Here is a 576,716-nt window from a genome sequence, read left to right as displayed (position 1 = left end):
AGCGACAAAGAAAAGGAATAATTAAAGTGAACTTTGAACCTCTTGAACCACTTGAAATTTGGTTCAAGGTTCAAGACCGCATATCAACTTAACATAAAAAGAAAGAATCGCGCTCGTCATATAATAATGCATTGTTGTGACTCACTAAAAAGGCAGTTTTGAACCTTGAACCCTTGAACCACTTGAACACGAGGTTCAATGGGTTCAAAACTTCAATGACCAAAAACCAAGTGAATGCATTTGAAATTTTGGTGACAAAGACCGGAACAACTAACTTTTCCTTTTTTTTTAAATGTGCTTTGAACCTTGAACCCTTTGAACCTTTTGAAAAAAAAAAGAGTTCAACGGTTCAAGTACAAAGAGAACAAATGACTCGATGGGAACAAAAGGCACCAAAAGATAACCCGCAAATTGGAATATATTTTTTAAAAAGGAAAACTTACGAGTGGACTAACACATCAAAATGTGTAATAAAACATGTCTTGTCACTATTATTCAAATGAAAAATATTACCTTTAGTCTGATTATCGATTGCAATCTCCAATCCAGTTTTGTTTCTGATTTTGCATTTTCCATTCTTGAATTGAAACTGAAATCCCTTTTCAACTAATTGACCAAGAGTCAAAAGATTATGCTTCAAACCTTCAACATAATAAACATTGTTAGTATTGTGCTTACCATCCAAAGATATAGTGCCTTTTCCTTTGATTAAACAAGCTTTATCATCGTGAAATCTTACTAGACCTCTATTATATTCCTAAAAAGATAATAATTTACTTTTATCACCAGTCATATGATGTGAACATCCACTATCAATGATCCATTCATCTTTTTCTTCAATTTTAGCTGCCAGGGTTTGCTCTACCGGTGGGACAGTAGGTGTCAGTTGATCTTCTTAATTGCAAAAAATACCCATCCATTGTCTATCGGTTCTTCATCAGAATCATCTATAACTCCTTCATCGGCACAGTAACATGATTTATCTTTATTCTTCTTAAATATGTATCTCTGATATTCTAGGTTAGGTTTATATGTTCTTTTAGCTTCCTCTCTCAATCTTGCATGTCTATCAGTACATCTAGATGCTATGTGACCAACTTTATTGCAATTAAAATATTTAAACGATGCTTTACCTTCATACTTACTTCCAACTGGACCTTTAGGAATCTTTTTTGTAAATAGTGCTTCAAGTTCTTCCAGTTCTTCGTTTTCCCTTCTGATATCTTCAAGTTCTTTTGCATAAAGTGCTTTCCAATCAGATTTGTCAGATAATGATGCTTTGAAAGCTAAATCTGTCTTAATTGTAGCAGCAGGACCAAATTCTTCAAGCTCAAATGCTGAAAGTTTTCCAACCAAGTTACCTCTGGATACTGATGTATTAGGCATTGTTCTCAACTCATTAATAGCAGTTACTTTCATTTTGTAAGCCAGTCAAAAATCTCTTAAAACTTTAGAAATAAGTTCATCTTCACGTAAGGATCCTCCACAACATTGTATTCCTAAAACAATTTCATTCTTTCCATAAAAGAAAAAATTATTTCATCTTCTTCCATTTTTAAATTTTCATACCTGGCTCGTTAACATTCCAGTTTTGCAATTTTGATAGTGGTATCTCCTTCATTCAATGTTTCCAAATTATCTCAAATAGCTTTAGCAGTAGATCGGACTGATAATCCCATGATTTGTTGATCTGATAATGCGCTCAGAAGTGCTTCTCTTGCTTTGCAATCATTCTCTTGATCCTTACCCAATGTTGGTGGATTAGGTTGATTCGTAGTAGGACCAACATAGCCATTCTTTGCAACATCCCATATGTCTCTTCCAATGCAATTCAGATGTGTCTCCATTCTGATCTTCCATATACCATAGTTAGTTCCATCAAGTTTCGGATTGTCCTTCTTGAAAATGCTCGTTGCCATAGGATCTCCTCAAGTTGTTAGGCTTCTACAAAAAGAGGACTTGCTCTTATAACAATTGTTAGGAACCAGAAAGACAACTGAGAGGGGGGGTGAATCAGTTGTCAATGAATTTCAACCCAATTAAAACTTAATCCAACTTAATACTTAATACCAGTAAACCAAAATTAATGTCGGTTAACAGATTAACAATTAATATCAATACTGGTGAAACTTAATGCATGAAACAGAAAGAGAAAAAACATCCACAACACATAACATAGATATTTTTGATGTGGAAACCCTTTAAGGGGAAAAACCACTATAGGAAACCTTACCCACAATCAGATGATACTATTGTAGATAGTAAGTGTATACAAATGGGGTCCACACATACAGAAAGGCCAACTGCCTAGAGCACACTGCTCAAATGGGAGTCGCAATGACTACAGTAGGATGGTTAAATCCTAGAATAATGTACTGCTTCAAAGTGCATCTGTAATGTTGGATTCTGTGTTGATTTAAGCTCTAATAAACACCTTTAAACCTTCCTTTAACCTTCAAATGATTTTTGCTTGATTCTCTCTATGATTTGCTCATATGATCTTCAATACTAATACATACCAAGTTACAATACCTTACCATGAGCATCTTCATCTCACAAATGAGATCTTATATTTATACAAAACCTAAAACCAAATGTGTAGGTCGGCTCACTAATTATATTACAATTAAATCAACTATAAATAAGCCTTGATGTGATACAAGATGTCGGCTCAATACATTTACAACAATATCCAATCATTAAATCATCTCCATAACGTGTCATGCTGATTTGGAATAGATAATGTATATCGGTTCATAACCTAGACCAATCTTCTAGTAACAAAAAATATGTCAACCCAATTAGATCAATAACCAAAATACCAAAACCATGTATCCAAACCATATCTTCGACATAATCAAGTGATCTCCAGATGATAAAAAGTCATCATCAGTGTCGGTGAATCATATACCGGTGACTGTGCATAAGTCACTGACCTTGCCAGTGAGCACAATATGTCGGTTCAACAGTAAACCAATATAACCATAGTGCCAAATCAACAATGTAGATCTCTAGAAGGATAAGTGTTGACATCAATGATAAAATCAATGCAACACATCCATAATAGCAACATGTTAGACACTCATAAAACAAGAGGTGGTCACCTTAGTCTAAGGACCTTGGGAAGGCCAGTAATAATGGGCCCTACAACCCTTGGAGGGTTTGAAAGTGTGGAACAATTGGATGGTTTAAGAGACAACTTGAAGAGACATCAAGAGTAAGAAAACCTATTAGGAGAGTCTATCCTCTCTACATCACAAACTAATGATGACAAGTTACTCCCTTATCATAGTATGGTCAAAGATTTCAAATAGCATTTCACTCTCATTCAATTTGATCAGATTCCTAGGTTAAACAACAGAGTTGTCAACGCCATGGATACAATTGGTTCTCTCCTACAAATACCGACAAATAGTCAAAAATGTGAGTTATTGGTCAAGCAACTCCTAGTATCAACATATGATGTTCTTGAATCAAAAATGGTTTTCGTCCTTGTTGCTCCTAACTCCCCTTGGTACCAAGAAACATTTGCCTACCTACGAGATAACATTATCCCCCCATATCTCACCAAAACCTAGCAAAAAACCTTTATCTGTCAATCCGCCTGATACACTATCCTTGGTGATACCCTCTTTCAATGGTATTTTGACAAATCCCTCCTAAGGTCTTTAGACAAAGAGGAGGCTGAATGGGCACTACATGAAGTGCACGAGGGTATTTGTGGAACACACTCAAGCTGCCTCACTTTGGCTAATAATATCTTGTGCATGGGGTACTACTAGCCTACAATGGAAGAAGATGCATACCACTATGTGAAGAAATGTGTCCCCTATTAGAAGCATGGTGACAAGATTCGTGCACTTTCTCAGGATTTGCAGCCATTTATCACACCTTGGCCCTTCTCCTAGTGGGGGCTCAATCTCATAGGAAAAATCCACCCCACCTCATCTAATGAACATAAATTCATAATAACTACCACAGAATACTTCCCCAAGTGAGTAGAAGACATACCACTCACTTTTACAACAGGCAAACAAATCTTCAAGTTCATCATGAATTGTCTTATATGTCATTATGGCATCCCTAAGATAATCATTATAGACAATGATAGACCTTTCAAAAACTAGGATGTTAAAGAATTATGCCAGAAGTTCTCCATCCAACATCGCTTTTCCACCCCATACTACCCGCAAGGTAATAGTCAAGATGAGACTTCGAATAAAACCCTTATCAAAATCCTTAAGAAAATAATCAATGAAATTGGTTGTGATTGGCACTTGTGACTCCATCCTTCCCTTTGGTCCTATCATACAAGCATCCACAACCCCACAAGTTCCACCCCATATTCCCTAGTCTTCAGTTCTGAATTCATCCTCCCCCTAGAGTTCGAGATCCCTTCACTTTAGATATCGCTCCAAAACATCCTTCTTGATGAAGAATATAGAGTGGTCATATTGCAAAATCTTGAACTGTTGGATGAAAGGTGTCTCAAGGCCTTAAATCACCTCTGGGTATATCAGAACCATCTACAACTAAGCTACAACAAGAAATTCAAAACCCAAGAATTCGACATTGGTGACCTAGTGCTTATGGAATATCAAATGAATCTTTTGGATCGTGAAAAGAAAGGTAAATTTGATCCTAATTGGCTTGGCCCCTATGTGATCACTACAAAATATGGATCAGAAGCACATCAGTTGGCTACTCTCGAAGGAGATCCCTTGAATGAGCCCATGAACATCATACACCTGGAGAGATTCTATGCCTAGTCTTCAGAGGTTACTAGAATTCAAAAATAAATTAAAAAAGAACAAAAACAAAAAAATAGAAAAAAGAACAAAAGTAAAGAAAAATCAATTCGTCCATCAATGAAAACCACCTTGTGGCTCTATGGGAAAGTACCTTGGTGAAAACCTGGTTTCACGTATCAAGGTAAATAAGCTAGATCTACCATCTTGCAGGACAAACTTTCTTTTTAGCCCCCCTCATTGCCATCCCACCTGGCCTTTGTATTTCATTAGCGATGTCAGGAATGAATTCACCTCCAATCCATCATCTACCTTCCCACTTTCGCATCCATAATCATTTTAAGTCATACAATAGGTTTTCTCCTTCTATGGGCATCTGTGTAGGATGTTCCTCGTTTGGATCACTTATCCCATCCCCTCATTGTCATCCTGACTAGCCTCTATATTTCATTAGTGATGTAGGAATTAGTTCACCACTTAGTCATGATATTCTCCTTCCTCCCTTTATGAGATGATGATTTTTTGTCCAAACCATAAAAAAGGATCGTCCCATCACACTAAGCTTTTGTCCCATCAAACTGAGCTTTCCCCCGCTTCTAAGATTATCCCATCAAACTGAGCTTCTTCTTGGCTTGCGAGTCATCCAAACATCCATGCACATGGTCCCAATCAAGTCTTTGTAGTCAGTATCACAATTGCATTCACATGTGCACAAACCATATGCTCTATTGCCTAATCAGTCCTACCAGTTACCATTTGCCCATTGGGATGTACCCTTCCCACATCTGGCACTATCATCCTAGTCCTAGTCATACTCTTGGCAAGAGATGTCATTTGGCCATGTGCATATCATTTGTGTGTGGTTTGATCTTTTTGCGTTGATTTGCATCTTTGTTCCCTGTGACTACCCCTATCTAAAGGCTACCTTTATCATTCTATATCTAGGTATGTCTTGGGTTGGTGTATATTGGGGCATACTTTGTGGTATGGCATGTTTGAGGGTCTATCTCTTGTATAATCTGGCAGTCCTATATTTACATCATTATGATATTTGTAAGGTTGTGTGCAGGAGATACCTATTGTCTAAGAGTCTAGTCCACGCCTTGGATCTTCACAACATCCTGATTCCTATAATCAAGGATGTTGATCATCCTTGGAAATATTAAACTAGGTTTTCTCTCCACATATACACAACAACAACTCATCCCCTATTTTACTCACTCCATATTGCATTTCATCCCAACCCCTTCTATTATTTTACTTTTTCCCCTTCTTCTATCTAGTCCTGTATCATTGTATTATGGTGGCACATTACAAAAAGTGTTTCATTGTCATCAATAAGTTGCATTATCATTTAATTTCACAATTCACTTACTTGCACATAGTTAGGTTTATAATCATTTTAGATCCATTCTCGTTGCATTAAACTTTAGGAACATTTTCACTACACTATCACCTTAGGTTCTATCATTAATTGCCTTCATCATTGTATTTTCATATAATTATACTCATTTAGTTAAAAAGATAAGCCATATTTTATTAATATTTGCATTCATTACAATTCATTTCATTTAGGTGCATCCATTATATGCATTCATTCCATTTAGCTACATTTTCACATTTAGGATCATTTATATTGCATTTATCACATTACATTATATCATAGTGCATCCATAAAATCATATGTACATCAAGTCAAATCATGAATATATTACTAGGCTATATTTCCACTCGAATGTAAAAGATATGATACACAATATATGAGTTAAAATAAAGGAAACTACATTGATTCAAAATGCACCAAAAACATGTAGAACATCCATTTGCATTACATCACAAATGAGCACCCATATTGCATAATCACCACATCATAAGTATAAATTATAGGATAAGCACAATCACAAACATGATAGATGAACATAGCATATCATATAGGTACACATCACATAAATCACATACATACATCCTACATCCACAACATATTAGGAAAACCATATAGAAATATATGCATACATATCATATCCATCCATCTTGCATCACAAACATGTCAGATGACATGCATCATCATAATAATAGTCATAATCATCATCCACTAAATGTCTATAATAAAAGTCCATAAAGAGTCCATAATAAAGTACACATGCATATTGTTTTAAAAAAATCATCTCATTTCATATATACATCAAAAATAATAATGTGTCTAACTATAGTACAATGATATCCCCCGAAGGGTCAAAATATGTCACACATATACATCTATGAGTGCTAGCCTGCACTCTTTTTGTCTCCCATGCCTCCTGATGGTTCTGCTGGAAGTGATCATGGTTCCCTCATCCCTACAGAGGCACCCAACTATTAACTTTAGGTCCTATGGGATCTAGTACTCTCTGCATAGGAGGGATCTCTCTGACCCCCTAACACATCCTGATGATAGAGATCCCTGTAATACTAGATCTCTCAGCCCATCCTCTCTGCCTAATGTCTGGCACCTGTAATCTCCACATAAAAAGGTCGCAACCCTCTAGGAATCAACAATTGTTGAGCCACATCTCTCTCTCCCCTCAATTTCAACTGCATCTGCCTCACCCCAGCTCATCTAGTGTGAAGGGTCTCTAGATCATCATCCATCCTCTGCCTCTCCTCTCATAACTACCTTATAACCCCATCGCTCTACACCTCCTCCAGCATCTCTCATTCATTGTACCTCCCCCTATAGCTTTTCCACTCAGGTCCTCTCATGATCTACCCACTATCACTTGATGGCCAATTGATCCTCCTGTAAAGCGGAAAATCGCGGTCGAACCCTAGTTGGTCTCCCCTCTTCTAACTCCGAGGAGAGAGAAGGGAGGTTCGCTAGGATTCGATGGGTTTTCACTTAGGGGGAAGACTTTACATTCAAAAGAGGGGTTGAAACTCATAAGATTCAATCCCACACAATGTAAGATTGGATGCTAAATGAATTTCAAGGGTTTGGAAAGCAAAGCTACCCTCTTTTGTAAAGAATGTTGATTAAGGAAATTAAGCTAAGGATGCATAGAAAGTCATAAAGATTCGCTTATAAACTGAGTTTAGGTTATAGGATGAAGCTGCAGACCTGGAATTAGCAGTAGAATGTCAATACGGTGCTGTCTTGCAAATTTGAGAAAAAGTTGTCGGGACGATGGCGCCCGGCGCCACGGTCCTCCGAAAAATCTGCGAAACGAAGTGGGATCGGTTCGTCTCTGCACAAGGATTCCAAATCTTCAATCTCAGCCGCGTACCTGCAACCTACACACAGAAAAGCGAAGACGATTGGGGGGTTAGGGATTAGGGGTTTGCCTTTAGGTCAAACCCCGGTTTTGGAATTAACCAAGAAATGAGCAAGAGCTGTAAATGTAAATGACTGTAATGTAAAACAAGTACTAATACCTTGTTCTAAGGATGTTTGTATCCTTATGTGCAAAGGTTTAGATGTTGTATGTTGTAGTATGTAGCATGTAATAAGTGATCTCCTCTTCAATGGTTGAATCCTTGACTTGAATGCAACACTTAGCCTTGAATGGAGACTTGGAATGATCAATTGCTTGAATGCTTGAATACTTGAATGCTTGAGTATAGTTTCCACGCCTTGTACACATATCCTCTTCATGCCCAATGAGAGAGAAAAAATGTAGTTTATATACTTGTCAATTAGGGCTGATAGACTGATTTTCCCAACCTTAGGCCGACCAGGGAAGTATATTTCCAAATTGCAATCAAAAAGACCCGATATCACTCTGGAAACCGGGCCCAAAATAGGACCCAGGGACCAGGGCGCTGGGCGCCATGGTCCTGGAGGACCAGGGCGCTGGGCGCTCTGGTCCCACCTCCAGGACAGCGGGGTGCAAGGAGGTTCAGGCCAATGGTGCTTGAAAAATGCAGTTTTCAGTGTCGTGAGCAAGTTTTGGGGTCTCCATTCAAGTTGCGTGTTGCGTTGCCATCGTGAAGACCGAAATGCAGTCGAAATTGCAAGTGTCGCAATTTTAGGACGCTACATTTAGCCCCCACTTTAGCGGGAGTATGTATGCTCATACTTCCAGTAAAGTACAAGGAAACAACATTGAAAGACTTTCACCACGTCAAGGAGGCAAGACACACCGAGCCCCCAGTGGACTAAGGATCTTACGACTTCGATTGACAAAGTAAAAGGGAAGATCACGAGGGAGAACCATGACTGTCAGTAGTAAGGTTCCCTCACTATGAGTCATGCAAAAGAAATACCAAAAATTTTCAAGACAAAGCTAAGTTTGCCAAGAAATTTTCAAGTATCTTTGAAAGGATAGACAGGGTGTATGCCCCCCTACGTTAAAGCGATCGCACACGCCTCAACGGGGGTGATTGTTTTAACGTAGTGATACACATAAGAAATGAGAAAGGAGCACGTTATCACAAGGATTTAGCCCCCAAGTATGAGATAAACCTAAGGATAAGAAACACAAACACAAAGCACGAGGTGACTTCGCTTTCCTCGGGGTCAGTATGTTGTATGATAAGTCATGTATATATCATATGTATGTATGCATAATTATTCTTCATTCCCTAATCAAGGAAGGTCACCTAGAAGAAGGGAACACATGTGTCTTTTGAGTAAACATGAGAGAGACCAAAAGAGATCTCAATGCTTTGCATCGTCCTCAAGTAGACAACACTAAGGACGACAAATAGAAGAATGAGAATAACATATAGAAGAAGTAACAAAAGAGAGGGGGAGAGAATCTGCCATGCTAATGTAACTAGTCTAGCATGTCATCTACCCCCCGATCTTGCTGATCAATGTTTCGGGAAGGCAGGGAACACGCTAGAGGAGGAACATCCAACACAGCAGATGGAGCTATCACCAGATCCAAACAAGGGCTATGTTCATGTTCCAAGCCACGTTGTTCTTGTCTAGGAGCGAGGATGAGTGCTTTTGAAAATTCATTAGATAAATGGTTATCAACATCAACAAGTTCATATTCGCTATCAGAAGCAAGAGGAGTAACATTTTCATCTATATCATCATCAAGATTTATAAAAATAGGATCTTTAACTCGCACAGGATCAAGACCATCATGCATCTTATGTTTAGGAGATTTAGGCTCAATATCCGGCTGAGGAGAAAATGGAATAATGCTTGTTGAAGGTGTTTTTGGAGATTGTAAAGTTTGAGAAGCAGCTGCTTGAGCCCTAAGACGACGCTTTCGTCAACGTTCGCGTGCAGAACGATTACATCTAGTCTTAGTAGGAAGTGGAGAAGATAGAGGAGGAAGAATGTTCTCATCCTTATCACTTGGGTGTTTAGGTTGTGGTCTCTTAGGCTGGATAATAGGAGAAGAAGAAGGTCTCTTCTCTCTATAAAAGGAAGGAGGAGGAACTGCTCCATATAAAGGAGGAATTTTTGGTTTAGGGAGAAGACCAAGTCCATCATGATGAGGAGGTATAGATCTACTCTTAGAAGATTTATTAGGCATAGACATAGTCACATCCATGGGGACGGGTTGGGAATCTTCTTGGGGAAAGACATTAGTTTTGTCTTTCAAAGGAAGAATTTCCTTCTCAAGAATGATAGGAATGTCAAGTTTAGGTGTTCTAGGTTCACTTAAAGACAGGATCATATCTGTTTTCCACTTTTGATAAGATTTGAAAAGATGATCACTTCGCGGAGGAAGAGACTGGAATTGTTTAGGTCAAAAGTAATCAATAGGAACACTAGAGGTTCGTTCGGCTGGTTTAAAGAGACTATGATTGACAGTAACAACTTCACCATTATGGGGAAATTTTAAACACTTATGAATAGGAGAAGCAATAGCTTTCATGGAAGATAGCCAAGGATAGCCAAGCTTCACACGAAATTGTTCGGAAGAAGGAATAATAGCAAAGTTTACATCAAGGGATTTGTTATGGACTTCAATAGGCAATGTAATAGAACCAATTGCAGGAGAAGAAAATGCATCAAATAGTTTCACAATCACATCTGTTTTGTCATAGATTACTTGATTCAATTGCAAAGTAAAAAGAAATTATTTAGTAATAACATTAACCATGCACGAAGGATCAATAAGCACTCCACGGCAAGGTGTATTTTTGACTTTTGCAACTATGTATAAAGGACCATCAGGTGCTCTAATGGTTTCACTAGAATCAAATGTGATGGAAGGTTCTTTAGGGATTTCTTGCTGCTCTACAAAGTTAATCACATTCAGAGTCATAGACACAAGACCATCAGATGAGAAAGAGGAATCATTAGCCTCAATCGCATTAGAGGTATGAGAGGTATGAGAAGGTAATGGATCAGTAAAAATCTGAAGATTTTGGTTAGGAGGAGCTACAGATGTGTTGCCTTTATCATTCACTCCAGAAACAGAAATAGTATTATTATCAATCAAATCTTGAATTTTACCCTTTAAAGAAATACATTTTTCAGTATCATGCCCAGGCTGACGATGAAAATGACAAAAGGCTTTGTGATCAAAATAAGGTGAAGTAATCTTTGCAGGATCAATTTGTCATACAGGAGGAAGAGTAAGCACATTTTGTCCCAATAACTTATTCATAATATCATGCAATGATTCATTCAAAGGAGTATACTTTCTTTCTTTCCTGAAAAATTTAGAAATAGGAGGCACACCTGATGCTGCATTCACATTGTTGTTGATGATGTTTTCATTGAATTTGATGGAATCTCTGTTCGGTTTAAACTTCCCAGATGGTTGTTGATTGCTATCACCCTTATCACTCGGAGTCATAGGATGCGATTGTTCCATTTGACTCACAGTCAGTTGATAATTGTGAAGAGTGGCACACAACTGGTGGAAAGAAGTAAACTCAGAAAACAGAAGTTTGTCTCGAATATCTTTTCGCAAATTAGAAATAAAGATTCTTTGAATATCATTATCAGGCACTGGAAAAGAAATTTGAGCATACAAATGCTTATATCTACCAATGAAATCAGTCACTTTTTCTTTAACACCTTGTTTACAATGCATTAAATCAATCAAAGTAACTTTAGGACTTATATTGTTTTGAAATTGTTGAATGAAAGCATTTGCAAGTTGTTCGAAAGAAGTAATAGAATAAGAAGGCAACGAGCAATACCATTGTAGGGCTTTGTCTCTTAATGTTCTGGTAAATAGTTTTGCAAGCAACCTTTGGTCATAAGCAAAATCAGTACATATTGTTTGAAAAGTCTTAACATGTGTTAGAGGATCTCCTTTACCATTATAAAGCTCCAAATGCGGGATTTCAACATGTTTAGGAGGAATAGCTCGAACAATATCAAGAGAAAGTGGGCTCGCAACATCAAATGTGGGCACACTAAACTTAGATTGATTCATAGAGGCAATTTGTTGTTGTAAAGAAGAGACAGTTTGTGCAAGATTGTTAATGGTAGCTTCAGTCGAAGAATTCATATTAGGTGTGTTAGATTGAGATGGAGGTGTTATGTTATTGAAAGAGGGCAAAGAGTAAGGTGGTGGGACCCTATGATAGTCAACCATAGGGGATGATTGGATAGGAGGAACACTACAAGGAGGAATGGAATGGTTAAATGAATTGCCCCCTTGCATCATGTTCATTTGTGAAGATGTAATAGGAACACTCATTGAAGGAATGTACGAAGAAGTTGGATTGAATGAAGGAAGAGGATTAATTGAAGAAGGAGGATTGCCCCCATGACTAGTGATCACAGGAGGAATGTCTTGTATAGAGGTAGTCATTATGTTTGATGTAAAGGTAGGTATACTAGCAATAGAAGTGGTCAAAGGAATAGAATGATTGACTTGTGTAGGCGGCTGTGTATAACCTAAAGATTCAGCATAACTCTTCATAGGCATCACATTCGAATTCACAATGTGTGAAATACCACGCAAAATATCAATTCCATTCTTATCACTTTGAAGCATGCGTTTTAGACCCTCAATTAAAGGAAGAGCTTGACTATCGGGATACTCATGAGACATCCATTGGTGAAAATCGTCAAATTGGTTATCCAACTTGGAAAGTTGTTCAACGGAAATTTCATGGGGAGCTTCTTCATCATTAGGAGGATTAGAGGAATTGCCCATGTCCTCGTTAAAAAGGTTACTCAAATTAGGTTCCATCTCCTCGATAGTTAAACCTCGGACAGACTTAATTCTACGGCTTCGTCTAACGGGAATAGTGTAAGTAGGGCTTATTGTTGTAAAACTCATGCACTAGAGAGAGAGAAAAGATTTTGATCTTAGAGGTAGCAATTTTCAGTAAAAACAGCCAATCTTCGAGATTTAAGCTGTTAAATGCAATCACAACAGTCTCCTGAAATTTTGAAAAAAATGTTCGGGACCGTGGCGCTCGGAGTGCAACATGGTCCTTGCAACTTTTTTCGAAATTTGCAGGGATGAAAGGTATGATGATTTTAGAGCTAATCTGAAAAAATTGAGTGATTTTACGATCTGTAGATAGGCCAAATTAAAGTTGCAATCTCAAAATTGAACCCTATCAAGATTGTCGAAAAATGCAAAATTTTGAATTTTGAAAAAGAGAGGAAAACTAAAATTTTGAATTTTATGATTTTAGAGAGAATGTCAAAAGCAGTGCAAGTTTTGAAATTTAAAAATTGATTCAATTTCATGCAAAATTCAATTTTGAAAGCGGAAATCAAGGTTGTTGTAATTAAGCACTTAATTTCAAAAGTCACAAATTGCAAGGATTTGAATAAAGCACTGAAATTTTGAATGAATGCAAACACAATTTTCAGATTTAGGACAGTAAGAACACAATTTTGACACAAAATTTCAATTTCCACAATTTTTGAATGATTAGGAGCCCTAGACCAAGCAATCACAAGACCAACTTTGACTGTAATTTTGAAAGTGTTATAATTGACAAAATCAGCCAAAATTCTGGATTTTAGCAGGAAAATACAGCAAGATCTCGCTCCCGAAATTTTGGAAAAAATGTCGGGGACGATGGCGCTCGGAGTGCAACACGGTCCTCGCAACTTTTTTCCAAATTTTCAGGGATAAAAGATATTGTGATTTTATTACAAAATCCAAAGTTACAACTGATTTGGAGATGTTTTGATCGGTCAAATTGTCGGACAAAGGTTGAATTAAGAGGGTTTCAAAAATTAGGGTTTTAACGTTTAACCACTTAATTTTCAAAATTAAAGTACAGATATGAATTGATAATTTATAATAGAAAAGAAGATCTGAAGCAAACATTAATAATTAAGCATTTCGCAAGTTCAATGTTCAAAAAGAAAATTTAGGGTTTTTATGCAATCACCTCTAAAATTTTGCAAAAGATCAAACATGGAAATGTAATCAAGGAATCAATTTTCAGATCTAATCATGAATAATCAAAAAGGATGTTCACGTCGGGTTCACCAAAATGTAAAGCAGAAAATCGCGGTCGAACCCTAGTTGGTCTCCCCTCTTCTAACTCCGAGAAGAGAGAAGGGAGGTTCGCTAGGATTCAATGGGTTTTCACTTAGGGGGAAGACTTTACATTCAAAAGAGGGGTTGAAACTCATAAGATTCAATCCCACACAATGTAAGATTGGATGCTAAATGAATTTCAAGGGTTTGGAAAGCAAAGCTACCCTCTTTTGTAAAGAATGTTGATTAAGGAAATTAAGCTAAGGATGCATAGAAAGTCATAAAGATTCGCTTATAAACTGAGTTTAGGTTATAGGATGAAGCTGCGGACCTGGAATTAGCAGTAGAATGTCGATACGGTGCTGTCCTGCAAATTTGAGAAAAAGTTGTCAGGACGATGGCGCTCGGCGCCGCGGTCCTCCAAAAAATCCGCGAAACGAAGTGGGATCGGTTCGTCTCTGCACAAGGATTCCAAATCTTCAATCTCAGCCGCGTACCTGCAACCTACACATAGAAAAGCGAAGACGATTGGGGGGTTAGGGATTAGGGGTTTGCCTTTAGGTCAAACCCCGGTTTTGGAATTAACCAAGAAATGAGCAAGAGCTATAAATGTAAATGACTGTAATGTAAAACAAGTACTAATACCTTGTTCTAAGGATGTTTGTATCCTTATGTGCAAAGGTTTAGATGTTGTATGTTGTAGTATGTAGCATGTAATAAGTGATCTCCTCTTCAATGGTTGAATCCTTGACTTGAATGCAACACTTAGCCTTGAATGGAGACTTGGAATGATCAATTGCTTGAATGCTTGAATACTTGAATGCTTGAGTATAGTTTCCACGCCTTGTACACATATCCTCTTCATGCCCAATGAGAGAGAAAAAATGTAGTTTATATACTTGTCAATTAGGGCTGATAGACTGATTTTCCCAACCTTAGGCCGACCAGGGAAGTATATTTCCAAATTGCAATCAAAAAGACCCGATATCACTTAGGAAACTGGGCCCAAAATAGGACCCAGGGACCAGGGCGCTGGGCGCCATGGTCCTGGAGGACCAGGGCGCTGGGCGCTCTGGTCCCACCTCCAGGACAGCGGGGTGCAAGGAGGTTCAGGCCAATGGTGCTTGAAAAATGCAGTTTTCAGTGTCGTGAGCAAGTTTTGGGGTCTCCATTCAGGTTGTGTTTTGCGTCGCCATCGTGAAGACCGAAATGCAGTCGAAATTGCAAGTGTCGCAATTTTAGGATGCTACACCTCTAGGCTATGTGCCCTATCTCTCTCCATGTCTCACTCCAAAAGAGCCAGATCCAAAATAGGTTGTGATACCTACCCTGAGGGTTCTCCCTACTCTCCTTCTTGTCCCTCTTTTCCAGTTAGTATATCCATCATCTTGGCTCCCTCTCCTACTCTCTGATCCTATGGAGGTCTCACAAACTATGCTTCGAGTGCCTGACCTTGTAAATTCACCTATGCCTATGGTACCTGGTGTGCTCTCCCTGATGTAGAGGCCTACCCAAACTCCTAAAAACAAGCCCAAATAAGGTTAGGCTAGTGACCCTTCAACTACACACAAGGGTCCTATAAGGAAGGACTCTAAACCTTTGATGAAACTAGACACACATTCCCTAGTCTTAGGCCTACTCAAGATGAAGAATAGGCTTGAACTATTAAAACAGGCTTTATCGGTTAGGCTTTACCAGTAAGATGGGGAAAAGGCTTCAACTCTTCAAATAGGTTTTACCGATGATCCCTACTCCTTGGGATTTGGAATTTTGTCAACACACAACATCTAAAACCTCTTTCAAGTACTGGTTTTGATCTTGGATATCAAGTCCTTATATTTCCTTTGTAATCCTACCCTTCTGGTTAGTAGCCCTTCAGACTGATGTTTTGGCCTTAACTCAAAAATATTCCACACCCATACAAAAAATTTAGCATTTCGGACACCCTTTTGGAAGATATATTGATCCCCAAAATATTTTAGTCAGATCTGTAGATATAAGATTTGCTCCTTCAGAGGCTAAGAGACCTAATAGGGGCAATGAGCCCTATTTTCCAAAGCAACTATCCTTACCGGTAGACCAAATGAAAGATCAACTTAATATGCATGTGGGGGGTAGTGATAAATTGATGGATTTCAGGGTTGCACACCTGGAATCCATCACTAAGACAAATTATGATGACTATCTTAAAACTTGCACTAGGTAGTCACATAGAGATGCCTACCTAAATCTATTCATTTCCCCACACAAAAAAGTCTCCCCTACAAAAAAACATAAAAAATACTAAAATAAATAGGCTTATCCTACATCCCCCCAAAGGAAGAGTCTTCTAATGGACCGGAGTGTAAGATAAAGCCATTTTGGTTCAAAACCCTCTCCAAACCCTAACTTTCTGGGTTACAATTAGTAGAATTAAGATTTCTCTCTACTCCCAAACAATTAAGAACTTAGAATACCACTAAAGAGATATAACTCATCTCCCTATCTACTCCATGTATGGCAGGGTTCCAACCAATCTGTATGGTCATGTGCAACACCTGCAAACTCAGAATTTCTAGGAAAGTTGAATTGTTTCGAGTATTATTGCTTCACAAACTCCAACAACAGCAACAGCAATAGCCACCTTGGGAATTTATCCCACAAGGATTATACAACACTCCAATGGTTTCCCACTGAATTTTGAGTAGGTTGGAGCCATTGAAAGGCTTCCCCAATCGAATTACAAAAAGTTGCACTTTTGTACTCAAAAGTTGCATTTTTGCAAGTTTGTTCACAAAGTTGTCATACTTCCTAAGGTTTGGATCCATGCACATGGACAAACCAAACATACACAAAACATGTCTGAAACCTATTAAACATAAATCTAAACCATCTACTACCCCTTTTAACCACATTTCCCCAATTGGCTTCTCAAATTGCCTAATTGGTTACATGGGCTTACAAGATGGGGTTTATTTGCATACATGAAACATAAGACACTCTAACACATCCTAATGGTCCTAGTCTTTATCCTCATGGTCATGAATAGCTTGTTAATGAGGTGATCCTACACCATACTCCCCGGGAGAAGAGATCTCAAGTCCACTTGAGATCATAGTTTGTAAATCTGCACCATGATTGGATATTTGCTTACTTGTCATCCAAACCGCTTCAGAATCTGGTTTGTCCTGCCAAGCCACCAAGTACTCAATGTACTCCTTGTTTCTTATCTTCTTTGTGACTCTAGTGTCGATCACTTTGCTCAATTGAGGTGATTCCTACCATGGAATATCATTGTCTGCTGCAACCTGCATTGGTTCCTCTTCTTCATTGTCAGTACCTTTGAAAAGTGTAAGATTGCATACATTAAAAATGGGTGATAATCCAAGATCAGAAGGAAGTTTGATCTCATAGGCATTTTGTCCACACTTCTTCACTATTTGACATGTTACAATCTTCCTTTGCATGAGTTTGGTGTATTTGCCTTTCGGTAGTCTCTCCTTTTTCAAATGTACCCATACCAAATCCCCAATAGTAAACTGTACATCTCTCTTCTTCTTATCAGCATGAGCTTTATACTTCGTTGTAGATTGTTGGAGATGAGACTTGACTTGGTCATGCACCTCTTTAATGGCTGAATAAAAGGATTCACCATCTACACTAATGGCTTCTTCTTTGGGTAAATCTCTTAACTCCAACACTCCCCTTGGGTTTATGCCATAAACAATCTAAAAAGGAGATTTACCGATACTCATAGTTATGGTGTCATTGTATGAGAATTTTGCCTGTGACAAAATGTTATCCCACTTCTCTCCATGTTGCCTTATTAAACACCTTAATAGGTTTCCAGTGACCTATTAACAACCTCAGTTTTCCCCTTTGTTTGAGGATGGTAAGTTAATGAGAAAGCTAGGTTAGTCCCCAACTTCTTCCAAAGAGTCCTCCAAAAGTGACCTATGAACTTCACATCTCTTTCTGAAATAATGTTTACGGGAAATCCATGTATATGGACTATCTCTTTGAAGAATAGGTTTGCAACATATGATGCATCACAAGAAGTCTTACATGGCAAGAAATGAGCCATTTTACTAAACCTGTCCACTACTACAAAGACACTGTCAAATCATATCCTTGTTCTAGGCAAACCCAACACAAAGTCCATACTTATGCTCTCCCATGGCCTAGAAGGAATGGGTAAAGGCTGATACAAACCTACATTTTTAGACTTCCCCTTGGCTTTCTGACATATAACACATGTTTCTATAAACTTTCTCACATCTGTATATAATTTAGGCCATAAATAATGTCTCTTCACAAGATCTAGGGTCTTGTCAAGACCAAAATAACCTGCCATAGCTCCATAATGCTTCTCCCTAATAATATTTAACCTCATGGAACATTTAGGAATACACAATTGCACTCACTCGAACAACAATCCATCTTGTATCAAAAACTCAAAAAACTCAATATGATACCAGTCACTCAAAGTTTCACATACCTTGTATATTTCTCCAAAATCTTCATCAGCAACATACATACTCTTCAAGGAATCAATACCAATACTTTCCATCTTGATTTGGTTACAGTCCAAATCCTTTTGCTCAAAGCATCAGCAACTTTGTTTTTGAATCCCTTCTTGTGTTTGAGGGTAAATGTGAAGGCTTGCAGGGTCTCTACCCACTACATATGCTGGTGGTTAAGCTTCTCTTGGCTATTTATGAAAATGAGTGCCTGATTATCAGTAAAAACTATTAACTCCTTAGGTAATAAATAATGCCTCCACTTCTTCAAGGACTGTACTAGAGCATACATCTCCAAGTCATAAGATGAGTATCTTTTCTTAGCATCATTTAGCATTTCACTGAAAAAAGCAATAGGCCTTCCTTCCTAACTGAGTATTTCTCCAATAGCCATGTGGCTTGCATCACATTCCACCTGAAATATCTTGTTGAAGTCTGGTAAGGCAAGGACTGGTTGTTATGCAACCTTCTTCCTTAATGTCTCAAATGAATCATCTGCCTCTTTGGTCCAACTAAACCTGCACTTTTGTCCTCCCTTTATGGTATCAAGCATGGGTACACAAATATGACTAAATCCTCTTATGAAATTCCTATAGAAAGTTGATAAACCATGGAAACTTTGGACATCATTCATAGTTCTAGGTGTAGGCCAAGACAATATAGCAGTCACCTTCTCTTGATCCACTTTCAATTGAACTTGTGAGATTACAAAACCCAGGTAGATGATTTATTCCTGCATGAACAAACACTTCTCCAAATTGATCATTAGTTGCTCTTCATGTAACCTCTTGAGATCCATATCTATGTGTTTGAGGTGTTCTTCCCTTGTGTGACTGAAGATAGGGATATCATCTAGGTATACTATGACAAATTTTCCTATGAATTCCACCAAGAATTCATTCATTAACCTCATAAAGGTACTAGGTGCATTGGACAACCCAAATGGCATGACTTTCCATTCATATAACCCCTCATTAGTTTTAAAGGTTGTTTTCCATTCATCCCCTGGCCTTTTTCTAATTTGATGGTATCCACTTTTTAGATCCATTTTTGTAAATATTTAGCACTCCCTAAGAAATCAAGCAAATCCTCTATTCTAGGGATTGGGGACCTATACCTTATGGTTATCTTGTTGATGGCTCTTGAGTCTATACAAAGCCTCCAAGTGCCTTCTTTCTTGGGTGCAAGGACTATCGATACTACACATCGGCTTAGGCTTTTACCGATCAGTCCTAATTCAAGCAATTCTTCAATCTGTCTTGTCATTTCTACATTCTAGTATGGGGTGAGCTTGTAGGCTGCTTTGTTTGGCAATGTAGATCTAGGGATCAGATCTATGCAATGACTAGAGTCCCTCACCGGTGGTAGGGACCTTGGCATTCCATCTAAGATGATGCCTTGATACTTATTAAGCAACTATCTGTAATGCCCCTACCCTAGTTGGACTTGTAAAACCCGTTTGACCTTGGTTAACTTCTTATGTGGCATTCTTGAATGGTAGGTTAACCGTGGTGCAATGTGTAGTTTAGATAATATAAATAATCATGCATACCTATTATTGTGCTTTTGCATCGATTCTTGTGTAAATGTAATTGTTTCCTAACTCTTGTGATAAATCTTGAGCTAACGCCTTCATTGAATATGTATATATATATGTATGCTTGCGTGATTCATGGGTGTAGGAGATTGCAGGTACAACACCGCTTAGGGCGAGGTTCATCTCCTACGGAATTCGCAGGTTTGAGTAAACCTCCTCCATCCTCAGAATTCGGATTTGGGGGTCATAAAACTCTCATCTTGCCTTAGCCATGGTCGGGTGAGCGTCGTGTGTGGTTCGTGGGGCTTTCTTTTCGTTGGGTCGCGTGTCGTGTGATTTGGTGGACTTCCTCGGTTTGTGGGCCTTGCGCGGGGTAAGTGGAGTTTGTTATCCTAAGTATTTAATTCAAGTTAATGAGTAGATGTACGCATTAGTAATTTAGAAATTTAAAATAGGTAGTTTCTTTTATATGAATAATTGTTAATTTAAAGAGATCGCTTTAATTATAATTGTAGCAAGCTTAAAGTATTTAACTTGAATTAATGTGTTCATTTACGCATTAGTAGTTGAGAAAATTAGAATAAATAGATTTATTTCATGAGATTAGTCATTTATTAAAAAGGTCACTTTATTATGTTATAGCGAGTTAATTTTAATAATAACGAAATTCAATGAGTTATGCGTTTTAGAAAGGAAAGATTTAAAGTCATTGGGAAATAGAAATAAATTAATCATTTTCGCATTTTGGAAGAGAAAGGATAAATTTTATTATTTAAAAGAAATTATTATTCTTTTTACTTGTAAAGTTGATATGGTATAAAGGATTGATTTTTGGAAATTTAAATTAATTTAAATACCTTACCCTTGTTAATAGTTCAAAATATAAATGTTGGCTAAAGTAATATGGAGAAATTAAAATTAGAATTAAATAAGAAATAGAAGCATTTTAATTTTAATAAGAAAAGCAAATAAGATGTATTGAATAATGGAAAGGAATGATTTCCATTTTCATTTTCTTTTATTTTAAAAATAAATGCTTAAATTCGAAATTGAAAATTAGGTCAAAAAGAGGGGTTTCTCATTTAACCTAGTTTTTGAAATATTTTGGGGGGTTCTTTCTTTTGGTCATCTTTTTGGAAAAAAAAATGGTTTTTGGAAGGGAGATTGGGGATTTTGGGAAAAAGATGGAGTTTTACGGCAGCAGATTTGGGGGCTCATCATCAAAATCCTTCCAGGAAAGCTTATTGAGGTAGGAATCTCTTTTATCGATTTGTTTAAGATGTTTTTAACAAAAAAAAAAAAAAAACAGAGAAAAGGGGCTTGTATGTTGTTCTCGCAATTTTGGTTTTTAGATTTTCCATTGTTTGCCCATGAGTAAGTTTCATTGTAGAAAATTGTTAAAGATTAGCTTTTGTTGGATCTTTGTGTGAGAAGAGAGCTTCCTTGTGCCAAAGATTTGCTTAATGGGAGGGTTATTCAACAATTTCCTCTATTATTTTGAAACCCTTGACATTCTGAAAAAAAAAGAGAAAGAGAAATGTCTGTGACTGTGATTGTTTTCAAAAATGGGGTTTGCTGGGAAATGTTTTAAGTCTGTGTTTTCAGACTGTGTGTTTTGGTGAGTTATTCATTTTTTTTGTTATACTTACATATACTATTTTTTTAAAAAAAATATATATTCAATAAGTAAAATTTTGACTGCACATTCTGGCAGATTGTTTTTGGTCTGTTATTGTAATTTTTTTTTTTTTAAAAAAGGGGAAAATAGATTTTATTATAACCCCCCATACGGCTGGGAGGAAATGGGCTACCACGAGTAGCACTGCTACCAGTTGGTAGCAGCACTACCATTGGTAGTGAACTGCTACCAAATGGTAGCAGCGCTACCAGAGGTAGCGGCCTGCTACCATTTGGTAGCAGCGCTACCAATGGTAGCGTGGGCTACCAAGGGGGCCCACGTGGGGGTCCACGTGGGTAACCCCAATTTAATATTGGTAGTGAACTGCTACCAAATGGTAGCAGCGCTACCAGAGGTAGCGGCGTGCTACCATTTGGTAGCAGCGCTACCAATGGTAGCGTGGGCTACCAAGGGGGCCCACGTGGGGGTCCACGTGGGTAACCCCAATTTAATATGTTTTTTTTAATTATTATTAGTTTTTATTTATTGTTTTAAAAGAAAAAAAAAACAAAAGAAAAAAACAATAAATTAATGATATGTTAGTAAATAAATAATAATAATAATAATTTTAAATGGAGTTTTTAATTATTTAAATTTAGTCTTTTTCTTCTTTATTTATTTAATATTATTTAAGTTGAGTATTAAATAATATTTGGAATTTAGAATATTGATATTTAGATAACCCATATAGTAATATATGTTTTTGCTACACTCTGATTTATATAAATGGCATTAATAATTATTAATTATAAACTATGGTTAAATGTGGGTGTTTAATAAATGTTATTTTAGGTAATCCTTATATCAATATATAATATTAATTATATGTGGCTTCTTGGTCCCTTTGTAATGAATACTATCAGTGAATCGACCCTTAGTGCTTAGACGTTAATTTTAATCGGTTAGATATAAATTGAGATTCACGTATACTTGCTTCATATATATATGCAAGAGATTTATAAATCATTGGGGAGCATTTTCTTTCATTTCAAAGTCTCCTTTCAAAGTATATTCTCTTTTGAATAGGGTATAGTTGTGTTGCTAGAGAGGGGTACTAGTGTATAGTTCTAGACCAATATGTTAATGATGTTTATCTAAGGATTAAGTAACATATCTGGACGAGAGATGCTTACATTTATGTGAAGTTGGTTGGAAAACTTGTAGAGATGTATTTACTAACCGAAGTGGTCATTTGTATTATGGTTGTGATCGCCTAAAAGGCAGGAATGTATACGACATGTAACTTATGTAACCCTAAACAAATTTTATTGCCAGAAGGGTCTTGCAGTTGAGTAGACCCAGAGATGTAGCCCTTTAGGGGTGAGCTCCAAGATCATACCCGTGTTATGCGATGCCTTGTCTCTTTTACTTCATACTTTGAGTTATCATGTATGGTTGTTATCTTGTATAAGTGACTGATGGAAATTAAATGAAACTAGATCAAAGCGCACAAAAGTAGACATCTTGATAAATGTAGTAATCAAGTTCATAAAACATTGTAATTATGATTATGGAAAAATATTTTGTTTATATTAATTAGAAGTAGCAATAGTGGAAGGAATCTTGCTAGGTTACCATTATTGGATTAACTTGTTATTAAGCATGTAAAATGAACGAATGTGATTGGGAAACCAAGTTAGAATTAGTGTTATAATTTCTAAGTTGAAATCTAAAGGATGAACCTCATATAGGTATTTACCTTCTTATCTTAGTAAATGAGTATCACCATGTTAATTATGTTTCACTATATTGGATGAATTTGTTTAGTTATTTCACATTTTAATCTTAACAGATAATCCTTACCAAATTAACTTGATAATTGGGTGAACTCGACTATTTATCCATAATTATAATCCTAATAAATGAATTTCTTTATGTTTGCTAAAATTGAACTTAAGAGGGAAGTATTTGTATAGTTGTTTATATCTTAATCTTAGTAAATGTATCTTTTCATATTAACTTCATTTAACTAAAGAGAGTGACATGCAATAAGATAGTTATATTCTAATCCTAATGGGAGAACGCACTATGAACTTATATTTTAATCCTGTAATGATGAATATCATCTTGCTAACTATATTTTAATTTAAAGGATGAACTCATGTGTTCCTAATACATTTTCACCTTAATGAATTTAGTCCATCTAATAGCATTATTAAAACTTCAATGAATGAACCCTATGGCTACTTACATTTTATCCTCCATAAAAGAACTATGACTCATTAGTTGGTTATGATTGAATTCAAATGAAGGGACCTCACTCTATTAATGGAAGTTTAATCCTTAATGAACGAATCTCACCTTATTAACCATATTTTTAATACTTAAGAAAGATATCAATTGTGGGTGGTTATCTTAAAACCAATGAATGAACTTCGATATATTAATAGCATTGAACCTTAAGGGAGGCCTCTCAAATTAATTAGGTGTTAATGTGCATTGAGTAAATAACCTCACGATGGCCTCCTATCCACCCAAAATAAATGAACACTTCCTAAAATTCTAAGACGTCAATTCATTGAACATACATATGAGCATGTCTCATGCATTATCCCATAATTAAGTTATCCATCTTATTGGATCATTTGACACAAGTTGAGTTAGGTGTAAGGTACGTAATCGAATTGGGAAACTCCTTAGGTTCGTTTAGCCTTTCGTTGTGTTATCTAAGTTTCAGATAACTCCAAATTATCTTAATGTTGTAACTTATCATTAACGCTCTTAAATATTATTTAAAAATATATATATTTACACTCTATTTGAGTGTTTTTTACTTAAACCCTTTTGGGGTTTCCTGGCGGGGCATTACACTTGGTATCAGAGCCCATGTTGCAACACTGGGATCTCTGGTTTCGCTTGTGCCTTTAGTTGGTGTGTGTGTGTCTACCTTATGTTGTGTGCTTGTCCTCCTCGATGTGAGGGTGTGATTGAACAAACCCTACTTGTGTGTAACGCGTGTGTTCACACCTTGTTTTCACCTTCTTGATGTGGGTGTTTTGGAAATAATTATAGGTGTTTTGTCTGCTTATTGAGGTCTTGGTCTATGATTTCTCTTACTTTGAAAGGGAGTCGTATGTACCTTTGATCTTGACTTGTTTTATTCTTTTGACTAATCCATCTGGGTTGGTTGGTAATATCTTGAATCTAAAAGTACGAAATGTGCTTGTTTATGGTATTGATCGATTTTAATGATTCTCCACTTGAAAGACTAGTAAGGCAAATGTTAATGCTTATTATGTAGTACATTGAGTGATTATGACTCTTCTTCTTCTCTCTCTCTAGTAAATTAAAAGGATTTGATATGGGTAATTATCTCTTATTTAATTTTTCTTATTGCAAGAGAAAGGATGATATTTCTTGAGCCCTTGTGTGAGCCTCATAACGTTTTTGTGTTTTAGATTGTGAAAGGGATTGGTTTGGGAGTTAATTTTTGTTTAATGATAGAAAATGGTATGTTTGCATTAAAGGGTTCTCCATGTGCTTCGTAGGAGTAATATAATTAAATTCCATCTTAAGTAAGGTGCATTAAAATGCGCATAGTGATTTTGTGAAAATTGCTTGATGTGAAAGGAATACCAAAAGAGGACATGTTGTAGTAGCTTCAGGAGTGTATTAATGTGCTCCTCGAAAGATTGTTTATGTGCTTATTCAACTAGTGTGATTTAGGACCTATTAAGTGACGCACCATTTAACTTGCTTTGGATATGGGTAATTGTCTTATTATGTTTCAAAAAGAGTAAATGAAAGACTTGCTAATTTGTATGCATCAAATGTGTAATATCTAGTAGATAGCTCTTCATTTACCTTCTTGTCATATTATGAATTTTCAATGTTAGATTTGATGTGTTATTGTATTGTATTGTATTATGAATAGTGATTGTTCTCAAGAAGACTTGTATTACAAAAGAAAATTTGATTGTCTTGAATTCTTGATCGGAAAACTAGAACATTATAGTGCAGCAATAATGAGTAGAAATGTCATGTTAGGTTGCTTTGGCACCTTCCTAAAAGATAGCGAAATGAAAACCATGCAACTAAAATGATAGACTTATATCCGAGCATATGGTGTGATCTTGTAGTTCTTGTGTATTTGTAGGAAATAGATGATTTTCCAACTCTTTTCCTCCTCTTGCCTAAAATATAGGAATTGTTGTTTTTGAAATACTATTTAGAATGCAGTGATTTAAAGGAATTCTTAAAACGCATATGAAATTGTATGTTGCTTTGGGCTTCTAATGGAAAGGGGAAATTTTTTCGTCTTGGAAATGGAAATTGCATAGTTAGTAATGTGAATGAAAATGCTTAGGGGAAATTGAGAAAGATATCAGGATGATGTTATTTCTTTGTGTAAATTTGAATCGTTGATAATTTCAGTACGTGTATCTAGAGTAAACCTTATTTAGTGATTCATGTGTAAAGCATAATTAAAACTTCCCTTAAGTATATGTTAGCATAATGTAAAGTACTCCCCGTAAAGGTGACTAACCAGTAATGGTGCTATTCTGTGTGTGTTGTAAGAAACCCGTACTTGCTATGTGTGCCCATGGGATGGTGAAGTAATCAACCATGGGGAATATGTTTGCTTATGAGTATGGGAAACCATACCTATCTATGTGATGTTTCTTATTTGTTTCCTTACTAAGTGCCAACCCATGGGTTGTTGATAAGTCAGTATGTGAAGGGGTAGTAGTAGAAGTCACCATTCCTTGAATAGAATGAACAGCGTACGAGCAATGTCAACGCGAAGCGACTTTAGCTTCCCTATTTTGAGGAAAAATATAGTTTTGTAATGAAACTGTAACATAGGTGTACTCAATACTTCCCCTTGTGATGAACCGATTTATGAGGTTCATGTGTGTCAGCCTAATTCCTACCCTTTACTTTGAGCATATAGATGACAGTTCTTGAGCATATTGATGGATTTTATTGGAGCATCTGTTGCCTTGTCTTCATGAGAGGCGTGTTATTTTTCTCACATAAGTGGCCAACTGACTAGTGTTGGTAGACTTGTGGGTAGACCTTAGCCATGTATACCTCTAGCTTACGGCGAGTATCCTGAGAGGAACATCGCTATGCGGAGTGTGACCGGCGCATGCCTTATCCGTGGGGTACACTGCCATGCGGGATACGTCCACTGTGTGCCCTGTCCGCTTGGAGTATTGCCATGCCGTGCTGAGACACGATGCGGGATGTAGTAGACATTTCCATGCGGCCTACCGATAGGTACAGGGTAGAGCCATGCCGCGTGACGACGTGATGCGGGGTGATGTCGAGGTGCACACTGCCATGCCATGCGGATGTGTGACTTGGCCACACCGCATGATGAGATGCTATGATAGCTAGACGATTGTCCGTTCCTTCCTCGTTGGTGGCTAGCTACTAGTCACGTAGTGATGTAATGTGCACTTATGATTTTCTTTTATTTATTTATTTATTTCCTTGTGGGCCAGCAATTTATTTTAATTTGACCTTGACAGTTTAGCCACGATCTTGCAATCTTGATCTTACTTGATTTGATGTTGCAATCCAAAAATTATTTTCTTGTCTTACTGTTGGAATTGACAATTATTATCTTTATTCTTTTGTACTTTGGTGGCTAAACCGGTTTATCCTTATTGTTTTCATATGCTGGTCTTGTGTTGCAATGTGAAATTCCTCTCCAAGAACGTAGGAGACGGCTTGGATGAGTGTATACGAGGAAGTAGACGTAGGGAACCATGAGGATGGAGGTATGTGAGACTGTGAGATAGCTAGGATCCACTATCTACCTATGAGTGGTGACTATCTCTTGGAGGCTAAACATCTTACGCAACAAGGGATATTCACGAGGGATTTGTATGGAAGGTAGCACCGCTATGGTGTACCATAGCACCATCAAGCCCTTGAGTGAGATGTTGGATATTTGTTGATCATGTATATGTTCTAAGAGTAGGCATAGAGATGTGGATCGTATATGTTACCTTTGACCGAGCATTAGACATGCTCACATGTGGCCTTTTGTGTTGTGTAAACCAGTCTTGTGGATGGATATTATGTGTAATCATGGATTAAATTGTATTAACTTGTCACTATGTTATGGGGCATAGTCATTGAAAAGGTTCTTGTATGTCTGAAAAGTGTAAACAATTGAGTTCTTACGTTGCTCTTATTTGTCAAAAGTTAACTTGGTTGTAGAAATTGATATTTGAAGCTAGTTCTATGCGATAAAGTTCTGTGAAAAGAGATGAATTGGTGGAAGAAATTGACCTTGAGGGCATATTTTCTTGTCATGTTTGATAAATGGGTATGATAATTGTGTCTATATATTTTAATTGCTTTAATTTGGTGTAATAAAAAAAAGAAGGGAAAATTCTCGTTTCTCTACTATGATTGTGTGTAAATTCTAGAAAATTTTAAGATGTGAATGATGTTAGATGCATTCTATTAATGGATAATGACATTCGTAGAGGATTATTAATAATGTTCTAAAATGTTGACAAAATAGTTGTTTGTGCAAATTGATAACTGTTAATTGAGTTTAAGGGCTAATACGTGTTGCATGACTTCCGTTTAGCCTTGCGACTTCCAGGAGTAAGTCGGAGCCTAGGGGGAGAATGTAATGCCCCTACCCTAGTCAGACTTGTAAAACCCATTTGACCTTGGTTGACTTCCTATGTGGCATTCTTGAATGGTAGGTTAACCATGGTGCAATGTGTAGTTTACATAATATAAATAATCGTGCATACCTATTATTGTGCTTTTGCATCGATTCTTGTGTAAATGTAATTGTTTCCTAACTCTTGTGATAAATCTCGAGCTAATGCCTTCATTGAATATGTATATGTATATGTATGCTTACGTGATTCATGGGTGCAGGAGATTGCAGGTACAACACCGCATAGGGCGAGGTTCATCTCCTACGAAATTCACAGGTTTGAGTAAACCTCCTCCATCCTCAGAATTCGGATTTGGGGGTCATAAAACTCTCGTCTTGCCTTAGCCATGGTCAGGTGAGCGTCGTGTGTGGTTCATGGGGCTTTCTTTTCGTTGGGTCACGTGTCGTGTGATTTGGTGGACTTCCTCGGTTTGCATGCCTTGCGCGGGGTAAGTGGAGTTTGTTATCCTAAGTATTTAATTCAAGTTAATGAGTAGATGTACGCATTAGTAATTTAGAAATTTAAAATAGGTAGTTTCTTTTATATGAATAATCGTTAATTTAAAGAGATCGCTTTAATTATAAGTGTAGCAAGCTTAAAGTATTTAACTTGAATTAATGTGTTCATTTACGCATAAGTAGTTGAGAAAATTACAATAAATAGATTTCTTTCATGAGATTAGTCATTTATTAAAAAGGTCACTTTATTATGTTATAGCGAGTTAATTTTAATAATAACAAAATTCAATGAGTTATGCGTTTTAGAAAGGAAAGATTTAAAGTCATTGGGAAATAGAAATAAATTAATCATTTTCGCATTTTGGAAGAGAAAGGGTAAATTTTATTATTTAAAAGAAATTATTATTCTTTTTACTTGTAAAGTTGATATGGTATAAAGGATTGATTTTTGGAAATTTAAATTAATTTAAATACCTTACCCTTGTTAATAGTTCAAAATATAAATGTTGGCTAAAGTAATATGGAGAAATTAAAATTAGAATTAAATAAGAAATAGAAGCATTTTAATTTTAATAAGAAAAGCGAATAAGATGTATTGAATAATGGAAAGGAATGATTTCCATTTTCATTTTCTTTTATTTTAAAAATAAATGCTTAAATTCGAAATTGAAAATTAGGTCAAAAAGAGGGGTTTCTCATTTAACCTAGTTTTTGAAATATTTTGGGGGGTTCTTTCTTTTGGTCATCTTTTTGGAAAAAAAAATGGTTTTGGAAGGGAGATTGGGGATTTTGGGAAAAAGATGGAGTTTTATGGCAGCAGATTTGGGGGCTCATCATCAAAATCCTTCCAGGAAAGCTTATTGAGGTAGGAATCTCTTTTATCGATTTGTTTAAGATGTTTTTAACAAAAAAAAAAAACAGAGAAAAGGGGCTTGTATGTTGTTCTTGCAATTTTGGTTTTCAGATTTTCCATTGTTTGCCCATGAGTAAGTTTCATTGTAGAAAATTGTTAAAGATTAGCTTTTGTTGGATCTTTGTGTGAGAAGAGAGCTTCCTTGTGCCAAAGATTTGCTTAATGGGAGGGTTATTCAACAATTTCCTCTATTATTTTGAAACCCTTGACATTCTGAAAAAAAAAGAGAAAGAGAAATGTCTATGATTGTGATTGTTTTCAAAAATGGGGTTTGCTGGGAAATGTTTTAAGTCTGTGTTTTCAGACTGTGTGTTTTGGTGAGTTATTCATTTTTTTTTGTTATACTTACATATACAATTTTTTTTTTTTAAATATATATTCAATAAGTAAAATTTTGACTGCACATTCTGGCAAATTGTTTTTGGTCTGTTATTGTTTTTTTTGTTTTTAAAAAAAAGGGGAAAATAGATTTTATTATAACCCCCCATACGGCTGGGAGGAAATGGGCTACCAGTTGGTAGTAACACTACCATTGGTAGTGAACTGCTACCAAATGGTAGCAGCGCTACCAGAGGTAGCGGCCTGCTACCATTTGGTAGCAGCGCTACCAATGGTAGTGTGGCCTACCAAGGGGCCCACGTGGGGGTCCACGTGGGTAACCCCAATTTAATATGTTTATTTTTTTTTATTTATTAGTTTTTATTTATTGTTTTAAAAGAAAAGAAAAAAACAATAATTTAATGATATGTTAGTAAATAAAAAATAATAATAATAATTTTAAATGGAGTTTTTAATTATTTAAATTTAGTCTTTTTCTTCTTTATTCATTTAATATTATTTAAGTTGAGTATTAAATAATATTTGGAATTTAGAATATTGATATTTAGATAACCCATATAGTAATATATGTTTTTTCTACACTCTGATTTATATAAATGGCATTAATAATTATTAATTATAAACTATGGTTAAATGTGGGTGTTTAATAAATGTTATTTTACATAATCCTTATATCAATATATAATATTAATTATATGTGGCTTCTTGGTCCCTTTGTAACGAATATTGTTAGTGAATCAACCCTTAGTGCTCAGACGTTAATTTTAATCGGTTAGATATAAATTGAGATTCACGTATACTTGCTTCATATATATACGCAAGAGATTTATAAATCATTGGGGAGCGTTTTCTTTCATTTCAAAGTCTCCTTTCAAAGTATATTCTCTTTCTGAATAGGGTATAGTTGTGTTGCTAGAGAGGGGTACTAGTGTATAGTTCTAGACCAATATGTCAATGATGTTTATCTAAGGATTAAGTAACATATCTAGATGAGAGATGCTTACATTTATGTGAACTTGGTTGGAAAACTTGTAGAGATGTAATTACTGACCGAAGTGGTCATTTGTATTATGGTTGTGATCGCCTAAAAGGCAGGAATGTATACGACATGTAACTTATGTATCCCTAAACAAATTTTATTACCAGAAGGGTCTTGCAGTTGAGCAGACCCAGAGATGTAGCCCTTTAGGGGTGAACTCTGAGATCATACCCATGTTATGCGATGCCTTGTCTCTTTTACTTCATACTTTGAGTTATCATGTATGGTTGTTATCTTGTATAAGTGGCTGATGGGAATTAAATGAAACTAGATCAAAGTGAACAAAAGTAGACATCTTGATAAATGTAGTAATCAGGTTTATAAAACATTGTAATTATGATTATGGAAAAATATTTTGTTTATATTAATTAGAAGTAGCAATAGTGGAAGGAATCTTGCTAGGTTACCATTATTGGATTAACTTGTTATTAAGCATGTAAAATGAACGAATGTGATTGGGAAACCAAGTTAGAATTAGTGTTATAATTTCTAAGTTGAAATCTAAAGGATGAACCTCATATAGGTATTTACCTTCTTATCTTAGTAAATGAGTATCACCATGTTAATTATGTTTCACTATATTGGATGAATTTGTTTAGTTATTTCACATTTTAATCTTAACAGATAATCCTTACCAAATTAACTTGATAATTGGGTGAACTCAACTATTTATCCATAATTATAATCCTAATAAATGAATTTCTTTATGTTTGCTAAAATTGAACTTAAGAGGGAAGTATTCGTATAGTTGTTTATATCTTAATCTTAGTAAATGTATCTTTTCATATTAACTTCATTTAACTAAAAAGAGTGACATGCAATAAGATAGTTATATTCTAATCCTAATGGGAGAATGTCACTATGAACTTATATTTTAATCCTGTAATGATGAATATCATCTTGCTAGCTATATTTTAATTTAAAGGATGAACTCATGTGTTCCTAATACATTTTCACCTTAATTAATTTAGTCCATCTAATAGCATTATTAAAACTTCAATGAATGAACCCTATGGCTACTTACATTTTATCCTCCATAAAAGAACTACGACTCATTAGTTGGTTATGATTGAATTCAAATGAAGGGACCTCACTCTATTAATGGAAGTTTAATCCTTAATGAACGAATCTCACCTTATTAACCATACTTTTAATACTTAAGAAAGATATCAGTTGTGGGTGGTTATCTTAAAACCAATGAATGAACTTCGATATATTAATCGCATTGAACCTTAAGGGTGTCCTCTCAAATTAATTAGGTGTTAATGTGCATTGAGTAAATAACCTCACAATGGCCTCCTATCCACCCAAAATAAATGAACGGTTCCTAAAATTCTAAGATGTCAATTCATTGAACATACATATGAGCATGTCTCATGCATTATCCCGTAATTAAGTTATCCATCTTATTGGATCATTTGACGCAAGTTGAGTTAGGTGTAAGGTACGTAATCATGTTGGGAAACTCCTTAGGTTCATTTAGCCTTCCACTGTGTTATCTAAGTTTCAGATAACTCCAAATTATCTTAATGTTGTAACTTATCATTAACGCTCTTAAATATTATTTTAAAAAATATATATATTTACACTCTATTTGAGTGTTTTTAACTTAAACCCTTTTGGGGTTTCCTAGCGGGGCATTACACTATATGACAATCGAGTCTATGTGTTTTGGTCCTCCTTCTTTCTCTTTTGCATACTGTTCTTTCCTTGTCACCTTAGGGCTAGACATGAGGGCATAGAAAACTACACCTTTCTCTGCAATCTCCTTCATGAACTGTTTACCTTCCACTATCAACGCTCTTGTATTCTTCCCTTTTGACTCCATCTCTTCCTCTATCAGAGGTAAGAGTTCTATCACCTTCCCATCTTGGGTGATTGAGTAGGTGTTTCAAAACCCATCATGATGAGCTTCCAAGTCATACTTCCATGGTCTCCCAAATAAGAGATGGCGTGCATCCATTTTGGCTATGTCAAATAGCAACCTATCCTTGTAAGATCCAATCTGAAACTCCACCCAAGCCTTCTCTTCCACCACTTCTTACTGACCTTGGGTGAGCCATGAAACCTTATAAGGATAAGGATGAGGCTGCTTCCTAAGTTTAAGTTTCTCTACCATTTTAAATGATACAAAATTTTCAGTGGAATCGGAATCTATCATAACCTTGCATACCTTTCCTCTTGCCTTGAAAGTGGTTTTGAAAAGATATTTCCTTTGTGTAGGCTCCTTGTTAGGTACCTTCATGGTGGTTACTACTCTCCTCATCATCAGAGCCTCTCCTCTTTTAGGATATCCATAACTGTCAGGAGAATTTACACTTTGGTAAGTTCTTGCACTTTCCACACTTTGACAATCAGATTCCTACACCAAATTGCTTCTCTTTTCTCCCATAGAGCTAGAAGCCTTCTTCAAACACCTATTGGCCATATACCCTTCTTGATTTTATTTGTATCACCTAGGAGGTCCTATGCCTTTGGATCTCCCTCTAGAGGGTGGTCTTCTCCCCCTAAAGCTTCCTCTTGGATTGTAGCCTCCTCCTTGATTGTAATTGTCCTCTCCTCTATTGCCTTCTTGATTAGAATCTCCCTGATAGCCAAAACTATTTTCTCTACCTCTTAAAGGGCCTCTTCCTCCTCTCTGATCTCTCCCTTTACCTCTACCATTCTGATCCTTCCTTCTCTTCAACTTCTCCTCCACCTTGAGTGCCAATTGAAAGCACTTTTGGACTGTCTCTGGGGTGTAGAGATTCAAGTCTTCTTGGATTATAAATCTCAACACATTGAGATACCTTGCCACCTTCTCATCTTCACTCTCTTTCACCTTAGTCCTCACACACAACTTCATGGACTCCTAGGTATAGTAACTCACGTCCATCTCCTTTTGTTTCAAATTTTGTCTCCTCCTATGTAATTGGATATTGTAATCCATTGGAACATAGGCTTCTTTCACCAAAGTAAACATCTTCTTCCATGTAGCTACTATTTTCTTTTCCTCTTTCACCCTCTCATCTTGGATGAAAGTCCACCAAGTTAGTGCAGCCCCTTTCATTTTGGATTGGTCCATCTTCACCCTCTGGTGGTTCGGTATGTCTTCACTCTCAAAAACATTGTCCAAGGAGTCTATCCACTCCATCATGATGTCAGGATCCATCTTGCCTACAAATACTGGTAGATCCATCTTCACATCCATTGTTCTCCTCTCCATGGACTTGAGGACACTCATCAGGGGTCTTTGGTCTGCAGGTACCTCTATTTCTTCCTACATAGGGATCTCCTCTTCATCCCCTTCTTCTCCAGAGTCTTTCTCTCCCCTCTCCACTCTGTCCTTCAACCAATCCATCTCCTTTATCAAGGCCTAATTCTCAGCCCTGACTGCTCTTCTCTTTGTCATCTGCTTCTTCACCAGGACATTCAACTCTGCATTGGTCATTCTTGAAGGTTCCTCATGGGATCCTTCTTCTTCCAACATCTTGTATTTTCCTTCTCTTCCAAAGGACACTCCTTTGCTCTCATACCACTTGATGCAGAGGCCTACCCAAACTCCTAATAACAAGCCCAAATAAGGTTAGGCAAATGACCCTTAAACTACACACAAGGTTCCTGCAAGGAAGGACTCTACACCTTTGATGAAACTACACACACATTCCCTAGTCTTAGGCCTACTCAAGATGATGAACAGGCTTTACCGCTAAGATGGGGAAAAAGCTTCAACTCTTCAAACAGGTTTTACCGACGCTCCCTACTACTTGGGATTTGGGATTTTATCAACACACAACATCTAAAACCTCTTTCAAGTACTAGTTTTGATCTTGGACATCAAGTCCTTATATTTCCTTTGTAATCCTACCCTTCTGGTTAGTAGCCCTTCTAGACCGGTGTTTTGGCCTTAACTCAAAAATATTCCACACACCCATACAAAAAATTTAGCATTTCGGACACACTTTTTTAATATATACTAATCCCCAAAATGGTTTAGTCAAATCTATAGATATAAGGTTTGCTCCTTCAGAGGCTGAGACCTAATACGGGCAATTAGCCCTATTTTCCAAAGAAACTATCCTTACCAGTAGACCAAATAAAAGATCAACTTAATAGGAATGTGGGGGGTAGTGAGAAACTTCTAATTCTAAGGTTGCATGCCTGGAATCCATCACTAAGACAAATTATGATGATTGTCCTAAAAATTGCCCTAGGTAGTCACATAGAGATGCCTACCTAAATCTAGTCGTTTCCCCACACAAAAAAGTCTCCCCTACAACAAAACATAAAAAAACTAAAATAAAAATTCTTATCTTGCATCCCCCCAAAGGAAGAGTCTTCTAATGGACCAGAGTGCAAGATAAAGCCATTTTGGTTCAAAAACCTCTCCAAACCCTAACTTTCTGAGTTACAGTCAGTAGAATGAAGATTTCTCTCTACTCCCAAACAATTAAGAACTTAGACTGCCACCAAAAGAGAGCTAACTCATCTCCCTATCTACTCCATGTATGGTGGGGTTCCAACCAATCTGTATGGTCATGTGTAACACCTATAAACTCAAAATTTCTGGGAAAGTTGAATTATTTTGAGTATTATTGCTTAACAAACTCCAACTCCAACAATAGAAATAGCAACAACCACCTTGAGAATTGAGCCCACAAGGCTTATACAACTCTCTAACTCACCTCCCATAGCCTCATCTTGTTCTGATCCATGGGTAGATCATCATACTCGCATATCTGCCTCAAGTAGTGATCCCCTGATCCAACTAAAACTCAGGTATCAGGCCTTTGATAGGAACCTTTAGGATCTGCCAAACATCTAGAAGCCTGATGTTGGCCTCACCTGTAGGTAGGTGGAAGGAACAAGTCTCATTTTTCCACCTCTTGACAAATGTTGTCATCATCGTTGTATACACCTCAATCCTAGGTCATCGTCCGACAAATCCAAGACCTAGCGAGTTCAATACAACTCTCTCATCTCCTCTCAACTACCTATACAGTTCCATGGTCAACGGTCAATGCTCCCAAGAAGATAAAATATCCAGATTCTTCTGCATTCAAGAGAATCACTTCATTAGCCCTCTTTTCTACCCTATCCTACCCTATCCTAGTTTATTCTAATCCCTTTCCATACTCGAGGCATCTCATTTCTCCCCTATTTTTTGTCCCATCCATCCCCTTCTTTACCCTTTATCCTATTTTTCTTCTAGGTGGAGACAACATTCTGCCTTAGGCGTAGATGCTAAAACCGTGCCTTATGCGTCAAACTATAAAACAGATACGTCGTTCTACAATTTTCCCATCTTTTCCCCTACAAGTTGTTCAATGTTTGCGCAGACAATGTTTAGTGTGTAGAGAATGCCTGCATAGGCAGGGAATGCCTGTGCAGGCATTGATCCTCTGCACAGACGTTGAAACGATGATTGACTTATGCACCCCGATGGGTTTACCCCCCCTAATAAATGATAAAATTCATGCTAAACCTACTAAATGGAAAAGTTAGGTTGGTGTACATATCGGTGGGTCATACTCGGTCGATCCCTGGTACCATTGGACTCTCTCAGTGTTGTGCTTGTGGTGTAGAATGTGGGCCATCTCTCTTGAGTGCTCTGAACTCTCTCAATCTTCAAGGTGTATGTATGACAATGACCCCTCCTAGGGCCCCGTGTGGCTTATATAGGGCCCCTTTGCCACTTTTTCTTCCACCTTTCTCCATTTTTCCTCCTGTCTCTTCTAAAATTTATTTTTCTCCCTCTTATTTCCTCTTCTTTCTTTCTTTTCTCTCTCTTGTTATTTTCTTCTTTTCAAGAATTTTCCTGAAAATTTTTAAAAATTTCTCGGTTAAATTCTCGAGGGGGCATATACCACCTGCGTCTTCATGTTTGGGCATCCTCTTCTGTCTTTTGCCCACCACCAATTTTTTCATTGCATAAAAGAGGGGCAAACTGTAGACGTCTAAAATTAATTAAATTAAATATTTAATTAATTTATCCTTTCTGCATGATTAATTTATTTGATTATGTTGTCCTTATTCTTCTCAAAATTAATTAAATTTATTTGAATTAATCTTGTCACTATAATCCAATAATTGATCTATCAAATAAATTAATTATTCCCCTATTTCTTCTAAAGTCACCCAAATCATTAATTCTTCTAAGTCCCACTTGGTTAATTAATTCTAATTGATTAGCTTGACCAAAGTGATTCCTACAAATCACTTTCTGTTATTCACACTTAACCTAATTAATTCTTCTAGAAGCTTGATTATAAATTTTCCTCAACTCATTCTCTCTCCTCATGTCACATCCTCCTAACTTATCCACTTACTATCTAATCTCTCATTAATCCACCTAATCTCCCTCTTAATCATTTGCATAATCCTAATCCTCAAGAATAAGAATAAGTCAAATATTTTCCATAAATGGTTTGTCCCCTCTCACCTTCCAAAACCTTAAATGTACCAACTTTGGTCATATCAAGGATTTCAAATTCTTCCATTTCCCCAATGCTCCCTCACTTCCCAAGGAATTTTTAATTCATTTTGTCTCCTCTTTCTCCCATGCAATCCATTATTTTCTAATTCTCTTGTCCTCCCCCAAGGAATTTTAAATTCCTTTTTATTCTCCCAATGTACTTAAGGATCTCTTCCCCATGTACCTCAAGGTGTGTGGAGACAAGATATGCCTTCATGGAAAATCTCTTGAATCCCACACCTTGTCCTCTTAATCCTTCTCATCGATTTCTCTCAAGCTCCACCCTCCATTACAAATCAATCTTGGCCCTATATTTTCCTCCTCTCAAAACTATAAATTAGGGTCTCCTCCCCTCATTTCATATCCATTTTTTGTGCAATCTCATGCTGCTAGTATAAGCTTAGAATCACCCCCATAGAATCATTACTATAGTCAAACTAGTTTCCCATACTTATCCATTTCAATAATCCATTCACTCATCCAAGCAAGAATCATTATTGTTGTGTAGTGGAGAGAAATCCACATCCAACCTTGGAGCCAATCCAATCAAGTTGAGATAGGACGCTTCTCTCTTCATCAAAAGACTCAATCAAAAGACAAGAGATCATCTTCAGGAAGGTATAATGGTTCTTGATATATTTTATTATGTGTTTATGCTTATTTTGATTAAATCTAATCATTAACCCTCTTGTATATTTTCCCTTGGTTCAATTAGACCAATATTAAATCTCTAGTGGAAATAGAAAGCTCAACATTTTCAACGTTGTGGTCAAGGATGGTGTCAAATTATGAAGTTATCTGGGTTGTTTCGTAGATTTTCATGCTTTCTTAAGAATAGAATTAATTTATTTTAGTATTTAGGACCTATAAATTTTAAATAAACATCCAAAATTCTTACTAACTACACGTAAATATGTTGGAACAAGAGTCACATTTCTTGTATATAGTGAAGGAGGGATCCTTTTGGAAGGCTCCTTCAAAATATTAATAATTTGTCCATTCAAGTAGCCATGGCAAAAATAAACCTAGTATACCATTCTCCTCCATCATCGCCCACTTCTTAAGATGGTTCCAAGTCATCTCATTATTCTACACCACATATCTCTCCACAAAACGACAACTTGAGCGATGCAAATCATTAGAATGACCAAGATAATGAAATACCAACTTTCCATTTTCCCATTGTATGGCAATAGAGTAATGTTTCTCTTAAAAATATACCACCTTTAGATCTCCCAAATTTTCATGGTTTTATCAATGAATACATGGACACTTTTCTTTTTGTATTTAATGTCTTATAATCTAGTTAGGACTACACTATAGATGCCCATAGGCTGAAGTTGTTTCCTACCAATCTCAAGGATTCTGCCTTGAGATGGTTCTTGAGTTTAGGAAGAGATCTAGTGGCTAATTGGGACTCAATGAATAATAAATTATTGAATAAATACAAGTAATATTATAAATGAGGAGATATGAGAGGAGATGAAATCTTTATAATGAGTCACAATAAAGACCCATTGGAAGACTATGTAGAATGCTTTATGTTTTTATGTGTAGAGATCTAAACATACTCACTTAGGAGAAGATTTTTTCAATTTCATATTTCTCAAATTATTTAATGAAGACTACATGGATGCATTGTTCCTAATAGGAGGATGAGATATCTCCCAATCCTATTGGGAGGGCATCTATCAAATTTTTAGAAATGACTCAAATCAACAATGAAGAAGACCCATAGTATAAGAGCATCTACATCAAAAGAAATCATAGGAGTTTCTTGGATAGAGATTAGCAACCTTCTCACAAACATGAACTGGGACATCATTAGCCACATGGCTACTCAATTGGACACACTAAGAAAAATAGAAGCAAGAAGAACTAGAGGCTATCTTGACTCAATATTGCCCTCATTGTCACTTTAGGAGGAAAGGCTACAAATGTAAGAGGATTGTAGTATATAAGACTAACCTAATTTCACTATCCTATAATAACTCTTATGGAAATTTTAATATAGAAAAATCAACCTCCTCCTAGTTGGATGAACTGTGGTTCCTCATCATGGACTAGTCCTCTTGGTGGATGACCATCTTTTCAATCCTAAAACTAATATCCTAATTGGAAAATATGTCAGTCAAACTAGTAGAAACAACAACATTGGAGGGGTAACCATCCAAGGGGAAATCCCAATGTAGGGTACCCACAACAGCTTCATACCCACTTTAACAACTTTCCATAATGCCTAACATTACAGATCCTACTCTACCACCTAAAGAATCCATACAAATACCAACACAACCTATATCAAAACCCAATAATTTTCCTATGTAATAGTCCTATGCTAGTGATATGAAGCAATTTCCTACCCAAGTTTCAAACATTAATAATGTGCATCTTCGCTATGGTAAAACTTTAGTTGCTCCAACACAACCAATTATTACTAAGATTCCTTCAAATGAATCCTCAACTAATGTTAATCCTTAATTGAGCAGTAGAATTTCTTCACCAGAATAAGAGCTCAATAAGATTCCTACACCACCATTTCCAAAGAGGCTTCATATGCAAAAAACAAAATTTGAACCAACCTTTGATTTCCTAGACTAGCTCGAGAATATTTGTGTGAAAATCTCATTAATCCAAGAAATCAAATATGTGTCTATCTACAATTAGACCATTAAAAATTATGCCTTACGAAACTAAGTAGGAAGAAAAAATATCTAGCAATTATTCATGTGGTGGGACAACTAAAAAATATTATGTTAAGTAGGATCATTGCTCCTAAGTATACTAATCATGGTAGCCTTGTGGTTAACATCACAATCAATGGAATGTTGATACCAAATACACTTATTAACTTAGGGGCAACCATTAATGTAATGACTAGATAAACAATACAAAATTTATAATTGTCAAACTTAAGGCTTACATGCACAATCCTATAGCTAGTTGATAGTTCAACAGTAAAACCAGAAAGCATTGTGGAAGATCTAGTCATAACACTAGATTCCTGGGATTATCCTATGGATTTCATAATCCTATAGCTAGAGGCTAATTTGGGAGAATATCCACTCATCTTAAGAAGACCTTGGCTTGCAACAAAAAATGCCTTCACAGGATGTAGATCAGGTAAAATGATAATTTAAAATGTCAATGTTACCAACAAACTTGTTTTATACCCACCATCCTAACCTCACCAAAAGACTAGCCAGACAATATGACCCAACCTTGGCGATAATGAGGAAAATACCATACAAACACTAATGGTAATAGAAATAAGCTCAATGCTACAACTACAAGATGAATATGCAATCCTAAGACATATAATTCAAAATGACTATCGTAGAGATCAAGAAAATTCATCATTCTTAGAATTCTCTTCTTATTGGTTGTATTCCTTATTTCCTACAAAATCATCTTAGAACTACATGTCTACTACATAATTGCTTTATTAGTTGCTTCCTCATACTGGTAATCTAGGCATCACAAGCATGAGTGTTGCATCAATGACTCTTCTCACCACTCAAGTGGAGATCACTCTTGGTAAACATCTCAACATTAACAACAAGCTTGATTAATAGTAGCAAACATTGTTAATTTATCTACTATAGGAACATAAAGGAGCGTTTGGCTAGGATTATAGTGACATGAAGGGGCTTGATCCATTCCTTTTTACTCACAAAATATATATCAAGGATGCTTGTATTCCAATCAAATATCCTCAAAGAAAGATTAATCCGGTTGTTAAGGAGATAGTCAAAACAGAGTTGTATATATCCTTGTTCCCAAGATAGGTAGAAAATGGAGAGTCTATCTGGACTAGAGGGACCTTAATTTAGCAACAAGGAAGGATCATTTCTCTCTTCCTTTTATTGATCAAGTCTTGGACTCTCTAGTAGGAAAGAAGTATTTTTTATTTCTTGATAGTTTCAGTGGCTATAACTAGATAAGGATTGCACTAGAGTACTAGGACAAAACAACATTCACTTGTCCTTCATAAACTTATGCCTTTGTTGTTCTACCCTTTGGCCTTTTCAATGTCCTTGCTATCTTCTAGGAGGTATTATCCTCGATTTTAACACTGGGTAAAATTGAGGTAACCCCACAAATTTTTGGCCTATTTGTGGATGTTTTGGCTATGCACGTTTTACAAGACATCTTCATCATCACAAGCGTGATTGTCACTTGTTTTTCCCTTTTTATTTCACTGAGTGTGAATTCTAGGTGGGTTCATAAAGCTAAATTAAACCATGTGTGAATTATAGGTGCAAATCGAGTTTATAAACCCAATTTACACCTTTTTGCCCCAAGGTGTAAATCAGGTTTGTAAACCCAAAATGCACCTTAGCAAGTGCAAATTGGGTTTACAAACCTAATTTGCATGTATCTATGACACTTTGAGTTATTAATTATGCCCTTTTGTAATTTGATTTGGAGTCTTTCACCTAGTTTTAAATTCATTTTTATTGCATTTTCACTTCGTTTTTTCCATTTCAAGCCAAGTTGAGATCATGGAGGAGAGAATTCATTTGGAATTTCACAAGAGTTTTCCCCAATATTTTTAGGTAAGTTTCTTACCGTTTGTTCTTTCTTTTGATGCATTGTATCATGTTTTTAAGCCCTTGATTCTTGATCATTTTTATTTCCAATAGTATGTGTAGACACCTAAAAATGTCTCACTAATCATATACTAATTATTCATCTAATTAATTAAGTAATTATTTAATTATTTAGTTAATTTAATCTGATTTCTTCTAAATTAATTTAATCACCACCTTTCTCATTACTAATCATTCAATTTCTATCCTTTAATCAATTTATCATTTACCCCTTTCTTAAATATTAATTATTTAATTAACTGTGATTTATTCAATAATTAAATAATCTTTATTATTTAATTAATTTCATTTCTAATGTTTAAATAATTTCATTTAAATTATTTAAATTAATTAACTTATTTTTCCAATTCCCCAAATTTTAATTTCAAATAATTCCATATAATTTCATTTCTCTCAAATTCACAATTCCCCAAATGTGGATTTCAATTAATTTCATTTTCCCAAATTAACATTTCACCAAATCTGAATTTCAATAAATTTCAATTAATCTCATGTGCATTTCAACATTCAAAAATTGAAATTCAAATGAAAATTGAAAATCAAAATTAAATTAAATTTCAAAATCCTACAACACATGTTGAAATCTTAACGAATTGATCAAATCAGTTAACTAATCGGTTAACTCTTCAATCACCCCTTTTCACTCTCAATCACCTTTTCTGACTGATCAATCAATCCACTTATCTCTCTAATCCATTCAGTCATCTCTTCAATCAACTCAGCCAATTGGCTAATCTATTCAGTCCACTATCCAAACTATCTAGTTGACTACTCAACCAATCTATTGAGTTAACAAATCAATCAAGATGAGTTCACTGATCAATCAATTTCAGTTGACTATCAATCAACACTTGAGTTCATTTTATCACCCCATCTGTATTGAAAATCTATAAATACAAGACCATTTTCTCAATTCAAGCTAGAATCTAGAATCAAGATCACACTCTTCAAAACAATTACCATCTTATGCAGGAATTTGAATACAATACCTGAGAGCCACCTACACTAGCAATTTGGAGAAGAACAATGGAAGCTACAATGCGATTGAGGGGGTTTTTCAATTATTTAATTATTTAATTCTTTCATATTTACATTTATTCTATTGGTTTATGTTTGAGTTTGTTTAATTAGTTAAGGATCTGTGATCGTCCTTATTTCCTAATTAGCTCATATGACTTTTAAGCATGAAAATAATTGGTGAATCCGACGTGAACTAACTTTTTGAATTTTTTTTTCTCATGATTTGTAGGTCCTGTACGAAACAGGAAAATATGATGCCCAATTTTGTTGACAGAAATTCGCAATTGTTCATTTTGATACGCAATTGTTATTACATTAGTTCGCAATTGTAGTTATATTAATTCACAATTGTTATTTCTGATTTGTAATTGTAGGGATAGGTCAAAATTTTATTTTTGTTTGTCGTTTTTGTGTTTCTGAGATTTGTGTTGCTAACCTAGAAAAATATTTCAATTCTAGAAAATTTGATTTTTATGCATGAAATGTTTCTAACCTCGTGGCAAGAAAGGTGATTTTCAAAATTTCACAGAGAACTTATCAATGCCTCTTGAAAGCAGAATGAAGACTTTGAGACTTCTATCTTTTGTCTTTTTATTCTCTGTTAAGTAATTCACATTTACAAATAACAGTTCACATTTTCTCACACGTTAGTTCGCATTTGTATATGCAGAAATTTGCATTTGCATTAACAGTAATTTGCATTTGATTAGATGTCAGTTCGCATTTGCTAAGAGGTGATTCGCATTTGCCAGAAGCCTGCAGAGCATTTTGGTAATGTCTTTTCTTAATCTTTTGTCATCAAAATGTTCTATTCCCGTAGACTATGAGATCAAATTTCTAACCAACTTAATCCAACTTTGAAAAGTCATAACTTTTCACTCCTAGCTCAAAATTGCAAACCGCTTACATCGTTGGAAAGATCTCCAAGAGATCTAGTTCTAGTCCTTTTTGGACTTGCCTATGGAAATGTCCACAAAGGACTATTCAAAGTTTCAAGCGATAAAAATGCTCCAAAGACCTCCAAAAATGTTGTATACTAACAACTAGAAAATACCAAAAATTATATTTTTGATATTTTTGAAATTTCTTTATGATCAATTAATGTTCTAGTTTTTCTTCATTCTCTACCATTAAAGAGTTTTGTATCCATAGATAGAGAATCCAAATCTGTAACTAAAGCAAAGGATTAGGCTGGAAATCCCACCATGTGCTAACAATACTCATGTTTTCTTGCAAGATGGCTAGACTTAGATTAGCTAAAAATTTCTTTTGGTGCTCATAAAAAGAACAACACAAATTCCATCATTGCTATATTAATTAAATGAACACAATGTCTTTGGAAGAAACCTCTCCAATAGTTTAGAAAATATTGCAATGAAGGTTTAAAAATAACCCTTGTTCTTGGTGTCTTTAAGGTGATAGGTATATGCTCTCCCCTTCAACAGGTGATCAAAAAGATAGAGCCACCTTTTTCATGCTTTCTGTCAATTCAGCAATAGGATAAAACCTTTAGCAGGTCTGCCCTCCCGAGAATTCCATAAGGCCGATGAGAGGGGAACGACCTAAGTGGCAACAATTAACGCCAAGTAATCCAATCCACTCTAAATAAATGTGTATGTGATTAAAATCATATGTGACGAGTGTTACATGTTGTCACAATGACACTATGCCTCCCTCAGTGCTTATATGGTACATTAAAATCTATATAGTGTAACCTCTATAGACTAGGAGACCTCCCTTAACGGAGTGTAAAACATTGTTGATTGTGACCACTCGAACGAAACCCTTTCTAAATACCTTATAAATTAGAAGCCCAACTGCGTCAGTAGAAAAACACTTTTTTATCATAGTCCAAGGGTGGGGAAGAATCTGCCTCCAAGACACTCACCACATATCTCCCAGGATAACAAGTCAATTGAGGAGTGATCTTCTTTGGTTTAATTTCTGAACAAAGGCAAAAAACTGAGCACACCCTAGGGTGTGACAGGGTTGTTTGAGCTGACAAAGTATCAAGATGTGGGTTGTAGTAATATTGGTGACGTTTTGACCTTATAAGAGTTTTCTTGATGTGTTATCGAATGGCCAAAATTCTATCAAAAATAAAATCAAGTTTTGAAAAATATCTCAACATCCACAAGGGATTAAAAGATTTATTTAAATAGTGCTCTCTTTTTTTAGTTTAGATTATTTTCATTTCTTTGCTAGTGTGTATTTGCAACATCAACATCAAGATCAAACACCTACAACAAGATCAAATATCAATATCAACATCAAAACCAAAAAATCAAACAAAATTATCACTTTCATAGAAATGGAGAAAACATATTACATGTTGTGATCTTAGGTCCAAACCAATCAACTGAACATCATAGATTGGTGTTATGCCTTTCATAGGGAAGTTGAAGAATTCATCCCTTCTATTCCTATTCCATTGCCTTCCATATAAATATTAGCTCAACAAACTAAGACTTTGCAACAACAAATGATAGACATGACTACTCCTAACAACCATAGGGATTGGTTAGAAAAAATGATGAGGGACGTGATAACCACGAGGAAATCATTATCATGCAATCATTTTTTCTCTTGTGAGACCATTAAAATATGCTCACCTTCATTCTCCAACAAAATCATTCCTACTTTAGTTCAACCAACATTAGAGTCGAGTCAACCTTCTTTCAACCCAACATATCAATCATACCAATAACATCAACCCAACATTCAAACTCCTTTAAACCAAAATCAAATCCCATTCAACCAAAGTCCAAATCAATCATATCTATCCACCATTTCATCATCCCCTGAATTCACACAAGAGCAGTCCACACCATCTCTATCCAATAACACAATCTCCCAAGGGCTATCCATAATACAAATCCAATCTAATCCAAGTCATGATTCTAGTCCTTTCCATACTTTAGAAATTCAAGATCCAATGCTATCATATATTTCATTTCCAAGAAAACCCACTTCAAAGAGTCTCATTCAAAATCCTTTCTCGTCAAGCCAAAGTGTTGAAACCTTCCAAAAATCTCCCATGCATATCCAAACTCTTTCCCTGTGTCAAGAGGATAATCCAAAATCAAAAGAAATCAATCATGAAACAAATCAAGATCAAGAATAAACCCTTCCATCCTACCCAATTTTTTATCAAGATCCCACTTATCAAGAATCCTATGGTGATCCCCTCATTCTTTTCTATTCCACTCATAATGATACCCTTTCATCTCAAGAAAAAAGTATCCTTCCAAGTCCCATCCAACATCCTCCTCCTAATCAAGATCAGGACATCTCCTCCTTCCTTCGTAATAATCCCTTTCCAAGTCAAGATCAAAGTATCCCTTCACCTTCATGTCCTAAATAATATCCCATTATTTCTCCAGATCCTAATCAAGATCCCTCCATCCCCTCATCTCCATGTCATAATCCTCCATGTTCCTCACAAGATTCCCTCTCAAATGAACTTTCCATTTCTCCTAGTGATCCCAATCCCTCTACACAAGTTGTTCATGAACCCCTTATCAATGAAATCACCAATTCAGGCCATACTACAAAGAACAATTTATCAATAATTATATGTGTGTCATTTTTACATGCCAATATAGTGACACAAACAAGCATGGCACTAGTTAATGAAATCAACAACCAAATTTTTCCATCTTCTACAAGCACAAGCATAACACTAGCTAATGAGATCAACACCTGGTTGGTTTCATCATCCTCTTCAAGTGTATCAATAAAAACAAACATAACACCTGCTCATGTCATAACTTCGGAACTAGAATCTATTTTCCTCATACACCCACACTTGAAAGATTGGGGGCAAGAAGGTCTATCACAGCTGGATTGGTTTGAAAATAATGAGGCTATAATAGAAATTGTACATGAAATACACCCAGTTGAATATCCTATTGAAAAAGATAGGTTTATCTGATTCTTCAAACAAAGACTAATGAACTTCTACATAAAATTCATATCGACCCCATAACAACATCCACCTAAAAGATATTACATATAAGGGATGGGTTCATTTACATTTTTAGTACTACATTTTCATACTTCTTTGTTGCATTACATTGCATATATCTATTTTAGAGTGCATCAGATTTGCTTGCATATCACCATTGCACAATATATAGCTCCATATAATTATTATTTTCTCATGTAGTTGCATCAATAAAGCAAGGAGATTGTCTGAGTCATTTACCTGGCTGCACAAATAGGAGTGAAGGTTGTCTCTTTTCCTAGATACTAGTTCATGAAGTTTTTAGGAGGTCTTCGATCATCCATCTTCAATGTCACCTTGTGATTAAGCTTTATCCATGGTTGAGTAGAGGTATCACTATTGAACATTGTTACCCAAAATCTATTGATTGTTATATCTCACACATTAATAAATAGCTCTAAGTCATCATAGATACCTAGTTGGTCATGTGGCTAATGAAAAATCCAAAGTTCTACTTCGGCGTTGTTGTAGTCATCATGCCCAAGTAGGTTTCATTACTTACAATTCAAGGTAATAAAATAAAAGAAAAGATGTTATGCCAAAAAATCCATATCAAAATATCAAGGCAAAAGAGAAAAGATATATAACCGAAATATCATGCATACAAGTGCAATAAGAGCTTTACTAAGGGAACATGCAAGTAACTCCATCAGGGGTATGGACGCATGCTAGAAATGGAGCAATATTCGAGAGATTATAGTGTATAACCTCGCCGGTGATATAGACGTCTGACTAGCAGCGAGGCTCTATCCAAGATTCTTTTGAAGTCAAAATAACTCGCGTAGCTAGTCACATAGGATTCTAAGGGTATGTAATGGTTATAAGGGTAGGAATAAACTCAATTGTACACACATGGGAAAAATAAGATCAAAGTTTCAAGAATTGATGAAGAATTTTTTCGCGCCTCCATTCATAAATCTTGGTTACATAGTGTGTTAGGTTGGATGGTCTAAGGTCTTCTGAGAACGAATTAAACTCCTATCTCTAAAATGTTTCACACCTTTAATCCAATTAGCATATTTCAGAATGAAAGACACACACAATCAACCTTGTTCGAACAAGAGCTACATCTCCATCATGCAACTTGCATTAACATAACTCATGTCAAAAATTCATCGTCTCCATATGCATCACCTAGATCATCATGTCATATAGGTTTGCATATTGAGGGAATAACTGAAAAAATCCTAAAAATCAGATAAAGTCCTGAAAAAATCTTTAAAAATTAGATAATATCATGAAAAATCCTAAAAAATTGGATAAAGTCCTGAAAATATCCTAAAAAACAAAAAAGTCTTGAAAAAATCCTAAAAATCAGAAAAAGTCATTAAAAAATCATAAAAATCATAAAGATCCTGAAAAAATTACCAATAACATTCAAATACAATCCTGAACAAAAAAACAAAAACATCGAAAAACATCAAAATCAAACAAAAAATCAAAAAATTCAAAAAATCAACCAAAAACATAAAAAAATCCAACAAAATCAACCAAAAACATTGAAAAAACTCGAATACAAACTAAAAATAAAAAACAATCAAAAACTTGCAATAAAATGTCTTGTGAGAAACAAATACCCTCGTAGATATCCAGCAAACACTTCGCACGAAGTTAAACAAAGGATATAACTATCTTATCAAAAATCTGCAACCAAACTGATGAAATCTTATCAATCATCAATATCCAAATCAAACATGATCATTATCATCTCTTAGATAGAATCAGATAGACTCGAAACCAGACAGATCAGTCTTAAATAGGGTCCAAAACTTCCAAAACTAGACATTATCAACCATCACATCAAACAAATCAAAGCAAAGGCACAGTTAGTAAAGTTGTTGAGTTTTGTCTAATTTAGTTTTTATCTTTTATCAATTGGTGAAGATCATGTTTCTATGCTACTCAAGGATGTCCAAACGTCACTAGAGGAGCTATGATGAGCATGATCCTTTTCTTTGTTTGTTATTTGTGGCATTAACCAATGAAGTTATGGGATAATGGCTCTAGTGGGTTTCTATGATAGGAGTATTCAGCTTGTGAATGCCACACATACCTCGACCCCTAGCGTAATTCCCATAATGGAGGGTTCATTCCTTGTCTGCTACGTGTTTGTTTCTACAATGAGATATCTTTATATCTTGGTTCCTCATACCTTGGTGTACAATACTTCATTGTTACATAATAAGGCTCAATGATGAATATGTGTTTCACTATGAGAAAAGGCACAAAATTTTGTGATTCCATCATCAATCTCATCATATTGATTGTCTCTTCAAATCATTCTCTCATAAAGTATCTTTTTTTGGATCAACCTTTTCAATTCTTTTCAATCATTCTTTCATCTAACATGATCTCTCTCATCAATTAATTTCAAATTTTTCATCTATAATTCTATCATTTTCTCATATCAACTATTATATCTATCAATCAATTATTCCTCACCTTCACCATATTTCATTATTCATCCAATTTTGATATATCATTTGTCTTATACAGGATATGTCCTTCCCAAAACCAGACACGATCATCTACCATTTGTCTTATATAGGATGTATCCTTCCTGAAACCAGACATTTTGATCATCTTTGTCTTATACAAGATGTGTCCTTCCTCAAACTAGACTATATCTTTATCAGATCAATCCTATCAATCAAATCAATCTGATCAATCTTATCATTCAGTCAATCTACAAATAATTCTAACCATTTCTTCTATCTAATCAAACTCATTCATGTCATCAACTAACCATTCTTCCATCTCTCCTATAACATTATTCTTCTTCTTGTTAATCCTTCTCTTACTCATTTGTAGCTTTCCCTAAAATCTTTTGGTCTGGAGGATGGTGTGGAAGATGAGCTTATTTGTAAATTCACTCCTAATGAGGAGTTTTTTGTTTCTTCTGTGGATTGTTGTGAGAAACCCCATGTCTCTTGGTGTTCTAAGGTGTGGATCAAGGACCTCTCCCCTAAGGTCAATATGTTTTTTTGGTCAATCTTGTTAAGAGAGGATTTTCTATCCCAAATAGATGCTACTTGTGCATGAGGGATGTTGAATCTATTGATCATCTATTTTTACACTTCTCTTACACTTCTAAGATTTGGGAACTAATGCTTCAAAATTGGGGTCTTTGTTGGACTATCTTGAGGGCCATAAACGAGTTCGTTCACCAATGGAACCCGCCCTCAATAAATCTTCTATTGAAGAAGATATGGTCCTTTGTGTTTCCTCACATGGTGTGGGGTTTATGAAAAGAACGTAATAATCGTATCTTTAGGAATATCCATCTCCCTCCTGATATTGTTTTCAAGAAAAAATTTAGTCATCTCTAATAATCTCTCAACTGTTACCTCCAATGTTATTTTTCAAAGTAGAATCCTTAAGTAGTATGAAGCCAATGTAGTCAAGGATTGGGATTTTGGTCATCTTCTTCAAATGTTCAAACCTAAGGTCGATCCTAGGGACAAAATTAGTTGAAATTTTCCACCCCAAGGATGGGTGAAAATCAATTTTGATGGTGCGGCTAGAGGGAACCTTGGTCAAGCTGGCTGTGGGGGAGTGCTAAGGGATCACTATGGGAACTTCATTTCTGCTATTGCTCTCCCTCTTGGAAAATAGACTAATAATGTCATTGAAGCTATACAAGCCTATCACAACTTAAAACTTGCTAAATAGTACAACTTTAAGCTTCTTTGGGTCGAGGGGGACTCAAAGAATATTATCAAATACCTAAAGGGAAAATATTTTCCGGTTTGGAATGTTAATATATGGATGAAGAAGGAAAAAGATATTATCAAAACCTTTGATAGATGCATTATTGTTTATGTATATAGACAAGCCAATGTGGTGGCCGACTTCCTAGCCAACAAAGGAGTGATGTGTAAGGAACAACTTAGTTAGACCCAAGGTGATAGGCTGGACTCAGAATTTGCTATGCATTTATTCCACGAGCGAAGTCAGGGAAGTAAATTTAATGATAACTCATCCCATAATGACTATGTGTTTCTAGAGTTAATGATAGTTTCCTTATTAAGACGGGTGGCCAGAGAGGACAAAAGAATCGATGTGAACTTATTTCGCATGCTTTGTGGGTGATTTTAAATATTTTCTAGAGTCTAACTTTCACTCTGAAAATTCTTTGCAGTGAGTTTTATAGAGAGCGAGCTAGAATGGGTGGTGCGAGAAAAAAAATTGAGCCACCTAGTTGTGTGCAGTTGAAGAATGAAAAGAAGCTATGGCAGATTTTGGAGAAAGGGAGGGTTTACTACCTACATTGAGAAGCTGCAAGGGTGTAATCAGGATGTCACAAACTATTTTGCTTAGAATTGGAAGGATGGAACGATTTTTCTTCATGGTCGGAAGGTCCTGGTTGATGAAGCCCTCATTCCATAGTTCACTGGGTTATCTATGGAGGGTATGAAGTATTACAGAGACAGAATGTATACTGAGCAAGTTGTGCAGAATTTCCCCAAGAAGGAGGCAGAGCGGGCCAATATTGTTAAAAAGACAGCTAGTTACTATGACATTGCGGCCATTAAGTCTTTCTGGAAGAAGCTCCTTAAGTTAATCATGAATACCTTACTTTGGATGGTCATTATACTAGGGTGTATGGTTATCACTTTGTTATATTGAATCATTTCCATCATGGTGTGAAGATGTCTTTCCCTTTCTATCTAATGTCTTCTCTTAGGGTTGATTTTAGTGACCACTGTAAGAACCCTTCCAAGTTTCCTATCTTGCACGAAGGCCTGCTAGTCCTTATTGATGCCCATTTTTGTGCTCTTCCTCCCCTTGATGTTTATATCCACATTTCTTTTGAGAATGAAGATACTAGTGCGGGTGAGTCTGACAATGAAACTTTTGGGTCTGGGTCTAAAAGGAATCCCCCCTAAAAAAAGCTAAAATAGAAAAACCCTCGAGTTCAAAACCTAAGGTGAGGAATTGTATAAAAGGGAAAAAGAACATTGTTATGTCCTCCTCCTCTACTTCTGCTGAGAATGGCTCCCCCTCTTCTAGCGAGAAGGTGGAAAATGGTAAGGACCTTGATTGCCCTAATGTCACAACCTCTCCTTCATCCAATAAGGAGACTGGTAATGTGGGTATGGTTGGAATTGAAGACCTTCATCTCAAGAGTGTCAAGATTAATGATAAGAGGGAGGATTTTGATAATGTGTTGGGCATGGCTTGTGAACATGCTATTGATACTTTCAGCATGTTCAAATGGTTGTTCCATGAACTAAAGGAGATAAGGATTAGCCAAAAATCCCTAGTAAGAAAAATGAAAGCGATCCATGTTGGTTCTACTCAAGGTAATCAGAACAATGTGGGGAATTGTACAGAGGATGAGAAGAAGTCAGTTATGGACTGCATCAAGAAGATGAGTGAAGGGGTTGATCAGCTAAAGAAAAGGTTGGAGGATCGCATTACCCATGTTTATGAAGGCTATAACAAGATCCAGGACACCCTCAAAACTATAATGGCAAGCAGTCACAAAATTGTCAAACAGTTTGCGGTTGTTATAAACACTATGGTGAATAGTGTGGAGCAGTAGGATAGGGTTGTTATCATTATTGGGGATGATGGTGAGGTAGATCAGAGAGGAGAAGGACCCTACAAAAGGACCTATGGGAATATGAATAAAAAGGCGGCTATTCAAAATGTGGATTACAAAGCTATGAAGACTGATGTTGATACAATGAATGTCCTTGAGGCTGAGGTTGCTGAGACCCTCAAAAGCCTTATGTAACTAGGTCTGTGTTGTTTTTTGGTTGTTGGTTTTGTCTATGTCTGGGTTAGGTATCATTGTTGTCTTTTTGTGCTCAGCTAGGCTTTTGCTATCTCTTTAGTTGTTGTTTCTAATGCTTATCCATGCAACCCGTTTTATTTTGGATGTTAATCTATGATTCTATTCCTCTTAGAATAATTTTGTAAAGGGTTTCAGGGTCCCTTCAAAACCTATTTTTGCCTTAATCCAAAACATGCTTATTCTTTCAAGAGATCATCCATGCCTTTAATACACAAACAATCTCTCGAGGGGGCATCCTACCTCCATTACCGGGCATACTGGGGTAGAAATATTTTATTTTCTTTGAAACAACATTATCTCGACATTGTGTCAAAGAGGGGCAAATGTAGACACCTAAAAATGTCTCACTAACCATATACTAATTATTCATCTAATTAATTAAGTAATTATTTAATTATTTAGTTGATTTAATCTTATTTCTTCTAAATTAATTTAATCATCACCTTTCTCATTACTAATCATTTAATTTCTATCATTTAGTCAATTTATCATTTACCCCTTTCTTAAATATTAATTAAATATTAATTATTTAATTAATAGCAATTTATTGATTAATTAAATAATCTTTATTATTTAATTAATTCCATTTCCAATGTTTAAATAATTTCATTTAAATTATTTAAATTAATCAACTTATTCCTCCAATTCCCCAAATTTAAATTTCAAATAATTCCATCTAATTTCATTTCTCTCAAATCCATAATTCCCCAAATGTGGATTTCAATTAATTTCATTTTCCCAAATTAACATTTCGCGAAATCTGAATTTCAATAAATTTCAGTTAATCTCATGTGTATTTCAACATTCGAAAATCCAATTTCAAATACAAATTGAAAATGAAAATCAAATTCAATTTTAAAATCATACAGCACATGTTGAAATCTTAACTAATTGATCAAATCAGTTAACTCAGTTAACTCTTCAATCATTGCTTTTCACTCTCAATCACCTTTTCTAACTGATCAATCAATTTACTTATCTCTGTAATCCATTCAATCATCTCTTCAATCAAGTCAAGAAACTGGCTAATCTATTCAGTCCACTATCCAATCTATCTAGTTGACTACTCAACCAATCTATTGAGTTAATAAATCAATCAAGATGATTTCACTGATCAATCAATTTATGTTGACTATCAATCAAAACTTGAGTTTATTTTCTCACCCCATCTATGTTGAAAATCTATAAATACAAGACCATTTTCTCAACTCAAGCTAGAATCTAGAATCAAGAATCAAGATCACACTTTTCAAAACAATTGCCATCTTATGCAGAAATTTCAGTGCAATACTTGAGAGCCACCTACACCAATGATTTGGAGAAGAACAATGGAAGATACAATGCGATTGAGGGGGTTTTTCAATTATTTAATTGTTTAATTCTTTCATATTTTATTCTATTGGTTTATGTTTGAGTTTGTTTAATTAGTTAAGGATTTGTAATCATCCTTATTTCCTAATTAGCTCATATGACTTTTAAGCATGAAAATACTATGATCTGAATTATTTTCTTTTCATTCGATATAAACCATATCATGATGCCATTTGGGTTTATCAGTCTGAACATCACGTTTGTGGTGTTGCTCAAGTTGATACACCCAAGTGACACCCTTCATTGCCTATTGTTTGTTTTTGTAGTTTTTTGAACACCCTATTTCGATGGAGTCTAGGTTCATGAGCTCGAACTACACCAGATTTTGGTGAAGTTTGGGTTCATTAACCCATGCTCCACCTTTCCTATTTAGCATTGTTGTCTCTATAGTGTATGGTAGGGTCGTAGACCCATCATGCACCCTAGGTGACTCTGGTGCATGGCAGGTCTACGAGCCCGCCTTGCACTTCACCTTGTTGTGTTTTTTTTATTATCTTTGCATTTCCCTAGTGTAGGTGGAGTTCGGTTTCATGAACCCAAACTACACCAAACTTTAGTGGAATTTAGGTTCACCAACCCGCACTCCACTTCTCTTGCCATTCTTTGTGAGGGCGGTGCAAGGTGGGCCCGTAGGCCCGTCATGCACCAAAAACCTTACTTGGTGCATGGTGGGTCTACAACCCTATCTGGCACCTTGCAATCCTTTGCCATAACTTTAGTGTATAGCAGGTTCATGAACCCACCTTACACTATATTTTGTAGCCATTATGTACGGGGGTTTATGAACCTGCCTTACACCTTGTTTTGAGTTTTTCCCTTCTCAAGTGTATGGCAGGTGTATAAACTCGCCTTATACTTTGATTCGCTCATCTAGGTTTATGTCGAACCTATAGGTCTGACCTACACCTATCTTTGTTTTTCCTAAGGTGCAATTTAGGGTTATGAACCTGAATTACACTTGTGAACCACATATTTCCCAAAAAATATAATTCGAGCCTATGGAATTGAATTATGTCAAATAAATAGACGTAAATAGGGTTCATAGGACTGATTTATTTTAAAATTATCATGATACAAGAGGGTTTCTGAAACCCTAGTAACATCAAATGGATCTCATTCATGAGCTTGTTCAATTCAAATGAACAAAATAGTTGATTGATTGCAGTTCTCCAATACCGAAAGTTTTCCCCATGTTACAATGTTGTTCTTTTACAAATGATAGAGGCATCTCCAAGCAAGAAGGAGATGAAGTTCAAGAAGAAAGACCCACATCCAATCTTCCTGCCTTCATTGATTTCATCAAATATAGAGCAATTAGGGACACTGAGATAGGTCATGTTGACTTAACAGAGTTTCTCTAGAGAATTGAGCAGCCTCCTTCATACTACAAAATAAAGTCCATTATCAATAGTGGTATCCATTCAGTTGGAACTTTTCCCATGTCTTTTCAAGACCCTGAATTTGTCATGGTAGTTTCAAGTCACTTTGATCCTACTAGCAAGATTGTAAAAGACACCACTAGTAAGAAGTTGATCAGACTAGATGAATATTTCTTCAACACTATCTTTAAGTGTCCTAATATTGAAAAGTACTTAGACATCACCATACAATCAGCTCTATCCTACTATGACAGTAATTTTGACAGATGTAGGAGGAACATGAATGGCAACCAGTTGAATACCTTGAGGCCAACAATTTCCAGATGTTGGGAGAGTTTTCCTAGAAGTGATCTCATTGAAGAAGTAAATTATTTAGTAACTCCCTAATTAGGGTGAAAAGGCTTCCCACTTCTAACATCTATTATAAATGGATATATCAATATATCCATGTTATCAGACAAAATAAGGAGGGGATATTTTGGGGTAAGCAATCAGTGATTCAATATGTGAGCTACTTACCAAAGTACCAACTACTCTCAAGTTCTACATGACCTCATATTTGGTGTACGCTGCAACTTCAATGAGACATTTTTCAAGACTGTCTACAACAGGGGATAGAAGTTAGGTTGGTGTACACAAATACTACTCCTATTTGATGTTAAAGAATAGTTTTGGTTATTTTCAAAGAGTAAATGATGTTTTCTTTGGATATCACATGTGTGTGATGAAAAAATATTTATGCAATAAAAGGGTATCAGATCATGCCTGGGAGGTTGTAAATCAATACGAATGCATGTTTTTGCAGTTCCCCACCTTCACATATCTCAAAGTAGAGTGTTTCAATAGTAAACCCTTCATGCTCCTGAGATACCCATTAGATAAAATTGTTTTGATTGATTTTGGCTCGTCAAATGGTGGGGGTCCATGAGGCTGAATCAGGTTCTCACAAAATAGGTCTAAAATTCTCTCTAATTATTGGTAGGTATTCTATCACTTATATCTTCAAATCTAGGGCAATGGAGGAGGAGATGAGAAGAGTAAATATGAGGTTCTTCATGGCCATGAGAGATTTTGACTATAGAGGAATGAGAAACAAATTGAAAAAGGCATTTGTTCACATCCATCATATTGAAGGTGTTTCGGTTGATTGTTGAACTAAACATGATGTCAAGAAAATTGCTTATTATTATCTCACAATTGATCAAATTAGGGAGTTCTATCTTGTTGATATTCTAGATGACTTGAAAGAAGATGGTAATATTATTGATCTTACCTATATTGATAAGAAAGTTGCATCAACTCCCTTTCCTTTTATTCAATGGTCTCAGAAGGAATCAACCTCCATCAAAGATAGATTTCAAATTATTCTTATGAATACTAATGTATTGCTCTCAAGTAAGGGAATCCAATTGAAATCCTTGTCCCCTGGCTCTAATGATGATACAACTGAACCTATTGGTAAGACATCATATATTAGAATGAAGAACAAATAGAATCTTGCAATGCCTTCAAATGCTCCCAAGTTGAAGTTCATTGTTGGAACTAATAAATGAAAAGACCAAGGATAGCCATTGGCTTCTAATTTTCATGAGACATGGGAATATCAAGTGCAAGAAGAATAATTGAAAGATGGACATCCTAATTCAAAGCATATTGATATTGATCAACTTGAAGATGATCAAGAGGGAAATGAAGAACATGATGAATATGACGAAGAAGGATTACCACAAGCAGATAAGTCCCAAGAAAATTTACCCCAGGTACCTACTTCTTCTTCTATGGTACATGCACTGGTTCCTACTTTTGAGTTAGAGCCTTCTATTGTCCCATGTGTTTCTCCTAGAACAGTTGTTCACATTTCTTCCACTAGTGTAATGCTCGCCAAAATGCCCTACAGAAATAAACATATCTAACATAAAAAATAGAGAATTTTTTTTTTAAAACGTCAACTAATACATCTTATATGACTACAAGATACATATGCACCTAACTAACCATCCATAAGTACGCACATGAGCTACTAAGTATAAACATTTAAGATCACATGACGCAAGCAGAAATAACATCATATCTTCTTATCACTAACATTTCAATACACACATCCAATCCCTAGGGTATCTCAATGTTATTATTAAATAACAACATCTAAATACATTCACATATCCCAATTAACCTTAGTCTATTTCAAAAAACCAAATCCAAGTGTTCCTAACTCCCATTTCTTCATTAACCATCTAACACAATATGAATCCAAATAGCACTATCTAGCATGTAAACAAATCTAATTCATTTGCTTCCTTTGAAATCATCATACATTCCATCAAGGTAAACATATACAAAACCGTATGCAAAGTCTATACAACAAGTACTAGTTTACTTTCCAAATAAGATTACTTGGAACAAGATTATCTCATAAAACCATTTTCTACAACAAGGATACACATAGCTAACCATTTCAAATCTTATTCCAATATAGATCTCAATCTCTTTTATACATAATGAACATTCTTACAACATGGACCGTACAATGAATACATCATCTTATTCCATTACAATATCATAGTCTCTACATCATCATGTCCTATTACATAAGAATACATGGCACAAGTACATAATCTCATTTCATTTATATTTTCCTCATGATGCAATGATACAACAATTCTATCTCAAATACATAGAAATAAGCTCCATAAATCCCATTGCATAATGAAGAGACATAGAATCCATATCCATGCACACTAGCATCCAAGAACAAAATCCCAATGGAAGAAGGCATCAAACCACCCAACCATGTGGAACCAATAAGGAACCACCCCTCATGATAGGAGATGATAAGAGGTTCCAACTCACACTCTAGACCTAGGTTGACACCTAACAACCAAAGGACACAACCCAAAACACATAGCAATACTACAATCTCAACACAAGGCTACCTCAAGGCACAAAACACCAATATGAGAACTCTAGAGGTGACACATCAAATCAAGGCTCAAGGTGCTAGGACCTACATGTAGGGAAAGAGTGTAATCGCATGTAATCATAATGGGAACCTGGGAGCCTATCTTGACATCCAATATGCTCATGTGGAGGCATCTCAACCTTAAAGGAGTAAGGGAGATTAGCTTAGCTGGGTCACCAAGGCCTTCCCAATCCTATCGTGTATCCATAATACCATCCCTAGGAAAGGAATTGGGGCCATCATATCCATTTCTTGTCTTATTAAGATGAAATCCTACTACCCATACCAACTAGATTAATTTATTATATTATCACTTGTTTACATAACAAAACTCCCAATGAGATATTTTGTGATCTAGACCCCGGGTAACCTGGTTGTCTACTCCTTGCAACCCCAGTCACTCACTTGGAAGCCCACTCCCCCTAACATGCACCTAGACCTTAGGTTGAGAATAAATCACAATAACATCACAAAGACGCTCATATAAGGAATCCATCAATGACAACATCATACTGATACAAAGTTGAAGCATAACAAAAGCCATAATGACAACAAGTAAATCAAATGCCTCAACCCAAGCAATGCAACAATGAACCAGGATAAAACATGAATCCAAGCACTCAACCATAATAAAATTCAATCCTCAATAGTGGGGCATGGGCATCTCACTGTAGATCACATAAATCATTCATCAACAGTAAGACATTCTTCCTCTTGTTGGAGCTATACAACATAGTTGTACATTCCTTAATGTCAAGGCATTAACCTTCTTATCAGATATCAAAAGATCAATAAAATTATCATAATAGAATAAAAATACCTCTCTGAGAATTCAAAACAATCACATAAATCCTCTAGCAAAAGAACAAAATCCAAAAAAGAGACAAAGACTGGTGAAAACTAACCAACTAGCAAAACAGGGTAGTCTGGGGCATCCAAAGATCAATTTAGCACATCCAAGGACTACTTTAGCGCATCCAAGGACAAAATTAGCACATATATATGGTATAGAATGGTGCATCCAAGCCACTCTATGGTGCATCTATCCCATTCTATGGAGCATCCATGATAGAGAGCAAAACTGCAGAAAATGGAAAAACCCAAGTGACAATCTTGCATAAACCTGAACATAAGCTCACAAAATGAACACAAGACACTTACAGAAGGTGCGAGAGGCAAAAATAAAGCCAAATAAATACATAATTAATATAACAAGACCATACAAGAGTAATTTGACATCATTTCCCAACACAATTTTTACAAAGAAATACACAGACATGCTTAGACCTCAAATGGCAACACCAAGAGACAAAATAAGGCTGAGAGAGGACTCATACATCAAATAGAAAGGAAAATAAGAGCTCAAAAAGTCCAGAATGAAAGAAAATAACCAGACATCAATCACAATGAAGACATCCACTTGCTATCCTAGTAATACATAGCGACATTCATTCCTTCAATAAGTATATATGTATAAATTAAACCATGAATCTCTTTCCCCAACCTATATAAAATATCATATAATCAAATAGAAATTCCAATAAACCCAAACACAATATTTTCATAAGACATAGAGAAAACAAATCCTTCTAAATCAAAATTCAAGAATGAACAGAAAGCTCCAACTTGGAGAAATTGAAGTGATGGCCAAGACAATCGATGGAGCGCAACAAACCAATCCAAAACTCTAACAAATCTGAATCCAAGCTTGATCAACCAAAACTAAATATCTTCAAACCAAAATTCTCAAAGATGCCAACCCTGACAACTCACAACGAAATCCAATAAATAGAAAATCAAATCAAAACTATATAAATATATCGACCAATCAAAGAAAAAAAATGGAGAGAGGAATGAAGGGCGAAAATTCATAGACTATAAATTCACAGAGTGGAGTTAGGGGTTTTGGAGACAACACAACATCTAATACAAACAATTCCAAGATTTTGAATGGTGAGGATGGAGATTTATTATAAAAATATCGATGTTACTATGGAGGTCAGAGTAGATATTGAGTTCCTTAAAGATTTGGCAATCATCTGTAGATTCATCGAGCCAAGATCTGATCGGAAAAAAATTATCAAATGGATTGAGGATTCATGGCGAACCCCTCAGATCACAATTTTTTTACCAAAAGGATATTTTGTTGTGATATTTGCATTGGAGAAATAACACCAAAAAATATTGGAGGGTGGTCTCTAGACAATGGACTCCAAGCCCTTATACATTCAAAAATGGCATAGGAATTTCAATCCCCTCAAAATAGATCCTTATGACAAGACAATTTGGATTCGTCATACCAATCTCCCAATGGAATACTGGACAGAGGAGGCCCTAGAGAAAATCAATAGATCACTTGGTACCCTAATCAAAATTGATGCAGATATTGCTCAGGGGGATTCATATATTTATGCAAGGTTACAACTTTCCGCAGTCTGAAGGATTCTGCCAAAAATAAGACTTAGAGTTTGAGGGGTGGACTGGTATCAATCAATTGAAATTGAGGAGGATAAGTTTGACTTCTTAAATTGTGGAAGGACAAACCATTCCATGGATACTTGCAAGATTCCTTAGAAAAACAAGAAGGTATGGATTCCCAAACAAAAATATATATCCGAAACCATAGAGAAAACTCATAATCTAGGGCACACATAAATACAGGATGAAAAATAAAACACGCCCCATAATAAGAATGAACAAACAAAGAAAGGGGCATTAGAATTCCAAATGAACAAAGATGAGGGATCTCACTCAGACAATGAAATTGAGGCCAACCATGAATTGAACCCAGAAGATGTTTGGGAATCAAAAGAGGAGTTGGATAATGATGAGCTTGGAATCACAGACACTAGATGCATCAACCAATTTGTGGTCGCTCTCTTGGGAAGGGGTAAAGGTTGCAAGCATAGGAAATTGAACAAACTGAAAAGAGAAGAGGAGGTAGTTGAGAAAGGCCTTCTTAGCATTATTGAATTCTTGAAATGGAAAAGTTCCAAGGGAGTTAATGGCTCCCTTGGGAAGAAATAAATATCACCGTATAGAATGTTAGGGGCCTAGTGGCCCTTGACAAATGCCAAATGTTAAAATGACATTTGGACAAAATTACTAGTAATGTAGTTATGTTTCAAGAGACTACATGCAACATAGAAGAAGGAGAAAATCTTGTTAGTTACTGTAGAGATTGCTCAGGATTCTTCCAAGCGGTAGATGGCCAAGAAGGAGGATTGGGCATTCTATGAAAGTCGATCACAATTGATGTAGGATAGTTTAGATGTGGAAAGAACTGGATCTCATGTCATGTCCATAGCATAATACAATTGTTGGAATTCAAGTTATGGAACATCTACGGTCCCACACAATCTCTGAGGAAATCCATATTATGGGAGGAGATATTCCAAATGATGCCTGCAGACAGCAACAAGAACCTCATAATCAGAGGTGACCTTAATTCAATATTAGATCTCACAAAAAAAAATGGAGGAACAAACAAAATCACTAAACATATGTTGGATTTTAGAGATTTTATACAAAAGATAGATGTAATAGATTGCAAGTCATCAGATGGATGGTTCACTTGGACAAATAGATGGATGGGTTTCACCAAGATAATAGAAAATTTTGATATATTTATGATTGGATCATATTGGATGAAGGAAGGCTTTCCAACTTTGGTGACTATACTCCTATATAGTGTCTCAGATCATTTCCCAGTGCAATTGAAAATTGGCTTGGATATCCATTGGGGGGCAGATACTTTAAATTCAAGAAAATGTGATGGAGAGATGCAACACTAAGAGAGACTTTGGAAAAATGGTGGAATCAATGCAAACATACTAAAGGTACGCCCAACTTTTGTTTTTCTAAAAAGATTGCTTATATTAAAAACCAGCTTAGAATTTGGAATAAGGAGGTTTTTTAAAATCATTTTCATTGAGAAAGAAAGAATAGAAGCCGATCTTGAGGCTTTAAATAAGAAAATTTTATTTGAGGGAATGGATAGGGATGATTACATTAGAGAAAATGAGTTGAAGTCCATTCTATCTGAGACACTAATGAGAGAAGAAATCTATTGGAAAGACAAAGGTAGGGAGATTTGGATCAAAAGAGGTGATAAAAACATGAAGTTCTTCCATGCCTCGGTCAAGGCTAGGAGGGCACATAATCAGATTAAAGTGATCATCTCTAATGATGGACTTGGTCACAAAGATAGAGGAAGCATTGGTCAGGTGGCAGTAATCTATTTCAAGAAAAATTTGAACTCTGTAGGTACGAAGGAAACACGGTGTAGAGATATGATTCTTGAGGCCACCCCAAAATTAGTTACTGATGAGGACAATCAAATGCTAATGGATCCATTTAAGGAAGAAGGAATTTGAGTTGTTGTTTTCAGTCTACACCCTGACAAAGCCCAAGGACCTCACAACCTACTGATAAACACCATGAATAATAGAGGAACAGATTGACACAACACAAGATATACCGGTGAAAATAGAAAAAGAGAAATATTTAAAATAATTTAATGAATTACATATGCCCTCGGGATTTATAGATGCTAGGTCGTAGCCCAGGATAAAAAAATGATACAAACAACTTAATTTCCTGATTTGGTAGATCATCTGCTCTCAAGTCTATCTTTTGCTCTGTCTACTGATCCAGACCACAGTCCCTCCGGACTTTAGTCCCCCCAGACTTTAGTCCCCCCGAACCATAATTTCTCTGGAAACTACATTGTCTCGGAATATTTTCTTCTTCGAACCTCTATCCTCTCAACTCAATCTCCTATCTTCCTCTTTATACCATCCACAAGCAACAACAACTCTATCAAGTCAACCAAAGATTCATTGGTTCAAAATGAAACGTGAGAACACTAACATGTCGGCCAAATCACCAAGAATGCCTCCAATAATGCTTAGAACTTTGTGCAAACCTCTAAGAACATCGGTGAGGTCCAAAACAACATCTCCCAAAGATCTGCAAGTTATGGAAACCATTTGCAACCTAATTCTTCTTCACCCCACACACTGCAAGACCAACCAATAAGAACACACCAACACCAGACCAATACCAGATTCGATATCTCATGGAAATCAACTCCAAATGCCATGAATCTTGAATGTGTTTAAGATGGCTATCTCCAAATGCTAAATATAAATCCACAACTCCAAATTCTCAAACATGAAGAAACACAACAATCTCCAAGCAACTCCACTACTAACTGCTCCAACCGGATGAAATACTCAGATGCTTCTGCATCACCTACCCACTAGGTTCTACCAAACTTGTTGGGAATTTCCAAAAATTGGTATATGGGAGGTGGTCGAGTAAGTAAGAGTCAAAGGGAAATTTGTTAAAGAAATAAACAACATTGTATTAGTCATCATTCCAAAGAAGGCTAACCCCAATTCTCTAGATGATTTTCAAACAATTGCATTATGTAATACCCTTTACAAGATAATAACCAAGACCATTGTAGACAAACTGAAAAAAGTACTATTGAGACTCATATCTATTGAACAGAATGGCTTCACTCCAGGATAAGAGATAAAAGCCAACATCATTCTCACTACAAAGTCAATCCATTCCATAGTTATAGAGAGAGAGAAACCAATGATAATCAAGTTGGATATTTCTAAAGTATATGATAATGTACGTTGGGATTTTCTAATTGGTGTGCTGGAAGAAATGAGTTTTGACCAAAAATGGATCTGAATTATCAAACTTTGTATCAGCTCTACCCATTTTTTGTGGTTGTGAACGGAGCATTCTGTGGTTTTTTTGGAAGTAAAAATGGATTAAGGTAAGGAAACCCATATCACCATTCTTGCTTGTCATTATGGCTAGGTCACTAAGTCGCCACATTTGTAAACTCGGGGAATCAAAGGTATGGAAGAGTGTTGTAATACATAATGAATTAAGATCACTAACACATTCGTAGTTCACATATTGCATGACCCTATTTGGTGAAGCAACCTTAAGGGAGGCAAAGACAATTAAGGATGCACTAGAGCTATATGCCATTACAACTAGCCAACAAATAAATGAAAAGAAGACTGAAATATTTTTCATTAATACAAAGATGACCATTCAAATTAAGATTTCCAAGCTGCTGGGCTAGTCGATCGGATCACTGTCGGCCAAATATTTGGGGGTGCCAATATTCTCTGGTCCTTCAAGGACAAAACTATGGGAAGAGTTAATTTCAAAATGTACACAAAAAATTGAAGCATGGAAGCATAAATGGTTGGTACTCACGAGAAAAATTTAATTAATTAAATTTGTTCTAGTTGACATGCCCATCTATGTTGTGTCTTTTTTAAATTGTCATCCAAAGCATTCTAGGTGTTGGAAAGCTTCTTCAAAAAAAAATTGTGGGAAGGTGCCAAATAGCTTAAGAAGATTCCACTTCTTAATTGGGACATTGTGCACAAATCAAAAGAGAATGGTGGGGTTGGGCTAAGGAAGATGGAAATGAAAAATTTAACCCTAGGAGCAAAATTAATTTGGAAGATGTATAGATCCCCCGAGAAATTGTGGTGTAGTATTATGTAGAAGAAATACTTTGATGATAATGATCCTGGAAGGATTCTCACTATTAGTGGATCCAGTAATGGATCTATGATATGGAAGTTCATGAACGAGAGTAGGCATATAATCACAGATCACCTTACCTAAAAATTTGGGGATGGGAAAAAAGCCAGATTTTGGTATGACTCATGGGATGGCCACGAAAACATTTTCAAGTTGTTTAATCAGCAGGAATGGATGAAGAAGGCAGAACTGGTGTATGGCTATTTTTTTGTAGATTATGTTGATGAATACTAAGAGGGGGGGGTGAATTAGTATACCAAGAAACATTAAACTCAAACTCTTAAATAGTTTAGCAAATAACCAGTATAACAGATTCACTAATAAACCGGTTAAGATAAATGCAAACCAAATAGTAAATAAAGCATTCACCCACAAAACCACAATCACCATAACACAAGATATTCGACATGGAAACCCAAATGGGAAAAACCACGGTGAGCACAAACTCACAAGTAACTATCTGTAGAATAGAAACCAGACCGGTTAAGGTCAGGCCGGTTAAGGTCAAACTGGTTAAGGTCATACAATGTTCTTCACTAGAACAGATCCTGTTAGGAATCTAGATCTATGTTAGGAGATAAGTCTTGTTAAAGACTACCTTGTGAGAGGATTTCAGATCCATAGTTGTGAACCACCTTGTTAGAGGATTTACAAAGGCTTTGCTAGGCCTACCCGATTAGGGGTTTCAGACTTGTCGAGAATGTGAGTAATCAACCAGTGAGTGATCTACATAATAGCACAGTTTGCTTGGTTAGATCCATGATAGCTCACTGTTAATGCATTTCAGCATTACTTCAGTCTTCAATATCTCCACACTCTTACTCTTCACATAGACCTAATCATCTCTTCTATGATCGCACATACAAAACCCTCATCATCATCTAAAACCCTAGACATGTTGTCCTTATAAAGGAGTCTGATTTCATGTCGGTCCAATAGGATTAAATTAAAAGTTCCTAGGTTCAGTGCATCTAGACACATTTGGTAACATGGCACACAATCACCGCCAAAGTGTCAGTGGATGATAACTCATCACAGAAATACCGGTTGGTAACTCATCACAGAGTAATATACCGGTTCATAAATTTACCGATTACCGATTGTCAAAAATGAAGATTGGAAAAATGTCAACTACCACTTTGTTCCTTCATACCGCTTGAGATCCTCGAACCACTTGAGGTCTTCATACCACTTGAGGTCTTCAGTCAATTTGTGAGCGGTAAACATCTTCTGCAAAATACCGATAGTTTAAAGACTATAATACATAATACCAGTTGGAACAATTACCAGTTGAGCATAACTCATACATCAAGAAAGTGTTCACAAAGAAAGTGTGTGTCCATCAATGACAGTCACAACAACATCAAAATGCCAACAATCTCCCCCTTTGGCATTGATGGCAACACTTAGGAAAATTTTGACATCTAAGTGTTTTTACAAAAAAAAATATGCCATAATCAAAATTACTCCTCCTAAGCATATACACTATCCCTTTTTGCATAAATTATAATGTATACTACTCCCTTAAAGTGGTAACATGAAAGTATATATAACATTCATTAAAATTTTAAATACTACTCCCCCTTTGCCAACAATGACAAAATACTGCAGAATAACCCATGTTTCTCATTATCATTAAAATTGAGTAAATATTTATAACAATAAGGAGTGAAACTTGTCAAAAACATATTTAAAATCCTGCATAAAAGTTTTCATGGCCAATGCCCATGTCTCAAGTAATGAGGTAGAAACCTCACTTTCAGTCTACATCTGAGATACCTATTCTTCCATGGCATCAATGGTACTCATCTCTTGAGTTACCATTAAGGCTTCCAGATTGAGAAAGCACTTCTGAAGAATTTGCAGTCTGGGTAATAAGACCAGTTGAAGCTCCTGCAAATCTCTTGACCAGTTGTTGATCTCCAATTCTATCCTGGAAGTCTAAAGCTGATAACGATGAAACTTTTGCTGAAGTTTCTTATGTATGCCTACAAATCTGATTGGAGTTCATCTTTTTGTGTGAGCACATCATCGCAAAATAGATGGGGTTGGCTGATTTTTCTCAACAATAGTTTACCTTCATCCATAGCAACCCTTATATCCTTCTATTGTTTCAAAAGTTGAGACCGAAGCTCATTTAACTTCTTAACTAAGGCAATGTTGAGTGCCCTTAAATGTTTCTTCTTTGCATTTGCTTCAGCAACTTCTTCCAGGCATTATACTTGGTCCTCTACAATGGTACACAGAAGTTTAAGTTTAGATAGAGAGGAATCAATACTGGGGAAGTTAGTACCGGGAATCAAACTGGTAAGGGTGTCAACCATAGTTTGAATGACATCATGTTCCTTCTTCCTCCTTAATGCTTCCAATCTTTCCTGTGCAAGCTTTATGCTTTGAAGCAGCTTTGATTCATCTGTAGATTGGAGATCAATAGGACTGGCGATGTCAACCGGTATGGCTTGACCACCGGTTGCCTTGGGAGTCTCTTCTTGTTTGGCTTTCTTTGTTTCCTTCTCCTCTGTTTCTCTTTTCTTTTCTTCTTCCTTCTTAATTTGTTCCTCTTCTTGTTTCTTCTTCAGTTCTTCCTTCTTCTTATCTTCTTCCTTCTTTTTATTTTCTTCCTCATTTTTCTCCTCTTCTTTCTTTTTCTCCTCTTCTTTCTTTTTCTCCTCTTCTTTTCTCTTCTCTTCTTCTTGTTTCCTCTTGTCTTCTTCTTTCTTGTTCTCTTTCTCTTTGTTTTTCTCTTCCTCTTTCTCTACTTTCTCTTTATCAGCCTTTTCCTTGTCCTATTTCTCCTTCTCTGCTTTTTCTTTATCCTATTTCTCCTTTCCTGTGTCCAGAGTGACATCTTCAACATCCAATGCATCCACATCAATAGTGTCAACCTGTTCTATAACTCTTTCTCCTTCACTGTTAAATACCTCATCTAGTTTGGTTGAGGATAGTTCAGGTTCTTTTTTGGCCTTCTTGTTAGCCTCAGACACTTGATGTAAATGGATAGCAGCTTTGGCATGTAAATGTGTGTCCTCTACTTTAGAAGTTCTGCCTTCTAGCAGCCTGAGTCTTCTTCTTCTCATGAAGAAGAGAACTTTATTCTTGTCCATTATCTGAAATAATTCAGAATTAGAGGCATCGGGAAAGTATTGAGCAAAGAATTTTTCCCTTATTTCTTGTTCTTTCTCAATGGCAATGTGCCATTTATTATCCAAAGAATTATATAAAGAATCAGGTGTGACCGATCTGATTTCAGATGGCGACCGGTCATTGACACACAAATATCTAATAAACTCTTGTTCAACTTCTTCTTTCTCATTATCAGAAAAATCATCAAAATGTTCTTTTAAGTCATCAAGCACCTTTCTCTTAATATTCTTTAAAGTCCTTTGACAATGTGTCATAGGCTTATAAGAAGAGATGTCTATATTTATCGGTACTGACGATGCAGGTGCATTACTGGTAGATTTTGCCTTCTTGCTTGATTGCCTGGTTTTCTTAGGTTGTACTTTTGGTTCAGTATCCTCTGACTCTGGTGAGTTAATTTTGGTCTTCTGCTTCCTCTCAAATACTTTAGCGGGAGCAACTTTTGGTTTCTTCTTGGCAGGTGACTGCTTGGTCACTTCAAGACTTGCTGAGGTAATCGGTGTCGATACCAATGGTACTACCTTACTCTTTTTCAGTGTAGAAACTTCAACCGATGTTACCCTCTCCAAGTAGGTTTTGGTTCTCTTTTTCTTAGTATCTAGAGGTGAGGCAAGTAGGGTAGAGGAATACCCATCCAACATGTCATACATCACTTCATACCCCATAGGTTCTACTGCTTCCTTTCTTGGCTCTACTGCTTCCATTATGCATTTATCTACCTTTATGATAAAGTAGATGTCATCTTCATATTTCTTTACAATATCTCGAGAAATCCTCATCCTCTGGCTCATTTTCCACTTGAATTCATAAAAATATTTATTCAGAACCTTAGGATATCCGGTTCCCACCACTTGGAGACTTTCCCTGATTTCCTTAGTGACCGGTTGGTTAGCAGACCATTGAATATCACCTACTCTTGGGAAATAGCCTTGAAAGTAGAAGAATAGGCCGACTAAAATTTGTCCAAACCTAAACCTTAGAGCACTGTCATGTTTGATGGACTTCAAATTCAATAGCAATTGTTTCTGTAAACAGGTACATAAATCAAAAGAGGCGTCTTCCTTAATCATTATGTAGGCAGCATTCACCACAGTAGCAGGGATAGAGTTTATTCTGCTGGCATAAAACACTCGGTATCCAATCACCATGCAAGCATACTTAACCAAATCATCTTTCATGGAGTTGACAGTCATTCCCGATTGGTCGCTCAGAGAACCGGTGAGATTTGTCATTATAATTTTAATGACCTTCCTTAGAGCTGGCACCTCTCCACTATTACAGAAACTGGTGATGGCATGAATTGCTTCCGGTATAATATCATGCGACCTCTCAAGATACATTTTGTCACCATGTACTCTGCTCAGGATGATGCAGATGTGATCTTCAGTGAACTCTTCAAGAAAATAAACAGCATTGTGCAGTTTCTTCCTCTCTATGATGTTATATTCTGGTTTGACTTTCTTGTCATCCCCACAGAATAGACCTAGCTGAGAATGGATCACTAGGGATCCTAGGTCTTCCAATTTACAATCAATATAACCTGAAATATCTTCCTTGACTATGACTCCAGCAGGTATCTGGGATAGGGCATTGTATTTCATCTTCTTTTGAATAAAATCCGCTGAGTCTACAGGTGCGCTAGAACTAGAGTGCGATGCAAAAGCCATGATTAAATGATAGACAAAAATTTTGAGAAAATACCTTCACACTTCAAAATTTAGGGTTTTGCAATGTCGCTCACAACACACCACTTCGGTTGTTGGATTACCGCTTGGTGTTCTTCACTTGATTGATTGAAAACTATCTCTGGATTCTTCTGCAAGATTTTGAATCGCTCTTGTTGCTCTGCACTTGAAAATTCTTCGCTTGAAAATAGATAAGTGAAAATGGTGCCAAAAATCCCTTTTAAACAATCTTTCACCTACCATAATAAATGCTCCACTGCTAGGGTACAAACCCTAATTTTGCCTTTTACCACTTCAAAATCTTCTACCGATTGATAGGTAATGTATACCGGTTAAGGTCTTTACCAATATAAACTGAGGGTTCAAATATTTCACTGATATGCTCCCCTTTTGCTTTTCTGAGGCTCAGTTTGTCAGTTCAGAGACTTCCACACTAGGTATAGAAACCGGTTCATCCTGAGACACTTCTTCAAATTTCTTTTCCCAAGTTTTATTCATTCTCGCTTGAACAGTTTCAACATCAATCTTCCCTTTTGGAGTGATCGGTATATCATCCGATAGGTTCTTTCTCATTCTGTAGGTTCTGGCAGTGTGTCCTAGTTTGTTGCAATGATAGCATACCATTCCAGGTGTTCTCCATGGTCTATTATTCATACTACCATTCTTCCTTCTGCATGTTGCAGCAGTGTGACCTCTATCATGGCAAATTAAACAATTTGCTCTCCAACCTTTTGCCGCTTGATACCCACCTGACCGATGGTCATAGGTATTATACCGGTTGGGATTCTAGTTCACAAAGGGTTCCAGAACAACTCCTTGAGTCCTTGGAGGGTATCTCCTAGTTTTGTGCAAAACAAACCTGCATTCAAATGCTTTATGCCCAAACTTGTTGCATGCATAGCAGTTTCCATTGAATCTATTGGATCTAGGCTTATTATTTAGAAAATAAGGAAAATTATTGTAGGCCTTGCTTCTACACACATTAGCAGTATGTCCTTCTTCAAGACAATTAAAGCAAACAGGTTTAAACTTTTGCTTACCTTTATCCTTTGATGTTGGTTGCTTCTTTTATGCTACATATTTTGTTCCAGAGGTCTCACCTTCCTCATACCCAAAGAAACCAAGTCCAGTGGTATTCTTTACTGATTTTGTTGATTCAAGCTTTTGCTCTAGCTTAGCAGTACTCTGATTGAATTTGTCAAGTATCTCCTTTGTCTCAGTAAGTTCTTTGGAAATAGAAGCATTGGATTCCTTCAAGGTTGCATTCTTAGAAATAGCCATGTTTAGTTCACCTTGCATTTCTTCTTTTTCCACTTTCCTCTCTTGGAGATGGGCGGTAAGGGCATTGATTTCTTGCTTCAGCTTGAAGATCTCATGATCTTTGTCTTTTACCAGATCTTCAACTTTCCTTCGATTCTCAAGCTCTTGATACATTCTAATAGTCAGTCCTTCCAGTTCCCTTCTTAGGTTGGCATTAGATTCATTCAGTTTTTCAACTTCTTCAACTAGGGCATCCATGTCTGCTTCATCAGAAGAACTATTTTCAATAAGCTCCATTAGTTTCTTAGCATGCTCTCTTCTTTTGGCCAAAGAGGCTTTATACTTGACTTTGAGTTCATCATAGGCTCTCTCAATCTGAGTGAGATGATGAGTAAGCTCCCTCACAGTGTATTCCCCCATATCTCCTTCCAAGTGGTTAGACTTATAGAAAGTTTGGCTCTGATACCAATTGATGAATACTAAGAGGGGGGTGAATTAGTATACCAAGAAACACTAAACTCAAACTCTTAAACAGTTTAGCAGATATCCAGTATAACAGATTCAATAATAAACTGGTTAACATAAATGCAAACCAAATAGAAAATAAAGCATTCACCCACAAAACCACAATACCATAACACAAGATATTTGACGTGGAAACCCAAATGGGAAAAACCATGGTGAGCAGAAACTCACAAGTAACTATCCGCAGAATAGAAACTAGACTGGTTAAGGTCATACAATGTTCTTCACCAGAATAGATCCTGTTAAGAATCTAGATCTCTACTAGAAGATAAGTCATGTTAAAGACTACCTTGTGAGAGGATGTCAGATGCACAGTTGTGAACCACCTTGTTAGAGGATTTACAAAGGCTTTGCTAGGCCTACTTGATTAGGGGTTTCAGACTTGTCGAGAATGTGATTAATCAACAAGTGAGTGATCTAGATACTAGCATAGTATGCTTGGTTAAATCCTTGATAGCTCACTGTTAATGCATTTCAGCATTACTTCAGTCTTCAATATCTCCACACTCTTACTCTTCACACAGACTTAATCTTCTCTTCTATGATTGCACATACAAAACCCTCATCATCATCTAAAACCCTAGACATGTTGTCCTTATAAAGGAGTCTAATTTCGTGTCAGTCCAATAGGATTAAATTACAAGTTCCTAGGTTCGGTGCATCTAGACACATTTGGTAACATGGCACACAATCACCGCCAAAGTGTCAGTGGATGATAACTCATCATAGAAATACTGGTTGGTAACTCATCACAGAGTAATACCAGTTCATACAATTTACCAATTACTGGTTGTCAAAACTGAAGACTGGAAAAATGTTAACTACCACTTTGTTCCTTTGTACCGCTTGATATCCTCAAACCGCTTGAGGTCTTTAGTCAATTTGTGACCCGTAAACATCTTCTACAAAATATCGATATTCTAAAGACTATAATACATAATACCGGTTGGAACAATTACTGGTTGAGCATAAATCATACATTAAGAAAGTGTTCACAAAGCAAGTGTGTGTCCATCAATGACAATCACAACAACATCAAAATGCCAACATATGTGTGCGAACCAAATCCTAGGAGTGGCATATTTGAATGGATTCTGATATAGGTTGATAACATGGCGATTGAGGATCAAAGAAATTAATAGAAATATAACAAAATAGAAGAGTTACACACAGGAATGGGGAGGATGAATTCATTTGGTGTGCAGCACAATCAAGTGAATATAATGCTAGATTGGGGTATCAGATCCAGTGTATTGAGCAAGATAAATGTGAGTGGCCTACAATTCTCTGTTGGGATAAAATGGTGGCTCCCAAGGCTAGATATTCTTGTGGACTATTCTTCATGAAATAATTCTAATTGTAGAGCGGCTAAAGCTCTATGGGATTATCAACCCAAGCTATTATATTTTATGTAAACAAAGTGAGGAGACTATAAACCACCTTCTCTATGAATGCCCCTTTCCAAGAAGATGTTGTAATTGGTTATGTCAAAGTTTGGAATGGGTTTTTGCCTCAGATGAAAACCTAATCAATTGCATCAAGAGATGGTTGATATTAAATCAAAAGTCATTATGGGAGGCATTGTAGATAATCTCATCATCTATGTTGATATGGAAAATCTGGAAAGAATGTAATTGAAGATTTTTGAAGAAAAAGAACTTATTATAGATAAAGTCACTGAAAAAATCAAGATGGGGATTAGTGAAATTGCTAACACAAAGGTCTACTACAGAAAGATTGAGTATATGAGTGATTAGGAAAATAAAATTCTGAAAGAATGTGGGACTCTAATTCCACCCAATGTGAGCATTGTACCTAGGAAGGTTAAAAGATTACAAGCTAGTTGGACTGCCCCTAAGGATGGTTGGATTAAACTTAACTTCAACAGGGTTGTTAAGGGAAACCCTAGAGAAGCCAGATATGGATGCATTGCAAGGGATGGTAGTCGTGAGGTAATTTTTAGCATTTATGGCTACTTAGGTATAATTACCAATAACAAAGTTGAGGCTACGGCTCTTGAGAGAGGATTGAAGTGCAAAATAGGGTTTTGAATCACTGGTTATAGAGGGTGATTCACAAATAATAATCAACATCATCAAAAATGAATTGACACCAAATTGGAAACTAAGAAGGATATTGGGCAAGATCTTGATGCACCTAAAACGGATCCTGAACTTTATAATATAGCATGTCTATCGGGAAGAAAATAAAGCTTATAATCACATGGCCAATTTGGGGGTATCTTCAAAAAATGGGGAGGAACAAATTACTAATGGAAATTTTTTAGGAGATCTTGTTCATATTTTGAAGGACGGCCTCCCATGCTCTAGGCGAAAGAACAAAATTGGCATCAGATAAACTGATCCCGGATATGAATCTTAATGGAGTCCTGGACTTCACATGGGGGATTTAGGTAGGTTTGACTGATTATTCTTGACTCTTTAGAACCGGAGATAAATCAATATAATGAATGGTATAACCCCCAGGTTGCGTACATCAAATCCCACTACCATGTCACATCATATGAGGAAGAAGATATCTAACTTTTGCAGTGGACAAATCTTATGATTGCCCTCTAAGTATAGAATAATTTGACCCATGCATAGTACTAGATACACATCAAGGAGTGAGGAAGAGAGAAAAATAAGACATAATGGCAAACTAGTCCATCACATGAGATATGGGAAATAAGTAGTATCCCACGACATTTCAAGGAATCCAATTATAGCAAGGTCATAAATACATAAGACAAAACAGTGTGAATTTGGACCATTGGATTAAACCTTTAGATCTAAAGGGGGTTTGAATATAATAGATAATTCTCACTCGATGACATAAAATAAAAATCAAAAGATTGAATGCAGAGCTCTGGGACGGATGAGGATATTGGAAATTCAAAAAAATAATGAAAGATGGGGTATGGGATGGTCGTAGGTAACACAATCAGGTAACTAGTCATCCTCAAGATAGATTGGTCTACTCTTAGTAGCTATAAAACAATGACATGTAAAGAAGGGGACCCAAATTTAGAATTGAGAACTACCTTCAAAGATGGTGCATCATTTCAGTTTAAGCTGCATGTGTAGAGAAGAAACTATCCAAGAGCAATGTTGTTGTCTATTCCATGCAAACGAAAAGGTAAGGGAAGTTGTGTGGATATTGGCCAACACCATCTTGGGTGGAGGTCACCACTGGTACAATGACTTGTTTACGAAGCAGTGATCTGCCCAATGGTTGATATCTTGGACTCTAAAGAAACCTACATATAGAGGATTGAAGGTTTTTTTTGTTCGGTGGATGGACAAGCTATAGCCAATGCTATTTTGGAGCTGGAGTTGGATAAATGGATAAACATTCTTGACATTTACTTCAACTATGTACCCACCACATCTCTGTGGACTTGGAAGAAGATTCTGACTCTAATGGTGAGGAGATCCAGCTGGCAAAGGCAGAGAATGAAAGGAAGAAGAACTTTATTATTGATGTCTGGGAGGTGTACAGAATTGGGATCATTAACAAGAATTTGGACCCCTTCCACAAATTGCTAACTTCAACAAACAACTCGCTTTCGGTGGCAGCTGCATGGTCCAAGTGAATGAGGTCAGGGAGAATCTAGCAATCATTCTCCATGGTCTACGGAATTAGTTGGTCTCTATGGTCTTGTATTTGGCATGTTACTAGTACTCAGTATGTTATTGTAGGTTACAAGGTGGATGAAACTTAATGTAAGGGAGCTATCCCCATTTTGATAACACTTATCTATTAAAAAAATATAAACCAATCAGAAATTTTCAATAAACCATATATTATACCTACCATGCATAAAATCGAGATAAGTAATATTTAATAATATTATTTACTTACCCCCACAAAATCAACCAATAGGGTAAAAGGGTAAGTACACTATATAATATAATTATATTTAATATTTAATCTCTCAAACTAATAAAAGGAGATTAATAAATCAAAATCATAAAATAAGCTTTCTGGACAAATAAAATATAAAGGCCCAATAATTAAGTTAAATCCAAGATAAATAAATAACTGCCACAAATAAATATCAAAGCCTCAACTATATAAAATAATCAAAATAATCCAAAAGGCCTAAATAAATAAAAAATAAACCAATAAATATCAAAGCATCAATAAATCCAAACTATATAATAAATTAACTTTAACATTAATATCTATATTAAACGAATATTAATCAAATAAACGATCACATACTCACAACTCCTCAAGGCAACCAAACATAGGATCAAACAATCCAACACGAGACACCATGGCAACAACTCAACTGAACACTTACTGACAAGGTAACCAACTTAGACCTAGAGTGTTAGGAAGAAACTCATGCCATTGGGATAAGACACGCTTAGACCTATGACACCAGGTGGATGCGATGTCTGGTACCTGCAAATCCTAGAACCATCGATAACACAAAACATATACAACAATGTGTGTGTGTGTGTGTGTGTGTGTGTGTGTGTGTGTGTGTGTGTGTGTGCGTGTGTGTGTGTGTAAGTAGAAAGATAACAACAACGTCATATTGTACTCGTGATGAGTGATATAACATCATCCCTTTCACAAAGATAGTCACACAACAATAGCATCAACTCATCTCATATAATCATAATCATGAAATGTCAGAGAGAATATCATTATAAAGAATGAAATAAGGAGCATCAAGAGCATGATTAAATATAAAAGTATTTCTCACATCTTCCCATAAAAGATGAATCCAGGAGGGGCACTACAACTAGTGTTAGTGACTCTACCCTAGATACTCCCCATGATAATATTGAGAATATTTTCTCTACTTTCCGAATTTGTCTGAATTTTCTACCTCCATATTAGATGATTTTGACAAATTTATGACAGAGTCGAGTCCTAGACCCAATGAGTCATCCTTTTAGAATCTTCCCCTAGTTATCACCACAATGTCACCTATTGATCTATAATTAAGACTTACAAAATTAAATCTACACTTAACTCAAATTACAGATTTTCTTGATCGTAAACAGAATTATGTGGTTATGTTCTTTAACTATTGAAATTATAAAATTGGGTTCATCTAATCAATTATCAACTTAATGACATACTAATTAACAACTCATGAAGCGAAATCAATATACTGAAACCAACAAAATAAGCAGAAAGAGATAGAAACCGGTTTGATGATGGAGTTCACCCAATGTTCGAGGCTAAACTGCGATATCGCTCCATTATCTAATGCCAAGCTCAAAAGGCTTTGTTACATCACAATCTAGTCTTCAGATTGAAAATTAATTCTTGGTCACCTTATGAAATGTTTGTAGCATAACCGATGCACTTTCTAATCCAGGTTTTTGCAAAGAATATCTAATTTGCATGTACATAAACCAACATAATAATAAATGGAGAATAAAAATAATCCATTCGCAAACCTTTAATCTACACACATGTAACTTGCCTCTCTATTTCTCTTCAATCTCGAAGAATGGAAAAAATGACCTTTATGAGCAATACTTAATCTATTGGATTACAACACTCAACACATTGAAAAATGACTTGTTGAGTTTAGAGCTCAATGCTCAAGAATTTTACTTAATTCTCTTTCTTTGTGAATCCCTTTAGCTTGTTTTTAACAAATCAATAAGACTCCCTTATATACATTTTAATATGCTAATACGAGGTCTCAACAATAATATTTCCAAAATCCCCTACATCACCTATTTTAAGCCTCTTTAGATTTTAAATCAAATAAAAATCTTCTGAAAATTGGGCTTATAGGTTTGTCATTATCGGATTTATCTATAATAGTTTGCATTGTTTTAATTTTATTCAAATGGGAGGGTTGTATGAGATCCTATCACCATGGATTGCCTCAGTTTTCAAACAAAAATGATTTTCTTCCAACCATATACTAAACTAAGCATGTGGCTTCGTGGTTGCGCATAGTTCTCAAAATTGGGAGGTTTGGGGTTTAAACCACCCGACCACCTTTTAATGGATTTTCCATTGATTGTAGTCCTTAAAAGATAAGCACCTCACATATGTTACTAATAAAAGCGCTTAATATAGTGGCAACGCATGAGAATAGGAAGAGGTTGGTTGGGGGTTCGAACACCTCAACCAATTTTTGAATGATCATCTTTTTTGTGTGTGTTTTGAAGACCCACCTAGATCAATCATCCCTACTAAGAGGCTTTTGGACCTCCAAAAGGTTCTTAATCAAACACCAAGTGATGGAAACACCTCCCCACTTGTCTAGTATCTGACCACCCTATTTTGTGCACCTGCTTCATCTCAAAAAGTTGTATAACACTAATTATGACAACTAAAATCATATTTCCACCCATTTGCATTTTCCCACATCCTTTTGCATTTATTTCTTTAGCTATTGCCCATGTACAACACATTAGCAGCATTAACAAATACAAGGTTATTAATGAATATGAGTTGTCAAGTTTTTTAATCCTCTTAACAGGATCCCATGACAAATTCTCAAGTTGTGGTGTCAATGCTTTCTAAAACACATGATAGTTAGGCTTACATACAACTACTTCATTTCCATGCTTTAGATCACCTACTTTTTTTTACCTTTGCAGACATGAGTGAAGAGGTTTTGCTCACATACATGAGCCTCTTCAATTTCCCTATATTTACCAGTGAAGAATCATCTCCAATCTTCTTGTCCTTCTTCACATGAAGCTTCAGATGGATTTTCCAACACTTAGCTTCCTGATGTCCACCTTTGTTGCAATAAGTGCAAAGGTTCTTTGTCTTTGAATCTTTCTTTCCATTCTCCTTTTTTCAATGGGAATATGGGTCTTCTTGTCTTGTTTCTCTTCTGATAGACAAGACCTTCTTGTATAGTTCCTTCTATTTTCAACACTTGGCAACACAATGCTTATCCATGCCACAAAAATAATAAGGAAAAGCATTCCATATGCTACTTATTGCATTACCAATAGTAGCATAGTTGAGAAAAACTTTTGAGAAATTAGGTTTATGCAATTGTGGACTTTTGCTAACACCATATTTCTAAGGAGATTTAGATCTTCTCAGGGATCTCTTGACAAATCTATCATTCTTGATAGGTGACTTACCCTTCTCTTGTTGAAGAGACCTTTGTTTCAAGTCAGATTCAGAAAAGCTTCCTTCTATAGCCTTTTCTAGGCTCTCTCTGTCGGTATACCCCAGACCTGCAAATCGAGGTCTTACTGTAACCTCCAGTGGTTGAACTATACCTTGTCCATTATTGCCAAGACCACCTCCTTGATAACCCATCTTAGTTAGGATATTTTTGCCAATCCCTAATGTATGTTTTTTGAAAACACCAAAAGAAGCATCATTATTATCAAAGGAAGGAATTAAACATGGAGTATCTTTTATCTCCTTTCCTGTTGGGGACCCTTGGTCCACCTTCTAGGGTTTTTCCAACTACTTTTCTTATCCTACTTTGATTGACACCATAGATGAAGCTTTTAGGAATCCACCTTGGTCACCTGGCACAAAGGAATAATCCTCCAACTATTGACAAAAGGCACATACATTAGTATCCTCATGACATGAACCATAATTGGTCCATTTTTCATGGCCACAAGCACATCTAGTCTTAAGAATTCTTGCTTCTCCTATAGCAGAGCATTCTCCAGTTTTCTCTACTAAAGCATTTCCCAATAAGAGACGTAACTTTTGCATCTCATTTTCTACAATTTCAAGCACTCTTCGAAGTTCGGCATTCTCTACTTGGATTCTCTAGTTGATCTCCTCCAATTCCTGGATCCTTTCATGCTTCAACCTTTTACCCATCTTAAAAAGCCAACCCATTAGACATCTACCACTTTCAATTTTTCCTATTAAACTACTCTAATACCACTTGATTTGTAATTAAGACTTACAAAATTAAATTTGTACTTAAACTATAGATTTTCACGATCATAAAAAAATTTGTGGCTATGTTCTTTAACCATTGAAATTACAAAATTGGGTTCATTTAATCAATTATCAACTTAATGACATAATAATTAACAACTCATGAATCAAAATCAAAATAATGAAACCAACAGGATAAGTAGAAAGAGACAAAAAATGATTTGATAACAAAGTTCACCCAATGTTCGGGCTACGTCTTTGGGCTCGCTCAACTGCAATGTTGCTCCATTATCTGATGTAAAGCTCAAAAGGCCTTGTTACATCACAATTTGGTATTAAAATTGAAAATTAATTTTTGGTCACCTTATGAAAATATCATAGCATAACCAATGCACTTTCCAATCAAGGTTTTTACAAAGAATCTCTAATTTGCATGTACATAAACCAACATAATAATAAATGAAGAATAAACATAATTCATTCGCAAACCTTCAATCTACACATAGGTCTAAGACGTCTTTAGCTTGCCTCTTTTTTTCTCTTAAATCTCAAAGAATGGACAAAACAACCTCTATGAGAAATACTTCATCTGGTGGATTACAACGCTCAACTCATTGAAAAATGACTTGTTGAGTTTAGAGCTCAACGCTCAAGAATTTTACTAAATTCTCTTTCTTTGAGAATCCCTTTAGCTTATTTTTTACAATGAAATAAGACCCCCTTATATACATTTTAATATGCTAATAAGGGGTCTCAACAATAATATTTCCAAAATCCCCTACATCACCTATTTTAAGCCCCTTTAGATTTGAAATCAAATAAAAATGTTTTGAAAATCAGGCTTATAGGTTTGTCATTATCAGATTTATCTATAATAATTTGCATTGTTTTAATTTTATGCAAATGGTAGGGGTGTATGAGCTCCTATTGCCACAGATCGCCTCAATTTTCAAACAAAAAAGAGTTTGTTCCAACCATATACTAAACTAAGCATGTGGCTTAGTGGTTGCGCATAGTTCTCGGAATTGGGAGGTTGGGGGTTTAAACTACCTAACCACCTTCTGATGGATTTGCCACCAATTGCATTCCTCAAAACATGGGTGCCTCACATATGTTACCAAGAAAATCTCTTAGCATAGTGGTAGCACATGAGAATAAGAAGAGGTTGGTTGGGGGTTCGAATCCCTCAACCATTTTTTGAATGATCATCTTCTTATTTTTTTGTGTTTTGAAGATCCACCTGGATCACCTATTGTGACTACTACCCCTCAAGAGAAATTAAATCCTTCTCAATCTTTAGTTACAGGTGATGGTAATGATGCATCTTTGCCACCATGGTTATTATCTAATTCTCCAAAGAGGAAAAAACAAGTTGTTTCACCTAATGATTTTGATTTTAGTCAGCGTGTCCCCACTAAACCAAAACTCATCAAGAAAGCCAAAACCTTGTCAAGGGTAAAGGTGGACAACTAAAGAAACAAGTAGGCAGAAATTATTATTCCTCCTCCTAATAAAGATATTGATCAAATTCAAGAATTAGATTTTGTAATCAAGAGGATCAAGTTAGATAAATAAACCCATGATTCTGCTTTAGGTGAAGTTCAATCAACTTTAGATGCTCTTGTTGCTCTATATGATGAAGACAAGTTCAAAAAGGATCAACTCAAGGCACAAGTTGAAAAAATCACTAAAATACTCATAAAAGTAACCAAGTCTTTGGAAGCCATTGAGCCAGTGACTTCATCACTGGATGAATAGGTTATTAAAAGGGTTGAGCAAGCACCATCACGAAGTAGGGCAGTGGGAGAATAGATGGACTGTTAGACTTGTGTGAATATTGTCATTGTTGTCATTGTTGGAAATTTGGAGGAATTCATTATGTATTGCATTGATGTTTGTCATTGATGTCAACACTAGCTTGTTTGGTTGTCTACCGGGTTCCAGTAGAGTGGTTGGATTGTGATGTTGATCTGAAGATCATCTCCGGTATTCTCTGGTATGTTCAGTTTGGTGGAATTGGTTTGGTTCGATCATTTATGTATGTGTCACATTCAGTTGGTTCAAGTTTTGGTGATCCAGAAGCTATCATATGTTCTAGTAAGCCTTTTGGTTACCGATAAGGGTTTTATCGATAGAGCTTTGTTGAAGATCTTTTGATGGATTCAACAAGTGGTATTGGTGAAGCTTCTAGAAGGTTCTCAGGATGTTGATGGTTATCATGTTTGTGTTCTAGTTGATTGGTGGTGGTGTATTTGTCTTATGGTGACCTATTTTAGGTCTAGTTCTATTATGTGTTATTCTCCTAGGTTATGGACCGGTTTATGTAACGTGTTTATGGATGCTCCCGATGTGTTACCAGTTGGATTCATTATTTGGTTATTGTTGTTTTGGTCTTAGGCCAACTTGGGTTATCATTGGTTTGTGGATTTATTTAATGGATTTATTGTATTATCGTTTAGGTGGCCGACCTAATTGTTTAGGTCTCGGGTTTGTATAAATATGATGTAAGATCTCTTTGTAGATCATCGATCGTGGGTTATGGTTATGGGATTATCTGTGTGCAAATAAAGTTGTAATCATGTGTAGAGGTTTTGGTCGATCATAGGTGATCGAATTGGGTTTGTGTAAGAGGTTTAAGACCTTCGGTATTGAACTTAACTGGAACTGTACTCAAGCATAGGAGATGTTATTCTTGCAGTTCATTCTTATTTTCAAATTGTAGTCCGAAGATCTTTTGTAGTAAGTGAGGCTCCTTTGTGATTAACAGTGCGCTCTAGGCTGTTGGCCTTCCTACATGTGCAGGCCCCTTATTGTGATCACATACTTACTATAGAAGTATCATTTGACTATGGGTAGGCTTCCCACCATGGTTTTTCCCTTTACTGGGTTTTCCACATACAAATCTTAGTGTTATGTATTGTGGATGTATGGTATTTGGTTTATGATTTATGTTTGTGCTTAATTGATTTATCTGCTAATCCGCTAAAAGGTTTTGTGTGCTTAAAGTTTCATACTCTTTTGACAACTGATTCACCCCCCCCCCTCTTAGTTGTCCACCGGTTATCCTAAAAGTCATTGATGTCAAACTTGGTTATCCGATTAAGACCAAATGTGGTATGATGTTGGAAGTAATTTTTGTATTGTTGGTTGAATGGAAGAAAAGTATGTGATATGAAGAATTAAGGCATAGATGATAAACTAGAGTTATTTTTGGAAGATCCTCTTCTCTAGAATCTTGTGTTGTGCTCATTTTGGTTAATATCCCATTCTGGTATCAGTTGTGTGAGGTTCGTTATCAATGGTAGTAATCATATTAATGTGTATCTATTCTGATTTATATTTTGGTATTTGTGGTATTTGTGGTATCTATATCTTGGAGTTAGGAGTTATTGTGCTTGGATTTTTGTGCTTATGGGTCTGTATCTATGGATCTAGTAGACCCCTATTTTTTTCTAGTAATTAAGGTGTATGCATCAGTAAATGAAATGTCTGAAGGAAGCATATAGGAGATCAAGTGAAGGTCGACTTTATTATCATGTTTTTGGTCAAGCCTTTATCGGATAACGTGTTGATCCCAATACCATATTATTGTGTAAATCATTTGTGTTTGGTCGCCATATTATCTCGGTATATGAGCCTTTTGATATATATATATATATATATATATATATATATATATATATATATATATATATATATATATATATATATATATATATATATATATATATATATATATATATATATATCTGTCTATGTGTGTGTGTGTACATTTAGTAGATGTAGTGTGTGATGGATGTGAGTGCAACATGTGTATGATTTATCAAAGTCAAAGGAGTGTGAGTTGTGGATAGTGAAGAAGTTTTATGAGTGAAGGAATACGTAGAAGAGTCACAGTGCAGACAATGTTGCAATAATCCTTTATCAGATCTACTGCAATTGATTGGTTTAATAGAGTAGTGCAATAATCTCTTACTAGACTTGTTGCAGGTGATTGTGGATAGTGGTACAGTCATCCTTTACTGAATCTACTGTGAGTTTTGTGAGTAGTTATATGAGCTTAATCTGGAACTGACCCCATGTATTAGGAGATGCAATTTTTCCTCAGTTTAATATCTTTCTATTGCAATGAGCATTTCAGCAGTGAGCCGCTTTTGTAATTTGGCAATGAGCCATCTGACAATGAGCCACCCTTTTGTAAACACCATATAACTAATTATATTATCTTGAGAGATAACACTCTCAGTGGTTTTTTCCATTTGTGTTTTCCACATATAAAATTTGGTGTTCAATTTGTGGTTGTGTTATTTTCTTATATGCATTTGCTTTATGGAGATGAGCTTAATTGGTGAAATCAATATATCAATAAAAAATTTAGACATTGTGGGAATACTAATTCACCCCCCCTCGTAGTATTTTGGTCTACTCAACCAATTCAACAATTGGTATCAGAGCTTTGGTCCCTTGCTTGAAAGATTAATCACTTGAGGGAGATCCTTGTTGGTTGAATCATGGCACCAATGATTATGACCGAAGAATATTAGTTGGATGAGTAATTACAAACAGCTCTTGAAGATTAGGAAACTATTGAATTTGAGAATGAGTAATTGAAAGAGAATTGAAGGTAGTGAATGAATGTGCGTTGAAGTTGAGAGAAGAAATATGGAAGTTCCATTTGAGACACAAGGAAGATAACAATCAGTTGAAGCGGGTGAATGAAATCATTAAAGAATTGATGTAGTTAATTAAGGAGAAGAACAAGATGGAGGAAACCCTAAATTAATCAATCAACCCGAAGAAAGAAGAATGTGAGAAGCAAGAACAAGAAGTGAAGAAGTTGAAGGCAGAAAGTAAGGTTATTGATAGCAATAAACTCTTGGAAGATTTGATTAACATGCAGAAAGCTCACATGACAAGACTGGACTTGGATTTCAAACCAGTGAATGTTCAAATCAGAATGAGAAAGATAAAGGCAAAGAGCTTAAGGAAGAAGCAGAAAAGAAATCAGAAGATGCAGGCAAAACCCAGAATTAGAAAACTAATGCAAGGAAACTACCAGTTCATCAACTGAATGCACAAAGGTACCCATCATTTAATGGTTATTGTTTTTAATGCAATAAATTTGGTCATAAGACTGCAAACTGTAGAAGCATTTAGTGTTACAATTGCAAGAGATTTGGTCATAAATCAAATTACTGTAAAAATCATGCTATGAGTCATAATCATAATTTGGTTGGAGCAAATAAGGTGAATAATAACTTTCATGTATATTGTCATACATGCAATGGTATGTTCACAAAAATAATTAGTGCAAATCTAGAACACATTCAGTAAATTCAGTGTAGAAGAACATCAGTCTTTACAAGTGCAAGCAATCTGGACATAACAGAGCATATTGTCAATAATGACTCAAAGAAAAAGGAAGTTTTGGTTTGGAGAAAAAAGGAGGTGAATAGTGGAAGCAAGCCTGGTGTACCAGAATTCAGTGCAAACACCTCTTCCTACAGTAACTGAGCGTATTGCTTTGGCTCAAGGGGAGTCTTCAAAGATAATCTTTTTGTCCCCCCTTTTGAGTTGGTTCATGTTGTCAATCTTGCATGACTATGTTGGAGATTCTATCTGGTAGTTTAATATATTTGCTGACATCATCGACAAGACACTTTTTGGCAGGAAAACCCTAAAAGAGATTTTTGGCAAGATAAGTATTGATGTTTGAGACTACTTTTCATTATCATGATTTCATAACAACTTGAAGAGGTTGTGTCCAGTCGAATAGAAAAGAGTAGAAAAGTAGAGCTAATAGGCATGGAAGCCAAGATAATCATCAGAGAATCGAGCAATGAATATTTTCAGATTTTAGAGAAGCTATGCCTAGATGAATTTAACCCTGAGAAGATCAGAAAGGTGGAAAAGAGATTGAGTGACGCAAATTTGCAGAAGATTGAGGAATTTGAGAATAAAGGATTGGATCTATGGACTGAGTTTCCCTACTTTGACAATGAGGAGGTGATTAGAGTAATTCTAAGCCATGTGTAAAATTATTGCATCGTGTTGGATAAACCCTATCCAATCACGAAGGAGATTATTTCAATCGTTACTAGTTTATGCGATAGTGGATCTATACCAATTAAGAAATCTATAAAGAATAAGGAAGTTGAAACCCTAACCAGTGAGAAGGGTGATCAGAGAGCATTGTTGATCGACAAAATTATTAGTCCCATTTTAAGGTATGTTGTGTATGGTATTTCTTACAAGATTTATTTTAGAAATAGGGAAGGTTCTACTTTGTCTATTGTTGTATACATGACACATATGCTTATTATGGAAGACCAAGTATTCGACTTGTGTGAATTATTAAAGAATCTATTGCTAGAGAACATCAAGATGACAAAAGAGAAAGGTAACCCCTTCTAGTTTAGATCATTTCTTGTGTCTTTGACTATGTATTGTCTGGGATCCCTTTCAGCTAAGGAGAATGTGATATGGGAATCTAGAGTCCCAGTTGCTAGGCAAATATTTTGATATTTGAATGGATTGAATAATAGAGAATATGTATGCAATTATTATTTCAAATAATGTATGAATATGTGGAGTATCGGTCTAGTATCCCCTGCTATTGGTTCAGCTAGAGAGGGCTCTTCCTCTAGAAATAGAAAAAGGAAAGAAATTGTGTCTACCACTGTCATGGAATCTAATAAACAAAACAAGGATCGAAAGGAGAAAGATATTTTTGTGATTAAATATTTGAAATCTCCTCTGGCTAAGGGAGAAGTGATTGTTGTGGAGTAGAAAGAAAAAGTATATAAATCTGATGATGAGTCTAATTTGCTAGAAATCATTAGCAGTGTAGATGGAATAAATAAGATTGGAGAGATGTGGCTTACTTCTATTGAGGTGGATAGAATTGAGAACATCCCGATAGATCATTTGCTCCAAAACAATATTAAGATTGAAGGTGTTAGTGATGTGCTTCCAGAAGCCTTGTCTGAGATAGTTAAAGAGAAATTAATTGAGCAACTTTTTAGTATAGAATATTCAGAGGAAGATATTGATGATATGCAAAGTATGTTGGAGAAATTCAATGATGCACAAAGGACTCTATCTGAATGCATAAATGAAATGAGAGTCTATATCAACAATGCTAGCAAATTTTATAGGTATTGTCTTTCATGGTCGGTTGTTGCAGTGAAGCATAAAGCAATTGAATTTGTTGAAGAAGAACTGTGTTACTTGGGTAAGTCATTTGACTTCCTAAGTGACAAGGATGAGAGAAAAGGAAAAAGGTAAATTCTCTTTAGGATGAATTTTTATTGTTGCAAAGGCAAAGGGAATATTATGTAAGTATTTTTTGGTGAAGGAGATTGTTGAAGCAAAATTGAAACATTTCTTAGCATTTCTTAATAGTACGATTGAGTATGAGCAGAATATGTCTACTCCAGACAGTTTCTCTCATGTTGTTGACATGTTGGTGGAATGCAGAAGTTTATCTGATAGTATTTATGAACTCCTAGGAGGTTCTCCTTCCATAACTAAAGGAGAAGTACAAGTAGATATTTCAGAAGAAGAGCAATTAAGGAAATTTTCTTGCTTACATTTTTTTTTCTTTTTTCTTTTGTTTGTCATGGATTGAAGGCACCCTTTGTCATTGTTGTCAAACGGGGAGAGAAAGATAAATGGAGAGAAATTGAGAGAAAAATAGAATATGGGAAAATATAGAGATAGGTTGAGTAACAAAGATATCATTCATATGAGTAAGGGGGAGTTTCATGCATTATTCTTTTTGAGATTTTTTGTCATCAATGACAAAGGGGGAGATTGTTAGACTTGTCTAAAAATTGTCATTGTTGTCATTGATGTCAAACTTGGTTATCCGGTTAAGACCGGATGTGGTATACTATTGGAAGTAGTTTTGGTATTATTGGTCAAATAGAAGAAAGGTATGTGATATGATGCATTAAGGCATAGATGATCTACTAGAGTTATTTCTGAAAGATCCTCTTCTCTAAAATACTGTGTGATGCTCATTTTGGTTAATATCCTATTCTGGTATCAGCTGTGTGAGATTCATTATCAGTGGTAGCAATCATATTTGGTGTGATTTATATTCTAGTATTTGTGGTATTTGTATCTTGGAGTTAGGAGTTATTGTGCTTGGAGTTTTGTGTTTATGGGTATGTATCTATGGGTCTAGTAGACCCTTATTTTATTTTGGTAATTAAGGTGTATGCATTAGTATATGAAATTTGTGAAGGAAGCGTGTAGGAGTTCAAGTGAAGGCCAACTTTGTTATCATGTTTTTGGTCAAGGCTTTATTGGGCAACATGTTGATTCGAGCAACATATTATTGTGTAAATCATTTGTGTTTGGATGACATATTATCTCGGTGTATGAGCTTTCTGGTATATTTGTATTTATGCATTTATTAGATGTAAGGTGTGAGGGATGTGAGCGTAGTATGTGTATGATTTAGCAGAGTCGGAGGAGTGCGAGTTGTGGACAGCAAAATAGTTATAGTAAGAAAAATAGTTTTATGACTAGAGGGACATATAGAAGAGTTAGAGTGCAGACGGTGTTGGAGTAATCCTTTATCGTATCTACTACAAGTGATCAGTTTGGTAGAGTACTGCAATAATCCCTTACTGGACTTGCTGCAAGTGATTGTGGGCAGTGGTATAATGATCCTTTACCAGATCTGATGTATGTTTTATGAGTTGTTATCTTAGCTTAATATGGAATTGACCCCATGCATTAGGAGATTCAATTTTTTCTTAGTTCAATATCCTTCTATTGCAATGAGCATTTCGCTAGTGAGCCGCTTTTGTAATCTGGCAATGAGCCATCCAACAGTGAGCCATCCTTTTGTAAACACCATATAACTAGTTATATTATCTTGAGAGCTAACACTCTCCATTATTTTTCCCATTTGGGTTTTCCACATATAAATCTAGTGTTCAATTTGTGGTTGTGTTATTTCCTTATTATGCATTTGTTTTTCATGTAGATGAGCTTAATTGATGAAATTGATATATCAGTAAAAGTTTTAGATATTGTGGGAATAATGATTTTGAGGCATGGTTGAAGCTTGAAGACTTTGATTCAAATGATCTTGTACAGAATGATGCCATTTCTTCTTGTCAAATGTATGTTGAGCAACGAGAGGAACTAGAGAATCAAATGAATATTCAAGAGTGCCTTATTAAGGACATGCAGAAAGCTCAAAAATAATGTGAAGACAAGAAGGAGATTGTTGATAAAATCTTTGAGATCCCATGTGCTTTCCTTGATAAAAATCAAAAGGTTCTTGATGTGGATGTGGTCAATAAGGAATTCACCTTGTTGGTGATTGTTGAAATTTATAGATGGGGCTTCTCTTTGTCCTCTATTGATAAATTAGTTGATCTGCAATTCATCTTGGGCTTTCTAGATTCTCTTTTGAAGAAACACAAGAAGTGTTGCACTAACTTAGAAGACTATATCACATAGGTTAAGATCATCACCAGCCATACCCAGGGACCCGATGGAGCTCAGATGAAAGATGTCTTGCAAAAGTTTGAAGAATTCCAAAAACATGAGTCAACATGAGAAAATGGCACTTAGTCTTTTTTGTTATTTTCCAATGGCATTTTGTAAATGTCAATTGACACCTTAAGTGTCTTTTTGTATATACTCTAGTGCACATATAGGACTACATGTGTTCTAAGTAAAATAAGTCTCTACTTTTGACTTAGTCATGAATTAGTTGCATCTTTGCTAGTTTCATGTTGCACCTCTCCTCTATATATATGAGGATTTTTATTTTAATAAGGATCTTTTTCCATCTTTATTTTATCCAACAAAACTCTACCAAAGTGAAGAGCAAAGTGAGACTTAGTGTTCATATTGTGAATTTCCAAACTTAATCAAACAAAAGACAAGTTTGACTTTCAAACTTTGTGTTGGAATTGAACTTGAGTATGATATAAATGTTGTTATGTCATTTATGTTACATGTTATTGGAAGATCTATGTTGTGTATCGTTATCGTTGCAAAATATTGAAAAGTAACTTGAGTTTATAAAGGTAGACTTTGTGTTACTTTGAGAATTCAAGAATAGGAAATTGGTGTGGATAATATTAGAAAGTCTTTGAGCTTTTGTTTATTGTCTTTGAAGTTTGTATTAAGTGGATAAGAAGGTAAAGTCTTTTTGTTTTACTAAGTTATCTTGTTAGAGTAGAAAGTATTACAATATATTTGAAAGTATTTGAGCTATTAATATATTGACATTTGGGCTACAGTGGTTGATAGGACTTAGGTATCTGAAAGAAAAATTGAATTCTTTGTATACACAAGGCCTGTCCCTAAGTCATTTTTTGAAAAGGGGAAGTAACGAAAGACTTTGTTCTTTCACAGACACTTTACTTCCTTGTTAGCATAGTTTTAATATTACTGCAAGTTTGAATCATTTTGATTGAAAGAAGGAATTTGTTCTAAATAGAGAATTAGATATAACTTGTTCTGAAAAAAAAGAGAGAACAAAGTTGTTGCGACATCCTAGATTAGTGTAAAGTTAGTAGGTAGAATAGGGAAAATAGAAATTATAGTAGAAAGGGGGAGTCTTCCCTTATAATTAGGAGAGATTCGACTTTGCCTTTTGAGAAGTATTATCTCATGTATTGTTGTGAAACTCAAATTTTGTAATCCTTCACCATTTTACAAAATTTTCACCCAACAAGACGCAACCCTCAGTATCTTCTTAGACCTAACCCATGACTGTATGGAGGTATACATAGATGATGTCACCACATATGGTGATACTTATGATGAGGCATTGAAAAATTTGACAAAGGTAGTTCAAAGGTGTGAAGATCACAATCTATCATCAAGTAATGAGAAGTGTTATATGATGATGCAAGAAGGTGTGGTGCTTGGCAATCATGCTTCTCAACAAGGTACATAAGTTGATCCTATGCAGATTGAGGTAATAATAAAATTTCTTGTTCCTTCTAAACAGAATGATGTTAGAAGTTTTGTAGGACATGTTGGTTACTATAGAAGATTTATCAAATATTTCAACAAAATTGCATCACCATTATTTGTTTTGCTCACAAAAGAAGCAAAATTTGAATCAATGGATGCTTGTCAAAAAGCTTCCCTAGCATTGAACGATGTATTAACTGAAGCACCTTTTCTTAGAGGTCCAATTGGAATCTTTCATTCCATTTACATACAAATGCTTCAAACCATGTTGTCAAAGCACTTCTTGGATAGAAAGAAGGAATAATTAAGTATGCCATATATAATGTCAATAAAAATTTGCAATTTGCAAAGCTTATCTATATAGTGACTGTCACAATCCTATTTCATAAATTTCAAAATAATTTATGATTAATTCATTTATTTATTTTTCTTTGAATTCTAAAATTTAAAAAAAAAAAAAAAAAAATTAATTTAAATTATATGTATTATTATTATAAGACCTTTATTAATTATATTAATAGAAGCTTTTAGTTATATATTAAAAACTATATTTTCAAAACTAAAAGAAAAGTAATTCATATGTTATATATATTAAAAATAGTAATTATGAATTTAAGTTCATTTATTTTATTAAAAAGAATATTTTGTTTTCTTTTAAATAAAGAATATTTACTATTTTAAAATATTTATTAATGAGATATATTTAATTAAATAAATCATTCATTTAATCATGTATGGTTTTTTCGATAAACAAATTAACAAAAAAAAAAAACATGTTATAATACATGTTGGAGTAATTAGGACAATTACCTAGTTATTTAATTAATTAAGCCTTTTAATTACTTTTTCACTTAAACTAAACTTAGGTGTTTTTTTTCTTTAATTTTAATTAGGCTAACAATAGCTTAATTTTTTTCATTCATAATGATTGTGACACTTGGTGTGTGCTAATTTAATTTAGCCTTCAGGGTTTTGCATCTAGAGTTTGTTTTTTTAGCTTTAGTTCAAGTTGTAGTTGAGCTTAATTTAGCTCCTCATGCTTTTTCTTTAGTTCTCCTAAGTTTAGGATTAGGGTATCCCATGCTTTCTATAAAAATAAGTCATGCGTTCATTTGTAATCATCCAATTTTATTACAAGTTAATCTAATTATCAAATTCCTCCTTGAATCAATATTCTTGTGTGAATCAATCCAGAATTCTCAATTTGTTATAGACCATATTATCTTTGCCTAATCTCTCTTGTATAATGGGTGTTTTGCTTATAGATGATTTTTGGCTCTTGTGGTTGTATCATCAACTCCTTCATGGTATCATAGTAGATTTATCAAATTCCTCTCCACATGCTTGAGGGATCCAACCCTGGGTGATTTTTCTATGCACATTGGGCTCAAATGGAGGTTTCCATCACATTCACAACATCCCAAAATCTTAAGATGGGTTGTTGTTTCCTCAAAATCTGAGTAGCTGAAGTTTTGGGTCAATTTGACTGATGGCATGAAAATCGAGGCAAGATCCATGGGTAACTAAAAAATCTAGGCACTTTGGAGCAAAAAAATTTTTGAAAAATTTCCATCTTCGCAAATGTTTTATTTTTTGAAACTGTTTGTTTTTGGAAACTTTCTATTTTCAAAAAATTTCTATTTTTGAAAAGTTTTTACTTTTAGAAACTTGCTATTTTCAAAAAGTTTTTATTATTGGAAAGTTTTTATTTTTGGAAACCCTTCTAGCCTTCCAAGCCCTAATTGACATGCAATTGGTTTTTTGGCCATAACTTGGTCATACATAGTTGAAGTCGTACAAACAAGATATCATCAAAAATGTTGGTTCTAGCACCAATCCAAATCTACAAGTAGTTTTCCTAGATTCTATACAATTTTTTGTACCAAACCTCCAAATCTAGTCTTCAATTTTGTGCTTCCAGGGCCCTATCGTGCATATCTGGACTCTATTTTTTGAAAACAAGACATTGTAAAAAATCTCTTAGAGTCCTTTATCTAGATATTAAGTCTATTTTTCTAGATTTTGCCCATGTACATTTTATTTAGATTTTTGTGTTTTCACTATCTTCTCTATTACTTGGATTATTTGGAACTTGGGATGGATATGTTTGTTGGAGAGGGTTGTATTTAATGTTCTTTATATGTGCTAAGATTTTGGGATCCACTTATTTCATTATTATAGGTATCATGTGTTTTTTTGTTCATCCTTCTATTATTAACCTAGCAAAGGGTAATTATGAGTCTTAGTAGCACGACATCTTGATACATCTCAAGTGGCTAGGTATTTTCTCTTATTTATATGGATCATACCTAAACCAATCACTTTAGGAGGTAAATAATCTTGGAGTAATATCATAGACCATGTTGTAGGTGTGATTTGTTCTAGTGTTGATCATGACACTATGTGTTCTATATCGGACCTTGATTGTCCTTGTGCACTTTTGACTATGTTGGCATATGCACACTCCAATGAGACATTGTAGGTGATTGAAGGTTATGTCATTGATGGAAACCTTACAATCCTATGACACCGGCAAGGCATTTCACCGGCACCAGCAAGATCAGACTCTACACTGGCACTCAGACCACCGGCACCGGCAGTGAAAGGAAGCATACTGGCACAGGAAGCCAACAGGATTTTTGTTGTAATATATTTTATTTATTATTGTAAAATCATTGTAAGCTGACTTGGCATGATGTAAAATGACTCCAATATAAAGAGAGATCATTATAGAACATTAGAAGGAGATATAAGCAAAAATATGGAATGTAATTAGGCAAACCTATTATGCGAATTATAGGTTAAGGGTTTATGTAAGAAGCAGAGAAGAAACCGATATTGGATCTAGCATTATAGATGCTATTTTGAAGCAGTACAAGACACTGGATTTATACAATCCATTTTGTAAGTTAGTGAGACTTCTATTTTGAGCAATGTGCTCTAGGCACTTGGCCTTCTTGCATGTGCAGGCCCCTCTTGTAGCAGTAATATTCTCTTATTGGCTAGTAAGTGAATATTGTGGGTCACAAATCCCACTGAGGTTTTTCCCACACTGGGTTTCCTCATTAAATTATTGTGTTATGGTGTGTCTTTCATGTGGTTGCTTTTATCTCTGTTTATTGCATTACTTTTTGCTTACCGGTACACAGTTTTAATATGCTCTACATGTTTTAAGTTAAGAAAATCTAAATACCGGTTAGATACTGATTCACCCCCCCCCCCTCTCAATATTTGTGGGAATCCTAAAAATTGGTATCAGAGCTTGGTCCTCTATTTTCAGAAGCCTAACAGCTTGAGGAAGATCTTGACACCGGTAGACATGGAAAATTTGATGGAGCAATTGGAAGCAACACTCTCAGATTTTGATACAGAAAAGTTGAAAAACATAAAACTTGAAGATGATCTAAAAGCAGCTCAAGAATTTATTCAAGCACTTCAAGAAAACCTTACCATTGCAAGAAACAAGAGAAGAGAACTCTGTGAAAAGATGCAAATTAAGGATGATGAAAAAGAAACTCTTAATGAGCAGATATGCAAGCTAAAACAAGAGAACATGACAACAAAGAATGAGATGCAGGATATGACTATGAGATTTTGTAAAGAAATTGAAGATAGAAAGAAGAATGAAGAAGATTTGACCAGAAGACTAAGTGATGCAGCAAATGAGAACACCAGACTTAGCTATGAAAATGATTTGTTGAAGACAGGTCTGATGCATACACAAAATGACTCCAATGAACAGATGAGGCAGAAAGAGATCTTAGAAAGAGAAATGGATATTGCAAACCAGCATAAAGAAAAATTCAAGAAAAGCTCAGAAGAACTTGGTAACTTGGTAAAGAATCAGAAACCCAAAGGTGACACTTGTGGAATTGGCTTTGAAGTTGGAGAAAGCTCTGGTACTGCAAACACACAGGATCACAGTAAACCGATAAGACAACCTACTACTTACAAGCTTAATGGAAAATGCTTTAACTGTAATAAGTATGGTCATAGAGCAAATCAATGTAGATCTAGAAGTTATCAGAACACCAATGCACCCACTGGTCAATGTTCAAAATGCAACAAAATTGGTCATAACTCTAAAAATTGCAGAATGAATGTTACATGTTATGTTTGTGGAAGATTTGGACACCTATCTAATCAACGTAAAACATAAACCAGCATAGGTTATGGCAAAGCTATTCAGAAGAATAATGTGACTTGTTATGCATGTAACAAAATTGGGCATATTGCTAAATTTTGTAGAAGCAAGTCCTCACCGGAAAATAACAATGGTCCTAGCTTGAAAGGAAAAGAAAAGGTTGAAGAGGTTAAGCATGAATTTTCAAAACAATGGATTAGAAAGTCAAACTTAAATAATGTTGGAAATACTCCTCCACTGGTAGAACCAATCAACACTCCACCAGCAGAACAGAGTAGTACTCCACTGGTAGGAAGCTCTTCATCAAATTGAAGAAAGTTTCCTTGAGGGTTTGGCAATTAAATGAGACATATGTTATTATTCCCTCGGTTGATGGTAAAGAGTAGAAATTACTTCTATACCGGCAAATGAAGTTAAGTGATTACTTAACTGGCATGCATTAATTGTGGTAGTTGGCAAAATTGACATTATAAATCAGTGGTTTTGGCTCCATTTCACTTCACTGTGAATTCAAACACTCGAAGAGCGTGAAATCTCTAGAGCTAAGGCATTTCAAGCAAAGAAGAAAAGGATTTCAGCATTCATCTTTCCAAAGGCAAATAAAGGTATTTATCATGGCATCCTCCTCTGCACCTAAATTTATAGCTAACCCTACTATAGTCGAGGTTATCAAATGCCCTAGGCCCGTGTTTCAACTAGTTCCTGAGATATCTAAAAAGGATGATAATATAGGTGCATTCTCCCAAATTCCCAAAGGAGTTTATGCAGAAGACCCGAGAATTTATATCCACTGTCACATAGAAGAACTAGGAGATGAAGAAATCAAGGACATGTACAAAACAATTATCTGTGATGATTCCGGAAACATAAAACCTGAACATAAAATTGTTGAAACCCTAGGATTCATTGAGATCCTTAGCATTTCAGACTTTCCTAAGGATGTTATTAGGATAGTATTGAGTAGGGTACATGGTGCCTTCTTTTGGCTAGATTCGGTCCACAAAATCACAAAGGAAGTTGTGAAAGCTATAATAGGGTTGCCTTCCACCGGTAACAGGCTAGAAAAAACAAAGAAGGTCTCAAATGACCTAGTAATAAAACTAATTGGTGCAACATCCGACAAGAGATCATTGAGGGTTAATGATGTAACTTATATAAATGTGAGATTCATTAGCATGATTCTTGGCTACAAAGCAACCCATGCAAATAGAATTAACTTAGTTTCCAGTTTATGCATTAAGAGTGCTTATGACATGGTTAAGGACAATGTAAAAATTGATGTATGTGAATGGCTAAAGGATGAGTTAATTGATAATTTAGGAAAAATCAAGAAGGATAAGAAAGGAACTTTTAGATTTGGTAATCTACTTGTATGCTTGATGCTACACATAACCAAACAGGTTCCCGGTATAGGCAACAAAAGCCTTGGATTTGATATACCGTTAGGGAAACAGTTATCAAACCTATTCAACAACATGGGTGAAAGAAAGGAAAAGAACATCAATGAGTATTTTCAAGCACTTAAGGCCAGAATGAACAAAAGAATTAGACTGTTACAAAAAATTGTTGACAAATATAAGGATGATATATGCTTTGTGATCAAAAAGGATGAGATCTGGATGGAAGCAGTGACCCCAAGAACAATTTGGGTTACTAAGATGGGCTATGAGACTGATGATCATATCATTGAGACTTATGCAAAAGCCCTTCTGGAAGCACCTAAGGGACCCAAGGAAGAAGTATTCAGTAGTGCTAAAATGATTGAAAGCCAAATTCAATCTAAGAAGAGAGTAAAGAAAGTTGAAGTAGTTGTGAGAAGAGGCTCAAGATAGGCAAAGGCCATCAAAGAAGATGTACTGAAACAAACCGGTATCACTGAAGATGAGTTGGAGGCATTACAACCTGAAAATCACCTATCACCGGTAGCCACTTCTTCTGAAAGTGATATGCCTACAACATTCAAAAGAGTTGTAAGGAAAAGGGATCCTTCACCGGCATCCACACCTTCGCCTAGAAGAACTAGACAAAAACAACAAGTAGTGAGGTCACCAATAAAGAAGACAACCCCAAAGAAAAAGTTAACACCTAAGAAGAAAAGGACTCAACAAAATATTGCTCTGATTGACAGATTGCTAGATGAGATCACTGAAGAGGGAAATCTCAAAAACATCAACAGACTATATGACTCACTATCGGTTGATGAGAAAGAGCAAGTTGAAAATAGTGTTATTTTACACTTGGATATGTATAAGAAGTTCTTAATGGAAGTTTTAGATGAAATACTAGGTGAACTTTATAAGAGATTGGAAGCAAGGAAACAAGCTGTTGTAGAGCTTGATAAAAAGATAAAAATTGAAAAATTACTTGTTGTTTACCCAGTAAACTCACCAAAGGAGATAGATGACTTAATTGCAGAAGCCAACCGGTCAGTATTCTCTACTACACACCAGCATATTGCCCTGGTAGGAAGAATAAATGAGGTAATAGAAGAAACAGAAAATGCATGGGATATATTCCTTGTGGAGAAGGAAAAGCAGGAAGAGTACAGGAACCCCAAGCTTATCAAAGTCTATCAAAAGGACAAAGATAAAGGTAAAGGCAAGGTTGGTGGTCCTCCAAGTATAAAAATAAAAGATAACCTATCCCCACCACCTTTGATCACTCCACTGGTAACAACAACTGAAGATAAACTGGCAGATGAAAGTATGGGTATAAAGGATACAAATCCTAATCCTGAGGTACTATACACAGTTAATGTTGATACTCAAACAATCAACATTGTAGTAGACAAGGACTCAACCGGTAAGACTGACATGGCTAGTGAGCCACCGGAAACTGACAAAGCTGATAACACAGAGAAACTGGCAGATGACAACATAGGTCAACATGCAGAGACTCAAACAAAGATTGAGACAGGTCAACAAACAAAGAGTCAAGCAGAGCAATAGGCTCCAGAACAGGAATAGGTTCATATGGAAACAGAGCCACCGGTAATAGGAGAGAAACAAAAACCCTTGCTTAAGGAAATGGAAACACAGACTGACCTACCAGAGGTCACTACAAGCATGGTTACTTCCTCCACCAGCAGAATTCAGAATGTTGGTTCCTCCTTAGCAGGTTACAAATCAACCAATGTAACTGAAGTTCTTTTGGATTCTTTAAAGAAAATAACTGATTGTAGTTCACAAGCTTATAAAGCTATAGATGACACAATCCCAGTTTTGAAGATGATAGCTCCTAAATGCAATATAGATAACAAGGATTCTTTGAGCCAACTCAACACTTTGTCTAAGTACATTACTAACAACACAATGATGGTTGACCAAATAAAGGAAGATGCATTCAAAGAGAAATTAGAAAATGAAAAATAGAAATTCTTTGAAAATCAAATAAAGAAGTGTACTAGAGAATTTGACACACTTCTACCAGAACTATGCAGCTCATTGAAGGAATTTAAAACTCTATACAGAGACATGTGCAAGACAAACTTTTTGACAGTTGACATTGATAAGAAAATGAGCAAGGTACATGATGAAATCAATAAACTTGCTGACAATTTTGTTAACTCACCTGATACATTATCAGTTTTTGAGCAAAAAGGTAACAGGTTTAGAAGAAGAATTACTTAAGTTAGAAAGAGAAAAGGAGACAATAATAAACAAGGCTAAGAATCTGAGACTAAAACTGAGTCCAAGACTGGACTATCTAGCATCCTTGAGGAAAGAAATATCTGAGGCATTAATACAAGGATAGAAAACACCAGTAGAACATATGCAGCAACTCACTGGTACAGTTCAAAGAATAGAGGTAGCATTGAAAGACAGTAAGAAGTTCATGGAAAGCATAAATTTGGTTTTGGTGAATATTTTTCAAATTGTAACCACACAGCTACAAGGTTGAGACATGAAACCATACTCTATTGACACCTTGACAACCTTTGTCATTGATGCCAAAGGGGGAGTAGTGGTATGAGAAAATAATCAGGTAAAGACTCATCTGCTTAGGGGGAGTTCACACATTTTTGGTTCACATATTTTTGGATGACACATTTTTGGATTTTCTCATGAGTGTTGCCATCAATGCCAAAGGGGGAGATTGTTGGCATATGCACACTCCAATGAGACATTGTAGGTGATTGAAGGTTTTGTCATTGATGGCAACCTTACAATCCTATGACACCGGCAAGGCATTTCACCAGCACAGCAAGATCAGACTCTACATCGGCACTCAGACCACCGGCACCGGCAGTGAAAGGAAGCATACTGGCACAGGAAGCCGATAGGATTTTTGTTGTAATATATTTTATTTATTATTGTAAAATCATTGTAAGCCGACTTGGCATGATGTAAAATGACTCCTATATAAAGAGAGATCATTATAGAACATTAGAATGAGATATAAGCAAAAATATGGAATGTAATTAGGTAGACCTATTATGTGAATTATAGGTTAAGGGTTTATGTAAGAAGCAGAGCAGAAACCAGTACTGGATCTGGCATTATAGATGCTATTTTGAAGCAATACAAGACACTGGATTTATACAATCCATTTTGTAAGTCAGTGAGACTTCTATTTTGAGCAGTGTGCTCTAGGCACTTGGCCTTCCTGCATGTGCAGGCCCCTCTTGTAGCAGTAATATTCTCTTATTGGCCAATAAGTGAATATTGTGGGTCACAAATCCCACCGAGGTTTTTCCCACACCGGGTTTCCTCGTTAAATTATTGTGTTATGGTGTGTCTTTCATGTGGTTACTTTTATCTCTATTTATTGCATTACTTTTTGCTTACCGGTACACAGTTTTAATATGCTCTACATGTTTTAAGTTAAGAAAATCTAAATACCAGTTAGATACTAATTCACCCCCCCCCCTCTCAGTATCTGTGGGAATCCTAACAAACTCAAATTTGGGAGATGTGTGGAGACCCTCATATCTCTCCATTCCTAGAGTGTCTTGTAGCAAATTATCTTTTTTCCCTTACACATACAAATTTCATACCCTTTCATAATGGTACTTTAAAGGAGCTTGATTATATCATAGGTCTTGCATGTTTCAATGGATTAGAGGCCCATTTATGTTCCTACTCCTCACATATGAGATCCTATCTCAATCATCTTCATCTTTTGTTGTTATTGATCAGATTGGCATTGGCTCATGCATAGCCCCCATTCATTTAGTTTAGTGGGACATTGTTCTTCCAGATACAACTACTTAGAATTTGTATCTTATAGAAATATCATCCTTGTTTGTGGAGTCTCATATTGCAAATTTGGAGGATTATTTTCAAAAAATTCATCTCCTCTTTTCAAATAGCCATATTAGTATTGTCAGATCATCTTCATTTCCCATGAAGCTTGTTCTTTATTAGTTTGTGCAAAGTCCTACTTTGTCACCTCCTACATTTATTGGGCATGTATCTAACTGGTTTGTGGCATCATCATCTTTCATGGACATAGTAGCATTTGAGTAGTTTCTAGTGACATAGTATTTGGATTTGGATTCCTACATCTTCCAAATTATGTGTCCTTTGTTTATGGCCATAGACTCAACAATCTTTGTAGAAGTCATGCAATAAGTAGGAGATATAATGATGTAGAACCTTACCCAAACTAATAAGGATAATCCCAAACAAGGTTAGGCTAATGACCCCTCAAATTATCACAAGGATCCTGCAAGGAAGGACTCCACACCTTGGATGAAACTACACACACATTCACTAGGCTTGGGCCTACTCAAGATGAGTAAAAGGCTTAAACACCTCAAACATGCCTTACCGGTAACTCCTACTCTTAGGTATTTTTGAATTGGTCCATTCATGATGTCTAAGAACTATTCCAAACACTGGTTTTTGGTTTGGGCACCAATTCCTTATACCTTCTTTGTAAACCTACCCCCTAGGCTTGTAGCCCTATTTGGCGATAGAATGGACCTTGACTCAAAAAAATTCCACACACCCATACAGAAAAATTAGTATTTTAGACACCCTTTTGGAATTTATATTGATCCCAAAATGGTTTGGCCAGATCTGCAATTACAAGGTTTGTTCCCGTTAGAGGCTACGAGACCTAATAGGGGAAATTAGCCCAATTTTCCAAAGCAACTACCTTTACAGGTACACCAAATGAAAAATAAACTTTATGGGCATGTGGGGGATAGTGATAAACCTCTAATTATAGGGTTGCATGCCTGTAATCCACCACTATGACAACTTATGATGACTGTCCTAAATCTTGTCCTAGGTAGTCACATAGAGATGCCTACCTAATCTTGCTTCTTTCTCCACACAACAAAGTTTCCTCTGCAAAAAACCATGAAAACACTAAATTAAAAAGTCTTATCCTGCATCCTTCCAAAGGAAGAGTCTTCCAATGGACTGGAGTGCAAGATAAGGCCATTTTTGTTCAAAACCCTCTCCAAACCCTCAATTTCTGAGTTACAGTCAGAAGAATGGAGGGTTCTCTCTACTCCATAATAGTTAAGACCTTAGACCACTACCAAAAGAAATATATTTCATCTCCCTACCTACTCCATGTATTGTGGGATTTAAATCAATCCGTGCAGGCAAGTGCAACTCCTGCAAACTCAAGGTTTTTTGGGAAAACTAAAGTATTATGTGTATTATTACTTCACAAACTCCAATTATAATAGCAGCCACCTTGGGAATCATGCCCACAATGGTTATACAACTCTCAAATGTTTTCCCACCTAATTTGGAGTAGGTTGGAGCCATTGAAAGGCTTCATCCAACCGATTTACAAAAATTTGCACTTTTGCACTCAAAAGTTGCATTTTTGCAATTTTGCGCAAAAAGTTGTCATATTGGCTAAGGTTGGAATCCACATACATGGATCAACCAAAAACTCATGAAACATGTCTAAAACCTATCAAACACAAATCTAGACCATTTATTACCCCTTTTGACCACATTGTCCCAATTGGCTTCTCAAATTGCCTAATTGGTGACATGGGCTTACATGGTGGGGTTTATTTGCACACATGAAACACAAGACACACTAAGACACCCTAATGATACTATTCCTCATCCTTAGGGTCAGAAATAGCTTGTTTATGAGGTTCTCCTACACCATATAATTATGGAGTTTTATAAATTGAAAAATGATTTTTTATACTTTGAATGATAGGGAAAGGAAAATATCCTTAGTAAAAAAAATGCAACAAGCATTAGATATTTCTATAAATGAAAAGCATAGGGATCTTTGCATAGTTGAATAGATATTTGAAATAATGCAAAGTATAAATCCATTTAGATATATTGTGTAGGAGTTATTTATCTTGATTTATTGATGTAGGAGTTAAATTTAGCACAAGATAAATATATAAATTAACATAATAAGAAGAGGAATGGCTTCTAAGGTCAAAGTTAAGACATTGTCCTAAATCTCTTTTATTTAGAAATATAAAATATTTAGCTTTATTTTGATTTGAGAAAGAATAGAGATTACTTAATCTTATATCCTTGACATATTATGATATCTAGGTTGATTATTAAGGAAATGCTCTTTAGACAAACATATTAGATTTAAGTAAGATTGAGACATTAGTCTATGGTTTATTGGTGTTTGATTGAGTCGTTGTAGATAAATAACTTCAAGTTCCTTTAATGATTAAGTAGACTATTAGCAAAGTTGAGGAAGTTGCCAACAATTTGGTAATTATTATTTTGTATGCACTCTCCTCGCTTGATCTAACTATTTCCAATTTCACGCATTACATAATAAGAAATACATTTATTATAGCTTATTTGATTTAATTATGCATCTTTTTGTGTTCATTTTTAACTCGTCCCCTCTACCCTATCCTCTCACACGTGAGGAGACTTTGCTTATTTTAAGTTGGGGGGACAATTATTATTTTGCATTTTTAGAAAAGATGGTTTTTATTGTTACAAATTGGTTAAATGGATCATTCATACTTTTTAAAATCATCATCAACCCTAATTAATGTGGTGAATTGCTTCTTTCCAAATTTGATAGACTGTTGTCATATCTAGTCATTCCTCTTTGTTACTATAGACACCTAAAATTGTCTTGTCTAATTAAATAAATATTTTTATTTATTTAATTATTTAAGCCTAATTCTTCTATTAATTAAATAAATCTTTATTTATTTAATTAATTCATTTATCCTTTTCTAGCCTCTTTCCTATTTTAAATAAATACTTTTATTTATTTAAATTATCCTTTTTCCTAAATTAAATAAATATCTTATTTATTTAATTGATCCCACTTCTTCTATTAATTAATTAAATCTTTATTTATTAAATTAATTCATTAGCCTTTTCTACTCATGACACATGTCATTCATCTCTCAATTCCTACACTACCTACCCTCTCATTATTTTCTTATTTCCTCTACCTACCCTCTAATCCTAGTCGACCATTTATCTTTTACACCTCTTAATCTTATCCCTCCATTTCCTAAAGTGTCTTCTATATAAGGAGATGTTTCCTTCATTATCAATCCTCCTATGCATTCTAAGCACTCCCAAGAATTCTAGCATTTGAACTTTCATATGCAATAAAGCCTACTTGCAACCACATTTTCCGTTCTTTGTTCAGCTCTTGTGCACACATAAAAACTGAGAGCAAATATGTCAAGCAAGATCAATGGAGATAGGAAGAATGGAGCTTCAAACCATATTGGACATGTAATGGTATAATCTTTGTGATTTTGTTGATTTGCATTGTCTTAGGTAATCTTCATATGTTATGGTGGATCTTTGTTGTTGTTAGGCTAGGGTTTTATGGTTGAATCTATTCAGTCTTTCAATATTGTTGTTTTTATTTTTACCATAAAAATTTTGGCACACCCGGCGGGACTCTTGTCCCTTTTTCATTTAACATCTTGGTTGCAGATTTTTTGCTTTTGAAGTTGCACATCTAACATTTCTGACAGCATTTTGATATTTTCACATCTACATCTTCTGGAACCGCATTTTTGTTTTTCTGCCACATTTGTGACCTCTAAAATCGCGTCTATGTTGCCGACAGTATTTTACATTTTTCAGATTACAAAGCCACGCCTATGTTCCTGAATCGCGTTTATGAACCTTTTCACCATGTCTGTGTTGCAGAATTGCATCTATGTTTTGGAACCACGTCTATGGGGTTTAAAGTCATGTCTAGGTCTCAGAACCACGTCTATGTGGGATCCAATCATGTTTGTGTTCGGTTCTTGTAGTTTTGGTTTTTGTTTCAGTTTTTAGGGCTTCATTTCATCATTTTGATTTCAAATATAGTTTATTTGAGCTAATATATTTCGAAGGACATACATCTAATCAAGAACATGAGATGTTTAAGGAACCATTCCCTAAACATGACAAGGGAAAAGCCAAAGCCACATATGAGCAAGCCAACTATACCAGAGCATCCTATAATTATGATTCAACTATTAATCACATTCTGATGGAAAACTATGTTTCTACTATTATCATAAAGGACAAAACACCTGAAAGTTCTACCCAAAGACCCAAAGTTATCTTGAAAGGCATTGGACCTTCTTCTGAATCCACCTCCAAATGTAATTTCATGACTCGTCAAGGTAAGGTCACCCTGCAAGTCTCTCCAACTAAAACCACCGCTTCCTCATCAGCCAAACCTGAGTACGACCTAGTAGAACAGTTAGGGAAGACACCCGCGCTTATCTCAATCCTAGAACTATTGTGTATCTCTTCTTCACATAAAGCCATACTCGACAAAGTCCTAAGAGAAACCTTTGTCCCCATTGATCTGAACATGGACCAGTTTCAAGTCATGGTGGGATACCTTTCCGTTCCACATTCCCTTACATTCACCAAAGCTGACAATGCCTCTGTAAGCCAAATGCATAATGCACCTTTACACATTGAAGCCTTCCTCCACAAACATCAAATAAAGTGAGTCCTGATAGATGGAGGAGTTGGTCTCAATATATGTACTCTAAACACAATAATACAATTGGGATATTCTGATAAAGTTGTGAATGCTACAAACAAAATTACCATCAAGGCATATGATGATGAAGATCGTTCATCCAAGGGCACAGTCACCTTACCTCTCAGAGTATGGATGGTTACAAAGGATATGGTTTGTCAATTCCTAGACCTCAATCTCACATACAACATATTGCTAGGATGTCCATGGATTCATGAGATGAGAGCAGCCCCATCTACATACCATCAATGCATTAAGTTTCCTCATAATGGAGTTGAAGTAACAGTTAAATCTTATCCAAACCCATTCATATATTGCAACAATTTGTGAGCTAGATCAGAAATAACAATCTCAATCAATCAAGAAGTCGTTCCTTCTTCAACATATGTGGATCCAGAATCCTTGAAAGCTTCTACATCAAAGCAAACAGAGATCAAATAAAATTTCAAGGTTAAAGACATAGGATGTGGCGAGTATATATTTCATGTTGATCAACTCCCACTATCTCCTAACACATTTAGTTGACAAGAACAACCCATAAACAATTTGCAATGCCAAGGAATTGGGTACAAAGCACCTAGTGTTGTGGCTACTAAGTTTGAATGCAAATCTCCTCTAGTGGTGCAAGAAGCTCTTGATATCAATAGTCCTAAGAGTGGTTCTAGTGAAGAATCTATTGAGTGTATCGCCAGCCCTCTTGAGAACTCACATAGCCTTACCATTTCATCTGTTCATTCCATTTCCACTCCACTCCTAGACTTGGATCAACAAGAATTACAAAAGCCCTTACTCATTGGGGATCAAAAATCAAGCTTTGAAAAGAAAAATCTAAAAGTAAAAAATAAAGAAAATTCCTTTAGTACAAATCAAAATCAAAGGCTACCGGACTCTACAAAAATCAAAGTCAAGGATAAAAATCATATGAAGAAAAAAGAACAAGAGTTGATCTCCCCTAATATCAAAATAACTCGAGGAAAAAGTTCTAAAATTTCAAGTCAAAAAGAACACTTGTTGATCCTAAGTCTTCATCGTGCTATCCTACTTTCACTTCTTTTCGCAATCATAAGCTTTCATTCATCATCCACTTATTCCACACATCCATTCCCTTCTGGCAATACATCATGGACCTTTAATGGAGCTTCCTTGAGGGACTTTGTTATCAGGGATGCCCAAACTTCTCTAGATGACACACATACAGGCTTGTGTAGTCCACACTAGTAATTCTATCTTAGTTCCTTCATCAAGGAAGACAGTCACCCGAGATACACATCATTCAGTCAAGGAACAATGTAGTTACAATCATAAGGTTAAGCCTCATACATTTGAGGTAGTTGACTTAGCTCTCAGAGAGGATCCTAGAAATCAGAAAGACAGGCAGATGAAGGGAAAGTTCGAACCAAATTGGCTTGGTCCCTATGTCATCATAGCAATCTATGGATCAGGTGCATATCAGCTTTCAACACCAGAAGGAGAAATTTTAGAAGATCCTATCAACAACATGCACCTTCGCAGGTTTTACACATAGCTCTTAAGAATATCCTAACTCAAAAATACAAAAAATATCAAAAAAATATCAAAAACACAAAAAATAAATAAATAAAATTAAAAAATCAAAAAATGTAAAGAGAAAGAAATTCGTCCAACGGTGAAAACCACTTCGGTGGCACCTTGGGCAAGTACCATGGTGAAAACCAAGTTACTGGCACCATGTGTAGAGACATTTCTCCTCCCTCCTTCAGGATTCAATCTCATCCTTTCACTTTGCACACACTCACAGCCTATCCATCCATAATAAACTTACCCATTCCCATCATGGCTTATTATTGATCTACCCAAGATTGGTTAGCCATTCATAATAATCCCTCCTTTCCCCCCTTTTGATCCATAATAAATCAACTCATATATGTGGCTAAAGAAAATCCTATGTCTAGTGATGGGGTGGAACTGAGAGCATCACACGTTCCGAGGAGTATGGTTTCTTCTAGTTTTCGTCGGTCTATTCGTGCACAATCCACAATAAAGCAACACTTGCACCACAGATCCATAATAAAGTTTTGCCTTCTCCACAATAAAGTATCAGTTTCATGGATTTGATCAATTTAGATGAGACACGAGCAATAATGGGCTTCAACAAATCAAATATTTCAAGAGACTCAAACAACATTATGGTTCAGTGCTATCTATCCTTTTGTGAAAGTGATTATTGTGACCACAATCAAATAGACTTATGCAAGTGACAAGAGACACTAAACTTGAGGACTACAATGGATGTCAGTGTCAAGTCTTTATTATATTTTGATTTTATGTTTATCTTTTGGTGACATATCTTTTAGCTTTTTCGGGATTTCTCTAACTAGAGATTTTATCTCCAAGATGTCTTTGACTAGAAAGGCAAGGATGGGGTATTGTCGCCTATTTTTTCTTTGTTGTCTGTGGATTGTCTCTTAGTAATGCTATGACTTGTCCAAGGATATGAGGACACTATGAGCCTAGTGTGAATTGGGGCATTCCTTGTTTGCGACTCTCTGATCTACATGCAAACAGGTACAATGACTTTCTGGGTTGAACATATACCTCGATTGTCATAACCTATTTGCCATAATAAAGCTCAATGATGATAATAGCACAAGAAGCTCTTTCACTTCCATATCTTCTATCTTTCATCCCCCTTTCTTGATTGACCTCCATAGTCCTTCTTGAGTCCACGTAGCCCGCTATCGCATGACTGAGTATAATGACACGCCAAAAATATTTGCATTTCATGTAGTTTGCACCTGCATTACCACATATTAGCATTTCATACATACATATATATATCGCAATTGCATCATATCCTACACACAACACATGTTAGTACATTTTACATTCTCATCATGTAAATACTTATTTGCATTATCATATTCATCTACATTTCATACATTCCCATTTGCATTTGCATTTTCATAACATATAAAACATAAAAACAAAAATATTGCATTCCATCATATATACATATTTGCATCCATATCATAAACATCATATAGAAACATGCATCACATAGAAGCAACATCACATAGGTACACATGCATATCACTTCTACAAGGATGAATCGTCTCATATATATATATATGAGATGATATATATATATATATATGAGATGATTTTGATATTTTGATATATATATATATATATATATATAAATATCAAAATCATAAGTGTCATGATACAATAATGTCAAAATAAATATGGCTACAAAATCACCCGAAGGTGTCTACATCATCATACAAAAATGGTACAAAACTGATACATAGGGAGCCCTCTAAAGATATGATGAACTCCCTCCGTCATAGCCAGCTGGCCTAGATGGAATCTGAGCCCTGGAAGTCCCTGCCCCATGATCATCTATCCTACCCCCTCTATCTGGTTGTGGTGGAGGACCCATGACCCCACCACTAGACGCATGTCTCTTGTCTCTCCCTCCAGTGGTCGTTGTAGTCCATGATGGTCTCTGAAAGCTCCTAGCTCGCTGATCTAGTAGCACCACTCCATAGTACAGGTCTCTCCAGTAGGCTATCTCCTGCCCTTCCCACAGAACATAGGCATATCCGGCTCCTGTGTCCTCTGTTGCCTACCTCTCTGCCCTCAGTGTTGTCTCAGCCTCCGTATAGTGTTGAATAGCTCGATCCCTCTCCCGCTCAATGTCCCTCAGCTGTCTCCTGAGGCTAGCCCCATCCCTCTCTAGATTATTAATCTCATCTGTTTATCCCTGGCAGATCTCCCTCAAGGATAGTAGCTCATCTTCCTCATCCCCTCTCCCCTCACCCTATCCCTGTAGTTGCTCTTGCTCCTGTCCCTATCTGGGAACCTGTGTTGCTGGCACCTATAATGGAAATCCACCTCTACCCCTCACTATATGCACCTATTTGTCCACTCCTCCATCTCTCCTCCAAGCCACTCTCCTCTCTTCCACTACCCCCCTCCTCCATCGTCGCCCTCTGCCTCCACCATATCTATTATTATCTCTACCATCACCCTCTATCAGCTCCCCTAGATCCGTTAGTTGTGGAAATGGATGCTCTGCCCAATATGCATTGTACTCTGCATCCATCCCTACATCCTCCACATCTTCCCAAATATCCCAAGGCATTAGAACCATCTCCTACATATGTGTCACTACCTAATCATAAGACAGTAATGGACCCAAATGAACCTGATCCCTCACTGTCCATGCATACATCCCTGACCCACGTGGCATCTGATGTATCCTGTCAAACTACCTGCATACCCTGTCAATCAACCGTCACTCAATGACATATGGTGTCCAACCAATCAGATACCTACTCTGGAATACATACGATAGCTCCACTGCATCATCCTCCCACTCTTCACAATCCCGGTAAGGCCTCCATACCACATTGTCTACCTCATTGATAACCCGATGCCAATACTCTAGCCTCCCAATCCATGGTTGAGAAGTAATCATATCATACAGATGTACATAGCTACGCCCATGTCTCTTGCCTCTAAAGTGTATCGGTCATGTCACTGGAAGATGCTCATACGCCCATACCTGAAACAATGTCACTCCACATCCTAATCTTGTTGATCTGTGATACACAAACTGATGCAGCTCATAATACAAGTGTGCCAGCAGACATGATCCCCATACAAACCTATCTCCAAAGTCCTCCCCCATCCCACAACCAACCCTCGTGTCGTCCTATCCGGATAGAAGAACCCACTGATAACTCTTGCCAGCACCATTGGTAGAGCCAATCCTGTAGCTGTCATAGTATCCCAGGCCACATGTCCTTCCCTCATCTCTAATCTTGGATCCTAGAACACTCATCTCAGTGCATCCCGATCTCCCTCTCGATCATAAGGAACTAACTCCCCAACGATTGGTATCCTCAATATCATGTACACATCCTCTAAGGTGACTGTCATCTCACCCATTGGCAAATGAAAAGTGCATGTCTTTGAGTGCCATATCTTAGCTAATGCAATCAGCAATCCCATATTCACCTGAAACTCGAGCATATACATAATGTATCATAATCCCATGGCCTCCATTGCTACTCTATCCTCAAATGTCAACTCTACTCGTAACCCCTGAGTCAAAGGGTATCTCTCTCATGACTCCAGCATAGGTAGGTCCTCCTGCAGTCAAGAAAATCAACTGTGTCAATCCTAGTAGTACTCCCTATTCATCACAAAGTGATGCTCTTTTATCCTAGTGCTTATATCTATCATATGGCACTCTATCCTAGTGGTACTCCCTGTTCATCACAAAGTGCTGCTTTTTTTTATCCTAGTGCTTATATTTATCAGATGGCACTCTATCCTAGTAGCATTCCTTATTCATCACAAAGTGTTGCTTTTATCTTTTAGGGCACCTTCTTGAGTGTATCCTCTTAAGTAGCTTATCCAATTGATAATGTATGTTCTATCACAGAATTGTCAATTTCAGCCTAATCCAATTGACAACGTATGTTCTATCACAGAATTGTCAATTTCATTGGTACTCCCTGTTCATCATAAAGTGCCTTGCTCTATCCTATCCTAGGGCCTCTTCTTGAGTGTATCCTCTTGAGTAGTTTCCTGATTGGCAATGTATACTCTATCACAGAATTGTCAATCCTAGCCCTATCTGTTATCCTAGTCTTCTCTAGAGGACCTGCTTGAGTGTATCCTCTCAGCAGCTTATCCAATCAACAACGTATGTTGATCACAGAACTGTTGATTTGACCTTGAAGACATAAATGTGCATTCATGACACAAATGCACTTACATACTTCACAGACGTTTCTACATTTCACAGACGCACCTGAAACACATAGACGTGCCTCTGGTCTGCACAGACGTTCCTGCCCTGCATAGACGTGCCTCCATTTTGCAAACGCGCTCGCATTTGACATAGACACTTTTCTAATCACAGACGTGTTTCCACTCGATGCAGACTCACCTAACCTACCCAGACGCACCTTCCCATCTTTTGACCCGCTTGACATTTTTTGCAACATGCCTAATGCGCATTTATTGACCTACCTAACATTCATTTATGATAACAATTAATGCACCAAGGTACAAGGAGGTTTTGTGGTACTCATTGGCTCTCATGCACCTGCTGGCCTCTGATATCGGTGAACGCGATCGAATCTATGCACCAATGCCATCGTTGTTGACTGTTGACTGCTCTCTACTCTCTCTGCACTATGATCTCTTAGGTGTGTGGATGACAATGAGGATGTTTTCCCTCATGATCTATCTTATAGACTACCCTAGCCCTTGTCTCCCACGTTAGTCTTCTTTATCCCATGACTCTGTCACTCTATCCTATCTTGCCAGTCCTTTCTAGCCTTTCTTTCTTATCAAGAGATTGTCTGCAATCTTTTCAGACAAATTCATCCAATCTCTCGTTGGGGCATACCATTCCCATCTTGGGGCAACTTTGTATCAATTTATCTTATCTTCTTTGAAACAACGCAACAAGCTGCATTGTCTCAAAGAGGAGAAAAATGTAGACACCTAAAATTATCTTGTCTAATTAAATAAATATTCTTATTTATTTAATTATTTAAGCCTAATTCTTTTATTAATTAAATAAATCTTTATTTATTTAATTAATTCATTTATCCTTTTCTAGCCTCTTTCCTCATTTAAATAAATATTTTTATTTATTTAAATTATCCTTTCCTAAATTAAATAAATATCTTATTTATTTAATTGATCCCACTTCTTCTATTAATTAATTAAATCTTTATTTATTTAATTAATTCATTAGCCTTTTCTACCCATGACACATGTCATTCATCTCTTAATTCCTACACTACCTACCCTCTCATTATTTTCTTATTTCCTCTACCTAACCTCTAATCCTAGCCGACCATTTATCTTTTACACCTCTTAATCTTATCCCTCCATTTCCTAAAGTGTCTTCTATATAAGGAGATGCTTCCTTCATTATCAATCCTCCTACACATTCTAAGCACTCCCAAACATTCTAGCATTCAAACTTTCATATGTGATCAAGCCTACTTGCAACCACATTTTCCATTATTTGTTGAGCTCTTGTGCACACATAAAATCTGAGAGAAAATATATCAAGAAAGATCAATGGAGATAGGAAGAATGGATATTCAAACCCTATTGGACATGTAATGGTACAATCTTTGTGATTTTGTTGATTTGCATTGTCTTAGGTAATCTTCATATGTTATGGTGGATCTTTGTTGTTGTTAGGCTAGGGTTTTGTGGTTGAATCTATTCAGTCTTTCAATATTGTTGTTTCCATTTTTACCATAAACAGTTACCATCTACATTTTGTCATAACCTTAGCTTGTCTTAGCAATTTTCAAACCAATTTAGAATAGTGTGGCGTATTGTAGTATAGTCAAATTTATTTTTTTTTAAATCTAAACCTCTCCTTTTTTAAAAACTAAACCAATTTAGAATAGTGTAGGGTATCGATTGTGTAGTCAAGTCTCTTATTTAATTAATAAAAAATTATCAGTTGAATAGGGTATTTTTTTGGTGTTGATTTTGCTAATCTATGTGGGATAATGGTTGTGGGGTATTGGTTGTGTAGTCAAGTCTCTTTTAAAAAACAAAAACAAACCTACCTCTCTTTTTGGAAAAATTAAACCAATTTAGAATAGTGTGGGGTACTGGTTGTGTAATCTAGTCTCTTTTTAAATTGATAAAAAAATATCAATTGAATAAGGTGTAGTTTTTGGTGTTGATTTTGCTAATCTAAGGTGTATTCTTTAACCTCTCTTTTGTGTAGTCAAGTCTCTTTAAAAAGAAAACTAAACCAATTTAGAATAGTGTGGAGTACTGGTAGTGTAGCCAAGTCTCTTATTCAATTGATAAAAAATTACCAACTATTACAATAATGGGGTATTCTTTTTTTTAATAGTTTGATAAAAATTTATTGTATTAGTTGATAAAAATTTATCAACTATTACAATAATGGGGCACTCGTTTTTTTTGGTGTTGATTTTGCTAATATAAGGTGTATTTTTTAACCTCTCTTTTGTGTAGTCTAAGTCTCTTTTAAAAAAAAAAAAGTAAACCAATTTAGAATGGTGTGGGGTGCTAGTTGTGAAGTCAGGGCTTTCATTCAGTTGATAAAAAATTATCAACTTTTACAATAATGGACTACACTTTTTTTTAATAGTTGATAAAAATTATTATAATAGTTGATAAAAAAAATTATCAACCATAACAATAATGGGGTACTCTATTTAAACCAAAAAAATATAGAAGTTTGAGTCGACAAAAGTGTTGAATTTGAGGGTTTGAAAAGAAAACTATAGGCGAGTCTCTAGAAAGGTAGAGTGGAATTTCAAGTGATATATAACAATAAGAAGGGACCCTATTAAAAATTAACTCTCAAATCATACTTTTGTAGACAACAATCAATAATTTAGAGAGGCCTTGGAAAATCCAAGACTGTAGGCATATTTCATTAGCTGACAGAACATAACAATGAAGTGGTGTTATAGTTTGTCTGGACTCTGCAGGACAACATAGCAATAGTAAATGGACTAAGAGTGGAGGCCATAATGATGGTAATTGAAAAATTTACTAGTATGTCAATGGAAGGAGAGGATTACCTCAAACACCATGATGATGTGACTACAAGAGATGAACTTACAAGGCATGAGGATGGCCCACTAGATGTTTCTACCAAGGAACTAAAAGGGTATCTCTCCCACCTAAATGGGTTGTTGTAGCTACCCATATTATCATATTTTTTATATGTGAGGGGAGAATTTCATTATTGTATTTTCATCAATTCAAAATTTTAAGCCACCTACGCCATGGGAGGCTGGTTAATCTTCTACACTATGTTGCACTTTTGCTCACCCAAATGGTGCCAAAGATTCAAAAAGGTGACGGCACATCACTGTCTCGCCATTTTATGATTACCATAATTGAAAAATGACTTTTAGAATATATTTTCTAGACATGAGTTGGGTAGAATTGGTAAACGAGTTAATCATTTAAACCTAGGTCCTGGGGGTCAAAAATTTAAGGTTAGAGGGAAAACTATGGAAAAAGGGGAAAGTAGAAAGCCAGGTCCATACTAAAAACAAAGGAGACTGAAAAAATTCAAATGAAAAATAGATTAAGGGTAAGGGAAAGACATCGGTGCATGAAAAGACATAAAAATATAAAGAGAAAATGCTTGCTACTACACTTGGCAAAGGTAAAGAAATATTTTCCTCAGGGAAGAGGAAGGAACAAGAAGAAAAAATTGTTCCTCCTCTTGTAGAAAAGAAATCAAAACCATTAGCAAGTAAAAAGAGTAAAACATATGAAGTTCTTAAATAAAGAAAAAAGTACTAGAAGAACAATTCATTGTTGCTAAGGAAAAGAGGAAATTGGAGTCTCCATCTACATATGATGTATTGAAGAAGAAACATCATTTCTCTAGTGAAAAGCAACAACTAGTAATGTAAAATGAAAAGGCCACATCAACCACTATTGTTCTAGATAAACCACCATACATTCCCTCTAAATTTATTGAGAAATAACTATCTGCTTCCATGGAGGCAAATGAAAAAATAGAAAAAGTAGAAATACAAAGATGAAGCACCAAGAAAGTCTCATACATTGAAAAAAAGGGGTGTTAACAAGGGAAAAGCAAAAATTGGAACAATTCTGGAAATTGATTCTGAAACCAGTAGTGAACAAGAGTATTTATTCCAAATACCACTCATTATAGGAGGGGAAGAATCCTCTTCTGATACCAATAGTGAATCATCTGAGAAACCTATAATAAATTGGCCAAAAGAAGATGATAAGGCTTCAGTAGAAATTATACAACCCCAAGGTGAAGAACAAGAAGTGGGAATCGAAGAAATTGAAGTGCAAGATGTTGCATAGTAGGAGGAAGAAATAAAATAATCTGAGGTGCACTATGTAGGTGAACAGGAAGAGGACATGAAGGTAGACGAGGAATAAAAAAGTGATTGTACAAGAGGACAACAATTTGAATTTTTACACTACTCTTTCACCTCCCAATGTTGGTCCTTCATCATGAATAAACTCCAACTCATGTTTCCCTTTCTGAAATCACTGTGGGATATGTTTAACTCCTGGCCTCTTTTATTCTCTACATCAACCTTCTCAAGTATTTGGAAATGTGCTCCTGCTCACATTATTTGGGCAATCTGGTGGGAGAGGAACAAAAGAATCTTTAAAAAGACATCCTCTTCTATGGATCAAGCTTTGATCAAATTGGAAAATTTGATTGCGGAAATCATTAACTCTTCTCTCACAAATTCCAAGGACATCCAGTCATTTACCTGGTGGGACAAGGAAATTGCAAAATCTTGGCACAATATTATTTTGCCAATAAGGATTCCCCCAAACTGGTCTTCAATCCATGTAAAAGACAGGTCGTCCATAAAATGGACACCCCCAGCTCCAAATTTTTTTAAGATCAACTTTGATGGCTCTTCTCATGGAAATCCAGGGAAATCAGGAATTGGAGTTCGCATATGAGATCATTTTGGCAAAATGCATGCTTTCCAAGCTTCACCCATCCCTCCGGGTATGAATAACTTGGCGGAAGTAAATGCTTTACTAACTGGTTTGGTACTAGCAAGGAAGTGTGGCCTCTCCAACATACACATAGAAGGGGATTCTTTAGTCATTATCAACTCAATTACCTCAAAAAGATCTAAGACTTGGCAGCTATCTTATGTCTTGAAGCATACCTTGGATCTTCTCGACACTTTTTCGGACTACTCCGTCAGTCACACACTAAGAGAGGCCAACTTTGTTGCTGACTTGTTAGCAAACATGGGTTGCGATGGCATTTCTGTGGAGTCAATTGCAATTCCTTCTAAAATGCCTTCTTTTCCCAAATTGCTCGAATTAGTACAAAAGGAAAGTACAAAACTCTTACCACAAGCTACTTCCTATTAAATACTCGCATGCAAGCACAATTGGTGCCGGTGAACAAGAAGGCTGACACTTGCATTTATGCTTTTAATTCATTTTGTAGATGGCATGTATGGAACTTTAGTGCGAAGTACCCAGGGATTCTCAATACATCACTTCACACAGGGTAAAACAGACTTAGGCCTCTCACACATCCCCTCAACTATATTACGGTCACAAAATTAATGTAAGGATCGTAAACATGATCCTAAAATCTGATCATTTATTGCACTTTAAGATGGTATTTTTGTTTATAAATGGAACCATCCTGCTCACACACACACAGTTCTTAGTCAAAATTTTTGAAAATTACACACACAGTTCTCAATTGAAATTTTCAAAAATTTAAATTTTTGAAGTATCACAGTGCTCTACAATATGGAAAACGGTTCTTGTGGAGGATGCAGGCAAATTCACTAGGAGTATATGCCATGGAACGACTAGATTTTAGTGCAAATTCTAGAACCTTTGGTAGCTTTTCATGGACACATCAATGACAGGGACCTCAACCAAATTTTTCTGTTACACAACCCACAATTGAGAAGAGTTGTCAAAGACTTCATCGGTGAGGAGATGTTATCCCCACAAGCCAAAAGGATTCTGTATCCTCATCAACTTTTTAGTTCCTTTTTGTCAAATACTCTGGATCTCTTGCAATCTATTCCTCTGTTGGATTTAGTATTCTTCAAGTTGGTAAGACAAGATGTGCTTCCCCCAGCCCTATTCCATGAAGCCCCGGCAAAATATAATCTATGGCATGGGTTGGCTCTCCTTGGGGGCCTCTTTCCACATCATTTTATTCAATCTAGCCATTCTTACATGGTACTCTATGAGCGAATAAAGCATGCCTTGGAAGGGAAAAAATTTCGCCATGTGAAGAACGGCTTGCATCAATTCGGCAGACAATTGGATGACCACATTATACACAGAGTCAAAATTAAAGTTGGGGCTCTAATGGAAATCCTGGAAATAGAAAATGTTGACACCTGTTTGCAAACATCGCAACCAATGGAAAGGGGTCAGACTACAGATAGGGTTCTAGACCTCAACATACCAGTGCAAGATGAAGTCGCGGGGTGGACTACTTCCTTTCTGCCCATTTTCAATGCCCTTGCAATTCAGCCCCAGGAAGACATCGCCATGAATGAGTAAAGTTATTCCATTTTTGTTTTTTGCTACCCAGAATATGCTCTTTTTTGTCAGATGGAAAATCTAAGGGCAATCGAACCGGTAGAGGAGTCATCTTCTTTGCTTGTCGACTAGTACCAGTATTGGAGGCTTCTCTTTTTATGAACCGGTCATAAGATCATCATACCGGTATCAAAACACTAGTACAACATAATGGGAAACTGGTTGGCGTAGCTCATCAGTGCTCAGACAATCAAAATCATGCTCCTTAGTCACCATGGTAACCGGTTAAGGGGTTTGGTTATTTTTGGTTTCCTTCAGTCTCGTCCCAATCAGTTACCCTCTTTTTGGCCGCTAAGAGACTCATTCTATGGGTAGTCCCTATTTATCTCTCTAGATCGAGTGGCTTCTTCTCATAGCCTCCTTCCTTATTCATCACTGTATCTAAGCAAGGATATAGGGTTTTCTTCCTGGTTCTTTCCCTATTGAGCTCTTGAATAAGTTTTCTTTTATATATATATATATATATATATATATATATATATATATATATATATATATATATATATATATATATATATATATATATATATATATATATATATATCAGTGGCTTCCCACTTTTGTTTTAAAAAAAAAAAATTGGATTGACTAACAGAAATGGCTACTAAAGAGTCAAAAACAATGATTGGAATAAATGTGAATGAAGAATTTGAGAGAGTCACTAAACAAGTTATAGAAACTACCTATGGTATTCAAGTTCCTCATGTTTCCCCAACAATAACCTGGCCTACCATTGCATTGAAATAATGAAAGTAAGTTAGGAAATTATAGCTATACGAAAAGAAGATGATGGATGAGAAAGTATGGTAACAAGAAAAATTCAAGCAAGAGATAAAGGAGAAAGAGATTGAAATTATAAAATTAAGAGGTAGGGTAGACACTATGGCTAGCGTGGACCTACAAATAATCAACTATAGATCTCCAATACAACTCTATACATTGTTTCTTAGCAATTAATTATTAAGTCTACAATTTAAGTAAATGTATTTGGACCTTCCTTTTTCTCTTGTTGCCCCTAGAGAGTTTTTCAATGTTTTTCAAACATCCACCCCAGATTTGCAAAACTCAATATGTTAAATTTTATAAAAAAATGTAACATAAACACCCAAACGCACTTCACGGGTTGATCGCATAAGGGAATAAGGTTTTTGGAATGTTACCAAACATGGTATTTGGGGTATAACATTAGTATTAACATAGGAAATCATTCTCTAACTAAGTACGATGGGTTAGAGTTAAACATATTAGGCCAATGTAACATATCCTCATAATCACCGTTGGGGTACACTCAGACCTATGTAGCTAGGTAAGGTTAATACCCTATACCTACAACCACTCAACATACATCAGGGTATATATATATATATATATATATATATTCTATTTCCTATAAATGATTTAAACATATTGTCATTTAAATTCAATATCTAAATTAATATCTCAAGCATCGTAAATCAAAATAACATTATCATATCATCTCAATATGTATTTTAATGTTAATGTCACATTTAATTTGCATTCAACAAATATTCTAAAAATCGTTAAATTTTAAGCATACAAAATCATATATAATTTAATTTCTTGCACAACACATGAAATTGTTGGAATTAAGGAACAATGAGAGAGGGGGTGAATCAATGTTCTGCAAACTTTATTTTTAACTGAAATTTATAACTTTAATCAAGAGAAGGATGCAAAAACAAAAGAACAACAACCAAAAAATCATATAACAACACTATTTTGTACGTGGAAACCTTGTTAGGGGAAAAACCACGGTGGGGATGAACCCAAAAAATGATTATACTATGTTAAAAGTATTACAATAGAGAATGCACTTGCATTCGGGCACACTGCCCAAAGCTCACTGCCTACAGAATCATTAACAAAAAATTACAGAAAATGTTTGAACTGAAGAACAACATCTATAAATGCCAAAATATAATTATGATTAAGCATAATATACGGATTCCATAGACTTCATCTCTCACTGCTCTATCAAAAATCCAGAGCATAAATCTCTTAATTGCACACATGAAATTGCGCATACTCGATCACATACTGCATACTATATTTTAAAATGATTAAATACATCAATCATTTATATCTACAACAAGAAATTAGATTCATCGCTAGTTAGCTCATGAAGACTTAGAATATTATTCAAGCATGTATGAACAATCAGCAAAATTCAAGATCCAATGCTTATGTGGACCAAAAAAAATTGTTTACACGTTGCCACAAATATCGGCCAAACCTTCTGGATCACAAAATCAATCACCAAAAAAACTCCATCAAATCCACACAAAGATTAACTACACAAGTCGGCTTGATCTTTAATGGCAGACCGAAACCTGGTACTCAAAAGCTTGTACCTTGCAAACCAATCACCACCGGAGGCCAAAATTTGGAATAAGGTGTTTCAGAAATCCATCTACCTTCCCTTAGAACTGCAACACAAGATGTATAACAGAAAAGAAATACCGACCAAAATACTGAACACTACCAGATGTTATGTTCTTAACTTTCCAAACTTGAAAAAATGTCCAATCTGACTTTTGGTATGATCAAATAATGTAATGCACATGGGTACACTGACTTGGGTTGAAATAAATGACAACAGCTAACTAGTTGTGCAGTGTCTCTTGCCAATAATCTCCCCCTTTGGTATTGATGGCAACACTTAGTGAAAAATGACTAAGTATCGGAATCAGTACCACATGTACACACACTTCAAAACTCCTCCTGAGATGAATATTTCATTTTTCACTACCCTACACTCCCCCTTTGACATCAATGGAAAAGGCAGGGATCTGCATACCAAAATTCATACAAAAATCTTATAAATAGGCCACATATGTACAAATAGACTTTTCTAACTTACATAAACTTAAATACATCTGCAAAAATGTTCTTCAATAAATTAAAATTATTATCTCAACCTTTCTTGAGACACTCCAAAACTGAGATGAGACCACTGAAGATAAATGCTTGCATCTCTGTCGTCTGGAGATCTGTGGGATCATTGGTGGCCATGGCATCCTGGGCTTCATTTAAAGCACTAAACATTATTTCCAACTTAGGAGCAATTAGACTCTGAAGCTCACCAACTCTACCAACAATCTTATCCTTATCATGCATCAGGCTCTTAATCTTGTCAAGCAAAGATATAACTTGACCTTCTTGACTAGCCACAAAAATAGTCAAGGGATCAAAGATCTGAGAAATACCTTCCAACTATTCTGATTCTCCTTTGTCTGCTTCTCAATATCTTAAACAAATTTAAAAAATGTTAAACAAGATTTGTAGACACTTCCTCCTTCAAATAAAGCATTTTGAATACTCTTTACACAAGTGTCTAGAAAAATCCTATCATTAGCAATCATCTCCTTCAACTTACTAAATCTATTAACCTCAAACTCATTTCGGACCCTAACTTATATTGATTTATCTAAAGACTAAAAGTGAGTACTTACAGTATTAATTAAGCTCTTCAGCTGACCAGAGGGAGAACAAGATGTGTCTTTGACAAATGTGGGTATTATCTTCTCCAAGACACCGGATGCAAGACCAAGCAACTCATTGTCTTCTATATGAGATTTTAGAATCTCTTCTCTTGCCTTGGCCTAAGAAAATGATGCTAACTTCAAATTCTAAATTGAAGAAAGAGTGGCCATATTGATAGGCCCTTGAGTCAATTCATGATCATCCAATTCACATTTGTCCTTCTCCAAAAACTCCTTCACTACCCCTCTAGTGTCTTTTTCTTCAATGACAATTTCTTTGGTCTCACCTTCTTCTCTTTTGTCACCTTCTCTTCTTCTTCTTTTGTTGGAGCCTCAGTCTTCAAAGATGTCTTTGTTGACTCTACATTTGATTGATCCTAAGGATTCTAAGTATCCTCAACTTTATCTGCTCTCACTGACTCTTCACCACCTTTATTCAACTAATCTTCAACTCTTCCTTCTGGAACAGAAGAAACATTCACTTCAACTTGTTCAACTTTTGAGTGCAATTCTTATACATCCGAAATAGATGAATCATCACAAGCATGGACTTCTTCTATGACAACATAAATTTATTCTTATCCATAATTGACTTTAAAATCTTCTTTGTTTCTTCAATAACTTTCTCAGTTTACCCAATCATTAGCTTATTTATTTTGGTTTTTATCCTAAACTCCTTTTTATCTTCTTTGACTATTTTATTCATTTCCTCTACACATATCATAGGGCATAGACCGATCAACACATCCTCTCTTAGTATTTCATCCTAAGACTTAGCATTAACTCTTCTCATTTCTAAAAGGTTATATAGACTTTTAGGTATCTACGACATTATCTCAACAAGAGCCCTATTGAATATATTCAAATACTTAATAGTGGCTTCTTCAAGTATCATCTTACCATTATCATCAAACTTTTCATAAAATTCAGAAAGTGGCTTCAAATTACCTTATACAATTATAGCTTTTTCAACATTATTGACTGACATACCAAGTTTGTCTGAATCTAACTTCATTTTCTTACTTACTTTTTCTTCTCCAGAGGGCTTGTCCTTAGGGACTCTTGATGCTTTTGTGCCCTTGGTCTTGATCTTCTTCACATCCTCATCCGACTTTGTCTCTTCATCATCTTCAACAGTGACATACACCCTTGTGCTCTTAGCTTTCTTTCTCTTTCCTTTTGTGCCAGATGATTTAGCCTATGATTCCCTGGTGTTGGTTGGCTTAGGATAATTAGAGGAGGGTGCAGAGCTTCTAGTTTGTCTTGATTTTGTGGAGAAGACTTCCAGACTAGCTATTTCAACTTTGACTAGTTTCTCCTCTGCAACTTGCTTTGCTTTCTTCCTAGCTTCCCTGAAAACTTTTGTCAGAATGTCAATGCTCTCTACATATTCCTCTGCATGTTTTCTTACCTTCCTTACTATTTTTGGTCTCTTTAATTGAGAATGCAATTGCAATTCTTTCTATGCAAAGGTACCAAACTCTCCTCTGAAGTATCAATTGGATTACTCAATAGATGTTGAGCATACAACTCTAGATCTCTACATAAACTTCATACCCCATAGGCATGATCCAAATTGTTCTTAGTTCCACTGCTTCTATCAAGAATTGATCAATCTCAACCCTAAAAAATATTGTGTCTTTTTACTTCTCAACAACTAATTTAGGAATCCTTTCCCTATCTTGCATCAAATTTTGAAAATTCTTGAAGTAACCCCAAAGAGTAGTTCTTCGAGCCTTACTATCACCAATGCTATATAAATGTTCCCTGATCTGAACAACCATTGGCTTGTCAGTTTCCCATTGAATATTTTTAATTCCCGGAACCTCATTCATGAAGTAAAATAACAAGCACAAGACCAGAGTGCCATACTTGAATGCATTCTTCTTGTCCTTCTTTATCTTATCCAGATTCTCCATTAGATGGCTCTGCAGAAATTCACACAGATCATACTCTTTATTCTCCTTGATCATCTAATAAGATGCATATATTACAATATCAGATACAAAATTATCCCAACTGGAGTAATAGATCTTGTAACCAATAACCATTGAAGCAAACTTTACATCAAGTTCAATTATGCAATTAATTGTCATAGCCCTCTTAGAAAACTTTGATATGGTTACATCAGTAACAAGTTGATTCTTCACAGACTTCAGCATAGGCAAACCACTGGATGAGCTCAAACTAGTTACAAACCTTATTGCATCCTTGGTGATCATGAACGACTTGCTCAACCACATGAATTCAGTATGATTTTTTCTCAACACATACCAAACCCATTCATTTTCCTCAAACAACGAGAACTTGACAACCTCGATGAAGTTCTTCTCCTCCAACACCTTAAATTCTAGCTTAATCTTGTAATCTTCTCCTAATAGTTGATTGGAGTATAGATTCAATAGTTGTGAGCTCCCTGGCTCCTCAAGGTTTTTGTAAAAATAAGCCCTAACAACTTTGATATGAAGAACTCCATACGAAACAAATGAAAAAGTACCCAAGGTATCTGCCTCAACAGATTTGAAAGGATGTTTCTTAAACCTAGGGCGAGGCCTTTCAATGATATCCTCAATCATTGGAGTAGCCATTTTCATAAATTTTAGTTTGAAAAACTTCGCAGATAAATACTTATTTTCGTTGGATTAGGGTTTACTACGAAAATATTCTTGCAGCGTTAATCTTTGGGAAATATTCTTGTAGAGCACTCTTAACTTCTTTCTCTTTGAATGCAAAGTGACAAATGAGAAGGCAAAGTCACCTTTTATCATCCACACACCTAACTTTTTAGTGTAATAAATGCTCTTGCCTTAAACCTTCCAAATACTCTTATTTTGCCCATAGTTTCTCAAAGATTTCTTCGCGAATCTATGGCATCAACATAAATTCTTCCGAGCATAATTCCAAATCGTCTATAATGGACCTCACCATGTTTTGACAATTATTCCAAATTCATGCACCAATTTGTCGATAGGTGGAATAGGATTTTCTTGGCATCTCCCCCTGGGCCAGAGGCCTTAAATTAATTCTTTGAGAAATTTCCAACACCAAATTCAGGTGTGGATCCATTCCCTACATTAGTTTCACTTTTATTTACCCATGTCTTATTCATTTTCTTCTTGATCTCATCCATATCTACTTTCCCTTTTCCTTTATCATCTTTCTGCACACTTTTGTTCTTCTCTATCAGACCCTTCCTATTCACATTCTTGCTTCTACAAAATTTTGCAATGTGACTGAATTTGTTGCAATTGTAGCACACAACATTTCCTTGTCCAAACTTGTAATTCACGTAATTTCCTCTTGATCAGCATTGATTAGTAATGTGACCAAACCTATCACATACAAAGCACCTAACATTCCCTCTATTGAAAGAGTTATTTATCATACTTCTGCATTCACTTGATTTATATCCATACTTATTACAACTGAAACACTGAATGGAGAAATATGGACCATTTAGATTCATTCTACTTCTACATTGAATAGCTTTATGACCAAATTTATTGCAATCAAAGCAATTACCATTGAAAGATGGATACCTTTGAGAATTAGGTTATCTTATTGAAGAACTTTTAGGTTTGTTCTTCTGACTTTCTGACTTAGGATTGCTTAGACCATATCCAGAGATTTCACCTTTCTCAAATTCAAGACCTTGATTATTATCTACCCTCTTCTAGCTTTCAAGCAGCACATCAAGTTTAGCTAATTTGATTTTGAACTTCTCCTTATAGTCATTTGTAGTCACAAGCTCATTCCTAAGAATGACAATCTGCTTTTAAAGTTCTTCCTCGTTATGTTTGGATTCTTGTAGTTTAAGCTTCAGTTGGCCAATCTCACAATCAAGTCTGTGGCATTCATCAGATCTTTCTTTCAAGGACTGATTAAGATTCTATTCATTCTTCTTTCTTCCCTCACTTTCTTGGTCAACCCCATCACTATAGATTCCATATCATGTTTCGGGACTGCATTTCTTTTGCAAGCTTCTCACATTTTTTTGTCTTCTCCTTCAAGGCTTGACTTAGGTGACCATCATCCATGCTTTTTCTTTCTTTCTGCTTTATCTTTTCACAAAGTTCCTTTCTCTTTTCCATGGACTTGTTTAATTGCCCTTTCAATGACTAAATGAAATTCTCAGCATCCTTAAGAATCTCTTGTAATTCTTGGACTTGAGATTTGGACTGATCGAGATCATCTAGTGCAACTAGGAGTTGTTGTTGAAGACCACCGAAATCCATTGAATCACCTTCCCAGATCTTTCTCAAGTTGTTAAACTTCCTTTGAGGAACCAAGCTCTGATACCAATTGTTGGAATTAAGGAACACTGAGAGGGGGGCTGAATCAATGTTCTGCAAACTTTATTTTTAGCTTGTTCTTTTAAGCACTTAACAACTTTAATCAAGAGAAGGATGCAAGAACAAAAGAACAACAACCACAAAATTTTAGGGGAAAAACCATGGTGGGGATGAACCCATAAAATGATTATACTTTGTTAAAAGTATTATAATAGAGAATGCACTTGCATTCAGGCACACTGCCCAGAGCTCACTGCTCAAGAGGAGGTTCATTGCCTACAAAATCATTAACAAAAGATTACAAAAATGTTTGAACTAAAGAAAAACATCTATAAACGTTGAAATATAGTTCTAGTTAAGCACAATATATGGGTTTCATACACTTCATCTCTCATTGCTCTGTTACACTGCTTTGTCAAAGATCCAAAGTATAGATCTCTTAATTGTGCATACTCAATCACATACTGCATACAATATCTTAAAATGATAAAATACATCGATCATTTATATTTGCAACAAGAAATTAGATCCATCAGTAGTCGACTCATGAACACTTAGAACATTATTCAAACGTGTATGAACAATCAATAGAATTTGAGCTCCAATTCTTATGCGGACCAAAAATAATTATTCACGCATTGCCACAAATGTCAACCAAACCTCCTGGATCACAAAACCAATCACCAAAACTGCTCCATTAAATCTACACAAAGATCAACTACACAAGTGGAATTGATCTTTAATGGCAGACTGGAACCCAATACTCAGAAGCTTGTACATTGCAAACGAATCACCACCGAAGGCTAAAATTATGGAATAAGGTGTTCTAGACATCCATCTACCTTCCCTTAGATCCACAACACAAGATATATAACATAAAATAAATACCGACCAAAATACTGAACACTATCAGATGCTATGTTCTTAACTTGTCAGACTTGAACAAATCTCCAATCTGACTTTCAAGATGATCAAATAATGCAATGCACATGGGTACACTGAATTGGGTTGCCATCAATGACAACACCTAACCAGTTGTGCAGTGTCTCTTGCCAATAGAAATATCATTATAAAAGAACATATAAGGTCCACATAACGAACCAGGCACAATAATGCATATGTATGCATCTCGATGCAATAACATCAATGATTGACATGTCGAGAGATCCTCATCTTGAACATGTGGGTGGTCCATATACATCATAATACATAAAGTCGCCCAACACACTAAATTTAATGACCACACCAAGGCAAAATACAATCACAACCTGATAACCCTATTTTTATTTATTTTTCATCAGCTTTCCATCAAACTATAGTTAATTTCTTATGTCTTATATGTTGTAGACTTTAGCCATACTTGACTCTTTACATTTCCAAGACTTTATATGAAGCACATTAATATGCCTTTTTAAATGAATATGAATATTGTGTGTGTGTGTGTATACATACATACATACACATAACCACTATATATATTTACATATATATACATATATATACATGTATGCATATATGTATATATGTATATATATACATATATGCATACATGTATATATATATATATGTATATATGTATACACATATATATACATCTATATATATATGTATATATATATACATACATATATATACATATGTATATATATATACATATATATATACATATATATATATATATATGTATATGTATGTATATGTATGTATGTATATATATATATATATATATGTATATATATGTATCTATATGTATATACATATAGATATACATATATGTATATGTATATATATATATATATTATATATCTATACATACATACATACATATATATGTATCTATATGTATATACATATAGATATACATATATGTATATACATAGACATAGACATATACATATACATGCACACGCGCGCATACATATTTACACACACACACACACATATACATACATATACATAAAATATATATATATATAGACACACACACACACATATATGCATATATATAATACACACACACACACATATATATGTATGTATGTATATTTATGTATGTATGTATGTATGTATGTACATATATGCATGTATGTATGTATGTATACTAGTATGCATACATACATACATATATGTACATACATATAGGTGAATTCATAATGCACATACAATGTGATCTCATTGAAATTTTTACCACCCCTAGGTTTGACAAGTTGAATGTAGCTTCTAGACCATGAAGGATTACTCAAATTGGATATTTATCCCTAAGTTATGAAAGCTATTTGTCCAACACTCAATCTCAAGTGAAGATCGAAAGTTCAATATAACCCATGCATCCCTATATACATGCTCAGAATATGTTGAGATCTACACATCTCAAAGTTGCAAATAGGAGGGGTTGTACATGAACTATTTGATTATTTAAAGAAAAAGGAGCCACATTTCCTATAAAACTACCATGCAACAACAAGGAGAGCCAATACGAATATGATACTTTCCAAGGACTATAAATTACAATGGATGCCATTGATTCTTCAGCAACCATTATTGTGATGGAATATGCCACACTGGCAAGGAGGTGAACCATACAATAGAGAATCAGAGGATCCTATGTGGAAAAAATGCAGAAGGAAAGGGGGTTCTACTAGAATCCATTAACTCGGCATTTAGGAGTCACTACACAATGGGACTTCAAGGAACTAACTTTAATGTAAAAACAAATACCTTTTTTTTCTTGTCGACAACCAAAACCTTAAGATGGTGGCGATGATGAGATCATTTTAATGACTTTTTCATTTGTCTTGATAGACTTTTATTCTCTAGTTACTATATAATTTTACTCTAAAAACCATGATACTTTCCAAGTGATAAGAAAATTTTATAAGTGCTGAAGTATGTTTACTTTTGAATAGATACAATATACATATGCATAATTATGTGTGCAAAAGTGTTGGAATTGTGTTTTTTATCATTATGAAGAGTGTTTTTCTGGACTAGTATGTTATTGCAACAAAAATGGTCAAAACTCCATGTGGATTTCCTATATTTAAGTGAGTACAAAAAAAATAAAAAAATAAAAAAAAGATCCTACAACCAAAGGAGATAGAGTGTGTGGCAAAAATTCAAGTTATGAGGTGTCTATCTAATTTCATGTAAACTCGCATCTATATTTGACTTATTTAACACATTTAATACCTTCACCATAACTATCATCATTAGTTTGTGTTGCATGTTTGTTATGGATATTTAAGTCCCTATTTATGACTAGTTAGATTTTTTAACTAGGACTTTGTATTTTTTTATGTTTTCCAAGATTTAATAATTCTCTTCCTATAGAGGTTAAAGGAGTGAAATGGCAGCACTGGATGGCAGCAGGAGCAGCATTGGTGAGAAGAGCAGGGTTACCGATGTGTGGTATTCTGGTGCCCAGTCTACGAAGGTTGGATCTTGGAGCGATGAACCGGACATTGCCTTCTCCATTGAGATAGGTATATTGCATGTTGTCCAGAAACTAGTTAATGTTGGGAAAGCAAATAGGTTTCAGGGCATCAAATACTCCAGTCTGTTGTTAAACTATGGAAATCCTTATTCAAGTGGTAACCAGTGCCCTATTGACCCGCATAAGTGGAAGGTGAATGGTTTCATTTGGAATAACCAAGGCTGGTTTCGCAAGGCTAAGCATCCCGCATTTGAGGGCCCCCAAAACTGGTATCCGCCGCCTAAACCTAACACTTTCGATGCACCACTCGAAAGAGGCAATCCTCAAAACTGACTCTTTTTTGGTTCCCCCGACTGATCATGGTAATTTCTAAAAGCGGAATGGGCGCTTCAGGCAAGATAACTCAAGGGCGGACCAAGCCAGGTTTTGGAGATCCAACTTTCATCCTAAAAATCGGAACCCTTGATCGAATCATGAAAGATGCCCTGAATTTCAAAGAGCAGGCTCTCTCCCTCAGCGACCCCGTTTCCATAAATCGATAAGAAAAACCTCAAGACCCACTAACTTTTTGGATGAGAATAAAATTAATTCTGCTAGGTCAAATTTGCTTGAGTCTTGCCTTTTCATCAAGTGGGGTGGTGGAAAGCGGGTTAAGGACAGCTTTGAATCCTGGTGTAGAGTGTAGTGGGGAAAGGATATTAATATTAATATTCTCCCAAATGATTTCTATATGATTGAATTTATGAGCAATGAGGAGAAATGGCAAGCTAAAAATAAAGGTCCATACATTTAGATGGCATTGAAGTTCACATCATTGATTGGCAGCCCAATTTCAATCCCCGAACATATGTATTGTCGGATAGCAAGGTATGGATAAGACTGTATAATTGTCCCTCGTATTATTGGCACATTGATGTCATTAAGGATATATGCAAAAACCTTGGTACCTTTGTATCGGTAGATGACATCTTGGAGGATAAATTATGGGGAAGCTTTCTCAGAATTTATATTAGCACAGATCAAATCAACAAGATCCCTGACGAATTCAGAATTATTGGGGCAGGGAAAATCTAGATCCAAAAGATTGATAGGGAAGATCAACTGCATATTTATCCTAAATGCTTCTCCTTGGATCATACCGGTATTAGTTGTGATGTTTTGGCTATGATACAATGAAATTATTCTTGTATGCAATCTCCTATTGAGGTAAAACTGCAACCGGAACCTCCCATTGCCGTTGACACCGGGGAAGCCTTTTGCAATGATACTCTTGATAAGGAGAATGTTACACTAGCGGAGGCAACCCCTTTGATCATAGTTACCCCCTCTTCTGATCAAAGTGAGAGCCAACAAGATCTTCTCACACTTTTGAAGAAGACCAAATCCCTACAGGCAGACATTGAATCCAAGTTAGCGGACTCACTTCTACCCTCCCCTTTTGTGCCTAGGAATCAACTAGCAATTGAAGATGGCAATCTACACTCTCAGGGTATGGAGACTGGCACTATAGGGGAGATGGGAGGGCAGATCTGCTCCTCGATAGGCATTGAACTAGAAGATGGTGAAATTGAAACCTCCTCCTTGGAGGGGGAGGCAGACTTTGTACCTGACTCAGAGTTTATATTAGAGGGTACTTCAAAAGGTTTTGGAAAGTCAGATTCGACTATTGACAAACCAAATTTTAAGCCAAAAGGTGTGTGGGAGCGCAAGTCCAAAAAAGTTATGCTAACAGTAGCTGGTGCTGCCAGTGGTCAAACCAAACTTAATTTAGGGAAGGGAAATGCCCTTCCCCAGGAGCTATGAGACTGCTATCTTGGAATGTCAGGGGAATCGATGCCCTTGACAAATGGTGCTTGATTAAGCGCCAGATTGATGACACCAAAGGAGATATTTGGATACTACAGGAAACTAAATGGAGCAAGGCTGAGATTGATGCTAAAATGAGAGTTTGGAAATAGTGGAATGGGCCTTTTAGGCAATCGGATGGAGCCTCCGATGGCTTGGGAATCATTTGGAACCCCGTGAATGTTAATATCTCACTTGGGGAAAATAAGTATTGGAAACATTGCTCGGTCACTATTCTTAGATGGAATGAGAACTTCAATCTCTTCAATGTGTACAGACCATCTTCTGCTGGTGATGAATAGACTCTTTAAGATCTCCTATCCATCAAGCTAAACAGTATTACCGATGGTAGTTGTGTGGTAGCCGAGGATTTCAATGCCATCCTTTCTGGCACTAAGAAAAGTGGGGGTATTCAGAGGACTAGTAAGTCTCAAAAGGAATTCTTGGATTTTGTTGAGAAGAATCACCTTTTAGACATTGTTCCAAAAAATGGAATCTTCACATGGACGAACTGGAGAGTGGTTTTTACTAATATTGTTGAACGGCTTGACCGGTTCCTTGTTTCTGGTGAGTGGTTAGGACAAATCTAGCCTTAGAATCATCGATTCTCTCGCTCACCAGATCAGATCACTACCCAATCTATCTAGAGGTCATCTTGGCTCAAGCAAAGGGAGGCACCCCGTTCCGATTTGAGAAAATGTGGCTCAGAGTGTCTGAACTATATGATCTTATAGCGATTTGGTGGAATGAACTAGTTTTTGGGAATCATTCAAGACTTCTCATTCTTAATAAAAAGCTCAAGTATATTAAGGTCAAGATCAAATAATGGAATAAGAGCCATTTCAAGAATATTCATATGGAGAAATTAAGAATTTAGGCTGAACTGGCAGACTTAACTAACTCTATTACATCTTCAGAAATGACTGGGAATCTATTTATCAAAGAAAATTCTCTCAAATCTGATCTAAATGAAATCCTTCGATGTGAGGAAATCCACTGGCGTCAAAAATCAAGGGAGTTATGGTTAAAGGAAGGTGATAAAAACACCAATTTCTTCCACCGGTTGACCATTGCCAATCGAAATAGAAACAGAATATCGGAGATTATGAGACCAGATGGAGTACTGTCAGGAATTACGAGGACATTGCGTAGGAAGTTGTAAGATTCTTTGACTCTTTGTTGAATGGTCACCATCAGCTCGGCCATGAAGCAAGAGCCAGAATTCTGAACTCAATCCCATTCGTTATTTCTATTAATCAAAACACAGCTCTCTGTACTCCTATTTCAATTGATGAAGTAAGGAATACCACCCTCCAGTTGAAACCGGATAAGACTCCCAGCCCGGATGGCTTCCCTGCCGCTTTCTTCCATCATTTATGGGATATCATTTCTCAAGATTTACATCTTGCAGTAGAAGAATCAAGAAAGAAGATGACTATGTTAGGGGCCATCAATCACACCTTTTTGACTCTAATCTCGAAGAAGCAAATTCCACAACAGATGAGTGACTTTAGGCCTATCACTCTATGCAACACTGTATATAAGATTGTTACAAAGATCATAGATAACAGATTGAAGCCCCTCCTTAAACACATCATATCAGATGAAAAAAGCGGGTTTGCCCCTAGAAGATTCATTGTGGAAGGTATCATCATTTCTCATGAAACACTTCACACAGCTAGGAAGACCAAGGGCTCCTGTATGATTTTAAAACTGGACATCCCGAAAGCTTATGACATGGTGGATAGAGATTTCTTATTTGATGTTCTTAATAAATTTGGCTTCTTCAAGGAATGGCTCACTTGGGTCATGAGTTGTCTCTCTTCCCCCAAATTTTTTGTTCTGGTTAATGGTTCATCCCACGGTTTCTTCTCTTCGACAAGAGGAATCAAACAAGGTGATCCATTATCACCTTTTATGTTTATCATAATGGCTGAAGCTTTAGGTCGATACATAAGAGCTCTCCAGCAAGATGGTCATTGGGTTGGAGTTAATGTGGCAACAGGGGTTGAAAAAATGACACATCTTCAGTTTGCTGATGACACCATTTTGTTTGGTTCGACCTGTAGGAGGGATGATAGAATAATCAAAACTTGCCTTGATGATTACTATATGGCTTCCGCTCAGAAAATCAACTAGCACAAATCTGAAGTATTTTTTGTCAATACTCCACTCAACTTGCAAGTTGTATTATCAAGGATTCTTAATCTCAGAGTCGCTAATTTCCCAAGGAAGTTTCTTGGAACCCCCCTCTTCATTGGTAGTAATAGAAATCACTATTGGAAGCATCTCATTGATAAGTGCAAATCCAAGCTTGCAAATTGGAAAGGCAAGTGGTTATCCTCTGCTGGGAAACTCACTATGATAAAGTCAGTCCTTTCAGTGCTACCAGTTTTTTCCATGGCTTGCCTGAGATTACTGGTGGGAATTGAAGATGAATTGATTTCTCTAATGATAAATTTCCTTTGGAATGGTTCAGATGACAAAAGTAAATTTCCCCTGATAGCTTGGAAAAAGATCTGGCAACCAAAAAAGGCAAGTGGTGTTGGTATTCACCAAATCTCGATTATGAATTTAGCATGGGTGCTAAACTGGTTTGGGAAATTTGTAGTGGTGGGAAGCAAAAATGGGCAAGGCTCCTGAAACATAAATATCTGGACTCCCTGGAGCCCAAAAGGATTCTGACTATCAACAACCCTCCCAGAGGTTCGGCTATCTTGAATTTTATTGTGGACAATAGGGAAATCATAAGCGATCAGGTTACCTGGGATGTCAGGAATGGCAGGGATGCCTCCTTTTGGTTTGATTCTTGGTCTAGTGAAGCTGCCCTATGTCACAACCCCTCTCTGCAACCTGTTATGGAAGAAACCTATCACCTCTGGGGGCACAATATCTGTGATTATGATTATCCAATCCAAGAAAATGGTATTGCTAAATGGAAATGGAACTCCTTGGATCAGCTGGACTTGGATCAGCTTTAGAAGGACTTATTTACTGACATTCTCAACAAAAGGATTATTTTCTCTTCCCCTAATAAGGATATTATTAGGTGGTGCGGCTCCTCCGATGGAAAATACAAGGTATGCTTTGGTTACAAGCTGAAAGAAGTGGCTATAGACAAAAAAGATTGGCTTGTTAATCTTTTTTGGCATCAACACCTCCTTCCCAAAGTGGGCTCCTTTGCCTGGTTGGCTTGCCAGAGAAAAATCTTAACTCAAGAAAGACTCCATTCAATGGGTACCAATGGACCCAGCAGATGTCCTTTATGTCTGGATCAGGAAGAGATAGCAGATCATCTTCTTCTCCACTACAAATTCTCCAGTCACTGTTGGTGGCATTACATGGGAAAATTGAGAATCTTCGGCCCCTTCCCAGCAAGGCAGGATAAGTGGTTTTTGCAATGGCCTAAACCGGTAAGAAAGACAATTTTTTTAATTTTCTTTTCATCCTCCCATCACTTCTGATTTGGGAAATTTGGAAAGAAAGGAACCGCAGAATCTTCCAGGGTAAAGAAATGAGCCTTCTATCTCTTTGTGGGAAAATTGAGAACCACCTGACTGAGCTCCTGAATGTGGCGGCCCAATCCAAAACACTAAAGAAAAATTTGTTCACGTACTGGGATTGTAAGATTAAGTTGGTTCTTCCAAACCTACTCATCCCTCCGATTTTTGGACTGGGCACTCTGGTGGATTAGACCGATCCTAGAGTGGGGGTGAATTGGGATGCGCCAAAGGTTGGGTGGAGCAAGGTAAACTTTGATGGTGCTTCTACAGGAAATCTGGGCCAAAGTGGTATTGGTTGCATTCTGAGGGACTCTGATGGTCTCTGTATAAAAGAAATCTCTGAAAAGATTGGAGTGGCTACTAATAATGAAGCGGAATTCAGAGCGGCATTAAGAGGTCTTCAACTAGGGAAGGAACTAGGGGTGCAAAAAATTCATTTGGAGAGAGACTCGTTAAATGTCATTAATGCTATCCACTGCAATAGCATCCCTAGTTGGCGCCTTAACTAGTGGCTTCAACCGATCCTGGCGCTGCTAGCTACCCTTGATGAATTTTGGGTTAGCCATATCTACAGAGAAGGTAATGGTGAAACCCATAGACTTTCTAAATTGGCTATAGCCATTAGTGACCCCTCCTGAATATCCACCGATGATGATTTTATGTTGGGCTGGTTGACATGCTCTCCTCACTCTTCGATTGGGTCTATTGAAAGTTGGCACGCTCTGGTTGGGTCTATTGATAGTTGCGCTCTCTCTGGTTCTTTCTGCATCTTCTGGTTGTGGAGCAAACCGGTGCTCTGCTCCCCGGTAGCTGCGGTTCCCCCTCTCCACTTTATGGTCATGGTTTCTGGTGGAGAGATCGACCGTCTACCATGTTAACCTGTTAAGGTCTCTTCTTATCAACGTGATGTGATGCATTGTCGGCACCATTGATCTATGATGAAGATCTAGTGGGGACTGATGACTTCGGGATCTTGGAGAATAGAGATCTGGTGGATGGAAATGACTGGTGTTTTGGGTTGGGTGAAGAGTGGTTTCCAAACGATTACCGACTCCCTAAGGAGAAGGCAGAATCAACTTCTCATTCGAATTTTGCCACTGAATGTCCCATTGTCCTAGATGTGGCTAATGCGCTTGTGGATGATGCTTCTAAAGACTCTCTTTGACTTCGGTTGTCACTAGGCCCTCCGGTCTCTCTATTTTTTGAGATTGTTTTCTTTTTGTCTTATAACCTCTACATCTTTAAGAGGTCGGTATATAGTTGTACTCATCCAGCCTTAAGGGCTGGTTTCTCTTGTCTAAGGACCAGAGCTAAGGTAGGGGGTTTTCTTCCTAATTCTTTCCCCCTATCGCTCTTATTGAATCAGACCTTGTATTCTCCTTTTTGTTTAATACAAGGGTGTTGCCCCTCTACAGCTATTTACTTATTAAAAAAAATTAAAAAAATTATCTTCCTATATGCTAGGAACTAGCTTACATATATTTGATTTTGATTTTAATCATATATATATATATATATATATATATATATATATATATATATATATATATATATATATATATATATATATATATATATATATATATATATATATATATTCGTCGAGAGATATCCTTCTTGAGGCGCCTATTAGAGTTTGGAGTACATGATAAAAATAGGCGCCTCGAGAAGGATATCTATATATTTGATCAAAATCAAATATATGTAAGCTAGTAGCAGTCGTGGCGCAACATGGGAAACAACAAAAAAAATTCAAAATAGAACTATATAATATTATATTATTAATGTTTGTTGAAATAATATGTAATATTTTTATTGCAATTATTATTATTTTCTATTTGTTTGTACTAAAATAAATTATATTATAGTATTATTATATTATTACGTAGAGATATATGAAATTTTAAATATCTATTTACACTATTTTATAGAATATATGTGTTGCAAGATCAAAGCAAATACTAAAATCTAAGATATATTACTTTATTTAATGATAATATAAAAGTTTATTTAATAATAATATTAAACTTTATTTAATCTCGAGAATTATGGTTATGGTTAGCATTAGGGTTAAGGCTAGTTAACGATTAGAATTATTATTGTAGGATAATGCTTGGGGTAAGGGTTTAGGTTCAATTAGAATCAGTATTTGAGTTAGGGATAGGGTTTAATTAGGATTAGGATTAGCATTACAAAAAAATTAAGGTTAGAGTTAGTGTTATGAATCAGGAAGGGTTAGGATTTAAGGATAAAGCATTTGTTAGGTTTAGGGTTATATAATAGAGCTTTGTTTGAAGGTTGGCATTAGAATTTAATTAGGGTTATGGGTTATGTAGCATAAAGATTGGAGATAACATCAAGCATAGGTTGGATTTACAATCAAGGTTACTTTAGGGTTATGGTTGATGTTCAAAATAGGGTGTAAATAGTAATTACAATTGAGGTTAATTTTAGGGTTAGGATTATGGTTAGGGTTAAGCTTTACTATTAAGGAACTTAAGTTTATGGTTAAGGTTTAATGTCAGGGTTACAATTATTTTTAGGGCTCACATCAAAGTTAGGGTTAGAATTAGGGTTATGGTTCAATTACATTAAGGTTAGGGTTAAATTAGTATTAATGTTCTATTAGGATTAGGGTTTGGGTTATCTTAAGGTTAGGAATAGATTAGGATAAAAGTTCAATTTGAATTAGGGTTACGTTTAGGGAGGGATTGTTTTTAGGGTGAGGGTTTGGGATTATGGTTAGGTTAGGTTAGAGTTAGGATTAGGGTTAGAGTTAGGATTATGATTAGGGTTATGGTTAATTTTATTGTTTACTTCATGGTTGGCATTAAGGTTACGTTTGGGATTATGGTTAGGCTTATGTAGTTAGGGTCATAGTTAGGATTCTGGTTAGGGTTAGGGTTTACATTAAGCTAGGGTTAGGGTTAAGATTAGGGTTTGGGTCAAGGTTCGAGCTAGGGCCATTATTAATATCATGGTTAGAGTTAGGTTTAGGATTAGGGTGACGATTATGATTAAGGTTAGGGTTTAAGATTAAGGATAGGGTTAGGGTAATGGTTTGAGTTAGGGTTTAGGGTTAGGATTAGGAATATTGATAGGATTTAGTCTTAGAATTGGAGATAGGTTTTGGGTTTGGGTTATGGTTTGGGTTAGGGTTATGGTTAGGATTAGGTTTTAGGGTTAAGGCTAACTATTATTTTTAGGGTCAATGTTTAGGATTATGGTTAGGTTTGGGTTAGGGTTTAGTGTTATGGTTAGGAATATGGTTAGGGTCAGGATGGGGGTTAGGGTTAGCATTAGGGTAACGGTTAGGGTTATAATTATAATTAGCATTAGGGTTAAAGATTATAATTAGTGATCATAATTAAAATTAGGGTTACATAGAATAATATTTCTATTAAAATTTTCACCAAAATAAATGAAGAATGGCGAGCAAGGCGCGGCAGGCTGAGTGCAAAGAGCAGAGGATGGAAAGCGAAGAGCAGAGGGAAGTATTTGAGGGTCGCTTGCTGGAGGGCAAATCCCAGCAGAAGGCACAGGATCATCTCCAGGGTAAATTCAATGGACCAAACATAGGGCAAGGGAAGGAACAAACAGCAGATAGGCAAGCAAAATGGCGGATTTTGGAAGTCGACTGGGATGAGCATGGTCCAACACACTAATTCTGAAACAATGATAAAATCTCAGAGGAGGAGGATGTTGTGCCTCAACCGAATATTACAAAAGAAAGTAACATGTCGGGATTGGTTGCGATCGATTTAACGGAGGAAGTGGTGGATGACAAATGCATTTGGGAGGATCTTGCAATTATTGCCAGAATTATTGGTCCAAGAAACCTAGGCGAAGCATTACCCCTTGGATAGAAGAGAATTGGGGCAGCCATGTTGTGGTGAAATTCTTGTCGAAAGGCTTTTTTGTGGTTGTCTTTGCAGAAAAAGGAGCAAGGGATCAAACCTTGAATTCAATAAATTGGTATTTTGATAGCTTACCGTTGTACATCCAGCCTTGTACACCTAATTTTAACCCGCTTAATCTCGCAATTTATGAAAATCTGGTATGGATCAGACTGTTTAATCTCCCAATCAAATATTGGGGGGACCTATGCCTTGAGAAAATTGGTAGAACGCTTGGAACTCTTTTAGAGATCGATGAGAATATCATTGAAACTGATTCATATGTGTACGCTCTAGGATGAAAATTGCAGTGGTCAAGCAGATTCCCCCCATATAAACCTAATAACGGCAAATGGAATATGGAAACAAGACATTGAAATTGAGAAATAACTCCATGCTTGTCAAAAATGTGGAAGCAAAACCCATCAAGCCAAAAATTATAGAATGTTTGTGCGAATGGCATATAACAAAAAGCAAAGGATAGAAGATAAGGAAAAAATGATTTGGTTAAAGAAAATGAATGAGCAGAATCAGCGGCCTTCTGCAACAAATGAACCATTGCCTAATGCTAGGACATATCTGAAACCTAACTCCCAACCCTGTCAAGTGGAACCAGAAATGAATAATGCAGATAGAGTGGTTATACCAAGTCAAATTTTGTCTTCTTTGCTAGGTTCTCAGGCTATGAACGCTATTGAGGATTGCACAAGTGATACTGATACAAGTAACTCAGACCGGGAAGATGAAGAAGATGACTTGAACAACCTAGATCCCAGATGCATTAGCCAATCAACCAATATCCTCTTGGGCAAAGCAAAACGGGTTAAAGGCAGGAAAAGAAATAGACAGATTAGGGAAGAAAAAGCAACAGAAAAAGGCATTGTCAGTGTTCTAGACTACATGAATAATTCCAAGGGAGGCAACCCCTCCCTTGGGAAGAAATGAGAATCACATCATGGAATGTCAGAGGCTTAGCAGCCCCTGACAAGAGACGCTTGGTCAAAAGATCTTTGGCCAAGTTAGAGTCCGATATGATCTTACTTTGAGAAACTAAATTGAATGGCGATAAGGTATCTGAATTCATCAAATTTTATTATAAATGGGAGGGACTATTTCAAGACACCAGAGGTACCGCTGGTGGTCTTGGAATCTTGTGGAACTTTGAAGTCTTTGAGGTGTTCCCAATAGCGTCCAACAACTTTTGGATGGCTTGCAACATTGTATACAAACCAGGAGGTATTGGTTTTCCCCTGTTTAACATCTATGGGCCAATTAAGACAAATGAAAAGCTAAGAGTATGGGCAGAGATATATGAGAAATTGCAATTATTGGAGATGCACAAAGTAATCTTGGTTAGGGACTTCAATGCAATCTTAGATATTGATGATAAGGAAGGAGGACTTAGGAAGAGCACAAGAGTAATGGAAGACTTTGGAGAATTCATTTCGAACTGCCAAGTGGTGGATGTTATCCCTAAAAATGGTAAGTTCACCTCAACCAACAGAAGACTTAATTTCTCAAAAATTTCTGAAAGATTGGATCATTTCTTTGTGGGGGAATGGTGGATTAATGGCAGTTTCTCCATCAACACTAACATCATCCCTCAAGCTGGATCGGATCACCTCCCTATTACTTTGTCTATCAATCATAAGGCACCTAAGAACATAAACTACTTCAAATTCCAGAGTATGTGGTGGAGGGATCCTAAATTCATTGACCTTGTTAAAACATGGTGGCTGGAAAGCAACACCTTTTTGGGTTCTCCTAGCTTTTGTTTTGTAAAGAGAATTCAATATATCAAAAACAAAATCAAGCACTGGAGTAAGTTCTCATTCAAAAACATCTTCTCTGAAAAACTAAAAAATGAAGAAGAATTGGAGGATATCAATAGTAGAGTTATGCTGGTAGGTATGGTCAGCGAAGACTTTCTTAAAGAAAAACTCCTTAAGGAACAATATGCGGAGCTACTAAACATAGAAGAAGTCTATTGGCAACATAAGTTGAGAGCATTATGGATTGCTGAGGGCAATCATAATACAAAAATTTTCCATGCGACTTCAAAAGTTAGAAGGAACAAGAATAAAATCACTGCAATCATGGATGATGGAGGAACATTGAGAAGTACTGAGGCTGAGTTAGAGCAAGCTACACTTGATCATTTTGTTAAAATCTTGGGGAGTTACAGTCAGATAGGGGATGCATCGGATAACAGGCTTTCCGATCTCATGCACAAGTTGGTCTCTATGGATGAGGCAAAAATGCTATGCAAACCCTACTCTTTGGAGGAAGTTAAAAGAGCTGTGTTCGAGCTGCACTCTCACAAGGCTCCAGGCCCGAATGGTATGATTGTTGAATTCTATCAGAAATGTTGGGACTTTATAGGTTACGATATCTAGTTGGTTGTAGAAGAATTCAGGAAAAAAGGGAAGTTTGTAAGAGAAGTGAATAATACAATCATTGCCTTAATTCCCAAAAAATAGGAATGCTCTTCAATGCATGATCTTAGGCCCATATCACTATGCAATACCATATACAAAATCATCTCGAAAGCTATGGCCAGCAAACTGAAGAAGCTTTTACCTCACCTCATTTCAGAAAATCAGAATGGGTTTACTCCTGGAAGAGAGTTAGCGGACAGTATTATTTTAGTGTCTGAAGTCATGCACTCCATACATAAAGAGAAATTAAAGGGTATGATCATAAAGCTTGATGTTGCAAAAGCTTATCATAAGGTGGTATGGCAGTTTTTGGTTAAGGTACTTAGATGTTATGGTTTTCCAAATGAATGGATTGACTATGTTAGTTTCTGCATTTCCACAGTTAATTTCTCTCTGCTTGTCAATGGTGTGATTTGTGGCTTCTTCAAAGCTACCAATGGATTAAGGCAAGGGGAGCCTCTATCCCTGGCTCTCTTTGTACTCATGGAAGAGGTTCTTGGGAATTTAATTAAAACAAAGCAATCTGCCAGACATTGGAAAGGTATTCGAGTTCACAGACTGATAGAGCCCATCACCCATTCACAATTTGTTGACAACACAATCCTATTTGGTGAAGCAATGATAAAGGAAGCCAAAGGAATTGGTGAGGTGTTAGATGAATATTCAAAGCTATCAGGACAGGAAATGAATATGGATAAATCATAGATTTTCTTTTTCAACACAGGAAGGTTGACTCAGAATCACATTTCGCATTTTCTTGGCTTCAAAATTATTGATCTTCCCCTCAAATATCTTGGGATCAGAATTAACACGGGCAGTAGGCAATCCCAAATTTGGGAGGACATCCTAAAATCTTGCAAGTTCAAAATAGAGCAATGGAAGAATAGATAGCTAACTCAAGTTGGTCGACTATTAATGATAAAATTTGTGCTAGCAGCGGTTCCAATCTACAACATGTAGTGCTTTCAATTGTCTAACCCAGTTGGTGCGAAATTAGATGGGCTTCTAAAAAAATTTGTTTGGGATGGGGCTAAGGAGCATAGAAAGATACCTCTAATAAATTGTGATACCATGTGCATGTGGAAAGAGGATGGGGGAGCAGGGCTAAGAAAAATGAATATTTAGAACCTGGCCCTCGGAGCGAAGCTGTCTTGGAAGATGTACAAATGTTCCAATAAACTATGGTGCAGGATTTTTCAGAAAAAGTACCTGGACTCTGATGATCCTGATCGAATTTTCACAATTGCAAATACAAACAGGGGCTCTCCCACCTAGAAATTTCTCTAGAATAGCAGGGATATAATCACGAACCACATTTCTTGGAAGATTGGAAATGAAAGTAGGGCCAAGTTCTGGCAAGACTCATGGGATGGGGAAACACCGATATCAAAATGCTTCGACGATCAAGACTGGGTCAACACCATCGAATCTACTATAGGTACGTAGGTTGCCGGTTATTTTGAGGGTGTTGAGCACCATGGCATGAGGTCCTGGAAATGGGTAGCTATCGGCAACCTAGAGCTATGTAAGAAACTCGAAGAGCTATTGAGTAATAGATCAATCTTAGCATCAAATGAAGAAGATAGCGTATTCTAGTGTGCAGCAAAGTCAGGGGAGTACAATGTTAAGTTGGGCTATGAATTTCAAAGGCATAGAGCTATCAACCCGAATTAGCCTAGAAAGTTGTGCTGGAATAGGTGGGTTTTGCCAAAAGCAAGGGCTTTCCTATGGATAGCTCTGAATGGGAGGATACTCACTGGTGATAGGCTAAAAAACATAGGTATTCAAGGACCAAGTTGGTGCATGTTATGCAACTCTGGGGAAGAAACAGTGGATCATTTACTCTTCAATTGTAAGTTTTCTCGTAGGTGTTGGGATTGTTCCTAAGTATGGTTAACCTATATACAGCTAGAAGTGCGTCTCTAAAATAATTCCTTGTCGCATGGCCATCATTTAGTCAGACAAAGTGGGGCGCCATGTGGCTGATCGGCCCAACAATGATTGTTTGGACTATCTGGAAAGAAAGAAGCAAATGAATATTCAAAGAGGCGTCTAGACTAGTGGAATTAGTCATCCGCAATCTCAAGGCAGACATAGAAGAAGTCATTTGTGGTAAGTCAAGGCAGACATAGAAGAAGTCATTTGTGGTAAGTCACAGAATGTCAGGAAATTCAAATTCAATGATTGGGACTTGGAAATGGAAAGGAAATGGTCCTTCAAAAATGCTATATTCCACTATCCCAAGAAGAGAATCAAATGGAAAGAAGTCAGATGGGAGAAGCCTCATAATAATTGGGTAAAACTCAACTTTGATGGGGCCTGTAGAGGCAATCCTGGGTAGGCTGGCTATGGAGCAGTCATTCGGAATGAGGATGGGATTATTATGTTTGGTACGTACGGAAATATTGGTTGTGCTACAAATAATGAAGCAGAAATAAGAGCCCTTGAGGCCGGGTTATTACTTTGCAAACAGAAAGGTTTATCAAATGTACAGATTGAGGGTGATTCTCAAATAATTATAAATGGGGTGACTGCCACTAGACTACTAAATTGGAAACTAGCTAAATGGCTGCCTCGCATTCAGTCTCTACTCCAAGCAATCAATCCATATGAAAGATCTCACATACATAGGGAAGGTAATCGAGTGGCAGACCTGCTTGCTAATCTCAGAGTCAATTCAGATTCTGCAGAAGTGTCAATGGATCCCAAGACATTGAGTTTGGAGATTACAGACTTGTGTAGAAAGGACATATTGATAAGGAAATGTGACAGGGTTGGATGATGGACCTTGCAACTAGGCCTGCGAACGTAGGATAGGTGGTAGAAGTCTTGCACACCTTGTACAGGTTGGTTCCTAAAAATTGCAATGTCAGCGGTCTGAGCTACGATGGACAGAAGTGACTGTATGGTAAATTCTTGCAGTTTGCGGGATCTCGGTTGATTAGGCATGTAGAATCTTCTAGAGTTCTGATAGCCTTTTTACTAGCCTTCTGTAAGGTCAGGTTGTATGGTGAGTAAGGTGCTTTGTTGGGTCACACACCTCAGATAGTGCACGAGCTGGGTTGTGTCCTTATCTATGGCATACTTTGGCAACATCGGGTGCATGAACTGTGAAGAAACACTGGACGTACAGCTTCGCAGCTTGTTTGTCACAGAAGAGTATGTTTATGATGCGGTAAAAGGGCTTGTGGGGATCACACTTAACTTTGACCACCACTGGTGTGATGCCACGGTTTATGAAGTTGTGCTTATGCCCTTGGTGGACATCATTGAAAGTAGGGAAAAATCCATGGAGATGTTGTGCGGTTTCATCAAGCTAGTCAATGGAAATAACATCGCTAATTCCATTCTAAGCCTGGCGGAGAACGAATGGATCAGCATACTTAAAACCTACTTCCAGTCGAGTGTCTTTCTGCCCTTGAACTCAGAAGATGAAGAGGAGGAGAGCAAAAATGATGGAAGCGATGAGTCAGATGACAGTGAAAAATGTTGGGCAGAGCACAGACGCATAGAAAAGGAAGAGCTGAAGGAGCTGATGAGAACATTCGGGGAGAATGCTTGGGAAGTATTTAGGTGTACTGTGCAGAACAGGAACATGGCCCCATTTTGCAAAGTAACAAGCTCAGAGACATGGTGGTTCTCGGCTGGAGCTACTGAAAATGTAATCAATATTGGAGAGTTTGTTGGGGTCATCATGCAAACCCTCAATGGTGGTCCATAATATGTAAAGACCAAGTTTGGTGCTAGTCATTGGTGGGTGGGTTTAAAACTGTGGTCTGTTGTACAATGGGACAGGTAGGTAGTAGTATCAACTACAGGTAGTAGTATCGTCTGAGGTCTTGCTAACAGTCAGTGAAGGCTTTTTTTGTAAAACCATTTTTAATTAATACAAGGGCGCTATCCCCATACTAATAGCTCTTATCTTAAAAAAAAAAATAGGGTTAGGGTTAGGGTTATAATAATAATTAGGGTTAGGGTTAGGGTTATAATAATAATTAGGATTAAGGTTATAATTAGGATTATAATTAGGGTTAGTCTTAGTGATTATCATTAGGGTAAGGTTTAAAGATTATAAATAGTGATTATAATTAAAATTAAGGTTAGGGATAGGGTTAGGGTTAGGGTTAGGGTTAAGATTGCAATCAAAGATAGTATGTGATGATAGCTATAAGAGTTAGGGTTTGGGTCAAGATTAGGGTTGTTAGGGTTAGGGTTAGGTTTTGGGTTAGATATAAAGTTAGGTTTAGGGTCATTATCAGGTTAGGGTCTATATTAGAGGGAGTTATAGTATTATAGATAAAATAATAGTTATAATTGGTTTTAGTACCGATTAGAGTTATTATTATACGATAATGCTTGGGGTAAGGGTTTAGGTTCAATTAGAATCAATATTAGGGTTAGGGATAGGGTTTAATTAGGATTAGGGTTAGCATTACAACTAAATTAAGGTTAGAGTTAGTGTTCATTCAAAATAGGATTTAAATAGTAATTATGGTTAAGGTTAATTTTAGGGTTAGGATTATGGTTAGGGTTAAGGTTTACTGTTAAGGAACTTAAGTTCATGGTTAGGGTTTAGTGTTAGGGTTACAATTATGTTTAGGGTTTACATCAAAGTTAGGGTTAGAATTAGGGTTAAGGGTTAAGGTTATAGTTAATTAGAGTGAGGGTTTGATTGTGGAAAGGGTTTGATTATATTTAGGGTTGGGATTAGAGGTCAATTAGGTCTATGATTCAATTACATTAGGGCTAGGTTTAAATTAGGATTACGGTTAGTGTTTAATTATGGTTAGATTCGGGTTCAAGTTGTAGTTAGGGCTTAATTCTAGGGCTATAATTAAGTTTAGGGTTACACTATGTTTAGGTTTTAATAATGGTAATATTAGGCTATTGGTAGGGTTAAATTAGGTATAGATTAGGGATATTGTGAAGGTCAAGGTTTAATTATGACATGGATTGAATTATAGTTAGCGTTAGTATTATATTTCAATTTGGCTTAGAATTAGGGTTATTATTCTATTACATTAGGGTTAGGGTTAAATTATGATTAGAGTTCAATTAGGTTATGATTTTGGGGTCAAATTGAATTAGAATTAGGTTTCAAACCAATATATGCATATTATATGGTTTTCTAATGGAGTTCCAGATTAGGTTTTTGGTTAGAGATATAGTTAGATTTAGGGTTATTATTAGGTTAGGATTAAGGTTAGGATTAGGGTTAAGATTGTAGTTAGAGATATTATTAGAGATAGAATAATAATTATGATGTTTTTGTTCAAGATTGAGGTTAGGGTTACTATTACGATTAGGTTTAGGGTTTAGGGTTAGGGTTAGAATTATTGGTAGGGTTAGGGTTTGCATCATGGTTAGGGTTAGGTTTAGGGATAGGGGTATGGTTAGGGTTAGGGTTTAGTGTTAGGGTTATCATTATGGTTAGGGTTTATATCAAGGTTAGGGTTAGGGGTGGATTATGATTAGGGCTTACATCATGATTATGGTTAGGATAAATATTTTAGCGAGTATTATTGGTAGCTTTAGGGTTTACATCATGGGTAGGATTAGGGGTAAGATTAGGGTAATGGTTAGGGTTTAGGGTTATGGTTAAGATAATGGTTAAGGTTAGGGTTTAATATTATGGATAGGGTTAGGTTTTTGGTTAGGGATAGGGTTTAGTGAAAAGAGTAGGATTATGGTTAGGGTTAGGATTATGATTATGGTTAAGGTGCACATCATGATTAGGGTTAGCGTAAGGGTTATGGTTGGTATAAGGATTATGATAAAATAGTAGCTATGATAACTTTTAGTGAAGGATTGGGGTTAGGGTTAGATTAATGGTTACAGTTTATACCATGGTTAGGGTTATGGCTAGAATTGTGTTTGTGGTTATGGTTATGGTTATGGTTATGGTTATGGTTATGGTTATGGTTATGGTCATGGTTATGATTATGGTCATGGTTATGGTTATGGTCATGGTTATGGTTATGGCGATGGTTATGGTTATGGTTTTGGTTATGGTTATGGTTATGGTTATGGTTATGGTTATGGTTATGGTTATGGTTATGGTTATGGTTATGGTTATGGTTATGGTTATGGTTATGGTTATGGTTATGGTTATGGTTATGGTTAATGGTCATGGTCATGGTCATGGTCATGGTCATGGTCATGGTCATGGTCATGGTCATGGTCATGGTCATGGTCATGGTCATGGTCATGGTCATGGTCATGGTCATGGTCATGGTCATGGTCATGGTCATGGTTATGGTTATGGCTATGGTTATGGTTATGGTTATGGTTATGGTTATGGTTATGGTTATGGTTATGGTTATGGTTATGGTTATTGTCATGGTCATGGTCATGGTTACGGTTATGGTTATGGTTAGCATTTAATATAATTGTTAGAATTATATTGTTAGGTTCATGGTTAAGATTATGCTTATGGTTTACGTCATGGTTATTGTCAGAGTTAAGATTATGTTTATGATAGAATCATAGTTCTTATAAGCTCTAGCTAAGGATTAGGGTTAGGTTGTTGTTAGGGTTAGGATTGTAGTTAGTGTTAGGGTTTAAATATAGCTCAAGTTATAGCTTAATTAGAATTACGATTCAAGCAAATTTTTGGTTATGGCTACATTAAAACTTAGGGTTAAGGTTAGGCTAGAATTAGGGTTACTATTGTACTAGAATGATTGGATTCATTTATATTTAGATTAGGAGAATAATAATTATGGTTAAGGTTAGGGTTAGGGTTTGAGATAGGGGTAGAATAAGGGTTGGGGATAGAATTATTATTAGGGCTAGGGTTTGGATCATCATTAGAATTAGAATTAGAGTCAAGGTTTGGGATAGGGATAGGACCTTGGTATTAAAGATAGAACCCCAAGTTTAGTGAGTCGCATATTTTTAAATTTACAATGTGTTTTAAGTAATTTGAAATGGATATAATAGTTTAAGAAAATACAAAACCAAAAATAAATTTAAAATTATAATAAATCTATTAAAATAGATTTTCATTTTTAAACCCAAAAACATGAAATTTTACAAAATAGTATATACTATAATTTATATACTATGACTAATATGGTGGTAATTGCATAGATTGAGCTCAAACATTCTAAGCATTGGTACTACACAAGTGGTAAAATTTACTAAAATCATGAAAGAATCTTAGTCAACCTTTCTATCTATCCATGGTACTACACAAGTGGTAAAATTTATAAGCATTGTATAATTCATTTGGATCTCTTATAAGAGCAAATTTTGAATGCATTGTAAAAATATTAATTGGCATTGATTTTCTATTGTTAATCTATATGAGATAGACATATTTATTGACAAGAATATTGAACACCAAGAATATAGTGTCCTCTTCAAAATTATACAAAATTTAAATGTCCAACTTTACAATATTTAAATTAGCACATTGTATTCATAGATTCAATTGGAACCATTATTAATATGATTTACAATTAATTTATATTAAATATATGAAATAAAATCTTGATAACACAAAATAGATAATAATCTACTTGAAACACCATCATTAATTTGATTTCTACGCTTATTAAAGGAATAATATTATTTTAGTGTCATTTATTTTGTGCATTATTAATATCTATTCACTCCTTCCTTGTCTATAACTCCATCTTTATGGTATTTTATTTGGCTTCATATAATATACTTAAAACACATATGTAAAAGCGAGATAACTATAAATTTTAAAAACATCTAACACACTTACATCTCAATTTTTTTATATGCAAGCTATAATAGTATTCAAATAAGGTTAGGGTTTAAGGATAAAGCATGGTGTGAAGATTAGGATTACATAATAAAGCTTGATTTTAAAGTCAAAGTTAAGGTTTAATTAGGGTTATGATTAAGATAAGGATTAAATTAGGACAAGAATTGGATAAGGGTTAGGGTTCATATTAATGTTAGATTGAGGTTGAAATTGTAGGTTGGATCTATTTCTATGGTTAGAGTTAACTTTAGGGTTAGGTTAGGGTTAGCATTCAATTAGAGGGATTAGAGTTAAGAGTTAAGGTTATATTTAATTAGAGTTAGGCTTCAAATATGACTAGGATTTGAATATGATAAGGGTTAGATTAAGATAAGAGTTCAATTACGATTAACATAAAAATTCTTATTGATCTTTCTAAACTAAAATTTAAAAATTGTATATTATTTTTAACATATTTGTTTAACTCCTAATTAATAGAATATAAATAGAAAAATCACATCTATATGATAAATTAGAAACTTTTAATAATAAATACATTATAATATAATCTAACTTGCATGATCAATGTAGCCAAAGCTATCATATTGGAATGATTAAAAATTAAAAATTATATATTGTTTTTGAAATATTTGTGTAACTTAGTAAATAGAATATAAATAGAAAAATCACATCTATATGATAAATAAGAAACTTTTAATAATAAACATTTTTATATATTAAATATTTTTTAATATTTTTGTAAGCATCTAATTTGATTTTTTGAATATAGAAACATTATATTTTTTATGATTGAAATTTAAAAAACATGAAAAATTCTTTTTGATCTTTCTAAATTGAAAATAATAAATTGTATATTATTTTTGAAATATTTGTGTAGGCATGTAATTGTATTTTTTATTTTTTTAATTTAGAAACCTTTTATTTTTATCTTTCCTTCCTTTTATTGTCAAAATATTTGTTCTATTTTTATTATTTCTATTCTTAACTTTTCTAGAGAAAAATAATTGGCAAAAAACAACATCCTATGTAGGCATATCAATATCTTAACAGAAATATTTAAAGTCATGTTTTATCACTATATGCAAATGAAAAATTGTTGATATCAAATTTGAAACTAACCATTCTAATACACTATTTTTTATAACATTTTATTTAAATGAAATGTTTCTCTTGTTCAATATGCATATAATTGATATAATAAAGAATGAAATTAATATATAATTGTAAAATTAATTAAATAGATAATCAAAATATATTATTTCTATCATCTTTACTTAATTCTAAAACATAATTCTAAATGTTAAAATCTAAACCAATGATTGGAAAGTGAAAAAATAAATGAAATAATAATAGAACAAAATGTAGTATTATCTCACAACATAAATTTTAAAATTCATTGAATTTTCTAATAAAATATTTTCAAAAAAATTGCATTATTATATTTTTGAAACTTCATTCTAATCAAAATATCCAGCAAATGGAGAGCATGCAAATTAAAATAATTACAAAGTTGTTTCAATCTTTTGTATGCTTCTATTCAACATTTTTATTAATTATAAAAATGTCAGATTCTCAAACTGGATTCAAAGATTAAACACGGAGAAATAAAACCAATAACAAAAAGGAAGAGTAAACACAGCTATTAAAGAATACTTGCAACTGGATACTGAAGCCCAAAGGGTAATTGCCCCTTCATCTTCCCTTTTTGTACTAATTTCACATGAACTATTGAAATTCAAATATTAAGAGATAAGAGGTATGTTAATTCAAAAGCTGAGATTAAGCTTGGCCCTTGCATTGCCATTTACCACTATCAGTGCATTAGCCATTCACAACACTTCCTCTTCTCCTCATGTCTTTGCTTTACAAGCCCTGCCATGGATGAAACGTTTCCTGCTATTAAAGAGCGTATGCTACTCCACAAAGGTGACAGAGAATCTTTTGAGAAGAAGGATGTGGAAGCTCTTTTCTGCTATTAAAGAGTGTATGCTACTCCACAAAGGTGACAAAGAATCTTTTAAGAAGAGGGATGTGGAAGCTCTATTGTCTTTTAGAAATGGCATTATAGTGAATCCCATGAATCTCATTCGCATCCATAAAATGAGGTTTCCACAGTTTATAAACAAGGCAATACTAACGATTATATAATGAAGAGGTCATGATTCACAATATTTTAAAATATTAATAAAAATTTCAAATGGTGATGGATCATAGATCCATACATTGAAAGAAAAAAATAACATAATCCAATTCAGATACAACTATCAACATTATAGGTTTTGAAATCTGATATCATTAAACCGTAGAGAAAATCATTTACTGCTTTTGTTCTTTATTGTTGCACGTAGAAACCATAACTGTTGCCCAAAATGGCGAAGAGCACGAGAGATGAAGCTCAATTGGTAGGGGAATACACCCCATTCTTCACCAAGTCCTGTAGTTGCATTTAAGATTTATATTCATATCCAAATCAGATTTTATGCTACATTTTAGAAGTTTGAAATGATTTTTCCTATCTTTCTATGCATTTCACATAAAATAATTCAAAGATATAAAGTTTCTGATTCATAGAGAAAAGAAAATTTGCATAGAAACTCTAGCAACAAAAATTCATACAGGATCACCCTATAATGTTTTTGGGGATTAACAGTACTTCTGCACAATTTTGCAATTCTTAGCTATGTTTAGAGAAAGCCATCCGCCACATACCTATTTCCAAAGTAGACTACTAACAATAACAATAATAATAACAATAACACGATGCCAACCTTATCAATATAACTTGTATTCTAATCTGTGTCGAGAATGCAAACAAATTACTCTCAGCATACATAGAATGCAATGAAAACAAATTATTCTCAAAAGACAATAATTTTTTTTAATTTCTTTCTTCCTTCCAATCGTTGCATGTAATCATTGCATGTAACTGCTATCTTTGACGTTACGTTTCAAATCATATCTTTGGAGGCATAGACAAGGCATGTGAATAGTTTTACATTATGGTCCACACAGCTACAAGTGGTGCTTGGTCTTCCATCATGTTTCTATTTTCTTTAATGTTTACACAGAATATTCTACTTTTATTCTATCCTTCACTCCCACTGTTGTGACTGTATAGGAACGCCTCTCAGCGTAATGACCGATAACTTAAAATAAATTTGATAGATTAAGTTAATCTACAAATGTATTGTGGTAGAGCGACCATAGATCATTGACAAAAAATTTTAAGATTTTCTATTTATAGCAATACATCATTTTTATGTGTACGATTTGTTGAATGAATGAATATGTGAGAAGATCTAGATTGAAGTAGCCTAATTTCATATCTAGAATAAGAGTGAACCTACCCAAGTCAAGGCCCATTTGAGGTAAAGTATTATTCTGTAGATTAATTATTATTTATTTAGTTTGGTTTAATAGTTAGCTTACTTAGTTTGTCTTATGATTTAGTTTAACTGCTTATTTCATATATTCATATTTCTTGAATCTTGTAGTAACAAATTGATCTGTCTCATGAAAACCAATCTATTTATCAATTATTTTTTATTATGATCATAAGTTTTTATTATTGTAACTAGTTTTTATATGTGAATGCAATTTCCTATTTTAGTTAGGTTGCATTTACCTTTAAGAAAAACTAAAAGTTGATCGATTTCTATATTTTAGCAACTTAGGCACCTCATAGTGTACATACAATACAATTCCATCTCAAGTGTAGGATGAGTTCATCTATAAGTTGTAGAGCTGACCCAATTTCCTTGAATTATAGATATAGGGAATCATAAGATGGGATACAAGTGTAATATAATGGAAGGTTACATTGAGATTGGCTTTGTTTAGTATTGGCTAACTATTGTTTCAAAGAGGTTAGATTTTGTAAGAGTTAGTTTATGATTAGATCAGTGGGTGAGTGGTAGATTGTGATGGACTAGAGCTAACTATAGGGTGATTGGCATTCTAGTAAGTGAAAGGTAGAGGTGCTAACATGTGTTGTGAAACAAGTGGATGGGTGTTGAGAGAATTAAATTGAAGGGAAAAAGAGGTTGGGACTAAGTTATATTGATTTATAGGATTTTCACATGTAACCCTAGAACTAGTGTGAGCACTATTACCAAACTATGCAATAATGGTTATGATAGTAGAAGTGAAGGCTAATTTAGGAGATGTAAACATGTGTACTAACACTTACATCCATTTTAGTTTTGTAGAGACATTGTAGAGATGTGCAAATAGTTGATAGTATAATATTTGTATCTACTATGTAAGATAGGCTATGTAAAATTTCCACACCTAACAAATCATTGATCAATAATCTCTTGAGATTATTTACGAAAAGGGCAAACTCTTTGACCAAGGGTTTCATACTCAAAGAATTGTTGGAAACTACCCAATTCCTTATTTAGATTCTAAATTTGAGCGTCAAGAACCCAAAGCGTAGAGTAGTCCGAGAATCATGGGGTAATTCTGACTTAGAGATCATTGAAAAGGTAAGAACAAAATCTAAATAAGATCATGCTCATAAATATTTTAAGGTGAATAAGTTAACAAATTTGGGCTCAACACGAGCTATTTAAAACATGGGAGGTCATAATTTGATAAATTGTTCTAATTAATATTTCATAATTAGAGCTCTGGGTCACATGAAAGTCATAAGCAAGGTTAAGTTTCAGAACACAAGTAAACTCCTAGGAAGTGATAGATAGAAGAAAGTGTTTTTAAGTTTTCTAAACTAAACACAATGTTTTTGCAAATGATAGATAAGATAAGAATAAAACCATGGAATTAATCAACCAACTAATTAAATGTAGTAGGTTATGTATGTAAATCAAAAAGCATGCATGTATAAGCTAAGTTGGGTTCATAAAATGATATATGGGAGAATATTTTACAAGCAATGAGAACAGAAGAAGGACCAACTTTTGTTACTTAAAATGCGCACTTCGACATACGTACTATAAATTTTATTCAAGGCAATCAGACTTATGACTTAAGTGAGGTCTGAGTTTTTGATTTCCTGTAAGGGATTAGCATACTTCTCTACCCACAAGCCACAAGCTAAGATAACACTAAATAAGACTCTTCTAGGACTACTTAAACACTATCGTTTTCACTTGCCACTCTCATTATGCTTGTTATGAGCGAGCGGGCACCTTTTAAAGACCAATCCCACCGCCTTTTCATGAACAAGGGTATAATAAAGTTTGAAATTCACCAATCAAAATATGACATGTGGAATAACTCTTTCCTAGATGAGATGTCCACTATGAGGGTGGACCCCAATATATCATGAATGAGGAAAGATTAATGGACAAACATGTGGCACCACTACATGTGGAGCACTGCTTTACAGCTGAAAGAAGACATGACAAGAATCTTTTTGATCACGGGAAGTATAACCTGTGGTTACATTGTGGTGGTAACCTTACCCCATTTTATCATGGTGTGGTCCATGTTAGTCTTTTTATGCAAAGTGATTGATAACTTTGATGAGTGACATACCCACTAATTAGTCACTATCGACCATGCCATGAACACATTGAGGGCAGTTCATGTCATCATGTGGGTCGTTTAATGAGCAAGGGTGTACAGGTGGGTTTGACTTTTTCTATATGATTCGTAATGTTTTTGTCTTACATGGTCTGTGTATTCCTCTAGATGCAGATCCTGGATATCCATTTTCTAATCAATAAGTTTTAGTATGTACCCATATAGGATATTGATTATTATACAGATGCCTGATCCATGCTCTGTAAGTCCAATGTTGGAACATCGAGTTTTTACCATATGGGCCATAATGCTGATAAATATATATATATATATATATATATATATAGATCAAATTATCCTAAAAAGAACCAAATGTTAGTTTCCATAAGACTCCTATATATCTAGAATAATTGAAATGAAGATTCTTATAAGGATATGGTCCTTGAAACAAATCTGAAATGAGATCAATTCCTTTCTCCTGTTGTAGCCATCATTCTAGTCTTTGGATATGAGGATTCAAGAATTGAATAGGTATTTGGAACTGAATTTATGGAAGTAGATATTGTTTAACCTATTCATCTACAGGTTCCATTCTTGCAAATATTTGAATGAAACCACTTTGATTCCAAATCTCTGAAGAAATAGATGCAAGTGAAAATGTTTGGGCAGGCATCCTGAAAGAAAAAACTCCACAGAGTAAAGAAGAAATTGACAGGTATGTTTCTGGCAGTTTTAAAGGCAATGAATTGAATTATCACATTACTCATAAAGAAATCCTTGTTATGATAAATTATTTGAAATCATTTTATATATTTTCTACTGACAAAAAAATTGTGATTAGAAGTGATCTACAAAATCTAAAGGGATTTTTTAAGAAGGAATCCAAGGACAAAGTGATTTGAATTCATCTATTAAGATGGACTCAATTTATTAATACTTTTGACTTTGAAATTAAACATTTACCAGGAAACAAGAATGTGTTTGCAAATTTTCTCTCTAGATAAGGACATCAACAAAATGAAAATATTTGAGTAATGTGGATCAAAGAAGAACGATGGTTTGAAGAAAATTGTCTTGAGTTTAGTAGCAATCTCTTTAATCGAAGAGATAGGCATAATTTTGATTTAGCAAATGACTATCTCTTTAACAGATATAAAATGATTCATGCTAAACAAATGTTAACAACACCAAGGATTTGGAACCAAAGTGGTTTCATTCAAATATCTGCAAGAATGGAACTTGTAGATGATCAGGTTAAACAATATCTACTTCTTCCTGAAATTCAATTCCAGATACCTATTCAATTCTTGAATCCTCATATTCAGAGACTAGAATGATGCCTACAATAGGAGAAAGGAATTGATCTCATTTGAGATATGTTTCAAGGACCATATCCTTATGAGAATCTTCATTTCAATTATTATGGATATCCAGGAGTCTTATGGAAACTAACATTTGGTTCTTTTCAAGATAATTTGATCAATAGATATGTTTGCCAGCATTATGGCCCATATGGTGAAAACTCGATCTTCCAATATTGAACTTACAAAGCACAAATCAAGCATCTATATAATAATCAACATCTTATATGGTTACATACTAAAACTTACCAATTAGAACATGGAGATCCAAGAGCTGCAGCTAGAGGAATACACGGACCATGTAAGACAAAAACATTGTGAATCATGTGGAAAGAGACAGACCCACCTATACAACCTTGCTCATTAAACAACCCACATGATGACATGAACTACCCTCAATGTGTTCATGGCATGGCCGACAATGACTAATGAGTGGGTCTATCACTCATCAAAGTTATCAGTCACTTTGCATAAAAATACTGACGTGGGCCATGTACACCATGGTAAAAAGGGATAAAGTTACCATCACAATGTAACCATGGGTTATAATTCCCGTGATGAAAAAGATTCCTATCATATCTACTTTCAGCTATAAATAAGTGCTCCACATATAGCAGTCCCACATGTTTATCCCCTAATATTTCCTTGCTCATGAGATATTGGGGTCCACCCTCTTAGTGGGCATCTCATCTAGGAAAGAGATGTTTTGTGTGTCATGTTTTTATTGGCATATTTCAAACTTCATTATACCCTTGTTCATGAAAAGGCAGTAGGATTGGTCTATAAAATGTGCTCGCTCGCTCATAACAAGCATAATGAGAGTGGCAAGTGAAAACGTCAGTGTCTAAGTAGTCCTAGAAGAGTTTTAGTTAGAGTTGTCTTAGCTTATGGTTTGTGGGTAGAGAAGTATGTTACTTAGACCTCGCTTAAGTCACAAGTCTGACTATCCTGAATAAACTATATAGACTATATATTGAAGCATGTGATTAAAGTAACAAAAGTTGGTCCTTCTTCTATTCTCACGACTTGTAAAATATAGTTTAACATAGTTCAATCCTCCTCCCATGCAACATTAGAGGGGTATGAATGGGCTTGGCTACTATCCTCAAAGAAGAGCCAATCTATCCTAGATCCACAGATCCACACTTCTTTGTTTATGTGTAAGTCATGGGGATTGTTTGAGAGTGTGCAATTAACTATGTTAAAGATGACTAAATTAAACAAGTTTAATAGAATTCATAAGATACATAACAAAAAATAGAAAAATAAAACATATCTAGGAAAGAGATACACAAAGGAACATAATGTTCAAATCTAAAGCTAACCATGGGGGACTATAGTGTTGGGCGCTAGTGTCCAAGTGTGGTGTAGATAAGAATAGAGATTAAGAATATAACTAGTAGGGGTATGGACACCTATTACTGAAATTTGAGATGGAAAGGGTAGAACTAAAGTGTTGGACATTAGTGTCCTTAGGTTTTTCATAATTCAAATTCTAATGATTTTTGTTGTGTCCATTATGTCTGTCTATAATCCTTTGGATATACACCCGTTCACATGAAAGAGGGAAAAAGGTTGTGTTGTATAAGGGATTGCCTTGGCCAAATCCCATGTTGGTGTTCACAACTCCACAATAGCAATGATGATGATGATAAAGAGTGTGTAATCCAAGAAAGTAGAGATAACAAATAACGTAAATGATAAAGATGTGGGAAAGAGTTCCTGGACTAACACATGCATTAACCTAGGTCAATTATTCTCTCATACAAATTATAAGAGCTTGGCTATTATCCTCACAGAAGAGCCTACATGTCCCGGATGTACACTCTCTATTTGTGTATATGTGAAAGGGATTGGTTGCAAATTGTGTGCAATGAATTATGCTAAATATGACTAAATTTAACAAGTTTAAATGAATGCATAAGATACAAAATAGAAAGATAGAAAAAGAAGGTAGATTTGGGATATAAATACAAAGAGGAACTTGGTGCTGAAATCTAGAGTTGACCGAGAAGGACTATAGTGTTGGGCACTAGTGTCCAAGTGTAGTGCACACAAGAATAAAGATATAGAATAGAACTAATAGGGGTTCAAACAACTTTCATTGAAATTTGAGATGGAAGTGGGAGGACTAAAGTGTTGGGTGATAGCATCCATAAGGTTTTTGAAATTCAAATTTTGATGATGTTTTTTGCAATCCACTATGTTTGTTTGTACCATTGTTGTAGTCTAAATCCTTTGGATATTCTCTTGTACACATGGAAGAGGGGAAAAGGTTATGTTGTATACGGTATTTCCTTGGTTTATGTTGTATATGGGATTGTATTCATCAAACACTAAGTTTACGTTCACACTCCACAAAAATGGTGGTGATGATGATGATGATAAAGACTATGTATTCCATGGAAGCAAAGGCAAAACAAATAACACAGATGGTAAGGATGTGGGAAAGGAAATATTGGACTAACATATGCATTAACTTAGGTCAATATTTCTCCCATGAAATATTAGAGGGTGTAAATGTGATTGACCACTATCCTCATGGAATAACCAAGCTATCCTAGATCCACATTCTCTATGTGTATGTATGTGATAGGGATTTGAACAAATTTAATAGAGTGCATAATATTCAGAATAATAAATATAAAAATATAAGGTATATCTAAGAAAGGGATACAAAGAGGAACCTGATGCTAAAATCTAGCACTCACTAGGTAGGACTATAGTGTTGTGCACTAGTGACCAAGTGTAGTGTACATGAGAATGGATATTGAGAATGAAACCTATAGGGGTTTGAAAAACTATCACTAAAATCTAAGATGAAAGTAGCAGAAATAATCTAATGGATACTAACATCCTTAGTGTTTCTACAACTCAAAGTCTAATGATGCTTGTCACAATCCACTATGTCTATTTGTACCACCATTGTAGTATGATTTTTTTCTAGATCTAGACCTATCCACATCATGGAGAAAAAAAATGTTGTGTTGTATAGAATCTTGTCTTGGTCAAACCTCATCATGGTGATCCCACCTCCACAATAGTAGTGATCATGATGGTAAAGAGTGCATAATTTGGGGGAGCAGAGGTAAAACAAATAACATAAATGATAAAGATTACATTAGGTATAAAAGCTTGGCTTGGGTCCCTCATAAGGTGATGGTGCGGTGCTTTTTGTAGTCCTAAAATATGTTAGTTTTTATGCTAAAAATGGAATAACAATATTGAAAGACTAAATGAATTCAACCACAAAACCCTAGCCTAACAACAACAAAGATCCACCATAACATATGAAAATTACCTAAGACAATGTAAATCAAATGAAATCACAAAGATTATACCATCACATGTCCAATAGGGTTTGGATCTCCATTCTTCCTATCTCCATTGATCTTGCTTGATATATTTGCTCTTAGATTTTATGTGTGCACAAGAGCTCAACAAAGAACAAAAATGTGGTTGCAAGTAGGCTTGATCGCATGTGAAAGTTCGAAAGCATAGTTGGGGGTTGATAATGAAGGAAACATCTCCTTATATAGAAGAGACTATAAGAAATGGAGGGATAAGATTCAGAGGTGTAAAAGATTAATGGTTGGCTAGGATTAAAGGGTAGGCAGAGAAAATAAAAAAATAATGAGAGGGTAGGTAGTGTAGGAATTAAGAGATGAATGACATGTGTCATAGGTGGAAAAGGCTAATGAATTAATTAAATAAATAAAGATTTATTTAATAATAGAGGAAGGAGTCAATTAAATAAATAAAAGAATTTATTTAATTTAGGAAAGGGGGAATTAAAATAAATAAAGGTATTTATTTAAATGAGAAATAAGGCTAGAAGAGGATAAATGAATTAATTAAATAAATAAAGATTTATTTAATTAATAGAAGAATTAGGCTTAAATAATTAAATAAATAAATATTTATTTAATTAGATAGGACAATTTTAGGTGGCTATAGTTAGTACATTCTTAGTGAACGGATTTTGTCCTTCTTTAAATTGAATTGATTTTAAGCTTTGTTACCCCTTTCAAAGACAAAAGTTCAACTAAACAATTGGGTAAGTGTGATATACCTCACTTCCCTATGAATTTTAGATAGGTACAGCTCCCTCCATGAGTTATTCAGGGAATAATCTAACTAAATAGACTGATATACTTTTAACCAAAAAGCATGTAAGGCTGCCTACTTCATTCTTTGATGAGAGGCCAGGCAATATATAAAATAATTTTAGGATAATTTTCTATGAAGCGCTTCACCATGAATATCAAAATAAATTAAAGCAAAGTTTAATACCATTGATTTCAGTACTTCTTAAGAACAAACAAGAGAAACAAAGTCTCTTTTCAATTAAAAATCTTTCCAAACAACACAGAAAGAAGCGCCAAATTGATAACAATATCCATCATCAAAAAGGTAATCACAAACATTTTGATTAGACTAATATTTGCAAAGAAATACCACTCCATGGATTCAAACTCAAATATTTTCCACCTCAAAATGCATATGATCTTTATATATGTATTTCATGCAACAAAGACATAACAATACACGCATAAGTTCTTTCCAAGTTCAGATTCTGAAAAACTTGATCACTTCTTTCAGAACAAAACTAAAACTTCTAAAAATCTTCGTATATTTTCTAACCCTTTCTCTATCTATCTTAATCTAATTTATAGTAGTCTTTTAAAGAACAGAGGAGGTCTCCCTCAAAACTTGACCTCCTCTGAAGCAGTTATAAAAACCAACAGAGTATTTAGGGGACAGATGTCCCAAAGTCATTGCAAGGTTATGAAAAGCATATAAAATAAAAATAAAGCATTACCATCATGCTATGCCTCTTCTCCATCATCATCCTCTCCTCCACTTTTTTGGGCATCGTGGGCAGTTGCAAGCTCCTGAATTATAGACTGACTCGGATTTTTCATCACATTGATCTTTGCTTTTGTGGCTTCCTTGTCCCACCTATGTTTCACCATTTTCTCAGCATGCTTAGGTAACTGATCGTTCCCAATGAACGTCATGGACTCAATTCGGGCGATTTATGTTATATCTTTAGGAGTGAAGCTGTCTTTGGCCTTAACTTTCTCCATGTGCAGCCTAAATGCCTTTATTGCGTCGTGTGTGTTTAGCCCACAAAGTCCCAGTTGCCAATCATGGTCTGGGTTAACCACTTTATTGTCATTGACCAAGCTACACTGAAGTTCTTGAAGCTCATAAATAGAGGCCCTAGCATCAAAAATCACAGACTTGAATGTAATTCCCCACCACGCTATAGTTTTCTTCAATACGAAAAAGCTGGCACTCATCAGTTACCAATTTAATTGACTTTTCTATTAAAAACTTTGTGACTCCGTATTCCTCTATCTTGGTGAGCATAGGTAATATATTTTCCCATTTATGCTCTTCCTTTTCCCATGGCACAATCTAATTTTGAATCTCCGCAGTGAGGTTTTGCATTTCATCGCATAGCTTCCTAGAGTTTGTAATATATTTTTCACCATCTCTAATCACTCCTTCAATCCATTTATCTATGGCCCCTGCCATTCTCTTGGCTCGCTGAACTTGATTCATCAGTTTCTTGTTCTCTGGTGAAGTAGGGTCGAAACTTTCTAAAGCATGCGATATGGGAAGTGCTCCAAAACAACCTATGCTATCAATGAATTGAGCTAGAATCTTGATATGTCGTTTCAGTTCTCTTTTCTCTTGTCCATCTTTTTCTGACCTGGTGAGCATCTTCTTAGCTGATACTTGGAAAAGGTGATTATCAGAGTCCCTGCTCATGTTCCCAAGATCCACTTTGGTGACCTCAAAATCCTCTGCATTTACTTCCTTATTCTCGTCTTTGGGCTTATAAGAGGCAATTTCAGCAACCCACCTCCCAGTCTTTTCATCGGCATCCAATCGGGCAATTGTTTTGAACTTCTTCTATTTGGGACCCTTCTCCATGTATTTGACCACCATGTCTTGGATTGGGATGGACACTAGGATGAAGCTTTCTTTCTTTCTTACTGAAGTAGTTAACCATTTGGGAGTTGCATTTGAACTAGTTGTTCCTCCAGTTACTTTAGGTGGGGGTGTCATGGCTACAGTGATTGCGTGAGAATCCATACTGTTGACAATGTCACTATTAAGGTCCTCGACCTCAAAAATCTGAGTATCAAGGATCTTGTCTTTTACCTTTGTGTCTTTGACCTGGTCCATTTTCCTCTGTGCAACACTTTGTGACCTTGTATATCGAGGGGCAAGAAATTTCAAAGTAGGATTAGGCTCATGCTTGGTGTGAGATGACTTCTTATTTTTACCTGCATGAACAGACATAGAAGTGGGGTTAGAAAAATGTTTTGGGGAACATAGAGAAACCACATTATCTCTTGCAGGATCAATCTTGATGCCTAATTTCATTGCTCTTTTCTTATTAACCCAAACTGCGGTTCTTTCCAAAACTCTCTTTGTTCTAAGTTGTATATCATCCTCTTCTTCCACATCCCAATTAATACAGGATGTTTTGGGTTCAACTTGGTCTAGATATCCAGGTTCAAAAAGCTCCAGATAATCCTCATCGTTCCCACTTATATCAGGTTTCACCTGCAGTGAAACTACCTGTTCTAGAGCCATTCTCATATTTTCCCTTTTGAACACTTCGAGATCATCACCGCAATCTTCCCAAAATTCCTCCAAGTGTGGGATTGGAAGATGTGGCATCAAACCAAGACTCTGTGAGAAACCTTTATTATCAAAACCCTTCCTTTCATGATATAGTGAAAAATTGAAATTCTTCAAGTCAGCTCCTATGCTCAACGCATCTGACATTGAACTACAAGATAAAATGCCCAATTGAACAGGAAAATGATCCTCCCATTTATCTTTGGGTTGAGCTTTCTTAATTACGGTAGACAACTACCTACAGATCTCAGCAAGGACAAAACAATCAGAACAAAAATGAGGAACTCTGAAAGGCTTTTCTTCAAAACCACCTACCCTTATATAACACAAATGAGGAAACTGAACAAAGAAACTACCATATCTTTTCACTAATGCTTGGGCATCTTTAGACATCCTTTTGGATTTCATGCTTTTTAACTCATAACACAAGTCTCCCAGGAAAGCATTATGTACTCTCCTAAAATCCTGCAATGCATTATCTTTTTGCAACATGGGGTAAAAGTCATACATAAAAACATCTCCTTCAGCAAGTTGCCTAGGTATCCCCATTATTTTTTCAACACATGCCAGGCAATATGGTGCAGGAGCACCCAGACAAGATTGGCCACCATGAGGCCATAATGAAGATTTATGAGATATTAATTATATAAGGTTAAAATGACCATTTTATATTTTAAACATGGATAATAATGCCATTTGGATTCATCAAACTCATGTAATGAGTCATTTTGTAATAAGTTGTCAAAATTGCCATGTTGGGCAAATAATGTCAAAATGAGTAATGTAATGGGGTCCAATGGGTAGAATAGGTTTTTAATGAGAATTTTAAGTTTCATAAGGTCTTGTGTGACCATATTAATGTAATAAAGTTGATTAGAAAGTATCAAAATGCAAAAAGGTTAAAAACTTGTCAATTGACAACTAAAAGTGTCAATTTGACAATAAATTAAAATTGTAAACACCCAAAAGTGGTTGTATGGGTGGTTAAGAGTTGGTTTTCAGTTTCCATAAAGGGAATAGATTTAAATATGTTTGTTATGATCCAAAATGAAGAGGTAGAGGGTCGGATTTTCTTGGCATTGTAAGAATTTATGGTTTGGCAATAAAAATACAAGGTTTTCCTTGCAATTTTGGTCTAAAATCTGCACTTTATTGGTCTGAAACTCTTCTTCTTTGCTTCATTTTTTATTGGAAATGGATTTGGAAATGTAGAGGAGTATTTTTAATATCATTTGATACTATTATTGAAGGTTTTACATTCAAATCTGATACACTTCTATTTGTTGTCCTAAAATCTATTGTAGGTGATTGTCTTTGGGAAGTTTTGAGAGTCACAATGCAAATGTGACCCGTTCCACTTTATGTGGTTGTTGTTTCTTGTGTAATGGGTCAGGAATATTGTATTATATGTTTCTATAACCTTACATGCGTAGGGAATAACATGGAGATGAAGTGTTGATACCCTAAGGTAAGAGATTGAGTGAGAAAAAACATGAAAATGGAGGCATGAGTATAGCAGCAGAAGATCTACCTTAAGGAGGTAGTTTTTTTATGTGAAATAGTTTTAGGGGATGGTAAATTCATTTTAAATACCAATTTTCAAGATCTGGAAGTGAGTTTTGGGGTTTGAACAAGGAGGCCCTAGTTTATTAGGCCTAAAAAGGGGGGTTTAGTATCTAACCTATCAAATGATGGTGTATTGTCTTGAAACCTGGAAAATATATGGTTTTGGAACATTTTTCAAGACTTTTTTTTTGGTTTGGAGTTGTGGTCATACCATTTTTTAGTAATTGCTTTGGAAAAGAGGACTAATTGGGCCTAGTTGGTGTGTAGCAGGGTGCTGGTCTGAGTATTTCATCCAAAAGATCCATAGTTGATTTTAACGTATGTTAGGTAACTTCCAAAAGGGTATCCAGATATGAAATTTATTTGTCAAGTGTTTTGAAATTATTTTTAGTAAATGTCAGAATACCCGCTGAATAGGGCTACTAGGGAATTAGCCTATTTAGGGACCCGGGTAAGGGTTTGTGAGAGAACCAGTTGATAGGGTGAGTGAAGCCTATTGGGTAAAGTGGAATAGGGTATGTAGATACCCTAGGAAGTGTTTGTAACAAGTTTGTGAGGTTGATAATTCTATTTGGGCATCTTGGTGAAGCCTAGTGAAGGAAGGTGAAACAAGAACAGTTGAGTTTTTGAAGAAGCAAGAATGATAAGTTGCAACGTGATTGTGGGAGGATCCATGATTCTCTGCATCACAATATATCAAATACGAGGACATAAAGAAATTTTTCTTGAACTTCTTCGCCATGCTCAGTTGTTCCCTCATGGAATCGGCAATAAGCTCTACCCAATCAAGATACTGCTTTCCTTCCAACACCAGTTGCACATAACAGTAAATCCAATCATCAAAGTTGTAGGCCTCAGTTGAACCTCTAACTCAGTGTAACAGTAACATAACATCATGGATGTGGGGAAGCATGTGATTTTTGTTGGGATATTTAGGTAACCTAGAGCCACCCCTCTGAGGAACTTTCAACCAATGCTTCGCTATATTGTTCCGGTGTCCAGTTTTATCTGCATTGAACTCAGTGACTGATTGGGCGGGAGAAAATTTTGAGAACTTATAATAAGGCAATCTGAAAGTAGAAGAAATGACTTCCCTGTTAATCGCGAGGAGGGTTTCACCATTATCTCTCTTGATAGTTTCAGAAATAGGATCATACCTCGCAATGCACTCCCTAACTAATTTTGGGCAAGGGATAGCAAGAGGAAAGGTTGTCGTCTCTACGAGGCCACTACTTAGAATTTATAAACCAAAAGAACTATCAATTCCTTTAAACACCCTTACCTTCAAAACTTCTAAATTCTCTCCTTTCGGGTCTGTATCACTAACAATGGGTTATGTGCAAGCAAGACTGAAAATATTTCCGAAAAGGTGCAGAGTGGACTTCATAATTCATAAATAACAACCCTTATTTCCCCCAACAAATTTTATTATAAGAGAGAAAAACAGCTAAAAATCATTGGAGAAGATAGGAATCAAAACTCACCTTCACAGTTGAAACCAATCGAATGATTACCAGCAGACAAACCTTCTATCAAACACTTCGCAACAATGAAGAACAAGTTTCAGAAATTAATCACTTCATACCTTATAACAAATGAAATGATAAAAGCTCATTTAGTGCTATATTTTCGGCCGTCAACTCAAATGTGTCGAGCATCGGGATTTGGCATCATGTGTGTGTATTGAATGCATGGCAGCATTTTTGGGGTAACTGCCAATTCCCAATGATGATTACTTGCCTTCAAAAATCGGCCAGTTGACGTCACCTGAGATATGGTTCAATCTTCATCATACTTAGCAATAAATGCGCCATCATGTCATTTAGTCCATGGGACCCACCTGATTTGAACATGCATGAACAATTTGAACTAACTTCATGAGGGTTCAGGTAGTTCAAAGCGTACACTGTGCCAAGGAAAATTTACTTTGAAAAGATTAACTTTTGTTAGTTGTCGCTGGCCTTTTGAACTTTATTGAACATGTTGAACATCACTGAACAATTTGAACTAGGTTCAAATGGTTCACGGTCTGGAGAACAAGGATATGAAACATCATCTGTGACCGTGAAATAGAACCGCTACAAAACACTTGAGTGAACCTTAGTTTGAAAACATTTTAGACACAACTTAGAACCTACGGTACCTAAATGAACATTACGAACTCCTTTCAAAATGGTTCAAGCGGTTCATGAGGTTCAAACAGATCATCGAAGCTTGGTGCTTCGATTTAAGAGATGATTTACAAGTGAATTAAGGATTGAACCAAGGAATTTTTAACAAGATAGAGACTCAAATAAAATTTTGTAGGACGACTTACTCTTGTTATGAGGGATGAATGACATGATAACATTGGCTCTGACTGGGGATTGTATTTTGTGAAAAATGTAAAGAACTCTAAATCTCTGGTTTCGCACGGCAAAAAGAGAAAGGGGACAAAAAGGACACACACCAAAAAGGCACAAAACAAACAGCTAACCTACTATCTACAAGAACTCTTGGTCATAGATTTCAAAGTTTATAGAGCTTCGAGTCTTGCCCATTATAGGTATAGGGCATAACCATTCCATCAAAATAAGTCAGCCTGAATGCATTCAATCCCACCGCTTCATGGATCTTGAATGGACCTTTCCACAATGAATCAAATTTTCCATGGGCACCCTTTGGTTCCCTTCTTTTGTCCCACAACAGCTTTTCATCACCTTTTAGGAACCCTCTTGGTCGAGCTCTCATATCAAAGATTTTCTTCACCCTGTTTTGATGCTCAGTAATTCTATCCACTAACATCTCTCTTTCCTCTTCCAACTTCATCAAATAAGTGACTCTTTTCTCTAGATCATTTTGGAAGGAGTCCTCAACTATGGCTTGAAGTCTCGCCACTGCCAATTCCAGAGGTAAAGAAACCTTCGCACCAATCCCGTACACCAGTTCATAAGGTGTCATTCCAATTACTCTTTTAGGAGTAATTCTATCTGCCCATAAGGCTTCATATACCTTTTTATGCCAGTTCCGAGCATTATCATCAACTAACTTCTTCATGATGGCTACCAGGTTCTTGTTGCTTGATTCTGCTAACCCATTACCTTGCAGAAAGTAATCGAAGGAATGTGAAAGAGTAATTTGATGTTCATAACAGAACATAGTCAACTTTTCAGAGGAGAAATATGATGCATTATCTACAACAATCTTCTCAGGGACCCCGAAACAGACTAAAATGCAATCTTCGAGAAAATTACATACAACCTCTGAGTTCGCCTTCTTAGTGGGGACAACCTCTACCCACTTGGTAAAATAATTTGTTGTTGTTAGAATATACATATGGCCAGCACTAGAATGAGGATTTATTGAACCAATGAAATCAATACCCCATTGTTTGAAAGGTTCATCTACTACTACAGGCCTTAAAGGTAGAGCAGTTAAATGTGGTTTTCCAAAAAAAAGTTGACATTTTTCACATCCCTTAACATAAATATATGCATCACGAAACATACCAGGCCAATAAAAGTAGTTTCTTAAAATCTTAAAAGCAGTTGCCGAGGATGAGAAATGTCCACCACAGGCTTCATCATGATAAACTTCCAGAAGCTTTCGTTGTTGAGGTTTATCTACACATCTCAAATAGGTACCATCCAAGCCTTTTTATACAAAATGTCTTGCCAAATAACATACTTAGCTGCTTTCAATTTGAGATTCCTTTGTTCTCTAGTTGACAAATGACTCAAGCAACTACCATAGGTCAAATAATAAGCTACATCAAAAAACCATGTATCTTGCAACCCAACGAATAGAGTTAATGGTGGCTCTTTTTCTGTCTCCATCTTATTTTCTGCTATTAATTTGCATAAGCCCTATCCTTTAACCATATTTGTAGGATGAATATCCAGATCATATTCCTAAATTTTGGTTACCCATGTTGCTCTTTTATTAAGTCCCACCTCCTGCTGAGTCAGAATACTTTTCACTGCAGAGTCTGGAACAAACACCATAGAGTGAGAGTGCAGAATATAATACCTAAATTATTTAACTGCTTTAACCACGACAAAGGCTTGTTTCTCTAAGAGTGAATACTTAAGCTCGTGTTTCTTAAGAGGGACGCTCATAAATGCTATAGGTGCTTCAGTCCCAGATTCATCTACCTGTAATAATATTCCCGACATTGTATGTTCTGAGGCATAACAATATATGACAAAATTATTTTTAAAATCTGAGTTGATGAGGGTTGGCACATTGGCAACTGAGATCTTGATCTTTTCAAAGGCTTCTTTGGCCTCATCGGTCCATTTAAAAGGATACTTCTCACTCAACAAGTTGATGATGTGCTTAATAGTTTCTGCAAATTCGGGTACAAACCTTCTCAAGAAGTTTACCTGACCAAAAAATGACCTTACTCTAGTCCGGTTTAAAGGCAAGTTGAGGTGTTGGATTGCATTGACTCTTTCTGGATCAATCTTGACACCTTCTTTTGAAATGACGTGCCCCAATAATTTGCCCTCAGTTACGCATAAAACTGACTTTTTTGGATTCAAGGAGATACCATGTTCTCGACAACGTTGTAGAACTACCCTCAGATCTTTGAGATGATTTTTCCTATCTTTAGAAAACACGGTCAAGTCATCTAGGTAAACAACAATAATTCTGTCATGAAAATCCCTATAAGAAGAATCCATGGCCCTCTGAAAAGTTTCTCCAGCATTAATGAAACCAAAAGGAATACGATTATATGCAAACGTTCCCCAAGGAGTGATGAATGTTGTCTTGTGTTGTTCATTTTCTGCAACACTAATTTGATTGTAGCCAGAAAAACCATCTAACATTGACATCATTTCCGATCCAGCTATTGTCTACAAAATATAGTCCATATTGGGTAAAGCATAATTATCCTTAAGACTTGCCTGATTCAGATTGCGAAAATCTACACAAATCTGAATTTCCCCATTTTTCTTCCTCACGGGTACTATATTGGCCACCCAAGTGGAGTGATGAATTGGATATATAATCCTAGCTTTAAGCATTTTATCTACCTCCTTAAAAATTGCTTCCGTCATCATGGAATTGAAATTTCAAAGTTTTTGTCTAAAAGGAGAAACACCAGGCTTCAATGGAATTTGATGTTGAAACTGACCATTCCTAAATTCCTTCAAATCATCATAAGACCAAGCAAACACATCAATGTATTCTTGCAATATCTCATTGAGCATTCATTTCTCCTCAGAAGAACAACATTTGCCGATTGTTACCATTTGGGGGTTAGATTCATCACCCAGATTGATCTTTTCACAACCCACCTTACTATCATTATCAAGAACTTTCTTGTCAGTGAACACATCATTACGGGTGAAAAACCTCTCTGGAGTCACCAAACCTTTCGGGATTTTGTTTCCCTTAAGCTGAATGAAACTCTTATCAGAATCAATACCAGGATCTAGGCAAAATTCTTTACACATATCTTCAGAACCCTGAAAATATGATTCGACAAAGGAATGGGTACACTCCATGAAATCTTTAATTTGAGCATCTGTATCAAATACTTGCCAATGGTTCACATTGTCAAGGACACTGGGCCTATAAATAATTTCAATCCTATAAGAATCATTCTTAAAGTCTGGGTGACGTAACAAGAGAGAAGCGGAAACGACCAATGAATCTGCCCTAGTGTTTTGCTCTCTTGGTATAGCTTTAATTGAGAAAGCATCAAAAAACTCTATTTCATCCCAAAATTTGTTTCTATAATGTTTTAGTCTATCATTTTTAATAGAATAAACACTTCTTACCTGTTTAACAATCAGCTCCGCATCACCTTTAACCCTAAGCAATTTAATGCCCTTATATTTGGCTTCTTTCAACCCCAAAAGTAATGCCTCATATTCTGCAGTGTTATTTGTATTCTTGAAATCTAATTTAAAGGAAAAAGGGAAAACATTACCATTAGGGGAAAGCAGAACTATGCCTGCTCCTGAACTAGAGTTGGCACAGCTTCCATCAAATTCCATTTGCCACAATTCGTCTTGTTTATCAATTGCTTCTTCTAATTCTTCCTTGTCAAGTGCAAGAATGAGATAATTTCCAAATTCACAGTCTTGGAACAGAATCTGAGCTTTGGGATTATCAGAAGGAAAGATTGTATATTTATTTTTTGGTTCAGGTTCAAGTTTGATCTTCTGTTTTCCTAGTGGAATGATAGCTTCTGACCAATCCATCTTAATTTCACCTCTAAGATCTTTATAGAAAGTCCTACTTAAAAGCATCTCGTAACTTGCAAGAATGTCAACAACCAAAATAGTCAGTTTCACCCTTTTATCAGGACATGCTGCAAGCACTGCTTGAGCATCCTTTACCTGCCCAATGAGAGGGACCTGCTTCCCATCCATCGAGTAACATCTCCCAAATGTTTTAGTAAGTGTTAAACCTAAAGCTCTAGCAACAGATGATGGCATTATATTATCCGACACCCCTGAATCTATAATACAATTGTTGAGCTTCTGACCGTTCAGGAGGAGAGAGATATAAAAAGGTTCAGGTTTTAGAACTTCAATGTCAAGCTTCTCTTCAATATTGTGAAAGGCATGGGGATTAATCAAATCAGTGGGAGGGCAAGAAGCAGATGTAGGTGTTTCAGCCACAAACAAATCATTATCAACCACACACTTATGCACTATGGACTCTGAGGTAGGATCTCCTTTTACATATTTGACCAACTTGTCTAATTCCCTCGGGTTCAGTTTCAAATATTCGGCAGTGGAAAGTTGAACAGTTGAAGCTTTGCAAAATTCAATTATGTCAAAGGAGGGAGAAAGAGAAGAATTATTTTTACTTTCAATATTCCTTTGTAAAATATTAACTTCAGGAGTCTTTGCATGAAAGGAGGAATCATTACTTGCAGGATCCTTACCCTTGAAATTAGTTCTAGTAGAGTTCACAAAAGGAGCAGGCTGGGAGGTTCGTTGATTCCTTGTAAGGATTGCACATGCAAGGTCTTCAAGAGTTAACAAAATATTTCCACCTCTTTCTGAATCTTATTCATATTCAAGGTAAAAGGATCCAGAGTCGCCAAGTATTTCTTGAATCTTCTCTGCTCCAATGAATTCTCTGAGTTCATCCTTAGTGCTTCCCATTTGGAAATGCCTTATCATATCAAGACAAGAATTCCCATCGTGATCTAAGGTAAGGTGAAAAGAGCACATAGCACCTTTATCAGGAGGAGCCTCTATTTGCAATCTTTGCGAGGCAGCGAGAAGTTGCAAAGTTCACCCATAATTATACTGGTTTGGTTGTTTTCTACTTATATCTTGATATGGTTGTGGGTAAGAACCTCCAATTTTCGGAATTTGCCTTTTCAAGGCAATCATATCATTGACTAATCTTTGGACAATTGGATCAGTCAAAGAAGTGGAAGCTTGAGATTGACCTTGAGAAATTTGCATGTCTTTTCTCCACTTCCCTGTTGTTATTAGATCATCTTCAAGCTCTATAGCCTGGTTTTGTGTAGTATCAAGATCAGCTGGCCTATTCCTTCGGAGATGGAAACCAATATCAGGATGCATAGAGTTGATGAAGAAACATTGTTGGTTATCAACAGTTGGTCTTTTAGCCTGGGGAATTTTATGAATAATCTTATTATATCTAGCTACATAATCTTTCATTGGCTCATGGATCTCTTTCTTCATTTGTGTGAGCTGAGCCAAAAGTGAGTGCTCATCATCAACACTTTTAAACCGTTTCTCAAAAGCAGTTTCCATTGTTTGCCAATCAGTTACAGATACTGCCTGCAGATGACTGAACCAATCTGATGCACCCTCGGTAAGAGTTTGAGCAAAAAGCCTAACAACCACATCCTCATGCTGCAATGCCAGTATCCCAGTAGCTACATTAAAGGAATTCAAATGTTCTTCAACTAAAATTTTCCCATCTCCATTAAACTTAGGCAAAACATCCCTAGCCCCTTTCGGAAAAGGATTATAAGCACCAAGAGCAAGAGGCCCGACTGCGGCACCCCATGGTTGGGCCATGATAAAAATTGGGTAAATAGTTACACGAGGAGGGGCTTGAATTCCAGAAAGCGTTAATGCTTGCTAGTGACTAGAAGAGAGAGGTACTTTGGGAGTAGTTTTAGTAGGAGAAGAAGGTATGCTTTTAGTGTTCCTCTTGGGAGTGAAGTTTGTGGAGAAAGATAACCCTTGCAGTTCTTCAAAATAATTATCAACAACTCCCTCTCTCCTTTGCGATCTGGTATAAGGACAAGAATCCAATTCTATTTCTTCTAAGGTCTCTAAATGACACTTTCAACCACAACAACACTCTTGGGTTATGGGAATTCTTTAGAATCGTTCACCTCTTTCTTTTTCTCTTTCCAAAACAAGGCAATCTTATTGATATTGTTGGTTTTGAGTTTTAGTTTCTAACACATATGTAACATACTGATATTGTAGTACCCCTACCCTAATTGATCTCTAATCTTGGTTTAATCTTGGTTATTTTATCTTAATATAATGTTATAGTCAGATGTTGATTTAACGCATAGCTGTTGATGTGGGTTCCACACTAGTTGTATGCAAGTTGTTAGTGTACCTATTTTGTGGTATTAATATCGGGCTAACGCTTTCATTAAATTTTATATATGTATGCATGTATGACTCTTGGTTGCAGGAGATTTCAGGTACAACGCCGCATGAGTGCGAGGTTCGTCTTCACCTGCTATTGCAGGTTTGAGTGTACCTCTTTTTATCCTTAGAGTTGGATTAGGTGGTCGTAAGACCCTAGTTGACCTTAGTCGTGCTCAAGTGAGCATCGTCAGTCGTCGTTGGTAATCCCTTTTTGTTCGGGTTGCGAGTCATCTGTTTGGTTGACCTTCTCGGTTTGCATGCTTGGTGTGCATGGTTAAATTGATTAATTAATCCTTAGTAATTATTTTGATTAAATATGTATTTGTGCATTAGAGATTAATGGACTAAATTAATCGGGATTTCGCTATGCGATTTTCGTTGATATTGGATTGCTCGTTTTAAATTGGGAGTGAGTTCGATTAAATGACTTATTTTGAATATTAAATGCATTTTGAATATGTTGTTGAAAAGAAAGTTTTGTATTTAATTGCAATAGACTTAATTGTATTCTGTTGGCTTTGAAATTAGAAAGGTTAAATTGGATTAAATGAGAAAATCGATTTTGAATTGAAAAGGCAAGTCAATTTGTTGTTATAGTTAGAAAAGAATTAATTTCGGGAATTATTTTTAAATAAAAATTTTAATTCCAAAAATGGAATTTTGGTCAACTCTTCCATATAACCTAAATTTTGGGGAAATTTTAGAGGATGGATAATTTTGGAAAATTTTTGGTTGGAAAAAGATTTTGGAAATGAAATTTGGGGGTTTTGAATGGAGAAGGAAGGTTTTGGGAGCTGCAGATTGGGGCTCTTCGGCAGATCTTGCCAGGAATGCGAGATCAGGTAGGATTTGTTTACCCATTTGGTTTTTAAAAAAAAATATATGTATATTTCCATTCTTTTGAAATGGATTTTAGTTTAATCTTGGATTTGTGGGTTAAAATCTTTGCCTATGCCTGGTGTTCTTGATAGCATAGCTGAATCGTTGTGGAAAAAAAATAGTTCCCTGTTTGGCCATTTTGAGTTGGCTGGAAATTTTATTTGAGATTTTGTTATCCCTCAATGTTTCTTTTTGGGTGGTTTGAATCCCATTGTGTTTGGAGGAAATGAATACCATCAAAGAAATTATGATACCCAAAACTTATTTCATTGAAACCGGATCTTATTCAACCGAAATTTTTAAAGCAAATTTTGAGTTGTGTTTTTAAAAAATATATATATATATATTTTAAAACCGGACTGTGCGTATGTTTTTTTAGACTGTTGGTTGGGGTTTGGAGGGCGGGGAGCAGAGCTCCACCCACTCCTCCTCCCCTCCCCCGCTCGTCCCCCTTTCTCTGGCTTCCCCGCTCGCTGTGGATGCCGCAGGGGCCGCGGTGGCCGCAGGGCGCCACGGGACCTGCGGGCACCGTAGTGGCGCCGCCCGCGCAGAACTTGCCTACGGCTGGGGTTTGGCTCGCCCAACCCCCGCGTTGGGAGGTGGGCCCGGCCGTCGCTGCCCCCAGTTTAAATGGTATTTGTTTTTTTATTAGTTTTTAAAAACGTTTCTTTTTAATGTATTTTTTTTTATTCAAAAAAAAAATATTTATAATATTTAAATGTTATTTAATGGAAAATTTTAATTAGGTTTCTAATTACGAATGCGGTGGCATAATTCTATTTAATGATTAATTTCATATTGATTAATGGTATAAAGGAATTTTACCCGTTAATTAATATTCAATTTCATTTTAGGATTGGTGCACATTTTCTAATTAAATTCTAGAATTATTATTTTCGCCATTGAATATTAATTGGTCATATTTTGGACTATCTTGGATTAATAAATTTATATCTTACCTCCTAGCTGATTAGAGTAGTTGGCTAATTGAGGAAGTATTGTTAAAAACAAAATAGAATATTATGTTATTGGAAATTGATGAGATACGATGTAATTACTAATTGATGATGTTAAATATTATTCTAGGACATATCATTTGAGTAATCGAGAAGTAAGTGAGATATTTTATCGTTGGACATTAGGAATTTAAACGATGTGCTTTTGGGAATTTAATTAAGTACCATTTGGGAAAAATTGTTAGTTACTGATATTCTCATTTAGTAAATGAATGGTCAATTTATATTTTTCCTTTGTTTGAGAAATATACAATGGTACTATTGCTAATTGTGGTAATGTACTCACCTGGTAACGGTGATCTCCCGTCTATGCATTTTGAAAACTTAGATCAATCAGAGAATTGGATCAACTGTTATGCTTAAATCAATTTGAGAAAATATTGTCTTTTCTGTTTATTGCCTTTGCGAGTTTAATTTCTGTATTCGCTTTTAATTATGAGATGGCAAGAGTGCTTTGTTTGATAGGTCCCTGTCGTATGGATTGACTTGGGATACCTGGTTCAGTCCTCGGATTCCGAGTTGACTGTTGTTTTGTGATTGTGTCGTAATTGGTCATATCCTTTGTGTAGGTGTCAAATGATGAGTCATGTTTGACCAGATGGTTGTCCTCTCCTTCTTGAACTCCGTTCGTCTGACCATGTCTATGCCTTGGTTTTTGAGTTCGTCTGAGTTAGTCTAGTGTCGTATGGGAAAGTGGCTTTCGATTGGGGGCCGCGCCCAAAGTGGCTGCTGGGTAACCCGTCGAAAGTGAGTCTAATAAGTGATAACCTAGCAGTAGATTAGAATGTAATCTCTAAATAAGATAATGTGCCTCACACATGGGACGAGTGCTATCATAGACTCGACATGCTGTGGGAAGGCCTGAAATGGCAAACCACCATCCTTGTCTTCACGAGAGGATGTGTGGGTCCCCATGAGGCTTGGATGGGCTGGAAGTTCGGATTAGGTTGCCAGGGTGACCCAGTGTATGGGGTCGGGACCTATGAAGACTTGCCATGGTAACCATACCAGGTTGTGTGATGACACTTGTCCCTACATTCGCTAGTGTGTTGTTGTTTTGTCCTGTTAAGAGTACCTTTGTGGGTCGTCCTTTTGTCTCTACCCTTGTGAGTATCGGTTTCATGTTAGACCTTGGGTGGTGATGGCTCGGTTTTGTGGATGCTCTTCTGGACTTTTGGTTTTAGCTTTGATTATGATCAGCTGGATCCTGTTCTTTTCAGGGATCGTTTATGTATTATTGACCGATGCGGTCGTTTGTATATTGTTTATGTTTCGCCTTGACGGCCGGTTTGTAATGGTGTAACCTCTTGTACTCTTAACTTTATTATTTATCAGAGGGGTCTTGCAGTTGAGCAGACCCGGAGATGTAGCCCTTTAGGGGTGAACTCCAAGATCATTATGGTGTTATGTGATGTATTCTCTTATGTTTCCCTTATTCAGCTTTATCATGTATGATTAGCTTATGTTAGAATGGACAAGTGGATAAATGGAATTAACTTTAAATGCTTCTATTCAGTCCTTTCTTGAATGCCATGTTGATCGAATGCTTAAGTGGTTTAGATGAGATTTATCGTAGATGCATGTATGCAATCGTCTTTTAAATGCAATAAGTTGGAATGTGAAAGAATGTACCTTGGAGTAATGGAATATATATTCAGTTGTTGTTAAGGAAATTTAGTATGCTTGAAAAGAATCTCATATGTTTATGATGAAATTCTAGTGTGTTAGAATATTAGTTGTATGGCTTGTAATTTTAAATGAAAAGCTTGAATGAAGATTATGAATAGGTCTTAATGGATGAATCTTTGCTTGTGATTATATTTCCATCTTTTGAAAGAAATTATCCTGACTAAGAATTATCTCGTTATTAAGTTTATCAGCTTATTGGATTAATTGTGTGAGTTAAGTGAATTGTGAAATTTAAGTAATCTCGTTGGGAAACTCTTTAGGTGTTAGTTGATGTCTTCCGCTATGTAATCTGAATCTTTGATATCTTGTTGTATCTTATGTGGTGTAACTTTTTTTAAAAAAAATTATTGCACTCTATTCTTGTGTTTTGGCTTAATCCCTTCGGGGTTTCCTGGCGGGGCATTACAGATATATTGAATGTTAACGTTCCCAGCAGAGTTGCCAAAAATCTGTTAGTGAATGGATTTTGTCCTTCTTTAAATTAAATTGATTTTAAGCTTTGTTACCCCTTTGAAAGACAAAAGTTCAACTAAATAATTGGGTAAGTGTGATATACCTCACTTCCCTCTGAATTTTAGATAGGTATAGCTCCCTCCATGAGTTATTCAGGGAATAATCTAACTAAATAGGCTGATATGCTTTTAACCAGAAAGCATGTAAGGCTACCTACTTCATTCTTTGATGAGAGGCCAGGCAATATATAAAATAGTTTCAGGATAATTTTCTACGAAGCGCTTCACCATGAATATCAGAAGAAACTAAAACAAAGTTTAATACCACTGATTTTAGTACTTCTTAAGAAAAAACAAGAGAAACAAAGTCTCTTTTCAATTAAAAATCTTTCCAAACAACATAGAAAGAAGCACCAGATTGATAACAATATCCATCATCAGCAAGGTAATCACAGACATTTTGCTTAGACTAATATTTGCAAAGAAATACCACTCCACGGATTCAAACTCAAAGATTTTCCACCTCAAAATGCATATGATCTTTATATATGTATTTCATGCAACAAAGACATAACAATACACGCATAAGTTCTTTCCAAGTTCAGATTCTGAAAAACTTGATCACTTCTTTCAAACCAAAACTAAAACTTCTAAAAATATTCATATATTTTCTAACCCTTTCTATATCTATCTTAATCTAATTTATAGTAGTATTTTAAAGAACAGAGGAGGTCTCCCTCAAAACTCGACCTCCTCTGAAGCAGTTATAAAAACCAACAGAGTATTTAGGGGACAGATGTCCCAAAGTCATTGCAAGGTTATGAAAAGCATATAAAATAAAAATAAGCATCATGCTATGCCTCTTCTCCATCATCATCCTTTCCTCCACTTTTCTGGGCATCGTGGGCGGTTGGAAGCTCCTGAATTATAGACTGACTTGGATTTTTCAACGCATTGATCTTTGCTTTTGTGGCTTCCTTGTCCCACCTGTGTTTCACCATTTTCTCGGCATGCTTAGGTAACTGATCATTACCAATGAACGTCATGGACTCAATTCGGGCTATCTGTGTTATATATTCAAGAGTGAAGTTGCCTTTGGCCTTAACTTTCTCCATGTGTAGCCTAAATGCCTTTATTGCATCCTGTGTGTTCAGCCCACAAAGTCCCAGTTGCCAATCATGGTCTAGGTTAACCACTTTATTGTCATTGACCAACCTACATTGAAGTTCTTGAAGCTCATAAATAGAGGCCCTAGCATTAGAAATCACAGACTTGAATGTAATTACCCGCCACGCTATAGTTTTCTTCAATACGAAAAGCTGGCACTCATCAGTTACCAATTTAATTGAATTTTCTATTAAAAACTTTGTGACTCTGTATTCCTCTATCTTGGTGAGCATGGGTAATATATTTTCCCATTTATGCTCTTCCTTTTCCCATGCAACAATCTAATTCTGAATCTCCGCGGTGAGGTTTTGCATTTCATTGCATAGCTTCCTGGAGTTTGTAATATATTTTTCACCATCTCTAATCACTCCTTCAATCCATTTCTCTACGGCCCCTGCGATGCTCTTGGCTCGATGAGCTTGATTCATTAGTTTCTTGTTCTCTGGTGAAGTAGGGTCGAAACTTTCTAAAGCATGCGATATGGGAAGTGCTCCAAAACAACCTATGCTATCAATGAATTGAGCTAGAATCTTGAAATGTCGTTTCAGTTCTCTTTTCTCTTGTCAATCTTTTTCTGACTTGGTGAGCATCTTCTTAGCCGATACTTGGAAAAGGTGATTATCAGAGTCCCTGCTCATGTTCCCAAGATCCACTTTGGTGACCTCAAAATCCTCTGCATTTACTTCCTTATTCTCATCTTTGGGCTTATAAGAGGCAATTTCAGCAACCCACCTCCCGATCTTTTCATCGGCATCCAATCGGGCAGTTGTTTTGAACTTCTTCTATTTGGGACCCTTCTCCATGTATTTGACCACCATGTCTTGGATTGGGATGGACATTGGGATGAAGCTTCGTTTCTTGCTTACTCAAGTAGTTAACCATTTGGGAGTTGCATTTGAACTAGTTGTTCCTCCAGTTACTTTAGGTGGGGGTGTCATGGCTACAGTGATTGCATGAGAATCCATACTGTTGACAATGTCACTATCAAGGTCCTCGACCTCAAAAATATGAGTATCAAGGATCTTGTCTTTTACCTCTATGTCTTTGACCTGGTCCATTTTCCTCTATGCAATACTCTGTGACCTTGTATATCGAGGGGCAAGAAAGTTCAAAGCAGGATTAGGCTCATGCTTGGTGTGAGATTGTTGTTTTCAATTTAAGCACGGCCAAAATCATGAGGCAACCCTATGAAACTGGTCCGTTTCGTACCTTATGGTCTCCGGGAGAGCTTAATCGACTTGGTCAGTTAGTTTATTTTGTTCCTTGTTTTCCTTATTTTCCTTGTTCCTTCAAGTTTGTAGTTTTCCCTACAGTTTGGACTTTAAAGTCCAAACTGCAGGGTCCTTTTTGCTAAATAGACTTTGGACTTTAAAGTCTGGTGTGTATTTGTAGGTTTTCTTAAACTGCAGTTCGGACTTTAAAGTCTGAACTGCATGTGGTCTTAGACTGCAGTTCAGACTTTAAAGTCTGAACGATAGTTCATCTTAGCTTGCAGTTCGGACTTTAAAGTCCGAACTGCAGGTGATTTGTCCATTGCTTGCATGTCGGACTTTAAAGTCCAACGTGCAAGTTGTCCTAGCCTACATGTCGGACTTTAAAGTCCGACATGCACTGCGAGTTGGCTTTATTGTTGCATTAATTGCTAATTAGGGTTTGTTAAAAAGCTTTTTAAGTTAATTTTCACGTTTTTAGTTTCCATTTCCGTTTGTCTTGCACATGCCCTCCTCCGTTTTCTCCATCGCAACTCGGATTTTCTTCTTCGTGACTTAGGTAGATCTCTCCTTGTCAATTTTTTCATCATCTTTTGTTGCGGAAGAGGTAGGGTTTTATTTTACGTGTTTTCGGGTTCCTTTTTTGGGTTTGCATCTTGTTTGTTTTTCTTTTTTTGTTTTTGTTTGTCTTTTTCGGGCTTCTCTTCGAAGGGCAATCGGATTTTGTAGTCCGATTGTCTCCCTTGTTCTGGAGGACAATCGGACTTCAAAACCCGATTGCCCTCCGGAGCCCCCCCTTCTAAAGTTGCATATCAGATTTTAAAATCCGGTGTGCAGTTGAAGAAAAGTCTCTCCGCATATCGGATTTTAAAGTCTGATATGCGGGATCTTACCCTTCGCATATCAAACTTTAAAATCCGATATGTAGAGGGGAGTAGGTTGACATGTTGGGTTTCAAAACCCGACATGTCAACCAGTTATCCTTCCCCTTTGTAAGCACATCGGACTTTAAAGTCTGATGTGCCTTTAATCTTTTCTAGATCGCACATCAAACTTTAAAGTCTGATGTGCTTGTTTGAAGTTTTCCCCAACACATCAGACTTTAAAGTCCGACGTGTTACTGTTTTTCCCCTGATTGACACATCAGACTTTAAAGTTCGATGTGTTGATAACTCATCCCAAATTGCACATCGGACTTTAAAGTCTGATGTGTTGATTAAGTTTTTTTTTAATTGCACTTCGGACTTTAAAGTCCGATGTACAATTTTTCTTTTCAAAAGAGCAGGTCGGACTTTTTTCCTCGACCTGCTATTTTTGGTAGTTTTACTCCTAAGCCTGTTTTGAGTCCCGTTTTTCGATCCGTTTAAGAAAAAATGATTTTGATAATGATGAATAGCTAATTATCAGTGTTGAATGCAGTCATCATGAATGTCAAAGCTCCCTCACAACAAGCCCGAGTCTTCCTCAGGTCAGTTGGAACCTTCTCCAAGTAAAGCATCATCAAGAAAGATGAAATACAAGTATGACAGGTACCTGAATCTATACCCAGAGAGTTCAGCTGATTTAAATATTAAGGAGATAAGAGACACCAAAATTGGGCATGTTGATATGCAAGAATTTGTGGACTGGGTTCAAAAGGCTCCTGCACGTCTAACTAGTTTAATCAAATTTGAGTTGCATAAGTATGCATCTTTCCCAGTTGCGGCTCATGATCCCAAATTTGTACTGGCAGTAGCTGATCACTTTGATCCAAGCACAAGACAAGTGAAAGATGAAGATCAGAATGTCATCATGACCTTAGACAATGTATTCTTCAATAGTGTCTTCAAAGGTTCATCAGTTGAAGAAGTAGCTGATATTTCTCAAGAGAGTGCTCAAGAGTACTACGAGAAACATGAGGATAAATGCAAAAAGGTGATCAATATTGTTTATCTCTCTACTGCAAGAACTTTCCTCACCTCACAATGGCCTAAGTCCTTCCACAGGAGTGATTTTAATGAGGAATATAATGACATGGTCACTATGTTATCCAGAGTGAGAGGGTTAAAAGACTCTCATTATTTTCAAAGCTGGATGTCTTTTTATATAAATATAATCAGAAAGGGAGCTGCAAGAATCGATTGGGGAGAGCAGATCAGTGATGCACTTTGTGCTCAATTTAAGGAGGTCAAGATGACATTGAAGTTTTACATGACCTCGTACCTGGTTTATGCAGTTGCTTCGATGAGGCAATATCCAGGCTTGTTTACCAAGGGTGACAAAAGAGTGGTGCTCGTTTGGGAGTACTATGACTAGCTGACAATCAAGAATCAAGGTAATCATTACAGAAGGGTTAATGATGCCTTCTTTGATGTATGGAAGTGCATTTTTTATAAAGGCCTACAAAAGAGAAGAATATCAGAGGCCGCTTAAATAGGGTGTCTCATTTTGGGTGTGTATTTCTACTGTTTCCCACATTCACCTATATCCGAATTGGATGTTTCTCAGGTGAGCCCTTCATTCTTCCAAGGTTCCCTTCAAACAAAATCATCCTTATGGAGTTGTGAAGACAAATGATTAATGTGCATGAGAAACAATCACAAGCACATAAGACTGGGCTGAAATTCCCAGAGTCAATTGGCAGGTATTCAGTGCTAACCAATCCCAAGGCCAAAAATATGGAGGAGGAAATGCAGTGGAATACCATGAGAAGATTCAAGGCCTGATCTGATTTTGATTTTCGAGGTATAAAGAACAAACTCAAAAGGACTTATACTCATGTTTATAGGTTTGAGGATGTTTGGGTAGATTGTCAGAATGAGGAGGATATAAGAAGGATGAATTTCAGCCGCCTTACTCTGGAACAAATTGAAAATTTGGATCTAGCTAAGATCCCAATGACCATGGAAGACACAGATGACATAGTGGATCCTATTTATTATGAGAAGAAGATTGTTGATTCCCCACTTCAACTTGTGCAATGGTCGAAGAAAGAAAGAAAATCTATTACCAAGAGGATATCTCCTATCTTAGCAAACACCAATACATGGTTGGTAAAGAAAAACCTCAGGATGAAATAGCTTGTTGCTAGCTCAGGAGATGATGACAACAATGATGGCCCATTGGGCAAGACAGCTACAGCTGAAAGAAGAACAAAGAGCAAGGTAGACTCACAAGCACTATCCTCAGCTCTTGTGATACAATTGAAGGGTAAAGGACCCAAAATCAAATTTACAATCAAAGGGTCGAAGAAGGGTGAATCATCATCTACATCACAGGAAGCAGTGGCAAAGGAGCCAGAACAACCGCTTGCCAGTGAAGTTGGAAAAGGAAAGGAGGTTGAAGAAGGTGAAATTCCTCAACATGAGGAAGTACAGGCAAAAGAAGTATCACATCCAGTTGAGGTTGATGCCCCAATTACCTCACAGGTAATCATCCATTCTATTGACTCTGACTCTGACTCTAACCAAGAAGATGAATATTTTCAAGAAGATGGAGATTGTTAGGTCTGACTTGGAAAGCTAATGTACTGAGAGGGGAGGGGTGAATCAGTACTTCAAAACTTTTCTTCAAAAACAATTTTACTGATAAACACAAACTAAGTATTGTTGATCTCATAAATATATAACACTGAAACATAATCATAGAAATGACATACATCAAAATATCACTCCATAACACAAAGATTTTTGGTCACGCAAAAACTCTTGGTTAGAGAGAAAAACTGCAGTGGGGATGGCACCCACAACTTCACTACTGCAGTAATCAAGATTGCTCGGTTAGAGCTACATGTTTAGCTATTTCTGATAGCTTACCCTGTTAAGAGTATAAAGATCTTTAGATCTACCTTGCTAAAGGATTTTACAAACACTTTTACAAAATGTTGTACCTGGTTAAAGGCTTTACAATTTATAGACTTTATTAGTCTTTTACCCTGTTAAAGGTTTCTAACATAACTTAATATTTCAATCAAAATCTTTACAAAATATCTGTAACTTCACATCTGAAATGTTATAGCAGACTCTATGTGCTCAATATAAAGTTACCTTGCTCATAGCATTCCTTGGTAATCAATAAATAAACTCGGTAACCACTTCTAGATAATATGTCCCTTAAACTGTTCTCTGAAACCTTCTCGGTAACCTCTGAATATCTTTGTCAATCTTCTTTCTTCATACTTAACTATATCATTCCTTCATATCTCCTCTCTTGATTTTCATGACATAAATACTCAAATCATTATGTTTATATAGATCTCTGAGATGGTGATCTGTTCATACTTTGATCATACAAACATGTTTTATTGAATGAATAAACATAGAAATTATTTCATTGGATATTCTTCCTCAAAATCATACAAAATCTGTAAATGCAATTTCCTATGTAATAACGGTTTCATCTTCTCGAATCTTGTAACACAGTTCACATGTGTGTCCAGGTTCATTGAATCTGGTAACACATTTCCACTCGGTTCAGATTAACTCGGTATTCCTTCTTTGCTGCTTAGTAGACATATAGACTTTACTCGGTAGACATTTTGTATACATCTCGGTTCACAGCTCGGTGTGTATCATCTCGGTGACTTGTCTTTCTTTTGTAACTGACATTGATAACCTTGTTATTTACCGACTGGACTTTTCGGTAGTATAAACCGACTAGTGTATATAGAATGACTTTGGGCATAAAACTAATGACAACTTATTGAAGAGCAACAATCTAAGTATGGGTATGATGCAATCAGAGATCATTGGTTAGTTTTTACAATAACCAACTTCTCAAATTTAGATTTTACTTCATCTACTTTTGAATCCACCACGATGGATTTTAATGAAACCTTGCAAGATGCACTTGCAGAACAGGTTTTAGTAGATTTACTCGCCACTACTACCACCATCACAACAATTCCTCCATTGGTAAGTGTTGAAGTTACATTCACGGCACCCTCAACCCTCCCATCTGTAACTAAAGAGGTAGCAGCAACAAATGTTCCATTAGATGCCTCAATATCAGCACCATCAGTAACACTCACAACTGTTCCAAGTTCCAATCTCCCTACTTCTAAAGCTTCAACTCCAAGTCAGCAAGGAGCTACTACTCCATCAGCCAATCCAGAACTACCCCCTGGATGGAAGTAGTGGCCCCTAAGAGGAAAAATAGGTGATATCCCGAGATGAGTTTGACTTTGAACTTTTAGTTCCTCCAAAGCCTAAGGGAACAAAAAAGCCAAAGACGGTATCTCGGGTGGTAGTAGACCCAGCTTCCAAGAGAAAATATGCCGAAGTTATGGTGCCAACGTCAAATAAGGACAAAGGCAACATACTATCTGAAGAATATACCATGCAGGTCGTGGAGCTCGGGGTGGAAACACATGAAAGTGTGAAATTAGATTCTCAGACAACCCTTAATTCTTTATTAAGAAGATTGGATCAAGAGAGGGATGAGAAAAATATCTTGAAGCAAAAGTGTGAACAGCTGACCAACATTCTTCTAAAGGTCACACAATCTTCTCAAGAGATAGAGCCTATAGGATCTTCAATAGATGCCGAAGCTCTCAAGAAGATTGAATAGGTGGGAGCTAAAGACCGAGTGATGGATGAGTGGATTTCAAGGCTAAGGTCAGAAGGCTCTCATCTTCTGAGCTCAACAGTGGAACTATTGTCTGATTATGAAGTAATCCAGAGTCGGATGCAAGGACTCACAACCTCTTTATCACAGGAGATTGAGGAGGTTGTGAAAAGTACTACCTTGTGGAGCAAAATGGAGGACTTCAGGATAGATGTCCTGGTTGAAAATAAGGTAATTCCCACAAGAGAGAAATACATTCAGAACTTATCTTTATTGTCTCATAAGCAAGAGACAATGAAGTTAATGATTGCAGAGCTAGACCGGGAGAAAAAAGAAGGTGATGATGAGGTTGACCTTATTTTTGCTAAAGTTGGTGATCTCCCTTGCTATTTATATGATGGCGATCAAAATCTCGTCACTGTTGAAGTTATCATGCAAGAATTCCTTTCTTTGATGGATCAATGCACAGGACAAGATTTCTCTCTTAATACATTTGATAAACTGTTAGAAATTCAGGTCAGCTTTGATGTCCTCACATCCATGTTGAAGGATGTTAAAAAGAAACAGGTGAAGATTCAAGATGCAATGTCTCACGTCCAAATCATCACAAGTTCTACCTTGATGCCAAACGGAGCAGAAATGAAAGCCATCCTTGCTAAATTCAAAGATTTCCAGAAATCTAATGAAGAGGGGAATCAAGAATGAAGTTCCCCCCTCCTAGCATCCTTTCTTCATGTGGCTGCACCGATAAAAGTTATCAATTTTTGTGCAGCTGCACGTTTTCTTTATGTAGTAGTTGTAGTAAAATGGGACTGTGCAGTTGAATAAGTCAACTGTGCCCACCTTTTTCTCAACTTCTTTTCCTATATAAGGAGGACCTTTTTGTAAATATTTTATCATTTTCATGCTTAGCAAAACTCTGCAGATTTTTTATCCCAACTAAGACTTTGGGCTTTTTGTGGTGAAAATCCTATCAAACGAATAAATAAAATAGTTTTGTTGAATACAAATTGTGTGTTGTATCAAGAAACTCATTTATATAATTTGATGTTCCTATGTCCATTGAATCTATATTATCTTTACTTCTTTGATCATTAAGATATTGCTACATGGTTAGAGAGCTCTCAAATCTTGCAAAGTAGACTTTGTGCTCTTAGCATACTTGAGAAATCTGCTGATAAATTAAGTAACTTGTGGTAAGCTTTGTATTGCTGCAGTTATTTTAGAAATCTATACTTGAAGACTTTGAGCTTTAAGCTAAGTTTCTAATTGTTTAATTTGTAACGATCAGTGTGAATTAGTGTTACCATAAAGGAGACTTTGTGTTGCTTAATAGTAACTCTTGGTGTAGTTTGTTAGATTAATATTTCTTTTCTTTAAGTATCTGAAGAGGTAGAGAAATTGTAACTAGGTGAAGGGAGAATACATAAACTCTGAAAAAAGAGAGTTATATGCCCAACACCAACCCACAAATTTAATTTCTTATTAATTAGAGGAGAAATTTCATAGGGAACCTCCCCTTGATGAGAGGAGAGATTGATTTCTTAGCATAGCGTTGTGTGAATTATATATTTTATCATTAGTACGCTGGTGACAAAATATTTACCCAACAGAGATGACTTCTTATTTTCACCTACATGAACATGCATAGAAGTGGGGTTAGAAAAATGTTTTGGGGAACGTAGAGAAACCACATAATCTCTTGCAGGATCAATCTTGATGCCTAATTTCATTGCTCTTTTCTTATTAACCCAATTTGTGGTTCTTTCTAAGACTCCCTTTGTTCTAAGTTGTATATCATCCTCTTCTTCCACATCCCAATTAATACAAGACGTTTCGGGTTCAACTTGGTCCTCCAAGTGTGGGATTGGAAGATGCGACATCAAACCAAGACTCCGTGAGAAACCTTTATTATCAAAACCCTTCCTTTCATGATACAGTGGAAAATTGAAATTCTTCAAACCAACTCCTATGCTCAACGCATCTGACATTGAACTACAAGATAAAATGCCCAATTGAACAAGAAAATAATCCTCCCATTTATCTCTGGGTTGAGCTTTCTTAATTACGGTAGATAATTGCCTACAGATCTCAGCAAGGACAAAATAATCAGAGCAAAAACGAGGAAGTCTGAAAGGCTCTTCTTCAAAACCACCTACCCTTATATAACAGAAATGAGGAAACTGAACAAAGAAACTACCATATCTTTTCACTAATGCCTGGGCATCTTCAGACATCCTTTTGGATTTCATGCTTTTTAACTCATAACACAAGTCTCCCAGGAAAGCGTTATGTACTCTCCTAAAATCCTGCAATGCATTATCTTTTTGCAACATAGGGTAAAAGTCATACACAGAAACATCTCCTTCAGCAAACTTCCTAGGTATCCCCATTATTTCTTTAACACATGCCAGACAATATATCAAATACGAGGACATAAAGAAATTTTGCTTCAACTTCTTTGCCATGCTCAGTTGTTCCCTCATGGAGTCGGCTATAAGCTCTTCCCAGTCAAGATACTGCTTTCCTTCCAACACCAGTTGCACATAACAATAAATCCAATCATCGAAGCTGTAGGCTTCAGTTGAACCTCTAACTTGATGTAACAGTAACATAACATCATGGATGTAGGGAAGCATGTGATTTTTGTTGGGATATTTAGGTAACCTGGAGCCACCCCTCTGAGGAACTTTCAACCAATGCTTCACTATATTGTTCCAGTGTCCAGTTTTATCTGCATTGAACTCAGTGACTGATTGGGCGGGAGAAAAATTTGAGAACTTATAATCAGGCAATTTGAAAATAGAAGAAAGGACTTCCCTGTTAATCGCGAGGAGGGTTTCACCATTATCTCTCTTGATAGTTCCAGAAATAGGATCATACCTCGCAATGCACTCCCTAACTAATTTTGGGCAAGGGATAGCAGGAGGAAAGGCTGTCGCCTCTACAAGGCCACTACTTAGAATTTCTAAACCAAAAGAACCATCAATTCCTTTAAACACCCTTTCCTTCAAAACTTCTAAATTCTCTCCTTTCAGGTTTGTATCACTGACAATGGGCTCTGTGCAAGCAAGACTAAAAATATTTCCGAAAAGGTGCAGAGTGGACTTCATAATTCATAAATAACAACCCTTATTTCCCCCAGCAAATTTTATTACGAGAGAGAAAAACAACTAAAAATCACTAGAGAAGATAGGAATCAAAACTCACCTTCACAATTGAAACCAATCGAATGATTACCAACAGACAAACCTTCTATCAAACACTCTGCAGCAATGAAGATCAAGTTTCAGAAATTAATCATTTCATACCTTATAGAAAATGAAATGATAAAAGCTCATTTAGTACATTATTTTCAGTCATCAACTCAAATGTGCTGAGCATTGGGATTTGACATCATGCGTGTCTATTGAATGCATGGCGGCGTTTTTGGGGTAACCGCCAATTCCCAATGATGATTACTTGCCTTCAAAAATCGGCCAGTTGACGTCACCTGAGATATGGTTCAATCTTCATCATACTTAGCAATAAATGCGCCATCATGTCGTTTAGTCCATGAGACCCACCTGATTTGAACATGCATGAACAATTTGAACTAACTTCATGAGGGTTCAAGTAGTTCAAAGCGTACACTGTGCCAATGAAAATTTATTTTGAAAAGATTAACTTTTGTTAGCTGTCGCTGGCCTTTTGAACTTTATCGAACATGTTGAACATCACTGAACTGTTTCAACTAGGTTCAAACGGTTCACGGTCTGGAGAACGAGGATATGAAACATCATCCGTGACCATGAAATAGAACCGCTGCAAAACACTTGAGTGAACATTAGTCTGAAAACATTTTAGACACAATATAGAACCTGCGGTACCTAAATGAACATTACAAACTCCTTTCAAAAAGGTTCAAGGGGTTCATGAGGTTCAAACAGACCATCGAAGCTTGGTGTTTCGATTTAAGAGACGATTTACAAGTGAATTAAGGATTGAACCAAGGAATTTTTAACAAGATAGAGACTCAAATAAAATTTTGTAGGACGACTTACTCTTGTTATGAGGGATGAATGATAGGATAACATACATAACATGTAATAATAATAAATAAAAAATAACAGTGATTGTAGATTGTATTATGCTTGGTAATTGATCTCCTGATGATTCCCTTGATCTTCTTAGCTTGAATGATATCTTAATTTTTTATCTAGATAGATTTCTTAGACTTTACAAATGAGGGAGAGAGTCACATTTATATGCAAGTAACACATTTTAATAATTTATATTCATGTTTAGGCTGATACTAAGGTTGTGTTCGTTAAGGGCTGAAATTTGACATTTGAACTTTAAAATTTGGCACCAATTCAGTGGGGCACTAGCATTGGGAGCTAGAGTATTCTGGTAATTGGTATTTTAAAGTGTAAAACACTAGGGGATTTGACCTAGTTTTCCAATCAAAGCCCATCATAAACACATTTCACACATAACTAGCCACTGCCAAATAAATGTTACTTATGAAAAATTCTAATTAGTGTAAATATTGAGTTATTAAAAGTTACATAACAATATGGACAATTAATTTTTAATAATTTAAAAAATATATATTTAGAATCTATATGAAAAATCTCACAAATTAATAGTTTACTTCATTTTCAAATTCTTAATGGTTTAGCTGCTATAGGTTTTAGAAATTAAATATTTGATGCAAAATGTTGATTTCAATGTCAAGCTTGGCTAAAAAGTGTAACCAGTATTATGGGATCACCCCATGAATTCATCTCCAACTTCAATTTTTTAATGTTTTTTCTTAGTATTTTCTTGCTCCTTATACTAGATATTCATGATCTCCAGGTGTCACCTGACTTCTTTGTGGATAGTCTTCATATACTCTGCAAACTCCTTAGCCTCCACACTCTTCTTATATCATGGGCTATTGTCCAAGATTTCAATCACCCCTCTAGGATACAATCGAGTAATTCTCTCAAATGGTTGGTGCTCCTGTTGACTGAGTTGTTGTATGCAAACTCTGCTTGTGGCAAGATCAAGTTCCAATTCCTAATTTTATTACCTACCAAGTATCTAAGCAAGTTTTCCAAGCTTTTGTTCATTGCCTCAGTTTTTTTGTTGGTTTGTGGGTGAAGTGTTCAGTTGAAATTTAGGTATATATGCATTTTCTTCCATAGTTTCCTCCAAAATTATTTGGTAAACTTGGTATCTCAGTCAAAAACAATGCTCTTCAGTACTCTGTGCAGTCTCACCACTTCTCGGAAGAACTATTCAGCTATATGAGTTGCATTATGAGTCTTCTTACAATGGATAAAGTGTGTCATCTTAGAGAATTGGTCCACCAACACGAGTATGGGGTCGTGTCCCCTTTGATTCCTTTGAATTCCCAACACAAAGTCTATACTTATATACTGCCAAGGTCTTTCTAAAATCAAAAGAGTTTCATACAATCTAGTATTCTAGCTAACCCCTTTAGCTACTTGATAGGTCCTACACTCTTGAACATATTTTTGAACATCTTCATAGATTTGAGACAATAAGAAACCATCACTTACTAAGGCCACTATCTTGTCAATTCCAAAATTTCTTGCCAACCCTCTCGAATGTTTTTGCTTAATCAAATTATCTCTCATTAAGCTCTTGAGAATACACAATTGATTTCCCTTAAACAACATGCCACCCTAGATGAAATAATTCAACCACTTGCTTCTAACCATCACTGCCATCTCTTTACTTATCTTGCATGCCTCCACAAAGTCTGGATCATCTTTATACAATTGCTTCAACTCATCAAATCCTATTAAAATCACCCCCATTTACATCATCACGTTTCTCTTTTTGAACAATGCATCTACAACTTGATTTGATTTTTTGCTCCAGTGTTTGAGAATAAAGGTGTAGCTTTGCATGAATTTCACCCACCACATGTGCCTTTGATTTTACTTGCCTTGACTATTAAAGTACTGGAGTGCTTGGTGATCTATGTACAATATAAATTATTTTGGAAGCAAGTAGTGTATCTATTTCGTCAATGCTTGGATTATGGCATAAAACTCTTGATCATATATTAAATATCTTCTTTGTGCATCATTCAACTTCTCAGTAAAATAAGCAATTTGTCTCTCTTCCTAACTTAGGATTTCTCTAATAGCACTTCCACTGGCATTATATTCCACTTGAAATACTTTGTTGAAATCTAGTAAGGTTAGTATCGATTGTTTCATTAGTTTTTTCTTCAACAGTTCAAATATTTTTTGTGTTGCGGATGTCCACTTAAACTCTTTTTGGTCTCCTATCACTGTCTCTCTCATTGGACCACAAATAGTACTAAAATTTACAATGAACTTCTAGCAAAAACTTGCCAATCCATGAAAATATCTCATCTCCCCAATGTGTAGCGATGTAGGCCACTATGTAATTATGCTTACCTTCTCTGAATCCATCTTCAACCCCTCTGTAGATATTACAAATCCCAAGTAGACTAGCTTATTATTCATGAAAATACACTTCTTGATGTTGATAAAAACCTATCTTCCATTAAATGTTGGAATACTTACTTGATATGTCAGATGTGTTCTTCCCTTGTCTTGCTAAAATTTTGAATATCATCCAGATAAAAAATGATAAAATTACCTAATAACTCATTTAGTACTTCATTCACCAACCACATGAATGTGTTTGGTGCACTAGTGAGTCCAAAGGGCGTGACTAGCCACTCATACAATCGTTCATTGGTATTAAACGCAGTCTTCGACTTGTATTGTTTATGGATCCTAATATGATGATATCCACTCTTGAGACCAATATTAGTCAAATATCTTGCACCACTCAAATAATCCATTATGTCATCCATTCATGGCAAAGGAAATCAATACTTTATTATGATCTTATTGATGACTCTTGACTTAGTACACATCCTCCACTCTCCATCCTTATTTGGTGATAAGATAACAAGCACTACACATGGACTTAGGATCTTTTGGATTAATCCCTTCTTTAACATTTCATGTACTTGTCTACTCAACTTTGCATTCTTCATCATTATCATCTAGTGTGTTTCCTTGTTAGGCAAACTTTCTCTTGGTACCAGGTCTATGTGGTGGCTAATAATCCAAATTGGTGGCGGTCCTTCTAGGATGCTTTCAAGCACAATGTCTTGTGATTCTTCAAGAAACTCTACAACCACCCTCTATGATGCATTCACTCCCCTTGCATTGGGAATTTTGGCATCCCCAAAACTGCATTTCTTAGGAATGAGTGTGAAATAGGTGTTCTCATGCTTCAACCCATATAGGAACTTCCTTCCATCCACCAAAAGTACCTTGGTCCACCACATAGCATCTCCTTTTTTTCTTCTTCCAGAGGAATCAAGATATGTTTCTTTCCATTCTTGGTTACAGTATAAGTATTCCTCCATCCATCATGTATTGTCCTTCTATGATACTACCAAGGCCTCCCCAACAACAGGTGACAATAATCCATCAACATGATATCCCATAAGATTTCATCCTTATACAAACCAATGTAAAAATTGACTAGGCACTTTTCACTTACCAAAATATTATATTCAACTTGTATCCAAGCGATCCAATATGGATCTAGGTGCTTAATTTTATTCACCTTCAATTTTTTGTACCATCTCCTTGGACACCAAATTGTATGTGTTGTCACTATCGATGATAACCTTATAACACTTGCCTCCCAACTTGCACTAGATTCGAAACAAGTTTCTCCTTTGTGTTGATTCATCTCTGGCTTCACTTTGCAATAGAACTCTTCTCATGACCAACAATTCAACATTTTTTGGATATCCTATGGACCTAGATGATCTATCCCTTTCTTCCTTGGCATAGGCATTTTTGGCTCTAAATTATCTTGAATTTCTATCACTTCCATGATGTCAGGCAAAGGCATGATTCCCAATCTCTCCACACTTGAAACATGTTCCCTAGAATTATCCCCAATCAAATCTTCTTTCAATCCTCTAGTATTCGTTATCTCAACAATACTCCTCATTTTCCCTCTAGTTGCAATATGAATCCAATTTGAGATTGTTATCATTGATGTCTAGGTATTGTCATCGATGTCAAACCTCAGTTTCGTGTTATCATTGATGTCTCAGGTGCAACTATGGTGTTCATATGTGTTGAGATGTTGCTAAAGCTATGATGAGGTTCATGGTTGGATGCCAACTATCAGTTTGATGTTGATGTCTATACTCAATGTGTTGTGGAGTCATTAGTGTTGTGGATTCATTAGTGCTTTCTCTTGTATGATGATGTTGATATGTTATGTTGGAGAACAATGATATTGATGATGTCCATAATTGGATGTCATGCCTTGTTTCTTGTCATCAAAGATATTATCATGATGATATCATATTAAGATGAAGATTATAAACATTAATATGAGGACTAGAAGTATTAAGATGATGATTAGAATCATGGTAATGGAGTGGATATGATGTTGATGGTGCATGCCACAAGTTATTGTTTCATCTCTATCGATACTTGTGAGTGAGAAAATAGTGCTACAAGGATGTTTTGGTCACTATAGATTGATGAATGTGAAAATATAGAAAGGTGTATTGAAGACTATTTGGAATAATTCTCTACATTCCTCCATTTTTGAAGACATGCCCTTGTGGTTTGGGATTTAACTTGTATGTGTCATGGATGTTGGACTCCTATCTTTTTAGGTCACTAGTGTTGTTGCATATGTTCTTTGCTAAATGCAATATGTTAGAAGGTTTATTCAGGATTGGTGCATAAAATGATCCACATTTCACTGCATTATTGTTTCTACTATTATGGCTTGGTGGATGAGCATATATTGTTAGTTTAGTGTCTTAGTTCATATTTTAGGTGATTAAGTGTACACCAAGTATGTTTGACAATGTTCTATCTTGAATGGCCATGTTTTATAGCCTTCCAGGTATGAAAAACTTTGTATCTATTTGGTTGCACTAACTTGTTTTGGCATGACAATGTGAAATAACTATATGGGAATGTTGTTGAGAGTCCATGAAATGTCTCTATGTGGTCCACATGATAGTAGTTTATCTTTTTGGTGCCACATTTCATCTGGAGTTAGTTTTTAGAGTGTTTTGTGGTTGTCTAGTAGACTAATCTTGTTCTCGTATTTGTGCTATGCAGTTTGGGGTCTACGCTAGCATTGGATTTTGTGTTGAGTTGTGTTTGTGCCCTACTATGCCTTGGTTTGTGCCACATTAAATAAATTCATTTGGTTTTGTTTTTGGGCCAATTCGTTATGTGCTACACAGTACCATGTTGCTAACTTGAGAGGATGTGTGCTAACATGTTTGATGTTTAGGGCTACATGGAAATATGTAATAAGTTATTTTAGGTCTACTCTATTTCTTGACATGGTCTTATATATATAAATATATATATATATAAAGGCTTATTCTTTTTCATTCAAAACTTCATTGTATCCTACTCCAAGATAGTGAATATTTTAGCAAGTCCTTTGTATCTTTCTTAGAAGAAGTGGACCTTTTCAAGAGGTCCTTCGAGGAGCAATGTGCTTCCTTAGGCAGTGAGCCTTAAAACAAATTGTAATTCTTGTTCATATATATTGTGAGATAAATCATCCCGTTGTTTTTCCCTTATTGGGATTTCAATGTAAATCTAGTGTTCTCTTGTGCATTGGTGTTCATTGTTTTATCTTTCATTGTTGTTGATTTGGTTAAGAGTTATTAAATATAAATTATGCTAAAAGGTTTAAGGTCTAAAGTTTTGACAAATACTGATTCACCTCCTCTCATTATTTGATGTGTTCAACAAATCCTCTCCAGGCCCCATCTCTTCCCTCTGAAAAGGGCTCCTCCCTCTAGTTCACTCCGTGTATGGTCTCTGTTGACTCTAAATTTTACCTCGGAAATAAACAACCTTATGGGAAATTCAGTGATTGGGGACCAGTTGCGCGGGTTTCACTAAATGATCTCCAGGATTGAGAAGCCGACTCTTCCTTATGGGTTTGGAGGAAAGGGAAAAGAAGGAAACTTTTGAAACAATAAATCTAGACTATTGAGGCGATGCACCAAAGCATTTTTAGAAGACACGAGCATACAAAACCCAAGTAGATATGATTTTTGAGCCCATTCAACAATCTACAAGTCTAAATCAGAAACATAGCCACGACACAATTAAATTTCTTTGCAACATAAAGTACTTATCATGCATTTACCAGATAACAAGTGCAAAACATAGTTTAATCGGCAACATCTTAGATAAATGTATTCCCAAAGTTATTGGAATTCTAATAGAACAAAACATAAAAGACCATCAAAGCATACTAAAAGAAGTATCACAAAGGCCGTAGGCACAATTTCAATAACCTTCTTCAGAAAACAATAATAGTTTTAAAAGGGTAAAATTCCTACTAAGCAAACTTAATTGTTCTTCTTGAAAAGTTTTGAACCCCTTAAAACAGGGAAAAAACCAACATAAATAGAGCTCACGGCTCTGGAAACAACTCCCAAACACGCCAAAAAGGCATAAGCACCCCTGAACAGAAAACCATGTCGTGTCGCTCTAAAGATTACACCCAGCAAAACGACCCCAAGACTTCACTCCTTGCCTGCAACGATCTTCATACTGTCATAAATCGAAAAGATTTTGCTAACCATAGAGGGGCAAGATAGGAAATCCTTTCAAACAGAAACACACCCGCCAAAACATGACGGTGTCGGGTAACCGCTTGCTTACTACGCTAAAAGGTGGACCTCGAAAAGAAGCCCAATCAACAATGTCTTTCCAATTGTCTTGTACGCCCTACGCTGCTGGAAAGCTAAAAAGGCAAAATTAAGCAACTCGACCGAAAAACTTAGTTACGGGAATTTTAATGTGAATAGTATCCTCTCAATACATTGTGCCCATCTCTCTAAATCCCTCTAGTTTTTGTCACCTGGTATTTGTTCTACCTTCATTGCAAGCTTTTTCTCAACTCTCAGTGCAAATTGATAGGCTTCCTCCATGGTGGTCATGCAAGCTAGGATTAATTCCCCCCTAAATGTTGATTATAACGCCATTAATGTATCACACCATCTTTTCTATTCCAGCTTAACTGTGTCTATTCCTAATGATCATTTTGTAGAAATTCTTAGTGTATTCCTTCATTGTCTTCTCTCTCTTTGATAGATTTCAAAGTTTCTTCAATAGCTCTAACTCATAGCCTATGGGTATGAATTGGTCATTCAGATTCATTACCATCCTATCCCATTTCATGATCCACTCCTTCCCTCTATGGTTTCTATCCAATTGCACTTCCTTCCACTAGATGGTGACATGTCACTGTTGGTCCTCACAACTGGAATGACAACTGGGTGATAAAACACAATTCAGAGATTGTATATCCTTGAATAGCTAAATTTTCCTGTGGCAAAGGCTCATTTAGTTATCAACCAGGGACGTAAACTCGAAATGGGCCAACATTGTATGTGCACCAAGTTCATATTGCAACCATTTTATATAACTGCAGGAAAGGAAATTCTTCTTAAAGTGAACACATGAAATCTCTAATAAACTAATACTTAACTTTACAACTGGAAATTTCTTTTAAACAATTACTGTTGAAAGATAAAGTTATGGCGAGCAACATGACCTACTCTGCTACCAGGGCTGTAGGAACAAACACAAGAACTGTTTCCTATGGCTGCAGGAATAGACAACTGCAGAAATGACTATTACAGAAGTATGAAAACTAGCTTAAAATATACAAAGGATTACTCACCAAGTGGGCCCCCTTGAGTGAGTATTTCTATAACTTCATATTACACTTATCTGATTATCCAAAATTACCTTGATCTATTTATTTCATGTTTACTGGAAAATACATACATAACACCAGAAAACTGTGTATTACAAAATACTATCTTTTTCTCTGCTATCCTGGAGAGGAGAGAGATCCCTTTTATTTATAGGAAAGATTATAACAAACTTATAACTAACTGCCCACATCCCTACGGAATAGGTGAACAAAATTTATTTAAAAAAATAAGAAGAAGAAGTCAGCACAGGACAATGGAACAACACCTGTCCTACAGCTAAGAAAATATAGCATGACCACCTCCTAGATCTAAGATCCACTAAGAGTAGTTATAAATGTTTTCATTAATCAATCTACTGAAGAATCGGTCTAATGATCCTGATCATAACTGCATTTCCTTGACTGGGTCTGCATTGCGGTTACACACTTGGTGATCTTTTGAACCGCCATCTGTCTTTTCCTCACCTTTGTTGACCCTGCATCAAGATGTTAACACACACAACAACATGTGTATACACCAATGCTAACATGATATAACATAAACCATATTTATAATTAACTTTAGATATTTGCATAGACAGATCATTTAAAACCACTATATGACACCCTTAGGTATAGTTTAAACCAATGTCAAAAAACACTTGAAAGGTATCATCTTAGGAAAACATTATAATCCAAATGTCATCTAATCATAAGACCTGAGTAGGAGTATTATATCATAAATTTATAAAAGTAGAGCCATTGTTTAGACTCATTAGTCACTTCAACTTGGTTTTGGTGAACCTTACTTGCTTTGGATCTTCAATCTCCTCAATTTTGAAGTACTCCATCTCATTTATCTAGTCAATCAACACCTCCAAATTTAGGCTTTTGGCATAACTAGGAATCTAAATTCTTAAACTATTTCCAATCCTAGTGGTCTCCTTCATCATCTTGATCTAGGTTGACTCCTCCTTCTATAGGATTTTGTCATCTCACTCTTGTACCCTCAACTCTTCATCATTACCCTCCTCTTTTGGTCTCTTGTTTATGCCCTTTCTCCAGTCTCCTTCAACAACATCTAGTTGGTTTTTAATGGCTCTTATCATTTCCGTCACTTCCTCTACTCTTCTGGTGACATTATCCATTATTGACATCCTTCTCGACGATATCTCTCCTTTTGAACTAGGCACGACTACCTCAATTCAATGATTCGATTCAATGTTGTAACTACCTCACTTTGGTGATAGATTGACAACACTTGCAACATGCCTCTAGTGAGCAATTTGTCCACACCAAAGATCTTATAGAATTCCCACCTCCATAAGCTTGAATCTTGCTCTCATACCAGTTGACGTAGTAAAGGTTATAAGGTTTGAAATGGAATATCCAACCTTGGAACCCAAACATGCACATAAACACAACAAAGAATTTGAATGCAAATAATAACATGGAGTTTTATTGATGAAAACAAAAATGACTACATGCCCACATGCCTTTGCATGCAAACTTACAAATTTCCATGGGCTTATTCTAGAGAAAATAATAAAATAGGAAGCCTCTTGATCGATCTTTCCCTATCTACTACACTTGATGATTTCCTATGCCTCTTAAGTATTTAAATATCGGATTCCAACATTAGCAGTGATATGTATCAACCTCCCAAGCCTTGTTGTTGATATAATGTATGCACATGCTTTGACTATTTAATGAGGGTCTAAATCTAGGTGTGAATAGGTACAGACCTATTTGAGTGTCGTTCGGTCTTAGATCCATCACATAACAAGCTCCATATGATTTGCAAGGCTTGGAAAGAGTTTGCATGCTTTTAGTACTAACTTCATGTTGAGATCCTCAGGGACACTCCTATGTCATTTATGATGCCACAACATGAAGTTTTGCAAGTGTAAAATAACCTAGCAGTTGGTGGGAGATTGAAGTCCTTAAGAACTTACTCAGAGTTTAAGGGGATTTGAGACATGTAAGAAATTTCACAATCTAGACATGAGCTAAAACTTTTCAACTCCATAACCTGCTCAAATTTGATCCAAAATCTACCAATTTGTAATTTGAGTACCCATTTGGCTTCTTAACAAGTTGAGTTTGAAAATTAGTCAAGAATCAATTGTAAAACTTCAAAAGTGATCATCAACTTCTACAACCATTTAAACAAAGGAGAAGACAAAAGGTAAGGCAAGGACAATTTTTTTTGGCCCATATAGGATTTCTTAGATCAATTATTATTGATGGGCTACAAGGGGTACATAAAATGCCAACAATGACTTTCTTTATATAATGAGAATCTATTGACTATTGTGAGGGAGTTGAAAGTTGATTATTATGTATTTTCTATGATATAATTTATTCTTTTCATTTTTCTTCTTGCTTTCCGCTTGATAGTGGATTTTTGTCGAGAATTGTAATAAATGTGTATCATATAAGTTTCAAGTTTAGGTCACCAAACATTTGTTGATTATAAGTATTTTTTTGCAATAAGATAGACCATTTACTTTATAATTATGAAATATATCTTTAAATTATGTCATTCTCAAATATTTGTTTATTTTATAATTTGGAAATTATCTTTAGCTTACACTTACTTTCTTTGGTTTTGATAATGTTTGTTTAAGTAAATGATAGTCAATTTATAATTTTTATATTCATCCATCTAATTATTTTGATGAACTTCCAAATCAAGGATTCCTAAACCCTTTCCTTCTTGTACCTTTCTTTTTCTATTTCTTTTATAATTAAACAAATCTCAAATTACAACTAACATCAATAAAATTGAATATTGAATGGTTATTCAAGGATTTGATTTATAAATCATTTTACCTTTTCAAACACAACCCTATTTATTAGTCCAAGAATGCAAGTCTCTTTGTAAAAATAGCTTCCATGGTTAATAATTGCATTATCTCATACGTCGAGACTTGATAATCAAATACTCGGGGCTATTAAGTTCTATTCTATAACTTAAGTCTGTTTTAAGGTGTGATAAATTTGTTAGTAATTTTTTTATCTTACATGTTGGTGTACAGACAAACCCATCAACACTTTGATTCCTCAATCATTTGACATTGACTAAATGAGTATTCATCACTGTAAATAATATAAACTTTGTCTTGATAGGGGAACTATGGTTTTTGATACATAGAGTATATGAATCTATTTTTCGTTGTACGAATCCATTTATGCCCCAATAAAACATTATATGTAAAATGCCCTGACATCATGACAAACTATTTTTAAAATGTGATAGGTCCCAAAATAGTAGGAAGAATGAGAATGGACATAGATTATTCTTTTGATACGTAATTTGTGGTGTGAGGGTCCACTCCCTTTTATTAAAACATAAAAGAATGGAGTTACATCAAGCCTATTAGGCAGGAAGCTAAGAAAAAAAGGCGAGGAAGAGAAGAAAAGTTCCAAAGAAGAGAGAAGAATCTTAAAGAGACTACTAGAAGAACATAAAAGAAGCCAAGCCAAAAACACAATCAACTACAAAAGAAGGTAATCGCTAAAGATCGGGACTAAAAATCAAAACCAAACTAAACTCTTATCTTACACAATAGGAGAGAATTCATCCTCCATTGTGAATGTTCCTTAATCTCTTCCTTGTCTAAAATACAAAGTTTTTCAACCTCAAACTTTCAACCCTTTTTCTTCTTATAAATGCCACAATTAGGTTTGGATTTGCTACTCACCATCTCAGAGATCCCATATTTTGGCGGGGGGGGGAGCCACAACAAAATCGTTATCCAAAATTTTTGAAATCATATCATCCATACCCTCCATGAAAGGAAAAGTGCCTTATAATTCAAGTCCATCCTCCTTCGCCTCTGATGGAATATCAGAAATATTATCAATCACAGGGGGAAACAACTTCGAAGGTTGCTTTGAAATAGAAGAATCTAGAGGCTGAACTAGATCAAGATCCACAATAGGTTGAGGCTCCATAAACTTACCATGATTTCTCCAAATGAAATCACCATCTGGAGATACGACCTTCCTAATACATTTTTTAAGGCTAACCTTGCCTAGTTTTAGTCTCTCTCTAGAGAGCACAAGCCTCTATTTTGTGTTCCAAATTATTATAATGAAAACATAAAAATGGAAGCCCTTCATAATTTAAAATCGAGTCCAAGAACCAAAAGAAGATTGGATCCATATTGAATGAAATAGAGGTTTGGATAAGTCTACCATGACACAAACCCCAACATACCTTTGAACAATATCCACCTCTTTTAAATCAAGCTTAACAAAGGTTCCCACTTAATTGATCAACAAACTAATGAGTTGAACATTCCACATAACCAAGGGCAGATTATAGAGCTTGATCCAAATAAGCATATAAAAATGAAAGTATGAAAGGATAATCAAAATTCTAACAAATACAAATTGAATTAAGAGTAAGAATTAGACAACTAGAAATATAATATTTTTCATAACAAAAAATAGAAGGATAAACATCAAGGTAAAAATACAAAGGTGCATAAATACTAGTTTCACACATTTATATAGGAAAATAAACACCCTATATTAAAATATACAAGGTAGTATATTTATTATGACAACCCAAGACACAATTAGCTTAGGTAAAAGAACTAAGTGTACACAAACAATACTTAAAATATATTAACATTTTGATAAAGAGGGGTAAATGTTGGTGTGAATGTGGTTACATCCTAACTAGTTCAAAGTTAGAACCTATTCACATGATAGGCTAACTTAGGAGCTAGCTTGCATTTAAGTTAGTTGTCACAAAGTTACTTTATGTAGCTTGTCATTTAATATTGTTCATAGGATCATGTTAATTATTCTAGGTGGCATTTTAGAAGATATGGGCCATGCCACATTATTTAATATTTGCTTTATGCATTAATCATTATGCATTTAATGTTTGTATTGAGGGTAGTAATAATCCTACCTCATCACCTTGCCTATATAAGCAAGGCTCATTTGTACATTGTATCATATCTCAATCATATCAATTCATAGGATTTGCAATCTCATTGTTCATACAAGATCATGTTGCACCATTTGCTTTTGGTTGATCCTTGAAGTCTACAACTTTATGATGAGTTCTTTATCATTCCAACAATAAATTCTCTTAGCCTTACGTGTAATAAACAATATTTTGTTGTAGTGCACATCATGCAATCCATTATAGGAATCTACTATCAAATTTACAAAAACGAGACCATGACATACTATAATATGAACTGTACTTTGTCAATAGTTAAAATTGCATGAATGACCCTAATCTTGATATTCATGACCTTGAACCTCTATGTGGCCTTGATCTTGGAATGGTGGCCTTGAACTTTATGATCTTATTGCTTAGAAACTTGTTTGTCCATGCATATCTAGACTAGGTGGTGCTTGAAACACCAACTAGTCAAATTGGAGATGATGATGTGACTTGTATTAATTATTACAAATAATAAACATAAACAATCTTTCTAATGAAAAGTATGAGCAAACCTTGGGTTGAGCTCAATGAACTTAAACTAAGGCAAATGATATCAAATGCACATTCTATCGGTTATAAGAATAAGTTCAATTTTTTAATTTTTTTTAATTTTATGGATATTATGTAGTTGTTGGAAAGAATTCTATATAATTTAAGCAACATATTCTTGTCAAAGTTGATTCATCTGTTTTTGAAAGATTGCAACTCAATTTATAAATTTGTAATTTTTGAAAATAGGGATGAACGATGTTAATTCATTTAATGAATCTATGGTTGAAATTGTTTGAAAATATTTTGGTAGAATATAAGAGATATGATAGATAAATAAGAAATTTTTTTAGATTAATAATGTAGATGTAATTTATTTAAAATAATTATTTTCATGCAATCAAATGAAAAGTATTAAATATTTTGTTAAAAATAAAAATTACAAATTAAAGAAAATTCTGGACTAGATGAAATTTAAAATTATGAAAAATGGAGGAAAATGAGTTCGATTGCATATAATTTAAAAACTGAGATGGAAACAAGTTGCCGTGAACAACATCTGGGTCGCTGTTTGCTGTTACCTGGATATATTTTGTAGCAGCGTTCACCCAGAAAATTGTCTCAGGCCGGTAAAAGCAAATTTTAGGCGGTTGAAACACTCCTCGCCTCACGCCGAAAAAACAAATTTGAACTCGCAACTAAAGTTTTCGTTTAAAAGGCTGCAAAAATCTTGTCTCGAGCTCAAGAAACTAGTAGCTCTAAAACCCCGGTAATTTAGATCGACTTTTCGTTTATTATGAAAGATTGAAGCAGTAGTTGTAGGGAGATTGGATTTGGTTTGTCTCATTTTAAAAAAAGTTCGGTTTTGGTAGGGTTTCGTAATTTTTTTCCTGCAAACTCTGCCCCTTAAGTCTTATCGGCATCGTCGACAGCACGACACAGTTTTGCAGAATCTTGAGGAGTCACTTCCGATCGTTTCAGTTAGTTTTTTTGGGGAATCTCTACGAAGGGAGATCATTGTTTGTTGTGTTTTATTTCATTCTAAAACAATTTTGTTGTTATCTGTTTAAATGAATGCATATGGCTGTTTTCATATATGAACTAGTGTTAGGTCCCTATTTGTTCCTTCATTTAGAGATATTTTGAACTGTGAAATGAATTTTATGTTTATTTGTTCATTTAAAGTTTTTTGTTTATTTTGTTTTCCTTGTTCTTGAGGTTATTGTTGTGACAATTTTCTCAGCAGAATTGTTAAGTTAGTATTGAATGGATTCCAACTTTCCTCAGCAGAATTGTTAAGTTAGTATTGAATGGATTCCAGCTACTGCTTATGCTGTAAATGAAATGGATATTAGATCTATTTTTTTTTTCGATCGGTAAATGGTACTTTATATTGATATGTCAAAAACAGTCTATTACATATGATTTGCAGCAAAAAGAGACCACCAAAACACCAGCCACCAAAAAACTAAACACATGCTGTCTGATAATTACATATGAAGGCTGGCTAAATAATCAAAACAAAAACCAACAAAACATAAACTACTGTGGTGCATTAACCACTACAATCTCCTTGCCTTTCTCGCATCTTTCCATAGCATGTTCACGCCGATCCTCCTTGTCGACATGGTCATCATGGGCTTCCGGGGGGAAGCCAATCCACAGCGACCTACCACCCATGGTGTTCTTGGAGCCTTGAGGCCTTCCATGTTTTTTCTTCGGAGAGGAACCCGAGCTTGAGTCCCCGCCCAGTCTCCTTCCAAGAGAGGGGCTCCATTTTTCCAACTCTAGTCGGATTTCAGCATTTTCCCACGCCCTGATGTATTCCTGCACTCCATGCATACCAATTTGGGCCGAAGCCCTGCGAACTTCCTTACTACAGTTCGCACTCCATAAAAGAAACGGGCGTAAAGGGGGTTGAAATTCGCACGAATGCAGCCACATGCCATTCGGGCAAACAAAGCCTTCCCCATCCTTCGCCATCCGAATGAAGTTCGCCAAGTCGTCTCTCCATTCTTCCTTCACACCATTCGAGACCAACTAGTGAACACGATCCACCCCTACCAACTCAAAGGCCCACGCAGCAAACATGGATGCTATATCCACGTTAGTACGGTATTTGAATCCCCTTCCATGTATTCATCAGCGAGCACAATCTTCACTCCGTTGAGAAAGTCTCGGTCTTCAAACCTGAAGACATTTGAGAGACGCTCATCAGAGATTGCATCCCAAAAGGCCACCATAGGACGCGTTGCCCTAAGAGAAAAGTTCGGCTCCATCACTGTGCCAATGCACAAAACCTGCACTACCAACACTCCTGCACTACCTTACCAAAGGCTCACTACTCTTACGCTCAATAACCAAGATCAAACTTTGCTTCCTTAACACGATAACTCCCTTCTTAAATGCACATTATCCTTTGATATCCTTGAAACATTCCCCGATTGCACACCATTAATGCGAGTACTCCTTTCAAGTGTACATCACATCTGGCCATCTCTCGAACTCCGCCACCTTGCCCGATAAAACTACCCACAACGTGCAGGAATGACGAACACCACAGACTGTTAACCCGTACCGCTGCCAAGATGCACTCAAAACGCAACATTAAATGCTCGTCACCTCAATGGTAACAGATAGTATCTATCAAAAATCAGCCCCAAGATACCACATCTACTCGGGCATTGATATTCTCATCACACCAACCTCCAAATCCAAAGCCTCGTTTGCACATCTATTTGCCTCCAAATTGCCACCTCGAAGAGTGTGGGATATTTGGAAGTCTTCAAAAAGCTTCAAGCTTGATGTGATCATGTCAATATCACGACTAAATTTTCCAACTTAGCGAGCTACCACAGATGATTGCATTAATGATCACTAGGGAGTCCCCTTCCAGATGTAGCTTGGTCACCCCTAATCTACGAGCTAGAAGTACAGAAAGAACGACCGCTTTGGCCTCAACTTCGTTGTTGGGACCATTTGGCAACCTTTGCCATCCTTCACCAATTTTGACCCGTAGAAAGTTCTTCTCAACACACCCAGCACTTGACGGCCCCGGGTTACCCTTGGACGCACCATCGAAATTGATCTTTGTCCATCCATCTTCCGGGGGTATCCACTCAACCACTCTCTCCCCAATGCCTACCGGATTAACCCGATCCGGCCCATTAATGGGCGATATCAGAGCTATTTTCACATAGAGATAATAGTAGAGATTGGACCACCTTCATATATTAAGCTTATATATTTTTCTTCACAAACCTTAATCATTGTACAACATATTTTTTCACAGTTTTGTGCCATCATACTGGATCTTGTCCTTTAAAGACCAAATGTCACAAGGCAAGGGATTGGTGGGACACACTAAAATTTTAAAAGATTGTGTTGAATAAGTGACAAACAACTTGGTTTTGTAGATGGGTAACACCCTCTCCCATGGTTGTTGTTTGGTTAGGACTTAGTGGTACAATTAGGTACCGATATGCTTTTTATAGTATTGCATTCTTTTCTGAAACCACGTCTATGTTACTTGAACAAAAAAACAAGGGTGCTACATTTGAGAGATCATCTTTCCACATACAAATAGAGCTAGCATCTTTGCTTTTGCATCAATTTGAAATGATTCCACATCCTTTTAGAAGCAATTCTAGACGTGGTTGTCTAGTAGGTCTATCCTTACATTATTAGGTTTCGTAAACGCAAAGGAGAATTCTTTCTATAAAAATTCGATTCAAGTCTTTTGTATGTGGAAAATTATATTATGTTGGCATTTATCTCTTGTGGTGTTTGCTTCAAAGATTTGGCATAGCTCGCGGTATGGTTTAATGGAAAATTGTGTAGCTGAATTTCATTAGTGTTTTGTAACAGTGTTTGATATTATGAAGAGAAGGTTGTCTATGCTCTTCATTGAGGGGTTAATTGAGAATCTGAAAGGATTCGTTAGGCCTTTGAGCCTCCTTCCCTACAAGAGGCAATCAAACGAACTTTGGCACTTAGACTTCTTTGCCAAGGAAAAGTTTCAAATAAAGACTTTCCCTCCAAAGAAGCATTTTCATAAAAATGTATAGCAGCTCAATAACTATCCATCAAAGCCATATATGTAGGCAAAGAATGAATTGAGGAGGAAGAAGTTATCCTTCAACTTCAAGGAGTCTTGGTCACTTGGACATATAGGTGTCTTGAGAAAGCGTAGCTGCATTACTTTGAGGTAAGATCTGAAGATGAATTGGGTCTCAAAGAGGTTGATTTACAGATTGAAGAAGAATAACTCGAATTGGTAACTAAAGAAGAAAGAGATTGATCGAAAGAAGGTGAAATTTCAAGAGGTAGTCTTGCAAAACTCTTTGGTACACCAAGGCACAATCCTTTTCGAATCCATGGTGTTTTGCAAGGTCAAAGGGTTACAATACTCATTGACATGGGTGCTACTTATAATTTCATAGACGAGGGACTAGTAACAAAATGAGGTCTCGAAATAGAATATTTTAAAGGCTTCAATGTGATAGTTGTCAATGGTTTTTCTATCCAATGTTCTAGAAAGATGTCTCAATTGAGTCTGAACTTGGGGGGAGAGGATACGAAGGATGATTTCATGTTGTCACTATAGGAGATACAAATATGGTATTGGATATCTAGTGGTTGCACTCATTGGGAGATTTCATAGAATTTCAAGACCATGGAAGTAAAGTTTTAGTTTGAAGGGAAAGAAGTGGCACTTTGTGAAATGACAAATGGAGAATTGAGGGCTGTATTTGCTAAAAGAATGGAGAGAATCTTTTGTAATGGACAAGCAACGTGGGTAGCTCAATTCTTGGTGACTATATAAAATTTTCTATAGGTAAGAAATTACATAGGTGTACAGAATGTCTTGAACAAGCATAGTAAGGTTTTCAGTGACATTCCATTACGGACACTACCTTAAAGAGGTTTTAAACATTTCATTGAACAAGACATTGGGTATTTCAAAACTTATAAATTTTACTATGCTTGTTCAAGAGAATGTGTTGTTCATCAAATAAATTAATTTTAGAAAACATTTTCAGGTCTTTCGCAACCCTTACCTTTTTTAGAGAAAAAGTAGGAAAGTGTTTCAATGGATTTCGTATATGTTGTTGTATATAGACTCATTTAGTATTCACATTTGTTTGCTATTTCTAAAAATTTTAATGACCACAAGTTGCTAAACTCCTTTTTAAGGATGTGCTGAGACTCCATGGATTACCCAAGAGCAGTATAAGTGATAGAGATAGTCAATTATTGAGCTTGTTTTGACAAGTTCTTTTTCAATTGGCTGGAATCAAGCTCACAATTGGTACTAGCTATCATCCACAGACAAATTGGTGAACAAAGATTGTAAACAAATGGGTGGAAGGTTACTTGAGGAATTATTTTGCTGATCAACAAAAGACACAGATTAAATAGCTCCATCTAGGGAAGTATTGTTATAACACCACATATCACATGTCAATCAGGATGATGCCATTCATGGCTTTCTATGGGTATGATGTCATGACCCCAGTTATAACCTATTAATCATCAAATTGTCTTACTCCGTAAGACTTCACAATTTTCTTAATCTAATCAAGGCAAGGCAAATAGAAAGAAAATACTGACTCTATTGTATCGATCCAATTCAACCCCGATGCTTATGATAATATACACCAAAATGACTATTGTGGAACATCGATTTATTACTGCAGATAACGATAGAATGGTAAGATCATAATGTGGTAATAAAAAATAATATTAACCCCCAATATGGTCAGCGATTGAAACAAACTAAAGGCAATGACAATCTTTAATTGAAGAGACTAAGTAATCGCAGCATGTAGGCTTAATTATCAGAGGCAGCGATAGGTAATCAAGGCTCTCATAATCACAGCGATTAATAAACTAATGGTTAATGCAAATAAGATTAAGGAGACAGCGATTAAGTGAAGGGTGTGATTAACAATGGAGTGGTGTCCACTGTTGAAGGGACAGCAACTTAATTAAATAGTCACCACTTTGGGAGAGGACATAACCTTCCAAGCCCGATGAAGGGATGTAAGAGAACAGCACCCATGTATTCAAGGAGGCATTGAAGAACAAAGATCAGCATTGGCTAAAAGCAAGGAATTACAGTCTCAGCATTATTAAATTAAGACAGCAATTTATATTCTGATCTGAGTATTTTGGATCTACAACAAAGTTAAGCATTTGACCTGATAAGAGTTGCAGATTCAGAAGATATGTTAAACAGCAGTTACATATTTATCCAATATTATGGTTCTTAATCTATACCTCATTTAGGAATTCTAGGGCAAATTAAGTTAAGCCCCAGTTGGGGATATTACATATGAAGCCCAGAGTTTATTGACCATGTTTTGTTTGACAATAGGGTCATAGGAGCAAGTTATTTGATCAAGCAAAGTGAAAGATACCCACCACTGAATGGATTGCTGATTTGTTTGTTTAATTCAGTTTTTTGGCCAGCGTATGCGTTTTTTTGGATTTTTGAGATTAATGCTTGAAACTTGACAATGTAGAATGAGTACAAATGCAATACATAAAGAAATACTGACTGGAATAAAATTTTCAGACTTCTGATTTATTTATCAGCAATGAATAATTTCAAAGAATAGTTAAATGCTATCATTCAAAGCCAACTAACATACCAAGTGTCTTGAGCTTGCTTGGTAAGGCTTATTCTACTGCCTGAATTGAAGAATATGATGAAATTGGAGCTTCCACAATGAGACAACAGCTCCAAAATGTTTTATTGACCCTAACATGAATTATCAAAAACAATTGACGAAGAATTATGTAGACCCAGATGAAATTCCAACTTCTTACCAGGAGAAGCTCCATTTTGGTGTGCTCTTTACCCATTGGTTTGCTCCTATAGCTCCAGTATGAATCAATTCCCCCAAATAGACACTGGAATTCTTCTTATTAGCCCTTAACAATGATTTTTGTAACAAAAATTCTAGTTAAAACCCTCCAATTTATTTCTTTGGTGTCCCAGGCTGTCTCCAAATGGTACAATTCAGCTGGAGGATGAATAGCTGAACCAAATTAATAAAATAGAGTCTGAAATGACTTCTAAACCTGCTGTGATCTGAAAATCAGATTGTCTCCTTGCTGTAGCAGTTGCAAAACTCAGAAAATTGGCCCTTTTTGGCAAGATATGAGCTTCCTAGACAAATAAATGTAGTGTAGATGAGGGGGATTCTGTCCTCTCACCCAAGATCTGAAAGTTTCCGTTTCCAAATCCCAAAACCAACCCTGCAAGAAACGTTGCATGTTGATTTTAGTCTTTTAGATTAATACAATACTCAGGAAATAGAAATTTATCTTAATTTCCAGATTAATATTAATTGCTATTAGTGTTTAGGAATTTCCAGAATTAAGCAAAAGTAGAGAAATGAACAAAATGAACACACAACACACAAGTACCCTGGGAAAACCTCCTAGGAGGAAAAACCCAACAAGAAAGATCCTCAGATCTGATTATGCTTTAACACAATGTTTTGATTACAATACTTATCTCTGATTGCTATCCAAACAACAAGTTGCCAAGGTGATGTAGAGTGATGCCCTAGCTGTAGATGACCAAGACATCCATCAGCAGAAGATAACTTCAACAGGTTGAAGCAACATATAACTAAATGTTCTTGCAGTTCACCAAGGAGCAAATTTGCCAAGTGTAGGAGGGCAGATCACATTTAGGACCTCTTTACTTCATTTTGATGCACCCACATATATATCTTCCTCTAGATGTAAAACCTCTAAAGTCGGCTTAGCATAAATAAAATTTATTTATTACTTATTTCCTTAGCACGTTTCATAAAGCCACATCAAGTGGTGTGAGGATAGGGTTTGCCCTATTTGAGGTTGGCGTGTGAGAGAGGGCCCAGCCCTAGAGGGTGGCGTGTGAGGGAAAAGGGGCCCAACCCCTAAAGGGCGGATTCCAATGTTGCCTTAAGCAATTGGAATCCGCTCTTCACCCTAATTAAAACTAACACTCCCTCTTAATTAGGGAGAAGAGAATATAATCAGAATATCGCTATCTTCCATCTTGCACACAAGCAAAGAATGGATTACATAATCAGAACATAGTAGACTTCCATCTTGGACACAAGCATAGAATGAAATTACATAATCAGAGGTCTTCCATCTTGCACACAAGCAAAGATTGGAATTACATAACAAAAGATACTTTCATCTTGCACACAAGCAAAGACTGAAGCCACCTTACATTGCCCAAATAGGGTGGTGAGGATCTTTTCTACCATCTTACATTGCCCGCAGAGGATGGTAACAATTATTCTTCTCCCTGAGAAGACTACCACCTTACATTGCCCGTAGCGTGTGGTTGATGCAACACAATGCATCACTGGGAACGAGACTCCTTCTCAACCAAGGTCTCATTTTCTGAAATCCCAAGCCTGTCTCTGAAGTACACAAACTTCACCTTGGATAGAGGCTTTGTGAGGGTATCTGCAACCTGATCATCAGTGCTGACATACTTCAGTTGAATAGCACCTCTTTGCACCATATCTCGAATGAAGTGATAATGAGTTTCCACATGTTTTGACCTGTCATGAAACACTGGATTGACAAACATCTTGATACAACTCTGATTATCACAATGTATAATTGTAGGTACCCAAGGTTGTCCAAACAACCCAACAAGAAGCTTACGAAGCCACACTGCTTCTCTAGAGGCAACACTTGCTGCAATATACTTGGCTTCGGCAGTACTTAGTGCAACAGAGGATTGTTTTCTGCAAGCCCAAGAGATCACTGTGGATCCTAAGCTGAAACAAATGCCAGAAGTGCTTTTCCTGTCTTTGACACTTCCAACCCAATTTGCATCTGAATAACCTTCCAAGGTTATTGAAGTGTTAAGTGGATACTTCAGCCCATAACCAACTGTGCCTCGCAAGTATCTTAGGATTTGCTTGGCTGCAACAAGATGAACATGTTTGGGTATGCTCATGAACTGATTGAGAGCATTCACTGCATAGCATATGTCTGGTCTAGTGTTAACTAGATACATCAATGATCCAATCAACTGCCTGTACTCCGATGGATCTGCAAAATCAGAGTTAGTTGCAGAAACACTTAACTTCTTTAAGTTAGATTCCATAGGAGCAGACATAGGTTTACAATCCATCATTCTAAATTTTTTCAAAATATCAATAGTATACTTTCCTTGACTTAGAAAAATTTCGTTAGATCTTTGCCATACTTCTAGACCTAGAAAATAATGCATTAGACCTAAGTCCTTCATTTCAAATTCTGAAGCTAATTCTTTTTTACATCTAATGATAAGTTCATCTTTACCAGTAAGAAATAAATCCTCCACATATAGAACTAGAATTAGCATTTCATTATTAGATATCTTAAAGTAGATGTTAGAGTCAGCATCATGTTTACAAAATCTTAAACTTGACAAGTACTTATCAATTCTTTCATACCAAGCACGAGGGGCCTGTTTGAGGCCATATAGAGCTTTCTTCAATCTGCACACATGAGTTTCTCTATCCTGAATCTCATAACCCTCAGGTTGTTCAATATAGACTTCTTCCTCAATGACACCATTAAGGAAGACAGTCTTAACATCCATTTGATGTAGCCTCCAACCTCTAGCTGCAACAATAACTATTATAGTTCTAATAGAGGTATATCTAGCAACAAGAGCAAATGCTTCTTCATAGTCTATGCCTTTCTTTTGAGAAAAACCACGAGCTACAAATCTAGCCTTATATTTTTCAATACTACCATCAGCATTATGTTTAATTTTGAATAACCATTTAGAGGAAACAACAGATTTACCTTTGGGTCTAGGCACAATGTTCCAAACATCATTATTGATGATTGATTGATACTCTTCATTCATAGCAAGCTTCCAGGCATGATGGTTCAAGGCTTCTTCAACATTGCATGGCTTAGACTCAATGAGATTGCACATCAATGCAACGCAGTTGGAGAATACTTGAGGTCTCTTGGTTTCTCGGAAAGTGCCACTGGGAGATGCAAATCTTTCAGCTTCTTGAATGGTGTTTCTTGCCCAAAGTGGCCTATTTTTGCTAACAACAATGTCACTAGGTATATCAGTGGGTTTCATAGGCTCCGGTGGATCATTATGCTCTTCTTGAGGTGGAGGTTCAACAGGCTCCCTCTGAATCTCAGGGTTCGTATCAACATTCATATCTTGATTGTCATTAACTTCATCAATAACAAGAGAACTTTTTGATTTCTTAAAGGCAATATCTTCTTCAAAAGTAACATCCCTACTTACCTCAACATACCTTTGACCTGGAATATAGATCTTGAAGGCCTTGGAGGATTCACTGTATCCAACTAGCATGCCTTTCTTCCCGGAGGGCTCCAACTTGGTTCGCTTTTCCTTGGGCACATGAACATAAACAGGACTTCCAAAAATTCTTAAGTGACTGATGTCAGGTTCGGATCCTGTGAAGGCTTCTTCAGGAGTCATATTCTTTAGAACACGGTGAGGACATCTATTCTGAATATATACCGCTGTTCTAGAAGCCTCAACCCCTAGAAAGGTCTGCAAATCTTGATCATGAATCATAGCCTTTGCAGCCTCAACAATTGTTTTATTCTTCCTTTCAGCAACTCCATTTTGCTGAGGATTGTATGGAACACAAAACTCCCTCTTAATTCCTGTTTCAACACAAAAATCATGAAAGTTACCAGAGGTATACTCACCTCCATTGTCAGATCTTAAACATTTAATTCTTTTACCAAAGGTGTTTTCAGCCAATGCCTTAAACTCTTTAAATCTACTTAAGACTTCATCAGATTGTTTAGATTTCAAGAAGTAGATCCAAGTTTTCCTAGAGAAATCATCTATGAAGATTACATAATAAAGAAATCCACTAGGAGATGCTATAGACATAGGACCACATAAATCAGAGTGAACAAGTTCTAGTTTATCTTTAGCTCTATTTTCACTTTTATGAAAAGGGCTTTTAACATTTTTACCTATAGCACAACCTTTGCATGTATCATCATGAATTTGACTGAGTTTAGGCATACCTTTGACTAACTTTCCAAGGGAGGGAAGTGCTTGATAGTGTAAGTGTCCAAGTCTTCTATGCCATAGCTCACAGGATTCGGGAGCCTCATCAATGAGGGCTTGAACAGGGTTAATAGAGAGCTTATATAAACTATCATATCTATTACCAATTATACAAGCAAATTTAAAACTAGATTTCTTAGGCCAAGCTAGTACTTTTCCCTCAGAAAATGCAATTTGATAACCTTTATCTTCTAGAGTCGAAATGGAAATTAAGTTTCTTTTAATTCCAAGAACAAATAAGATATCACTAGGGTGAAGTGAAATACCAGAGTCTAAATTTAAAGTAGTGCTAGACCCTCTTACCGAATATCGACCATCGTCACCAATTACCACATGTAGACTGGTATCCTTTTCTACTAAGTCTGAAAGATGATCACGGTAGCCTGTGATGTGTCTGGAAGCACCACTGTCAATCAGCCATGTGTTACTGTCTGTGGTTATGCTGCTTGACAGGGCAAAGATGAATAAGAAGTCATCATTCTGTTCAGAGACTTCATTTAGGTTGGCTTCTCTTTGCATAGGATCATTCTGACATTCTTTAGCATAGTGACCAAATTTGTCACATCTGAAACATCGAACATGAGAGATATCTTTTGGCTTCTTCCAAGAATGCTGAGAACTAGGTGGTCTGAAATCTCTATTCCTCTTGGGATAATACTTCTTCCAATTTCCACCTTTCTTGCATTGGGCTGCAAGCATGTGTTGATCATCTACTTGAGGACTTTTGAGTTGCCCCCTTGTGATAAGACGCGACTCTTCTTGAATGCAATCATTCTTAAGGCGATCTAGGGTAGGTAACTCAGTTCTACCACTTATGGTTTGAATAAAGGACTCCCATGAGTGTGGTAGACCATTTAGGGCAATCATAACAAGATCCTTGTCTTCCATGTTATGTCTAATTGTACCTAGCTGATTCTTTAGTTCTGAAATCCTCATAAAATAAGACATAACATAATCTTCTTTTGACATTTTGATATTAAGTAATTGCTGCCTTAAAGTAATTGCCCTACTGAGATTGTTAATTTCATAGGTACCTTGTAGATGACTGAATATTTCTCTTGCAATAGTGAATGAGGCAATAGAGGTGACTAGGTGGTCTTTAACTGAATCAATAAGGAGCTTTCTGGCCTTGATAACATCCCTTTTGAATTGCTTTAGCTCAGCTGCATTCGTAGGTTCAGTTAGCTCTTTCGCTTCTATGAAGTGAAGAAGATCTTCCTCTAGAGCAACCATGATTCGAACCTTCCATGCAACAAAGTTGAGATTTCCATCAAGCCTATCTTCAACTTCCAGCTCCATTGACCTGACTTGTGAATGAGACAACAATCTGGAAATAAAAGAGTACTAAATTCTGAAATCTGAAAGTTGATCTAGCCTATAGCTCTGATACCATGTTGATTTTAGTCTTTTAGATTAATACAATACTCAGAAAATAGAAATTTATCTTAATTTCCTGATTAATATTAATTGTTGTTAGTGTTTAGGAATTTCCAAAATTAAGCAAAAGTAGAGAAATGAACAGAATGAACACACAACACACAAGCACCCTGGGAAAACCTCCTAGGAGGAGAAACCCAGCAAGAAAGATTCTCAGATCTGATTATGCTTTAACACAATGTTCTGATTACAATACTTATCTCTGATTGCTGTCCAAACAACAAGTTGCCAAGGTGATGTAGAGTGATGCCCTAGCTGTAGATGACCAAGACATCCATCAGCAGAAGATAACTTCAACAGGCTGAAGCAGCATATAACTAAATGTTCTTGCAGTTCACCAAGGAGCAGATTCGCCAAGTGTAGGAGGGCAGATCACATTTAGGAGCAGAGCAGATCGAATTGTATGAGATATATATTTCTTTACTTCATTTTGATGCACTCACATATATATCTTCCTCTAGATGTAAAACCTCTAAAGTCGGCTTAGCATAAATAAAATTTATTTATTACTTATTTCCTTAGCACGTTTCATAAAGCCACATCAAGTGGCGTGAGGATAGGGTCTGCCCTATTTGAGGTTGGCGTGTGAGAGAGGGCCCAGCCCTAGAGGGGTGGCGTGTGAGGGAAAAGGGGTGCAACTCCTAAAGGGCGGATTCCAATGTTGCCTTAGGCAATTGGAATCCGCTCTTCACCCTAATTAAAACTAACATTGCAGACGTGCAATTACCAATGCTCTCCAAAAAACAACTTCAATAATAATTGAAATGCTGCCCCCAATGTCTTTTTAACATGCCCCAAACCCTAATTCGAATTTGGGGTTAGGTTTGTACTTTTGGCATCATAAAACATGTTAAATTGTTTTTTTTTATTAAATAAATACTTCCCCTAAGTGGTTTGACCCATTGAGGGTCTAATTCCTCATTAAAAGTGGCCATATATTTAAGTTATAACTTCTAGGAAAATGTGCCAAGGGGCCACTTTTCTAGGTGACATGAGATGAGCAGGGGTTGACCTACCATTCGAGTTCCCGTAGGTCAATGACATGGTTAGGGGACTCATTCTGAGGGTCATGGAGCTTTGCAAGGGCTCTGTGAGCCGTTTTGGATCTTCAGACGACAGTTCCTACTTTTTAGGGAGGTCTCCTATTTTTTAGGTAGAACTGGCAGTTGACTGAATGACCACCTGGGGGACCAAGGAGTAGAGCAGGATCCTTTTGAGCAGTTACAGGTGTTTGGAGAGAGGTTCCTACTTTTTAGGGTGAGTCCCTACTTTTTAGGAGGAATTGTCAGTTGGCTTGCAGGACTCAGACAACATCAGTGATCACAGTGCTTCAGACGGAATTCAAATTTGAGTCGCGGATTTCATGTTATGAATATATTAGGAAATATTTTATATTTAAAATATTTCCTAAGTTGGATTAAATAAATAATAATAAAGAGAAATAATACAATCACTTTATTAATAAAGTGGCCCCTTGGCACATTTTCCTAGAAGTTATAACTTAAATATATGGCCACTTTTAATGAGGAATTAGACCCTCAATGGGTCAAACCACTTAGAGGAAGTATTTATTTAATAAAAAGAAACAATTTAACATGTTTTATGATGCCAAAAGTACAACCCTAACCCCAAATTCGAATTAGGGTTTGAGGCATGTTAAAAAGACATTGGGGGCAGCATTTCAATTATTATTGAAGTTGTTTTTAGGTGAGCATTGGTAATTGCAGGTCTGCAACGTTTCTTGCAGGGTTGGTTTTGGGATTTGTAGACGGAAACCTTCAGATCTTGGGTGAGAGGACGGAATCCCCCTCATCTACACTACATTTATTTGTCTGGAAGCTCATATCTTGCCAAAAAGGGCCAATTTTCTGAGTTTTGCAATTGCTACAGCAAGGAGACAATTTGATTTATGATGGATTGTATTATTCACATTATCATAACCCATGATTGCACCAGTTGTACCTTCAAGTCTAGAATGCAAATCATTATTCTCTTCTTGACCAAAGGCTGCCATATCTTGAGGAAGAGAAGTTATATCACTTTTGTTATTAACCTCGTGGGGTGGCTCGAATGACATGCTAGAGGCTGCTGATTTGCCAAGTTCAACACACACCTCCTCTATCAAGATAGACTCACACACATCCGTCAAACTCTCCTCGGAACCATCACCATTAAGCACATTTTCTGTTTTGTTCCCATCTTCTAAGGTCTGATTTGAAAAATCAGACTCATTATGACATGTATCTTCAATATCAAAAGCATCAGTAACACCCAAACAATGAGTGTTTGCATGAGATGACCCCTCACAACCATCATCCTTATGCACCAAAGCATCGAAATCTTGATTATGCTCAGTAGCAAGACTGCTGTCATAAAAGTCAGGGCTGCTATGGCTTGTTTTCCCCTTGCATCCCTCTTGTTTAACACTCATATATTGCATGCCAACTGTAGGAATCCCTCCTACAACTCCCTCCTCATGTGCCATGACCTTTGAATCATCATTGTGTTCATATGAAGGACTGCTGTTATAAAAATCAGAATGGTTGCCATACCTTTGTGATATGTTTTCAACATAAAACATACCTAATTCGAATTTAGGGTTAGGGTTGTACTTTTGGCATCATAAAACATGTCAAATTGTTTCTTTTTATTAAATAAATACTTCCCCTAAGTGGTTTGACCTATTGAGGGTCTAATTCCTCATTAAAAGTGGCCATATATTTAAGTTATAACTTCTAGGAAAATGTGCCAAGGGGCCACTTTATTAATATAAAGTGATTGTATTATTTCTCTTTATTATTAATTATTTAATCCAACTTAGGAAATATTTTAATATTTCCTAATTTATTCATAACATGAAATCCGCGACTCAGATTTGAATTCCGTCTGAAGCACTGTGATCACTGATGTTGTCTGAGTCCTGCAGGCCAACTGACAGTTCCTCCTAAAAAGTAGGGACTCGCCCTAAAAAGTAGGAACCTCTCTCCAAACACCTGTAACTGCTCAAAAGGATCCTGCTCTACTCCTTGGTCCCCCAGGTGGTCATTCAGTCAACTGCCAGTTCTCTCTAAAAAATAGGAGACCTCCCTAAAAAGTAGGAACTGTCGTTTGAAGGTCCAAAACGGCTCACAGAGCCCCTGCAAAGCTCCATGACCCTCAGAATGAGTCCCCTAACCATGTCATTGACCTACGGGAACTCGAATGGTAGGTCAACCCCTGCTCATCTCATGTCACCTAGAAAAGGGGACATTACACAAAGCCAAGAGATTTTAAAATCACCTAAGGGTAATCTCCAAGAGGCTCAACATTAATAGAAATTGTATGTAGATTGTTGTAGAATAGGGAGGAAATTTGACACAGGAGACACAATGTTTGTAAGATTGCAGCCATACAAACAATCTTCTTTAAATGCAAGTAGATCTGAGAAACTTAAGCCTTGTTTCTATGGGCCTTATAGAATTATCTCCATTAGATGATGAGGGCAAGTTGATTTGGTCCCTAAAGCAGCAACGGATGTAAGGGAAAGGAAGCTAAGAAACCAAAGCACTAAGGAGTTTTTGATTTGATGGAAGGATCTCCTTGTAGAAGATGCAACATGGCAAGGCCCTCAAATATTAGAGCATCCAAATTTGCAATTGTTTGAGGACAAGCAATTTTGAGCAAGGCCGATTCGTAATATTCCATTATTTTGTTAATATAAGTTTGTAAATATTAGGTTTATTCCTTGTCTCTTAGGGTTTTTAGTGTTCTATTTTGGAGTTCCCCTTCTTAGCATTTACTATCCAATTTTACTTTTCTTTATTTTCCATCAGAATTTTGAATGTACTTGTTCTATCATGCTTTCCATCCATCATGTGCACTTTTCCTTATGTTGTTGGACTTTTGAAATTGTTTGTCTCGGTATGCTTGTTGCTCGACCTTCAACCTTTGACACCTCAACCAATGGTATGAGTCTTGTGGTCCCTTGACTCTTGTACTCTGATATTCTTACCTTTGTTTTGTTTGACCCAACACGTGTTGTAATGACATTGATGAACTATTTTGGTGCCATAAGTTATTCCAGCTAGGTTTTCCTACCTAGGAACATTGTTTAAAAGTAAAAAACGTGGATTCACAATTACATGTGGCATTAGAGGATTGAAAATGCATTGCTTTTATTTAATGAAGCTTTTGCAATATGAGGTTGACATTTCTAAGATCTCATATCGACCACTGTTTTGGGGATACAAAAAGGAACACATCCATTCAAGGAGGATCATTTGTCAATTTCTATATATAAACATAGTTTGAAATCTTTTTGAGTAGTTGTGTTTGAGCATGTGAATATGAGGACAAAAACTTGTAGATCTATCTGAGATTAGAGGATGTAGTCCCATTGATTTCAAAGGTTATAGGATTGCATTTGTTTGGTTGGAGGACACTCTGATTTAGAGGTTGCATTGTAGCTTCATTTGGTTGCAAATCAATTGCATAGTATGGGGTTTTGGTTGATGTCTACTCGTAGAATACAAATGATAGTTTCTTGTTGTTCATTGGTAGTTTAATTTTGCTGTTATTGTTGAACATGTAAATGTACTCAAATTCTATTGTAATAAGGAAAGGATAGGGAGTTAAATTTGTTCTTTGTTGGGTTTTTGGTTATTGTACAATTGTAATATTGTGATGTAAACAATGATTAAATTGAGTTTGATAAGCTTTGAGTTAAATACTAAAATCCTTATTTGTCCCAAATACTAAACATTTGAAAAGAGCTTAAAATTAATTTAATGTCAGATTTGCATAATTATTTTGGAGTTGGACATTGCAATCATCCTTATTTTATGAATGTCGATTGAACTCTACTTGATAGTTAGGGTACAAGGTCTTAGTTAAGAGATTTTATACTAGGGGATGTAAACCATTTATATGAATGACACTTTTAAACCAATGTTTTAAGGTGGTTTTTGAATGTTTATAAATAACATAAATTTGAGCTAAAGTGAAAATCCTTGGCAAGGAACTTTTACATTTGGAGATGTTAGACTTTTTATGACTAAATATACCTAGGGTTAAGGGGCCCTAGACTTCGAGAAATTTATGGTTGGATGCCAACTCCTAATTTGTGTTAACCACTGTTACAGGACTTGTAGAGACTTGTTAAGATTTTGCAAGTCTTGAGGTGAGGAGGTAAAAAATGAGGCCCAAGTACTTGATGAGTTTGGTCAAACTTGTTGGATCTCATTAGTCTTGACGGGTAGACTTAGATGGTGGTAGTTAAAAAAGAAAAAGAAAAAAGAAATAAAAAATTGAAAACCTAAGCACTTCAAATAAATTCCAACGCTCTAAAAACACACTCATTTCATTTGCAAGCATGAAGAGAAAAAAGAATATTGGAGTCAAAATCACATGCCATAGAAGAAAAACACCAGCACACAAGTTGAGCAACACACATTGTTTCAGTTCCATTTGGGCAGGTTTGTAACAACCTTGGTGCATCTAAAGAAGTTTATGGAGCATTTGGGAGAGCCTTGATTTGGCATAGCCCACCATCAGTTTGAAGTAAGTTTGAGGAGATAATTTTTTATTTTGAATCTTTTTTTTTTTCAAATTTCATTGTATTCTACATTTTTTTTTTCATTGTAGGTTTATGGAACAAAGAACAAACCTTAGTTGTTTTTGTAATTTTTTCTATTTTTAGCTGCCAACACTAATTGTTATTTTGTTGGAGTATGTTTGAGAATCTACACTCCCAAAAGTGCAACAGGTTGTTGGTGCAAATGTTGAATGATTTTTTTCATGTTCAATACAACCTTCACTTCCGTAACAAACAAATATTGGGCATAGTTAGATTGAATCACCAAGAATGAGGATCCTATCTTTAACAAGGATGACATTGCATGGGTTGATCAGGTGGATCTAGAGGCAGATGTAGTACCCCTGGCTATTGTTTTTGCCTTATCTCTTTTATTCATCCCAAATGGATTGGAAGCATTATTAGAAGTTGTCTATCATACTTGAGAGGTCCCTTTTGCTAATCTAGGGTATCTTTTCACTGCTCTATCAAAATTGAGTTGCCAATCGCTGGGAGGTTTCTTCCAACACATCATTAGGTGTTTTCAGACTTGTCACACCAAATCCATTATCAGGTTATCCTAATCAGTTTCCATGTTGTTAGAATTTCCTCATCTTCTTCATATGGCTTATTTGGTTTGGGCCTCCAAGCATTAATCGATTCTTTACATTGAAGCCTATATCTTTCTCTATGTCCTCCCTACAAGATTTTCCTTCTTACCAGAATTCTGGAGTTCCTTTCCAGCCATAGATTCTAAATTACATTGGCTTATTGTTGAAATGGGCTTTAAAGTCCCATTCTGAAATTTTCTTGGCTATGGCTATGCCAATATCCACTTCCTTTGGTTCTAGGTGAGCGCATCCTATGTCTATTTTATTGAAGAATCTTCTTGAAATCTTCCCATGCCATCTTTTACAATCTAGAAACAAATGATACCTCTCTTATGAGCTGCTTGTGTAAAAGGATAGCTTGAAGGACCATGAAATCCTCTATGGGTGAGAGCATCTTACATCAGCATCTTAACTAAAATTGTTCACCCTAAAATAAAATTTCCTTCACTTTTAACTTTTCAAAAGAATTCTTCATATGCCTTTTAAACTGAAATGTCTCTTCACTTGGCCTTGTTCAACGTAAACTGATGATTCCTCACATTTGACAGGGTGTTATCTTTCAAAATATTTTCTTGACTTGCAATTTTATCTCTATCAAAATGATGGGGCCACTCCTTCCAATTTTTTTCCTTTTAAATATGTGAGAGTTTTTAACCTTGTTCCCAAAGTCCTTTCTGTATAGGCCTATAAATCAGCAAGCCCTAATTTTAGCCAAAGTATATAAGGAGATGATAGTCTAATATAAGTATAGTTTTAAAATAAATGTATTTAGCTGGCTTTGGAAGACCTTTATGCATAAAATCTGAGATGTTCAGTTAAAATATGTTAGGAGATGCATCAGTTTGTATGAATATCACTCTGAAATGAAAGATTTAAATTAGTTTTGGAAGCATATAAAATATTTTTTATGTTATGCAATAAGAATGCAAAATTTAATTTTATGAAGTTGAAGATTTGACATGCAGCAATAATTTTTGTACGTCAGGTAACTTTCGATTTAAGATCACCACTCAAATTTTAGTGACTGTTGAGTTATTTCAACATTGCTAAAATCACCTGGCAATAGAAGAGAAACTGTAGAAATCTTTTCAGAAATGCAGAATTAAATTAGACTCTGCTATTATCTGAATTGAGTTTATCTTTAGGATAATAGGCTACTCAATTTCACCTGTACAACTAATAGTATCTGGCATTAGACTTCTGATAATATGTAAATTTGCATGCCAAAATTTTAATCTGCTGCTGGTACTTGCCAATAAGGAAGATCGCTGGAAATATTTGGGGGCTAAATTTCAATGAGATGGAGGCTTGTGCTTCGAATTCCTTTGTATTGTTTGAACCAGTTTTATCTTATTCTTCCTTTTTTTTTCATTTTTTTTTACCAGTAATTATTGTTGAGATTTATAGTTATACATGTTCTATTTATATCTTTCTATTCAGGCATCCGAAACTGTGGTTCCTTTGGGGCAAGAGGAGGATATTGTACTTTACTTGAATTGTATAATTTATCATAATGGAAGATAGGAATCAATATCTTGTTTGCTCCCTGCACAAGGGGATAGTTTCTACTGAACATCTGAAAGAATTTAGTTTAAACACAATATTTCTGGTGAATATTTTGCCTTGAACAATTATGGGCAGCAGGAGTTTAATATCTCTAGTGCATTTCATTGATAAAAAGGGTATCCTTTACTTACATTTATTTGTTTAAGTTATTCTTTTTGTTGTGCATAATCTTTTGTTATGACATTATACAAATTTCCTTGCAACCTGTTACTTTTGAGATTGAGTTACCCATTATTGCACATGCATGCAGTTTCAAACTGGCAGCAAAGTAGAGGGGAACCTCAGCATGAGTTGACTAATTTGCAAACTATTTCTCCTTTTATGCAGAGATGACATTTATGGTTTTTAGTACAACGAATTAGTATTGGGATTCAGTCTGTACAATCCAGGTTCATGATTTTTTAGTTGACTTTGGTAAAACTGAAAATGCATTTTGAGTTTCATGTCATTGCAACATATGAAATTTCATGACATCATAAAGCTAAGTTATTGTGTTGTTTGGATAGAAATGGAAGACAAGCACAGGCTATTGGTACTTTATGCTTCTCAAACTGGGAATGCTCAAGATGTTGCAGAACGCATTGGACGTGAAGCAGAACGGAGACAATGTAACTTGGCGGTCTTATCAATGGAAGACTTTGATGTGGTATTTCCTTAAAAATCCTAAATTCTTGCTCTTGGAGGATATTTGTATTATCTTCTTATGGCTTAGCCAGATTTACATCTATATGTTTCAGTCACATTTATGTATTGCAACTTGAATACTTTATAAACCTTATCATGTTTTTTGTTTGATTAAATAAGGAGGATTCTCTATAAGGCATTGCCTATGAAGCTTCAAAAAAATGATTACAAGAACATAGCGGTCACATTGACCAAACAACTAGAACATAATGAAACAACAACCATGCCCACCAAAGGAAACAACCCAAAATAGTAGATCAAAACTCCGAAATGCTCAATAACATGAGTAAACAAAATATAGAGCAAAAAGTGAACAAAAGAAAAGGGCAATGAAGCCCACAAAATCCCCCAACCACTCACCCAAGCTTAGAACCACCAACTGCATCACCTGATCTATCCACCTACACTCAACTCACTACCAACATCTTTGAATTCGTTGTGCCTAATTTACTGCCAATACAACTCAATAGGTAACGAAGCTTCAATGCTATGGTTAATTTCTTCCCTTTTAGTGATGCATTCCAGAACTCTACTTACAAGAGACGATAGTGTAAAGGCACTTGTCACCTCTATCATCCCATGATTATGAGAAAGCAAAAGGACTTTTCATGACCATATGGTGATCCAAATAGAATGCCTTCAAATCTTGCAATTCTCTGTTGACTACCAACATTTCTTTATTTAAAAACCTTGAGATTGCCCATCCATGTTAGTGCTTCCATGCCATTTAGAGCTGATACGCACTCCACAAACCTTTTCTCCATTTAGACACCATCAACTAGAGTGTAGAGAAACATGAAATGGAGATCCCATTTCCTCACATTTGGAGAAGGAACTGCAACCTCCCTTTTTGCAAGAAAGTATTATTGCCTTAGACCACAACACTTCAATAACTTCAACTCCAAAGTAGTTATCATTCATCAAGAGACATGTGCTCTCACAAGTGAAGGAGAAAAGGAACATGCCAGTGGGAGTATGCAAACTATCACCCTTCCACCTAATAATACCACATTCAAAAGAGACCCAACTCCAAAATTGAAAAGGGTGCTTGTACAAGGCAAGTAGTAAAACCATCTAATGTCATGAGCTAGGTGGCTAAAGGCTAGGAACCTACATCCCTATGAAGGGGGCCCTGGTATGTGTTGACGTTGCTAAAATCGCGGAACTACGACTTCATCCGGCCAACGCAGAATAGAATGCTAAGTATCCTATCCTCTCTTGAGATAAGGAAATCCCTAATGCTGTTTTAAATTGATCAATGGGGATGACCTCAAGGTTTTGGTTGTCAGGTCTTGACTGCAGGATAGCTTAGCAGTTGATGTGTTTTGCTGGAAACACAAAGGGGACTTACGGTTAGGCGGAATTGGTTTTAATTGATGCTATTTCAGCTTGACTTGCGGGTTTCTTTTTAATTAAAAAGGGAAAAAAGGGGGAATAAGGATAAAGAGTAAATAAGAACAGCTAGCTAACTTAACTAAGACAACATATTTGAACACATAGACGGAAATCTTAAAATAACCAGAAATTACTTTGCCAGCTAATTAGCACAACTAGGTAAAAACCAGTGCAATCATCTAGGAATTTTATATTTTCAAGCTGGTAAATACAAATGCTGGACTCTTATACCCACTCATTCAAATATAACAACCAAACTTAGCACAAAATTGGGCTTAGACTAACCATGCAGAGGGAATAATAACCAACTATTTCCTAATGGTATGAACCAAGATTTCCATCAAATACATGCATAAAGAAACTGTCTGAAAAGTAAATACAGTTGCAGAAATATAAAATAGATGGAGAAGAGGACCATACACTCACAGTTAAAAAGACACAACTTTAACATCCATTAAAACTTGTATACATTTTGCCAGAGTTTTTGCAACAATCTTTAACTTTCTGCCTGAAATAAAGGAGAAACTAACTCCTTTATATAGAGTTCTCAAAATGGATGAACGACCAAGATTAAACTTAGACAAGTGTGCCAGATTCATCCTCTAATCAAAACTGCCCATACCCATAAATGGGAGGCAAAATATCAACAACAACCAAAAGGGGAATCAATAACTTCCGAATATAAAGCTGCTCCAAAAAGTGCACATGCATGGAGCTTGAAATTTATAATAGCTTTGGTAGTTAGGAAAGAACACTCTGTCTGAAAAGTGCACTTTAAGATTTAAAAGAAACATATATTTTAGGAAAGCATTTTTCCCTTCCCCAAGGTAAACTCTTTTTCCACAAATTCGACCTCGTCGCGCAAGTACTCTCCCTAGATATCCCGATCTGCTGCATGCTCTACCCGAACGTAGTCCTGGAATTTTAGGCACAACTCGAACAACTCAGTTGCTGGAGGCATAGGAGGATTAAACATTTTATACTGAATACCCTCAAGGAGGCTATCTACATTCTCCAGCTCTTCTCTCCAGTAGGATTTATGATTCTCGAAACACAATATATCCGCCTGTAGCCCACTAGCAAATTCTAGGTCCTCCATGGAGTAGGTGACTTTGGTTTTCAGCCTGTCCTCCCATTGTGGTTGTACCTCATTATCTATCATACTACTTTTCCAGCCAACGACCATTGATCTGAGGATCTTTTCACCAAGATCCTTCACGTTTGACAAAGCGTCATTGCACTTATCTTGCATTTTGTTGATATTATCCTTCATGTCGTTCTTCATGCTGAGAATCCAATACCACTCTTTGAAGGTATTGACATCATAGGGATCTAGGATAATATCAAGTGTGGGGATTTGAGTGCAGGTCCAAAATAGAGCCCTTACGAGGGGTAATTCCTTGGCAATCGCCTCATGAGCATTATAACATTCTTTCCTCAGCTTACACATTTTGATAAGAGTGGATTCCCTATGGAGAGCCATTTCTCGTACATCTTTGAAGATTTGCTCTCCCTTTTGCTTAATGCCTTGAATCCATTCCCTGATGGCCTTGGCGGTATCACGCACTCCGTCAAATTCAGCTGTGGTCCTTTGTGTTAATGACAATGGGGGAACATGGGATTTAGCGGCATGTTGCAACGGCCTCAGTAGGTGATATATGTACCCTTCAGCTTGCTCAGCACGAGCCCGGTACATATCTCTCTCAACGGTCATTTTATCGAGCTGTCTGAGCATATTTTGTACGGAATCTCTGAACTCTTCCTTTTCATGCTCTTTGGTGGCTCGCCCTATTGGGATGGTTGCAACACTGTAATCAGCTAATGCAATCTGATTTGCTGGCTTATCTGTAGGTGGGGTGGCAATATGAATCGTGCGGTTCCTTTGCTCATCCTTAGTGATCCTAGAGTAAGTCTTTGGCTTTTTCTTACCTTTGGATTTTATTTCTCCTATTCGAGAGAAGATATCCTCCAGGTTAATAGTGTGCTTGACGGCTTCCTTTCGCTGCGCACGAGCAATTAGCTAGTCATGAGGGATGGTCTGTCCAGATGTAATTGCCAAATTACCACTCGGCTCTTTGGAGGCTTCAGTTGGCTCACTACCTACCTGCAATTGATCGGTCATAGAAGGGACGGATGCAGTATCCAATCCCTCACTCATGGCTGAGTTCTCTCCTACCTCGCTGAACAACTGCCGGGTATCCTCCTGTGATGGTTGCTCTTCAGTTTTGTCGGGTTCTTGAGTTTCATCCCTTTTTTGTTCTCCCTCAATAGTGGTGTCATCCTTGCCGCCGCTATTCAATTGCAATTCATGCCTACTTCCCTGTGTGAGCTCATGCTTACCAGTCTCTTGATTAGATGAATTCTCTCCCTCCTCAACTTGATTTCCAAGTTCATCAGAGCCAACGACCCTTACCGCTGCATCTTGCTCACCTTGTGTCTGAGGATTATTTGCCTCGAATGCATCAAGATCACTTTGTGAAGGCGGAGTGGGTATGTAGTTAAGTTCAACCACATCATCCTCCGAACTCGGGTCCCTGGATGATGAAGTAACCTCTGGCCTCCTGATGGTAATCTTTTCTCTCCTTGTTCTTTTTGATGTTCGAGTCCCTCTATTGGCTCTTGCTTTCTTCCTCTTCTTTTCAGGTTTCTCAACCTCTTCCTTTGGCGCGCTTGAGGTTCCTTCATCCTTCGAAGACTGGGAATCGAGACTTCCCATTAGATTGTATGTAAATTGGGTCCCTTCATGGGTCAGTCTCTCAATTTGTTGGGATAGCCAGTAATCGGTATGCCTCCTTGGAGCTTCCATAACTGCCTCAAAATCTGTGATTGGGTCCTGAGTCCAATCAATGCCTGGCAAGAGGTTCTTAAGTGCCTCAAATTCTCGGACTTGCAAGCAATTTCCATAGTCTGTCACCTGATTTGGGACCTGGCGGTACTCATAAAGCCGCATTTGCTGAACACTTAGCCTAGAACATTCACGCTAACGGACCTCAAAGTCATCGAAACAGTTGCTCCAATAATCCTCTATTGACGCCTTGGCCTTGTAGTGCCTGCCATAGGCTCTCTTTACCAAATTATCATGATCGAAACACTTCCTAGGGAAATATTTCTTTAGGCCATAGGACGCTAATTCAGCAAATGACTCCTCAGCTTGCACAAAATTTTTTAAGTGCACATCAAGAGTACCCAAAATCATGGGGAAGGTGAACCCGCATTGCTTCTTATCTTTGAGCAGATTGCCTGCTGTGTGTGCCTGTCTTGCAACTTCCATGAGGACTATTTTATTTGACGGATAGCGTGGAAGCCGGAATGGTGTTCCCTCAAAGCCTGCTATTCTGATGTAAGTGAACCTGGGAAACTGGATAAAACACGCACCATATTTCCGGATCAAAATGATAGCCTCTTCTGAGAGCCTTATATGCAATCCTCCTTGCATTAATCTGACCAGGCGCATTGTAAAGGCATCATTGACACGCTCATATTGACCAATTGCGTAAGTGATGTTATTCTTTTCTCTCTGAGCAATGTCATAATAATGCAGCTGAGGGTAGCATTCGTACACCTTCACCTGATTCGTACCCAAAATCATGGGGAAGGTGAACCCGCATTGCTTCTTATCTTTGAGCAGATTGCCTGCTGTGTGTGCCTGTCTTGCAACTTCCATGAGGACTATTTTATTTGACGGATAGCGTGGAAGCCGGAATGGTGTTCCCTCAAAGCCTGCTATTCTGATGTAAGTGAACTTGGGAAACTGGATAAAACACGCACCATATTTCCGGATCAAAATGATAGCTTCTTCTGAGAGCCTTATATGCAATCCTCCTTGCATTAATCTGACCAGGCGCATTGTAAAGGCATCATTGACACGCTCATATTGACCAATTGCGTAAGTGATGTTATTCTTTTCTCTCTGAGCAATGTCATAATAATGCAGCTGAGGGTAGCATTCGTACACCTTCACCTGATTCGGCTCATTCCCGATCTCACCTTTCTTGATTAACCCTGTCAGTGGCTGGTGTCGGGCAAACATGTAAACCAAGTAGGAAGTCATGGTAAAGTACTTCTTTTCTTTAAACTCGATCAACTGTGTATGGATATTGTCGCTGATGATCTAAGCCCAGTCGAACTTGGACTTCCCAGCGAAGACCTTCTCAGTAAAGTGGAACATCCATTCCTCAAAAATATTAGATTGAGGGAGTCCCATGACCCGGTTGAGTAAGGTAACCATATCACCATACTCGTGAAAATCACTTATGGGGGTCCTTTTACTGATTCTAATGCTTGGGGGTCTTCTTTCTTTGTACCATTCTTCGTTTATCAATGTTTTGCATTTGGCAGGATTCATGTCATAAGCGACCTGCGCCTCATCGATAGTTGTAGCAATAGGATTATCTCGAAATTTGATATCAAATGCCACCCCAAGGGCTTCAGGTGTGAAGTCAGCTAGCACCATCCCCTCTAGCACCACTAATCTGGTTTCTGGCTGATAATGTCTAGCAGCCTCAACCACTAATTCATAATTCTGCACGGCCGGAGGGAAGCCAACTGCTTGAGCAATACCACTCCCCATCATCCGTCTGGGCTTGCCATAGGCGGTTGGAGAGTATACCCTGTTCCTGAAATCTTAGATGTCTATGTGGCCCAAATCCGTGTCACCTATGTTCTCCCATACACTCTGGACCTTTGACTCCCTAACTCCTCCCCTTTGGTATTGATACTTCATTTTCTCGCCCTTGCGGGGAATGTCAGACTTGGAAACCCGAGACGTTCCAGTTGCGCTAGGTGTCTTTGAGGATTCAACCGCCGATCTAGGCATCTATTCTGCACAACCGGACACAGATTACGAGACGAGATAAAGCAACAAAATGGGTTAGCCAAAACAGAGGACGATGTTAGTGCTTAAAACCAATGATCAACGGGAACATCGAATTTTGAAAAAGCATGACGTTTCACTAAATAGAGCCTGATCATTTGGAAACTAAATGCTATTTGAAGCAGGAAATTAAGTTGGTTTCGCTTAAGTTCCGCTGCTTGGAGTGGGTTTCAAGAATGCCACTTCCGATTGATTACGGCGGCAAGAGCAAATGTTCTAGCTTGCGACTCGGGGTTCGAATGTTTTGATGATTGCCAATCTTTCACTCTCGGAAAAGAGTTTTGTTTAAGATCAGATTTAAACTTTCAAAATTTCTCGAAGTCTGAAATTCCATTCTAAAGGTTGATTTCCGTAGTTGGTTGTTATTGCATGCTATGCTTAATGCTTTCTAAAATCATAACCTGCAAAACTTCATTCTCTCATCCACTCTCTATCCCCAGCTTAAACATCACGACCAATTTTGCACAAATTAATGACTTAAAGGAGAGAATCGAATCTTCCTTGGCGGATTGCCCACGTCGAATGTTCTTCGGCCAAAAACGACCTTCTGCAAATTGCGTAGCAAAAATGCCCCCCTTTTTGCGCGATTTCTTGAAACTTCGGAGACTTGGGGCGATTTTGCAAAGTCTTTGTAGGTTTAAACGCCTTTCCTTTTTTCCCTTTGACGCGACTTCGAATTGCAAGGGCGTTTGCCAAGTTTAAGTTAATCACCTCACCTCACGCGACTTCCATTTTTCGGGCTGAGGGAGGTTTTTGAAAAGTTTAAGAACAACGCCCCTTTCCTTACATGCGATTTTGCATTTCGGCATAAAGGAGGTGAATGCAAAATTTAACGCCTTCCTCACGACTTCGGATTGCAAGGGCCTTTTTAAAAAAAGTTCAACGCCTTCCTCACAGTCCCCAACTTCGCATTTTTCGGTATATGGAAGGCTTTGCAAATTGCTTAAGTTTAATACCTCTCCACTGCACGATATCGGACTGCAAGGGTTTTCACAAAAAGCGAAAGTTTAACGCTTTACCATTACCCACGCGACTTCGGCCTGGAAGAAACTTTTGAAAAGTTTTTATGTTAAACGCTTTACCTTTATTCTCCTTTTTGAAATTTGGCCTAAAGAAGGCTTTTGAAAAGTTTTTTTGTTAACGCCTTTCTTCTCATTTTCAAAATTCGGCCCGAGAAGGTTTTTTTGAAAATGTTTTGAAGTTAACGCTTTACCTCTTCTGCGATTTCCATTTTCGGCCTAAAGAGGCCTTTTGCAAAGTTCATAAAGTTAACGTTTTACCTATTTTCGTGATTTTCGGGCCAAGAAGGGTATTTGAAAAGTTTGAAAGTTAAAATGCTTTTTTTGAAAAGTTCACGCGAGGCCCTATTTTCGGGCTGGGAAGGTTTTTTTGAAAAAGCTTTTGAACAACGCTTTACCACTATTCGCTTTTCGGCCCAAGGAAGGCTTTTGAAAAGTTTTAAAAGAACAATGCTCTTCCATTTTTCTCCCTCCGGTTTTCGGCCTGGAAGAGGCTCTTTGCAAATTACAAAGGTTTGACGCCTTTTCTCGTGATTCTCATTTTCGGGATAGAAGAGACATTGAAAATGTTTAAAGTTAAAGCAAAATTCGGCTTGAAAGGCCCTTTTGCAAAACCCATGGATAATTGACATTTTTGCCCAACGCAGAATGATCTTCGGCCGATTTTCAAACTTATGCGAAAATTAGTCTCCCTTGTGAGAATTTTGAACATTAAAATTACGAGATTCTTTGACATTCACCCCTTGGCCTTGCAACTTAAATTAACAGATGCCTCATCTCTTTGTACGGTTCATGATTCAACCTTCTAATCACGGACGGGATCATGCCTGACATTTGATACGAATTGCTCAAGACTTAAGGAAGCGGGCGGGCTCACTCTCCTGCAGGATCATTTCCTCACTACTACTACCTGTTGCATCTCCATGGCGAATAAAAATCAAAATCCCACACCGGGGGCGAGATGAAAACCAAAAAAGAAAAGGGGGGACCCTGTCAGCGATGGGGAGTGTGTGCAAAGCACAACAGTATGGAGATCTAATGTCACAAAGATTTTTTTCCTAGCCCATTGAGGACACCGAACAATCATGTGTAAGGAAAGAAAAAATGTGATTTTCTCAATGCTTTCATTGCTGAAAAGCTCCTCCTAGACTTGGATCACCTCTTGAGGTCCCATCAAGATTCAACTTATGAAACCCACTCGGAGGACATAGCCAAGTAGATTTCTGTCTAGAGCACTATTTGTCTATTGCACCATGAATGGTATAAACCTTCTGTTCTTACTTTAATGGAAGATTTAATTTTCAGCCTTGTTGAACTATTTGGGTCATGTTGGATGTTAACAATCTTATTTTAGACAAAAGAAATTCATAGGAGACCAGTCAATGCATAACAAAACTATATTATATTATCAGGTGTGGTCATTTGCTAAGGAAATTCCTTAAGATAACAAGTGAGACTGTAGGAGACCACAAAAATACATTGCTGATTGAAGAGCAAGGACTCCATGGTGTTTTATATATTTTCTCCTCCTATGTCAATTAAGTTAAATGAAAATTGAAAACAAATATGTTTTCTGCCAAATTGGCAAATAAGCATATTTGAAATTTGTAACCTCATCGTGGAAGGGATAAATTGTATTATGTATGATGTGATTTAGTTATTTGGTATATGAGCCTCCATTTTGATAGAATATATCTATTATTTGAATGATAAGTTTTCGTTATTGTGATGTCAAGTCGTGCAATACTATTTGATTGTTTAGTAGTTAATAAGATTCTTGTGAGGTAACCAACAATTTTGAAATTAATCCGCTTTTACTATCCCAAGAGCTGGAGTTCCAACCATACATTTTAGATTCTCCTAGCCCAATCATGGGTTTTCAGATCCTAAAATGTTCAATATAGTCCAAACAATAGTTAAAAAAGTCACCAAATCTTTGTAGACCCAATTTTGACTTGGATTTGTGATTTTGCAAAAACTCAATAACATAAAAATAAATTTAATTCCTTAAAGAAACATATTTTTCTTGCAAAATACAATTACACAATGTATCAAATCAGTTTGTAAAATGTTGCGGAAGTAGTTTTTATTAGATTTGAATACAGAAAGAGTACAATATTGTATTGACATGTGAATGCAACAAATAATAAATATGATATATATTATGATCAGTGAAAATTACATGTCCATGCAAGTTACAACAATTTACAATTTTCTCTTCCCTATGTACATCCTAGTGATGGTCTTGGTCCTACTTAGCTACGGCTCCACCCTCAAACTAGAAGGCACAACTCCTTACAGTCAACCTCATCATTTGCCATCATGTCATCCAATTCAACACTTGGCTCTTTTGCTACATCCTTCTTTGCTTACCTCTCAAAATCAATGATGGCGTCTTTTGTAAACATGGGGGGGGGGGTGTGGTCCTACTTAGCTACGGCTCCACCCTCAAACTAGAAGGCACAACTCCTTAGAGTCAACATCATCATTTGCCATCATGTCATCCAATTCAACACTTGGCTCTTTTGCTACATCCTTCTTTGCTTACCTCTCAAAATCAATGATGGCGTCTTTTGTAAACATGGGGGGGGAGGGCGCTCATCATCTAGCACACTCTTGTTGCCAGATTGATCAATGTCATCCACATCAATCAGCTATTGTACAATTGAGCCCTCCTCTTTTGTGTGAAGGCAAATGTTGTATTGCACAGAAAGGAGGTCCTTGCGGCTTTTTTGCATCTAACTTGTTGCACTTCTTTGTGCGAATGGCCTCAAACAAGCTATATTCGTGCTCACATCCATAAGCGCTACATGTTTGGGATAAAACTCAAAGGGCTAGCTTTTGAAGATTTGGGTTTTTTTGGCCCAACCTTCCCACTAAGCAACTGCAAAGAAGACATTCAAAAGTTTGTAAGTAAGCAATAATTTTACATATTAAGTGAGTGAAGACAGTTTTTTTAACTTGGTGCTTGGGTCATTCTCTCTTACATAGCTAGTGGTGTAGTGTGTGTAATTTGTCATGAACAAACTCAACACAAACAAAATCAACAATTTATTTGAATTTTGAACCATTGCATTGCAGAAGCAACAATGGAAGATGCACATGTAGGTGTTGCTGCCATGTGCGATTCCACTTAATATTGATAATGCGTGGAAGAGATGTGTTGGGATGTGCACAAGAAAGGAACCAAATGAGACCAGGAAAATATAGATAGCACACATCTTCATGCAACACATGTTACATTGTGTAAGGCACCATGGTGCCTAAAGCAGTGTCACCTCTTGAGGATAACCTAGTTCGCAAGGATACTAGATGTGGAGGTGAAGGGCAATGTCCTCCAAAGGAAACTATGAAGATTACATCAAAACATTAAATTTAACATTCACAATTCATTCTACTTTGGTCAAGCTCAAATACCATATATAAGATTGTCTATGATAAGCTTTCAAATGGAAACATGAAAAAAGGAGAATATGCTTAAGTCATTGTTTGCCTACCCTAGCCAATTGTCAATTAACACACGTTAATTTGCTAAGTCTAAGCTTTCAAAACCAAAGCATAAGGTGAGAAAGAATGAATAAGCATATGTAATTTAAATCTCCCTTTAACTACTCCATTCAACTCAGTACATAGCGTTTGTGTTAACCTTTCAAATGCATGCATAGAACAAGGAAAGATATCTAATATTACAAGAATGGATTATAGTTTTCAGTGCATTGTTTATTCATTTCATTTACAAGTAGCTTCTTTTGAAGGAAAGTGTTGTGACGTAATCACACATCGCCCATTGCAAATGGGGACCCCCTCTTTTTTGTTTTGCTTTTAGTTTGAGGTTTTGGTCTCTAGTCTCTGGGACTCAGAAATCAGTCGAGTTTTGTGAAATTTGGGGAAGTCGTCAAAAGTTCTATAATGAAGTACCGGTCGAAAGGATGTTTCAATGTTACAGATGTCTCTGATAGGTCGAAGGCGTAAAATTGCAATTTCTCAGGGTCAATTCTGACTTGCTTTTTTAGGAATTTTTCTTTTATAAATTTAGAAACTTTTGTTTTTGGCATTTTGGGGCCAATCCGGGAGACTGCTTTTTCGACTTGCTTTTTTTCTAAAAATAGAAAGTTACATTTTTGGAAAAAGTTGCTTTTTGCTTTTTTGACGTTTTGGATTGTTCCAGATTCAGGAGAAGTGGCAAGTTAGAAGAGTTCATCCATAAGGCACCAGGTAAGATCTGTTCCAGAAGCTAAGTTAAAAATCATGGTGAAATGGTTAAGTCTAGGATCACCTTGTTCGAATTCTCCAAGAAATAGCAGAATTATCAAGTGAGGATTGAGCATGGTGGAAGAATTCCTTGGAATAGATGAAGTCCGCTATGGCATGTTCGAATTCTTCCAAACATACATGGCAAGTCTGCCCAAATAGGGGAGATGAAGGTGATTGAATGTGAAAGAAAGGTTCAGAATTGTGTCCAAGTATACCAGCATCATGACAAATTCATATCAAGACTCAAAGTCCGCCATCTGCAGTATATAAAATTCCTTAAGGCATGACCAAGTCCGCCTTAGCTAAGTGGAAAACCTTACTTAACCCCATGCTAAGTCCGCCATGCCTTATTTAAAAATTCCTCATCAGCATATGAAGTCCGCCCTAAGGCCTTGGTGGCATTCCTTAAGCCTAGGCAAAGTCCGCCTTTGGCTGGAAAGGAAAGAAAAGCAATTAAAGCCAAAGATGTAAGAGAAATTTGAACTTGGATGGATAAAGCAAAGAGGTGGAATTAAAGCGATAAGAAAAGCCAAGGCATTTAAAAAGAAAATTCACCTAACTTAGGAGGAACTCAAAAGAATTTGAACTTGGTAAAGGCAACATAAAGCTGGAAAAGGAATTCGAACTTGGATGGAGGTGAAAGATTGAGGAGATGGATCAAAAACACAAAAACAATAAAACTTGTCATATTTGAAAATTCGCCAAGTTAAGGAGGAATCCATTTTTTTTTTTTTTAAACTTTGCAAAGTCAACATAAAGCAAAGTTCACCCAAGATGGAAGAGGAAAGATAGATGATTTAAGCATAAAACTTGCCTTATGAGGGAATTCGCCTAAGAGAGAAGGCTTCTAGAAGAGAGTTTTAAAATAGAAAAAAAACAATAAAACAAGGAAAGTGCAATTTGAAGGACAAATTGTGACCAAGTGCATTGTTCTTTTAAAAAATCCATTAAAACAAAAAGAAACAGTGCAAGGGCAATTTGAATTCCCAATAAGTATAGGCCTTGGCAATTTCATTATTCACACCTTTTTCTCATCCTTGTGAAGTTCAAACTGTCCAAGGCATCCTTTCAAAATTCTTAGTCAAGATTAGAACTTTAATTGCAGGTTCTGGAGTAGGGTTCAAGGAAATTGAAGGTTGATCAGCAGTATCCTCTGAGATTCTTCTCCATTTTTTGCAGGTCTGAAGCACTTCTAAGGCAGAATTCTGAGATTTTGGCCTCCAAATTCTCTCCTTTCTTTCTAAATTCTCATTATCAGACCAATGCTTGGCTGTTCTACACCTAATTTTCAAATTTCATCAGAAGGATAGGGGTGCTTTTTGATGCAGGGATGACCTAAATCAGACTTAGTTTTTACAAGCAATTTGATTGCCTAATCTAATTCTCATCTCAGAAATTTCCCAAAATCAGGCTCCGTTCTTCAAATTTTAGAATTTTCTGAGTCTGAATTTTAAATTCTAGAATGTTTATAAGGTCTGATTTCAAGTTCTGGGACCTTTTCCAGGCTTGATCAGAGCTAAAATTTGAAATCTTCAGAGTCTGAGTTAAATTTCCAGGGTGTGCATAAGGTCTGACTCTGATTTCCAGTGTCCTTTCTGAATATGATTTTCGCTTCCAGAGGTCCAAATCAGACTAAAATTTGAAATTTTCTGAGTCTGATTATAGGTTTCCAGAGTTCCCTAGACCTAGTTTTCAATTCTAAGTTCAAAATTAGGCTTAAATTTCACAAATTCTAAGTCAATTTAGTTCTGATTTTCATTTCTCAGACCATACTCAGTCTGATTCCGAGTCTGATTTTCAAAGTTTAATCAGAAAATTAGAGATTCTTTTAATCTTTGTCAAGATAACGTCAAGCTTATTTTGTTTAACTTAATTTTTTTTCATATTTTCAGGTACTTGATGTCAACTCAAGGAAGAGACTTCTAGGAAGGTGTTGATGAAACAAGAAACTAGTTAAAAAGATGTTGGAAGAACAACATTCACTCTTCAAGCCGGAATCCAAGGACGAATGGGACAAAGAAGAGGGACTCACACTTCATCAAGACATCCAAGGATGAAAGGCTCTACATCGATCTTACAAGTCCAAGGCAAGGAATTTCAAAAGAGTTAATCATTTCGGAGTATGCTTCATCACATGATGCAATTGGAACAATGTTGAGTATGGAGAGATATTGCCTAAGGTATCAACACTTCTCCATGACGAGGAATCAAATCTGCCAGGCAATCTGAGGTGGCATCCCAATCATCAATCAACCAATTGAAGGGTTCCAAGTCAGACATGTCTAGGTGCAATGAACCAAACTCAACAAGTGGCTCCTATTTTCTCATTGGTTATCCAAAGTGTTGTAAATTTCTCATTGGCCAAAAAGAGGTTTTTTGCAAATAACCCTAATTAGGTTTTTGTTTAATCTTGGCCATTGATTTTAAATCAATCTCGGCTGTTGCTTTGTAATAAGGGTGCCTATATAAACCCTTCCCCATTTCATTTATTTCAATACGAGAGACTGGAGAGATTGTTGTAGTGATACTTCATAAGTGCAAAGATATAATTCATTGTTTAATTGTTGGTGAATCTTATCTACTTTTGCAAGTTAGCATGGTTTCTTTACTCTCATCAGAGTAGGATTTTATTTTTCAAGTTGTTGAATTGAATGAAGGATTTGATAGAAGTTGCTCAATGTGGAATTCCGTGTTCATACTTTTGATGATTGGATGATTTTCAATCATTGTGCAAAGTTAGTTTGAACTAGTATTTAGAAACTTAACTTCTATTACTCCATTCATTGTTTAAAATATTGGCGAATGAAAGTAGTATGAAAAGCTTTTGAATTCTGCAAAAGATTTCACCATTCTTGCTTAGTTGTTGAATTTGGCGAAGCTAGAATTGGTTTTAATTTCACGTTTGCACTTTCCGTCTCTTGAGTTCATAGGATTAGTTTAGGATTAGAATTATCCTCCTTGAAACCCTCATCTTTTGCCTTTTAAAAAAAATCCAAGTAGGAGTAGAACTTATTCGAAAATCGTCCTCCCAAAAAAGAGAAGTCAAGAATCAACAGAATCTTTAAACCAATCATCTCCTTGGACAATTGTGTAAGGCCCCTTGAGATTATTAGCATTTTCAAAATGAATCAATTGAGACTATCGACATCGAATCTGGAACCTTGGAGTTGTCTCTGTGATCACACAGGCCATTTGTTTAGCACTTCAAGGATTTTGATCAAGAGAGAATAGGATATCTCAAAAGCATTTTATTCTGAGTTGTGCGTGCATAAAAACCACACCAACAGAAAGTCTGCTTGGAATCTTTGTTACTAAACAGATGAACTACTTATTTCATCTTTGGAAACAGAGAGAGAGAGAGAGAGAGAGAGAGAGAGAGAGAGAGATTTGCAATTAAAAAACCCAAAATTATATTTTAGAGAGAGAGAGAGAGAGATTTGCAATTAAAAATCCCAAAATTATATTCCTAAAATATAAGCATGTATCCCTCTTCAACATGGAGAAAATTCCATCAATTTCTATTATATTTTATTATTTGATTAATTTAAGTGGGTTGATGAATTCCAAATTGTAAAAATGCATACTTGTTTTCTTCCTACGATATCTTGCCAATTCTTGTTCACGATGTCTTTGTTCCGTATTGTTGATGGCGAAAATCGTACTTCTACTCTTTCAATCAACACATAGAGAATATTGAGTTAATCCCATTATCTCTTGCATAAGGATGCTTCTAATGCTACTAAGACGATCACAAGAAGGCGACCTCAAGGTTTTAAACTGTTAGTTCTTGACTGCGAGATAACTCAATGGTTCATGTGTTTTGCCGATAAACACAAAGGGACTTACGATTATGATTAGGATTGGCTTCAAAGGTTCTATAGGGTGTCCCTAAGACTCTACAAGTCTTATTCTCATCAAATTTACGTAAGCATGATGCTATTTGACAGATATCAACTTCAGATTTAAAATAAATAGAAAAAGAGAATAGGGAAGAGATATTAAATTACTCTAACTAAAACTTGTTCTGCTTTGCTAGTTAGACACAACTAGGCAGAACTGGTGCAATCTTCAAGAAATAATCAAATTTTCAAACAATTAAATAAAAGTGCTGAATCCAAAACATATGTTCATACCAACATTTAATTGTCGAACTAAACTCATAGAATTGTTCAGACTAACCATACAGGGGGATTAATAGTCAGCGAATCCTTAATGGTATGAACGTAAAATTTCCATCAAATATCTATCCAAACAAACTATTTGTAAAATAAAATGCATAACTGAAATTTAAATATGGAAGAAGGGAACCATGCACTCACAAGAAACAGATGCAACTTGAAATTCCATTAATCATGTATATATTTCAGCAAAGTTTTAGCAACAATTCTTGACTTCTTACAAAAATAGGAGAAAACCAGTCTCCTTTATATAGAGTTTCAAAACTTGGATGAATGGCCCAGATTAAACTAAACAAATGGCCCAAATTCGTCCATACAACATGTCTACCCATGCCTAGTTAATATGGAGCATACCTCTCAACTAACTTATCAACTACCAACCATAAAGTTGTCCCACAAAGTGCACAACATGAAGCTCAAAAACAACAAAGAGTACTTTGGAAGTTGGGGAGAAATAATTAACTTTGGGGATTGCACTTTTTGACATCCCAAAGTAGGTATTTTCCCATTTTACAATAAAAACTCATTTTCATCCTTCAAGTACCCTTTCCAAATATTTTGGCCTGCAACTCGCTTTGCCCGAACATAATCTTGGAATCTTAAGTAGATAGAACATACTTCTTTAAGAGGAGGAAGAGGTGGATTATTCATCCGGAAGTCAATGTCTACACAGTGGCTGTCTATCATTCCAATCTGCTCAAACCAATCCATTTTGTTGGTCTCAAAATCCTGTATTGTATATGGAGTTCCATCATTTTTCAGTTGGTCTTTCTAGCATATTTTCATCTTGCTGCACTCCATCTCAGATTTCCAATCACTAATCAGAGTTCACAGGATCTTTTTACAAAAGGTTCCGACATCGAGCAGGGTCGCTTCACATTCCTCCCATCCTTTGTTGATGAATATTACGATGTTGCTCTTCATTCCTAAAATCTGACACCAGTTTCCAAAGGTATTGACATCATGAGGCCCGAGGATCTGCTGCACTGTGGGAATCCGGGAATGGGTCCACAATAACGCCCTGATGATGGGGAGAGGTGGATCAATTGCCTTCTGAAATTCCTCAACTTTGTGCCTGATGGTTTGCAGTCTTTGGCAAGCCCGCTTCGCATCCAACCTCATGGTTGTTGCCTCTTCCAAACTGGATTCCCTGTCCGTGTTATATCTTTAATCCATTCTTTGGTTGCCTTGGTTGTGTCCCGAATACTCTCAAATTTTGCTGTCATTTTTTGCGTCAAGGCTACAGGAGGGACATAGGCCTCATTTGTGTGCTGCAGTGGTTTCAGCAAATGGTCTATATAATTCTCAGCCTGCTGTGCTCGAGCCTTATACATCTCTCTCTTTGTAGTCATGCTTTCCAGCTGGCTCAGTATTGTCTCCACAGAGTCTTTGAACTCTTCCACTTCTTGCCTTTTTTTTGCCTTTCCCATTGGGATTGAGATAACATTATAATCGGCCAATGCAACTTCCTCGGCTGATTTGCCTTCAGGTGGAGCAGCAATATGCATTATTCGGTTCTTCTGAGCATCTTTAGTCACCTTGGAATATGTCCTTGGTTTCTTTTTCTCCTTAACCTGAGGCTCTCCTATTCGGGAGAATAGGTCGTCTAGGCTTATGGGTGGCCTTACGGTGGCTTTCCTTTGGGCTCGAGCCTGCAACCATGTAGGAGGGATGGATTGTCTTGAAGTGATAGCTAATTCCTTGCTTTGCTTTGCTGAAGCTGCAACTGACCCACTTTCTATCCTTGGCTATTCAGTCAGGGATAAAGGCCGATTTTCCTCTGCATCTTGTTCTTTGTCTACGACTGAGTTCTTTCCAACTTCACTCAGCAATTGTCGAGGGACCTCAAGCTCCTGCTGTCCATCTCTAGGGAGGTCTTCGTCCTTGTCCTCCTCCTTATCCTTATCCTTTTCTTTCTTTTTGGGATCTTCGTCGTTACTTTCTTCATTGGGGCGGATTTCTCTTTTCTCAATCTAATTCTCAGGCCCATCAAGATCAATGATTTGCATCTCTGATTCTTGTACATTAGGCCCTTGTTGATCTGTTGTTTCAACAACGACTGAATCGATTTGCAGCATAGGTGGGGTGGATTGGCACTCTATTTCAGTTACATCTTCTGTTGTATTGATATCTTCGGGTGAGTGGCAGCAAACAACTTCCTTACTGATAATTTTTCTCATGCATGGGCCTCAGGTGATTGGCTTTTATTTAGCCTAGATCTCTTGGATGCTTGTGACCCTTTACTGTCCTTTGCCTTCTTTCTCTTCTTTTTACTCTTCTTCTCGGCCTCTTCTTCTTGTGCAGCACTTGATGCTTCGTCCTCTTTTGATGAGTGAGACTCAAGGCCTCCCATCAAGTTATATGTGAACTGTATGCCATCATAAGCCATCTCCTCAATACGCCAATTTAGCCAGGTATCACTGTGTCTCTTTGGACCTTCCATTATGATTCCCAAATCGGTGATCAGGTCCTGAGACCAGTTGATCGAAGGTGGGTGATTATGGGACTTGAGTATACTCAAAGGTTTTGATTTGATGTAGATTGAGCCTAGAGTATTCTCTCTTATTAACCTTGAAATCATCTGCGCAGCTAGCCCAATAATCCTCTATGTTCATTTTATGCTAATAGTGGCGACCATAAGCTTTATGTCCTAGTAATGTAGGATCAAAGTTCTTTCTGCAAGAATGCTCTTGTAGGCAATAAGACGCCAACTCCTCAATTGACTGTTCAACTTGTGCAGGGGTTTCGAAGTATACATCATCGCCCCCTATTGCCATTGGGAATGTGATCTCGAACATTTTCTTGTTTCTAAGGACCTGTCCAATTTCATGTGCCTGTCTTGCGACTTCTATGAGTACCATCTTATCAATGGGGTATTTGGGGAGCCGGTAAGGAGTGCCTTCAAAGCCTTAGATTCTCAAGTAAGAGAATCGGGGAAACCTAATAAACCATGTCCCATATTTCCATATTAGTGCGATGGTATGCTTGGATAATCTTTTCTGAAGTCCTTGCATTGTCCTAACCATGTGCATGGTGAAGGCATCGTTCATGCGCTCATATTGGCCCACTGCATAGACTATGTTGTTTTTCTACCTCTGACTTATGTTGTAGAAATGCAGCTAAGGGTAGCAATCATTTACCTTTATCTGATTAGGCCCATTTCCAATGTCACTCAGGTGAATGAATCACGACAGTCTAGGATGTCTTGCGAAAATATACACCATATAAGAGGACATTGTGAAGTACCTCTTCTCTGCAAGTCGAACCAGTTGTGTATGGTGTGTATGGATGTTGTCACTGATGATTTGAGCCCAGTCAAACTTGACCTTCCCTATGAAGACCTCCTCTGCGTAGTGTTGGTGTCTGTTTTATCATCTACCAAACATTAGAATAGGATACCCGAAGTTATTCTATCCTCTCCTGAAAAATCACTACTGATTCCAAGGTCTATATGTGCAAACAAGCGACTTTAGTGAAATAGCTTCTTGGGTAGTGTATGCTGAAAATCTCAAGGGGGACTTACGTTAACAAATGTCTTTGAATTGTTGGACTTAGACGGATTTAATTATTTTAAGCTCTCTTTTTTTTTTAGATTTTCCTGGATTTAGACTTTCAAAAAGGAGAAAAGAGATAGGGTTTGAGAAAGCTAATCTAATCCTACGAATTCCAGAGACGGTATCAATTGGGTGCTCTCGAGAAACCAAACTTTGCTTCGCCACACTAGGGACAACTACACAAAGCCGATGCAATCTTCAATGGATTGTGCTTATGATTAAGATGTTGGGATGCACAGAGGATGGGCTCAGACTAACTTTGCACAGTGAAATGGAAATCATCCATTCACCAAAAGTATGAGCGGAGATACACTATCAATTAACACTTATCAAATCCTTCGTTCAAATTAACAACAATGAAAGCAAATCTAAATTAACTTTAACTAAGTGTTGAGGAAATTGAAACCATGCTAATCATTCAAACAATAGGGATTACAAAGCCTTAAGAGAAAGCACACATGCAATATATTTTTCGAAAATGACCTTCACGCAACAATATGTCAAAAACCTCACACTCCAAATGAGAGGAGGTAGCCTTATATAGTTTTTCGAAAATCAATGAACGACCGAGATCAAATAGTGATCAAGGGCCCAGATTGAAAGCTACAAACCCTAATTAAACCCTAATTAGGGTTTCCCGAAACTCTATTAGTTTGAAAGAATGAGAAAGTGACATGTGGCACAACTGCTATTCTCACTGAGGTGAGTGTCCAGTTTCCCCTTTCGCAGATTCGATGTACCTGGACACGATAAGCTTGACCTCCTCCATGATGACACTTGGCACGCTGCTAATCTAGAAGTCGATGATGTCCACATCATCGGTACATGTGGCGAGGATGCTTTCCCACTCAACTGCTTGGGCAAGAAAGTTCTCATCAATGAAGAGAAAATTTGCAATCCTTGAAAGATCGCCCTTGTCAATCATCCCGAGTCTTTGAAGAAGCTCAACCGAATCCTGGCTCTCAGGTTCTCTACTTGCAAATGCTTCTCCCTTATACTCTCTTTCTTCCAAATCTCAGACGCTACATGAAACATCTTGCTCAAAATTTCCCTGACACTCTCCTCTGTCTCAAAGCACTTAGTCTCAGATTTCTTCAAAACTTCAATCTGGGTGACTAAAGCATAATACCAGGTGTTAAAGTCATACCTATCCCCAGCCTGTATGACACCTGCATCCACCAAACTTCTCTTCGACAAGCCTCAGATAACCTTCAGATGTGGAAGTATTTCATCTTGACTTTCCTCCACATCTTCCAAATTTGCAACTAGGTCCTGGATACGGCTGACCAACGAAGAGGCCGACTCATGTGCTGATACTAAATTTTCCAGAAGTATATCAGCACGTGTTGAAGCATCTGAAATCCATTCCTTGGCCTATGTGAATGTGCCCTTCATATCCTCGTAATCCTTCATTGACTCCTGCTGAAGAGGCTGTAGAGGGGTGACCGGTATCTCATGGTTGAGTGGCCTGGTAAGATGGAGAACATACTTCCTCCATTGCTGATTTTCTTCCTCGACCTTCTTTCTCCTCTCTCTCTCTCTTGAGCTAAACTCGCCTTGAGGGTGTTACAAGAGTCGTCAAAGTACTGGACTTCTTGGTCTTGTGTAGGCTTACCCAATTCTATAATGGTGATCTTATAATCCTCCGGGGCAATATTGTCTCAAGTTTTCCCTTCCTTTGGCACAACTATTTGAACTGTTCTGAATCCTGCACTATCTCTCTGAATCAACGAGAACTTTCTGGCTGGCTTGGGTGGTTTGGCTATGACTGGCTCATTTACCTTCTCCAGAAATGCTGCTATGTTCTCTTCATAATGGGCTTCCTTACGGACCTTAGCCCTTATCCTTTCCCTCAGCCAATCAGGGATGGTCGACTGCTCTACGGTATTCTGGTCAAACCCATCATTTGTCCCTCCCGGTCTAGTAGCTATACCATCCAAGAAGACTACAGGAGATGCAGGCATTCCAACTTTTGTAGCTGCATTTAAAATTTGCTCTCTGTCTAGACTTTGGACAACTGCTTTCATTATTTTCTCAATTGAAGGAGAAGGCACTCTCACTTCATTATTTACCATACATATGTCCATCTCCTGCTCCTCAATTGCATTCTTATCAGGCACGACAGATGCGACACTTAGGATGGAATGACCTTCGCTGGACTCTCGTCTCTCCTCTACAACCTTCTTTCCTATGGCCTTTCCAGAGCTTCCAACTAACTCCTTCCTCTTCCGGGACCCAACACTCTCTGGATTCGGAGCATTGCCTGCAGAGATACAAGGGTTGGAGGACAGAGAGTCATCTACTCCCATCAAGTTGTAGGTTAGGGCCACACCTTTAGACTTCAATGGTTTCGTCCTTTCAGAGGTCTATCAAGGCTAGTGGTTCATTCTTCATCTTTTCAAAGCTTGGTTGCTGAAGCTCAAGGCTGTATTCTACTTGGTCAGCAACTCTAAACACCTTGCTCTTACCATGCTCAAGGGAATCCTCGACCAAAATCTCTTCCTGATCTCGAAACTATTGGCTGCGTTAGCCCAATAATCTTCTAAATCAGCTCTATGCTCAAATGTCATCCCTTCGACCCTTTTTATTTTGTGGAACGGATCAAAATTCTTCCTCGCCCTGTACTGATAAAAAGGGTACCAAGCCAGCTCCTTCTCAGCAGTCCATTCCCAATCATGAGAGAGGAGGTTCCTGCCTTCTTCTGCTTATCTCTTTGAATTGCCATATATCCCTCCAATTGCCTCACAACCTCGAGTAGCACAACTCGGTTGGTAGGGTAAGCTAGAAGCTTATAGGGAGATCCGGTAAACCCCTGAATTCTAAGGTAAGTGAACTTTGGGTATTGGATATACCAATATCCAAATCTATTGATGAAGTCCATAGACTCTTGAGAGAGTCTCTGATGTAGTCCACCTTGCAATGTCCGTGTGATGTGCATGAGAAATGTGTCATTCACCCTCTTGAAATGGAACTTTTCTTCCATGTGAAGCTGGGGATAACAGTCATAGACTAGAAACTGATTTTCTTTGTTTCCCACTTCCCCTCTGTAGGTGAGACCTCTATATCTGTAGGTTCTAGCCAGGAAATAGAACAAGTACGAGCTCATGAAGAAGGTCCTATTCTCTTCCAGGTTCTTCAACTGGCTATCCAAGTTGTCACTTATCATTCGAGCCCAGTCTATCATCTTCACTCTGTTCATTATTTCATTTATAAAATAATACATCCAGGGCTCGAATGGAGCACCTTGAGGACTCCCCATTATCTTGTTCAGCAGGACGATCATATCTCCAATATCTTCATTGAAGTATGCTCTCACCAAGCTCTTCCTCTGTAGTTTGGAGGCACCTTTCTTTGGCTTATCCAGCCAGGAATGATTGACGATGCTGTCATACTCCTCCAAGTGGTCCTGATACATGCGATTAGCTTCATCTTTGGTCACGTACACAACAATATGATACTCTGGAATTCTGAAGGCTTCTCTGATGGCCTCATCGCTGATGTTTGCCAATACTCTCCCATCTGGCGTGACAATATCCCTACTGGCAGGGTTGTAATGCCTAGCACATTCAGCTACTAATTCGGTGCATTGCATGGTGGGGAGAAAACCAGCAACATGCACAATGCCACTCTTCATCATCTTTCGCGTTGTCATGGTAGGCACAAGGTTGTCCAAACCAAACATCCGTTTCTTGAACTCTCTCAGATTAATGTGCCCGAGGTTAGTGTCGCTAACATTCTTCCATTTTGAAGTCATCCTTGACTCGGGAGAAGCGTCTTTGTCCACTTGAAATTTCATCGTACTTAAAATCTGCAAGTAAAAAAAAATGAAGCTTAAGTTAGAAATTGGTTCGCAAATTGAAGAAAATAGAGGCTGCAAATGGCTAAGTGTTTGGAGACTTTATTTTATTTTCATACTTAGCCACAAAAAAATGGATTTTCACATGTAAACTTCTTCAATCCTAAGGATAATTATGATTGCAATCCGACACCAAGTGTTATAACTTCAAAACCCTCGTTTTACCTAGCCAATAAAATGATTTTCCTTTACTAAAAATTCGAATAGATCCACTAAAATCGCTTTCAATGACACTGAAAAACTTAGAAAATGCAACAAATCTGCATTGTAAATTCAACTTACCTTCAGCTGGTTCTACTCCAAAATATGTGAACTCTTTGTCAAGAAGCTTGCCCAACTGCAAGCAATATCAAGATTTTCTCCCAATGATTTTCTCCCAATGAACTTCAATCTGCAAATACTTCTTAATGTTTTCCTTAGCTTGCTAAGGAAATTCGAACTTCTTGGTGTAAGAATGAAGTTACAAAGGATGCATTTGTAATGAAGTTGATTTCATAATTAGAAACATGCAAAAAACATCCAACTCATGTTTCTAAATTCAACTTAAATCTTGGGAAAGTTTCTCATCCAATTTTGAGTTGTGTTGTCATCTCTTGTAGTTCGAAAATCTTCTACTTGTGCAAGTTTCTAAATTGTATTTAGTCCATAAATTCGAACTAGGCTTATAAATTAGCATTTTCCAAAAAGTTTCTAATTTGGAACTCAGTCTGAAAATCATCTTGATCTGCAAAATGTCTTCTTTCGAATTTCAATTTCAAGTTTCCATTTTTATTTCCCAACTCGTTGATCTTTGAAAATCTCTTTTTCCAACTTTCTAAATTGATTAGAAGTTCGATTTTTAGGAAGATTTGATGACATCACTTGGCTTTTTGTTGACTTTGTTGGACTTCCAAGAGTAGGGCAGAGTTTTTAGTGTTCAACTTCATGTTTTCTTGCCTTCAATTTCATGCTTGGGCGGACTTTGGAGCTCTCTCAAGACATGGCGGACTTTTAGAAGACCTCCTCAAGGCGGACTTTAGAGCTCTTAAGACATGGCGGAGTTTGAAGGTATCACCTTGGGGGTGGACTTTTGATGCATCTCCTAGGGTAGACTTTCAAGTGACCTCAACACATGGCGGACTTTTGAAGGCCTTCCTTGGGCGGACTTTGATCTCTCTCCTTGATCATGGTTGGGCGGACTTTTGACTACCTCTACATTGCAGACTTTCTTCACTTCTCATGAGGGCGGACTTTTGAAACCATCTCCAAGTCAGAGTTTTACACTACCTTCTCAAGGCATAGGGCGGAGTTTGAATGTATCACCTAGGCCGGAGTTTGAATACATCATCAAGGGGACAGACTTTTGAAGCCTCTCCAACATGGCGGACTTTGATCATCCCCATCATTGCATCTTGGGCGGAGTTTTGAAGGTCTTCCTTGGGCGGAGTTTAGTAAGGACCATCATGGGTGGACTTTTGGTCTATCAAGGAGGGTGGAGTTTTGATGCTACCTCAAGCAAGGCATAGGGCGGAGTTTTGAGTGTTGGCCATCAACATAGGGCGGAGTTTTGAGTATATCACAAAGGGGGCGGAGTTTTGGAGGACCTTCAACACATGGCGGAGTTTTGAGTGTTGGCCATCAACATAGGGCGGAGTTTTGGAGGACCTTCAACACATGGCAGAGTTTTGAGTGTTGGCCATCAACATAGAGCAGAGTTTTGTGACCTCTCCACCAAGCATGCGGACTTTGGAATGACCTCAACACATGGCGGACTTTCATACTCCCTCTTCAAGGCGGACTTTTGATGCCTTCATCCTATCATGGCGGACTTTTATGACCTCTCCATTCCATCATGGCAGACTTTTGAGACCTCTCCATTGCTAGCATCTTGGGCGGAGTTTCTATCACCTACCATAACACTCAACATCATCCATTAGCCAGACTTCGAATTTTTTTTGGAATATTTCAAAATTTCACAATTTAACCAAATTTAACCAGATTAACTTGAAATTTGAAATCCATACTCAGGCAAACCATCTGAAGCATCATGACCCCTAAAATGTAGGAAACTAGCTTTTTAGGTCAAAACTTGGAAATTTTGGATCACGGTTTAAGCAGGTCAGTGGTATCAGTGCAAACCCTAGGTCCCCACTTTGAAAAAGCAAAAAGCAGAGATCCCTAAAAAATAGGGAAAACTTTCTAAAAATAGCCATACTGGGGATTGGGCTAAAAATGCCAAAAAATGTAACTTCCTAAAAAATAGGAAAAAGCAAAAAAACAAACTTTTTAAAAATAGAAAGTTGTTCAAATTCGTCCAAATCAATTGCGATCTTCGTCCTTTGGCTTTTCTAGGCACTATGACAGTATCCGGGCTCTGGTATCACTTGGCATGCAAAAACTAGCTTTCAACCTCTAGGACTTGAACTGTTCAAAACTGAGCAAGGCTTGGCAGAACTGAAGCGGAAGGCCACGGGACACTAACAAAAAACCCTAGAAAGCAGGAAAAAGAGAGGGTAGCCATTTGCAATGGGGCGATGTGTGTAAAAGGTCACAACAGAAGGGAAGGACAATCCGGACACCCTATTGTAACTTCCCCACCAACCTCAACAAGGGCTGATTATTGGAATGAATTCAAATAGATCTCAATCATAGACGACAAATAAGAAGGCATGAGTAGGGAGAGCAAATACAAGTGTCCTCACTGGGTACACCACCTCATGAAGGATGGATGACGAAAGGCCACATGAGGCCAATAGAGATGGTATATCCGCTCTTGGGCCTAGGGTAGAGAGTCGCTTTGGGCACCCTATCATGTCCCCTTATCCAGGCCATTATTGTTGAACCCCAAATAACAAATTATAGATATTATATGATTAAGATGGTTGTGAATATATGTGCTCTAACCCAACAATAATTGATAATTAGTATTGTTTTTTTCCAATGATTATTTAACATGATTGCAAGATCTCAATTAGGATATGTCTTGTTCAGCAATTTAAGTTGGTAAATGATATCTCTAACTCCATTCTATTTCTTGATTCACTTGTAATTGTGATTTTAGGGGAAAAACTAGTGCATTTACAAAAGGGGATATTACATTCCTACCCACAAGCTCCATTTCAGAGACATTTCCTGTTCAAACCCAGTTATAGGCATCTCAATTGCTACTTGTTAAAGAATATAAAAGGACAAACACAACGGTCAATAGCAAGTCAAATTAGTCAACTTGCCTTAAATTTCTGCTGTTTTAACCCAGTTATAGGCATCTCAATTGCTACTTGTTAAAGAATATTAAAGGACAAACACAACGGTCAATAGCAAGTCAAATTAGTCAACTTGCCTTAAATTTCTGCTGAAAACAGCAGACTGTCAAATCAAATCAGTAGGAATTCTAGTCAACACAAAAGATTGCAGCCACGAATATTGTCAACAACTCAACATAGACTTGGAGCATTTTTTTTTGTGTTTTATTAAATATTTGCAGCAATTTTTTCAAAGAAAAAAGAAACAATATGAGCAGTGGTGAGGTTTATGATAGTGAAGAAATTCAAATTCGACAAACAAGCCATAGAGGTATTGGTAGTTCTTCTAGGTGTGGAAGTGTTGTGGGTGAAGTGAAAAATAACCCATTTAAATGGCCTTCGTCTATCCTAAAATCTCATGCAAAAGGCCCATTCATATCCCAGAAACCCCCTAACACAAAAACAAGAAAAGAAAAATCAAGGGGGGCATGGACATTGATTATTGTGTGTGTGCAACAAGGATTTCAAGGATATATACATAAGGGATTAACTTTACAATCAGATTTTGCACATACCTAGACATGGGGTAAGAGATTGTGAAAAAATTAGCCTAGTTGAAAAGGTTGAGGTGCTTAGGTTGCATATCAAGGTTGAAGTAAGAAATAAGAGTGTGCTAATAGAGTCTATACAAGCTATGATGCCTACCATGGAAATTAAGAGTTAAAGGCAAGAGGATTCTACCAAAGAAAAGAGAAGGGCTAATAGAGTTGTATCGATGTTGAATGTGCAATCACAAGAAGAAACAAATTCAATTGTTAATTTTTTCTTTGCCCATGCGATCCTATTTCATGAGGTACATTCTCCCTATTTCAAAAGAAAAAATTGAAAAAGACAAATGTCATTTGTTCTTCATATGCCCCTCAAAGAATATAGACTAAATATCTCCCTCCTTGATAGAGTATTCCAAGATGAGTTTGTTGATAGAGGACATGAAGCAAACTCGGCTAAATACAACCCACTAAATTATCGTAGATGGTTGGATTGATATTAAACATTGGCCACTCATCAGAATTAATAATTACATCTATAGCCAATTCTTATTTTCTTGAATCTATTGATTGATTTGGGTAACACAAAGATGTAGACATCCAAATTCAGATTTCAAGGGAATCCATAGAGGAGGTTGAGGAGGTTGAGGCCTCAAATGTTGTATAGATTGTCACCAACCCAGCATATGTTTTTAGATTAGTTGGCATGATGGTAGAGCCTACTTACAAACACATTTTTTGAAAGTCATGTCATATTCACACATTAAACAATCCATTGAAAGGCATTGGGAAGATATATAAGGTGAAAGCAATGGTGGCAGAAGCAAGTGATAAATGTTTATTTGCATCCATCACACCTTACTTGCTTTCTTGAAGACTTTTTGAAGAGGAATTCCTCAAAATTATGGAGACTAGATACATCAATTACTTTACCTTCCTAGAGAGGATGCTTGAGGTTAAAGAGTCTCTACAATTAATGATGATTAATGAAAGTGGAGTAGGTAGGTAGACACCAACACAACTAGAGATAAGAGTGTGAAGCAAAAGATCCTTGATCATGAGAGGTGGTCCACTTACAAGTAAATTACTAAATCAAATTTTTTCCTTTTTTATTTATTTAAAATTTGAAACTTTATGTATTTAACTTCGAATTAGAATTTGATCTTTTTTTTGAAACTTTATGTATTTAAGTTTGAATCATCTTTCGTGCGGTTGTGGTAGGCACAAGGTTGTCCAAACCAAACATCCGTTTCTTGAACTCCCTCAGATTGATGTGCCCGAGGTTAGTGTCGCTAATATTCTTCCATTTCGAAGTCATCCTTGACTCGAGAGGAGCATCTTTGTCCACTTGAAATTTCATCGTGCTTAAAATCTGCAAGAAAAAATGAAGCTTAAGCTAGAAATTGGTTCGTGAATTGAAGAAAATAGAGGTTGTGAATGGATAAGTGTTTGGAGATTTTATTTCATTTTCATACTTAGCCACAAAAAATGGATTTTCATATGTAAACTCTTCAATCCTAAGGATAATTGTGATTGCAATCCAACACCAAGTGTTATAACTTCAAAACTCTCCTTTTACTTAGCCAATAAAATGATTTTCCTTCACTAAAAATTCGAATAGATCCACTAAAATCACTTTCAATGACTAAGTAAAACTTAGAAAATGCAACAAATCTGCATTTTAAATTCAACTTCACCTTCGAATGAATTGGAATAAGGCTAGAAGTTTCTTAGAAAACTCAGAAAAATTAACAACTCTGCCTTATACCAGCTGATTCCACTCCAAAATCTGTGAATTCTTTGACAAGAAGCTTGCCCAACTGCAAGCAATATCAAGATTTTCTCCAAATAAACTTCAATCTGCAAATATAATTCTTAATGTTTTCCTCAGCTTGCTAAGGAAATTCGAACTTCTTGGTGTAAGAATGAAGAAACAAACGATGCATTTGTAATGAAGTTGATTTCATAATTGGAAACACGTAAAAACCATCCAACTCGTGTTTCTAAATTCAACTTAAATCTTAGGAAAGTTTCTCATCCAATTTCGAGTTGTGTTGTCATCTCTTTTAGTTTGAAAATCTTCTACTTGTGCAAGTTTCTAAATTGAATTTAGTCCATAAATTCGAACTAGGCTTATAAATTAGCATCTTCCAAAAAGTTTCTAATTTGGAACTCGGTCTCAAAATCACCTCAATCTGCAAATATCTTCTTTCCAATTTCAATTTCGAGTTTCCATTTTGATTTCCCAGCTCGTTGATCTTTGAAAATCTCTTTTTTCAACTTTCTAAATTGATTAGAAATTCGAATTTTAGGAAGATTTGATGACATCACTTAGCTTCTTGTTGCTCTTGTTTGACTTCCAAGAGTAGGGCGGAGTTTTAAGTGTTCAACTTCTTGCTTGGGCGGACTTTTGGAGGCTCTCTTCATGGGCGACCTTTCTCCTTCTCACCATGCATGGCGGACTTTTATGACTTCACCATCTTCTCTATCAAGTTTGGGCGGACTTTGGAGCTCTCTCAAGACATGGCGGAGTTTTGAACATATCACCAAGGGGGCGGAGTTTTCACTACCTTCTCAAGGCATAGGGCGGAGTTTTGAAGCCTTCCAAGGCAGACTTTCTCTACTCCACAAGGCATGGCGGACTTAAGGAAGGTCTCCTTGAGGGTGGAGTTTGAAGCTATCACCAAGGGCGTACTTTTGATGCATCTCCTAGGGCGGACTTTGGGTCTATCACCAAGGGCGGACTCTCATGGGACATCAAGGAGGGCGGACTTTGAAGACCACTCTACAACTGCAAGGGGGGCGGAGTTTTGAAGCCTCTCTAACATTGCAAACTTTGATCATCCCCATCATTGCACCTTGGGCAGAGTTTTAAAGCCTCTCCAACATGGCGAATTTTTGAAGGTCTTAAGGAGGGCAGAGTTTTGAAGGACACCATCATGGGCGGACTCTGATGCTACCTCAAGCAAGGCATAGGGCGGAGTTTTGTGCTCCCTCTTCATGTTCTCTTTACCAAGGCGGAGTTTAGGAAGGTCTCCTTGAGTAGACCTTAGGCACCTCTCCAACATGGCGGACTTTTGGACATACCTCCAACATGGTGGACTTTGAGAGTTGGCCATCAACATAAGGCAGAGTTTTGAGACACCTCCATTGCTAGCACCTTGGACGGAGTTTCTATCACCTGCCATAACACTCAACATCATCCATTAGCCAGACTTAGAAAGTTTTTGGAATATTTCAAAATTTCACAATTTAACCAAATTTAACCAGATTAACTTGAAATTTGAAATCCATACTCAGGCAAACCATCTGAAGCATCATGACCCTAAAATGTAGGAAACTAGCTTTTTAGGTCAAAACTTGGAAATTTTGGATCACGGTCGAAGCAGGTTTGTGGTATTAGTGCAAACCTTAGGTCCCCATTCCGAAAAAGTAAAAAGCAGGCATCCCTAAAAAATAGGGAAAACTTTCTAAAAATAGCCATACCGGGGATTGGGTTAAAAATGCCAAAAACAAAACTTCCTAAAAAATAGGAAAAAGCAAGAAAGTAGACTTTCTAAAAATAACAAGTTGTTCAAATTCGTCCAAATCAATTGCGATCTTCGTCCTTTGGCCTTTCTAGGCGCTCTAATGGTATCCCGACTCTTGTATTACTTGGTTTGCAAAAACTAACTTTCAAACTCCTGGACTTGAACTGTTCAAAATTGAGCAAGGCTTGGCGAAACTGAAGCAGAAGGCCACGAGACACTAACAAAAACCCTAGAAAGCAGGAAAAGAGAGGGTCCCCATTTGCAATGGGGCGATGTGTGAAAAAGGTCACAACACATATAGTAAAATATCCACTCCTCAAACATATTGGAGTGGGGGAGCCCCATGACTTAGCTGAGTAGAGTAACCATGTCTCCATATTCCTCACTGAACTCACTTTGGTAGACTTTCTTGAGGATCCTGGTGCTAAGGGGTCTCTTTTCCTTAAACCAATTTTCATTCATTTTTCCTTTGCATTTATTTTGATTTGTGTCATATACGGCCTGAGCCTCTTCCATTGTCACCACAATTGCCTCCTCGGGTACTGTTGACTCTAAATTTTACCTTGGAAACGAACAACCTTATGGGAAATTCAGTGATGGGGGACCAGTTGCGCGGGTTTCACTGAATGACCTTTGGGATTGAGAAGCCGGCTCTTCCTTATGGGTTTGGCAGAAAGGGAAAAGAAGGAAACTTCTAAAACAGTAAATCTAGACTATTGAGGCGATATGCCAAAGCATTTTTAGAAGGCATGAGCATGCAAAACCCAAGTACATATGATTTTAAAGCCCATTCAACAATCTACAAGTCTGAATCAGGAACATAGCCAAGATACAATTAAATTTCTTTGCAACATAAGGAAATACTTATCATGCATTTACCAGATAACAAGTGCAAAACATAGTTTAATCGGCAAAATCTTAGATAAATGTATTCCCAAAGTTATTGGAATTCTAATAGAACAACACAGAAAAGACCATCAAAGCATACTGAAAAAAGTATCACAAAGGCCGCAGGCACAGTTTGAATAACCTTCTCCAGAAAACAGTCATAGTTTTAAAAGGCTAAAATTCCTACTAAGCAAACTTAATTGTTCTTCTTGAAAAGTTTTGAACCCCCACTAATAGGGAAAAAAACAAGCATAAATAGAGCCCGCGGCTTTGGAAACAGCTCCCAAACATGCTAAAAAGGCATAACCACCACCAAACAGAAAACCATGTCGTGTCGCCCTGAAGATCACACCCAGCAAAACGGCCCCAAGACTTCACTCCCGACTTGCAACGATCTTCATATTGTCATAAACCGAAAAGATTTCGCTAACCGCAGAGGGCAAGCTAGGAAATCCTTTCAAACAGAAATGCACCCGCCAAAACATGACGGTGCCGGGTAACCGTTTGCTTACTGCGCTAAAAGGTGGGCCCCAAAAAGAAGCCCAGTCAGCAATGTCTCTCCATTTGTCCTTGTCGTGCTACTCCAAAAACTAAACGCCAAATACGGATCGAGGGAGTAACGTCGAGCTGACAATTGTCTTGTACGCCCTGCGCTGTTAGAAAACTGAAAAGGCAAAATAAGCAACCTGGTCGAAAACCTTAGTTACGGGATTTTAATGTGAACAGGTACTGGGGTGTCAAAAGCTTTTCTAATAGTTAGGGGTGAAATCCGCCATCACTGTCTCGTTTGCAAGTACCACCCTGCTATCCGATTGGTAGTGTTTGGAGCTTTCCACAACAAGCTCATAATTCTGGACAGCCGATGGGAATCCAAAGACCTATGCAATTCCACTCTCCACCATCTTTTTCGCTCTCCAGTGGGCATTTGCAGCATATACTTTGTCTTTGAACCGCTAGATATCAATGTGCCCAATGTCAGTGTTACCCACATCATCCAAATTACTTTGGACCTTTGAATCTTGCATCAACCCTTGATATTCATATTTCATCTTCTCCAACTTGCGGGGGTTATCAGCCTTAGACGTTTGGAACGTCCCTGGTGCTTCGATGCCTTAGAGGATTCAACCACCTTAGCAGGCAACTATCCTGCACACCAGGATGTGAATTACGAGGCAGTTTCAAGAGCGTAAATGAGATTAGCGGTGCCTAGCAACGACATTAACAATAAAATCACCAGCATAACGACGATAAAACAACATAATGATAAAATTAAAAAGGTTGCAGCTTGTTCCAGTTTTTCGATTTGTTGTGTGCTTGGCACGGTTTTAAATTTAAAACTCCGTTGGCTTTGATGCATTTTGCAGTTTTGAATTTGATAACTTAATGCATTCTGCGTTTCATACTTGTTTATCAAAAATGGAGAGGTTTTTCGGCATTTGAGGGTCTCTTTAAATAATGTTTTGAAGTTTTCTATTTTGGCTGCAAATCTCTAAAGTTTTCCAAGTTGGGTTTAAAAGTGCGATTATAAGTTTTGGGTATGCTTGTGTAGCCCAGGGTTTGATTTTTGAACCAAAATTTGTAGATTATAAATTGCATGTAAATCCTAGGTTCAACATGGCATTCATCAGTATTCTGAAAGAGAACTTTTTATCAAAACAAAAAAAAAAAATCAATGCATACTTGGAAGTGGCTGAAAATGACTTGCTTGCCACAGTTGCTTTGGCCGAAATTGCTTGATGATTTGAGTACGTCTTCTTTTGGCTAGCACCCTTGTGGCCTTGCAACTGGGTCTAAATCTGGTGAATAGAGGGTTTAATTTCACACAGCAGGATGCAATCCACGATTTTCTTCCCTAATGTAATTTCCAGGAAGGTAAAAAAAAATCCTGAAACATATTGGCTCATGTTCTAGGAATTGGGAGTCTTGGCAGATGAAGAAATGAATGCAAGAAAGATGCCTCCCCTTTCCTTTGAAATGGGCGAACTTGCTAACTCCCCTTTCTCAACCTAGCGCCAAGTTATTTTACGGGAATAATTCGACGATTTCAAGGAGAAATGCACAAAAAAACGAAACGCCTTCCTCTTTTTCTTTTACACTTCAATTCTGCCTTGAGTCGCTATGGAGGGGGAGAGGTTTGGCGATTTGGGCGAAAAGTGCAGGACGTTGGCTCTAAACAATTTGAACCTCCTCCATTATTTCGTATTCAACTTAACCTTTCACCGTTTCAGGGAGAAAACTCGTCGAATTGGATGCGAATTGCAAAAAAAGTCTTTGATAATTTCATTCAATCCCGCTAAGGAAAAACTTCGGCAAATATGGATGAAAAAAGTAAAAGCGCTTTTCCTCCTTTACTTCGTATTCACCTTAAGTTCACGCTTAGCATTTAAAGGGGGAAAGTTCGGCAAATGAAGGCTAAAGTGCAAAAATAAACACTTTATGTTTGGCGTCTAACTCCTTCGAATCCCCCCCCCCACTTTTTTTTTTCTTTTTTATTCTCTCAACGTAACATTGCACCACTTTAAGGGAAAACTTCGGCAAAATAGAAGCAAAAGTGCAAAATGTTTTAAAACGCCTCCCTTTATTTTGTTTAATTTGTCACTTGGCCATTTAAGGAAGAAAACTCGACGAATGAAGGTTTAAAAAAACTTTTGCACTTTAAAGTACATAGTCCTATGGCATCTCCCCTCTTTATGTTGTTAACTTAACACTTAGCATTCAAAGGGGAAATTTCAGCGATTTGGGCAGGGGGGGGCAATTGTGAAAAGGCAATTTAAATTTTGAAGCTTATAAACTCACTAAAACCCCCTTATATTTCACTTTTGGCATAATAAAGGAGAAAATTGGGCATTTTAAAACAAAAGTGCAAGATGTGCGATTGAGGCACACAAATCTACCGAATTCCCCTCCTTGTTTGAAGCTTGACTTGCACATTGCCATTATAGGGACATTCTCAAGTATCTTGCCCTTAAGGACTTGGACTTTGACAAAAAATTGAAATTCTAGCCTGAACAACTCTCAAGTTCTATGGCGTCTATTGACCATAACCTCTCCTTCTTTTGCCTCCTGCTTTGTCAACTAGACAAAATTCCTACTCAAGGCTTGGACAAGGCAAACAACGAAAGGGGGTCCCTATCGGCGACGGGTAGTGTGTACAAGGCACAACACGTATCAGGTGAATACTTTCGCGAAGTCTTATTTACCCTTTTCCTTTTATTTCCCATCTCCTTCCTTCGCAAAAATGCCCCTTGAAAATTCCACACCAACAAAATTCACTTAAAAATGTCTTCTTTATGAAAAATGTGAATTATCCTTCAAATTTGATTTCTAAAAAATGAAAAAAATGTTACAAGTGTCGTTGCCGTTGCACCAAAAGATCGACTTGTTAATGCTCGATACAACCACTAGACTTATTGAATTCACAGGAGTTGTTTAAGCCATGTCACAAACCCAAGCGCTGCACTGCCCAACACAAGAAGACCAAGGGCGCACACCTTGCAAAAATCCCCCCCCCCTTTCCCCGTGCAAGCGAGGGGTTTGAACCTATGACCAAGCTCTGATACCAATTGTTACAAGTGTGGTTGCCATTGCACCAAAAGATCGACCTGTTATGCCTGATACAACCACTAAACTTATAGATTTCACAGGAGGCGGTTAAGCCATGTCGCAAACCCAAGCGCTGCGCTGCACAACACAACGAGACCAAGGGCGCACACCTTGCAACAAAAAAAACGTCTATATTTATATGCAAACGTTCATAGAATTTTTTTTTTGGTCGATAGGGGGTTCTATCGAATATCGGCCGTTAATATAGCCCATGTCGGCTATTAATATAGGCCATGTTCTATTGAACATGGTTGTTACAAAAAAAATTGTGTCAATCATGTTCGATAGAACATGGGTTTGATCGAACCCCTTTCAATCGAACATATGTTCTATCGAAACTATTTGCTATACATCTCCCCCCCAATCTCCCCAAATTTTTGCAGATTTCTGGCCTTTGAAGCTCTGATTGAAGGCTCAAATGGAACAATCTTGACAAACCCAAATGCATGATAGTAGTTTTCAAAGCAAGCTTTCCAATTTTTATGATTTTAATATATATTGAGTTTATTATGATTTTTTTTTTTAGTTTAATTAAACATAGGTTTTTCACCAAACATTAACTTCTCTGTTCAACGCTTATGGAAAAATAGTAAACTAATGAGGAAAAATTCTGAAAAATATCTACGTAATTGGAATTGAAGTCCTCTTTCCAAACAAAAAAATAAAATAAAATTTCGATACATACACAAGTAGTTATTTGTTACCAAATGAACCTATGTCAAATTATAGTTAATTCAACTTCAAACCTTAATAAAATATGAAATATTGAACATAATGTTATGAAACAAATTGCAAACATTAGATATTGATGTTACAAACCTAAATTCGAAAGAATCACATTTTTATCTATTATAGAAAAAAAGGTTATGCATTACCAATTGAGTATCACTTTTTAAAAATGCTGTTACTGTTAAAAACTAGTTTTCGAGGGAGAGAAAAATGGATAAAAGTTGATTCCAAAAAATTTCAAAAAAATATATTTAGAATCTACATACAAATTGACACAAATCACTAGTTTACATCATCTACAAATTCCTTAAGGTTTAGCAGTAATAGGTGTCCGAATGTGAAGTTTTTTTTTTAAATTTTATTTCACTGTCAAAGCTGGCTAAAAAGTGTAACCCACTATTGTGGGATCACCTATCATGTCAAAGTGTCGATCTCTGCAAGAGACAAATTTATTATGGGTGATGGATTGTGTTGGGTGAAAGTTTATTATTGTGTTTGGAAGGTTTATCATGGACGAAGGCTTATGAAAGTGATTATTGTTGTCAAATGCATTGTATCCTTTAAGGTGATGTCAAAGATCCCATTGGAAACTAGGTTGAGGATTACCCCTAGTTAGACATAGGACCATTTATTAAGAAATAGGTCAGGTGGACTGACTTATGGATATGGATGGAAAAGTGGTGACACTAAACATCAACCAATCTCATGCCATGAAAGGTTTGCCAAGGATTTATTTTGGAGGGTGGGTGGAAGATGAATTTTTATTATGGAGAAATGTATCCTCAAGTTATTATGGATGTTGTGGAAAACCAAATAGAGTGACAATAGATGGAAGAGCTGTAATGTCCCCACTTTGGAATAGAATTTAATAATAAATAATAATAATATTATTAAAATAGAAAAGAATAAAAATAAAATATAAAATAATATAATTAAAAATAATTAAAATTTAATTAAGTTAATAAATGGTCAAAAGACATGAAAGGAAAAGTTGTGACTCCCTCAAACATGGGATATAAAAGGGAGAAGAGAACCTCATTTTGAGAAGGGGATAATTTGGGAATTAGAAGTGCAAATCTGATTTAAATAAGAAGTGCAGATCTGATTGTGAAAGGTTGCGTCCCTTTCAAAGGGCAGAAGTAATGAAGAGTTGCACTCTTTCAAAGGGTGCTAATGGTGAAAGGGTGTGTCTCTTGCCAAAGGGCATCCATAATGAATAGGTGTGACCTCTCCCTCACATTGAGAGATATAAAGGAAATGAGTCAAAAGCATCTAGTGACATGATCATCGATCAGATCAGATTAGAACTATTATTAAGTTATAGGAATTGGCAACCTCCTAGTAGGAGACATTATAATGGTATCCGAGCAATGATCCTACCATCTTGCAGGGTAAAGAATCTAAAGATGAATCAATGAATCATCATAGTTAAGGAAAAAGAATCTAACAATATGTGTATTCACATGTATGCTCCGTGTTTGCAGATATCCATGTGTATGCTTTGTGTTTTCAAGTGTATGCTCCGTGTTTGATTCATATCTGATGTGTTTGTTTGCTCCATGAGTGTCTATGATTACTATAGACATATTTATTTAGGAACATTGTATTTGAGGTCATAGATGTGTGTCATGCTTCTAATCATAAGTTTGTAACATTAAGTGATATCTATGATATTGTGCAAACCATTTAAGAAGTGATGCGAGACAAGGATGAGAGAAAGCTTGTCTTAAAATTACATAATTATGAAATGTATATGTAATTCATATTATCAATTGTATGAAGAATATCCTATGATGCATATGTTGAGCTAACTGCCATGGTAGTAATATAAGGAAGTACAAAGAGGGAGAACGGTCATGAGGTCCTCCTCTAGGTAGCCCACCTCATGGTAGTTGATTGATGGTCCCATGAGGCCAAGTGGGTGTAAGACGGAGTCCACCGCTCTTGGATTTAGAGGGGAAGGATATTCAGGACAGCCTATTGTATCTTTCCAAACTCTATCATAGTTGATTATTAACAAGGGGATAAGGATGGAAGTGATGAAGGGGAACAATGATAGGATACCTCACTAGGTAGCCCACCTCATGGTAGTTTGACCGATGGTCCCAGGAGGCCAAGAGGGCTCTGGCTTTCACTCCACTCTTGGGCCTAGGGTAGAGGGTCTCTTGGACACCTCATCATTCCTCTTACTTCCACTTTCTTATGATTGAGCTCCTATAGGGAGTTGGACCAAACCCTGGTTAAGTTAATTTATGCTTAATTATCTTTCTTTAGAGATTTATATTATTAGTTCCAATGGTTTCCTAACCTATTGTAGGATCTCAATCAGGTACGCATCTTGTTCCATCTGTAGTTTTACATAAAATGGTGATTTAGGGCAAGAACTAGGGTTTTTACAAAAAAGTAGCAGCTTGTTTATTCTATGAGTGTTTTGAAAGCCATTTCATATTGGGAATCGTTTTTAACATTCCATGATCATTGCTTGAGGACAAGCAATCTTGAGTAGGGCGGATTGTAATGTCCCCACTTTAGAATCGAATTTAATAATAAATATTAATAATATTATTAAAATAGAAAAGAATAAAAATAAAAATAAAATTAAAATATAAAATAATATAATTAAATATAACTAAAATTTAATTAAGTTAATGAATGGTCAAAAGACATGGAAGGAAAAGTTGTGTCTCCCTCAAACATGAGATATAAAAGGGAGAAGAGAGCCTCATTTTGAGAAGGGGATAATTTGGGAATTAGAAGTGCAAATCTGATTTAAATAAGAATTGCAGATCTGATTGTGAAAGGTTGCGTCCCTTTCAAAGGGCAGAAGTAATGAAGAGTTGCACTCTTTCAAAGGGTGCTAATGGTGAAAGGGTGTGTCTCTTGCCAAAGGGCATCCATAATGAAGAGGTGTGACCTCTCCCTCACATTAAGAGATATAAAAGAAAGGAGTCAAAAGCATCTAGTGACATGATTATCGATCAGATCAGATCAGAACTATTATTAAGTTATAGGAATTGGCAACCTCCTAGTAGGGGACATTACAAGAGCAATGACCTACTACACATGACACCTATAAGAGGTTTTCACCATGGTACTTATCCAAGGTGCCACCAAAGTGGTTTTCACTATAGGGCAGATTTTTTCTCTTAACTTCTAAGTTTTTTTGTCACACAAGACAACTATTTGCCAAGTTTTCATCAAGGTGACAATTTTTTTTGTTGATTTCTCGAGGATCACATGTAAAACTTGTGAAGATGCATGTTGTTGATAGGCTATGGGAGTGGTTTACCTTCAGGAGTAGTAATTTGCTATATGTCCGATCCGTATGTTGTTGTGACAATGTAGGGACCCAACAAATTTGGTGCAAATTTTCGTAACTTTTCTAGTCTGTTAGATTCCTTTGATTCTCTTTTAAGACCAAGTCACCAACATCAAAATGTCAAACTCTAAAATTTTGTTGCAACTATGATGGAGACAATTTTTATATGCTTGTAGATGGTTTAGTACAGTTTTGTGTCTCTCATCCAGTAACTCTAACTCATGTAACTTGGATACTCGATATTGTTTGTCATCGTGAAGCGCTGCGTCGACACCCCCAAGAATGGTTACTTAGCATCAATAGGAAGAATGGTTTTCGACCAAAGACGAGGGGATAAAGTGTTGCACCTGTAAGAGTGCATATGTTAATTCAGTAAGTCCATAGGGTTAGGTTAAGTTGGATGTGCTAGTCACAGGCAACGTCATTGACAATCTTTTTGAGAATTTTTAGGATAGTTTTGTTAGACACCTTAGCTTGACCATTACTCTAAGGATAATATGGTGTGGTGAAGCGGTGTTGGATGTGAAACTTGTCACAAAGCTCACAAACATCTTGGTTTTTAAAAGGATGACATCGTTCCCTGCATAGCATCTAGTCATTTAAAATAACATTGAGATATGCATCCTAACAAATACAACAAGTGTGACAAGGGTCGCTAATCATGGGGGTTCCCAGAAGTCATTCGATTTAATCAAGCAATTGCATAAGAAAATCTATTTAGAATTACCAAGCAACTTACACCAACTTCCAGATTCATAATCAATACATAAGAGTCACATTGTGAATCCAAGGAAGAAAAATAACACCATTGATCAAGTAGCACTTGGAACTAAAGGAGGATGATGAGCAATAGCACTACAAGAGGACACAATGTAATAACATACCTTAATTCTAACATACAGCTCTCCCAATAGGTAAATCAAACCAATATAAGAACATGCTAGATTTTCTTTATACTTACTAATAATTAAGCAAATTCATAACCATGTAGGTATAAAAATGATCACCAATACAAATAGGAATAGGATCGACACCATCAAACTCACTCTCTAGAATTAATCATAACTTAATATTGGTTAACCACTTTCAAAACAAATTAATGAATCATAAAAGTTATCAACCAATAGGGTTACAAGCATATTATCATGGATAATAGAAGTAAAATAAATCAATTGGTTAACGAACTCCAAAATAAATTAATGAATCATAAAAGTTATCAACCAAGAGGGTTACAAGTATGTTATCATGGATAATAGAAGTACAATATATCAATTGCTAGAATATTAATATGGCATGATTAAAATTAATTAATAACATGAGAGTTGCTAAGCAAGGAGAATGTGATTGCAACATAGTTGGGCTTTAATAGTGGCAAAGAAAAAAGCCTTGCCTTAACTTATTTGTACCTTTGCAAATCCTTGATTATTAGGTCCTTCATGCCAACCTCAAGTGTCATCCTCACAATGCATGTTGAAAAACCCTCCATAACCTCTACATCAATGTACTTGAAGTTTTCTGAAAAGTAAAAATGATTTTGCACTTATGATCAATAATTTCCCAATGGGTTCAAATTTTTCTCTTCCTTTATTTTTGGATGGCATCCTCGGCCCTGCCCATGGTCTCATATATGTAACCCATCGGTGTTGCTCCCCATCTACCATGGGCAACACTTTGAGCAAAGGCTTTGACACCTAAAAATAAACTAAAATTGCAAGTGAACAATTCTAAAATTTGAACAATATCTTGTTGTTAGAATTTAGAGAAAATGAAATTAAAGGATACAATATAAAATTTAAATTGAAGTTTGAAGTCACCGTGGTGATCGTTGTAGTTCTTTTCAAATACATCTTAAAAAATTGCCTCTATGACCTTTTCTCCATCAGCCCTCTTTGAAAATGAATCCAGCCATGTTTGGCTCACAAGCATCCACTTCAAAGATGTTAGCAAGGTAGAAATGCTTTGCAAGGTGAGGAATTGAATTGCAAACTGTGTCCACATCTGCTGCATAAGCTCCTTTCCCTTGGTTTGATCTCTCATGAAGCTAGGAACCCAAGGGTGATTGTAGATTTATATTGTGATGTTCTTTTGCATTTTCCACTAGGTGTCTCACCCATTCAAGTTTTCCCATGTCTTCCTAGAGAAGTTCAAGGCAATCGGCAGTGCAAAGTATTCAACTTGTACCTCATTTTCTATACTCACATCTAGCACTATCTTCTCCAACACAATACTCAGACTCTTTGCATATTTTACATTTTTTGAGTTGTCTATGGACCTCAAGAACATCATGTCATCTTTTGAAGCTTTAAGAAATCTGAGTGTGTGATTCCTTGTATTTGCCCACCCTTGTTGCTAACTATATAAGCCACAACTCCTAAAACCTACAGAGCAGACTGAAGCAATTGAGCATATTCTAAATATAGAAAGAGCTAAAAGAAGGTTGGCTATGGCAATTCAGCAAAATAGCTAGCAGCCTGGCACCAAATCCCCTGCTACTCAGAAAATAGAAAGCTCTGTTGAGGTCACAATTAGGGTAGGAGAGTGGAAATATAACTTTGTGGTCTCTTCATGGGATTTCTGGCCCTCACTCGATATCTCAACTACATGAAAGTACTCACCTGGAGGACCAGGTTACCTTAACTGATCTTTATGCTCCTTCTGTCTCTAATCCTGAGGGAGGGACAACTACTTAGTTGTCATGATTATTTACTCATAAGTTCATTTTAGCAAATATGTTTACAGAATGAGATGTCTTAGCACATGCTAGGTGCAAAAAGCATATGGGTTATAATAATCATAAAACAATGGTCAACAAATATGTTTACTTTTCAGTAGTACCATTAATTCTATATTTTGCATGTTCTTAGTTTGGCTCTTTTGGAGCTGCTGCTTCCTTCATTGTAATATGGCTGACACAGCAGAATTAGCTTAGCATTTGGATGCAGTTCGCTCAAATGCTGGGCCCTTTCTAAATAACTCTTTTTCTCTTAATGCAATTAGGTCATTAATCATAAATGATAAAAATGATACTGTGGTTGGGAACATTCAATAGAAAGGATGGAATTCCTTTGAGAAATATATAGGAAAAATGTTCTATTTTCTCCATATTATAAAAGTCTCATTGGTTCTTTTGAGTTGATTTTCATACTTAAACAGAATTTGGATTTGCAAAAATGTTTAAGCCATTTAACATTTTAAGTGAAGGATGATTTGGTGTGTAACCGATTTCCTTTCTTTCTTTGTAGTGCTGTCTTCCCCATGTAGAGCTTGTGGTTTTTGTAGTTTCAACTACAGGCCAAGGTGATCCTCCAGACTCAATGAAGGTATTGATTATTTTTGACGTTTTGTTTTCTTAAAAAGAGATTTTATTTCTAACAGATATGTTATCTTCAAAGCTTCTTCCTTTTCATTGATGTTACAGGAATTTTGGAAGTTTTTGTTGATGAGAAGCCTTGGTCACCAATGGTTAGAGAGAACACGTTATGCTCTATTTGGACTTGGTGATTCTGGGTATCAGAAGTTTAATGTGAGGTTTTTCTAGAATCATTTTGTTGCCTTTCTGTCCTAAAATAGAAATCTTTAACTTTTTGATTACTCATCAATAGAAAGCTCCAAGCAGGCATTCTTATTTATGTAATCAGGTTTTATGTGGATAGTAGCAGTGATGTGGTGGATATTCTACATTCAGTTGGTGTTTTATGCAATGCATAAAATTATATGGTGTTTTGTCGGGATACCCATATTTCATGAGTAGGGGCGACACTCATGAAATGTGGTTAGATAAAGAGTTGACTCAAAACTATGCAGTTGAATTCTGATAAAAGACTATATAGTGGAAATTTTATTTTATATTATCATGTTTCTTGGAGATGCTAGAGCACATTTTGTCTCTCTCTTTCTATTGACTGCATGTCCTTTTGAGTGGCATTGTTCTATTTTGGTCTTAAAAATAATCTCTCTCTTTCTGTCTCTCTATCTCTGCCGCCCTCTCCATCCTCCCTCTCCATCCCTCCCTTCCTTTCCCTTTCTTTGTGAGTGCTTCAGAGTGCAGATTCATGGTAAACAAACTAACCTGGTATGACACACAATGACATTGTGAACAGGTTCTTTTTGATGGATACAACTGTGTCACAGAGATATCAGCATCTCTGCCTTTAAGCTGATTACAACAGGTTGAGTAAGCATGCATCAAACCAGAATTCTCCTTTGGCTGAGCTGCCATGTCTATCAAAATCACCTAGGGATCAAACCTGACCCTCACTGTGTTGAGTATTTTGTCATTGATGTCAAAGTTGTTTGCTTCTCTTTCAGACACAGAAGATTGGTTTGCAAAACGAATTGTGCTGCCTGTGTGTGTGGTAAAACTTTTTGAGTGTCAATGTCAGCTTGATGGTTGACACTTCACCTGCCTGGATGGTTGTCTCAACTAGTCATCATCTGCCACATTCAGGTGTGTTCATGCGCTTTGTGCAAACGAAACCATTGATAGCATAATACACGTCTTTTAAACAAGTTACAAGTTCGTTGAAAAAAAAGAGTGGTGCGGTGTCTGACAGGAACATTGTGTAATTTTTGTATATGCAGTAAGGCTTGAAAAATGATGACAAAGTGTTTTATGCAAGATTACAGGCGTCGTTTTTTTATATTTTGAAATGAATTGGTTGTATGATTGATTGAATGAAAGATTTTAATAACATCCACGAGGCTCAAGCAGCCTATGGGACCCATGAATAGCACAGAGACAACAACCAACACTAGGACTTAGTGTTGTTAAGCAACTGTAGCTTCTTTTCCAGATCAGATCTTCGGTGGTGGATCTTGATCAACAAATTTGCAGGTTTTTCCAACCTAGCATCTTCAAATAATGTGCTTAATTTGTTAATTTTTAAGATGTCTTCATAATTCATGCGGATGTCGTTATACGCTGAGTATTCCATAATAAAATGCCATTTTGTCTCGACTACTTCTGCATTGAAAAAAAGGCAAACCCTTTTTTCCCACTCTTCTTTAGGTATCATCCATCTGCCTGTTTCACATCTCAAGTGGTGAGAACTTGTCCTTAACTGCGCTATCAACATTTTTGCTTTCCATTTAATATTGGCTCCTATGTAGCTCTTTTCCTCGTGATCTCCCATTGGGTTGAATTCTTTGATATAATGATCTTTTTCCCACCCGTTTTCTTTATTCCATATACAATGTCTGAATTTTTCTCACACATTTTTTTATTTCCTTATTAGTGATTGGGCATTCTATCATGTGAATGTCCCATTTCTTCATCCATTTGTCATTTTGTTTCATCCATGTCTTCTTCCAAATTAGTGATTGAAACGTATGTATGCCAAAAACCGTTTTTGGAAGTTAGATGTAATCAGTACCTGTTTCATTCCTTGCGAGTAATGAGTTTGTATTTCTGATTTGGGTGCATGTGTTGTTTTTAAAAAAAGGCTGAGCCTATTTTTGTTTAAGACTTTTTTTTTTTGAGGCAGTGTGTGTGACAGAATGGATTACCAGATAGGTTATTCTGTGGCAGATGTTATTGGGAGAGGTAACTTTGCGTATTCTACAGTCGTGTTGAAATTGCGGCTTTTAGCAGCAGCCTTTGGTTTTGATTAATAAAAACGCCTTTGTCTTCTTCGAATTTGTGTGAGAGCGATTTGCATCCTTTCTTTTGGAACATATATTACCTCCCAAGAATGAGACACGTTTCTTTTGAATGATGGGTGGGGTGTTAAAAAGAATGGCTCGTTTTCTTTTAGCGTGGTAAACAAAAACCAATAGTGATGTATCGTGTTTTTTGAGCTCTTGTTCTTTGAAATACGCCAAGGCTCGTATTTAAAAAATGGGACATATTTTACGGGTGTGATTTTCTTTTTGATTTTAAGGCAAAGGCACGAACTAAAAAAGTGTGTTGTGCATTCTATTTCTGGTAATGATAATACTTTTGAGCCAGTTTTGGAGTGGTTTTATAACCTGCTCATGTGTGAGAAGAAAAGATATCGAGTGTGGATTTTATGTGATGGTATTTGGTGTCAACATCGTTTTTTAATGAAGTTTCTTCTAGGTGATGAGCTGTAGGGTTTTTAATTTAGGGGAATGAGTGTACATTGGATTGAGCTGGTTTTTGTTAACATGAAGTTTATCATGATAGCTGCATAATTTCTACGTGCTAGAACATGATTTTAGTATGTTTTGTGAACAATGAGAATTTTCTTGAAAGACAATATCAATTAAGTACGAAGTATCTTGCAGCAATTGTAGTCAAGCTGTGTATGTCATTAAGGATGCAAAAGAGTATTCTTTTTGTATAACATTTTTGTGGTGCATGCTGAACAAATTTTTTATTAAATCTCATCAGAGTTGGTGCTCCTACTAAGGTTGGTGCTTCCATTAGTCTGAGTTGGTGGTCTTGACGTGAGTGGTAGCTCACTTCTGTAATAGGGTTGGTGCCCATTTGTTTTAATGAACGTTCTTGATGCCGTGATCTTTTACTCGAAAGGGTTTTTCACGAGATAATTTTTGTGTCGTCTTTGTAATTATTTGTTCGGCTCTTTTCAACTGGCTCAATTTGTTTAAAAAGTTTTTGAAATACCGATTCACCTCCCCATCCCTCTCAGTATTTCTGAATTGGTTTTCACATTGTACCTTCGTGAATTTGCACCTTGGTCGATGGTGTTTCTGAATTAGTTTTCACATTGTACCTTCGTGAATTTTCACCTTGGTCTATGGTGTGACACACCGTCATTCTCACTAGTTAGGCCAACCCTTTTGGTGACAAAATATTATTTTAAACTAAACATGTACTATAAATAAATACCAAGCAAGAAAATAGGTGTGCTTGTAATGAAAGTAAAGTCAAGTTTATGGATTGTTGGATATGTGGAAATATGTACACATGCATTCAAATACACAAGATATGCTCATAAATTCAACACATTATGGATGTATCTGTGAACATGAGTTTCCATGATGTTGTCCGCCATTTTTTAAGTTTCTTATAATGATAACATCGTGGATTTAGAAGCTATTGCTAATCTATTACTTATTAAGTTATTTCCCAATATTCAACACAAATAATTTTGTATTTTCAAGTTATAATGACAAAATCTTCTTGTTATTCTAATTTTTAATCATATGATTGCAGAGTGTGATCCTTTGCACCCTTTGCACCCTTTGCACATAGTAATGTAAAGACTGAGAAAATGATTTTTCTCAATTTCAGTTGGTATTGGGGTAAAGGCCTTGTTGATTGGTATCGTAAGGCTTCTGTATGGTACTGTGAGTGCAATAGCCATATGAAGAGTGATTTTATCATAAATAACTACAAAAGCTAATGGCATTAAATTGTTAAAGAGCATGAATATGTAAGGTCAAGAATGAGGATTCAAGCCCTATGGAGAGTCTTGAGAGAATATTTTTATCGTAGAGGAAATTGCCATTTGTTTTAAACATTCTTTGCATAGTCTCAAGTCTGAAACATGTTTCTCTCATGACTACATCTTGTTTATAAAATTATAGGGAGAAAGAAAAGATTCACCATGGCATATACAAGGAAAACTTTATGAAATAAGGAGCAGACAGCAATGTATCTTTTCAGATTTCATCTTTCCCTTCCAGCTATATAGAGAGTCTACTTGCCACAGTTGCAGATTGATTCCACTTGTCGCTCATCGGAGCATTGGTTTGTAACTTGTTAGGAGCATTCTAGAGAAACAGGAGCATTCTAGAGAAACAGGGAAAGCCAAGATTCTTATGTAGAGGTTCCATGGCTTTAACAAGGATCCTTCATCTATTTTGTATGCTATCTTTGATTGTGGTGTTTAAGCATTTTGTAATTAATGTTTGGATTCATTTTTCGTGTCTCATATGTCTTTGTTTTTTCATTCTTAGGTGGTTCATCTGTTGAGTATTGTAGAATTAATTGAGTTATTAGGTCTGTTGTCTAGGGTATTAAGTACACCCAGTCAAAAGTTTGTTGGTCTAGTATTGTAGAATTAATTGACTTACCTTGGACCAATTTGTCCCGAGTATTTATTGTTGTCACAAAAATTCGCACCCTTGTCGAGCTATCAACTTAGCAACCTTGTAAAATATGGAAACAACCCCAAAGTGTGGAACATTGTGCAAGGGATTGAATCTCTGGAGAAGGCCGATTTCCTTCCTAATCTAGGTGCAGGTGTTGAACTGACCCAACACTTCAAGTCCTACTTCTAAACCTACTCTAACAGCTTGTAGGAGAAAAGAGGTGAGAAAATGCAGAAAGTGAAGAGGTGATGCACCAAGATAAGAGATGTCTCTCTCCTCGCCCTTGAATGACACAAAGAATCAATCAAAATATCTTGGAGATGCACAAACTTCAATTACATGAATGACACCAAATGCATGTATGGAGGTTAGGGCTTGTTGAAAGTCAAAAGGGAAGAAGATTTCCCTCAAGTCACTTAAAAACAAGTTTTTAGAAATTATATGTGAGAGAAAGCCATGAAACACACAATTATCATGAAGGTAAGAAAACATACACAACATTCATAAGTTGAAGAGAGGCAAGAATGATGATTTTTATTCATTCTTAGGCCAATGGCCAAACTTACAGTTGCAAAAATGCAAGAAATGTACAAGTCTTCAAGAGAAGTGAAAGAGTAGAAGTTAGCTCCAACTAGCAAGGAGAGAACCCTTTATAATGAGGCCTAACAACTTATTTATAGCAAACTGGTCACAGAGATGAAACCAACGATCAAAGAGGGGAAACCTTGACTCTAATGTGTAGAGGAGAATATCAGTTTGAGAAGATAGGGAATTGCCTGGATTTGACATGATTGTGCGTGCAAGAAACTTGACCATACCCTGACAAGGCAATTCCAAGAAGGAAAGTACATTTGGAAGGTGGATTGCTTGACAATCCACGGTCGGAGCATGCAATCTTGACATGAAAATCATCAAGCAACCATAAATAGGCACGACCTTGGACTCCACTTGATGGCAACCTGCATCGAAATCCAAAACTTGGCATTGGAAGGGATTTCAGATTTTGGAGTTTGGGGAAACAGTCTAACACTTATCAAAAGAGTAAGGGTTAGACTAGTTCCCCGAAATCCGAAACCCGAGGAAGGAGGGGATTTCGAATTTCGGGGTTTGGAGAAATAGTCTAATGCTTATCAAAAGAGTAAGGGTTAGTCCAGTTGCACGAAATCCAAAACTTGGCATTGGTAGAGATTTCAAATGTTGGGGTTTGGGGAAACAGTCTAACGCATATCAAAAGTGTAATGATTAGACCGATTCTTTAAAATCCGAAATTTGACAAAGGGATTTCAGATTTCAGGGTTCGAGGAAACAGTCTAACGCTTACCAAAAGAGTAAGGGTTAGATTAGTTTTCCGAAATCCAAAATCTGACATCCTTTAAGGGAGGGAGAGTTGGTTAGTGGACCTCGAGGTATTGAAGGCAAGATGCAAGGATGGAGGGAGAAGGCAAGATGCAAGGATGGAGGGAGAAGGCCAGATGTAAGGATGGAGGGAGAAAGCCCAAAGTCTGCCTCATGACAAAAAGAACACTTAAAGGATTTTTTTGATTCCCTGACTTGGCGCTTGATCAACTGGGGTAGAACTAGTCCATGGAACATATCTCTGATCAATTCTCACTGACGGAGTAAGGGTGTCGTAAAATGACAACATTTTGGCGACCTCTGTGGGATGTTTGCCTGCTAAGCATGAGATCCAGAAGTCTTGAGCATCCATTGGGCATCGAGTCACTGAAAGGACCAAAAACATGTGCATGCCTACACTTGGAGGAAAGCGATGAACTAGAGCATGCATCCTCTTAAGGAGAATGTAGCAGGTGCAAAAACACTTATGAAAGCGAAACAACCTCTAATCTAATATTTACATTGTCATCACCCTCTTTAGAAGCAAGGCTTGAGATGAATCCCATGCACTGGGGTTGGAGTAACTTCAACATCAATCTTGGAGAGAGGAAATGCATTAGCCTCCTTGCAATTGGTGATGATATATGGACCACTCCAGATAGCATCAAACTTGGAGCGTTGTCTGACTTTGGCTCTGTCTACATTCCACTTGAGAACTAGATCTCCCTCTTTTAAAATCTTATTAGTAGCCTTTTCGTCAAATATTCCTTTTGCCTGCTCTTGATGAACCTTTAGTGTATGCATAGCTTGGTTTCTAACTTCCTCTAGCTCCATTAGCTCAGCTAGCCTCATTGCCATGGCATCATTTTCTATTATTCTAGCTCATGTGCTAGTTCAAGAGAAGGTAACTCCATGGAAGTTGGGAGTCATGCCTCCTTTCCATATACCAACATGAAAGGGGAGTTACCAATTGCTCTCTTGGGTGCAATTCTATCAATCCATGTGGAGTTCTATCAATAGAAACCAAATGTGTCTTCCATATCATTTACAACTTGTAGAAAGAAATTGTCTGCTCTAGAACATTTTGACCTGAATTTCCTAATCTTTAGTGACATAGAAGTGACTTTTTTTCTTGCTTGAAATCTTTACAGCTGCTTCCTTATGCACTGAATGAGTTGAAGCAGTCTATAATGCAAAAATGATCACCTGTGGAATTTAATAGCAATTTGTTTTCATTTTTTTTGTTGAATTCATAATGGACAATTTTGTTCAAACCCTAGTTGGTGAGAGTCATGGAGTCCATTATCTTCTCATTTTGTCTCCCACGAGTCCACTATGGATTTGCAGATTAAATTTCTGTAATTTTGCATTTTCTGATCAGCGTACTCAAAGGTTTGTGCGGTGACATTTATAAGGTGATTTTACCTACCATTTTACTTATTTGAGTCATTATCCTCTATGCTTCCCATGTGTGTAATGTTCTGGACCTGTACGGTGCAGATCAACCGTACGGTGGAAGGGGACACTCGTGCGGTGACTGGGTGGACGTACGGAGGGAGAGGAAGACCGTACGGTAGGGGATGGAGAGCACGACGTGCGGTGTAAATGCCGTACGGTGGAGTGAGGGGAGGCGTATGGTTTAATAGCCGTACGGTGATGTCAAGCGACCGTACGGTGGAGCCCAAAGGGTTGTACGGTGGTGAGGAGGGTGTACGGTGTGGCCACAGGAGGCCGTATGGTCGTGAGGGAGGTGTACGGTGGGGCCAAAGAAGGCTGTACGATGGTGAGAAGGGGAGGGGTGCTAGTACGATGTGTGGCTGTGAAGATGCAGAGGTACGGTGAGCTTCAGCGGTTGTGTGGTGACCTTCTGGAGTAATGGATTCTGAATATTAGGAGTCCTCCTTATGCATGTAAACCAGTTTAACAGAGATGCAGAGAAAGTAAACAATGATAAAATTCAAGATTTGCCAGATTCAGAACATGTACAATGACAGAACAGGGTGAGAGGTGAACGTCACTGAAACTGTAAATACCAAATAGGGAGGGTCTTTCACCTCCGAAATGGCGGATAACATAACTCCAACAGGAATTCGCACAATAGAGAAAAGAAACCAAAAATTCGCATACCCACAACAATGACTAACATGGCCATATATATGGGCTCAGGGAAACTTCCCGAAGGGTTACAAACAGGCCGACACGACCAACCAAAACTTGTCTAATCTAATTAAATAAAAGGGCCTGAAAGATTTGTTATTAAATTTGGGGCCTTACAACAAAATAACTAGATTTATTATTTAATTATATCGGGGACATCACGTAGTTCTTGAGATAACCCTCCAGCCATTTGTTCACAATCTCGGTCTGTTCGTCTGTCTGCGGATGGTAGCTCGTGCTGGGCGATAGTTCGGTTCCGGCCAACCGAAATAACTCCATCCAGAAGGTACTCAGAAAATGGCTATCCCTGTCACTGACTATGTTTTGCGGTAAACCATGTAGGCGGAACACCTCACGGAAGAACAACTCGGCTACTTGAACAACTCAATATCCTATGGGGATGGCAAAAAAAAGTGCATACTTGGTCAATTGGTCAACTATGACAAAAATGCAATCCTTTCCTTGCACTCTGGGGAGTCCCGTAATGAAATCCATCGAGATGCTATCCCATTTCTGGTCGGGAATTGGTAGAGGTTGCAGCAATCCGACGGGTAGATTATGCTCAGATTTGTTCTGCTAACAGGTGGAGCATTCCCATACATACTGCAAGACGTCGTCCTTAAGCCCCTTCTAGGAAAACCTTTCATGGATCTGTTTGTAGGTTTTCAAGTATCCCGGGTGTCCAGCTAAGGGAGAGTCGTGCAATTCCTTCAGAACCTTTTCCTTCATCTTGGATTCGGGTACAAGATAAATTCTGTCCTTGTAATAAATGATGTCGTCAACCACCTTATATCGGTCATCCTGCACTTGACCATCCATCAGTTCATAGGCAAAAGTGTTCTTAGAGTTTTCAACCAACAGGTATTCCTTCCAGTCTGTCGAAATCTGAGATAAAGAACATATGGCAGGCCTTCTTGACAGGGCATCAACGACCACATTATTCTTTCCCTTCACATATTCAATGTCGAAATCAAATGCCTGGACTTTGCTCACCCATTTCTGTTGTCGTTCATTCAGATCCCTCTGCTCCAAGAAGTATCGCAAGTTGTGATGGTCCGTTCGCACAACAAACTTTGCTTCGACGAGGTATTGCCGAAACTTCATCAGTGCGTGTATGATGGCGAGCATCTCCTTGTCATAGATGGAATATAACCGCTCAACTCCCGAGAGCTTCCAACTCTCGAACGCAATGGGGTGACGGTCTTGCATCAACACCAATCCAATGCCTTCACCCGAGGCATCACACTCGAGGATGAAAGGGCGAGTGAAGTCTGGTAGTGCCAGAACCAGACATGTACTCATAACTTCTTTTAATTTGTCGAAGGTCTGTTGCGCCTGCGCATTCCAATGGAAGGATCCTTTCTTTGTCAGATTTGTCAGTGGTGCCCCAAGCTGTGAAAATCCTTTCACAAACCTTCTATAATAACTGCACAAACCAAAAAATCCGCGCAGCTCCGAGAGAGTCTTGGGTGGAGGCCAATCCAAAATGGCCTGAATCTTCTCCTGGTGAACTTGTACCCCCTAGGCGTTGATGACGTGACCCAAGTATAGGACCTCGGTCATTCCAAATTCACATTTGGACCTTTTGGCATACAGTGATTGTGATTCCATAATCCCCAATACATCATCCAAATGCCCCATATGTTCCTTCCAGGTCTTGCTGTAGATGAGTATGTCATTGAAGAATACCAATAGGAACTTACATAGTTGCTTGTTGAAGATGTGGTTCATGCAGGACTGAAAAGTGGCCGGAGCATTGGTTAATCCAAACGGCATGACCAAGAACTCATAGTGTCTGTAATGGCAACGAAAGGCCGTCTTTTCCACATCTTGCTCCCTCATTCGGATCTGATGTTACCGGAACAGAGATCAATCTTGGAGAAATAGATTGCGCCATGTAGTTCGTCTAATAGCTCATTGATCCTGGGAATGGGGTACCTATTTTTGATAGTTTTCTTGTTTAGTACACGATAATCGACACACATTCTGAGAGTCTGTTGACATGTCTAAAATCGCATTGCTGCAAACTCCATACGGCCAACGCAGAATAGAATAACCTTGCTGAGTATCCTATCCTCTCTTGAGATAAGGAAGTCCCTAATGCTATTTTTTATATTTGATCAAAGGGGACAACCTCAAGGTTTCTTTTGTCAGGTCTTGACTGCAGGACTACTTAGTGATTTGATGTGTTTTTGCTGGAAACACAAGGGGGACTTACGGTGAAATAGGCAATAAGCTAGTCGGTTGTGATTCTCGAATTAGGTAATAAAGAGCAAAAGGAAAGGGTTCAGGAAGCCTAAGGACAAGGATGATAACAACTGATGTAGTGGGTAGACAGATTTCGATAAACCAGTTCTTGTTTCGCCAGAGATACCCTCACAACTAGACAAAAACGGTGCAAGCTCCAAGGGATGAAGGATTTTCAGACCGGAGACACCTGTTTTAGGCACCCAATTCAGGCGCAACCTAAGACGAACACCTGTAGTTGAACTAAGCACAGTTTGGGTTCAGACTAACCATGCACGGTGACCTACAATCAGCAGACCCCCAATGGTATGAACTAGAAATGCATCAAATACCCCTCCACACTTCACCATTAAAATCCCTGCACTCTAAAATTAACCAGCTGAAAGAAACCATGCAAATAGACCAAAACAAAGACAACAAACACCATATTTCAATGTTCATATATTTGCTTCAATTGCCATTACAACAATTTCTGCAGCATCTCGAGGCTACTGCTAAGATCTAACCTATTCTAACTCTAAAATCTAACTATCTAACTGAAATCTCTAACCCTCTAACCCTCTAACAATCTCCAATTATCTAACCCTTTACAAAAGAAAGGCCTCTGCCTTTTATAGTTTTACAATTTTGAATCAGAGGCCAGGATGGACTGCATCCAAGGGTCCTGATCTGCCTTCTAGAAGTTGGCAGCTTTATCCTATGCCCAATTAATTCTCAGTTATCCAACCAACAAATATCTCAACTACCTGCCACAATTTGGCTTTAATTCAGGTTTATCCGGTCTTCTTGGTGGTTGGGAATAGTTATCCACAAAAATATCTTGCGCGGGACCCATAGGCAGTTTACAATAAAGCAGTTTCAGTTTGAAAACTGAATTTCTGGACTTAAATCCAGCTGTGCACTTTCTTGAGAATGCATATTTTGAGTGTTCTTTTGCTTTTTGTCTTTAATCTCGCTGGTGGACTTCAACTCTGTGGTTCAGGTTGTGGCGTGCTTCCCAATGCTTCGTCTTGCACTCTGCAACACGTTCCTCATTCTTGATCGCTTGCGATCACGTCTCCAATTTGCGCTTCAGGTTGTCGTCCATTTTTCCTGAGAATGCATGATTGTTGCATTTGGAATGTTCTTTGGTCTTTGGTCATGGGTGGCACGCTTCCCAATGCTTCATCGCTTTGATCTTGCATTGCATCTTTCTCCTCCAGCTTCCAGCGCTTGGCCTTGGATTGCAATCCTTCCTTGATTTGCGTTTGAGGCCTTCTCCTGGTTCTTCGATGACGTCCTGCGATCAATCAATCAATTTTATTTCATTAAATCAATTTGAAAAATTAAATAATTTGATTTAACAAACATTAAATTTAATTACGACGTTTGGCTTGAGAAGCTCTTTGTGAGATGTATCTTGAAAATGCTTCTCCTTTCTCTTCGAATGTGAAATCTGATCCTTGGTCTTGATAGTGTTTGGGCGATTTACTTCTGCGTGATTTTACCTTTGGAGTCTTGGGCGTTTTGAATGGGTTAACAGTGTTTTGAAAACTTCTTATAGCGCGACTCTGGAGGTTTGAAGAGCTCCTGCAAATTTTAAAATCCTAACACACATGCCTTTTCTGGTGAATTTCGGAGAATTGAGGGGGGGGGGGGGTTTGCAGACTTTAAACTTCACGTCTCCATCTTGTAAATTACGAACTCTGCGTTTTTTCTCCAACTCGCGACTTTTGGGATATGGAGGCCCTTCCAAAACTTAAACTTCATATTGATCCTAAGTGCGAACTTCAGAGGCTTTCATGTTTTCAGAGGATTTAGACGTTTTGGCAATTCTAAACAAACTTCGGACGTCTAGAAGCCTTTGTCAACTTTATTGAATTTCTCATTTTGCCCTTAGGGTCCGAAATTTGGCCCTCTGGGCGACTTTGCCAACTTAAAGTGAAACCCGGACCTTTCAACGTTTTGCGAATTTTAAAGTGAAGTTCGGATTTTTTGGAGGTTAAATTTGGAGGTTTTAACGTTTTTGCAAATTCGGAGTTTTTAGCATCTTTTGCAAATTTCGTGTCTCTACGTTTTGGCGAACTGGAGGCATCTTCGGACCATGCATCGCCTTTTCGCAAACTCAAGTTAAATTTCGGAGTTTTTGAACTTTAGGCGAACTGGAGGCATTTTCGGACCATTTAACACTTTTTGCAAATTTGCACAACTTCAGGTCCTTAAGGCATCCTTCGCGATCTTGAAGATTTCGGAGTGTTAGCACACTTTAACGCCTTTGCGATTTTGGAGTTTTCGTGTTTTGGTGCCCAAAGGCATTTTTGGACCATTTGTTTATTTCGCAAATTTTGAAGAATTTCGGACCACTTGGACGTTTTTGTAATTTTCGGATGCTTAGCCCTATTTTCGCAAATTCGACGAATTTCGGACTTTGAATGCCTTTTTGCAAGTTTATAAAAACTTCGGACCTCTAGGCCAATCTTGCAAACTTCGGACCTCTATCGCTTTTTGCAAATTTAGACAAAACTTCGAATTTCGGCCCTAGGGTCTAAAATTGGGGAACTTAAGTGAATTTCGAGGCTCCAGGGGCTTTTTGCAACTTTTCCACATTTTTAAATTTCGGCCCCAGGGTCCGAAATTGGAGGACTTAAGTGAAATTCGGACCTCTGTGGGCTTTTTGCAACATTTTGCTGTCGCCGAAGGATTATTTTATGGAATATAACATTTAAGCATAAGCTTATACTTTAAGTTATATTCCATATATACTGTCAGGATGTTTGAGAGTGGTTTCGGACCTCCAGGAGTTATATTGCAAATTCTAGTTTTTGGAGGATTCCTCAGTTTTCCAGACTTAGTCAAATTTCAGGATCAGGACATTCCAGACTTAGCCAAATTTCAGGATCAGGACATTCCGGACTTAGCCAAATTTCAGGGCATTTGAAGATCAAGATGACATTTTAGACTCCATCACTCACCCACTTGACCCTTCATATCCCCTTCCTCTTCCGCAAAGACAGAAAGGCACAAACCGGGGGGTCCCTGTCCAAGACGGGGATGGGTGTGCGATTCGCACAACAGAGTCCCGTCCTTCTTCACTAGTACCACCGAGGACGCAAAGGGGCTAGAACTGGGCCGGATCCATCCCTTATCGAGGAGTTCCTGGATCGTTTTCTCTATCTCATCTTTGAACTTCTTCGGGTGGCGATAGGGTGTGGTGATAACCGGTTTTGCTCCCTCCTCCAACTCAATGGTGTGCTCAAACCCTCGGTGTGGGGGTACACCAGGTGGAATATCAGCGAAGACCAAACTATGCTCATCCAAAACTGACTGAAGTTCCCCATCCTAATAGTACGTCGGTTGCCCTTTCACAAGTTTTGTTGAGATCAAGCAATGTGTTGCCCAAACTACTTCATCATGTCTGAAGATGGCTTCCATCCTTTTGGTGGAAATCTCCCTCGGGCTGCCATTCGACATTCCCTTGAGAACTACCTTCCTGCCATCCACCTCGAATGAGAACTCCATCCTTTTGAAGCTCTGTGTGTACTGGTCGAGGGTCTCCATCCATTTTTTGAATGCCCAATATGACATTCGTGTCATCCAGATCCACAACAAAGAAATCATCGGTCACTGTGTAATTTCCCATGGTGATACTCAGTTGCGGAACCAGGTGAGTGCATGATAGGAGATTGCCTCCTGCCACCTTGACATTGAACTCTTCATGTTCCTTCGTACACAAGCCCCTACGGTTGACGAGTGACGAGTTTATGAAGTTGAGCGAGGCTCCACTGTCGAGCATAACAAGAACTCGTTGCCCTTGGAGTGTACCACGTCCTCTAAATACACTACACCTTGGGGTACCCGCCAGTGTGGCAATGATGCCCCCCTCCGTACCAATGTGGAGATTCTCTTCCCCAGGCTGGTTTCTTCGGCCGATTCTTCCCTTGGGGTTTCGCTTTCTTCATGCTCCTCTTCTCCATCGGACATCACTTCAATATAGTGAATCTTTCCTTTGCCCAAACATCGGTGTCCTGGTTCCCATGGTTCCTTGCAGGTGAAACACAACTTCTTTCTTTTGAGTTCCTGTCTTGTGGCTTCATCTAGCGATGACCCCTTCGGATAGGGTTTATTATCCTTTTCCCTCGGAACGAAAGGTGGTTTGGTATGTGCAAAACTTCTAGAAAAGGAAGATGTTGCCATGTTACGGGCCTTTTTTATTGCTTCCATGAGCGTGCTGGGGTTGAACCCTTTCACCCAACCTTTCAGTGGTTCCATCAATCCGTCTATGAACAAGACCACCAATCTTCGCTCTGAGATGTCAGTCACCAACACAGATAGTATCTGGAATTCTGTGATGTAACTATCCACAGATCCCGACTGCTTTAGTTGTGCCAACTCCTTGAAATTGAGTTCTGGATCCTTCCCGTCAAATCGATCTATGAGCTTTTCTGTGAATTCGACATAGGAAGTTATCTAGTCATGGCCAAGAGTGATCATTCCATGATGCCACCATTCATGCGCGACCCCTTCCAGGTGGAGTGCTGCAAACTTGATAACTTCATCTTCAGGCATGGGGTTAAGTTGGAAGTAAGTATCTGCTTTTTGAACCTAGGCACGTGCCGAGGTCGCTCCGGCCCCATCAAAGGATGACAGGTTGATCTTACCGACCTTCCGCTTGATGTCATTATTATAGTGTCCATAATGGCCCCAACTTCTGCCGCCCGAGTATTTCATCCGGAGCTCCACATAATCCTTGAAGGATATGTCCCCCTTGAGATTTGCATCCCTCCAATCTTGACTCAGCTGTGCTTGCATCTCCTGAAAGGTGGGTTCTTGCTCCCCCCGTGGTGCTTCTGATTTTTGAGGAAAAGTCGGCATCAGCGGCCGTGAATGTGAGCGTTGGATGTTTGACCTTCCCGTGACCGAATCATTGCCCTGTCCATTCTGTTCTCCATTCTTTTTTCCCAAGGCCAATTGTCGTAAGGTTTCCACCATGATTTGTTGTCGCTGCTCTCCTCTAGTTAGGGTGTCGTTGAGCTGAGCTTGGCTTTTGGTTAGCTCCCTTAATAGTGCCATGACTTCTCTTGTAGGATCCTGTGGTTCCCCCATTTGATCGGCTGAAAGGCACCTCCTCTTGGTGTACAATTGCATCCACGACACGATAGCCTGGCAAGATCACAAGCTCTGATACCATTGTAATGTTCCGGACCTGTACGGTGCAGATGAACCGTACGGTGGAAGGGGATACCCGTGCGGTGACTCGGTGGTTGTACTGAGGGAGAGGAAGACCGTACGGTAGGGGATGGAGAGCACGCTGTACGGTGTAAAGGCCGTACGGTGGAGTGAGGGGAGGCGTACGGTATAATAGCCGTATGGTGATGTCAAGTGGTCGTATGGTGGAGCCCAAAGGGTCGTACGGTGGTGAGGAGGGTGTACGGTGTGGCCACAGGAGGCCGTACGGTGGTGAGGGAGGTGTACGGTGGGGCCAAAGAAGGTTGTACGGTGGTGAGAAGGGGAGGGGTGGTAGTACGGTGTGTGGCTGTGAAGATGCAGAGGTACGGTGAGCTTCAGCGGTTGTGTGGTGACCTTCCGGAGTAATGGATTCTGAATATTAGGAGTCCTCCTTATGCATGTAAACTAGATTAATAGAGACGCAGAGAAAGTAAACAATGATAAAATTCAAGATTTGCCAGATCCGAACAAGTACAATGACAGAATAGGGTGAGAGGTGAACCTCAGCGAAACTGTAAATGCCAAATAGGGAGGGTCTTTCAATTCCGAAATGGCAGATAACAAAACTACTACAGGAATTCGCACAATAGAGAAAAGATACCAAAAATTCGCATACCTACAACAATGACTAACACGGCCATATATATGGGCTCCGGGAAACTTCTTGAAGGGTTACAAACGGGCCGACACGACCAACCAAAACTTGTCTAATCTAATTAAATAGAAGGGCCCGAAAGATTTGTTATTAAATTTGGGGCCTTACAACAAAATAACTAGATTTATTATTTAATTATATCGGGGACATCACAATGTGGCTCTATTTTTCTATCCTCAAAATTGTGATGTATAACTTTATTGATTTTGAATTAGTCCAATAAAATGTGATTTCAGGTATTTGTCTAAATATAAAATCTTTGAGAGAATTGGTGTTTGAACTTTTCAAGTCCTCATGAAACAGCATATGTATATGCTGAATGAAATTCAGCATTCAAAATGTTATATTAAGCTGGTGGAGATGGGTTTTGATGGAAGCTAACTTTTTATATTTTAATAATAAGTCCTGTGAGAGAGAGCATGGCTTTTCTTACTGATTTTTAATAACTCAAGCATGGAGATTTGCAATTTTCAAATCACTTTGGTGACTAGATATTTTCTTGGTCCAAGTTGATTATAAATTTGGGCTCTTATCCTTTAACATTGCAAGCTGATTACATGGTACTTATGTAAACTTTCTTAAACATTTAGTTAGATCAACTATGGTTATTTTGAATAGAAGTTGCTGAATTATATGAGCTGAAGTAGAGCGTCCTTAATAAATTTCCTTGATTAAAATTAACTGATTTCAATGCGTGGTGGTTTGATTGGCATACAGATGGTTGCAAAGAAGCTGGACAAAAGACTTTCTGATCTTGGAGCACATCCTATCATTGGAAGAGGGCTTGGGGATGACCAACATCGTTCAGGGTACCATCTTGCATATCTGGATTTTGTTTGCCAGGAATAAGTCTCATCTTTATAATTATAGTAAAATATATTGGTTCATATTGACAGTTAGGAATGCACCATTGATTAAGTCAACCTACTGCTAGAATTTCATTCTGTTGGATGAAACTTCCTGATATTCTTGCTTCTTTTCTAAAGAGAAGACCTTGAAAGATGTGGGCCTTAAATTGTGAGCTCAACACCTCTGGAGATGGACAGAGAATTCTGAAGTTCAACACAATAAAATGACAGAATATCAAGGATTCTCCCAATATATGGTAAAAATTTAATAGCTCGAAGTTCCCAGGAAGCAGCCTTGTGACATAGTTATAGAGGATGGATAAAGTTGTAGAATATGATGCATCAGGTTGCAATCATATTAATGGTCATAATTTTTCATCAAGGTAATGATGTAATAGTGTTTTGAATTGAGTTTGTACTCGTAAGTTACAACTTAGAAGTTGGGATCAAAATATTTAACTAAATATTTTAGTGTGTAACTTTTTTTAAAATAATTAACAGCTAGATTAATAATAGATGAAATTTTTTAGCAACATTTAATGTTAAGCATAATGAGACATGTTTGAGCATATAGCTGAGCAATAAATTGTAAAAATTCCAATGATATTTAGAGAGGATGGACTTACGGTGGAAATGGAATGACAAGAGGGATTCAATTAAGAAATAAAGAAAGACTCTGAGATAACTACAGGACTGGCTCTATTTTTTCAAACAAAATGAAGATGTGTACTGGGAACAAACAGAAAGAGCAATATGGATCAAGGAGTGGGGATACACAGATTTTTTCAATGATGTCTTCAACGTAACTCAACAAATTCAAAATCAAGATAACAGAGTGGTTGATTCTGGAACTTAGATAAAAAGAACCCAGGCATGAATTTAGATATTAAGTCATGACCTTGGAATCATATCTGACTTGGACAATGCTGTGTTCCTCAAGCATATTTCCATTCAGGAACTAAAAGAGGTGATTTTTTCATTTATTAAGGACAAAGCATAAAAACTAAACAGCTCTCCTTCTCATCTTTATCGGGAATGCAGGGTCATATATAGCAAGGTCTTGCTAAGGGCAGTTGAAGAATTAAGTTGTCACACACAGTGCCGTGTTGTTTGAATCTCTAATTCTCAATAGAGGTTATGCCTCTTTGTTCGATGAATTTCCTCGTATTGATGATAGTTGGCTTGATCTTTGATACTATTTAAGAATATATTTAAGATAGTTGACTTTATCTTTGATACTATCTGAGAACATATTTAAGATAGTTGACTTGTCTTTGATACCATCTAATATCATATTTAAGATAGTTGCAAAGAGGATTCAGCATGTTTTTAAATCATTGCAAAGAGAAACTGTTAAATATAAATTTGGTCCTATTTATGACGGTTGAGTTTATCTTAAATTTGATAGTTGAATTTCCTTTTATTTAATGTATAAAATATCCTAAGATTCACTTTTCATTAAATTAGTTTGTATCAAATATCCATCAATATTTCCATGCTAGGCTCTTGGTGTTTGTCTACAAAAAAGATTTGGTCAAGTGACACACCTTGCTTTCTAAATCTTTTCCTTAAAATCCTTGTGGCTGTTACATGCAGACTACTCTTTATAAATCACCGTTATGAAAGGTACTTTTAAAATTAATTTGATATACTGTCCAATTTTGTTCTTCTGCAGGGGCTAAAACCAATACACACCCTTGTCTATCAATCTTCCTTTGTACTTGTCTTCTCATCCATCTGCCTTATAGTTCACCCTATACACACATTTGCTTACAATGGGTTGTGCTCCAAGAAGATAATCTACAAGATTACAAGTCTTGTTTTCATGATGGACTCATATTTATTCCTGAGTATCTTTCCACTATGCTATCTCAGATTCATCTGCAAAATTTAATGGTTGAAAAACATCAGCTGACAAAGCATAATTTTCCTGTTTTCAAGTAATCTTGGGCCTGTTATGATTCATTCATCAAGTCTAAGTGAAGTAACCTGCAGTTTTACACACTTGGGCATATGAAGCAACTCACCAATTGGTTGTACCTGTGATTCTTCTCTAATCTTCTCCATTTCATGAGATTGCGATGAAGCCTACTAATTGCCTGAACTTATAGGATTTCCATCAGTAGAGCTTGAACAAATGGAACTTGAATCAAGTGAACCACTCACGATACACGAGTTTTTATTTTGATTTGATGATCCTAGAGATAAATCTTCTTTGCTCCAATGCACAGTATACTGAGTTCTTACTGGGAGGAGCTTTTTACTTTCCTTTTCATTTTCTTATTTTTTCTCAACCTGTATCACTTCTTTCCTAGAGTTGAGAATAATTCTTATCATCTTGTTCGTAAAATATGACATTTCTACTGATTACAAATTACTGATTGCAACCGACTTTCTCCGATGTATAACCTGTCTTCTTATTAGAATAGCCCATAAAAATGCAATTCACACTTTTAAAATCTAGTTTCTTCCTAAGTGTTGGTTGAAAATTTTGTACACTTGGGAAGGCATGCAAAATTATGGTTTCAGCCACAGCGTGTGAGTTAAAAACTCTCCTAATTCTAAGGGAAGGCTCTCCCTTTCCTACTTCTAACTATTACAAATTGACTATAACTTCTAACTAGTAATTTAACTTTGGTGAGACAACATCCTTTTTCTCATCCTTTTTCTCTTTTTCAAAAAGATGATATTCTTTCCTCCTTTTTTTTTTCAGAAAAGAATCTACAACTTAGAGTAACAAATTTAGAAACTTTCAAGAAATTTCAATAATTACAAAATGCTTATACGATAGGAAGCGAAGTTTCCATAAAAGCACAAAGTCTTCTGTCGCTTCCTCGGGACGGGAAAGTAGAAACGGAAGCTCAAAGTCTTCAACTCTTCTACTGTCCTATCAACCTTCTAAAATGATTGTTATGGTAACGTGTGTTAATGCATGATAGCTTCGGTAAGATAAATGATTGAATGAGAGATAAATGAAGTCTCTCATTCAATCATTTATCCTATCGATTAAACCATTAAGAAAAACTTCAAGCTATTCTATTTGATGATTATTCCTCATCGATAACCATGGCATATTGGTAATCAACAATGGTTATCTAATTAATCATCTATCCTGATCTATATCGGATTTGTTCTCAACAAGTGATTATTATATAACTATCGGGTGGCATAGTAATACACCGATCAATGATTAATGAATATAACCATTAGTTAAGTGATCGGTGTCGGTTAACATAGACACCTATTCACTTCGGTTACTTTGCTATACCAAACGCCATCATTAATACCGATTGGCATATCGGTTAAACATGTTAATATGTTACATAAGTCCTGATTAATATCGGGCTGGAAAATATGTCATATGTTATGTGATCACCGATTAATCGGGTTGGCAAATATGTCATATGTTATGTGATCACTGATTAATATCGGGTTGGCAAATATGTTATGTGTTATGTGATCACCGATTAATATCGGGCTGACAAATATGTTTAACACCGGTTGATATTATATACCAAAGGGTGCGATCAAGCAGTGTCTTGATCGGTCATGTCCATAAGACATGACCGGTCAAGGCACTGCTTGATCGCACCCTTTGGTATATATATATCATATGGCATATGAGAAAAAGGACAGAGAAAAAAAAAATGCTCCTCTCACCTGCCATACAAAAGAAGATAATCAGATTTATCATATAAATAGACAATACATAGATCAAGAAAATTTTAACTAGAATATATCTTGCATATTGAATTGAGAATTGAACATCATTTACAATGTGCAACGTACAGGAGCTCAAAGTCTGTCGATATAATGCACTTTTAAACTGCTATGAATAAGAACAATTACAAGCAAAAAGTCTTGTGGCTTCTTCTTATTATGAACACTTAACTATGCTAATTTAACCCTCAATATTTGTAGCACAAAGTCGGCAAGAAGTCATATTAAAGCTCTTTTCGAGAACCTCACTAGAATCTCAAGTATATGTACAAAAATATATCATTTTAACATAGGAATACAATGAACATATGAACGAAGTATCAGCACAAAGTCTGAAAACTCAAATGTTCTCCTTATATTGCTTGAGAGTCAAATTTACAAGTCTAAAACACAGTTTTTATTGCTGTAAATTTCTGCAGAGTTTTTCTTGCTTGCCAAAAAGATCCTTATTACATAGAGCATCCTCCAATAAAATAGGAGAGGGGCTAAGAGCAAAAAGTGGGAGAAGTCCAACTAACTAAGACTTATTCCACAACTAACTATGACTTATTCCAAATTACAGTCCTACTTTCTTTTGACTTGTAATTTGTTTACATGTAATTACAAGTTACAAAAATACAAGTAATGTGATTACTTGTAATTACAACTTTTGAAATTACATGTAATTTGTCAAAAAGAAATTACAAATGCATAATTGAAACAAATCTAAGTGTCTGAGACATGACTTTATTTACATCATCCTCTATCTAGGAGGTCTTCATGCTGCTACAAGATGCTAGCTATTAGTAGCCTAAGTGGATTGAGTTGTAGCATACAGAACACCAAGATCCAAATTACAACACCAGAGCATAATAAAACACTATCATGGAACCAACAACACACAATATAGTATACCGAGATATATTCATGTAACACAGATGTATATCATATTAATCTCCCTTGGCATCTCTCCAAATGTGCTACAAGCTTACATATAAAGAGTTTGCGGTTGGTTAGGCCATCAACCGTCAGACAACCAATTACCCAGTAGATATAACTTAATATTATTGTTTTATTTTAATACATTACCAAAAAGCCTTATTTACTAATTAACCGGCTTACATCATCCCCCCGCAAAACTTGTCGTCTTCCAGATGACACAAAACAACAAAATAACAACAAAAACTATCTACTGAGAGGGACAAGAGGACGTCCCTGTTCCCATCGTGGCACGCTCTCGGAGGGTCTTCAGATCTTTTTCAGCAACGAGTTGCTTCCCCCGAGTTGCTTTAAGAAGCCTGAGTGCATCCATTCGGTCCTTCTCAGAGGCAGTCAACTCCTGTTCCTTTCCCAGCCGCGTGGTTCTCTCTTGTGCCACTTCTTGTTCAAGAGCGTTGATTCTTTCCTTCAGCTCACTCTCTCGCTGTAGGGATAAGGTGTGCTCTTTTCATCTTGCTCGCTTTCCAGGTCATCCCCTAGAGTTGTAAGAATGTAGTACAGAAGGTCCGCTCTATGGTAGTGAGAGCTCCCATCACCTCCTGATCTCCTCCTGTATGCCTGCTAAGGGTCTGTGGTATTCACCAGTTTGCTACGATCTCCAGAGTTTCCTTGTCGGGCCAACCTTGGTTTCTCATTTTCTCCGAGAACTCCCTCTCACAACCCTCTGCCATAAATGCCATCAGTGCTTCCGTTGCTTTCACTATAGCAGGCACATCGGATCCTCGAGAATGATTTATCATCCTCTGTGTAGCTGTCCTCACTACTTCCAACTCTGAAAGAAAATGCTGCGCAGCAGCTTCAAACCCTCCGACACCCTCTGCTGGTGAAGACGTGCTGTGCCCTTTCCCAGTTTCTCCAATCCTCGGGCTCTCCTCCTGTTGGTCAAACCCCAATGATGGTGATGGTGGTGGAACTTCTATGTCTATCTGAAATCTAGCCAGCAGGCTGTCCGTTTTGGCCTCCATGTCTGTTTCCTCTATTCCCTTCCCCATGTCTACTTCTGGCTCTTCTGTAACTAGGTGCATTGCTTGTTCTGTGTTTCCTTCACCCATGGTTGCAGGAGAATCAATTATAGGTGCCACTACTAATGCGACAGCTCTAGCGACTTCCACGCCCCTTGATGTGTTTATATGGAGAGTGTGGGCCCTTGCACTATGTCTCCTCAAGTCTATTAACTAGGATGGGGTCCTTGCGACCCTTGGCACCAAGTGTGCCGTGGTGGGAATCTGTGCCGGTTTGAAAACTACCTTTTTCTTAACTCCCCATCTTGGAACGGCTGGTATGCCCCCATATGGCTTCTTGGCCCTACTTGTGGCAGACCTCCTACGTGCCCCCCTTCCTATACCATGCCCATTGGTTCCAATGTTGCAATTTCTAGGCCTGTCCTATCCTCCTTATCACCTTCTGATCCATGCATAGTGTGGCTTTGTTCCATACGAAACTCCCCTTCGTCTTCATCAGATGAAGATGAGATACATGTCTCTTCTTCCCCCGTCTCTGCCTCTTCCTCAGAGTTGTCATCTTCCTCCCCTCCATCTTCCGCACTCCCTGCAGTTTCTTTCTGTGGCTACTACTGTGAAAGTGTTCAGGTGTAGCCAATAGTACATGGCTGGCTTGTAGGGCTCCACCCGATTTGAGGCCACAAAAACTCCTCTATATTCCGGCGCCACCTGGGTTCTCAATGCTTCCAAGAAGAGGGCAATGATATGATGGGGCACGTACAGGGTTTTGTGTTTAAGGAGCATGGCCTCCTTTACCCGGCTGGAAAGGACCCGACCCCAGTTGTATATTTTGCCGTTGCTCAGTCCATACATGAGGTGTAGCATCCATATGGCAACATTAGAGGCTCGACTTGCTGCTGTAAGCTTACTCTTCAGGACATCCACAACGCATCTCCACTCTGGTGAGGTGATGTAGGATTTTTTCAGGCCCCTTCTATTACTACTCTGCCACAACCTGTCCCATTGCTCTTCTGTCAGCGTATTACCGCAGATGTGTTCTAGTAGTCGCTTCTTTTCTTCTGTAGACATTCTTGCTGATGGTTTCATGGCTGAATCACCGTTACTTGGAATTCCGAAAACCTTCCTGAACTCCTTGGGTGCATAAGAAATGACCACTGTCTGTCCCAAATAGTCGATTACTGATCTATGCTTGTCCCGCTCATATCCATGGACCATGGCGCCCAGTATGGGTTCAAATTCTTTTAAATTGAAGATAGGCATAAAAATGACTTTATCAACCTCGGCTTTCCTCAATGATTTTTTTAGGGGGTGATCCTCCTCATTGCTTTCCCACCACCTTCTGCACTCACTTCCAACAACTCCTTCAAACGTGAGGTTCTCCACCACTACCTGTTCTTGTGCTTTCTCCTGGCTTTTCTTGCTAGTTCCTGGAGTGGCCATTGGTTGCTTGTTAGAAGTACGAGCCTTGTAATTTATGTCGTAACTTCCCGTTCTAGGGTTGTCGTGACTCCCTTTCACCATATTGTGCCTTGCTGGCGTATGCTTCTCTTTTATTGTGCAACTATAGTGGTAGACCCCTTCGTGGCTTTGAACTCCTTCGCCAACGTCTATACTGCGGGGGTGATGGAACCAGTTTACCCCGTCACTGCGTATGCTGCGACTGTGTACGCCGTGGCCTTGAAGATAGTCGCGGCGCCTGTGGTGCACCCTGCGGCTAAGGCGTACGCCTAGGCCTTGTGCTGCATACGCCGTGGCTTTGTGCTGCGTACGCCCCCTCCGCCTTTGCGATCGCTTCCCTGTATGCCCTTCATGCCACCGTGTCCACATACGCCCTTCGCGCCACCGCTTCCCTTCGCGCGTTCGCTTCCACCCTTCGTGCCACCGCTTCCCTTTCTGGCTTCGCTTCCACCCTTCGTGGCTTCGCTTCCCTTCGCGTCTTTGCGTACGTTGCGTGTGCCCTTCGTGGCTTCGCGTACGCCGCGTGTGCCCTTCGCGGCTTCGCGTACGCTCCCCACGCCCCGAGTGCTGCCGCGTGTGCCCCTTGCGTACTCTCCTTTGGCTATGCGTACGCCCTTCGTACTCCTTCGGTGTTTACCTTCCGTCGTGCTACTCTTCGTCACTTCCCCTTCGTTGCCTTCGCAAGGAATTATGTGCCCTCTTGCCCCTTTATCATTTTTCTTAACATGCCGGATGCTTTTTATCCTCCACTTAGTCTTTTTCGAACCACTCCTTCCTTTATTTTGCTGGTCCCATATTAAACTTTTTATATTTGCTCTAGTCTTTATTATCTTTCTATGGCCTTCTCTTTTCATGCGTAGTGTTTTTATTTGCGTTCTCTTTTTAATTTTTCCTTGTTTTTCCAATTTTCTTGAACCTATGTTCCTAACTTTCGTGACTTAGAACCATCCTCGTCTTCCTTGGTCCCACATTTTGTCAAGTCATAACCTAACATATTCGTGGCAACAATTTCTCTCTCCTTGTAGATTTTGAGTTTTGAACCATTTACTGAGTCTTTGATTGGATTGCCATCTATGGTAGATAATTTTATAGGTCCGTTTGCCCCTACTTCCTCTATTTTATAGGGTCCTAACCAACGTACCCTGAACTTCCCAGGTTGGAGTTCATTCCGGCTGTTGTATTTGAGCACCAACTGTCTCGGTGAGAATTTCATCTGTCTTAGGTGTTTGTTGTGCTAGAACTTCCTTCTTCTCTGGGCTACTTCTGTGGCCCATTGTGCCATTGTCCTATTTTCCTCCATCTGAATTAATGTAGCCAACCGCTCCCTTAGGCTCTCCTCGTCCCCCAACCGGTTTTGGACCGCTATTCTCAAGCTCGGTATTGTATACTCTACTGGCATCACAGCTTCCTGCCCATACATGAGCTGGAATGGGGTATGCCCAGTAGTGGCTTTGTAAGAAGTACGATAGGCCCACAACACAGCACCCAACCTTTCCTCCCAATCCTCTTGTTCTACTCCACAAGTTTTGTATAGAATGGACACCAACACTTTGTTTGTTGACTCTGCTTGCCCATTCGCCTTTGGGTAGTACGGACTTGATAGCGTGTGAAAAATTCTGAATTCTATTGTCATGGTGCGTATCACCTGATTCACAAAATGTATGCCCCTATCACTGGTGACTTGTATCGGTATTTCGAACAGAGTTACGATCTGTTCATATAGAAACTTGGCAGTGCTGAGTGCCTTGTTGTCCGGAGAGCTATGGCCTTGGCCCATTTTGTAAGGTATTCTGTAGCCACGACTATGTATCGGCATCTGTGCGCCTTACTTGTCCTGAGTGGCCCTACAAAATCTAGCCCCCATCTCTCAAACAACTCCTGCGGTTGGGATGGAAAAAGAGGCATAAAATCTCGTTTGAGTGGCTTACTTGCCCTTTGGCAGGTATCAAAACTTGACACCCATTTCGCCGCATCTGCATAGAGTGTAGGCCACGACAACCCTGTTAGCAATATTTTTCTTGCGGTAGCATCTGGGCCCATATGCCCTCCCGCTAGTCCTTCATGCGATTCCCTAAGAACCCCAGGAATTTCTTCCTCCAAGACACACCTTCGTAGTACCCCATCATGGCTCATTTTGTACAAAAGCCCATGGATCAGTTGGAACGTTGTGCTTTTCAGTGCCAACTTCCTTCTTTCACTTGGGGGCATCTCCTTCGGGAACATTGCTCTGGAGAGATATTGTCCAAGATTCTCGTACCAAGATGGTAAGACTGCTATTTGGAACAAGTGGCCATCTGGGAAATCCTCATTCACTCCCCCTTTTGCGTGTTCCCCTGATTTTATTCTTGACAGATGATCAGCCATTACATGGCTTTTTCCTGGTCGCAGCACAATGTTGAAAGTAAATTCTTGAAGTAAGATCAGCCATCGACTTACCCTCCCTTGGATGACCGGTTTGTTAACCAGGTACATGAGTGCCTGGTAATCCATGAAGAAGGTAAAGGGCGTGGCCAGGAGGTAGTGACGGAATTTTTGCACTGCGTACACCATCCCTAAGGCCTCTAGTTCTGTGGTGCTATAGTTTCTTTCTGCTTTTGACAGTAGGCAACTGGCAAAATATATAGGGTGATCCAAGCCCGTGGCTCCCGCCTTTGCTAAAGTGGCGCCAATGGCAAAGTTGGAGGCATCTACATGCACATGAAATTTATTGTCCCAATTTGGGTATATTAGGATGGGTGCGCTTACAAGTCTGGATTTGAGTTCCCTGAAGGCTTCTTCTTGCTCTCTGTGCCATACAAATGGCTCCCCCTTCCCTGTGAGTTTTTCCAGCGGGAGGGAGACCTCAGCAAATCCGTTAATAAACTGCCGATAGTACCCTACATGGCCAAGGAAGGATTTTACTCCTGTAACATCCATTGGGTTTTCCATTTCCGTGATGACTCTTACCTTATCTGTATCAATCTTCAACCCTGCTTTGCAGACTATATGGCCAAGTAACCTTACTTGTGGAACGAGAAACCGACATTTCTTTGGATTGAGGGCAAGTCGTGCTCGACAACACCTTTCCATGCACTCCCCCAATACTTTGAAGTGGTCCTTCTTCTTGCTGTATACTGACCAATCATCTAGGAATGCTTTAAAATTTCTAGTCGCCATCTTGTCAAAGATATGTAGTATGATCCTCTGGAATGTGGCTGGGGCGTTGCATAATCCAAATGGCATCCGGTTATATGCGTAAACTCCATCCTCCACAATAAATGTGGTTTTCAGCTTGTCTTCTTCTGCCATGCTGATCTGGTTGTAGCTTGAAAAGCCATCCATGAAGGAATAAATTTCGTGTCCTGCCACTTCTTCCAGTCTACTATCAGTAAAAGGTATGGGGAACGGATCTTTCACAGTTACAACATTTAAACATCTGAAGTCCACGTAGATGTGGATCTGATTCCCCTCTTTCTTGAGCGAAATGACAATGGGTGAGACCCATTCGCTGGTTTGCACCCGGAATATGATTCTGGCCTCTAACATCTTTTCTATTTCCTCTTGCACCTTTGCCGCATAATTTTTGTTCATGCGGTAGGGGCGTTTCCTTACCGGCCCAGCCTCTCGTATTAATGGTATGCGATGTACGCATAGTTCTGGAGGCACTCCTTTCAAATCCTTATATGTCCACGCGAACACATCTTTGTATTCGAGAAATATTTTAAATGCTGCTGCCTTTAGTACGGGATCCCAATCGTCCCCCATTAGTATTACTTTTGGGTCCTTTTCTTGCCCAAGGTTGGCTTGCCGTACCTTTGGTTCCACATATTGTATGACCTCATTTTCTCCAAATTGGTGAGCCGGGGCCCCATCTACTCGGGCCTCCCCTTCCTGATATTTGGCAAATTGTGGTGGGTAGGTATTGTCTTCCTCGATCTCAAGGATCTCCAACACATTACACTTTGGGTGGAAGATTTCCTAATCCTCCATTTGCCAGTGGAATAACCCATTGATAGAACTTGTCTCGTCCTTTGAGCAATTCCCTAAGCGAAGGACTCCCTCTTCATCAGGTTCCATCTCACCATCCTCCCCCAATGCTTCTTTCTCGGACCCAGAGTCTGAAGCCACTTCCTGACTCACTACTTGGTTCCGTAGATCAATGATATATTTTTTCCCTTCACTTTCGATTGAGAGTGTTTTTCTTCCAATTGTGGCCCGCTTTGGCCATGATGAGCCATCCTCTTCCCAAGAGTGCATCATATCCCTTCCTTGCTAAAGATATAACCATTAAATCCCGAAAGAATTGTTGGGTTCCAATGGTTACCTTTTGTCCAATGAGTGTGCCAATTGGTTTTATCCCTTGCTAGTCTGCTCCTACCAGGTGGAATGCGGGTGGCCACAGTGTTGGTTTCCCCAAGGCCTTCCATGTCTCCTCCGGTAACACATTTACTGCTGATCCTCCATCCACAATCGTATTGGTGAGTTTGTAGCCCACGATTTCCATTTCTACTACGGCTGGTGTTCTGCCCACACCTACTGTCATCAACATGGGGTTAGTGGTCTCCTTTGAGTGGTTCCTTTCTTCCACTTCCTCCTTGTGGCCTGGCGTCTTTTCCTCCTTTCTGGTCTCCTCCACCTGGTTTATGGCTATCCGCAGTTGTGGTAGTGTGTGCAACAAATCCGCCACTCGGACCGACACGGTGGTTTGTAGCAGCTACTTCATTATGGTTGCTTCAGAGTTGGCTCGTATGGTGTTGGTGGGTTTGTGGGATATTGTCTTTCGCCATTCCTCACTCATTTCCCATTCTACTTCCTTTTGTGCCTCCTTCAGTCTTTCCTTTTTTGTACCCGAGTCAAGGTACGTTAATTTCCTTGCATGAGATCGGGTAATGGCCAGTACTTTTGGTTTTGACCGAGCTACCTCCAGCATGTTCACGCCTTTCTGTCTTGGACACTCTGCATCTTCGTGGTTGCCTGGCCCACACCATTTGCAAAGTAGCCCTCCTTGTGCAACACCACTCTGGCAGTCGCGTGCAAAATGGCCCCATTCGTTACACCTTCGACATTGTATCATTGGTCTTCCTTTTGCATCATATTGGATGCGACCCTGTGGGGTATTATTATTGCTATTGTTGTTACTCCCCCTCCGACTGTTCCTATAGCCACCTGGTGATGCGTCTGAGTTTGTGTTCTTGGAGGGTGTAGTTGGTGGTGTTGCTTGTTCTTGAGTATATAGTACCTGGGCACTCCTTGCCTTCAAGTTGTACGGGCATTCCTTAATGGAATGTCCCAACACTTGGCAGATATGAAATAAAACTTTCTTCGGGCAATTGGTTTTTCTGTGTCCCTCAGGTTTGCATTCTATGCACCAGAGTTCCTTGCCCTCCCAACTTTCTTCCTTCTGAGTCCGCATTTCCCGCATCATCCGCCTCATATCCTTTCGGAGTGCTTGTAGCTATACCATGGATGCTTGGAAAAAACTTGTGTCCCGAAGTAACCGAAACTCCTCCTCGAACGCCTTAGCAAGTTTTTTCCAAGTATCCTTTGAAGTGGTGGGCAGGTCCGTGTACCAGTCAATGGCAATTCCATGGAGGGTGGCTGGAAATGCTTTCAGCTAGTTGTCCTCATAATCCTCGCTATTGGCCTGCCATATGGTGACATAAGTTTTACAGTGATGGGTGGGATCCTCTGATCCTATTCCATTGAATCTGGGAAGTTTTTGCTTTTCGGGGGTATGTGCCATCTTTCTCGAACTCCTCGGGTTACTCTGGGGATTGTTGAATGACTCGGTTGGTGTGGTTGTTTGCTCCCAATTATCACTACTCTCTATTGCCTATGGGCTGTTGTGACTTTTGTCCCACTCTTGTGTATGTTGCTGAGAACCTTCTACCAGGCTCCCTCCTTCTTCAACTATCTGATACAGTTTCAGACGCCTCTCCAGTTGCTCCTGGATGCGCAGGGATCTCCTTACTATGTCTTCTTGGCTCCCTTCTTGCTCCTCCCAGGACTGTCGTCTTCGATATTTGTTGAGTGTATTTGGCATTAATTATTGGAACTACGGTGGTTTCGCCGCTGTGTGGAGTCCCTCTGCTCTTCTTCCATTCGATTCCTTTCTTTGTAATGTTGGAGCACTTGCTACCTACGTTGCTCCCTTCGTACGTTCTCTCGTTCCTCGTCACGTTCCACGAGTACACGTGCCAACAACCGTGGAAGACTACGCAGGAGATCATGTACCGCCTGGTTCACGTTGAGTTCCACCTGTACCGTACCAGCCGAGACAACACTCAGTTCCGCTTCTTGCTGTATGTACCGGTCCACAGAAACGTCCCACACGTGAATCAAGTCTTGTGTCAACTGATCCTCGTTGGTTACTTCGGTGTTATCCTCTACGTCACTGTCTGTTACCGGGATGCTTTGGTCGAATGCACGATCCAATATGCTTCCATCCCGCCAGCCTTCCCTCCTGAGACCTTCGGATTCGACTTAGGCAACGACGCGAAAATGTTAGTAGCCCAAGTGGATTGAGTTGTAGCATACAGAACACCAAGATCCAAATTACAACACCAGTGCATAATAAAACACTATCATGGAACCAACAACACACAATACAGTATTCCGAGATATATTCATGTAACACAAATGTATATCATATGAATCTCCCTTGGCATCTCTCCAAATGTGCTACAAGCTTACATATAAAGAGGTTGCGGTTGTTTAGGCCATCAACCGTCAGACAACCAACTACCCCGTAGATATAACTTAATACTATTGTTTTATTTTAATACATTACCAAAAAGCCTTATTTACTAATTAACTGGCTTACACTAGCACTTGAAGTATTCAAGTCGGTGAAGGTATTTGTCCAGGAACATCAACTTGCATCATTGATAGTTCTTATGTCCTTTGCCAACGAACTCCAACCTCATCTTCTTGATTGGGGTAATACTATTTCTTCAGGAGAAGTTCTCTCTGCGAAGTTTGAGGTGATTCTTCGAAAGTGGAAGAAGTCAAGGGATCTATTTTTTTCGAAGGTTTAGTGTTTGCTTGGATGCTGGTTCCTCTGTCATTGAGTAGGAATCTATAATGCCACGATGAAAACCCCAAAGAGTTCAAACATCATCACAGGCTGTTGGAGAAGCCATGATACTTTCTTTAGATGAAAGAGTTTGTAAATCAATGCCCAAATCTTGACCTATCATGATATCTTATTACGGGGAAAAGGAAAAAAGAGTGAACTAGCTTCTAAGACACGATATGAAAATGACCCATATGGAGACAAGGTGAATTTCGGATCTTGGGAGGTGGAATATAAGTGCAAGTGAAACATGATTAACTTGGAATGGGGAGTGTGAAACACGAATTGGGAAGAACAAAGGAAATGGAGGTGTTTGCACTTGAAATCGGGTTTTGGAGTCCCGATTACAAGTGAGGATGATTGCATAAGGAAAATACTAGCTTGCAATCGGGTCTTCGAAACCCGATCGCAAGTGCAAATGCATTTAACATTCTTGCAATATCGGCTTGCAATCGGGTTTTTGAGGCCTGATTCCAATTTAAGGGAACTTGCAAAAAGGAGACAGGATTACATGCTTGCAATCAGGTTTCTAAAACCCGATTACAAGTTATAATGCAATGGCAATAGAAAGACTTGCAATCGGGTTTCTAAAACCTGATTGCAAGAAATCATAACTTGCAAGTGAAAGACAAACACCTACATACTTGCAATTGGATCTTGGAGACCTGATTGCAAGTGCATAAATACATCACATAAAAACAAGTTAACTTGTAATTGGGTTTCTAAGATCTGATTGCAAGCAAAGACAACTTGTAATCAGGTTTCTAAGACCTGATTGCAAGTAAAGAGAAATGACTTGCAATTTGAATAAAAAGTTCCTACTTGCAGAGAGGGACTCAAAACCTATTTTTGAACAAAACACTAAGAAAGCAAAAACAAAGGTCGACAAAAACTTGGACAAAGATGACAAACACACCTTCTAATTATTTGACATTAACAAATACGAGTTTTAATCCTTGTAAAACGTGCCTTGGAGAAGAAAACTACGAATCTTGAGTAAAAATTTGTAGGGGTTGTCAATCTTGAAATTTAAAAAATTGAGACAACACTAAGCTCTTTAGGAACTAATGCATAACATGTGTTGAACCAAAAAAACTATAAAAGTTTTTAACTTTGGTTTGTACTAATGCCGATTCTCAAAAAGTATCATCCCATCCAATCTTAAATTTGGAGCTGTATTCCTCAAACAAACTGTTGTATGTACTGCATCTTCCTAAAAAACAATTATCTACATTCTTATGTTTCAACATAGATTTAGCCATACCTTCAAATGTCTTGTTCATTCTTTCTACTACACTATCTTATTGTGGTCTGTAAGCAGGAGTAAATTGCCACTTTAGATAAATCCCGAAACTCATCAGAAATATATTTACCACTGTTATATGATCTCAAAGTCAAAATATCCTCATGTTAGATTTTTTTCTCAACTAGGTTTTTAAACTCAACAAACCCGGAGAACATATCTGATGTATTATTAAAGAAGTACATCCTATTAGGATTTAAATTTGTCTTTTGCTAGACAATTCAAAACAAAATAGTGTGAGGTAAAACCTCTTTTCAAATTCAAAAGGGAAGCTCCCTGAAATCTGACTTAACCTAAAACTAAGCTGATTGATCCTAGAGTAAAACTATAAGTAAGGTATACAAATTTTCACCCTTTACAAGATTCATCAAGGAATGTTTGCATAAATGACGATAATTTAGTGTCTATGTTTTTGCTTGCAATACATCTGTCAGACTGTTAACAGTCATGCCTTGTACACATGATTTTCAGATAATGAAAGAAAACAAACTTAATAGGAAAGCCCAAACAACACAATAACTTCCTATTGACTAAAACGGAGATCAGTAATTTGATGCAAAAAGATTGCAGGAATATCAATTTGAACAACAAATTGTTCCAAGAAGTAAATAGCTAATTTGTATTCAAAGCCACAACTTAGATAGATAGATGTCATTTATACAAAGCTTAACTCAATACAATTTTCTTTCAATTTGTTTGATTGAATTATCAACACAACAAATGTAGACATAGAATACGCAATTCAAATTGCAATTTCTACAGCATAAGTGTAGCATCAACTACGATCCTAAATATCTTGTGCCTAAGGCATTTGGTTATAAGTTACAATAAATTCCTTTTAAGGATCTGAAGATAATAACTAAATATACAAAATGTTTTAGAATGTGATAACCACCCGTAATTTTTTTTTTTTTTCAAATTTGTCAAAGGATATGACAACATGAATCATGCAACCACGGTACTTTCTGTCATTAATGGTCTGATATATAATGTCAATGTTCTGTAACTGCTGTTACAAAGTTCTAAGAAGACGATCACTCACAAAATGACAATTCATGAAATAGACATAACAGTATGTTGCCCATTGATGAATACCTTGCAATGTTGGGTGAAGATAGGTTGTAACAGGTCTGCAATCACTGGAATCAGTGCCAACAATATTGAAATAATAGAGGACTGAGGTTGGAGGTCTGCTGCTACATGCACACAGGACATGGCAGGCATGAAAGTCTTCAGAACCCACCTCTTTTCATGCAAAAGTCACTTCCTAAGTGCACTGTTCAGAACCAACCTGGCCAGAAAAATCCAAACAGCCTTCAATTTCCCCAGATTGGAGTTCACAATGAATACTGTAGGTTTGATACACTCAGCTGAAGCTTTGCTATAGGTCTGATTTACAAATCCGAGTGTTGGCGGGTCTGATAATGGATTGTTACAGTTCCAAACAGCAAGAGGAAACCCTGACAACAGGCTTCAAACATGCATAATTAGCACAAATTAGCACCAACGCAACCCAGCAACACCCCAAACCCTTCAAAAAATTCCCTTAATGATATTGCCAAGCCATGAAGAAATTGACCCAAACCAGCTTTGATGAATTTGTTCTTTATTCACAACCTCACAAGCATAAAATGATGGCACTATCTTCTTAGGGCATTTGTAATGTCCCCCTTTTGAAATAGGATTAACTAATAAATGCTACAAATACAATTAAAAAATAACAGAATAAAAATAAAATGGAAATTAAAATATAAAAGAATAAAATTCAAATAATTAAAATTTAGTTAAGTTTAATGAATGGCCATAAGGCATTAAATGAAAAGTTGCAACTCCTTCAAACATGAGATATAAAATGGAGAAGATAACTTCATTTGAAGGAGGGGATATGGAGAAAGGAAGAAAGAATGGAGCATGTGAATCAAGGAAGGATTAAGGGAAGAAGAAAGGAATGGAAAGTAAATAGGGAAGTGACTCTTTCAAAAGGGTAGAAATTATGAAGGGTTGCACTCTTTCAAAGGGTGCTAATTGTGAAAGGTTGTGACTCTTGCCAAAAGGCAGACATGATGAAGAGGTGTGTCCTCTCCCTTACATTGGAAGATATAAAGGGGAAGAAGGATCAAATGGAATGGAGGGAATGAAGTGGAGTTAGAGGAGATTTAAAGGAGATTCAAAGCAAAAGTATATGGAGGGATCTGAAATAAGATTTGAGAAGGAAACAAGAAAATAAGACATGAATATCTAGAGGAAGATATGCAGATCTTAAATGAGATATATGCAGATTGGAAAAGCAGTAAAGACAAATTTGAGAAGTGATAGATAGGTGAAGATTAACTAAGAAGTGAAAAGGCAGCAGTTGTTGCCAAACAAATGTATCTTTTCATAACCAAAGTTTGTGACCCTTTTTCTCCATGAAGGGTATAAAATGAAGAAGACATCATTTGAAGAAGGATCAAACCAAGAAGAAGATCAATTGATCCATTCGAGGGAGCAACGGACTTCATAACTAATTTCAGAATAATAAAGAGAGGACACCAGCAGACTTGATAATAGTAAGGGCAAGATTTAGGGCAATCCCAAAAGGGGACATCACAATTGGTATTAGAGCGTCGGTCCTGCCAGCACGAGGGGCAAACAATAATTGATGCAACTTAGTCAAAGAGCTTTAAGGGCTTTAGAGAGGTAAAAGAAAGAAATTTGCAACAAGCAACAACCATAACCAAGACAACACAAGGAGTGAACAAATGGAACATGGATTGAGGGCTTTTATGGAGAAAGACAATAAAACAACATAATCAACTGTGACATGACTTTTGACTTGAAGAACAGACAAGGATTCAGATTGAAATTTGGCCAGATAAGAAAACAGTTCATGTGGGTAGAACAACCTGTTAATTGTCTTTGTAGTACTTTTGATTATGTTCTTTTACTGGGAACTCACTAAATATTTCCGATTTTGGCTGACTTTTTTATCTATTACATGTTGCAATAAACTTATCATGTGAGAATCAAAGTGTGCTTTGTGATGCAATCAGTGTTCATTCTTGATATTTGTAGCTTCTCTTTCTACATTGTTTGAATTTTACAAGTGCAAATTGTTGTTTGAAAAATTCTATACATCCAATAAATCTGACATGAAGCTTAATTTTTATCTTATTGACCTTATGCTATATGAGTAGCATTCATTGTTACTAATATGTGATTTTGGAACTATATTTCTATTGATGATACTTGATCAGCGAACATATATGACATAACAGGAGAATATTCTATCTTCTAATTTTCTAGTTACAGGATAAATACCACACAATGAGCTTATCATCTATTGTGAGGTCTTAGATCATCTTATATACATATAAAATTTTAGTATTTACTTGTATTGTGAATACACTATTAGATGAAGTTGTAATTTGTAAATAAGTGGTAAGGTTAAAAAATGTCTTCATTGCTTTATTTGAATGGGTTCTCTGTTTTATAATTAAGAGTCTAGTTGTTCTTACCCGTGAATGTTTCAGTTGATTTGAACTTCCATGCTGCAAACTGTCTTAGGTTAGAACTTTGAATCACCTATCCCTATATGTTTTCTTCAGACCTTGTAATTGCAAAAATATGCATGTTTGGAAATGACAGATATGAAGCTGCACTGGATCCATGGTTAACTTCATTGTGGGCAACAGTTGAAGAAAACTTTCCACATGTATTTGGAGAAGGGATGGTGCTTTCAGATATTGAGACAAATGCTTTGGATCTTCCTAAATTTCAAATCACATATCATGACAATGTCAATGATGAGTTGCTCTATAAATCATCTATGAATAAGGAATCAGGTAATTTTTCAGTAAACTCAAACGGTCCCTCTAGTTTTTAGTTTAACAAATTAGACAAATCATTTGCATTCGTTCATACATCTTGTTTTTTTCATGAGAGATTTAGGCAAATCATTTGCATTCGTGTGAACAACTTGTTATTTGTTTCAAGAGACACCAGAATGGCAGATTCAGGTCTATGATTGATCTTTTGTTTTGAACTTTGACACACTTCTCATTAGCTATACCATGGATGCATTTTTTCTTTGGATAAAATTTAAAATATTATATTATATACTGATCCCTGTTGTTAGTAAGCCAGGAATGCTGTTATAGCATTTGAATTGACGCTTTTTTTTCAGATTATTAAATTGTACATCAAAGACTGTGAGCACTAAGAGATTGTGCGAAGTTCATCTTGACTCGAAACCCATCCAAAGGACTTTACTTAAAATTCTGCAGACCTTCCTGTTGGCAAAGTTGCCGGCACTCTTCTCTAGAACACTAAGATAAGGGGACAAGATTTCTCAAACAGAGAGAAGGAAACATCGGCAAAGAGAGGACAGCTTTGGGCCAAGTCTTAGGATAGGGCATATTTCTTCATTTTCAGGCTCTGTAAAACCTAGGAGGGTGATCCTTTGAGGTCTGTATAACAGGACAATTAAAGAGAAATGAAGAAATGGCATCTAGGTCTAGACTACCATACCCTAATGGCAGCCATGAGAAGACTTTCCAGACCTCATAAACTAGCAGATGTGGACGAGCATGCACATGCAATCAAGTATAGAAAACAGTGAACATCACTATGGATTAATCCCCTTAACATTTCATATGTATTTGCACCTTGTGTCTCACCTATACAACCACCTATACTGCCCTCTGGATGTTTATTTGATATCAGCTTGCTAATGATTTTTATTGCTAAGTAATGGCCTGGAGAGAGGAGTAGGACTTCTATATGCTCAATCATCTCATAGTATGTCTTTGAGAGAGATCTCTTGAGATATAACAACGGTTGTGGAGCTGAATTGAACATTTAGGGAGAACAAGAACTAAACTATAGTTATCAAGATATGTTTCTGAAGTGAAATGAAAATGGCATAGAAGAAGAAGAAACCACCATAGATTGGTGCCTTGATCCACCAGTGCCTTGATCCTCTGGTTCCTTGATCCAATGGGCGTTAGGGTCATTACCTTGTATTTCACATCGACATTGGTGCAATCCCATCATGAAAGCTAGGCATGCACAAGACAATCATAAGCTAGGTTCTACAACTATCAAATGCAAACTTATAAATAGCTAGGGATGTTGGTGCATGAACAAGCATTGAATGATTCATAACCAAACAAGACAAACCCATATGACATGTAGAAAAGGATAACTTAAAAGTACTTTAAGTTATTTTGAACCCCTACAAATGCTAGATAATGAGCATTTTACCAAATCAGCGAATGTGATTTTACAAGAAGACATTGTATGCTACCTCTTGACTAAGGCCAGTTAGACATGGAGATATTTATACGTAAAGGGAATTCTGCATTTGTATTTCTTTTCTAAGAGATTACAACCAATGAAGAACTAAAAAACAAAGGACACACATAAATTAATGTTGAAAAGAGAACTGATCATAAATCATGGGATTTACAACACAACCCTCAAATCGACAAAAATCCATCTAACTTGTTTACATGTATTTGATATGCTTATATAGAGTTACAGATCATTATAAGCCTCTTGGGCATGTAGAATAGGTGACAATTGTGTTAAATCATTAGTTACACCCTTCCATAGTTTATACTTTTTTGGAGAGAATTAGCACATATGTAGAGAGGAGAATCCTTTTTGGATCTATATGCAAGGTACAACAAGACAGGGGGAAACCTTCTCACCTAGCACAAGGGATAAGCTCAGTCAACTTCTAAGAATTGCAAGAGCATGGGACACCTCTATATTATTGTCCCAAGTTTACCATTGGTTATGAATTGCAACAAATATAGCCGCAAACATATGTTACCCGTCTAACCCCTAGACAACTCGAGTTTGGGTCTAGATTTGGTCTCTTGTGGGTTTGGGTAGGGTCTCGTCCATAGCTTGTGGGTTTGTCCAAGACAAACTCAAGGAGAAATTGGGGGGTTTATTTGTCAAACAGGCAAATTTTGCCATTTTTTTGTTTGCTTCAATACTTTTTTCACCCTAAAAAGTGACATTTGCCCCCAAAACCCTAAAATGTGGCATACAAAACATCCAAAAGGCCAAAGAAAACTTAATTTTCATATTATGAATGAAAAACAAAAATATCTTCCATTGCTGAACCTATTTTCTTGCTTTCGATTGCATGAATAGAGTTGAAGATCAATTGTTGAATGCTCCAAGTTGGTTGTGCTATTCCTATGGATTTGCAAGTGTTCATTTGTTGTCAAGCAGATCGCGAAGGAAGATTTCTTCAAAAGAGATAGGCATTTTTAAATTTTTGGTTTCTTTTTCCAACATCTTTTTACAAATGAAATTTCTTGTTTTGTTTCGATGTTTTTGGTCTGTTTTCATTCTTCCAAGTATCTATAACACATGCTTAATTTTTTAAAATGAATTAACTATTAATTTGTATTTATATATTTTTTGTTTTCAAACTTCTTTATATTCAATGCTTTGAATGTGTTGATTATTGAAAGTGTTGTCTTGGGTATTACAATGGCAATTGTTTCTGGCCCTGTGAGCCCACCCCTCTTTAAAATAGACCCAAACTCTCCCCTTCGGAAATATTTTGGAATGGTACAACAACTTCTAGGTGATGGAGGTCTTGTTTGGAGTTTTGGTCATTGTAAAGTTATATATTTGAGCTCATACAGTCAAGTTAAATGCCATTTTGTGCAAGATTCCTCAACAAGGAATCAAATTTTGTTCTGGCAAAGATGGTAATGGCATTTTAGAAACACAAGTCTTGGCATATATTGAAGAGCAAGAAAAAGCATACCAAGTAGCAGGTATTAAATCAATTCATCCTTTGTTAAAGAAAGGATCTCGAGGATGAAGCCACCTCCATTGGCTTCTCATTTTCAGCCTATAGAGGTCCATCCATTTTTGTTCATACAGGAAGAACAATTTGTGGCCTTTACACATAAGAGATCAAAGCGACCATAAGAAATGGTATTTCATAAGGAGTCTAGAGAGATTGTCGATTGGGACATAGTGAGATGTGTCTATGTGAATGGATTGGCATTCAATGTTGTTTGCTCACCATATTGGCAACAAATAGTGAAATCAATTAATGAGGCTCCAAAAGGGTACAAGGGCTTGTGTAAGATTCCCAAACCCGAAACTATACTTTTCTTAACATAAAGATGCCTATTTTCTGAATTTAGTGAGTTTTTCCACCAGTTTTTTTCGATCGGTAATGGATTCATTATATTGATCTATCAACACGTTACAAACTTTAAAATTCGCTTATCTGACAACAATTCAAACCAAAAGAAACCAACCATCCAACCAACCTCCATACAACACAAAACAACATAAGTTTCATAAAAACATACAAAGTCTAACAAAGAAAGCAAAGACAACATTGAAAAGAAATTATTGTGGTGCATTGACCACCACGATCTCCTTGCCTTTACCACTTCCATCCAAGCTGCGCATGCGCTGGTCCACGTCATCAATGTGGTCGTCATGAGCTTCTGGGGGGAAGCCAATCCACAGTGACCTGCCACCCGTGTTTTTCTTGGAACCTCTAGGCCGCCCTCTCTTCTTTTTTGGTGAAGAGCCCAAGCTAGAATCCTCCCCCATTCTGATTGCAGTGGAGGGATTCCATTTCTCCAATTCCTTTTGAATATCCGATCTTTCCCACGCTCGGATATACTCTTGCACTCCATGCATTCCAATTTGGGCCGAAACTCTACGTACTTGCTGCAATTCGCACTCCACTCTACCTCTCTCTTCCCTTGGTCTACGGGATTAACCCAATCAAGCCCATTAACGGGCAGAAACTTAAGAAGAGGCCATTGAGCTTGCATCTTGCTATCCCAGGCTATGTAAGGATACTTGTGTGTGTTCACCCTTGCGGCAACCGAGTTAACTAATTCTGGAATTGATTGCTCAATTCTAGACCAAAGCTTGTCACTACCTTCCTCTACTCCTTGAAAAATCCGACGGTTGCTCTCCTTCCAGACTTCCCAAAGGACGGAGGATGGGACGATATCCCATAGACTTGAATAAACAGATCTGTTCTTTCCATTAATCCAATATAGAAGCCAAGATTTCACATCTTTCTGCATTGGGGCTAGCCATTCCATTCTACTCAGCGCTTTCTCCCAACACCCCCGAACACCTTCACAATGAAGGAGCAGATGATCTATTGTTTCCTCCTCACATTTGCACATAACACATCTATGCGGGCCAATGAAACCGATTTTCTTCAATCTATCCCTTGTCAATATCCTCCCCCTCATTGCTAGCCAAGTGAAGGATCCACTTTTTCGACAAACATTTGCCATTCCATCACAATTTCGTTGGCCACTCTTCCCTTAGCAAATCAGATTCTAGCAATTGATAACCTACCTTGACCGAGTACTGTCCACTTTTAGCACCACAACATATAATTGTGTCTTTTCTGAAATGGAAATGGGTCTATCCTTCATCAAGGCTTTCAACTTATCCTCTTGGACCTTCGACAAGTGCGGATCTCCCAAATCTCTCCAGCACCATCTTTCAAAACCCTGTGAATTATCTTTCACCACATAATTAGAGACTCTAGCACCCCAATTTGCTTCAGCTACTTAGTTGATCTCTCTCCACTCCTCTACTTCTCCCAAAGCCTGATGACCATCCTAGGAATCCGCCCAGAATAAAGCTTTATGGCCATTCCCAACCTTCCATGAAATGTGCTCCACAATGAGCTTCCTACTCTCTAAAAGGAATTGCCAAATTGTCGAGCCATTACAAGGATTTCTGATTGTCAGAATTCTCTCCGGTTCTCTGCTATCAAGATATTTATGAGATAATATTCTAACCAAAGTTCCCAGACTCGGACTCGGCTCTGACTCAGCAAGGCTGACTCGGCTCAGACTCGGCAATGAGTCAAAATCAAAGTTCCCAGACTTAGACTCGGCTCTAACTCGGCAAGGTTGACTCGGCTCATGACTTGGCTCGAACTCGGCAAAGTAAGAAAACCCTTGAAATTTAGAGATTTTTAACGATTTAAAACTTGTTTCATACAGCCATTATTGAATTAAGCTTAAAGACACTATAACATCATCAAATAGAAGCTAATTTGATCACATCCATAAACATACATCCATCACATGCGTAAAAGTGTAAATTGTAGCTGAAGGAATTAGAAAACATAGATATATAGAGTTACAAATGTTGTCCAATGTATATAAAATCCATGACTTCAAATGTTCCCAAACATATATGTAATTGTAAAGAGTAAACAAAAACAATTCTATGGCTTAGGCTTTGGCTCAGCCTCGTCTATCTGCCTCCTAGAAAGGCGTCTAAGGTAGGTCCTGGATGACTGAGTAGCCATAGTCTCTGCCTGTGATGTGCCAATCTGAGTAGCCATAGATGCTGTGCCTGATCGTGCTCTATCCTCCTCTGCCATAGCCACAACCTCAACCTCTCTGCCTGCCTGGTCAACCCACTCAAGGTCCTCATCAGTGAAGATTGGATCGGTGGACTCAGTGAGCCAATTGAACTCGGGGTTGACTTCCTCTAGAGTGATCGGAGAGGAGTCAGCGTCCAAAATTTGTCTGGTCTTGAGACAGAGGTTGTAATGAACAAAGACTAGATCATTCAACCTCTCCACAGACAATCTATTTCGCCTCTTCGAGTGGATGTGCTCGAACATGCTCCAGTTGCGCTCACATCCAGAAGCACTGCATGGCTGGCTCAATATGCGGATGGCAATTTTTTTATGGTTTGGGATTGAAGGCCCAAACATTTGCCACCATCTATCTGAGATAAGGAAAAGAAAAAAACATTAGTCTCATTTCCAACTTTAAAGGTAGATTTTAAAATGAAAAATTAAAATGCATGTCATAAACTTAAAAATTTTCTACTTGGCTCCAATTTTGTCCAACCCTCTTTGCACAATTGGCTGGCAAAGATCGCCCCTACTACATTATTAAATGCATCCATCTCGAGCAGTGTAGCTGTGGTATCAGTGCCCATCCGTTGTACTATTGAATATAGCCCGCTAAGAACCTCCTCATCCGCTTTGAAATGAGCTTCTATGGACTCCTTGATGCTCTCAATGCAATTGTAGTGCTGCCCCAATGTGATTTGTGCAAGCTTTTCACCTCTTCCTCTCAGCTGGTTGCAAAACTATGGCTTCCTATTTTTCTCTCTTCCTCTCTTTTTTCCTCTCTTCCACTCATAAAAGTGAATGTCAATCCCTTTTAGGGTTATAAGAAAGGGAAATGGCAAAAAAAATCATCAAAAAATGTTATGTTTTTTTTGTTTTTTTGATTGCTCTCTTTTAAGTGACGCCGGCTAGGTCACGACCCTCGGACTCGGCGAGTCAGGAGAGTCACGCCCCCTGACCCGCCCAAGCTCGGGTCAGGGTCACCATGACCCGACAGGGGTCACTTGGCCCATTGACTTGCATGACTCGCCGCGAGTCACATAACTCTGATTCTAACCCACTTCTGATTAGGTTTAGAGAACATTTGCCAAAACAAATTTTGCCCCCATGGCCAAATTCATTTTATTCCAGTTCCTGATTCCTGCACCTCCTTGTAATGTTCCCAGTTGGGGATTGGATTATTTCGCGTTCAAGTCCTGCAAACAAATGTTAGTATACAAACAATATGAAAGATAATTAAACATGTATATTTATTTGTGCAATTATATAAGAAAGAATGCTATACGTTATTCTACATATTTAACAAATAATGTTAACTAATTTATTGTTATCTATAAAAAAGGATACAATACTCAGTTGGACCTTACCTGGATTGACCCAACCCTCTATTGAGAAATATTTCTCAGTAAGGAGCAACCCAGGATGTCGTCCTCCTAAGGTCTCTATTTTTGATCTCTATTAATGAGTGAAATCATTAATGTTCTCAAAGCTTGGCAGAGATCCCACCCCTGCTCAAGCTTCTCTATCTCTAACATATGCATATGGTTAACCTCTACAATATATATATATATTGTTTGTAAGAGATTCCCTATGAATCTCTCTCCGGATTCCTCTGTAATGTCCCCTACTTCGTTCAAGACAGTTTAACTGTAATTAATTGATTTCCAATATATTTATAACTTAAGTAAATCGATTAAGAGACAAAACTATCTTAACATGAATCCAACCTAGGATGTTCTACCTTTTCTTTAGTCCCTCAAGTACTAGCTATTTCACCATAATTAATCCTATTTTTGATTTATAAAGCATTTACACATTTATTAATTTTTAATTAATAAATACTTATTATTATCAATCAATTAATAAATACTTTGTTCTGGTGATTTAATAAATATTTATTAATTTACTAATTAATAACTACTTTTTATTATATTAATAATAACTGTAATTATTATATTAATATTTATTATTATCCATCTTTATGTTATCCCTCATTGATCATTCTAATTATATAGATACATAAATAAGTAAGTATAGTAATGTGGCAGACAGATCTGACACATGACAGATCTGGTCTGCCATTCTTATGTTCTATACATTGGCTTTACATATGTTTCACTCTTATACTAGTATTATGTAATTTGCCTATCTGGAAATTTCCTTTATAAGTCTGCTGAAGGTCAGTCTAAAAGAATAATTTCTGAGTTATATTGCCACATAATATCATTGCACTATATAATAATTATAATTACAGCTTTATTATTATTATTATTAAAACTATATTATTATTATTAAGTTTATTTAATCCTACATAAGGATGATATCGGGCTCCCATATATTATGCATATATATTAAGCACATTCCCGTGCATACCACAAGGAACAAAGATGCCACTGCCTGTAACTTAATGACAGTTCTGATCCGATCTGATCCATGGTGATCTCTACACTATTAATTCTTGAAGTATATGCAGCTGGTTCTGGACACTAGGTCGAATGGTCAAGTTGGGCAATCTGAATAGGATATAATAAAGATATCCCCCCCCTTCTTATTGTTTACTAAATCTCCTCCAAAAAATACCTAACATGTTTGAAGAGTTGTATTGCTTGGATACCCAAGAGACATGTCTCAAAAGTAGTTCATATCCTTTCATTAAGCTAATGATTCTTTTATCATTTCGTAATTGCTTTCTTAGTGAATAATATGACTCTCTTAGTTGCCGCTAATTACACCAAGCAAGCACATAGGGTAACCATTATTAATTTGTCTTCCTAATCTAATTGATCTGTATTTATTATTCTCGATAATGATCCTTTTCCCTTCATTGCTAAACCCTAAAGAATTACGGATCATTATAATATATTGCTTCAAAAACTGTCCAATGTCTCCCAAATCGCTAATTTATTATTTTCCTATAAACATCGCTACCTTGGATTATTGTTTATTTTGATGATCGCTGGCTCCTATACTATTGCAGATCATGGAGTGTTGTTGATCTCATTAATATTTCCTTAATTCTGTATAGACAATCACTCTTTCCTTAAATTGATAGTCTTTATGATTAGTCGACGATATTCAATGCTAATCTTAACCACTCCTTAGTGATGCTCGAATCACTACAAGTGTCTTTCGTACCAATAATATTAATTTAGTGTTGCTTAATTCGATTTACTAATTTATTAATCTTAATTAATATCATTAATGATTATTTCTTCCTTAACATATCTTTGATGACCGCTACCTTATTGCATTATAATTGTTTGATAGTTATTATATAAATAATAATAAATAATAATCATATATAACAATAATAATAACTAATAATCATAACAAATAATAATAAACATTAATAATTATATATTAGAGGAAAATCGTGAAGTCTCATAAATGAGACGATTTTCCAATATTATTAAATGTTAATTAATAAATGTTTTAATTATCGTATTTATTTAATTCAGTGTCCAAGGAGGGGTTATGACACTCCTACCTTTTTCGACTTGCACACTTTGTCCCAGGATAGAAGTGGAATTTTATCCTTCTCCCCTGTGCCATTCCACATGAATTTCCTCATAAGTCTCAATACTTTTGATCACTTTGACTAGGATCTTGAAACATTGCATTGTAAATAGAGGGATGGCAGAAATCACTGCTTTTAGCATGATTATTCTCCCTGCTGACGACAACCATTTCCCTTTCCAACTTTCCAATTTGCTCATACTGTTTGAGATCAAATTATCCCACAAAGCCGCCTTATTTACCCCTCCGAACAGAGGTATCCCCAAGAATTTGTTTGGAAGACACCCCGAATTAATGCCAAGGATTTGGGCAATCTCCCTTCTCAATCTTGAATTAGTGTTAAAACAATATAATTCAGATTTGTGCCAATTGACCGCTTGACCTAAAACCTTGCAATATTTGTCCAGAATAGTTCTAATAATTCTCGCTTCCCTTAGAGAAGCCTCCCCAAACAACAGTGTGTCATCTACGAATTGAGTATGGGTCACCGCCTCCACACCATTAGCAATATTAATGCCGCTCTAGCGGCCATCAACTCTACACTTATTGATCATTCTCCCCAAGGCTTCTACCATAATAAAGAAAAGGAAAGGAGAAAGCGGATCACCTTGACGAATTCCCCTAGATGTGCCCCTAGATGTGGTAAAGAAGCCTTGAGGTGAGCCATTGATTAGAATCGAGCATCTGGGAGACGAAATGTAGCTATACACCCATTCAATCCAGTGCAGGTGAAAGCCAAACTTTTCCAAAACTTGCACCACAAACTCCTTGTTAACATGATCATACGCTTTCCTAACATCAATCTTAACCAGCATTCTTTCCACCTTAGTTAGCCTCACCGAATGAATTGCTTCATGAGCTATTATAATACCTTCAACAATGGAACGGTTTGGGGGTGAAACCGCTTTGTTCCCCCGATATAATATTTGGACGGATTCTCTTCAATCTATTGACCATAACTTTTGCAATAATCTTATAAGCAGAATTACATAAGGAAATTTGTCGAACAGCTTCAAAAGATTTGACTTCAGGTTTCTTGGGGATCATGGTAATGAAAGTATTATTCAGATCTTTAGATATATACCTTTTCTCTCTGGATTCCTCCACCATAGCTAGTACATCATCTTTAACAATCTCCTAGAACTTCTGAAAGAAGAAGGTGGGGAAACCATCTGAGCTTGGGGCTTTATCTGCACCAAGTGCAAACACTGCCTTCTTGACTTCCTCCAAAGAGATTTGCTGCATCAAGAACCGATTATCTTCCTCCGTAATGAGATTGGGAATACCTTCCACTCCCCAGTCCGTAGTCCCAAGATCGGTAGCTGGAGGAACAATTAGTATTGCCTGGAAGAAAGCAACTGCCTCCTTATTGATCTGCTTTGGAGACTCCAAAATTTTGTCTTGGCTATTCGAAATCCTATTGATGCTTCTAAAACTTTGCCTCACTTTCACTAATTTGTGAAAGAAGCTAGTATTTCTGTCACCTTCTTTGAGCCACTTTTCCCTCGATTTCTGCCTCCAATAGATTTCCTCCTTGGCTAAGATCTCCGCGAGTTTCATGTGAAGATCCCTCTCTTGCTGAAATTCCCTCACCGTCCTGCCTTCTCTCACTATTTTCTTATTGAGGATCTCCAAAGCATTCTCTATCTTTACTTTGTCAGCAAAGATGTTACCAAAACTTGTCCTATTCCATTCTTTCAGCTTCGCCTTAACATATCTCAGCTTACACACAATCTCAACAAAATTCAAACATAGACAAACCCTGAACTCTTATTAGAGGCAATGTTGGTGCACATATACAACTGATATTGGAACATTAATGTTTAGCATTGGAAGTTGCTAACATTAATAACAAAAATTTAGAATGATTGCATAGTTTGAATATATAGTATGAAAAAAATCAAAGATCTTACTCCTTTGGTAGGGAATACCAAGCGATGTCTAGTAAACAATTCAGATAGCTGTGCCTTCCTCGGAAATGTTAATGATCTGCCCTTCTGCTGTGCATTGACTCACAGGATCATGAATTCTGCGAACTGCCCAAATACCTGGACTTCACCTTCACACCTCTGTCCAAAAGAGTGGCCACGAACGAGTGCCTAGAGATGGCGACTTCGCTTGTCGTAGACACAACAAAGGCAGTGACGTCCTTCCTATCGTATCCCCTCCAATCAATTTGTTTTCCTTTAGCCACACCTTGTCCTGCAACCCACTTTAGGCTTAACTCCCTGTGATACTCGAACTCACACAATCTTCCTTTCTCCCAGCGATTCCACATGCTGCTCAAGATGTGAAGTTTCTGTCATTGCCAGAGAAATTATAAGCTTGGCATACAATCCTTCACGACTTATTTGAGCCGGCTCAATAAATCATTTACAACATTGGAATTCCACCCTTGAACATTAGACTAGGTGCTGATCAAACCTCCTTGCAAGGTATTAATCAAACAAGGCTACAAGTGTTATGCGATAGTCTTTAGTCCTAGAAATATTAATCGCCCAAACATGAATCAGACTGTAATGTCCCTACTAGTTAGAGATCATTGTCCTCCAAAACAGATTGTTAGAACACAATAAAAATATATACATAACTAATCTAATTTGCAATTAAAGTTCAATTACTTAATTAACACTAATTTCAATTCTTAAAAAGGATACGAGTGCAACACTAGGACATGTCCTTAGGTGGTTGTGGAGCTCGCCTTCTTGGAACCCATCTTGGTTCCAAGCCATATCAGGAAATTGAAGGTTAATTCGATTCCTGTCTTGGATGTAATTTCTTACACCCAAGCCATCCAGGAAATAGAAGGTTAATTAGGTTCCTGTCTTGGATGTAATTTCTTACACCCAAGCCATCTAGGAAATCGAAGGTTAATTCGATTCCTATCTTTGATGTAATTTCTTACACCCAAGCCATCTAGGAAATTGAAGGTTAATTCGATTCCTGTGTTGGATGTAATTTCTTACACCCAAGCCATACCAAGGAAGACCATCATATATGATCAATTCCTTGCCTTGGATGATGCATCTTATCATCCAAGTCTACTAGAGAGGACCGGCCAAATCCGTCTCTTCTTGGATGAACTTTGTCAACCAAGCCATAGATATATGCATATAGATATTCAGTATATACTGCCTAATAGGGATTATCATAATCCCTCCATTAGGCTAAGGGAATTTCTTTCCTATAGCCTCCATCAAATAATCACATTAATATTACATTTTATAATTCATTACTGTTTTCCATTCCATAATTTACGTCTTCATTTACATATTCTTTAATCTTTCTAATAATCCTAAATATACATACATATTCTACATAGATACCTATCTTTATTGCTACATTTATAAAAGTAATCATTAGAGATATATTTATTCATAAAGATGCATTAATATATGTGTGTGTGTGGCACACACGTCCACACACATATATACCTTAAGACTTCTTAAACCCTCTTACCTGTACATAGATTGTAGCCTGCGGTTGGAGTTCGCATTGTAGATGTTGCCTGCAGATTGGGAGGCATACCACAAAGAACACAAATGTTACTTCCTGTAACTTGATAACAATTCTGATCTGATCTTATCAATGGTGATGTCACTAGATGCTTTTGATTCCTTCCCTTTATATCTCTCAATTTGAGGGAGAGGTCACACCTCTTCATCATGTATGCCCTTTGGCAAGAGACATACGCTTTCACCATTAGCACCCTTTGAAAGAGCGCAACTCTTCATTATTTCTACCATTTGAAAGGGACACAACCTTTCATAATCAGATCTGCACTTATTATTTAAATCAGATCTGCACTTCTCATTTCCAAATTATCCCACCTCTCAAATGAGGTTTTCTTTTCCCTTTTATATATCATTGTTGAGGGAGTCACAACTTTTCCTTTCATGTCTTTTGACTTTTCATTAACTTAATTAATTTTTAATTAATCATATTTAATAATATCATTTTATATTTTAATTTTATTATTATCATTTATTATTAAATTCTAGTTCAAAGTGGAGCTATTATAGTCCACCCATCCCAAATTTGCTTGTCCTCAAGCAATGTAGATTTTAACTTTCTCAAACTAAATCATCTACGAATATGAATAAAAAACAAAGAGCATACACATGAAAAACACAAAGCATACACATGGATAATTGCAAACACAAAGCATACACATGAATACATGTATTGTCAGATTTCTTCTTATTGACTAGAATGATTCAATGATTCATCTTTACCTTGCAGGATGGCAGGATCATTGCTCTGATACCACTGTAATGTCCCTACTAGTTAGAGATCATTGTCCTGTAAAACAATTTGTTAGAACACAACCAAAATATATACATAACTAATCTAATTTGCAATTAAAGTTCAATTACTTAATTAACACTAATTTCAATTCTTAAAAAGGATACGAGTGCAGCATTGGGACATGTCCTTAGGCGGCTGTGGAGCTCGCCTTCTTGGAACCCATCTTGGTTCCAAGTCATATCAAGAAATCGAAGGTTAATTCGATTCCTGTCTTGGATGTAATTTCTTACACCCAAGCCATCCATGAAATCGAAGGTTAATTCGATTCCTATTTTTGATGTAATTTCTTACACCCAAGCCATACCAAGGAAGACCAACAACCGGGACAACATAATTTTTGTTAGAAAATGATGATCTGGAGATTATTTCAAACGACCGGGACAACATAATTTTTGTTAGAAAATGGTGATATGAAGATTATTTTAAACGACCGGGACAACCGGGACAACATAATTACCTTAACACCACCTACACTTACACCTACACTTGCACCTACACAACTCTTCCTATTTAAGCAACTCACTCATAAGCAACTCATAACTCACTAACCCATATGAAGCTATCCATCATATATGATCAATTCCTTGCCTTGGATGATGCATCTCATCATCCAAGTTTACTAGAGAGGACCGGCCAAATCTGTCTCTTCTTGGATGAACTTTGTCAACCAAGCCATACATATATGCATATAGATATTTAGTATATACTGCCTACCAGGGATTATCATAATCCCGCCATTAGGCTAAGGGAATTTCTTCCCTATAGCCTCCATCATATAATCACATTAATATTACATTTTATAATTCATTACTGTTTTCCATTCCATAATTTACGTCTTCATTTACATATTCTTTAATCTTTCTAATCATCCTAAATATACATACATATTCTACATAGATACCTATCTTTATTGCTACATTCATATAAGTAATCATTAGAGATATATGTATTCATACAAATGCATATATATGTGTGTGTGTGGCACACACGTCCACACACATATATACCTTAAGACTTCTTAACCCCTCTTACCTGTACGCAGATTGTAGCTTGCGGTTGGAGTTCGCACTGTAGATGTCACCTGCAGATTGGGAGGCATACCACAAAGAACACAAATGTTACTTCCTGTAACTTGATAACAATTCTGATCTGATCTCATCAATGGTTATGCCACTAGATGCTTTTGATTCCTTCCCTTTATATCTCTCAATTTGAGGGAGAGGTCACACATCTTCATCGTGTATGCCCTTTGGCAAGAGACATACACTTTCACCATTAGCACCCTTTGAAAGAGCGCAACTCTTCATTATTTCTACCATTTGAAAGGGACACAACCTTTTATAATCAGATCTGCACTTATTATTTAAACCAGATCTGCACTTCTCATTTCCAAATTATCCCACCTCTCAAATGAAGTTTTCTTCTCCCTTTTATATATCATTGTTGAGGGTGTCACAACTTTTCCTTTCATGTCTTTTGACTTTTCATTAACTTAATTAATTTTTAATTAATCATATTTAATTATATCATTTTATATTTTAATTTTATTATTATCATTTATTATTAAATTCTATTTCAAAGTGGAGATATTACACGGGCCCCACATTGATTATTTTTCACTATATTAATTTATTTACGATGCTTCTCAACCACGATTTCCTTCAACATTAGACTCAATGATAGATAATAATATTCGATTTGATATTGTTTATCAACAGCTGAACTTCGCAAAGATTAATAAATCAATACTTAGAACTTTATATGAAGTCCGAATTAACTACTGTCAGTAAATTATAGCCCTTCTCTTGTCGGCCCAAAATGACTGTCCACAACTATCCCAAAGCTTTAGGGCCAACAAAATATTAATCAGCAATATCAATAAGTCCTGACTCCACAAATAATAAAATTCATATGGCTCACAGTAATAATGAATTCTAGCGAAATATTTATGGACTTGTAACTTTTAGAATAAAATCATATCATTGCCACAATATGATATCAACATCAAATACCTCAGAATTGCAAATAGCTTTATTTCTGAAATAAACCCTAAATCTTACAAATTTGTCTGCAATAGAGACTTCACAAATTTGCACAGATGTGAACTTTGTCGCGAATCCACAACTTTGGAAGAACTAGGTTTTCATTGAGCCTTTTTGATCATTGAAGGTTTCCGTCCTCAGCGATTAGCTAATGCAAAGCACCTAACAATTTCATCTTAAAATCATCATATCAAGCATGCTCAAAATGAAGCCCAAGCTGCCTTTTATTAAAACTCCTCAAGAAGCTTCCAAAAGCCCTTTCATATTTTCCTCACTTTTATATCTAGTTTTACAAACGGGAAATAATAATAAAGTGACTTTTATTTTATTATTCCTTTTTGACATTAGAAGTCACTTTAATTGCTCTATTAAATTATTAAATTGAGTTGTCATTAAATTTGATACAATTTGACAGCTTAATTATTTAACAGTCTTTTTAATGTCCCAAAAAGGGGACATTACAGCCTAGGGTTTGAGAAGGTGTGTAGCACCTTGTTGGATAAAGAGGTGAAATTTGTAGATGACTCCTTGAAGCCCATAAGGGATTCTTGGGTCAAAACATGGGTGCCGATCATTTTTGAAGGATGGAAAGATGCAAAAAATCACCCATTGATCAATGTTATTGTAGTTTCCCGTAAAGGGGCAATGTATTTCAGACCGATGGGCTGTGAAGAAGTGAAGGATGGTGCATTTATTGCTAACAACTTATGTCAACCAATTGAAGAAGTGGGCTCTCAAAATGTTGTGCAAGCTATAACATACAATGCCAAAAATTGTAGGATGTTGGGTTATTGGTTGAGGAGTGTTATTCACAGATTTCTTGGATACCTTGTGCTGTCCACTCCCTCGACCTAATGCTACAAAATATTGGCACCAAAATTGATTGGATCAAATAGGTGTATGTTGAGGCCGAAGAGATCCAAATGTTCATCAACAACCATACGTCACAAGGCATATTTAGAGCATTCTCGAAACTGGAGCTGTTGAAGGTAAGTTAAATAATAAATATAGTTCATTTTAGTAAACTTTTCAATTTTATTTTAATTTTAATTTTTGTAATTTTTTTTAATTTTGATTATCTTATAGGTTGCTGAGACCCGTTTTGCCTCCAACACAATTGTTGTGTGATGACTTGTGAAGGTTCGTGAGGCACTTTCCAACATGGTCATCAACTCAAATTGGTCCATATGGAAGCAATCTAGCACTAAAGGGCATCAAAGGTTAAGCAAATGATCCTAGATGGCATTTGGTTGGATTTTGTTGAGCTTTTCTTCAGTTTCATTGAGCCCATATTCAACATGATTTGTTATATCAACATGGATAGGTCTTGTTCAGATGAGGTATATGATGTTATTGACTCAATGATTGAGAAGAAAGTCTTAATAAATGCAAAAGAGCAAGATTTTGAAGAAAAATTCTTCAAACACTTCACAAAATCATTGAAGAGAGATGGAACAAAATGACCACTTCGTTGCATCTTCTCGCCTTTGCATTGAGTCCCAAACATTATCTTGCTTAGATCCTTTCAATGACAACAATAGTTGCACCATATATAGATGCTGAAGTTGCTCAAGGGTACAAGGTAGCACATTGCAAAATCTTCACTTATTGGGACGTGGGATTCAGTAAGGGCTAAATTGCATGCTCCAACAAGTGGTCTTGCTGCTCATGGTTGGTGTTACTTCCATGGCCAATCATGCATGTACCTACAACCTCTTGTGATTAAAATTTAATCTCAATTATGTTTTATAAAAAATCTTTAATTGTTAAGGTTTTATTTATATTTTAATTTTATAATCTAAAATATAAATTTTGTAACTGTTAACTCTCTAATTTTGTCTTAAATAGGTTGCTAGTTCATTTTCATCTAAGAAGAATTGGAGCACGTACTCCATCCACTCAATAAAGTGTAATAGATTACACTCAAAAAAGACAGAGGACTCGGTGTATGTGCATTCAAACTTCTTGTGATTTACACAAAGAAAGTGGCTACAAAGAAGGGGACACAAGGAAGTGGGCTATTGAGCCAAAACATATTCTCTTGGATGGTTCCACTGCCTACTTAAGTTGATGATGACTATGAGGCAACTAGTGAGCATGAGAGTGCTAGAGCTAGTGGTGTTGCCAATGGCACTATCTGTGGTTCTAATTTACCACAATTTACATCATCTAATATAGAAGGTGATGATGATATTTTAAACCTATGTAATATTTGATCAATGATTGCTGATAGTTGGCACTTGACATTATTATTTTCTACCTTTAAGATATATCATGACATTCGAGTTTGACTAATTTTTGACTATTAATATGGTGGTGTATTTTGCTATGTTATTTGACTATTAATATGGTGGTGTATTTTGAACTTAATTACTGCCGCAAATATGCATATATTTTTGATGAGTATATGTTTTTGTATGGACAAACCCAATACAATCCCAACTTGTAATTTATATATTTGACCAAACCTGCAAACTGAACTCTCGAACACGAACCCAAACTAGTACAAATACTGCGCATGTAGCCCCAAACAAGAGGTTGCCACTATGATGAGAAACCCTTGTTTAGACACTGCACATATCTTTAGGAGTAATAACATCATATGTGACCCCATAGGTCACCAACGAGTTTAGTCACATCGTTAAGGACTAGAGAAATATATTAGGAGTTGGTAAGTTTTTATTGCTTACGCAATGAGAAAAAAATTGTAAGATGCCTTGCCGGACTCTGATGTAAAACCCTGATTTTTTTGCCTTAGACAATTTGACAAACACTTTGTTTGCAACCTGTATGCTTGCTGGTTCGGGGTTACAGTTTGACTGGCACCAAATATGTTTTGGATGCTTGTAAATGATCACTAAGATGTCTAGTCAGAGCTAAGATGCAAATGCAATTCCTTTTTTTGTATTTTCAGACGCATATATATGACCTACTCATGAGAAAAGTGCACCTATAGACATTAATACAAACAGTTGGCATGCAAACTCAACTACAATCCTCTTATTCAATGCTGTTATAAAATGGTCTGATTACAAACTCTGATTATTATGCTCTACAAGCAAATTACAATGACTGATTTTCCCACTACCAATCCCTAATATAACAAGATTATGCCATGTCTAATGGCTGCGATTTGCTACAGCCAGATTACAAGCAAATAACATGAGAATTCAATGTAAAGAACCTGTCACAAGTTGCTGGAATGATCTGCTGATGATGACACGAACCCTGAAAATTATAGCAGAAAACCTGCAATCTAAACCTTGGGTAATACTGTACCAAAACAGATTAATACTGCAGCAGCACTTTAGCGTAGGTACTATACATGTCACTGTAGCAGCAGATCAGTAACTTCAGTTTTTTCTTCTCCAATAAGCTCAAACTTGACTCCTGAATGAAGCCAATCCATGGGCAACCCTTCAGAAGATATTTCGCAACCTTAGGTATGCAAATCAATTAAAGTTTTCGTTCTCAATGATGAAAGAAGTGCAGAAATCCTAGGTTTCCTTCTCCAAGAGACGAGCTCTCCAAACACACAAGTATACAAATGATCTGATCATACCTTTTTCATTTCTTTTGGTGCCTTTTATATTCATCTCCAATCAGGTGGATTTCTCTAGAAGGCTCTTTTAAATCATTTAAATGATATTTAATAATTGCCTTTCACTTTAATAAATGGGTGCACAAATAATAATATTTAATGTACTTTAAGTGACGTTTTTGAGGGTCATGGCCCCATTAGACAAAGTGAATTTAAAACTTTATAATTGCACTTTATAATTAATTATTAATAAAGTAATCACTTTATTAATAATTAAATAACATAACTCCACAAATAATCATTATTTCTCAATTCCGTCTCAATCTGGGAGTTAACCATTGTATCCTCTGTGCAACCAACTGCCTTACTAAAAATAGTAAGTGTCCCTCTTTGACATCCACTGACTTATTATAAATAGTTCCCTCAAAACCAAACCAATGACCTTTGAATATCAATGCCCCGGAACATATGAAGGGTCTGGAGATGAAAACACCAACAACTGTCCTTTGGAGAGCCAAAAAACTCCACAACAGGGTCCTCTAATCACCAATATTAGCCTACAAGGACCCAGTGATAGGCTAAATCCATTAACTCCGATGCATGCTCAAAATGGGGACATTACAGTCTGCCCTCCCTGAAATTGCTTTTCCCCAAGCAATCTCCACTGCAAAGAAACTCCATTCCTCAAAAGGCCCCAAAGAATAACTGTGAAATGTCCCGCACAACTCCAGCTAACTCCTGTAGCACCAACAACCACCACTACGCAACGATATACGTCATACCAACTGTTCAACTTATGCGCACAAGAGATGTGCATCGAAAACCACTTGTATACATGTGAACCCAAAGTTAAGTTGTAAGCACTCCACACCATGTACACATTGCCATACTCATCAGCGAACTCTGTCTGGAACCCTGATGCACAAGAAGTATCCCACAGAACACTGTAGAGTGTCCAACAACATATTCCTGGATCCCAAATCCAGAATGGAAGTCTACCATGCTTGTTACCCTCAAACTTCCACTGCGCTCTTCTGTTTCCAACTTCACCATGCCGAGAGTGGTGAAACAACCAAATGGGACTCAACCAATACACAGTGCCAAACCTGTCATCACCTAGATCTCAATACAATCTGAACTCACATCCATCTATCATGCGGAAATAAGAACATCCGGAAGCATCTGCTAAACTCTCTTGGATGAGACAACTAACCAAGCCATCATGCCTACTGACACCATAATCACCCTGTAACCATGTAACTGTATGAAATCTCTGTGACATAGAAGTAGCAAACCCTGTCAGATACATATCAGCATGATGGATAATTGACTCCTGACCCTGCAAGTAATTCCCCAAAAACAACTGAGTCGGGTACTTGCAGCCACTAATCCCACCCTTTGTAGATGGCAAATTCCCATCCCACAATAGAGGGTATAAACCCTAAGCCAATCCACACTGTCACATCCTCAAGTCCTTCGTGTGTGGATCAAAAGTGAAGTGATGAGCACTCCTCACTATGCAGTCCCGATAAAAAACACCAGCCTTTGTCAACGATTGACTAACATATTCCTGAGTATCACCCTCATCATTATACTCATCACTTTTTCCAAGACTTCGCTTTGTGCAACCAATGCCCAATGCCATGCGTTGAAATCATATGCAGCTCCTGCTGCAATTATCTTTCCATCATTTAATTCCTGTTTAGGAATCCCTTTCAATATTCTAAGGCATGGGATAACTTGTTATGGGAATTCTTCCTAATCATATTATTGGAGCCTTGTTCTACTATCTTTACTCCATCGGTTGTCTTTTAATGCATATGAGCCTCTATTTCAATTCTAACTGCAAAGCATCAGTGTCTAATAATCCTATGGTTTCCTTGACCACTAACTAATTGCCGCACAATATCTTGGTATAGAAATAATGAACTTGTGTTGACTTTCCTAGCAATACCAGAAATATGTATCTTCCAGTTGTTTTCTTCAAAGCATCCTTGCTATGTATACAAATAGTTCTGTATACAGATATTATTCTAGCCATGTTTCTAGCCATGATATCATTCTCATTGCTAGAGCTTTTTTGAAGAGTGTCAAATATTTTTGGTTCAGTCCATCTTTTGATTTTGAGTAGCTAATGTTTTTAGAGAAGATTAACAAGAATTTGTATGTTTCTTCTACTTCTCGCCATATAAAGTTTGTTGTGTTGTTATGATTTTTTTCACACAGAAGCTACACGAGAGTAGGAGATAGCTGGAGTTGCCTGCTGGACTTATTAGCTGAATCCTACCTGTACTTGAATGTCATCTGTAATTAGTGTGGATAATCAAGTACATAATTTATTAAAACAGAATCATAGACCCTACTCAACCTTAATGTAAATAATAAACTGTCCTTATTTATGAAGCCTAGTCTTATTGAGCACAACTAACAATTGAAGGAAGCATATATCAGCATATAGAAAATGAACAACACACAACAATTACATAAACAAAAACATAGACTTGTAGTAATCAAAATGGGACAAAAATCTAGAAGACTGAGGGATCTCCTCCTCAAGCAACAATAGGTCAACTGAACCGATTTACTAAGAAACATTAAGAAAAAGATTCAGGGATCATTACAATGCCTTTACGTGGAGGAATATAAAGAACATGATTTCTTGAGAAATAAAGATAGTTTTGTTTCCACTCTAAAATCTATCTATTAGCTTCAGTGGAGATAATGATAGTTTTGTTTCTAATGTTTATTAATGTTGAAATAGCTTCTATTATGTAATGTGATATCCTGAAATGACTTGTAAGGGATTTGAGTTTGATGCAGAAAGGACTAACATCAATCAACATACAACATATACTTAAATAAATTCAAGGTGCATTCCAATTACACCACTTGGATACGTTGCTTCTTTGGTCTATTTCACATGTGATCTAAACTTCAGCAAGGCCATACAATATTGGCCTGATCATGACCTCTCACTATGGATTTTGATGGCATACAAGTCATCATTACATCAAACAACTCAACAATGTATTATTTTGTTAACCCCTCATGACAACATTTACTATGAAAAGACACACAAAAACATCCATATCTTTCCCAAATGATCAAATAATCCAAATTCCGTTGTAGGAGCCTTGTGCAAAAATATAAATAAGACTCTCACCAAGTTTGAGCCTTTTGAGATGATGCAATACAAAGATATAGTTTTCTTAATGCTTGCTGGAAACCCTAGTTTTATCACAGACCTGCTCTCACCAAAAATGTCATAACTCATTCAAAACTTAATGAAATTGGATCAGATAAAAAGAAAATGAAACTAGACTCATTTTTCCACCTTTTCCCATTGGTTTCAGACTGTTATTGTACCGTACCAATCTGTACCATACGTTTCTTTCAGACTGTTACAGGAAAAAACAGTCATTCAGGACAACCTGTACCAAAAATAACACTACTTTTACAAATCCTATTGAAAACTGATGAGACCAATTGCAAATGGAAGTAGGTTCACATAACTAACTTCTCCAACCAGTTTCAGATCATTACATGAAAGATAAAATTCATTCAAGCGAAGAGAACATTCTGCAACATGAGAAAAATTCAAAAATAATGCACAAAAATAAGGGTTTCGTCTTCTTCTCAATCTCCAACAACCTCCAACCCTCTCCAACCATGAAATTCGACTTTACAAATCCTTTTTAAGGTATTTACAACAGATTCCCAACTAATTTTTAACTTCCAACCATTCAAATTTTCCTCAAGTACAACCTAGGACTTTTCACATTCCATGTTTTGCAACTTTTTACAATATTTGCAAAATGAATCAACTTTAATTCCTATGACCCAAACTAGATATGAAATGGTCATTGGGGACCTTATTACATGGAATAACATTAAACAAAACAAAATCCCAACTTTATACTCTTTGAAGCCCAATAAACCTAGGGTGCTCCTGCACCAGAATCCCCAATTTCTCCTTGTTAGAACTTTTTTCTTGTTTATTCTCATGCAAATAATTAGTTTTGGCATGTATTTTTATATTAATTAGTCTTTTTTTTAGTATTCCATGATTAGGAATACGTAATATGAGCAATCATTTTGTTCCTTTCATTCTATGGCATATGAATCTTGTTGTATTCTCATATGGATGTTTACAAGGTCCAGAAAATTATGCGCTTTTCTTCTGTCGTTCTTTCCAAACAATTCTATCTTTCTCACATCAACTAACAGGGATTAGTTTATGTTATGTGTTTTACGATCCAGTTCATATATTCTTTAGTGGCTAATAAATCTGTGCAGGTATTCAGGATAATTTGATGGAATGTTTAAGGGCTCGTGCAATGATTGAAACGGCAAATAATGCTAACAAGTCCATTAGCAAGTCTAACAGTGTTTCTCCACCTCAGTGCTTTGCACACATGGTAAGGTTGTTTGTTTTCATTTGTGCATTGTTTCTACTATCAGTACAGTTCCTTGTCTCCTATGCTGCAGCCAAAAGCCATTCTTATGCATTATAAGTTTTTATTTTTATATATTATATTCACAATCTAGTATTTATATCAAGGAGCTTCCCCTGCTAATTTAAAGAAGGGATTTTCCTTTGACACTGCTCCATTTTGTATTGGTACAAAGTAATAAATTAAAATGCTAATGCATTTCACATTTCAATGCCTTCATTTTTTAGTGTTACAACATTCCAATACCTCCCTATATTGATTGTCATTTGGATTCCAATTAGAACAATAGTTTGTGTGTCCCTAATTTCAGGCTTAATGGTGGAAATCATGGATTAATTGGTATCAGAGCAACATGATCTTTGAGGCTTGTAGGAAGATTTGGTCGATGCATTGAGGATTGTGTGTATAACCGTTGTTTAAATTCTTCTCAAGAGTGCAAGTTGTAATGGAACAGCCATGAGAAAATTTAAGAAAAAGATTGAAGATCTCCAAGAAGGTCATGAGTTGGTATTGGGAGAAAATAAAACTGTTTGGAGAGAACTGCACCATTTGAGTGCAAGAGTTGAATAATTGCAGGTTGATTGTAGGCAATTGTAACAAGAGCTATAAAAAAGGATTCCCTACTATCAAATCTCAAAGAAGAGAAATAGGAGTCTACCAAGAAGAGTATAACAAACTATAGAAAAGGTATGCAAGAGCATCCATGAACAAGATTTCTTCAAGATAAAATCTAATCATTCCACTTGCAAAATTGAAATGCATACCAATGGTATAGGTTCAAAATTCCTTGCAAAGATGGGATATGATGGAAGAGGGCTTGAAAAAAATGGTAAAGGAACACTTCAATCTATCATAGTGAAGAAAAGACCACTATTTGAGGGCTTTGTTTATGCAAGCACAAAGATTGGAGAAAGCTCTATGGGGTCTTCAATATGCAAAAATCAAGGACAGTCCATCTGAGGTGAAAATTTCTCTAATATCATTTTTGTAAAGCCTTGAAATGATCGTATATTGTCTCTTAAAGATGAGCAGCAATCTAAGAAAGAAAAGGTGAGCAAAACTTTACATCACGAGTATAGGGAAGAATCTTCAAAGAAGGGAGGAGCAAAGAATGACACTTCACGAGAAGAAAAGAAGAAACGAGGATATTTCTCTTCACTTACTTACACCACTAGCTGAACCCAAGAAGGAGGTAGAAGAGCATGTGAGTAAACAAGGTAAAGAGTCCATCGTTTGTTTTATTTGCAAGAGAAGAGGACATGCTGTACAAGAATGCAAGTTTCTTGTTCCTTCCAGTAGTTGTCCAAGACGTAACCATTATAGGATGATATGCAAAGCTAACACCATTAAGGATCATATTTTCTGTAGGAAGAATGGAAATATAAGAAGCCACTCACCAAGACAAAGGCAAGAGACAGGGCAAGGGACATTTGTGGAAGTTAAGAAGAAAATTGATTTTAGTATGTCTGAAGTGAGTTGCTCTTAGTTTGGTTGGAGGACATTGGGATGACAAGCATTGGGGGTTCCATTCATTCCTTCATCCAAACTATGGAAACTATGAGCCGACAGTCACTTGGGGAAGAGAAGCATTGAGATCACCAAATCCTAACAGAAAACAACTCTTAATGATGCTACACCACCATTTCGTGGTGTTGGCACCCTTATGAAACTCAGTCTTTATTCTTCCATTGTTATCAAAACCAAGTTTGCAAAAGTTTGTCCTGGTTTTTTCTAGTAAAAATTCTGTGTTGTGGAGATGATTGCCTCACGCATTATGAGAGATAAACAATGATGATGTTCAAGGATGGATTGGAGAATAAATGATAGATCAGCATGTAAGAATGATTAACAATATAGGAGTCTAAATAGTATTTTCAACTATAATCCAAGAGGAGATAAAATCAGAAGATTGGTAGTAATTGATCAAGACTTTGCTTCAAATAGCTAGGTGCACTTTTTGTACGGCAAAGTCACCTAAATTGTGTCTCCAAAATATGGCTAGGAACTAGGTGAAGCATGCTCAAGCAACATGGAGTGTTTAAACTTTAAAGTCTCAATGTACTGAACTTTACTATGGCAAAATCCATTTTAGACTCCATCTAATAGTAATTTAAATGTGGCAAAGAGATGATGAATCTTCACCCAAGAGAAAAGTGTTTAAGTTGTCAAGTAATCAGACACATAAATCAAGGAGTTTAATGTACCTTCTAGAGATAATTAGAATTAGTCTTCAAAAGATAACTATAGTTTGCAACTGATACTAATTAAGTCACCTTCAGTTTGCTTAAAGAAACAATTCTATCTTAGTAATGGTTTCGATGATTGAATGTATATATGTATATGTGAATAGAAACAATGAAATGAATAATAAAGCCAGGATCTGATGTTGAAATCCGAGATAATAAGTGTCATGAATATAAATGAAAAACAAGCAATCGCTGTTTCAGATTAGACTATGTGTTCATGCATTAGTAATAAGAGAGGTTAGATCTCAATTGAGTAGATGTGCCTGATCTATTTTTGTATCCCTGCTTTAATCTATGGCGCTGTGTCTGGATTCTGAAATACTGCCTTATGCTTATGTATGCTTCTCCTTGCAGTAGGGCGGGTTGATACCCACTTTCACACGGATGTTAAAGGCTCCTTGAGTGCTGAATATGAAACAAGGTAATAAAACAAACTCCAATGCCCCATTGAGACTCCATGACCTTCCTCATATACCTATTGAAGGGGCATGATATGAAGAGTTGTGTATCCCATCATCATAACCTTTGCAAACAATTAACCAACTATGTCCTTAAGCGGACTTATTCTTCATCATTTACTAACTACTAATGAACTGATTTCTTCCCTAATCTTAATTGCACCCTTTCAATTGTGATTGCTGTTCTTTGTTGTATTACAGATCGCACCCTTGTTATCTTTCGTATTCACAACAATCGTACTCCTCACTATAATGAATTTCTCCTAATGAATCTGGTCAGCCAGCATGTTAGTGCGGTTACATATTTGTCTTTAAGTTAGTCTTATGGAGTTGGCCAGTATTATAGATCTATTTGCCTAGCATTTCTTTTGATATATAAGAGTTGGCCAAGGCTTCTTATGAAGTTGGCTCTGAGGGTCTTCTGCTAATCACCATCTTTGCCTTGTAACATTTCACTAATATATATAGCATGAACTTCCAATAATCGTTGGACTTCATCTTCTTTGAATATTATTGCTTTTTAATATATTTCTTGATTGCTGATTTTGAGTTCAAACCAAAGAAACGGGACTCGGACTTGGCTCGGACTTGGCAAGGCCAAATCGGACTCGGACTCGAGAGTCGGAGTCAGCCTCGGCTACAGACTTGGCTGGACTCGGGAAAGTGAAAACCTCAAGAAATTTAGAGATTTTTAAAGATTTAAAACTTGTTTCATGCACCCTTTATTGAATACACCTTAAAGACACAATAACATCATCAAACTCGGCTCATTTGTTTACATACACAAGTATACATCAATCACATAAGCATAAACACAAATTGTAGCAGAAGGAAATAACAAACATAAATATATAAATATTGTCAGATGTATACAATATTACAAAACTCATGGAATAAAATATCCATGTCATCATATGATCATCATCAAATGTTCCACACAAATACTAAAGGTAAATACAACTACAACCCTATGGCTCAGAGGAGCGTGCACCCTCTCGCCCTGGCCCCCTATGAAGGCATTTAAGGTAGGTCTTGGATGATTCAACATCCATAGTCCCTCCCTGTGACACCATGCCATGCTCACCAACATCAGGAACAATTGTGTCTCTCTCAGTATCTCTTGTCTCTGCTCGTGCTCTCTGCTCCTCCTCTGCCATGGCTACAACCTCAACCTCTATATCTACCTGGTCAATCCAATCACTGTCATCATCACTAAAGACAGCCGCAAGAATCGCAGGATCTGTCTGACTCTCATTGGCCCACTCTGCTTCAAGATCAACCTCTTCTAGAATGATAGGAGAAATGTCAACTAATGCATTCTTTCTCATTCTCAGGCAGAGGTTGTAGTGAACAAAGACGAGATCTTTCATCTTCTCCACAGATAATCTATTGCGACTCTTGGAGTGTATGTGCTCAAACATACTCCAATTGCTCTCACAACCTGATGCGCTGCATGGTTGGCTCAAGATGCGAATGGCCAACTTCTAAATATTTGGTGTCGTTGGACCAAAAAAGCTCCACCAATGATCTAAGTTTGAAATGAGAAAAATAAATAAAATCAGTCTCACTCATGAACTCATTTAACAAGTTACAATATACAATAAAACTAAAATTAAGCCTTACGATTTATTTTTACTTGGCATCATAGTTGTCCTATAGTCTTTGGCGACAGGATGAGAGTAGGTCTGCCCTTGTGCATTTGAGAACAACAGTAGCTCTCGAAAAGCTCTATCTGAGTAGTACCAGCAGGTCCTATCTTCTCCATGATTGAGTATAGCCCATTAAGGACCTCCACATCAGCCTTGAAAGAAGGGATAAAATGGAATGCCGGATTCAGATAATAGGCTGTTGCATGGATGGGCCTATGAAGCTGACGATGCCATCTCCTATCAATGATCTCCCAAATGGGACCATACTTGCTCTCAACTCCTCCATAGACGGATTTGATGCCCTCCTTTGCCCTATCCATGCCCTCATATATATAGTCCATTGCGGGCTTTTCTCCATCCGCAACTCGCAACAAAACCACCAAGGGCTTAACAAACTGCAAAATTGAAAATATTGTGTAATTTAGAAAAATGAGCACCAGAAAGTTAAATTGTAGAATTTATAAAAAAATTACCTTCAGTATCTCATCACAAGGGACCCAAAAGTCTCGCTCATAAAAAATGCAGTCTGCCATATCTTTCCCTGCAGGGGTGGCAGCATAGGATGAGGAAGACCACTCTTCACCAACAATCATACGTCTCAAGGCCGACTTAGAGCTAAGCATGGACTGCAATGTGATGAAGTTTGTGGCAAATCTTGTGATTCCTGGACGATGCAACTCCTCCTGCTCTATGTATTGTCTCATAAGAGCCAACACCCATGAATGATTATATACAAATTGCACACATTTCTTGCCCTTTCTACACATCTCTTGACCCATAGGATTTTTCCAATATCCTCCAACATGAGGTCAATGCAATGGGCAGCACATGGAGTCCAAACTATAGATGGGTGCCTTTCCATCAATAGTCTACCTGCAGCAACATAATTTTTTGCATTGTAAATTGTAATTAATGGAGGTACAAACTACAAAATAGTAATTAATTTGCAAACAAAATTAGTTTGTAATCAAAAGTTTACCCACAACAACATAATTTGCTGCATTGTCGGTCACCACTTGTACCATGTTCTCCTCACGCACCTCATCAATCACCTACTCTATCTGCTCACATAGGTAGTTGGCATTCTTGCAATGGGCGGAGGCATCAGTGGACTTGATGAAAACGGTGCCCCCTGAAATAAAAAAATAAAGCTAGGTCAATGATCATTCAATAAACCATTAGATAAAAATAAATAAATTAAAGACTATATGAAACTAAAATTAATCAATCACTTGCGGAAGAAACAAGAAAATTAAGGAGAGTTCTATTTTTCCTATCCGTCCAACCATCAGTCATGATGGTGCAACCTTTAGTGCTCCATATTTGGTGTTGTTCATCCAAATCCTTCTTGACATCATTCACCAATTGAGACAAAATGGGTCCCCTCAAATCACTCTCAGTAGGGGCTTTGAACCCCGCCCCGCATATGTTAAGGGCATCAACCATTTCTTGCCAATAAGGAGACCTGTCACAAATAAACCCAATGAGATACGTTAAGTATAAAAATTTAATGAGATAAGTTAAGTATAAAAATTAAAACAATCAAACATAAAAGTTATAAAACATTCACCTGGCTGCAAATAATGGAATACTGCTGTAGGTCCAAAACCTGCCAACTGCCATTTTAGCGGCATCGTGGACCTCCTTGTTCCAACCCATGCCCTCAAGCGACTGTTGGGACCCAGGAGTAGTGCGAGGCACAAAGAAGGTATCCAACCTAGATTTATGAATCCTAGGTCCAATGCTAACACTCCCACTACAACTACTAGTGCTAGGAGCATGAGAAGTGGCAGTGGCACTGCCACTTATAGAAGTAGTGTTGGCATATGCACACTCCAATGAGACATTGTAGGTGATTGAAGGTTTTGTCATTGATGGCAACCTTACAATTCTATGACACCGGCAAGGCATTACACCGGCACCAACAAAGCAGACTCTACACCGGCACTTAGACTACCGGCACCGACAGTGAAAGGAAGCATATCGACACAGAGGTCGACAGGATTTTTGTTATAATATATTTTATTTATTATTGTAAAATTTTTGTAAGCCGACTTGGCATGATGTAAAATGACTCATATATATAAGAGTTCATTGTAGAACATTAGAGTGAAGTTAGAGATGCGAGATATGGAATGTAATTAGGCAAACCTATTATGCGAAATATAGGTTAAGGGTTTATGTAAGAAGAAGAGAAGAAACCGGTACTGGATCTGGCATTATAGATGCTATTCTGAAGCAGTACAAGACACTGGATTTATACAATCCATTTTGTAAGTCAGTGAGACTTCCATTTTGAGCAATGTGCTCTAGGCACTTGGCCTTCCTGCATGTGCAGGCCCCTCTTGTAGCAGTAATATTCTCTTATTGGCCAGTAAGTGAATATTGTGGGTCACAAATCCCACTGAGGTTTTTCCCACACCAGGTTTCCTCGTTAAATCATTGTGTTATGGTGTGTCTTTCATGTGGTTGTTTGTATCTCTGTTTATTGCATTGCTTTTTGCTTACCGGTACACTGTTTTAATATGCTCTACATGTTTTAAGTTAAGAAAATTGATATACCGATTAGATACTGATTCACCCCCCCCTCTCAATATCTGTGGGAATCCTAACAAGTAGAAGCGGAAGTAGCAGCTGTAGGAAACTGAGTGGAACGATATGAAGGTAAGGAAGAAGTGCCTCCAACACAACCTAACTGTGTCACTCTTCCTAAAGTTACCTCTCTCCCAATGGCCGCTCAATCCTCCTTTTGTTTCTTTTTCCTTTTAATTTCCTCAACCATTACATAACATTCACGTACGGCCTCAGGGTGTGCTTTTAGGCATGGTTCGACATCATGTCCACGCACACCAGAAATATGCTATTTTAGTCTATATATACCTCCATGGAATATTGTTTTGCAAAATGTACTTTTTGTTTGCCCCTTTCCTTGCCCTGGAAAATCCTCATGATATTTCCAAGCAGGGTCCTTTCTAATGGGGGGTCTAGAAGCTGAAGTAGACATTGTAGGATAGTTTTGTGAAACTTGAAGTTGAGGCAAATAATAAAGTGAAGTTTGCTGCAATAAAACATTACAAATACAAAATGAAATTAATACATATATTAAAAAAAACTAAGGTAGGGTTTGTAAATTTTTTAAAAAAAACATTGTATGGTTTGTCAAACCCTACTTTAAAAAATTTTTTTTACCAACCCTACATACAACCCTACATAGTACAACTACATACTACATGCTACATACAAAGTTACAAACATGCAAAAGATTTAGGAAGAAAATGTAAAACTTTCAAAATAAATGAATAGAAAATGGAATTTTTGCATGCAAGAAACAAAAAAATCTTTAAAAAAACAATCTTACCTCTTACAACAAGTTTGAAATGAGTTGCAAACTCTTCCTATCCAACTCTTGATGCACCAAATCCAAACACAATGCAGCCCCAATGTGATAAATTGAAGAAAACTTGAGCTTCCTCCTTGCTGGTTTTTCTTCTATGCACCCTTGTTTTTCTTCCCAACTTACTTTACTCCTCCTATTTTTGCAAGTGAATGAAATTAAGTTCACTTTTAGGGGTTGGAGATAACTAAACAAAAAAAACGGACTTCAAAAATCTATTTAAAATGTTTTTTTTGTCTTTGTTTATGCATGGACGCCGACCAAGTTTGAGGCTCGGGACTCGCCGAGTTTGGCAAGTTTTTGCCAAACTTGCCAACTCGGCGAGTCTGGCGAGTTTGCTCGTCAGACTCGGCCGATCCCGAGCCCGAGTTCCAGAGACTCTGCAAGCATGTCTCGGACTCGGCCTCGCCGAGTCTCGCGATTTTTGGGCGATTTTCTAATCTCTGGTTCAAACATGGGTCAGTTTATTAGGAGAATTGACTTATCGTTTCTGTGAGTCTTCAACAGGATCGCTGCCTTAATGAATTTGTTGTGTGTTAGAATAAACAAATCTTATCTAAGTTGCCTTATTGAATATGGAGTGTATTTCCACGATGATTTACTTGACATAGATGTCATTCAGTATTAATGACAATTTCCAACAACTTGCTCATACATTTGCCAATAATCTTGCTTGGTATTGCATGCTATCAACTTCATTTATAAAGATAATACAAGGAGCTTTCTTGAGGTATCAACATAACTGTTTTATCTTATAAACCTATCACTGCATACTTGATGAAGACCTGTGAGCATCCTCAAAAATCTTTATTATAACTGCACATTTACTACTCTTGCTAAGTTCAATCATTGTTTCTGGTACTAACTAAAATGAAATTGCCTTAAGCCGGCCATGCCTGGAGCATACAAGGTTCTTTCTGCTTGTTTAGTTTCAGAAATTGGACGGGGATGTTACAAGGGGCAATAACATAAGAAAATTCCATCTTAGTGTGGCAATGATGTTATGAAAGCACTCTCAGAAAAGAATGAGGAAAGAATCAAAGAATTTAGTAGTTGTTTTGTGTTGGTTAAAGTTAAACCATCTCTATCTTCTGCCTGGTAATCAGCAAATATGGTTAAGTCTTTAATGAACATGGCATGTGGAAAGTATTTGAAAACAAAGTCAAGGTTGGCAATTTTTTGTATTGGCAGTGCCAAAAGGAAGTTTCACCTAGATTCCTAAATGTGGCAATTAATTTATGAAATCACGATGAGCATAAGAGGTTTACAAAACAACACATGCATATTTTTAGCTTGGCTTTGCTACTCCTTAATTCCCCCAAGTACAACATTGTAGTTGTCTTAACCATTAGGAAAAGGTGCCTTGTTTAGAAGACAATAGAATCATTAACATTGGTTCACTTTTTGTTCAGTGCAACAAGCTTTAAATTTTGGCACCCTAAATTTAGCTGGCTAACGTGTATTTCTAATGCCTATGTTAAGTGTTTTAGGGAAAAGTTAGAGATAAAAGCATGGAAATCTCAATGCCTATGTGAAGGCTGGTCTTCATTCAGTCTTAAGGCAATTTACCTCTACTTCCACTAGTAGAAACAAGTTGGATTTCTCTTCCTTTTGTAGGTTTGGTGGCAAGCTTTAATGTTTTTGGTTAAAGATTTTCATAGAGTGGCATTTTGGTTTTTCCAGGGTTGGTGGCAATGGCTGTTCCTTTTTCCTAATAGGCTGAATTGAGAAAAATTGCATGCCAAGTTCCTTTTCCCTAATAGGCTGAATTGATAAAAATGCATGCCAAAGCACTAGGCCATTGATAAGTAGGTCATATTTCAGACCTCAAGTTATCATCGTGGAGGAAGTCATCAAGTTGTTGCTGAAGTAGGGTTCCATATTGGCATTTTCAATACGACTAAAACTAAGTTATGGCAAAGTTTGCCAGTATGGCTAAATTTTTTTTTGGGGTTTTGGGTTTGTTAGTACAAAAAACATGTAAAAGTTATATTCAATTTAATCCATTCCTTTCTATGCACGACTCCTTTCCTTTCGGCTTGAAGTGATACCGATGGATTTCACAAAGGATTTCTTCGCAGATTTTGCCGGACCCGTATGCGAACTAGACCGGTAACCGGAACCAATGCAAACCAAACCATGATCAAGCCTGCAAACAGGCAGACCCAGTAACTTAGGACCAACATATTGATATGATGAAGTAGTGAATTCAACATGATTAGGGTTGTAATTCCAAGTCAATAGGTTGGTTTTGGCTGAATACTCATTAGTTTCATGTTCATAGAGTTTCAATAATTTTCCAAAACATATGCGATGATTTTTTGGTCTAGAGGATTCAACGGTTTTAAATAAAAAATTGCTTTAGATTTTCAAAAAGTCACTCATGGCAAATTTCTATTTTTCAGCAGTGGTTGCAATTGTCAACATCAATGATGGCAATTTTTAGGTGATTGAATAGAGACTATTGTTAATCCTTTTATTTAATTAATTGTTTTAGATTAGTTTACCTATAAAGAAGTTTTCTTTCTACTTTTTTTTGTAGATAGGGATAAAATCACCTTGAAGTGATACTTTTGGGGAATATTTAATTATTATTCTTAAATCTCTAAAAGCAATCCTTTGTGAGCTTATAAAAAATGTCTTTTAACACATATACTAAGAATGTTAGTTGAAGTCCCTTTTATGCTGCAAATGCTATTATTTATTTGAAGTTGTCGTAATAGTGATTGCATATTTGTAATGTCATGAAGTAAAATGAGAGGAGCTTATATTTAGTTGAGTTGTGTATTGGTAAGATTCATCTTTCAAATTGTAGCTTTGTGTGTAGTTTTGTTTATTTCATGAAACTGTGGTGTTCATTTGTTAAATTTTTTCTTATTTATGCCGATTTAGTAGTCTCTGCTTTAGCTGGTAGTAATCATTTGTCTATTTAGCCTTCAAATATTTGTTTGCAATTGAATATTAGTCTTGATTTTAGCCATTAGGAAGTTTTGTTTATTTGTGCTTGATATATTTACCCTCCTTTATGTCTAAAAATCTTGACGCAAGGCTTGATTATTAAGAGTTTGGTGCATGCATCCGACACAAAAACAGAATGAATCAGTATTTTACATTTATTTGAGACCCCCCATGAAATTCTTCTATGGTGTGCAAACTTGTAAGTTTTGTCTATAATTTAGGTCTAGAGTATTTAGGTATAGTTAGGTCTCAAGGAGCTTCCCCTTGTAATTTGAAGAAAAGTTCTACTGTATGTGCTGCTTCATTTTGTATTGTTAATTGGGAGACAAATTAAAATGCTAACAGTATATAGACTTAAAGTAATTTAGCTTTTCTGTCCATTGCAGAAACAAGGTAGATTTCTCTTCTTTCCGCAGAGAAAATATAACAATAATGAACAATCAGCTATGCAAATATAACAAAATATAATCAAAGACATAAAACAAAACAGAACACCAATGAACAATCAGCTATGCAACTAGTAGGCTATGGGGAGTTGGCTGACCCGGCGATTTCAGATGACGGTGATGCCACCAGTAGGAGCTGCTGTACTCTCACCTCTGCGAGAGCCTCTGACGGAGGTGGTAGACTTAGAGGATTCATCAGGTGAGACACCGGTACCAGCAGTAGGGCATGAGATAGGAGAAGTCATCCCTGCTATCCAGGAGCAGGCGGGGGTAGAGGAGACACCTTGGTGCCAGCAGGCAGCAGTTTTGATCCCACTCGAGCCCCCTGCACCTATATCGGGGTCCCAGCCTTCGAGGCAGGATGGGGAGGACATTGAGGCTTACTTAGCAGATATGGTGACGAGGGGTCGGCGAGTGGTGGCAACGGCTCAGACATGGGCTTTGCAGCAGGTTGTGGAGGAATTAGAGCAGGTCCTCCAGTTTATGCGGGTAGGCTGTTCGACAGCTTTTGCTGCATGCTTTGAGTCACAGGGGTGGCCAGCTATTCAGACAGATGCAATGCTTGAGGCTTGGAGTGTGCCTCAGCCCGTCGTGGAGGCCAGGGTGACTACTCTCGTCCGACAGATTGAGCAGGTGTACAGGGATGCCTACTATGCACTGCGGCAGACGCAGCATGAGTCCGCGGTCCGCGAGGCTGCTCGTACAGAGATAGAGAGAGATCTCGCCAGACAGCAGGCTTCTTGGGCAGCCGAGAGGACGCAGTTGTTAGCACAGCTTGAGACAGCCCGTGCAGAGAAGGTTGCGGTTGACATCCGCCTGTCGGAAGAGCAGAGTGTGCGGAGCCTTGTGCAGCAGGAGTTGGATGCTGTCACTGCAGAGCGGGTTTGTTGCAGACTCAGTTGGTCGGTATGACAGAGTCCGCGGATACCAAGGAGAAGGAGTTGCTGGAAGCTGCGCATATGGTGAAGACGGCTTTGGAGAAGGTGTTGGTGGCGGAGCGGGACGTGGCAGCACGCACACAGCAGGTTTATGACCTCTGCGCCCGCCTGGCGGCCCAGACACCAGCATCCCAGCCTTCGACTTCAGGGACGCTTCCTCAACCCCCTCCTTGACTTTGTTTTGGGTGTATATATGCATTGTCTCCATTTTGTTGTTAGTCGTCGGAGACGACTTCTTTTTTGGGGGGGATGATGTTATCGGAAAAAATGTATAGTTTAGTAATGTTAATTATTGATAGTCAGTTAGCCGACGGGTAGGTAGTTGGAGTCACGATGGTTGTGTCGCACCCCTTCGGCTGTCATATATTGTACCACCTCCGGGTGTTGGAGGACATGTAATGTTGACGACAGAATATAATATGAACATCTCTTGACATCAATGGAAAGTTTATTCTGGTACTTCCTTGGTATTTGCATTGTGCATTGCTGTGCGATTTCTGTATTCTTCCTGTTTACCCAGTGAGGTAAACAGTAGCAGCCGATAACAATAGGTTAGTATAGCTTGGTCTTGCTTGATGACCTCCAATCTTGGAATGAGGTCACCTATATATGAAATAAAACATTATCATCAATAGTGCTCAATTATACACAAAATACTCTCATGTGCCCTTTATAGTTTAAACTGCGTAAGTTTTATATTCTTGGCAATATCTTTTTGCTCTGGTTTTCCATTATGTGTTATGTTCCTACAAGAATTTTGGTCATTTGTCATTGAACATGATGAAATTTGTCTTCTATTAATTACATTTCTAATTCTCTTTCAAGAGGTCACTTGGAAGGCAGGGACTGTAGCTTTGCATGGGTGGTGCTGGTCATCAGTTAAGTTTCTATTGCTTAACTCTGTTGTTTTAATGTTTACAGTTTCTTTTCTTTTCCTCTTTCTATTCCAGATAGAAAACAAGCGTTTGACTGGGGAGGACTATGAAAGAGATGTGCGACACATTGAGTTTGAGTTGGGATGTTCTGTAAGTAGTGCTATTGTTTCTTTTTTTGGTAAATCACAAGCTTGTATAAATTTCAGGTATAAATGAATTTCATAATTTAATATCTATATCAGGACAGTCAGTATGAAACCGGTGATGTCCTTGAAGTGATGCCAAGTCAAAATGTAGCTGCAGTTGATGCTTTCATTGGACACTGTGGCTTGGATCCAGATGCCTATATCACGGTTAGTGGAGTATTTTTCTTCCCACTTGTTTGAAGATTACTTGGTCTTATGCAATATATTGCTTTTTTAGGGGTTTATTAGATTTCACATTAGTTAATTGAGTTTGCTACAGAAAGATGTATGTGCTGTTGCCTTTAGGATTGTGTGTTGTTTATGTATTTTAGTTCTTATCGCTAATATCATGATAAAAAAAATGAAAAAAATACCAAGTAGAGGATTTAATTCTTTATATCAAAACCTTGACAAGATGGGAGAAACGAATTTAATAGATCACTTTGGTAGGTAAATTACATGCTTCTCCCGTTAAAGCTTTGTGTGCAGTATGTTGAACAAAGTTTGTATTGATATAAAATAGTTATAGGTGATCCAAAATTTGTACTATGGAGATAGCAGTCCCACTAAAATTAACTTGCATAATGAATTTGGGCCAAGCAAAAAGATTATATATATATATATCTATGTATGTATGTATGTGTGTGTGTGTGTGTGTGTGTGTGTGTAACATTATAAAAATTCAACTGTATATCTTAAGTTTGGTTGTCTATCCTAAGCTGAATGTGTCAAAATATCTTGCTCAAACATCTAGACAACATCTTACTTGTATGTGGAGGGTTATATCAATGCTACCAACACAAAAGTAGAACAATTATTTAAATGATCATGATATGCAAACAACGAATGCTAAAAGTGTAACAACAATCTTTTACTTTTTCAAAACTTAATTAACCACAACAGTAATATTTCAATCTGAATCATGCACAACAATAACACACATGCAAGATCTAGCAATAAGGAACACATGACAAACACACTATAAATGTGGAAACCTTTGCAGGAGAAAACCACAGCAAAATATTGCTTTTGTAAAATCTTGTTATAACTTTCGTAGGCACCAACCCATTGGAGACACCAATCTCCACCACTGAGATTCAACTTAGCAAGAGACACCAATCTCCTTGAATTTGAGTCACCAACCTCTTACAATAAAATCTTAGATATCTTGAAATAAATCTCCCCAAAACTGCCTTAAGAGTGCCTTAAATCTGCTCCAAACCTGTCCTTTGAGATCTGCTCTTTACTCAGCATATAGGGCTTCTATAAATCATGTTTTAGATATGATCATGTATCTTCTCAAGATCTGCTCATATATCTTCTTAAGATCTGCTTATACACTTAAGTCTGCTCATAAAATTTGATTTTAATAACATCAGATCTGCTTATAAGTCTGCTAATGAATGGAAAGATATTCCATTAAAAACTTGCTTTTTACATCTCCTCTTAACCTTGTTTTATACCCGATCTAATATAAGCCTTCACCAAGGAATGTGACTCTTCCCAAGATGGGTGATCCATTCAAGAGAGTTTGACCCTTGCAAAAACAAATATGTAATTATTTTGAAATTTAAATCTCGAGGAGGGGAGCTAAAACTCCAAGGGTTGGCCCATGTTAAGTTAAATAAATTATTTAATTCTAACTCCACCAAATGGGGGTGACACACTTTGTAGGGTTGGCCTGCACAAGGAAGGGACGATTTCAATATGGGGCAAGGTTGGTCGGCCCTATTTGAGGATAAAATTCTGACTTGAAAAAGAATGAATCTTCCCCTTTATATTTAATTCTATTGTGTATAAAACTTCTGCATAAAAAGTTCTGAATTGATCCTTCTAAAGCAACAGCATGATATCTTTAGATTTTTCCTTTGACATCAATGACAAAAATCCAATAAACTCCCCCTTTGTCATTGATAGCAACCCTGCAAAGGAATAAACTGTTCATGCAACAAGACCATACATCTACCATTGACTGATTCTTTACTCCTTCCCCTTTGACATCAATGGCAAAGGCTTTCCGAGGTTAAAAATAAGACAATGAATAACTATCCTTCAACACATGCTTCTTTTGAGGAACTTAGGATTGTATGAGAGTGATGTCATTACCAATTTCTCTCTCATGTACTCAAAATTTTCTTTTGGAAGGAGCTTTGTGAAAATGTTTGCAATTTGTTCCTTTGTAGCAATGTAGTCTAACTTCACTAGTTGATCAATCACATGCTCTCTTAAGAAATGATATTTAATTTGAATATGCTTGGTGTTGGAGTGCATAACTGGATTGTTCGAGATGTTGATTGCATTCGTATTGTCACAGAATATGGAGATGGGATGCTCGTACTCAACCTTAATATTCTTCAAAGCTTGTTTCATCCGTAGGAGCTGTGTGTAACAAGTTGTTGCTGTAATATATTCTACCTTTGCTGTAGATAATGAAACTGAAGCCTATTTCTTACTCAACCAAGATACAAGATTGTTACCAAGGAAAAGTGCTCCTCCACTTAAGCCTTTTCTATCATAAACATTGTCGGCCCAATCCGCATCTATCCGCATCTATATATGTTGTAAGGGTGAAATCTTCACCTCATGGATACCACAACCCAAAATCCATAGTGCCCTTTGGATATTTGAATATTCTTTTGACCGCTTTCACATGGTTTTCCTTTGGTGCTTCCTGAAACCATTCCACCAAACCAACAACTTGCATAATATCAGGCCTTGTAGGTGTCACAAATAATAGACTTCCAATCATTGACAGGTAAAGAGTTTGATTTTCCTCGTTTGATTCATTATCTTCACTCAATTTACATTTTGTTACCATGGGTGTGCTCACTGGATTGCAATCTTGCATTCTTAACTTCTTCAACATTTCCTTAGCATACTTGGTTTGTGTAATGAATATCCCTTTATCTAATTGAGAAATCTATAACTTGAGGAAGAAAGATAACTCACCAAGCCTGGACATTTCAAATTATTTTTGGATCTCCATGGCAAACTGTTGACACATATTGTCACTACTACCTCCAACAGTGATATCATCTACATAGATTCAAACAATAAAAGGTGATATCTTTCATTCTTGATATAAAGATTGTTGTCTACTATTCATGTTTCGAAGCGTTGCTGTTGAAGATACTTCTCTAGCCTTGAACACTGAGCCCTCGGGGCTTGTTTTAGCCCATAAAGTGCTTTCTATAGCTGACAAACATAGTCTTCATTCTTTGAGAGGATGGATCCATCAGGTCGTTCATTGTATACCTCTTCCTCTAGATTGCCATTAAGATTGGAAAAATTCACATCCATTTTGTAGACTTTGAAATTATTATGGCTAGCAAAAGCTAAAAACATCCTTATCACCTCCATATGAGCAACAAGGGCGAAGGTTTGTTCGTAATAAATTCCTTCGACTTGAGCATATCCTTTGCATACTAGTCTTGCTTGTTCCTCACAACTTGGCCATCCTCATATAGCTTGTTTTTGAGTACCCACTTAGTACCAGTGTTCCACGAAAATGCATTTCGCCCCCTTTTGACCCGCGTTTCAGAGACAAGGACGTTTCTAGGACAGGGAGACGGGGACGTGGCATCTCTCGGCACCACCACCGGAGACGGGGAAACGTCTCCGCGTCTTTTCCCAAGGATTCTTGGGGATACTGAGACGTCTTGATATCTCCAAGAATCCTTGGGAGGCACCTAGAGGTTTCTCGGGGGCGGGGAGATGTCGAAAAGTCTCCCGTTGCCCAACGCATAAAAGCATTAATGTTTTTTTTTTTTTAAAATAATGAGCTATTTTTTGGGGTTGGGGGGTAACCCTAATTTGATGTGGGCCCCACCCCTTCCCCCAATACAACACAAAACCACCAAATTTGATGATTTCATTCACATTTCTAAGTCTGATTTTTTTTCTAGCAAGCTGAAGAGGAGAAAAAACTTGGAGAAGTGTGATTGAAGGAGTGAAAAGAGTGAGTGCAAGTGTGAGACTGAAAAGGAGCAAGAAGAAGAGGAGGAAGAGGATTCTACAACATTTTGGAGAGATTTTCCAAGCACAAGGTAGGGTTTTTTTTTGTTTTTTTTTTTCGCTTGTTTTATTTTCTGATTTTCAATTCTTAGTTTGTTTAAAATTTTAAACTTGTTTTTTAATTCATTTCAAAATCAGATTTGATATTGAACCTTGAGGGCAAGATGATGAATGTGCCCTCAAGATTCAACATCAAATTTTAAATAATAATAAATGTAAAATGTAAAATTATAAATTTTGTAACTTGTTTTTAAAATTGTATTTCAATTTGTTAAACTAGGCTGAATTTTTTTTATTTTGTGAAATGCAGTGTCACTATCACAATGAGCTCCCATGACATGAGTGAGGATGAGATTGAAATCCATTCTCATAGTGAAAAAGATTCAGGTTTTGAACTAAGGTTGAGGGGGGTTGATCTTGGAGCCCGATCTAGTTCCATGGCGAATGCAACAGCTAGTACAGGTTGCCCTTTAGAGTTGTTGACACAGTATGCTAGGGGTGCTTATGATCCTAAATCTCCTCTAAGACAGTTTACTTCAAGAATACAAGGCACATCATGTACAGGTGGGGGAACAAGGAAGTGACAGTGCAACATTTGTGGGGTTGCATGGTTTGGTAGCATCACTAGAGTGAATGCATACTTCCTTTTTTTGAAAGGAAAAGGTGCGGGTCCATGTAAGTTTTTGGCAGAACTTAAAAATATAGAGTACAAAATTGAGATGAACAAGCTTTGGGGCATTCCAGATGATAGGGAAGTTTTAGTCCCTACTAGTTTGTTTGCTAGGGCAGCCCTTCAACAGAGCCAACAAGTGCAACATAATTCTCCTCATACATCGTAGACAAGAGGAATGATGTCTAGACTTTCACCCACTTCCACTTCTAGTGCCATGTCCCAATCACGAGAGGCTAAGGGGACAGGGAAACACAAGATGCAGAGTAACCCCATAGCTGATTTGTTTAATGTGTAGCTGAAGGATGAAATAGATGAGTCCATTGGAAAGTTCAACATCCCATGTCATGTTGCACGGTCTCCTTATTATAGGGAGATGATGTCTATGGTGGCGAAGGGAGGACCATCACATGTGCCACTAGGTGAGATGAAATTGAGGACCACGATCTTGGATAAGAGCTATTCCAAGATCAATATTTTGATGGAGAAGATGAAGGCATGTTGGATGGCATCTAGGTGCAGCATAGTTATGGATGGGTGGACGAACATTAGCCATCGTCCACTCATCAACATTATGGTCACATGTGTAGAGGGCCCATACTTCCTTAGAGCAGTTGATTGTAGAGGGCATCACAAAGATGTTGATTTTCAATTTGAGGTTCTCAAGGAGGCTATTGAGGAGGTTGTGCCACAAAATGTGGTCCAAGTAGTAATAGATGCAGTCCATGTGTGTAGAGTAGCAGGGAAACTTATTGAGGCAGCCTGAGACATATTTGGTGGACCCCATGTGCATTCCATGAACAATGCACTCAAGGACATGGGGAAGATTAACTGGATTAGAGGAGTGGTCAGTGATGTGAGAGATGTGCAGATGTTTATGTACAACCACCGCACTTCACATGCACTCTTTAGGACCTTCGCAAAGGAGTTCTTGAAACCAGTTGAGACGAGATATGCATCCTATTTCATTCTCTTGAAGAGAATGACTAAGTTGCAAGAGGCATTGCAACTCATGGGTATGACTAAAAAGTGGAATAAGTGGGCCGAGGCCAAGATAGAGTAGGGGAGAAGGGTGAAGGAGATAGTGAAGTGTGATGTGTTTTGGACTGATATGAAATACATTGTCTCCATGATTTCTCTAGTATTCTAGGTCATCAGATATGGGGATGGGGATGCACCTAACCTTGGAGCGGTGTACGAGTGCATCGAAGCTATGCTTGACAAGATGAGGGTTGCTGTGCGAGTGAAGGACCCCACTCTAGCATTCTACAACTAGCTTGCCAGTTCGGGTTCAAAGAGCCGGTACGACAAAATTTTGAAAAGGGGTTTGGGTTCGTTAGTACAAAAACATGTAAATTATATATATATATATATTTTAATATTTCTGCAGCCTATAAGCATAAATTAAGATTAGCATTTCACATAGCATCGTATAAACAACAAAACAAACATAAACTTGTAATCATAGCATCATGATCATACCATAACAACATCATATACATCAAGTTTAATATCAAAATGACAAAATATTCAAGTATCATTGTTTCAACTTTCAACAATATAAAGTTTAATCATCAAATGGATCAACTAATTCATCCTCCTCCTCCTCCTCCTCCTCCTCATCCTCCTCATCATTGACATTGACATTGACATTAGATGAGCCAACGCCACTTGCACTTGCACTTGCACTATAAGTTTGCTCGCCCTCCAAGTCATCAAGTGTCAATGCAAGAAGCTGAGAAGCAGGAGCATCCAAATCAATATGATTTGGCTCTATATCCCACATCTTCGTTTCCCCTTGTGTGTAGTCATGTTGTTTGTGTGAAAGAAGACGTAGGTTGGAATGCACATATACTGAATTCTCTGCTCTTTTTGATAGCAACCTATTGCATTTTACTGAGTGGATGAAACAGTATGTGCTCCAATTTCTTTCTGAAGTAGATGAACTAGCAACCTATGAAGACAAGTAAACAATTAAAGTTATACAATATACATTAATAAAATTAAAATTAAAAATTACTAGCAACCTATGAAGACAAAGTAAACTATAAATAAACTTGTGATAAATTTTAATTAATCAAACTTGTGATAAAACTTTTACAGCGAGGGGTTGTAGGTGTTGGAAGCATGCACCATGGAAGTACCACCAGCTATGAGCATCCTTCTTGGATCTATGACGAAGTGCCTCAACACTTAGACCATTCCCATTTGCGAATTCTATGAACTCATTTGTAACATTATCTCGCAAATCATCATCAGGATATAGTCTAAGAAATGCTGCCTTGTACCCATCAGATACTTCTAGATCTCTCCATGGTGGAATCCTTCCTGGTTTATCAAGAAACTGATTGCTATATTACTTTGGTGTGAAGGCATAGGCAAGAAGATGCAAAGGAGTGGTCATCTTATTCCACCTTTCTACAATAATTGCTTTCACTTATTTGAAGAATTTCTCCTGGGGGTCATTCTCTTTTGCATTTATAGTGAACTGTATTTTTTCAAGCATGGAGTCAATGCCATCATAAATCTCACCAATGCAAGGCCTATCCATGTCGGTATAGCGAACCATACTCATAATGGGCTCAGCGATACATAGGAGATATGTAACAAGTTCCCACCATTTCTCATTCAATATTCTCTCCCTAATTTTTTCTGCCCTCTCACTGCTACTCTGCTTTCATACAGTCCAATTGTTGCTGATCACCATATTGCATAGTGCCACTCTAACTTTCACAAGTCATCTTAAGACGATTGTGTTTGATGCAAAACGGGTCTCAATAACCTATAACACAAATTAATGCCAAAATGATTAAAAAATAAAGCCAAACTTTAAAGAAGAATACACAATATAGCTTACACAATGATATTATGAACATTGAAATTAAAAAAATCAGAAAATGTAAAATTAAATTACTATTTCACTTACCTTCAATAGCTCCAAATTCGAAAAGGATCTAAAAATCCCTCAAGACATGTGGTGGTTTGTGATGAACATCTGGATGTCCTCAGCCTCTACATACACATCTTTGATCCATTTTTATTTTAGTCCCAATCCTTTGTAGCATAAGATTGAGTGAATGGACCGCACAAGGTGTCCAAAAGATGTGATCATAGTGTTCCTCAACTAACAAACCAACAGCTCTACAATTTCTTGCATTGTCCATTATGACTTGGACAACATTGCGAGGTCCCACTGACTCAATGGTGGAGATGAGAATTTCTGCAATAAATTTGCCATCTTTTACTTCGCCCTCACAATCCACAACTTTCAAAAACATTCCCCTTTTAGGGGAACACCGCTATGACATTGATCAAGGGATGATTTTTAGCATCTTTCCACCCATCTGAAACAATTGTTACACCTGTCTCAACCCATGAATCCCTTATGGGTTTCAATGCATCTTCAACCATCTTCATCTCTTTGTCCAATAATGTTCCACGTACCTTCTCATAACCTGGGCCCTTATACCCTCTTGGAGCTTCATTAACACTTTTTATCATTTGCTTCCAATATGGGGAGCGAACAACATTGAAAGCCAACCCATTTGCACAAATGCACCTTTCTATATCTTGGTTAGCAATGTCTCTACTCTCATTTTGAAATGCAGTTTCTAAAGGTTCTTTGTTCTTTTGCCTGTCAAGGGTGGTTCATTTTCAGGTTCATTTGTGGAAAAGAAAGGGTGGTCTTGTACTACAACATCGGGATTAGATGGGGCTTGCATTCCCCTTGTTTTCTTTGCTACGGTTTGATTCAATCTACGGGCTTCTCTCTCTTCTACCTCCTCATGCTCCTTAAAATATTTCATCACTGTCTCATCTGGTATAGGTTTACCATCTTTTCCAGGGCATTTTTTGATGCCTCTTCCTTTTATTCCACACAAATGGCCTACCACCCGATAATATGAACTATTACGTTCAATACCACATCCTTGGCATCTCCAACGGAATCCCCCACCTCTTGGAAGTGGGTTTAAAATGTCAACATACTTCCATAAGGGAGAATTCAGATCATTTCTTTGTTTTGTAATTGTTTGTTCATTGCCAACGGAGGAAGAGGTAGATGCCATTCTAGTTCCTATGGCAAGAAATAACATAAACATATTCAAAAACAAAAACAAAATAATGAAAAACAATTAACGTTTCATGTTTGACAATTTGTGAAACAAAAATAGTTGGAAAAAAATGTTTAAAAACCTACCTCTTGTAGCCAATGGGAGCTTGCAAGTGTATGGAAATGATGCTGCAACACTTGTTGAAACTTCAAAAATCAGTCTTCAACATCTCTTATTTGATCTTGGAAGCCAAACTTTGTTCACCCTTTCTTCAATCTGCTGTCAAAAAACTTTTGTTTGCAACACAAATGAGGAGAAATGAGCCAAGATTATGTTTTAGAGGTCACTTTTAGGGTATAAAATTGAGTTTTTACATGGCAGATTTAATTTTTTTTAAAAAATTTTGCATTAAAAAAACCGTTTTGGGCCGCCCAGCCGTCTGGGTTCGACCTGGGTCTGCCCGGGTTTGACCTGGTTCGATCTTGGTCCACCCGGGTTCGAACCAGGTTGAACTTCCTCTGGGAAATTCGAACCAAGGCCAGACCGGACTTGAACCAGGGGGGTGTGGAGTCAAACTCGGTAAGCTAGTTCTGCAATGAGCACATCCGGTCAATCATTCAACGCAAATGGGACAAGCTGAACGCTCGTTTGCATATGGCTGCCCATGCCTTGAACCCTAAGTGGTACAAGGCTAGACTGGGTAGAGTGACACTGATTCAAGATGATGAGGTGAAGGCAGGGTTCTTTAGGTGCATAGAGAAGATGTATGATTCTAGAGATGCCGACATAATTCGCTCTGAGTGGGGAGGCTATTCAGATGCAACAAAGATGGATATAGAAGCTATGGCACAGGAGGACCTACTTTTGTGGTGAAATTGTCATGGTGCAAAATCTTTGAACACCACTCTAGCTATTTGTATGCTATCCCAGGTTTCCAGTTCTTCAACTGTTGAGAGGAATTGGTCTACATATCGCTTCATCCACTATCTTAAGAGGAACTTACCTCGAAGAGAGTAGAGAAGCTTGTGGCTGTACATAGTTCTTTGCGTCTCATGGACCACAAGACACTTGTGTACAAGGAGAGTCCAGCGACGCGATGGGATGTAGAGCTAGACGAGCCATCACAGATTGATGAGGATGATCCTACCACTTCAGATGCAGGGTTGGTTGGTGTGACCTTGAGGGATATTGACCGTGGGGAGTCCAGCAGTTCCAGTGATGAGGAGTTTGCACTTGCAAATGATTAGAGGCCTCCCTTCACTACATTTTGAGTTTTGACATTTTGGCATTTTGGCATTTTGTCTTTTGTAATGCTATTGCTATTTGCTACTCATTTGTAATGACGTATCATGTAATCATCTTTATAGACTTTGTCATTGTGATATCTCATATTAGATATTCATATTTTCAATATAATAGAAATCTCCAATTTGACAATTTCATTTGTCAAATTTTATTTAGCAATTAGCATTCAAGAAATCTTCGTATTTAGATGTAGCATTTCAAATTTTGCTATTTAGTATTTTAGTATTTTACTAATTTCCTATAGTTTTATTTGAAATGTAATTCTTATACTGTTATGCATCTTTTCACTACTAGTTTTTCAAGTACTATATGTATAACTATATCAACACCACCACCCTGCCACCCCCCCCACCATCCCCAAACTTAGGCCCTTTGTTCCCCCGTCCCCTCATCCCCAACAACCGTGAAACACTGCTTACTACCAATCACATTCTTATCCTTAGGTCTTGAGGCAAGTTCTTGTTGGTGTACGTTTTATCATTCACCGAACATTAGAATAAAATGTCAAGGACACTCTACCCTCTCTTGAACAAAATCACTACGCATGCCAAGATTGCAAGGAAAGACCACATGGCAACTCCAAGGTTTATATGTGCGAATGAGCGACTTTATGTTGGATAGCTTCCTTGGTTATGTATGCTGAAATACAAGGGGGAACTTACGCTCAACTAAACATCGACCACAAGTTAGAACTTAGACTAACATGACAATAAATGCTCTCTCTCTTTTTTTTTTTTGATTTTCAGCTTTGGACTTCTTCGAAAAATGGGATAAAAAGGATAAGGGTTTAGAAGTTCTACACTACTCCTAAGAACTCGGGAGACGGTAGAGATTAAGTGAAACCAATAAAAATACTCTGCTTTGCCACACTAAGGACAACTAAACAAAGTAGGTGTAATCTTCCAAGGTTGTACTTGAAATTTTCAAACTACGAATGATACCATCCAACAAATGATATACATCCATTGTAGAAGTTAGGCATCCACGATATAAGCTCAGGCTAACTTTACACATTGAATAAAAATCATCTTTTCAAAGAAAGTATGACCAATTGTTTCACCAACCTATAGTATCAAATCCTTAATTAATTTTTTTCGTTTTTTTTTTCAGAAAACAAAAAAAAAAAATTCCCCCCCCCCCTTTTAACAAAAACTTCGATTTTTTATATTTTTTACACACTATCCCAATGTGGCACAAACACCCAAGTGTCTCATACCCAAACTACTATGAAATGCATTTCCTAAGTAAACTTAAGTAAAGTGTAATAATATCCATGATGAATAATTATTTACACCAACACCCCCCTTTAAGTGCAACTTAGGGGAATGCACTAAAGTCTACAATGCAACTAAGCAATGCAAGATGGGTCCTGGCTACGAGGCCATGTTAGGTACCCATGAACAAATGCAAATGCAATCTCCCATAAAGCAGGGAAAGAGAGAAAAACCCAATGGGAAACCCCCCCCCCCAAAAGAGAGATGATGAAAGCACAAAATGCTTTCAATGATGAAAAGAAGAGACCATGAAGCTCCCCCTCAATGTCTAATCTCTTGCAAATATGGTCCAATGATAATGACCAAAATACCTCCCCATAAGGAAGAAAGAGAGCCAATGTTGCACCAATAATGTCAAAGTGTGACAAAACCACATACCGAGACGATTACGATGAATCACTCGCTGCAACAAAATGAAGATCAGGCATGGAGACAACCTGCTTTGAGCATCATCTGGAAAATCAGAAATAGCAGAAATATCGGTACAATCCAAGTCTCACGGGAGCCATGCACAAATGTGTACAATCTAAGTCTCAACTGGAGCCATGCACCAAGTCTCACAAGATATTCCTAATCTAAGTGTACAAGAGGATTACATCAAATAGTCAACAATGACAAGATACAAAGAGGTGTGACACTTTATGATAGTGCGAGTACAACATTGCTCAAGCAAGAGCATACATCATGATAAAATATTCAAATGTGGAAACATGAAAAATGATGCCACGAACAAAGAAGCCCTGTAGAATACTGCAGATGAAGATGCCTCCAAATAGAATTTCACCAAGAGATATAAATGAACAACTAACCCCCCATAAAACGATCATGTTGCCACTTGCAAATAATTGCAAAGTGGACTTCTAATTTCAATGATTACAACTTCTCAAAATGAGATAGAACTTCAACAAATACTGCTAGTGATCTAAACTGAAATCCAAGCAAAATACAAGTATCAAATAGGCCAAAAATTGACCAAATACTGAAAGTACAATTTCTACTCAAAATCACTACAAACAAATGGCAGATTATGAAAGTCGACAATAAATTATGCACTCTAAAAAAAAAGGGCACCTGAAAAGGAGTCAATATGAACCCAAACAAAGCTTCCAAAGTTGTAAAAATTGGGATTTCATGATTTCCGAAAAACCTGTATCCGAAAAATAGCAAACTCCTGCACCACTATACAAATCACAAAATTCTACCCCAAAACAAAAAAAATTGCTCGAAAAAAGGAGTCCGGATGAGTGAGATCTCTATTTGAAAATTGCCTGCAAAATTATAATTTCTGGAAAATTTCCACCGCAGCTTCAAACTTCAAATGCCTCTAGATTTGGCCTCCGAAGTCTGATTTGGATGAAGCAAAAGATAAAACTAACTTTCTCGGACCTCCTCAATCCAATGGTGACCTCAAATTTGACCCATCAAGCTTCAATAATAACCTGCAATAGAAAGCTCCAAAATGCAAACCCCAAATAGCATCAAATTTCTCTCAATTGGCAAACCAATGGCACTCTAATGGCTTTGATACCATGTGAGATTTAGACCAGCTCTGATACCATGTGAGATTTTGCCAAGATCAAGAGGCAATGGAAAGCACAAATAAGAGAGAACAAAATAGATGATAGGAATAAACTGTATTCTATCAAGATGAAAATATTGATCAACTGGATCATCAAGCGTTACATACAATGAATATGAGCCTGCTTATATAGGCAAGGCTATATGGATATGTGGGCACACAAACATGACATGTGGCTCAATAAGAAACAAGGGTAGGTAGGAAATAGGTGTGGGTAGGTAGGAGAAACAATATAATATTCCACATGAGGTGGAATGTAACAACAAGATAAGATCAACACCATAAAAGGTGGAAATTCTCCTACACACACTATCCCAATGTGGCACAAACACCCAAGTGTCTCATACCCAAACTACTATGAAATGCATTTCCTAAGTAAACTTAAGTAAAGTGTAATAATATCCATGATGAATAATTATTTACACCAACACATTTAACAACTGTGAAAGCAAATTTACTCTAAACAAATTTATTCTATGTTGAAGAAAGATGTGTAACCATGCAACCATATGATAATAATAAGGCTTCAAAGCAAACCGCAAATGAACTTGTATTATCAAAGTAGCTCTAAGCAAAAATTTCATAAATCTCTCCACAACAAAATGAAATGAGAGAATGAGAGATTATATAGAGTTTCTGAAAACAAATGAAAGGTCGGGATCGATCCAAGATCAACAACTGAGATTAAGACAACACAACCCTAGATAGAGTTTCCCAAAATAACACCAAAGACAAATGCATGCTAGGCAAGTGGCGTGAGGAGCTATCTCCTAGGAAGGCACATCCCTATCCTCGTGAGTGGCAATGTGTTCAATGAACCTGGACATGATCGGGCCAACCTCTTCCATGGTGACATGTGGTAACATATGGATGCTGTATTCCCATCCGTCTAAGTCGTCTGCACAAGCGACAAATGTAATATTCCATTCCAACTCTTGTTTTTGGAAGGCATCCCGGATGGACAAGAAATCCGATGCCTTAGTCAAATTTTTCTTCAGGACTAGTCTAGCTATGGTGAAAAAAACCTCCTGAATTCTAATCTTTAGACTTTCTAGCTGCATATCTTTTTCTCGGATGGTCTCTTTCTCAAGTGCATTCGCAACTACAAGGAAAAGCTTATTCTAAATCTCTCTTATATGTTCCTCAACTCTGATACCATCAGCCTTCACTTTTTATAAGACTTCGGTTCGTGCAACCAATGCCCAATGCCATGCGTTAAAATCATATGCAGCTCTTGCTGCATATTATCTTTCCATCAATCAATTCCTGTTTAGGAGTCCCTTTCAATACTCTAAGGCACGGGATAATTCTGTCCTGAACATCATGAAAGTCAACACATGCTTCTATCATGCTCGAAATTCTGGAGAGGAAAGTGGAAGTTTGTCCATATGTCAACATCAATTTGTCCATGAATGTGGTTGCTTCTTCTCTTTTGCTTGCCATCCATTATTTAGTCTCTCTTGCTGTCAGTTTTTCTTCTTCAAAATTTTCAATTGCTTCTTGCGAGGAGTTGTTGTATCGCCTTGTTTAAGTGGCTTGGTCAAGTGCTGAATGTATTCCTTCAGGTGCTTAATTTCCTTCTTGTATTCTCTTTTCTTTCTTATCTCCTTGTCCAATCTCGCCTTCATAGAAGCGACTGAATTGTCTATTTCTGCCTCTTGACCCTTTGTAGTTGGTTCCAAGTCGATAATGGTGATTTCGTATTCCTGAAGAGTAATATCCTCTTTTGCCTTGTCCACCTGTGGTACAACAATTTGGATTGTATGACAGCTTGTTTCATCTCTCTGGATTGTGGAAAACTTCTTGGTTGGTTTCTTTGTAGCAACCTTTTCTAATCTAGCTAGGAAATCGGTTGTCATTTTCTTCCTACCTTTATCTTGAACCTTTCCTTCAACCAATCAGGAATCGTAGGTTGTTCAATGCTTTCTTCTTCCTGATTACTCTCTTCACATGGAATATCCTAACCTCCTCGAAGAGCGAAAATAATTCCCTCCTGAAATTCATCGCCCAAAATATCCATTTCATTATCCGATTCCAATATTTTTGTATCTGTAGGAAATGCTAGTTCTTTTTCCTCCTGCTAGATTGACATCACATTTCCCTCATGGATTGGAGAGGGAATCTTCAATTTTGCTAATGGCTCATCCTCAATAGTCAATACATCGTTCACGTTCCTGGATGTTGCAGAATGGGATGGCTCTAATCTCTGCTTCTTTTGAACAGGTTGATCAACCTTCTTTCCTTTTGTCGTCAAAGAGCCCTTAACTGCTTCCTTCCTTTTCCGAGAGTTGATATTTTCAATTGGCTCGACATTTTGGGATGCTTCCACACTCGAAGAATATGACTCCATTTCACCCATCAAGTTATAAATGGGGGTCAATTTCTTTGCTTAAGCACTTGGGCTTGCTAATCAACCCACCATTGTGAATATTTGACGACTGGCCGCATCAAGGTGGCTAGATCTGCGAGCTCTGGTTCTGACCATCGTATAGGTGGAAGAGGACAATTCTCATCAAAGTGCGGCTGATCATATTCTCCATCATCCTCTAACTAATCAGGCACATAGAAAAGCTTGGTTGTCCTGAAAGCTTACTAGCAATCTAGACCATAGTCTTTTCTTGATGTCATACACGTATGCAACATTCGCCCAAAAATCTTTCAAATCAACCCTATGTATTTTTCTCTATTCACCGATCCAATATGATTGTGTGGATCGAAATCAGCCTTGGATCGGTAAAATGTGAATGTATACCATTGCATTTCCGACTTGGCACTCTTAGTTGCTTGTGCTGTCGGGCAAGATTTCAGCATATTGCCAATGACAAATGGAAAGGAAATGGCTGCTTTTTGTTTTTCTCTTTGGAAGCCTTGATACGTTTCCAGTTGCCTCAAAACTTCTAGCAAGATCATTCTATTAGTGGGATAGATTTGAAGTCGATAAGGACATTCGGTAAATCCCTGGTCTCTTATGTATGTGAATCTTGGAAACTGGATAAACCAGGATCCATACTTGCTTATCAAACTTTTGGCTTATTGAGTGAGCCTCTGATGGGTTCCTCCTTGCAATGTTCTGGTGATATACATCAAGAACGCCTTATTTACCCGCTTGAAGTGGGGCTTCTCAATAAGCTGTAGCTGCGGATAGCAGTCATAGGAATTGAATTCATTCTCATCATTGCCTACTATGCCTTTGCAGATCAATCTGGTGTATCTGTAGTTTGTTGCCAGTAGATAGACAATGTAAGAGCTCATGTAAAAGAACTTCGTCCTTTCCAAAATTTTCAGTTGCTCATTCAGGTTGTTGTTGATTATCTTGGACCAATTGAACATTTTGACTCTAGAGGTGATCTCGTCGTTTAAATAATACATCCATGTTTCAAATGTCACACCCTAAGGGCTGCCCATTACTCTATTCAGCAGTAAAATGATATCACTATATTTCTCCTTGAAGTCCGTGCGAAGCAATTTCTTTGGCACTTTCTTGAGGCTGGGCCTCTAGCCATGGCTTATTGACATTTGTCATGCAGAGCTCAAGCTGGTCTTCATAGAGTCTCTTGGTTTCTTCTTTAGTTTTTTAGGAAGTCTGGTTGTAATTTGGTATTCCAAATGCTTCCTGAATGACTAACTCTCCAAGACGAGCCAATACTCTTCCATTTGGTGCAACGATTTCTCTCTCTTGGGCATTGTAGTGAATGACACATTCAATCATAAGCTCAACACATTCCATTGCTGGTGGAAATCTGTAATGTCCCCTTCTTAGGCATGATGTTTCAATTGACTGATGGCCTATTTCGAAGACCCGTAGGCTACTCAATGGGTGAAATTAGGGTTTCTAGTTTTGGAGGTTGTTGTTGCTCGTGAATTAGAGTTTGGATTGCGGATTCTTTCTGGGTTTTTAGAGGGCTTTGCAGTGGTATGTCTGGCTTTGCGTTCCGAGCACTTTTTGAAATTTACTATTTTTAGTAAATTCTATTTTTGGCAGTGGTCCTGATTATTTCGGCACAGTTGGTTCTCTTCTTCAGTTGGTTCAGTTGGCTTCGTCACTTTTGGCCTTGGGATGTTTTTGGAGAGATAAGTTCATTTCATTTAAATAATGTTATGTTTTAATGTTATATTTTAAAGTTGACCCCTTGGCCTAGCTTCATCACTTCAGGTTGTTTTAAAAGGTGGTCTTCAAAGGGTGGAGGCATCATGGAAGTGATTTAATATTTCCTAAGGTCTAAAATCTTGCTTATGAAAAGGGGTGCCAACTTTATGAAGAGAAGTGAATTAAAATAAAGGTTAATTAAAGCTTTTAAAAGTGGCGCCATCTCTTGGAGGAAAATTCAAATGTGAAATTAGGGCGCACTTTCTAGAAGCCTCTTGAGATTCCTTGTTAAGCTTATAAATGGAGGCCTCTTCCCTTCATTTGGGCATCTTATGTCTATTGTAATGTTACTCTGCCGGAATGGTATTGGGGTTGCTTCGAGGAATGAATGCCTCCTAGCCTTGGCATTGCTTCTTGCTTGAAAGATAGCAACTAGTGGTGATTTAGTGTAGTTGTGAGAGTTTGTAGTGGGGATTGCATTGTAGCTTGAGTTGTGCTTGAAGTTTAGTTATTTGCATTTCATTTCATTTTTGGGAGTCGCGGTTAGCAAGGCAGATTTGTAGTTTCACTCATATATTTCAAAATAAAAACATATTCATTCTAGGTATTGCATATTTCCTCTTGTTTTGGCTGGGTGCTCCTTTGTGCAAATTTGCAGATTCTAATATGAAGTGTTTTATTTTATAGAGAAGAATCGCCATTCTTGCCTGGCGTCACTGCTGGGAATTGCCCTGGGGTTCATGATAAATAATCTGTTGGGTTAATGTCTGATTTCTTGGTATTGGTTGGGTCGCCTCCTTCATAGGAAGCCATTGCTTTTGGTTTTGGGTCATTCGGACTAGTATTGAGAGAGTAATGAGCATTTTAGTGATTCCATGTGTTGCTGATTAAGCATTTCACGTGTTGGTCTGTCATAAATCAGAATATTAAGATTGATCCTTGAGTAGAATTTCTTGGACTTATCATTTTTGTTAAGCCCGGGAGAGCCTTCTATATTGTTACAGCATTGTATAGTCTTAATCCTATGATCTTGGCAAGCATTTACTATCATATTGTAAGCCGAACAGTAGTACTAGCAGCGTTTCTTCTCATTTTCATTTCACGCTTGTTATTTACATTTAATTCCATTTCTAAGTTCTTAGCATCTCCGCCATATGGTAGCTCCATTCCCACCCTGGGTTTGAAAGCACATGCTTGATGTCGAGTTTTCCTTTCAGCAGTTGTAATTGTAAAGATCCTTTGACCATATGTTAGTCCATCTTGGGCACATTCTTGGTTAGAGTTGCTTTCATCATGCACTAAGATCCTCTGACCATATGTTAGTCCATTTTGGGCACATTCTTGGTTAGAGTCACTTTCAGAATGCTTAAGACCCTCTGACCATATGCTCACGCCTTGCCCAACCCGGGATCCTGGTGTACATTCTTGGTTAGAGTTGTATTCCGCATCGTTTTGGTTTAAGTACTAACCCTAACGAATGTGTGTTGCATTACTTTTTGTAATTGAAAAATTGAAAAAATTGGTCTGGGATATTTCAGTGGTATCAGAGCCTCACATCCTGCCATCCTGTGAAACAAACCTTCTATGAGTGACAGAGAAAGAAGATACTTAGCAAGGGAAGATAAGAAGGCTGCAACTCAGTTTCAGTTTCAGTGGTATCAGTGTCCTGAAGGTCAGACAACATCAGAGGTTTTGAGGGCTCATTGGGAGTCTTCTCCGGAAACAGAAATGGGGGACAGTGAAAGGCCAGTGGGTGGTACTAAGAGGTTTACAAGCAGTCGGGATGAAAGTGGAAAAGGAAGGGAAAGAACACCAAGTCCGGGAAGGAGGTTCGAGAGGAAGATGGATGCCTTATTGGATATGGTATCTCTCATGATGGGGAAAATGGGTCAGAGTTCTAATTAACAGAACAATCAAGGGCACACCAGAGAACACAGCGGCTCCAACCAGCATAGTGAACATGCTGCTCCGCATACCTCAAATAGAACAAACATTTCTTCCAGGTCTTTTAAACCCACCTTCTTGGCACCAGTAAACCCTCAACCCGATCCGGGAGAGAATGCATCATTTGTGGAACAGTTGAGACTTGATCGTGCTGAGTATGAGTCTCTTCCTGATGAAATCAAGTTAGACATGTCTTACAATGATTTCGTGGACCATAAAAGGAAGAATAAAGGACATGGGAGACATCGTGAACATAGGGAAGCAACAGTACAGAGGGATTTGCATCAAGCTATCAACAAGGTTATGCTTCCACATTTTGACGGGAGTGACAGTAGTTCAGCTAGAGCTTGGATATAGAAGTTAGACAACTATCTAGCTCTTAGACCCATGATAGAAGAGGAGGCAATCAAGTTTGCTACACTTCATTTAGATGGGGTAGCACACGAATGGTGGTACCATGGTCTAGTCACCTTGGGGCATCGGTCGATCACTACCTATGACGAGCTCACCAATAGGCTCATAGAGAGATTTGAGAAAAAGGATCCAGAAGTGCATTTCAGAGAATTGGCACAACTTAGACAACATGGCACAGTCGATGCTTACATAGCTGAATTTCAGAGGATTTTAGTAATGGTCACGGGAATCACTGAGAGGCGGTTGGGAATCACTTTATTTGCAACATAGCATAGAAAATAAAGTGCTGGTAACACATAGACTTCATTCAAACTTTATAGAATATGTACAAGCATTACATATCAGATTTAAATAACATTGCAGACCTGGTAAAGTGTTTAAAACATAATAAGGAATGCTCAAAAGTGATCCAACGTCCCATACTTAGGCTCAAATTAACTCGGGTGATTAGTATGACAAATCTCCAAGCTTCCAAATGTTAAGGAATCTGGACCAGAGATAGAGAAGATAACAATCTGATAATATTTAGGAAGGATGGACTTTAATGAGATCACTGCAATGAATATGTTTTCCTCCACTTGGTATCTATATAACTCTGTTATATTAATCTTTTACGATAATGTCGACAACTTTTGCTAGGTCATGAGATTGCCATGGTTATTGATTTCAATTACTAGCAAGTTGTCGATGCCTTTGCATATATATAAGGATGGAGAGTTATGTCGACGTTGGGGCATGACTTCTACGTGGCTTATGTCACGTAGAGTCATGACCCTCCGTCCCTTGTTCACCACTGATTGTTCATTAGTTAACAATGATGGTGCTCGGGCTCACTAACTAATTCGACCTCGATAGTTATCGGGATTATTCTGAACCATATCGATTTATTATATAAAGTAATATATATATATATATATATATATATATATATATATATATATATATATATATATATATATATATATATATATATATATATATATATATATATATATATATATATACGTATATACAGATTGCTTCAATCCGAATGAAGCTATATCCTTAACACTCCCTCTTAGCAAAAGAGGATTGAATTTCATAATTGAGATTTAAGGAACAACCTTCTAGATATACATATTCATTTGACATGATCATTCACTCTGTAACACTTACTAGTGAAATACTTCATATCTCAGGGAGATATGGATTATCTGATATCCAGCACTCTGGGACAACAACTACTTGAAGTCTTATGAGATTACAACCTTGATTCTAGTGACAATTGTAACATTGTCATTATCATAGATGAAATAAATTTAGTATCATGATATCCGGCACATTCCGGGATAGCAAATTAATGTAGTCAATCATGAAATGATTGTTATCATAATTTCCGACATGTTTGGGAACAACCATTTAATGATAACAATTCAATAACTCATCATAGAAAAATTTAGTATCAAGATTTCCGGCACATTCCGGGAGAGCAACTTAATGTAGTCAATCTTGACAACAGATCAGGCTATTGTGAAAGTTGTCACCTTACAATAGCGATCTTACACTTACATCACATGAAAGATCGTCACCTTTCATGACATAGCACATACATGCAATATTGCATCCAAGATATTCATGAATATATCAAATTACATATGAATCATGTTAATATCAGAAATTTTCATTATAATTTAGTCATACCAAGTTTACCACTAAAGTATTCCACTTTCAACTTTGCAAGAGGTTTGGTGAATATGTCGGCACTTTGCTCTTTAGTGCTGATGTAGGTCAATTTTGTTTATGCATGATAGCTTCGGTAAGATAAATGATTGAATGAGAGATAAATGAAGTCTCTCATTCAATCATTTATCATATCGATAATTATGATGAAAACCTTCAAGCAATTAATCCTTCATTTGATAACCATTCTTCATTTGCATATAATTATTCTATTGAGTTCGATCAAATGCTTAATATCGATAATCATCCTATATCATTATTTATGTTCACCGATTACTAAATTATGCTAATGCATTCCGATTTATTTTGGTTAACATAATTAATAGTAAACAAATGATTAATTGAATTAACCAAACACCGATTAGTATCGAGTGTCAATATAAACCAACACCGATTGATATTGGGTTATATGTGCACCGATTAATATCGGGTGGCATGATAAAGAAGCACCGATTACCGTTGGGTTGTTAAGGTTAAGCATACACCAATAGTTATCAGTTGTTAAGGTATAACATATACCGGTTGGCATCAATTGTTATTATGCACCGTTTGTTATTAATATAATTAGCAAAGGGGCACGATCAAGTAATGTCTTGATCGGTCATGACCGATCAAGGCATTGCTTGATCAACCCAACTTCCTATATATATCAAATGGCATTTGTGAGAAAGGACATCGAAATTTAAAAATGCTCCTCTCACCTGCCATATAAAAGAAGATAGTCAGATTTATATTTTAAATCAGTAATACATAAAACAAGATAATATCAAATAGAATATAACTTGCGTATTGAATGTAAATTGAATATCATTTACATGGTATCAGAGCTATAGTTAAATCGAACCTGAGGCTATTCAATTTTACGTAAAATTCAAATCAAGCATATATTTAGCATCACGATCCTATCAATGGCTAGCGCTATCAGATTTGAAGATAGACTCGGAGGAGGTGATGACTTCTCCGCATGGAAATTCAGAATTCAAATGATTCTAAAAGAAAATAAAGTCGAATCATTTGTAAAGACTGAAACTGAAGAACCTGAGACTGAACCTGACAAAGCAATTTGGAGAGAAGGAAATGATAAGGCTATCAAAATCATAGTTGATGGGGTAAGGAACAACATTATGCCCATTATAAGGAAACATGAAACAACCTTCAACATGTTCAAAGCACTTGAAGACGCTTTTGGGATATCTAATGCCAGTAGGACCTTGGCTCTAAAAAGAGAAATAAATCACATAGCCATGATAAAAGGAGAATCAGTCAATGCCTACTTCATGCGAATATCTGCCCTAAGGGATGAACTGGCAACCCTTTGATATGAGATCCAAAGCAAAGAATTAACCCTCATTGCTCTAGATGGGTTGCCTAGCATCTGGGAAACATTCGTCCAAGGCATCAATGCAAGGGATAACTTCCCAAAATTCGATAGGCTAAAGGTTGATTGTCTCCAAGAGGAATCAAGGCAGAATAAGAAAGGGATCAAACAGAAGAATATAGATGAAGATCTTCAAGTTCTAAATACGAACTCAAACAAGAAAGGCAAGCAAAAGCAATTCAGGAAGAGAAAAGGTCGTCACGGCAAGAACTCCTTCAAGAAGGATCTCTCTCAGATTCAGTGTTACAGATGTGACAAATTTGGGCACTATGTTGCCAAATGTCCAGAAAGAGCTAAACAAGCCACATTTGCCAAAATAGGAAAATCCAAAAGGGAAGAGGACTCCGAGAAGTATGTACTCTATTAAGCACTCACAAATCAAGCATCAAACAAAGTGAACTCCTAGGTGATCGATAGTGGCTCATCCAGACACATCACAGGATTTAGAGAAGTACTAGACACCATGAAAGAGGAGAATGATGACGAAGTAACTATCAGAGGTGATTCTACACACCCTGTCAAAGGACTTGGAACCTGCACCATCAAACTAAAATCAGGTGTATCATTACAACTTAGAGGAGTGTTATATGTTCGAGGCATCAAGAGAAATCTAGTCTCAGTATCAACACTAGAGGACAATGGATACAGAGTAACCTTCATGGACAAAAAAGTATTGGCTTGGCCAAAGAACTCATCCATCAAGAAAGCTAAAACAATTGGTCAAAAACAAGGCTATTTGTATGAGCTATGTACAGAGCCCAACCTAGCCCTAATTCACGAGACTACAAATGCCAATGAAATTTGGCATAGAAGACTAGGCCACCTAAATTTTAGAGATTTATCATCAATGGGAGGCCTTGTCACAGGTCTACCTAAGTTAAAGCAATATCATTCAGGGGCATGCACAGGATGTGCCCTAGGTAAAAATACTAAGGGTGCTTTTCAGAATAGTACTAGGAAAACAAGTAAAATATTAGAGTTAGTTCATTCTGATGTATGTGGACCTATGTCCGTACCTTCATTGGGGGGATTTCTGTATCATGTACTATTTGTTGACGACTACTCTAGGAAAACTTGGATCTACTTTCTGAAAAGTAAAGAATCAGAAGAGATCCTTAATAGGTTTAAAGAATTCAAATCACTAATAGAGAACTACTCAGGAAATAAAATTAAAACCCTAAGAACTGACAATGGGGGGGAATACACATCAGAATTATTTAAAGAGTTTTTTAAAAATTCAGGGATTAAGAGGGAGTTAACAATACCTTATAACCCTCAACAAAATGGGATAGCTGAAAGGAAAAATAGGACAATCATTGAAGCTACCAAAGCTATGATTCTTGATCAGAATCTAAATATCAATCTTTGGGTAGAAGCAACTAGCATTGTTGTATATATTCAAAATAGATGTCCCCACTCTCATCTTGAAGATAAGACCCCTGAGGAAGTCTTTACTAAATCAAAACCTGATATTAGCCACCTTAGGATATTTGGATGCCTTGTCTATATCCTTATACCTAAGGAGAAAAGATTAAAACTAGAGCCTTCTAGGAAAAGGGGAATCTTTGTAGGATATAGTGAAACCTCCAAGGCTTACAGGATCTATATACCTGGTCAAAAGAATATTGAACTAAGCAGGGATGTGATCTTTGAAGAAGACTTAGCTTTCAAAAGAGCCCAAAACTCTCTAGACCCTGAAGTCTATATCCCCACCCCTGGCGTAGATAGAGATCCTACTCCTGAGCTTCAGAGGGAGAATCCCGAGGAAACTATAAGTGAAACTCAAAGTCCACCTAGAGAAAACCTCAAGAAAAGACCACTATGGGCCACCAAAACTGTAGCAGAAGCTCAAAAAATTGTTGCTCCTCCAGGAACCTTCAGGGAAAGCAAAAGGCCTAACAAATTCACCAGCTATGTTGCCCTTATGAATGATCTCTCTAAAGCCGAACCAAACAATGTATCGGAGGATCTTGAACATCAAGTATGGAAGGATGCCATGTCTTAAGAGTATCAATCCATTATGGAAAATGATGTTTGGGAGATTGTGCCTATGCCAACTAAGAAATCTGTTGTTTCATCTAAATGGCTTTTTAAGATCAAACATGTTGCAGACAGGAGTATTGAAAAACACAAGGCTAGATTTGTAGCTAAAGGGTTCTCTCAAAGAGAAGGAATAGATTATGAAGAAACTTTTGCACCTGTTGCCAGATATACACTAGTAAGAGCTGTATTAGCCATTACAGCAGCTAAGGGGTTGAAGGTACACCAGATGGATGTTAAGACAACATTTCTAAATGGTGAGATCTCAGAAGAAGTCTACCTAGAGCAACCTGAAGGGTTTGAAATTTATGATGCAGAGTCTCATGTGTGCAGACTCAAGAAAGCTCTCTATGGGCTTAAATAGGCTCCCAGGGCCTGGTATGAAAGAATTGACACTTATCTCTCAGGACTAGGCTTCTCTAAAAATGATGCAGATCCTAATCTCTACTACAAAAGAAATAAAGGTGATATGCTAATGTTGATTTTATATGTTGATGACTTATTAATCACAGGAAATGATCATCTTATAGATCATGCAAGAAAGATCTATCCAAAGAATTTGATATGAAGGACTTAGGACTCCTTCATTACTTCCTAGGATTAGAAGTATGGCAAAATTCTGACAACATTATACTAAACCAAGGAAAGTATACCTTGGATATATTGAAGAGATTCAGAATGCTAAACTGCAGGCCCATGACCTCTCCTATGGAAACCAATCTACATAAACTTAAAGAAGCAGCAACAAAGTCACAACCCACTGACTCTACTCAATACAGACAGATGATTGGGTCCCTGATGTACCTGGTGACTACAAGGCCAGATATCTGTAATGCAGTCAATGCCTTAAGTCAGTTCATGTGTGAACCTAAGGAGATACACCTGGTTGCAATAAAGCACATCATGAGATACCTACAAGGTACTCTAAACCTTGGTGTCAAATATGAGAAAGTTGACAAAAACCTACATGGATTTACAGATTTAGATTGGGCTAGAAGTGTAACTGAAAGAAAAAGCACCTTAGGGTGTTGCTTCAGTCTAGGTTCAGCCATGATATCTTGGATCAGCAGGAAGGAGTCCTCTGTAGCTCAAGGCTCCACCGAGGTAGAATACATTGCAGCTTCTATGGCTGCTCGAGAGGCAATATGACTCAGAAAGTTGTTTGTGGGGTTGTTTGGAGAACCTATGAAACCCACCATTATACATTGTGAAAATCAGAGCTGCATAAAACTGTCAGTTAACCCAGTGTTCCATGACAGATCCAAGCATATTGAGATCCCATATCACTATGTGCGAGATATGGTAGATAGAAATGTAATTCAATTAGAATATGTTTGTACAGGAGATCAAACGGTAGATATTCTGACCAAACCTCTTTCCAGGGTGAAGGTTGATCACTTCAGAAAAGGTTTAGGTATGATGGAAAGGTAATTTGCTTTGTAATCTGTATTTACATATCAATAAGATGTTTAATGTGTAAACTTCTTTGTCATGATAGGACATTTTGGATTTTTATCCCCTAAGTTCTTATCTAAGAGGTGACGATCTCTCAAGATAATGAACACTTGTATGGAGACATTATATGGTGACGATCTTATAATGTCCAAACCAGTTATCATGTTGGATCTATTAGAATATTAAAATAATGTTAATTTTAGTATTAATGCTCAATAGTGTATATTGTATTTTAGTAAGATCTTCTACGATCTTCTCAGCAGTTTCTTATTAGAAACTTGCTATTCTTGTAAATACTCTTGTATTATTTATGAGCGTCTTGCTCATTCTGTAAATCAATCAATTCTTTGAAATCCATTGTGTGTTTCGCACTGTTTTATGGTATCAGAGCCTTGGTTATTTTCGAAATAATTTTTCTATTAAAAATTCATCATGAATTTTTAACAATTTTTTTTGAAAAATTTCTTTGTTTTTCAAAATTGCTACTTTGGCTGTAGCTACTAGGGTTTTCTCGCTATTTTCTGCCCTCTCCTGCGACCTGTCTCTCCTGCATTTCGCGCAACCACGCGACTTTCTTGCTTGCAGATTTTATTTTTTCTTGCCATTTTTGGACGGAAATCTGCATTTTCGGCTAGGGTTTTGACCCTCCAAATTCAGTCGAAATTTTTTTCTGAACAACATCGATTCTTTGAAATCCATATGCTTTTGCATCTGTATTATGGTATCAGAGCAATTACTGTCACAAGTACGGCCACATGAAGAAAGATTGTCGTTAGAGGCTCGCTTCTGAACAAAAGAAGTAGGGAGGGTCACACCAGAAGGCGCATGTTGCTGAACATTCCGAGTAGAAGGAGTCTGTCTTTTATGCCTTTGTGGCTAAGAGGTCTTCAGATCATGCCAGGTCTTCTGCTTGGTACATCGACTCTGGTGCGTCACGTCACTTTTCTCATCGGTGTGACTGGTTTACAAACTTCTCATCTTTCAGTGATTCCGTTGTATTCGGCGGAGGTGAGGAGTATACAGTTGTTGGCAGAGGCACTGTTCAGATACAGTCTGGTGGCAGGAATCTCATCTTCCTGAATGTGTACTATGTTCTTGGTATGGAACTTAATCTGCTCTCTATCAGTCAAATTATGAGGAGTTCTCCTCAGCTAGATGTGGTGTTCAGTGCTCACAAGTGTTCCATCATTGATTGGGAGACTCGTCTTACTGTTGCTGTTGGTCTAGAGGATCATGGCCTATACAGGCTTCTTGACACTGGTGATTCTCCTGAAGTGGCTCTGGCAGTTTGTGTTTCTCCTCTCAGCACTTTGTGGCATCAGAGATATGGATATCTCAACATTCAGTATCTCTCTCAGCTATTTCGGGAAGGACTTGTTTCAGGGTTACCTGATATTCAGACTCAGCATCTTGGAGTATGTGGCTCCTGTCAAGCTGGCAAACACCATCGGACTTCATTCACACATGGAGAGTCTTGGGGTGCATCTAAGGTACTTCAATTACTTCATGTTGATATTTGTGGTCCTATGAATACATCTTCTGTTACCGGTTGCAAATACTTTTTGCTTATTGTAGATGATTTTAGTAGAAAGATGTGGGTGTACTTTCTTAAACACAAATCAGATGTATTTAGTATCTTTCAGAATTTTAAGTCCTTACTTGAAAAAGAGTCTGGATCTAGCATCGTTACTCTTAGGATAGATAACGAGGGGGAATTTTGTTCTTCTGCATTCTCCAACTTCTGTGATACCCATGGCATCAAACGCCAGTTGACTACACCCTACACTCCTCAGCAAAACAGTGTTGTCGAGTGTCACAATCGTACGGTTGTTGAGATGGCTCGCTCAATGTTACAACACAGGAGTGTTCCGAATAAGTATTGGGCTGAAGCAGTGTTTACTGCTGTCTACCTCCTTAACCGTTCCCCTACTCAGGCTGTTAAGGGGAAGACTCCAGAAGAGGTTTGGTCTGGTCGAAAGCCTAAGATCAGCCACTTGAAGGTTTTTGGCTCTGTTGCTTATGTTTGGATTCCAGATGCTAAGCGCTCCAAGTTGGATTCCAAAAGTCAGAAACTCATGATGACAGGATACAGTGATCACCATAAGGCCTACAAACTGATAGATATAGACACTGAACGTCTTATCTTCAGTCGCGATGTTGTATTTGATGAAGACAAAGGATTCTTTCAGTCCCCTTCTTCTGAGCAGTGTTCTGAGGATCAGCCTCACAGTGTTCTTCTTCCATTAGGCTCGCCTGATGGGCGGGATGATGCAGAATCCATTTTCAATTATGCACTACCTGAGTTCCCTCCGGAGAATAATCCTCCTCCTGCTGCTGCTGTTCCTGATCCTGAGCCTCTTCCAGCTCCTCCAGATGTTAGCACTTCTACTCTCCGGCCTAAATGGTGGGCCAAGACCATTGGTGATCTTTGGGATACTAAGCTCATTGAGGGTAGAACCTCCCGTAATAAGAGCAAACAGCAGCATATAGTCAATTTTGCTCTCATGGCTAACATACATAGTGTTTTTGAGCCTCAGACATATTCAGAGGCTAAAGGTATACCTGAGTGGGAACAAGCTATGGAAGCTGAGTTCCAGAGTCTTCAGAAGAATCACACTTGGGCCCTTTCTGATCTTCCTTCAGGGAAGAAGCCCATTAGCTGCAAATGGGTGTACAAAGTAAAATACAAAGCTAATGGAACCCTAGACAAATATAAGGTTCGTCTTGTTGCTTGTGGGTTCTCACAGAAAGAAGGCATTGACTACGAGGAGACTTTTGCTCCTACAGCCAAAATGAGTACCATACAGCTCGTTCTTGCCTTGGCAGCCTAGTTCAGTTGGAAAGTCAATCAGATGGACGTCAAGAGTGCTTTTTTGAATGGTGACTTATAGGAAGAAGTCTACATGACGCAACCCCCAGGATTCAAGGTTGCTGGTCAAGAACATAAGGTCTGTAGACTAGTCAAAGCACTCTATGGTCTGAAACAAGCTCCTCGGGCTTGGTACATGAAAATTGATAAGTACTTGACAGATCATGGTATTCAGCAGAGTCCATCTGATGCAAACCTGTATATCAAGCATACTAGTAATGATGTTCTTAATCATTACTGGCAGTTCAACACATTTGATCACTGGGATCAAACAAGATTTGTGCCGCACCTTTGATATGACAGATTTGGGACTTCTACATTACTGCTTAGGAGTTGAAGTCTGGCAGACTGAGAACAGTATCTTTCTCTCTCAGTCCAAGTTGTCAGAAGTCTTGTGGACAGGTTCAGAATGCAGGATTGCAAACCTGCCTCTACTCCTATGGAACCCGGGCTCAAACTTTCAGCTCAGTCATCTTCACCAGTTGTGGATGAATCTTTGTTCAGGCAACTAGTGGGCAGCCTCATCTATCTTACTGCCACTAGACCTGACATCAGTTTTGCAGTGAGCTACATTTCACGCTTCACGACAGCTCCCAAGGCTGATCATTGGATAGCAGCGAAGCGTGTGCTGCGTAATGTGAGTGGCACTCCTGATTATGGACTTCTGTACACTCAGAGTTCTTATCCTACACTCAGTGGCTACACAGGTTCTAACTGGGCAGGTTCGGTTGATGACCGTAAATCTACAGCAGGGTATGTGTTTAGTTTGGGATTTGGTGCTGTCACATGGACTACTAAGAAGCAGCAGGCAGTGGCTCTCTCCTCGACAGAAGCAGAGTATCGGGGAGTAGTTAAGGCATCTTGTGAGGCGGTTTGGCTTCGACGAATGCTTGTGGATATGCATGTCTCCCAGGCAGGTCCAACTCCCTTGTTCTGTGATAATCAGGGAGTGCTCAAACTCGCCAAGAATCCAGTCTTCCATGAAAAAACCAAGCATGTGGAAACTCATTGTCACTATATTCGATAGCTAGTTGAAGACGCATCTATCCAGTTGCTGTATGTTCCTACCTCGGAGCAGCCAGAAGACATCTTCACCAAGCCCCTTGGTCCTGATAAATTTGTAAAATCCAGGGGGTCTATAGGTGTAGTTAATAGATTGAGCATTAAGGGAGGGTATTGGAATATTAAAATAATGTTAATTTTAGTATTAATGCTCAATAGTGTATATTCTATTTTAGTAAGATCTACGACGATCTTCTCAACAGTTTCTTATTAGAAACTTGCTATTCTTGTAAATACTCTTGTATTATTTATGAGTGTCTTGCTCATTCTGTAAATCAATCAATTCTTTGAAATCCATTGTGTGTCTCGCACTGTTTTAGGATCTCTGGTGTGTCATGGATGTGCCATGATTGTGTTGTGATAAAACATTTGTATAAAGTGTTAGTGCACATATCACAACTTGGCTAAGATGAGAAGTTAATCCTTCTCATATGATAATCCTTAAGTATTGCATGTTTAGGCAATACTGATATCACATGCTTAAGTGATATCCTGTCATCACAAGATTGACGTGATGGACATTTGTATCACGTGTTTAGGTGATACTTCATATCATGTGATTAGGTGATATGATCTTCTAGAGTGTCAAATCGAGTAAAGAATGCTAACTATCATTTGAATTGTGATGCTTGAATATATTGTTTGCATTTATCTTACCTAGCTAAGAGGGAGTGTTAATGCATGATAGCTTCAGTAAAATAAATGATTGAATGAGAGATAAATGAAGTCTCTCATTCAATCATTTATCATATCGATAATTATGATGAAAACCTTCAAGCAATTAATCCTTCATTTGATAACCATTCTTCATTTGCATATAATTAATCTATTCAGTTCGATCAAATGCTAAATGTCGATATTCATCCTATATCATTATTTATGTTCACCGATTACTAAATCATGCTAATGCATTCCGATTTATTTCGGTTAACATAATTAATAGTAAACAAATGATTAATCGAATTAACCAAACACCGATTAGTATCGGGTGTTAATATAAACTGACACCGATTGATATCGGGTTATATGTGCACCGATTAATATCGGGTGGCATGATAAAGAAGCACCGATTACCGTCGGCTGTTAAGGTTAAGCATACACCGATAGTTATCGATAGTTAAGGTATAACATATACCGGTTGGCATCAATTGTTATTATGCTCCGTTTGTTATTAATATAATTAGCAAAGGGGCACGCTCAAGTAATGTCTTGATCGGTCATGACTGATCAAGGCATTGCTTGATCGTACCCAACTTGCTATATATATCAAATGGCATTTGTGAGAAAGGACATCGAAATTTAAAGATGCTCCTCTCACCTGCCATATAAAAGAAGATAGTCAGATTTATATTTTAAATCAGTAATACATAAAACAAGATAATATCAAATAGAATATAACTTGCATATTGAATGTAAATTGAACATCATTTACAAATTTGATAACATCTTTGTCTACCATATCTCTTATGTAATGGTATGGGATTTCTATATGCTTGGATCGATTATGAAATATTGGATTTACAGAAAGTTTGATGCAACTTTGATTATCACAGTGAATCACAGTGGGGTCCAGGGGTTTCCCAAATAGTCCAACTAGCAATTTCCTTAACCATACTGCCTCACGTGCTCCCATGGAGGCAACCATATATTCGGCTTTAGTGGAACTCTGAGCAACTGTTGACTGTTTTCTGCTAAACCAGGATATCATAGCTGATCAAAGACTAAAACAACACCCCATTGTACTTTTATGATCAATGGAACTGCCTGCCCAGTCGGAATTAGAATACCCTTGGAGTTGTATCTCAACATTTTTATATTTCAGGCCAAATCCAATAGTGCCACGCAAGTATCTCAGAATATGCTTAGCCGCCATTAGGTGAATCTTCTTAGGTTGGCACATGAAGTGACTTAACACATTGGTAGCGTAACAAATATCAGGGCAAGTGTTTACCAGGTACATGAGAGATCCAATAATTAGTCTGTAGTATGTAGGATCTGTAGGTTCTGAATCTACTGCTTCACTTTTGAGCTTATGAAGATTTGTTTCCATTGGAATGGAGAGAGGTTTACAATCCATCATACCAAATCTGGTCAGGATATTAGTGGTGTATTTTCCTTGATTTAGGAAAATATAATTCTCCTTTTGGCATACTTCTAGGCCCAAAAAATAGTGCAGTAGACCTAGATCTTTCATATCGAATTCAGCCACAAGATCTTGTTTGCATTTTGCAATGAGGTGATCTTCTCCTGTTATCAACAAGTCATCAACATAGATTACAAGTATTAACATGTCACCATCCGATATTTTGAAGTATATGTTAGAATCTGTTTCATTTTTGGAATATCCCAGTTTGGAGAGATAGCTATCTATCCTTCCGTACCGTGCCCTGGGAGCTTGCTTAAGGCCATAGAGAGCTTTTTTTAGTCTACACACATAGAGGTTTCTATCATGTGTAGCAAAGCCTTCAGGTTGTTCTATATATACTTCTTCCTCAATAATACCATTCAAAAATGCAGTCTTTACGTCCATTTGGTGTATCTTCCACCCTTTGGAAGCTACAATGGCAATGATGGTTCTCACAGAAGTATATTGGGCAACTGGAGCAAATGTCTCTTCGTAATCAATGCCAACCTTTTGAGAGAACCCCCTGGCAACGAATCTGGCTTTGTGTTTTTCAATACTACCATCTGGTGCATATTTGATTTTGAATAATCAATTTGATGAGACAACTGATTTGTCTTTTGGTCTAGGTACAATGTCCCAGACATCATTCTTTAAGATAGATTGGTATTCCTCAATCATTGCATCTTTCCAAGCTTGACATGTTAAGGCTTCTTCAACATTTGATGGTTCAGATTTTGTAAGTTCGGTCATGATAGCATGATTGACTTCTTGTTTTCTTATTCTCTTTGAAGTTTTCATCAGGTTCCACATTATTTTCTTCAATCATCTTTCTTGCCCATAGTGGTCTTTTCTTGTTGTTAGGATTTTCAGCATTCTCGAAATTAGGTGATTGAAGTTCATGACTTTCTATGCTGATCTCCCTTTGATTCTCAATTGTAAGATTTTCATCTGATTCTGTGGTTAGATCATCTTCTGCACTTAGAGAGAGTTTATAAGCAACATCTTCTTCAAATTTGACATCTCTACTGATTTCAATAGATCTTCGTCCTAGAATATAGACTCTGTATGCTTTAGTGGTTTCACTGTAGCCAACAAATATGCCTTTCTTCTGGGAGGGTTCTAGTCTTCTATGTCAAATTTCATTAGAGTTTGATACTTCATGATTTAGTGCTTGTTTTTGAATATTAGATAATTTGTATAAACTACCATCTCTAGATCCTATAGAAATAGCATTCTTTATGTTAGAATTTTTAGGCTAGAGTAGAACTTTATCTTCATGGAAGGTGACACGATATCCCTGATGAGCTAGTCTTGAAATAGAGACTGAATTCCTTTTGATACCTTGTACAAAAAGAACATCTTTCAAGTGTAATGTAACTCCTGTTCTTAATTGAATTGAGCAGGTCCCAATTACTTTCACTGGATAGGTAGAATTGTCTCCTATTGTAACTTCTTCAGTTGAGTGGCCTTCAAAGGTTTCGAATTGATCTCTAAATCCGGTTATGTGTCATGATGCTCCATTGTCGATTATCCACATATGTTTATTTGAGTTTAGTTCACTTGATAAGGCTAAGAAAAATAGAGGATTCTCTACTTCCTTGACTTCAGCTATGGTAGCTTGAGCTTTCTTTCTTTCTGGACAAAATCTGTGAGTGTGTCCAAATTTATCACACTTGTAGTAATGGATCTTGGAGAAGTCTCTTGTTTTGTGGTTATTTCCTCTCTTCTGTTTGAACTTCCTTTTCTTCCCTTTGTTGCTTGTGTTAGCATGTAGTGCTTGAATTTCTCCTTCTTTGTTTGGACCCAATCCTCTTGTGATTAGTCGAAATTCTTCTTGAGTGCAATCATTCTTGAGTTGATCGAATTTTGGTAGTGTCAGACGAGCACTAAGGCCTTGAATAAAGGATTCCCAATTGGATGGTAATCCCTTAAGTGCTATTGGAGATAGCTCCATATCATCTACATTATTTCCAATAGTTGGTAATTGGTTTTTCAACTCTGAAATCCTCATGAAATAGGATGTAATTGTTTCTCCTTTGTTCATGTAGATATGCATTAATTGCTACTTTAAAGTGAGCAATCTGCTTGCATTATTTATTTCATATGAGTTTTGAATGGTCTTGAACATATCATAAGTTGTAGTTAGTTTTGAGATGGTTGGGAGAATGTGATCTTTAATAGCATCAATTATGATTTTCTTAGCCTTATTGTTGTGTCTTTCCCAAGTTGTTTTCTCTGGCTCGTCTTCGGGTTTCTTAGTGTCTTCTTCTATGTATGCATCTAGTTAGAGTTCTTGAAGAATTGCTGTTATTCGAATTCTCCATGAGACAAAGTTGGATGTGCCTTCAAGTCTATCCTCCACTCTAACACTATTCACCATAATTGTTTTGAATGCAAGTCTAAATTTTTAGAAAAGAGATGTTTCTATTTTTATTATTTCTCTACCAACCTGGCTCTGATACCATGTTAAGGAATTTGGACCAGAGATAGAGAAGATAACACTTTGATAATATTTAGGAAGGATGGACTATAATGAGATCACTGCAATGAATATGTTTTCCTCCATTGCGTATCTATATAACTCTGTTATATTAATCTTCTACGATAATGTCGACAACTTGCTGGGTCATGAGATTGCCACGGTTATTGATTTCAATTACCAGCAAGTTGTCGACGCCTTTGCATATATATAAGGATGGAGAGTCATGTCCACGTAGGGGCATGACTTCTACGTGGCTTATGTCACGTAGAGTCATGACCCTACGGGGACATGACCCTCTGTCCCTTGTTCACCGCTGATTGTTCATTAGTTAACAATGATGGTGCTCGGGCTCACTAACTAATTCGACCCCGATAGTTATCGGGATTATTCTGAACCATATCGATTTATTATATAAAGTTATATATATATATCTGTGTGTGTGTGTGTACGTATTTATAGATTGCTTCAATTCGAATGAAGCTATATCCTTAACACCAAACACCTTAAAGTGTGCTCCAGCATTAACAATGATACTACAAAGCCTGCTAAATGCAGATTTAAAACCTGCTACAAGTCCCACATGCCAAGGATTAAGTGTATGAACCTCGTTGAAGGGGCAGCCAGCCTCTAAAATTCAATTTTCACCAAATCTGCCAAATGAATAATCTGATATGGATGGTCAACTATGAGGAACACTCAGAAATAATAGCCAAAATGATTGCTATCAATCTCACAGATATATGAGCTAAGATGTGATATCCAGTATTACTGAAGAAGCACTCCAGCAGTCAGAAATTTGATACCAGCACACCGAAAAGAGTTGTAAACTCATCAAAATCCAAACCACAATCCAAATAAGTACATACCACATGAAAATCATAAAATTCATGTCAGAAAATTGAATATATCTGTTAATTTGTTACAATACTAGGATCACAAGAAGATGACCATGCACAGTGATCATAGGGTGTGCTCGTTTAACCACGGGCAATGATTCTCATCATTGTTGCCCTCCCAACCATAAACGATATACTGTTATCGTCTCCCCCGAGCATGGAAATTATATATATATATATATCAAATCTGGATATGACTTTATAGTATTGCTTCACTTCTTGAATCTATATGAACAAGTTGGTTTGTCATACAAAAATACGATTTGTACGTAATAAGTTTTCTCTTCTAATGAATTCGCTGTGGCTGAAGAATGAAGTCAATCTGCTATGTAATACGATCAGCAGTAGACCAAACGCGATCTGCAGATGATAATGCATAGGCTGAAGGTAAAGGCGGATCTGATTGCTCTTCTAATCAACTTGCTTGTATTATTCGATAATCATGCTTCACACATTAACCTTATCTTCTATTCATGTGGATGCAGAATACAAGACGTAATACACACTGTTTGTTATTCCTTCCACGACAGTCGCTATTCCTGAATGTCGACCTGCTGATGTGTTTGTTTTCTTACTTACCTTTGCTTCCATCGACAACAAGGTATATGTATACAACAACGTTGGTCCACGAAGGAGTCACGACTCCTTTTGGAACCGACATGATTCCCCAAGGAGTCGTGTTGGTTTAACTAAAGAATGATTCCCGATAATATCGTTGGATTCTTAATAGATATAATCAGTTAAACAAATTGAGAGATATATGCCGTCATTTGCAATGAACCAATAATGTTAATTAATGAATTAATATAATATGATTAATATTATGAATAACTAGTAACACAGGGCTGTTACAAATTATTTATAATATTAATTGTAATATTAATCATAACATTACCAATAAATACTTAAATGATTACATAAATATATATCTATATGTGATCATAGTAGTAAGGATAGATATATGGATAAATACAATACAAATGTCTAAGGCCGTAAGGCCAATTAGACATTTGGTTCATCCGACCGATGCTACATATTTTAACAATATCTTCATCTTATTCAAACCCAAAATTACCGACAAAGTGAAAATCATTGAAAATCTTCAACCAAAAACTCTAACCAGCTAGGGTGGATGCTTCACCACCAAAACCAGCACGTAGAAGAGGGATTTCATCCTCAACCAACAAAGATAGAAGAACTTCTTGAGCTCATTCCAATAGCATAACATTAAGTTGTCAAAGCAAGCATATCCAAATGAGAGTTTAAACCAATATTTATAGAGCGAGGGAAGAATTAGGGAAATCTTAATTTGAATATGAATACATTTCCCTCCATTTCACTTTTCAAAGCTCTTGAAATGAACCCTAAAATGTTCTATCCATTTTTGGAGGTCACAATATCTTTTTAAAAATCATTTTATTACACCAAGCTTGGCATCCTCTTTTGGAGGCAATAAAATAATCTTCTAAAACATTGAATACCTTTATAGCTTGGCATCCACTTGTTAAAGCCCCAAAGTTGCTTTTGAAAAATAAGTTGAAGTCACCTTATTCCTACACGTAGATCAAGTGAGCCTTTAATGAACCCATTACCTTCTCTTAAGTCATAAAGTAACTTAATAAAAGACTTAAAGTGACAAAATCAAGGCCAAAATTGGAAATTATAGCACTGAATTGAGAGAAGATAGAAGCCAAGACCAAGTGCTAAAAATAGTTATAAAAAAGTCATATTTTAAAAATATAAAGTCTGTCAGAATGCTTTGAAAACCTTTGCTAGAGCTTTCCTTAGGTTACTGAGTCCCCTAATTAAATCCATTTAGCCTATATGGGAATTTGAGAATAGGCAAATGGAAACCTCGTACTTAACTAGGTGCATGAAGGGGACATTACAGTCCTTCCTTTGCAAGATTGCTTATCGTCAAGCAATTGTAAGAGTGTATGCTATAATATCTGCTCACTCTCCCATGTAGCATCCTCCATTGGTAAGTTCTTCTAGTTCGCCTAGTATTGCCTAACAGTCCTCCATAGAGTATGCTCGCTGAAATCAATGCCCCTGGAATCAATATCTACTTGCTTTCCTCATCCAAAGGAGGCAACTTTGTATAAGGAATTGTAGCGTCATAAATTGTAACCCCTTACAATTTTATACTCTTTTTTGGGCCCTTCCCTTAGTAAGCTTCTTCATAGCTCTTTCCAAGTCTATTTCTATCCTTGGTACTGCAAAATTGTTGTCATATGCTCATTTGGTGATAAGATCCTTTACTTTGAGCTTGTGCATGCCACACTTGCCTTTGTTCCACCCCATTCTTGGGTGGACTATGGCACTAGTTGTGGTGGACTAGGGCACTAAGCGAGCATAGGCCCCCAAATTGGGCCCACATTTGAGCTTGTCGGTGTGTCAGTTCTTATCAATTGTTATTGTTATTTGATCTCAATATTTGGATATGACCGTTGGAGGTCAGTCTAATTTATGAAATACCTTGGGAACCCTATATAAGAGCATATTTCCTAATTCATTTTCATACCTAAGCAAAAAGTTACAACAATCTTCATGCAAGTGGGTTTTCTTGATTAATTTTGTCTTGTCATGTCATGTTATTGCATCAACCCTTGAGGTTCCTATCCAAAGAAATTGCATCATCATCAACATCATCAAGCTTGAGGTATCATCTTGTTAATTCAGCATTTTACTCTAGATTTGCCTCTACTTTGCAAGAGTAATCTCTCTTTTTCATAATTGTTCTAGGGTTGATTCCAACCGAAAGTTTGACTTAGGAAAACCCCTCTACAACCCAACACCATTTTCTCTCTCTTGTGTGTAGGATTGAAAACTTGCAGAAAAGAATTTAAAGATTTGTGAAGTATAGATTGAGACAAAGAAACCCAAACATTGAAGAAGCAGGAAACCCTACTTGTTGACAATTGCTGCCAATGATCGACACTTTTCTGACGGAATTTTAGGGAGATTATCTATGCTACATTCTTATCTGAAACTTGTTTATGATATTTGCATCAGACACCTTCAAGTTAGTGGTGCCTAGCCACATTGATTGGCACTTTCAAGATCAGATTGCAGAGACAAGTTCCTTTCTATTTGCTATTTCTAGATCTATTCTCAGATTTTGCATTTTTGTTCTGTAGCTTACTGTTCATGCTTATTGTCAATTTTACATCTTCATACCTAGTTCTTCCATTTTCTCATTCTATCTTATCCAATCATATCAAATCATAAAAGGAAGCAATAATCAATCCGTTTGCCTAACTCTCCCAAGGGTTTATAGTTTGGCCCAAAGATGAAAAAATCGTTGAAAAATCATGTAGATCACGATTTCTCATGAGTCAAATGTCCCGCCAACTTAATCAGTAAAAAAATTGTGAATTTCGGGCGGAATAAATTGCAATTAAAATTTAAAACATCGCGTTTTAAAATGGTGCTAACATTTGGTGGAACCCTAAAACGTAAAAAGTTATAACGCACGCGAAAAAAGAATGCGCGATTTGGACTTCATCCGTGCGACAGAGCTCCCCGACGGCCGACGCGAAAAAAGAATGCGCGATTTGGAGCTCCCCGACGGCGGACACGAAAAAAAAACTCAAGACTTTAGTCAACTGTCATAATGTTTAGTATTAATATTTTTTTATCATTGTTTTCATATAGAATGATACTAAAATTTACACCTACTCGTTCCATATGCAAGACTTTATTCAACCTTATAGTGACCTTATAAACAATATAGAGTGATACTAATATTTTTTATCACTGTTTTCATTATAGAATGATAGTAATGTAAATATTAGTATCACCTTACAGTGATTTGTTTTGTGGTCTAGAATCTACAATATGTATTTGACTCAAACTTATTTAGAACTTAACTTGTTTTTTGGTATATGGTATGTATTTGACTCAAACTATGATTTATATATGATAACCAGTAATATGTTATTATGTTCTATAAATTTATTTTATTAGTATTTTTTTAAGAATATTTTAAGAAATTATATAGTTTCAAATGTTTGATAAAGTTGTCGATTTATTCCCGATTTTTTGCTGATTTTTTATTTTTTTTTAAATTTTGGGCCAAAAGATTTATTGCCGATTAAGAATTTTTCATCGTTGGTTTGGCCTATGGATTATTTATTTAATGCATGTGGATGTGAATGGGTTTGATTCCTAGTTTGTATGATTAGACTAGTGAATCCTAGTCCACGACATTACATTTTAGTGAAGCTCATGTTTCTTACATTTTGCACAAGTCTGATTGGGTGTTTTTAGATCTGATTTTTGAATATGGATTTTACAAAACCTGATTGGTTTGCACTTTCACATGTGATTACATTGTTTATAAGTTATTACGCCGATGGCATATTCCACTCACATAATGGATGCACAAATATGTGTTAATAAAAACTAGAAGCATTAAGATTGACGTGTTTGTGACACTTAAATGCATGAAAATTTAAAAAAAAAAATTTATTTTGTCCTCTCAACTACCGCTCACTCTAAGTTTAACTATTAATCAATTTTGTCTATCTTCATCATATGTTAATCAATCTAATATTATAATAATAATATAAAGATATGATAATATAATAATAATAATTAGTCTTAATAGATTTTTTTGCTTTGGTGAAGAGTTTGATAGTAATATAAAAATATAATATCTCAATAATAACTTAATATTGATTACAATATCGTAATATAATAATAATTTTATATTAATTACAATATAATAATATAATTATTTTTTAAATGGAATAAAGAACAAATATGATATCTTTCAGTGTACCTTATCTATATTTCTCTAAAGATAGGTATACTAGTATTTATCAAAATCATGTGTTGAAAGGTGGTTTCTTTCACTTAATGTTGCTTGCATTGATCAATTGTATCTTAATGCATTGCATAATAAGTGTTCTAGAGATGTTTCCTACATTCCCTCCATTTCTCAAAGATTTCATACATATTTCATGTTGCTATATGATTACATTTTTAAAGATGTTCATTGAATGCTTGGGTGTCATTAAAAATTTAGTGGATGTTTTAAGTGGTACCTTTGATAATCCTCCTAGGAGTGATGTTGAGATGAATAATGCTTGTATTTCTCCTAGAGTATCCTTTAATCATGAGGAAAGAGTTAATGCTCCTATCAGTGATCTCTCCAATGAAGATGCAGCATTGAAGAGTAATGATGAATATCTTCTCATGCAGTTACTAGTGCAAGAGCAACATGCTTCACACATTGACAATCAAACTCTCAACACATCTATCACCTTAGAACCTCCTCCTTTCCCTAGATCTTATCTTAGCCATCAACATGTTTTAAGACAAGATGATGTTATGCATTTCCTTAATGATATGTCACCTCATATAACATTGAGTAGAGATGAAGCTTTAGATGATGGGAACACTTCTTCCCAAGCCAACAAAGTAGATATGAATGATGATAACAAAGTGGTGTTGTGACGTATTCACACATCGCCCGATTGCGAATGGGGACCCCTGCTTTCTTTTGCTTTCTAGGGTTTTGTCTGTTAGCCTTTGCTTTTCGAGTGTCGCCAGGGGGATCACTGGATGGCAGGCTTTGCTTAAGTCATGGTGAGTCTGCAATGCTCCAGAATTAGGATTTCTTTCAAAGTATCCCTTGAGCTTAGTTTCAGAATTAGGTGAATCAGTTGTTGATAACCTCTAACAAACCTCCTGTAGTAACTGCATAGACCAAAAAATCCTCTTAATTCTGTAAGATTTCGTGGTGGTGGCCAATCCAAGATGGCTTTTATCTTTTCTTGATGAACTTGTACCCCTGTTGCACTGATCATATGCCCTAAATATAAAATTTCATTCATTCCAAATTCACATTTAGAAGCCTTTGCATATAGTGATTGAGTTTCCATAATACCAAGAACGATGTCAATATGTTTCAAATGCTCTTCCCAAGTTTTGCTATAAATTAATATATCATCAAAGAACACTAGCAAGAATTTCCTTAGCTGTTTGTTAAAGATATGATTCATACAGGACTAAAATTTTGCTGGAGCATTGGTTAGACCAAACAGCATAACCAAGAATTCAAAATGACCATAATGGCAACGAAGAGCAGTTTTATGAATGTCTTGTTCTCTTAACTTAATCTGATGATACCCTGATCTCAAAACAATTTTAGAGAAATAAACAACACCATGCAATTCATCTAACAATTCATCAATTCGAGGAATTGGATACCTGTTTTTGATTGTTTTCTTGTTAAGAGCTCTGTAATCAATACACATACGAAGAGTTCCATCCTTCTTTTTTACCAACACTACAGATGTTGCAAAAGGACTAGAACTAGGTTTGATATGCCCCATATCCAATAATTCCTTAATTGCCTTTTCTATTTCATCCTTGAATGTTTTAGGGTGTCTATAAGGAGTAGTAATCACTGGTTTAGCTCCTTCTAATTCAATAGTATGTTCAAAACCTCTATCAGGTGGGATTCCTGGAGGAATATCACTAAAAACCAGATGATGTGAATCTAATACTGTTAACAAATCATCTTGATAAGATTTAGATTCAAAGCCTGATACCTTGTTGGAGATTAAACACTGTGCTGACCATGCCACATCTCCATGTGTGAAAATAGCCTCCATTCTTTTAGCACTGACGATCCTGGGACCACTATTAGACATACCACGAAGGACTACCTTTTTATCATCAATCTTAAAAGAAAATTCCATTCTTTTAAAACTTTGTGTATATTCATCTAATGTTTCCATCCATTGTATACCCAAGACAACATTAGTGTCAGCCAAATCAATCACATAAAAATCATCAGTAACATTGTAATTGCCAAGAGTAATATTCAATTTAGGAACTTTATGAGTGCTAGATAAATTAGTTCCACCTGCTACTCTAACATCAAATCCCTCATGTTTTTCAGTTTGCAAACCTCATCTTTCCCCAAGTGCTGCATCTATAAAATTATGAGTAGAACCACTATCAAGCATAACAATTACATGTTGTCCATTCAAAACTCCTCACTCTGAAAATATCATAATGTAAAGTTCCTGTCATGGATGGTATTACTCCTTCTCCTTGTTTGGTACTTTTTCTGACTCTGTGTTCTGTGGTGCTCGTTCTATGTTAGGATCAACATTCTCTTCATCCTCACTGTCAGACATAACCTCAATATAATGAATTTTTCCCTTCCCTAAACATCTGTGTCCAGGCTGCCATTCTTCCCTACAACTGAAACATAGATTTTTCCTTCTGAGCTCTTCCCTTTCCTCTTTATCTAGCCTGTGTTTAGGTAAATTATCTTTGTTGAAAGGTTGTTTGTCTTTTTCTGGTTTAGGAGGTGGTCTTTTGTTAAAAAAATTTCCTTTTGAAGATGGTTCCAATTCTCTTGCTTGTTTGACAGCGGTTTGTAAGGTCAGAGGGTTTAAAGACTTAACCCAACCTTGAGGGAATTAGACAATCCATCTATAAATATTACAATCTTGTGTCTGTCTGAAATTTCAGTAACTAAGACAGCCAATTTTTCAAATTCAAAAATATATTGTTCAACAATTCCAGTTTGCTTAAGCTGAGTCAAATCCTTAAGATGTAATTCAGGATCTTTAGAATCAAATCTATCAATAAGTCTCTCAGTGAACTCAACATAAGTGCCTATCAAATTATGACCCAAGGTTATTTGTCCATGATGCCACCATTCGTGTGCTACACGTCAAGATGTAACGCAACATGTTTAATTGCCTCCTCTTCCATCATAGGGTTTAATTGGAAGTATGTGTCTAATTTTTGCACCCAAGCTCGAGCAGTTGTTTTACCTGAACCATCAAAATAAGGAATGGACATTTTTCCAATTTTCCTTTGCAATTCACTGTTGTTTCCTCGCTGTCCTCTTGGCCTATGTTTCATTCTGACATCTAAATATTCTCTAAATGTCATTGTTGATCTGAATTCTTCTCCAGAACCTAACCAATCCTGATGTATTTCTTCCTGTATTTCTCTTATTGTAGGTTCATTTTCGGGTGGCTGGTTTCTAGCAGTAAATGTGGGCATAAATGGTCTAGCTATTCCTGTTCTTTCTAGCTGATTATTGACTGACTGTTCATCTCTACCCCCATTGTTTCCCCCATTATTTTGATGTTGATTATTCTCTCTCCCATTATTTTGGTGCTGATTTATATTATTAGCCATAAACTGGGTCATCAAGTTTGTCATTCTGTTAACATTATCTTGCATATCTTGCTGACTTCTGATCAATGCAGCTAATAGGTCCCTATTGTTATCCGGGTCTCCCATGTTGGTTTCAAAAATAAATTCCTCGCCAGTTTCTGTGTGGCTATCCTCAATTTCAAACGGAATAGATGAACTACTCTGTGCTAACGGAGAGTTTGGAAATCTGTTTTAACGGGCCCTAGTCCTTCGGAAATTATAATTTCTCTGGCACATACTCAATTGGGCATTAAGTTTTCATGAAGTTTCAATACCCTACAGGATGGCAGAATTCAAAAGCTCTGATACCACTGTAAAATTCCTTAATTATTTATTAAATATTAATCAAGTTCATCAACAGTATGTGTTACTACATAACCAGTGAGCTGTGAGTTGGACAATGAACAACATTCAGACAGTGATAACTTCCATTCACACTAACTTAATTCCTCTTTCCACTTACTGGTATTTTCATTGTTTGACAGAACAAGGTGTTCATTAAACAATAATTTATTATTCAAAAGGTGTTTATATTGTGCACCTAATGCCCATGCTATAATTAGTTGTTGATAACCACATGCTATTGGTTACCTGAAATCTACAAGGATTCATCGTGAGGTATAAAGAGGTGGCCCTCCGTATGTGTATACTACTTGCACAACTTCACCACAAATATTTACTTTGACTCCACCAAGGACGCAATACTCCGATAATCTGTGTTTATGGTAACACGGAATAGTGAGACTTCCGTTGCGCTGCTTCTGCCACACCATGGGTTATAATCCTTCCGCACACATTAACCATGAAACTTCGGCTACACCATGTGACTCCTGCTACACCCTTGGGGCCGCTACCTGTATATCTGCAGGGTCAAGACAAAGTTATACCCGATATCGGGTCTATGACTTCATGCGCGAAAAATGTTTGGGTTTGTAATATGCACCCTTATGCTATTGCTACAGAGTGATATCTGCGACTCCACGCAAACTGCTAATGTCGTCTGGTCTCTACAACCGGTCCGAAAGGCTAATGCCGTCTGGTCTTTGTTTCGGAAACACTCCCCACACGAACAATAGAAATATGTGAATGTGCTTTGAAACTCAAGTCAATACTGGACTTCCGCGGTCATACACCAGCCCGACGTCCCTCTAGTTCATGTTGCCACCCACTGCTTACGCTGTCCCTATTCCACCAATAGGCTAGTTTCTCACTGACGAAAGGAGGATAAATCCCGATTGTCTTCTGTCACACCGGACTGGAAATTCTGTAATGCCCCGCCAGGAAACCCCGAAGGGATAAGCTAAAGTTACAAGAATAGAGCGCAAATTTTTTTTTTTTTAAAGTTACAACACATAAGATGCAACAAGCTATCAAAGATTCAGATTACATAGCGGAAGACTTCAACTAACTCCTAAAGAGTTTCCCAACGAGATTACTTAAATTCCACAATTCATTTAACTCACACAATCAATCCATTACGCTGAATATCTTAATAACGAGATAATTTCATAAACAGGATAAACTTCCTTCAAAGGACGGAAATATAAATCACAACAAAGATTCATCCATTAAGATCCATTCATAATTCTCATTCAAGCTTTTCATTTAAAATTACCAACCATACATCTAACATTCTAATACACTAGGATTTCATCATAACAAAAGAGATCTTTCCAAGCATATTTAAATTCCTTAACAACAACTGAGTATAATTCACTACTCTAAGTTACATTCTTTTCATATACCAACTTATTGCATTAAAAGGACGATTTCACACATGCATTACGATAAGTCGCATCTCAACCAATTATGCATTTGATCCACATGGCATTCAAGATAGAGCTGAACATAAGCATTTATAGTTAATTCCAATTATCCACTTAACCATTTTACATAAGCTAAACATACATGAAAAAGCTGAATAAAGGAACCATGGGAGAATACATCACATAACACCATAATGATCTCGGAGTTCACCCCTAAAGGGCTACATCTCCGGGTCTGCTCAACTGCAAGACCCCCCTCGGATAAATAATAAGGTTAAGAGTACAAAAGGTTACACCATACAATCCAGCCATCAAGGCGATACATAAATAATATACAGATGACCACATCGGTCCATAATACATAAACGATCCTTAAAAAGAACAGGATCCAGCTGCACATAATCAAAGCTAAAACAAGAGGTCCATGAGAGCATCCATAAAACTGAGCCATCACCACCCAAGGTCTAACAGGAAACCAATACTCACAAGGGCAGCGACAAAAGGGCGACTCACAACGGTACTCAAAACAGGACAAATCAACAACACACTAGCGAACGTAGGGACAAGTGTCATCACACAACCTGGTATGGATACCATGGCAAGTCTTCTTAGGCCCCGGCCCATACACTGGTAACCCTGGCAACCTAATCCGAACTTCCGGCCCATCCAAGCCTCATGTGGACCCACACATCCTCTCGTGAAGACAAGGAAGGTAGTTTGCCATTTCAGGCCTTCTCACAGCATGTCGAATCTATGATAGCACTCGTCCCATGTGTGAGGCACAATTATCTTAATTAGAGATTATATTCTAATCTACTTAGGTTATCACTGATTAGACTCACTTTCGACGGGTTATCCAGCAGCCACTTTGGGCACGGCCCCCAATCGAAAGCCACTTTCCCATACGACACTAGACTATACTCAACGAACTCAAAACCAAGGAATACACATGGTCAGACGAACGGAGTTCAAGAAGAGAGAAACAATCATCTGGTCAAACACGACTCAAGGGTAATCACTTACTGACGGTACTCTAACTAGAGACCTGACAACTAAGGTTAACCACGAATCATCATTTGACTCTCACAAGAGGATATAACCAACTAAGACAACATCACAATACCATAGTCAACTCAACATTCGAGGACTGAAACAGGTACACCAAGTCAATTCATACGACAGGGTCCTATTTAAACAAAGCAAATCATGCCGTTTCATAATTAAAGGCGAATACAGAAATTAAACTCGCAAAGCAATAATCAGAAAGGACAATATTTCTCAAATTGATTTAAACATTACAAGGCGATCAAGTTTTCTACCAGATCTAAAACAACTTACAGTTATCTACCTCATCAAGGGATAATTTGTTCTTGGTTTTCTAACTCCTAAGGTTCAAGCATCGAACAGGCAAATTAAGCCAGGAGGAGTTTTAACCAATTCATATTAATCAAATTCAGACAACCATTAAGCAATTTAAACAAAGATACATTTAATCTCCAACAACCGTCATTAACATACCGGTCTAAAACCGACCTCTTCAGTTTCATATTTTCAATTCCAGATACATATACGGATTACGGAATTAAAAATATAAAAGAAATTCAATTATAGATACTCATTTCCCAAACGCACATGATATAAACTTATTAACCCAAGATTGGGCTAACATATAGCCAATTAGATTCAATGACGAAATTATCAATTTTAAAACTTAACCACAAAAATACATACGCCACAAAATGAATTTGGATAATAACTAACTTATAAATTCCATTATAGAATTAATTAGTATCCAATTTTACATTTATCAAAATATTGCCTCTTAGTCCTAATTAAGAGCACTTCTAAACTTAGCATTAAGAATCTCTTACATAAACATGATGTTATAATCAAATGCATCTTTTTTCTTAATGATAAAAAAAAATACATAAAAAAAAAAACACATTAAAAACTATGATTTGAAAAAGAAACGCATTAGCAAACGCATAGAAACCCTAGGCGAGGGCGGGCCGTGCCCTAGCCGCAGCGCCTGGGTAAACACGTGGGCGGCGCCACGGTGGTGCCCGCAGGTGCCGCGGCGCCCTGCGGCCACCGCGGTCCCTACGGCCACCATCGTGGGCCGCAGCCGGCGTGGTTTGCAACTAGATGCAGGGAACGGTGCGGGGGTTAGGGGAAGAGCAAGGGGGACGTGCGAGGGAGGGGAGGGGAGCGGGTGGAGCTCCGCTCCCCGCTCTCTCTAACCCAGAATCACAGTCCGAAACAACACAAAAAGAATGCCCAGCTCGGTTACAAACCAAAACGCACCGCTTGCTTCAAAACAAAATGCGTTAAAAATCCCATTGAACACACAGTTTGATATTATCAATTCATGATTTCATTTTCTTTAAAAACACAGTTCGATCTATAAAGCAAAACGCACGGGTTTAAGCACGGCAAAAATGCCCAGCACAAAACGCCCAGCACAAGGAAAAAGTATAAATTTCGATTTAAAATAAATTCGATTTAAAGAGGGACTGGTTCGGTAACAATTTCTTGGTGGTTTCATCCTTTCCTAAACATGAAGGGGTTTCAAACGCCCAAACAAACATGAGGAAAAACACACCTCAATTAAATTCATTTTAACGTAATGATACAGCCATGCAATTTCTTGAAGAACACAGCTAAAACATGGATTTAAACTCACAAATCCAATTAAAACTGGAAACAATCAAAGATTGAATTTGGCAACAAGCAATCCTTTCCACAACCACAAGGAAGAACGATTTGGATAAACCCTACCTTCATACGCAATCCTGGCATGGCTGAAGGAGAGCCCCAATCTTCAGCTCCCAAAATCCTCCAATTTTCATTCCCAACCAAAATCTCTACCAAAAATGTCCATCCTCCCCAAATTTCCCCAAATTTGGGTTATATGGAAGAGTTGACCCAAAATAACTCTATTTTGGAATAAAAACTCTTTATTTACAAAAATTCACAATTTTATCCTTTCTAACTTATCACAACAATTTAACTTGCTTCCCAAACCAAAAATCGATTTCTTTCATTTAATCAAATTTAACCTTTCTAATATAATAATCCGACAGATTTCAATTAAATTCTATTGCGATAAAATACAGAACTTTCTTTTCATCCACATATACAAATGCATTTAATAATCAAAATCAGTCATTAATTCAAATTTACTTCCAATTTAAAACAGGCAATTCAATATCAACGAAAATCACATAACGGAAACCAGATTAGTTTAATCCATTAATCATCAATGCACAAACGCATATTTAATCGAGACAATTACTAAGGACTAAATAATCAATATAACCAATCACACCAGGCACGCAAATCGAGAAAGACAACCAAACAGACGACTCGCAAACCCAAACCAACAAGGGATTACCGACGACGACTGGCGATGCTCACTTGAGCACGACTAAGGTCAACTAGGGTCTTACGACCACCTGATCCAACTCTAAGGATTAAAAGGTATGCTCAAACCTGCAAAACCAGGTGACGACGAACCTCGCACTCATGCGACTTCGTACCTGAAATCTCCTGCAACCAACGATCATACATGCATACATATATAATAACTTAATGAATGCGTTAGCTCGATGAATACCAGGAAATAAGAACACTAAACAACTAGCATAAAACTAGTGTGAGAACCACATCAATAGCTATGCGTAAAATCAACATCTGACTATAACATAATATTACAATTAACTAATCAAGATTAAGCCAAGGTTAGAAATAGACTAGGGTAGGGGTACTACAAATTCTCTTCTCCAAATCCTACTTCGATACTCACGCTATGCCATTTTATTCTTTTGCGAAGTAGATTTATCAAATACCTTTGTTGCTTTAACAATATTAACAACATTAATTTTGCGTTAACAATAGAAATTAATTATTTATAATAATCCCAGATTAAAGTATTATTATAAAAATAATCATGTCATCCTTATTTTCACGGTTTATTTCTTTATTTGGGGGAACATTACATTATAGCATCAAAAATATGTCTTCAGTAACAAAATGAAATCCTTCTATAACATTCACAAATCGAATTTAAGCCAATCCCTGCTCAACTGCCTTTCACCTAGGAAGGGGGCATTACACTTAGCATGCTGCAGTAAATATCTGAAATTATCATTAATATATTCACATGTGAGTAATATTTTGCGTTCCTCCATAGGCCCATAATTGACAGTAGACCATTCTTATTCAATTTTCCTTTTTCCTGTCCTGTTTTTTTTTATGTTAAATCATGCAAGATGGCTGGATGATTTATATAAAAACAAATGGTAATAGAACATACACTTTACTTTAAAATTTAAATTGTATATAATTTTAATTTCAATCTTCAGTTTCACAATAAGTAAGTTTTCTGATCTTGGAATCCTCTATATTAAATATAATTGGTAGCATCTTGGCATATCTCTTATTGCATAAAATGATCTTAAGATTTTTTTTCTTTTCATCACATTGTTCGGTCAATGAACATACACAAATAATTCTAACACTTGCTGAAGATATGATGTACAGGTAGAACAGAGAAAAAGGCCAAACTCTTCTTCAGGTTCAGATACAATGACAATTTCCTGTCAACCTGTTAAATTAAGGACACTAGTTGAATCTACATTGGACATAGCATCTGCTTCACCGCGTCGCTATTTCTTCGAGGCAAGATTGCTTCTTAATGCCTCTTTTTTTTAGTCAACATTTCATAGAGGCTTTGAAAATATTTGCTGGATTTCTTCTTTTCTACAGCATTTGAAAAACTTAAATTTCTTTTATAAATGAGATGTTTACAGTTTATTAGATTGATAAAAGGTTTCTCAAAAAAATTTATGTAATTTATTTGCATCAATGTCTTGGATTGCACTCCATGATCCATCATTAGGATGAAAGTAAAAGCCAAAGGTAATGAGATTGTAGATATAACATAATATAAAGATCCAAAGGTTGGCAAGCACAAAATAGAGACCACCAAGAGAAAAAAGAGGAAAAAATATAAAGTCAACCTTAGAAATTAGCCCATGAGCTAAATTATACATTAATTTAGTTGTCAAAACTGTTAAGTTTTATGATCAGATTAGATAGAAGATAATTCGATAAAAAATGCACAGCATGTACCTTGGGAAAACCCTCCAACACGAGGGAGAAAAAACCCAGCTATAAATCTCTTATAATATGAGGCCACCAATAAAGCTGATCTACAACTATAATTGTGCCAATTATTATATTAACTTTGATCTCCTTGATGAAGATGATGAATACGCTTAAGTCTGAATGTAGTGTGAAGGAGAGCTGAAAATTTTCTACTTTGAACTGCTGTAGATGACTTGATCTGCTGCATATCTTAATCGATCTTATTCGATGCTTGAGGAGAGAGAGAGTCAATCTATATGTACCCATACGTGGGTGACTCCAAGCAACATGTCTATTCCAAGAGTCGGCTTATCATTAATCACATCTCTTCACCAAGGATCGATTTCATTATAACTAACACGTCTTTTCACCAAGGATGGCGGGTTTAACAATTGTTTATATTTCAAAACATTTTATTTAATTTACAAATGCAAAGTTGGCATCATATATATAAATCAAACCTATAAATGTCTAAGGCGGATAGGCCAATTAGACATTTATATTGGCTATGTCGGCCAGAAGGAATCCAACCATAGCTATAATAGCATTAACACTCCCTCTTAGCTAGGGAGGAATCCTTATTGATCTCTGTAGAGATATCCACCATGGCTACTTCCAGAGGGTGGGTCCATCATGGCTACTCCCATGAAGGGAAATGCAAATGAACACAAGTGCTCATCACGGAATCACTCAACGTGATGTCGTCATCTCATCATGACGTTCACCATGGCTACTCCCAAAGGGCGAATAAACACAAGTGCTGAGTCATGGAATCTCTCACATGATATCCACCATGGCTACTCCTAGAGGGTGGATCCACCATGGCTACTCTCAGAGGGTGGAACAAGAACTTTCACCTCAAACTTCTCTCTCACAGAGAAGAATGCATTAACAAGGGCTTGCACCTCAAACTTCTCCCACACAGAGAAGAATGTGTTAACAAGGGCTTGCACCTCAAACTTCTCCCACACAGTGAAGAATGCATTATAGTACATCTCATGAAATCACTGATGCTGAGACTCCCTCTCAACAAGTGCTTCATTCTCCACAACTCCAAGCTTGTCTCAGAAATGTACAAACTTCACTTTGGCAAGGGGCTTGGTGAGAATGTCAGTCGCCAATTTATCAGTACAAATATATCTCAAGTGAACAACATTCCTCTGTACCATATCTCTGATGTAGTGGTATTGGATCTCAACATGTTTTGTTCTGTCATGGAACACGCGATTGACAGATAGCTTCACACAACTTTGATTGTCACAATGAATGATAGTTGGCTCCAAAGTTTGTCCAAACAAACCTGCAAGGAATTTTCGAAGCCACACTGCTTCTTCAGTTGCTACACATGCTGCAATGTATTATGTAAATGTATATTCAATTTTCAATTTGAAGAACATATATATATGCAATGTAATGTATTATTATTTCTTTGTTAATTCACAATATAATATTTCTGATTTTCCTTTGTTACAGATGGAGAGAGAACATTAATGAATTTCTATGCATCTCCCACAATGTTCCATCGGTGTATATACCAATGAAGGGGGACCGATCAAGAGATACCTTCACCGGTCATGTCCTTTGGACATGATCGACCAAGATATCCCTTGGTTGGTGCCTCTTCTTAACCGATCCTAATCGGTTTCATTTGCAAGATATCATTCGGTTGGTAATATAAACAATGTGCAATCACCGATGGTTAATAACTGATAATGAATCAGTGGCAATGCATGATACAACCGATTGTAATCGGTAATAAACAAGTTTCTTATGACAGATAAACAAATGCATTAACCCGATTATAATCGATGATAAACGATTGTGTTAAGTCCGATTATAATCGGTGGCAATCAAAATATTTTATAGCCCCATAATCATTTCTTTATGAAGCCCGATAATCATATGCAAATCTGGACTATCAAATGATAGCCCGATAATGGATCGGGGTTAGAACAAAAAAACCCCGATTCATTATCGGTACTATCAAATGATAGTAAGTACATAAATTAGTTTCATAAATGAAGGAAGTTATAATAGAATTAAGGAGAGAATTTATAAATATTAGATAAAGGAATAGTTAGAGATGCCTTATCTTGCCGAAGCTATTATGCATCAACATATTCTGCGTCGACTAAGCTTCAAGCTACTGAAGACTACTTCCTGCTACAACAGGAAATCATAGCAAATCTCAAACTGAAACAACAACCAGAGGTGCTCTTCCAATTAGTAACACTCCTTGCCCAATCAGAATCAAAAGAGCCTTGCAGATTTAGGTCCACACTGGAAGAATATTTCAAGCCATATCCAATTGTGCCACGCAAGTATTTCAAGATATGCTTGGTTGCAACTAGATGTATCTGCCTTGGTTCACACATGAACTGACTAAGTGTACTCACTACATAGCAAATATCCGGTCTAGTGTTAACTAGATACATCAAGGATCCAATCAATTGCTTGTACATAGTAGGATCCACAAGATTTGAATTAGTTGCAGATTCCCTCAATTTCTTCAAGTTAGTTTCCATCGGTGTAGACCTGGACTTGCAATCTAACATTCCAAATCTCTTCAAGATGTCAATGGTGTATTTTCCAGGACTCAAGATAATCTCATTAAGCCTCTGCGACACTTCCAAACCTAGAAAGAAATGCATGAGTCCTAGGTCCTTCATCTCAAATTCTAAAGTCAACTCCTTGCATCTAGAGATAAGATGATCTTCCTCAGTAAGGAATAAGTCATCAATGTATAGAAGCAAGATTAAAACTTCACCATTGACTATTTTGAAGTAAAGATTTGGATCAACATCATTCTTGCAGAAACCCAAACTCACCAAGTATTAGTCAATCCTTTCATACCATGCACGAGAAGCCTGCTTAAGACCATATGATGCTTTCTTCAATTTGCACACATGAGACTCTTTCCCATGAATTGCAAAACTTTCAGGTTGTTCGATATAGACCTCTTCTTCAATTACACCATTGAGTAAAGTTGTCTTCACATCCATCTGATGTAGCTTCCATCCCTTAGCTACTGCAATGGCAATGATGGTCTTGATGAAAGTATAGCTAGCAATTGAAGCAAATGTTTCTTCATAATCTATTCCTTCTTTATGAGAGAAACCACGAGCCACAAATCTAGCCTTGTACTTCTCAATGCTTCCATCAACTACATGCTTAATCTTGTACAACCACTTGGAAGATACAACCGACTTTCCTTCAGGTCTAGGTACAATGTCTGAAACATCATTTTTAATAATGGATTGATATTCTTCATCCATAGCATCTTTCCATACTTGCTGCTTTGAGGTTTCCTCAACATTGGAAGGTTCAGTCTCAATAAGATTACACATCAATGCAACATAGCTAGAGAATCTCTGTGGTCTTTTACTGTAATGTCCCTACTAGTTAGAGATTACTGTCTTGCAAAACAAATTGTTAGAATACAACATATATATATAAGCCATTTTTTAATTTGCAATCTATCTTTAATACTAAATTAACATAATCATAATTTTCATCTAATAAAAAGGATACGAATGCCATACGAAAGTATGTCCTTAGGTGGCCGTGAAGCTCGCCCTCTTGGAACCCCTTGGTTCCAAGCCCTCCAGGAAATCGAAGATGAGTTCGAATCCTGTCTTGGGTGTAAGAGGCCCTTGTCTATTCCTTGCCTTGGGTGATGCCTTCATCATCCAAGTCCTTAGAGGGGACCGGCCAGATCCGTCTCTTCTTGGTTGAACTTAATCAACCAAGCCATACATATGCATATCAGTTTTCAGTATATATACTGCCCTAGGGATTATCACAATCCCTCCCTTAGACTAAGTGAGTTTCCTCCGTATAGCCTCCATCATATAATCACATTTATAATACATTTTTGCATTCGATTACTATTTTCCATTCTATAATCCACATTTACATATTCCTGATTTAACATGTATTCCCTAACATATTTTCATAAAAATGTTCATTAACCAATATTCACATTTATTTATTACGTATATTCCTAATTGTTCATTAATATGTATTCATTAACATATATTAAATATACATTAATTATATCTATTAACATATATATAAATTATCCATTCATTAATATATATATAAAAATATTAATTACTTGTATTTGTTAACATATACATTAAATAAGTATTAATTATATTTATTAACGTATATAATTAAATGTTCATTATTTATATTTGTTAATATATAACATGAAGTGTTCATTCATTACTTACCTGACCTCTTCCTCTTTCCACGCAGCAGAGCCCTTATCCTCCCACTGATTTTCCCTTATTTCCTTTTCCACCTCCTGCTATGCTGCTGCTCTCAAACCACATGCTGTTATTTTTGTTTATACCCCGTGAAGGGTTGTACCCCTCCACGGGTCCCCTTCCGCATGAAGGGCTGCGATTACCGTCGCACCACTTCGTGCGGGGGTAATCGGGGGTAGGGGGGGCTATGCTTAGTTTGTTCGAAATACCTTAAGTATTCCTGCCTTATTGCCATTTAATATATTAAATGTTAAATGACACTTTCTTTATTATTATATATATTTTAAATATATATTAAATTTTAAATAACACTTTAAAATATATTAAATATTAAATAATACTTTTCTTTATTATTTTATATCAAATATATTTCCTTTATTTTTAATGTATTACTTATATTATCATTTTAACCATTTATTTACACTAACCTAATTCAATTAATCCATACATTAACTTTATTAAGTATTTGTACATCCGGTGTAAATTCTTTTAGAGTGCCCGATATGTCCTTAATCATGATCATTGTCTATACGATTAGTGTTCTTAAGTGGTGGTTCATGCTAAGCACCATACTTGAACCCATCTATAATAATGGTCTTCCGATTACATTCGCAATTTTGTCTCTTTTAGAGACTCCACAAAATTGAGGACCACTAGCGATGTAATGGTCAATTAAATGTTAATGTCAATTAGTGTAAATACTATTCTTGTTTGTTGGAGAAAAAGCATATGATTACTTTGTATGTATTCTTTTCACCCATCCTTATCGTTTAAGGAATATTATTAGTTATAACTATTAATAAATGTTAATTAAGTAATAATATAAATTTCAGATATTCCTTCGTTGGTAATTATTATATAAAATAATAATTTCTTCTTTTAGGGTCTCTCTCTCTTTCTCTCCGTATATGTATAACCATCCAGAAGGGGACATGACATTTACTTTCTCTGAATGTGCCTCTAGGAGCCGCAAACTTTTGTGCCTCTTGCATAGTGTTCCTTGCCCAAAGAGGTCCCTTTCGATTCACAACAATATCTCTAGGCCCATTAGTAGGAACCAAAGGTTCAATTGGATCATCATCCGCTACAGGTTCAATAGACTCCCTCTGAATCTCAGGAGAATGATCAATGTCCATGTCTTGAGGAGTCTCATGATCTTCATCATCTATCTCCATGCATAAACCTTTAGATTTTTTGAATGCAACATCTTCCTCAAATGTAACATCTCTTGTCACTTCTATTTGCTTCTGACCGAGAATGTAAATTCGTAGGCTTTAGAGGTTTCACTATAGCCCACAAATATTCCTCTCTTGCCAGAAGGTTTCAACTTGGTTCTTTTGTCTTTGGGTACATGAACATACACTAGATAACCAAAGATCCTCAAGTGATTGACATCGGGGCTTAATCCTTGAAAAGGCTTCCTTTGGAGTCATATTTTGCAATATCCGATGAGGACATCTATTTTGAACATACATAGTTGTTGCACGAATAAGACGTCACTTAGATTAAGAGAAATTCCAAATTCTAGGTTGAGTGATGTAGCACCAAATCCTTTCACTGAATAGCGTGCATCATCTCCAATGATCACTTGGAGATTAGACTCCCTTTCCACCAAATCCGAAAGATGTTCTTGATAGGCTATGATGTATTGAGAAGCTCCACTATCAATTAGCCAAGTGTCAACATCCGTGGGAACATTACTTGAGAAGGAAGATATGAAGAGGAATCCATTAGAATTGTCTTCTGCTTCATTTTGAGTTGAGATTTCATTAATGTTTGCCATTTGTTGCTTAGGCCTTGTCAAACAATTTCTTGCATAGTGACCAAACTGGTCACATCTAAAGCACTGAATGTGAGAGAGATCTTTCTTTTTCTTCTTTGAATCAGGTGCAAAATCTAATCTTTGATCCCTATTCCTCTTGAACTTGCCTTTCTTCCAATTTCTTCCTTTCTTGGTCGATTGAGTGGCAGGAACATGCGTGTCTTCATTTTGAGAATCTTTGACAATTCCCCTTGCAGCCAATCTAGATTCTTCTTGGATGCAATCTGCACAAAGACGATCAAACTTATGCAATTTGGATCTCCCACTTATACTTTGAATAAATGGCTCCCAAGAATGAGGAAGGCCATTCAATGCCAATATGACAAGATCTTTGTCTACCACTATGTCTCCAATAGTGCTTAGTTGATCCCTCAGTTCTAAGATTTTCATGAAGAATGACATGACTGATTCTCCTTTTGCCATCTTGACTTGATGAAGTTGTTGCCTCAATGCAAGAGCCCTACTTGTGTTTTTAATCTCATATAGGCCTTCCAAGGTCTTGAACATGTCCCTTGCAGTTGTCATCTTGGAAATGAGAGGCACTAAGTGATCCCTCATGGAGTCTATCAATATCTTTTTCGCTTTATGGCATTCTTCTTGAATTGAAGTTTCTCCTCTTGATCTTTTGGCTCAGATAAGTCTTTTTCCTCCACAAACTGAAGAAGATCATTTTCTTCAAGTACAATAAGCACTCTAAACTTCCACGAATTGAAGTTTGATGCGCCTTCAAGCCTATCTTCGAGTTTAAGTCCATTCACCATTTTCGCTTGCAAGGAACTACTCCTTAGAATAAGAATTATAGAAAAATCTGATCACGATCTACTTCATCGTGGCTCTGATACCATGTTAAGTTTTATGATCAGATTAGATAGAAGATAATTCGATCAAAAATGCACATCATGTACCTTGGGAAAACCCTCCAACATGAGGGAGAAAAAACCCAACCATAAATCTCTTATAATTAATGAAGTAAATGAATACAATATTGCTATCACACAGCCAAATATGAGGCCACAAACAAAGTCGATCTGCAACTATAATTGTGCCAATTATTATATTAACTTTGATCTCCTTGATGAAGATGATGAATACGCCCAAGTCGGAATGTAGTGTGAAGGAGAGCCGAAAATCTTCTACTTCGAACTGTTGTAGATGACTCGATCTGCTGTATATCTTAATCGATCTTATTCGATGCTTGAGGAGAGAGAGAGTCGATCTATATGTACCCATATGTGGGTGACTCCAAGCAACATGTCTATTCCAAGAGTCGGCTTATCATTAATCAACACGTCTCTTCACCAAGGATCAATTTCATTATAATTAACACGTCTTTTCACCAAGGATGCCGGGTTTAACAATTGTTTATATTTCAAAACATTTTATTTAATTTAGAAATGCAAAGTCGGCATCATATATATAAAGCGAACCTATAAATGTCTAAGGTCGATAGGCCAATTAGACATTTATATTGGCTATATCGGCCTGAAGGAATCCAACCATAACTATATTAGCATTAACAAAAACGTTGTGCAAAATAAGAAAATGATGCACTATATGGTCAAAATTATTATACAGTCATGAAGTTAATTTTAAATAAAGAAAATATTATAGTGAAGAAATTAACACAATATGGTAATATTTCAATAGTTCCTATGATACTAATAAACTACAACATTATGGTAAGATCATGATGAGGAGTGATTTAAGGTAGTTGCGAAACGAATTTTAGTGAAATAATTCTTTTCAAAGATGTGAATATTTTGTGCAGGGCTCCTTCCCTACCAAAAAGTCTTCCACCAAGAATCATGCCATTCATGCCAATGAGGTTCCATTAGAAATAGAGCAACCACCATGGAGAAAATTTTAAAGTTGTGTAATTGCCAAATTTGATGGCTATTAGCTAGCTATAGATGGTGGTGGAATATGGATTTGTGAAATTACGGAGATGATTATAATTTACAATATTTTCTTTTGAAGGGTTTTCTTTCAATTACTCCCTAATTAATAAGCCAAAGAAAAATATTTGAAATGGGGATCATGGGTGATGGATAGGGTGGGTCTTTTTCTTTGGGAATGGTAACTATTAATCCCTCAATTGCTAGATCAGAGAGGTTTTGGTATTGCTTTACTGATACAATCTGTTAGTGGAATATTGGTCAATTTTTACTCTTCGAGCAACTTCGAAACTTGTTGGGGCATTTTTATTATATGGATGGCAATGTATCTAGAGGCAATTCTAGGGTTTATGCCTACCTATGTGCAAAAATAGATATCTCCCTTGCACTTATAAAATTTATCTTTCTAGAGTTTGAAATGGGTGTTTGACACAAAATGTGGAAATAGAAAGAAGAAAACTAGTTTCCTCCATTTGTTATGAGCAAAGCCACCTAATGGTTGTCTAAAATGAAAAGTAAAGAAAATATGGACATGGTGAAAAATAGTAGAAGCTCCCACTTGGGAACTAGATAGATGCCCCCCTTAGATGAAAATTCAAATTTGATTTGGGTGGGAAAATCCCTTGTTCAGAATAACCATAAACATAGTAAATCTGACTTGGTAGACCCCAAATTAAAAAACTTAGCAAAACATGTGAAAAGCTTAGCCACTTTAAATAAAGGGAGTTTTTAAGACATTCACAATTTTTAGTCTACAATCATGTTTTAGGGCACATATTTATATATAGGCATTTTTAGAGTATTTTTGAACCTTCAATCACATTTTAGGGTATCTTTTTTAGTATACAAGGATAAGACATGTGATGGGGACAATGAAAATACCAGTTGTAGTGTTTTTAACCATTTTTTTCTGCATTTTGGCAAGTCAATAAGTAAACCTTTCACAAACTTGGCAAAAACAAAATGTGACATTTACTGTTGAATACTTTGACCATGAAGATGATTCATCTCTTTAACCTTTTGAGTGCTCAACAAGTTTGCAAACTATGACCGTGAAGATCAATCATCTCCTTCACCTGCTGAGTACTTTGCGAGCTTGCAAACTATGACCATGAAGATCATTCATCTTCTTAACTTGCTGAGTACCCCGAAAGTGTGCAAACTATGACCATGAAGATTATTCAACTCCCTGAAGCAAGCTAGAAATACCCTCCTTGAGACCAAAGACTCCCCTTTTAGAGGAAGTAGCATTTGAATTCACTCGTATACTTAACAACTATGGGGCAAGTAGTATTAAAGAGCACATAGGCAAATACACCTATTTAGACTTATCAGCATTTTAATTTGTCCTTCTTACGACAACCTAAATCAAAACAATGTGACAAAATCCTCTCTTCAAATTTCCACGGAAATCTTCTTAAATTTAACTACTAAAATCTAAACAATAAACATGTTTGTTACTTTGCACACTATACAATTTTACCATCTAGGATTTTTGAATGAAAACATCAGAAATCAAAATATACTTATCTTTTGGATCTTGAAGCTTAGACAACAAGACCTGAAGTTATTAATCTCACCACAAGGATTTTATGTTTATGAAGCTGATCTGGAAATAAATACTATCTATTGGTTAAAATTGAGACCAACGAATTCATATCAACAAAAGGATTGGTTAAACACAAGAAATGTTCTACTAACAGTATGAAGCACAATGCAAGATTGAAGACAACAATTCCTAAAAAGCATACAATGTTGCTGTAATATCCCTTGTAAATTAAATTTAATATTTTCTGATACCACTGTAATGTCCCTTGTTAATTATATTTTAGATTTGTAAGCTCTTCAAAAGATTTAGTTATTTTGAATTTGAGAGTTAATAGAAACATTCAAACTAGCTAACCAAAAGATCACCGTTCACACCGAAACTTCAAAAGAACTTAATTTAATGAAATGAAATGAAATATGCAGATTTATATCAAGGAAATACATCATCATTTCTACAATAATCTGCTGCAAACATTATATTTCATTTACTGCAAACTTCATACAAATCTTAGAACCATTGGTGCCAAAAGACAATGCTAACTTCACCAATTTTACAGGAAACTTCATAAATTAACAATAAAGACTATGATGATAAGGACTTTCATCACCACTAGAAACAAGTTGAAAGTCAGGGATAGAGATGAAAGATACAGTCACAACTCACTAGGGCGTGAAAGTGAAGGCAGTATGTTGAACCATAATGCTACAAGTATATTCAAAATCAAAGAGGTGCACAGTTAGAAACAACGGAAAAATCAGTTTATTTGTAAAAACTGAATTGCCTTATTGTAACATAAGTACCTGTGGGTTCTCATTAATGTAATTTAAAACAAAAGGGATACAGGTTAGTTATTTCCTAGCTGCCTGGATTACAAAATTGATGAAAGCAGTTGTCGATAGTTGAGAAAGTGGTTGAAAGTGGTAGTTGGGAAGTTATGGAAGTTACTAGGCATGGGCTAAAGCTGCCAGGCTTCTAGAAGGCAGATTGCAGCCACTAGATGAATTCAATCTTGGCCTTTGATTCAAAATTGTAAAATCTATAAAAGGCCAGTGCTTCTCTTTTGTAAAGGGTTAGATTTTTAGGAGTTACAAAATTTAGATAGTTAGATCTTAGAAGTTAGATATTTTTAGTAGTTAGCATATTAGAAGTAGCTGTAAGTAGAATAGGACTGCTGGAAAGAAATTGTTGTAATGGCAGTTAGAACAAATAAATGGAACATTGAAGCATGGTGTTGTGTTGTTTGTCCTAATTTGTTTGCATGGTTTCTCTTCATTTAGTCAATTAGAGCACAATGATTTTAATGGTGGAGTGTGAAGGTATCCGATTATATTTCAAGTTCATACCATTAGGGACTTGCTGATTGTAGGTCTCTCTGTATGGTTACTCTGAACCCTTTTATTGTGCTTAGTTCAATTGTAGGTGTTTGTCCCAAGCTGCGCCAGAATTCGGTGCTTGAATGAGTACCTCCATTCTGAAAATCTTTCATTCCCTTGGAGCTTGCACTGTTCTTGTGGAGTTGTGAGGGTGTCTTTGGCAAAACAAGAATTAGTTATGTGAAATCTGTCTGCCCGCAGCATTAACTGTTACTGTCATTGTCCTTAGGATTCCTAAACCCTCTCTCTTTTGCTTTTAATTTCCCCAGCTTGAGATTCAAAGCATTGTTAGATGCAAGCCAAATTGTGCATTAGTAAATCCCCTCATGTTTACCAGCAAAATACATTACCATTGAGTTATCCCACAATCAAGACCTGACAGTTTAAACCTTGAGGTCATCTTCTTGTGATCGTCTTAGTAGCACTAGAAGCCTCCTTATGCAAGAGAGAATGAGATTATCTCAATATTCTATTATGTGTTGATCGAAAGAGTAGCGATGCAATTTCCCATATCAACAAAACTTTCCAAAAACCAATCCACTACTAGCCAACTTGCCAAAACCAACAAGATGCTGCCCAAAAGAAGAAGTTACTAATTTAACATTGTTTGCTATGAGAAATTTGTTTTTGCAACAACAAACAAATATTGAATTAATATTATTTCCCAAACTGTCATGTGATTTTGATTTACTGTTTGCGGACAACTAAGCTTACTATTTTTAGTTATTTCTATTTTTGGAAAATTTAAAAAAGATACATGATAGTTGCTTACAAGAAGAGAAAAAAAATGCTAGACAAAATTGAACATGAGTTTTCAGATTACTATTTTATCAAATCTCACGACTAATCACAATAAATTGATTTCAAAGTTTGAATAAAAACTTTTGTTGCATAAATCTTGTAGAAACTTTCATTATAAAATATGTGCTGAAGGCACTTATTTATAAGCTAATCAAAGGAATCTTTAAGGGATCAAATAATAATAGCATAATTTGAATTAATCCCTGATTTAAAGCAATCCTATCTCCATGCATTGTAAAGAGGAAATAGAACACTCAAATAGCCTGAAATAGGCTCTTTTGCACTTTGAATATGTATTCTCTTCGATATAGATGAATTAGAACAATGTGGGATTGTGCATTGAATGATTTTTCCTTTAATCCTTCACTTAGGCATTGGAAATTTGGATGCTGGTTGATTGAGATAGGAAGGTGATTTTTTGTAGTTGCTATGCTGCTCAAAAAGCACACCATCATACAATTAATAGTTTCCAGTTAAACTTGGCAATGTTCTCATTTGGTTGTGCTATTACAAAAGCATGCCTAGCAAGAATGAAGTGGCTGGGAGCTGGTAAAAGTGTATCGTTTTATGTTATTCAATTGACTAAAGTGATTGGCATAATTTCATAAGGTTTTTGTCACTGTGCAGCTTGTTGGGCAGAATTCTTATGTGGCAATGCCACCCCAAAATGGTGACACATAACTTTATGTTCCTTCTAGGCATTGTTTTCTTATGCTCATGCCAATGTTTCAATCACGATTTTATGTTGGCTATAGCACTTAAAATTAGTGCCTAAATTGGATGCTACTTTACCCTTTTAACTTTGGCAGAAATCACTTATGGCCTTGCCACTAGCTGGTCATACTTCTTCCTCAACTTTGCCTCCTTCAAATTGCACCTAGACTTAGGCATTTTATCCTTATTTCTTAGGTGCACTTTACTTACTGCCACCCATTTGGCATAATTTGTACTGACAAAACCAACTAAGACTATGACCAACATAATGTCCTCTTCTTGCATGTAAGCGGTTGTTTGGTCATTAGTTTATTTCCCGTATTTTCTTGTTAGTTAATTGGCATTAAAAAAGGGAAATGTTGTGATGTTTTCACACATCGCCCCATTGCAAATGGGGACCCCCCACTTTTCGCTTAGCCTAGGGATCTTAATTAGGTTTGTAGCTGTTTTTTAGGCATCATTAGCCTTTGCTTGTGAGAAGAGGTAAGTTTTGTCGTTATAGGGTTGAGGAGGTATGTGACGTCAATCATACAAATGTTTTCAATGATGCTAAGCTTGCTGGGTCGTCAATGTTGTCAAAATGGCGAAAATTGTTCAATGTTGTGAACTTGTCAAAAATTATCAAAATTGCAAAGAGTGCGAAAATGCAACTTGAGGTGTTGCATTCAAATTGCAAAAATTACTTGCGATTCCATCAGAAATTGCAAGTTACATGCAACCTTAGCATTAATTGTTTGAAATCTGTTTGAAATCATGAGTAAAAGTTGTTGCATTTTTGTAGCAAAACGTTGAAATATTGCATTTAGTGTTGAAGTCTTGTAGTCTTGCAAATTGAAATGTTGAACAATCTTAAAATTCACACCGAGGTAAAAGATTGTCAGACTTCATGCAAAGTCCGCCATTGGGCTTGGAACAATGTGGGAGAACACTCAAGCTTTACAGTTAACTTTGGTAATGCAGGAGATTGTCCTAAGTCCACCATGGTGAATAAGGAAAAAATGCTGAACTTGCTCCCAACTCTACCTTGCAAAAATGTTAAACTACTTCTGATTTCGTTAAAGAATGTTGCAAATATGGAAAAAACTTGTTAAGTGTTAGCTCAGTGCGGGGCTTTACTCCAAGTCTGCAATTGAGCCTTGATGAAGAGGTTGCACTAAGTTACAACGATGCTAGACTTTCATCAAAGTCCACTACTCAAGGGAAAAATGCAAAACTCAGCCTCAACTTTGGCATTGAACTTGCATAAGCATCAATTTTGTGCAAGGTAATAAAACGTGTCAGACTTTCACCAAAGTTTGCCATGCTTAAGAGCATAAGATTGTTGAAATTTCTCCACTAAGTATGTAGAATGCCGGACTTCACATGAAGTTCGCCAATCAGGCATGAGCAGTGCAAAATCTATAGAAAGTCTGATTTGACAAGAGTGCAGATCCTCTTGAAACTCTGCCCTGCCAAGTTGTAAAGATGCAATACTTTCAAGAACTCCGATCATCATATTGCAAAATTCACACAAACTCCGACATTGCAAAAGTCTCACAAAGTCCAACCTTGAATTTTGCATTTGAACTCCGACCTAACATTGTGCACAATCACATTAAACTCCGACTTGGCATATTGCAAGATTTGTCTAAAGTCCGACTTAACATAGTGTTTGATCATTGCAAATTCAATACAAACTCTGATCTGCATTGTGCAAAACCCCAGTAAACTCCGATCTACATTAATGTAAAACCCTATCAAAATCTGATCAGCATTAATGCTGATCCTCATCAAACTCCGATCTTGCACAAGGTAGAGAAAATGTTGCATTTGATAAAATTCCGATTTGCATTAATACACAGTCATTACAAACTCCAACCTCATACAATGCAAATCGTGATAAAAGTCCAATCTGAAAGCAATGCAAGATCAGTGTAAACTCCAACATCAACAAAGCAACGCAACATTGTCCTAAAGTCCAACCCAGTGGTGTGAAACATTAAGCAAGTCCAATCTTGTCAAAATCCAAAATCATTTCAAAGTTCGACTTTGCACTATTTGCAAAACATTCAAAGACTCCAACCTGATTCCTAAAGGCAGCCTACCTTATGATAGCATGCAGTGATTTAAATTTGAATAAAAAAGATTACAAAGTCAGCCCTAGGGTGAAAAGGTGACTAGTGTCTATGTAGAGGGGTAATTTCAAAGCAATTCAAAAACAACAATTCAAGGCAGAATTATCCAGCAGAGCAGATCGATTTTGTCAGCAGAAGTTAGGCAAATTTGATCATTACATGGAGAAAATTTGCAATCAAGATTGAAGCAATTTTGTCAAGGGCAGTTTAAGGCTAATTTAAGAGCAATTTCCTTCTATCTCCAAGCCAGATTGAGGCAAATTTTCGAGCTAGGACATCCTGATTTGGGGTCAATCTTGTCTATAGTGTGATCAGCATCATCATCATTTTAAACCTCGAAGGATTAATTCCAGACTTAAAGGAGTTTCGAAAACTTGATTAATGAAGTGTTGATGTTGTTTTCATTTATATTTACATGCTGCTTGATTCATAACATTTCCTTTTCCAGCTTGATGCAAGGATGAAAGGTGAAATGAGGACTTAACCACACGGAGCAATCAAGATGTTCAAGCAGATCCAAGGAAGATTACAAAGCAAAGAGGGAAAGTTGTCATTTTTCAAATGGAAGAATTCAAGAAGGATCGTGAGGAATGAAGATGCAAGTGTAAAAGGCATTCAAACATCGAAGGAGGTTAGCATCAGGATTCAATCACATGAAGAGGGCAAATCAAGATTCAAGTTTTAAAATCGTGGTGGAGAACATCACAACATTGAATCTACTAGGCCATGCAACATAAACATCAAGTTTGAAGCGATTCTAGGGGACTTAGAAAGGGGAGACTATACAAGGAGATTGCACAAGATGGAAGTCAACGCATATAGCTCATATCATCAACAATGCAACACCAAGGGGATCAACAACTAGATGGACACTTGAGCATCATAACTTCAAAGGTACAATCACCCATAGAGATAATTCTATAACCTCAAAAATTCAAAACATTCAAGGTGAATTAAGCAACATAGCAATGGAGATGAGGGAACTTTGTAATCACCTTGAATTTCCTCGGAAATCCAAGGTTAGAAATAGTGCAGTGATGAAGGATCAACGATGAAGGTTCTACATCAAGCATTGGCTTCACAACATCTACATCAAACATCGTCAAGGTGAAGTGCATCCCAAGGATGTAATCTCCAAACATGAAGAAGGAAAGAATGATCATGATCAACAATTGGGGATAGTTTCAGGAGAGTTAAGCAAAGTTAGAAAGTTGACTTGATCATCCGGATGATGCGAATTGGGAATATGATCCATCACATCACATCGGGCAATTGGAAATGTTGAGTATCAAGAGATATTGCCCAAGGCACCAACACTTCTTAGTGATGACTTATCAAATCCAAATGGTAGACAAGGCAACTTGAGGTGGCATCCTAGTCATCATCAATCCAATCAAGTTACTCCACGACAACACTTCCAGATACATTGAACTTGATTCATCCAAGAATGGAGCAAGCGACACATGGCGATTCATGAAATATTATTTTATGTACCTAAGCTCACCTTTCATTGGTTAGAAATCAAAGGACATGTGTCCACTTCCATGTAATTTTCTTATAGGCCAAGAGTGAGTTTGTTGTAACAAACCCTAATTAGGGTTTCATTGTGTAATCTCAACCATTGATCTTAAATAGATTAGAGCCCTTCATTGTAATAGGGATGCCTATATAAGTGTTATCCACAAAATTTAATTTTTGTTATTTAGTCACGTCTTTACAAAGTTCCCTTTTATTTCCCGTATCAACCCAAATCTCAATCGCGACTTTTGTGTATTTCCCAACTTAAATGCCAGCGTCTCACATTTACTGACTTGGTCGTGAGGTTTTGAAGTTTTGAAAGTGCCCGATCACCTGACATGGCTTCAAGGACTCACGAAAGTCGGTGTCTCATAACAGAGACTCATAAGGAGATCTGACTTTTGATTGTCTTCCTAATTAGTACAAAGGCTATGAACCCGCCCGACTCCCCAACATCCTCGTTTTGTCGCTGGATTGGATATTTCATGAATTTTTCAAGGGACACCTTCGACTTCGAAGCTGGAGTAGTTATCGAGGATGTGACCCAAGGTCGATGCAACAGACTTGTTGAGGTGGCAGCACGAGTGTTGATGAAGAATAAGCCATAATTAATCGCCGCCGGAGATTCAATAAGGTTGTCAAGTTGATAAAAATAGTTGCCTCCCGCCGTTATCAACTTTAACCTTTCTTGCTGCTATGCCATCCATAGTCCCCAAGGAACAAATCGAAGGAGAGATTCACAAAGTACCGCCATTAATGGCAAATTAAGCAAATAAGGACACGTAAAGGTGGCGACATGTGTTGCAACACTTGATATTGTCATTCTTGCAGAGCCAATTTAATGCACCACCTTTGAAACTAGCTGAAGGAGCGTATGTTATCATGAGTTGTACTTGTCAGAATGGTTTTGCCTCATGACGACAAACTGCCATTTCATAACCCAAACTTGAATTGGCCAGAAATTGAGCAAGAAGATATCATCCAACAGTTACGGTCTTTTGCATGGAAAAAGTGCACCAACTTCAGTGAATATAGAAAAACTATCCTCCTCTTAGGGAAAATCACAGAATAGGCTGAGAACCACGAACAATGCTTTCAAGAAGAGCTCGCTGCAGAGAGGAATCCTGGATGTTAGTTTTTCAGCATCTGCAAAGATGGTACTCAAAGGCAAAGGTCCCCTGATCCAACCAGATGTCGAATATTTGCAAGATGATCTTCTTCTCAACATGAGTGACTTCGCTCGGGAAACCATACTTGATGAAGATGAATTTACAAAAGTTCTTTTGGTGCTGATTGAAGAAGAAATGATAGCGGGCAAGATTGATCGTCAAATTGCAAGACAGAATCCAGTACCCAACAAAGAAGCTTGAATGTGGTATCTTTTATAGTTTAAGATTTTGTGATGGGGTTAATGGAGCAATTTTGTTTGTTTGATAAAAGTCTTGTCCGAAACGGTCGTTTTCAAGACCATTACTTTAAAAGAACTGTTTCTTGAAAATGGAAAAGACTTTTAAGTATAATAGATAGACGATGGATGGAAAAAGGGGGAGGAAAATACTGGAAAAGTATTGTTACATTTTGAATAGTTAGCCATTTCTAAGGAGTTTTATATCTCTGTGTGAATTAATATATCAGAACTTTGTGTTTGCTATATTCTTTCATGTTGGAAGTAATATATCAGAATTACTGCAATTTCACTTGGTATTCATTTACTTGCTATGGTTAAATGTGAATAATGCAGAAACTTTGGGTTCTGCATGTTCCCTGTTCAGTTTATTTACATCACATTTCAATATTTTCCACACAATTAATTGTGTTGTGAGCAGACTGTGTGTTGCTTGCATTCCCGTTCGATAATTTGAATCTAAATTTCATCTTTCTACATATGGGAAGTGTTTATCTTTTCCTCTTCTGCTTTCTGGTAAAAAGCATACCACAAAACTTAGGAGTAGATTTAAGAGGGAGTTGTACCTCTAAAATTCTCAATAAGATTGTCAACTTAATTGGCGATCTCTCCAACTGTTAGTTTATTATCTGTCTTTCATGCTGGGCACATTGAGTCATTATGTAATCATTTCTTGAAAGAAAAATCTGTTAACCAACAATAAGGCATTACCTTCTCATTTGTAGAGGTTAAAAGTGAATAGTGGTCAGAGAATAGTTGTTAGTTAGTAGTTAGAAGTAGAAGTAGAGTAGGAGGAGGAAAGAAGAAATTGTTGCCAAGGCTTGTTGAATCTAATACAAGATTTTCATTGAAGAATGGTGGATTTGAATGTGTTGTTTCTACATGTTGCATGGTTTCATGTTACTTCTCAAAATTAATTAGAGTTCATTGATTATGGTGGATGCTTATGATGATATTGTGATGAATTCCTTGGTTCATAGTTTTTGTAGTTTGCTGATTGTAACCTACAATGTAAAGTTAGCCTAAGCCTCATTATTGTGCTAAGTTCGATTGTGGATACTTGATCAAGTTGCGCTAGCATTGGGTATTTGAGTGATGTATTCGCATCATATTTCCTTAAAAGATTGCATCAGGTTTGTGTAGTTGCTGTGATCATGGCAGAGCAAAGCTTGGTTTGGGGGAATTTGTCTAAGTGTCATTCATTGTCATCATTGTTCTTAGGAGTAGTATAGGACCGTTAAACCTTTTATCTCTTTTATCTTTATTTTCCCAGCAAGTTGAGTTAGAGTCTCTGTTCCAATAGAGTTCATAAACGTAAGTCCCCTTGTGATTCTAGTAAAATCGCATCACAATCACTGAGTCTATCCACAACAATTAAGTCACATTGTTCACATTGTAAACCTTGGAGTCACCTCATTTTATCACGTTGTATAGCATGAGGTTTCTTTGTTCAAGAGAGGATAGAATATTTAGTATTCTATTTTGTGTTTGAGGTGCATAAAAAACACATCAACAGGAAAAATAAATTAAATAATTAAGTTGTCAAAAGTTACTTTTTTAATAATTTTATATTGACAATTTATTTTAATCATTTAAAAGGTGACTAAGTTTTGCAAAAAAGGAGGCATTAGGCTTAGTGGGGAAAAGGGTGACCATTTTGCTAATTTTTTTTAAAAATATTGAAGTAAATATGGAGCCAAAAAGAGAAATGAATATTTTATTCACAAGGAAAAGTTATAAAAGGAGAGATCTGTGGAGTGCAATGGGTTATCATTTTTCATATCTACTATTTGCATTGAGGAGATATGACTTTTCTTATTTCTTGAGGACAGAAACCTTCTAGAAATACCAGCTTTTGGTATCAAAATTCTCCTAGTTGGATTTGTGTAAGATCCATTGGCAAATTGCAAAAAATTTCAACTCCTTCAAAATTTATGAAATGGGTATTTTGACAAACAGTTTGCATACATCCAGGCTGAAGTGTATATGAAGTTTTTCTGATTGTTGTTACACTGTTCACTCTCATTCCATATATTTAAATCAAGGGACATATAATAAATATTTTCCAATAGATGTTCTTAAAACTGAAAGAATTGAATCTTACACTTGCTGTTCAAAATGCAATGACAGAAATAAATTTATGACTGTCCTAACCTCTTGCCAAATCTACAAATAATAATGTCTGACCTGCAGTTCTTAGGCACCCGAATAACCTATAAATAGGGCCTTCAACTCTATGCCAAACTTAGCTTCACAGGGAATCCTTGCACAAAGGCTGCAAATGATTTCAGGCTGCTATGCCAAACTCAGAATGCTGTTTATGACATCAATCTCCTTTATAGTTTAGTCCAAAGATATTGATCAACATACTCTTCCTCATATGCCCTTAAACTATCCTCAACTCACATGCCAAGATGGGGTTTTCTGAGCACCTAGCAATCATCAAACCGTGCCTCAATCTGTAGTCGTTTCCTCAAATCTAGCTCAAAATATATCAGTTCCCAGACACAAATGTCTGGCACATCTCCTTGCTAGGATTGTCAACCAGCATAAACCTTCCCAAATCGCCTCGAAAATGTTTTTGAAATCAAATGCCTAGGATGGAATAATAATGGTAGCCGAGAAGAAGAATACCCTTCATTTCACACACCAGGAAATCCATTGCCTAGCAAAAAGTATTATTCATCAGACCATGGCATCCATATTTCTCCTGGCAAATCCTTCAATTTTTCCAAAAACTTAGTAATTTGTCTTACCTGCAAGACTTTACAAATTACGACAATAACCAATCATTAAATTTAAGTGTGAAGCTTGTATGATTTCACCTACAAATTAGCTAGGGTGAAATCTTGCACCACCCAATCCAATCCTATCCATTAGTTGCACCAATGAGTCTTCTGTGAATCTATCGAAGCTGGCTGAACTGTGTTTTCATTCAATTAACCAAGAAGAAACCCAACGTTTTCTCATAGGGCTAGTTGAACCCAAAGCAAGAGCTCTCAAAGCAATGGAGGAAAAATAACAAATTGAAGGGTGATCAAATGAGCTTTCACATCCTCCTTATAAAGATCTCCTGGAACATTCTGGAATATCCTTTATAAAATCACTTTTATTTTAAATAATGATCTCTTTTTGCTCATAAATATTCCTTTCATAAAGTGATCCATTTTATAATATTCCATTGACAAAATGAAGTCATTTTGCTAATAAACGAGTGTTCAACTTTCAATTATTTAAATGAAAAGTGATTTCAAGAAGATTAGGACTATTTGAAATTTAATTAATTATTTATTTGTATAACCTTTTTTAAATAATTAAAATTAGTTATCTTTTATCTTGTTTACTTTTTTTGACAATTTAATTTTAATCATTTATTTGTTCTCTAAAGCCAAATAAAAGGGGGCATTATAGTCCTTCCTTCCCAGAGATTGCTTGTCTCGAAGCAATCTGCAACTGTACGTCAAGACCAATACCGAGATCCCAAACCAATCTTATGAATGGAACACTATGCTTTCATTGTGCCACTTTGAGTAAATCTAGAATATCAAGGTAAATTCCTTCTAGTTTCATTCCTTGTAACCTAGAGTAATAGCCATCCAGATGAACCAAGATGAGATACCTGCTAGGTATGGTATCGCTGAAAACTGAATGTGAATCATTCTTTGTCACATTGAATAACAATCCACAATTCATATAAATCCTTAGATCACATATCTTGAGATTGTCACCAACAGTGCTTCCTAGACTAGGAAGTGTCTCCATATCCATCATAAAAATTGGATTATCAATTACCATTGGAACTCTTGCGTCCCATATTCTTATGTGTAGGCATGCTTTATTGAGAATCAAGGTGAAAAGCTTCCAATATGAACTGCTTATGTGATTACAAATCGGAAATAAGATAACCAAAACTTAAATATGAAAGTGATTGCAACATTCAACGATAATATAAAATCAGCATACCAAAAGTGACATCAGATTTATATGGAGAAACCCTTGTGGCAAAAACTCCATCAGAGAGAGACGACAAGTATATTACAGTTTACTACCCTTCAAAAGAGAATGCTACGATAATACACTTCAACAACTAAACTTAGAATCATCTAGATGCCTTCAAGAAACTGATGATAAAACAACTATGCCATGGCTCCAATTTATAGCAATCTGGGAGAGGAAAAACCACTGTTGTTTCCAAAAACAAGAGGCAAGAAACCACTTGCAAAAACCCACGCTTAGGAAAGTGAACAACCATTAGATGATAAAATATTCATTCCCTTCAAGTGACTCCAACATGGACACCTAACCCAAGCCACTTAGAGCTTTGACCTTGGGATGTTCTGTAACTCCAAATGACTCTTCAGAACTCCCAACTGTTGGTGCTGGAAATAAGCCACACCCGGACCGACGATGGACTGGTCCAAGAGGGGCCAGTGGCTCAGTGGTAGAGCACTCCAGCAGCGTATGGAAGGTCCTAGGTACGAGTCCTAGCTGGTCCATGTCTCAAAATGGTATAAGAGTGGGTTCCTTCTATAGAGCCTAACCGCTTGAAGGTAGATCTTGTGCTCTCAAGGTAAATTCAATCACAAACAATTGCAGATTTAAGATCTCTTCCAGATCGAAAGGTGACTATAGAGGATAATGCAACGATTACACTTGCTGACCTCCGCCCTTCACAGTGGCGTCGATCAGGCGTCTAAACAAATTAGGTGGCAATTAGGGGATCAAGTCTCCCCAGGCTTCAAGAAAAAGTATGATGGCCCAAAATCCTTTGTCTGAAGTTCCGTGGGGAAACGCAAACAACGACGTGTGCAAAAAGTTGCCTGCTGCCTAGTCATAGGATTTCGCACAAGATTTCAAAGCTCAGCATTGTCAGCATTGAAAGATGTCGCCTTCTGACTCGAACTCGAGCTGTTGTGCTCGATTCAAATTCTTTGAAGAAGAAGGGCTAGAGACAGAGCCCGCAACCCTGTGGAATCGGTACTTGGATTGGCTTTATCAGCATAAGGAGCTCGGATTGTATATCAATGTCAGCCGAATGAGGTTTACAGATGAATTTGTGGAGGCGATGGGACCCAAGTTTCAAAGCGCTTTTAAGGCCTTGAGAGAGCTTGAGGTTGGTTCGATTGCCAATCCGGACGAGGGCCGCATGGTCGGGCATTATTGGCTTAGTATGTCTAATATTGCTCCCAATCCTAATTTGCGGCAGCAGATTGATAGAACGCTTGATGCTATCTGCAAGTTTGTTGACGATGTAATCAACGTCAAGGACGACCTCTCTGCTCAGAGCATCGCCCGATTCTTGTTGCTAGCTTCCCAGTGTGAATTCACTTTGAATTTGGTTTTGGAAGAGTTGTAGAAGGATCCGTGGGTGGCGCAGACGGATGCAAGAGCTGCACGTTGCATTGGCACTTCTCTCAGCGTGGCCGCGAGGTTGGTTGGGGCTTGTGTGCCTGGCACTACTGCCAGAATTATGCTTTTCATTGGCAGCCCCTCTACCCAAGGTTCAGGCACTGACGAATCTCTATTCAAGGAAGGAAGATTGTTTGCATTTCTTCGCAAAGGAAGAATCAACATTCAGAGGGAGTTTGACATATTGTCAGAAGTAACCTTGGACGTGTTGTGACCTTTTTCACACATCACCCCATTGCAAATGGGGACCATCTCTTTTCCTGCTTTCTAGGGTTTTCGTTAGTGTCTCGTGGCCTTCCACTTCAGTTTTGCCAAGTCGTGCTTAGTTTTGAACAGTTCAGGTCCTAAGGATTGAAAGTTAGTTTTTGCAAACCATGTGATTCCAAAGTCAGGACACCACCAAAGTGCCTATAAAGGCCAAAGGACGAAGAACGAAGATCGCAATTGATTTGGACGAATTTGAACAACTTTTAGAAAGTTTACTTTTTTGCTTTTTCCTATTTTTTAGGAAGTTTCATTTTTGGCATTTTTAGCCCGATCCCCGATATGGCTATTTTAAAAAAGTTTTCCCTATTTTTTAGGGATGTCTGCTTTTTGCTTTTTTAGAATGGGAATCTAGGGTTTGCACTGGCGGCACTCACCTGCTTCGACCGAGATCCAAAATTTCCAAGTTTTGACCTAAAAAGCCAATTCCCTACATTTTAGGGGTCATAATGCTTCAGATGATTTGCCTGAGTATGGATTTCAAATTTCAAGTTAATCTGGTTAAATTTGGTTAAATTGTGAAATTCTGAAATTTTCTAATTTTTTTCTAAAAGTCTGGCTAATGGATGATGTTGAGTGTTATGGCAGGTATTCAAAAGTCCGCCCAAGCAAAGGTCCACCATGTTGGAGAGATGATCAAGGTTCGCCATGTTGGAGACCTTCCTAAAGTTTGCCCTAGGAGATGCTTGAAAAGTCCGCCTTGGTAGTCATGTCTCTAAACTCCGCCATGCCTTTAAGCCTTCAAAACTGCGCCCATGTTGGAGGTAGTCCAAAGTCCGCCATGCAAAGGGATGTCTAAAAGTCCGCTCATGATGGTGTGTAAGCCTCCTTGGAGACCTTCCTAAAGTCCGCCCTACGAGATGCTTGAAAAGTCCACCTTGGTAGACATGTCTGTAAACTCCGCCATGCCTTGAAGCCTTCAAAACTCTGCCCATGTTGGAGGTAGTCCAAAGTCTGCCATGCAAAGGGATGTCTAAAAGTCCGTTCATGATGGTGTGTAAGCCTCCTTGATGCCTCCAAACTCCGCCCTATGGTGGAGATGTCATAGAAGTCCACCCTATCATGGGGAATGTCCAAAGTCCGCCATGTAGGGGTAGTAGAAAGTCCGCCCTATGCCTTGAGAGTGGTCTCAAAACTCCGCCATGCTTGAGGAGGTAGACCAAAACTCTGCCTTGGTAGTCATGATGAGAGTCTGCCATGTTAAAGAAGCTAAGAAGAAGGAACTAAAAACTCCGCCGTATACCTCCTTGGAGTCCCTACTAAACTCCGCCCAAGGGAGTAGATATCATGTTGAAGACCTTCAAAACTCCGCCCTATGCCTTAAAAGGGTAATGAAAAGTCAGCCCAAGTTTGATAAAGAAGATGGTGGAGCCCTAAAAGTCCGCCCAAGCTTGAAATTGAAGGCAAATAAACATGTTGGAGTCCTACCAAAGTCCGCCCAAGTATGAAATTGAACACTGAAAACTCCGCCCTACTCTTGGAAGTCAAATAAAGTCAACAAGAATCCAAGTGATGTCATCAAATCTTCCAAAAAATCGAACTTGCAATCAATTTAGAAAGTTGGAATTTAAGATTTTCGAAGATCAATGAGCTGGGAAATTAAAATGGAAACTCAAAATTAAAATGGGAAAGAAGATACTTGGGATTTTCAGATTGAGTTCCAAATTAGAAACTATTGGAAAATACTATTTTGTGAGCCCAGTTCGAGTTAATAAACTAAAAACAATTTAGAAACTTGCATAAGTAAAGGATTTTCGAACTAAAGAAGATGACAACACTTTCCCAAAGATTTGAGTTGGATTTAGAAGCATGAGTTGGATGATTTTGCATGTTTCTAATTGGGAATTCAATTTCATTAACAAATACTTCATTTGTAACTTCATTTTTACACCATGAAGTTCGAAGTTCTTAAGGAGAGCATAGTGAAGTGTTTGCAGATTGGAGTTCATCTGAAGAGAATTTTGATATTGCTTGCAGTTCGGCGAGCTTTTTGACAAAGGATTCACAGATTTTTGAGTGAAGCCAGCTGGTATAAGGAAGAATTGTTAATTCTTTCTGAGTTTTCTGAGAAACTTCTAGCCTTATTTAAGTCTATTCGAAGGTGAAGTTGAATTTACAACGCAAATTTGTGCATTTTCTGAGTTTTTCAGAGTCGTTGAAAATGATTTTGAGTGGATTTATTCGAATTCTTAGTAAAAGAAAATCATTTTATTGACTAAGTAAAAGAGATTTTTTTGGAGTGTGATTACAGTCATCTTTAGGATTGAGGAAAAGTGAAATCTTCAAACACTTAGCCATTCGTAGCCTCTATTTTCTTCAATTCATGAATTAATTTCCAACTTAAGCTTCATTGTCTAATTGCAGATTTTAGGCACTATGAAATTTCAAGTGGATAAAGACGCTCCTCCTGAGTCAAGGATGACTTCGAAGTGGAAGAATGTTAGCGACACCAACCTTGGGCACATCAATTTGAGGGAGTTTAAGAAGCGGATGTTTGGTTTGGACAACCTTGTGCCTACCAAAACCGCACGAAAGATGATGAAGAGTGGCATCATGCATGCTGCTGGTTTTCTCCCCACCATGCAATGCACCGAATTAGTAGTTGAATGTGCTAGGCATTACAACCCCACCCGTAAGGACATTGTTGCACCTGATGGAAGAGTGCTGGCGAACATCAGTGATGAGGCCATCAGAGAAGCCTTCAGGATCCCAAAGCATCACAACACTGTGTACGTGACCATGAACGAAGCTGATAGCATGTATCAGGACCACTTGGAGGAGTATGACGCCATTGGTAATCATTCCTGGCTGGATAAGCCAAGGAAAGGCACCTCCAAACTTCAAAGGAAGAGCTTGGTGAGAGCATACTTAAAGGAAAACATTGGAGACATGATCGTTCTGCTGAACAGGATAATGAGAAATCCTCAAGGTGCTCCATTCGAGCCCTGGATGTATTATTTCATTAATGAAATAATGAATGGAGTGAAGATGTTAGACTGGGAGACTGGGCCTGAATGATAAGTGACAACTTGGACAGCCAATTGAGGAACCTGGAAGCAAATAGGACCTTCTTCATGAGCTCGTACCTATTTTATTCCTTGGCCAGAACCTACAGATACAAAGGTCTCACTTGTAGAGGGGAAGTGGGAAACAAAGGAAACCAGTTTCCAGTCTATGATTGTTATCCCCAGCTCCACATGGAAGAAAAGTTCCATTTTAAAAGAGTGAATGATACCTTCCTCATGTACATCACACGGATGTTGCAAGGTGGATTGCACTAGTGACTCTCTCAAGAGTCTATGAACTTCATCAGTAGATTTGGATATTGGTATATCCAATACCCGAAGTTCACTTACCTTAGAATTTAGGGGTTTACTGGGTCTCCCTATAAGCTTCCAGCTTACCCTACCAACCGAGTTGTGTTACTCGAGGTTGTGAAGCAATTGGAGGGCTATATGGCGATTCAAAGAGATAAAGAGCAGAAGGTAGGAACCTCCTCTCTCACGATTGGGAATGTGCTGGAAACATGTCCATCGTCACAAGCTGTTGCGACTGTTGAGAAGGAGCTGGCTTGGTATCCCTTTTATCAGTACAAGGCGAGGAAGAATTTTGACCTGTTTCGCAAAATAAAAAGGGTCGAAGGGATGACATTTGAACACGAAGCTGATCTAGAAGATTATTGGGCTAACGCAGTCGATAGTTTCGAGATCAGGAAGAGATTTTGGTCGAGGATTCCCTTGAGCATGGTAAGAGAAACAAAAGTGTTTAGAGTTGTTGACCAAGTAGAGGACAGCCTTGAGCTTCATCAGCCAGGCTTTGAAAAGATGAAGAACGAACCACTAGCCTTGATAGATTGGGTAGAGGGAGAGAAATCAGATCTAGTAGACCTCATGAGGTCGGTGGTTGAGTACTCTAGGTGGTGGATATTTGAAAGGAAAAAGCAATTAAAGTCTAAAGGTGTGGCCTTGACCTATGAATTTATGGGAGTAGATGACTCTTTGCCCTCCAACCCTTGAATCTCTGCAGGTAATGCCCAGAATCCATAGAGTGTTGGATCTCGAAAGAGGAAGGAGTTAGTTGGAAGCTTCGTAAAGGTCACAAGAAAGAAGATTGTAGGGGAGAGACAGGAGTCCAGCGAAGGTCATTCCATCCTTAGTATCGCATCTGTCGTACCTGATCAAAATGTTGATGAGGAACAGGAGATGGACATATGTATGGTTAATAATGAAGTGAGAGTGTCATCTCCTTCGATCGAGGAAATAATGAAAGCAGCCGTCCAAAGTCCGGACAGAGAGCAAATTGAAACTCTTGCATCTCTAGTAATCTTGTTGGATGGTATAGCTACTAATCCAGGAGGGACAGATGATGGGTTTGATCAGAATACCATAGAGCAATCAACTATCCCTGATTGGCTAAGGGAAAGAATAAGGGCTGAGGTCCCTAAGGAAGCCTGTTCTGAAGAGATCATAGCAGCATTTTTGGAGAAGGTGAATGAGCCAGTCATAGCGAAACCACCCAAGCCAGCCAGAAAGTTCTCTTTGATTCAGAGGGATAGTGCGGGATTCATAACAGTTCAAATAGCTATGCCGAAGGAAGGGAAAACTCGGGACAATGTTGCCCCTGAGGACTACAAAATCACCACTATAGAGCTGGGTAAGCGCACCCAAGACCAAGAGGTCCAATACTTTGATGACTCTTGTAACGCCCTAAAGGCAAGTTTAGCTTAGGAGAGAGAGAAGAGAAAGAAGGATGAGGAAGAAAACCAACAATGGAGGAAGTATGTTCTCCATCTTACTAGGCCACTTAGCCATGAGATCCCGGTTACCCCTCCACAGCCTCTTCAACAAGAATCGATGAAGGATTACAAGGATATGAAGGACATGTTCACACAGGCCAAGGAGTGGATTTCAGATGCTTCAGCACGTGCTAATAGACTTGTGGAGAATTTAGTGTTAGCACATGAGTCGGCCTCTTCGTTGGTCAGCCGTATCCAGGACCTAGCTACCAATTGGAAGGACATGGAGGAATTCAAGATGAAATACTTCTACATCTGAAGGTTATCCGAGGCCTGTCGAAGAATTTGGTGGATGCAGGTGTCATACAGGCCGAGGATAGGTATGACTTCAACACCTGGTATTATGCCTTGGTCACCCGGATTGAAGTTTTGAAGAAATCCGAGACTAAGTGCTTTGAGACAGAGGACAGTGTCAGGGAGATCTTGAGCAAGGTGTTTCATGTAGTATCAGAGATTTGGAAGAAAGAGAGTATAAGGGAGAAACACTTGCAGGCAGAGAACTTGAGAGCCAGGATTCAGTCAAGTTTCTTCAAGGACTCGGGGATGATTGACAAGGGCGATCTTTTGAGGATTGCAAATTTTCTCTTCATCGATGAGAACTTTCTCACCCAGATGGTTGAGTGGAAGAACATTCTTGCCACATGTACCGATGATGTGGACATCATCGACTTCCAGATTAGCAGCTTGCCAAGTGTCACTATGGAGGAGGTCAAGCTTATTGTGTCCAGGTACATCGAATCTGTGAAAGAGCAAAGTAGACGCTCACCTCAGTGAGATTAGCAGCTATGCCACATGTCACTTTCTTATTCATTCAAGCTGATAGTGTTTTGGGAAACCCTAATTAGGGTTTATAGCTTTCAATCTCGGCCCTTGATCACTGTTTGATCTCGGTCGTTCATTGATTTTTGAAAAACTATATAAGGTTGCCTCCTCTCATTTGGAGAGTGTGAGGTTTTTGATGTATTGTTGCGTAAGGTCATTTCCAGATAATATATTGCACGTGCGCTTTCTCTTAAGGCTTTGTAATCCCTATTGTTTGAATGATTTGCATGGTTTCAATTTCTTCAACACTTAGTTAAAGTTAATTTAGATTTGTTTTCATTGTTTTTAATTTGAATGAAGGATTTTATAAGTGTCAATTGATGGTGTATCTCCGCTCATACTTTTGGTGGATGGATGATTTCCATTTCATCGTGCAAAGTTAGTCTGAGTCCATCCTCTGTGCATCCCAACATCTTAATCATAAGCACAATCCATTGAAGATTGCACCGGTTTGTGTAGTTGTCCCTATTGTGGCGAAGCAAAGTTTGGTTTCCCGAGAGCACCTAGTTGATACCGTCTCCGGAGTTTGTAAGATTAGATTAGCTTTCCTAAACTCTATCTCTTTTCTCCTTTTTTTTGAAAGTCTAAATTCCGGAAAATCTAAAAAAAAAAAAGAGAACCTAAAATTGTTAAATCTATCTAAGTGCAGCAGTTCGAAAGAGAGTTGTAAACGTAAGTCCCCCTTGAGATTTTCAGCATACACTACCCAAGAAGCTATTCCACTGAAGTCGCTTGTTCTCACATATAGACCTTGGAATCAGTAGTGATTTTTCAGGAGAGGATAGAATACCTTCGGGTATCTTATTCTAATGTTTGGTAGATGATAAAACAAACACAAACAGGACGAAGAGGTCAGAAGGTTGATATTTGCTTCAGAGGGAGCTTGTTTTTCAGCTTCAAAGGGAGCCTAACATTTTAGATTCAGAGGGAGCCACATCATCATGAAGATTTGGTTAATGCATTCTTCTATGTGATGGAGAAATTTGAGGTGAAAGCCCTTGTTAATGAGTTCTTCTCTGAGAGAGAGAAGTTCGAGGTGCAATCTCTTGTTAATGAGTTCTTCTTTGAGAGAGAGAAGTTCGAGGTGAAATCCCTTGTTAATGAGTTCTTTTCTGTGAGGAGAAGTTCGAGGTGCAATCCCTTGTTAATGTATTCTTCTCTTGGAGAAGTTCGAGGTGCAATCCCTTGTTAATGTATTCTTCTCTGGGAGAAGTTTGAGGTGAAAGCCCTTGATTCACCCTCTACGAGTAGGCATGGTAGAGATGCATTCTTCTCGGTGAGAGAAGTTTGAGGTTTCAGCCTTTGTTATGCATTTTTCTCTGTGAGAGAAGTTTGAGGTATCAACCCTTGTTGTGCATTCTTCTCTGTGAGAGAAGTTTGAGGTTTCAGCCCTTGTTGTGCATTCTTCTCTGTGAGAGAAGTTTGAGGTATCAACCCTTGTTGTGCATTCTTCTCTGTGAGAGAAGTTTGAAGTATCAGCCCTTTTTGTGCATTCTTCTCTGTGAGAGAAGTTTGAGGTTCCAGCCCTTGTTCCACCCTCTGTGAGCAGGTATGGTGGATGTCATGTGAGAGATTCCATGACTTAGCATTTGTGTGTATTCACCCTCTGAGAGTAGCCATTGTGGTCAAACATCACGATGAGGTGATGTGACTTGTAGAGATTAAGAAGGATTCCTCCCTAGCTAAGAGGGAGTGTTGATGATATAGCGTCGGTAGAAATCCTACAGGCCGACTCAGCAAGATCAAATGTGTGAATGGCCTATTGGCCTTACACCTTTGATGAACCTATCAACTTATATTAATCCTTTAATATCTTTATTAAGTCACATATGCATTATCAGGTTTAATGATTAAACATACGTTATCAAGTTTGACTTATCGGATTTGTTTCAAAGGGGACGACTTTTGGTTAAAGTCCGCCACCCCTCATTTGAAGGCATGCAATGCTTCATGAAGGTCATGCCTCCTCTGATACCATGTTGAGACATGGACCAGCTAGGACTCGAACCTAGGACCTTCCATACGTTGCTGGAGTGCTCTACCACTGAGCTACTGGCCCCTCTTGGACCAGTCCATCGTCGGTTCGGGTGTGGCTTATTTCCAACACCAATAGACACCTTTTCTCCTCCCAATCTTGGGCACCCAATGCATGACTTTTCATATCCCAACGTGGGTGTCCAAAGGAGAGCAATTTGTCCAGTTTAATTCATCCTTATCATTTTTACATGTCCAACTCTTGAAAATGCAATTATAATTAGCCATAAAGTACAAATATTTAATATTTTTCTCTCATGTCCTAGGGAACACTTTGCAAGGAACATGGAGACATATGAATGGCATAGGATTGTAAAGTTATTGCCAAATTATCCTAACATTCTCCCACTTGACATTATACATTGCAATTACATCCAAGAGAACTTCTGCATGGTCACTAGTTGGTAAGAAAATCTGCAGCATTATCCAAAGTATCAACTTTCTTTATTTATACCTTGCCATAATCAACCATTTCTCACACAAAGTGATATTGAACATCAACATTCTTAGTATGAGCATCATACATGGGATTCATGGCTGAACATATAGCACTCTAATTGTCACATCCAATCCTCATAGTCCATCAATCAAAACCAATGCCAATACCAAGTCTTTGTAACCATACCACCTCCTTAGAGGAATGTGTAGCAGCTATATACTCTGCTTTAGTGGTGGACAAAGCAACCATGGGTAGCCTCTTACTCATCCAACTCACTGCTCCTCCAAACAAACGAAATACATAACCACTAGTGAATCTTCAACTATCCAAGTCACCTACCTAATCTACATCAACAAATCCTTGTATGTCCAATGATTTAACTACATCATTAGTACCATGATAAACCAAACAGTAATTAGAATTACCTCGTAAATATCTAAACATCCTTTTAAAAAAGGTCCAATGCTCTTTACTAGGATTAGACATAAACCTGCTCCAAATTCCCACTACTTGGGCTATATCTGGTCTAATGCAAACCATTGCATACATTAAACTCCCAACGGCACTAGCATAATGAACCTTAGACATATCCTCAAAATCATCATCAAAATTTGCACACATGTCTAAACTCAACTTAGTACCTATCGAAATTGGAATACTAACTGGCTTAGAGTCATGCATATTAAACCTCTACAAAATGGTATCAACATGCTTACTCTGGCTTGATCAAAGCTTTATGTGAACCCAATCTCTGCTGATCTCCATCCCAAGAATATATTTTGTAGCCCCCAAGTCCTTCATATCAAATGTGCCAAAAACTTGTGCCTCGAGTTCTCTAATCATTACGTTGTTGTTACTAATAAGCAACATGTCATCAACATAAACAACAATAATTAGTATCTAATCATCAATAACCTTAATATAAACACATTGATCCTCCTCACTCCTTATATAACCCAGCTTCAATGCAAAAGCATCAAACTTTTGGTACCACACCTAGGGTGATTGTTTCAAATCATACAAAGATCTCTTTAACCTACAAAGCAATTGTTCTTTTCTTTTCACAATGAAACCATTATGCTTTTGCATATTAATCAATATTGAAAAACATTGACGCCGCAGTAACTCAGTAGCTTGAATTTTTTTTAAAATCAGAAATCAACAAAACTCAACAATTCTATTAAACATTTTATATACATAAATGTTCAAAAATATTCTTCAAAAACACCCATATTACTAAATTTGTTGAGCATATTATTAATTTCTATCATATATAAATCAAAATTAGAACTAATACATACCATAGTTGAAAAAATCGAACTCGACAATAACTCAGCAGACTCAGAAATTTAGAAAACTCAGCAATAACTTGACAATTTTAGCGAACACTTTATATACATAAATGTTTAAAAATACTCTTCAAAAACACATATTACTAAATTTGTTGAGCATATTACTAATTTCCATCATATATAAATCAAAATTAGAATTTAATACATACCATAGACCAAAAAACAAGTTCAACTTTAAATGAGTTATAAGGCCACTTCCACTAGCCATGTCACATTTAGACGTTGCTTCATCTAAAGAGATTTTTGGCAAGTTGTGCAAGAAAAATGTCTAAGTAGGCACGATCAAGAGTTATATCCCAAATCCCCGTCACTCCCTCATTTGTAATCAAGTTTTTTAATTGATAGATTCCATTAACTAATGGGGATTTGGGAGTGGAGATTCCAATGAGGTTTTGAGTACTATTGGCTCTTGAAGTGCTTATTCCACCAATTATTAGCAACTTTAGAAATCCCATGATTCACAAGCTGGTATTAATACCAGCTTCAATACTACTCTAATGTACAAACCCAAAGTTTGTAGGTAGGGTTCATGATTAAAGACTAATTTTATATTTAAATGTCTACCCAATCTTGAAAAACCCTAAATTTATCAATATTTACACATCAATATTGATAAGCTAGTAGAAACATTTTGGATTTATATAATTTAGTCAAATCTAACTCAAACTTAGATTATAAAACATGATTTATGCATTATCATGAATTATCCAAGTTAAAAAGATATAGAATATGTTATAGAGTATTTTTGCATTGACAAGATTGTAATAAGTTATAAATGTTATTATGGCAGTCAAAACAACTGGAAATACACAATCAACACCAATGATGGAAATAACAATTACACAGCTACAATTGCAAGCTGTAAATTCAATATCGGAACCCACAACAATTACAATGTCGTGCAAACTCGTTGCTAAGATCCATCACCATGGTAGCCCAAATATGGACTTTGTATGAGAATGCTCCTTCAACCAAGAGGGTTTTCATCTTTCGACCTCCAATAGATTTGTGGGTTTCAATGTTTGAATTCGAGTGGTTGAACACAAGTGCTCAAGATTCTTTTCAATCAGGGTTTTTGAATATATTTCATCATAATATTTTTGTGTGCACTCTGAATCCTAAATATGCATAGAAAGATTGTTGAAATCCACAATAAATGCCAATATCTTTTCATTAGTGCGCAACAAAGAGTGACCATATCTATGGGCATTGTTTTCCTTTGAAATGTGCCCAACATTTGTGTTCATGTGCACCAAAAGGTGCTAGGGACATATGGAAGAAGATACTTGTAAGCTACAACAACTTCTAGCATTGATGGCATGAAGATCTAAGGCCAAAATCCTTAATTATCACATTAATAACAACCATGGTAGTATGTTCAGCTCCCATGGTGGAAAATACATGTGGAGCCATGTCCTCTAGGTAAATAATGTTGTTGGCACTATGGTACCATAGTTAGAGACACGTGTTGAGAATAAGCATCATAGTGCACTAACACGTCAAGGAGTAGGTGGGATGAACAATGAGAAATGGTAGTAGTGGTTGGAGTTGGAGTGTTAGGGATGCCTTATAACCCATACAGTATACCACAAGTCAAGGATCAAGGTTCAAAAGGGAGGCATGTTGGTAAGAGGGAGTCCAACTCTTCAACATAGTCTTGTGAAGGAGTGGGGTTTGGCAAAGACATATGACAAGATAGACAAGTTGAATAGCCTAGGAGTTGAGGGGAGTGAAGGTGGGGTATGATCATGACATATGCTTAAATGGGGAAGTTTGAAACCTCGATGAAAGTATAGAAGAAAGTAGACTTTGGAGGAAAGTCATGCTAGGAAGGGAAACTCCACAACTGTGATGGCTCACACTTCAAAAATTGGCCATGCCTCCATACTTGGGAGTTTTAGGGATCTTTAATAGATGTATGGGGGATACAAGGAAAGAAATGGTATGCAAATTTAGATCAAGCAGAATGCTAGTAATAGGAAATGGGCATTTTGGACCACAACATAGATTATGGAAAACGGGGACATCACATTGGTTTATATCCTAAGGAGCTTCTCCTTATATTTGAAGAGAAGTTTTACCTCACATACTATTTATGTTTGAGCTGTCTCAAAAGAGCTGAATTAAAATGCTAACATAGTTAACAGATTCAGATTTTTCAATGTGACCAGGTGGGAGAGAGATATATCAAGGGACATAAAATTAATAAACTCACGGGATCACTGACCAATCTCAAATAGAGTATGAAGCATAGTTGGACTACTTGCCGAGTCAAAACAAAAGATGAGTTTTTGCAATGTTTACACGCCATAAAACTTACCAATTTCTGTATAAAACTCGTCAATTTTTTGGCGAGTTTTTGCCAGAAACTCAGCGAGCCCACATTAAAAACTCACCAGATGCAGCAAAGAATGCCTGCCTGTCAAAAAGAGCCCATTTAACATAAAAAAACATGAAAGAGATTTTTTGGTGAATTTCAAAGACAAATTGGTTGCATGGGTAGGTTTTCTGTTTGTTGTTTTTATAAAACATTTTACTTCATTTTGGCTGTATCCCACGTCTGCTCCTAAACTTTACTTGAAAACTTGATTTCTATGTATCCTAAGTTTGCTCCTAAATTGTCTTGTAGAATGAGCTTTCTATTTTTTTCATTGTCTTTAACTGTATATAGTAACATGCTTTCATTTCTTGTTCTTTTATGAAGCATTTGGATCTCAAGTGTGGTAGCACAATGCATCTGACCTAACTCCAATGGTTTTTTATCACAAGTGTTCAAAATAATTTATTTAATAAATTTCTGTTTGAGTTCTTAATGTTTATTTTTATTTTTAAGTGATTCTGAAGCTCTTCAGAAAAATAAGTTGGAATGTTTGGTATTTAAAGCTTACATATTCAATTAAGATATGATTGGGAAATAGATTTCCTTACAAATCGTGTATGTGCATATGTTGTAGGTTATGAGCCACTTTGCAACTGCTGAACATGAGAAAGAGAGGCTTCAATATTTCGCATCAACAGAAGGAAGAGATGACCTTTATCAGTATAATCAAAAGGAAAGGCGCACTGTTATTGAGGTATTACATAGTTGTTGATTAGAATGATTGTGATTATAAAAAAGACATGACAACTGAAAATATACTACATGCTAAAACATGATGAGGTTTTATGAAGAAATTCTCTAAATATGGGAAGAAGAAAGAAAGAAAGAAATTATATTAATGTCTGTGACTAACCACTGTAGGTTAATGGGGCTTAGAAAGAACAATCAATTTTTAAAGAGAAGCACTAAACTAAAAACATCCCAGGTTCGGAAAGGTGAAGAAAGCGAGGAGGGAGTCATAGCACAATTAAAAATAACCCTGTGAGGGAACAACCCCTCAAATAAACATGGAGTCTATTAAGAAGATCAAGGAAGAGGCCGTGAAAGAACTCCAATGTCTATAGGAAAATTTAAACTAAGAAAAATGATAAATTGTTGTCATGAAAGGGGCCAAGCAAGATCTGAGATTGCTAATAGGAAAATATCTAGAATGAAAGACAAGGATGAACCATTCTAGGAGGATGTGAGCACTCTCTCTAGAGCTTCTCCAAACATCCATGAATGATAACTTTTTAGTAGGAGAGAAAAAAATGGTCAAGTGTGTCTGGCTGTGTGACCTGGGATGCATATAAGCATAAGGTCCTTGATACTGAAGTGGAACATAGCTGCTTTTCTTGTAATGAGCTTGAAGATTTCAGGTGCTTTGGTAGTAAGTACACAAAAAGGAATGTCCTTCCGCTGATTTGTCCCTTTTTGGGTATGAATCTGCTATTTCAAGGGGCACTTAATGCCCCCAATGCATGCAGTGGGCTGAAAGAAAGTAGTCATCAGAAAAGTGATTAATATGAAGCAGAAAATTCTATAACTTATGGCAGAAACAATTTTCTATTTCAAGGAGCACTTAAGGTCCTCAATACTTATAGTAGGCTGAAAGAAAGAAGTCATCAGAACAGTGGTCAATGTGAAGCACAAAAGTCTTGAACTTATGGCAGAAGCAGTTTTCTAAATATGTGCGGTAATGGGTAAAATTGTGGTTATCAGCATTTATTTAATATGCAGCCCCTTTTCTAGCACCAAAATTTTCACTCTTACTCCCCGAGTAATTTTATCAAACAGTTTTAGTTTATTTGCAGGTTTATGTGTTTCCAGTTTTGTATTGGTTTCGTTCAACATTCATAATGGATGGCATTCATTTAATGCATTGACGAGAAAGTATAATAGCAGATAATAATAATTTCCTCAAAGCCAATATAAACCTTGCACAAAAATTACAGAGATAAGATGTATATAAGACAGACCCTTTTTTGATATAAATGGTTTTGCATAGGACTGATACAACTGATATGAAGTCCATTACAAGATGCAATAAAGTTCAGAAATGAACATCAGATGAGGGATAGGATATTACACAAAATTAGCGCTTTACAACATACCCAATCTCCAATGAATAAACAGCAGCAATGAAGTCCAATCTCTAATGTATGAATAGCAGCAATGAAGTCCAATCTCCAATGTATGAATGTGCAGTAATGAGGTCTGAGTTGCAGCAGTCCAAGATACACAATAACAAGATAATGGAAGTCCATGCCACAACTAGGAATGGATTCCAACAGCAGCAGTGACTGAAACTTCATGCAAAATGGAGGAGTAGAGCAGCCAACAAAGAAACAGCTTCTAAACCCCAAGTTCTTCTTTCTTCACTCTTAACTGCAGTAAGGGTGTCCAGCAATTTCTTCTTGGATTGCCCAAGACAACACACCAAACCCTTTGTCATCACAACGAAAACAATGTATCTATGAAGAGAACCAAACAAACATATGATACTCCTCAGTGTTCAACAATTTCCAACGCCCCCAAACAAGGAAACCTAGAATGACGTCCTCTTCGTCTGAATATAAGAAAACACTTCAATAATCTGAAACTTGCCTGTAATTTCTTCAAGAGAAAAAGCTCACAAAATAAAAAAACCTCAATCTTTGAATGCACTATGAAATACCTGTAAGATATCTCCAACATATACCAGCCATAGTAGATTTTTCACTATAGTAACTAGCCTTCTTCAAGAGGGATTTTGTCATCAAGAAGGCTGAGATGGACGAATTTCAAATCTGCAAAACCACGTAGGGTTTTCTTAGAGAGAAATATCATAAATAATAAACTTAATTTACCAAATGAGCTCTCCTTCCCCTTTTTTATAAGCTTTTTAGGGAACTTTCTAGAAACTCTCTTTTAAAATTACTTTATTAATCTATTAAGCCTTTTAATTCCAAAAAGTGATTTAATTAACTTTTCAAACATTTTCAGCACTTAAAGTTACTTTTACATGTCTCTGTTAATGCATGATAGCCTCGGTAAGATAAATGATTGAATGAGAGATAAATGAAGTCTCTCATTCAATCATCTATCCTATCGATAAACTATGATGAAGACTTCAAGCTATTGTTCCTTCATTTGATGATCATTCTTCAATTTGTATATATTCAACCATACTTGCAAAGTTCGATCAATGCTTAACTACCGATGATCATCGGTTGTAAATCTCATAGCACGGAATACCAATTGGTATCGGTTTACATTAAAACGTATGCACTCCGATTAATATCAGTTAAACATATTAACTGTGAACACCAATTGTTATCAGGATTAACCAATGCACTCCGATTAATATCGGTTAGTATATTAACAATGAACACCGATTGTTATCGGGCTGAACTAATACATACCGATTAGTATCGGCTGTCTTGCATATGATAGACACACCGATTAAGTATCGAGTGGTTTGTTAATTGATATACACCGATTGGTAAATACTACGATAATTCAAAAGGTGCGATCAAGTAATATCTTGATCGGTCATCTCTAATAGACATGACCGGTCAAGGTATTGCTTGATCCTCCTTGCATACATATCAAAGTTCCCAGACTCGGACTCGGCTCTGACTCGGCAAGGCTGACTCGACTCGTGACTCGGCTCAGACTCGGCAAAATAAGAAAACCCTTGAAATTTAGAGATTTTTAACGATTTAAAACTTGTTTCATACACCCATTATTGAATTAAGCTTAAAGACACTATAACATCATCAAATAGAAGCTAATTTGATCACATACATAAACATACATCCATCACATGCGTAGAAATGTAAATTGTAGCTGAAGGAATTAGAAAACATAGATATATAGAGTTATAAATGTTGTCCAATGTATAATATAAAATCCATGACTTCAAATGTTCCCAAACATATATCTAACTGTAAAGTGTAAAAAAAAACAAGTCTATGGCTCAGGCTTAGGCTCAGCCTCGTCTATCTGCCTCCTACAAAGGCATCTAAGGTAGGTCCTGGATGACTGAGTAGCCATAGTCTCTGCCCGTGATGTGCCAGTCTGAGTAGCCATAGGTGCTGTGCCTAATCGTGCTCTATCCTCCTCCTCTGCCATAGCCATAGCCTCAGCCTCTCTGTCTGCCTGGTCAACCCACTCAAGGTCCTCATCAGTGAAGACTGGATCGGTGGACTCAGTGAGCCAATCGGACTCGGGGTCGACTTCCTCTAGAGTGATCGGAGAGGAGTCATCATCCAAAATCTGTCTGGTCCTGAGACGGAGGTTGTAATGAACAAAGACTAGATCATTCAACCTCTCCACAGACAATCTATTTCACCTCTTCGAGTGGATGTGCTCGAACATGCTCCAGTTGCGCTCACATCCAGAAGCGCTACACGGCTGGCTCAATATGCGGATGGCAATTTTTTGAAGGTTTGGGGTTGAAGGCCCAAACATTTGCCACCATCTATCTGAGATAAGGAAAAGAAAAAAACATTAGTCTCATTTCCAACTTTAAAGGTAGATTATAAAATGAAAAATTAAAATGCTGAATGCATGTCATAAACTTTAGAATTTTCTACCTGGCTGCAATTTTGTCCGACCCTCTTTGCACAATTGGCTGGCAAAGATTGCCCTTGATACATTATTAAATGCATCCATCTCGAGAAGTGTAGTTGTGGTATCAGTGACCATCCGTTGTACTACTGAATATAGCCCGCTAAGAACCTCCTCATCCGCTTTGAAATCAGCACGGAAACGAAATGATGGATTGAGATAATAAGCTGCTGCATGGATGGGCCTATGAAGTTGGTTATGCCATCTTCTATCAATTGTGTCCCAAATGGGCCTATACTTATCCTCAACTCCAGCATATATGGATCTAATGGCCTCCTTGCCCCTATCCATGCCCTCATATATGTAGCCCATAGCGGGCTTCTCCCCATCAACAACTCGTAGGAGAACTACTAGGGGCTCAGTGACCTGCAAATAATGTTAAACAAAAATAGTTAGCTCACAAGTGTGCATGAAAATAAGAAAAATTGCAAAGTTGCACAATGCAAACAAAGCAAAAATATGCATATAATATTATAAATTTATAAAATTACCTGCACGATCTCTGCACAAGGGATCCAAAAACCTGGCTCATCAAAAATGCAATCTACTACATCCATCCCTGCAGTGGTCGTAGCATAGGATGAGGAAGTCCACTCCTCACCAACAAACATGCGCCTCAAAGATGCCTTTGATTTTAACAAGGATTTCAATGTGAGGAAATTTGAGGCAAATCTCATTATACCAGGACGAGCCAACTCCCTTTCCCCCGTGTATTGCCTCATAATGCTAAGGACCAATACATGATTGTAAATAAATTTGCATATATTCTTGGCCCTTTCAACGCATTCTTTCACCCATCCAAGCTTACCTATATCCTCCAGCATGAGGTCAAGGCAATGGGCCGCACATGGAGACCAAAAGATTTTTGGGTGCCTCTCCATCAAAAGTTTTCCTGCAACAATTTTAAATTAGTTAAAGAATTAGATGTGAAATTTTACCATTAATATTTAAACGTTAAAAACTTAAAAGTTTAAAAGTTAAAACTTAAAACTTAAAAGAAAACTTTTAAAGTTTACCTGCAGCAACATAACTTGTTGCATTATCCGTCACCACTTGCACCACATTTTCTTCCCCCACCTCATCTATAACTTCCTCAATAGCCTCACATAAGTATGCCGCATTTTTGACATGTGAGGAAGCATCGATGGACTTCAAAAACATGGTGGATCCTGAAAATAAAACAAATTAATTATCAATAAATTAGAATGTAAATTATTCAATTTCAATCACAATGCATATAGAGAAGTAAAATGATCAATCACCTCCGTTGGAAACAAGAAAATTTAGGAGTGTTCTATTCCTCCTATCAGTCCAACCATCTGTCATGATGGTGCAACCCTTCTGGCTCCAAGATTGGCGATGGTCCTCTAGGTCAACTTTCATATCTTCCACCATTTCCAACAAGAGAGGGCCACTCAACTCAGTATCACTAGGGGCTTTAAACCCCGGCCCACAAATGGTTACTGCATCAATCATGCCTTGCCAATAAGGAGACCTGTCACAAATTGAAATAGATTAAATAAGAAAAGTTCAATTTCAATTTCAACTTTCAAATTCAAACCATAAAATTTTAAATTTTAATTTAAAACAATCAAATAAAAAAGTACCTGGCTGCAATAAATGGAATGTTCCAGAAGTACCAAAACTTGCAAATTGCTTTTCTTCCTGCATCATGGATCTCCTTGTTCCAAGACATGCTCTCAAGCGAGGGCTGTGCGCCAGGAGTAGTGCGTGGTACAAAAACATTGTCTATCTTGGATTTTCGCACTCTAGGACCAAAAGTGTGACTAGGAGTAGGAATAGAAGTATCGGCACTAGCAGAAGCACTAGGACGAAAGGGAGGCATAGAAGAACCCTCTCCAACACAACCTATGGATGCAGCTGTGGATGTGGAGCCGGATGCGGATGTGGGTGGAGGGGAACCAATATGACATAACTCCTCTCTTTGTCTTTTTTTTGTTTGCTTATGCATTTCAAAGTTTTCTAATAGGACGTAACAAAAACGGATTGCTTCGGGAGTTGCCTTGTCACAAGGCTCAGTATCATGACCACGTATGCCAGCAATATGATATTTTAATCTATTTATCCCCCCATGGTTAATTTCCTTACAAAACATACACTTGGTTTGATTTCTTTGTCTACCAGGGAATTCTTCAGTGTATTTCCATGCCTCATCTTTTTGACCATGTTTCCTAGGTGGAGGATTAGGATGAGCCATTAGGAAAAAAAATTGTTTTCAAAACGTGAGGGCTGCTACAATAAGACAATTTTACAAATCACCATTTGAGCATTGTGTTTGACAAAGTTTTAAATTTTAAATTTTAAACTAATTAAAAAAAATCAGCAAAGACTAATTTGTGCATTGTGTTTTTTCTTGAAAATTTTCAAATTTCAAAGAAAGAAATTAACAATTCAGAAAAATCAGCAAACCCTAGATTTTTTTTAGAAAAAATTATAAATACATGTATACAATTTTTTTTTTTTAAAAGTCTAGGGTTTGCTATGCTATTGTTCTATTTATGTCATTGTGATTGAATCATTGAAGTATGCAAGCAGCAATATAGATTTGGAAAGCTGAAAAAAAATAAAAATAAAAATAAAATGAAAAAATCCATAAATATAGAAAAAAAACCAACATAATCAATAAAAATTAACACTTACCTCTTTCAAATTTGTTGACAAGTGTTTGAAATGAGCTCCTTGATGCTCTCAATGCAACTGTAGTGCTGCCCCAGTGTGATTTGTGCAAGCTTTTCACCTCTTCCTCTCAGCTGGTTGCAAAACTATGGCTCTCTTTTTTCCTCTCTTCCTCTCTGTTTTCCTCTCTTTCACTCATAAAACTGAATGGCAATCCCTTTTAGGGTTATAACAAAGGCAAATGGCACAAAACATAATAAAAATGTGTTATATTTTTTTTGTTTTTGCGTCCACTTTTTGCAAGCTGCGCCGGTCGGGTCACGACCCTCGGACTCGACGAGTCAGGGGGTGACTCGCTGACTCGGCGAGTCAGGCGAGTCACACCTTGTGACTCGTCCGGGCCCGGGTCAGGGTCCCCGTGACTCGGCGGAGGTCACCCGGCTCGCTGACTCGTGTGACTCGCCGCGAGTCACGAAACTCTGATACATATATATATCAATCGGCATTTGTGAAAAGGACATTGAAATCGACAAATGCTCCTCTCATTTGCAACATACAAGACTATAATCAGATTTATTATATTAAAGATATAACACATATTTGAAAGAAAAGATAACCTTGAATATAACTTGCATCTTGAATTGAGAATTGAATAACATTTACATGGTATCAGAGCTATAGTTAAAATCGAACCTGAGGCTGTTCAATTTTGTGGAAAATTCAAAACAAGCATATATTCAACATCACATTTCTTCTAATGGCTAGTGCTATCAGATTCGAAGATAGACTCGAAGGAGGTGATGACTTCTCAGCATGGAAGTTCAGAATTCAGATGATTCTAAAAGAAAATAAAGTCGAATCATTTGTAAAAACTAAAACTGCAGAACCTGAGACTGAACCTGACAAAACAACTTGGAGAGAGGGAAATGAAAAGGCCATCAAAATCATAGTTGATGGGGTGAGAAATAATCTTATGCCCATCATAAGGAAACATGAAACGGCCTGCAACATGTTCAAAGCACTTGAAGATGCATTTGAGATATCCAATGCTAGTAGAACCTTGGCTTTAAAAAGAGAAATAAATCACATAGCCATGATCAAAGGAGAATCAGTCAATGCCTACTTCATGCGAATATCAGCCCTAAGGGATGAACTAGCAACTCTTGGATATGAGATCCAAAGCAAAGAATTAACACTCATTGCTCTAGATGAGTTGCCTAGTATATGGGAAACATTCGTCCAAGGCATCACTGCAAGGGATGAATTTCCAAAATTTGATAGGCTAAAGGTAGACTGTCTCCAAGAAGAATCAAGGTTAAATAAGAAAGGGATCAAGCAAAAGAATATAGATGAAGATCTTCAAGTCCTAAATACAAATTCAAACAAGAAAAGCAAGCAGAAACAATTTAAGAAGAGAAAAGGTCGTCATGGCAAGAACACCTTCAAGAAGGACCTTTCACAGATTCAATGTTACAGATGTGACAAATTTGGGCACTATGTTGCCAAATGTCCAGAAAGAGCCAAACAACAAGCCACATTTGCCAAAACAGGAAAATCTAAAAGGGAAGATGACTTTGAGAAGTATGTACTGTATTCAGCACTTACAAACCAAGCATCAAACAAGGTTAACTCCTGGGTGATCGACAGTGGCTCATCTAGACACATTACAGGATTCAGAGAAGTGCTAGACTCCATGATAGAGGAAAATGATGAGGAAGTGACTATCGGAGATGACTCCACACATCCAGTCAGAGGAGTGGGAACCTCCACCATCAAACTAAAGTCAGGCGTATCATTACAACTTAAAGGAGTACTATATGTCCCAGGCATCAAGAGAAACCTAGTCTCTATATCAGCACTAGAGGATAATGGATACAGAGTGACCTTCATGGACAATAGAGTGTTGGCTTGGCCAAAGAATTCATCCATCAAGAAAGCTAAAACCATTGGTCAAAGACAAGGCTACTTGTATGAGCTATGCACAAAGCCCAACTTAACCCTAATCCATGAAACTACAGATGCTAATGATGTTTGGCATAGAAGACTAGGTCACCTGAATTTTAGAGCTTTATCATCAATGGGAAACCTTGTCATAGGCCTACCTAAGTTAAAGCAATATCATTCAGGGGCATGCAAAGGATGTGCCCTAGGTAAAAATGCTAAGGGTGCTTTTCAAAGTAGAACTAGGAAAACAAGTAAAATTTTAGAGTTAGTTCATTCTGATGTATGTGGACCTATGTCCGTACCTTCTTTAGGGGGATTTTTGTATTATGTGATATTTGTTGATGACTACTCTAGGAAAACATGGATCTACTTTCTGAAGTGTAAAGAATCAGAAGAGATCCTCAATAGGTTTAATGAGTTCAAATCACTAACAGAGAACTACTCAGGAAATAAAATTAAAACCCTAAGAACTGATAATGTGGGGGAATACACATCAGAATTATTTAAAGATTTTTGTAAAACTTCAGGGATTAAGAGGGAGTTAACAATACCTTATAATCCTCAACAAAATGGGGTAGCTGAGAGGAAAAATAGGACAATTGTAGAAGCTGCCAAATCCATGATTCTTGATCAAAATCTAAATATCAATCTTTGGGGAGAAGGAACTATCACTACTGTATATATACAAAACAAATGTCCTCACTCCCATCTTGAAGATAAAACCCCTGAGGAAGTCTTTACTAAATCAAAACCAGATATCAGCCACCTTAGGATATTTGGGTGCCCTGTCTATATTCATGTACCTAAGGAGAAAAGATTAAAATTAGAGCCTTCTGGAAAAAGGGGAATACTTGTAGGATATAGTGAAACCTCCAAGGCCTACAGAATCTATATACCTGGTCAAAGGAATATTGAACTAAGTAGGGATGTAATCTTTGAAGAAGACAGGCTTCAAAAGAGCCCAAAGCTCAATAGAACCTGAAGTCTATATCCCTACCCCTAGCATAGATGAAGACCCTGCTCCAGAGCTTTGGAGGGAGAATCTTGAGGAAAATGAAAATGAAACTCAAAACCCACCTAGAGAAAATTTCAAGAAAAGACCACTATGGGCCACCAAAACTGTAGAAGAAGCTCAGAAGTATGTTGCCCCTTCAAGAACTTTCAGAGAAAACAAATGGCCTAACAAACTTACCAACTACGTCGCTCTCCTGAATGATCTCTCAAAAGCAGAACCTACTAATGTATCAGATGCACTTAAACATCAAGTATGGAAGAATGCCATGTCTGAAGAATACCAATCCATTATGAAAAATGATGTTTGTGAAATTGTCCCTAGGCCGGCTGGGAAATTTGTTGTCACCTCCAAATGGCTCTTCAAAATCAAACACGCTGCAGATGGCAGCATTGAGAAACACAAGGCTAGATTTGTAGCCGGAGGGTTCTCTCAAAAGGAAGGAATTGATTATGAGGAAACATTTGCACCTGTAGCCAGATACACTTCAGTTTGAAATTCATGATGTAGAGTCACATGTGTGTAGACTCAAGAAAGCTCTCTATCCCAGGGCCTGGTATGAAAGGATTAATACCTATCTCTCAAAATTAGGCTTCTCCAAGAATGATGCAGATCCTAATCTCTACTATAAGCAAAACAAAGGTGATATGCTAATATTAATTTTATATGTTGATGATTTATTAATCACAGGAAAATATCACCTCATAGATCAATGTAAGAAAGACCTTGCTAAAGAATTTGATATGAATGTAATGTCCCCACTTTGAAATATAATTTATTAATAATAAAATTAAAATACAAAAGAATAAAAAAAATATATAAAAATTAAATTAAAATATAATAAAATAATTAATTCACTTATTAAATACTGATTAATTGCCCATTTATTTCTATCTGCAATATAATACTATTTATTATTAAGCAATATAATATTAATTAATTAATTAAAGAATAAAATATTAATTAATTAATAAAAGAATAAAGTGCCTAAGGAACTAGCCTAAGAGTCACGATCTTATTAAGGAAACAATGATTAGAGGAGGACGTGACTTTCAATGAAGTCATGTCTCTCCCCAAAGGCAGCGAACCCCCTGGCCACTTTAAATATGGGGCTCAATACTTCTCACGGGGGAAAAAAAGAAATAAAGAAGAAAAGGGGAACAAAAAAGAATCGCTGGAAAATATCTTCAGCCATCTGACGAATCAGCAGATACGTAAAGGTTTGACTCTACTCCACCACGAACAATAAGGAAAATACTTCCATGCTTTAATAGAATTCACAGCACACACATCAGCATTTATATTAATCAGATTTCTATCAGTTTTAATAATATCATGAATGCTGGTAATGTAAAGTGTATTTTTATACTAAAGTAATATTGTTGGAAGTTTATATATACTATGAATATGTCACTGTGTAATATACTGCTAAGTCATTGGGCTATGTGATGGAGGACACGGGGAGGTATAAGGAAAACTGCAAACAGCAACAAGGAACTGCAGATTGGGAGCCACTACTGCGGGGGCAGATAGGTAAGGGATGTCACAAATGTAGATGTAAATGAATATAGTTAATAAATATTTTAATATATATATTAATGAATAATAATAATGAATATTTTAATATATATATTAATGAATATTAATAATGAATATTTTAATATATATATTAAAGAATATTAATAATGAATATTTTGATATATATATTAATGAATATTAATAATGAATATTAATAATGAATATTTTAATACATATATTAACGAATATTAATAATGAATATTTTATTACATATGTTAATGAATGGTTCTTAGATGTTAATAAATACATCTCAATGAATAGTTAGGAATATACGTTAATAAATAAATATGAATTTTGGATAATGGATATTTTGCTGAATATATGTTAGGGAATACATGTTAAATTAGGAATATGTAAATGTGGATTATGGAATGGAAAATAGTAATAAATTGAAAAATGTAATATAAATGTGATTACATGATGGAGGCTATAGGGAGGAAACTCACTTAGTCTAATGGAGGGATTATGATAATCCCTGGTAGGTAGTATATATACTGAATATCTATATGCATATATATGGTTTGGTTGACTAAGTTCATCCAAGAAGAGACGGATCTGGCCGGTCCCTTCTGAGGACTTGGATGATGAGATGCATCATCCAAGGCAAGGAATTGACATATGGTCTTCCTTGGATGGCTTGGGTGTAAGAAATTACACCCAAGACAGGAATCGAATTAACCTTCGATTTTTTGGATGGCTTGGGTGTAAGAAGTTACATCCAAGATAGGAATCGAATTAACCTTCGATTTCCTGGATGGCTTGGATGTAAGAAATTACATCCAAGACAAGAATCGAATTAACCTTCGATTTCCTGGATGGCTTGGGCATAAGAAATTACATCTAAGACAGGAATCGAATTAACCCTCGATCTCCTAGATGGCTTGGAACCAAGATGGGTTCCAAGAAGGCGAGTTTCACAACCGCCTAAGGACATGTCCCAGTACTGCACTTGTATCCTTTTTATTAAATAAGAATTGAGATTAGCATTAATTAAGTAATTTAAGTTTTATTGCAAATCAGATTAACTATATATGTATAATTGTTGTATATCTAACAATCTGTTTTGAAGGACAATGGTCTCTAACTAGGAGGGACATTACAATGAAGGACTTGGGACTCCTTCATTAATTCCTAGGTTTGGAAGTATGGCAGAATACTGATGGCATTATACTAAACTAGGGTAAATATACCTTGGACATTTTGAAGAGATTTGGAATGCTAAACTGCAGACCCATGACCTCTCCAATGGAAACAAACCTTCATAAACTTAAGGAAGCAGCAGCATAATCACAACCCTCAAATCCTACTCTATATAGGCAAATGATTGGATCCCTGACGTATCTTGTCAATACGAGACCAGATATATGTTATGCAGTTAATGCCTTAAGTCAGTTTATGTGTGAGCCTAAGGAGATCCACCTGATTGCAGTAAAACACATTATGAGATACTTACAAGGTACTCTAAACCTTGGCCTCAAATATGAGAAAGTTGATCTAGACCTACACGGATTTACAGACTCAGATTGGGCTGGAAGTGTGACTGACAGGAAAAGCACTTTAGGGTGTTGCTTTAGTTTAGGCTCAGCCATGATATCCTAGATCAGCAGAAAGCAGTCTTCTATGAACGCTGATTGTTATCGAGCTTAACTAATACATACCGATTAGTATCAGTTGTCTTGCATATGATAGACACACTGATTAAGTATCGGGTGGTTTGTTAATTGATATACACTGATTGGTAAATACTACGATAATTCAAAAGGTGCGATCAAGTAATATCTTGATCGGTCATGTCTAATAGACATGACCGGTCAAGGTATTGCTTGATTCTCCTTGCATACATATATATATCAATCGACATTTGTGAGGAGGACATTGAAATCGATAAATGCTCCTCTCATCTGCAACATACAAGACTATAATCAGATTTATCATATTGAAGATATAACACATATTTGAAAGAAAAGATAACCTTGAATATAACTTGCATCTTGAATTGAGAATTGAATAACATTTACAGTCTAACATTTAAATTTTTTTGTTCTCTCTCCAACAAGCTATAACACTAAGGTGCTCGATAAATTATTTTGATTAAACTAGCAACCTTAGTGAAATTAATTAAATATAGCTCAATAATACACCCAATTAGCGACAATGATTAAAATGCGTCGTAATTGAAATTTGACTACATAGAAGTGATTTCGAGGAATGAAGACTATAAACGAACTGACTGGGTGACTTACTAAAAATAGACGCTCCCTCCAATAGTCTTGGAGTCCAAACCAAAAGCCGTAAACAACATCTGAAAGAGGCAAATGACTCCCCTAAACCATTTGAGATCACTGGTAACATCAAATTATCCCTTCAAACAAATTGATGCAAACTTAGAAAGTCAACGACAACTACATTGCTAGAGAACTTGAAAATGGGGACATTACAATTTAGTTTCAATAGTTTGATATGCTTTCTTCCAAAAGTCACATAATGTGTTTTTTATTAAAATAATTGTTGTTGTGTGGGACCCTCACCCCTCCTTGACACCCTAAAATCTCCGGTGGTGCTCTCACTAACAGTTCAAACTTTTGGTGTAGTGGCAGCTGTTTTGTGTGAACAAAACCTTTTGCCTTTCTTGGACCTTACACATATGATGCCTTTTGTCATCTTACCAAAGACACAATGCTAGCCTCATGTCTTGATGATCTCACTATCTTACATTCAAACATTAGTGCACTTTTGCTTGATCATGCAGGACATATTAGCCTTCACTAATTCTTGGATTGTCATATCATTACTTTTGCATTCATGCAAAGCTTCATAAACTCTGCCTTTTTATTCTTTTTGCTGCTCACTGTTTATTGACAGCCCTCTCATTCTAGACTTTATCTTTCACTATCTAGTTTGCTGTCCTCTTGCTTGACTGTTCCATACCTTAATTCTTTCAGGACTGCCACTTCTATTATCTCATCACAAGGACTGTGAAAACAAATTGAGTCTCCCTTACACGTGAATGCTATGTGCCAAGCATTGCCCACTTATTGTTGTGATATAGGCACTATCTGATTTGAAGGACTTTCATGAAGATAAGAACATAAGAAGTCATTGACATGATGAAAAGCTTATTAATAGAAAGTCAAAGTATGAGTATGATTTTCATAATGCTTATGGCCATTGCAAGACACTGACCTAGAGATATAGCAAGAAGACAGTTTTGTTTTAGTCATGCAATAAAGATAGGGCAACATGGTAGAGGGCTTGAACAGGGCGATAAATGTCTGGAGAAAACTTAGGACACTTCCTACTAGTCATACATTCAAGAAAACTAAAAGACAGTCCTAGATAGCTTTAAAAAGACAAATCTCTTGACAGTGTTGGACATCGAACCCTTAGTGACAGTCATGTCAATAAATAGTGGCACAACGGTCCCATAATTGACTGTTTATGACAGTCTTGATGCCAAATATGTAAACTTGAAAAGCAATGGTAAGGTAATACATGATAGAGTTTACACATAATAGTGATAAATGACAAATCATTGAAGGCACTTAAAGTCAGCAAGTCTCGTGAAGGAAGGAGAGAAAGGTGACTGGTGAAAGGGTAGTCCAAGTGATAGTGAAAGAGCAACAGTTTTTATAGTCTCTTTCCCTGCACACCAAAAGATAGCAAAGCCAGAGAGATAAAAGGAAAAAGTATGTGATAATGACAAAGAATTCTCCATCATGACAAAAGATTGGAATCATAAGCATGCCCCAAGAAAAGGATGCTCTCTATTGCCAAAGATTTTTTCAAATATAGAGATAAGGTGTAATAGCTTGGTCATAATATTACCAGGATTATTCATATTCAAAACGTGGTCATCTTGTGGAAAGGGCACTTGGAACTCATTCTAGTGTCAATGACACCAGTTGCCAACATCAGCATCAAGTTTGGGGACAGCAGAAAAGAGGGTCATGATGATGGTTATAAGTGGCAAATTATCTTCATACGAAGCCTCCTATCCCCTCCCAGAGCAGTTAAGTAGCTTCAAACTATTTTTCAAATGTTCTATGATCAGGGAAAGGAGGTTATAGCATCTTGGAGCAGTTATAACCAGTTATGGCTTCTTCCAAATATCTAGGGAGTAGTTGTGACACTGACAACAATATCCACATATGGAAAGCATCTAGGAGTTGTTACAAATATTTTGGAGCATTTCTAGAAAATGATAGAAGAAAACAGTTAAGAAAGGCCAAAGACCAGCTTACTGCAGTGCCACATAAATGCATTCCAAGTAGTCAAGATGAAGATGGACTCTTTCCAGCACCAAGATGGAGTCAAATCAGTCAACATAGATCAAAGAAAAGCTATTAGTTGTTTTTAATACAAAGTCCTATTTTCTCTCCCACGGGGAAAAAGGGAATATAGGGAACTTTAAGGCTGATTGGAGACAGATCTTAAAACCTAAAAAAATAAAGCATTTTCAAATTTTCATAGAATAGCAAAAACGAGAAAAAAAAAATGCCTAAAGAAATGTCTTGACAGTTGCGTTGGTGTTGCGACTGCTATGGAGTTGCAGGGCTGCATCAGAGTTGTGCTTGTGTTGTAGGGTGTCGGTGAAAGGTGAAGTTTTTGCAACTCTTTTTTCCGTTTTCGTGTGCATTTTAGGGTTATTCGCACCGTTTTGGGGTTTTTGCAAATTAATCATGTTTTTTGCCAATTTTTTCACGATTTAAATGTGCCATTAATTGTTGAAAATCATCAATGATTTTTATGTGATTTTTTGGGGAAAAAATCAAGGTCGAGTACGACTCCCGATTAATCACATTCAGTTGCGATTTTTTCCAGTTTTTTGCTTCATTGATATGCATACATACAAATATATAACATTTTACATTTTATTTATTATATGTAAAGACTCTAGTTTTCAAAGTTCTATGTCATGTTATTCTTTGAAAACTATTAAATTCTATTAAAAAAATTGGCGTCTCCATGTACCCCGTCTCCTATTTTTCAAAATTAGCTGTAATGGTACCAATACCAGTCTTCGAAGTCTCCAAGTACCCTCATCTCCTGGTAACCTTGCACTAAACAATGCAAATGGGTGCTACCTTAAAGGGGGCAACTTGACTTATAAAATCAAATGCTCATTGAACAATGCAAATGGCATGAAAATGCATTGCCCCATTGAGGAAAGAGTAAGAAAACAATACCCAAAAGCCAAAACTGATCTCTTTGAGAGAGATGAGCAAAAATGAGGGTTTTAGTATAGCTGGAAATGTATAGGTAGCATGAAGAAAAACCTCCAAAACTTGCAAAGTCAAACAACACTTTAAAAACTTTAAAAAATCCACTAAACACATTAAACTATAAAAACCCTAATATGAAAACCTTATATATATTTATTTTCATCAAAACCCACATCATCAAACTCAAATAATCAATAAAACCTTGACTGAAAATCAACATACAGCTAGGGTTGATCTTGCACCACCGAAACTAGACCAATTGTAGAGGTTTTCGTCATCAACAATCCTGAGAAGCATTGTCTAGGTTCATTTCAACAACCCGTTATGTGTGTAATTTTAGAATGAGATTCCAAATTCCAATATATAGATTTGGAGGGAGAAATTAAGGCAAATTCAAATATTCAAGTATATTATTCTCTTGAAAAAGGCCCTCAAATGACTTTTTTAAAAACATGACTTCCAAGTCTAGGCATCCCATTTGTAGACATGCTTTATAAAATATTAATCACTTAGATTATAATATTGAAGTCACCTTTTTGAATAGTTTAGTGAGAAATATAAAATATTATTTTCCATCACCTTAGATAACTTCGTCATGGCATCGAAAAAGAGAACACTTCACATTGAAGCGGAGTTAGAATTGAAACCGAAGCCAAGTGCCCAAAATAGTACTTACTAAAAGATAACTATCCCAAAAATGGAATTGCTATCAAAACCCATTGAAACTAAAAGTCCAATCTCTCCACAAAACTCTGAGTTCCTTAACCAACTCTGAATAGCTTACAAGAACTTGAAAATATCCAATGGGAAGCAAAATTGACTAGCTATGAGATGAGGAAATTTCAACCTCCCTCCCCAAGATTGCTTGTCCTCAAGTGATCACAGGTCCAGATATTGTAAGATATGCTCACTCCCCCAAGTTGCATCCTCCATTGCTAAGTTTTTTCACTTCACTAAGTACTCTTTGATGATCCTCTTTTGTAGAGTACGCTCCTTGAAATGAACCACTGCCTCTAGAATCAATATCAATTTGCCTTCCTCGACCAACAGAGGCAACTCCAAAGAAGGAATCACTTTATGCCCAAGCACCTTCTTGAGGCGTGATACATGGAAAACATTGTGCACCTTGCTACTCTCAAGTACCTCAAGCTCATATGCCACCTCCCCAATCCTCTTTGTAACTCAAAACAACCCATACAAACATAGCTTCAACTTCTCTAATCCACTTTTCTTGAGAGTGGACTATCAATAAGGCTACAATCTGAAGTAGACCATGTATCCTACCTCAAATGCATGCTCAATACGATGATGATCTACATACATCTTTTGCTGATTCCGAGCATGTTGGATGTTATCCCTTAAAGATCTCATAATGTCTTGGTTCTCCTATAACAGATTTTTGACTCTAGGTACCCTACTATCTCCAAAAAGTAAATCAATGAAGCTAGGAGCTTCAATCATACAATGCCATGAAAGGAGACATCCCGATAGTCACATGATAGGTGGAATTATAACAATACTCCCTGAATGTAACCACTTAACCCACGCTTTATGTTGCCTTGAAACATAGTTGTGCAAGTCTCCTTCCACCCATTTGTTGACAACCATCTATTTGGGGGTGTTAACTAGTGTTACGAGTCAACTTTGTTCCTCGTAATTTAAACAACTTCTACCAAAACAAGCTCATAAACTTGTTGTCCCTAACACTGATAATGTTCTTTGGCATCCCATGAAGTCTAAATACCTCTCTAAAAAACAAATCTGCCACCTGACTGCTGTAAATCCTACTGAAATGGCATACAAGTGAGCGAATTTAGTCAGCTTGTCTACTACCACATAAATACAATCCTTCCCTTGCACCTTGGCAAGCCCTATAATAAAATCCGTGTGGATACTTCCCATATTTGGGTAAGAATAGTTATAGGCTGCAATAGACCAGGTGGATGAGTATGTTCATTTTTGTTTTGTTGGCATATTTGACACTCACAAACATACATGAGAGTCTCATCTTTCATCCCTTTCCACGAGAATCTCTCATTTATCTATCTATATGTCTTATAAAATTAGGTTGGCCAGCCATAGGTGACATGAAATGTTTTTAGAACCTTCAATTTAAGCTTAGATTCAAGAACTATAAACAATCTTTACTTGTAAAATATAAGCTCATTCCTTACCTTGTAGCTGTCATCATGCATAGAACCATCTAGAATCCTATTGGCAAAGGTGTTCTTGGCATATTCAGGATGATTTTTCTCTTTCCGATTTTCTGCTATCTCTATTAGTGAGAACAAATGTGGCCTTCTTAACAACACATTAGCTACTACATTTCTTTTCTCTTTGACATATTCCATCTCAAAATTATAGCCCTGGAGCTTACTAACCCATTTTTGTTGCTTATCATTAAGATCCTTTCGATTAAGGAAATATGTGAGGTTATTATGCTCAATTTTCAGAATGAATTTCCATCTAACAAGATACTATCTAAATTTAGCCAATGCATGCATAATGGCTAACATCTCCTTACAATCACCACCTCTTAACTTCATGCTCTCATAGGCAATTGGGTATTTATTTGCATAAGGACGGCCTTAATATCATCACTTGAAGCATCACATTCAAGATCAAAGGGCTTAGAGAAATTTGAAAGAGCCAAAACAAGGCATGTGCTCATCAACTACTTGAAGTTATCAAAATCTTTTTGTGCTGATTAGACCAAGTGAAAGCCCCCTTTTGGTCAAATTTTAGAGTGGAGCAACCAACTGTGAAAACCCTTTGACAAACCTCCTATAGAAACCACATAAACCGAAAAACCCCTTCAACTATGTAAGATTTGTGGGTGGAGGCCAATCAAGTATTACTTTGATTTTTTCAAAGCTGATTATGAATCCAAGATATAACAACTCAGTCATCCCAAACTCACATGCATTTTGACTCCTTGGCAAATAATGATTCACCCTCAAGAATGCCCAAAACCTCATCCAAATGCCTCAAATGTTCTTCCCAAGTCTTGTTGAAATTAACATCAAAGAATATCAATACAAACTTACATAACTGCTTGTTGAAGATCTTGTTCATACATGATTGAAAGGTAGCATGTGCCTTGGTCAACCTGAAAGGCATGACTAGAAACTCAAAATGGCCAAAGTGACATTTGAAGGTTGTTTTCTCTATATCCTCTTCTCTAACCCAAATATGATGATATCCAGATCTCAAGCTAGTCATAGATTAATTAATAATTGAGGTGTGATTACCTTAGAGGAACTCAATACTATAAGGTGCAATCTCTATTAAGAAATTGGTTATTAAAGGAAGAAGCTCCTTGAATAGACGCCTCGCTCCACATGGTTGCCACTCTCAACATGCGATATAAGCGATACCAATATATACGTGTAGGGGGATATCATTATATTGGGGGGACATCATGGGTGGGAAAACAAAAAAAGAACGTGGAACGAACTATCTCAGAATTCTTATTAAGTTACGGGCAGTCACATCCTTGTTTTGGTGGTGTGCATAAAGATACAATTAATATGTATGATTAATATATGAAACCAATAATGTTCTTAGGTAGAATATAATAATATAAATAAAGATAATAATGTGATAATTATAATTAATATAATATCTTATGAACACGGCTCTGCATAATAATAATATCTATAAATGAATTAAAATATATATAAAAAGGGAGTTAGGAAGGAGAGTTGCGTGAGCAAAAGAAAGAGTATAGGAAGAAAAGAGCAGAGGCGCCACATGTACGTATATGTGTGTGGATGTGTGTGCCACACACACATATAATTATATTGGTAGTTTTAATGTTTATGTCATTATTAATATATAATGTGTAGTTACAGAATTCTGTCATGAATGTTATAATATGTAGGTTGTAGAATTATATCATGAATATTATAATATGTATGTTGCAGAATTATGTCATGAATATTATAATATGTATGTTGCAGAATTATTTCATCGTTATTACAATGTTGTTTGTTACAGAATCTTAGCGTAATGTTGTATTTTAAATTATAATTCAAATGATGTCAATAATATGAATTGTTATGAAATATGGTATATCAATGAATGACGATAATGTGATTATCTGATGGAGGCTATTGGGGAGAAATCCCCATAGTTTAATTCAGGGATTATGATAATCCCTGGTAGGCAGTATATACTGAATATCTATATGCATATATGTATGGCTTGGTTGACAAAGTTCATCCTAGAAGAGACGGATCTGGCCGGTCCCCTCTGGTAGACTTGGATGATGAGATGCATCATCCAAGGCAAGGAATTGACATATGGTCTTCCTTGGATGGCTTGGGTGTAAGAAATTATACCCAAGACAGGAATCGAATTAACCTTCGATTTCCTGGATGGCTTGGGTGTAAGTAGTTACATCTGTAATGTCCCCACTTTAGCAGTTGACCAAGTGTGTGTGCGTTAGCCTTGTTCTACATGGTCCTGAGGGCTAACGAAGGGTTTAAGGGGATCCTGGAGTGTTTTGGCCTAGTCATTTCCAGTTTGGGCCAAAACGAAGTTGATTTACTCAGTTTCAGGCATACTTACTATTTTTAGTAAGTCAGTAGGACATAGTGGAGGCCAGTTTTGGTGTTTGGATTTGATACTCCTCGGTGAGAGCTTTCCGACGAGCTATCACTCGCATTATTCGAAGTCCGATTGCTAATACATTTTAATGCCTGAAGTTTTATTAAAGTAACATTTAATTTAATTGTAAAATATTAAAGTGTTACTCTAATATTTATTTTATGGGGATCTGTACCCAAGGGAGACATAAGTGAATATTTTAATATATGTTTTATATTGCTCATCTTTTATCCCACATTGCCCATGAGAGTTGAGTGGACCCTTGGAAAAAGAATAAAAAAAAGCGTTTGTGGCTTCATTAGATATGTTGAATATGAGAAGAATTGGTATGTGTGAGTTGTAGATCCGTTCTTGGCATTAGAGGACATCTATCCTCTCTTGTGACATTCTAGACGTCATTCCCTTGGGGTTTGGCCTTTGGAATCCATTGCTATCAGCTTCATTATCAGGCAAATTGGGTGCATTTCCAGCTACAGGCAGATTTAATGTTTGTTCATATCTTCTTCCCTACTTGTCCGATGCTTATGCCATTTTGAGGAGATGATTTTATGAAGATATTGGACCTGTTGAAGACAAATTAATATTGCTGCAACACTATTCACGCAGGTACTATTCACGCGGTTACTATTCACGCGGGTACTATTCATGTCACTGTAGCAGCAAGATTGAAAATGATTGCTGGAGTATTATGTCAATAATGCTGGAATAATTAGTGAGTTGATAATCTGCCATGTATTTGATTTTATTAAAATCTGAAAATAACATCTTATCAGCAGTAGTTAAATTTTCAGTTTGCATATTATTGTAGTTTCATTCTTGTCCATATTCTGTGATTTCAATTCCATGTAAAACAAACCAACATTTCATTTCCGGAGCCATAAGGGAATTTAAAACATTAAACGGAGAAATAAGGAGTTGGATGCAAACTGTTTGATAAAATTCCTAGCAGCAATTGGTATGGTTTTTTGGGCATTTCGGGGTGTCCATTGCAACATCCAAGACAAGAATCAAATTAACCTTTGATTTCTTGGATGGCTTGGGTGTAAGAAATTACATCCAAGACAGGAATTGAATTAACCTTCGATTTCTTGATATGGCTTGGAACCAAGATGGGTTCCAAGAAGGCGAGCTTCACAGCCGCCTAAGGACATGTCCCAGTGCTGCACTCGTATCCTTTTTAAGAATTGAGATTAGTGTCAATTAAGTAATTGAACTTTAATTGCAAATTAGATTAGTTATGTATATATTTTTGTTGTGTTCTAACAATCTGTTTTTCAAGACAATGATCTCTAACTAGTAGGGACATTACAAAGACCTGAACTTCCTAACTTGGACAGACTAAGATCTGACTGTCTTCTAGAAGAAACTAGACTACTCACCAAAGGGAGCAAACAAAAGGGTTTAGATGAGGACATTCATGTTCTTAACACTAATTCCAACTCTAAGAAGAAGGGAAAGAAGAAGAATTTCAAGAGGAAGAGAAAATTTAATGGAAAGGGCAAACCAAGAAATGATGTCTCTCAAATTCAATGCTTCTGATGTGACCAATATGGACACTATGTTGCTAACTATCCAGATCGAACAAAGAAGCAAGCAACATATACCAAGGTTGGAAAAACATACTCTCAAGAGGAATCTGAAATGCTCACATTCTACACAGCACTTTCAAATCAAGTTTCCAACAAATCCTGCACCTGGGTGATTGATAGTGGATCATCCTGACATATCATCGGATATCAAGAAAACATGGAAGATATGGTGGAAGAAACTGATGAGGAAGTTACCATTGGAGATGATTCCGCACATCCAGTGAAAGGAGTGGGGACCTGTACAATCAAGTTAGAATCAGGCATAACTATTCAGTTGAAGGATGTACTATATGTACCAGAAATCAAAAGGAACCTAATATCCATTTCTGCCCTTGAGGATAATGGCTATAGGGTCACCTTCATGGATGGAAAAGTCCTAGCATGGCCTAAAACATCTACATTCAAGAAAGCTCAAGTTATAGGAAAGAGGCATGGATATCTTTACAAATTGTGCACTGAACCTAAAAAAGCCCTTGTTCATGAAACTACAGACTTGAGTGAAATTTGGCATAGAAGATTAGGGCATTTACATTTTCGTGCTCTAAACTCTTTAGACAAGATGGTAACAGGATTACCTAAGTTAAACCCCTTGCACTGTGGGACCTGCAAAGGATGTGCTCTAGGAAAGAACACCAAAGGTTCTTTTCAAAATAGCTCAAGCAAAACCAAAGTTATATTGGAGCTAATCCACTCAGACTTGTGTGGACCTATGTCCAAACCCTCTATAGGTGGAGCCTTATACTATGTGATTTTTGTGGATGATTTTTCAAGGAAGACTTTGATCTATTTCTTAAAGTGCAAAGAATCTGAAGAAATTCTAAATAGATTCAAAGAATTCAAAGCCTTGACAGAAAACTCATCCGGGAAGAAAATCAAGACTCGGAGAACAGATAATGGGAGAGAATATACTTCAGAATTGTTTAAAGAGTTTTGTGGAACCGCAGGGATCAAGAGGGAGTTTATAGTACCTTATAATCCCCAACAAAACGGAGTAGCTGAGAGGAAAAATAGAGCTATTGTGGACGCTACAAAATCAATGATGTTCGATCAAAACTTAGATACCTCATTTTGGGCAGAAGCATCTCGAACAGCAGTTTATATCCAAAACAGATGTCCACATTCTCATCTTAACAACAGAACTCCAGAGGAGGCATTTACAGGCCGGAAACCAGAGATAAGTCATTTAAGGATATTTGGTTGTCCTGTATATATTCATGTTCCAAAAGAGAAGAGAACAAAGTTGGAGCCTTTCGGAAAGAAAGGTATTTTTGTGGGATACAGTGAGACTACAAAGGCTTACAGAATCCACATTCCTAGACAAGGACAAATAGAGATAAGTCAGGATGTAATATTTGAGGAGGATATTGCCTTCAAAAGGGCAAAGAATTATGATGAGTTGGAAATACAAAATCCTCCCTCAAACGAGGAAACATGTTGCTTCCCTGAAGTTCAGACAAAAGTTCTTGAAGACACTTCTTATGAAAACCCACTTGAAGCTGAAATTCAGAGGAAGGTGTCAAGAAGAAAGTTCAAATATCAACAAAAAGAAACAACCACTCTGGGCTAGGAAAATAGTAGAGGAAGCAGGAAGCTTCGTGGCATCTGATGGTACATTCAGAGAAAGCAAGAGGCCTCGGAAACTAACTTATGATGCACTGATGAATGAAATCCTGGACTCATAACCTGGAAGTGTTAGTGAAGCCCTCAAGAGTCAAGCATGGAAAGATGCCATGACGGAAGAGTACCTGTCCATCTTGAAAAATGATGTTTGGGACATAGTGCCCAGACCTGAAGCAAAATCAGTTGTGTCCTCCAAGTGGTTATTCAAGATTAAACATGCTGCAGATGGTAGTATAGAAAAACACAAGGCACGGTTTGTTGCTAGAGGTTTCTCACAAAAAGAAGGTATTGACTACGAAGAAACTTTTCCACCAGTAGCTTGATACACCCCGATTAGAATAGTATTAGCCATTGCAGCATCCAAAGGGTGGAAGGTTCATCAAATGGATGTTAAAACTGCTTTCCTAAATTGAATTATTGAAGAAGAGGTTTACTTGGAACAACCTAAAGGCTTTATAGTTCATGATGCCACAACACGTGTGCAGACTAAAGAAAGCTCTTTATGGGCTAAAACAGGCTCCCCGAGCTTGGTATGAAAGAATTAACAGCTATCTCATGAACTTAGAATTTTCAAAGAATGTTGCAGATCCAAATCTCTATTTTAAGGTTATTAATGGTGACTTGTTGATCCTAATACTTTATGTAGATGATCTCCTAATCACAGGTAAGGACCATCTCATTGTCCAATGTAAAAGGGATCTAGCTGCAGAATTTGATATGAAGGATTTGGGACTCTTACACTACTTCCTAGGTTTGGAGGTATGGCGGAAACTTAATGGTATTTTCTTGAATCAAGGAAAATACACCATTGATATATTGAGGAGATTTGGAATGATGAACTGTAGACAGATGTCTACACCCATGGAAACAAACTTGCACAAGTTGAAGGAAGCTACATCAATGTCCAAATTTGTGGATCCTACTCATTATAGACAGATCATTGGATCATTTATGTATTTGGTTAACACTAGACCTGACATATGCTATGCAGTTAATGCTTTAAGTCAATCTAATTAGTTAGTAAGTACTAACTATTAGTATGTTAACAATACAAGCATGGATCGAACTATAATTCATTCGCATCTCGAGCACTTAACATTTGATATTGATTCATATATGTCTCAAGTTCATCTTAGATGTGAAGATATTAATCCAAGTCTTACATCGGTATGGTCTGTGCTTCAGTTTGTATATATATACAAATAGATCTCAGTAATCTGACCATAGCTACAATATCTTCAACACTCCCTCTTAGCTAGGGAAGATTAACTAAGTATGAACAAGTTTAGATATCACACTACTCGTGATATCAAGGAGTATATTAAATATCAAGTCGGCATGATATTTAAATATCTTGGTTATGGTATGTGTACTGACATCATGATGTCTACCATAACTCATCATGGCATATCCATGGATATTAAGTCTGCATATTATCCACCATGATTCATCCTTAAGGAATATTGATACATACTCGATATCAAGTCAGCATGATATTCGTCGTGATAGTAAGCATTGTAAAGTCGTCACCTTACAATACTAAATACAAGTGTTCATTATTAGAAAGATCGTCACCTTCCCATAATGTACACAGGAGGGCAGGCCCATTAAAGTCATAGAGTCAACACATATGACAACAAAGAGTTTACACATTAAACAACTTTATATATATATAAGTACAAATAAAACAATTTTGAGACTGTCTCAATTACATTTCAACCATACCAAGTTTCTTCCTCAAGTGCTCCACTTTAGCTCTTGAAAGAGGCTTGATTGACCTCTCCCTGACATATGTTATGCAGTTAATTACTAACTAACCATTAAGACATACCGTTTGATATTGAAGAGATAACCGATCATGGATCGGTTCTACACTTCATATATAGCCTCATTCGATGGAAGAATGCAATCATCGAAATTGATAAATGACTTGTATTCTTCAGCAGAGATAATCCCAGCGACTCATATATTCACAAGATATAGTTCGACATTATATATTCATTTCATATTGCAGATTGATAACAATATCAAGGGCATTCTATATCACAGATCGACATCATATTAAGGGCAGTTTATACTGTAGATTGAATATATATTTTCAAGTGTTGGGCATTCACTGGTAGTGAATTAATCATCATATGAGACATTACTGTATACTTACCTGGGCGAGGTCTATTGGTGATCAAGGTGGGCTTGAGCAATATTATATATCAGGCACTGCTTCATATCAGTCAAAGTACAAATAAGTAATTGATTCTATACTAGTTGCAAATCATCTACTGCATTCTTTGATATTAGATTCTAAAGACATCTTTACATACCTGTGATTTGTCTTTCTCTACTTGAGTCTACAGAAGTTAAAGAACTGAATTTAAAGATACTTACCTGCAAATAGAAGACTGAATTTGATTTAGTTCACATCTATCTATATCTATAATAAGTTCAATTTGCATTAACATGGTATCAGAGCCAGGTCCAAGCTAGAAGCCCCAAGCACACGAGAGGTGTGGCTTAAGGGGGGGTGTTGGTGTTGGAAATAAGCCACACCCGGATCGACGATGGACTGGTCCAAGAGGGGCCAATAGCTCAGTGGTAGAGCACTCCAGCAGCATATGGAAGGTCCTAGGTTCGAGTCCTAGCTGGTCCATGTCTCAACAAAAAAAAATGGACGAAACCCCAAAAGGCATGATGGTAAAAAATAATTTTCCGAAAAACACGTCATCTTTTTTCATCCATACGAATATGAACCGAATTTCATACACATTTTAGAAGTTCGGTGAATTTCAAACCTGAAGGCAAAAATTCGCCGAATGCGATGACTTAGAATGTACATATTGAATTTTAATATATATATATATATAAGATGTTGACTGTCATATTTTATGTTAACTCGGAAAACATACCTATCACTGCTCCTTACTTTTTCCTTCATGTCTTGCTGGCAGACGGAATGGTCTTCTTCTATCTTTTCTATCCTTGCTGGCAGTCTTTATATTTTCCTCACCAAGAACAAAGATGCTACTGCCTGTAACTTAATAACAGTTCTGATCTGATCCAATCCATGGTGTTGTTGCTCAATGCTTTGATTCCTTTCCTATATATCTCTCAATGTGAGGGAGAGGTCAAACCTCTTCATCACTCATGCCCTTTTGCAAGAGACACACCCTTTCACCATTAGCACCTTTTGAAAGAGTGCAACTCTTCATTATTTCTGCCCTTTGAAAGGTACATAACCTTTCATAATCACGTCTGCACTTCTTATTTAAATCAGATGTGCACTTCTCATTTCCCAAATTATCGCCCCCTCAAATGAGGTTCTCTTCTCCCTTTTATATCTCATTGTTGAGGGAGTCACAACTTTTCCTTCCATGTCTTTTGACCATTTATTAACTTAATTAAATTTTAATTAATTATATTCTTTTATATTAAATTTTATTATTATTATTTATTATTAACTTATATTTTAAAGTGGGGACATTACAAAAACTTAAGATTTCGATGTTATTGAAGTTGACTTGCATTGCATTCCTAGAAAGGAGTTTTAAATGGGAGACCCTATATCCACATTAGTTATAGCACTCTAAAATCATGGATCTTGAAATATAGAATCTGCATCTTCTAGATTGTTCATATTGTTGATATTAAGGATGCAATGTAATCAACGATATGAATATAAACAATGAAAATCTATTTTCTACCATTCATGTGTTGAAGTCTCTATTTTATTTGGTTGCAATATCTCTATGCCATGGAAATGCCCTTAAATATAAAAAAAAGTAGTTTTTGACTAGTTTTCTTCAAATTTTTATGTTTTTTTGTAAATCTCATTTTTTCCCGATTTTTTCAAAAAATCTTATATTTTTTGTTTGCCTATTAATTCCCAAACGATTAATGCTTCTATGATATATATATATATATATATAGAGAGAGAGAGAGAGAGAGAGAGAGAGATAACTTAGGGCAAAATGCAATGAAAAGGCAAAAAAAAAAAGCAAACAAATATGATAAGCTTGCAGCAAAACAAAGTCGTAGGGAAATGACTAATAAGGAAATTGTTTCATAGGAAGACAAAAATCCATGCAAAGTTATAGTGATCGGATCTATTGACAGTGTAGACTTTTTGAGAGGACCGATTTCTTATCATTGTAATAATCTAAAGAGAAATTGTCTTTACTATTTAGCCGGCGATATTGAGTGTGCTCAACATCTATATTACCTGACTTTCACTAAACAATTTAGACTGGCTATGGTATCAGCAAAATAAATAATTTTAATTTCAATTTTTGTTTAATTTTAAAGTTAATGTTAAACTTTACCACTGTTCTTGTTTTCAAAGTTCTTTGTCATGATATGTTTTAGAAATTATTAAATAATATTTTTAAAAAAATTGGTGTCTCCAAGTACCCTCGTCTCCTTTTTTTGAAAATTAGTCGTCCCAATACCAGTATCAATCTCCGGAGTCTCCAAGTACCCCCGTCTCCTGGTAACCTTGATAATATCTTATATATTTTTTATAATTTCTTTAAAATCCAACATCAAACAATTTTTTGTACAAATACAATTAATCAATAAAAACTTACACTACACAATACCTAAAATTAAAAACATAATATTTTAAATTTTTTTCTAATAAAAACATTCACTAAATAAATTTAGAAAATAATTTTGTATCTCTGATTTCCTTACAAAATAAAAAAGAACAAACTATGCAAACATTTGAAAGTGAAGCAATTTGATCAAATAATCATACGATGCAATTAAAAGCTTAATTAAATAAAAGCAACAAACAAAGCAAGTCGACGGGTGGAATAAAGTATGTCATACTTAGGATTTACGATTGCTAAGCCTCACCGGCTTGCGGCAAAGCCTCAACGAGGAAGGTCTTGGTGATGTCGGCAACAGGAGCCCAAATGAGGAGTTAAAAATGTGCCAGATTTTATTGCCAAAATGTTAAGAATCTACGTGGGAGACTTGGAGTCATCGAGGAGACATGGCCCCTGTAATGTCCCCATTTTTGCTGTGATCACTCAGTTGCATAGTTTTGCCTGTTAGCCATCTCCGCAAGCAATTACAAAGGCTAGGGGATGATTGGCTTTACCAAGAGGAGTCTATACTAAGTCACTTTTTGGCCTTGGTGAGCTTAAGTTGCATAGACTTTATAATAATTCATTATAAAGTTACTTTCTCTATAATTAGAAAAATTATAAAGTAACTTTATTAAAAAGGAGATTAATAAAAGTAAATGATGAATTATAAAATGGCCCCTTGGCACATTTCCCTAGAAGTTATAACTTAAAGGTTATAACTTAATAATATGGCCACTTTTAATGAGGAATTAGACCCTCAATGGGTCAAACCACTTAGGGGAAGATAAGTTTTTAATAAAAAGAAACATTTTAACATGTTTTTTTATGCCAAAAGTACAACCCTAACCCAAAATTCAAATTAGGGTTTGAAGAATGTTTAAAAGACATTGGGGGCAGCATTTTATTCATCATTCATTGGATATTTGACAATTTCTTCCTTGGAGCTTGATTGGAGTTTCAGGTTGAGATGAAAGCTTGATTGGAGTTTCAAGTTGAAAACGAAAACTCTCGCCCTTTTTCAGTGTGTGGACGAAAACCCATTCACCTTTGCATTGAAGGAATCCTCTTTCAGGTCATTTGGGGCCAATATCTGGAGGAAAATTCATACTTTCAACAATAATAAATCATCTACAGCACATATGAGCAGATTGGAACAGATTGGGGAACATTTTCCAGTAGTTATTGTGCTTTTAATGCTGGTCGTACACTCTTTGCTTCGCTTGTGAAGCCAATAAAATAAATTAGAGAGTTTTGATTTAGAAATTTGTGTAAATTCATTGTTGGCAGCAAATAAAGACAGATCAATGGTTCTTTCAAGGAAATTTTAACACATTTGGGCTACATCAGCATTTTAGTGGGGAAAAAGGGTCAATTTTGGAGGTTTCTCTTGACAAGAATTTGGAATAAGCACCTGATTTGCTATTTCTTCCTTAAATTGTTTTTGATAATTTTTTTTTTATTTATTTTTTTATTCTTTTCATTTAACCCAGTGGTATCCCCGCGACCCAGCCCAGCGTCTCCCCTCGCCTTACCTTGGTCTTATGGATGCCAAGTTGGGGTTCAAGGAAAGGCGAGATGAGGCAAGACTAGTCCACTGGAGCTGCGAAGGCTGCCCGCAAGCCCCAAACACCAGGTAAGCCCGGCAGGAGTTGAACCCAAGACCAATGGGAAGCAAACCCACGGCCCAAGCCAACTCAGCTATCGTTCGGGGCTTTCTGATAATTATATATAAGGAGAATAAAACACATTGGAACAATTTGCAGCACCTAGAGGTTTCTGTATTGCTTTGTGCACCACCTCCAGCATCAAAATAAGCTCATCCAAGCAGGGCGTTGGACACCTGGTAGGCCAATTTTGGCTCTAGTTGTCTTAAATAGTCATTCTCTTGAATTTATAAAATCAGAGTTCTGAAATTTGATTTCAGTCAATTGTTTCTTTTATGTATTGCATTCTTTTGGCAAATTTTCATTGGCATAAGCAAGCAAAACCCCAAAAACTAAAAAACACCAAAATTCACCTCAAACCAATAAAACAATTCATTGGTCAAAGATTTGAAAGCAAACAAAAAAACTTCAGATCGGATCAGATTCTCAGTTGGCATCTTTCAGTGCCAAAGTACCCAGCGAACCCAACAATCTCCAAAGGCATTTTGGAGACCAGAGACGCATCTCCCAGTAACTATGGTTTAGTGAGTATTTGAATTTATAAGTCAGGTTGCCCCATTTAAGGTAGCACCCAACATTGGGATTGGCACCTGGGAGGTTTGCAAAGTCATATCTGCCTTGGTGGTCTGCAAAAATCATCACCTTTGAGGTGTCTAGGGTTCTCATATAATAGAGGTGATTGGAAATACTTAAGTGAATCACCCTTAGGGTTTTTGGGCACTCAAGTTGCTGTAGCAGGGTTTTTAGAAGGTATTTCAGTTTTTGGAATTGAATTAAAAGTCGTTGAAATATGATCTTTCAAGTCTGAAAATTTGATAGTGTTGGTGTATTGCTGGAGTAGACTCAAAGCCTTCATCCTCCCTTGTTTCGAACAAGATTAGACTCCCAAATGGTTTCAGATTATAAGCTGATCACAAAATCTCAGGGAAGCTGCATACTACAGGTCTGTTTTGATTGTAATCAATCCACTTTTGTATTATATAATATGAATATGATGAGACAATGACTTTTTGGCAACTCTATGCACTTTCTCTTTCTCAATATGCTATGTGTTGTATGTTTTTAAATGTCCTCGCAATGAGAAACATGAATGAAATCTGAAAACCAAAGAAACATCAGCAAACTGTGCATTGTTCATTTCTTGCTATCAGTCAGATTTGCAAAACACTTAACAAAAAAAATCAGGGGTATACGTTACATAGCTACACCTGAAGGAGGGGATTTTGATGATTTTGAACATGTGGAATCTCCCAAAAAGGTACCTGTACCAGTATCAGAGGAGTTTCTTCAGGAGCACCTAGATCAACATCTAGATGATATAGAACTAGGCAGCCCAAGTCATTATGACCACGCTGATTTGAATGGAGAGGTTTCTTCAAAGAGACCTGAGTGGTGGGAAAAACTTGTAAATGTATATTCAATTTTCAATTTGAAGAACATGTTATATATATATGCTATGTAATGTATTATCATTTCTTTGTTGATTCACAATATAATATTTCTGATTTTGCTTTGCTGCAGATGGAGAGAGAACATTAATGAATTTCTATGCCTCTCCCACAATGTTCCATCGGTGTATATATACCAATGAAGGGGGACCGATCAAGAGATACCTTGATCGGTCATGTCCTTTGGACATGATCGACCAAGATATCCCTTGGTCGGTGCCTCTTCTTAACCGATCCTAATCGGTTTCATTTGCAAGATATCATTCGGTTGGTAATATAAACAATGTGCAATCACCAATGGTTAATAACCGATAATGAATCGGTGGCAATGCATGATGCAACCGATTGTAATCGGTAATAAACAAGTTTGTTATGACAGATAAACAAATGCATTAACCCGATTATAATCGATGATAAACAATTGTGTTAAGTCCGATGACTAAATGTGTTAATCCGATTATAATCGGTGGCAATCAAAATATGTTATAGCCCGATAATCATTTCTTTATGAAGCTCGATAATCATATGCAAATCTAGACTATCAAATGATAGCCCGATAATGGATCGGAGTTAGAACAAAAAACCCTGATTCATTATCGGTACTATCAGATGATAGTAAGTACATAAATTAGTTTCATAAATGAAGTTATAACAGAATTAAGGAGAGCATTTATAAATATCAGATAAAGTAATAGTTAGAGATGTCTTATCTTGCCGAAGCTATTATGCATCAACACTCCCTCTTAGCTTGGGAAGATAAATATCAAATAAAGCATCCAACATCACATTTCTCTTGATAACCAGAATTCCTTACATAGTATATAATCTCAATCTCCAAGGGTTCACATCACCTAAACATATGACATGAAGTATCATCAAAGCATATGATACAAGAAACCATATCACCTAAGCACATGACATGGAGTATCACCTAAACATGTGATACAAGAGATTCATCACCTTGTGATGACAAGATATCACCTAAACACTTGATATCAGTATTGCCTAAACACGCAATACTTAAGGATAAACACATGAGAATAGTTAAATTCTCAACTTATCCAAGTTGTGGTATGTGCACTAACATTTTATCCAAATGTTTTACCACAACAAAATCATGCCACATCCATGGCATACCAAAGATCCAACATGATAACTGGTTTGAACATCATAAGATCGTCACCTTATAATGTCTACATACAAGTGTTCATTATCTAAGAGATCGTCACCTCTTAGACATGAACACAGGGGGTTAAACCCATAAAAGTCCTAACATGACAAAGAAGTTTACACATTAAACATCTTATTGATATGCAAGTACAGATTACAAAGCAAATTACCTTTCTATCATACCTAAACCTTTTCTGAAGTGATCAACCTTCACTCTGGAAATTGGTTTGGTCAAAATATCTGCAATCTGATCTCCTGTACAAACATATTCCAATTGGATCACATTTTTGTCTACCATATCTCGCACATAATGGTATGGAATCTCAATATGCTTGGATCTGTCTGGAACACTGGATTTATTGAAAGTTTTATGCAGCTCTGGTTGTCACAATGGATAACAGTAGGTTTCATAGGTTCACCAAACAATCCCACAAGCATCTTCCTAAGCCACACTGCCTCTCGGGCAGCCATGGAAGCTGCAATGTATTCGGCCTCGGTGGAACTCGGAGCTACAGAAGACTGCTTTCTGTTGATCCAAGATATCATGGCTGAACCTAAACTGAAGCAGCATCCTAAGGTGCTTTTCCTATCAGTCACACTTCCAGCCCAATCTGAATCTATGAATTCGTGTAGATTTAGATCAACTTTCTCATATTTGAGGCCAAGGTTTAAGGTGCCTTGTGAATATCTCATAATGTGTTTTACTGCAACCAGGTGTATCTCCTTTGGCTCACACATAAACTGACTCAAAGCATTAACTGCATAACAGATATCTGGTCTTATGTTTACCAGATACATCAGGGACCCAATCATTTGCCTGTATTGAGTAGGATCAATGGGTTGTGACTTTGTTGCTGCTTCCTTAAGTTTATGAAGATTGGTTTCCATTGGAGAGGTCATGGGTCTGCAGTTTAGCATTCCAAATCTCTTCAAAATGTCCAAGGTATACTTGCCTTGGTTTAGTATAATGTTATCAAAATTCTGCCATACTTCCAAGCCTAGGAAGTAATGAAGGAGTCCCAAGTCCTTCATATCAAATTCTAAATTCTTGCATTGATCTATAAGGTGATCTTCTCCTGTGATTAATAGATCATCAACATATAAAATCAATATTAGCATATCACCTTTGGTTTGCTTGTAGTAGAGATTAGGATCTGCATCATTCTTAGAGAAGCCTAGTTTTGAGAGATAAGTGTCAATTCTTTCATACCAGGCCCTAGGAGCCTGTTTAAGCCCATAGAGAGCTTTCTTGAGTCTACACACATGAGACTTTACATCATGAATTTCAAACCCTTCAGGTTGCTCTAGGTATACTTCTTCTGAGATCTCACCATTAAGGAATGTTGTCTTAACATCCATTTGATGTGCTTTCCATCCCTTTGTTGCTGCAATGGCTAGTACAGCTCTTACTGAGGTATATCTGGCTACAGGTGCAAATGTCTCTTCATAATCTATTCCTTCCTTTTGAGAGAACCCTCTAGCTACAAATTTGGCCTTATGTTTTTCAATACTGCCATCTGCAGCATGTTTGATCTCAAAAAGCCATTTAGAAGAAACAACAGATTTTCTAGTTGGCCTAGGAACAATCTCCCAAACATGATTCTTCATTATGGATCGATACTCCTCAGACATAGCGTCCTTCCATACTTGATGTTTAAGTGCATTTGATACATTGATGGGTTCAGTTTTAGAAAGATCATTCATAAGTGCAACATAGCTAATGAATTTGCTAGACCTTTTGCTTTCTCTGAAGGTTCCTGAAGGAGCAGCAAACCTCTGAGCTTCTTCTACAGTTTTGGTGGCCCATAGTGGTCTTTTCTTGAGATTTTCTCTAGGTGGGTTTTGAGTTTCACCTTCAGTTTCCTCAAGATTCTCCCTCTGAAGCTCAGGAGCAAGATCTTCATCTATGTTAGGGGTAGGAATATAGGCTTCAGGGTCTATTGAGCTTTGGGCTCTTTTGAAGGCTAAGTCTTCTTCAAAGATTACATCCCTACTCAGTTCAATATTCCTTTGACCAAATATATAGATTCTGTAGGCCTTGGAGGTTTCACTATATCCTACAAGTATTTCCCTTTTTCTAGAAGGCTCTAGTTTTAGTCTTTTCTCTTTAGGTATATGAATATAGACAGGACACCCAAATATCCTAAGGTGGTTGATATCTGGCTTTATTTTAGTAAAGACTTCCTCAGGAGTTTTGTCTTCAAGGTGGGAGTGAGGACATCTATTTTGTATATATACAGCAATGCTTGTTGCTTCTGCCCAAAGATTGGTATTTAGATTCTGATCAAGAATCATGGCTTTGGCAACTTCTACAATTGTCCTATTTTTCCTTTCGGCTGCCCCATTTTGTTGAGGGTTATAAGGTATTGTAAGCTCCCTCTTAATCCCAGTGTTTTTACAAAAATCTTTAAACAAATCTGAGGTGTATTCCCCCCCATTGTCAGTTCTTAAAGTTTTAATTTTGTTTCCTGAGTAGTTTTCTGTTCGTGATTTAAATTCTTTAAACCTATTGAGGATCTCTTTTGATTCTTTACACTTCAGAAAGTAGATCCAAGTTTTCCTAGAGTAGTCATCAACAAATATTACATAATACAAAAATCCCCCTAGAGAGGGTACGGACATAGGTCCACATACATCAGAATGAACTAACTCTAAAACTTTGCTTGTTTTCCTAGTACTATTTTGGAAGGCACCCTTAGTATTTTTACCTAGGGCACATCCCTTGCATGCCCCTGAATGATATTGCTTTAACTTGGGTAGACCTGTGACAAGGTTTCCCATTGATGATAAAGCTCTAAATTCCAAGTAGCCTAGTCTTCTATGCCAAACTTCATTAGCATCTATGGCTTCATGGATTAGGGCTAGGTTGGGCTCTGTGCACAGCTCATACAAATAGCCTTGTCTTTGACCAATGGTTTTAACTTTCTTGATAGAAGAATTCCTTGGCCAAGCCAACACTCTGTTGTCCATGAAGGTCACTTTGTATCCATTATCTTCTAGTGCTGATATAGAGACTAGATTTCTCTTGATGCCAGGGACATATAGTACTCCTTTGAGTTGCAATGATATGACTGTCTTTAGTTTGATGGTGCAGGTTCCAATTCTTCTAACTGGATGTGTGGAGTCATCTTCGATGGTCACTTCCTCATCATTCTCCTCTATCATGGAGTCTAGCACTTCTCCAAACCTTGTAATGTGTCTAGATGAGCCACTGTCGATCACCCATGAGTTAACCTTGTTTGAAGCTTGGTTTGTCAGTGCTAAGTAGAGTACATAATTCTCAGAATCATCTTCTCCTTTAGTTTTTCCTGCCTTGGCAAATGTAGCTTGTTGTTTGGCTCTTTCCGGACACTTAGCAACATAGTGTCTGAACTTGTCACACTTGTAACATTGAATATGTGACAGATCCTTCTTTGAAGTGTTCTTGCCTTGACGACCTTTCCTCTTCCTAAACTGCTTCTTGTTTTTCTTGTTAGAGTTTGTGTTTAGGACTTGCAAGTCTTCATCTATATTCTTTTGTTTTATTCCTTTCTTATTCAACCTTGATTCCTCTTGGAGACAGTCATCTCTTAATCTTTCAAACTTTGGATATTTGGACCTTGGACGAATGTGTCCCACACACTAGGTAACCCATCTAGAGCAATGAGTGTTAACTCTTTGCTTTGAATCTCGTATCCAAGGGTTGCTAGTTCATCTCTTAGGGTTGATATCCGCATGAAGTAAGCATTGACTGACTCCCTTTTGTTCATGGCTATATGATTGATCTTTCGTTTTAAGGCCAGAGTTTGACTTGCATTTGATATCTCAAATGTGTTTTCAAGTGCTTTGAACATTTTATAGGCCGTCTCATGTTTCTTTATGATGGGCATTATGTTATTTCTCACCCCATCAACTATTATCTTAATAGCCTTTTCATTTCCCTCTATCCATGCTACTTTGTCAGGTTCATTCTCAGGTTGTGCATTTTCAGTTTGAATAAATGAATCCACTTTATTTTCTCTTAGGATCATTTTGATTCTGAATTTCCACGCTGAGAAGTTATCTCCTCCTTCAAGTCTATCCTCAAATCCAATAGCACTTGCCATTAGAGAAATGTGATGTTGGGTATAAGCTAGTTCTTAAATTTTCCACAACATTGAATAGCCTTAGGTTCGATTAACTATAGCTCTAATACCATGTAAATGTATATTCAATTTTCAATTTGAAGAACATGTTATATATATATGCAATGTAATGTATTATTATTTCTTTGTTGATTCACAATATAATATTTCTGATTTTGCTTTGCTGCAGATGGAGAGAGAACATTAATGAATTTCTATGCCTCTCCCACAATGTTCCATCGGTGTATATATACCAATGAAGGGGGACCGATCAAGAGATACCTTGATCGGTGCCTCTTCTTAACCGATCCTAATTGGTTTCATTTGCAAGATATCATTCGGTTGGTAATATAAACAATGTGCAATCACCGATCATTAATAACCGATAATGAATCGGTGGCAATGCATGATGCAACCAATTGTAATCGGTAATAAACAAGTTTGTTATGACAGATAAACAAATGCATTAACCCGATTATAATCGATGATAAACAATTGTGTTAAGTCCGATAACTAAATGTGTTAATCCGATTATAATCGGTGGCAATCAAAATATGTTATAGCCCAATAATCATTTCTTTATGAAGCCCGATAATCATATGCAAATCTGGACTATCAAATGATAGCCCGATATAATGGATTGGGGTTAGAACAAAAAACCCTGATTCATTATCGGTACTATCAGATGATAGTAAGTACATAAATTAGTTTCATAAATGAAGGAAGTTATAACAGAATTAAGGAGAGCATTTATAAATATAAGATAAAGGAATAGTTAGAGATGTCTTATCTTGCTGAAGCTATTATGCATCAACAAAACTCATTGGTGATGTTCAAGATGGAATGATCAAAAGCAAGTCATCTAGAGGCAAACACGAGAACATTGTTAACTTTGTTCTTATGGCTAACATTTAGAGTGTTTATGAGCCCTAGGATTTTGCAGAGGTCAAAGGTAAATCTGAATGGGAAAAAGCCATGGAAGCCGAACATCAAAGTCTTATGAAGAATAATAGTGTGGTTCTTTCAAATATTCCACCAAGAAACCCATTGGTTGCAAATGGATGTACAAAGTCAAGTACACATCTGATGGCTAAAGGATTCTTGCGAAAAAAAGGTATTGATTATGAGGAGACCTTTTCTCATACAACAAAGATGAGCACCATTCTATATTGGTTTTGGCCATGGCAACACAGTTTGGTTGGGAAGTTCATCAAATGGACATAAAGAGTGCCTTCCTCAATGGTGACTTAGAGGAAGAAGTGTGCATGATTCAACCTCAATGATTTCAGGTTGTAGGAAAGGAGCATCATATATGCAGACTGACAAAGGCCCTGTATGGCTTGAAGAATGAACCTAGGGCATGGTACATAAAGATTGATTGGTACTTGGATGAACAAGGGTTTCAAAGAAGTCATTCAAATCCTAACTTTTATGTCAAAAGCATAGGCAATGACATCATCCTTCTAGTCATTTATGTGGATGATATCATCATAACAAGTAGTGAGGCAGATTTGATTGAGCAAATCAAATGGAATTTGAGAAAAGCTTTTGACATGATAGACTTAGGCCTCCTACATTATTGTCCAAGTGTAGAGGTTTGGCAGATAAGTGATATTTTCATTTCTTAGTCTAAATATGCCAGGAATTTGGTAGACAAATTCAGAATGATAGATTGCAAGATCTCGTCTACACCTATAGTGAAAGGGCTGAAGTTTTCGGCCAAAATAGACTTCCAGGGAATCAATGAGTCAAAATGCAAATAACTAGTGGGCTGCCTTATCTATCTTATAGCCACTAGACCTGACTTGAGCTATGTTGTGAGTTACATTTCTAGATTTATGATAGCACCTAAGGTAGAAAATTGGGTTGCAGCAAAAAGGGTGCTAGGATATGTGAAATAGAAACTCGATTTTGACTTTCTACATAGCAAAAGCAATGATCCTCAGTTGGTTGGGTTCACAGAGTTAGATTGGGCAAGTTATGTTGATGACAGGTTATCCACTTCTAAGTATGTTTTCAGTCTTGGCATGGGTGCAGTCACATGAACCAATAAGAAGCAATAGACAGTAGCTCTTTCCTCAACAAAAGAAGAGCATCAAGATTAGTCAAAGCATCATGTAAGGCAAGTTGGCTATGAAGGATACTTGCAAACATGCAAATGTCTCAAGCAAGGGCTTAACCCTTGTATTGTGACAATCAAAGGATGCTAAAGCTGACCAAGAATCCACTCTTCCATGAGCGAACAAATCACTTCGAGCTTCATTGTCATTTCATACCGCAACTTGTAGAAGATGGATCAAAGATGTTGCAGTATGTTCCAATTAAGGACCAAACTGCAAACGTTCTTACCAAGTCTTTGAGTTTTGACAAATTTGTCAAATTTCAGGATAAGTCTGTAGTTGATAGATCGACCACAAAAGGAGGGTATTAAAATAATATTGTAATATTGAGTTATAGTGGTAAATTAAGTTGTTAGAATAGACTTAAGGAATATTATTTATTTTTTTAGTTGTCATCTATTTTTTTAGTTGTTGATCTTATCCTTATTGGATAAATCGTTTGTAACTTTTATTTAAAGAAACTTTGCTCCTCTGTTAATATCAAATATCTTGATAGCATTCTCTATATAATTACTTTCAGTAATACCACCTCATCCTCAATGAGACTTTTGATTCTATTCAATGTTGTAGACCTGTTTTATTTATTTGTATAATATATCCAATATTTTTAGTCTAATGTATCCTTGTGAATTGATGATGGGCGGGAAAAATCACAAAAGAAATGGTGTTATGATTTGACTTTCCAGTAACGGAATGCCTATTTACTTAATGCCACATGTTTGGCTGCTCTGTCACCGTGTCAACAGGGGAAAAAAAAATCAAATAACCATAAACGTAAATATTATAATTTATAGTTAAAACATCAGAAAATGCGTTGAAAGAAATTATATAGTAAAATGAACAGAAACATCGTAAAGAGACTGGGATTAGTAATTTATATTGTGCTTCATTTCGAACAGAAAACGTCAAAGAAAAAGGATACTGAGGAAACCTGCTTGTTATGCAAACATTGAGCCGAAATCACACTTCGAGTAATAGAATTCCCAAGTCCTTCGACTTTATGGTAGAGAAATAAGGCAATGGATAAACTTTCTCAGCTTCTTCCTGTCCTTTATTAAGAGTTTAGGTCAGACTAAAAAGACGTAGCTAGTGTCTAGAGATAATTTCAATGCTAATAAACCATATGTATGTTTCATTTCTCACTCAGTAAATATGACGTATATAATCAGTCTATGTCGACAAAAACGATGAGAAATGCCAGGGAAAAAGCAAAGAAACTTTCAATTAAATAACACTATTGAATCTTTAAAAGGCAATTAATTCTCACTGCGAATTGATCCTCAAATTGGTATATAAAATAAACTATCTACTTAAAAAATGGGTGGGATTATAAGGTACTTCAAAAAGCTGTAGAAAAACAAAGGGTTGATTTAACCAAACTCATCCTTTGTAGGACAGGTAAAAGACTGCTTGTCACATTTTGTTTGTGTTATAATGAAGTGGGTGGTCCTAAGAGTAAATGTATGTGATATTTCCGGGTGGTATCCTGACAGCTGTCTTGAAATGGTGTGACAGGTATTAGAAGACTTCCCATCTGTACGTCTGCCTCTGGAATGGCTCTTGCAGCTGGTTCCTCGACTTCGAACACGGATGTTTTCCATTTCTTCTTCACTCTTAGCTCATCCTAACCAGGTGCATATAACAGTTGCTGTGGTGTCATGGATGACTCCTTATAAAAGAAAACGACATGGCCTATGCTCATCATGGTTGGCAGGCCTTGATCCTAGAAAAGGTATACATTTGAGTGCCACATTTCTTCTATATATTTTTTATCAATATGAACACAGTGTCTCTAATTGAAGCATGTGCCGTTGTTATGGGAAATCCTGGGAATGAGTTCTGATATGGCCTGTAATGTAACAGAGAATATACTTATTCCAATGCGGTTCCATAGAGGTGCATTAAAGCCTCCTCCCCCCTCTATTCCTCTGGTCTTGGTTGGACCGGGAACAGGATGTGCACCATTCCGGACTTTCATTGAGCAGAGAGCACTTTTAAGGGCAGTTGAACCTGTTGCTCCTATTCTCTTTTTCTTTGGCTGTAGAAATGAAGCCAAAGATTTTCTTTACAAGGATTTTTGGCTCTCAAATATGGCAAGTGATGGAGTTCTGTCACAAGAAAGAGGGGGTGGATTCTTTGTTGCCTTCTCAAGGGATCAGCCACAGAAGGTTTATGTACAACATAAGATGCAGGAGGAAAGCAGGCTAATTTGGAACCTTTTAAAATCAGGTGCTTGGGTGTATGTTGCTGGTTCAGCAACAAAAATGCCCACAGAGGTAATGTCAACCATAGAGGAAATCATATCCAGGGAAGGAGGCTTTTCAAAGGAATCAGCGTCCAGGTGGCTTCGACAGTTGGAAAAGGCTGGCAGGTACCATGTTGAAGCATGGTCATAGAGGGAGCCCATCATAACTTCCATTGAAGACGAGAGGATGAAACGAGTAATAGGTCGATTAAATTTTTGCATTTCAACAAAATGTGGTGACAGTTTCCTGATATAAAACAGGAAATTGTGCTTTCGTATTGAATAGATTTGTATCATTCCTAGTTACTTCTATTTACTATTGACGAACAGTCATCGATTCTGAATTCTGACGTAAAATTAACAAAATAATAGTCAACCACGAACAATGTAGGAAATCCTACCATCTATAAAAGTACTTGGATAGTTTGAGACTCTTCAGATAGGTTGAGTAGATGGTTGCTATCTATTTCTCTGTAACATAATTAACTTTATTCGTCAAAGTTACATTCATCAAGAAAAAAAGTCAAGACTAAGTTGCTGACGTTTTACTTGATTAACTGATCTGGTGCTAGTCCTTTAGTTCAAGGGCTACCCAAACAGTAAGCAAGGTTCAAAGAAGAATTGAGATTTTAATGGCATCCAAAAACCAAACAATCTATGGGACCACTGAACAGTAACTAGGATGAAATGAGCAAAAACTACCCACATAGGCCAGCCTCGCCACCGCCAACCCAAGCTTCTGATGAACATCATTCTTTTTTGAGGCCTTTTTTTTTTTTTTTCCTTGCCAGGAACGTGGTCTTTAATCAAAAGGCAAACGTTTTCCAAGTCTCCCACATGCCAGAGGCTAACTAATGCCAAAGTTTCAAAGAAGAAAAAATATTTATGACCTTACTATCTCAAGATGGTGCATCTTTGTAGTCGGTATCTATACAATTGACTAACAAAGTTTCAAGTGACTTACACAACTCAAAACAAGGTGAAATTGATCATCTAACTGCAAAGAGTTGACGATACAAAGAGTCCTTATTAATTATGGAGATGCATGCCTGCTTTGCAGCTGATACAAAGTCATTATTGATTATAAAGATAATGTTTGCTTTTTAATGTTCTTTTTCAACATTCATCAACAAATTTTTAAAGAGATCTTTTAGCAGAGTGAAAATATATATATATATATATATATATATAAGTATGGAAGATTTTCCATCCACAAAGTTGTTTTAGCTATTGGAAATAACAACACAAGTCTTAGGTTAAATCTTAAGGTTAAGAGCCAAGGACTAAGGGATATTGGGGTATCCATTCTGCCAGATTTGCCTCTATCTCGACCTCATCCCTTATGATGTTGGATTCTTGCACTCAGCAAGACTTGATCCCTAGTGAGCCCATTAGGAATCTTTCAACTTTGCAAGCAGACCAAGAAAAAAGTTAGTTTTATATTTTGTATCATTTAATTTAAAAATAAAATTGTTTGACCCATCTTTAATATCAAGAAATTTTTTCCAACATAGAATAAATGCATTGTATTTTTAATATCTTTAATAAAAAAATTTAAAAAAATTGTTTGACATATCTTTAATATCGAGATTTTTTTTTCAAAAATATTTCACAACATAGAATGAATGGATTAGGTTAAGATTCTATTAAGACAAATCTCAAGATAGTCTCCAAAATTATCACAAGAATAAATTAAAATTTAGATTGAACCCTTGGATTATCTTATGTAAGTTTAACATATAAAGTATATACCTTGCATGTTTATACCTAGCTTATCCACTTTGTGAAGTTACCTAGTTATAACTTCAATTAACTTATTTACACATAATAGAGTTCTATCATAATCCATATTAATCAATTATCACTTCACATTTCCATAATCCTGGCCGATCACCATTCAAAGAAATTATTTTTCAAGATTATGTTGTAAGCACAATCTTGTCTACTTGACTAGATTGTAAATATGCTTTAGTCCCCTTAAACTAAAAGCTCCTACTCTTTTAGGTTGAGTTTTCTAAATTGTGATTGTTTTTCTATTGGTGTGTGCTTTTTAATTTTGAATTGAGTGACCAAGGACTTATATTTAATAGCATCTCTTGGAATATTGTTAAAGAGGGAGTTTTATCACATCATACTTTCATGAAAGAGCATCTTGAAAGAAATACTTGCATATTTCACTACATGCATGGAATGTTCAATATTATATATCGACTTGAGGGCTTGACACATTATTGAGACAAGTCGAGGCCTTTAATTTTCTTTCTTGCAAGCTAGCCTCCAAATATACTTCTCAACACAACCAAGATATTAGATGTAGATATAATTATAGCTGAAGAATCTTATGTTTCAAGCATAGATTTGTTCCAAATGCCAGCGCACACACATTCAATCTTAAATAATGTTATAATATGCAATTAAAATTTAAAATATTTAAATAAAAATAAAAAATATTTTTAAATCCATTCAAATTCAACTATAAACCTTGGATTAAATGTAGAGAAATGGATATGCTCAAGACCTTATAACATGTGGATGCACAACTTACTAATATAACATTAATGGTTTTTGAATGATAAAAAATTACACAATTATTTTGCACAAAAATGATTATTGAAAAGAGGAATTTATAGACTTCTGGAAAATTGGAAAATTATTGGATGGATGGTAGAGACTTGGTCATGGATCAATAGTTACAAGGTGGATGAGTTAATTGAAATTATTGAGAAAAACTATCATTTCAAATACAAGAGAGGATAATATTTAATTTATATAATGAATTTTTTGATGAGGAAGTACTAATTTAATGAAGTTAATTTTTGGGAATAATTATGATTTTTATTAATTTATTTAAGAAGGTTAATTAAATAATAATGAATGGTGTGATAATTGATGGCATGACTAATGAATGTTTAATGGATACTAATTATAACAATAATTTTTTTTTATTGTCTACTTCCAAGGGGCAAGCTTTCTTTTGTATTAATCAAAAAGTTAAAAATTACATTGATTTTGTTTTGGGGTGGTGCCCATTTATGACCTTGGGACTAGGAGGCAATAAAAACTTGAGCATATCACCTGCAATAGTACTTACATACAATTGCATTGGCTTCTACGTCTTTATGCCCCAATCATCTAGGGCATAACAAAACCTTGATAGCTATAGAAGAGACTACATAAAAATAAAACATTTGGGCCATCAAGATTTTTACATTGTGACTTGCAATTCAAAGCACATTACCCATCATTTTCTTATCGGTAAACTCAAACAGTCACTTGATACTCATCATCTTCATTATCAACGAGGCACCTTTGGCAACTATGAGACAGTGTTGAGCCAAAGTAGTAGACTTGAAATTGGAAAGAAAAGGGAAGCACTCCACCATTTCCCCATGCACCGAAAGTCTCTATAAGTTTGAAGGCAAAGGACTACCTACAAAAAATTAAGCCCCACCCAAAACCTTGTCTAAATTCCCTAGGAATTATTTCTTTACGAGCACTTGTGAGAGAGCCTTCACAATATCCTTTGACTTGCTAAAATCCAACAAGGAGGCCACAAACTTGAAGATGTTTGTATTTACCCTATATTTATGATCTACTTTCATGAAATATTCCCCCAAAACCCATTGAACAACTAGGGGGATAAGCTCATGATGGGTCTTGAAGATTGACTTAAGCCTTTTGTTTGTGAAAACCCCTAAGAAAGTCATTTGGCAATAAGAACTAATCAGCTAGATTGGAGTTCCATAGCTAGAAGTATAGAATTGCAAACCTGCTAAAGAAAGAATGGAGCAAGATGATCCTTTTATTGAACATTGTGATGTCATTGATGTCAAAGGAGTCAATAGATCAGTGATAATTAAGTATAATTGATTCGTGTCTTGTCGTTTCAACAATTTTAGTTGCTTCTGGCATGACATGCCTAAGCATTTGAGTTCTGGAAGGACTATGACAAGCTATGTTTGATACCTCTCTTAATGTTATCATTATGCTCTAGTTTTAGTAGTTCCTGGTTGCCTATCACATGTAATGTTGTCTGGAAGTATCTGTGGTATGTTTTTGAGGTTTGTTGCTTAGAAATAGCGTGTGCACTTAGTTGCACTGTCATTGTATTTGGCTCTACATTCTATCGTAATTAAGAGTTATGGCTTGCAATTTGGAAGTAAAGCATAGCTACATATGAAGTATCGTATTCCATAGTTTCAAACGTTGAGCTTTAGCAAATAGAAAGTTAGAAGTGATAGAGTGTTCATTGTGCTAGTTGGTCGAGTGTACTAATGTTCCAGATTGATGCACCAAAGAAGGATAATGTGTGCTAGCTAGACGAAGAGTGTGAAGGTTATTTAGGACCAATAAAGTGTATGTTGGATAACGTATAGCCCTGCTTGTGGAGCAACATGTGGGCTTTTGGATCGGGCCTATTACACGTCTAGTTTAAGGTTTATTATTGTGGCCAATTTGCAGATATTGTAATCATGTTTTGTGATAACTTGTGAATGTAACTCAAAAGGGAAAATACCACAATGAGAATAGCTTCTTAGATCTACTACAAAATCCAACCTCACAGGAATATGATTAGGAATGTACAATATGAGTAGGCACCAACCTACCAGAGACACTAATCCTCAATTACATTAGCTGCTACCAACCTACAAGAAACACCAATCCCCTAACCGAATATTTGACGACCAACTTAGCATGTAAGGCACCAATCTCATATAGAATATAAGGGATGTAATGAGGACCTTCAAGGTTAAATACTCAGCTTCTTCCTGATTTGATCAACTTCAAAACTTCCTCATACTGTGCATAAGATCCTCAAATGAAACTACACACAATTATTGAGATGCTACTCATACAACATCACCCACATACTTGCACATCAACTACACCTATTAAATATGCACATCAACGGTCACACTAGGAATGGACCTAGATAAACTCTATATATGGAGAAACCCTTAAACTAAATCACCCTACTCCAATTTCTAACACTTTTCAGCAGATTTTCAAAGAGAGAGAGTTCTACAAAACCTCCTTATTTAGAATCTAGAACCTTTTGTAGATGAAGATTCTCTCATACTAGGGTGTCTTGCTCCATAATATGGAATATTCTACTCCAAATCACAGCTAGAAGTTCCTCTCTATACCTCAGTTTTAGATTTAGCTTACTATGTTGATTATCAATTTTATATTTCACTATTTATGCTCAAACTTATCCTAGTTCATTCACACATACTTTACAATCTCAAATCCATTGCAATAAGTGATGTCATAAACCCACTTAATGTTCATCTCTTCTATTAATATTATCGTTGAACCCATTTTTTGCTTCTAATGATATGTCATGGATATTTGAGATCTTAGTTTGCACTACTAGGCTAGGATTTCATTTCCTACATATCATTTTGGTGAACCCAACATATCATATGCTTGCATTACTTCTAATTTTAATTTATAGATATGATTATATGCATTTAACTTATTCATATTTACAATCATTTATGAAATATATCACTTATGCACTTACATTACATGCATTTAGAGAGCTAGTTCACCAACATATCATTTTGGTGAACTCGACATATCTTTTTTTTTTTTTTAAGGTAAGTGCTATCAAGTATGGGGATAGCACCCTCTATTAAAATACTGAAAAATTACATCAAGTTTCATCACCCACAAATGACAAAAGGCGGGTGTATCTATTCATCTGAACTCGACATATCTTAAATTGTGCATAATCTTTTATTTGATTTTTCATATTTGAGTTATTTACATAAAAATATTAGATTTAGATGCAATCATTTCACATGTCATATGCTTGCATATCTTATCATTTAGTCCATGCACTTGTTTAGTCCTACATCTTCATAAAGGGAATCTCAAAAATGTTTCTAGCATGCTTTTCTTTCCTTTGTTTCACACTTTTCCTAAGGATACCTTACCTTATATTCACTCCAATGATCTCCCTCCTTGAGATAAAGCATTGATGAATCATGCTTGTCCCTCTCCAAAAATATTTCCTACACATGAGGATACTTTGGTGCAATAAGGTGATGTCACTAGCATTTTCTAGATCTTCCTTCTGAAGATGAACCATTGGTGAATAAAGAGACTAATGAAAGTCAAATCAATACAATTTTTTTTTTTGGTCATACAATATGGAGTTGCCTTTAAAATCCTTTCTAAACATAAATACAAGGGATGTGGTTTAGGGTGTATGGAACAAAGTATTGAGGCCCATGTGAATTCTATATCACAGTTTCAAAAGAGGGTTTAGGTTTCCAACCTCCTCCTTTGTCTACATGCCCTCCATTGTCTAAAACATCTATGTCTTCTTCTTATGAGGAGAAAGGATCGCTACGTACTCTTGACCTTTCATCTAAACAAGAGAGTATCTTGTTAGAACTTCTTAAAGCCAACTTGCTTACTCTTCCTTTTTCAAAACAAAAGAAAAATCATAAACATAATTAAGAAAATCTTTCTTTTTGTGTGTATCATCAAATGCATGGTGATTTCACTAATGAATGTCAAGCCTTGGAATGTAAAATACAATAGCTTATCATATCTAGTATCATTCAAATAACAAGTGACAATTTGTTGCACCATTGTCCACTCCCTTCTAAATAACACTTCTTTTTGTTATGTTGCTCCTCACTATATGACATTTGTAGCTCTTTATGGGGGCTCATTGTCATTCATGGTGGTACAATCTCAAATGCAACCATGCCTTCTTAGGGTAAGAAACATAATAGTTTCTAGTGCGGTTGTCCTTTCCTACACACTACGAGGCATGGACAACTTATTTTGAGGCATGCATCCTTGCTTGAGGATCCCCCCTCCTTCTATTGTGTGCATCCTTGCTTGAAGATCTCATTCCTTTGCAGAAATTAGGTATCCTTAGACAAGTATCTTGTTATCGCTTTACCTCTTTGGTAGATATATATCCTTGATAAGAATCCCTTCACACTTGTTGCAAGGTGTTTCCTTTACAATGATCTCTTCCTTGTTTAAATGTTTTCATCCTTTATAAGGATCTTCTTTCTATCTTGAAACACACATTTTTTAAAAGGATATCTCCTTGGTGTAGAATGTGTTTATCCTTCACATCGATCTATGTCTTCTTTAAGATATCAACTTAGAAACATGTCAACATCTTAAGGGGGGCATATGAGGCCTCCTTTTTGCTTGTAATCATTCATTGATGTGCCTCTAAAGTGGTAGTTTTATATTGCATAACACCCCTTGAGGCATGGCTATCAATCTATTAATAGCAACTTGTATGGCATATAACCTTTGTTTTGATCATCTAGCATAACATGGCTTGCTAGTTTGATCCTTGAAGCATTGAGTATCTATGGATTACCTAGCATAACACAAATTGTTATCCAATGGCATCCATATGACTCATCCCGGTCTTCAGGCATAATGCAACTTACTAGCTTGATCCCTTTTCTACCATATTTTATGCTTTCTCAAGTGTTGGTCAACTTACATTATGCTTGACCCATCTTTAATATCAAGAAAAATTTTCCAAAATATTTCACAACATAGAGTAAATGCATTGTATTTTTAATATCTTTAATAAACAAATTTAAAAATATCTTTAATATCGAGAATTTTTTTCCAAAAATATTTCACAACATAGAATGAATGGATTAAGTTAAGATTCTATTAAGACAAATCTCAAGATAGTCTCCAAAATTATCACAATATAAGATTAATAATAAATTAAAATTTAGATTGAACCCTTGGATTATCTTATGTAAGTTTAACATATAAAGTATATACCTTGCATATTTATACCTGGCTTATCCACTTTGTGAAGTTACATAGTTATAACTTCAATTAACTTGTTTTACACATAATAGAGTTCTATCATAATCCATATTAATCAATTATCACTTCACATTTCCATAATCCTGGCCAATCACCATTCAAAGAAATTATTTTTCAAGATTATGTTGTAAGCACAATCTTGTCTACTTGACTAGATTGTAAATATGCTTTAGTCCCCTTAAACTCAAAGCTCCTACTCTTTTAGGTTGAGTTTTCTAAATTGTGAGTGTTTTTCTATTGGTGTGTGCTTTTTAATTTTGAGATGAGTGACCAAGGACTTATATTTAATAGCATCTCTTGGAATATTGTTAAAGAGGGAGTTTTATCACATCATACTTTCATGAAAGAGCATCTTGAAAGAAATACTTGCATATTTCACTACATGCATGGAATGTTCAATATTATATATCGACTTGAGGGCTTGACACATTATTGAGATTACAATGATCTCTTCCTTGTTTATATGTTTTCATCCTTTATAAGGATCTTCTTTCTATCTTGAAACACACATTTTTGAAAAGGATATCTCCTTGGTGTAGAAGGTGTTTATCCTTCACATCGATCTATGTCTTCTTTAAGATATCAACTTAGAAACATGTCAACATCTTAAGGGGGACATATGAGGCCTCCTTTTTGCTTGTAATCATTCATTGATGTGCCTCTGAAGTGGTAGTTTTGTATTGCATAACACCCCTTGAGGCATGGTTATCAATCTATTACTAGCAACTTGTATGGCATATAACCTTTGTTTTGATCATCTAGCATAACATGGCTTGCTAGTTTGATCCTTGAAGCGTTGAGTATCTATGGATTACCTAGCATAACACAAATTGTTATCCAATGGCATCCATATGACTCATCCCGGCCTTCAGGCATAACGCAACTTACTAGCTTGATCCCTTTTCTAACATATTTTATGCTTTCTCAAGTGTTGGTCAACTAGCATAGAGAGGCTTGTTAGTTTGATCGATGTTATCTCTACTTTACTATGAGCATGAGCATAAGTTCATACTCCTACTAAAGTGTGGGATAAATGTAGTGTAGTAAATTGTAACCTTTTACAATTTCACTCTCTATTTGGGCCTCTGCTTTAGTTTGCCTTCTCTTGGGTCCTTCCAAGCTTATTTGAACCTTATATTATCCTACTATCATCGTATGCTAATGTTGAGACCATATCCTATGTCCTACTCTTGATACTTTGCCACCACCTTCTCTAGTCCCAGATAGAGAGGAATAGGGTGCCTAGTGCCCTAGTCCCTCCAAAAGGGGACCAAATTCAAACATGTGTGACTGTTAGTTCTCGCATTTATTATCTGATCCAAATATTTTTATTTGACCGTTAGATGTCAACCTAAATTCATAAATACCTTTAGAACCCTATATAAATCAATCATTTATCATTCACAAAGCCTAAATTTCATTATATTATCACAATTCAAGAGTTCTTATTCAATTCATTCAAGAGCATATCTAAGTACAAGGAGCAACAAGCTACAATAACCTATTTTCAAGTATGATTTCATGATGGATTATGTTATGTTTTGTCATGTTATTACATCAATACTTGGAGGACTCGTCTAAAGAGAATTGTATCACCACAATTATCAATTCTAAGGTATAATATTTTCAATTCAACATTTCAATTACAATTTACCCTCTGTTGTCCCTAAGGATAAGATCTCTTTTCATCAATCATATCTATCATGGAGGTGGGAACACCAACATGGGGTTTGACTTAGGCAAGACCATATATAGAACAATCATTTTTCCCTCTTCTTGTGTGTGCAGGTTCAAATCCAACCATAGATGAGGCTATAGGTGTGCAGAGCAGACTGAGGCAAATAGTCACAAATTTTGAACAGGTAGAAGCCACTAGATTGAATCACCCTACTGCAATGTTCGACACTTTTTAGCTAATTTTTTAGGAGACAAATCTACAAAACCTTTTGATCCAAAATCTAGAACCTTCTGTTGACAATAACACCCTCAAGCTAGGGCACCCTACTCCATAGTCCAACATATTTGTCTCCAAACTATAGCTACGGGTTCCTTTTTGTACCTCATTTCTAGATCTGTCTTATTGTGTTGATTATCAATTCTATATTTCACTATTTATGATAAAGGTGATCATTTTCCTATCATTTAACCTACTTCATTAACACACACTTTTAAATCTCAAGCCCATTGCAACAAAGGAATTCATAAACCTACTTAGTGTTCATCTCTCATATTAGGATTGTAGATAAACCTAGCTTATGCTTCTAATGATATGCCATGGAAATGTGGGATCTTAATTTGCAATACTAGGCTAGGATTTCATTTCCTACATGTCAATTAGAACTAATAATTTCATCAACAAAAATTTGGTTACTCGTCTAAATTGTTTTATATATCAATATCCATAATTTCAGGTCTTGAGTACAAATGGTGGTACTGTTAGTTGTTCTAGAAAATGCCACAACATTAAATTATCCATGGGAGATAATCATCTTGATTTCCCAATGTATGATATCTCCATGGGTGCATTAGATATGTTTTGGGATTACAATGGCTTAATAATTCAAAAACAATTGAGATTAACTCTCGAGAACTATTCATGAGATTTCAATTAGAAGGAAAGACAATGGGCAATTGCAAGCAAAACCCCCACAAATGGTAAGCACGCATCAAATGCAAAAGTATCTTAAAGAGTTGATGGATTTGTGGCCCAATTGTTTTCATTGAAAACCTATCAATTGAATGCCCCTACCCATCCAGATTTACAAGTAATTATAGATCATCATTCAGTGGTCTTTAGAGAGAGGTCTAAGGGACTTCTGCCTAAGAGGGATCATGATCATGCCATACAACTAGTGTTAGGTAGATAACCACCCACATTAGGCCTTGCAAGTACCTATAAGATGGAGGATTTGAGCAAATTGGATGAATTTTGACAGATTGCAATGTATAACCATTAGTTGGAGTGACAGACAAAGGCACTGCATGACCAGAACCTAAGGTGAAGACATTTAGAATAGGGGACTTGGTGTTGATGTATGATAGAAAGTTCAAGAAGAAAGGGAAGCTAAAGGTATGATGGTTATGACCTTACTACATTCATGAGATAAATGATTCTAGAGAAATGAGACTCAAACAGATGGATGGAGATTTGTTACCTTTCCACTTTAATGGCACGAGACTAAAGCACAATCATTTACTGCCTACATAAAAGTAAGTCAAAAATAGAATAAAATCTTGTACCATGTATCATAGTAGATTAGGAGCCAAATATTAAAAAACCCAAAAAAATTATAAACCACAAAAGAAAAAAAAGTAGAACATAGGATTAACGACTAGAATTCACCCACCAACATATACTACATTTAATTCTCACCTAACCTTTGTCTATTAAACCATCCATTTCCATTCATTCCATTTCACTTGTCTTTGTACTCACTCTCACTTCAAGTTATTTCATGAGTTTTAAGCCCTAGTAAGCATACACAAGCATTCTTAAGCCCTAGAAAGCACTAGTTTTTTTCCCATGACCTACAAACTCTTTAATCCATTGCACATTCCACCATGGCCACTCAACAAATCATTAGCATTAACAATAAACCCAACCCAATCTACCAAAAAATTTCATATAAAGCCATGCTTACTAACAAAAAAATGTGTCTTTTCACATGTCCCAATCAATGTTGTCTATCTTGATGATGTCCACAAATACATTCACGAGCCAACTGTAAAGATTGATCACCAAAGGTTTGAAGAACTTGGGTAGAAGATACTCGATAAGGATGGAATCAGATACAAAGTCAAACAACAAAATATTCCAAACAATAAGTTAGACAGTTGGAAGGATTTTTCAGATTTCAAAGACAAGCATGAATGGGTCAAAATAGTTCTAAGAAAGTTGCATAACGATTTTATCTATCTATATAAACCTTATAGAATCACAAAGGAAAATCACACAATTATCGACCTACCTATGATAGGAGTGATCCCAACAAAGAAGGCAATGTTGAACAATGAGCTAAAGAATCTGACTAGGGTTGTGCCAGACAGGAGAAGCATGAATGTGAGAACTATTACAGATGATGGAGTCTGATACACCACCATGGGTATCACATACAAAGTGCATTACACCAACAGAGAGAAATAAGTGATAACTACCACAATACACACTACTTACTAGATGGTAGTTGAGGTGAAGAATGTAGACCTTTGCGAGCTCATGCAGGAGTAGCTGGTGGAGAATTTGAGTAAAGTGAAGGGTGGCAAGTACCAATTTGGTATGCAACTCTGATTATTTACTTAGTATTTTATTTTTTGATTGAATTGTCGCAATTCAAAGGTGAAATGTGGAGACCAAATGGTAGTGGAGAAAATAATGAATCATAAATGGAGGTTTCCAAATGAGTCTACATAAAAAGTGACATACTGGGGTTTCTTTAAAACTTTTATGAAGAAATGTGGAAGATTGAATGGGCACCCTATGAATCTATGCAACAATACACAAATTCCATTACTTTCATGGTTGACAAAGATTTTACTTACATGGAGATAGTCAAGCCAAGGATGTTATAGGTACTACAACTACCCTATGAATTATCTAAGAAGGAGGTGAATGCTTATGTCACTATGTTATTGCGCAGTGACAAGGACCAAGAAGCACTGAGATTTAGAACATACCAAGAGGTTATGGATGCTAATATAAAGAAAGAAGTGCATGAGAAGGAACAAAGATAAACTTTTTGATGAGGTTTGGATCCTAAAATAGGGATTTGCTTAGTGTTTTGTCGAGCTTAAACAAACCAGAGCTCAATCCACCACCACACCACCCACACTTGTTGTCACCACAAACTCATCCAACACCACCACTTCTTCTAGAAGGTCAAGGAGGCTACACACATGTTGACCAAAACAAAAAGGTGCAACCTCTTCAATGCCACCATCCCAAACGCCAAAGAGGGGAAGAACACAATAGAAGCCTTGAGGAACCAAACCCAAGAAAATGGCAAAAAGGTCACCCCCGCAAACCACCAAGGAGATAAAGGAGGAGTTGGAAATCCATAACATGGAGGAAGAAGAAGAAAGGGAAGAAGCTCAAACTCCATCAAAGAGGTAGGCAAAGAAGAAGACAGTAGATACACCATCTAGAAAGGCGGAGCCAAGACCGAACCCAACACAAGAGCCAATACACATAATAGAAACTTTCAATGCCATTATCACACGAGATTCTATCAAAGCAACTCACATCATATCCAAAGATGAGTGAAACAAGTAAGGACATAACAATCCAATGTCTAGTCATATATGTAAATTACATGAACAAGCCAATCGATGATGCAATGAAGGATTTTCTACCAAATATCCAAGCAACCATCATGCTCGAATAGGCCAAATAATTAGAATGGGAAGGAGAAATAAGGTATGGAGTCATTGCAGAGATTGGCATAGACATGAGGGAGAAGCAAAAGAAGGAAGTGTCACTAGCACAAGCCTAGGAGCAACAAATAAAATAGAGGGTCTATAAGTTAACGAAAGGTGTCAAGGATGATAAAGCCAAGTTTGGGAGGAAGCTCTGGAGGTCACACATAAATTGTATGAAGACATGATGCATATTAGAGATGACGGAGATGTTGGTTCTCCATCACCACTAGAAGATGATACTATTGATTCTACACAGAACATCAATGATATGGCGAGAGTAGGTAGATAAATAAGAGTGGAGGATATTGCAGAGCAAAAGAAAATGCAGGACACTGTCATAGAACAAAATATAGAAAAGGAGAAGAAAGATGAGATAAAGGAAAAGGGGAATTAAAAGAAACAAATGGAGGAACCCTTAGATACTGGAAGAGAAGATGTTGAAAATAAGAAGGAAGAGAAGATGGAGAAGGATGAAGAAAAGAACAAATAAAAGAAGAAAGACCGAGATGATGCAGATGACCTTTCCACAACAAAGGAAAAGGCAAACACCATAAAGATGTTTTTGGCACAGAATCAACAATTACAGGCAGCACCACAACTCTAGCTCACAATGATAGGCCAACAAGTCTACATGTCAAGCATTTCTCCACTGCAAAAAATTGAATTGGGGGATTACTTTCATGCAATAGCTAGGGAGGAGATTTTGAATGGGAAATTACAAATATGGAACAAGTAAGAGAGGCAGTGATGAGTTTACAAAGTGCAATACCACACATCCAAAGGCATACATCTCTTTTACTGGTGCAAACACTCAATTTTTTGCTAGATAGTCTGAAAGGGGATCTAGTCTTTGAGAAGCAAAATAATGAGAAGGATGTTGAACACCTAGTAGGACTGAGAGGGGGGCATGAAAAATTTTAAAAATTCATAACAGATTATTAATAAGTAGCATTAACTAACTTAACAATAACACATTAATCAACGACACATAAGCATCAACCATCAACACATGGACACCAAATTTACATGGAAAAACCATAGTGAGAATCAAACTCACAATATGAATAGCAATAATTAAAAAAATTTAGGCTTACTGCCAAGGAGCACCATCTCTTGAAGGGCTTGTAGAACTAAGGTGCACAAGATTAGGCAAGATACAAATTGAACTTTCTCAACTGAAGATCACTTCTTCAGGACAAGATACAGACTGTTGCCGAAGGACTCATTGTCAATCAAAAACGAATGAAATAGTTGAATTTAAATTGAGAAGGATTCTCTTGAACATGAAATTGTCATTGAACAATTGGATCAAGCGACCAACATTGAGGAAAAAATCTTTGATAATCTTCATTGTCACAGCACACTATCTTGCAGAATATATCACCTTCAAATCTCTCCTCAAACTAATTTTTGCACAACCAAATACTCGAATCTATTTGCATATCATTCGCATATGCTTCTTGCACAATCCACTTTTCATCACACAACAATTCATCCACTACACATCTTAAATTTGAGATACATTATGAAATCCTAATTAAGGGTTGAGCAAAATAGGCTAAGAAATATTACACAAAATAAGCCTCTCGAACCTAAAATACTCAAGTCAATCCACTCCGGGAGAATAAGGGAACCAAAACATATTGCAATACATCCTTCCATGATTGATCCAATGATCCACACAAGCTAACACATTCTCTGAAGCCATTACCAAACGTAATGTGTAGAAATAACAACCAATCGGCCACATAACCTCTTCCGATGTAAAATATTCAATGTGAATCTCCACATGCCACAGTGAGATCCAAAACATCTCAACACATCTTCCAACACCTATCCAAACCAAAGGAATATGATCCACTAAACCACAACACAATTAACAACATATCCAGAGGGCACCAAAAGCTTTTCGAACCATCCTGAATACAAGATGCCACAACCAACACCAAAAACATCAACTACAACACAAAACACAATTATGCAACAACCAAGAGCATATCCAAACCAACATCTGTCCAAATAACCATGTTTGACATCAATGACAACCATACAAGCTCATGCTTCCAACAATCTCCCCTTTGTCATTGATGGCAACACCAACACATCACTTGATCATAATAATCTCACAACAACTCTCTCCCCCTTTAACAACAATGGCAAAGGGCATTGTAAAAAAATACTGACCAACTCACACCATTGCTCCCCTAAGAGAAACAACAATATCAATGCAAGAGACAAGAATAAGCACTATGTCTCTCCCTCAAAAGATGTACCACTGAAAATGCATCTAGTTAGAAAAAGGATGGGCAATAACCCCTAACTTCTGCCTGAGATACTCAAAAGTATCCTTTGCCAATGCTTTAGTAAAAATGTCTACTACTTGTTTTGTTGTAGAAATGTATTCTAGTCTAACTTCTTTCTCTGCAACCTTCTCTCTTAAGAAATGATAACAGATTGAGATATGTTTATCTCTTGAATGCATAATCAAATTATTTGAAATGTTTATAGCACTGGTATTATTGCGCATAATAGGAATAGCTTCATCATATACCACTTTGATATCCTTAAGAGTCTATCCACGTAACTTGAGTACAACAAGATGCTGCAACAATATATTTAGCTTTTGTAGTGGATAATGACACTAATTCTTGTTTCTTACTTATCCATGAAACCAGTGTATCTCCCAAAAAGAATGCACCACCATTAGCACTCTTCCTGACATCAATACTTTCAGCCCAATCAACATTTGTATATTCTTTCAACGTGAAATCTTCATCCTTATTGTACCATAGGCCAAAGTCTTGAGTTCCTTTCAAATATCTAAAAATCATCTTCACTACTTGATCATGAGTTTACTTTGAACTAGCTTGAAATCTTCCCACCAAACATACAGCTTGCATAATATCTGATCTAGAAGCAATAAGATATAACAGTCCTCCAATCATAGATTTGTATTTCTGATCAACATCTGAGGATGTATCATCTTTGTCTAATTTGCAACCAATAGCTAAAGGCATAGTAACAGGTTTATAGTTCTCCATATCAGACTTCTTTAACATCTCTTTGGCATACTTATCTTGAGAAATAAAGATTTCATCCTCCAAATGAGTAACTTGAAGACCAAGAAAGAATGGCATTTCTCCAAACATAGACATCTCAAATTCTTTCTGCATCTCTTCTACAAATTCTTTACACAAGCCATCATTTCCTCCAAAGATAATGTCATCAACATAAACAACAACAATCAACAACTTAATACCTTCAACATTAAAATAAAGATTGACATCTACAGTTCCTTTCCTGAATTTTTGTTGTAACAAATATCTGTCCAATCTCGCATATCATGCTCTAGGTGCTTGTTTGAGTCCATGCAATGCCTTCTTTAATATGCAAACCATATTTGAATCTTCTAACAATCTAAATCCATCTGGTTGCTCAATGTATACTTCTTCTTCCAGTTCTCCATTTAGAAATGTTGATTTAAAAATCCATTTGGTATACTATAAAGTTCTTGTAGGTGGAAAAAGAAAGAAATATTCTAATAGCTTCCATCCTAGCAACTAGAGAAAAAGTTTCCTCAAAGTCAATACCTTCTACCTGAAAATTGTCTTTACATACGAATCTTGCCTTGTTCCTTGTGACATGTCCTTGTTCATTCAGTTTGTTTCAAAACACCCACTTAGTTCCTATCACATTTTTGTCTACCGATATAGATACTATCTCCCAAGTTTGATTCTTTTGTATCTGATTCAATTCTTCTTCCATTTATTTTACCCAGCTTTCTTCTTTTCTCGCTTCTTCGTATGATTTAGGTTCAAGAAGTGAAAGAAAACAACAATTAGTTTACTCATGTACCTTTATAATACTTCTTGTCTGAACTCCTTTGTTATTGTCTTTGATTATCTGATCTTCTAAATGATTCCTCTGCACATATTTTGGGGTCTTGATTGCTTTCTCTAGTTCTTCTTTATCTTCTTCAGTTTCATCTGATTCTTCCTCATTATTTCCTTTCGGATCTGTCTTTTCTTCTACAACAACAGGGATGTTCTCAAATTCAGTTTCTTGAATAGGTTTTGGGGCAATTTGATCCCATGCCTCACATAATTTCACATTTGTACTCTCCACTATCTTGTTTGGTCTCTTATTGTAACACTAATAGGTTGTTCTATTCATCAAATATCCCAAGAATATTGCTTCATCTTCTTTGGTATCAAATTTTCTAAGGTCATTCTCATCTCCTGTGATATAGCACTTACTCCCATAGATTTTGAAATATTTCATAGTAGGAGGTCTTCCATTCCACAACTCGTAAGGTGTCTTAGTATGATTTACTCTTATCTGAACCCTGTTAAGAATGTAAACAATGGTATGCATGGCTTCTTTCTAGTAAACATTAGGCAAGTTAGCATCCTTCGTCATATTTCTAGTCATCTCAATAACAATCCTGTTCTTCCTTTCTCCCACACCATTTTGCCAAGGATTTCTCAGAGTAGAAAGATGTCTCCCAATACCATATTTCTCACAAAAGTTGTCAAAATCATTTGAAGTAAATTCTCCACATTTATCATATCTCAAGCACTTGATTTTCTGCCATTGACTTGAAAACTTTAATTCTTTCAAAAGCTTCAAATTTTTCTCTCAAAAATGTAACCCATGTCACCCTAGAATAACCATCAATAAGTAACATGAAATACCTTTCTCCATTCAGATTGCTTGTCCTTGTAGGGTTGCACAGATTTGTGTGAATTATTTCTAATGAATATGACGAAGAATACTCCTTGATGGACCAAAAGTTTATCCTTAATGTTAGCATGAAATTACTTAGTTTTGTGTTCACTTTAGCTTGCATATTGGTCTTTTTCCTCTTAAGTTTCTATAGTATTTGAGAAGGATTAAATAATTGATATGGATTGAAAAGTACAAATTACTCTAACAATTGGTCAATTATGACGCACTAATTTGGGTGGTTATGTGAAACACGGAGCTTGTGGTCATGAGAAGAAAGCATGAAGACTTTTTGGAGAACTTTCGTGCTCTTTTTGTTTATTAGTTACTCCTTTTCTCGATATGTGGTTAGCATATAATTAGTATAAAGTTAGCAGTGGTTAGTAATCAGTTTCCAGATCTGGAAAATAGTGGTCATAGGCCACTTCACTATTTTTAGACGCATTCTATGTAATCTCGGCCATAAACTTCAAAAATGTATGCATGCATATATTTAGATAGTCGATTTACTATTTGGATATATAAATATGTAGTCTCTGCTATGAACATTATTTTTTTATTAGAAATCAATATAGACTTGAAAGTATTATCATTGTGGTCGAATTACTACTGCAAAATGCTTATGCTCTCTTCAGTTGGTTGTCTAGGAGGAGGGCCCACTCCTTAGCCACAAATTGTATTTACTCTTTGTTAGTTTTGTGTGAGGTATGAACTTTATTTGTGAGTAAAATATTAGTTTATTAAGCGTGGAATTTGTGTATTTAATTTACTAAAAGTATGATGTGATTAATCAAGTTCTATGAAATTTTTCATGTATACAGAATAAATAGATTGTTAAAACATATAGCACCATCATGTCCCCAAAATACTATAGATCTTGTTGTCAGGTTGTGAAAGCTCCTATCACCTAAGCAATTCACTATACTCTACATTATCATACTTCAACATTTGTTGTTGTGTTGTGAATAGCTTTTGTTCTAAGAAACAAATATGTTTAATATAAGACAGAATTCAAGGTGGGAATATGTGTATTAGCTAGAATTTAAAAATGTGTATTTTCACATTAGGACTTAAAGGTGTGTTGTGAAGATAGAAAGATTAAACTGTATTTTCAGAATTAATTTTGCATTTCATAATACTTTCCTTGCTACCTTCAATCCTTACGTATATAGTCATTACACCTTTCTAAATATTATGACCTCAAATTGACTTTAAAAAGCAAACTAAGGAAGACATTACAAGGCATTTAAGAACAATTTTACCCCAACTTTCATCCATAGTTTTGCCCAACATTTTTGGCACCATTGCCAAGGAAAGGTGTTAGTGTTAAAGGCCTGAAATTGTAGTTAATTAAGTTAGGACCAGTGTGCCAAGGCTAAAATCCCTGCAATTGTCAACCTTTCTTGGGTGATTAAATTTGGTTTGCAGTGTTATAAATCATATAGGTGCATGAATCACAATAAGGACAGTAAAGGAATATTCATTAAGAAAGATATAGCAAGTAGTTCTGAAAAAAAAAATCAGAAAAAAAAGCCATTGGTAGAGAAAGTGGTATTTGATCTTGATTTGGAAAAGTGTGTTGTAGAGCCTTCTATTATTTCTCCACCCAGCATATCACACGTAATTCCTGAGTTCCCTCAAGAGCCCTTAATTACTCCAGAGTTTGTCAAACAATAATAATGACAACAACAACAATTGGGGGATACTTGCACGTAATTATCTTGTAACTTTTGATTTCCATATTGTCGACCCTATTGAAGGTGCTCCCACAAAAAAAATCCCTCACTCTACCTTTTTAGTATTTAGAGGACTTACTATAGAAGACCCTAACATATTTTTGTTTGAATTTGATGTGTTGTGTCACAATTATGACTATCAAAGTGATGCATAGAAACTCAAGTTGTTTCTGGCCACCTTGAAAGACGGAGGATTATGATGGTTCATGGATCTTGGATCACAATCAATCACACATGGGACAACATGAAGGAAAAGTTCCTTGCAAAATATCAAGATTATTGCAAAATAATGGAAGATTATTTAGAGCAACTCTTGTTCGATCTCCAACGAACCCGACAAAATGGTTTGAATAACGAAACCATAAAAATGTTGTTTCGTAGAGAAATTCATGATGATTGTATAGATATATTAAATATTATGGTTGGAGGTGATGTTTCTAAATTACGGTTTGATGACATTTGTGAAATTTGTAAGAACTACTCAAGGTATGCTAGATCCATTCAAAGTTATCTTGGAAAGAAAATCTCAAGAGGTGCAATAGGTATCACTCGGCGAGAATTAGGTATGTTGCTTGATGACTTAAAAATAGATCCCTTAAGTCATATGGGAAAACAAATAGACATGTTATATAAACTTAAGAAATAGGAAGAGGCTGAAAAAGCCTTAGTTGTGTGTTGTCTAATTTGTTGCAAAAAGCATAATAGTTAGGAGTGTCCCTACAACAAAACTAGGATTTCATCTTTAGAGGATGCTAATAGGAACACCACCTTGAGACCTCTTCCTATAGATATGACTGATATGGAGTATTATCGAGGATCCTATTTATTTCATAGCCCAACAATTGTCTTGGCCACCACGATAAATGCATCCGGGTATAACAAGTGGTTATCCTACACCTAGACCTAGTCAGCCTAATTCATTTTCGAACCAATTTGGATGTTATGGGGAATGGAAACAACCTCCACCCTATTACCAGCAATTACCAAACCAGTATACTTCGTAATTGTGGCAACATGCATGGAGGCCACAATATCCACAACAGCCACAGTATCCACAACAATATCCATCTTATCCACCAGCAATAATTAATCCATATCAACCACCACAATAGTTCCTTCCACCTATACTATGACCATCAAATAATCAATTTCCAAACACATCACAACCACCAAAGGTAACTCCTATGCCTACACAACCATCACCAAATCCAATTAATAAGGTGGTAGCTAGATACCACACTTATCCTATTAATACAATGGAAATAGATGGAGTCCAACTGAGATTAAGAAAAGCCCTTCAAGGAACAACTATTATTGAGATTGATGATTCACCTGATGAATCTGGAGAAACCCAAGTCAAAACACCTCCATTCCCTAATTGATTCCATCATGAGCCAACTTTAAGGAAGATATCTCCACCTAAATTTGATTTTGTTAGTGAATTTTGGAATGTTAACAGTAAGATTCCTCTTTTGTGGGCTATAAAGGACAATCTCGTCTACACAAAAGAGTCTGAGAATTATATACTTGAAGGCAAAAGAATAAATGGGATCATAAAACTATCCAAGTTACTGGGCAACTTGTCAACCTCATATGGGAAAATTATGTATCCCTAAATATTCAAACCAAAGCCCGATGATCAAGCTACGCATTGGTAATATTGTGATTCTTAATACATTTGTTGATCTAGGAGCTGCTATAAACATAATGACAAATGAAACTAAGGAAAAATTGGTTCTCCAAGGACAGGCCCATGCCAATAGTCCTTCAGATGGAAGATCATTCCTTGGTCAAAGGTATGATAGAGGATATAGTAATTTCTATTGATTCTTGGGAATATCCTACAGACTTTGTAATCTTATAGCCTAAAATTAAGCTAGGGGGATACCCCTTGATTTTGGGAAGACCATGGTTAGTTGTTGTTGATGCCACTAATAATTGCAGGTGTAGAAACATGGTCATCTCCAATGGCGAATAAACAAAACAACTAATGCTATATCCACAAACACAACCCTTAGTGGAGACAAAAGATCCTTTGTGGGTTGACAGTGACTTGGATGAGTCACTACCAATGTTAACAATCGATCAAGGCCGAGATATAGTAAGATCATTAGAAGACATTGTTCTTGTGAACTTTATTAAAAATCGTTATTCACTTAATAGTTTCTTAGAAAATTTGGTCTCTTGTTTTAAAAATGATTGTCTATTTGGAAATTTTCCTTCAGTAAATGATAGATGTTCACTTCAGCATTTTATCACATTACATCAATTGTTACCACGTGATTGTCTATACAACTAGTTTTTTATTTCTGAAAATTCTAATCCTTCCTTGACCGCTACACAAATGTTTGCCATAAGTTCACTTGTACAGTCACAACCCATAGAAGTATTAGATGGTAAAACACTCAACATAAATCCAAGCTTAAGTGTGTCACAATTAGATGATCTCATTCCTATGTTGTGCTCTCATAAGGATTCTTTTGCATGGCAATATCAGGATATGAGAGGCACACACACACACACACACACACACACATTGAGGAAGATAGTCGACCAGTAAGACAACCACATAGGAGGTTGAATCGAATCTTGACATAAATTGCTAAAGAAGAGCTTCAAAAGATACTTAATGTAAGGTTTATCTACCCCATCTCTAATAGCCAATGGGTTTCACCTCTTATGGTAGTTCTAAAAAAGAATGGGAAATGGTGAATCTGTGTTGATTACAAGGCCCTTAACAAAGCCATGAAAAAAGACCATTTTCCCTTACCATTCATTGATCAATTTTTAGACACTCTTGCTAGGAAGAAATTTATCTCTTTCCTTGATGGATTTAGCGGATATAATCAAATACATATAGCCCCGGAAGTCTAAGGTAAAACAAGATTTACCTAACACATTATTTCTCTTATTCTTGTGCTTTTTATTGGCCTCTAGATCTTGGTTGCTATAGGAAAATTATCACATGGTATCAGAGCCATTAGAGTGCCATTGGTTTGTCATTTCAGAGAATTTAATGCAAGTTGGGGTTTTGAATTTTGGATCTTTCTATTGTAGGTTATTATTGGATCTTTTTGGGTCAAATCTAAGGTCACCATTGGATTGAGGATGTTCGAGAAAGTCATAATTGCCTTTTGTTTCATCCAAATCCGACACCGAAGGCCAAATCTAGAGCCATTTGAAGGTGGAGGGTGGTGACTTGTCCCAGAAGCGATCTACAATTTTGGAGCACTTTGGGTCAAATCTGACATCACCATCGTGTTTAGAATGCCCAAAAACCCCAAGATTGCCTATTCATTCATCTAAATCGGAGCTCATCACCCCGAGGTAAAAAAATTCCTCCCCCCCGCGAGCCGTATGAACATGACTTGGAGGTGATTTTAAAAAAAATTGTTTTTTGTTTTTGTTTTTGTTTTTTTCAAAAAATAATTAAAAAATTAATTAAATAAGGGGGTAATCATTTTTTTTTTGTTTTTAAATCAAAAATCAAAAAAAAAATCGACATACAGGCTTGTACCTACGGGTACCATAGGTGGTCCTTGTGGCCCACCCCTCGCATGGGTAATTTTTTTATGTTTATTATTTATATTATTTATTTTTTCAAATAGTTTTTTAATAAGTTTTTTTTAATAAAAACTTTAATTTTTCAATAAATTTTTTAATATTTTTATATATATTTCTTTATCATTCTTTAATAAAGTTTTTTATCTAAATTTTTTTTTTTAAATGTGTTTATTTTTTTACTTTGTTTTTTAAATGGAGTTTTTTTTCAAAAATATTAAAAAAAAAATCAATTTTTCTTTTGTTTTAATAAAGTTTTTTTCATGGTTTTTAATAAATGTTTTTTTTTAATGGTTTAAAAACAAAATTTTAATAAATAAGCAAATTGGGAACAAATTTTTCTTGTCTACCATACCTGTCTTGCAGCATTCTCCAACCAACAGCCAAGGGGGGGGTCAGTTTGCTCCTACATATTTCTTGGTGACATCCCAATCGGAGGCATTTTCATCTGAAGTCTTCTACAGGACATCTTTATGGCGGCACCATCTTCATGTTTCCAAATTAGCATCATGTTGTATTCTCTTGCATGAGCTATGTTGTAACGCACTAATATAAAGTGTCATTGTTCTTGCCCTAAAGTTTGGGCATGACATTTTGGTATCAGAGCAAGGTTTCCAACACTAGGAACCTTTCTCCATTACATTTTGCTTTAATTGTTTAATTAATTCTATTGTATTAATTTTCTAGGATATTTAAATTTAATTAATTAAATATTTTTTTCAAGAAATTAGTTATTTTATTTATTTTATTTTATTTTCCTCTTAGGATGCCTCCGACTACGTGACAAGCTTGCAAGCGCGAAAGGGGTCCTAGGCGTGTATGCATAGCACGCGAAGAGGTAGATAGGGAGGAATCGGTTCCTGAAGTGAACCCAGAGGCTCCTCCCGAACAACCAGTTGACCCAAACTGAAACCTCTTAGAAGCAATCCAGAACCTAATTGGTATAGTCCAAGAAAGGCTTCCAGTTGGGGATCATCATGTTGAAAATCAGAACTCAGGGAGTTATAGATCGGCGGATAGGGAATGGAGTAGGAGTCCACCTCCTATTCCCATAGAGAGTTAGGGTGGGAATGAGCCAGAGTCTATGCACCTGCCAGGACCACCTCCAGTGGCAGAGCCAGTGTATTATGAGAGAGCACATCGAGGTCCAGGGGACCTAATCAGAGAGGTTATGCGCCTCTAGCCACCATCTTTTGGGGGATCTACCGACGGGGTAGAAGCTAAGGCTTGACTTTTGAGCCTTGAGAGGTGCTTTGCATTGCGCTCTTACGAGAGCAATCTAAAGGCACGTGTAGCAGTCCATCTATTGAGAGGAACGAACTCCACATGGTGGAGACGGGAAGAATATAAGTGTGGTTTAGTTCCTGATACTCTTATATTTACAGAGAGGTTCAGGAAGAGGTACTTGTCAGAACATTACAGACAACGTAGGATAGACGAGTTTCATGACCTCCAGCAAAAGGGTCTCTTAGTGACCCAGTACGAGAGCAAATTCTTTGAGCTTTTGCCATACGTGGACTACCTAAAGGACGAGAAACTTCTTGTCAACTGTTTCATTAGAGGACTGAATGTCGGCATAGCAAGACCAGTGAGGATGTCCGCTCCAAGGAGCCTTCGGGTTGCCATGGAGAAGGAATTGATAGCAGAGGAGATTCAGGTCAGACCACAAGATACTAGGGATCGGTTCCAGAACTGAAACCCTACACCCTAGACATATGGATTTCAGAAACCCCATTGGAAGGGAAACAACAAAAACTCACAGGGGTTCTCCAAACCCCCTCCTCCACAACAGTCACAACAGAACCAGAGGCAGAAGCCTCTGCAGTATCAGCAGGGCGCAAAGCCCAAGCAGTGTCAGTCTCAGGGTCAGAGGCGAGATCAGCAGGCTCAAGTACCTTACACACCTCCGATGAGGACTCAGCAGTCCTCCAGGGGTGGGTACAATGGATCTAGCAGGATAGGGGGATAGGCTTTCTCTAGGCCTCAGGGTGCCCAGTTTCAGGCACATGGTGCTTGCTTTACATGTGGGGCCATGGGGCATATGGTGAGGGATTGCCCTCAGGGTCAGATGGAAGGAAATCAAATGATGGCTGCTTCAGAGCCTACAGTTGGTAATATGGGAAGGTCCCATAGAGTATTCGTAGCGGTTGACAACCGCCAGGCTGAGCACCAGGCCACGGTCATTGAGGCTGTAGGTATGATCAAAGGTAATAGTGTGTCTATATTATTTGATTCAAGAGCTACAGACTCCTTTATATCTCCATTGGTTGTGGAGTGTTGCAGGCTAGTGGCAACTAGACAGGGTGTCAGTTGGGAAGTGGAGTTAGCTTCAAGGGCTAGAGTGTCAGTGGAATCAAAGGTTAGGGCATGTCAGCTTCAAATTGGCAATACCACCACAGTAGTAGACCTTAGAGTTACTCCACTTGGATCTTATGGTATCGTACTTGGTATGGATTGGCTTTATGCCCACAGAGCCAAGATGGATTGCCACCTGAAAAAGATCGAGTGTGAGGATGATCATGGTTCGCCCATAGTTATCGTCGGGATTCAGAGACCCATGTCTCTCCGTATGATTTCCGCAATGCAGCTTAAGCGGAGCATGCAGAAGGGATGTCAGCTTTTTGCCATCACCATCAGTGATAGGGAGAAAGATGATGAAAAGGAAACATCAATTGATGACCATCCTATCCTTAAGGGATATTCAGACGTGTTTCCCTCAGAGCTACCTGGAATGCCACCCTGTAGAGAGATTGACTTTCATATAGACCTTGTACCAGGAGCTGAGCTAGTTTCCAGAGCACCTTATAGGATGACCACAAATGAGCTTAATGAGCTCAAGATGTAGCTTGAGGAACTACTAGAGAAGGGTCACATTCGTCCTAGCGTATCCCCTTGGGGTGCACCAGTCATCTTCATGAAGAAGAAGGACGGATCTCTCTGATTATGCATGGATTATCATCAGTTGAAAAAAGTAACCATCAAGAACCGATATCCTTTGCCCAGAATTGATGATTTATTCAACCAACTTCAGGGTGCCAAAGTATTTTCCCAAATTGATTTGAAGTCAAGATACCATCAGTTGAGAATAGTGGAAAGTGATATCCACAAGACTGCATTTCGCACTAGGTATGGCCACTATGAGTTCACCGTGGTTCCATTCGGTCTTACGAATGCTCTAGTTGTTTTCATGAGCCTCATGAATGGGGTATTCCGCACATTTCTGGACCACTTTGTGATTGTATTCCTCGATGATATATTGATATATTCTTGGAATGAGAAGGAGCATGAGGAGCACCTGAGATAGGTTTTGCAGTGTTTGAGGGACAATCAGTTGTTTGGCAGTTTGTCAAAGTGTGCTTTCTTTCGATCAGAGGTCAATTACCTTGGGCATGTTATTTCCGGTGATGGGATCTCAGTAGACCCATCCAAGATCAGAGCTATTATGGATTGGCCAGCGCCAACCAGTGTGACAGAGGTCAGGAGCTTCATGGGCTTAGCAAGTTATTACCGATGTTTCGTTGAGGGATTCTCTAGAGTTGCACATCCTATTACTTCTCTTTAGCGTAAAGGGAAGAAATTTGAGTGGACAGAGAAGTGCGAGAGGGCCTTTCAGGAACTCAAAAAGGCACTTACTAGCACACCTATCCTTGTAGTACCAAATCCCTCAGCTGACTTCATGGTTTGCATAGATGCTTCCCTAGAGGGTTTAGGAGTAGTTCTTATGCAGGATGGTAGGGCTATAGCTTTTGAGTCTAGGAAACTTAAAACTCATGAGCTTAACTACCCTACTCATGACCTTGAGCTTACAGCAGTAGTGCATGCACTTGTGAGGTGGAGACACTTCCTTTTGGATCATCATTTTGAGCTTCATTCAGACCATTAGAGTCTTTGGTACATATTCACTCAGCCAAACCTTAATGCATGACACAAGAGATGGATGGAGTTCTTGTGCGAGTATGATTTTGACGTTCACTACATCAAAGGGAAAGAAAACGTAGTTGCTAATGCTTTGAGTAGGAGACGTCACGAGGTATACACCATATCTATGGGCACGGATTTGAGAGACCGTATACTACAGCAGTTGTCAAAGGATGGATGGTATTCAGAGGTTTTTCAGGTGATACGATCTCAGGAAATTTTAGAAGGAAAATATGTGGATTATTCCTTAGAGTCCAATGGACTATTACGCCATAGAGGGCGCATCTATGTACCTTCTTTTGGGGGTTTGCGAGAGTTCATTGTCACGGAGGCTCATAGAGCCCCTTATGCAGCACATCCCAGAGTTAAGAAGATGCATCTTGACTTGAGACAGTTATATTTTTGGCCAGGAATGCGGTAGCTCATTGCTGAGTTAGTAGCCCGATGCCTCGAGTGTCAGAGAGTCAAGTGGAGCACCGCCATCCAGGTGGGTTGCTCTAGTCTCATGCTATACTAGAGTGGAAGTGGGATACTATATCCATGGACTTCATCATTGGTCTTCCTATGTCATCTTGTCTCCATGATGCCATCTTGGTGACAGTTGACAAGTTGACCAAAGTGGCCCACTTTTCACTAGTTCAGACTACCTTCACAGCATTAGCGGTAGCACAGGTGTTCTTGCGAGACATTGTCAGACTTCATGGTGTTCCATGCAAGATTATTTCTGATAGGGATTCCCTCTTCACTTCTTCCTTTTGGAAGGCATTATAGGCAGCTATGGGCACTAAGCTCAACTTCAGTACAACCTATCATCCAGAAACGGATGGTCAGGCAGAGAGGGTTAACCAGGTGTTAGAGGATATGCTTCGCATGTACGTCATGGATCATCAGACCAGATGGGAAGAGTACCTTCCCTTAGTGGAGTTTGTCTATAACAATGGGCATCACACTTCTTTGGGGATGCCACCCTATCAGGCATTATACGGCAGGCCTTGCAAGACACCGTTGAGTTGGGACCGCATAGAGGACAGAGTTGCTATTGGTCCTGAGATAGTTCGGGATATGGAGCAGCAGGTGGATTTGATTAGGCAGCGTCTTAGAGACGCATAGGATAGACAGAAGAAGTATACAGATGCGAAGAGGATAGACCGTAGCTACTTGGTTGGAGACAGAGTCTTCTTGAGAGTGCGACCGCATAAGAGTCCAATCCATTACGGAAAGGGTTCTAAGCTCTCACCTCGCTTTGTAGGACCATTTGAGATCCTTGAGAGGATAGGACCAGTTGCCTACCATTTAGCATTGCCACCTAGCCTGTCACGCATCCACGATGTGTTTCATGTATCAGTTTTGAGAAAATATGTCTATGATGAGTCTCACATTCTAGATTGGGATGCCTTGCAGGTGGAGTTGGACGGGCAGCTAGCTTTGGAGCCCATTCACATTTTGGCATGCTGGACACTGGCCCTTCGAGGTCGAGAGCTGGACCAGGTTAGGGTCTAGTGAGATTGCTACGATGAGGTTACGACTTCATGGGAAGACGCAGCGCATATGAGATCACAGTACCCCCACCTTTTTTATGAACTCTAGGAGGAAGTTCATGCCTAGAGGGGGAGGGTGTGAGGCCCTACCCCGACTCATTCTAGCATTTTAGTATTTTTCGTGATGAGACTATTATGGATACTTTATTTTTTACATTATGGATTTAGAACTTATATGATTTCATGATTTGGATAAGCAATGATATATATGGATGCTTTATTTACATGCTTTATGATATAGAACTCTATATGATTCTAGAATAGGATGAATTTGAGATAGTGTATGTCATTATTGGATTTGCAAGACTTTACTATGATGATAGAAATAGGATGCATGTTTATGTATGGAACAAAATTATGTGGATTATGATAAATGTTTATGTGGATTTATTTGGATATGAGATATATTGATTTGTTTAAATGTAAATTTGTATGCGAAGTGTTTGATGTGAATTCTTATTCATGTGTTTTATATTATATGAGGTTATTTGGAATTACTAATGTGTAATTGAGATGCACAGGAAAATTATCCATGTGACCATGGAAACAGTATGGAGAACCAAACCTAGACCTATATACATTCGTAAAACCAGGGTTTGTCTATTTGGAGAGACAACACCCCGTTTGTATAGTATTTTATTTGTAAAAGTGGATGTTGCATGTGTGTTAGATTGAATTTATTTATTTGTGTAAATCCAACAAGAGACAAGATTTCATGTATAATTTTGTAAAAGTATTTTTATTGTGTCACTTGACACATGTGTTGATTTATGTTTTGGTTTTTAAAATTGTCTCTTGGAGGGAGTTGTTTAACCATAGCTTTTTCAATTAATTTAATGTGATTCCATATTTGCCTTGGGAAGAGAATCTTTGGGGTGGTCAACTTAAGTTTGACCCGAAAATTAACTTCAGAGGGGTTTAAAAGGGGTTAAATGGACACCTATGAGTAGTTTAAAAGTGTTTCGTAAAGCCCATAAGGTATACCTAAGGGTTAGGAGTAATTTTAGGCATGTTGCAACTCCCATGTGACCATTTAGACACCTTAAAAAGTGAGTTTTCTAAGTTGTGCGAAAATTGAATTTAGAAGGCATTATCTAGGTTAGTTAACTTTCTATTTTGTGAAAGATCCCTTTTGATCTTTTTCTTCTTTTTCCTTTTTCAATTTTAGAAACCTGAGAGAACTCTCATTGAGGTCTTCTTAGGCAAGAATGAGAGAGTTTGCGGGTAACCACCCACTCTCCATTTTTGGAGACAAGAATTTTTGAAAAGAAAAAAGATAGAATTGGTTTTAGGAATTTGGCTAAGTATAGAGAAGCAAGGGATTGTCGATTGGGCTGCTCATCCTCAACAAATCTAGCATACCTTTGGGTAGTTGAAGGTTGGTTTAACTTTCCTTGTAATGTTTTTCATAATGCATGTTATGTTGAAAAGAATTTGCTAGTTTCTTGTATGTTCCTTGGAAAATTATTGTGTTCTATGTTTTTACTTCTTGTATGCATTTTATGTGTTTCGAGAGTAACCAAGACCTCCTACTATTGGGAGAGAGGATGGTCTTGTGGGTGGTAGAAGTTTGACAGCCCTCGAGTGAGAGGCTCTCATTATGAGAGTGATCACAAGGGATTTTTTTTATGTGACCCTTGTTGCATGGCTTGTTTATGCATTTGGGGGTCATAAGGAGGGAAATAAGGCATGAATGCCTTGAGGGGCATAAGGATGTGGGGTTGTTATACTTATGATGTATTTGGTTTGCTATGAGGTGGCTTTGTGTTTTACCATACTTGCAGTCTCCTTAGGGTACTTGGTCCACTACCACCCTTGAAAAGACATCACAATGTGTGGTGCAATGTAACCTTGGTTGGGATTGTGTTTGAGATTGTTTTTCCCTTGTCTTTTGTGTTTGCATGTGTGTTACCTATCTAAGGCTTGGTTCTCCAAGCTCGGGGGTGGCTACTAGTTAGCCTAGGCTGGAGGTGAGCACTCCATGGTCATAGATGTGATTTAAAATGGAGGTTGTCAGAAGAAAAGAATAGGACAAGTGGAAGGTTGCAGGAGTTATTTGTTGTAGGAAATTATTTGTAAATGTAATTAATAATTAAAAAAAGTCCTCATTTATTAGAAATGAGAGACCCATTGTAAAGAGACAATAGTGTCTTTGAAATACGTTTTATAAAGTTGTAATATTTTAGTATGCTATTTATTGCAAAAAAGAAATTAGTATTCCTAAATTAGTTTTTCCAAAGTTCAACAAAAAAATTTATATTTGATGTGTTTATGATAAATTGAATAGCAAGAAATTTATTTCATTCTTATGCATTTAAAATAAAATAAAACAGGAAAGGAATAAATTAGATTTGCATGCATATTGTAGGCTGAAATTAAAACATATAGTTTTGTTTTCTGTAAATGCAATATAGTACAATAGAGTTCTGGAAATTGTCTTTTCATTTATTACAGAAAATAATATCTAAGATAGATAGTTTATCTAGTCTATATAAAGATATATTTTTACAGTTGTTGTATAAAATTAATTTAATTCATTCGGTTACTTTATGCAGAAGATAAATCTAAGGTTAACTTAGTACATCTATGTTTTAGCAATAAAGTATTTTTGGGTTTTTTAAAAATATATATACATGGGTTTAATTCAGGATTTTGTTAGCAATCTGTTTTAGTAGTTTTTAAAAAAATATATAGAAAATTAAATGCACAATAATGTTATTTCTCCTTATGCATCAAATGTATATAAATTTATACTCATATTTAAAATACAATGCAATATATATATATATATAATAAAAATCGGGGGGGGGGGGGGGGGGGGGGTAGGTTTCGGCCGGACCCACTGTGTTTAACATAGTGGGACGGCGCGGCTCTCGCCACTGTGGGCGACCACAGTGGTCGGCGCCACTGCGGCCTCCCACAATGGACAGCCCTAAGGCCGACACTGTGGGCGACCACAGGGGTCGCCGCCACTGTGGTAACCCACAGTGAGCGGCACCCACAGGGTCACCACCGCCGCCTCCCCCAAACCTGCCAATCTTTAAATCATGGCCGCCGCTCCACCATGAACGTAGTTGACCCCTGCATAATTTTAAGATTCAAAAAATATATAAAAACCTAGCCCAGGTAGGGCTAGGGTAGTAAAGAAAAGAGTTAGTATATTATAAAATATGAGGTATTTTATAATATGCATTTCTAGATAGGGTTTGCATGAATTTTTTTTTTATAATTATGTGGAAATTCTTTTATAGTATTTATATTTATATATATATATATATAGAGAGAGAGAGAGAGGGAGATTTTTAGATTAAATATTTATTTAAGTGTTTATAATTTATTTATGTTTTTAATAAACATATGGATTTATTTAAAGAAGAAAATAAAATGTTTAAATTTAAAGTACTATGAAGTTTAATCTCTTTAGAAATTTTATGACAAATAGGGTAAGACATTTTGATGAGATTAAACTTTATAGGAAAATTTTCCTTATGAATTTAATCGATTCTTTAAGTCGATTTAGTTTAAACTACATTTTAATTTTTGTTAAATAAAATATAGACACTTACAAATCTATGTGCTAGGTCTAATTTAATTAGATCCTAAGATCAAATAATGGACATTGGAGATTTATTGTTACCTACATTAATTAATTTATTAATTTAGTTTATTGATTAAAATCGATGAGACAATAAAACTATTCAATTAGAATTCCGCATTTAATTTTAGTTATTTTTTATTACTTGAGTTAGTAGATAAAGTTAACTCTAAACATAGTTAAGATAAAACATGTTAGAGCATTTCATATTTGCTAATTCAATGTTTTAAGTTGTGATTTGAAAAAAAAAAATGTATCCCGTTCTTGCCCTAAAGTTTGGGTATGACATCATGGATGACATATTTGATGTAATCCTCTTGTACTTTATAGATTAGGAAATATCTTGTGAGACTTGGTGCATGGCTCCAGCTAAGACATGGATTGTACAAGTTTGTGCATAGCTCCAGTGAGACTTAGATTGTACCAATCTACCATTGATGAGTATCCATTTGATGCTCAAAGCAGGTTGTCTCCATGTCTGATCTTCATTTTCTTGCAATGAGTGATTCATCGATCATTCTTCATTGACATTGGTACCTGGTTTTATCACACTTTGGCATTCTTAGTGCAACATTGGCTCCATTTCTTCCTCATGGGGAGGAATTGTGGTTAACATCATTGGACCATCTTTGTAGGAGATTTTACATTGAGAGGGGGTCTTCATGGTCTTTCCTCTTCTCTCTTATGGGGGGACTTTTTCCTCACATGAGGTTTTGTTCTTCTCATACATCATTAAGAGAATTGTGTGCTTTCATCTCTCTTTTTGGGCGGAGTTTTTTCCCATTGGATTTTTTTTCTCTTTCTCCATTTGTGAGAGATTGTCTGGGACTCATCTTGCATTGTTATCTTGAGTCTACATTCCCCTAAGTTTCACTTAAGGGGGGGTGTTGGTGTAGATTATGTCTCATAATTACACTTTACTTAAGTTGACTTAGGATAATGCATCTCATAGTAGTTTGCATATGAGACACTTAGGGAAGTGTGCACATAGGGAAGTTGCTTGTAGGAGAAATTCCACCTTTTGTGGTTTTATCTTGTTGTTACATTCCACCTTCAGTGGGAGATCAACCTCTTGTGGATTATTTTATTATTTCTACTACCTACCCCTACCTATCCATGTATCCCACTAGGCCACATGTCATGATTGTGTGCTCCCATAGTCTTACCTTTATAAGTAGGCTTATTTACATTGTAATCCAATACAAATCATCTTATTGTATCATTGATGAGAATATTGTTTGTTCTTGTCACATTATTTCTCTTATTCTTGTGTTTTTCATTGGCCTCTAGATCTTGGTTGCTATAGGCAAATTCTCACATTAATGAATAAACCAGTAATAACAAGAAGAGTAATTAGATGGTTATTAGTACTTGTCGTTGGGCTAGTACTATTGGAATCGATTGCACCCAATTTTCATTAACTCATTATTATTCAATTGCTTTTCCACCAATTATTTCTATGAATTTTTTCTTTTGATGTTTTTTTTCAATTTTTAAATAGTTAAGATGCATGATTTTTAAGTTTTCAAATTATAGAAATTGTTTTTCTTCAATCTAATTGGCTCAAATAATTTGCATCTTATTACAGGATTTCCCGAATCCACTTTCTACATGAATTTTTTTGGGCAAATTTTTAGGTGCATTAAAATTATATTTAGTATTTTTAATTTTCTTCTCAAATTATTTAGAATATGTATCTAAATCTTTAAATCTTTTAAAGCTTTATTTTAGTTATCCTCATACAATTTGATAATATAAAAATATGATAATAAATCTAAACTTTTTTTTATTTGATATATGTTACAAGATAACTACCATGACAAATAAATTTTATCTTTATTATTGAAACTAAGTGAAAATATTTTGATGCTAATTAATTGTGGAAATCTTGGTAGTTACCATTACAAGGTAACAAATCTTTTACTTTTTAAGTAATTTATAAATAGCTCTTGGTTGGTTAGGTTAGCATTATGCTCACCAAATTTAATACTATTAAATTTTGATAACATAGCAAGAATAAAACAATAATAGAATAATAACATAACATAATATAAAACATTATTAATATAATTAAATTTATAAAATAGTAATATAATGTTTAAAATAAAAATATTCTAATAATTAAAGTATTAGTTTTGATAATAATATAATAAGTCAACAATATAATATATTAGTAATTAGAATAATAAAAAATAATAATCTAATAATTTTAACATTAATAATATAAAATTAACATTTTTATAATACAAATAAAATATAAGGTTAGATTATGCTTAAGATTGAAGATCATTTCAATGAATAAATATTAATGTAAGATAAAACAAAATAATAATGTTTAAAAAATAAATACAATGAATATCAGTGAAAAAATTAAATAATGAATATTTATACAATGTAATATAAATAAAAATTGTTCTCACTTCTGTCTCTTTTGCTACAGTAAATATTTAAATTTTATTTACTACTATTTAAGTATAATTTATAATTTGTTCACTAATTATTATTATGTTTGATTAGATTGACCCAAGACCTTCCCCATCCTATGGAAGGCCAAGAGTCACAACTTAGAATTCCAATTTAGATGTCCCTATTGGGAATTGAACTTGGGTCTCCACAGTGAGAACCCAGTATTTTAACCAGTTAAGCTCAACCCCTTGGACATAAAATCAATAGCTTTACTAAGCCTCTCAATTATTTACTACATTTATATGTACTAGTTTGATTGAGTTCTTCAATTACCTATTCATTCATTATAACTAATACAGTATAAATTAATTATCTCTTCTATTTGCTTATTGTTTGCAAAAAAACATATTCAATTGCTATTACAAATAGGGTTAGGATTATAGTTCAATTAGGATTAGATTTATAGCTTAGTGTTAGAGTTTAATTAGGAGTAGGGTTCAATTAGGGTTAGGACTATGATTCAATTAGTGTTTAATTAAAGTTATAAAAGAAATTTTTGAGTTTGGATTAAATTATGATTATAGTTCAAACATGGTTAGGGTAAGGATTTAATTAGGGTAAGGGTTAGGTTTAAAGTTAAATTGGAGCTAGGGTTAAGGATCAATTAGGCTTATAGGTAAAACTTTTGATTTAGCATTAGAGTTAAATTATTTAGGATTCAAAGAGGTTAGGAATACAATTCAATTAAGATTAGAGTTATAATTGGAATTAGAGACAATACTTTTATTAGAGTTAAATAGGGTTAGGGTAAGGATAATGGTTAGGATCAGTGTTCAATTTAGGTTAGGGATTATTATGCATTAAATTTAGGATTCAATTAAATTTATAATTAATATTCAATTAGTATTATATAGTTAGGGTTCAAATAAGATTACAACTTAATTAGGGTTAGGATTCAATTAAAGTTACGGTTACAAAATTATTAATCTCTTCTATTTGCTAATTGTTTGCAAAAAAGCATACTCAATTACTATTACAAATCTAAATGACGAGTACTAGTCACTAAGTGGCACTTGTTAGTATTGCAAGAATTTGATTTAACTATACTTGATAAGCCTGGTCGAGAAAATGTGGTTCCAAACTTTTTATCTAGGTTGCATAAATAAGATGAACTTGTACCAATCGATGACGTTTTTCTAGATGAACATCTCTTTTCTATTTCAGTAAAGAGTTTGTGGTTTGTAAACATTGCAAACTATTTAGTCACATGTCTCATTCCTCTACATTTTTCACCAAGGGAACGTTGAAATCTTGTTGGCCGTAGTGGCCAATACACGTGGATCAATGGGATGCTCTTTCATACTGGCATTGATAGTGTCATGCAATGTTGTGTAGATGAGGACAATGTCTTTGATATACTTTGTGCATGCCAAACCCAACCAAACCCAACCTTGTAGAGGTCATTTTGTAGCCCAGAGGACCGTCACCCAAATCCCTAATATAGGATATTATTGGCCTACGATCCACAAAAACTGCAAAAGATATGTTCAACATTGTGAAAAGTGTCAATGTATGGATCGTCCCATGGATGCAGATAAAATGCCTTTGCATCCTTAGTTATCCATTGAGCCCTTTGAAAAATGGGGTCTCGATTTTGTAGGACCAATTAATCCTCCCTCCAGGAACGAAGAATATATCTTGGTTTGTACTAATTATGTAACCAAATGGGCAGAATTTGTTTCACTAAAACATGCTTAGGATACTAAAGTAGCTAAGTTTCTATATTTTGAGATTTTCACCAAGTTTGGTGTTTTTTGAGAGATTTTTATAGATTAGGGACCACAATTCACATTGAAACTCATCTCTACTTTCGTGCATGAATATGAAATTTGGCATCGTAAGTCTTCACCATATCATCCTCAGGCCAACAGATAGGTTGAAGTGACCAATCGAGAGCTTGAGAACATCATCTCCAAAACTATGGAACTACATAAGAGAGATTGGAAAGACGGACTCTCTGAAGCAGTGTGGGCATACCGCACAATATGGAAGAACACCACAAGTCTTACACCATATGAGCTTGTTTTATAGGAGTTGAGAAAATACAACACCACAGGAGCCTGAAGATCTTCTGCAAGCCGAATAACCTATTACAAGGAGAAGCAATGAAGCAAAATCTGAAGAACATACAAAACACAGAGAATATGCTCAAAAAGAGAGAGCTCAATATTCACAAAAATATGTAATGTGATTCTTACAATGAAAAGAAAGAACTCAACCTTTAATAGGTCAAGAAACCCTAAAAAGCGAAAACCTAGGTTTGCACATAATAATTAATTAAAATAATTAATTATATGCACCTAAAGTTAGCTTAAGTGTAAAAGAGATAAAGGGAACTTAAATAATTAAATAAAGAATGTTTAATTAATCAAGTAAATACCTGAATACTCTAACATCCCCCCTTAAGCTAGACTTAGGGAGAAGCTAAAACCTAGAACAGCTACTGAAAGCAATAAAGATGGGTCCCAGCAACAAGGCCTGATCAGGTACCCAAATACAATGAAATCTCTATGAACTGGAGAAATAGAGAAAACCACGTGGGAAGAAAACTCTACTCCAAAAAGAGATGGAAAAAATATCACTGAAGCATGAAGACCCTGCAAACTCTGTCGAAGAATAACTGCTGATCTAAAGAACATCCACTGAACTAGAACATGACTAGGTAGAGAAGACTGTAATCTGCATGAGTGCCCTCAAATGACAATACTCGAATCAGGAGGCAAACAAGGCAAAAAAATTAAAATCGAAGATACAGATGGCATGAGAAACCAAAGCCTGAAGAGCTGATCAATCGAACCACGGAAGCATTAGAACCAACAGGATAAACCTCCCCATAATGCGGAAGTGGGAGAGGGACAGGAACACTGAAAAGGACAGCCAAAAATAACTGCATGATGAAGAACCAAGAACATCAAAGGTGCTGAGACACATAATCATGAGGTGAATGTCGTGGAAGGAACACTCACTTGACAAAGGAAGATGGCAAACAAAGGCAAACATCAACCCCCTCATGGCACTTGATCAACAGTGCATGTACAACAAGACACAAGATATGCAAGATTCCAAGTAAACAATGCATGATGGCACTTTATCTCAATGCATTTGCATAATTACAAGCTACAATGATAAGAAGACTGGAAATAGAAACGAGAATCAAAACAGAGACACCCTACTCAGAAAAGAGATCCCAGGACCTGAAACAACCACGATATCCACCAGAGTGCTGAAAAGAAAAAAACTAAATAAATTATGCATGGAGAAAAATCTGGAAAAAAAACTCATATTTCTAGAAAGTACATAGAACACGCTTTCCGAAAATATAAATTTTTCGAAAAACAGAGGTCGGATGCTCATTCTACGTCTCCCAGAGTACAAAAAAGAGACCTCACTTTGACTGCAAAAAAATACAATCAAACAGAAAAATTGGAATAAAAATACCAACACCATGAGGTTGGCCTCGGAACCATCTTTCCGACGCCTATTCATTTTTGAAAAAATGACTCCGTATGCCCAAGATAGGGCCAAAAAACCAAACCCCCCCTGAAAAAGCCAAAAAAGGGAGTCTGGTTGCTTGTTGGTGGTCCAGTGGCCAGTGGGTGGTGCACTGGTGGCGGCCAGGCGGAGCTCCGATGGTTGGGCGGCAGCCGGGTGGCAGTCCGGTGGAGGAGCGGTTGCCGGCTGGAAAAAAGGGCCGAGCGAGTCGACGGCCGGGGCTAAGCGCGAAGAGCTGAGCGGGGAGCTGGCGGAGGGCCGCAGGCTGAGCGGCGGGGGCCAGGCGGAGGGCCGCAATCTGAGCGGTGGGGGCTAGGGCAGAAGCCGCAGGCTGCGCAGCGAGCTGGGGCCACAGGCAGGCGACGGCGGAGGTGCAGGGAGGTTTCCGGTGGCGGGGGCTGCAGGGAGGCCGGCGGCGAGAGCAGGGTCGGCGAAGCGGAGAGGCATGCAGCCGGCGGTGGTCTGGGTGGTGGGGGCCGCAGGGAGGCCGGCGGTGAGAGCAGGGCCAGCGGAGCGGAGAGGCACGCAGTCGGAAGGCCAGGCTACCGGGAAGCGGCGGCGTAGGGGACCGGAGGCGGCAGAGGCCGGAGACTGCAGGGCCGTCGGGGGCCAAGTGTAACTGCCGGCAGGGGCCGTAGAGAAACCGGCGACAACGGGGCCGGGCCCGCATGGATGGCAATGGCATTGTACCAATGCCCGTAGGGCCTGCAACATGGCAGGGGCTCCATGGTACCCTGCGTACCGTGAGGGCCCCCAAAAACTTTTTGCCCAAAAAAAAAAAAATTCTTAAAAAGAAAAAAATCTCTTTTTTTTTCGCTTTTTTTGGAAGATTTTTTTTTTAAAAGCAAATTTTGGCCTGCATGCCGTAAAAAGGCAACTTTTTAATTTTTTGAAATTTTTTACTCCATCTACGTGCCAGGGTCGTACGACCTAGATCTGAGAAAAAAATTGCTCCCAGAGGCTCAGGAACCAAAATAGGTTGAATTTTATATGACCATAGGGGTTTTCGGGCCTTCTGAGCATGATGGTGAGGTCCGTTTAGGCCCAAAGTGCTCAGAAAAAAATATCAAACCCTAGGTACATAAAAAATTCCTGAAACCCCAGATCTACTTCCAAAGCTAAAAATCTCAAAACAAGAACAGGTAGCTACAGATCTAAAGCTCTGATACCATATAGGAGTTGAGAAAATACAACATCATAGGAGCCTAAAGATCTTCTGCAAGCCGAATAACCTGTTACAAGGAGAAGCAATGAAGCAAAATCTGAAGAACATACAAAACACAGAGAATATGCTCAAAAAGAGAGAGCTCAATATTCACAAAAATATGTAATGTGATTCTTACAATGAAAAGAAAGAACTCAACCTTTAATAGGTCAAGAAACCCTAAAAAGGGAAAACCTAGGTTTGCACATAATAATTAATTAAAATAATTAATTATATGCACCTAAAGTTAGCTTAAGTGTAAAAGAGATAAAGGGAACTTAAATAATTAAACAAAGAATGTTTAATTAATCAAGTAAATACCCGAATACTCTAACATGTTTATGGTAAGAAAGTAGTTTTACTAATTGAATTTGAAGTGAAGACTCTTCTACTGCCCTTTAGTTGGGTATGAATTTAACTGATGCTTAGAAAGAGAAAATTGCATAGCTACACTCTTTGGATGAACTCTGATAACAAGCTCACTTTCATGTTGTAGTTGTTAAAAAACAGTGTGCCATCTGGCATGATCGCTTTATTTTTCAATGCTTATTCTAGCCAAGAGATTGGGATCTACTTTATGATTCACAATTCCAAGACTTTGAAGGAAAATTCCACACTTGATGGCTTGGCCCTAATGAGATAGAAGTTGTTTATGATAATGGTGTTGTCAAGCTTCGCATTGTAGATTCTGAATGCATGGCTCTCATTATCAACAAGCATCATCTCAATCTCTATAAGCGGCCTCTCTCTAAGAAAGATTTTACCTCCACTATTAGAAAGCAACTCACTATCATTAATCGAGTTCCTACCACCTCCATAGGTACCTTTTAGGTATGAAAATAATAATTAAGAAAAATGCAAAAAAGATCCAACAATGAAAACCTTCGAGTGTTGTTGGTCGGTTATTACCTGAAAACTAGATTTTTGGCAGGTTATAATTGTAAAATACACCTAAAGGTGAAAATTGGTTTTGTCTAGCACCTATAGATGACATTGGGGTGAAAACTGAGTACACAACAGTCTAATGTCGAAAACAAAAAACAAAAAAACTCATCATATCGCTAATGCGGCAGGATATCATCTTCCTCTTTCTATGTCATTCACCGCCACCAGGACCCTTATCCATTGGCCTATGTGGCATCTTCTCTATGTTTCAATGTTGCAAGGCCCACTCATCTCACCCTCTTGTGGGTGCCTCCACATCGACACCCACCTTTACACTTTTCATGTCAACCTTGGTTGCCATGTCACTCCTAGTTATTTACCCTTTACTTATGTCTAGTGTGATGTCAGTTTATCGATCAGTCTGACTATCAGCTTGTCACATCCTTTCTACATGTGTGTTTTCCTTCATACACCTCCCTCCTACCTCTTGTTACTATGTGCTTATGCACGGTCTTATTTACCCATGGCTCCGCTCATATCACATGGCAGGTTGGCTATGTTTATTTCTCCATATTGGCACCTAGTCCATGCTCCTGACATTATCCCAACTCTTATCATTGGTTGCTGCCACTAGTGTCCTTTAACAGTAAATTGCTAAGGTTTGTATTATTTCTTTTTGTATCTTTTATTTATTCTTATCATTTAATATTGTGACACTGAGGACGACGCCATATGCTTAGCTGGGGGTGTTCCATGTCATGATGATTTTAACCACATTAATTCATCATGCTAATCTTTTATTTTTCTAGTAACTTCTCATGTGAGCATTGTAATGGTTTTACCGTCCTTCTGAAGAAAACCCTAGTCTTTGTTTCTCAGTGTAAACAGGATCTTTCAGATGACATCACTTTCTTCTAGCTCTCCACCAACAGCTTGGATGGCCTCTGGGGTATCATTTCCTCTTTGTATATAGCTATCGACACTTTCATCTTCAGTCATTCTAAAACCTTCAAATTTCTGCTTCAGGTTCAAAAGTCTTGTTTGTTGGGTCTTTGAATCACCTTCATATGAACAACATAACTGGTTCGAGACTTCCTTAGCTTCCTTCAATCCTTTAATCTTGCCAAATACTTCATCTCTTAGACAACTGATAAGTATTGTTCTAGCTTTGCATTTGTCTCCTGAGCCTTAATTTCATTCAAAGTCGATGGTCCAGTTTGAGGTCATTTTATAACCTAAATGAATAATCTCCCAGATTCCATTTTGCATTGTCTCCAAGTAAGACCCCATTCTTTTTTTCTAGTAAGTAAAGTTTGTTCCATCAAACATTAGTCCTTTAACATGATGTTCCTGCATCATTTCTAGATCTGCCTCAAGCAGTTAAGCTTACTAAAGAGGAACCAATGATGTGATACCAATTGTTGAACACCCGACAGCATTGAGAGGGGGGGTGAATCAATCTGGAACTTCAAATTAGATTATTAATAAGTAGAATTAACTAACTTAGCAATAACACATTAATTACTAGCACATAAGCATCAACCATCAACACATGAACACCAGATTTATGTGGAAAACTTAAATTGGGAAAAACCATGGTGAGAATCAAACTCATAATATGAATAACAATGATTACAAAGTTTTAGGCTTACTGCCAAGGAGCACCAACACCTAAAGGACTTGTATACCTAAGGCGCACAACCTTAGGAAAGATACAAAGATGACTTGCTCAACTGAAGATCACTTCTTCAAGACAAGATACAAACTATTTCCGAAGGAATCACTATTAGTAAGCAACGAAAGAAATAGCTTAAATGATATTAAGAAGGATTGTCCTGAACATGAAATTTTCCATGAACAACTAGATGAAGTGACCAACATCATGACAAACATCTCTAATAATCTTCACTATCACAACACATTGTCTTGCAAAATGTATCACCTTCAAATCTCTCCTCAAATTTACTTTCGCACAACCACAAACTCAAATTTGTTTACATATCATTCACATACACTTCTCACACAAACCACTTTTAATCACACAACAATTCATCCATCCACGCATCTTAAATATGAGATACAACATTGAAATCCTAATTAAGGGTCAACCAAAATAAAATGAGAAATATTATACAAAATAAGCAACCTAGACCTAAAAGACTTGAATCGATCGACTTTAGGAGAAAGAGGGAACCAAAACATATTGCAATACATCCTTCCATAATTGATCCAATTATCTACACATGCTAATACATTCTCCAAAGTTGTTACCAAATATAACGTGTAGAAATAACAACCAATTGGCCACATAACCTCTTCCGATGCAAAATAGTCAATGCAGATCTCCACATGCCATGGTGAGACTCAAAACAACATCTCAATACATCTTCCAGCACATATCCAAACCAAAGGAATATGATCCACTAAACCGCAACACAATAGCAACATATTTGGAGGGTGCCAAAAGCTTTCGAGACCATCCTGAATACAAGATAACACAACTAACACTAAAAACATCAAATGCAATAGAAAACACAATTCCACAAAAACCAAGAGCATATCCAGACCAACATCCATCTAGATAACTAATTTTCACATCAATGACAACCATACAAGCTCATCTTCCAACAAGGGAATCACAAGAGAAGATACTGTGAGGTAGGAAATAGGCATAGGTATGAAAGCACAATAGTTAGGAAACCACAAACCTAACAATTCAATGAAAATAAAGTCCTATCACACTCAATAGGAGAATTGAAGACAAGATGTAAATTAAAAATGCAAACCAACAAAAGCATCTCCTTCAATTGACCTCTATTGTTTTTCTTTCTCCTTCAAATTTGTGGATGTCACCTACAAATGCAAGTGATTAAATGCAAGTTGGATTGCAAGAAGATGTATTTGAAAGTGACAGAGTAAGGATACCCGAAATGTGGTTGAAAATCAATGAGAAAAGGGCTCAATTTATAGAAAAATTGGGGATTGATTGGATGGCTAAGATTTAATAGATTTTTGGTTAGATAAACAAACTTTATTGAGTTCACGAAAGAGTTGTCATTCGGGGAAGGATGAAGATAGAAGAAGCAAATGGGAAGATATTATGAGAATAAATAATAAAATCTTTAATTATCTTCTCATAAATACCAAATTACCAAGTTGAAAATATCAGGAAGATTTTAATAATTAAAAATTATGAAATATCTTTATTCGAAAAGATAAATAGAAGAATTAAAAATAAATAAAAAATCCTCTTATAAGAAAACTAATAAATAATATTTATTAATTATCTCCTCACAAAAAAAAAGCAGATTTTTGAAGATCCATTCCTCATTTTTTAATTTAAAAATTAAAATTAAAGAGATATTGCCAAAAAGATTGATTTTTGAAAGTCAAGGAAAGATATTAGTTTCTAAATTCAAAAATTAGGAGGATTTAAAAAGAAGATTTAATAATTAAAATTATTAAATATCTCCATATAAGAGGATAAAATGGAAGAATAAAAAAAAAAATTAGGAAATATCCTCACATGAGAGGATAATTTTAGATAATTAATAAAAAAGATTTATTAATTATCTCCTCACAAAAAGCAGATAAAGATGAATTAATAAATAAAATTTATTAATTATCTTTATTTTGGAGGAAGATAAATATGATAAATTAATTAAAATGATTTATCAATTTATTGCTCATGTTTATAAATTAGTTTTTGTATTAAGTATCATAGAATCACAAAGTTCATTTTTTGCTCATTCGAGCATCTATGTTACAAACTTATTACATACTAGCTCCTTTCAAGCACCAAACTAGAAACAACAATTGGAAGACTAAGAGTCACAACTTAGAAATCCACTTTAAACAACCAATGGAAGACCAAGAGTCACAACTTAGAATTCTACACAAAGGTGTCCCTCATGGGAGTTGAACTTGGGTCTCCACATTGAGAACTCAATGCTTTAACCAACTAAGCTCAATCCCTTGGACTAAATTAGTTAATTAAATAAAATGAATTTATGTAATTAATGGACAAAGGAGACAAATAAATAAATTATTTAATTTATTTATGAATTAGAAGAATTGTTAGTAAAAGGGGGTTTAATTAATTAACTAAACCTAAGAGGCCAAATCAGTCAAACTAACATCCAAAAACCTCAATTGGATCAAATTAAGTCAAATTAGGTCAAATTGGGTCAAATTGGGTCAAATTGGACAAAAATGAGAAGAATTGGGAGAATTAAAGACTATATGCATGATGTGTTAAAAATAGGATACACAAGTGTTGACCATTTTTTAGTGTCTACATTTTGCCCCCCTTTGAGACAATGCAATTTTGAGTGTTGTTTAAAATAAAATTGAAAAAAATCATGCCCGAGTAGACCGCAAGATGGAGGTAGGATGCCCCCTCGAGAGATTGTTTATGTAAAAAAGAAATGAATGATCTCTCAAAAGAAGAGAAGAATGTTAGATGAAAGAGAAAAATGGGAAAAGAGAAAATTAGTTAGTAAGAAATGAAGAATGCTAATTGATTGTAGAAAAGGATTGATATCAAATGAAGAAATTCTCAATTGATGAGATAGAATAGATAACATGATAATGATTGATTTGATGAATAGATAGAAGGATTGATGGGATAGAAGAAATGTTAGCCAGAAGAAATTCAAGTGAGAAGTGAAGAATGATTAGTGTGATGAAATCTTTCTTTCACAAATGCTAATAGTAGGTGAGAACCTTTATTTGATATGGCAAAACGAATGTGGTGCACCATGGCAACGAAGGTCAAGACAATAAGGCGATCCCTTTGCATAAAAAAGACACGTTGTAGACAAGGAATGATTCAACCATCCTAAGATATTATGTGTGTCAAAGGTCAAGGTATGTGTGACAGCCACAATGTGAATGTGCCAACACAGACACCCAAGACATACTTGCCCCAGAATTTTATGAAACACTCCACAAATAGAAAAAAAAAAATAAGAAAGACCATGAGCCATACTAGCTAGTACTCTGAATCACTCGGTGACATCATCGAGTAGCATAAGAACATGATCAAAGATAAATCAATGAAAGATGAGACTCACAAATTCAAACAAGTCAAACAACCATTGTGATCTTCATTATCAACCTTGATAATGTTGTGTTTTGATGATAGGACAATCATGTTGCCTAGTTTCAGGGAATGCAATACCCCATCTAATACAGGACACAGTCTAGTTTCGAGTATACCACACCCTGTATAATACCCATGATAATTTTGTCAAGGACCAATGATATTGATGTTGGTTGATTGATAAGGCAAGTTGACTAGTTTGAATGCTTGGTTGATTGAAAAGTTCATCTATTAATGCGTGATTTGTTAAGCGCAATGTTTTATGCATTTTCTGTATGGCATCCACGTAGATGTTTGTCTATGTACAAAAGGGCCAATTTACTGATGAAATGAAAATGATTTTTTTTGGATTTTGATTTTTTTCAATTTTTAGGGTTTTGAACTTTTTGATTTTTTTTTGCTTTTTTTAGGATTTTTTATGATGTTTTTGGATTATTTCAAGACTTTTGGGGGAGGGATGTTTTTAGACTTTTTATGAATTTTTTTGGATTATTCTAGGACATTTTGTGAATGTTTTTATTTTATTTCAGGAAGTTAATTGATTTTTAGCTGATTTTTTTTTTAGGACTTTATTTGATTTTTAGTTGATTTTTTCAGGACTTTATTTGATTTTTATTGATTTTTATGATTTTGGCCCTAGTGTCTAGCAAGGCAAGGAATATGACGAATGGATAAACAATCTTGCTGAAATGTTGATGGATGGAGGGAAAATAAAGGCCATTTATTATGGAGACAAAGAAGATTCAATTTCCAAAGGCTATCACGCAATGGAATAAGGGACTGGATATGACAATGTAAAGCAATGGAATGGCATGAGGGACATGTCAAGCAGGGTTTTTAAAACATGTTTTGCATTTTACGCCCTTATGTTGAATCAAGATCAAGGAACAAAAATAGTGTATGGATGGTGATAGGATATGGATAGGATAAGAAAAATCAAAAATGTATAAGGGATAAGGACTGAAGGTTGCGATAGGCTAAGGGATAGTGACAAAAGGTTGCAATAAGCCAAGGAATATAGATGAAAGGTTGTAATAAGAAAATGGATAAAGACCAAAAGATGTGATAGACTAAAAGTTGCGAACAGAATGCATGACATTCAGAAAGATCCTCAGTCTTGTCAAGATCAAAAGTGGAAAAGGGAATATTGATATAGATAAGACAATAGGATAATGAAGGGTAATTTAGGACATGATAGGATAATGAAGGGTAATAGGATACAATAGAATAATGAAGGGTATGGTAGGGGTACGATAAGATAACGAAGGGAAATAGGATATGATATGATAGCATGAATGAAACTTGCCCCAAGTGTGAAATGCAAGAAGTTCATAGATTATGCATGATGCTTGCTTGCCTAGTTTTCATCAGTGGATGAATGATTTTTCTTTGCTCTTTTTTTTTTTCTTTGTTTCAATTTTTTTTTTTTGTATTTTCTCCTCTCTTTTTTTACTTTTTAATTTTTTGGAAGAAAATGGACACATGATAGGATATGAAAGAAGGAATCAAACATCTTGTTACTCAAATAGTATCTTTGAAAAATGGACCATGACTATTAAAAGTATGCTCAAAGATGTTGGAAAGATAATAACATGGAAATGAGATGAAACTAAGGTAAGGATTTATGCAAACAATTGGACCAAAGGGATAGAAGGATGGAAAATATGCATTGGATAATGGATAGGGTATTGGAAGAATTGGGCTTGAGAGGGTGGAAATGTTGGAAAGATCAACATTGGCACACACCTTGAGGGGTGGTGGACTGATGGAGGAAAAGTGGATTTCAAATGTTGAGATTTCGATGGAGGAAAGGCTAAGGATTTTGGGACATAAGGACCCAAAATGGATGAAGAGGGTGATGGAGGAATAGAATTGGAAGGTTTGGATAGAGGAAAAGAAATTTTGGATGCTTCTTTAGATTGTTGTGCTTCAAGGAGTCGTTTAGGAATCCACATGGTTTTTTATTTTTCATGCTTTTGTAGTTCCTTGGATTGCATTGCTTGCACAAGGGGTTTAGGAACCCATATAAATTTTGACTTTTCTTTTTGAGCAATGGACCTTTGTGGCCTTCTGGATATTTATTTTTCTTTTTATATCATATTTTTCTTTGTTTTGACATGTCGATTAGATTGGACATATTGATCCTTGACTGCATGTGGATTGTTGGACTTATGACTTTTATGCTTGGCATCCAAATTCCTTGGACTAGTGGGAAAGGAATATATAGATAGATAGGAATTATATGGAGGTATTTTGGATAGATGTAAGGTGCTCAAATATGTGTTCCTTTGATGACCTTGAATAAGGAATAAAGAGATATAAGGACCTAAAATGGATGGAAGGGATGAAGGGGAAAGCGTATGTTTGGATTTTGATGGAGGGATGCAGAGTTTAGTAGGAATACCAACATCTTGAGGAATATCACTGAGGCCATGACCATTAATATTTTATTTTGTATGAAGGGGTTCTTGCTTGTGGAGGTCTACCCCTTTGCCTTTATAAATATTTTGACCCGTAGGATACTCTTTTCTTTGAGCAGAAGACACGAATCCATTATGAGGTGGATATGATATGGAAGGAATGATGGAATCATGAAATTGATCAAACTGGACCAAAGTGGAGACACCCATTATGCATGTAGGGGGTTCATGAACATCTTGCACCAACATGTTAGAATAGTGGGGGGTATCAGGATCATGAGGGGGATCAGGATAAATGACAAGCTCTTCATGAGATGGAATAGGAGGAACAATGGGATCATCAAAAGAAATGAGATCTTGGAGTGTATATGAAGGATCGAGACATGGATATGGAGGAACAAGGGGATCTTGACAAGGAGGAAGAATATTATATTCCTCTTTAAAGGTGTTATTCTCTTGGCTTTCAATGGGATCATTAGGGAGAATAGAAGGGATATCTTGATCTTTATTAGGGAGTGGGATGCCAATAGGACTTGAAAAGATGCTATGTTCTTGGATAGAATGGATAGGAATAGGGGGATCATCAAAGCAAATGAGATCTTGGTCAAATGTAGTATGTAATGAAAAAAATTTAGGGTCTTGATCTTGATTTATTTTAGGACCCATTTCTTCATGCTTTGAATCATCCTCTTTGACATGGGGGATTCTGGAAAGGAATCAATGCTTTGACACAAGGGCGATAGACTTTGAATGGGGTCCTCTAAAATAGGTTTGATTGAAAATGAAGCACATTTTGACATTGGGTCTAGCATTTCTAAACCATGGCAGGGACTTGAATCATGAAATGGATTAGCTTGGCAATTAATTGTGGATAGCCCTTGGGGAATATCATCCTTGGGTGTATCGTTTGATGAGGATGATATGGAAGGTTCTTGTGAAGCTTCAAAAGGTGTAGGGATGGAGGCCACAAGATAGTCAATTTGTTTATGAGGGGATGAGTCATTGCTAGACATGGGTATATGATTTTGATCCTTCTCATAAAAATCACTTAGGACTCTCTTTAAGAGCTTTGTAATAGAGCTACCTTTCTTTGGAGACACATTTGAATCCTTGCGAGGTTTTGACATGGTTGGGTTTTGATTTTGAAATTGTTTCAAGGTGATTTGGTTTTGGTTTGAAGTTGCGCTTTGATTTTGAATTAGGTTTTGGTTTGATGTTACGATTTGATTTTGAATTGGGTTTTGGTTGAATGTGATTGGATTTCGGACTTGATTGAATTGGTTTGACACGCTTGAAATTCGACCTGGTCTTAGTTGCAACTTTTGTTTTTGAATGTTTGGTTGTAGTTATTGATACTATTTTGTTGACTTATTTTTTTGTCGGTACAACACGGTTGGTTGGACCAATTGTTGACATTGTATGATCAGTTGAGCATATTGTTGAAATTGCAACATTGGTTGTGTTGGTTGGATACGTTGGACCATTGGTTGTGTTGGATGGAAATGTTGGACCATTGGTTGTTGTTGGATCATCATTGGTTGTTGTTGGATCATTGGTTGTTTATTCAATATTTGATTTAAGGTTTGTCTTGGGATTTGATCAAATGAGATTTGGTTTGGTATTTGGTTAAAATTTGTGTTTGTTTCTTGAAATTGTTTTATCATCTCTGTTTGTGTGATGAGAGCTAGTATGTGTGATCGTTCAATGAGATCTTGCATATTAATTGGCTCAAGATTTGGGTTTGGACCTTGAAATTTTTGAAACGTTTTCAACATTTGGGATCTAGACTTCTCACTATTTTTCACTCTTTGTTCTAAGATCTCTTTTTCTCAAGCTATTTTTTCCTCCAGTTGTCGTATTTGGACACTTGTTTCATCATAAAAAGTTTGATCCAATTTTTGGGATATGTATAAATTGGGTTGACATGATTGATTATTCAATTGTGACAACATGGTCTCATAATAAACTTGGGATCTCATTTCAATAGACATGTCACTATACAATGCAACTAATAGAATTAACAATGCAACTTATGTTTTAGTTGTTTTGAATTTTTGAAGTAAGAATGGTGTGCAACTAAATGCAATGTTAAGGAATGCAAATGTGACCTTTCTTTGGACTTTTAAATTTTTGGGGGGTTTTTGATAATGTTATGCAACCAAATGCAATTTTGGGATATGATTGATGCAATCTATATTTTTGTTGTTTTTTGAGATTTGGAAAAACTTTGAAATACAACCCTAAAGATGCAACCTTGAGAAATTGGAATGGAGTCAAGACCTTAAAAGGATAAAGGACAAAAGAAAAAATGACAATAGGATGACATCGCACCTAATTCTTGAATACTATGCTAGGTTTGACAAGATGATATTGATAAAAGGACAAATGTTCGACAAGGTCAAGGCTTCCTAACAATGACTTAGGGTTTAATCTAAAGGTTTTATTCTTTGAGTTTGACAAACCTAATTTTGAGACTAAATGCAAATTGGCAATTATAATGACAAGACCTAAGGATGTGATATGAACATGATCTCAAGATGTGTTATGACTTAGGGATATGAAATTATATGATGAAATCAAGCTAAGACAAGACTAGGGTTTGGGACAATGAAATGATAAAGCCAATGTGATAAGGATATGTGAGGACCAATGACTTATAATATGCAAAATGCAACCTAAGCCAAGACCTAATTTTGGTATAATGATGATAATGCAATGGAAATGAAGGACCAAGACCTAGGAAAATGATTTTGAAACCTAGATGCAAAGGGAATGATGATAATGTCAAAGGACTAAATATGAAAGATAATGAGAATGTCTTAAGACCTAAGTTTTAACTATGCAAGAGATAACCCTAAGTGACATGAATTTTGAAACTAAGGATTTCAATGTTTTGACAAGCCATGTTTATTGAGAACCTTTTTGAATGTTGGATGGATACTTTGAAATGTTTTGGACCAAGTTTCACTTTGTTTGAACTTTCTTTGGACACTTGTTTGAACCTCTTCGAGAACTTTGTTTGAGAACCAAGGTTGATTATGATTACTTTTGAAGGTTGTCTTGTTTGTCAATGTTTGATGTGTTGATTGTGTAAAAGTTGTAGAATACAACCTCATAGAACCCAGTGAACACCTGTATGCAAATAACCTGTCACAACAATGGAAGATTCACAAAATACAAAGATTGCTTTAAAAACGTAGAGAAAATGAATGCAATAATAATAATCAGATATTGATTTACAAAAGGGATCAATCCTTATAAAAGGAGATCAAACCTAAAAAGGGAAAACCCTAAAAGCAATTAATAATTAGTAATAAATTAATTATTAATATTCCTAATTTTAGCTTCCTAAATTTAGCTTAAGTGAAATAGAGAAAAGGTGACTTAATTATTAAATCAATATGATTTAATTAATTAAGTAAAGTAATACCTTTTACTCTAACGCCCCCCCTTAAGATGAAGTTAGGGAGAAGCTAAAAACAACAACTAGGGACTAGGTGCATGAAAGCCAAAATGGGTATCGACAACAAGGCCTGATGAGGTACCCAAGTACAATGAAATATCTATGAAATGGAGAAAAGGGAGAAAACCCAATGGGAAAAAACTCCTCTCCTAAAAGAGATGAAAGCATGCTAAAATAAACATGAAGGAAGGAAGGCCTCGCAAAGACCCCCCAAGGACAACTTCCTTCTCCCCAAGCATAGAGCACAACTGAAGATAGCGTAGTGATGCCAAAGATTTCGTGAAGATGACAGCAACCTGCTCCTCTATAGGAATGTACTCCAAGGTGAGTGAACCATCTTGAATCAACTTCCTAATGAAGTGCATGTTGATCTCAATGTGCTTTATCTGTTGATACTCTACTGGATTGCAGGAAATGTGTATAGCACTCGATTATCGCACCAAAGAAGTATGGGACTATCAGGAGAAAAAATGAACTCTGTCATCAATTGTTGAAGCCATAAAATCTCCTAACTGGCTAACATTGTTGCTCTGTACTCAACCTTTGTAAATGATAATGCAATAGCATATTAAATCTTGCAAGACCATGTGATAGGACCAAAACTAAGACAGAAAAGAAAGCTAGAAGTAGACCTCCAATCATTGACATCACCAGCCCAATCTGAGTCAGTGAAGCCAACTATGTGAGGATCCCCTGATGTGTAGTGAATGCCATATTGTAAAGTGCCTCGAATGTACCTCAAGATACTTTTGGCATCTTTCCAATGGATCTCATGTGGAGCATGTGAGAACCTAGAGACAAGGCCAATTGCAAAGGAAAGATCAAGACATGAATGCGTCAGGTGCAACAAACTGCCAACCAACTACCTATATAATGTAGAATCTACTAAAGGAGTAGAACAAGTGGAGGACATAACAACACCAAACTAAAATGGTGTGGGAGAAGGATTGCAATCAAGCATGCCAAATCTTTGGAGCATGTCAAGAGCATACTTTTGCTGATATATGGAAATCCTATCAGAAGACTGAACAACATGTAGACCAAGAAAATAGTGTAGAAGACCGAGATCTGTCATCTCAAACTACTCCATCAAAGCTCTCTGAACACTCTAAATCATAGAGGATGAGCTACCTGTAAGAATGAGATCATCAAAATATAGCACAAGAATCAAAAGATCACCCTCTAGATGTTGAATGTAAATTGTGGGATCGGAATGATAGCGATTGAAGTGAGAGGAGAGCAAAAAGGAGTCCATATTCTCATACCAATCCCGAGGGGCTTGTTTGAGACCATATAATGAATGCCTAAGTTTTCAAACCAAAGAAGTGTCATACACAAACCCCTGAGGCTGCTCCATATAGATCTCCTCATGTAAGTTGCCATGCAAGAAAGAACTCTTCACATCCATCTGAAAAATTGGCCATCCCTGTGAATTTGCAAGGGATAGTACAAAGCGAATAGAATTCATCTTGGCAACAAGAGAAAAGGTCTCATAGTAATCAATATCCTCAACCTGAGAAAACCCATTCGCAACAAGACGTGCTTTGTACTTATCTATCGAACCATTGGCAACATACTTGGTATGGTACAACCACTTGCACCAAACCAACTTTCTTCCCTTAGAAAGAGAACAAGGATCCCAAGTATGATTCTTCATGAAAGAAGAATACTCCTCATCCATAGCCCTATCCCACTGAGGCTAACCTGTCACCTCTGAAAAACTATGAGAATAATCTAAAATGGCATGACTCAAGAGACTAGCACCTGAAGTATGTGATCATGTCCGATAGGTATCTGAAGGGTCACCTGCCATAGAACCAGTTACCTTTGCAGGAAAGCGGGCCCACTTGGGAAAATGTTGTGGATCTGGTGGTGGTGGGAGTGGTGGATCAACATCTGCATCATCCTCAAGAGATGAAGAAGGAGGAGTAGATAGTGAGGGAGAAGTTGGTGAAGGAGAACTTGGCGAAGTGAAGCGCTCATCAAACTAGACATCCCGTTGAAACAAGACCTCCCCGGAATCAAGATCAAACAACCTGTATGCCTTCACATCCTCACATTTGTTAGCATTATGGATGAATTGATTATGTGTTGTATTAATGTTTTTTCATTGATGTCAACACTAGCTATTATGGTTGGTTACCAGTAGAAGATCTAGTGTTACCGGCAGAGGAGATTATCTGTTGGACACTTCTGGCATGTTTGGATCAATAGAGTATGTTTGATTTTATGTGTTACATGTTCTTGGAGCATGTTTTGATCAATTGGTATTGACTTGGTAATCGGATTCTATCATACACTCTTGTAAACCCTTATCGGAATAAGTTTAAGGTTTAACCAGCAAAGCTTTCACTGAGGAATCTTGACAGGATGCATAAGTGGTGTTGGTGTGGCTTCTACATGGATTTCAGGATGCTGAAGATGTTCTTTGATCATGCTTCAATTGCTTGAAAACATTTCTTTGGCATGGTGGACCCAGAATAGGTCTGGTACCTATCTAGGTTATGGACTGGTATTATGTTAATGTGTACTCTACACGTTACCGAGATGTTTCAAGATTTTCTATGGATTGGTTATTATTGTTTTGGTCTTAATCCGACATGGCATATCATTGTAATATGGATTTATGTAATGATCTTATTGTAATATATTTTAGGTGGCCGACCTAATTGGTTTAGGCCTTAGGATTGGTATAAAATTATGTAAGATCTCATTGTAGATCATGGGGAATATGTATCGTGGTCTTGGAATGCAATATCATATGTGAAGGAGATTTGGTCGATCATAGGTGATAGAATTGGGAATAAGGAAAAGGTTAAAGGCCTCTGGTATTGAGCTTAACCGGGACTATAATCAGGCATGATAGATTCTATCTCTGGCAGTTCATTACTCTAGATTGTTGTCCATTTATATGGAGGTGGTTATAACCTCTTTGTAGTCAGTGAGACTCTTTTTTAATGAGCAGTACGCTTTAGGTAGTATGGCTTCCTGCATGTGCAGGCCCCTCATTGTATCACATACTTTCTACAGAAGTATCATCTGACTATGGGTAGGCTTCCCACCGTGGTTTTTCCCTTTCTGGGTTTTCCACGTAAAAATCATGGTGTTATGTGGTATGGTTTCATTGTGTTGATTATTTGCTTTATTGTTAAGTTTCATTGCTTGTCAGTATATGTTTCTGCTATTCTGGTACTTAATGTTTATATCCTCTAGTTTAAGGTTATTAAGTGGATTAAATGATATAATTTGTTAACAACTGATTCACCCCCCCCCCCCTCTCAGTTGTTCACCGGTTATCCTAACAACATTAGCCAACAAATATGAGTGGTCGGCTCTTCCTCTGCATGGCTTTCCTCTGAGCATCAGGAATAAATTCCCAAGCCTCACAACCAAATACTCGAAATGTAGAAACATTGGGCTTGACATGGGTCCAAGCCTCCTCAAGAACCATATGTTGTAATGCCTTATGAGGTATCAGATTTCGAATATGTGGTAAAATTGACTACCTCAACCCAAAAAGAAGAATCCATAGACCGTGACTGAATCATACAATTGGCCCTCCCATAAAGTCATGTTCTTTCTCTCAGCAACACCATTCTGCTGAAGGGTATAAGGACCTGTAAACTGATGTTGCAAACCATGCTCAGTGTAAAAATCTCTAAAGGCCTGATTCACATACTCCCCCCCATTATCTATGCATATCCGCCTGATAGAAAGTCCATACTGCTTCTCCACAAATGTCTTAAATATTTGAAATGAATCAAAGACATCAGACTTGTACTTAAGAAAGTAGACCCATGTATGTCTGTAGAAGTCATCAATAAATGTGAGCACATATCGAGCCCCTTAAAAAGAAGCAGTCGAGAATGACATGAAGTCACTATGTACCAACTCCAAGGGTGCCATAGCATGTGGAGACCCATTGATAGGAAAATAATCTCAGTGATGTTTGTCAAGTACACAACCTCGACAAACACCATCAGTACAAGAAATTTGTGGGAGCCCAATCACTAATGCATGTGTACTCATCTGTTGTAGATATCTATAATTGACATGGCCAAAACGCTCATGCCAAAGTCTGCTCACTATGTCTACATGTGCTATAAGGGATGAACTTGTACCATCTGTCATGCAAAATCTATCAAGTCTGTATAAGCAGGATGCATGATCAATGCTCCCAGTAACCACAACCAAATCAAGATTATGAAGGTCTCTAATAACCACATCATGTGGTGAGAACTCAACTATCTTACCAGTGCTAGAGTGGCAAATCTGATAAATGGAAAAGATGTTTGTCGAAATACCAAGAAGAACAAGGACCTCTTGAAGACAACCAGCATCCAATGGAACGAGACCTGAACCCATAACGGAAAGTTGTGTAGAGTCACCAATTGCAATTTGTGAAGTGTCACAATGGGAAAGTGCAGTGACAAACTCCTGAGTGTGTGTCATATGGTGACAAGCACCAAAATTTTGGATCCAAGTGGATCTTGAAGGCAATTCTCGTGTAGAAAGAGCATGACCTTTCCCTATGGGTGGGGAAGGTGTCTGAGGTGAGGTGATGTGATGTTGTTGCATGGCCTCCTCTTAAGCCTCTAATCATTTCCAACACCTGGAAACTGGATGTCCTTCCTTGCCACAGAAACTACAAGGTTCACCTAATTTCTTCTTAGTCTTGAAGGAAGACTCACCAGACTTAGAAGAATTACCATGCATAGGGTTGGATCGTAGTTTTGAAGTAGAATTTGGTGGAGGTTTGGGGGAACGATCACTACCTTCTGAACTTGTCTTCAGCTTTCATTTCTGCTTCTTCTTCCCTTTAGATGGTTGAGCTACCAATGATTGGTTCTTAGAACCAGGGAGAGTATCTAACTATGTGAGGTGAGACTGCTCTCGTGTCAACCTGTCACATAATACCTCAAATGAAGGCATGGTAAATTGGGTTCCCAAAGCATCCATGGTGGAATAGAAGGTAGAAGAGAATATCTAAAAGGAACCTCGAAGCCTGGATAGAATCAGGTATATACACTCAGTGCCTATCTTGGTCTTACCACAACCCTGTAACAATGATCGTAGTGATTTAAATTTCATCAATAAATCCTCAATAGATGGAAAAGAATCATGTGCCAAGGTGGTCAATTTTGCCTTAATCTGAAGTGCCCTGAACTAATTAATGGTGCCAAAAAGATCATGAAACTTAGTCCATATAGCCCGAGGAGTTAGGCAACCCTCCAGGTGAAAAATAAGACTATATGTAACATGTAAGGATATTAAACCCATGGCCTCATCCATTATGTTACTGTGTTGTAGAACCTCAAAGGGTCTTTTCAAGAGAGGTTGAACCTCATCCAAATAGGACCATAACCCCTTAGACATGAGAAGTCTTGTCATATGTGCTTTCCAGGTATGATAATTGTGTGGTGTAAGACGGTCACATGAAGAAGTGTCTGCCATGATGTTTATGGTTTTGAAATGTGTTTAAAGAGAGAGGATTCTTATTTCTGGTATGATAATACAGAAAGCAAGAAAAAATGCATCTCCCCACAACACAAAAACCAAACCCCAGTACAATTTTGAAAGTTGGAAGGCTAAAAAGGTAAAAAATAACTTTTGACAAATTTTTGTGTACATGATGAATTTTTTGATAAAACAAACTACAGAACTGGATAGAGCGTTCCAACACCTTTCTGATGCCTATTCATTTGCAAAAAATGGAGTTTGTATGCAAAAGATATGCCCTCGAAAGCGCGAAAAAGAAGTTTTGACTGTGACTAGCAATAAATATAGAAAAATTGTAAAATCTGAAAAAATAGCTTCAAAAATGGATCTGGCTCGAAAAGAGTTTTCCGACGATATATGGTTTGTTCAAAAACACCTCTGTTTGCTCTCGATATCGCAAAAAAAACCCTACTAGGTTGAAAAGGGAACCAAAAGGGAAGCCTGGTGGCCCACTGGTGGCTCACAAGCGGTGGTCAGGCGGAGGTGGCGGCAGAGTGGAGGTTGGTGGCAAAGTAGCCAGCAAGTGGGGAGTGGTCGACGGTTGTAGAAAACCGCTGGTGGTGGGCGTTGAAGGCGGTTTAAAGACCATCACAAACTGTCGGCGATTTGCAAACCACCGCAGTTTGTGAGTGGTGATATTTGCTGCCACCGACGGTTGAAATAAACCGTCAATTTTTTAATTATTATTTTTATTTTTGACGGAATTTGTATGGTACGACCTATACGGCCAAAAAAAAATTGCATGCAAGATCCCTACACCAAAATATATCAAATTATATATCAAAATCTGTCCAATCAGCCTCCTAAATCCAACCGTGAGGTTATTTTGGCCCAAATTGCTCCAAAAAATAGGTTCCCCTGTATCACAAAAAAAATTGAATTTTCAAACCCTCACAAATCTGGCCCCATGAATAAAATTTGACAAACAAAAGGTCAATCTTGACTATTTCACACATGACGGATTCAATGGTGAGGTCCAAATCAACCCAAATTGTATAGAAGACCTGCTATAGGTAGAATCTCCAAATTTGAAGAACAAGAAAGTTTCAAGTCTAAACCTCTGATACCATGTAAAAGTTGTAGAATACAAGCTCACAGAACCCAATGAACTCATGTATGCAAATAACCTGTCACAACAATGGAAGATTTACAAAACACAAAGATTGCTTTGAAAACCTAGAGCAAAAGAATGCAATAATAATAATTAGATAATGATTTACAAAAGGGATCAATCCCTATAAAAGGAGATCAAACCTAAAAAGGGAAAACCCTAAAAGCAATTTATAATTAATAATAAATTAATTATTAATATTCCTAAGTTTAGCTTCTTAAATTTAGCTTAATTGAAATAGAGAAAAGGTGACTTAATTATTAAATCAATATGATTTAATTAATTAAGTAAACTAATACCTTTTACTCTAACAGGTTATGTCCTTTGTTTATGATTCACTTTAACAAGCACAGAAAACAAAATGTTTGTTCGACTTTGAAAGAAGACACTCATGTGCATTTGACAACAAATCCTAAGGCTGGTCGGGACAATAGTTGTTGAATCCCCTTACCTGGAATACCACATTCAATTAGATAGTTAGAAGCCTGGTAGCTTTGGCTCCACTCTACGACACTCACTTCTTGGGCATATCAAGCTTCAAATTTCTAGGTCATCACTTCCCAAAAAAATTACTATCTTGAATTGAAGGGTGCATGAGGAGTTTCTTCAGCATGCGCGTATCACAACACCTAAGTCAACAAGTAGAAGGTTTTTGGAAAATCTAAACATAAGGACTGATAGTCAAGGTATCCGTATGAGTGGTCATAATCAGCAATGTTTTCCACTCCATTAAAGGAGGCCTCCTAACCTATAGAGGTTACGTTCTATAGGTTTTTACATACCATGTAGGCACTAAGGAAGACATAACATCGTTATGGCAGCATGTAACACTCGTCGTTTGCAACTTTTGTCATGAACGCATTTATTTATAGTGGCTCGAAAGGACTTGGCTTTAGCCTATTTCCACTTGGGTCATTCGCTCTCACCAACGCCTGCGCGAGGTGCCAAGAAGATCGGGAGGCAGGCCCTCTAAAGGTAAAAGCACACAATTAAAATAAAAGAAGACATGACAAACATTGATTCTTTAACCTTTAGAAAATGAAATGTTCTCTACACTAAGGTAAACAATCTTGCTTCAAAATTTGCATGATATGAGTTCATTGATCCATTTGCATCCTAGTTAAGACTAGATGAGGTTAATTCGACCTTAATTTGAAAAGGATTTGATCAATTTAAACCATAATTAAATACAATTTGTTGTTCATTTTAAACCTTTTGCATGCATGAAATATGAAATTTGTTGTTGTTCTTTGATCCAAATCCTAATTAAGAATATGTGAGAATTGTAGGATTCATTCAAACCTCCTAATTAAACTATATGAAGAATTTTGTTCATTGCATTTTAATAAATCCTACACAAATCATTGTTTAGACTCCATAAAGCCCACATGCAAAAATAGATTCTCACATAAAACTTGCATGCAACAACAAATTAGTTCAAAAAACCTGCATGCAACAATGGATTGGTGAAAAAAATATGCATGCAACAATAGATTAGTGAAAAAACATGCATCCAACAATAGATCAACACATAAAACCTACATGCAAACATATATCAACACATAAAACCTGCATGCAAGCATATATCAACACATAAAACTTGCATGCAAACATATATCACTATCTAAAACCTTCATGCAAATAGATTCGTGATAGAATTGTTAAATTTTGCATGTTCACGTCGGGTTCACCAAAAAATGTGAGGTAGGAAATAGGCATAGGCATCAAAGCATAATAGTTAGGGAACCACAAACCTAACAATGCAATGAAAATAAAATCCTAGCACACTCAATATAAGAATTGAAGATAAGATGTAAATTAAAAATGCAAACCAACAAAAGCATATCCTTGAATTGGCCTCCATTGTTTTTCTTTCTCCTTCAAATTTGTGGATGCCACCTACAAATGCAAGTGATTAAAAGCAAGTTGGATTGCAAGAAGATATATTTGAAAGTGACAGCGTAAGGATACTTGAAATGTGATTGAAAATCAATGAAAAAAAGGGCTCAATTTATACAAAAAATGGGGATTGATTGGATGGCTAAGATTTAAAAGATTTTTGGTTAGATGGATGGACCTGATTGAGTGCACGGCAGAGCTACCATTCGGGGAAGGATGAAGATAGAAGAAAGCAAATGGGAAGATATTACGAGAATAAATAATAAAATCTTTATTTATCTTCTCATAAATACCAAATTAGCGAGTTGAAAATATTAGGAAGATTTTAATAATTAAAAATTATGAAATATCTTCATTCGAAAAGATAAATAGAAGAACTATAAATAAATAAAATATCCTCTTATAAGAAAATTAATAAATAATTATTAATTATCTCCTCACAAAAAAGCAGATTTTTGAAGATGCATTCCTCATTTTTTAATTTAAAAATTAAAATTAAAAAGATATTGCCAAAATGATTGATTTTTGAAAATCAAGGAAATATATTAGTTTCCAAATTCAAAAATTAGAAGGATTTTAAAAGAAGATTTAATAATTAAAAATTATTAAATATCTCCATATAAGAGTATAAAATGGAAGAATAAAAAATTAAAAAAAATAGGAAATATCCTCACATGAGAGGATAATTAGAGATAATTAATAAAAAAAATTAATTAATTATCTCCTCAAGAAAAGCAGATAAAGATGAATTAATATGTAAAATTTATTAATTATCTTTTTTTTTTGGAGGAAGATAAATATGATAAATTAATAAAAATGATTTATTAATTTATTACTCATATTTATAAATTAGTTAATTAAATAAAATGAATTTATTTAATTAATGGCCAAAGAAGACAAATAAATAAATTATTTAATTTATTTACTTAGGACTTAGAAGAATTGTTAGTAAAAGGGGTTTTAATTAATTAATTAAACCTAAGAGGCCAAATCAATGAAACTAACATCCAAAACCTCAATTGGGTCAAATTAAGTCAAATTAGGTCAAATTGGGTCAAATTGGACAAAAATGGGAAGAATTGGGAGAATTAAAGACTATGTGCATGATATGTTAAAAATAGGATACACATGTGCTGACCATTTTTTAGTGTATACGGATGCTAAAGTAGAAATTAGAAGAGTATATAAATAAATGTGTCATAGCCCAATCCAAGTTGGACACAAAAATAAAGAGGCTACATGATGGAGTCAGCCAAACTAGATTCATATAACGATTTTATGTGCAATGGATGAATACAATAAAGAGTCTATAAGACCAAATTTTATAGTTGGAGGATCAAATAACTTAGGTTGGCCAAAAGTATAATCCATCAGCATATATGGACGAAGCAAAGAAGATTAGGATAGAAATGTTGAATTGGCAACTACAACAAATCCACATTTAGATGAAGAAACTCAAAATCTAGATCAAAGAACATTGGGAGATAGAGCATACACATTTGATACATCTACAAAGGGTATTGGTTACTTCCAAAGAAATGCAACAACTCTAGACCCCTATAATATTGTCAAAAGAACAGACATCGATAATCTGAATAGAGGGCCAAGTTTCAATGATACAATAGACCAAGACTAGTTGGGAACTAGTTGGGAGAAGAACTTGAAGCAACTAAAGACAGCTTATCTAGGACTCCTGTCCTAAGCTTTATCTCTTGAGGACAAGACATTATTTTAAAACGGGAGATGATGTTGGCAGGAAAAGGACTAGGAATAGAGCTGACTTAGGCTACTACGTATGGTTTGTAATATAGAAATAGACCTCTAGCCGACTCTAGGAGTGATATTCCATCTTGAGAATTATATATTATAGCATTGTAATTGATATTTGGAATTAGTAATAGAGTTGTATGATGGCAGAGATTTGAAAGGAGAATAGAGGTTGAGACCCAAAATATGTAATGCATTTTGGAGATCAAAGATATACTACAATGATATTGTTGTTGGGCCAATTATACGTCTTATGATTATGCTTTGTGGTTTAATAGGGTATGAATGATTTATTGTTCTGATTTACTTCTACATCTATTGATTCCTTTATTGTGTCATTTGGGGTATAAAGACTACAATAAGACATATATTGGAGTTCAGATCTCTAGACTATAGTTTCCTCATTCCTCTTACTAACACTAACCATTTTGGGGATTTTTCTTTGGCTCAACTGAAATGGTGAGGGTTTTCATATGTTCCATAATAAGAAAAACATGACCCTCATGAAAAATGTTGTCCTCATTTTTGAATTTTCAAAAATGTGACAACCCTTACAAAATTTTGGTTTAAATGTGTTGTTTTTGTCTCCAGGATATGTTTTACGAGGTGCAAAACTCACATTTTTTAGTGTCAAATCATCAAGGGTTTCCTTTTCCATCGTTGTCCAAATTTTGGTGAGTTTTGGTATTCTTTTTCCTAGCTTTTTTATGCAAATTCGGGTTTCAAAGCAATCACTACAAATTGGAGATTTTACTCTTAAGGAACGCTTATTGAGGCAAAAAATTTAGCTCCTTGTTGAACTGGACTGATCTTCGGTCCATCCTCGATTCACGTTTCAAATTTCATTGTGTTTCAAGTTCGTTTGCTATGTCTTTCCTTCAATTTCGGGTTTTTTCTTCCTGACTGCAAGTGGGAAATTTTCTTTCTATTGCAGGTTAGGAGTTTCCTTTATGTTTTTGTGTTGTAGGGGATTTTTCTAAAAATTATAAGTTCACTTTATTTAAAACTTGTAACTTGTAACTTTCTTTTTATTTTCCTTTTCCTTTTTTGTCTTTTAAGTTGTTGTAGGAACTTTTTAGACAAATTACAAGTTTAATGAGAACTTGTAAGTTCTCATAAAAGTTCCCACTTTGTGCTTTTAAGTTGTAATAGTGATTGCATTTCCCTATTACAAGTCTTTTAAGTTTTTAAAGTGTTTTTATGTCTTGTGTCTTACTTGTAATGGGAATTTTATTTCCCTATTACAAGTCTGTATGCTTCTTTATGTTTTTAAAACTTGTAATGGGGATTTTATTTCCCTATTACAAGTTGTTTTGCTCTTTCTTTTTGTCATTTCTTCCCTAAAACCTGAATTTCCCAAGTGAAGGAAAAAGTGATGCAATTTAAAACTTGCAAAGGGGTTTTTAAAACCCAATTGCATCTTTGGAGGGCACATTTTTCTTGTAGTTGGAGATGAAGAACCCGACCTGCACTTTTCTTCCCATGAATCCGATTTTCGTAGCATACTTCCCCTAAATCCGGTCCACATTCATGCTAAATTGTTAGGAATCAATGCTAGTTGCCATGTTTTCTACCAAAAATGATTGGGGCAAACACGTAAGGCGTTTTGGAAGACATGTTTTTGCTGGTTCTTTCCACATTTGGGTGCTCCTTTTCCACCATTGTTGCCACGTTTTGTATCCAGCATTAATGCAAAGTGTTTCGCATCAAATGTGAGTCTTCTTTCCATGTCATTTTTTAAGGAGGTGGTTGAATCAAAATTCATTTTTGGCTACCAAGGGCTTTCAGCATGTCTATTTATGGAGCATATCATTTCTTCCCAAGCTCATTTGTTTTGGTCTAGGGCACTCGACCAAGCAAGTATTCAAGTTTCTAAGTGATCTTTCCAAATGGATAAGTTCTTTGAATGCAAGTTGTAAATGTGCAATATTTTGCCCTCTTTCATTTTTCTTATTTACTTGTATTCAGGTTTTCAAAACCCGATTATAAGTAATTGTGGTAAATGTTAACCTTCCCCCTTTGGTAAAAAGAGTTAATCTTCTTTTTACAAAATTTATAAATGTTGAAGAGTTTCCATGAGACTCATTCATTTGATTTCGAGATTTACAAATCTGATTACAAGTTGAAGTTTTTCCCTTTTTCCAAGTTCTCAAGCTGAAAATATTCCTTCCCATACATGTACATGGTCATCCAAATTTTCCATCTTCTCATTCATGTCAAAATCCCTTTCTCACCATTTCATCCATTCATTTCACACCTTCATTCATTTTTCCCATTTAAAGTCTACTTGTAGTCAGAATTTTAAAACCCAATTGCAGTTGTGTCTTCACTTGCAGTCAACCTTCCAAAACCCGAAATCGGTCCAAAATGCACTCAAAAAACACTTGAAAAAGAGTCTAAAAAGTCCAATTACAAGTGAAAACTTGTGGTTACCCATTACACATGAAGTTGCATGTTTGTTCTCCACAACTGCAAGTTAATGCTCTTGTTTGACCACACATGTAATGTAGTTTCTAGAACCCGAAATTCACTTGTGATCCCATTTTTGCATCAATTTATCCCTTCCCATGTCAATCATTTTTGCACACACGACCTACCAAATCAATAAATTAAGGCATGGGCCTTATTTTGCAAGCAGATTCCAAGATTGGAGGATGATAGATAGAAGATATACAACAATAATTCATCATTGAGAGCATAGAATGCTTTCAAAACAAAGATAGGCTTCTTACTTCAACCTTGCAAATAACTTCTCTCCTAAAAAGCTAGTACTACCCCAAGCAAGAAGATAAGATTGAAGTTTGTTGGCCAAGGACACAAAGATCATTAAGGATGCAAATTATCATTTCGGTTCAAGATGTCTTCACCAATCTAGAATACTTCAAGTTCTAGCATCCTGAAGAGGCATGAAGATCATCACAGATAAAGGATGATGTAGTTAGAGTCATGTCTTTGGACACATAGAATAGTTTCAATTGAGTAATTTTGTTTTAATAAGTTAGATGTAAAAGTAAGTTTTCTAATTGCAAGTGTCACTTTCACTTGCACTTTTGTAAAATGTAATTACATGTAAAGCAACTACAAGCTGAGTAAGATTAGGACTGTAGTTGGAATAAGATATGGTGGTTGAGAGAATTTCTCAATTTAGTTAGGATCCTCTCACATTTTTCTCAAGGCTACTCTCCAATAAATACTTGAGGGGATCTATTGTAATTTTTATCTTTTGGCAATGCAACAAAACTCTGCCAGTTTGTATGTACACTCTAAGACTTTGAGCTTATTTGTAAATCAGATTGTAGTCAATTAAAAGAGGCAAATTGCTTTCAAAATTTGTGTTGGCTCAAGGTGTTATGTGACGATATTTTCTAGAGATTGATTGTGAGTTTTGAGGTGTTATACAAGAGGGATTCAAGCTCAATCTTGCAGACTTTGAGTTACTTATTACGTCTGGAGTTTTAGATTTGATACTACAAACTTTGAGTTGCTTGTCACATTTGAAACTATTGTAGGATGCTCAAGCTAAGGGAGTAACTTGTAGACTTTGTTCTGCTTTTATTTTCTATGTATGTGCATAAGAGGTGCATTGTGTAGTTAGACTTTGAACTGCTACATATTGTGTTTGGTTAGCAGGAAATCATCTAAAAAGGTTGATAGGACAGTAGAAGTGTTGAAGACTTTGTGCTTTCATTTATGTTTTCCTGTCCCAGGGAAGTGACAAAGGTTTTTGTGCTTTCATGGAAACTTTGCTTCCCTTTATGCCCAAAAATCCTACAAAAAAGTCTCATTTTTGTATTTATTGTTATTTATTTCCAATTGCTATTACTTTTCTGAGAAGAGAAAAGAGTATAGTTTTTTCTTGAAAGAAGAAGAAAGACTGTTGTCTCACCCATATTATATTAGTTTAGTTTGTAGATAGGGTATCCTTCCCTAAAATAGGAGAGTATCATACTCACATACCATGGTTGAAACCACAATTTTGCACATCCCCTAGGTGTACAAAATTTTCAACAACCAAAAATTGGAAGGTTAGCATTCTTCCTATGATCTTTCAAACCAAATTCAAGAGAATCAAGAAGATAATGGGAGAAAGAAACAAGCATCTTATAATGAAATGGATTCAAAAGGATGAAATGAAAACCATAAATTATGGTCGACTTGCCATCTAAAGTGAAGTAATACATGATTACCTCAACTATTTTCGCATAGATAGGTTTGATTGATGGCCTATCATAACCTCCAACAATTAAATTCACCCATTTATCTATCTCATTATCCTTAAGAAACTAGTTAATATTCATCTCAAACGCTTTCCTATCTCTGAATACCTTCATTCCTTCAGTTGACAGACTAGAATTTAGCCCAATTGATGAACCATAGTTTTATGTTTCTTCTTACCGACATTTTGCTATCTTTAGACTCGTATTCTTTGATGATGGAATTTACAAACATACTTTAGCCGACCTTTTTATACCTATTTTGATAATCATATCGCCTATAGTTGGAACCTTTATTTTGAAAAATACCCTGAACTTTATGAATGCAATTATGAGTATTTATTGTTTTTATGTGACTTATAAATGTGTACATGTGAGTGGTCATGAAATGTGGATGGAATTCTTTCTCTAATCCTTGTGTTGCAACTACATGGAAACAATATTTATGATGGAACAAGGCTTCATTCATAACAACATGGCAACGTGGGCAAAGGATAGATAGAAAAGCAAGAAGAATTCAAAAATCTATTGTGAACCGAGCATTGCTGACCATGCTCATTAAGGAATCTATAGATTAGTCCTGATCCATTAATGAATTATATTTATGATTATGATATATGTTAGAGGATATATAGGAAAGATATACAAATGTTCAAAGGAAGATCAGAGTCCTAATTGTCTTATTTTTCCTAGATTTCATAAGTTTTAAAAAAAGCTTCCACCTAGATATTGGAAAGTGGAACGAATGTTATGGGAATTGTTGTGAGGTTGAAAGTTATAAATCTCAATCTCATTCCTTATATAGTTAGCTCTTGATTTTGTGTTAAGTAATGTTATGTTGTTTAACTAGTTTCTGAATAAGAAGAATATCTATTTTTTGAAGCAACTTATGGTGTTTTGATATGGGTGTGCAAGCTTGATCAATTAGTTTATGTTGCAATTCTCATTTCAAAAGACTCACTCAAGGGGGCCCACTTGGTGAGGATTTTGTTTAATTGTATTTTATACAATTCGTCCCTCAAGTTACTTAATTTTGTTCTATCAATTTGCTCGTTGTTCACTCCTACAACCATAGACTGTTACACTGTGTCTGTTCATGCAACCACGACAGAGAAAATTAGTTGTTTCTACATAAGTTGAAAGAATTTATACTTCGGTAGTAGAAGTTAGCACTGTCCTTTTGAATTATGATTAAAATCAATTTCCTTTTTTGTAAAGATTTATCTAGCACTTCCATTTTCCTAGAATAAGATAGACTTGTTCCTAGATACTCTTTGTGCATATATTTTGCAGTTCCATTTCAAGTTACACATTCTTGGATTGATAGATAAATGATTCAAAGTAATGGAGTTTGGATAGATTCTCACTATAAACTTGTGTCTCTAAGTTGAAAACCAAGTTGTGTGAATATCCATTGTTTTGCATCAATATTTTTGGCACTATTGTCGGGGATGGTGACAAACTGAGAGTTTATGGGAACATAGGATTTCACTTGTCAAATCATTATTTTAGCAGTACTTTACTTCCTAGAGTAGAATAATCTATTCATCTCATTCATATAGGTTTGATGTTAGTTTTTCAATATCTGTATGTATAGAAAAAGAGATCCCCTTGGGAGATTTCTTCCTAACCTGGATCCCTCTGAAGAATAATTGCCTAGTGATACAAAAACTAAGCCAAAACTTGACCATTTTGTACAACTTGTTGCACACCTAGATAATAATGGCCTAGATAATTTCATTCCTCCAGTTGAACCACCACCTATAGAAAATCCGTTTGATGCATTAGTGATTTACCAAGGTAATATGGCAGGCATGGGCGATGGTGGTGGGAGTGGTGGTAACAATCCACCCCCACCTCCTGACTTAACCTTCAAGTTTCCTATTCTACCACAAGGGGCCAATGCCAATCTGAAAAACATCCCTCATGCTGCTTTCCTTCACTTTTAAGGCCTTGTTATAAAATATCCAGACACCTTTCTTTTTGAATTTTATGTCCTATGTAAAAGCTATGACTACACCACAGATGGACACCGACTAAAGTTATTTTCATCCACCTTGAAGGATTTTGCTCTTTGTTGGTTCATGTCCTTAGCTAAAGACTTTGTAACTGACTGGGATATCATGAAAGAAAAATTTCTTAACAAATACAAGGACTACTGTAGAGGAAGTGACATGAGGGAAGATGATATATCCAAGATGCATCAAAAAGATGAGGAGTCCCTAGAAGATTATGTAGGAAAATTTCTCTTCGGCTGAAGAAATCCAAACATACTCAGTTGATTGAAGATTCCCAGAAGTTGGCCTTCCTAAGGAGAATTAATGAAGAATGTATTGATGCTCTCAACCTCATGGGTGGAGGTGACATTACTCAAGCTACATGGAGTGACATACAACAACTCTGATAGAATTATTCAAGAGATGCATTGAGAGAGCCCAGAGGATACAAGTATACATCATCAACAAATAAAGCCACCTCTGGAGTCTCAAGGATGGATTTGACCAATCTACTCAAAGATTTTCAGCAGGATATTATCAACAATATGGCCACACAAATTGATACTCTTCAGACCAAACAAAAGAAAGATGTTGCAAAGACAATATTGTCTGAATTCTATCCCCATTGTAGACAGAGGAAGGAGTGTAGATGTAAAAAGCAGGCCAGTATTGACAAAAAAAATCATCAACTGGATTTTCATCCAATTGAGGATGATGAGGGCCAAATTTTCTTTGTAGCCCAAAGGAAACCATGGGTCCCAAGACAAGGTATGCCACCTGATCCTTTATCTTTTAATGGTCCATATTCTTATGCACTCAATAATCAATGGCAAAATCAATATCCTAATAATTTTGATAATTATAGGAACCCACAATGGAACTATCAACCGAATTCCTGATCTGGACCTCAAACCCAATGGCAGCCACCTAAAGGAAACTGGCAACCCCAACAATCTAATTAGTCTCAACAATAGCCTTAGAGAGGACAACAATGGTCTAATCTGTCTAATCCACCTCCTAGCCATCCAGCTATTATGCTACCTGCCAATGTCCCACCAAGACCTACTTAACTACCTACACAGCCTACACCTAATCCCTACAATAAACCACAACCTGCATATTCAGCAGAATTAAATCAATACCCTGTATATTCAGTTAATATCAGTGATGTTCATCTTAGGTCAAGGAAAACTTTGCAATCACCAGCTACTCCAGTAATCATAGAGTTAACCAATGAAGAGGAAGAAACAGTTGAACCTACTCCAGCTTTGTCAGCTGATGAACCTAAGGATCCAAATCCTCCATTCCCTCAAATATTAGCTCAACCAAAGCCTATCCTTGAGCCAGCATTTGATTTCTTGGATCAGCTCAAGCAAGTCTCCATTAAGGTACCTCTATTCCAAGCAATTAAGGATATACCTATATATAGCAAGGCCATTAGAGATGCTTGTTTGAAGAAACTTGGTAGGAAGAAAAATGATCCTACAATAATTCATGTCATCGATAAACTAGCTGACATTATGTTGGTAAAAATAATCATGCCTAAGTACTTAGACCCTGGTAGCCCAGTAGTTGCAATAATGATAAATGGGGTTATGGTTCAATATGCTCTCATAGACCTAGGAGCTTCTATCAATGTAATGACCAAAGAAATAATGAAAAACCTAAATTTGGTGAAAATCAGACCTACTCATGCAGCCCTTCAATTAGGTGATAGTTCTACAGTCAAGTCAGATGGTATGATAGAAGACATTGTAGTAATTCTTGATTTTTTGGAGTACCCAAATAATTTTATGATTATGCCTCCTAAGGCTAGCTTAGGAGGATATCCGATTATTCTGGGAATACAATAGTTGTCTATTGCAGATGCTTACATTGGATGCAGGTCTAGAGATATGACTATTTCCAATGGAGATAGTACAAAGAAATTCACACTTTACCCACCTGCTCAACCACATGAAGAATCAGAACACTTCATCTGGCCTAAATTAGGTGATAAGCCTAAGGAAGATGCCAAGTCTATGGTCAAATTGATGATGCTTGATAGAGGTCCTCTTCTCTAGCTCTATGATGAAGACCAAGTCTTGACACATGTATTAAATAATAAATGTGCACAAGGGACTACAGTAGAAGGTACTGCTGAAAATTCATCAAAAGAACTATTACCAACATCTTATTTGATTACTCCAGCACTTTTTCATACTTTGCTACACCATGAAGTGAAGCTACCTACTGTGAATGAAGCTTCAATGAAAGAAATGACTAAACATATTGAAATAGTATCTGGAAAACACCTCATTATAAACAGACAACTTTCTACACAGCAAGAGAAGTCATTGAAGGAATTGTTACAAGAAAAGAAATCTACATTTGCTTGGGACTACACTAATATGGCAGGATTATATCCTAAATTGTGTACTCATAGGATCCATATCCAAGAACACACTAAACCAATCAGACAGCCTCAGAGAAGAATTAATCCGGCTCTTAGGGAAATTGTCAAGATTGAATTACAAAAACTACTGAATGCAGGATTTGTCTACCCCATCTCAAACAATCAATGGGTATCACCTTTGGTAATTGTTCTAAAGAAGAATAAAAAATGGAGAGTATACGTAGACTACAAAGAATTCAATACAACTACCAAAAAGGATCATTTCCCACTTCCTTTCATTGTTCAGGTACTACATTCTCTGGAAGGGAAGAAATATTTTTCATTCCTTGATGGGTTTAGTGGTTATAATTAGATTAAAATTGCACCTAAGGACTAGGACGAGACCAACTTCACCTATCCTTGGGGAACCTATGCCTACTCAGTACTTCCATTTGGATTGTGCAACACTCCAACAACATTTCAAAGATCAATTTTAAGCATTTTTGTATACATCTCACACAATTGCATGGAGATTTACATGGATGACTTCACCACATATGGTGATGAGTTTCAAGAGGCACTTGATAATCTATCTAAGGTGTTACAAATATGTTAGGATCATAATCTTTCTCTCAACAATGAGAAATTCTTTCTCATGATGCAAGAAGGAGTGGTCTTAGGTCATTACATCTCAGCTAAAGGGATTCAAGTAGATCCTACTAAAATTGAGGTAATTCAAACTCTTCCAATCCCCAACAAGCAAAAAGATGTGCGTAGGTTTTTGGTACATGCTAGTTATTATAGGAGATTTGTCAAAAAAATTAGTACCATTGCAAGTCCTTTGTATGGTCTCTTCTTAAAAGATGTAGACTTTCAATGGACACCAGCATGTGATAAATCATTTCAAGCACTCAAAACTGTCCTCACTCAAGCACTAGTTCTCCAAGGACCTAAATGGAACCTACCTTTTTATATTTATATTGATGCTTCTGACCATGTTGTGGGAGAAGTTCTTTTTCAAAAAGAAGGAGCCATTGAAAATGCAGTTTACTACATACGCAAGAATCCGCAAGGAGCTGAATTAAATTACATAGTAACAAAGAAAGATATGTTAGCAGTCATATATGCTCTCGACAAATTCAGGCATTATATCACAGTGTAGCAAGTATATGTTTTTACTAACCATTCAGAAATACGGTACCTCATGAACAAACCAGTTGTTTATGACAGACTAGCAAGATGGTTACTTCTGATGTAAGAGTTTGATATTACTATCATTGATAAGCCAGGTAAAGCAAATGTTGTGGCTTATTTCTTGTCTATACTTACACATTAGCCTAATGAGCCTATAATAGATGATTCTTTTCTTGATGAACATCTATTTTCTATCGCTATATACATACCATGGTATGCCAATTTAGCCAATTATTTGGTTACTGGTAAGATGCCCTCATACTTCTCCCCAAAGGATAAGAGGATCCTTATTGAGAAAAGCTTTCCATATACTTGGGTCAATGGATGTTTGTTCTACACTAGACTAGATAATGTTATAAGAAGATGTATTAGGGAAGATGAAACATTTAACATCCTCCATGCATGTCACGGTGAACCTTGTGGAGGTCATTTTGTAGCCAAAAGAACAACCATGAAGATAATCAATACAAGGTATTATTGGCCTACCCTTCATAAGGATGCAGTCAACTATACAAGGAAATGTGATAGATGTCAGAGAATGGGCTGACCAACAAGGTCAGATGAGATGCCACTGCATCCAAAGGTAGTTGTCACACCTTTTGACAAATGGGTTATGGACTTTATTGGTCCAATTGATCCCCCATCTAATGGGAAATCATATATCCTAGTTTGTACAGACTACCTTACCAAATGGGTTAAAGTAAGAGCAATAAATCATGCAAGAGACAACAAGGTTGCAGAGTTCCTATATGAGGATATATTTACAAGATATGGAGTTCCCAGAGAACTTGTAACAGATCAAGGTGCACAATTCACATCTAATCTGATTGTTGCTATGGTAGAAGAGTATAATATTCGGCATAAAAAGTCTACACCCTATCATCCCCAAGCCAATGGCCAGACAAAAGTGACTAACAGATAAATTGAGGTCATGTTAACAAAGACAGTTGTAATACATAAAAAAATATTGGGCAAATCACCTTCTAGAGGCACTATGGGCCTATAGAGCATCTTGGAAAACAACTATAGTGTTTACACCCTTTGAATTGGTCTATGGTAAACATGCAGTCATGCCTGTAGAATTTGAGCACAAAACTTTACGTACTACAATAGAGTTGCGTATGGACTTGTCTACTGCACAACAAGATAAAATACTGCAACTCAATCAACTAGATGAATTGAGGGAATCAACATTGCATATTACAATTTTAATCCAACAACACAATATAAAATGGCATTACAAATATATTAAAACTAAAACTTTTCATGCAGGTGACTGGGCTTTACTATATCATTCAAGATTTAAAGACAACCGGGGTAAATTGCAAACACGTTGGCTTGGTCCATATGAAATTGAACAAGTATTTGATAATGGCATAGTCAAACTAGCAACTATTGATAATGCATGCTTCAAACTACTCAATGGCCACAGACTTCGACTATACCACAAACCAAGTAATAAAGAGGAGTTTATGCAAGAGTTTGAAAAACTTCAGAATACTTTTGTAGCCACTAATGGTGATCCTTTGGGTCCACCATCTACTTGATCACACTTGTCATTAATCATAATAAACAACTCCATGCCTACGTGGGGTTTCTTTCTCCGATCCATTCCATGTCATTTCTATTTCATACATACTTCTTATATTTCACTTCATCTCCACAACCACAATCATTCTTTGAACATTTCAAAAAATAACTCTTACATTGCACGTGCCAGTAGTCTTGTGAGTGTGCCGCAATCATCTTTTCAGTCAAGTAAGTACTTTCATCACTTTCATGATTATATTCAAATTGTTTCGCATTTTATGTCATTTCGTTAATTGTAAATATTTATGATTGCATTTCCCTATCCTACTTTCTCGCATATATGGACAATTGTGTAGACCTTCAGTTGGGGGGGATAGGTATGATATAAGATATTGTCATTATTAGGATTAATTTTGAATAGGTATGATAACTCAGGTCAAGTGTTGGGTTACTCACCAATGATTAAAATTTAGTTTATTCCCATTTTAGCAAAATTTAAAATTTTCTTTGAGGGAAATTTGTGCGAAGCCCTCTCAATTACTTTTTCTGCAAAAAGTTTCCTATTTTAACATATAATGTTTCCTCCTAGAATTTGGGAGAAGAGAGCTTCATAATTTGAGTTATATCAGAAGAGGTTTTCTTGAAGACAGTAACAGCTACAGTAAATTGGGGGTCCTCCGATCAAAAGAGAACCTACAGAGCATATAGCCTAATATTAAATGATCAGGATTGTGAACCTCTATTTAGAGGTTGTGGGTGGTTAAACTATTGTCTAAAATTACATACTTATGATGGCGATGTAGCTCTGGAATTTGTACAGTCTTTGAAGAATGATATAGTTGACATAAATGGATTGAGGGTTCCTGTTATAGAGAAGCGTGTTACTTGGGTTTCTAGTTTACCCATGGACGGTGAATCTTTTCCAGAAACTAAGGATGCTAGGTCTGCTTGAGCTCAATTCACAGATCATGGTGACCCTCCTTTTGAATGTTAGTAAGCAAGGAACTAGCAAGTTGTCTCTTCTACCTCTTTAGGCTCATAGGGTAACCTATATTATTATGTATATTACTTGTGAGGGAAGACAACCTCAGTTGCACTCTGTACACTTTAAATTGTTAAGTCATTTGAGGCATGGTAGATGGATGAATGTTCCCAATTTTCTCTATAATATGTTGAAGCATATGGCACCTCAAGTACAAAAAGGTAACCTTTAGTCTGTGTCTCACCATTGTTTAATTCAGTTGTTGATTGAGCAGACCCTAGTAGAAACCAACCTTGGGATGCAATGGGATGACTTTCTAGCCATAAGTGGAGCCCGTCCACTAAGGCAAATTTTCAGGATTGGAAAGGCTGCAGGTGCTTCATCCTCTAGATCAATTGAAATTTATAGTGAAAGGGAGGGTGAGGATTCCCCTCCTAATGTTTCTTAGGAAACTCCAATGGTTTCATCCAAGGGGAAGAAGAAAGAAAAAACAGAACAGGAAGCTAGGGTTGAGAAAAATAAGCAAAAAGGGAAAGAATCTAAAACCCTTGCTAAAACACATAAAATGAAGAAATCTCTTGTAGGGGAGGGTCAATCTAGTTGGAAAAGGAAGAAAACCGAGAAACCTTTTGCATAAAAATGGCCTACAAGGACTAGTCACTGGTTGAAAAAGAAATTCAAGGGAAAAATTGTTGCAAGAGAAAGAATTGATATTCAAAGCTCGGACCCTAGTGAGGAAGAATAACAAGAACAACAAATATCTCATTTAGAGGAATTGGGAGGAGAGACATTTTATGAAACAAGAAATATAGCTCATGATATGGTTTTGATCAAGAAGAAGAAGAAGAAGTTCAAATCAACCTGAACATTGAAGACAACACTTGGCTATCGTGACAAACTTAATAATGAGAAGAGAGCTATTGCATCTGGGCTAGAAAACTTGGCCAAAGCTGCTGAGAAGGTGGATCAAGAGTAACAAAGAGAAAAGGTTATGGTAAGTAAGCACAATCCACCCTCTTTTTTCTAGGCTTCAATTGCTCTTGAGTTATTGAAATTGTTAGAAAATAAGGAGGAAGAATGGAAAAGAGAAAAGGTGGTATTAGAAGGAAAAGTGCAAGAGAAAGATGTAAAGACAAAAAGGCTAGAGGATACAATATATAACCTAGCTACTTTTTTGCCTTGGGTAATTGAATGTAGACCTCCCCCTAGAGTATATTCTCTTTATTTAAAGGAATTACATCTTTCTTACAAAATAGGTAGGGAGTTGTCTGGGTTGAATTCATCATTAATGACTCTTGAGGAATTTATCGATGCTTATAATACCTCTTCTCCTGAGAAAAAGAACTTGCTTTGTGAATTCTATCTTCACAATTATGCTATTCCATACACTCTGCAGTCGAATATACTCCTCTCTATTGGAGATGTTCATCTCAGGGCATTTATGTCCTATATTCAGAATGAGAATGCTAGAGGTGAGCAGGCCTAGGAATATATGGACATGGAACAAATTGTCCTCTTACCATTGAGGGTTGAGGTAGGAGATTTAGATGAGATTTATTATAGATGGAACCAACTTATTGATGAACTAGAGGTCAAAAGAAAGATATTGTTGCTAAGGGAAACGTTTTATAATGAATATGAATTGATGGCAAGGACGACAGCAAGAGCGGTATATGGACACCTTGCTCGAAGATAGAATTGGTTGCCAGAAGACTTGAAGAGAATGGAGCCTCATTCCTTGAGGAACTATCATGCAGCACTCAGGTGTACAACCACCTATATACAATTGGGATGAACCTAGCAAGAAAAATGGATTCCCTTGATCTTTCAGCCACCTATGATATGGTGGCTTGTTCCACATTAGGAGGAATTGCAGTATTAAGATGTGGAGCAAGAAAGAGATCGGTGGGAGAATTTCAAAAAGGATCAAGAGTTCTATTGGATCCCTATTGCCAACACCAAAGGGGAGAATTCTGCTACTGGTTTCAAACTGCCGACCTGAAAGGGAAATCAGAAAACCTCCGTAGAGGAAACATTTGTTGGTGGACCAGCAAAGCCCTTAATGAACCATAGTTGTATGGTTCTTCTTACAGACATTTTGTTGTCTTTAAGACTCTTATGCTTTGAAGATGGACTTTATAAACATACTTTAGTCGACCTTATATACCTATTTTGATAATCATATTGCCTATAGTTGGAAACCTTTATTTTGACAAATACCCTAAACTTTATGAATGCAATTATGAGTATTTACTATTTTTATGTGACGAATAAATCTGTACAAGTGAGTGGTCATGAAATGTGGATGGAATGCTTTATCTAATCCTTGTGTTGCAGCTACATGGAAATACTCTTTGTGATGGAATGGGGCTTCATTCATAACAACATGGCAATGTGAGAAAAGGATGAACAACAATGCGAGAAGATTTCAAAATTTTGTTGTGACTCGGGCATTGCTGACTAAGCTCATTAAGGAATTTATAGATTAGTCCTGATCCATTAATAAATTTTGTTGATGGTCATGACAGATGTTAGAAGATATATAGGAAAGATATACAAATGTTCAAAAGAATATCAGAGTCCTAATTGTCTTATCTTTCATAGATTTCGTAAGTTTAAATAAAAGCTTCCACCTAGATATTGGAAAGTGGAGTGAATGTTATGGGAATTGTTGTGAGATTGAAATTTATAAATCCCTCTCTCATTCCTTAGATAGTTAGCTCTTGATTTTGTATTAAGTAATGTTATGTTGTTAAACTAGTTTCTGAATAAGAAGAATATCTATTTTTTGAAGCAACTTATGGTGTTTTGATATGGGTGTGTGAGCGTGATCAGTTAGTTTCTGTTGTAATTCTCATTTTGGGAGAGTCACCCAAGGGAGCCCACTTGGTGAGGATTCTCTTTCATTGTCTTTTATGTAATTCATCCCTCAAGTTGCTTAATTATGTTCTATCAATTTGCTCGTTGTCTGCTCCTACAACCATAGACTGTTACACTGTATCTGTTCCTGCAACCACAACAGAGTAGAGTAGTTGTTTCTACATAAGTTGAAAGAATTTATACTTTGGTAGTATAAATTAGCACTATCCTTCTGAATTATGATTCAAAGCAATTTCCTTTTCTATAAAGATTTATCTAGCACTTCCATTTGCCTAGAATAAGATAGACTTGTTCCTAGATACTCTTAGTGCATATATTTTGAATTTCCATTTCAAGTTACACTTTCTCGGATTGATAGATAAATGAGTTAGAGTAATGGAGTTTGGATATTTTCTCAGTAGAAACTTGTGTCTCTAAGTTGAGTACCAAGTTGTGTGAATATTCATTGTTTTGCACCAACACCAATTACATCTTTTGAAATCACTAGCTCCTTCCCATAAATAAACAAGGTGTGGTCCTTCAAACCTTTAATGAAATCCCACATAACTTGAGTATCTCAACCAAGGAGTCTGTCAAGGAAAGGGGTATCACCACCTTCCTCTAAAATTTTCCAAACCAACCCATTAGCCATAATCCCATTGCAAGAGAGTGGATCAACTTTCCTATGATCACCACCCATTTCCAAAATCACAAGAAAGCATAAAAGCACCTAGAAAGCATTGCAAATAAAACCCCACCATAAGAGAAGAAGGAGAGGGCCCAAAAAATAACCTAGAATTTGTGTGAGGTGACCTTGATTAATTATCAAATTAAATGGCATTTCTAATGTGTCCCTACTACAAATCATTTTGAATGATGGCATAAACATGATGGGTAAGGGGTTGTTGGGGTACCAAGTTTGTAAGGAGATATTAGAAACTCCTAGGTTGGCAAAAACATTAGCAAGACTATTCCCTTCTCTTTAAATATGGGAAATATAATGCCTATCAAAGGAATTGATAAGAGCAATGCATTCCCTTATGAGAATCTCAATGGACCAACTAGAAATTTGAATTCTACTCAGACATTGGATAAATCAAAGAATCTCCCTCTAACCAAATCTTCCTGAATCCTTGAGAATGACCTAATTTCAATCCTTGGTAGGCTATCATAGTTTTAACAAAATGTTTTTTCTAGGTACCCAAAGGAAGTTTCACCACTGAAATAAACCTACCATTTCCATCTCATAATATTGTAATAGATGTTACTCGAGCATATGGGATGTGGATATATATGTTTGTGGTAAATAATATGTAGACACTTAAAATTGTCTTATGCCTCCAAACACCAATTTTACTAATTATTCCTCTATATTAATTAAATAATTTTAATTAATCAAATTTCATTCTTCAAAGTCAATATTCCTCTTTTTCATCATAAACTAATTATTCAATTTCCATCTAAATCATTTAATCAATCAACTTGATTATTTACTTTAATTAAATGATATTTAATTAAGATCAATTTCTATTTTCCCATAATTAAAAAGTTTCTTTAAATTATTTGATTATCTAATTATGTCCTCCAAATTAAATAATTTTTTAAAATTTATTTAATCTAATTTCAAAAAAAAAAAAAAATCCCTCCAAATTCGAATTTATTTCATTTTCTACTAATTTCCATTTCATTTAACATTTTTGAAAATCCAAATTCAAATCAAATGATATTTCATTCTAATTTCCTACATCACATGTCAAATGTCTAACTGCCACTAACTTTGATATGACTCTCAATCACCTTTTCTTGATTGACTAATCAATTCAGCTAAAGAGTCAATCAAATCAATATTCCGATCAATCCAACCAGTTATCTCTTCAATCAAATCAGTTGATCTATCAGTCAGATCCAATTAGCATGTGCAATTCTCTCCTACCAACTTGTCACATAAAATTTCAATGATTGATTGATTCAGTTCTCAAATGAATCTCATCCATCCAATCAGACCTTTCAGATTCTGTAAATTCAACATCAATTTTTCTTTTTCAGCAACCACTATTGATTCTTTGAAAAGGGGACAAGCCAAAGAACCAAAGAGTTAGTGTTATTAGTCTCAACCAAAAATGAAATTAACATAACAAACTCTAGAAACCTTCCAATATATACCAAAAGAGATTAAAAGGCATACAAATGAAGCCTAACAGAATGAAAAGAAATGAGAAGAGACTCCCTAAGATGCTCCCATGATGCTTTTGTTGTTCCTCCTTTGTTCTTCTCCTCTCCAAGATCCAAATGTGTGAGTGTAGCTCTCAGCCTTAGCATGAAGCCATGGATGTCAAATGGAGAATTGAAATGGTTGAAAATGAAACACTAATGCTATGCTAATGCAAAAGAGTAATGCTACGAGAAAGCTTAAGTGTGAATGCATGTATAATAACAATGTTAAAATGCTTCCTCTTTTTCTTGAGGAATGAGGCTCTATTTATAGAAGAGATGGGAAACTGGATGGTTAAGATTGAGTAATCTTAACAAGGGCTAGGATTGAATGATTTTCGATCCATGTTTACAATGTTCACCAATAAAATGGTGACAATTGTCAATATGGGAAGGCTTTAGAGGAAAGAGAAGAGGCATTAAATGCCTAAGAAGACATGGTGGTTAACCTAGGGGGTTTGGTTAGGGTTGAGTTAATGGATAAATCTTTTATCCAAAGGATAAACTCTTGTGCAAGGATTAAAGGGATAACCATGGTCAAAGCAATGAATGCTTGAAGAGACCCATGAGTTTAAAGGAGGGTTAAGTTAGAGAGAAATTATCTAACCATGGGTCAAGGTTGAGTTAACCATTAATGGTTATGTAAGAGCCTTACAAGTTTTGGAAGACTTTGGAGGTTAACTTGTTGAAGAAATAAAGTCTTTAATGTTTTATGAAGACTTTGCATGTTTTTGAGAAGTTATTCCTTCTTAAAGAATGTGCAAATGTTTAAGGGGTAATTAGGCTAAAATGGAAGTGATTAGAAGAATCTAGAAGGGGTTTAGGTATGCAAGTAGATTTGTAGGAGAATGCAAGTGGGAGGGATTTTTAGGATTTAATTGAAATAAAATTAATTTATTTCAATTTATTGGTGCAACTTGCATTTGGATATATATTTAAATAAATATTGATTTATTTAAATGTGAATGTGAATTTTGGATTTTATTTAAATAAATCTTAATTTACTTAAATGAGAAAAAGGGGGATAAAGCATTAAATGTTTGAAGACTTGAAGGAAGTCATTAAAGGCTTAAGAAGACTCTAGAAGGAAACCATTAAAGGCTTGAAGACTTTGAGGGAAACCATTAAAGGTGTGAGAAGTCTCTAGAATGAAACCATTAAAGGTTTGAAGACTTTAGAGAAAGCCATTAAAGGCTTGAGTTGATCGGTTTTGGGTTAACCTTTGGTTTAGGATTGTGCAAACCATTAAAGGGAGATTAGGCTAATAATAGAGGTTTAGACATGATTAGGAAAAAGGTTAACTTGCAACTTGCATTTTCTAGAAAGTGCAAGTGGGGGAGGGATTTTAGGAATTTAAATAAATATTAATTTATTTATATGTGAGAAAGGGGATTTGGGGATTTTGAATAAATATTAATTTATTTAAATGTGAAAAAGGATTTGGGGATTTCAAATAAATATTAATTTATTTAAATGTGAAGGAGGATTTGGGGATTTTAAATAAATATTAATTTATTTAAATGCGAGGAAGGATTTAATTAAACGAATATGATTTATATATTTAATTAATGGTATGGATTGGGTTAAGTGAATTAAATCAAATAATTGAATAATTTATTTAATTAATAGAAGAAGGGGGGTGGGGTGAATCGATTAAATATTAATTTAATTAATAGTTGGAAAAGGGGAAAGGATTAATTAAATGTGAATTTAATTAATAGTTGGATGAATGATAATTAAACAAATATAAAATTCATTTAATCAAGTGGCAAATTTGGGTGTCTACAACTATCTTCAAATTCTTGTGTCATAATCTTGCAAGTTTTTCATAGCGCAACTCTGAGAGACGACATCATGCAAGAAGTAGAAGCACAATAGAAGCATTGTGTTTGGTTTCAACAAGGGTTTTTAGATGTTTTCTTCTCTTTCATATTGTTGAATATATTGAATAAGCTTTTATTAATGTTACATTTGAAATTAATTAATTGGATTGGGCTTGGTGGTGAATCTAATTAAATCTGGTAAATTTCCTCATAAACATAATATATTATATGGATAATATATGAATTAAATTATCTTATAGTACCAACAAATGCATAAAATAATTTGATTAGTTATATGCATAAGTTTTTGATTAAGGTAAAAGCAGGTTTTGAAGGGGCCCCGAAACCCTTTACAAGCATAACTTAAACAGCAAAAGCAAAGAGGAAAAAAAAGGAACAGACCATCAAAAAGTCAGCAGAAAACCAAAGAAAACCAGAAAAAGCCCCACAGAGCCAGCAAGCCAGCCAGACATCGAGAGAGAAGCTAGTTGATTTTTTCCAGGGCATTTGCCAGGGTGTTGCTAATTTCGTGCAACTCTTTGATGTTATCCCTGAGATTAGGGAGATCCTTTGCAAAAGCAACCACAGCTTTCTTGACACTAGCCCTGGTCCTCTTCGCAGCGCCACCAACCGGAGTAGCTTCACCACTACCAATCTGGATAGTCTCTTCATCCAAATTAAGTTCCACAACCGAATTAGGATAGCTGGTGTGATCAAAGACCTTATCAATATCCTCCAGGTTTTTAGTAATAGTAGAAAGTATACTCGGGATAACTCCCATCAGATTTTTCATCGCCTCTCTCCCTTCTGCCAGCGAATTAACCTTATCCTCCATATTCTGCTTCCATTTTATCTGATCTCTGTTGTCATCCTCCCTCTTCTCATCTGTGTTTTTCCCCTTTTTTTCCAGGTTCTTCAGGAGCTCATAGGTCCATCTGTCATAGTCCATTCTCACCTCAGTGAGTTCTTTACTACAGTAACCTAATTTTTATCTCATTACATCACCCTAGTGTTAATTTATTTGAGATAAATAATTCAAACCTCAAGCCCATATTTTACCATCAATAGTGATTAAACTTATAGTAAGATGAAAGGTATTTATGTTTAAACCCTACCTATTATCCAACACAATACATGAGTGTCATAATATAGTCATAGAAGATGTATAAGGTGCTTGCCCTAATGATCTTTAATTATACCCAATCTATAATAGTCTATAAATACAATTTCATGCTACCTAATTGATGATTATGTCGTATATCATGGATCACTAACTCAATATGTAATCACATGAGATGATTTAAAAGTTGAAATTCAAAATATATCCATTGGGTTTAAATCCCATGGGTAAAACACTTGTAAGAGGTTCAATCCCATCATTCAATCCTATAGACATAATATTAATCTTGTATGACTTAGGTCAAACCCTTTGCAAATTCCTATGCTAATTTTGTGAGATTTTTTTAAAAAATAAAGTTAAATTACTCACCACCTTAGGATGCTTACCACACCTAATGGGTGCTTATACCCAATCCATTTGTGTGGGGAAGTGCAACATCTTGATATCGTCATGACTAAAGTACAAAATGTACTAAGGTTTGAAAGAATTATTTCACAAGGGTGCTTGTAACAGTGACAATGAATTATTACTCTCCACCCTTCTATTTATACTTGAGTGTAATTTTAATCCTTGCATATTATTATTCTTATATTTCCCATTTTCATATTTCATTAATCTTATTTATGATGACAAATTTTTGGTTGTTAAAGGTTTCAAGATCATATTTTTTGAGATATTTTTGTTGTTAAGCATATATATTTGCATCTTTTCTATAGCTTTAATACTTATGAGGTGACCATTATTGCATGATATCAATTAACTATTACATTAATTTATGGTTCCTATTTACATTTTTGGGACATTTATTGATTACACATGTGTCAATTTTATATGAATCATCTTTATGTCATGTGTCATACCTTGCCCGTCATTTATTATAGATTTGATCATAGCTTTTAGAGAAACATTAGAGACACAAATCAACTTCATTTGAGATTTCACAATCGTATCCTAATCATTAATTATTATGTATTTTCTTTTTCAACTTGATTTCACATTTTAAGATATTTAGACAATCTTTTATATAGATTTTGGATTCATTCTTACCTTTCTTATACTAGACAAACTCTCTACATGTGCCTTAGATATTATCACCACCTTATGTGTTTTACACGACTATCATTCTATATTTTTATTTCTTGTCATAGAATATTATACATGAAACATTATATTATGTATATGCTTATTCGTCAACACTAATTATGTAGTTATCACATGAGACATGTCATGGTTATTGATAGATTTTTTCTTAATTCCATGTGTGTTTACTTGCTTATCTATGATTCAATCATTTTACTACTTTATCATAAATCATTTTTTCCCTCTCCCTCAACTCCTTACATGTAATGGATGTAATAAACTAAGGTAATGACATATATTGTCACTAGCACTTACTATTGAGATATCAAGTAGTGACTTATGTTACACAAAGAGTAATCACCATATCAAGATGGATCTTAATAATAGTATATGTAAAAAAGTTAATGTAGTGAAAAAACTTCTTAAACTAAAGAGGATAATAATACAAAACTTCTTAGATCTTTGCAATATTTATAAAAATTAAACATAAACAAACATAGATATCATTTAAACCAAAACATAATGAATTACATGGGGAAAACCCTTTCAGGTGAGAAAATCCATGCTCCAAAAGTCACACGATATATTATTCAAAAATCAAGAATGTTACAATATACTTGCAAAGAAAGCCTTTCGAAAAGTATCACCAACCAAAGATTTGGAGGTAACTCAACAACTATTAGACTCTTCAAATACATCACAATGCACAACCATAATACAATTTCCCTATAAAATAAGGTTGTCTTCTAGGGAAAACAAAGCCAACATAATAACTATTGTCAGATTTTGAGACCTAATGATAAACAATCCAAATTTACAATAATAAAATATACATAAAGTGTGTCTTTTGGGCGTAGCACTGGGGCACATGGCCCCTAAACCCCATAAGGGGGCACACTCCACCCCTTGTAACCCCTTGCACTCACCTATCAACAATAACCTTTTATAATCACAAGGTTGAGAGACCATTTTTCTAACACTATACACCCACAATCAAGTGAATTCTTATTACATTTTTCACATTACAGGGGTTTTCATGGTTGTATTAAAACAATATTGTTACATTTTTCTATATTGAGCGGAATTGCATAACTATATCAAATTTTCCATTTTTATTTTTTCATAATGAAGTGGATTCAAAAGGCTATATTGAATGTGTCGTATTGCATTGCCATAATTAACCAAAGTATTTTCATATCACTTTTCATGTAGGAAAAAATTCCAAACCTTCTCTCTACTTCTTATTTTTCATAAATAGAAAAAAATACTTTCTTTTTTTTGTTTCACTTATGTAACAAGGGGTACTCATTATAATCATTTCTTTATTTTTGTAGGTTCCTATAGAGTGATCATGCCATTATAGAGTGATCATGCCATTGAGAGGATTATAAGAAGAATCTAAGACTGATCCATTATTTTTCATGAACCAAATATCCTTTTGAGGTATCTAAACATTTACTTCTTATGTTGGTTGAGAATGATCTTATACTTTAAAATGTATGGTCATGTTAGATTTGCATGCACCTCAAGGTGGAGGCAAGATGTAATGCTGAAATTTGCATACCCATGCCAATTATTATTTATTTATAAGCCCATTTTGATGGAATGTGTTAATAAATTTACATATCAAAATAAGTGACATACTCTTCTGCTAAGTTTGACTCATGGACCAATTCTTATCCCTATCCATTTCAATTAATTTATACCTACTTACATGCATTTGAGCATTCCCCTACATTTTCCATTTGAAACATTTATTAACCTATATTCATACATTTGCACACAAGTTCATTTTTAACCTCAAAATCAATACTTATGTATCCTAGGTCAATCCTAATTGCCTCAAGATTGACCCTAAAATTTAGAAATTCAAATTCAAAATTTAAAAATCCTACACTTTCTTTCTAGACATTTTAAGCTAATGTAATACTTGCTTGTGTGACTTGGTGTTATGTTTTGGTATTTAAAGACATTCATTTGCGCAATTAACTCTTGAGGAAAAATAAAGAGAAATGTTAATTATCAAAGAGAAATTATTAGCACATGCTTCAATTTCTAAAGGGACAAAGAAGTAGAATCATATATTGATAATGTTATCTTTGATCATTCTCAAAATCGTAAACTCGAATTGAAAAAGGGATTGACCTAGAAGAACTTGACACTAGATGCTAGCAATTTGGCAAACAACTTTAAGGTGTTTGTGAACAATGCCTTAAGAAAAGTAGACACAAGGAAGACAAAGCTGAAGATATTTCTATTGCCAGTTTCTATTAAATCTGTAATGACCCACCATTATTAACCCAACAAAATTGATCATTCTTTTTTTTTTGCTTAATTTAATCATTGTGTTTGATTCAATCACATACTCTGGGCATCCATCCATTTGGATTAGGCATTCATCCATCTGGGATGAGCATCTAACCATATGGGTTAGGCATTTGTCCATACGGGACATAAGATTTCATCTATCCAATACGCGATAGGCATCTACCACATGTAATGACCCACCATTATTAACCCAACAAAATTGATCATTCTTTTTTTTTTTGTTTAATTCAATCATTGTGTTTGATTCAATCGCATACTCTTGGCATCCATCCATTTGGATTAGGCATTCATCCATCCAGGATGAGCATCTAACCATACGGGTTAGGCATTTGTCCATATGGGACATAAGATTTCATCTATCCAATACGAGATAGGCATCTACCCATACGGGGTAGGCATCTATCCAATCGGGATAGGAGGTGCTCTGGCCAGAGACTTAGACTCATTGAGACCATTCGGGTCCTAAGCCACTCACTAAGTACTACACTCTTCTAACAAAAGTGCACCAAGGTCGTCGTCCTTAGGAGTAATTAAATAACATGATACAAGCTTGAATTTCGCCTCGGAATTTGGCTTAAAGCCTCAGGAAGTCAAGCGAATCCATACGGGATTCCTTCCGAGTATGCATTGAATTACTTTTTCCAATTTAATTACCTTATCTTTCAAAATAGGATTCTTACTCAATCCCTCTTTTACCAAGCCTAGACCCCACCCACGAACGCCTGAGTACTAGGGACAACTTCGTCCCTAAGACTGCCTACATACCCGTTTCGACACAAGATCAAGGCGTAAAGTATGTAGTTCTATTTTCAACTCTATGGTTTGATGTAAACTGATTAGTGGGTACGCAACCCTTTCTAGGGTCAATGCCCAGACAGTTTCTCTGTGGTTGCTACCCACGGTGGTAGCACTTAAACAAAGGCTCAAGATAGCCTATTGTTTGTGGCCTAATAACTACATCCTAACACCTATCATAAGTGTCACCCTTGACCAAATTGTCAATCACCAATATCTCTTCAAGGTTTAAAAAAATCAATTTCATAAAAGCATTTTACTTAAGCAACCCTAAAGGGGGTTTACTATGGTTTATCTCAACAGATGAAAAATCATTTAAAAATTATCTTATTAGATTATCGATCCAAGAGGGATTACCTGCCCCTTGGATTTTAACTTCCAAGTGTCCCTTATTACTCCTCGACGATTTATAGGGACGATGCCACAGATGTCGTTGATGTAGCTTTATTAGGCGTTAAGTGCAATAGTTCAACACGACGGCATTACCCGTAAGCATGACCCAAAGGCACTGTATATACCGAATGCTACTTGGTTTTGGTTTTCCAACTTCCTTTATTTAATTTTTTGAACTTATGATAAACCTCATGCTTGGAAAATAATTATGAATTGAACGCGTATATTTAGACATTGCAAAGCTCAATTAATTGAAATAACTACTTGATGAATGACATGGAATAAAAACCATAACTAGGATTATTTATTATTCAAAACTTGAATATAACTTGCATACTAACAATTAAATGTATAATTTGCATGAAGATGGGAACACCAATAATTGAAATCAATGTAAAGACATTTGCATGAAACGAAGGTAGGGTAAGTTACATGCGAGAATATCGCTTATAGAACCACTAATCCCAACATAGAATTTAGCTTCAAGTCATTTAATTGCTAAGTGGATCTTAAGAGGATCTAAGTATCATTTAATATAAATTTGTTAAAACTAGTTATAAATCTAAAAATTACCTAAGTTTAAAAATTTTATTAACTAAAATTTATATATATATATAAAACAAGGAATTTAAATAAACTAACATTTTAAAACATGTATCAAAAAAAAGAATTAACATTGCCCTTCGATTTAAGTTGAATTGGCATTAACAAGGGTCAATGGGAGTGGGACCCCATGGGTCCCCTCCACTACCCTGTGGCCACTGCCGCAGCAATGACCGCAAGCTAGTGGGGGGTACTATTACAGTACCACTCCCCTGCAAAGTATTAACTCTGTTCTCCACCTGCGAGCCGATACGCACAGGCACTATATCGTGCAAAAATAAATATTAATCACTTTGCATAAACTATTAATACCTTATGCACACACACACACACACACACACACACACACACACACACACACATATATATATAGTTCATTCCAGAATAATAAATTGCATAAAAGGAGAATACATAAACAGGTATGTATACTTAAGAAAATATTAATGTAAGAGAGAATATCATATTAATCCCACGGACGAAATATAACAGAGAAATAAAAATAACCAAAGAAGTAATTTGCTCCAGCGATGCATAGATTATCAAGAAGTAGGTAGGTGTTTAAACTGAGAAATACCAACTAACACAGAGGGATTATATTATATTTCTCAACCAATGTCCAGAGAGGGGGATAGAGAGTTATTTACAGGAAGATTATTTATTTTCAGATTTCACAGGGAGAGAGTTTGTTTGACTGATATTCACAGAGATTCAGCTAATATTCACAGAGAAATTTTATTCAACTCATTTAACTAACATTCACAAAGATTCAGCTAATATTCATAGAGAAATTTTATCCAACTCATTTCACAGAGAGATTTTATTTAACTAATATTCACAGAGATATTAATTTAACTAAAAATCACAGAGAGATTTAAAATAATCACAGAGAGATTTTAAAAATAATTACAGAGAGGTTTTAAAAATAATCACAGAGAGATTTAAAATAATCACAAAGAGATTTTAAAAATAATCACAGAGAGGTTTAAAATAATCACAGAGAGATTAAAGAATGAGATTCAGATTTCCATTCGAAGAACCAGAGAAATGAATTAGAGGGAGGAATAAAGATTCAAATCACACGAGAAGAATTTTGATTTCAAAAAAAGAGATTTTAAACAAATAAAGGAATATGATTTTCTTTTGCTAAAATCTTTGGAAGAAAAACAAAAGCAAGATCATGTGCATATTTTCTTGAGGGAAATAAAATAAATGAATAACTATATTTTACATGCACTATATGAAAGCATCATCATTATTATTTATCCCCAAATAAAAGATTTAAAATCTAATAAAAGAATTTCTTTATATAACTTTTTTTTTTGATGATACGAATTCCTCATAAGTGAATGTGAAATAACAGGGAGAGAACCTGGTTTATCGAGCTTGATGTTGAATCCACTGGTTATCCTTTTGATCCTTCCTTGCAACTTGAGAGAAATCCTTCAACAACAACTTAAAATTCCTGCAACAAAAAATGAAACTACCAAAGAAAAGATCTACTTCTAAAACTTGGGAAATTTCCTTCAAAAATATAATCAACTCCCTTCTTTGAAACTTGCATACAATTTTATAAGAAAATTCCCTCCATTCCACTATCTAGAAAATTTAATTAAAAAAGGAGATTCTTTCCCATTTTTGGACTTCATGCAAATTGATTAAACTTAGTGGGGGGAGTTACATGCAAGGTGGTGGAGAATCCTCTAGAAGCTTCTTATTCTTCCTACAACATGTGCCATAATTGGATGTGGAAAATAAATAAATAAAAATAATGTATATTTTCCATGTGTGTGTGTGTGTATTATTATTTTCATTCTTTTTATAACATTTATTCAATCATTCAAATAGCTTATCCAAAAATATAATAGAATTGTATTTTAAATCCAAAAGTGATAAGGGAGGGTTGTGACATCCTCCCCCCCTTAATTTGTGCATCATCCCGATGCACTTATTGAACGCATCCAAAAGAGTCTATAGTTCATGATTAAAACAAAAAAGGAAACAATTGTTGCATTTCCTTAGTATCCTCCCACGTGGCATTCCTTTCATCATACTGGTTCCATTGTACTTTGCACTGATCAACCTCTATATTGCGCAACTGGCATTGGTGCCTCTTCAAGATTTTGAATGGCTCTATCATTATTCCTCCCATTTCCTGGACCTGTAAAGCATCCCAATTCAAAATGTGTTTCTCATCAGGTACATACTTTTTAAGAAGAGATACATGGAAGACATTATGGATTCGGCTCAATTGGGGAGGTAAGGCCAACCGGTATGCAACTAGATTAATCCTTCCCAATATTTCAAAGGGTCCAACATAATGAGGTGCAAGCTTAGTCTTTTTCCCAAATCTTATGGAACTCTTGTGTGGCCTAACCCTTAGGAAGACTTTCTCTCCCACCTCAAATTCCCTTGGAGTCCTGTTTTTGTCTACATAAATTTTCTGCCTATCTAAGGCTTCCTTCAATCTCTTTCTAATTTCCTTAGTTTTCCTTTCCATCTCCTTCAACATATCTGGCCCAACAATTACTCTATCTTCAAGACTATCCCAGCTCAAAGGTGTTCGACATGGTCTACCATACAATGCTTCAAAAGGTGCCATTCCCAGGGATGTTTGATATGTATTATTGTAAGCAAATTCTACCAGAGGTAGATACTCTTCCCATTTCTTCTGTTGGTCCATGCAGTACATGCGAAGTAGGTCTTCCATAATCTGATTTGTCCTTTTTGTCTGACCGTCGGTTTCAGGATGGTATGTAGTGCTAAAATTTAGTTGAGTTCCCAGAGTTGTTTGAAGAGTTGTCCAAAACCTTGAAGTGAATCTAGCATCTCTATCTGATATGATTTTCTCTGGCATTCCATGCAACCTAAATATTTCCTTAACAAAGCGCCTAGCCAAGGTAGGTGCATCATCCATCAGGTTCCCTGGTATAAAGTGTGCCACCTTATTGAGTTTGTCAATTACCACCATTATTGTATGATGCCTAAAAGGTGACATGGGCAACCCTTGCACAAAATCCATGCTAATAGCTTGCCACTTGTGTTGAGGTACATCGTGCAATTGTAACAATCCAGCTGGATGTCTATGTTTTGCATTTACTCTTTGACACTCCAAACATTTAGCCACATACTTGACTATGTCATTCTTCATCCCTTGCCAGAAGTATAACTTCTTTAAATCTACATAAAGTTTGTTAACTTTTGGGTGCCCTGAATAAGGGGCATTGTGAGCCTCCGACAAGACTACTTCCCTTAAGTCTCCTGAATTAGGAATATAGATTCTATTATTGTATCTGAGCAACCCATCTTCGTCTAGCGTATACCCTTCAATCTTAGGATTGGTTGGATCGTCTTCTAATGTCAATTTGACTTGCTCATACCATGGGTCGTGGCCTTGCTCATCCATCACTTGCCTTTTGAAAGAAGTTTTGAATGTTGCTATAGTCATCAAGTGTCTCCTCCTACTTAAGGCATTTGCCACCCTATTTTCCTTCCCTTTAATATATTCAATCTCAAAATCATATTCACTTAGAAATTCTAACCACCTTCTTTGACTGGCATTTAAGTGGGGTTGGGTAAAGATGTACTTTAGTCCTTGGTTATCTGACTTTAACTCAAAGGGCTTCCCTAGCAAGAAGTGTCTCCATTTCTGTAGGGCATGCACAATCGCTGCTAACTCTAAGTCGTGGGGTGCATAATTGACTTCATGAGTCTTTAGCTTTCTAGATTCGTAAGCTACTACCCCTTCATCTTGGACAAGTACTCCTCCTAAACCTTCAATAGAAGCATCAGTTATGACTGTGAAGTGTCCATTCGGATCTGGTACTTTTAGAATGGGTGCTAACGTTAGTTTCCTGTTCAAAATTTGGAATGCCTTATCACTTTGTTCTGTCCACACAAACCTTTTACCCTTCCTTTGTAATGAGGTGATGGGGTTTGCTATCTTAGAGAATCCTTCCACAAACCTCCTATAGTAACCTGCTAGCCCCATAAAGCTTCTTACCTCTGAAACATTTTTAGGCATCGGCCATTCTACTATTGCCTTTATCTTATCTGGATCAACTGCTATTCCTTCCTTTGATATTATACGCCCAAGGTAGTGAATCTTTTCCTCAAAGAAGGCACATTTTGACAATTTCCCATATAACTTATGTTCTCTCAACCTTTGCAAAACAATTTGTAGGTGTACTAAATGTTCCTCCTCATTCCTAGAGTAAATCAATATATCATCCAGAAATACCAAAACAAATTTATCCAAGTAGTCATGGAGTACACTATTCATTAGGTTCATAAATGCAGTGGGGGCATTGATTACACCAAAAGGAACTACTGTGAACTCATAATGCCATATCTAGTCCTGAAAGCTGTCGTTGGAATGTCTTCCTCCTTAATTCTGAGTTGATGGTACCCTGACTGGAGGTCTATCTTTGAGAAAATTGTTGCTCCTTTCATTTGGTCAAAAAGATCCTCTATGCGAGGTAAGGGATACCTATTCTTTATTGTGACCTTGTTCAACATTCTATAGTCAATGCATAGTCTTAAGGTTCCATCCTTCTTCTTAACAAATAAGATTGGCGCTCCCCATGGCGATACACTTGGCCTTATTAATCCCTTAGCTAGGAGTTCCTCTAATTGCATCTTGAGTTCTTGTAATTCAGTTGTCTTCATTCGGTAAGGTGCCCTTGACACTGGTTGAGCTCCCGGTAGTACGTTCATAGAAAAGTCAAACTTCCTTTTAGGAGGTAAGTCGGGTAACTCTTCTGGAAATACATCCTTGAATTCCTTTAAGAAGGGGGTATTTTCAAAGGTTGGGGTATTTTCCTCTTTTCCTTCATCAATTTCAACCATATAGATTAGGCCTCCTCTTCTTCTTTCCTTCTTTAATTGCATGGCTGATATGGTTTCTACATTAATGGGTTTAAACTTTCCTTGGATTTTGACCTTCTTCCCCCCATCATCCAAACATTCAACAACTTTGTTATAGCAATTTACATTAGCTTGATGGTTTGTTAACCAACTCATTCCAATAATTACATCATATAATCCTAGGGGTGCCACACAGAGGTCTACCCTTGTTTCAAACTCAGGAAATTGTACCCTTGCCCTCGACAAACACTTAGTTACTTCCCTAGTTGCCTTATCCCCATATTGAACCGTCCATGATGACTCCATTTGATTAACTTTTAATGTATATTTGCTTACTAATTTAGGTGAGATGAAACATTCAGATGACCCAGTGTCAATTAGAATTGAAATTGGTTGTTCAAATAGTGTACATGTAGTTTCCATGGGAACATTATGGTATCTTCCTCTACGGTTCCTAAATGCTACATGAATCCTTTTTGGGGGCCCTTGTTGGGGTTGATTGGCCCTAATATGTCCTTGCATCCTGGGACACTCTCTAGAAAAATGGTTTCCCCCACACATGAAGTATCCACCTGGAGGACCCCTCCTACCTTAATTCCTAGGGGGATCATTCTTTGTTTCATTGGCCCTGGGTGGATAAGTTACCCTGTTCTGCTGGTCGTTCCTATTATAGTTGCCTCTATTATTATTGCCCCTGTTATTATCATTATTATTATTTCCATTCCTCTGATATTGATTAGGAGGTGGCCTTCTTTCGGAAGAATTATTCCTTTGACCTTTGTTGAAATTAGTGTTCCCATTGAATTCCTACTTCCTTTTAAATGAGTGGTTCCCATTATAGTTCTGCCTTGCTAGTGTTTGAATCTTCCTCTCTTGCCTTAGGGACTTTTCAAGTACTTCGTTCATGTTTTTGGGTCCATGCATGTCAACCTCTACCCCTATGTTGGTATTTAGCCCCAAAATGAATTTCCTTGCTTGGCCTTCTTCATCTTTCTGGTACATAGGTACATATTTAAGCAACTTGGCGAACTTATCCCAATATTGTTGAACGAATAGGGGCCCTTGACATAGATTATGGAATTTTGTCACCTTCTCATCAAAGAACAATTGAGGGAGCCACCTCTCTCGGAAGTGGTGAATAAATTGATCCCATCTGACTGTATCCCTGCTAGATCCATTTTGTTCCTTGGTGTTGGTCCACCAACTAGCTGCCTCCCTTGTGAGTTGATAGGAACCCCATAAAGCCTTGGTTGTTTCGCTAAAATCTCTTACTTCAAAATACTTTTCCATTTCATTTAACCAATTCTCAGCTCCTTCACCAATTTGCCTCCCATCGAACTTAGGAGGGGTGATTTTCTTTAAGTCTTTGGAGAGTTCCAATATGTTATTTTCTTTTCTATTACCCACCATATTCCCTTGATTGCTACCAGGGTTTCCATTTTCGGTACCACTTCTATTTTCAAAGTCACTCTGCCTTTCCCTAAGGTCCTGCATTGATTGTTCCAAGAAGTTGATTTTATCTCTTTGTTCGGTTAGAAGGTTGATTATAGCCTCGACCCCGTCTTCATTATTTCCTAGGTTATGTTGATCCCCTTCATGGTCTTCTTCATGGTTTTCTTCATGGTTTTCCTCATGGTTAGCTTCCCTTTGACTCCTAGTGGTAGTACGTCTTCCTCTTCCTCTTCCTCTTCCTCTTCCTCTAGCCATTCTAGGTTTTTACCTGAAAGTTAAATTATGTAGTTAGTTCTTGATTTAAGATTTTTAAAATTTAATTTCTACCATTGCAAAACATTCCCTTAGTTGTGTAAATTGAAGTGAGCACAAGGCCTAGATTTGAACCTTTGCTCTGATACCACATATAATGACCCACCATTATTAACCTAACAAAATTGATCATTCTTTTTTTTTTTGTTTAATTTAATCATTGTGTTTGATTCAATCGCATACTCTGGGCATCCATCCATTTGGATTAGGCATTCATCCATCCGGGATGAGCATCTAACCATATGGGTTAGGCATTTATCCATACAGGACATAAGATTTCATCTATCCAATACGGGATAGGCATCTACCACATGTAATGACCCACCATTATTAACCCAACAAAATTGATCATTCTTTTTTTTTGTTTAATTTAATCATTGTGTTTGATTCAATCCCATACTCTGGGCATACATCCAATTGGATTAGGCATTCATCCATCCGGGATGAGCATCTAACCATACGGGTTAGGCATTTGTCCATACGGGACATAAGATTTCATCTATCCAATACGGGATAGGCATCTACCCATACGGGGTAGGCATCTATCCAATCGGGATAGGAGGTGCTCTGGCCAGAGACTTAGACTCATCGAGACCATTCAGGTCCTAAGCCACTCACTAAGTACTACACTCTTCTAACAGAAGTGCACTGAGGTCGCCGTCCTTAGGAGTAATTAAATAACATGATACAAGTTTGAATTCTGCCTCGGAATTTGGCTTAAAGCCTCAGGAAGTCAAGCGAATCCATACGAGATTCCTTCCGAGTATGCATTGAATTACTTTTTCCAATTTAATTACCTTATCTTTCAAAATAGGATTCTTACTCAATCCCTCTTTTACCAAGCCTAGACCCCACCCACGAACGCCTGAGTACTAGGGACAACTTCGTCCCTAAGACTACCTACATACCCGTTTCGGCACGGGATCAAGGCGTAAAGTATGTAGTTCTATTTTCTACTCTATGGTTTGATGTAAACTGATTAGTGGGTACGCAACCCTTTCTAGGGTCAATGTCCCAGACAGTTTCTCTGCGGTTGCTACCCACGGTGGTAGCACTTAAACAAAGGCTCAAGATGGCCTATTGTTTGTGGCCTAACAACTACATCCTAACACCTATCATGAGTGTCACCCTTGACCAAATTGTCAATCACCAATATCTCTTCAAGGTTTTAAAAAATCAATTTCATAAAAGCATTTTACTTAACCAACCCTAAAGGGGGTTTACTATGGTTTATCTCAACGGATGAAAAATCATTTAAAAATTATCTTATTAGATTATCGATCCAAGAGGGATTACCCGCCCCTTGGATTTTAACTTCCAAGTGTCCCTTATTACTCCCCAACGATTTATAGGGACGATGCCACAGACGTCGTTGATGTAGCTTTATTAGGCGTTAAGTGCAGTAGTTCAACACGACGACATTACCCGTAAGCGTGACCCAGAGGCACTGTATATATCGAACGCTACTTGGTTTTGGTTTTCCAACTCCTTTTATTTAATTTTTCTAACTTATGATAAACCTCATGCTTGGAAAATAATTATGAATTGAACGCGTATATTTAGACATTGCAAAGCTCAATTAATTGAAATAACTACTTGATGAATGACATGGAATAAAAACCATAACTAGGATTATTTATTATTCAAAACTTGAATATAACTTGCATACTAACAATTAAACGTATAATTTGCATGAAGATGGGAACACCAATAATTGAAATCAATGTAAAGACATTTGCATGAAGCGAAGGTAGGGTAATTTACATGCAAGAATTTAGCTTCAAGTCATTTAATTGCTAAGTGGATCTTAAGAGGATATAAGTATCATTTAATATAAATTTGTTAAAACTAGTTATAAATCTAAAAATTACCTAAGTTTAAAAAATTTATTAACTAAAATTTAAATATATATATATAAAAGAAGGATTTTAAATAAACTAACATTTTAAAACATGTATCAAAAAAAAGAATTAACATTGCCCTTTGATTTAAGTTGAATTGGCATTAACAAGGGTCAATGGGAGTGGGACGGCCACTGCCGCAGCAGTGACCGCAAGCTAGTGGGGGGTACCATTACCGTACCACTCCCCTGCGGAGTATTAACTCCGTTCTCCACCTGCGAGCCGATACGCACAGGCATTATATCGTGCAAAAATAAATATTAATCACTTCGCATAAACTATTAATACCTTATGCACACACACACACACACACACACACACACAGACACACACACATATATAGTTCATTCCAGAATAATAAATTGCATAAAAGGAGAATACATAAACAGGTATGTATACTTAAGAAAATATTAATGTAAGAGAGAACATCATATTAATCCCAGGGACGAAATATAACAGAGAAATAAAAATAACCAGAGAAGTAATTTGCTCCAGCGATGCACAGATTATCAAGAAGTAGGTAGGTGTTTAAACTGAGAAATACCAACTAACACAGAGAGATTATATTCTATTTCTCAACCAATGTCCAGAGAGGGGGATAAAGAGTTATTTACAGGAAGATTATTTATTTTCAGATTTCATAGGGAGAGAGTTTGTTCGACTGATATTCATAGAGATTCAGCTAATATTCACAGACAAATTTTATTCAACTCATTTAACTAATATTCACAGAGATTCAGCTAATATTCACAGAGAAATTTTATCCAACTCATTTGGTAGAGAGATTTTATTTAACTAATATTCACAGAGATATTTATTTAACTAAAAATCACAGAGAGATTTAAAATAATCACAGAGAGATTTTAAAAATAATTACAGAGAGAGGTTTTAAAAATAATCATAGAGAGATTTAAAATAATCACAGAGAGATTTTAAAAATAATCACAGAGAGGTTTAAAATAATCACAGAGAGATTAAAGAATGAGATTCAAATTTCCATTCGAAGAACCAGAGAAATGAATTAGAGGGAGGAATAAAGATTCAAATCACACAGGAAGAATTTTGATTTCAAAAAAAGAGATTTTAAACAAATAAAGGAATGTGATTTTCTTTTGCTAAAATCTTTGGAAGAAAAACAAAAGCAAGATCATGTGCATATTTTCTTGAGGGAAATAAAATAAATGAATAACTATATTTTACATGCACTATATGAAAGCATCATCATTATTATTTATCCCCAAATAAAAGATTTAAAATCTAATAAAAGAATTTCTTTATATAACTATTTTTTTTTATGATACGAATTCCTCATAAGTGAATGTGAAATAACAAGGAGAGAACCTGGTTTATCGAGCTTGATGTTGAATCCACTGGTTATCCTTTTGATCCTTCCTTGCAACTTGAGAGGAATCTTTCAACAACAACTTAAAATTCCTGCAACGAAAAATGAAACTACCAAAGAAAATATCTACTTCTAAAACTTGGGAAATTTCCTTCAAAAATATAATCAACTCCCTTTTTTGAAACTTGCATACAATTTTATAAGAAAATTCCCTCCATTCCACTATCTAGAAAATTTAATTAAAAAAGGAGATTCTTTCCCATTTTTGGACTTCATGCAAATTGATTAAACTTAGTGGGGGGAGTTACATGCAAGGTGGTGGAGAATCTTCTAGAAGCTTCTTATTCTTCCTACAACATGTGCCATAATTGGATGTGGAAAATAAATAAATAAAAATAATGTATATTTTCCATGTGTGTGTGTGTATTATTATTTTCATTCTTTTTATAACATTTATTCAATCATTAAAATAGCTTATCCAAAAATATAATAGAATTGTATTTTAAATCCAAAAGTGATAAGGGAGGGTTGTGACAAAATCATTCTTGAAATTTATTTTTTATTTTTTGTGTTTCAAGTCATTCGTATGACACTTGAGCTTAATTTTGAGGAACTTAGGTTCAACTCACAAAAAATAATGAGACTAAATAAAACCCAAAACATTCATTAAACAATAAGCACTAATTTTCTGCAACTTAATGACTACAATATCATCATTCTAAACCGAATTACTCCATCTTCCTTATTTAACTTCCACATATCTATAAAATATTTATCAACTCAACTTTTTTTAAAAAAAACATTTTTATTAACGCTTATTTAATCAATGTATTCCCTTATACTATTATTGTTTTACCAAGCCCACTTGAAAAAATCTAAACTATTATTAACACTTATTTGATCAACCGTGCTACCTTACAGTATCATATAACAACAGTTACCTTTAATTCGTCTTAAATTCTCACTTGTTATTATTATAAATTAATAAAGCAAATGGAAAAAGAAAGATAAAGTCACTAGTTTGTTGATCCAAAAATTTTCAATAAACATTAGAAACCTACCATTCTATTCTACTTTTTTATTTAATTTTTATTATATATATTTTCTTTGACGATACATATACCCATTGGTTTGAAGAGGAATCATGCATGTTTGTTTAAAAATAATAAGGTCTAAAATTTAGGTAGGCTAATTTCCATGTTTTTGGTGATGTTAATCATAAAATAATTGTAAATAATTCATTGTACCATCAAAATCGATGAAAACAATGTGAAAAGACATAACTACTTTATTAGGATGTGTACAATGATAATGTTGAGACACTACCACCATGAAAGTAATGAAAATTGTCGTTTTACAATTAATGCTCCATACGAAATAAGTTTGTTGTCGATTTGTCCCATGGGAGAGAACAAACCTGGCTTAATTGCTTTGTATTTTTAATGGATATTTTTTAATTTTTTATAATAGGTTTTGATAAGAAAATTTGGTTTTTTTAGTTTTTTTTTTTTAAATGGGATAAAGAGTAATTATTTTTTGGGCAGAAGTTGTTCTGGCTCCAAAACAAACCTTTTGTACAGCGTGATAGCGACGTGTTAGTCAATCGCAGTCGTTTATTGCAAAATCGACGATGTAAAACGCGCGACTAACACACGTGTTAGTCAATCCGTACTGTTGTTTTGGAGCAAGAATAGACGTGTCCATTATTAAGATATCAATATCTATAATTTGGATATTCTTAAACATTGAGTATTTCACAACAGGCTTTATTTTGTTCCTACTAATTCTAAAGTGTACAAATATTATATTATATTCATTCAATCTTCTTCACGTGTCTTAAAATAATGTGAACTATCAATATTTTTACTTTCTATTTTCTTTTTGCTCTCATATATACTTTTTGCTTGTGGACACAAATGATATTGAATTCTCTAATATTGTGTTCTTTCTTTCACTTGAGTTGCTTTGTCCACATGGTTGCCTTGGATTTTTTTCAATATATCTTTCAATTTTTTCTTAAATATTTGGACACTCTTGCATGTTAATGTTTTCATTTGCTCACATGCTTGATATTATATTTCAACCACTTGTTCTTTCTTCTACTTAAACTTTTCCTCCACTATTATTTTGGGTCAATGATGAATTTCTATAGTTTCTATTCTCTTTTACACAACTTAGCATATATATCAAAGCTAATGTCTCCAACAGACACCTTACTTCAACTAATAAGATCTCATATGGCATTGATGTTTTAATTTTGAAGCTTCTTGTGAATAAATGTTGTAGATGGAGGAAATGGATTGAATACGAGATTCAATCTTCCAGCATCCAACAATGAAGTTTTTCCTGCAAAACACACACATGCAAATGCAAATATCTAAGCTAAAACACACATGCATGTTACATAATCCACTCCATTGCACTCCTTAAACCAAGATCTTATGTAGATAATATTGTTCTCAGAAGCACACACAAGAAGCTATGGTTCTTTGGAGATTCAAGATGATTGATGCAAAGGAAGCTAAAGAAAATGAAGTGCCTAGATGCTAAAGAATACAAACTGACATAAGTTCGACGCATAAAGATGAGATGCCAAAATAAGAGAGAGGGGCTTGTTTAAATAGAATTTCTCCGGGCAAGTTCATGTTGTGGGAAGAATATGGGATAATGCAAGATGAGTGGTATAGGGAAGATGAGTGGTAAATGGTAAATGGTAAGTGGGAAATGGTAAGTGGTAGGAGAGGATATTTAAGGGTTTTATTAAATAAATAGAGAAATGTGTATAACATGAATGCATGAAGGTGTATGCATGATATAATGTTTTATTTAATAAATTTAATGGATAAATGGTAATATATTAATAATAATATAATAAAATATGGAAATTATGAATGATGAATTATGGAGAAATAATAGTGTAATAATTACTCACCCAATGTTAAGAGAAATTTGAAATTAAATGCAGACAAATTAATGGAAATTTTTATGTGTCTACATTTTGCCCCTCTTTGAGACAATGCAGCGTGTCGCGTTGTTTCAAAGAAAATGATATATGCCCCAAAGGTGTCTTGGTAAGTGTGATGATTATTTTGGTTATGCCCCCTCGAGAGATTGATCGAACAGAGTGATGGAGATTGATCTCTCGATAGATAGTGGGAGAGAAAGATTGAATGGTTGATATTGCGCAAGTAATTAGATTGAGATGTACATTTGATGGAAATGCACAGTTGATGAGGCGTAACTGAACAATTGATGGAAATAAACAGTATAGCCAGGTTGATAAGCTGATTGAGCTAATTGAGTTGATTAAGTTGATAGGGATTGATGCTAGCGCAAGATAAGGTGATCCAATGATTGATTGATTGATTGATTGATTGATTGACTCCAGGGGCATTGAGATTGCACGAAGCACATTGGTTGAAAAAGAGATTAAAGATTCAAAGACATGCATCGGTTGGATAAAGTGTTTGATCGATATCACTGCAATAAGAAGAATGAAGAAGATGATGAAAGAAATGATGAAAAAGATAGATGAAAAGGAGGATGAGAAGAGAAAAGTGATGATTATGAAGAATGATGAGAAATAGTTTATGAAAGGTGATGAGAATTCTTGTGTTTTTTAAGTGCTTGTATCATCATCGAGCTTATTATGGCAAAAGGCAAAAAATCATTTGGATATAAATTAGATCCAAATGAATCAGTCACACCAATTGCGAGAAAGAAAACATATTAGATAGTAAAGGAATACCTTAGTGTGTATCAGACCAATATGTCCTCAATGATCTTAAGTGATCATGTCCTAAGACATGTCGTCATATTCCTAAGGAATTTCCCGCAAGCAGCAAACAAGTGAACATGCCCCATCCTGGCCTTTCTAGTCAAAGACATCCTGGACATAAAATCTCTAGTCAAAGACATCCCAGAAAAGTTAAAAGACATGTCACCAAAAAGGAAAATAAAAAACAATAAAGAGAAAATAAGCAAACAATATGTTTCATGTTGAATGATCTTTTTGTTCACAGTTGATGGGTTCAGGTGTATAAGTTGATCAGATATTGTTCTGTTTGCTCAATTTAAGTCTCGTCCTGTCATGAGTCCGTTGAAGTTCCAAAGCTGCATGCTTGTCCAAAGTGTTTGTGTCATCGCAATGTTTATTGCATGTTTTTGGAGCTTTATGATTTTTAGGGTTTTATGATGTTTTAATTTTTAGGGTTTTTTTTCAAGAGATTTTATGATTTTTAAGATTTTTTCAGGACCTTTTATGATTTTTAAGATTTCTTCAGGACATTTTAGAAGATAGTTCCTCCGACCGTGAGACATCGACTATCCCAACCCATTCCTAAGTTTAAAAATATGCCCCAATGAGGGATAATACTAGCGTAGTATGCACGCGAAGTATTGCGCAAGCTATGCAAACACTCCACAAGCTATGGTGGGGGGGGGAAGACTACCATGGAATGGGAGAGCAGGTATGGATAAGGCATTGATCAAGTAGAGTATTGAAGGAAAGAGGAGCCAAATCTTTACACATGGCATCGGTTGCCCGATTTTCACCATGGTACTTGCCCAAGGCGCCTGTTTGCCAAGTTTTCACCAATGGACGAACTCTTTTTTTTTTTTTTTTAAAGGATCTTTTTTCTCAATTTTTTGTATTTTTTCAAGATCTTTTAAAGAATTTTTTTTCTGAAATACTCAAGCATAGAATCTACGAAGGTGAATGCTATTGATTGGATCTTCAAGTGGTTCACCCTCGAGAGTTGCTAGTTGATATGCTCCTGATCCATACACAGCAGTGATAATATATGGACCAAACCAATTAGGTTCAAACTTACCTCTTTTCTCTTTATCTTGTTGGTTCTTTGGATTTTCTTTAAGGACAAGATCACCAACCTCAAATGTGCGAGATCTGACTCTGTGGTTGTAACTTCTACACATGCGTTGTTGATATGCTCTGAGGTGATCAAAAGCAGTTTGTCTTCTTTCATCCAACAATTCTAAGTCATGCAAGCGGGAGACTCTGTAGTCTTCATCACTAATCAAGTTATGCAAAGAGACCCGTAGGGAAGGTATCTCGACCTCTATGGGCAATATAGCTTCAAAACCATAAACAAGGGAGTATGGAGTGACACCTGTGGGAGTGCGGACACTCGTGCGGTAGGCCCATAAGGCAGGGTTCAATTGGATATGCCAATCACGACCAGCTTTCATTGACCATCTTTTTGAGGATTCTAAGGATATTTTTGTTAGAGGCCTCAGCCTGGCCATTACCTTGAGGATAGTATGGTGTGGAGAAACGGTGCTGGATATGAAATTTATCACAAAGCTCACGGACATCTTGGTTCTTGAAGGGACGACCGTTATCAGTAATGATGGAAAGGGGGACACCATACCGACATATGATGTAATTCAAAATAAAGGTGGCAATTTGTTTTCCAGTGATATGGGTAAGGGGAACGACTTCAATCCATTTTGTGAAATATTCAGTAGCAGTGATGATAAATTTGTGCCCATTGGATGAGGGTGGATGGATTTTGCCCACGAGGTCGAGTCCCCACTAACAAAAAGGCCAAGATGTAACAAGCGGTTGCAATTCTTGTGCTGGTGCATGTATCAAGTCTCCATGTATTTGGCATTGCTTGCACTTTTTAACAAATAGATAAGCATCCTTCTCCATAGTAGGCCAGTAATAACCAGCACGCAAGAGTCTCTTAGCCAGGGTAGGACTGCTCGAATGCGCCCCACATATACCTCCGTGCACCTCTCGGAAGGCAGTGTTGGCTTCGTCACACTCAAGACATCTAAGTAAGGTACCATCAAGACCCCGACGCTATAGGGTGTTAGGCTAAATGGCATAACGTGTGGCTCAACAAATAAAAGTTTTTCGGGCTTTGTTGGATAGATCAGGAGGTAAGGTATTATCATGTAAGTAGGCATAAATATCTCCATACCACTGGGAATTAGGACCAATGACGAGACATATCATTTCAGATTGTGGTACATTGTAGGCAGGCTCCAAGAGCGGTTCAACCAAGAACTCACAGTATTCGACATTACTTGGCATTATTACAAGGGAGGCGATTGTAGCCATTGCATCAGCTGCTTTGTTGTTGTCCCGAGGAATTTTCTCAAATGTGATTGTGGTAAAGTAAGCCTTGAAATCATCCACCATTCTCTTGTATGGCATAAGCTTTTCATCCTTTGTCTTATAATCATCATTAACCTGTCTGATCACTAACTGGGAATCCCCAAGAACACGCAAATCTAAGATTTTCCATTGTACAGCCATACGAAGCCTAGAAAGTAATGCTTCATATTCTGCAATATTGTTGGTACAAGGAAATTGTATTTTATAAGCCTTTGGTATGCAATCCCCTTGTGGTGTGACAAAGAGAATTCCAGCGCCAAAGCCACCATGTGTGAAGGAACCATCAAAATATAAAGTCCAAAGGTTTGAAGATTCCATGTTAAAGATTGGTTCATCAGGTAACTGTGTAACAAGTGGACGATCATCTGTGATAGGAGCATCAGCGAGTTGATCAGCTATAGCTTATCCTTTGATTGATTTTCTTTCTACATACTCAATGTCAAACTCGCTAAGAATCATGACCCATTTAGCCAGTCGTCCTGTAAGAGCTGCTTTACTCAGAAGATATTTAAGTGGATCAATTTTTGCAATGAGCTTTGTTTGGTGTGTAAGCATGTAATGTTGCAGTTTCTGTGAGGCAAAAACTACAGCAAGACGCGCTCTCTCAATATTACTGTACTTAATCTCATATCCCACTAGGGTACGACTGATGTAATATATTGCACGTTCTTTTCCTTCAAAGTCATCTTGAGCCAACAGTGCCCCCAGTCTTGTAGCAGTTGTAGATATATACAGTAATAGAGGCTTGTCATCTATAGGAGGTACTAACACTAGTGGTGACATTAGGTATTCTTTGATCTGTTGAAAAGCTTGTTCACATTTGTCATCCCAGTTGAATGAAACATTTTTATGTAGCAGGTGCTGAAATGGTTGACACTTATCTGCCAATTGTGCTATAAAGCGACGGATAGATTGGAGTTTCCCTTGCAAAGATCTCAACTGACGGATATTCCTTGATGGTGGCATCTCAAGTATGGCTTTTACCTTTTCAGGATCAGCTTCAATTCCCTTAGATGATACAATGTATCCAAGGAGCTTCCCGGAGGTTACCCCAAAGACACATTTCTTTGGATTCAATCGGACTTTATATTTTTCCAACCTTGTAAAGATTTTATCCATGATTTCTAAATGTCCCTCTCTGGTGTAAGATTTTCCAAGCAAGTCATCTACATAATCTTCCAGATATATATGCATCATGTCATGAAAGATAGTGGTCATTGCATGTTGATAAGTAGCTCCAGCATTCTTCAATTCGAAGGGCATGGCATTCCAACAAAAAGTTCCCCAAGGACAAGTGAATGTTGTTTAGATCTGGTCTTCAGGAGCAATTTTGATCTGATTATAGCCCGAGAACCCATCCATGAGGGATAGCATCTCGTGTCTAGTTGTGGAATCCACTATCATGTCAATATTTGGAAGTGGGAAGTCATCTTTAGGACAAGCTTTATTTAAATCCCTAAAATTTGTGCAAACACGGACACTCCCATCAGGTTTTGAAACTAGTACCAAGTTTGAAATCCATTTGGCATAGTCAACAGGTCATATAAAGCTAACATCAAGCAGCTTTTGTAATTCTGCTTTTACCAATAGTACCACATGAGGATGCATTTTTCTCAATTTTTGTTTGATAGGTTTTGCTCCCTGTGGTAAAGACAAGTGATGCATAACTAAATCAGGGTCAAGTCCGGGCATGTCTGCATAGGACCATGCAAAATTAATCTGTCTTTCCTTGTAAAATTGGATATGCTCTACTCTCTCTTCAGGGGTCAATGATTCTACTAGATGTATAATCTTTGGTTGCTCTTTTGTGCCCAAGTTTGTTGGTACTGTCTTTTCCACTAAGATAGATGACTTTTCATGGTATAATGCTAGGGGAAGCATGTCAAGCCTTCCATCCTCAGGTACCTCAGAGAGGTTTTCACCTTTGGATACGTCCTTTATTTTTACTTTTTTGGGGTCTAATAGTGCCGCAAAGCGGTTTTCACTAGAAGACCTATTGATATTTTCCACAATTTTGCGACTGAAAGGCTTGGCACCTTCTCCAAAGTAAGCCACACTGTTGAGCTCTATGGTGAATCCAGCCCTATGATCTCTAAGGGGTAAACCACTTCGTGCTCCAAGAAAGTTTATGATTGCCTCATCATTTTGAAAAACATCTAACTGGGGGTCTCCCTCATGGTCCCAATCAATAAGTTGCAAGTGAACAAGAGGTAAAGGATCATGATTAGGTTCAAGGTTATGAATAGGCTCAAGGGTACAAATAGAATCATATTCATATATATCAATGAAATTGTTAGAGTCATCGATGGTACCTTCCTCATCAGTCTATTTTGCATTAGAAGACTCCCCTACCTCACTCGAGGTACCCTTAGTACTCAAGGTCTTATCGTTCTGTGTATCATACCCTAGACCAAGAACCTTACGTCCACCATCAGGTTTGATCGGTTCAAGTATACCTTGTTTATGTACACCAAGAGGACTGTGACCATCATAGCCATATCTTTTCATTATTTTCAATCCCTTTCCATATTGCTTAGCTGGTATTTTGACTTCAGGTTCTACAATTTGTGCTTTCTCTATATCTTCATCTTTGTATAGCCATTTCAAGAGGTCCTCTTCTTCCATTTCGTCATACAAAGCTCCCCATTTTCTAAAAATAGTAGGTTTACAGACTATGGTAGTGGTGTCTGATGTGATCTCAGTCATTTGTGGTTTTCCATAAATGCGAGGGGACAAAGGTAGATTTCCAATGTAGAGAGCATGACTCATAGAATACTCTCCTATTCCATGGTCTTTTACTTTTATTCTAATCTCAGCTTCGTTGGATTTGGAAGTGGATGCTTTTAAGGATTCAGGATCAATGTATGCTTGGGAAGGAGGTGCTTCACGGTTATTGGGAATGATGGATTCAGTCTTAGAACTCAAATTATTGCAATACATAAAAGGGTTTGGATCTCCTGGTATAGTTACTTCAACACCATTTTGTGGAAATTTGATACATTGATGGTAGGTAGAAGGTACAGCTTGCATTGCATGGAAGGCCTTCCAAGGAGAATGTTATAGGTCAACGGGAGATCAAGGACTTGAAAAACCACATCCTTCACCACTGGTCCTACTTTGATAGGCAATGTAACTAATCCCTTAGATGAGCGTTCCTCTTCATCATATACCTTTATTGTAATCTTTTTCTTTGGATCAACTGCATTTTCATCAGATCCAAGCTCTCTAATCAATTTTAGAGTACAAATATTTAGACCTGCTCCTCTATCTATCAGAACTCGCTTGATCTTAACTCTATGGACAAGGACTTCAATATGTAAAGGTGAATTATGAGGTTGTTGCATGGACAAGTCATCATTCTCGGTAAAAGTGAGGGTATGAGGGGAGGCAATATGTCCCACCATAGCTTGAAATTGATCTACATGTAGGTTTGTAGGCACAGTAGTGGTAGCGAGCGCTTTATCAAGGATAGATTTATGCTCAGGGGATAAGCATAGCAACTCAAGTATAGAAATCTGTGCAAGCGTCTTCCCTAAATGCTCTATAAGGTTGTATTGTAAAGATGGTGTAGCAAGATTAGAATTAGAACCCTTAAGAATAAATGTGCCTTTGCGGGTGGTAACATTGCAATCAGTTTCTTTCCCCTTTATGATAAAAGTGTTCACATGATTATCGACCTCTCTGATGTTGTTTATGGTATAGTCATATTTAGCATTGGTATAATTCACACTATCACCATATTTTGGGGACTTCCCTTTATCTTGGTCATGTTTAGGGAAAGGATTTTTGAATATCTCACGATCAGAGTTATTGGAAGGAGTATGTCCATCAACTGAAATTTTTCCCTCATCAAGAAGGTCTTGTATGCCATGTCGGAGTTTATTACAACTAGTAGTCTTATGACCCTTGTGTCTATGGTAGTCGCAAAAGTGATCATCATTCCACCATGGGGGTTTAACTTGAGGGTTGTATTCCCGTATCTCTGGCAAAGTTATAAGATTATTTTCAAGGAGTTCTTTCAATGCTGATTCAAGTGATTGTCCCAATGGTGTAAAATTTTGTTTAGGGAAGCTTCTTTGTTTTTCTTTTCCTTTGTCTGAGGATGAACCCTTAAGGTTGTAAATAGGTGACGATGTTTTAGTATTCTTTGCATCAACAACTCCGTCATTAACCACATTCTTGTTCTTAGCCCAGAAGGGTGTTTTATGATTTGAACTTGATCCTTTGTAATCTTTATCATCGTTTATCTTTATAGTACCATCGTCGATAAGTGTTTGTTCGATGCAGAATCCCATGTCTATGACCTCATCAAAGGTGTCCAAACACTTGAGGCGAAGTTCTCTTCCAATTTCCTTGTTTAAATTGCGACAAAAGAGGTCAACGAGTTGCTTATCAGGAATGTCATAAGGTGCCTTTTTGGTCAAATGTCTCCATCTTTGTAAAAATGATATGAAGGATTCTCCTTGTCTTTGTTTTTAGTGTTGAAGAGGTCCATCATGGTCACCTCATGTTCACAGTTGTAAGCATAGTGTGAGACAAACTTATTAGCCAATTCTTGAAAAGATTTGATAGTCGGAGATAATCATGAGAACCATTCCATGGCACTTCCTCCAAGACTGCGAGAAAAGAGTCTCATGAGGTACGTTTCATCTACTGCAAATTCCAAGGTAGCGGCGCAAAATTCTCTCAAGTGATCTCTAGGGTCTCCATTTCCTCTATACTTATCCAATTTTGGTATTTCCCAATGACTAGGAAAAGGTGGCATCGAAATACTCAGATCAAAAGGATAGGGACATATGTCCTCAATAGAAAACTTGTGTGATGATGCCTTCTTATTCTTAAGAGTGTCTATTTCTTGTCTCAATGCTCTCAATTCACTCAAAATGGGATCATTGGTATGCATAGGTCTCGATGTTTTCGTAGATCTCTTGTATCCCGGTTGCAAGTAGAAAGGTCTATGATCTTTTATCCTCTCTTCATTGTTTGTCCTTGTAGGTCTAGACTCACTAACTCTCGGTTTGTCCTTAATTGTGAGCAATGATACGTCAAAATCAGGCGGCAATTTAATTCCCTCATCAGCAAGGGCTTTGAAGAATGCTTGTGGATCACGTTTAACCACCTCTTTAAGGAGTTTAGTAAATCTATGGCTGTGAAACGCTTTGTCAATAGTGGATTGATTTATTTCTTCATCGCTTGTTTCACTAGTTTCACTAGTCGCAACGCTAATGTGGTCTTGTTCATCAAAATTAATAAGGTCATCTCCATCTTGAAATAGATAATTTTGAAACATTTTGATTTTTGAGTTAGGAGACATAAACGATTGTTCTGATCTTTGACCTAGGACAATGTATGAGACTCTAGATGGAATGAAAGCCCTAAAATGCAAAGGGGGAACTATATGATATGAGTGAAATTGGGATGCAACTAAGGATCAATGTAAAGATGCAATCTATGTGATACGACTACTAAAGGATTGATGCAAAAGTGCAATTTATATGATAGGAAAGTGATGTGCAGCTAAACCTTAAATGGGATATGAGAATGAATGATGCTTGATGCAAGGACTAAGGATACTCTAGGTCTGAAAATATTTCCAATGTGGTATTTGACTTGTGCTATGATGGATAGACACAAGGATAAGTTGTCAAAGAGAGGGCATGCTATGATAGGAGATGATAACTCCAAGCAGAATACCAACTCAAAGACACTGATAGATTCCCTAACTCAAGGAAGATGCACCTCAAGTGATAAGGGGGATTGATGATCAAAAGTTGATGTTAGACCTAAGATGAGAAATCCTAAGTGCAAGCAATATTTTTGGTTTTTTTGGATTTTTGATTTTTTTTTGGATTTTGGTATGCAAATAATAATGAAATGCTAGGACCAATGATGAAATGACCTAAGGAACTTGTGCAGGGTTTAAGGTAATGATGAAAGGCTATGCAAATATTATGGGTATGTCCTAAAGTAATGATGAAAGGCTATGCAAATATTATGGGTATGATCCAAGGGGATTATGCATGGGTTTGATCTAGGGGGATATGCAAAGACTAGGTATGATTAAATAAGATATGCAAGGATGAAAGGTGCAACTAGGTGAAGACTATGCAAGGATCTAAAAGGGTATGGGAAACTAGAATGATGTGACTATGTGAGGACCTAAAAGATCAGAACTTCAAAGGCGATGTCTCAAGAGATTTGAAATGATTGTTTTGAGAACACAAGTTCAACGTTTCAAGGACAATGTTGTTTTACAATGTGGATGGATACTTCAAAGCTTAGACCAAGGTTTTTGTAAAGTGTTTCAATTTTAAGTGTGGTGTTGATTGTGAAATGTTCTTGTTTGTTTGTGCACACATTCAGAAAACATGGCAGACAAAATGTTTGTTTGATTTTGCAATAAAAAAAACACATTCAAGCACAATCCTAAGGCTGGCCAGGACAATAGTTGTTGAATCTCACTTGGGGGGTTACCCTGAGCTACGCAATTCAGAGCAGATACTTAGATGCTTGACCCCACTTGCTCCACCCTCAGCACTCACTTCTTTGGGGCAGCCAAGCATCAATCCCCACGAAAACTCCCCGTGGTGAACTTTGTATCTCTACTAAGAACTGTAAGAATGTGAGCCACTTCAGAGGTCCGACCTCCTGCATCAACAACTAGAAGGTTTTTGGCTTCTAACACAAGAGGTGTCTAGTAAGGGCATCCGTTTGAGTGGCCATACATGCGGCGGCGTACGCTCCGTTAAGGAAGGCTCCTAGCCTATAGAGGTTGTTCTCTATAGGGTTTATGGGGAGACATGCCGTCGGTATGAACTAATCAGCACTCGTTGCTTGCAACTTTCGTCACAAACACATTTATTTATAGTGGTTCGGAAGAGCTTGGCTTTAGCCCATTACCACTTGGGTCGTTCCCTCTCACCGAGCCTTAAGGGCTTCTCGGGAGGCAGACCCTCTAAAGAGGTAAACACAAAAGAGCCTAATGCTCAAAACACGAAAGACACTGGTTAATTTTAAAGCACCAATTCAAAATGTGATCTAATCTAGAAATCAGACAATCGGTTTCAAATCACCATTTCTTCGACATGCATCCTACATCAAATGACATTAATAGTTTCAAAATTATGATCTTCGACACATGAGATTGGATGCAATGAGAGTGAACCTGCACAAGCACACAAAGCAACAAAGATTAGTTCACAAAAAGAAATAAAAAATCAAAACACATTTGACACAAAACTAAACATTAATCTAATTAACAAAAAAATTAAAATTTAATCTAAATAAGAAATTAAAAATCTAATTTTAATCTAAAATAAAAAATCTAATCTAAATTAAAATTAAAAGTCTAATCTAATAAGAAAATTAAAACTAATCTAATTAATTAAAACTAATCTAAAAAATTAAAAACTAAATCCAAAAAATTAAAATAACTAAATCTAAAAAATTAAAAGCTAATCTAGAAAATTAAAAATTAATCTCGTTAGAAAAGGCTAAATTAAAATCTAATTAAAAAAATATAAAAAACTAATTACAAAAATAACTAACTTAAATCTAATTAAAAAAGAAATGATCTAAAATCTAATTAAAAAAACAAACTAAATCTAATTTCTAATTAAAAAAAAACTAAAAGGAATTCTAATTTTAATAATAAAACTAAAAACACATTCCAATTTTAAAAAACTAAAAAAGCAAATCTAACTTTAAAACTAATTAAAAACTAATTTAAGAACCTATTTAAAGAAAACTAATATAAAAAGAAAAGCTTCTAATTTAGTCTCACGCGAGCCTTTTAGAATAGCTCCCAACTGATAGAAATGCAGCTAATTGATGTTTTTAAGACGTTTTTAAATCTACCAAAAAACGTGGCATAGACACACTGCTGAAATAAATGTAATTTGCAGTTGGAAAACTATTTATGAATGCTATGTTGGCACGCATGCAAAATGTGGAAGATAATGTAGCTGCATTGTTTGACAGAATACCTCAAAGAAATGTTATTGCAATTGCATGATATTGATAAAAGAAAAGAAAAAGCTTTAGAAACTTTCAAGAGAAGGTGATCCAAAGGTGCAAAAGCAAGAGAGGTGGAATCATAAACAAGTTTTAACACATGCAAGACTTGGAACCATAGTTAATTGTTTTTTTTTTCAACAGTATCAAAATGTGTCATCATAGACAGGGTGCATAAGCTGTTATATAGAGCAATATATGTTACGTTGCAGCCTGAGAAAAAAATGAACTTTTTTTTTAACAGATTGCCTGAACTTTTTTTTTAACAGATTGCCTCAACATTCAAACGTTCCACAAGATACAACAAGGCTCTCAAAGAATGCACAGTCATGAACTGCATGTCAAAATGTTAAACCTGCCATCATTAACAAAGTACACTGGAATGTTAAAACAAAATGCATAAACATGCAAATACAGACAAGGCGGGTTAACAATTTGATAAAATGCTTCAAAGAGACAATCTCATGAATGCCAAAATTACAAACTTCTACCAAACAAAAAAAATCAAATCAAAATGAAAGGACAAAGGTAGGTCCCACAGGAGTTTTTCCTGCAAAACACACACATGCAAATGCAAATATCTAAGCTAAAACACACATGCATGTTACATAATCCACTCCATTGCACTCCTTAAACCAAGATCTTATGAAAATGAAGTGCCTAGATGCTGAAGAATACAAATTGACATAAGTTCGACGCATAAAGATGAGATGCCAAAATAAGAGAGAGGGGCTTGTTTAAATAGAATTTCTCCGGGCAAGTTCATGTTGTGGGAAGAATATGGGATAATGCAAGATGAGTGGTAAATGGTAAATGGTAAGTGGGAAATGGTAAGTGGTAGGAGGAGATATTTAAGGGTTTTATTAAATAAATAGAGAAATGTGTATAACATGAATGCATGAAGGTGTATGCATGATATAATGTTTTATTTAATAAATTTAATGGATAAATGGTAATATATTAATAATAATATAATAAAATATGGAAATTATGAATGATGAATTATGGAGAAATAATAGTGTAATAATTACTCACCCAATGTTAAGAGAAATTTGAAATTAAATGCAGACAAATTAATGGAAATTTTTATGTGTCTACAAATACTTTGGTATCCTCTCTATTTTTCTCAATCTTAATTATGGCATGTTTCCTTAAACTTCACATCCATACAACATGAATGGTATTGGTGTTATAAGTAGAATTT

At 36.7% G+C, this 576,716-nt stretch overlaps 2 protein-coding genes across 5 annotated transcripts; both read left to right on the top strand.

Annotated features, from left to right (window-relative positions):
* The first annotated feature begins 142,312 nt into the window (after nucleotides 1–142,312).
* LOC131859070 (uncharacterized) lies at nucleotides 142,313–142,711 on the top strand. The gene has a single exon (XM_059212593.1). The coding sequence runs from the start codon at nucleotides 142,313–142,315 to the stop codon at nucleotides 142,709–142,711; it is 399 nt and encodes a 132-aa protein (XP_059068576.1).
* Nucleotides 142,712–201,048: 58,337 nt separating this feature from the next.
* On the top strand, nucleotides 201,049–464,785 carry LOC131060730 (NADPH-dependent diflavin oxidoreductase 1). Of its 4 annotated transcripts, none has more exons than XM_057994081.2 (14): nucleotides 201,049–201,298; nucleotides 221,117–221,178; nucleotides 221,296–221,435; nucleotides 263,683–263,760; nucleotides 263,859–263,963; nucleotides 280,776–280,867; nucleotides 300,009–300,205; nucleotides 323,467–323,588; nucleotides 336,664–336,738; nucleotides 336,831–336,941; nucleotides 386,643–386,780; nucleotides 422,780–422,899; nucleotides 463,618–463,834; nucleotides 463,966–464,785. In XM_057994081.2, the coding sequence occupies exons 3-14, from the start codon at nucleotides 221,298–221,300 to the stop codon at nucleotides 464,496–464,498; spliced, it is 1,926 nt and encodes a 641-aa protein (XP_057850064.2). In that variant the 5' UTR covers nucleotides 201,049–201,298; nucleotides 221,117–221,178; nucleotides 221,296–221,297; the 3' UTR covers nucleotides 464,499–464,785. The 4 variants fall into 4 exon arrangements, with proteins under 4 accessions (XP_057850064.2, XP_057850066.2, XP_057850065.2 ...); XM_057994082.2 differs by lacking the exon at nucleotides 201,049–201,298 and adding an exon at nucleotides 201,402–201,509; XM_057994083.2 differs by lacking the exon at nucleotides 221,117–221,178.
* The last annotated feature ends 111,931 nt before the right edge of the window (nucleotides 464,786–576,716 follow it).

This window comes from Cryptomeria japonica, chromosome 10 (genome assembly GCF_030272615.1).
Source record: "Cryptomeria japonica chromosome 10, Sugi_1.0, whole genome shotgun sequence".
In the NCBI taxonomy this organism is placed as follows: domain Eukaryota; kingdom Viridiplantae; phylum Streptophyta; class Pinopsida; order Cupressales; family Cupressaceae; genus Cryptomeria; species Cryptomeria japonica.
This window is presented reverse-complemented; position numbering and strand designations above follow the sequence as displayed.

What these genes read in the sequence shown, in the direction of transcription:
- LOC131060730 (XM_057994083.2), top strand. Translation starts at nt 221,298, where the DNA reads ATGGAAGACAAGCACAGGCTATTGGTACTTTATGCTTCTCAAACTGGG. An exon ending in ATCCTCCAGACTCAATGAAG is followed by an intron (nt 263,761 to 263,858) that starts GTATTGATTATT and finishes TTGATGTTACAG; the next exon opens with GAATTTTGGAAGTTTTTGTT. An exon ending in GATGACCAACATCGTTCAGG is followed by an intron (nt 280,868 to 300,008) that starts GTACCATCTTGC and finishes TGGAAATGACAG; the next exon opens with ATATGAAGCTGCACTGGATC.
- LOC131859070 (XM_059212593.1), top strand. Translation starts at nt 142,313, where the DNA reads ATGTTTGGTACGTACGGAAATATTGGTTGTGCTACAAATAATGAAGCA.